Source organism: Opisthocomus hoazin, chromosome 4, assembly GCF_030867145.1.
Source record: "Opisthocomus hoazin isolate bOpiHoa1 chromosome 4, bOpiHoa1.hap1, whole genome shotgun sequence".
Taxonomy (NCBI): domain Eukaryota; kingdom Metazoa; phylum Chordata; class Aves; order Opisthocomiformes; family Opisthocomidae; genus Opisthocomus; species Opisthocomus hoazin.
In genome coordinates this window covers 1,403,781-1,969,424 of record NC_134417.1, presented here as the reverse complement: position 1 = coordinate 1,969,424, position 565,644 = coordinate 1,403,781, and the positions used below count along the sequence as shown (strand labels likewise).

Here is a 565,644-nt window from a genome sequence, read left to right as displayed (position 1 = left end):
TCTGCCTAATTAAATTCATCTATGAGATACAACACGGCAGATGAATAGGATCTAACTGCAAAGGCAGGTAGAACTTTGTAACGAAGATCATGACCAAGGTGACACAGTGTTGTCACCAAAAGTTAAAAGCCATGAGTCAGGTAACCCCATACCCCCCAAACCTTCATTCTTTTTGCAGATGACATCGTGCCTTTTGGTCTCGGTGCTGCAGGGCTGGCAGATTGCCCCAAACTTGGTACACCTCAGCTTGGAGCTTGCTTTGGGGGCTTTCTGGGGCATGAAACGGGCCTTGCTCCTGGGAACACACGGGACAAAATCTGCCATGGGTGATGGAAAGCCTGGCCCACGCTGTTTTTCAAAAGGATCGCTCCTGTGAAGGCAAAGGCACCGCACACAGACCAGGTCACCAGGCATGTTGGGTGGCACAAGGTTACCTCAGCCCTTCCTCCGGGGTTTTTGCTCCAATTTTATCGCCGTAACGCTTTCCCCACCCCAGGCCCCGAGCACATCTCTCTGAGACCTGTGTCAGAGATCTCGTCTGGCTAACCCAGCTACAACGGCACCCAAGGAGCCCAGGCACACGCTGCCCGGACTGCGGGAACACCAGCAGCTTGGTTCCTCCTCCTGGAAGAGCAAAGAGCGGCCGCCGAACGCTTGCGGACGCGCAGGTAACAGCAGCCCCGCTTGGGACGGCTGAGGAGCGAGCTCCAGGAACGCAGGCTCCAGGGAGGCGAAGTGCTTGACAGAGAGGACAGGCAGGGTCACCAACCTCTGCTCTGGCTGCTGCAGAGTGACTGGGGGTGACACCGGGGACCGAAGCAGACCCCGATTTTCTCTTTTCCTTCTCGAAGCCTGGGGGTGGAAACTCGCTGCTGCTGTGCTGAGGGCTTGCTGCCAGCTCTGCCTGCAGCTCTCCGGGAGCGGCGGCTGCACCCCGAGGCTGCAGGCAAAGCCCCCCGCAGTCACACAGCCGCTGAAGCGCGCTGAAATGCGAACGGCTGACAGGGAAAGGACTGGGGCTGCAACCCCTGGGCTCTGGCCTTGCGACCCATGCCCTGAGCTGCAGGTCGTTTCGCAGACAGAAGCGTTTCCCTCCTTCCTATACATCTCACTTCCCCGAGCTGGGTGACAACGGTGCCTGCGGCGGGGACTACAGTCGTGTCGCTCCCGATGAAGTCCCCAGGGACCGCCGCATGCGCTCTGCTCGTGCTGCTCCCGCGGCGAGACGCTCGCTACCAACTGCCAGCACAGATCGCACCGCTAGCTCCCCAGCCCGCTTCAGGAGCTGGGGCACAAGCTCTGCCACGCACCTCCGTGACAAAGTGGCCGTCACCTGGTCACCCACCTCCTACCCAGGGCTAAGAGCACTGCTTGCCTGACCACCTGCCTGGGAGACGCTGCCATATTATCATAACGAGAGGCTTAGGGGTAGACAAATTAAAACTCAACTCCAGCTGATGTTAGCTCTCCAACAGAGAAGCGCTCTGCAAGCCTGAGCAAGTAAATATTAAATCACGAGGCACGTCTCGTCGCTTTGCTGATAAAGTTGGGATGCGCACGCAGGATTTGGGCTAGGTGCGTGTTATGCAAATAGAAATAAACACCTTCAAAGCGCACAGTGACAATGCATTGTTGGCACCGGTTATAAAATTGATGTCATCTGTGTGTATCTGAGGACCAGAAGCACTTCCTGAGCGTCTGCAGTTAAAAGAACGGACCTTGGCAGAAAGTGCACAAATCATCGTCCGACGACGGGCAGAAAGAGCTAGAACTGGGGAAGAGAAGAAAAAGCAGAGCACAACAGAAAGATGAGTAGACAAAATGCAGAGGAGGAGAAAAGCACACAGCCAGCCAGCAGGAGAGCCGGAGGGAGACAGAAAATCCATCCTGCTCTGGAGATCACCTCTTGACAGTCCCGACAAAAAGCGCTGCCCGCTGAAAAGCTGATCCAAGCATTATGAAGAAGCAAGAATGATGAAGAGCAGCCAAATCATCTGGCACAAGTGGGGAAAGCTATCCTGTGGAAAAAATAAGGAGTGCACAGGGGTTTTGTACAACCTTGACTTTCAGAGGGACGTCTTCTGATTCCCTAGCGCTCTCCCAAAGTTTCCCAAGGCAGCGGGCGCGCCTCTCTCTCTTCACACGGATGCAAACCAAGCACCGTACAGGCAGCACAGCAATCACACCCACCAGACCTCCAGCTGGCTCCAAACGGGACCTACGCTGCGTTACAGCAACCTGGACCCTGACGGCAAAACCAGAGCAGCCAAAGCCCCAGACAGCCTTGCCAAACTGCACCGTACGCCCCAGAGACAGAACAGAGCCTTCCCACCCAAATTTAGTGGTGTTTCCACCTTTTTCACGACGCATCAAGGACAGAGCTCGCGCAGAACGGGGAGTGGGGAGGGAAAGGAGATGGGCAAAACCTGAGTGGGCTACGGCTTCCTCCCCTCTCACTGGCGTCATGGAACGCAACCCTCGGCACCTCTCCCTCAGCCAGTTTTAGGCGACCTTTAACTCTGCGGAAACATCAGAAAATCTGTCACCTTCAGATTAAAAATCTTCATCAAAGTAGGAGTATCTCAGTACCTTTTCTGCCTGTTTCTTTTAATCTCTGCTATATCTGTCTCCTGCAGGATTTGTGAAAGCTCTGCCCCAGCTCCCTGCCCCCCCAACGCTGGCTGCTGTTCAGCAGAAGCTGGACGTGTTTTGCTGAATCAAATCTAATTAAGTTATTTGAAGGATTTACTAGATAACACCTTGCTATCTACAGCTGCTTACTTCTTCACTGGATCTTGCTGCATTGGAAATTGGGCAGCTCCTCCTCCTCTCTGCACACATCCCCCCCCTGAAGCTTTTCTGACCCGCGCAGGACGTCACCAAAAATATCAGATCAGGACCTCTGAGTCGCTGGGACATCTACGCACAGCCGACAAATCCTGCTTGATCTCGGTCGACTTCGTAAGAAGCCACTTGCCTTACAGAAGTGCTAAGACTTGTTGGGATTTGCGTGTCCAGATTAATTAATCAAGAACATTGTTCCACAGAGGTACGGAGCCGGGGATCCTTCCCAGGTCTCGAGGGAGCCAGATCCATCCCAGCGCTGCGGACAAACTGGAACCGACCGGTGCCCTTCAAATGCGATGCTGAATTCCCCCACATCTGGCCAGCATTCTGCAGGGGGAGATTCTGAACAACTAAATAATTTCAGACAGAGAATCTGGCTAAGGCAGGTAATTGCCACCCTGTGCTATATTTTGCGTTGAACAACCCAATTTTACAGCAGTGGCTGAACAGAGTGTATTGCTTTAACGACCTCTTACAAATGACTCCACCCTGCAGGACCGTACTTGTATTATACGTGAGTCAGAGATTTCCCAGTAGAAAGAAGTCTTAAAGGCCAAAAAAATACATAAATGCCATAAACTCATTAGAGAAACGGCCGCTAATTGGGTCTGCCCCAGGAATTACATTCCATCCTTTCTGGACACGACTTTCAATGAAGATTTTCTCTTCGCAAACACAGGCAACAGCGAACAAAGAATACGGACGCGGCGCTGAATCTGCTTCATCTTTGATAAGCAGAGCTCAGCTCACTAGTTGGAAATGGCTCAAAACCGGCCCCAAAATTACTAGGTTAGGAACACGCCGTTTCAGCACACCACTACAGTGATATCGAGAAGATTTCTCTCGCTTCCTGCAAAAGTCACAACGGGTCGACCTCCTCTTTCCGTTCAAGGGGTTATATCCAGGAGTGGACTGGTTTGGGGAGGGATTTTTCAAGTAAAAACCTCCCCTCGCTCTCACTGTCATCAGTCTGTGGGCACTGGCTTAAGCAAAAGGCCCGCAGGAACACGCTCCGTTCCTCGGAAGGCCAGGTCAGCAGCACGTTCCTGAGCCCTGGGCGCAGGCGTGTGGCAGTGGGACAGACACCCCAGGCTTCTGCGAGGAAAAGCAAGCGCCAGCCGTGAGTGGAGTCACCATGCAGGCATCTGGTGACACTAATGGACCTCCTCAGCTGGCACGTCCTCCTCAGCTGTTGCTACATTAAACACTACAGACTAAAGCACTTAGATGAACTAATACAATTATCTGACACTCTGCTCAAGTGTTTATTTTTCCCCTCACATCCAGTTAGGTACAACACAACCTGTTTTTCTAGAGAAAGGGACCGTGAGGACACACCGATCGCCTTCAGTGGTGAGCGGAGGCTCTCGGGCTCCGTCTGCGCTGAAGGAACAGCTGGTGTCAGCCAGAGGTGTGGGTAAGCAGGGGTTAAACCCCAGCTAGCTGCAGGACAGCTCACACCTGAGGAGAAACCCTGACCTTTGAGTTTGGAAACGCATCTTTCCCCTGCCTTTCTCTGCCTTGTTGGCAAGGTAATTACTAGGTGACACGGATTTTTTGGCGTGTGCCAGCTTCGCTTTTGCCTGGACAAGGTCCTGTGCAGCCTGCTGTAGGTGACCCTGCTTCGGCAGGGGGGTTGGACTAGATGACCCACAGAGGTCCCTTCCAACCCCTACTGTTCTGTGATTCTGTGATTCTGTAACTGTACACACGGGCAGAGCTACAGCCGGAATGGGTCAGGGTCAGGGCCAGGGTGTTTTTCATTTTAAGATCCATGCATTTTGCAACACAAAGGCGGGGTAGGAATCTGCTATGGCTACATAAATTTAAAGGTGCTCAGAGCCCGAGCCCTGAGAAGACACCGCGATGCCAGTGAAGGTACACCAGTTTACCCAGGCTGAGGATCCACTCTTACAATCCAGCATCCTCATGTAACATCACTGTCTCTCTGGGCGCTGTTTCTTTAGTCAGGACCACAACAACACCCAGCGTTGGATCTTTCGAGATGCCAGCCAACGCAAACCCATCTTCTGAAGCTGAAAAACTAGAGCTCTGAATCTGATTTCATTTCCTCAACCAGCAAGAAACCAGAGAGCACGAATACAAGGAGACGCAGAGGCACCGGGCGTTAGAACGGACAGAACTCACCAGGACACCTAGTTCTTTCTTAAGGGGTTTTCTGTTTGTTGGTCGAGTTGGTTTTTACAGTGTTACGTTTGAACATAGCCTTGAAAATAAACTGTTTGTACTAGCTATGTATTTTTACATCACACAGATGCTTTTGCCTCAGGCAGGACTTTTCTTCTGCGGCTAAAGGAGCAAAGCTTAGTTCCTGTGCCTGTATTGTAGCAGATGCCAGGGACGTTGCTTTTTCAAGAATTTTAAATAGAAGTTGGTGGACTGGGGGACCCTGGATCACGCTTTCAAATCGTCCTTGCTGCCTTACAAAAGCAGTTAGGTGCAATGACTCACACTGACAGTTTGGGGAGAGCGCGGTGCCTTTTATGACAACGTTGATATTCCCCCATTGATGTCTCAACACTGGCTAATTTAGACAAGAAACATGTAGTGCGAGGTGGAGAGGTCACAGGCCAGCAAAGAACTCATGAGATCATGGGACCATGAAAGAGGCTCCGGCTTGAAAGTAAAACGGCCTTTTTTTCTTTTGGTTTCTTTTTTTCAGGAACAGATAAACTTTTCTGAAAGGCCAGGAATTTAATCTGAACTCTTCTTTCACATACTGTACAAATAAAAACTGCGCTACAGAACTACTTGGGGTGGGGGGGAGGGTCCAGTAGAGTTTATCTCCAGAGGTCACTTCAATCTACATCGAGTAGAGAAAGAGAGGGAGAAGGAAGGACACACGCTTACTTTTAGCAAGCTGCCAGGCCTCTCTGAGCTCGGCTGTCACGCCAACACCCTTCTGAGATGATTCTCCCCACAGTCTGCGCTGCCTCTGCGCTCTGGTGAGTGTGAAATTAAATTATGAAATGTTGGATTATTTGTGGCTGTTGTGTTCTGCCCTGTCCACGCTGTTGTTTTCCTTTTCCCAGTCTCCTGATTTTTCCCTGTCAGAGCTAAAGGAAGAGATGAAAGAAAAAAAAAGGCTTACAATATAATAAATTGACTTCCACAGTGTTCTCTAGACTGACGTTTGCACCCTCAACAGATTTTGACACAGATTCAGGTTTCAGACAAAAGTCAGGGCCAGGTTTTCTGGCTTTGAGTCCTTCTGATGACTGCTAACCCACCACGTGGGGTTTTTTCCCCTAAAGAGGACTCTGTTAGTTCCTTCCCAATATTAGGTGTATATAAAACTAATTACTGTCTGACGGAGACCACCTTTCAGATTCCAAATGAGGCAGAGCATCCTTTCCTTTATAAAGGAACCCGAAAATGTTACTGTTGGACTTAGAAATGGATTTGCAAAAACACAAGAGGCCTAATGTGCTGTGCTCCCTCCTCCCTCCAGCGCAGTGGCTAACAAATATTATTTGTTGACGCAATATATATAAACCGTATATCTTTAGGATGAGAATTTGTTGTTAAACCAAAGCAATTAGGCACAGAGAGCCTTCATAACTATAGCTGCTCACACTGAAAAAGACAAAGTGCTTTCCTAATGGAACACGCAATTGAGAAGAGAAGAAATTGTTCTTTCTTAGCTCATGTCTTCAGAATTTAAGATAATAAAGACTAGCTCCTGCAGTGAAGTACTGTACTTTAGCCTTGCTGTCCTCCCAAATTTTCATAACAAAATGCTTCATTTCTGTCCTTTCTTGGCTCTCGCTTTTGTCATGTTAGCAAGGTTCATACTTGGTTACCCTAGAGTTTATAAGGCACCGGTAAAGCTCACGAACCAGTGAGAAGAATTCACTTTTGGGACATATTCAAAAACACGGTTAGAAGCTGCATGCATTTGCTTCACTTGTACTGGGTACCAGTGTATCCATAGAGTTTTCTGCTTAGGAGGAGACTGACGTGGTATCTGAGCTATCTGCATCTCTGCCTGCCTGTCCTGCCTAGCTCCAGCCTGGTGGAAACGGGAGACTCTCTCCTGCCATACAAACACACAACGGTCTTGGTCAAGAAGCTCACGAAGCACTTGCCCGTGAAAACTTGTAACCTGCCTCCCGCTCTGATATCCTGTGTGGGTTAACCCTGGTAGGCTGAACCACGCTGCTGCAAAACTACTTCACAGCCCTAAGTCCTCACTCTTTTTCCAGCGAGAATGCTGTGATCCATTTCTCTGAAAGTCAGAATAGAGTTCAGGGCTCTTTTCACATGTCCTTCTCACAGTGGTTCCCCCAGATCCCCCCCCCCCCCCAGTATTTCAGGATTATTTCAGTTAGTTACTTCCATGAAGAGTTTGGCAAAAAGAAATCAACCCCAAACCATTATCAACCCCAAACCATTCCAGTGCACGCAGCATCCATCACAAAAGTAATTCTAAAAGATCTCCCTTGGCACTCCTGTGGTCCTCCACTGCATGAATGAGCGTGCTGATGACCCTGCAGCAAGGCCCAAAGCCCTCACGCAGGCAGCGGGCTCTGTTACCAGTCTGCCTCTCCAACATCTGCGTCACGAGCACCAGCCTGACAGCTCGAGTTCAATCACAAAAGCCAGCAGCACAGTTCAGAGCTGTTCACTAAACAGCTGCTGCTGGTCCCACCTCCTCCAGGCAGCCAGAAGCTGACCCATCTATGGGTGCCGTTGGCTTCATGGGTCACAAGGTGGAAACTCTGTGCCGTGTGTCCACGCCGGCCTTCTTGGGTGTCACAGCACAGCAGTGTCTGTGGGTCCTTACAAATGACACCGGTACGCTGCCCAACCTTCTCATGCAGGCTTAGGTAACTTCCCCCCTCCTCCCGTCGCTCATTCCCCACAACTCACACACAGAAGAAAAATGAGCTGGCAAACACCTTGACCGTAACTCAATTTTAAGGCAAAGGAATACAATTTTCCCCATATCTTCCCTTCCTAATGTTTGTGAAATGAACTGTTCAAAACTACCTATTGGGAAGCAGCCGAACACCCTTCCCTCCCAAAAGTAGCACAATAAGAGCGCTCGCCGCTCTTTAAGCGATGCAGCACAGCCCCCGAAAGTCGTCTTTTTCTCTGTTTACGGGGCTCGATGGAGCGTTCTGTTCACACGGGTTTGGAAGTTTCTGTGTCGTCCTTCTAAGTGTTGCCTTGGTATATGAAAAGCAAAGTTGGAGCTAGCCGAATGCAGAGAAAAACTGCAAAATTATCTTTGTTAGCTCCGTAGGGATGGCTGGAATCTCTTTTCTAAGAGAAACTCCCCTTAACACCAACGGGAATTTTGCATAGCTCCTAAGCACAGAGACCACCCTCGGCTGGAGAGGTCCTGAGGCACAGACTGCTGGAAGCTCAGAGGGTGTGGAAGCACCGCTACGCGCTCTTCCGTGTAAATCCCCTGGCGTCAGAAACAGCCCTGTGGTCTGACCCATCCTCATGTACACTTTACAGAGTCTCAATTTACTAATCTGGTTACGTTTAAAGTCGCTTTTACACACGCAGCAGCGCTAGGAGCTCAGGTGGCTCGCAGTCCGGCTCTTTGAGGTGCCTCAGCAGCAGCACATTGGTTTCCTGGGATCGAGCAGCCCAGCTCCAGGGAGCTGGCAGGCGCGGGGCGGTGGGGCTGCGGGCAAACTCCCACCTCTTTGCTGGGTCCCGCAGCGTGCAAGGAGCCTCCGGGCACGGCTGGGCAGCTCTCGCGGCGGTCCAGAGGAGAGAAGTATACCTGATGATGTGATACTTAGGAATGCATTCGGGGCAGTAACGGATACAAAAAACCCTCTCAGGTACCTAAACCTCTTTGGTGTGGTTCCCCTTCCCAAAGTGCTATTGTTTGTGTGACATACCTATAACGATGCCAGCAAAGAACACAAGCGACAGATACCCGAGGAAGCTCATGAGAACACTTAATTCATCCATCAGGATGGTACCCCTTCGCAGGGCTGTGCAAACCCTCCAGTAACACTGTAGAGTATCTTTCTCTTCTCCCGTACTCCACGAATCTCCCTGCTTTCCCTGCCCGTTTTGTTCTTTGCTTGGCTAGAGGAGCTGCTGTGTGGATGCTCTTTCTCCTGGTTGGGGGGGCTGCTTTGCCTGTCGAACGCTCGTCCTGATCCTGCCAGTCCAGGGAGCACAAGGCTCAGAAGAACTGAACTCGCATCTTCCTCGCAGTCACAAAGCCTGACGTGGATGAGCTTTCACTTGCCTTGTTTGCATTCGCTCAGCAGTGACCTGCAGCCACGAAGAGGGTTTGTTTGCGTGCGGTAACCGAGCCAGGAGCTCACCTCCGAACGCGCTGCGCAGGACTGCTTGTAGCCATAGCTCTGGCTCCGTGACTCATCAGTTCGTTTGATTGATAGGGTTGAGAGAAGGTCTTAAGGACCCTCCTGAGGATCAAAATCAAAAGAAAATAAAGCCAGATATGAAGGTGCCCTATATCTCTCTAAAGCTTCTCTTAGTTGGGAACTAAGCTCATCTACTTTTAATTTCATATAATGAGAAAGTATGGACTTACCTTAGTAAGAACAAGGCAAATATTAATTAAGTACTGGAAACTAAAAGGAATGACAATAGCTACCAGGGAGGATAAGTCTGAGAGTTTGGGGTTTAGACTGTATAAGGCTGAAAAAAATAATAACAACTGGAAAGCACGGAAATTAAAAGCAATGCTTATTAATTAGAGAATATTGAAAGCAGCAGGATAGTGAGAAATGTCCACTTTTCACCCATGGCAACGGAGACAGCTCCTTGCTAGAATTAGATCTCTGGTCTTTCTGGACAGGATTGTGTTGCAGTGGGGTACTAACAACGTCGCTGTGTTAGATCACGTAGCTTTTCGTACACGAGCACAGGATTGTGCCTTACTGTGCCCAGAGTTCTCCCCTAAGCCACGTGACATCCGCAAACCGGTGATTTTAAGCTGACCTCGTGGGGCTGAAATACCCGTTTGTAAGAAACTCTCTTATGGGAACAGCTGAAATTCTGTCCTCCTTGTTCCTAGGCGGAGTTCTGCGGGGACACCCGGCTGACTGGGGCTGTGGCTTCCTTCCCAGCTGCCGCTGAGGAGCCGCATCACGCTTCTGGTTTCAGGCAGAAAGCGATTTTATTAGGAGGACAGAGACAAACAAACTATAAATAAAACTGCGTAAGGGCTTTACAAATCAGCATTTTAAAAACTTCACTTTTCATCAGTCTCTCTGCTGCTCTGCTCTCTGTGATGCCACTTTATCTCAGCAGAGACACAGGCAGCCTATATTCTTTTAACCTCAGCAGGCTGTCACTGGTCTTTGATAGAGCAGCTGTCTCATAGCTACCACTAGATTTCAATTAAACCAGGCTATATTTAGGGTGAAAACAGGGCTATTTTAAACTGCCATACCTGCCAACTTTTATTCACTCTCAGCAGTAGTTATTTGATTTGATGTTCCTGGTTTTAAGCTGTGCCATCCATAAAATTAAAAGGATACCAGAAACTGTGATGTATTCCACATTCGCATCACCAAAAAAAAAATAAAATCTATCATTAAAAGCAGCACTTCTCCAGAGAAGAACATGCCTAGAGATGATAAATAATAAAACGCTCTTGAGTCCTAGCCAGGGCTGCTAGCACAGACTTGCCATGGTGGGGCAATACAAATGATTACCCAGTGCCAAGGAGAATTAAACTCCAGACATTTTTCACGGATTGCAGGGGTCCGTTGCCAACACTGTTAGTGCTTCCACGGAAAGAAAAGGCGTGTGGGATGCGAGTGTAAAATGTTCGTGTTGTCCAATACAATGCACTTGTCTTGGGGACAGATTATGTGATTTGGGGTAAAATAGTTACATCTCCTCCCGTTTTAGCTTCAGACAGTCATCCCTTTCCTCCTTCTCTATCAGTGTTGCATTGGTCACGTTTCCTCAGCAGATAGCGTGGCAAAAGCTGCATTAACGGACCGACTGGACCCCCCTTTCCCCCCGGTTATGGTGGGGCACCCCCTCCAAGACACGGTAACGCTCAGCCCGCGGTCAGCGTGGCCCACTGACCGTCACGCACGTTCTGCTGTTTGCACACACAGACATAAGGCCTGCACGCGCACGCTGCGACACCAACCCGGCATTCGGAGAGCAGCTCTGCTCCAAGACGCCTGAAGAACCCGTATTTTCAGATAATGCAATTACCTGCCTGAAACAGATGGTACACCTTTTTAGGTGAACAAGACAGAAAATCTTGAGTCATCTATAATTTCCTAGGCTACGAACGTAGCTAAAGCAAGAGAGACAGCTCTCAGGCAAAAGCCTGCTCACGAAGAGCCTACAATTACACTCGCTGCCTTTCGGTTGAAGGCAAGGACTTTCGTAAGCACCAGAGCTGTTTTTCTGCAAGGAAGCCTCTCGGAGAGTGAATCAGAACAAGCACGATCGCATCCCGACACGCAGAAAACGCTGATTGTCTCGCTCGCCTCACATGCCAAGCGCTTGCTCTTGCGAGGTATCCGGAGCTGTCAACGCCGGCTGAACTCAGCGAGGCAGAGAGGTGCTCAGCACATCTTCAAAAACCCTTGGCATGGGGAGCAGGCCTCGGAGACACTCAGTGTCTGCCAATAAAATGTACCACGGGAACAGAATCACAGAATCACAGAATAGTAGGGGTTGGAAGGGACCTCTGTGGGTCATCTAGTCCAACCCCCCTGCCCAAGCAGGGTCACCCAGAGCAGGCTGCACAGGACCTTGTCCAGGCGGGTCTTGAATATCTCCAGAGAAGGAGACTCCACAACCTCCCTGGGCAGCCTGGGCCAGGGCTCCGTCACCCTCAGAGGGAAGAAGTTCTTCCTCGGGTTCAGCTGGAGCTTCCTGTGCCTCAGTTTGTGCCTGGTGCCCCTTGTCCTGTCACTGGGCACCACTGAAAAGACCTTGGCCCCATCCTCCTGACACCCACCCTGCAGATATTTGTAAGCATTTATTAGGTCCCCTCGCAGCCTTCTCTTCTTCAGGCTGAACAAGCCCAGTTCCCTCAACCTCTCCTCGTAGGGGAGATGCTCCAGTCCCCTCACCATCCTTGTAGCCCTCCGCTGGACTCTCTCCAGTAGCTGCTCATCTTTCTTGAACTGGGGAGCCCAGAACTGGACACAGTACTCTAGATGAGGCCTCACCAGGGCAGTGTAGAGGGGAAGGAGAACCTCCCTCGTCCTGCTGGCCACACTCTTCTTGATGCACCCCAGGATCCCATTGGCTTTCTTGGCAGCCAGGGCACACTGTTGGCTCATGGTTAACCTGTCGTCCACCAGGACACCCAGGTCCCTCTCCGCAGAGCTGCTCTCCAGCAGGTCCACCCCAAGCCTGTACTGGTGAACGACGGCAATTACAGAGCAACTCCTGGTGCAAGCATTACTGGAGCTCCGTACCATCCTGCAGAGAAAGGACGCTGGCAAGACGGAGGGGGGCTGTGAAAGAGCTGCCGCTGTGGCTGCGACCTGTCTGACACTGCGACAAAAATAACGTACACATTTTTTGGCTCATCATGTGCCAAATACAACATGAAGACACCACCATTTAAAGGGTCAAATGGAGACATTCAAAGATAAGAATGCTGGAATGGTTACACCTATAACACCTATATTACCTGGACAGGCTGGAAAGTTGGGCAGAGAGGAACCTGATGAGGTTCAACAAGGGCAAGGTCCTGCACATGGGGAGGAACAACCCCAGGCACCAGGACAGGCTTGGGGCTGACCTGCTGGAGAGCAGCTCTGCGGAGAGGGACTGGGAGTGCTGGGTGATGACAGGTTGACCATGAGCCAGCAGCGTGCCCTGGGTGCCAAGAAGGCCAATGGGATCCTGGAGTGCATCAAGAAGAGTGTGGCCAGCAGGACGAGGGAGGTTCTCCTTCCCCTCTGCGCTGCCCTGGTGAGAGCCCGTCTGCAGCACTGGGTCCAGTTCTGGGCTTCCCAGTTCAAGAAAGATGAGAGAGTCCAGCGGAGGGCTACGAGGATGAGGAGGGGACTGGAACATCTCCCCTACGAGGAGAGGCTGAGGGAGCTGGGCTTGTTCAGCCTGGAGAAGAGAAGGCTGCGAGGGGACCTTAGAAATGCCTCTAAATATCTGCAGGGTGGGGGTCAGGAAGACGGGGCCAGACTCTGTTCAGTGGTGCCCAGTGACAGGACAAGGGGCAACGGGCACAAACTGAAGCAGAGGAAGCTCCAGCTGAACCCGAGGAAGAACTTCTTCCCTCTGAGGGTGACGGAGCCCTGGCCCAGGCTGCCCAGGGAGGCTGTGGAGTCTCCTTCTCTGGAGATATTCCAGCCCCGCCTGGACAAGGTCCTGTGCAGCCTGCTCTGGGTGACCCTGCTTGGGCAGGGGGCTGGGCTGGGTGACCCACAGAGGGCCCTGCCAGCCCTGAACATTCTGTGATTCAGTGATAACCTCTGCAGCGCGTTCTGCCAGAGCCTCTGGGTACGCGTGTTTGGGTGCGTTAATCACCTGCTTCAGCTGGGGCACAGAATGGACAGTGCACACGCAGCGGGGAGTTGCCCAACAGCTTGGTTTAACCTTGCTCTGCTCAGCAAGGCCCTGAACAACGCCTTGTTTGCTGCGCTTCAACCAAGCCCAGCTTTGAAGGCAGAACAATTAATTGTGATTATTATTTTCTTAAAATGGCAAGATGGTATCAGAGCACTTCAAAACATCACGGAATTTATTTCCACAACAAAGATGCACCTTTCCAAGTGCTTGTCAAAGTGGTGCTTTTTTTTTTTTTAACCATTGAAAACAAACAAACCAAGCAAAAGCTGTGCTTCCCTCTGCTTATTCTCGCACATGAGTGAATCATTTTGGCTGAAACCTACCAAAAAAAAGAAAAAAGCAGCCTTAAGCAGTCACTCGGCTTGGAAAATAACGCTGACTGGAAAATCAACCCAACCGGTTCCAGTTTGGTGAAATGATAAGCAATTGGGAAGAAGGGAACTCTACAGCAAGAAGCATCAGGCAACTGTTAGCTATCCCCAAGAACGTTAAAGAGTGAGTTTAGTGCTAAGCATGTATGTGGAGAGGGAATTTCTCAAAGCAAAGATCTTCATTACCTGGGAGAGAGAGGCATAACAGAAACCTTTGAACGGGAGCAATTCAGATGAGATGAGCTGCTTCGTTCTTTAACCACCTGGGAAGCAGATAGGAGAGCAGCCCATTCAGCCATGTGTTACAATTTCCATTTCTCAAAGCCTTAAAATCCCTAGCAGACAGACATTTAACAATCTGCTGGTTTGAACGGACGCTGGGAGATCAGGGCTGGAATCTTCCAGCCAGTGGCCAGGGACGGTGGGCTACAGAATCCCTCCTGCCCCCAGGTTCTACTCTTTACACTGCGAACGCACTGCAGAACCACCACCATCTTTTCAAGTGGATGAGATTTTTTTGCCAAACATGGCCACTGCTTTTTGAGTAATCAGAGGTCTTAAAACTTTTTTCCCCAAACCTCTCCTTTTGCTAGGAACGATTCCGTAACGGCCGCTGATCCACACACGGAACGGGTGCAGCAGGAGATCGCCTACCCAGGTTTTGGAACAGTTGTAGTGAGTACAAGCTTAGTGTGTGCTTAAACTACATCATCAGGACTCCCTGCTCGTCAAAGCTTTGTCCGTGTCTCTGGAATCACGGACAGACACACAGCAGTTATTCTGCAACACCTCACGGCTTCCCACAGCTCCTGCTCTCGCATTAACCGGCGCAGCCGACTGAAAACTCGTAATCTGTTTCTCAGTTCAGTTACCATCATTTCTGCGTCCCGCTGCTTCCTTTTGCTGGAGTTTAGGACCATCTCTGATCTTTTACCTTCCTTCGGCAATATTCACAGGTTTTTTTTACCTTTTGCTATAATTTGGAACCATTCCCAGCGTCTCAGAACTTTGCAGTTTTTAACCGCACATCTGAAATTTATCTTTAATTCTTGGTCAGATTTTCAGTGCTCTTGAGCTCCAAGGCCATCATATTTTCCCAACCACTCCCCCTCAGCTTATTCCACCTCTGATCCCTGTGTGCTGGTTGCCAGTTCCCTCCCTTGCTCCTTATTGTGACGCTGACAAGAAGCACAGCACAACTGACACGGCAAGGCACAGCGGTCCTGTGGGAACAGCTAGGAAGTGACAAGTGACAGCAGAACAAGTGGCAGTGACCAGGTTTTGACCCTGAGATCTGATTTCACATTTAATGTTCCCTGGGATGACACAGGAATAAGTAGATATTTCGGTTTTACTCCTTTTTTTGATCTCCGTTATAGAAATATGGCTCATTTTGACCCGTTGCTCAGAGGAATCTCCGTTTTGCTGGGATTATTTGATAGAACCTCACCTCGCTTTTATTTCCTAGAGCCACAGCAACAGATATACGAGGGGGGGGACTTTGAGGAAGGCTGGTGGGCCTGAGAAAGTCTGACTTGATGCAGTGGTAAGGAAGGAGGAGGCAGAAACAGAGGAAGATCAGTTTTGCTGGCCAGCTGGAGGCTCCGTAGTGTGCTGGAACAGTCTGCAGCTGTGGCACCAAGCCCCCCACACCTGCCCCATCAGAGCAACGGGGCTGGGGGCTCACTGGGGCAGCTCCATCAGCGCAGAGCAATCCGACTGCAGAGACAGCTCATGGCCTGGGATCCTTCTGCTCTACCTGCCTGGGATCCTTGTGCTCTACCTGCCTGGGGACACCTTGACAAATGTGGAGAGGACCTGTTTTTGTCACGGTATGTGAACAGTCGCCACCCACTGTAAGCACTGTCTTTGTTCTTCCCTAGCCCAGCCCAACATACAACACCTCCACAGCAGTCTGACCTGAAATCTCAATTCACTCCCAAATCCCAAGGGACAGCGAGCTCTGCAAGGACTCCAGGAGATGGGTCACAAAATTAGCATTTTTGTCTCATTAGCTTGTGAAAGCAGCAGTTGCAGCACAAGAGACTTGGCCTGGTGATGTATCTACACATGCACCACGTGCCTCTACTAAACCCACTAGAGCATGTATCTGCCTAGAGTACTTCTTTCTGGCCAGAACCCATTAATCTCTGCTGCGCCCTAAATCCAAAATCCGACGCATCCCTTTGTTCGTGCCGCATCTCCCAGGACAGTGAGTGTTCCAGGAGGTGCTGCATGAACAAAGGGATATATCATTCCTGCTCCTTGTGTGGATGGAGCCACTCTGGGTCCCACTCCGGTGCCACGGGACCCGCAGTAGAGTTTGGGGATGGTGTGAGGACCAAGGAGACAGCAGGAGCTCCAGAGCACTGGTTGGGGTAAGGATGGATGGGCAGCGAGACAGAAGGGACACCAAAGGCAACAGCAGTAGTTTGGGGGTGAGGAAGATGAATGGGTTGCTTCCTAGCAGGCTACAGTAATGAACACCAGCTATGAGAAGTTTGACTGTCACTGCGCCGAATCACACACGTACATACGCGTGCGCGCATTCAGAAGTCTCTTCTCAGCCACGTCTGCACTCGCTTTCATAAACAGCACACGTGGATGTGGAGACTGATGCGAAGAGATAACACTGCAAGCTGTGCTTGCATTAGGGCTAGAAGTTTAAGCACAAGCTCCCAGAACGAATGCCCAGTTTATAAAACTCTTACATGTGGATGTTAATTTTGCAATAACTACTACAGGGCCTGCTTTTCCACAGAAGGGTGGAGCAGATGAGGTCCCTTCCAACCGAGTCTTTTCTAGGATTATGCAAGAAAGAGAAGGATCGGGATTTTAAGTTATTTCTGGGAAACTGTGTAGAGAAAAAAAATGTGCAGAATACTCACTTCTGATTAATCCGGTGAGAAAGAGACCCAACTACCTTGTTCTGCCAATGTTGAATCACAGAATCACAGAATAGTAGGGGCTGGAAGGGACCTCTGTGGGTCATCTAGTCCAACCCTCCTGCCGAAGCAGGGTCACCTACAGCAGGCTGCACAGGACCTTGAAGTTTCTAAACAGTTGTGAGATTTGCTTAACACATCTAATAGGACAGACAGTACCTAACAGCTGTCAGTAATTATTTAGCCTCTGGCTGGCTTGCTTATCCTGGAAAGATTACAGAAGCTGCAAAGGTACTTCACAGTGGAGACAAGGAGCCAAGGAGGATTATTAGCCTTTATGAGAATGAACACTTCACCAAGAGCAATGACACGGGAGAGCTCAGCTCCATTTCTTGAACAAGAAGTCACTAGTCTTTCTGAACTTGCTATTTCACAGAAGGCAGGACTAGGTATCTTGGGAAGGACTGAGGGATCTAGTTAGCATCACAGGAACAGCATTCCCCAGTCGTAGGCACAGGTGCTGTCTGGGCTGCAACATTTGAGAACGGGGCAGGAGCGTGTGGGTTTTGCCAGGAGACAGAGCAACGCCGTTCACAGGAGCTCTCCATGCCGAGCAGTTTCTTAAATTGTGGTGCAGAGCACAGAAGCCATTCGCAGGAATCGGTGTGCGTTGTTTTGCATACTGGCTATCTGTCCTTAATCTGATAGTAACATTTGGGGCTGTCTATTTTACTACTACACGGATTGTTAAGAGTAAGATTACCATTAGCATAAGTTTGCTTCTAAAGGCTGCTATATGCTGAATCCCACTCTCTGAGGAAGATTTACCAAGATTTTGGGCCAGACATTGAGAAATACTGTATTCCTGCTAAAGCAGAGAGATGGAAAGGGATGGAAAACGGTCAGCAGCGAGTCTAAATGCTTAGCAGATAGACGGCACTGCCGGGCAGTACCGTACTAAAGGATAAGCCTGGTTTAAATGCCAGAATGCACATTTAAAGCACAGAATGCACATTTAAAGCACCTCCCTCTGCTTAAAGCTTATTACAGAGACCTACCAAGTCAGCGGATTGCCTTTGGATTACATCTAGGAGACTGCAAACATCCCAGAGATGGGGTCTTTCCTCTTCTAAGTATTTGCACAGCATGCGGGACCAGCAGAACTACCCTTGGTGGGAGCTCAGGACTATAACGAAGCACAGACAACAGTCACCAGGAGCTAGCTGCTCAGTGCCACTGTGACCTTAGGCAAGCATCATGTTCTGTATTAACTGAAAAGTGACGCTGAAAACAGCTGAATTAACCCACTATTAGTGGCACATATTCCACACCGCACAGCGCTTCAAGGAATTTGTGAGCTAAACACACGGTTTGGCTACCTACTCACGAAATTTTCACGCCTGAGTACAATAGTATTAAATATTAATCGATTCCCCAGAGGGCTGGAGATTATTTCTTTCTGAACAGGCTAAATTATAGCTGAAGTTTTAAAACTCAGCAAGAAATTTCAAGTTTCTGTGAATAACTGGAAGACCAGAGCTGATGGGAAATAGTCTTCCCTGGATCCTTGTCATCCTCTCTTTCCTTGATTCCCTCTTTCTCATAAAACGAATGGTGGGTGACTGTTGGTATTCAGGTGCGTATAATGTGTAGCGCCTTAGGAACTGTAATTTAGCATTAATTAGCATCCACTTTATCTAAAGTTAATGGCCAAGATAGTTGTCCGTTAAACAAATGAAACTCGAAATGAGAGTCTAATTGCAAGAGCAAGAGTCTAAAGGGTATCTGACAGGTTTTATGCTTTTTTTCCCTTAACTCAGATTAAAACTCAAATGAACAACCAGATATAGCACAAGTCTTGGGTTCCATTTTTGGGTTTGTTTTTTATCTTTTACATAGAGCACAGTTAAATGCGCTGATTTTCTTTTAAGCTTAAATCTCACAAGTAAAGAAGCACTAGCTGGGCTTAGCAAAACAACGCCGTATTTGTGGAGTACTAATTAAGAAGCCCCAACCCAAAACAATTCTCTCCCTTCTGTTTAAATAGAAAGTTGGTGCATATCGAACTCTGTCATCAGCTATTATTCAAATTGAAATAGGTCAGGTCCCTGAACACCTGTAAATTAGCCTGGAAATTCCCTCAATTAATGAAACCTCGTCTGCCCGAATTTATCCTGCCTTCCCCATAACACTTGGACAGTCATAGCTGCAGCATGCAAAATTAATCTCATTCTGTTACTTTCTGTGGAAGGGCATTTTGATTGCGCTCTGACCCCTGAGAAAAAGGTTCATACTTGTTCGCTCTCCTCCACATTCTGCTCAGCAGACGGCCAACTCCTGCAGCCCAAACCAGCAGGCTTACTTGAGTCTACAGTCGCAGGGCCTGAAGAGCGGGGCTGCGAGGCTAAGACCTGAATCTGCAGTTCCCCACAATGCACGTCCTTAAGGCTTAAAGAGAAACCAGAGTACACCAGTATCTTTTTTTCTTACTGCCTCGGTGTTGACACAGCAAATTTCATATCTAATTTACTTTGAAAAATTACGCTTTTTCAAGAAGCCCTTCAGATACTTAAAACTGTCGGTTGCTCTGTCCCCTTCTTCCCTGCCGAGTGGCTCATGCATCAGGCTTGCTCTGGAGCACCGCGCTGCGCTGCAGGGTGCCATCGCCCCTGGGATTTAGCGGCCATTCCAACCAAGCAGGTGTTTTACCTTTTCTGGAGCTTGCTCCAGGTTTTTCATAAGGTTTAACTTTGCCTCGCTGGGTATGAGGAGTTGGGCTACTCACTATTAGTGATGCTATTTGTAACTTGCTCTTACACCACCAGAGATTTGCACTGTAGACAGAGAATGAGTGAAGGGAATGCTCTCACAGAATCACAGAATAGTAGGGGTTGGAAGGGACCTCTGGGGGTCATCTAGTCCAACCCCCCTGCCGAAACAGGGTCACCCACAGCAGGCTGCACAGCATCTTGTCCAGGCAGGTCTTGAATATCTCCAGAGAAGGAGACTCCACAGCCTCCCTGGGCAGCCTGGGCCAGGGCTCCGTCACCCTCAGAGAGAAGAAGTTCTTCCTCATGTTCAGATGGAACTTCCTGTGCCTCAGTTTGTGCCCATTGCCCCTTGTCTTGTCGCTGGGCACCACTGGAAAGAGCTTGGCCCCATCCTCCTGACACCCACCCTGCAGATATTTGTAGGCATTTATAAGGTCCCCTCTCAGCCTTCTCTTCTTCAGGCTGAACAAACCCAGTTCCCTCAACCTCTCCTCGTAGGGGAGATGCTCCAGTCCCCTCCTCATCCTCATAGCCCTCCGCTGGACTCTCTCCAGTAGCTCTTCAAAATTCTCGATTAAATAAAATGCCAGCAGCTTCAAATAATAATAGAAGCGACAGTGATTAAAGCCAAACAAAGAAGGCGCAATGCAAACAGCTGAAGTTTAGTGGCGGATTACATTAAGCACGTACATAACATCAGCTTCTCTGGTACTGCTTTTGACTGGGTGGTCTTCAACAGCATGGAAGAAAACACTCATTTGCACTTACTGCCAATGTTCACATCCCACAGCTAGGATAAAAAAGAGTCATATTTTGAAAAATGTACAGGGATGGGAAAGGACTTTGTTGAAATACTGGGCTAGGATCAGAAAAATCCACCCTACCCTCAGCCTGTACTGAGCATGCTTTCCCACCAGGCGAGAGAAGTCCTCACTGCCCGCAGCCTCCCTCGTCCGTACCGTGGCTGCCTTGGCCCCAGCCTGGCTCCTCCAGACTTCAAAGGCGGCTTGGGCCAAGGCTTTCTGCCTGCCACTCCGCCTCCAGCCACGGACACCGCAATGCCCCCCTTCTCCTGACCTCCTGTTCCCAAGTTGTTACGCTGCAAGTACCATCTCTGTCTTCGTGCTGGCAGACTCCTTCCAATGCACTCCTCAAACAGAATTTATACCCTCAGGCCCTAATTCAATCACGTTCTGCCAAAATCTGGTGTTGAAGATAACTGCTGCAGAAAATTATCAAAGTGCTCAGTCTTGAAGGAAGACTCGGCTCTCCTCACAAGAAATAAACTTGTCCTTTTCCTTCTAAATATTTGAAATGTTTTATTTTATCTAAATGAACCTAGATTAAAAGTGAGTTTATATACAGATATGGATATATACATATATATAAATATAATGGCCTTAAAGAAGCCGTCAGACATGAGCCGAGAACAAACCCGGCATGATTTAAGATGTTTCTGCTGGTCAAAACCCAGCTGCAACACACAGAGGGTACTCACACAGCGTGCAACTAGCTGGTTCTAAGTCACCTTCGCTGACCAGAGGTGCCTCTAGATCTCTTTAACGGGGTGGTCAGATATGTGATAAAGTTAAAAGAGCATGTCTAATTTACATGCATAATTATTTCAACCATATATGCAAATTAAGCCCTGAGGGCCATCCCGTAAAGAGGCAGAAGCAAGCAGCAGCTGATGTGGGGCCTGAGAAAACAGGCAGTTTCAAACTCGGGCGAGCACAGAGCTCAGCCTTGAGGCCAAGCAGAGCCCCCTGCTCTGAAAACAAAGCCCAGCTGTGACACATCTAAACTTGGGCTCTGATCTTGCAAAGTTACAGGGACTCACTGGGCTCATCCGCAACACGGCTGAGCAATCTGATCTGGTGGAAGATGTCCCTGCTCATGGCAGGGGGGCTGGAACCAGATGATCTTTAAGGTCCCTTCCAACCCAAACCATTCTATGATTCTACAAACCCAGACCACACCAGTCGGCTGGTTATGGAAAGAGCACCAGGCAAGCAGAGCGCTCACGCTGACCTTTCCTGCAAAAGTGCTCTTTTTCTGTGACATAACCAACTGCTACAAGCAGAGCTTATCCCCGGCAGTGTTATTTCTAGACAGGCTGTGCCAGAATAGCAAAAATCCAAGAGCTGAAGAAGTGTAGAGCACTTTGCTTAGGAACTGTCACTCACTGGAGGTTCACCCTGCCCCGTTCAGCTGCTGTTCCCATCTGTACCCTCTGTTTAGTTTTCCATTCGTGTTCTGAAACTGAATTGGTAAGCAGAAAAATTTAGCTACTGAATAACCTACTGCCAAATAATCTCTGCAGGATCCACTGAAGTCCAACGAGGTTGCTGTGTGATAGTCAAAGAGCAACTTCCAGTCCAGAGAAACTGAGATTTCCACCGCTGTGGTTAGCAGGAAAGTCTTTCACAGGTCCCTGGGGAAGCTGTAACCCACAGCTCAGGGGCTCACCCTGCCCCCCCCACTCCCCATAGCTATTCTAAGGGTGCAATTAATTGCATTTTGCACTTAGTGGTTTCCGCTCCTTCCACCTGCTTGTAGTTCCTGCCTTGGATTTGGTCTAGCAATCACCAGTTAGGCCTGTTTTACATCCAGAATCCTGCTGTTGAATGCAGCATATCTTTAAGGAACTCTCGATCTGAAGACACAAACACCGATGTCCTTAATGTTTCTCAGTAGTGACCTGCTCCCACTTGCTAAAAATGCAGTTTAAATTTGTCTACCATTAGCTTCCAGCAATAAGTTTTCACTATGTCCTCCTTTGCTGGTTTAAAGAAATCTTCACTAGATGGTTTTCCCCATTTATGAAGACAATGTCCATTAAACAACTCTCCCCTTCCTCTTTTTGATAAGCTAAATACACTAAATTCTCCTATGCACACACTTATCTCCAATTGCTGTCTTCATTGCAGAACCCAGAAAACCTTGAATCTAAAATTGTAATCTTTCTTCCCTGTAGCTTTCTAAAAAGCTCTTCGTACACAAGCTTCCAGTTTCTGTTCAGGTGTTTGGGGTTTCCCCCCCACCCCTTTGAGTACTGTCCTCTTAATTTTCCTTATTCAGAAGAAAGACGGCCCTTCTGAGCCATCATTTCTGGATGCTTACACTCCCAAATACCACAGTTTTAGTTGTGTTTCCTATAGGTTTATTCCCACACACGTCTTGTACCAAGTTTTGCTTGTATCCTCCAAGTCTCGTGAGCTCACATGTTTAATGGCCAGTGGACAGAGTGAAAGAAAAATCAGGGATGACTGCAAAGACATGAGAGCAGCGCTGGTGCATAATCTGCAGTTCTGCAGGACTTTGGAAGTCTTTCCTGCATGAGATGGAGCGCGACACAGAGATGCCCAAGTCAGTGAAAGCTTGAGGCAGGAAAGAAACTCGTGGTGAAGTTCTCTGGTGGCTCCCCAGCCTTGGTTTAACTGCATTGCCCTTGGGCTGCGTGGAACGACTCAGGTCATCCTCCAGCAGATCTTCCTACCTCTGCGACAGCGCCTGACCAACACCCAGCCGCCAGCACGGGCGCCTCTGTCTTTCGGTGCAGCACAGCAAGCTTAGACCTGATCTCTCCACGGGCACGGACAGACCCTCAGCACCACAGTCCATCCGGCCATGCCCTTGGCCAACAGGCAGCGGGTGCAGCTCCCATCCAGAAATCAAGCTGAGATGTGCCATTTGGATGGATGGTCTCTCAGGGACTGACGGGATCTGCTGCCCTGGAGTCTCTCCTGCCCAGCTCCTGCTCCTACAGTACCTGGCACAGGGAGACAGGCAGCAGCTGCCAATTGTGGGTGCCTAAAGGGCTGACAACATCAATATTCAACGAGCATTAAATAAGTACATCTGGTGTAGAACCCATCCTCAAAGGGCAGGATTTCTCATGGCCGAGACTCTCGCTTCAGACTGTTTTCACTTGTTTCACTGTGATGCCTGAAATTCTGCTATTAGGAGCGTTCAGCTTATCAGTTAAATGGATTTTTGACTAACTCTTCATCATCTCCCTTCAATATTGTCAGGTTTTGAGGGAAGATGTTTATAAGCCATTATATAGAGATATCTTTCATGTGTGCTACAGAGCTCTTTCTCCAAGATCTTCACACTCACACTCCAACGTATAATCAGCTTTTACAGCTATATTAAAGTCTTCAGAATAATTGGTTGATTTTTACAGTGGAAATCCCTGGTATTTCCTTAACTACACCATTGCCTAATACAAGAGTATAGGAATACATTTAATATAATACACACAACATTTGAAAGTAATTGCAGCTTTCATGATAAAAGCACAACAGTTTCCAACCAGAAAAGCTGTCCTGACTGTTGTTCTCAGCAAATGCTGAAACCAACACTTAGACATTGCAAAATAGAAGAGAATCTCTCCTCTGACAGGACAAATTACAAAAACTAATGCTTATACTGTAAATAGCTTTAAATGCCATAGAACATGGGTGTAAATTAGGGTACTGTTAGTGCTATACTTGTTGACACCAGGCCTCTAAGTAGCCTATAACCCTGTGTAACTCGAGTAGTAGTTACTGGTGCTTTTTTAGTGGGTGGTCTATGAGTCCTCCCAGCAGGCATTCTGCCTTACGGGGTGGATTGCCTCACATCCACCTGATGCACGGAGAGTTCCGGCACATCCTGTAACTTCCCAGCAAAGAAGTCTAAAATACTGTGCCTCAAAATATATCTCCTTGGTGCGTGTGGGAAAAGGCAGAAGAATGACAGTAGTTTAGTAACAGAGACTCTTTAACTAATCTTTGCAGTCAGGTCTTCGGGACTTCTGCTGCCATCACACAGCACAATCACTTCGTACAAATGAGAAACCAGCACAAGCCATCCTGATAAAGCTCAGTACATAAATCAGCTAAGCCTGGGCACGGTACACCAGTCTTTCTGGCTGGTACTTTATTTTGACAACCGCTGTATTTGTGTCCTTTCAGATATTTGCCTAACACTAACATAATTGATCTAATTTGAGAGTCAAGTTAACACGTTTAAATCTATACCTTAACTCCGTATGTTGCACATGCAGAACTGCATTCTGCCAGTATTAACACAGCTGAACGCTGGGAGACGTATTAACAAATCTCATCTGCAATTTGCTACTTGTTTTAAAAGAACTTTATCATAGAAGTTCCGCAGCCAGTTCACTATGTGCGTGAAGTCAGCAGAACGACTCATTTCCTACGATAATAAGACTGCAGTCTCTGGTTGGGATGGTTGGTTGCCAGAAGAAATGGTTTTCTTAAGAATGGAAGCACACAATTGCTTTTCTCAGCTGGTCTATTATTCATTGTCAATCCAATGACCTTGCCATTTGCTTTTTCAGCATTGACCTGGAGTTTTCTTTTTTGTTGAAAAGGACACATTGCCTTCTCTTTTCCCTCCCCTCAGCTAATTGCTTCTTCAAATGACGTACCCACACTTGCACTTTCCCTTACTTCGTGTTGGCCAGCTCCTGAACCAGTGTACACCGACCTAATTCCATTGACTGAGAAACACACTCCAGATTGTCTCAACCAAAGTTTAGCATACATTCCCCCAAATTATCAGTTACTTTGTGGAAGTCAGGTCTATTCAAGGCCCTGCATCTTAAAACACGGGTAAATAAATCACCCAAAGCTGCTGTGCATACATGAATAGTAATTAGGAAGGTTCATGCAGTAACCAACATGGTCTTGTCAGGAAGACATGCATCTTCCAATGTTCAAAATACATAATTTAATGAACTTGTAGAAGGTCTTATTTAGTTCAGATCTTTCCATTTTCTCCACAGCTATATTACTTGGTCTAATAAAAAGATTTCAAGTCTCCTGGCCAAGCTTGCTCATAATTAGTAATTGTGAGTGAGCTAGCTGATGTTATCCTTGGACATTCTGGTGAGACTTGGGACATAAAGCCATAAATTAGGTCACCTGTCCTCAGCAGACTGTTTCCTTTCTGTATTTTTATTGTGCTTCAACAAATACCCTCAGTAGAGAGAAAGAAAGAAGAAAAATAATCTCATACCGAGAACTTTCTTAATTCAGGTTAAAAAAAGGGGAAGAGGGTAAAGAAATATTTGAGCATTTCATGCATCTGTGCTTTCTGAGGCACCCATCAGTGAGGGGATTCCCTGATCTGTGTTTATTTTCCAGGATATCAATTTAATTTCTCTGAGTCCCCTGTGTTTTCACCTATGGTTCCTTCTCTTCTTTTGGGGTTAACTGAAGCGATATTTTTCTACAGCTTAGGAATATGTAGTAATTTTCAAATATCAATCACTAGATGAAAGTAGAAATTAAAGCAATCATTTTGCTATAGTAGACATTTGTTTTCTTTAATAGCTTTCTTGGCTGCTCGAGGGTAATACAATCAGAATAGGAGAAGTTTTGTAGTCTTAATATTTACTGATAATTTCACTGTAAATTTTCTGACAGTCTTCCATTATTACATTTATCTGCACATCTGAGCAATGAAAAAACCCCATGAAGCATTCAACCCACTCCTGGCAGAAACTGCACGATTCCGTTGGACGCTAATCCATATTGCGCCTAGTAGTATCATGATATGACCCGAGACTACATTTTCTCCTTCCACACCCTCAAACAGGTCTAAGAATACGGCAAGATGCTAGATCTTGATACAGACTCATTCATACTGAGCCTTCATTTCTTTCATTTTTCACACTCATCGGGACAATAAAGGATTATTTCTCCCGCCTTACTCAGTTATAGCTCTTTTTATAGTTTTTAATTTTAATTTAAGGAGGGTGCCTCTCACTAAATACATCTTCCTTTGACTCGGTGTCTGTATGGAGGAAATGCAGTGAAGTTTGTCGAAACGAATCACCTAAATACCATGAATATGCAATCACCTCTACCCCTCTCCCACCCAGAACAGGCACCAGCACTAGCTACCGAGACACATAATGGAAAATGATATTTCACAGACAGTGTTTTTGCTGACCCCCATGAACTTATTATGCCTGCCCAAAGTGTACTGAACTCGCTCAGTCTTCCCACTGGTGTCTCTACAGCCAAGCCAGTGTGGGTATACATAATTTGAGAGACAACGGAGACGTGACAACTACCTCTGCTTAAAAACATGCATTATGAAAGCGAGCATTTCTCTGACTCTGCTAGACAACATCTCTGAGACAGCACTAACTGTAACAGAATCACAAAAAGCCATCTCAGAAACACACAGGTTTGCCTCAGTAAAAGTGACAGTAGCCTTTATTTAGCTCTTGCCTAATAAGACCAAAGGAATATCGCCAAGACCAAGAAATGATTCATAGATGGACAGGGTCAAAGTCCTTTTAAACAACATAGAATGCAGCACTTAATTTTATTTTTACCGACACATTCTGTTCTGAAACCAGTCTTGATCCTAACACTCAGAACATACCACTGCAAAAATCATTCTCACTATACAAAAAAAAAAAAACCCACCCCAAAAATTCCTTCTCCATAAGAAGTTTGACTCCAGTGCTTTAGTGTAACTCATAAGTACCAACACAAGAGACTGCAGCTTGCTATCGTTAAGCATGAATTAGAATAAACTGTGAATCCCAAAGCTCCAGTTAATAGAAGCACAAAGAGAAAATTGGCAGGTAGCAATCTGGCAGTGGGCTGAACGGCTGCCATTGACAATGCCTATAAATAGATTTGTCAAAGACAAACACATTTTACTGCATACAAACATAATGCATTTTTCCACTTTGGGCTAGTAAGAGATTCCCTTTTTTTTTTTTTTAAAGAAACATGGAGAATCACCACTTTACAGGTTTGTCACAAGGCTAGATTCAGTCACTGCCTTTTCATTCAGCTTCCCATATGCTTCTCATGCCTGTTTGCCTTTGGTGTAGAACAACATGCTACTGATGTGTGGTTCTAACTTCGCCTTAGACATGCATACCACAAAACTACATTTACAAGCACTTTTAAAAGTAAATCTTAAATGTCTCATGTTAAATAGATTCTGAACGTGAAGAGGGATGGGTCATTCAGTGCACCTCCGGTGTAATGCTCACTCTCTGACTTGACTTTGGCAAAAGCAGCAGCCATCCCTGCAGGAGGTGCCTGGAAATGGCTGTTAAGTAGTTCTTTTAATATCCTTATTCATTAAGGCTCCAGAATAGCAGGGCAACTGTAGGACACTTAAGTGGGATTTTCAAAACCACTTGGTATTTTTCAAACTTCTTTCCAGTGAGGTCAACAACAGTTCTACCATTGCCTCTACGAAGAGCGTAATTAGACCAGTGCTAAAGTGCTCTCAAATGCCTAATGATGTCCACACGCAACCATTAACACAGATGCAAAATGAAGACCACCCATCCAGACACCAGCAGCCGCCAACTCCCATTACGTGTAACTCAGATTTGGGCACCTCAGCTCATCAAAGCATCCCAGAGACGGACACAAAAGGGTGTCGAGCTCTCTCTGTGGAAGTCTAAAACCACCAACCCGTTGGAGGGGATTTACAGCATTCGCCTCGCTAAACCAGACTAAGATCAAACTACACTTTGTGTCGTGCCTTACACTGGCAGGAATAATTCCTATGTAAGTGGGTTAGTACAAAACTAAAATGCTAGCTGAAAAAGAATATGGCTTCTGGTAAATCCTGTTCGCTGTGTAGGCTGTCTGATTTCCACCATTTTGGGGCATGTAAGAACCTCGTCTGCTGATACTTTACTGGAAGATGTTCTCTCAAAAAATACTATCTTCAGGACGGAAGGTGCCTTGGAAGAGCAACTTGAAGGAGGTATAGGAGACGTAGGCAAAGACAGAAGGCAGATTGAAAGTGCAATATCAGGTGAAGAAGAAGAAACAAAGGTGTACCACCAAAAAAGAAATTAAAAGGAGGAGAGCAGGACTGGCACACAGCACAAAGCAAGGATATGATGCAGAAAGGAGCAGGTCTTTTCGGCAACCTTTTTGCTGGTGCTGGTTTGCAAACAAATATGTTGATTTACTGAGCTTCGGAGTTTTTGTTTGTTCATTTTTACCTTTCAGAAATCAACAGCTTTCACCCTTAAAGTCTGAGCTAAATTCCAAGGATTCGGAACACAAGCAATAAAAAAACGACATAGAGAAAAGAAAGGAAGATTGTGTTGTAAGGCTAAATACACCACGCAGACAGATGTAACTACTCAAGTTTCAATATACGACCAATCTCAGAATAAGAATATTGAAAGATACAACGAGTGAAAGTCACTGAAAAATCCCTGTAGTTACACTTCTATGCCAAACAAAGCCAGAAACCCAAGGGCCAGATGCTTGTGTTTGGAAGTGACATTGTAAGCAGAGCGTTTAAGGCCAGCCACGCCTGCCTTCTCCTTTGCTGTGCTGAGGCAAATGATTGTAGGAAATGTGGACTATATGTCAAGCTTGCAGCAAACCCACAATTCAGCCAATAATCCTGTAGGTTTCCATTCCAAAATGGACGACTAGGATTAATGTTTTTGGAGGTCACTTTAACTGCTACTTTGCCTCAGTGTGAGCTCACGTTGTTCCATGGTGGGAATTATGACTATTCTGAATGTTTTTAGACAAAAGCCGCAATGAAGTGCAAACATGGAGGGCAGCCATCGGAGCTTGGGATAGAGGTGAGAAAGGCTGGCTACTAACTTTTCATTTGAACTGCCAACTTCACAGTCCAGTTGTGTTTGACTCAATGAAATGGCTCTTCTGAAGCCCATTGGAATCAAGATTTCCATGAAATTATACTCAGGTTTGGATCACACTCTTGGGGTTGTGGGTTTTGTTGGTTTTTTTTTTTTTCCCTTCTTAGCAAGCCACAGCATGGCTGGATAGAGAGATTTTGCTTGAACTGGCTGCTTATTAGAGAATCTACATTCAGGTACACAAAAAAAAAAGCTATGAGCAGCTCTACCCTTTGTCTCCAGGGAAATCACTTTTCATTTTAGGTGTGTTGATGGATCACAGGGCAACAGCCGTGGCGCACAGGATGAGCTATTAGTGAGTTTGTCCCATAAGTTATCTGCACTTGAGGTAGAGAGAAAAAAGTTTCATTTGCCTTAAAGGCAGAAATGCTCCACCAGAGTGGAATGATTGACTGACCTCGGAGCACTAAGGCTGATCATTTGGCACTAGTGCAAGTGAAAAATTCATCATTACTGACGATTTTTGACTGCCCTAGAAAAACCAAATATTAATATGGTTTAACACAGCACAACTGAAAATCCAGAATGCAATAAAACTTTCATATCATGCTAGCACAGGGATTTCTTTGTGTTATTCACTCAAAGAGTAGGATATTCTCCCTCTCTATTTCAAGTCATTCTTTCTGGAGCTGAAACAATATGGTATTTCATTCAAGTAGCTTTCACCACCACGCTTTCAATATATGGACTCGCAGGCATTCTCAGTCTTTCATAAATGATAAAACGTCTGTCCGCAACTTACCACAAATTCTGAACACAGAGTCCTTGGATTATTTCCCCAAGAAATACTTGGATACACGCTGTACAGGTACGACAGTCTGTGAGGTACTTCGGCACTAGGAAACTCCACTCCCGAGGAAAAGCTGAGGTAGAAGGGATTAGTTACTGAGACAGGTGATGGTGACCTTTGGAGGCTTAGAGCTGATAAACAGCCCGAGTCTATGACGTACAGTCTCTATACACAAGACCCTCAAAGGTCACAAGTCAAAGACAAGGTTTCATACTTTTCCTAACCTGAAAATGGGACGCCACTTGTAGAAAAGAAATAATAGTCTACCTTGGAGTAGCGTAAAATACGAATTAGCCACAGGGGATTCACATTTTCTAATTAAATGCCCATTAAAATCAATTAAGAAGCTATAGCAGTCCTGCACTAATGAGGGAAGTCATATTATTACCCCTGCATTAAGTACTGTATCATCCACTAATTCCATTTAATCACAGTGAATTTTTTTTGTTAATATAAGGACCTAGACTAATATTGCAGTAGAGTTGAAAAATGAATCATACAGGTTCAGCCTTTCCTAGCCAAAGTAACACGTTTTCCCATACGCTACAGGCAATGGTGACTCTAAACATGATCTTGTGAAAATTATAAGAGATGTCACCTCCATTTTTTATTTTTTTTTTTTTTAAATTCTTTTGTGTTTCAGTAGTGGTTTTGAACTATACAGAATGCTAGCAGTAAATATCACTTGTCCTGTCAAAATGCAGGTAGAATTATAAACTGCTTTGATACCAGATTGTAAAATCTTGCTACTGTGTCTTAAGGCTCCCCTAATGAACAAGAAAAAGCCCAAAGATGAAGGCAATATGGAATCTAGTAAAAGACTAGAAATAGGTATATTCATGAAAGTGTTAGGGGAGGAGACAAAAGGACCCAAACATCTTCATGGCCATATGAGGTCCTAACTTTGCAAATGCAAGAATCGTGACCGGGGAAGAAAATAGAGCCGGACCTTTCCATTTGGTTTCTAGAAATTAGTAAATCATCTCATGGTCTGGGTAGCACAGAGCCAACTTCAAACTAGAGTAGGAAACACTCGTTCAGGAATTCTCCAGGACACATTAACCCTGGACTAGGCTCAAAATGCTAATTAGCCTCCTCATAAGGAACTGGAAGGCTGCAGAAGTTAAAGAGAATCTTTCTTATTCAGTGTTAACTTTGATAACATGCTTTGTGCTTTTTTGTCTTGTAACTTGGCCCCATTATTGTAAATCTATGTTCCCTTCACAAGTGATAAAGCTGATTCTCTAGTAACCTATAGATAGCATAGCATCGCTCTGCTCCTTCAGGCAAGGGCAAATTCATTACTCAAGGGGGCACTGGCAAATTGCTAGAGTGCATCATCCCACTGGATAAGGGGCCTGGACTTCTCTGAACATCTGGAGGACCCTGTCCCAGAGCTGCACAAGTTTGTTTGTAGGAGTTTAATACACCCTGCCCAGTTCTGGAGAAAAGGGACTTCAGTCTCTTTCTTCACCAACGGGAAGAGTAAGGGGAGGACCTGAAACTCAGAGCTCAGGCTTTGTGCTTCCCTTCTTGGTTTGTTTCTGGTATCTGATTTGTGACCGTTTCTTGTTGGATTCATTTGTACAAAACCCATCTGGCTTGCTGAAGCACCTATGCACCGTGTATGTTAGTGCTTTCATAGGCAACAGAGTTTGCAAATAAGCAGAGCCCTGCGTAGCCACAACACTTATTAAGGAGGCATTTACTAGTGCATCTGTCAGAGCTAAATCAGAAGCTTCTCACTCTTGCTGGCCACTAAACATCAATGTGTCTTAAAATGCTTTATGGTGATTATAGTGCCAGGCCACATGGTGCTGCCAATTTATTCATGGTTACCGATATGGTCACTTTAAATGTGATTTCCATACTTGACCAAGCTTTTTCATCCCCTAAAGCACAGTCTCTCTGCAAGACACGCTTCTTTGCTCTGCAATTACACAGAAAGCTGGAACAGAAGAACATCTACAACTATGTTTAGAAACTTATTGAAACTAGAGCGGGAAAGGGAACAAGGGTTGTCTTCCAGACTGGCACCGCTTACCACGCTAATACTTGACAGGTAACAGATACAACTGCTGCACTGCCACAAAGTGTTCAGGAACGTGGGACCTGCCACCCTGGATCCAACCCAGGTGGTCTCACCGCCCATCTCTCAAGGGTGCCCAGCACAAGCCATTCACACAGAAACACCAGGAACTGCACAGGAAGGTGGGAAAAACTCAGTGCTTATATTGATCGCTATTTTAGAACAAAGTCTTCAGTGCAAAGCCAGTGTTTCTAGCAGGTGAAGAAATACTACGCTTTATCCCCATTCTCAATGGAGCATGGTGATGCAGGGACCATAAACAACTCATCCAGTGATTTGCAGTGATTGAGGCAGCTGAACATGGGATAAATCTGATTAATATGTCTCTCACCACCTTACCAAAAATGAGTATAGTATGACTCTGGATGTACCATTTTCAGAACACTCAGTCCCTCCTGAACATTGCTGCTGAAGTCTTTACTACAAGGACCCTCAGGAAGGCCAGGCCCTGCTGCGGAGCCTGAGCAGAACTTCACCAGCCCCTAAAGCTGCAATCCCACACACCCTGGAAACCAAGGCGTGGACACTGTAGTGATCCATGGGGTTTAGGGAATGAGAAAAATCAGAGAATGAGAGAGAGGACCATCAGTGAGCAAAGTAATGATCTGTAAAACGTCTTTAAAATGAAACCTGTGGTGTTTAGCAATATCTCATCCTTGGGAAGCTTATAGCCCCTCCAAAAGCCTTGACCAGAATCACCAAGCTCGCAGCCTGGGCAATTCAAATACTTTCTGGTCAAGGAGAGGAAACAAATCCACCCGAGTGCTCCTCATTTTGGAATAAGCCTTTATGCCTGGATGAAGATGAAAATCTGAAGAGAGACTGATAATACAACATGCTACTGACAGAAACAACACTTCAGACGGCGTACACTGCCAAAAAAATTCCCATGCTGGCTTTTTATTAAAAAGCTTGCTAACCCTTGCTAGGAGTGAGAGAGAAGGAAATGTCTTGCAGCAGTCAAGGCTCGTGGGGAAATGGTCACAGTTTAGAACTCCTCATTTTCCCTCCTTTTATTATTCCTCAGCCTGCTGTGGCTCACGCTATGCATAACCAGCTCACAATCACTTCCTTATCGCTTTTGATTTCCCATGTTTCACCCTGCGGATTTTATCTTGCTAATGAACCCCAGGCTATTTGTCCTCAGGTATTCACATGGTCCCCATTGCCAGGGAGCCCGAAGACCTGAACATCTTAATGGAGCCTTACAAATTCCACTGGCTGCTTCGGAGCCACCCGAGATGAAAATAAAGACTTTAAGTCATTCGGGCTGGGTCACTGGTGTTGTGTATCAATTATGCAGATTCCCTCAAATGGATTCTGAAAGCATCTGTCACACACGAAAGAGAAGCTCTGTGAGCCTTTGCTAACAAAACTGTCTGTTGTTCCTTGACGACTTTGTACATAAAGGTGTGAAACAAGATGGTTTCAACAGGCTGCATCGAGCAAGCAAAGCCTCTCGCAGGGATGTGGGGGAGACAGCTTTTTGTATATTCTGAGCACTGGACAGGCGAGGCGGGGGCTGGCTCCCCAGCCCAGGACTCACCCTGGGGCAGTTCTCACTGGGGGAAGGGCAGAAAGGGAATTCTGTTCCCTCCCTGTGCACGCAGGAGCTCTCCAAGAGGACAAGCACAAGGCCATGGAAGTTTCAAAGGCTGTATAATAAGGGTGATATGCTGACAATCAGCTTAATTCCCATTTCAAACGCCCAAGTCCCTTTGTGAACCTGGCCTACAGACTTAATCCTGCATCTAGCTTAATTAGCTTAATTGTTGACCGTGTCTGGTAAAGGGAGGGTGGGCAGGACAGTGTGCTCTGGGGAAACTGTCCACACCCAGCAGGTCAAAGAAAAGCTTATGGTGGATTGGGCTTGGAGGGCTCTAAATGGAAGCGGCTTTGTTTCAGAAACAAGAAGCCTGGGAAGAGGCTGCAGAAGTTTGTGTTCAAACAAGCAGAAGTAACTGGGACTGAATGAAGAGAAACCTTTAAAGCTGTTCAGGACCAGAATGATCCCATGCCCAGGGCGCTGAGGATCGCTTCTACATTCTTGTCTCTGGACAATGTCCAATTTCACTATTTATGACTCGGGAAGTGAGCGTGCGGGGATCTTTGACTTCTTCCTGTGCACTCGGACAGACATAGCACAGGCTTGGCTGTAGTGCCTCCACGTGTCACTTTTCTTCATACTTCCACTGGGACAGGGTCCACCTGCTTGTTCTTCTCTTGTAGCTTTGGACATCTTGCAGGATCAAGAGCCCACTGCTTAGCAAAGTGCTTCCCAACACACAGGAAGAATTTGAGGCCGTGACCGAGGTCCTAATGTAGAGGAGACTCTCAGAGCCATGAGAAGGGCTCTGGGAGCAGACCCATTGCTGACGGCTTTGCAGGGACACAGGCTGCCACGTGCACCTCTGGCACCATGGCTGACCGTTAATCACGCTCCAGTTCAGGTGCCTGAAGTCACATTTTCCACTCTAAATCACTAATAACCTGGCAAAAGCAGCACTTGAGTATCTTCCTCTCTGTAAGAATGGTAAGATAAAAGTTTGCCTTGTCTGCAGAACTTCTGGGAAAGAATTTTCTGCTGCATACAGGAAGCATGCAGTTTTACTTTATGCAGCAAGTCAGGGGTGTAATGAACTGAATGTCTACCTAAGGTGAAGTATCCATATAAAGCTTTCATTAGGCGACTGAGAATGCCAGAACTGAAGTTGATTTAGGATTTTTTGTTTGTTTATTTACCCTGGTATACATGGTAAAATAAGGAGAAAGTTGGTCTACCAAGCTGTCTCAGTTTGTAGAAGGCTCATTAAAAAATAAAATAAGCTATCCTTCTACAGTGAAGAAACCATTAAATATAACTTCTATAAATATTTACTCATGTGAAAAAATTCTTCATCCAAAGAGTTTGAGAAACAGCCTTGTTTTACTTCTGCTACTATAAAAAGAATCCAAGCCTGCCCAACCTGATCAAGCTGCCTTTCTAATATCGCAAACGTGCATAGAGAATTGGTTTTTACATTTTCCCACGTTGTCCCAGAGGACAGCATCACATTACATTATACACCAAAGCCACAAGCATTTAAACAGACATAAAGTTCATCCTGGCTATTAGCTAGTCACTCAGCCATTCAGGCAAGGCAGTTAAACTGGAGTCAGAGTAAAGAAACACGGAATTTCAGTGAAAAGAACTTTTTAAGAGCTAGCAGTTCTGCAATCCAAGACCTTTGTAGTACAACCGAACTTACCAGACTCACCGATTTATTTAAAAGATGGGAAAAGTAGAAGCAACACCCCAAAATCCCCTCCCTGTCCCCTGAGAAGTGCTGTCAGAGTGGTTTGTGCAGCAGATGACCAATGCTTCCTTGGCAGTGGAGACCTGGATGGAGCCTGCACCTCCATCTGCCTTGCATAGCTCATGGCAGGTCTCCACACCAGCTCAGCAAGGCTGCTCAGCTACCAACCAGGCACTCTTTGCTTCTCAGCACATGGACTAAAAGGTAACTCTGCTTTTGGGGCTGTACTCCTGAAGGCAACCCAAGTACAGACCAGCTTGAGACAGTGCCATCGAGAGAGACTGGGGCCTTCCACACACCTAGAGCCAACAGCTTCAACGGTTTGAACCAAAGCCTGAATATAGAGTTCCCAAAATGCGGTATTTTGTAAGATGCCGATCTCACAGTGGGAGCGGAGTCTTTGAGCGACCACGCTGTCGGAGTCACCAGCCTACCTTCGCAGCACGGGCAACTGCTGACCTGCAAAGCAGCCCTGAGCACAGCTGCACCCTCCGTGTAGAGCTCTCATTTCGCCGTCCATCCCTGTTATACCAGGAAAAAATAGCTGCCAAATACTCCACCTTCTCTCCCCCAGTTCCTTCACTTCCCTGTCATTTTGGCTCCTCGCACCACACTTTGTTTAAAGCAGTAAGCATGAGCATGTCATTTTTCGCCAGCGCTTGACAATCTGTTGTGTCACCTCAGACAGGTGGTCGTTTTTGGTAGACCATGCATCTCATCATCTTCGCTGTCCCAACAGTCTTTGACCCTCTGCATGCACTTTTCACGCTTCTAGTTAAGTGGGCATCTGTTTTCTCCTCCCTCCTCCTTATGGGAAGGTTCCAGCTAAGTGCTTATCAAACTCTGCTCTCTAACAGTCATTCAGTAGCTCAACAAATGGAATTTTTTAGCAGGATTTTGTCTGACAGTTCATACAAAAGCCTCCTTTTCTCTTGAATACACTCATTCAAGCTTATTTTGCACTTAGTTATTCCTGAAAAAGTAAACATATGCAAATATGTTTTTTAATTTCAGGGATAACCGTATTATTCTATTAATTAAAACCATCCTCACATACTTTTCCATGACAAGGCTGTGGTCCTGATTTGCAATAAACACTCGTTACAGCAAGCTTAATTGATGCTTCAACGCTGAAGTCTATTATCATTCAGTGTTTGCTAATATAGTCAGTGGCTAGAGTTGATTTTTCTCACAGAAGCAGTGTTTAAATTTCTCCCAGTGTTACCTACCATTAGCGGATTTAGCTTATCAGAAAATGGAGCAAAAAACATACACAGCTCCCAGGCTCTGAGAGGACCAAGTCAATATTTTTCAGTTGGAATAAAGAGGAGAAGTGAAGGCAGCTTTTTGAAAGGCCCAAAATTTATGGTTTGTTTTAAATAAGAATAAACGTCAATGAAAATACTTTTGGCACAAATAATTTCTAGGCCATGGCAGCAGAAATGTTACTGAACCTAGCTGCCTTCACTCACAGAAAGCCACCTGCTATGCCCCGGGGTTGCAGTTGGTTTTGGGGGCTCCTTTCTGTTGCGGCTGCTGATTAATAGGGGTCGGGGTTACTTGGCTTGAGAGGTTTCACGGGATGGTAGGACAGCTGGGGTTATTTCACACGAAAACAATCCAAGCACTGTTTGCCCTTTTGCACTATCCCTCATACAGGAAGGGATATCAGTTTGTTGTCTAAAGCCATCTAGGGCCTGAGGAAAAATATGTATTCCCATTAACGCAGAGAAATAGTCATTTAGACCTTCTTAGTATTCAGGAGAAAGCTAAAACTGAAGATGGAGAAGCTTCAGATGCAGCCATGGCTAGGTTCTCAAAATGAAGTTTAGAGGAGTGCACGCACATATGTGCATGAAAAGCACGTGTGACTGTACCTGTGCTAACTTCAAGCATATTTATACCTTCTGTCACATGCTTTCTGGATCATTGGTGCTGGTGGGAGTCACCGCTTCATTCAGCTTTTCTGCAAATATGGTGGAACACTGAAAGCATCTAGGAAAGATGGTCTTTTAAATACCTCACGAGATAGTTTTGGCAGGGTGCATCCTTCTTAACCTACCAGTACTACAGAATAAATATACTAAGAAATATAGTCTATTTTTTTTTTTAATATTTTATACAGGCACACAGAGCCACAGTGTGGATATCTCCACGTAGTCTCCATACAAGATGCATGTATGACTTTATGTAGATGCCTACATGCAAACTATATGCAAAGCATGTATTTGGGTTTAAGTTAGAACATAGACACCTACAAATAGGAACCTACATATGAGTATGCAGAATATTGAATAGGACCATAGCCTAGTTGCTAGTTTTACCTCATAAAAATTATACAGGATTAAGTTGGAGCACTTAATAAAGAGATACAATAAAGTCTACTGTATTTCAAGGTATAAGGCACCAATCTGAGGAAGAGGAGCACACAGGCACTCAGAAGGCCACAAAAACCCGCCAGTGTCAAAGCAGAACGCCAGATATTTAGCGTGCTGTTTCCCGGGGGGCTGATCTACGGAGTTTCTACAGCGGGGACCGAGCGAATGCTTCCGTGACACAGGATCCCAAGGCTGTGATTAACCCCACGGTGCAAACCCCCTGCTGATACGTGCCAGGAGGGCGAGGAGGTACCAGCACTGCAGGCTGCAGGGCAGTGTAAATACACCGAGCCGTTGTGAATAGCCCAGGTGGGACGCAGCAGAGGCCTCGCCGCAGCAGCAAACTCTGTGTCCCCCCAGATGCAGCGCAGACCCCCCGGTTACTGAGAGCGCTGCTGTTAACTAGGCTGGGTCCAGCATCTCTGCACTGTGCAGCAGTCCACGCTGAAGGTGTGTCTTAGGTCAGAGCACACAGCTCAATGCCGAAGCACAAAAGAGAAAGGATGATATTTACTGTTGGGGCTCCTCAAACAGAAACCCAGCACTCCCTGCTTCTCCTTCTCGTGGGATAAACAGGACAGCGTTCTGCCCCACGTGCTGCGTGTTATAGCACGTCACTGCTGATACCTGATTTCACACTGCTGTGTTCAGGTCCTAAATAGGATATTTTTTTAACTGACCTATCTAGGCTTCAGTTCCTTTTTTTACTGCAGAAAGATACAGAAGCAGCATGAGACTCATTCTGAGACCCTGTGTGGGGCACGCAGAGAGAGTCCCAGTCCGTTTTGAAGAGGATTATCCATGTCCTCATTCCCCTCTGCAGGGACAACAGCAGAAGCTACTGCCATCAGGCTGTCTCCATTGCTCCATCAAACCCAACAGGCAAGTTCCCCGCTGACACAACTCCATGAAAACCAACGCACTTTCATCACTGGAGATTACAGCCCTGAAACTCTGCAAGGACTTCCCCAGAGGAAGTGCACAGATTGACCTTGAAAAGAAATTAAAGGCTCAGTCAACATTCGCCAATATTTGAAATGCTATAACTGCAAACTCAGGGATGACCAACATCTGGAAAAAATTCAGCGTATCCTATCGATAACATCACACCTAAACACAAGCACGTGTTTTTATGCTGAGTCCCCAGAGGCAGTACTGTCATATATAACGTTTATGTACACACAAACCTGTATTAGTGGTACTAACTTGAGAGCCCATGGTAGACAATGATACAGGTGCTCAGCTGATTTGTTAAACTACATTAAGCACACTAAATACTTAAAAAAAACAAAAAACCACACCAACCTGAAGTGCTACAACACTAATTTTAGGAAACTTCACTTGCAAAGTTGAGGTTCCTGCATTGGAAGTCATTCACATTAGAAATTAATGGGATTAACTTGCCCTAGTATCTGGGCATACACATGCCCTGAGCATATAGTGAAAGGAATTCAAAACCCAACCTTCTTTTTCCTCCCCAGCTTCCCCCGCTGCTGTAGCTTCCAATGAAGTCACCACCAACAGTTGTCACCACACGTTCAGTGAAGCTGTCACAGTTCCATCAGGGATTTATTTGGAATGTCACTAACACAGGAACATGTGGAACCAGACATGTGTCACAGGAAAAGGCTACTCAGAATAAACATCTGGGGAAAAATGCCGGAGACGGGAGAGCCCCGTGCTTTGCACACATCTTCAGCTGCTAACAGCCAGATTTGCAGTTCTGGCGAGTAGGCTGCACCAGGGTTAGCTGGAAGCTGTCCCTGGGAATTTTTCCCAAGTGCCATCAGCAGTATGCCTGGGCCGGATCTCATTTTAGCCATCCAGCTTAAGCATCGTCTGTCTACAGCCCAAAATGATGCACTCTCCTCTCCTTCCGTCACGCTTCCCTCCCGAGCTCGAGAGACAGAAACCAGTCCCCGCGTCGGTTGCTGATCACGAGACCATCCCGTCCACGGGCGAGAGGGAAGGACAGACAGCACGCGGGGAGCTCTGCATGGTGGAAGGACGCGGGGCTCACGTGCTCAGGCTCCACAAGGGCCTTGTCTCCGCTGCGTGCCGAGAAGCAGCCTGGCCAGCTGTCCCTGCAGGTTTCCGAGCGTTCGCTGATTTTAGGCTGCCTGTTGTACGCGGTAACAACGCCAGGCGTGGAGGGTTTGGCATGGCTTACTGAATGGATGCACTTCCCTGGCAAGGCAAGCAACAGAAATGCTTTCCTCCAAGGCAAACTATGTTTGTGAGACAGGGCAGACCATGCTGAACCCCCTCAGCCCTGTCCACACATGGAGGCGAGGAGGAGGAGGAGGAGGAGGAGACGACCTTCCTGCCGGCTGACAACTGCGTAGCTCCAGCGAGCTTGTTCACATTTGTAGCTAAGGCTTTGCTGAAAGACAAGGCAAAGAGATTTGGTATTCTGTGGGCTTTCTGGTTAATTATCTGAAGCCTCAGCAGGCTGAGTGGTTACCAATTAAGCATAAAAAAACTTGCATTTGTTTAAAAAAAAAAATCAGAAGCTTTGGTAAAATGAGTACTAATATTTTTGTCTATCTCGGCCCATGTAATCATGCGTATTTTACAGTTTAAAAAAGCAAGGAACAATACAATATTTTTAGGCAAAAATATGAAATATTCCTTGCAATTACTTCTTTTAAAAGTAATTTTGACCAAAAAAAGTTTGCTTTCAGAATATTCCCTTTGTTTTCAGTGGCACAGAGAAAGGAGAAGAGAGAGAATGGGGGAAAAAAAATTCCACCTCATTTTTTCCAGGACTTTGGATCACTTGGCACACAGAGTAATGGCAAAATTGGGCTTTCGGGAAGGACGAGGGTTTGCAGGAGCCCGTAGTGGTCCGAAACACAGGCAGTGCTGCGGGAAGGGAGGCAGGGCAGCAGCAGCCCTCTGGCCTGCATCTCCCAGCGTCCTTGCTGCGGGCAGAGAAGTCGTTCGCAGCAGAAAGGTGCCTGAACCGTGCTCCTCGGCGCCGTCAGCAGCGTTTTGTGCTTTTTCGTTACCTATTTAGGCGCTGGCTGGGATGAGAACCTAAGCCTACGTCTCGGTTCTCGGGTGGTATTTTCAGCCTGAGCTGGAAATGCGTTTTCTGCAAGCTCAGACATGTTTACAAATGTTGCAGTCACTCAGCAAGGACGTATTTTTCAACACCTTTAGAAAAGGCCTTCAAACGTGGGGTTTTTTTTTTTGTTCTCTCTGGCTTTTACAGAATTGTCTCATCCGATTTCGTTCTTCCGTAGATCCCACAGGCCACCCATGATAATCCTATCAACGTGACACCAAACATGTTCTGCCTCAGTTTCACCTTTGTAAGTTTGGGAAAAAAAATTCCTCAGCATTTCTCCAGCAAAAGAAACCCTGCAACCACAACTGTTCTCTCCCAAGTACTTGCCTTTCACAGAACAGTGCCTGCATCAATAATCAAGACAACAGCTTTGAATGCATGCAAATCCTGCAGGTCCACTTTAGAAGCTGTAGTTTATTTTTGAGCTGATCAACGTTTTCCAGCAGATTGCACGTTAATGACACTGCTGCTGGCAAAACAAGCCACCTTCACCCCGAGCTGCTTCCAGATGCTGAACCAAGCCTTCGTACGCCCAGACGACCCTTCGAGGGAACTTTCTCTACACCTGCATGGATGATTTAACATACAGTGCTGTACATTCAGCGTCACTGGTATACAAGACACTACCTCGGAATATGCACTGCAAGTTTTTGACCAAGGAACAAGAGATTAACAGCCTGAATGAGGTTCTGCAGCGGGGGTTACTCAGCAGTTGCAGAGACTGCACGGGAGTTTTCACTTCTTCCTAGATAACCGTTTCAGAATGTCTTCTCTCTCTATATGGAAGATTTCTTCCAGATTATTTATTTGTGTCACACCTATGCACCTGCCACAATGTATAGAACGAAAATAAATTCTGGGAGAGTGTTGCTGGTAGAAGAATACGGTAATCTCCTAAGAGCGATATCTCGTCCTTGCCATTTTGCCGTATAAATATTATAGTCATAGCTTCTTTGATGCAGCCAGGGAAAGATGCCAAATCAGATTACACCTTTGCAGACTTCTTACTTTGTAAATAAATAAAAATAAATTGTCACTATGTTCTCTTCCAAAGACAGACACATGTATTGGTAGAAATAATACAACTCGTCAGATAATACTTTAGCAAAGAAACAAGCACAAACCTGGTTAATTCACCATCTAATACTAACGGGAAGGGGTTGGGATCTGGAAGGATGTTTATAGTTCAGGACTCTAGACCTGGAATGACTCCACAATCTTAAAAAAGTAAAATGGAAAAAAAAAAAAAATCTGTTCAGGAAAGCACAGGAAAAACATTGCTACAACAGCATAACAAATCCAACACTGATCAAAATCACCGTGGTCACCCGTTCACAAAGACTCACGATGCGCTTTGATTGCACTTTGCATCGAAGCCATATTTCCCCCTCTTACCCTGATGGCTTACAGTAATGAAACACATATGAAATAATTTCTGGAAGAAGGCTAGTCTTTCCCCTATTTTCCTTTCACACATCCTTTGTGGTGGGGCCTAAATTGCAGAGGAGGGTTGGAAAACAGGGCTTACAGCTAGATCTGGCTGAAGATAACAGAAAGCCATAGCAACGACAGATCTGAAGGACTTCGGCATGGGAATCGAGCAAAGTCAGTCCAGTCGCATTTTGGAGCCATTAGTGTCTTTGTTTCAAGCAGCTTCTGCCCTTCCCTCTCCATTCACATAAAGCCTGGAGGGCAGAGAGCAGGGGGGAGACTATTCTGACTTTCTTGACTGTAGAAGAATATAACGAGGGCATTTTCTTTGTAATACAAGGACCTGAATTTTAAGATCTGCGACGGGCCGTTTCATTTATGAGAACAATATATTAACAACCTAGTAAACCCCGTGTCTGTTCATCCCGTTGCCAGATGCATGCAGTTTCTCAGCGCAGCAAAGCTGCTAAGCGCTGTTGAGACGCTGATGCCTCTGCCTAACTAATGCCCTTCTCTCTGCTGCCCTGGCACTTACACACACCACCAAAGCAGGAAGGCCCCTTCTGCTCGATTCTGTAACACCCCAAAAAGCCAAAAATGCTTCCGACACATCTCAGGAAGAGGTGACATGATGCTGAGTTACAACAGGAATCGAGGAGATACTGAAAAAAAAAAACCACCAACCCACTAACAGCCGACCCCCCCCCCCAATAACACACACATAGTCCCTCCAATTTCCAGTTGTTGTGATAGGAATCCAAGCTGCTATTGAGCAGACCCACAGCATGACTAACAACAGATTTAACTGCAGGTTGAGCCTCTGCTTTGTTAGTTCAGGCAAAGATCTAGAAAGCGGTGTTTTGGCCAGCCTGTCCTTGCAGGACACTATCTGCAAGCGTCTCTCAGATGAGCATAGCTGCGTGTAAGACCCTTCTCAAGGCATTTCTACACAGAGCAGCAAGATGCTCACATATGAATATAAGACACGCCGCTTCCTGCAGCACAGGTTAATGAATGAAGAATTAATGGTAATCAAATTGGACTCAAGTGTTTTAAAGAAAACCAAATTTTTCATTATCTTTGAAGCCTTTGAGCAGCAGCAGACTCTCTCACCTTTAGTGGGGACTCGGCAGCAGAAGCAACCCCCACATGCAGGGCTGCGTTCCATCCCTTGACGGCCTGCCAAGGGTGGGTACATGTTTTTGTCTAAGGACTGCACTTGTCTCCCTGGGCCAGATAAATACTTGGAAAAGAAAAGGAAACTCTGTACTGTCACCACACCCCATTTTCATGGAAAGCTAAGCTGCCAAACAAAGCTCTCTTAGAAGAAGCTTTGCACCAAGAATACAAAAGGGGAAAAAACCAGTATGTTCTCCTGATTGCAATGACTTAATACAAATGTACCATATGATATAGGATACTGCTTAGTTTATGTCTTATCTTTCTTAAAAAAAAATAAATCCATGACTTCCTTTGGAAACCATCCATATTTCCTTCGAATGTGGGTTACAGTCTGGGCTTCCCAACTGGAAATACTCTGTCAAGGATCCGATTTTATGGATAGATTTTCATTTCTTTCAGAGAGTCAGGTAAGAGTCAGGTGTTTCAGATGGGAATTTTAAGGATGTCCACAGAGCAGAGAGTTGTCACCAGTAAAGGTTTTAACTATAAGGGAAAGAAGATGGTGATCCATACCCACGTAACAGCGACTGTGCCAGCAACACACAGAGAGAACAGAGTGGAAGAGAGCCCCATGCCCTACGCCATGGTAGAGGCTACCTTGCCTGTGACTATTCTGCTCAAGAACCCCTCGCTGGGGCCTGCCATCCACCTAGTTTTCCTGTGCTTTAATTGAAGTATTTAATCATCTAACCCGAGGAGGCCATTTCTCATTTTGTCCATGGTTGGTCTCCAGGTTAGAACAGTGGCAGAGAGGAAAGTCAGCACGAGCGTGCTATCTTGCTATCTCTGCTGGAGACAGCTAGAGACAACCCTGCCATCCGCCAAGCTTTGATGGTAAAACGCAAGCACAAAACATCCACATGCTTTTCTAGCAACACCACCCTTTTCTGACCAGACGCTGAGATTTCACTCCTTCCCCACTGCAATATCTTCCCTTCTTCACAGGCTCTAAAAAAAATAACCCACAGGAGCCTTTCCACCACCCAGTACAACGGGTGCCCCTCCAGCCCCGTGGTGCCAGCCGCTGCTCTCGCAGATCAACGCGACAAGCTCCCACCTTCTGCAGGGAACTAACTGTCCTTTGGGGTGGCATTGTGAAGACACAAGACACAGGGACAACCTATGGATCATTTAGCAACAAGCTAATTCTGGCTTTGGCCTACTTACATAGATGGTGAAATACGTGCTTTTACAGCCATTTTGTTATCTTTAGGGAGGGCCTTAATAAAGCAAAGTTTGGGGGGAAAAAAAACAAGTATTAACTGGAAAAAAAACAAGTCTTCAAGCACATAAGGCTTTCTTCATGTCTGAACTAGATAAAAGAACACAGGTAGGTTTAGGATAAGCCCGAGCTCAGGTTAGCCATGGAAGGGACACACATGCACACAACCATTTATGTTGTTTTCTTTCCAAGCTCACATAAAAACTGACCTCGGTGCAAAGTTCTCATAGGGACAAGCAAAAATCATAACAAGCTCTCCGGAAGCAAAACTCTATGAACTCCAGAGTTACTGCAACTCCCTCCTACTTCTTTGCGACTAGAGCACATCATATCACCTGCCAAACTTTCTGTTGTTCACAGGAGAAGGTCAAAGTCCTTAAGAAGAAGAGATGTAGCAGATGTGTTGTGGATAAAGCTGCATTTTTGATCCAGCCACTGGCTTTATGAATGCCATTCTAATTACCTCATAAAATTTCACCAAGTTTTAATCCTACTCGTACTCCCAGCAATATACTTTCAGCCATATTTTAATTAGCTAGAGATGCAAAAAATCACTCTCAAAAAGCCCTCTCCAGACAACAAAACACCTCCAGAATACAGCACATACTTTGCCACAAAAATCCCCATGACACTTGCTCCTATAAATCCAGCCTTTGAGGTAGACAAGGACAGAGAGCAGAAAAGCCTTACCCTGAATTCCTGGGAACCTGGAACCACAGCCTCACACCTCACCTCCATCTTGCCCTGTTACTTAGCACTGCTCTGCTAGCTACAAATTTAAGCCCGAGTTTTCAGGTGTGACCCGTTCTCCTCCCTGCCAGACAGAGCCCTGTCCTGCTCCAGCTGCACTCTATCACGCAGCAGGAAAAACAAACCCTCAGCAGCCCAATGGTCTTGCCAATCCCACCCAGCTGATTTCAGTTGCGTTATCAAGCCCAACCAAGCCTTCCCCCCCTCTGAGACTCTTTTAGGTCAATTCCTGATTTCCAGTGAGTTACCACACCCATATTCTGGTTCACATAGTTTCAGGACTCGTTTACCTATTGGGTATCATTTCTGATTTATCATCCCGCAATATCTGAAATTCTTTTCCACTAAGGACGGCAGCAGCCACCTTGACTCTCCAGAGCTTTGACACATAACAAATTAAAACCGTGGGGTAATGGCTGTTTCCCTGACCCCGACAACTCATTACCTAGAAAAGAGCCTGCTATGCTGATGCCTAGAGGAGGATTCAAATATTCTCTGATATAGATTCATGTTATAGGCAGGGATTTTCAGAAAGAGTACAGAAGCTCCAAAAGATTATTTTTAACTATAAAGATGTAGCTGCCAGCTTGCAGGGGTACAGTTTTAACAAGCAACAAGGAGAGGAAGGTTCTCAGCGCCCTGGATCTGCACTGGGGACACAGGCACCGGTAGACTGTTCCCAGGGTAAATGAGTGGAACAGTCAGGCCCAGAAATTTTGGAAAGTTCCTATCGAGCAAGCCTGCCCAGATATGGCATACTAGTTGAAATCTGCTCTCTCAAGCTCTCCTTTCATTTTCAGCAAGTCCCAACATGCAGTGGTGCAAATTAGAGAGAGCACCAGTAAATAACAGAATGTGAGATGCTGAATAAAGAGGAAATAAGGGTTTGGAGGGGATTTTTTTCTAGCAATATACTCCAGCTCTGATCCATAGTGCATTGGTGGCCTCAGTCGACACCTTTTCAGATGCTTTTCCGCTTGTGCCAGGCCACTGAACGCCAAATGCATGTTTGGTATGTGAGGACAGCTCTGCTAAAAGCCCTGCTCCTTCTCGTTACCATACAGTGCAGCATGGAGGGCAGAGCATATGTTCCTTGCTTTACAGCAGAGCAGCTCCTCTCAATTCGAGATGCCTGTCTGGCAGCCAGTCTCTCTTTTCAGATGCAGTTTTTCTGGAGGCGATAATCTCTGATTACCCCAGAAGTACCTGATGCCGCAGTTTAGTAACGAATGCTCAGTCTATTCTCTGAATAGGCTGTGACCCTCTGTAGTTTCAGTGGATGGGATTTCGTGATATTCTGCATTCTTTTCTTTCAAATCCTTGTCTAAGGAATACTGGGTTGCTTGCTGCCACCGCTAAACAGTAAACAGAGGGAGCTCTGAAGTTAGTCATCCGGGAGAGTTCAGAAGCTTTGCAAGAACTGCAGGGTAAATGTTGTATAAATATATCCATATCATGTCAACTAATGGTCTATGGGTCTTGGATGCTTTTTAAAAGCAGCCTGGAGTCAGTAAGTCGTACTGACACGTGACCGATTTTGGCCCTGATTGATGATCTGTCTGAAAAGAACAAAGCTGCTACTTTGGGTTTGGTTTTGAGAGTGACCACAAACGCTCACGTCCCAAGCCTGCTGGATTTTATTTGACTGCTCTCAGTAACAGAAATACTTTTACTACAGCAGTGCCAAGAAGCCAGACTGAAACCATACTGTGTTGAAGACACTGCACAGAGACAAGAGTACAAATAGCCAGGAAAAAGGGTGAGAGATGAAGAGAATTAGAAGTAGGTAAAACAACTAGTAAAAGAGCACAGGCCTGGTCAGCGGAGGCACTTGCAGCACTGACAGCTTTTCCCTAATGGGCTTGTTCTCTGCCAGAGCCATTTGTGGAGTGATGCTCCTCCGAGCCTTACCTAGCTTAACAAGCTGCCTGCCTTATTTTCCTGCCTTCCTGGGGAAGAACAGACTGTCAAGACTTCTGTAGGACACAGGAAGCTGAGAAAAGGTTTTAACTAGGAGTAAGGAGAAGAGAAAGGGACAAAGTCCTCTTACCTAAGAGGGCTGCAGACAGAAAGAGGTTGGAAAGCCCCATATGCTCTCCCCTCTCTTCTCCTGTGGCTCCATCTGTCCCACGTCCTCCCTTTTGCAGAGAAGATGCTGTTCTCAGACTGGAGCAGGACAGTTCCCTGGAGCTGCACAGGAGCAGGGAGACGCTAAACGATTCTGTGGAGAATGTGAGCCACGACATACAACGCAGGTATTCTGGATTGGGGGAAACGAAAAAAGATCCACACTACTAGGCAGCTTTTTAGATAAATCTTCATCAGATGAGCTTCTCCGAGTTCACTTGGGGAAATTCTGGCAGCATAGCCCAGATCATTTTAAGCTTTACATTTCAGAGAGCTGGCAACAGGAACAGACTTGCAGTGTGTGTGTGTGTGACAATTTCAAAAGTCAAGCGGTCAGCTCAGACTGGAGCTCATGGCTTTTGGGCCCGCCATCATCTCAGCGTGGGAGGTCTGATGGAGGACTCTGAAGTGCCGGGTGTGGTACCAGCTCGCCTCTCGGGGCACCCCATTGTATGGTCACTCTCTGAGCCCATACGCTACACCCAGCTCGCCCATAAAGAGCCAGATTTTCTCGGGCACAGCTGCATTGGCATGGCTTCCTGCCCAGACACAGCACTGTTCCAGGGAGGTAGCTTGGGTACCTCTACTCGGCATAATACCGGATGTAAGCAGGTTTGCAATTTCAGAGCTAGAGCACTAGAAAAGACACAATATGCTCATACTCTTTATGCAAGACTTTTTTAAAAAATCAGTTTAAGCAACAAGGCAAATTTGATAATCGCTTGATGAAAGTGTTTTTCCCAGGCCCATACAGCTCTCCACAGCAACCAGTACGGGGTACTCCTGCGCAGACTTGCTGCTTTGGACAATGTTGGGTAACACTAGGTAGGTAGTCTTTCCAGCAGTTCCCTGCACAGCACCCTTGCACCCACAGGGGCCAAGCATCAGTGGCAGCCAGGGAGAGGATCTGAAGGAGACCAGCAGGACACTGCAGAACCATGTTATTATGCCAGCCCAGTCATTCAGCTGAACACATGTTATATTCAGCAGCTGGCTCGTGGCCAACCTGCTATTTCTCCTCAAGCCTGAATAACCACCAGTGGTTTTGCAAACAATTGCCCCTGCACCAGACGGGAGGGCTGGTACCGCCTTTGCAAGCTACTAGGGTTTACTGCACGCAGCCTTTGCCTGAATTACGGCGTCCGTTAAAGCGCGGTCTTGGCAGTTCCCGAGGAGCCTCCTCCTGCTCTCCCCCACGTGAAAACCAGAGACTGGCCTCCAACTCTACTGGAGGGAGGATCAGGCCCCCTTGCAGAACAAGCCCCTACCAATTAGTGACACTTACTGATTCTATCTGTAGAGAATCATTATGAAAAATGCAAAACATTATGCAGCCACTATTAATCTTCTGCTTTTGTTGCATTTATTCATGGTTTATGGCCCTCCGAGGAGGATAAATGATCAAAGCATGTACTTACATTGTTATTTGTCTATTTGTCTGTTCAACAATACCCATGCTCAGCACTAAGTACAAGTTATTTTTCATGGGAATGCAGCTTTAAGGCTTTTCAAGGTCAGAAGGCTTTGTGAGAAAAAAAAAAACAACAACCTGCAAGTGATTCTGGCTCATTTGCTGCCAGCTCTTCCTTTTAAAGCTACAACCCACACAAGACCATAAGCAGGCTGAGACTCCGGGAGGAACGGCCACAGAAGGGCTCTTATATTTTTGCCTTTTGCTAGGGTACAGTATGGCACACAGGCGTGTAAGTATAACAGATAAGGTGGTGGTTGTCAAACGGCAATTCCTGTTCCAAGGTCTTTAACATTGGTGGAACAAGTGCTTCCACTCTGCACCTGTGATACTGAAACCTCTCCTCTCATTACTGCTCTCCTCACGGGCTTATAGCTCACTGCAAGCAACAATATTCTGGTCCAGTTTTGTTTATGGTAGCAGGGATATATTTCTGGAGGTTAATTTCTAGCAAATTCAGGCTATCGTACGTCCACAGTGGTGCTTAACTAGCCAGCAGACACTAACAAATAGCACTAAGAAATGTGCTTTGGCAGTGCACAGCTCTTTGCAAGAATGACCATCTCCATTATGAACACAGAGTACTTAAAACAATATTAGTCCAAGAGTGGGAATGCAAAAGCAATACAAATATTTTAGTAGCTGGTACAGAAACCGCTTTCTAGTTAAAATGATCAGATTTCCATGTTTACTTTGAAAACATACAGGTGTAAGTACAAACTTTTTATAAAGTTTTTAGTCTTAATATAGAAATGTGATATTATGCTATGCATGGCACTCTGCAATTTGAAAGATGATACAGTGGAGAAGCAGTATTTTTCATCAAAGTCACGTGGAAAAGCACAGCATTTGTCCCTTCCTTACTCAGAGAAACAGCGAGACTGAACCTGGTCCAAAGCCAACTGTGTCACTGCAAGTCTTCCCGTCACCTCTGCAGCTTTTGGGTCTGGCCTGGTATCCCCACAAGACTATAAATACAAACCATGGCTTCAGCACCGTGTCACGCACAACAGGGAAGTAAAGCGTGCTGCCAAAGTCGGTATCAGGTAAAGCCAAACATCTGCCGCCTGCTTCCCCCAGACAAAGCTCCATTCAGGCAAAGGGTAATATCAAATATTTATAAACCCTAGTCACAGAGGAACTCGGTTTCACACCTCCTGATTGTCTTTTGTTCTTGTATTTCTTCCTCTCTGTTTCAAGTCAACCAAAAATAGCAAGAGAAATCTGAGAAGATGACTTTTCCCAAGACACTTGTTAAATGTATTCTTTAAAGCACTTTTTGTTTCCAGAAAACTCTTCAGAGTGTTCGCGTTTGCATGTATCAGATCCACTCAGTCATTGCCATTGATGGATCCAGCAGTCAGTAAGTTAAAGCAATCTAATTTCAGTAACTCGAGATGTGCAAAGAGCAAAGCCAGTGCAGTACTTGACAGTAACTATTCAGACACCTCGGAGGACACTGAACAATGTTTTCAAACTATTTAACGGGATATGATCCAATGCATCTTGCCAGGTGATGAATGGCCACTGTGTGAATAGCAGGTAGTTTGCAGGACGTTATCAATGCCATGCCATGAATAGTGTATTGCTTTCAATAAATGTTTTGACACATTACAATAAATTTATGTATAAATCAATCAGACACTACACTCTCAATTATCCATACTGTTAATTGTTCAATCTTTTTAATTGTTATGAGTGGTACCGTCATCAAGGGTTTTGTCTGTTATAAATCAGAATGGCTCACTTAACACCGCCTTGGGCAAATTCATTTACCTTAGTGGAAGTGCAGACGTGTAAAGAGGGCAGAATTTGGCCTAGAGTCTTTGGAAACGATGGATTTCTCTTAACCTAAAGTGTTGTCTCCTCCAGCTCCGTTTATAGCAGGTGCTGGCACTGATACCACGTCTTTTTAGAGACTCTGTGGATATGTACAAGCTCCAAACTTTATCTTGTTAATTACAAAGGTGTACGGCAGGAGAATCTTCTAAATAGTTCTCTCTACTATTTGAAAATTAGTGCTAAAGCATTTTACTATCATTTTTCTTACCTACAACAATATATTTCTATCCCATTACTTGTTGTCCCTGTCTTTGGCATCACTCTGAGTTGCCAGCACTTTCTCCTGTCAACATTCCTATAGCTCCTGTTCTTCCTCCTGGACATACACGGAGCAAGGCTACTGCCTCCGTGCTCCGACGACGTGTCATTCATCTGTGCTTCCAGAGCTGACAATGCCTTGACCTTTCTACCTGCCACTTTGCACTGCACTACAAGTTCACTTGCTGTCCACTATCGTTTTCAGACTGCACATCTGTTTCCCTCCATGCCACTGCATCTCTGGGTCTGGAGTTCCTTTCCCTCACAGATGCCCTCCATGGCTTTTATCCAAGCAGATTCTGATTCAGTGGCATTTAGGTCATATTTCCATACCTATGTTTGCCACTGTATCTTTACTTCATCTTGAGTAGCATCCATATGAACTCCACTCTGGCATCATATATGCTTTCACATGCCACCAAGTGCTCGTTCAGATTTGTAGAAAACATGTTAAGCAAGAACAGATCTCATGTGAGTGTGGTAATTTCCACTAGACATCTCCTACATCAACCCCCTGCTTTTATTTCTAATTGTTTCTTTCCCTTCTGCCAGTTAGCAGCCAAAAGACACTGACGAATTCCAAAACATTTCAGACTTAAATTTTATGAGTAAGACTTCAGCAGAAACTGCATTAATATCAAACCAAGTCTTCTTCATTCACAACAAGTTTTCAAGCCGGGTTTCGTTCTTACAGCCCAAGATAAGGCACGCGTTTATGATTCTGCAGTAGGTGATGTACTTCAGGACACCCGCACGGTCTCATATGGAGACCTCTGCTCTTTGAAAAGGAGAGATCCCTACCCCTTTTCCAACGGGGGCCTGCGACAGGAGGATAGCATACAAAAGGAGGAGCAGGCGTTGCTCTGTGTCGGGACGGTTCGGTACGCTCCCTCTGAGCACTGGCTGTTCGAGGTTTCCAGGCATGGCTGGGGCAGGAGCAGCGGCTCGATCAGAGCTATAGCTCCAGCTGGCTGCATTGTGCAAAGAGTTGCCACGGAAGAGCCATGCACCCTTGCATATGTGTGCAGTCCTCTCTTGGGGCTCACTGGAACCCCATGAATGTGTTGAAGATGTACCCAGACTATGGAAGAGTAAATCCTACATGGTAACCACTCGCAGAGCGTCAGACCTACTACACATCTGCAGGACACCTTGCAGCGGGTCTCCTTGTGCTTCTGTTTTCATTTGGGAAACCCAACACCAAGTATGTCAACCCTCCCTCTGCAGGAGCTTTTCTGAACAGAACTTTGTACCAACTCATCTCTGCGCCTGAGGCTTCCTCGGCAGAGCATGTGTTTGCTGCTGCAGAAAGGACTGTGTGCCTATGTTGGTAGCAGACCAAAGGAAGACATGAAAAGGAAGAGGAGGCTGCTGGGTCTCAGACCTCCACCGGTTTTTGGAGGATCTGTACTTGTCAGCTGTGGCTGACCTTTCTGGTCATCTCTGCACTGATGCTTCACTTTAAAAAAGAGCATCAGCCTACTCCTAGTGCTGCCTTCTGGGCTGATCTGCAGTGTCTTTCCAAGGTCTTACTAGAGCTTGAAATTAGATCCATCAGACAGGAACTGCCAGGCTTTTTGAATTCTGGTGTCTCTGAGACATTCACAAACGTTAGACATGGCTCTCACCCACCTTGTACATCCTAGAGGTCAGAAGGAAACCTCAGAAAAGCATGACAATTCAGAATCCAGAAATAAAAGCTGTCAGACAGTGGAATTTTATTATAGTAATGAAAGTTATCTGACAGGAATAAATGAACCCCTAACAGCATTCTCATGTACACACACACAGAGAAAAATAACCAGCAGAGGGAAAAGAGAGCAGCAAAAATCCTTTCTCAGAGGCTCCTGTTCTACCTTTGCTTTTCTAACTTCAAAGCTGTGCTAGAGAGCAAGGCGGTCGGTGGCAGCCAGCCGGGCTGCCAGCATGGACCTCGTCCCCTGCTCCGTACCTCGCAGTGCACAAGCAGTCCGGTGCCTCGGCGCCCTGCAGAGCCCCTCACGTGGGGCAGCAAGCGGCAGGATGCGGCCTGTGATGCAGAAGAGCTCCTTCCTAAGGCTATCCTTCCAGCCAAGCTCCGTGGCTCTGCCACCGAGAGGACGGTAAAGATGCCGTCACCGCAAGGTTCAGGTCCCCCTTCTACCTCAATACACCATGGAAATATGGAGCGAGCCTTTATCTTTCCTGTCTCAACCACCTCTCTGTCTACAGGCCACTCCCCCCAAGCGTTCCATCACGTCGTGTTCACCTGAAATCACTGCCACCAGCTTTGAAATGAGAAGACTGTTCCTCTGAGAGGAGCTTCGCGCCTACGGCTCTCTGCACAGCAGGTTTCGGTGCGTTCTACGTGCAACACACTCCCAGGTACCAATTAGCAACACCTGCCATATGGGCCCTAAATTCTGCAAATCATGTGCTCAATTCCAGCCCCAAAATTTAGAGAGGCCCAGGTGGCCCTTTCGGTTCTCCTCATCTGGAATCACATGAACAAGGGGCCAGGTAGACACGGTAGGGTGTTGCTTGTCAGGTCCTCTCCTCTTTCACACCCACTGCCCCACCTCTCTGTCCCTCTGCTTGGTCCTGTGTGTGGAATCAGCCTGTTCCTTCCTGCCTGCACTCTTGCTCTCATCTGTATCTAAAGGTGGGCCTGGATCTGCAGGCATTACTCAGGCGTGCTTTTCTCTGCACCGTCATTACTGGCATCACCTGCAGGAGTGGCTGATGTGTATTCTTTCTCTCGTGGATAAAACCTGTAAGTCTCTCCATGTGCTAAACCATCTCATTTAGTTTGCCTCTAACTCTTCAGCATTATATTTCACGCAGTAATTAATTCATCCTCTATTTCTCACTACACTGAAGGCCGTACCATATTGAAATCTGTACCTGAGCAGAGCTAGTAATTCATCAGCACTCCAATATCTCCATGTACAATGCGCTCATTTTGTTATAATGGGCTTTTTTAATCTTGCTGACAATTCAAATGTTGATATTGTTAAGGTTAATGACCCACTGATAAATACCAGAAAACAGTTTTACCCTCAAACAGTTTTTAATCATGGCTGTTGCAAACTGTGACAAGAATGCTTTGTGCCTGAATGGGCTTTAGAAGCAGTACTTTCTAAATATCTGAAGCCCCCTTTTACTACCAAAGTGGTTTCTCTGACAGTTACTGGGTTTTCTTTTGTGCCAGCTTCTTAGGTTTATTATACTGAGTTTGTGTATGAACTGGCTGGCTTTTCTTTCAGAGTTCTTAATGGTCTGCATTGTGCGTTAGATGTGCTGAGATGCCTTCGATCTGTACCGTACAAATGATGAAATCAATTCAATCAGTAAGCAAGCTAATGGAAAGCACCGAAAGCCCCAGAGAGTTTTATTGGGGTACAGTCGCCTAAAAGGTACTCTCTCTGATAAAGTTCACTAAGCTACGGTGACAGGATCATAAGAAGGCAAGATTAACACTGATTTTTCACATTTTAACACCAAGCTGCTTGTGGGGAGATGTTTGTATTGTACTAAGGAAAAGGCACGCCCAGTTAATTCATGTAGTCACTAAGCCAGCATGCAGAGAGGGCTGGAGAAGTAGTTTCCATTTTTAATTCGCATTGTTTTTTTGCTGGATTTCTTCCAAGCATCGAGCCAGCAAAAGAAATATGAAGCACTTTACATTGTGTTCTCAGAGATACTTCCCCAGCTCTCTTTAGCCAAAAAATGTCAATATAGCATCACTGGAGCCAGAGCAGCATGTGTCTGTCAGCTGATGATCTGACCCTAAACAGAGATTTCTCACTGCATGAGCTCAGCAGAGATGGATATCTCAGTGTGAGCAGTATGAAGCAATGGGAATGCAAAAAGAAAATTCCCATTCAAAGCAAGCAGTATTTTTCAGTGCTGAAGGGATTCAAGGGGGGAAATAAAATCCAAGACGTGCGGGCCTCATAAATTACATGTGTATTTTATTTATGTGAGGGGAAAAAAAGCGTTTTGCTTCGGCATTTACTGTCCTTGACTTGTCCCATTAATTCCAAAAAAGGTGGCTGGAGAAATAGCTAGTACTTGCTAACACTTCAAGACGAACTGAGTGTTTCACTGCATGTTAGCCAAATGCCACTCAGATCCACGCTCACGCTGAAGCCAAGCAACTGAGCCAAAGGACAGTGCTGGGGAAGGACAAGGAACTGCTGGAAATGGCTGGAGATACATTACCTGTGAAAGGAAGGCGCAGTGAGAAATGATTCTTGCCATTTGTGTTATGAAGTACAGCTCCTTTGGAAAGTCAAGGTCACCATCTTCCCTACAGAGACTGGCCAATACGTCTCGGCTCTGGTCTGAAATAGCCTCTGCTACTCGTGCTAGCAAGAGGGCTCCAGTGAGCGTCCACTTCTGATGGCGGGTCTGACAAGGACTGGGCCTCTAGAGCCGAGGCCGAACCCGACCGCCTGCACTGCTCAAGTGCAAGTTGTATGAACAACACGAGGACGTAGGAACTGCCTCCTGGGTCAGACCAGCGGTTCAGCTGGCCCAGGTTCCCGACTCAAGTAAAGGCAACAAGATAAACTACGTAGAGAGAGCACGTCAACCTAGTCACTTCGCTCTCCCTTTGCTTTGTACTCCCTAAAAGCTGTTGTATCAAGGATGTTATAGGGTATATCATGGCTCAGCCCCCTTAGTATCCATTTATAGACTCTTGGTCTCTGAATTTCTAATCCCTTTTTGAACCTGCTCATTCTGTCTGACTCTACAAAATCCTGTGGCAACAAGCTCCAGAAGTTCACCACCCGCTGCGTAAAGAAGCACTTTCTTTTATCTATTTTAAACTTTTCCTGCCAGCTTCACTGAGGTTTGTGAACACCAGAAGTGATTCAAACAGTAACTCCTGCACAAGATAACAATAAAAATACATATGTGGTCCCTATTCCAGACACAAGAGTTCCAGAGTCCTGCAGAATGGCTTGTAAGTCTCCAGGAATAAAGAAATGATCACACTTTTGGACTGATTTAGTTCTAAAGTACCCTAGTAACATTATGTTGGTTTAGCCCACACAGCAGTACCCAATGCAAAGGAAAAATAAAAAAAGCTCATTTTATATATACACACACCCACCCCCACCCCCCAGATGCTCTATATTTTTAGCTTGTCTGCAGGTGTGCGTAAAAGCAGTTTTGGGACTCATTGATTGTGGAGTTCTGCTAACTGTCTTAAGCTTGTACCATTCCAACAGAGATACAGTCCCAAGAGCCTTACTGGTAACAAGCTAAGCACTTTGCAGGAGCTGGCTTTTTGGTTTGGCTACGATTATTTCAAACTGTGTTATTCTCTGCTAATTACAGTTTTGAAGAGGAACATCGCTGACAAGAAGTTCTGAGTAATTTGTTCAGTCCTTGACATTAGTCAGGAAGTCTCAAAGAAGAGGCCACAGGAGTACAAGACTGCTAACCTCCAAGACAAGAAACAACAGTCCTTAATTAGAGTCTTACCTCAGCTGTTGTTGTGAGGGATGAGCTGAAGATATCAAAGATATCCAAACCACAGATGATTCTGGTGGTAAGCGATCAGTTCAGACACACTGTGGCTGGTGGATCCCTAGAGGCAAAAAGAAATGGAAGAAAGTCTGGGTACAGCTTGGAGACACAGATGCAGAGACTTGGCATTTGCCCTGTGGAATTCTTGGATGCACTTGAAAGGTTCCTCTCAAGGATCAAAGTGCAGTCTCTGTTTTGTGCCTGGAATGAACTGACACCATCATATTATCTCAGACTCGTTGGCAAATAGTCTCTTCCAATGGCTGCAACTGTTACTATATTACAAAATATGCAAAACGACAGATGGCTGCTAAATTAATTGCCCAACGATTAACTGCATGGTAATGATGCAGGAGTTTAAGAACAAAATTTAAGGGAAGAGTCAGGTATGAAGGGAACCTGGAAACTGCTCCCCTTTTCATGCCAACAGTGGCTAGCCTCTATCTTATTAGAGTTCCCTGTTAGCCAAGAAGACAAATTATTTCCAAGTTGTGAGCAGCACATAAATTTTCCCTACTCAGAGCAGGAATTAATAATTTAGGGAAACTTCACTCTGTCCCCAGACTTCAGTGGAAGTCTTTGAACTCATTCTTTAAGCAACAAGACTTACTGCCCTCCCTCGCTCCAACTAAAACCACCCTCCAGTAGAAATTGTCTAATGCCGCGTTTGTGGAGGCCTGGAGACAGCTGTGCCTTTTTTACCAGATGTTGTGTATACAGATTAGTGCTGTTGCTGTCTACAGCAACTCTGGACTGTGTAAGTAAATGACAGTAAATCCACTACATACTTAATCCAAGACACACTTAAACACTTCCCCCTCAACGTAAGCCATATTAGGTACACGCCAGTAGTAAGATAGGAAGTATAGGACATAGACTTACAGAAAAATGGAAGGTCAGTAGCGCTGTCATATCGGTAGTATGAAAAAAGGCTTAATTTAACATCTTAAAAGCAACAATTACAGTCAAAAAGCCCATTACAGAAGTCAGACACAAACTGCTTCGGCAGGAGGGTTGGACTAGATGACCCACAGAGGTCCCTTCCAACCCTGAACATCGATTCTGTGATTCTGTGATGCAGCTCCTAGGCACCTAGGCTAAGGGGATCTGCAGGACCAGCTCCCGTGGCCTCTCAGCCCCCTCCAGTGTTGGCCAAGACCCGCACCACGTCCCTGCTGCCCAGCTGCAGAAGGGAGCTGCAGGGCTGCTCCCACGCTGCTGCAGGCAGAAGCGATCTCCTGGCCATCACTGGAAACAAAAAGCCTCAAATAAACAAACCTAGTTTGTGATGGAAATTCCACCAAGACTTCATTGCCTCCCATTTCCTACAGGTAGGTGCTAGATAAAGCCAAAGACATTTGAAGGAGGAAAGGCAAAGCACTGCTGGTAATGGCAGTCTCCATTTTTCTTTTCTCTTGATATACTGCTATACATAGCTACATATCTTCAGTTCCAGGCTCATGTTAGCACTGTCTGCACCTCTCTGCTCACCATTGGTGCTGTAGGCAGCAATGCAACGGCACCCTGGACTTGTGCTTGGAGTCAGCTCAGTCTCGCAGCTCTCACTGGCTCTGCTTCAGGCCTGAACACCGTTAGGCTTCAGCTAGAGACACCCAGACGTGTCCCAGCTACAGCGCGTTCCCCGCACCCCCAGCCAGGACCCGCACATTGCCTCTACACACGGGGACACGACAGCCAGGCAGCCAGGTCTGGTGTCTCCAGCCCCATTACATAAATTTTCAGGGTAGGGATTACTTTAGATGTTCTCCATACAATTCCTTAAACATTATTGTTCTGGCCTAGCTCATTGTCATTGTGTACCAGCACTCGTATGACTAACAGTAACTGCACGAAAACACCACCGCAGATGATGGAGAACTACCGGAAAACAACGTATATTCAGTTAGTCAGCCAGACCCAGAATGGCAATTTTCTTGCTGCTGTTCATTTTGCAAACATGTGCTGACAATTTTAACTTTCATAGCTGTAAACTGACATGTCACAGTTTTGGGCGGTTACAGCAGCAGAACTGTAAGACGCTTTCATGTCTCACCGTCAGCACGTATCACTGAGCATTCCTCTTCCAAGCTGTCTGGCTGTTGGCACTTAGAAAAATACCAGTGTCCAAAACTCTGTAAAGACTTCCTTACTAGCCCCACTGACCCACCTCTAATCCAAAACTTTGTACAACGATCTGAGACCTTCACAAAAAAAAATATACTTAAGTCTTCTGCTCTCTGGAGTTTTTGCCAAGCCGCCCAAACGCTTCGCCTTCCCATATGTGATGGGGAGTCTTGTTCTAGCTATTGACCTGAAACACACAGAAGAAGAACCCAGTTTGAATCCCACTCTCACTTGGCTTGAGCGAATGTGGTGAAGTTTGTTTTGGGACCTGTCACTACCGTCTTTTTCCTTTTAGTCACCACGGCTGCACGAGAGAGACATGACGTGACACTACATCTGCAGCGCAGGCAGTTCTCCTCCCCAAGCACCAGACCAAGAAAAACAGCCTGGCAATGAAGTCAGCCAACTACAAAGCAGCACAGGACAAATTGTGGGCTTTCTGCAGCTGGTGAAGTAAAACAGTTCAGAATCCTGTGGACATCTATTCTTTTGTGTGCGTTGGGGGGGGGTCCTATATGTTTCTAGAAGTGCTCCGTGAGATGGCCTCTACCTCTGCATGCAAAGCTGTGTCATCTCTCTTCTGCACTGTATCCACTGCGGCTTTTTGGAGAGCCCAGCTGCCCGTGGTTACGGGATGGAAATAAAGCACGTACAGGGTGCGTAGAAGGAAGACGGATAGTCAAATTTCTGGCTGGGAAGGAGTGGAACGACCCCCCAGCAACCATTAGCTACCGTCTTATTTTTCAGGAGCTTGAAAAACCAAAGAAAGAAAAAAAAAATTACACAGGAAAAAGTCTGTACATCTAACCTTAATTATGGTAATGGATCACAAGTGGCTCCTGGCACTCAGTTGAAACATGTCACCCTGCCGAAGACCAGCGAGATGAAACACCGACTTCCAGCCATAAGCCAGACCAAGACAGGCTAGCAGTCGTGAAGCCGAGAGCCTCAGGAAACCCAAAGCAGGAGAGCCAAATAACTTCACAACTCCAAGCACGAGCAGGCTGGGTACCTTGTTAAAAAGCCATCAGACATGGTGGATTCATCACATTGCTCTTTAACTGCATCTTTCCGCATCAAATGGCACTTGTAGTTAGGCTGTGTCATTTCATATTGCGTTAGGCTCTATCATGTCGTACAATTTAGCAGTAAAATGCTATGCTATGACATATACATAATCTGGGGCATGTCACACCCTATATTTACAGTATTTAGTATATTTGATTTAAATATATGACCATCTTGTCCTTCTTTTTCACGCCTTCCTCTTGCTGAAGCTGATGGGAGAAGCATATGAACAACTGACAGGATAATCAGGACCCCGAAGCAGAAGGAGAGGATGAGTGGCAGTCTAGTTCCAGTGGCTTATTACTGGCAGCATCATTTCAGTTAACCTTGCATACTCCTAATTCCCCTTTCTGTCTGTGGAGCATCCCCTGTTGTCATAATGTCAGCGAATGCCATTAAGCCTGGATAGTCACTTGCAAAATCTTGAATAAGCCAAAGGAATAATATTAAATTTTATTAAAGCTGTTCAGCTGCTTCATTTGGTCTTTCGCTTCTTGGTTTCTCAAGGATATGCTGAGGGATTTGATATTCTTCTTGCCAGATGAGGTCTTTTCATTCCTGGCCTAGATTAAAGTCTATATGGTGGCTTTTGTTGATTAGCCACAACCAATTAAGGCAACATAATGTATAAATTATCCTCTATATCTATATATATGATGACATGATATCTACTTTGGTGAAGTCTTCCTCATCTAAGACAGGACAAAACATTTCAAAACAGCCAGTCACTACACACTGTAACAGCACTCTGAAATCTCTCCTCAGCAATTATCAGATCAATATCAGTAACTGGAAAGAAACTGGTCTGGAGCAAGACATGAGGATACAGATTTGTTGTGATGCTGACGAGCCTTCGAAGTAGAAGCATGTTGCCAAGGCGGAGATGAGAAGAGGCACGCTAGAGCTCAGACAATAAAGCACCGTTTCTCAGTCTCCTAAAATTCAAGTGCTTTGCTTCCAGCACACCTGTTTTTCAAAACTAATCTGCTCTTGGATGAAGACTTGCACAGAATTAAAATAAAAAAATATCTACATCACTCAGAGTCATAGTCACAATCAATCACAACGGACAACCAATAAACGCAATATATGGCAGCTTCAGTAGAAGACAGAGTAAAATTAATGAAGACGCCCAGACCTGGCACCCATATACGATCATAAAAATGTAGAAAACCTCTGTTGTTGAAAAACAAACTCTGTATAGAGCTGTGTATTGCCGTGCACAGGCAGTTTCTGGGCAGTTTCTGTGTTACAGCACAGCAATCATTTATCTGCACACAGCAGCCCTGCCTGGCAGTTTATGCACGATCTATGAGGGAGCGCAGCATCCCAAGAACACGCCGAGGGGATTTAGATGGGCACAGCGCAGTAACTGGGACTGGGTTTGGGACGCTCTCGCAAACCGATTCCAAGGCCCTTTGGAACGATACGTGATGGAGACCTTCATCCCCACCTCCCCGACGGGCTGCTCTCAGGCACACGCTCAGGAGCGGCTGGGGGTGACACACAGCCCTGTCCCGCTCTGTCACGGTGCCTGTCCAGAGCGTGCCGCGGGGAGCCGGGCTACGCGGCCCACCACGGAGCGGGGAACACCATCCGTGTGCCGGAGGGTGCCGTCAGCGGGCGCAGCTCCGGGCCACGCTTTCTGCCAGGTGAATGTGTGCGGGTAAGGCGACCGCCTGGCTTCTCGAGCTTGGTTTGCTGGGATGCCGTTTATGCTCTTATTTTCAAAAGCTCAGTAACAGAACAACTATTAACGTCAGATAAAGCCTTTGAGTCTCTGTTTCTCTAAGTGACCTTTTCATGTACAAATGAACACTGTTTATGTTATCCTCCCTTCTGTCCCCAATTTAACAGGCGAAGCTCAGAGGTTGAGAAGACCTCCGTAAGATCTTTTGCCATTTAAGAATTAGAATGCAGGAAATGACTCAGTTCAGAGCGCATGAAGTGTATGTGTATGCCAAACCCGCTGTTCGTTCGTGTCAAAGACGAACACGTACGCTATCTGCTGTCTTCAGCCCATTTCTCAAATTCATTTCACAGAGCATATCAGGAAATACTTAAATAAGCACGGGAAGAAACAAAACACAAAGAGTTCACCTGAAAGACGTGCTGAAGATGCTCACACAGTCAAAAGAGCTGAGTGACCCCATTTTTTTCTGGACACATAAAAGGTGTTAACCCACTCTTCGCATACCTATAGCTGGCAGAGTTCTCACACCAACTTGCTTTAAAAAACACTGCATCTCTACTTTGGGATAGGCAGCCATCACTCAAGCCCACTACTTCTCCTAGTTTTCACAGAATCACAGAATGTTGGGGGTTGGCAGGGACCTCTGTGGGTCACCCAGTCCAACCCCCTGCCCAAGCAGGGTCACCCAGAGCAGGCTGCACAGCACCGCGTCCAGGCGGGGCTGGAATATCTCCAGAGAAGGAGACTCCACAGCCTCCCTGGGCAGCCTGGGCCAGGGCTCCGTCACCCTCCGAGGGAAGAAGTTCTTCCTCGGGTTCAGCTGGAGCTTCCTCGGCTTCAGTTTGTGCCCGTTGCCCCTTGTCCTGTCGCTGGGCACCACTGAACAGAGTCTGGCCCCGTCCTCCTGACCCCCCCCCTGCAGATATTTAGAGGCATTTCTAAGGTCCCCTCTCAGCCTTCTCTTCTTCAGGCTGAACAAGCCCAGTTCCCTCAACCTCTCCTCGTAGGGGAGATGTTCCAGTCCCCTCCTCATCCCCATAGCTCTCCGCTGGACTCTCTCCAGTAGCTCCTCATCTTTCTTGAACTGAGGAGACCAGAACTGGACACAGCACTGCAGATGGGGCCTCCCTAGGGCTGGGTCTGTTTCTGAACATTCCCAACTGCTTTCTGGGACAGCACTGTCTTTGGGGTGTGGGGCCCCCAAACAAACACCACTCCTTCTCTGCGCACAGCAATCATGGGAGGACGGGGTGGGAGGCATCGACAGAGTCAGCGTCGGGGTGTTCAGAGCCTAACTGCCCAGTACGGCCAGTGCTCCGCAGGCAGCGATGGTGGGAAGGGGAAGAGAGGGGGTGATTCCAACCACTGGAGTAGGACCCCTGCCCCAGCACTGGCACCAGGCATTCGCGGGGTTGGTCTCGGTAGATTCCTTGGGGAAAGTGTCTCAGCCAGAGACGTACTGCTCAGCCACAGAACACAAAACATTGGCTAACCTGACTTTGCACTTCTTTAATATTTCATATTATACACTTCAAGGCACTCTTTTCTTGGGGATTTTTTCCAGTGATCATTTTATTCATTATCATTTACTGCTTGATGCTCGCAGGAGAGCTTCCCACTGAAGGGTCACTAGATTAAAAGCTGGAACATTTTCTGACCCAAGTGGAGCTTACGAGGTTAATGTTCATCCCTGTCAAGATGTAGCAGCATCTTGAATCAACAGAACTTTTGTGCCTACTGCTTAGTTCAGAGCTAAAAAGAAACCTGCAAGGTTAATGAGTAACAGGAAGCAATTCATTAAAGTTTTGATAATATAATGTTTCACAGCGATTTCTAATCATAATAAATTTTACATCCTGAAGGAAGAATGAAACCTTGGAAAAAATGTGCACCTCAGGTAAGAGACTGGCAAGCAGGGAGGATCTCTCAGCACTGTCCAGGAATTTTGGCAGCTTTAACACTGTTTACAGAGTTCAGGCCTATATTCAGAAGTGCTTATTCATTGAATTGCTTTCTTAAATGCAGCTTTTTCTGACAAAATATTCCACATACTTTTGATGTTTTCCCTTTAAAAACTCAGTTCTGTATAACACCCCCCTCACAACATCTGCAGAGAAGTTTCACGTACCTTACTCTGTACCTTGAGAATTCAAACCTTCTTAACAAAGGAGTACAGCACGTGGATCTTCTGACACATACAGCGTTAGCCCCTTTTGGAGACAAGATGCCCGGCTGGACATATAGGACATCTGGTCTGCTAAGGGGGTTTCTAAAGTACCAACAAACACTAAGGAGTTACTGCAAGGTCTTGTAGCCTGCAGTGGGCTCCACAATGAGTCCAAATGGTTTTCCTTTGCTTTTTAAATCAAAATTCTAGAGTCTAAATTAACTTCCCAAATGGAAAAATCCAGAGATTTGCCTTTTTAGCCTGACAAGGTTTATCAACTAGAACATTAAAATTTTGGCTTCTACCTTCTCTGTCTTCCTACTTCCCAGAGTTGCTCAGAAAACAAAAAAATCCTCCTTCTTAACCAGCGAACAATAGCAAAAATATGACCATGACAACAAAATGTGATAGATGACAGCTCTTGCAATAGCAGTTGAAAGCTAGGGCCCCCAGCGCAATGCTACTGAATGAGCAACATTACTATAGTTACAGATTAGAACAAGTAACGTATTTATTTATGCGGTGATTATTGTGCATTTTAACACATTGGTAACTAGCGTTTAAATTCTGGAATAACAGCTTAAATCCAGCCATTAAATTCATTTTAATTAAATGTTTGTGGCTGCTTTTTGCTATTATACGCTGCACAGCTAATGATCTGCTCCATCTAGTCTCCGTGCAGCATTATTCCCTGTAGGAAGCCCCTCACTGCTTCGCCTGCCCTGGGTTGGGGAGGGTGTCAGTGTTCGTCTGCACGCACAGGGTCGGATTTTCCTGCTGCCGTGGGAAGACATCTCATTCCTCAGACTGTCACTGTTCAAGGCTCACCACCACAGGGGACTGGCATCACATACCCCATGGGAGGATGGAGCACAGTCTGCTGCGCTCGCTGCTGTACTCTTCAGTGTTTCTCTTCTCCTGCCTTTCTTTCCCCTAAGGATATTTCTTGCTTCCTGATAGGTTTGAACAGAGCTCCTGGGTGTTTACATAAACTTCTAGGATACAACCGATTTCCAGAGGCTTTGGGTTTTGCTTTCAAAAAAAGCTACTGGCATGCTTAATGTTAGAGGCATACCTGTTGTCTTCCCAGACGAGCCCTGACGCACACATCGGAATCCACAGTAGCATCTGGAATCACAGTCACCTTTTCTCCTCACCACCCTCGCCGTAAATCTTCCCTGGAGTTAAGCAATATGGCTTTTAGTGGCTGTTGTCATAGCACCTCTCCATCGTTGGAGACTTCACAGAACAGAACTGCCACTATCACCAGGCATCACTGTGTCTAGCCTGCTTCCGCAGACAACCACCATGTCACAATATTGTTCATCAAGTGATCTCTTTCCACCTGATAATTAGATGCCCCTCATTAATCCTAGTGGGAGCTGCCCCAAAACTCACGACATTTACGGTGCAAACTTCCTTCCACGCTCCAGAACTTCTGTTTGGCTAATGCCCATTTGTCTCTGTCCCTTAGGCAGGAAACGTTTAGGTTTAAATAGTTATGAAGAACTTCCTAGCATTTCCTTGCCTAAGTCATCTCTAGTACTGTAGAACTGTGCTGCAGGTCAGATACTCCAGCTGTATCTCATCTAATATAAAAGTCGTTCATCTTTTTTCTAATGGAAAAATACAGTTCATAGCTGTATTGGAGAAGAAAAGAAATTTTAAAAAATATTTTTATCTACAGTGTGCTTGGTGTTAGGTTGGTGGAAGAGTAAAATACCAGCAAGGATGTGGAGGGAGCAAGAACATTATGGGTGGTGAGCAAACCCTAGCTTCTTCACCGGTACGGGTTAAGATGATTTTGGAAGGAGTGGCACAGCACCTGACTCTTAAGCTTTCCATAAACTTCCATCAAAATTTTCCATCAAAATAAATTGAGAAATATTATTTTCACATGCTTAAAGCACTAATGTCTGGAACAGAGGGACGGTTAGTGGGACAGTCATTCCTCTGCAGCTGCCAGAAAAGCTAGGAAGTAGGAGCAATGGCATCCTCTGGATGGGAGAGCCTTTTCTTGGTTAGTTGGAGAACGGAAGGAAGATCAACTCTTTGCCTGCAGAAATAAGCAGTTACAGCAACATCAATCATAACTTGCTGGAGAAAGCACAAGAAATATGCCTGCAGCTCACAGGAGCCCAGAATTTCCGCTGCATTAAAAACAAACACACAGACACAATGGCACTGGACAAAAAGGGGATTATCCTATTTAAATAATCCTTCAATTTTACTACAGAAAAAGATTTCAATTGATGAAAACTCCAAGCATATCATTGACTAGCACACTGAGAAGGGTTTTCCAAAGCCATCACTAGGCGCCAGTTTACAATATCCCAGCCGGGCAGCCAGGAGCAGGGAAACCCTGGGAACACCAGCCAGACCAACCAATGCCTGTGGGCACCGCTGCTAGGTGCTTCTGCTTGCTTTGGGATGTCCTCCAACGGGCCGCCAACCCAGCGGCAGCCTGCTGGGAAGGCAACGGATTTCACAAGAAACTTCCCAGTAGAGAACCATGAATAAAAAACCCCAAAGCTTTCCTACAGACTACCTTTATTTCACTGCATACCTTTACTTTCTGATGGAGGAACAGCCCACGGGAAGATCTGCAGGGTACTCTGAGTAGGATTGTTGTCTGTATGCCGATCAGTTGAACCAGAAGATGCTAAATTTATAAGATCCTAAATTGATAAGGACCGTAAGATCCTTCAGACACATTCAAGGAGAAAGAACAGGATTTGAGACAAGCATTTCAGAACTAGATCCTGAGATGCTATTTCAAGTAAAAAGACATATCACTTGATATCCCAGACCACTTATTCCACAGCTCCCACTGCAATGAGTAAGAATTTCTAGATGCTCAGCAATTTTGAAGAGCAGGACGCCTGATTTGGGAACAGCTGAACGGTGCCAGCATGAAGGTGGGGGTTCAGCAGGAGGCATGCATTACTGGGGAGGTGGCAAAATGCTCACCCGCCAGCAGGCAGCCCCTGTTCAGCCAACACCTCTGGATTTGGCATTTCCTATGGCTACATTCGCAGCAGACTTCTCTGAACCCAGCTGTGATATCCTGCAGAAGAAGAGGTTGCATGGCTTGCCCGCTGGCCACCTATATCACAATTTATTTGGTACAAGGCAGCGCCTTGCCTAGGAGCCCTGGTGCCCAGCGTCTCTCCACGCCCAGCGCAGGCACACCGCTGGCATGCTGCTGCACACGGGTGTATGGGGTCTAAGTGTGGATACAGCCCCGAGCAGCACAAATACAGTACTGAGTCGTGAAGACATTGGCCTTGACCTTCCACTTTAGACAGAATATTTCATCTGAGCCAACGGCAGAGAACAATTTCAGCCACCATGGATTCGGCACGTTGTTTCTTTCCAAATGTGCTGGCAGATATTACATGCCAGGGGGGAAAAAAAAAAGCCCCAGGGATTTTAGCTGATTCATTTCCATATCCGATGTGATGAACACTCTCTTCATTGGTTTTTGGAAATCTGAAAGGATCTAAAGAAGATGGGAGATGGACCGGAGCTTTTACCGGTCTTTAAAGCATCTGTGACTTATGAAAGAGAATTTTTTTGTTTCAAACTTTTCAGAGTAGGAAGCCTGAAGGGCTGACTTGAATTCATTTGAAATTTCTTGTAATAATCTAATTTAGATGTCAGACAAAGTTCTGGGTTATTACTTTTCAGAGAAATTACAATGTAATTGTAATTTCTCTGAATGTAATTGTTTTCTTCTATAATTATTCTGGTGGAGCTAAAAAAGGTAATTTTTAATAAGCTTTGCTTATCTGAGAGATAACACTTGAACTAACATAACATAAACAGAATTTATCCTTCATTCAATGCCATAATATTTTCTGTAGACGTATTCACAATGACATTAGGATTTTGCTAGGGAGAAACCTGTTCCTGTGTTAATTTTCCATCTGGCTATATTCACATATCAGCAGTGTGAACTGGAAAGCAAGCTATTGCACCAATAACAGGTTCGCTACACTGTTATCTAGAAGCTCGTATCTTAGGCAAAATACTATCACTCTTTTTTGGAATATGCCAACATATTCCCATGTACTTCCATGAAGATTCCAAGATACAACTGCACAGATATTGCTGCCTGTCAAGGCATTTATTTCATGATTTCACTGGCTTTAAAGAGATTGTGCTGGCTACTGTTTTCACACGGAACATAAAATATCAAATTTGAGAAACCTACTTTGTAGACATGATTGCACCTGGAAGCACAGGCTACCACATTCAAGTGTGCATTTTCTGGGAAAATCACAATAATTCAGCAGAAACAGAAGTTTCCAGTCTTGTTCCCACACCTCTAAGCTTGGAAAGCATTAGGCATCATAAAGTTCAATTTTTAAGGCCCCAATCTAAAATTTCAGATTATTTTTTTTATTGCAGAAGCCAGCATTTTGATGACCAGATTTACAGTGAAGCCAACGGCTGAGCATACGTTCATGTACACTATCATCTATACATCCACGTTAACTGCAAACCATGCAGTGAGCTTTCTCGTGGCATTTGAAAACTGTCTTTCACTATTTGGATGCAACTGTATGGATAATCTCACTCTTGAAGCTTTTCTCCTCTGTGGATGGGGACTGTCCTCTGGAAAAAGTCCTAGTAAGGGCTAAGTCAGGTCTACAATACACAGCAGTATTTTCACAGAGTTGAATCACGGGAGTTCCCACGAGGTAGTGACCTATGTTTATAGAGCTGAAGATTATGAGCTATATATTTTATTATATGACTGTCTGAAAACCATATTGTAGTAAGTACGCCGCATTGTCATGAATCACTGTGAGAATTGCTGAGAAAATGTATAGGCTTCTCTCCTTCAGGGTCAAGAGTACATTCCTCTGTCACCCTTCATTTTAACGTGAGGCAAGGATGTAAAATACCAAAGCCTCTTTTTCCACTGACTTGAGTGGAAATGGTCCAGCAAATAATTCCACTATCAATCTAGCATCTTAAAACTGGAAACCACCTACAGAGAACAGACAAGTACGAGCCAACATTAAAACACAGAGATATACACACACACAGTCTGCTATTCAAAGAGAGCGGCTTTAATAAAGCTCTTTTTCTGGAACATATTATTTCTGTTGCCTGAATTACTGTGGTCTTTTTACCTTAACTATCCTGCCCAGTGAATTAAGGCAATGTAAATTATTCAGGTAAGTCTTGCTGTGAATCTTTAATGAACAACCTCTGTAGCAAAAGAAAAAGAAAAAAGCTGGACATGTAGTTTTGTCCACCTGCAAAGGCCTTCCCTAATTCTATTAAAATACAGTACATTTTATTAAAGAGAGAATCATAAAATTGACATCTCATTTGATTCTGGTCCGGACATTTCTCAAATACTACAAATAACTTGAACTAAGAGTTATTTTTACTGTCAGATTTTTATAATGAGAAATCTGAGGTGCATGATACATTCACAGAATGCTAGAAAAAGCCTAGAAATTGTGTGGGAACACCAGTTAATTTTTCAGAGTGAAGAACAAGATCTCCTCCCTTTCAAGGATCACAGTTTTTCAATTTAAAGAGACAGGCAGACATCGTAGCATCTAATTTTACGAACAAAAATATTACCTCCTTCCATCTGCTGTATGCATCTTAGGATAACTAGAGGAGTTCTATATTTCATTTGATTCTGAAGTATTTTTCAGTGGAGAGAGAATTGATATTGTGCTTTTAGAGCAAACCAGTGAATATAAATGCTTTGGAAATAAAAGATACTGAAAGTTTAAAAAGTTAATGTTTAATAACTGAGTTTTATGAAACGCTTAAAATCATTTATTATTCAACATTGCTGGTTCAACCGTTCAAATGATGAAAAAACCGCTTGTTGGCTGGCCAGTCCCACAGCAGCGTGTTTGGGAGCTCCGTGCAGGGCTGGTCGCTGTTTCACACCCCGAACTCAAATTCCGCGGCGCGCGCCCGGAGCACCTTCTCTCACCGTGCAGGCAGAGGCCCCTGCGTGGAAGGCAGCCTCTCCCACTGTCCACACCCCGGCTGCGCCGAACACCTTTGCACCCCTGGGTCATGAAAAGAGGCGACGGTGTCACCTTGTCCTATTCATGGAAACAGTAAGGGTACAAAGTACTGCGGAGTGCTCGCGGTGTCTGCCTGCGGGACCTAGCTTCTGTAAAGCTGAAGCTTGTGCTTGCAGCTGGCAAGGAATCACAGAATCACAGAATCACAGAATAGTAGGGGTTGGAAGGGACCTCTGTGGGTCATCTAGTCCAACCCCCCTGCCCAAGCAGGGTCACCTACAGCAGGCACCACAGGTATGTGCTCAACAGGCACGTGGTTTAACTGTAATGAAGCCGGACATGGCAGCTCCCTGTGCCGGCTCACGCTGCTCCATCACACACGTGCAGGAGACAAGACGGAAGGCATTCACAGGCGACACCAACTGCTCCCAAACACAGCTCCAGAGACAGCTGTGGTCTTACATCGGGACAAGGGGCTTCCCTGTATTTTGCAGCTTGTAAGTTAAGCTCTACCAATGCCTGGCACAAGCGTGCACCTTGGAAAGTCTACCTTAATCCATCAGCCAGTTACTTATACTAGCAGGAAATGTAGGCTTGAATCTTAGAAGAAACTATACTTTTTCTCATCTGTTGAAGTTTACGAAAGAAAAGGTTTGTCTGGAAATGTAAGTGCTCCCAACAAGGCTTCCAGAAACAGCAGCCCGCCTGTTTCAAACTGGGTAACTAAGGCAGTGATTTATAGCAACTCACTGCGTTTTCTTGAAAAAGCTCCAAAGTGAATCTTCTCCTGCAGCATCAGATCGAGCTGAACTTTGTTCCCAGAGTCTTCAAAGTCAGCTGCAAAGTGCAGGGTGATTGGCTTGTGGGGTTTTTTTTTCCTCAAACGGGGCCGTAACATTCAATGCATATGTCCTTGCATTAGGCATCCAAGTAAGCTGGATTGGTCCTCAGAAGGCCTTAGCATCGAGAAGTTTAAACAGGCAACATGGAAATGTTTTTTAAAAAATCTAACAAACATTCACATGCTTAAATACAGCTTTATGCCTGTAGCTGTAAAATACGAATCCTAGGACTTGAGATTTTCTTCTCCTGGGTGAGTGGCCTAGTTGCCAGGCTATAAAAAGTCATTTATTCTCTCAGTCTGGCCCAATTAATATTTAATTATGTCAGGCAAAGTGGAACAGCTTGAGTGGAAGGACTTGAGGGTCCTCACACAGCCCAGACTTACAAATTTACATGGCACAACAAAAGCAATAACTGAATCCAGGTCTTCTGCACCCTGAGCAAATGTCCCGATGGCAAAACTGCTGGATAACAGGGAACAAGCGGTATTACCCCGTCAGCCGTATTTAGTGCTGAAACCAAACCACTGGATTTGCTCTGGGGCTTGAGATCCTTTAAGAAAAGGAAGCCAGACTCTCAGTCTGTGAAGCCTGGTGAGGATTCGATGAGAGAGAAGTGCCCGCCTACCCCCAAAATTGCCAAGCCAACGCACATCTGCAGGCACCGAGAGCACTTCAGCGCCCAGTCTCAGGACTCTCCGTTTCGGATTTCAGCAGCTCAGTGGCGGTGAAGCACCCCAGTCCCTCTCTGATCTAACCTCTGATCTGGGGCTGGATTTTGACTCCACAGTCTAAAGTGACAGGAAGGGGAAGGGAAAATGAATTCAATTTTCTGCATACCCCGTCTTCTAGCCGCCATTTAATCTTTCATGTCATGTTACAAAGAGAATTGCTTTGTGTTTTCTTCATGTCCAAAGATTTTTTTTTTTTTTAAACATTTGCTTTTGTCTCTCTCAATACAAAATACATGTTTTCCGGACTGAAAAAAAAAACGTTTTCCCAGCAATATGAGAGAAAGCTTTCCAGTTCCCATCCCTATTTGGTAAATTCAGCCTGCAATTCCTAAGGAAAGTAAAGCCCTACTTATGCTTTTATTTGATGCTGTACCCAAAAGCTTCACACAGCCAAGGGCCGAGGTGAATTCACTCTGTTTTTTCTGTTGTTCAGAGAAAATGAAACATGGATGTACATACTAACCTGACGGGCCTATGCATAAGAGTAGTCCCTAAAGTCAAGAAAAGCCTGAACGTTGAAATAGCACAATTCTAACCTAAAGGCAGAGTCTGGGGCTCGAGTTCACACGCTCTGACCACGCGTCAGGCAGGGAAGGCGGCACGGGGAATGGGTGGAAGGGAGAACTGTGCCTGCTCCCAAGCCAGCATCCCTGTTAAAGACGCCCAGACAGAGCGAGTCTGCGACACCGACAACCCTCGTGTCCCCCCGCGCTGCACAACCCGCAGCGCCCAGATCTCCTGTACCGGCAGCTCGTCTCCTAAGCCTCCTCCTCCGCTCCCCCAGTGCAGAACGCCTGTTCCCCAAGCTCTTGTTCCAAATCTACTCCAGCCCAAGCCCACCTCCATCCTTTTTGTCAATACTCCCAAAGACTTTCAGTTTTCTACCCCAAAGTCTCCCACATTCTGCACACCTCAGCCCCTCATGGCTTCTGCCCCACATCTCCCACTCCCCTCTCTCTCACACGCCTTCCCGCCTGGCTTTGTACCCACCACAACGCCCCTTTGCTTTAGTTTCTTCACTCTTTACAGCTCCATCTCCACCCAGCCAGACTCCCCAGTCCCCACCTCAGGACCACAAGGCCTGCTGGGGTCCCAGCTGTTCTACTTATGCTGCCATCACTGTTAATTTTGCGGCTGCTGCTGTCCCTCCTCCCAGCTCTGAGTGCCCGCCGGCATTCACTGCCATGTTCTAACTTCCAACCCCGGCCAACCAAGCTGACGTCTTCCTGGGGCTTTGCATGCAGAAGGTTGTCTTCTGCTTCTGGCAAACGTTTTCAAGACCTGAACCCAGGCTACACTTGCCCAAAATCTGCCTGGCTCAGCTCTACAGAAATTAAAAATAAACCACATCCAAGAATAATAGGATATATAGCAGCTATAAAGATCTGCTAGTGTGAATCGGCTGCTAGGCCCCCAAAATTGGCAACTACAAGTCTAATTTCCCTGCATGCATATGTGAAACCAGGCTGTGTTTCCACAGTGCATCCAGCTACATCTGGAAATGACTGGATGGAGCTGTATAGGTATATATATTGTAAATAACGTGAGGAACCTTGATACTTTAAGATGTGATATAAATATCAATAAGCCACCATCATAGTGCTAAGTTGTAAGCAATGCACATGGGCTATAGCTGGCACAGCTCAGTTCCTGGGAATGACCACTTAGATTGGATATTAGGAAAAATTTCTTTACTGAAAGAGCGGTCAGGCATCGGAACGGGCTGCCCAGGGCAGTGATGGAGTCCCCATCCCTGGAGGGGTTCAAAAAATGTGTAGACGTGGCACTGCGGGACGTGGTTTAGCAGGCAGGGTGGGGTTGGGTTGACAGTTGGACTTCATGATCTTAGAGCTCTTTTCCAACCTTAATGATTCTATGATATGTTAAAGAACTCCCTTTCACCTCAGAAGTAGCAGACTACAGAGTATTTCTTAACTTCCTTTATCAGGTGTTGCACATTTCTGAGGGCTCAGGCCTGAAAATGAATTATCTGTAGCAGCAGGACGTTCATCCAGCCCTGGCACCGAAGTGTGATACGATTTGTGTGGACATTATCACTGAGCAAGCTGACCGCTCTCACATCTCACCTGCTGAGTATTAGGAGCACAAATTACAGAATGCATTTTGCAACTGCAAGAAGGCGGTGTCTGATGCTCCCAATTGCTCTCAGTTGTCAGTCTGATGGCACAGACCGCACACAGATTGAGAGATTGTCTTGTAAGGATAATATTAGCGCACTGTAAATCTTGTTCATCTCAGTACTTAGTCAGCAGTTACGGACATCTCACCTCCTGCTGATGTTCTCCAGTTTGGGGTTTTTCCCGCATTTGGCAAACCATGAAAAAATGTGAAGAGTTTAGCAATATAACTATAGCCTTCGGGGCTTCTTCGGGATATGGTTTAGAAGGCATGTATTGTTGGGCGGTTTGTTGGACGTGATGATCTTAGAGGTCTTATCCAACCTATGATTCGCTGATTCTTCTAAACATTTTTAGTACCTGTGTGAGAATATTATGTCTTGATTTTAATGGATCTCATCTCCAGTCCTACCTTCCGGTAATTTTATTCATTATATGAATTTTTATTACTATTTTCCACTTTTACCTATAATTTATAATTTTTATTAAGATGATGAAATAAATACTTGGTGACATATTTAATTTAGACAGGCATGTACTCAATTCCCAGTTAGGTTAACCTGTTACTCCATACTTATTGTAGACAGTAGATCAGATTTACCCTCTTTTTCCAGTATGAAGAATACAGACATCTCAGCATTAAACAAAAGAACAGAAGAAACAAGGGTAGAATGTACGTCAGCATTGCGAGACTGCAAGGCATCTAAATGTTTTTAATGTGTTTACCCATTTTTTGAATAAAGGGACACTTCATGTGCCTGCATATTTGGAAACTTGCTACTGACCTGAGCCATTAAATACATTCACACAAGTTCTGCTGCTCCTGAGAATACCATCCTTACAAAATGTGAGTATCAATCACCTAGTAGCTTTGAAAGTCTTCTATGAACTATCTGTGGGTGTCCAGCCAAATTTTCAAATATTCAACCCACAAAGCTGAACGGGCATTTTAAACAGGCTTGATGCTCACGCAAGTACTGACTTGAAAAGTCAGCTTTAGAGCAGCTCCTCATCCAGCAGCTGCTACTGCGGAGCGCTGAACAGCCTTCAGCAGCTCACTCCTCATGTTCAGATCTCCCCCAGTATCTGCCACAGTTCTTCTCAAAACAGGGGCTTAAGCTGTAACCGAAGCCAGTCATAATCCTGTCTACCTCAGGACACGTCCAAGAAATGCACGACTCTGCGTGAGCAGATGCCTGTGCAGCTTCTAATGGCTGTATTGAAAATACTACAAAGGCAGACACACGGACTTACACAAGCTTCCCTGTAATGAGGAACTCTATGGATCTTTATAGCAGTTTTATATAAGAGTTTAGTAAAGAACTGAATCAATAGAGAATTTTTATGAGACTCCTAAGGCCTGTGTGTATTAAAAGCAGTAAATATTTCATTTTCTTTATAAATGCCAACAGGAACAAAATGCAGCAAGATGCAGTAAGACTCACATACATGGTGCTTGGCTGGAGACTTACGCTGTTCTGCCACGTTTGCAGAAGGCAGGACGGTCGGCGGAACAGCAGAGCCAGAAACAAAGCGGAGCTTCTGCCCCGACTTCAGACGTGACTCTCCCAAGGAAATCCTCACCCCACTTTGTCCCGCTGCATCCCGTGACCTCCTCCCGCTCCCACCGTGGCATCACCAACCACTTTTCCCTCGCCCGAGCCAGCCCCTCCTGCTCCCGCTTTCCTCCGTGCCCAAGGGGAGCTGGGAATGCTGGTGGGGAGCTGGGAAGCCAGCTGCGGCGGGGACCGCTTCCCTGCTGGTCAGCTACAAAGGCATCTGCAGCCCAGGCACTGCTGGGAGTACGAACGGGAGCCGGGGAATGCCTCACAAACCATTTTCCCTGCATCTCTAGCATAGCAGGAACATTTTCTCCATCTTTTCCACAAATGCTCAGAGAAGGAACTTATGCTGATTCTAGCGTCATGTCACTCAAGAATAATTCTATCAAATTTATTACATCTAAGCACCTCAGTAAATATTTAAGGAACCTGATTGCAGCATATAGGGTTCCAAGAGATTAAAAAGAAATAAATTACCTTACATTAGCATAGAATATTATTTACCCAAGATAATTAAATCAACTCAGTTAATCACTAAATCAACTAAATTTTCATTACAATGACATGCATAAGGAGTACAGGTGATGTTTAGTTATAAATGTTAAAGTAATAATAATAAGGGTTGGTTGAGCTAAAGTGAAGTAGTATTACAAAACATGAAGTACCCTTGCTGTTAATCTTAGACAAAAGTCAAGTTTGCACTGCTGGAGGGGAAAGTATTCACTCAGCTGGGAAGAGAATTGTTTAAAAACATTTACCACTTTACCCTCTACAGTTATTAAATAAATATCACTATGCCCTTCACCATTTCACAGGTGGGAAACCAACGCACCAAAGCATCTAAGGACTTTCATGAGGCCTCATCTTTTGCCATTTTATTCGATGCTTCACGGAGACCCCTTCATTTGAGTGCTTTTGCTATTTAATTGCTCCCTATCGAGGTGTTCAGGATACTCAAGGGTGATTATTATATAAGAAGGTGGCTGGTCAGAATCATTTTACTGCCAAGAAATTGGAAGGCATGTTCTTAGCAAAGATGAGCTAAATGATAGAGGGTGTTGAAGTGAATGAGGAAAGAAAGAGGAGCAGCAGGCTAGGACAGGAGGAGGAGCAGAGCACCAAAGGCAGGCGCGGGAAGGACGTGGTGTAGCAGACCGATAGCCAGGGAAGAACGATCACAGGAAACAAGCCCATGAAAAGACAGACCACTGTCATTAGCAGTAGCAAAAAATGGGCTTTTTTTTTCCTCATGAAACAGTGCTACTATACGGCTTTACTTCATATTTTGTTTGCTCTCTGCACCTCCATGGGTCTGATAACATCTGGCTGCTGCTCTACTTGCACAGACACTCCTTCCTCAGGAGAAAGATCCGGCAGTCCCCGTAACTGCAGATGACAGCACTACACCCAAGGAGCCCGAGCTTCCCATCCCCGCTCCCGGCAGCTGAGCCAGAGCTTTTCCCAGGGAAAAGCTGAACTTCTGCAACATTACTGTTCCTTTGAAGATGTAACTTCTGATTAAAGCTTCCTTCAATCAGAGGCATTCACTGGCAATACTAAAACTGTTGCTCCTCAGCAACATCTCTGTAGCAACTGATTACAACGAAGGAAGCTTGTCAGTTAGCAGGCATAATGTTACAAACTGGTGTCCCAATCTCACGGCTTGCAAATGGAAAGCCATCCAACTTTTATTGCTGACCACAAAAAAGCATTAAAATTAAACTTTTAGAATATTTAATTTTATGGTTACTAAAAAAAGGAATTAATAGCGCTTTTTTAAGGTTTGAGTACTCTGTGCACATTTTTCCACGTACAATATTAGCACTTTATTTCTGTTAACATCTGTATAATACCTATATTTGTCTGTAATCTTCCAGTTACAGGCCTCTGAAACAGAAATAAGGTCATTCCACCACAGGCAATGGAAAAAGTGATACACAGGGAAGCGGGAGCAAACATACACTTAAAATCATGCTTAATTTATGTAATCTACTGGTCATTGCCTGTTAGGAACCTTCCTTCCCCTGTGCTGATCCATTGGGACTGTTAATGTCTCGTAATCGTCAGCTTGAGAACCATCCTCTCTCACGCATATGCAAAAGCCTTGTATTTTTAGCCCAAATGTGTTGATCCAGGTGGCATCCCTTAAATTTCCATTTACTGGGAGTCCATCCAAGAGAAGATGGAAACCTTCTTGGCCAACTGCATGGCAGGAAATGGGCCACGAGTGAAAAACCGTGGCTGAGCATCAGCGAGCAGCAGATAGCAGAGCTCCTGTGAGACTGCAACGCAAAAGGTAGGAGGGAGGGAGGAGCTGCGCGAGCTGGAGCCTTGTCAGGACAGCAAAGGGCTCTGCACCAGATATGAAAAGCAAAACTTTCATGCTTGCCCTGTTTTTATTTGTGGTCAGTGTTCCTGTCTACAATGCCAAGTCTCACTCCAGTTATTTCAAAAACAGTGGACTGTCTGACCAGATGATCTGGGGGATAGCTACATCTCAAATAATTAACACTTGCAATTCGGGTTCACCTTTCACGGCTCATTCCTGTCAGCACTTTCCATATTGTCTGTTCTAGTCTATAGTGCACGGTTTCTATTCCTTTGCTCTTAATCACCTTTACTGTGTAATTTTCTTAGGTACTTATCTACCTTTTCATCTCCCTGCTTTGCCTAATTACCTGTCCCTTCCCTTCAGATGGTTCTTTTATTCCCTTCTTGCTTTTCAGAGTCATTAGCATCACATTATTATTCTTAACAGCAGTACATTTATTATGCAGTGTTTGCAAATAAATAGAGAACTGAACTTCTGACTATTTACCTACAGCTAAAAGGAAAAAACGCAATGCAGGTTGAATTCTCCTTTCATTTGCTTATTTTTGGAAGGAAGAATTTTTAACAACTTTAAAAACCTCTGCTTTGCATCCAGTACTTTTCATAGCTTTGGCATTTCAAGGAGTGTGGAAAGTATTTATCAAATCACATTGTTTGAGCACCAAAAAAAATGTACTAATATTGAATCCAATTTTCTTCTTTCTTGCACTGCTCTTTTCCTTAAGGAAATATTTCTAACCAAATCAGATAACTGAAATGATCCTGACTAAACTGTAAGAGTCTGCCCTGTGAAGCACTTCTTGCTAGGCTGTGCTAGGCTCGGCTCTACAAACTTCACAAAAGGATAAACCTACCCACCTGATGTTTTACTGCTGTAACCAGTTGGGTTGTTAGGTTTATTTTTTTTCTTGTTTCCTCCTGGCTGTGTGGCTACGCTGCCATTGGGTAACAAGGCTAGCGCGATGCCTGGCCCTTCTCCCAGGCAGGCAAAGGACAAACGCTCCTACAGATTCCAGTGAAAACAGAGTTAAAGCCACCCAGCTCCTCAGCTAGGCAAGCCTGTAGTTGTGCAGCAGTCACATTTAAGTCACAAGGCCTGTTGAGTGCACAAAGTCCCACACGGGCATCCCTACCTGATCCAGGCCCAGCATGTCTGCTGATCACACATCTACAGATTCATCTGGGTTTGCTTTTGTAGAAGCAGCAGGAAGGTGGAAGTTGCTGGAGTATAATATTGCTTTGTTTAAGCTCATTTCAGTTAAAACTCACTCATGCCATTGTGGTTTTGTATGAACTAGTCTTGCTTCCTGCCAGCCTAAGCTCTGACTGCCATAGCCACCGCAGGCTCTCAGCCAGGCTCTGTTCAAAAAATTGACACAGAGAAACCCAGCTTTGAAGGAAGAAAAAGACATTCTCTCTTCCTCCGGGTTAGCCAGCAGTGCTTTAAATTAGTCCAGGGAAATAGGAAACTTTTTTCACTACGGAAGGTCCCAGTTGCCCCGGTCTCTGTGAACCACACACTCCATGATTCCATTTCTCTTTCTCCACTGGTGTCTATTTAAAACCATCAGCTGTGACTCTTGCCCCTTGGCTGCTCTCACCCCCTTGACCGCCACACCTCATCACAGTGGGGGATCTGCCGATAGCCCAAGTCTTTAGGTCCCTTCTCTTGCTTATGTTCATACGAAAAAAATCCTTGTTAAACACTAAATACTTGGCATAAAGTGACCCCAAACATCTCAGTATTAATCCAAAGGTAATTTGATTTGTTACATGCATTCTTCTCCCTTTGCCAGCAGCAAGTACCTGCTTGAATTCTAATGGGAATTCTGGGCCTTGCCCATTAAATGGTGGCTGTGACTTCCAGGACCAGGCTGTGCTGCAAGATACATGGTTTTACAAATACAGGATGCTGGCTGGTGGCCGCTGCACGGCCTTCCTTGCACAGGAACACAAGCCCAGGCTGCAGCTGGGTTCACAGAAGCAGTCCAGGTCCAGCTGCCAGAGTAGCAGGCACTATCATGCTCATGGGATCGCACCCCACTGGGCATAGATTGAAATACTGGAGTGGCGATTATTGCTTGTGCTTCTCCCAAGAGGCATCGCTGAGCTCAAAGCTGCTGCTTCTATCATTTCTTATTTTTTCCTTGTTTTATTTTTTGTCAGAGACATTACCAGTCAGTGAATGCATTAAATCATATAAGCAGCAAAGCACTTACGCATCAATCTTTCCCTGAGAAGCTACAGTTGTGTTTTATTAACAGAAACATTTCAGTTTCATAAATACTTAATGAAGTGACTGCCTATAGCAGAAAGTCACTTCAGAGCTAATTGTTGCTGTGGTCAAACCACCAAGCTGCTTAGTATTTGCTTGCAGCATCACATTACAAGGAACACAGCTGACAAACTGGTTATTAAAGTATTGGAAACCTCTCCTCAAAAGCAGTGATTGTTTCGTTAGCACAAGTCAGTTGTATTACCCTGGAATGATGTAGACCAAGAGTCTGCTGAAATACTGCATGAAAGAAAAGTCAGGGTAACTAATGCATCCTGTACAGTAAAACTAGAGACTACAGACTCTGGTGCAAAATGTCGGTGACGATTCATTTGTGTCCATTTATTCCCATAAGAGCAGCAGAAACCTAACGTTATCCTGCTGGTTTACACTGGTAGAAGAGTAAGCTACTAACCAGCAGGTGAGAGAGAGAGAGACAAAGGGACGCTGCTGGTCACGGGCCATGTCTGAGCAATGTCTGAAGGCACACCACGAAGCACCCTGGTGGTGCCAACAGGAGCTCCGCCGACAGAAGTCAGGGCAGCGGTGTCTGCTCAGCTCTTCTGAAATTGGGTAACACAGGAAGATTACTGCAGGATTAAAGCAGACCAAGGGCTTGCACAACTAAGATACCAAAGAAGGAAAATAGTAAACCAGCATTTAGAGGAGATGAAAACATCAAGATATGAAGCCTTATGGTCAGAAACCGATTTGGACAGCCAGCAAGGGATGTCTCTCATTGAAGATAAAATCAATTTATTGTATGTGTTAACTTTGTAGGATGCCGAGACATTGCCACAATTATGTAATTTTCTCCAAGATAATCCCTGCCATGTACGCATTCCTATACATATCAGAAGGGCACGAACACCTAAACTGCAGTTGGAGTGTCTTCTTTGTTCTTTTATCCCTTTTATTCCCCATCATTATTATTAGTGAACTTGGGGGTTGCACTGTCCATTTTGGTTTGCCCATTGGACAAAGCCTGACCGATGGCCTGAAAGGACAAAGGTGTGTGGCAGAAGATGAAGGACAGCCTGGGGTTTCAGCAGTCCTGGTGTTTATACAGCAGTCCCAAAATGACCTCCTCGCTTGCTATAGCGGTGCTGGACGAGAACAAGTCCCCACGTCCACTCAAAAGGCGTGACAAAAGGTATCCTGATCACCCTCAGGTTCAGAGCCCACAGCAGCCTGGCTATACCAAAACCCCTATTGATAAAAGCCAGGGGAGAAAAAAAAAGTAGCAGACACTGACCTACTGGGGTCTAGGGCGTCCAGAAATAATCACCTGCTGGTCTCGCTGTGGGATGGGTGAACTCCAGATGCTGTGAATCACCATACAGGGCCATAGGTATGACTGCTAGAGGGATTTTTTTCTCCTCTTTCGATGATTACTCTTCCCTGCTGCACTACACAGTGAGTCAGAATTCATGGTTAAAACAAGTGGTGAGTCATACCAAGAATCACTCTCCCAAACCTATAAAAGTTAATTTATTTATCTTCCTTTTCAGAGACTTGCTGACCATCCACTGCTGTTACAAGGTATGTAAGTCAGCAGTCTGACAGGATTGTTTCAAGTATTGATCCAAGAAAATACATACGCTGAATCAAGTAATGGAAAAACAGAGCAGGCATGCAGAGACCTCAGCACTGAAATGTGATTTAAAAAGAAGCAGAAGTTGCAGAGGAAAAAAGCCACGTCAGGTCAAAGTCTGGAGAGCTGTGAGGCTGCAGGTAGCATTCTCAAAGGCTTGCCTACAACAGGCAATCTTTGAAAGTACTGGATTTCATCTCCAGATATAACAGATTAAAACAACGACAGATATTAGAAAATATAAAGTGGCATCAAAAGACTCTCCTGAAGGAAAAACACACATGGTTGATTGAGGGAAAATTTACTTGGCGATTAAGGCAGACAGCATGTTGACTACATACAGATATTTAAAATTATAAAAGAGCATGTGAGAAAATAATCCATTTAATATTTTGCCATTATGTCTTTCCATTCCCTTATTCATCACACTTATCTCTCTCAGCCGGTAAGTTCCTTTTTAAATTTTCAAGCATAGCTAATGTCTTGCTGTGGAGTTACCCGTGGAAGAATACTGTTGACCGTATGGGCACTAAGAAACCTGTGATTCTTGTGTGTATTGGGAAATTTCCTTGTGCAAGAGTGCTCGGGCTTCCTGCCTACCATTGTGTAACACACACCAACACGCATTCAGTACGGTTATGGAGAAAGACTGCTGTGAGGTCAGCTCACTGCAAGGACAACAGCTCACTTCATGCTTTCCTTTGTTTTTCACTGTTCAGATGGAGACTTATGCTCAGTAGTGGGGAAGGTGGCTAGGAAATATTTAAACAAACAGGACACATACAAGTTCCTGGGATCTGATGCACTCTCAAGCACTGAGGGAGCTGGCCAACATTTCTGCAAGGCCACTCTCGGTTATCTTCGAAAGGTGAAGCAATCAGGGGAATTTTCAGAGGACTGGAAGAAAGCAAATCTTCCTCTTACCTTCAAAAATGGTAAGGGAGAGGATCCAGGGATCTACAGGCCAGCCAGCCTCACCTTGATCCCTCTGCAGCAGCAAGTCCAGGGAAGGGTCGCAAAGACAATTAAGGGACTGGAGCATCTCATGTGAGGAGAGGCCGAGAGAGCTGGGATTGCTCATCCTGGAGAAGAGAAGGCTCAGGCGGATTTTGTCTGTGTGTAGAAATATCTGACAGAAGAACATAAAGAAGATGAGCCAGATGCTTCCCAGTGGTGCGCAGTGAAAGGACAAGAACAGACACAAGCTGAATATGTGAAATTCCACTAAACATGAGAAAAAACCCAAACACTTCTTTTACTGCGAGGATGGTCAAACCCTGGAACAAGTCGCTCAGAGATGTTGTGGAGTCTCCATCCGCTAAAATATTCAAAACCCAACCAGACAGTGTTCTGGACAACCTACTGTATAGAGGTCCCTTCCAACTCCCATGCTTCTGTGATTTTGTGCTATTCTGGTTTTCTGTTAAGCTTGGACACTTTACTTCAGACTAGATTCTCCTGGGTTTATTTTTCTAGAAGACTTTCTGGAGATTTGAAAGTGATGATCTGAATCTGAAGACCTTAGATTTGGAAGGTCTGCATCATGGACTATCACAGTAAAGATTACCTTTTTCCACAATATTTTTTCTTCATGAACACAAGGTACGCATAACTGCAAGTAAGAAGTCAGATGTGATCTATCTGGTCTGTCCCTTCCCCACCTTGTTTATTGCTTTCTTCTCTAGACTTCTGTGATGCTGTGATTCTTGCCAACAGGCTCCTAGAACAAGTAAGACAACTTAAAATCCCAGACTTCTAAAGGTTTTGAAGTGGTCTCTATATATCATAAAGTTCTATAATGACAGGTTGATAGGTTTGGGTTTTTTTTAACATTTTTATTCTTTACTATAATCCTCCAGATAGTATAGGGAATCCCAGCTATATTCTTTTCTTTGGCTTAATATAAAATTCATTAATTTCCATTACTTTAAATTATGGGGCTCTTGGAAATCAGTATAACTCCACTGAAATCAGAGGACTTCTACCAACTGACTTTAGAAGATGATCTGACTATTAATCCCAGTACAATAGAATTTTAGGTTAAGATCTGAGCATGCAAGTCTTTGGTGACAGCCAAAAGCAATCTGATTAAAAGCAATTCTGACTTCACTCTAAAGCACAGAACTTTATTTCAAAGACTTCTCATGAACCTAAGGGCTTACAGACTACCTGACAACTCAGTAGATTCAAATCATTTAAAAATAAATCCCATGAGCTTCCCTTGCCCTTTAATAGTATCAAGATTGGAAATATGGACTATAGCACCTGACCCCATTACAAAATCTTTTCACAAACTGATCAGGTTTTCTCTCACTAACAGTTTTTGGTATCAGTATGGATACGCCACTACTACTTTCGGGTTTTTCTTCTAAGTTCTAGACATCTGTCATCAGATCCTTCTTATTTGTTTTCGTGCAACTGGTTCTACACCCAGCCTCTGACGTTACCCCACAGCGTATACTTAAAGAACAATTATTTTTCCAAAGTAAACCAGCTAAGTCTGCTCAGTTTCTACTTATAAGACAGGTTTTCCAGTGTCCTAGTAGCCTTTTTCTATAGCTTTTCCAGTGTGAATTAATCCTTTCTGAACACAAATGTCTAGAATTATTCATACTGTTTAAGATGAAGTTAACTCAGGACCTTGTGCACAGCCCTGTCTCCAGGGGAAAAATATTGCCTGACATTTTAGGTTCACACTCACCTTGCTCAGTGGGTCATCTTCTGATCAATGAATATATTTATGTCTTGCTTCTCCTTTTTCTTTTTCAAATGCAGAGCCCCAACGGTGTGTAAGGAATTATTACTATTAGTCCCTAAGAGCAAAGACTTGCCCTGTGCACTGTGGAATTTCTGCTCGCTTTGTTCGTTCAGTCCTTAGAGTTCTCTTGGTTTTCCTGCATATTTTGATCTTCTAAGTTTTGGATCAATTTTATATGTGTACTCTCACCTACCCATGCCACTAATAAAAATATTAAAAAAGATCAGTCCATCTGTAAGTCTTCTGCCAAAGACAACAGAATGAAGGAAAGGCTCCTTTTACTTGTCTTCTCAGTCATTATTACAGTCATTATTACTTTTTGGATGCTTTAAGCATGAATATCTGAAGATGCAAATATCTGACCACTAATTTTTGGAAGAGAAGTATATGATAAAGTTGACTTGATATCAAGTCAACTGTTTCAGCTTGAACTAGATTTATGTCAGGAGTGCCTTTTTCTCGCATATCTAGAGATGAAGACTGAAGAGAAGTCACCAAGCACACAAATGGGACTCGGGAGACATGGCTTCCATTAACATTTATGCCAATTTGATTTCCTTTCTATGTCCAGCCCTGCAAATTAGCAATAGTGTCTGTTACCTTCTTTGTTCAGTGTTCCCAGGGCTACGAATGCTAAGTGATCTGTAGAAAGGCCTATATTCTTAAGCATCTGCTTTTCCTACTTGATCTATGGAAATGCGTTTCCTCCCCATACAGACCTCGCCTCACCTCCAACCACTGCTCATATATGACTGCAACAGCGTTACTACCACAACCTGGAAGGCAACATAAGCCATTCAAGACAGCAAATACACAACATGAAGAAAATTAAAGCTAAAATTTATGTACTTCCTGACCTAAAAAAATACACACCTTTGGGATTCATTACCCATATATATCTCTCCGACTACCAAATGCAATGACAAATACCACATGAAATTAAGAGTGCTTGTGCCTATTTTGTTCACTCTCGTCAGATGGTGTGTAATACCATATGCTGTAAGCTTGCTAGAAACTAAGCATAATGTATCAATTATAACAGCACAGAGGATTTCCTGTGAGGAAGTTCTTCCTCGCGTCTTTGCTCTCATACGACACTATTACCATCTCTTTAATACTGCGCTAGTTCTCCTACACTGTGCAAGACAAGTTTTGCGTGCCGATCGCTGCCTCTGTGGAGCCAGAGATTGATACCAGAGGATGAACTGGAAGAAGAAGTGCTACGCTGGTGCTGCCATACCTGCCCATTTCCCTTAGAGTACGTCTGGAGCAAGCTGCCGGCAAGGAAAGGAGAAAAGAAAGCCTATCCTTGGTAGTAGGTGCCTCACACTTATCTGTGAAACACCGATTATAGATTCTATAATATCAGTAATAACAGCAAACCATGACTCAGCAAGCTTTTTACAGGAGCGGCAGCAGACTGAAAATCTATACGACTTTTGTACAGCTTAGAATAAACAGTGAACTAAAGACCTGAACCTGGAAGAACATTTTGCAAGTATTTCTAAGTCACAATTTTTTTTAGCCTCTCCCTAACAAACCTCTCAAAAGGCGTGAACCAATCTGCTAGTAACCATTGTTCCAGCATATCGTGCCTATATATCAGGTTTTACAGCATAATTTATCAGCCTCTTTAATAAGCGCTACCACTACATTACCCTGTGAATAATTAGCGATGGCGTGCCTCAGAGGTAAATTATGCAAAAGATGATGTTCTCTTCACAGATTATTTTTCTGACCAAACCACTTGGCTGGATGAGGGAACATTCAAGACCTAGAGCCAGTCAGTCCCGCAGCTCAAAGGCTCTGGAGGCCTGGTGCCCGGAGCAGCAGCGGGCGAGCCGAGCCGGCTGGCGAGGGCTGCCAAGCGCAGAAGAGGGTACCAGCTATACAGACATCACCTACGAAACACCAGCCTGGCACGCTGAATCCCGAGACTCCAAGAAAGGTCACGGCCTTGGGAAGTGTGCTTATTAAAAACCCTCATTCTCTCACACACAGTGCTGAATCATTTGTTAAGCCCCCACAACAAACACAAAAGACAAAGGGAAATAACCACAGGGCAAACACCCACCTGCTGCTTTTGAGATGGAAGAAAATGAAGTGCCTTGTACATTAGGGTCTTTTGTTCCATGAAATAATGTGCTTGCTCTAGTTAAACAATCCACACCTGGCAAGAGCTCCTTCCCATTGTTCCCAGTGCTTCAGAGGGTTCGCAGAGTAAAACTGCACGCTAATGTTTCATTTCATCCCCCTCCAATGCACGTTGTGAGCGACTAGAAGTCAAACGCACCCCTGCCGGGTTTAAAAATGATAAATTATTATAATCCCCCAACTGGTGGGCAGAATGGTTAGCAAGAGTATAAATGAAAGGCTGGTATTTTAGCACAGCAAGTAATTGTGAGCAGAAGAGGGGTGGAAGCTTGTGGACACACAGTTACATAGGAAAATGTGCCATGATTGATAGTCCTGCTGTGAGGAAAGAAGTAAAAAGCCACATGCGACCTGGAAGAAGTGTTTGTGTTTAAGGACATAAAGAGAGCAATGCATGTTTCTCTATCAGCAAAATTTGCAAAGCAAGAAGAGGAAAGTGTAACGGGAGGAAAGCAGCCGGTAAGTTGGTTACAAACAGGTGTTGCATCATGTGATCACAGTTTCTTTTTAGCACTTGCTGTTTTTCTCTTATTTTATTTCATTTCTGCTCCTGACACACAAAAGACATATTTTGTCTACGTATGACATTTTACTAATGCCAGAGTATTCTCTCCGTTCCATGCGCTCTATGAGTCATTATAACATTTGGAGCAGAGATTTATTCACAGTAATTAGAAATGATTCCCTGCTTCTCTCTGGGAGAGGTGGGGGTCACGCATCCACCCTTGCACGGCCTCCAACCACTCTTGCTCTGAAGAGCACGCCTTCTGTCACGGAGCACTGTGCTCCCAAACTGATCAGCTTTTCTAAACGAGTTCTGGAGCCTGCACTCCAGAGGCAGATACTCCACAGTTCCTAAGCACTCGTCCTTAGCACAGTACCGGCAGAACCACAGGGTCACTTGGCCTGTTCCTGAAGAGATACTTCCCTCTCGACTCCAGAGAAGCTGGAAAGGGACGAGGCTGGCAACACCAGGTGTTTCCAAGGGGAAAAAAGCACTCCAACAGCCCATGCTATGGTTGCCTCTGCAGAGTGCTGCTTCGAAACAAACCTGCACAAGTGGCTACTGAAGCCTTTCTACTCATTTTGCTGCTGAACTGGGGCAGATTTAGAAGCCCGTTTGTATGCTGTCGGGAAGTTGCCAAGGTTGATGCTCTGAAGGGTTTCTTTGCACGGGCTGAAAAGTTAGTTGTTCCACTTAGATGAAAGCTTAGCCTCTGGAGAAGTGGATGGCAGCAACAGAAGTCTCCCAGGAAACTACTGTGCTGGCAGCCTTCATGTTTTCTTCCAGGGTGGAAGGATTTTGCAAGCCTGTCAGAAATGAACTGTGCTTACTACCCGGCTTCGAGGGGGGTCGTATTTTGAAGCCTGTTACACTCAGCTGAGCGCGTCTGACACTGATGCTTTAGAGCTATTAGTAGAGCTCATCAGCATCTGTGTTACAGTGTTTTTTCCTTTGCTGAGCATGGATCCTACACTGGTTTTCATGTGTGTCTCTGCTCCAAACCTATCAGCAGGTTCATAAACACGTTAGCTGGCTCTGATGAGCTAGATGGCCCCAGCTTATCTGAAAGCTGACGTTCCTCAGTGCCATCTCCTCCTGCCCCAGGCAATAGATCAAACCAGCCTAATCTATTTCTAATTATGCTGTTCATGGTACCCAGCAAGAATCAGGGTAGCTTTTCTTCTTGCTTGTGTCAAGAACTTGTCCACCAGAAAGAAACTCCCCTCCAATGCTTCCCTGTGATAGCCAGCACTGCTGACGAGATGCCACACTACGACCACCCCTGTGCCAATCCATGTTTTGTGGTGGTCCCGAAAGTGGGGAAGGAGCCCAATGGGTTTGACTGAACAGTTTCATTCATTTTTGCAGAGATCTAAATCAGAAAGACACTTGCAGTGTCTCTAACTCAAAAACTTTACATAAAGAGGACTTTATTTTTCAGCACTAAGAACTTCAACTATAAGCTAAATGAATGTTTGATGAATGAGCTTTGTTTCTGTGGCTGTCTTTTCTTCTGGATTACACAGTTTGGCAGCCCTTGAAACAGTTTATCAGATAAGACTTCAAAGTGGATGAATTGTAATCATTAGTAATATCAGCCACCTCATACAGTGTCATTAATTGCCATAAACAGTTCTCCTTAGTGAATACAACCTATGTCATATCTTCTTACCCCGTAAGATTACCAGCCAAGTAAAAGCAGGGCAGTAACATTTCAAAACATTACCATATTCTGTTGCACAACACGTGCCATTTGGAAAACTGATATGGTTGATCTTGATAATAAGTGTCGAGAAATCTTTTTGGTTTTCAAATTTTAAAATTCAGTGAAACAATAAGTATTTGAGGTGGACTGGGAAGTTTCCTCTTTGCTTCTCCTTCACAAATGTCAGCTCCAATTAGCAGCCATTTCCGTGACAAAGAATACTGTGAATCCAGCATAAATAACGCAGCCCAGATCTGTGCAGACCAGGCAAAACAGAGAGCAAACGTCTTGCAGAGACAGAGGAGACAACCGCTCAGTCCCATCGTAGAAGAGATACTACCCAGTACCTTACATGTAATAGCCTTAGCTAAAGGTTTGCTGTCAGCTCAGCCCAGAACAACATTTAAAATCATTAACCACTAGACCTGGCAGGCAATGGGAAATCAGCTAGACAGGGCCTAATGCGATGAAAGGATTTAGTGTGTGTTCGGCGTTTTAATTTTTTTCTGTATGAACTCTAATTCTAGAAATAGTTTAATAAAAAAACATCAAGAGAAATATGAGACATCCCTGTGATGGAATAATGAAGTCAAATGAGGCTAGCACATGCATCAAGAAATACATATGGAACGGTAACAGGATGCAGTTATAATGACCGCTTCAGCGTGCTCTGTGAGAGAGTTAAGTAAAAGCAGGGACACTGATGTTTCTAATTCATCTCACCAGTGGATCCAGACATGATTCGTAAAAGCAAAGGCCCAGTTAGTGGCCTGCTGAAGCCCTACTACCTCCTTTGCAAACACCATCCCCGTAGGGACCAAATCCACAGACATTGTACATAGACTATGGGAAATTCTGAAATTTTGTGAAAGGCTTTGTTCTGAATTAGAACAAGAAGAAATTTAGAAATATCCAGAACTAAGGACACTGTGGAAGAATTAAAAAAAGAAAAAAATGAGTAGAGAAGCCAAAACATTTTTATTTTTTCTGACTGAAACAGAACAGTTGATTGCTCCCAGTTCTGGAGGATTTTCTGCATGTTTTCTTGCTCTGAGAGACTTCACAAGAAGTCCTTGAAAGTCGCTGGTGGACCCTACAGAGAGGGGAAGGACAAAACCTTGAACAAGGGCCTCTGAGGCTCTCTGCCAAGGAGACTAGAGTAAGCCATCTCCCACAGAAGCCGAGAGGCTCAGAGCTTCCCATTAGAACCCCGTATCAGACACCCCAGAAGGGCCGAGGTCCCAAACCTCTCAACAGCCCACACAGAGACTGCATATGAACCATGAGTCCTTCGGCTCCCCAGCATCAACAAGGCAGCAAGAAACCAGACAGCTCTCTATTAGAAACGCAGAAATATGTCAGCAAGAGGTTGTCAAACAGCCAGGCTTCCTCAAACATTTTGGTTTTGACATAACTGACATTTTCCAACAAATCCCCTCTTCTAGGGGCGAAAAAAAGTGTTCTTGGAAAGTTCCCATCCAACTGTACTTGTGATATACACCTACAGAAATAGCACTGCATTTAAAGCCCTTTGCAGCTTAATTTATATGAACCCTACAAAAAAAGGAGTACAATCGCATGTGGCGAGTGCCTAATAGTATGCAATATCCTCCCGTGAAAAAGCATCTCTTGGGGAGTACAGTGCATCTACGTAACATTCGTGTATCACAATCTGTACATGTCTGGCTCTTAGTCACTGAAATAACACCTTGGTATTTCATTTTTGTGACTGCTAATTAGAGCATACCACCTTCCTTTGTGGTAACATATTCTCATGCACAGCTTGACATTACAGTGCACACAGATTGCCCAGAGAAATGCAAGCTTTTTCTTTTTTTGGTGTGATAATTGATGTGAACTTGCCTGCATTCGTCTCCCTCAAGATGTTTCAGATTAAATGAATGAATCTCATGGCTGCAGAAGAGCTGAGCGTTAAGAGGATTATGCTCACTGCAAGAGACCCAGTACTCCTACAGCCACGGTCACTTTTACACACTTCTACCTGCTCTTCAAAATACGATGTCTCCTCACCAAATGTCAGCAAGGTGTGGAGTTCTGCTGAGTTTAGAGGTAGAGATGCACAAACATATTTTGCTCGGGCAGACTATGTAGCAATAAGTACCATCAAGGTTAATGACCTGCTGGGTAACTGCAGAAGACACCTTCGCAGGCAGATGAAGTTCACTGACAGAATTACTAAGATGATGACGAACTTTGCTTTCTTTCAGTTTTATACATCACTCTACCCTGGGAAGGTGCAATCTCCTAAAATGATTTCTAGAAGTGTAGGATGGAACTAGCAATTATAGCCACTGAAAAGAAGGTCATGAAACAGCAGCTGCTCCAGGTCAGCAGTACAGTAAATTTTGCCAGCATTTGAGCAGAGCAGACAGTGGCAAAGGACTAAGGCGAAGGCACCAGCAGCAGGTACATCATCCTCAGCGCTCATCATGGGAGCTGCAGAATCAGAATTACGCTCTTTGCAATGGATGTCCCTCCCTGCTTGACTGGACCCTTGGGGAGCAAACGACTCTTGGAGACCTCTGCTCTTTAACCCTCCATCTACCAGTACCCAGTTCTGGCACAGCTTCCCTCACTCAGCAGGATCCCACTCTCTAGATCCAGCCCGAATGTCACAGAATAGTTTAGGAGACCGTCTTCTCCAGCTCCCTGGTCAAAGCACCTAGTTGCTCAGGGCCTTCTCCAGGTAACTACTGGGTGTCCCAAACCTCTCAACAGCCCACATACAGCACCTGCACTTGAAGTGTGAGTCCTTGAGTCCCCCCGCATCAACAAGGCAGCAAGAAACCAGGTGTTCACTTTCCATTAGGATACAAGCAACCTCTTTTAGTTCAGCGAGGTGTCCTCCTGAACGTGAATTTTAAGTTTGCAGATTTTTTTATTCATATCAGAAGTCCTTCCTATTAACTGGGGTGGGACACTATGGAAGGACAAGGTCCCAAAAGCCCTTGTCAGAATCTCAGCACAGAAACAAGTAAAATAGGGTCAAGATAAGGATTTTACCACTTTCTTTACTGCTTAAACTGCCCATGAACCAGACAGTTTATGCTGGGCTACAGCAGAGACAGAAAGGTAAACCAGTAGATTGATGGGGGATATCAAATGAGCGGCTGCAGAAAACTACCTAGTCACTGCTTCAAATATATGCATTAGATGGTATTTTACAGAGCAGGAGAGGAAGGTGTTTCCTCACAAGCAAAGCAGCAATCAAATCAGATAGCAGGAATTGCAGGCACCCAGGCATTCTTATACTGACTTTCCCTGTTTATATGCCAAAAATGAGAGAGGGGGAGAAAAGAAAAAAAAAAGTAAAATTTTCACATATGCTGCCTCCCTGCCTACATCTCCAACCAAATGAAAAGTCATCCTGTAGCCACATTTTCCTGAGAGCGATGACTTAGATATGTCACCCCATTCTTCCTACACACACAAGATGGCCACAGCTCCCCAGTTGCGGCCACTGAATCACACCATCTTTGCGCTCACATCATCCGATTCACCGCAGGACCACTCAGACCTGACAGCGCAGCCCTCTTTCCCCAGGGGAGTCACCAGCTCCCCGAGCCCCTGGAACGCAGCTATCTCCTGCAGGAAGGCAGCACCTCCTTCACAGTACATAGCAAGTCTGTGCAACACACAGGGCTGGAACGAGACCACCGCCAGATCCCACTGGAACCGCAGGGGCAACACTCCTGACGACATGTCAAGCACGGCAAAATCACGACCAGGGCGTGGAGCCAACACACATGCTTTTGCTAAGGGTGCCATCAGATCAGCACTCAGTGCTTAGAAACCCAGTCACACCTTGGCCCTCAAACACACTGTGACACAGAGCTTGCTCTAAGCAGGAGAAACAAAAGGAACGCATATGAGATAATGAGAAGAGGGGATTGACAAAGGCTAGGTACTGTCCCAGAGAGCTTTAAAATTTATTGCCTGTGTTTTAACTGTATCATTAAATAACCCTTTCTAAAGGGGAATCACCACAGCCACAAAATCAGCACCTGTGTGTGTGGGCTGGGGGGAAGTTAAAGTGAGAGAAACAGAGTGCTCTTTTACATAACATGGCCACAGAATCCCTCAGCAGCTCTTAGAAACACTTCAACCAGAAAAACACATTGGATGATGGAACAGCACAGGGGGAGCAAAGCGCAGCTCTGCTCCCAACCTGACATCTGTGGAATTTTTAAGATGGGAGCAGCATGGGGATCTCTTGCACTTGTGCTGGGCGTCAGATGCATCAGACTCCATGGGAAGCACTCCGTTAAGGAACCACAGGTACCCAGCACCTCGCTGTCCTCCAGGGACCACAGGCCAGGACCAACAGGGCACTTCGGTGTGGGGAAGACTTGAGAGTGAGCACGTGTGAAAATGATTTTATTTGTGGGATGGACAGAAGAGGTGACCTTTACATTACAGGATAATGTCCAACTATTTTTCAAGGTTTTTATTTTTTTTAAAACATGTATATGATGCACTAAAAACAAATGAATGCTTTGGCAACCAAATTCTGATATTAAAAGGCTACTTGTGTTTTCCTCTTCGTTTTTAAGGAAAGCTTGAACCTTTTAATAGAAAAATGGGATGTCAGTTTTATCACTTTTTCCAGAAAGCCATTTAAGTAGCTCTCAAGAACATACCCTCTGCTTATAATGGAGCTCTCCCCCATGGTTCCTTGCCCACCGGTCCCAGAACTAAGCAAATTTCACCCACAGGTTGCCTCTTGCAAGGCTGCAATTCTCTGCTGTCTTTAAACATGCCAGCTGCTACCCATTCATTTCTCAGTGAAGTATTGGATTTCCTGCTCTCTTCTGCTCTTTCAGGACAGGCTCCTTACTAGTGCTAAGTTCAAACTGTTGGCTAAGCAGAGAGCAAGGTTGGAAAAACAAAAAACAGGGCAGGAAAAACCCATTTCAAGGAATGGAGAAGAGACTGTTTTATCAAATCAGAACAAGATTAAAATGGCTCCATTTGAAGTCCCGGAAAAATATAATTTAGAGCCAGGGGTACCCACGTGAGTGTTAATAAAAGCACTCCAATATGATTTCACACTCCATGTCAATGCATTACTATTCTTGCTGCAGGTGAGTTAGAAAGGGAAATTTATTGCCATCGCACACTGACAAATATGTGACTTGGGCGAGTTGTGAGAGTGTGTTACCCTTAGAAAAATACAGCATCTAGAACCTGGAAGGCGACACATTCCCCAAAAACCACGCAGCCCGGGTCCGCTCGCTGCCCGAGCAGGTGAGGAGGCCTGTGTTCAGACACCTTTGTTTGGCAGGAGCACACGCTCTTTTTATGCGGGTGGGGTGGGTGCTCTTGCACCATTTCAGGAAGGAACCGGCACATTCATTAGTTGCTCTTTTGGGAGTAGCAGATGGCATCCCTCCAGCATAACATGGTCTTCAAGTGCTGACATGAAAACCCTTCAGACAAAACATACATCCAGCATAAGCCTCATCAATAGCTCTGCCTGGGCTGGCTCCAGCATATCTGCTTCCAGGAAGAGACACCAGTCCCCACAGGGCACCACTCTGGGCACCAAACTAGGTCACTACACCCTTGCAATGAAAGTAGAGGCATAGATATAGATAAGCAGGAAAAAAAAATCCCACCATGACAAAACAGGTAATTATTTTTCATTTAGTAACAAAATGCTTTGCAGATGGTGCCGTCGTCACCTGTGGAGAAACGGAGCAAAGTGTTCTTTCTCACTGTGGACAACACGAACCCATCACCACTGGATGGTTAGGAACTTCGCTTTATCAAAACACCCCACCTGCTCCGGCCCCACCTCTAACACCATTCAAGTTATGTGCCTATGCTGCAGGGCTGCCAATAGAGCCAATGCACTGGGGAGGAGAGGAGAGATTTCTGGGGTAGCATGGCTCTCATTTAAACACCAGACACCTCGCTGACTACCGAGAGAAAAGCTGGGCCATTTAGCTGTTTTAGCTGGGTCGTTTGGCTGCTGTTTTCACTTAGTCTTTGTGTGGGAGGATTGCAAGAAACATACTCTATACACTCAGCTTCACCTTAGATCTTGCAATACTCCAGGCACAACAGGTGTATTTAGGCTAGAAAGACCAAAATTTTCGACTATTCAAGATGCTAAACCAAGCATTTTCAGAGAACTGCCTAGAACTAAAGTCGCAAGCTCTTGTGAGACTAAATCTCAGTACAACACTGGGCTGAATGTTACTTAAGCTTCATTTCTTCTCCTCCTCCAATTTTTCGATTCACCTCAGTAGTTTCTCAGGCTAACTCAGTACTTCAGGTGATACAACAGGATTTTTTTGCTAGTGATTCATATAACTTAGAGTTAGAAGACTCACTAAAGCCATTTTAATGCTGCTGCTTTGATGCCAGAGATGCAATCAGTTTAGATCAGATGATTTAAACAATGCAGGGCTTGTAGGGATCCCTGTTCTCACTGCATAGCAACACACATGGGAAACAACCTGCCTTTCCATAGCTGTTATCCTAGACTTTAGGCATGGCAGAGTTGCCATCTCTAGTCCAGGATCTACAGCCAGAACTGGGGGCCAACGGGGGAAACACAAGTGGAAGGGCTGTGCTCTCTCTTCACTGGGTAAAAGCAGACAGAACAGTAATAAACCAGTAGTCCCAAACCTTGAGTTTTGGGGACTCCCCTCCCTTTCTCCACTTGTTGCCTTTCTTCTTTTCCTCATGAGCTGTGGCCAAACACCGCTCCTTCTGCACGCAACCGTTCAACTCCGCTCACCTAGTTAGTGCCTATCCTCATCCCCCAGGCAAGCCAGCCACTCCCATCCACCTCTTGCAGAAGAAGCCTGTTCTCCAAGATCCTTGTGCAACTAGCCATCATTCTCCAGCATCCACCCCAGAGAAGCAGGCCGTTGCCACGGAGAGAGGCACAGAGTCCCAGGCCAGGCAGGCTGCAGCTGCCCGAGCCAGAGGTTTAGCTGCTGCTGAAGGGAGACTCAAGGCAGAGTTACACCTGGCAGGATCTTGCAGATCCTGGCTACTGCATCTGCTCTCATGCCTTTATCAGAGGCATCATCAGCTTGATGCTTTTTACTGCGCTGTGCCTGGTTCCTGGCTGCTCCTGCTGCACTGAGTGCTTGAGCAGAGCTGGGTCTCTCCTACAGGGAAAATGCCACAGACCAGCTGGAAGCATCCCTCAGACCAGCCCCCAAAATCTGCACATCGCCACTTAGGCTCCATTAGCAGAGTTTGGAGGTAACAACACAGTGCCTCCTGCGCAAAGGAGAGAACTCCACCACGAGTAAATCCGATTCCTCTGCTCCCTTAGGAATTATACAATGTGTGGGAAGTTTTGTCTGTTCAGAGTTAGGGGTGGGAAGGGAGACTGATTTTGCTTTGTAAAGGACATATATTAGTTTACTTTGTGGGTATGACCTAGCAATTGGAAAAGCGTGAGGCAGGTCTGACATTTTAATGCAATGGCACAGCTATTACTTATCTTCTTTTGTACATGCAGAGTTTAGGCAGCAAGAAAATTGGTCCCTGCTCAGACAAACCCCCTCAGACTACAGCAAACAGGGTTAGCGAGAACTGACTTGCAACACTGGGACATTCTCCAAAAAACAATCGCCAAAGGAAAATCTTGTTTTCTCAGCAGAGACGGAAGAGGACAGAGACTGGATATGGCATACAGAACAGGAGATCCAGAGTTGGTCTAGAAGTGGAAGGAAAGACTGAAGAAAAACAAAAATTAGATTCAACTGGTTATGCAGCATAAATGAAGACACTTCATACAGACCTCTGGCTAAACAGGTAACAAAAGGCAGGCAACAAAAACTCTCCTCATGGATAACAGCACGGCTTATGCAGTCTTCAGAAACATGATCATGCGAATGAAATAACTTGTCCAATATGTTGGCAATTTAAATGAAAAGCCTTGGATCAAAAAACATACTTTAATGTCGCAACAGTGTAGAATATGTTGTCCTCCGGGCAAAACAAAAGCCAGAACATTTTTCTATGTTTCTGCTTTAATTACTTCTTAGGAAAGAAAGGTCACGTCAAACTAGGTCAAGATGACAAATCACAGTAAATAAAACCTGACGTGTTGGTTCATCAAAACTAGGGTCCACAACATGTTTTTGGTCTAACTGGGATTCCATAGTAACTGGTGAACCTGGCTGGGCAGCTCATGTTAACCCAAAGGAGCAGGGCACCAGGAACGTTTCAGCGCCTGGAGGTTTTGGAAGCTGCAGTGGTGCCTGCAGAACGAGTCCATTCAGTATTCTCCTTTCAGGGGAGAAGTAAAGCTTTTCCATGGACCAAACCAAAGTGTTATTCACACCCAACAAAAGCACAATAGTACTCTTGAGGAGGAAAGAGTGATTTTACAGCACTTGCAGATGAAAGACCACATGCCCCATAACACAGTATAAAAATATCCCCAAATATCCTACTTTAGAAAGTGATTCATTGAAGAGCTATAAATAAGCAGGAGAGAGTCAGATGTTACAGTGAGAGAAGTCGGTGACTTAATGACACATTAAGCTGATTTGGATAGTTAAGAATCAGTGAGCATGTTCTCATAGCAATAAGATACATAAGCAAATAAAAAAGCCTTTCCGTGGCTCTTCACATGTAGAGGTAAACAGAAAGAAGATTTTTCTATACACACTGATGAGATTATAAAATGTGACCAGATGTCTTCTATGCTTCGAATACCCCATGAACCTTTGAGACATCTGTAGAAAACACTTTGAGGATATCATATTTATATGCTGCCTTCTGCTTCCCTTCACTAATATTGTTTCCCTTTACAGTGGACACAGAGATTGACTTCAAGCAGCTGTTCAACCCAGAGCAATCCGATTCTCTTCATTTTAACAGGATAAGGAGGCTACAATAAGTGTATTAACTCCAAGGCCCTAGAGGAATAGTTCTTGCTTAAATAGTACTTGCACTGACAAACGGAATCAATGCAAAATTAAAAATGTAGAACCTCCCCCTACCAGACCATGTCTGTGTTTCTAGGTTAGTCACACAGTATCTTCAAACTTTTAACATTTTTTATGCCAAGTAGCAGAACTTAACCATCAACATTAGATAATTTTCATCTTATTTCATTTTATGATCCATATGAAGCTAGCAATAAAGCTACAGATGATTTAAGGATGGGCTCAATGTGCCATTTCTGATCCACTTGAACCATTTGCTGATGAGCCACTGGAGCAATTGGACCACACATTACCTGAGCAAGAGCTGGGAAAACAGCTATTTGCATTGGTCTGCCCACTGACTTATTTGTTGGTTGAATAAAGCTAATTTATTTTTTATTTCATTTCAGATTGCTTCAAAAAGTTTTGTTTTTATTTTCCAAGGAAGCTAAAACTATTAGAACAAAATATGTGCAATATATGATTTAAAAAACATATATAAAAGCATGTTTCAAAGTTAGAAAGGGACATAATTTTTTTTATTCTTTGAATGACTGAAATAAAACAAGTTCAGTATGAACTTGTGAAATTTTCTGGTGGACTCATTTTTGGTTTCAGACAACGTTCTGGTGAAAGAAGTTCACGTAGCTTTTCTTGGATGCAAGCAATTCCTGTGGTACCCAGAGAGGTAAGTTCTTGCACTGACCCTCGTCTGAAGGCCATATCAGATTGAGTAGATCTGGCATCCGCTTATTTCCTTATGGCTGCTTATACAAGTTAGCCATAAACATATCCTTAATAATCACAAGGTATGTTTCTATCCCAAAACACTGCTAAGAGGAGATATGAAGTCACCTAAGCAAGTCAGAGAGATGGTCCATACCATGTCTGGTTTCATACCTAGTTCTCTGTTCCCTCTCCATCTCCTTCCAGAAAGATTTCCAGACACACCAGATAGACAACAGCACTGGTTCCACTGAACAAAAATTAGTGTTGCTTGTTGGACTCGAGGGCAAGCTCCAGGGATTTTACTCCTCCAGCACAGTGGCCCAGGGGTCTGTGGAGGAATTCAGCAAGAGCCACCTTGCATCTCTTTCTGCATCAGCTTTTCAGAGACCCAAATAAGGAAAGGCATTCAGCATTTCATGTGTCAGACAGATGGATGGGAGGAGTAGTACTTGGAATGTCGAATAGTGTGAATGAGGCATTTGGGGATGGATTTAAAACATTATCTAGTGAGCATGGTGTGCTGACAAAATCATTGGAGCTAGGGAATCTGATTATGCATTAACAGAGCAGCCAATTAGTTAAGATTTTATTCTGCTTTTAGCTCTAGGTTTGCCTCTGTAGCCTTTCACTAGACACCATTCCTACTAAAAGTCAGTTGTATTTATACCATGGTTGAAAAATGCATTGGCAAGTTGCTAAGACTAATTTTTAAAAGAACTGACAAAGTAAGTTTAAACGAAGAGACAAGAGACTAGAGAGTGAACATTATTTAGATGGATGTGGAGGAGTAAATCTGCATTTAACTCTCAAAAAGTTAAGATAAATTTGCGGCTAAGGATTAATACAAATTCTCCAAATAATTTTCTTTTCTGTATATGTCTGCATGGGGAGGGAAGAAACAGGGAGACCTGTAAATAGGAGACAAAGTGAAGAATGTTGTCGTTCCGCATTGCTAGTGGGGTATCCGAGATGAAATTATTTTCATTCTTTTTTCTTGCTCAGATTCAAGTCAACAACCAGAGGCTGAAGATAGCACAAAATGCTTATTCTGCAAATTGCCATAAATAGGAGTTGTACTTGGGACTTCATGGACTCTTATTTTGTTGTTCCACGATGCAGCTCTAGCTTTCCTTAACGTCTTTTAAGAGCCTGCCTCGACTGAAAGCTGCCTTGCATATTTCATGCTTGTCCATTGCTATCAGTTGTCACTCTCCAAACTCTTCCACTTTCTGGCCATTAGTTTAAAAATATGCTGATACGTACAACCTCGAGCATATTTTTTTTCCTTCCACATTTGCCAACAAACACACAGCCCATGTAGTTCTTCCCTGAAACTTTTATTTCTGAAAAAAATCATCCAAGCTAATCATCCAAGAACTCTTCCAGCTTATGACACCAGACCTAGATGGAGACTCTGCATCACTGACACCCGCTCTGGTCATGCCGCTGTGTCATCACCACCAGCGATGCACGGAGCAAGGTGGAAAACACTGGAGTTGCCAGAATTTTTTATTTTAACCAGACAATTATTTTGCCAGTGACCTCTGCGTGACCTCGCACAAGCTGCTTTCCCTCTCTTCTCCTTCCCTTCTGCTTTCACTCGGGATTTATCATCCTTAGGGAAGGGACTGTCTGTGAGCAGGCACGGCGCGTACCACTGTGGAGCTCTCGCTTCGAAGCGATCAGTACCGATACCAAAGGATGACAAAGGTCTCAGAAATTAGAGCGAGAAGATGAGGCACCGCCTCTTTAGATTAATGAGAATTTTCCTCACGCGAGGTTTAGAGTTGGAACAACGCACACCCAACAGTGCTTTTACAACTCATCGACGCACAGAACAGTATTTTATATGCATTCATGCTTGTTTTACCCAGGTTTAAGTAATGAGTTTGTCTGTGGTGAAGGGGGGGGGGATCCTTAGTGCAGCACACCAGTAAATCTCACCGCGCGCGGGATGGAGGGAGCCATCTTCACTGGCAAAGCCTTTTGAGACAACTGTGAAACACCGTGATGGGAGGGGGAAAAACAACTCGAAGGAGCCAGAACCAGCCAACAACAAAGCAGCCGGGAGGCTGCGGAGAGCCCTGAGGGGAGGGAGGTGAGCGCAGCCCCCGCCGCCCCTGCCCTCAGCCCCCAGGAACCGAGCAGCCGCCTCCCCCCTTCCCGCACCCGCTCACCGCTCGTTGTCCGCGCAGCGCGGCTTCGTCGCTCCCTCAGGAAGACAAGGCTGGAGCGGCCATGTCCCCGCAGCGCTCGAGAGGCCTCCGGGCCGCAGCTCCTGGCGGAGGAAGGCGAGGGCCATGTGGGCTCCCCGCCATCCCCTCAGCTCTGCTCTCCCCACCACAGCCTGAGGCGAATCCCCCCCACACCACTACCAGCAGACCCCAAGGGGCCGCCCCCCCTACCTCCGCCCCCCTACTCCCCCCCTGCTCCCCCAGCTCCCCTGGGCACCGGCAGTAACCCTCTACCTGAGGAAGGGTGAGGGGAGCCGCCGCCATTTACCTAGCGAGCCCCAGGTGCGCTGCAGTTAGCAGGGAAGCAGCTGCAGCTGAGGGGAGCAGCTCCAGGTGCCCGGCAGCCGAGAGGCCTTCCCCTCCCCCTCCCCACCAGGGTGGCACACGGGGCTGTGTCCCCCTCCACCCTCCTGTCACGGGCACGGGTGCCTCATCAGGGTGTGTTTTGGGGTGGTAGAGTTGTAGTTGCAGCCGTGATCTGGCCCCCTGAGCTCCGTGGCCCAGACATGACTCCCATCTGCAGTGCTGGGTCCAGTTCTGGGCTCCCCAGATCATGAGAGATGAGGAGCTCCTGGAGAGAGGCCAGCGGAGGGCTACGAGGATGAGGAGGGGACTGGAGCATCTCTCCTGCGAGGAGAGGCTGAGGGAGCTGGGCTTGTTCAGCCTGGAGAAGAGAAGGCTGCGAGGGGACCTTAGAAATGCCTACAAATATCTGCAGGGTGGGGGTCAGGAGGATGGGACCAAGCTCTTTTCAGTGGTGCCCAGTGACAGGACAAGGGGCAACGGGCACAAACTGAGGCACAGGAAGTTCCAGCTGAACCCGAGGAAGAACTTCTTCACTCTGAGGGTGATGGAGCCCTGGCCCAGGCTGCCCAGGGAGGCTGTGGAGTCTCCTTCTCTGGAGATATTCCAGCCCCGCCTGGACAAGGTCCTGTGCAGCCTGCTCTGGGTGACCCTGCTTGGGCAGGGGGTTGGGCTGGGTGACCCACAGAGGGCCCTGCCAACCCCGAACATTGTGTGATTCTGTGATGGCCGCCCCACCACAGCCCTCGCTCTGCTCCTCATGAGGGGCCCGGAGAGCCCAGCGCCCTGGGGCCATGCCCAGGCCCTTGTCTCTTGGGGACAGCGCTCGCCATGGCCTTCCCCTCCACGCATGGGCTGCATTCAGGTTTTGGAGGGAAAGCATTCGCTGCGTGAACCCAAGGGAAGCAGCTGGGAATGCCCAGCCCAAAACATGCACAATGTTGGTGTCTTGAAAGGGGTGTGCACCTGTCCTTTGAGATACCTTTACAGAACGTAATACTTAGAGAAAACACAAAAATCAAAGGATACCTTTCGTGAAGTACTCGAGGGGAGAAGGAAATCCCTTGCCTTGAAATCTCTTCAGTACTGCGGGAGGGAAATCTTCGCTGCCTTTCTTGTTTTGCTCTGTTTTGTTTTTCAAGGTTAAGTGTACTTTTCCTCTTTTGCTGTGATCTCTCGTAGTTTCTTCAGTGTTTGCTTTTCTGTTAGCTCTTGTGTACAAATGTTTGCTTTTAACTGAACTGCTTCTGCATGGCCATTGTCTTGTCTTTAGTAGCTACAAAAGGAGTCCAGCTTTGCAAGAAAATTTCCATGTAAGGTCCAAGCCGGGCACCTGCACATTAGGGACAGGCGACCTTTTTGGAGGATGGGACAAAGCCATTCTGTGTCTCCTAATCTGAGCACTAAACTATCATTAAAAACCACCTTTTTCTTCTCCAGTTGACAGTCACTCAAATGAGAGGACCACAGAAGACCATTCCAAGGTAGGCCAAACTCTTTAAATATGTTTTTTATATATAGCAGTCTTAAACCACATTCCTGTTAAGCGTCAATAGCGCCTGTACGCCTGCTCTGTTTAAGTTCCTTTTAATTATTCCAGTCTGTATTGATGCTTTTGTGAGATTTTGTGTGAAAAGAGCTCAGCAAGCCTAGCCCTGGAAATCAGAGTTTACTAGGTTTTTTTCCACTATCATTTTTTGCTCCTGTTTCCTCAGCTAACCTTCCTTGCCCCTGTATTTGTTCTTCACTTTGTCTAGTCCTTTTGCCATTGCTTACTGTCTTAGATATCTTCTCTCTTTCTCTCTCTCTCTCTCTGTGTTCATCACCTCCTATCTTCTCTCAGATGAAAGAAAATGCCACATGATGCAACTGTCCTATAAGTTACTTCCAAATAAATTATTTCATTCCGACCTGTGAATAAATCAACTCAACAGTTGCTGGGTTTTTTGATCTCTTTACAGGGGTTATCTCGGCCTTTGGTAGCAAACAAGAGGTTTTATTGCTGAAGGAGCAAAAGATAACCAATAATAATTAGTTTTCATGTTGCCAATGACTGTTCATTAGTGCATCTGGAGAAAGATGAGAAGCAAGATTACAGGGGTTTGTGTACACGCATCTGCCTTAATACGGAAGTCAGCTTGGTCCAGCTATCTGGCATTAGCATAGCCCTCAGTATAAATTGCATGAATTAAATATCTAAGTCAAATGTGGATGCTTGCATATAGTAGGGCTGCTTAAAATGGGAAATGTCTGAGGGAAGCCATTAGGAGAGAAAGAGAAGCTGAAAGACTCTAAGGAAGGTTAAACCTCACTAAAGAAAACCTGATAAAATAAATCCTCCCCCCATCTTCTCCCCCGCTGCACACACAGATGTTTGCCAACCCCAGTGGAACATGACAGATTACAAAGGAATTTCTTCCAGAGGATATCTTCAAAGGATGTGCACAGATGTATTCTAAAATAAATTGGGTGGGTATTGAATTCACATCATTATGCTATATATACTGCTCGTTTCTTTCTTAGTGGATGGCTCTTGGGGATGCTTCTCTCATTAGGTCCCAGACAGGAAAAAACCCACTTATTCATTAACTGGAGGACTGTGTAATCTGTTTTTTTCATTGATCAATTAGTCATCATCCACAAAGGCCATAAGCCCCAACAGGCACCACTTTTCAGTTTGCTGTGGATAGGCGCTCTTTGGTGAAAAGCAGAGTCATTTTCAAGTGTTCTTTACACAATAACACATGGGTTAAGAAAAACTTTAGCCTCCACCTCAGCTTCTAAGTGTACTCTCAACTCCCTCTGAGTGGAATAATAAATTTGTTCCTCTGCATAATTTGTACTGCAATGAAGGCAAGAAAGGTGAAGCCCAACACAGGACCAAACTCAGTACTTAGTAGTCTTAGGAGAAAACATTTACCCTTCAACAACTGATGAAGAATTCAATTAATATTTTTCTGACAATTGCGAATTTTCCTGACAGGTTGTGAATTTTCCTTCACATGTAACAATATAAGTTGGCAACAACAGGACTAAAATCTGAGAACATTTTTGCACTGTAACTCTGACTCTTCTCTGGTGTCAGAGTATAACCTCCATTTTGCTCCTTGAATGACATTTTCCAACTTGCTGCTTAGTTTACTCAGTCCAAACTGATTTTTCTGTCCTATCCAGGACAAATAAACAAATTAATAAAGATTACTTTTTGTAGTTTGATTGCTTTCTTCTATTATTGTGATCTGCTCTTCTTCCTCATTTTTTTTTCTTCCTTCTACTCCCTCCAAGATAGCTAGAGAGCCTAAGGCCGGGGTAAAAAATATGTGGAATTTGGTGTCTATGAATTTAAGTGAGAGCTTGAAACTGGGGGAAAGAAACTCACCTCTTTTATCGCGTTGCTTAGTGGAAGGGATATTTCACCTGCCTTACACTTGCTGTGCGTACACTCTAGGACCCTGCTTAAGAGGCTGGATGAACACTGCTATCAAAAGTCAGTCATGCTGTCTCTCCTGAATGGCTTTGTTCATTTCTAGACCTCCCATTAGGAAGGTAAAGAAAAAGTAGAGCAGATGCCAGAGCTCAGACAGGTGCTAAATACTGATAAGAGACAGGAGGGAAACTCCTCTTAGTAGAGAACTGAAAAAAGATACAGAGTGGTTATTTTAATGAGAGGCCATCATAAAGATATAATGATTGGTAAATAGCATGCAAAAGGTTAATGAGTATCTGCTGGTATTCTAACTCTGAATACAAGAATAAAAAAAGTATTTTCTGGAAGACAGCTTGGGTCTAGGAGCATGATTCCAAATGGCTGGGCAGTTCAATACGATAAATGGCAATGTAAATGTTTACAAAGCAAAAGGGATATCAAAGCCAGGCTGGGGGCTTGCAATGGTTCAGGATAAAGTTATGAACACTGAACAGAATGTGCGCTGCACAGGGTGGTATGAGCACGTATATTTATTTGGGGGACCCCAGATCCATTGTCAGAGCAAATTCAGAGCATCAAGTTAAAGCCCAGAGGCAGACGAAGTGTACCCAGTGCGTGACTGATTCCATTATTCTCCTTTATGGGTTTGTGGGGTTTTTGTACTTTCCTCATATCCTTTGTCTTCTCTGTTTTCTTTTTCTGGGATAGGTTATTTTATCCTGAGATGGGCCACTGGTCCACTCAGGAATTGTAAGGCTTGAGTCTTCTCTCATGGGACAAGCTGATAACTCAGAGTAATGCTTTTTTTTTTTAGCTCTTAATTTTTTTGCATATATTTAATTATGATTCCTTCCATTTACTGATTTGCCTTCTTTCTAAACTTCATGATTATTGATTTTGAAGATAACCATTAAGGACATCTACTCATTTCCATTTCCTATGAAGTCATTTGGGAGTTCTCAAAAGAACATTCGCTCAAGTAATGAGGACTGGCAGTTCACTGACCTTTGCTCATGTGACAACACAAAGTACCGTCTTATAACATCATTAAAGTGAAGCACCTTAAAGTCATTTATTAAATCACTGCCTTGCTTTGTTCTCAATAAGCGATGAATTAAGCCCTCATATCTAACCCAGAGTCTGTAACTCAGCCACCACTAACTTTTCTGCAGCCTTGTGTCCCAGTCTAGCTCCCCAGAAATGCTAGCAGAAATATTCTTTCTTTATTTTTCCTTAGAGTAAGTCCTAGCTATCTTGAGATTACAAGCTTAGGTGTCCACAGGGGAGCATCCATTTTAGCTGGTCAGTATGAAATGTTCCGCGGTGGTTTGCTCTTTCAGCTGTTTAAATCACGGCCACAAGTTATTTCTAGGTCCTTTTTCAGAACAAAGAATAACATGGCAACAGCAAGTGCTACTGTCTTTCATCTTACACTCTACGAGAATCCACAGCCCTCTACTGCCCAAGGAGCAAGAGACGTGCCCAGAAACGTACACCGAGACACTGCCTGACCAACGGGAGGCTGAGGAGTCTCTGAAGCTCTTTCACTGGGACACAGATCCCTATTTTTTGTGGCAAGCAAATACTTTCTTGCCTTTTGAATTTGCTGTGTGAACCATCCCTTTGTTAGATGAACCAGCTTTTCTCACTAAATCTTAAAGGACCTGAAGAAACTTGCTGATACATACAGGTATTTCTGCACAGCCAGGTGTCTGTCTATGGAAAGAGAAGTAGATAGTAGTGCAAGACTTCGGCTACATGCATCTGTCCATCTGCAAGACAAGCCTCATCTCTGGTGCAGAGCTGAGCACTGAGTAATAGGAGGGCTGGAGATGGCTCCTGGCTGCCAGCATGGAGGAAAAGCCAAGGGAGAATGACTATACAGCTGTGCCCTGCATCATCCTGGGGCCACTTTTCCCTCCAGCATTATGAAAATAGTTTTGGGCATCTCAGTTTTGGACATAGCTGCTTACTGGGACAAAGCAGGAGGCACTGTGACAGCTAGGTTTTTCAGTCAATGTAGGTTTGAATCTTGCTACTGTTGCATGTGCTGCTATGTCTTTCTGTCCAAATGAAGCACAATCCTAGGTTTTGCTTTGCTCAAGGACGAGTGATCGAGAGTTAGCAGGCAGCACCAAACAGGAGGAATCCTGTTCCTAGTGGCTCATTTTCCTCTGTGCAAATATCAGTCTTGTGCTTTCGACTTTCTGTTCAGACACAATAAGCTGCTGCTACTCTTAGTTTCTTGCAGACTCTTTTCAGTGGTGCCCAGCGACAGGACAAGGGGCAACGGGCACAAACTGGAGCAGAGGAAGCTCCAGCTGAACCCGAGGAAGAACTTCTTCCCTCTGAGGGTGCCGGAGCCCTGGCCCAGGCTGCCCAGGGAGGCTGTGGAGTCTCCTTCTCTGGAGATATTCAAGACCCGCCTGGACAAGGTCCTCTGCGGCCTGCTGTGGGTGACCCTGCTTGCGCAGGGGGTTGGGCTGGGTGACCCACAGAGGGCCCTGCCAACCCCTGCCACGCTGGGATTCTGCGATCTGTGGGCACGAACAGAATCTTGTAACGTTAGAAAGTCAGTATTTACCCGTGCGTTTACTTCTGAGAATTTGTGTTCTGCCTGTAAGAAAAGGTCAGACTAGTTACCATGGTGTAGTAAGTTAGCACATGCTGATGTTCTTAATTTGCGTTGATTTTTTTTCAGATTTCACCCATGGTAAATATAATGTCATCTTTGCAAGGAGAAAAAAATTAAGGCTCTGCGAGGTTAATGAACTTGTTTGTTCACACTGCTCTAACAGATTACATGCCAGAGCGGGAGCCAAAAACATGAGTTCTGACTGTGGTTCTGACATGCACCTGCAATGCAAGAGCACCATTCCCTGAGGTTCATTTTCCCAGACAGACAATGAACTATGGGTCTCTTCATCTGAGGTTAATTGGAGTCTCTGTACCTTTCCTTAAATTAAAGAAATGCCCCGAGGAAATTGATGCACTAAATGTGTCTCAAGAAGTTTACATCCATTTTAAGGTGGAACTGAGAAAGGAAAGACAAGTGATAGGTGGTGACCGCAAGCTGAATGCATCAGAGAAACACAGCAGTGCACACCAGGCGTGTGGGTAACATGGATGGCTTCCAGGGCAAAACAAAACAATGGCCACCCTTAGCAGTCGCTAATTCCTGAAAGGTCTGAGGAAATCCACATTTTAGACCCAATAGGAAAAGGATACTTTCTGGTTCTGCAGACTGAGTTACTCTGTAATGAAAAATATCGATTTTGCAGCTAGAAGTCTGCTCGCTTCTGGCTGAAAAAACTGAGGGCAGACACCATAACAGTTTGTGCAATACAATAAAGGGAGCAGACTCCTGCTGCCCCAGCGCTTGCCTGAATCAACAAATATTGGCTCATACAAAATAAAGCCTTTTTTTGAAAGGATAGCTCTGAAATTGAAGGGTCATTTCAGGCCTAATTCATCCCTTTTAGCTCCTGGGTGGAGGAAGATCAGTGTAAACTCCTCTCCCGGCCTTCATGCCCTGTGGGCTACCTGGGGAGCATCTTAAGGTCTGCATGGGCCTTGACACTGGGAATGGGGGCCTGCTGCTGGACTCACTGTGACCCCCCAGGTGAAAACATGGGTCCCCACAGCCGAGAGACACACTGCACCCTGTGCCCCGGGGTATAAGAGAGAAGCATGTCTGTGGAACGATGGGAGGCCACCCCACGAGGAATGAGTTTTCTGTCTTCTCTGTGGGGGTTTTCAGGTTCTAGGGGTTACCTTGGACCAGTGACTGAGGAGCCAAAAGTCTGTGAGTAAAGACTGAGTAGCCAACGTGAGTGAACAGGGCTCATATATCTCCCCCCGCTTGCTCTGGCAAATTCCTTTCATCCGTGCGATGTTTTCTTGAAAACACGCAGGATGGAAAAGTAGTAATCTGTGGTTGTATGACACAAACCTGTAGGTGTAGGACATGGATTTCTGTTGGCTTTGGAATTCCTTCGTTCTTCTACAGTTAACTCTGAATCTCCTTGAGGACATAATAAAAACGCAAATAAAACCCGTCTTCTTCTTATACACGCAGGAGTGTTTTCAGTTGGCTTTTTTAGGATGGTGGTAGTTAATGCTGGGTTCTTGAGTTAATGATTTCACAAGCGTTCTTTCCAAAAAAAGACTGTTTATTTTCAGATGTAAAGCCGAAGCGTAGGAAGACTTCCTACGCTAAAGTCGCACTGCCTCTCTCAATATCATAAGGCACGCCATCATTCAGATAAATCAGTAGTTGTATTTGGAGCTGCACCATATTGGAAGCCCTGGGACAAACTAGGCTAAATCCACCCTTTTTTCCAGGATTTGGGTACGAGAAAGTCTCAACATGTTTCAGAGCCAAACTGACATATTGACAAAAACCAAAGCCAACCAACCAATAAAAAAAACCCACGAGGAAAGATTTGGATTTTTAATGGGAGAAGCATCAAATCGATCATACACAGTTGCAACCACTTCTGTCATTAGGCTAGCAGAAGGGCTAGTTACTCCATGCAATTAAAGCTCTTCAGTCACAGATATGAACTCCAGCACCACTATTACGGAACACCCTTGAGGCATCTCATCAGATCTGATGTATTGTGTGTATTTTTGGAAAATAAGTACTGAATCAGGTGAGAGGCAAAGCCTTTAAATAACCCTACAAATTTGAACCGTCAAAGAAGAACTTTTAAAAACATCTTTGGGAAAAGAAATAACATCCTTTGAAGTGGAGGCAGGCTGGATTTCAGAATGAAGCAGCTTCACAGATTTAGACACCTGCTTAATTAGAGGATGAATGTGAAATCCTTAAACTTAAAAGGCTTTTATGAGGCAGCACTTCAGAGAACAAGCATTCCTCTAGCTTCAGCAGAGAAGAGCTGTTGGCTATTATCTTTGGAGCTGGGTCAAAAATGAGTATATTACCAAAAAGCACTCTAAATAGATGGTGAGATGAGCCGTATGCAATTCCCAGACCTCAAATAGGGAGCATTTTGAAAGAATCGAGGAAAGCTAGAATCATGGATGCTTTAGGAAGCAACACTCAAATCTTCACGCAATCAAAAAACAAAATGAGTAAGAAAAAAACTAGGTAGGCAGATAGCAGTCATTTAAACACAATAAAGGAACATTTTGTTCATGATACTATTGGGGGTCAGTGGTCTGTCCTACAGTCTTCATTCGGCCCACTTGGGAATACGACAAGAGGAGCTCCTAAATACTACCCGAACAGGAAATACATGACAGAAAACAGGTAGTGTCTTTCCCACCAACTTTTATGTAGGAAAAAAGCAGCTGTTTTGACACAGAAGTGAACAGAAGCTCACAAAAAGTAGCTTCAGCAAAAGCTTATAAGAGCAGAAGTCTCTGCTGTGTCACTTCAGGAAATGGTAGAGACACAACCACAATAATCAGCACCTGACATAAAAATACAAGATTAGGGGGGTATTTTTTCCCCCTCAAAAGAAGAGAAACTGCAAAGTTCATAACTGACAAGTGATGAAAATGCTAAGCTAACAGCAGGGAGTTTCCTTTTTCTAGCACACTGGCCTATACAAAGACAGAAAAGTAATGCGATCCTCACCAAAACCAAGGGCAAGGCTTTTAACATGGCACACAGTTCTTGCAAGACCTCGGTTAATGGAGGACTCAGATCTGATTGTTTATGTAGGAACGGGAGTTTGATGAAAAAAGCACTGCCTGTTGTGTGGAGGTATGCTGGCATTTACCCAGGAGGCTGCTGCAAGCACTGTGTCTCTTCAAGAATGTTAAGAGCTCCCAGAAGAGCAGGTAGGCACCTTCACATCTCACTGTATTTACTGCAAGAAAGGAAAGAAGAGCAAGAAAGTAGTTACGTGCCGAAGAAACAGACCTTTCTTTGCCAGGCTACGACCAAAATATGAAGAGCTCCTCAGCAGATCTCAGAGTCTGCATCCTTTATTCAAAGCATCATCTGAATGGATTAAAATATTTTTAATTTAAGATTTTATCAGCTTTGTAACTTACAAAGTCGATGAAAAATATTCAGAAAAAAATACAAAAATTCTAATAGATGACAACAATTTCCTGCTATGGATTTTTTTATTTCCATTCATAATTCACCATCCTTTACAAAACACGTTTACTTTAGTTTTTCAAAAGTAGCCTTGTTGTCCTTTTAAAACATTGTTTTCAGACTGCTTTTTAAAATTGCCTTCATCATATTCAATGCTGAAAACAAACTGAAGAAAATGGAAAATTTTATTCGATAAAAGTATAAGCAGATATACTGCAAATAAAACGTGCTTGGGAAATAGAAATAATTATTAGAGCTTTAACACAGCTTAGGGCAAAACCAATCTATTTTGGAACTTAAAATAACCACGATGCAACTAACGTAACATACAAATGTAAGCGGCCTATTAATTCCTGTAAAATAAAATGAACTAAAAAAAGACTAGAAAGCCATACACTAATTATTAAAAAAGCTAAATGACAAAGCACGTATTTTACTAGAATTTCTACCCCAGTGTACTGTAAACATTCATGCTGCATTAGTTCTGATATCAAAGTACAGTAAGTGGTTGAATCACGCAAGGTTTAGTGTACTGGCTTCTGTCTTTAGTCTGATCCTGCCCCATATAATAAGTGGGATATAATAAACATTTTATATAGTATTGCTGCTATGTTAGCCTGCTCCCACACGCAACTGCAGCATTTTGGGAGTAGGTTTCAACTCTGTTGTTCATCCCTAATGCAAAAGCTCAACTATTTCAGTTAAATTCATTTTCTCATTTTTCAGTGAGATTACCACCAAATGTCTTCTTGCTTTCTTCACCGCTTTGTGGACTTGCCTACAACTTTTGCCTATAAACGAGCTGTCATCTTTGAAGCAAAAACTGTAGCTTTTCTCAAGCCCTAAAAAAGAGCCAAAGGGTGGACATCCTCTTTCAGGGCAAGCAGACAGACCCTGACACCGTTACCACTACGTGCACCAAGAACAACCCCTACTCAGGGGAATCTGCGTCTCTGTGAGGCCCAACCTGTGTTGGTTTCCTCCCCAGCTGGAGGCTTAGCGTAATACAAAAGAAAAATAAAGAGCCTTCTTTTTGCTTCTGCTTAAGAGGAAGTTTCATTTCTTCTCCCTAGAAGAACATCAGGCTACAGTAACTCACAGATTTGTCACCGCTAATCTGGAAACTCACAGGTAATTTTATGTGAAACAATGCAAAGATACACAAGCTTCAGCTGAAGCACAATATGGCTGTTTGCCTTCTCTGCTGCTTAAGCTTCTCTGCAAACATCAAAGCCATGATAAGTTCTCTCCACTGAGTCTCAATTAGTTTCGGAGGCCACTTTTAAGACCTGAATCCTACCTTTTAAGATGAAACAGAAAAATCAGACTTCATCTGCCTCAAGGCCTGATCTGCATCAGCAACCTTCTCCGAGAAGGATTTTCTACTCCAGGAGATACTCACAGTATGAATACCTTCTTGTAGACCCAAATGATACCAGCTGCTTCTGGAAGAGGCCCTTGCCGTACCCCTGGAAAGCAAAAATGCCACAAGACTTAGGGCATTCCCTGTGTTACAGATTTTCTTTTTAGGTACGAAGATACTATCTGCTCAGTGGCCCAGGCAATGCAAAACTGTTATGCAAATTGTGTCATCACTGCAGTTACTCTTGATTTTCTGCACCTGCAAAAGGATGGGAAGGAATTCACATTCTTGGGCTAGATACTATGCTGGGGTGAAGTTACTAGTTCCACTGACATCAAAGCAGCCATACTGATTTATAGCAGCTGAGGGTCTGCCACAACATTTCACACCCACAGAAAAGTCTCAAACCCTTTTTTGATTTCCCAGTTCCATGTGTGTGGAATACTTGACACTGGCATGCTTGTTAGAAAGTTTTCTTCAGATCTGCTTTTTAGAGAGATCAAATAACCTTCCTCGGTGTACTGTGCATTTTAATAAAAAATTACTATTTATCTAGAAGCTTACTTAAGAGATTGAAGCAATCTGGTTTAATTTCCATAACTTTAACGTAGTATCCTTGACACTCCAGCACACCTATGCTTTTGATAGCCTTTGATTAGTAAAACTGTATATGCATATACAGAAATGTGAAAGTTACACTAGGATCTATATTCTTGCTGTCTTATTGCTTTCCTTTTCCATTACTGAATAAACCAGGCTACAAATCTGGGATACTGTACTTAATTATGCGACAGAGGAATCTGGCTATTTCCATTTTAACTGCATTAAAAATGTCAGTACCTATTCTAGGTGTAATAGCCTAAAAGCCTAGGCTAGCTCATAAACCCAGAAGACATAGGAAAACATGTTTTCCTATTTCCCTGAAAAGTAATTTGTACAACTGTGTATTTGCAAGGAGTTCGCAAAACTAGCAACGCATTTATTTTTCAAATGAAATGTCCATAGCCTGTAGAATAATTCAAACAGGTACTAATTAGGTGTACAGAAAGGCTACTGAGGATAATTTATATATCCCCCTGCAACAGAAAAAACCTGAATAAATGTTAATTGCTTGTATTATGCAACGAATGATTTTTAGGATGGCACTAAATTAGCTACAAATATTATAATTACAAAGTACTGGGTAATTTACTAAAGATTAATTGAAATGATTAAGTGCAAACTGCATAATTTTGCAAGGTAGTATTAATACTTTCTGTACAGAAATGGAAAAAAACCCCTGTGGTTCTTAGCGGCTATTTAATGAAGTGCTCTCTGCACCTCACGACAGCGTCACTGGCCTCTCTTTTACGTGCCCTTCTCTCGTAAGGGTATTAACACGATTTTCACGGGGGGAAAATCACTGTAGCATTGATAATAACCAGAATGTCTAAACCAGTCTGTTGGAAGGCCTGAGTCTGACCTCAGTGACGTGGGAGCAACACAAAAATACTGCTTCACGGTCTGCGTCCCGCAGCCTTTTCCGAAAGCTGCAGCAACCGTGGCCATTTACCGAAGAAGAAATGAAGCAACCGCAGATGCGGTTTGAATGCATTCCTCACCCAGCAAACGGAGGCCCACTTTAAGCAAGATACTTGGAAGTATCACTACGCAGCAATAGTTTTAATGCACTTTCCTGAATTCAGTGCACCAGGCTTCTGCGTGCAGGCTTCACACTGTGCTGTATGGAGGTGGAAGGGGATGGTGATGAATCTGGAGAGGGACTTGAAAAATTTACTCCAGGAGGGATTTCTTACCTAGGAGTATTCTCTATTTTAAATGCAGGATGCTTTTCTGACTTTGTTATCCCTCTATTACAAACTCTTGGCCAGTATTTTTGGTGGCTTAATATTTAATACAATTCAAATGCAGTTATTTAGAGAGTGACAGAGGAAACTAGAAGCAAATTCCATACTGGGAATAATTCTGGACTTCTGAGGCAATGGGAAGAAGACATTATCATGTTCTTTTCGACTATATAATGACATTGACTCTAAGATGTTCATTAACACACATGCCGCATGCCATTACAAGAAGCGCTGTGAGTAGTGTGAAATGCTGTAAATGAAAATGAGTGTCTTGTGCTTTTGGCTAGTTGTAACATTAAGCACAGCTCATGCTGTGACGCTTCATGTGCAGGATACATTTTAAGGAATGTCTTCTCTTTCTACAGACCTAAATTCACCCATGTGCAGAGACATGAGGAAAGCATGTATATTAATTAATTCCCATGTAAAAAATGGGTAGAATCCTTATCGATTTTCCATACAAGGCTGAAATCCCCTTGACGCTATGCTAGTTATGAAATTTTGATTGTAATTCCAGCTAAACCTTAAAATCTGTTTAATGTGAAGAGTCCAAGTCAGGAACATAGGGACTTTCTGGATGTTTGTCCTACTCAGTATCTCACTTTAATGTGTGTTTCGGCTCCTTTCGCTTGAACAGATCTTGCTTAAACCTATTCGTGCACGGCATCGAGTAAGAATGGCTCAGTAAATCTGGGCAAAAGGCTCATCTAACATTAAAATGAAGCCTGTGCACAACACCCATTAGGACAACATTGAGAAGACCCATAAAGGATTAGAGTCAAATTTTAAATTATGATACATGTTGCAGTCTTGGTAACGAACGGAAATACGGATATATTAAATACAGATCTGATTTAAGAGATCAAAGAGATGTGAATCTCACAGCCAGATACCCACACACAGAGCCTCTGAAGTCAGTGCAGCTGGACGTGATTATTTGTGTTGCCCTTATCAAGCTCTGACAGATATTTGTACCTCAAAAGGTTCATTAGTGAGTGAGGGATCAGAATCACAATTCCTTATACACTGACAAAGTACCTGGCGCACTGGAAGACAGGGCACAACGCTGGCAATACGCAAGCCAGAAACAAAGTGCTAGGTTGAAAATGAGAGGCCAGATTCTGCAGAGCATCTAAATTGTAAAGAAAGTGCAGTTCATAGCAGGTGTCTGTGCAGTTGCCTGAAAATGCAGTCTCTAGATTCTCTGCTGCTGTTTGCCTGGCCGCTCTCCACGCGTTGACCTGGAGAGGTTTAAAAACCGCCTGCAAATTAGCTGAGAACGCTCGGCTCAGGGCCTCAGAGAAGACAGCTGGAGGCTGCCACGCACCGGCACATGCAGCCACACGTGCTTTTGTCCACCCATGTTCGCTCTTCTCCCTGACGCTTCCACAGCCGGGAAGGGGACTAACGACACCTGCACCCCTTGAAGCTCTCACGTGAGCCTGGTGCAACACGGAGCCCAAACAGCCGTGCAACACAAAGAACTGACTGTACGCCCACGGCAATTTTGTCTTCTTTGGCAAGAAGCCTGCATCACTATCAGGAGAAAAGTATAGACTGATTTTACTCACACGTGTATGACAGCAGTTACCTTCCAACGCTGGCATTCACAAATGCTGGCACAGCAAAATATGAAAAGAAAGTCATAGCGTAACAATAAACATTCAAAAAGCAGTGGCTAAATACAATTCCGAACTGTTAGGCAAAGCTACAGCAATGCTCTTAGACTGGTGCCTTATTTTACACTGAGATTACATAGACAAGTTCAAAAGTATTCTGAATTTAGACCTTTGTTACTACATCGTAATTACAGTGTCCTGGCTAACAAAGTAAGATTTTCTAAGATAGGCATCTTCTTCAGCTGAAAAGAAATACTGCCTTTATCTGACACAGCCAGTTGTTTTTGCCTTTGTTGGTATAGTTTTGTTGTTCAACAGAAAATACTCTTTTTTAATATGTAAATGCAATTGATCCTGAGGAACAAAAATCATAAACCATCAGTAAAAATATACTGCGTTGCCCTTTAAAGCTGCACCATTTCTGATGCACATTATGAACATATCTCACGCTGATTTGACCAGTACTACTCTTACAGTGTAGAAGTATATTAGTGTGAATATTTTAATAGGTGTGGAGTCCTCTGCAGTCTCTTCCCTTCTTCCGTAACAATCCGTGTCTGTCACAATGCGGGCTGAATCCAATGAGACGCGTCCAACCTGTCTCACCCCACCGCTTGCACTTCTGGTTTTGTTGCAGAACCTTTAACAGGGTTGTCTTGTTCAGCTTGAGAGGTGAATGCTGCATCATGCAATGTTTGCCGACCAAACCCAAAAATCAAACACTTGATTCTTCCGAGGTTTTTTTTTTAAGCAAGATTATGATATTTAGAAAGAAGAAAAAATGCCCTGGCTGAGTTATTCCCTACATGACTACTGCAGGGCTTCTGCAACTTCCCCCGCTGCAGCTGAACACCAGGCTAGCTGGATCACTGCTCCCAGCTAAAAGCACAAACCTTTCACAGAAAAGACCTCAAAAAGACACGTAACTCTGGGTATTCAAGTTCCCTCTCTGCAGGTGAGAAGAACTGCAAACTCCAAGCTGCACAGCTGAAATCTGGAAGCGTCAGAGCCCAGCCCTGAAACCCTAGCTGTATCCGCAGGGATCCCGAAGGAGATGTAAGCATGCAAACGCGGATGAATTTGCCTGAACAACGACTGAGCATCTTAAGTGTGAGAATACTAAATTAGGGGTCAGGTTCACAAGGGACAGGTATGAATTGCTTCAGTGAAGCCACAGTGATTGGTATTACCTGAGGAGCTGGTGGCAAGTGTTAGCACCTGATGCACGTTTCTGCATGTGTGCAGAGACCAACCTGTCTTCCAGCAGCCATCGCAACTGATCTCTGAAGACGGCAGCGAATTACAGTGTCCCTTCACTGCACAAACGACATGACTTGCACATCTCCTCAGGTAAAAGTGCACTTTTCCAACGGGCAGTGAAAATGAACACAAGAAGCAGCATCTTTAATTACGGTTCAATAGGCTGTTGCAGCTCACAAACCCTGGAAAACACAGGACAGCTATTTCTGAACTTCTGGGAAAACTGACTTGCACTGATATGATTGGAAAGCACTACTTAGCGATATTAATGTTCTTACCATTTTGAGAAATCGGAAATCAAATATAAAACATTTCATGTTAGTATCTTTTCCATTTTATCTCCTCCTTTCAACATTAACATTGAATTCTCTTTTAGCAAGCTGGCTGCCACCACTTCAGAGACACCTCCTTTGCAGCTGGGTGTCAATGGTTCTGATTACACCTTCGTGTCTGTAAACACGATCCAAGAGCCCAGATTAAAAATAAAACTCAGGCTCCACCTCTGCAAACGTAATTAGAGATGCTCAGTAATACTCTCTGAAAACAGACTAGTGAGTCTTTGTTCACTTACTGTACGCTTGTTCTGTATTATTGCCACCTCCTAGATAACGACATCCAGCAGTAATACTGGCACATGGCACCTTCTCTGAGTCAGGCTGTCTTTTACAAAGTGGCCAATACAATGCCTGAAGGTGATTAGTAAGATACAGGGTTCTTCTTCTGAGTTAGGTCAGTGGCTGCGTAACTCTAAGCGTCAATGAGAAGTATTACAAAAAAAGAAAGGTGTTTTACGTTACATCTTATAAAACTGTACATAATAATAGTCTACAACATGAAAATGGCCATTAAACTGTTGTAATAGTTATGAAATGTAGTAAATGTAACAACTCTAAAGTTTCATATATTTATCATATTAATCACTGTATTCATACAGTTGTGTTTGTATATATATATTCAATGGCACTGTAAACAGTCGTTGGAAAACGTACATTAACTCTTAACCCATTAGAAGTTCTTATAGTACTTGTTCATCCAAAAAGTTAAAATGCATTAAAAAAGAAATAGCCTTGTAATATAACGCACATTTTGACATTTTCTAGGGTAGCAATCAAGATGATGCATAACAGAGAATGTTCTAGATTTCAGATTGCTTTACATTTACACCTACCATGATACAAAATTTTAAACATTAAATGTAATTAAATAATACACAGTTTATGAAACAGAGCTGATTTCAGAGAACCATAATGCACAAAATTAGTTAATGTCTAATGGGAGTTCCCAATGATTTATATCTCTGGGACCTTTATGGAAAATTTAAGTCGGTTCCTCTTTAACATCACATAGGCAAAGTAAGTTTGAACTGAATTATCTTTTTTTCTCTGTACAGAACTGCGTTCAACTGGATAAAACCTTATTATGTTTATTGATGTTTCCCGTTGCTGGACATTCATCCAAGAAGCCTCAAGCATACGCTTAAGCATCTGGTAACGGCATTTTGGGGGGCCGGGAAACTCGCTATCTCTATGCCTCAGCAAACAAAGTGTTTCTAATTTTTTCCATAGTTAAGGCAACTACACTGATACATTAGACACACCATATGCCTGTATGTTGCTTCCTACAATCTAAACAGTAATAGTGAAAAGAAGTTTCAAACATGCTTCGATCTTCTTGACCACTTAGGAACTTCATCAAGCTGGCAGAGAGTACTTCACTGTAACATGGTTTACAACTGTAGACATAGCTCGTTAGCTGGCTGTTCACTAGAAAAATAAAGTATGTATTGGCTTGAATTTGAAGACTGACCATTTATATAATTTATCAGAAAAATTAAGCAAACAAAACCAGCCAGTCAGATTCCAGTGAACAAAATGGAGAAAAACAGTAACACACACATACACAATTCCTGCGTTTTCAGTTATTTCTACCCCATAACTTACACTACTCAGACCGCTGTCGTCATTCCCTCTGCATCTCGGGTGGGCTTTGTCAAAGGCTATCTTCAGACACTGCAAGGGACGACACTTGGTATCTGCCAACTCCAGCGTACCGTTTCCCTTTTTTTCTAACATACCACATAAACTAGAGAGCCACTTAGATTTGCTTTCTGTTGGGTAAGGCTGTAGGTATAAACGACAGAAATGCTTGCGCAGTGGCTGCAAGGCAAGGCAGCTACGGCGGACAACGCCACAGAACTGCTAGGGCTGTTAAAATGAGAAGGGAGGAACTCGGGGCTGGACTGCTCCCCTTTCCAGTTACACTGTGTTTAGAGGATGACTTGACAGTGCTTGTGGTGGTTGTGGTGTCAATCTTTTTCACAGTTGGTTTTGGCTTGTTCCTGTTTTCTGGATGGGTTTTCTTGTCCTTGAGTATATCTGAAAACATGAAAGTAAATGTTAAGATTAATCACGCGTCTTTTAAATAGTGCCTTTAAATTCTGCCTGTTGCAGGAACATGTTGTACACCAGTCTGAACAACTGAACTATGTATGGGGAGCGGTGGGGCACTGGTATTAACGGTTTAGTTGGACCCAGTGTGGTCACTGGCTCCTCAGCACCCACTGTTGTGCTCAACGAGTCTTTCCTGACCGGCCTGCTCCACTCATCTGCTTGCAGACGCAGCCTGAGCAGAGTAACAGGTACTCTGCACTGCAGGGGCTGGGCTCAGAACCTGGTCTTCTCTCACGAAAAGCACCTTCAGTTCCACCTGGGATGGGAACTAGCTCATGCTTTAAAACACGACGCTAGGATTGAGCGGCTTTGTAACATGCCCCAGTGAAACACCTGTCAAGTTGCCGAGCTGCTGCAGGAGGAGACCAGAGAACGTACTGACTTCATGTACCAGCCAACTTCCTGGCTTCTTTTTTCCTTGCCACCACCCATAGCTGTAAAGCAGCCCACGGCCCCTGACACGGTAAGACAACCTGGCGAGACAGACTGCTGACATGAGGAAACCCGTAGGTGTCTCACAGGTCTTGTTCATCAACACGGGCAAAACAGTGGCTACAAAGGGAAAATGCTTCAAGTTTTGTTTCCTTGTGTCTCCTAGCAAGTACAAGGATTTTTTGGTTTTAAAGTATAGAACAACATCTATTTTTTCTCTCTCCAGATGCATTTTGGGGCAATTCAGGGCATCTTTTATAAAAGGACTAGACTCATAAGGAAGCAGTAGTAGGCAGCCTTTATTGCAAAAACATGGATTCTTTTTAAATGAGAAAATGACTGATAAGGGTCTCCAGGTATCTTGACATTCCCAAGCTATTTACAAGTATTACTGAGATCATACCGCCCTTGAACCCTCTCACCGGCACTGTGGAAAAAAATAATAAATCACTATTTCCTCTGATGATGGGATGATGATTTTACAGTCAATCTGTAAAAGCGTCCCCAAATGCCTGGCAAAAAACAAATTCCTACCTGGCAGAAATTATAAATTAACAGTAATTGTTCAGGTCCAAGCTGAAAGGATTTGTGATGCTGATGAATGCAGCGCACACACACAAGAAAGCAAAAGGCATAGATTTGTAATGCAGATTAAACAACAGTCCAATCCTAAAATAAAAACTCTGAATCACAGAAGCAAGTTCCTGGCAGGAACTGGGAAGACGGAAAGTATTCCAGAAATGCAAATGCAATCTGAGATCATTGTCTACATGTCAGTAGTTCTGAACAACCATCAATAAACTTACTTGATAATAAAAATGAGCTATTGTATTGGGAAAGCACACGTTGTTCTTTTGCCAGTATAAACTGTAAAAGAAATGCAATGAATTCCTCCGTTTTACCCTAATGCCAACATTAATCCCAGAGGAACCTGTGATTCCTTGACCTGACCGAAGGGTGACTGCAGAGGAGGGCACTGGTTGGCAAGGTATACAGTGGGAGAAGGGTGGCCTGCCCCTGCGCTCAAAATTCACAGTGGCAAAACGCAGACGCAGCTCCTCTTCAACTGCCGCTTGCAACGGAGCTAACAGAGCCGAGGGGGAGAAAAAGCACGCTCTAAATGTTTAGAAAATATCAGTATTCTGAGGACACTTAAAGAAAAATGGACAACCTTCAGACTGTCATTAAAGTAAATTAAGAATAAATCACGGAAATAGGTGTGTTCTGACACTGCCTAGACTCCTTTCCATCACTGTCACTCTCCTCTTCGACTGCGGTAAAGGCACTGGTTCCCTGCTGCCTCTTATATCATCCCAGCCTGCTGACTTCAGCTCTCTGGGGCCAGCTGATTAAATTAAGACCTCACTCAGGTAAATCTATTCCCCTCTTTCAGTTGGCCATGTCCAGCATTGTAACTTGATTGGCCTCTATAAATTGGGCAGACTGAAATGTATTAATTCGTTTATTTTCTTAGTATTGACTCAACCAAAAATCTAAGGTAAGATTTAATGCTATCAGAGAGGCTGTTGGTTTTTAAAAGCTTTCCTCTCAGTGACTTAATGCACTACATAACAAGCGTTAAATAATACATTAGAAAATTCTGCCTTTATCCTTTCCTTGGGAAGGACTACATTGTGAATTCTCTCTCTGTCTTTACAGCGGAGTATCTTCTGGTGCTGTTCATGGCCAATTCTAATTTGGGATTTAATTGTGCAAAACTGGCATTTTATTTAAAAAGCTCTGTCTTCTCTTTTCTTTAAAACAAATTAAAATAGCCTCAGTCCTAATTCCGTTCAAGATCTTTTTCAATCCTTTTTCAGGCACAAATTTCAACAACGTAAAGACTTCATGTTTTATTCCAGTTTCTTCAGAGTTCCTGTTGCTTACTCACTCCGGGGTTTTGGCTGAGAGACTCCAAGTTAAATGAGTTTTTCCTCTTAAATCTTTTTCTCAGAGTCAGAGATGGTTATGTTCAGTCTACCACTGACATTCAAAAGGCAAAAAAAATAGTGAGCAAGCAAAAAAAGTGTCAGTGTGAGGACTAGCACAGAAAAGAGTCTCCAGTCTCCACAAAGCAAACCCCAGATGTTCAATGCCCATGAATCAAGCCCCCGGAGCATGACTTCATAAAACCAACAAAGCAAACCCCGCAGCTTTGGTTTGTTCTACTATTTTCCTTCAGTGTTTTAAAGTCTTTATGGCTCCCAATTAAAAGCTTTCTCCTTCGCTAGAAACTTTCTTCCCATCATCAGCCCCTCTCTCCTTTCCAGAAACGGAGCGGTTAAAGCCTTTGAAGGCTTCGGCTAACCTCTGGCTAACACGCGACGGCCTTTTGGACCCTGGCACACGAGTATTGCCCTACGCTGTTTATTTATCACTGCGTCACGACAGCGGCACAGCCACTGCAGTAGCTGCTGTGCTGCTCCCTTCTCCCGGCTCGCAGTGTGAATATTCAAGCCCTGCCAAGGGGGGGACTTAGCGCAGGCGGCGGGCCGCCAGAGCAGCCTTTGTGCACAGCCTCTGGGGACTCTACCCAAGGACGAGGTCTGCTGGGCTCAGAGTCCCTCCCAGCCCCGTGGTTACTTGAGTGCGGCCAACAGCTCGGTTAGGCCAGGGGACTTGGCCTTGGTCTAGAACGCCTGATCACGGTTGTAACGATACTCACAACGCAGGTCTAAAGTGAACCGGTCAGCACCTGCATTTACTCTCCATGTTGTAGCTCGGTCGCTTGATAAATTTCACTTCGATCACAGGCTTGGTTTTGGCTGACAGCTTCATAAGAAAATTAAAGCTAGGTGCAGCTTGGTGGAACAGGCTCTTAAATTACAGTAGACGCTGCAGTGTTATTATTAGCTTTTTATCACCTCTGGTAGCAAAAGCTGAAATTACTTTTACATATTCAAAGGAAGGGGCTCTGAAATTGCAAAACAATGCTGTTGCCATAAAACGTACCAACAATTTCCAAATAATCTATTATCCTGACATTAAGACCAGCACTAATTATTTCCAGTTGCAGCCGCAGCAGACAAATGGAAACCGGAACGCTGTGGGAATCGGAATGTGAGAATTCCCAAAGTGTGATGAACTCGTGATGCAATTCTCCAAATTCTGGAGGCTGTTACTGTCCGCTATATAACACTAGTCAGGAGTAGGCAGGTGTAATATATCCCTTTTGGAGCCAGAAGAAGGGAGTAATTAAAGGTCGGCAGCCTCCCATGCACGTACTGTTCCACCCCTTTCTATTTCAGCCTGAGAACAGGGTGTCCATACAGGCCTTATCCCCACACACCTCCTTACAGAAACTTGGTCTTAGGGGGAAAAAATCTTTCACCAGAAAAGGGAAGAACTACAGGAGTTACAACCGAAGAGGTCACTCTCCTCACTTCACTGCTGAGTTCCTTTAGGTTTAGGCCAGCCTCTCCAGAAGCGTCGCGGGACAAGATTATGAGGGTTAACTGATGTGTCCCATTCTGCTTCTGCCATCCTTCCATTTCTCTGTTCTAGCAGAGTGTGACCGAAGAGAAGCTGGCCTTGGGGGGATAGTCCTGAATTGGGATCAGTGTTATCTATGTCCAGTTTTTAAATTCTGCATTAAACTCTGTGTGACCTTTGGCAGATCACTTCTCCCTGTAGGCCAGAGAGACAACTACTTTATTTCCGACAAGGTTTGTGCATTCTGGATGTAAATTCTTCAGGCTGGGAAGAATCATACCCACTCTCCTCAAGAAATGACATTGGCTGGAACTTTTGTGAACAACCATTCCAACAATACTCCAGTGCAACAAAGAAAACAATGCAATACAAAAAGAGTCAGGAACAGCCGTGAACCCATTTGACATGTCAGAAGCCACACTTACATGAACTGGCAACTCCTTCCCCCATTCCCAAAGGATCTTTTGTCTACATACATTTGAATGCAATATACATAATACTATATATATATATATATGCATAGAAAGAATAGGCCATTATCTCAGCCATACTGCTGTAAGGAAACCTGTCATTGTATTTGTTTGCCTTTTGATATACAGCTGCCATAGCAAACTCTGCAGGAGTTTCACGAGCCACAATAAAATAGTGCTGGTTCTGAGGGCTAAAAAGTAAACCCACACGTAGAACTGCCTCAGCTCCTGCCATGGTAAATGTCAAGACAGAACAATCCATCTTTTCCTTGGGAAGAAATAACCTAACCTACCAAACTTTGTGTGGTCCAGCAATAGTTCCATTAATCAATCAGTCATTCGCAAGAGAAGGCATTGTCATTTTGTTTGTATTAATATGGGACTTACTCAAACGCAGACAAGCTGAAAGTATAAGCTTCAAACATGCCAAACATCTTTTACATTTCCTGGAAACATCTGTTTTTAGTCTAGTCCTAGGCACATGTTCGTGGCTGCATGTTTAAGCTTGCTCAGCGCGCCAGATACCTCGTGCGTACTGCAGCACAGCTGACATGATATCCTGAAACACAGCATGGGAGCGTCTGTAAAACATGATGTTCCCAGTAAATCTGCTGAATTCTGCTGTAACTTTCTTGTAATGAAAGAAACAACTCGAAAGTTCTGTGACAGCCTTCTGCCATCACTGTGTGGTGCAATTAATTAGTTAAGTTTAGAAACTCCGTATCTCCCTCACCGGTAATATCCAGAAGACTGAGAGCGATCCTGATACCGCATGCCTTGCGTGCTCAAAACTCCTATGAAAGCTAAAGGGAGCTGGGGGGATGCGAGGAATGCGGGAGCGACCTTTATGGCTAAAGACGAATGTGTGCTCCAGACTTCAAAGCTTAGGTGCCCCTGCCAGTGCGGAGTGTGCAAGTGATTAGCACGCCAAGCGCCCAAGGCATCTGCTAAATATCATGCCACAGCTCAGAGCTGTAATTAAGAAAAATATAAACTGGCTCGAGGAAGAAAAATATTAGTAATAATTGAAAATGCTTTGGCTGTTGCTTTTGTCCTGATGATCTCATTAGTTTTGGTTACAGAAACAGTTCTCACACTGGCTGACGTGGGGCATGCTTTGTTTGCGCTCTCCTTCTACCCACATCTTTCCCAGTTCACTTTTATTGCTCAATACAAAGGTCAAATCAATGGCTTAATTAAATTGTATATGGGGAAACTATAAACTTATTTTGGAAGTGAGTACAAAAACATTTAAAGCCACCCCAGCTCCTCTCCCCCAGACACTCCTTAATTTCTCGAGAAGAAAAAGAGCATGTGTTGTTGGCAGCCTTTCCCTTAAGGGGAAACGGCACCTTTTCGTGCTTGAAAATTTACATGTTACTAATATCCAGCCTTTTCATAAACTGCTAATTGTATTTGCAATTGACATTTGTAACCAGGATTTTAATTTAACTTTGTAGCTCTGAAGAGACAAAGCTCCATTTTGCAAAAAAAGACTGGGAGGAAGAATTTCTTCCCTCTGAGGGTGACAGAGCCCTGGCCCAGGCTGCCCAGGGAGGCTGTGGAGTCTCCTTCTCTGGAGATATTCCAGCCCCGCCTGGACAAGGTCCTGTGCAGCCTGCTGTAGGTGACCCTGCTTCGGCAGGAGGGTTGGACTAGATGACCCACAGAGGTCCCTTCCAACCCCGACCATTCTGTGATTCTGTGATTCTGTGAGATCTTATGCTAGCAGCAACATAAATTCAACTTACAGCAAGGATTTGAACTCGATCTGCTTAACTTTAAACAGAGATTGTACCACCAAAATAAATACCACTGCCCACCTGCTTGATGTTAGGCACATCTCTCTCAGCCCTGAGGCCTAAAACTGAAAAGCAGCTTCTCTCTCAGCTGAGAAAACCTCACAGGTCGTATAGAAGCACCATTTACAGCTTCTCTGGGCCATGAGCAAACCACGCAGCTTGAGAGGAGGGTCAGGTTTAAGCATGCTACAGCCTGTGCACCAGCATCACCCATCCACAAGAAAGTTCAGGCTTCCATGTGACAAGCTGGTTGCCAGAGCGGAGTGTTTTTGCACCCCTGAGATTCTCAAAGCTCTGGTTCAGCTGCTGTGTACCCCCAGGGCGTAACAATCCTCTAGATCCTTCGGTCTCCACCTCCAAAAACCCTACAAGGTTTACGTTTCTGCAGCTGACGGTGCACGCAAACCCCAGGGAGCTGGGAGCTCCACGGCCCTTGGGGCACAGTGACGGAGGTGGAGGATGGCCCACAGGGTCCTCTCCTCTGCCGGACCACGTCAGCGTGGGCTTGCAGGATCCCACCACATGGCAAGAGAGCAGACAGACGTCTGCCTGCCAGGTGCTGAGGTTCACATCCTTCTCGTGGCTGATTTAGAAGCGGTGCTTCAAGCCAGGGCTCTTGTGCCTTACCCAGTCAGGAAAGGTATGCAGAGATGGGTGCCGCTCAGACTGAAGCAGGCTACCTCTCTGGGTCTACCCTGAGAGCAAACTGGCCCAAAAGACACTGCAAAAAACTACTCAAATTAAGTAACAGGGTGTCAGCAAAAAGAGAAGAGACCCTAGAAACTGCTCGGTGCCATGGAGTGAGGTCTCTTTTTGCCTCCATGAGGAGATGCCAGCCAGGGCAGGAAGATGGACTGCTGTCTGCTTAGGAAGCCACACCCTCCAGGTCTAGCATAAGCAGGTGTCGTATCTGTAAGGACTGGGCAGGAGAAGATCAACCACAGAAGAGCTCCCCTCCCACCAAACAGCTCCGTGACTCAGGGCAGAGCCCTTTTAGTTGCCCTTGCGAGGCAGGGTGCATCCAACACACACACTTCAAGCAGCCCAACTAAACCCCTGTGTGTAATAACCACCACCAAGGCATCAACTTCCAGCATGGCAGACACAGAAGAACAATCACAAACATCTCTGAAATACGTCTGAAAGGTTCTCCTTGCCCTGCAAACACGCTGCTCTCATCATTCCTTACTCTTCCAGTCATTCCCATTGCTCCGTAACTCGGGCAGACACGATTCCTGATGCAACATAATGAAGTCACCAGATCCCAACGGTGGCAGCGAGGATTTGCAATGTGTCCGGTATTTTTGTCATTTCTCGAGCACAGATAGAACCTTCTAGTAAAAACCTTTAAAAGAGGTTCTAATAGGATATAATCATAACTGATGTTTAGTTATAGAATGAACATCAAAATCACTTCAATCCACACATCATCTGATTTCTTTTAGTCTAGATGACAAAAAGGATTAGGTGTAATGCCAAAAGACAGTTCTAGTCCTTAGATCGATCAGGAGGAAACATTTGTTTATTGACTCTTCCCAGTGTTTCATTTCAGTCAGAACTGAAATAAAAAGAAAACTGTGGCAAGATATTATACTGGATTAATCATTTTAGACTGAATATCAAGAGCGGTAAGGTAAAGGAAAACATCACAGCATTAGGCTTGCTCCAGCTCTAGTATGGGAAGCTTAAATTAGCCTCCTCTTCTGCTCTAGCGTGGCGACTGTTCAGCACACATATCCTCTATTTCACATTGCTAGGTTTATCCGGCCAGCCAGAACCCCAGCTCTATCACAGCTGACAGTTATTGACGGAGAGGAAGATTAGAGCCATCACTCTACTGAATATCTCCAGCAAGAAGAACATGTTTCATGAGAAAATACCAAACGGCTTAAAAGCATTATCTTATTAGCAACATGCAGTGAAACTGAGGAACCCTTATCACGTTCAGCAGCGTGACGAATACCCAAGTCATCACAAACGGAAAGGAGATACACAACCAGGGGTCAAAAATAAACTTTTCTAATAAAACATCTTTCAAAATCAAGCACCATCCATTAGTATATGCAGAAGACTATGCTCAGTCAGTGCTCAGGCTGCGGAGCAAATTAAAGGAAGGAAATTCCTGTTCGGAGCTGGAAATGGTCCCATTCCCCAGCTCTGCTCTGGGAGGGTGTGAACCGCTCCTTCCAGTTTTCATGGGAGACATCTACATCAAAACCACCAGGACTCAATTCAGCTAGTCTGCTGACGCTGTGGTACAGAACAGACTGAGGACTGGAAATCTTCCCCCTTTTTCAGAGTAACAACACTGCTAAACTTTACATCGGCCAGGGTTCTCCCACTTACACATGTGGAAAAAAACACCTCTGGCCGTAGCCCACAGACCAGATAAAAACCCCTTGAGGTATTAACTCCATCACGAGAATGATAAAAACACCAGTTTGAGAGTGATGAGCGTTGCACTGGAACTCAAAGGTCTGCAGCTTTCAGCTGGCTTCTCTCTACCTTGGTGTGCTCAAGCTTGACAGCTCAGGTGAGAAGAGTGACAAAGCCAGCGTGGTTCCCGAAGCCCTCCTCCAGGCCCCTGCAGCACCTCTCCAACAGATCGTGCCCAGGGGCTGAGGGTGATGATGAGAAAACGTGTAAGTTGTTAAGGAGGAAGAAGTTGGAGAGCATGAAAGCAGCAGGCTGTTGCCACAAGTAGGTGGAGAGCAACGGGGGACTCCAGATCAGGAAACCGAATGGACCAGAATGAATAGACCAAGGACCATCGCTGCTTGTTTCCACGCACAGAGTTGGCATGGACGCACGCAGAGCACTTCTTGGGTAACTGAGCACGGGGCTTGATTTCTGTGTGCTTCCACCCAGCCACAGAAGCTTTGACAAACACTCAGTCTTCTCCTTGGAGATTTATCAGTTATTGCCAATTTCTTTCTGCCGTAAGAGCTTCAGTAAAGGGAAAAACCCGACGGAAGTTCATGAGAGCTGACACCATGTGCTGCGATGGATCTGTTGGCATTGCTGTAGTCTATTATGCAAATCTGCATCAGTGGACTTTGTAAAACATAAATTATGTAAATTCCTATTTAGAGACTCTTCAAAATGCAGATTACTTGCCTGATGTTTGGAGGCAATTAACATCTCTGACGTGAACCTGCCCTCAGGGACGGCTATGCTACAGCCTGTGGATGTCTAGGCCTAGCAAACCTTACTTTGCCTGCGGATTCGATCTTGGTATGATGGACTTTTGCTGTAAAAGTCAACTGTATCACAATCTGCTGAAGCCAGGTATCACTGGCACCACAGGTTTTAAGATGCCCTTCAATTTACTATTGTAGCAGTTCTCCAAAAGATCCAACCTGGAATTCAGGTATGCACTTGGTCATTTGGGATTATGAAGGGTTTTTCTTTTTAATTAAGACTTTGGATTTTAATTGATGCATGGTAAACATCTACATGTCTGCATGAAGCCAAGTGGCTCATTCTCCTGTGGGGGTAAGGGTTTTAAGCCTTGGTCCTCCATCTCTGCAATGCCATTCCCGGCTCTGGGTCAGACTTGAGTCAAAGCCAAAACGTAAACAGCAGAGACAAACAGGAATTTGGGCTTGACTATGACCTCAGGCCACAAGCGTGACACCACAGGTATAGGTCGATTCCTCAGGGTGCTCAGTACTCGTTAGGAAGGCTGGGCTCCCACTCTGGAATCAAATCAAGCAGTTAGAAATTTATTTATTTATTTATTTATTTATTTATTTTTAGAGTGTACTAAGCACCTTGGATTGTTCTCAGGTGACTCACCCCTGGTATCTGAGACCTCAGGCCAAGCAATATATCCTTTGCTAGAAAAGAAAACACCACGGAGTATCCACCTGGGTAAAGAATTTGGAAAAAATGGGTTTTCAGGAGTAGTAAACTCAGCATCTGTTGGACTGCATCAAATTCTTATTTAACTTGAGTTAAGATGGGTGAAATTAACCTTTATACCTCAACAGGGCTCTTCCTATTTGAAGCAACTGAATCACAGCAGCTCACCAAGGGCATCGTTCTACTTCATAACTTCAAAGAGCGTTTATTCAGAGATAGCATGTGAGGATCACATAATTGGAGCCAGCTGATGGAGAAAGGGCTGCATACTGAGCTAGCTGGGGAAAAAATACCTAATTTAAGGACAGACTGGAGATCTAAAGCGAAGTTCATAAAGACTGGGGTGTTACAAAGCAGAGGTAATAGCTTCCCAGGCTGGCAGAGACAGTGCAAGGTGAATGGAAGAGTCCTTCTAACCACTGCTGGCTGCGTGGTACGCCCTGAGCCACGAACCAGTTCCTATGAAAAACAACGAGCTTGGAAGACAATTTGCAACCACTCAGTTTTCCTTACTTGCCTGTTTAGCGACGTGGGCAGCAATTTCTGGGGATCTACAGCAGCTAAGCACCCTAGGGTCATGCTCTTGATTGAGGCATTCAAGCACTACTAGCAAATCAATAATGGGTATACTTTGATAACTGAAGGACAGCCAAGAACAACTGCAGACAATTTGGATTTAACTGAAACCCACCATTTACTGGTGTCCAGAACAGTTACCAAGTTACCAGCCATTTAGTAAGGTTGCAATCAAGCCTTAAACTAGAAGTCCCAGAGATTTGTAGCCATCTAGTTGCGAATTTAGATTAAAAACATTCAAGATAATTATAAAAGACAGGACTATTCATTTCAGTGAACCTTCTCCATCTGATATGCGCTAAACACCGCCGCTCTGTCACTGACTGCAGTCACGATGACATCTTCAGAGCTTAAAACAAGTCAAGCCAGGCCGTTGTAACCGAAAATAGAGATGGTCCTGTGACATGTCACCGAGCCGTACGAACCCGTAAGCTCTGACATGGTTATTCCACACAGCAGAAGATACTGCGAGACGAGAGCTGGCAACACCCGGAGCATTTATTTCCAGCTACGGCATGGGAGAGGAAAGGCAGGAGGAGAGACAATCTCGTATGTTTTTTCTTTGCAACAAATTATTGCACCTCACTGAATAGCGGAAGGCAGGTTAGTTCTGCCATTGATAGTAAATGAAAAAAATTTCTGTAGAATGGCAGTGCTCACGGAAGTCTATGCAACTCAAAAAACACAGTTTTCTTGTAAAATACCAAGGGACAGAAATCTTGTTTGTGTAAGGATCATCGTAGTATCATCTCTTAGGAGAAAAAACCTTCTTGTGCATGGGCTGATGCTCAGTCTTCACCCCCCCCCTACATTTCCACCAGTTTCTGTTAAAAAAATTAGAAGCAAGTTGCTTAACTTGTAAATTATAATCCTCACACCAAGGTGAGTTTGAAACTGAACTGGGAGTAGTGCCTGACGCTTCCTTTGGACTTCTCTACTACTAACCAGTTACACAGGGATGTTTGCTGGCAACTGGTTCTGCTCAGAACTAAGCACCTGTCAGAGCATCTGAAAAACAGAAACGATTTTACCGAACCGTCTCCAGCCAGTGACCCAGAGCGTGGCCGAGCACAGGCGGCAGGAGCAGCGCGGGCCACGCGCAGCTCGGCCAGGCGTCCCCTGGTCAGCCAGACTGGAAAGGAGAGGGAGAGGATGGTGGGAGTGGGGCACACTGCCACAACCCAGAGAGCAAAACCTTCATCCGCACTGCAACTGGCGGGGATGCGAAGGGCCACAAGAAGGGCTCATCACCAGTGGAAGGGAGACTACGAAAAACATGTGCCCACTGACGCACGAGACAGAGCGACAGAGGACACAGAAAAGCCTGAGGGATTAGAAGTCTCCTCTGCCTTGGCTTCACTGACGAGACCATTCCTCAGGTCCCTGTGGCTGCGTATGTGGAACGAAGTATTTATTACTCACAGAATCACAGAATAGTAGGGGTTGGAAGGGACCTCTGTGGGTCATCTAGTCCAACTCCCCTGCCGAAGCAGGGTCACCTACAGCAAACTGCACAGGTAGAAGAAAACCAAGTTAGGGAGTGCGTGTTGGTGCTGGGATGAGGACCAGCACTGGGGCTGCGCAGGCAGCTGGCTATGGGAAGCTGTCACAACTCTCTCACTGATGGCATTAAGAACCAGACCAGGCACACAGGAATGGTTTTGGTAGAGCTGACTCTGGCTTGGAGCGCAAACACACACTACAGAAGTTTCTTCATCTCTGTTTTCAATCTTCCGATGATCTATTAATTTTGAGGAATCTATTCCATGCGCAAAGCAAATGAAAATAAACGATTCAATCAGTTTGTGGCCAAATTTGGAACTATCTATAAAAACGGGGGGTGAACATCTTGTAAAAGGAATAGGCATTGGCAGCTATTGCTGATGAAGTGCTATCAACAGGCATTAAAGCTGCAACGGGCAAGGTGCTGGCAAAGTGAGAGGAATCGCTGCGGAGAGTAAAAAGCCAATCTGTACGATGAACAGAGTGTACATAAAGCAGAGCAAATTACCAGACACACAGACATGGGAGTACAGAGGCATGGGAGCCGGTTAAGAAGCCCTTGTGCAGAAATCTTGAAGGCTGGCCAGTTCCTCCTAGTTGTCTGGCACCCGTCGCAGCCGCTCAGCGAGTGCAAAGAGCCCTGTCTGCGACGCGCGCGTACGCGTGGTCCCGTGCCACAGGGAGACGACGGATGGGCAGTACCGTTGCAAATGGCTGCTGGGAGCTGCCAGCCCCCGTTCAGAACAATCCGGCTTTTCAAAGCCTCGGCCGTCCTGGACATCTGCCACAGAGGGAGACTTGCAAGGCCCAGCTCCCGAATTCCGCGGGGAGGAGGAAGCTGGGCGCGCGGCTGGACGTACCGGGCGTCACTGGCACCTCCGGTGTGTGACATCTGGAGGCTCTGCTGCCGGGGGTTTGCTTTCTGAACACCTCACCCTGCACATTGGTAACCTGAGAGAGGGGTGGTAGCCCTGAGACCTCACAAGCCCATCGACTGCCGGTTTTCCTTAAAACCAGAAGCCCGATTTTTAGCTATTTTTCATTCCCGGGTTTTCTCAGGACATTCCTTTTTCCTATTTCTTTCTAATTAAATACAACGGAGCCCTGCTCTTTAATCTGCTAGCTAAAGAAACAATAAACGACTTTCTGAACAAGAACATGCATTGTGGACCTCTGCTAGTTCAAATGGCAGCAACCTGCAGCAGCTAAGCACTCTCAGGTGTTTTGGTTTTTCTTCCATTACGGAGAAAATATGGATCATTTGAGGTTTGTCTCCAATATAATTAATAATGGCTTGTGCTAGGGAAAAATTAACTGGACTGAATTTGATAGAACTGAAAGCTGAGCTTGGCTTACAGTCATAAACAGACTGGTTAAGCTCAGGGTTTGTATTGGAAGCTTATTCTCCACTTTACCTGCTCTCCAGGAAAATTTCAAGACAGAAAAATCGCAAACATGACCAGAAGTCTGATTTACATGCCCACTTGAAAATTACCGATGCTTTAATTCTTCCCTTTTATGAGACAGTCTGCTGGGAATGAAAGCTGAGTAGGCAGAGGCAGCCTGTTAAAAATTCATGACCATCTTTTCGCTTACATATAGAAAAGGAAAGCCCCCCAGATTACAAACATGACTGCTTTAACTGGGGATTCTGTGTGCTGCAGCAATGGAAATAATAAAGCACGCATCAGATTTTGACTGTTCAACTTTCATCAACTTACTTTCTTCACTGCTCTACGCTGGGAATAATAGGAAATAATAGGCAATTGCAAGCATCAGCCAAATGCCCTTCCAAGGGTGTGTCTAAGTAAGTCGTCTTGTTTTCAGATAAAATGAGCATCTGCAACTCCCGCTAAAATCAAGTCCTTGAAACGCATCTCAGAGAAAACCCAGCTTAAGGTGAAGGCACTGGCGAAGCAGGCCTGAATAATGTTTCTCCCACCTCAACCACTAAACGCTTCCCTTTGGTTCGGACAGCAAGGTGGAGGGGGAAGCCCCACCTGCAGCGCTGCGTCCCGCACCCGGCTCAGCGCGCGGCTGCTCCGCCGTGCCCGCTGCGTGGGGCGGCGGAGAAACACCGCAGCGCACGCGGGCAGACCGCAAGCCAGCAGCTACACAGGCACTGGCAGGGATAAAATCCTTCTGACTCGGGCGTTCTTGTGCCCTCATTTAGCCTTTAAGCGCACGCAATTAAAAACGTACTTTTTCCATAGCTCTGAAGCTGTACTGCTATTGTATTACATAACTTCTAAAAGATCTGCCTGTAAAATATGACTGAAAAATGAATGCAACAACACCCAAACAAGCCCCAGCTCACTGCCAGAAACGCCATATCCTTTAAATCCTGGAATTCTTTAGTGGTTAAAGTCATATTTCAGCTGAATTCCCAGTGTTTGGGTAAAATTTATGATACGGCGGCCAAGTAATTTATATTCTTATTTGGAATGAGCTTTCTAACTTCTGCTTTACTACAGATGTCAGCCTCTATACTATGTTCTATCATTCGCCAGTGAAAGCTTTTCTATAGAGTTAAGACATTCAGATGAATCACGTTTTCTTTGCATCTTTTTTTAAATGAAAGGTTTCCTTGTCTCTGTAATTCCCACTCCCCACCCTCCAGTTTCTGCTGCTTTCACTGTACAGAGCCAGACTGTGATATTCATTCCCTTCCTTAACAATGAATAGTACAACATATCAGTGGAAGCCCTTCTCAAATCAGTGAGAATTTTTATGGCGTGTGGTACTACTCGCTGTGAGCAGGAGTGTTTCAGTCTGGCCTGAAGAAAGAGCCAAGCTGACATCAGCTGAAATGAACACAGTTACACTCCCCACCGTCATACACGTGTTAAAGCGAAGAGACCCGGGCAGATGGAAAACGACTTCAGTAGCTGCCAAATACTCTGACCCCCGAAAGCAGGTAACAAGGGGCCCTGGGAGCTCTTAAAGCATTGCTGTCTTGATGCTACTTCTGTACCAACCAACGGAAGAAGGAACTTTTTACATTTCTAAGAAGTCTTGCGTTCCAGAGTCCTACCAGATGTTACAAACAGTAAGCGTGGCAGCACTCCTGGGAAGTGTTATTCCCATTCTTCAGATGAGACAACGGAGACGTGAAGAGGTTAAAATGATCCTCGTGGCGGTCATGGAAGAAACCTGCTATTACCTTCGAAGGCAGCAGGACATCTGCACCCTTCAGTCCAGAAACTGATGCAGTCAGATGTCGTTTCACCCTAAGTTCGGGCATTTACTGAAAGGTAATTTACCACGTCTCCAAACCCAAATCAAACTGTGTAAGTAATGATATGCCGGGTTTCAAGCCTGTAGCTCACCTGTAGCTCGTGATTCTTAGCCCACAATATTTGGTAAGGGATTGCCTTCGTTCTGTTTGTACAGCTCCAAGCACAGCAGTGTCCTGATCTAACACCAGGGCTCCCAGACCAGCGAAAGCCAGGAATATCTTGAGCAAGACCAACCCCGTACTGTATTTATGTAGGGCATACCATAACTGAATGCCTGATCTTGCTAAGAACAGGATGGGCATCAAGAATAGAAAATGCAGAATGTTACGGTTCTTAAAAAAAAATAAAAATTGGATGTGATGATACAAGTACACAACAGCTTCTGCTCTTGTGAGGTGCAGTAATTCACAGGCTGGAGGTATCACAGGCAGTGCTGTGACGGGGAAAGCCGTCGGCAAACAGACATGGAACAGAGACAGACGAAATAGCCTTTCCCAAATTATGCAGCCTCCTAGAAGCTTCACATCCGATGCGATACAGGTTGCAACGAAGGCCGGATGAGATCAGTATTTTTGCGTGTGTGTGGTGGCGGGGTTTTTCTAATACTTCCTACAACGGAAACAAATGGTCCCAGGTTCCTGAGGCACTACTTGACAGGCTTATTACAAACACCTACTTAATTCAGAAATTCTCAGCTTCTGTAAGAAGCCACAAAGCCACCCAACCTGCCTCTGAAAATGAAGTGACCCAATGACAACACATGCCTCAGCATCTGGAGATTACCATGCAACATACGCCCCAGCCCTTGTTTGTAAAAGCGGAGAGAGGCAGTAGCTGGCTACACCGTCAGGTTATTGTCCTTCAACGATACTGAATGATTACGCAGAGATAACTTCCCACTTGACCAAGGATACAATGCAATTAACATGATAAGGCCACTCGGTACGTGTCTAATCTTATGCTGTCTTCTTATTTTTCCCTCTTCCCCTATTTACCAGTACTCCTTTATTTGTTTTCACCTTGGCCTGCACTAAGCTATCGAACCCCTGGAGTCAGCACAAACCAACCGCCGGCTCCGTGGCAGGCAGTAGGGACACCGGTGCGGAGTGAAGGGTGGGCTAGACTCGGTTGTAAACATCAGTATGAAATGGCAACGCCATTCATAAATGTTATCACATGTCAGTAATTCTGGACCAAACTCTGTGGGAGACAGAGAACGGAGAGCTTTGGCCCCACCACTGCTCCAGGGCTTTGTGCTCAGCAGTGGGAACGGTCTCCTCCGCTTTCACAGCCCCGAGGCAGCCAGCAGCACCCCTGAACCTCCGAGCTCGACGCCTTGGTTAGCGTTGTGCTGGAGAAAGGAAGAGCTGAAGGTGACAGCAGCTCTCCTCGTGCTCAGAGCTGAAGGGGGTGCTTCGATGGCAGTGACAGTGCTGATGTTTCTGCAGCCAAAGCAGGCAGAAAGGGCTTCTCCCGTTGCCACGCGCGGCACAGCCCCAGCCTGGCTGGCAACCTTTGGCTTTGCTTCTCTCCCGGTCTCCTCACCTCCCAGCTGCTCTGCCCTGCATCTTTCCAACAGAGATGCTGAGGGCATAAAACACTCCCCAGCCCAAGTTCCTGGAACTGAAAGCGAAGATTCTTTCCTCAGGGATCTCCAAGAAAAATCTGGAGATTTCTGGAAATTTTTCTTCTGATGTTTCCGCTTTTCTGCACATCTCCATTGCTTCCCCTAATCAAAGTGCTCTTTTTCCTGTTTGCTCCAAACATTTTTGGGTGCCCTACGTGCTAAAGGGAACGGCACAAGTTCTCTGACAGGACACAGCCTGACACCAGGTCCCAGTGACCCCTCTGTAGTAAGGGAGCGCACCCGTTAGCTGGGACGGGTGGCATTTGTGTAGGGAGCTCTGCCAGCGCGCAGGGTCCTCGCACAGAGACCTCAACGGACGACTTGCACGTAAAACCTGTGCGCTTGCCGTGCATCCAAAGCAAGAGAGAACATGTGGTCTGACTCCGATTAATGCACAAAAACACTGTCATCTGTTTTTCCTTGTAGGAGAGATGCTCCAGTCCCCTAGACAAGTATCTACGGACCTTAGAAATGCCTCTAAATATCTGCAGGGTGGGGGTCAGGAGGACGGGGCCAAGCTCTGTTCAGTGGTGCCCAGCGACAGGACAAGGGGCAACGGGCACAAACGGAAGCAGAGGAAGCTCCAGCTGAAGATGAGGAAGAACTTCTTCCCTCTGAGGGTGCCGGAGCCCTGGCCCAGGCTGCCCAGGGAGGCTGTGGAGTCTCCTTCTCTGGAGATATTCCAGCCCCCCCTGGACGCGGTGCTGTGCAGCCTGCTCTGGGTGACCCTGCTTGGGCAGGGGGTTGGGCTGGGTGACCCACAGAGGTCCCTGCCAACCCCTGCCACGCTGGGATTCTGGGATTCTGTTTGAAAAGACAGATGGTGGTTAAGATTTACAGGGAAGCCGGGTAACCCCGAATCTCTCATCAGTATCCTCCCTCTGTGGAAGCGAACGGAACGGGCTTCCCCGCAGACACGCACTACGGGCAGGACTGCCAGCCCGCGCAGCCGCAGGCCCTTCACGGCAGTCGCTGCTGGTGGAAGCGAAGGAATTCATCTGTGTGCATGCAAGTGCAGCATCAGCCACGTGCAGTGGCACGCAGAGCAGCCACTTCGATTCTCCTTGTTTACGTGCCTCTCGTAATAATAATCATTTACGGTCATTACAAACCTGTTCTAATGCAAATCTAGTGAACAAATCAGTATATTCTCGCTGCCTCCCCTGGTCTAGGTTATTTGGCAGCTTGCTTTGCTAGCACTGCCAGGACCCAAGGTGTCAGTCACCCACAGCTCGCAACTAAAACGTGCATTAAAAAGAGGCTGAACACTTCTAACGAGCGGTTGCTCACCCAGAGAATCCCAGAATCCCAGCATGGCAAGGGCTGGCAGGGCCCTCTGTGGGTCACCCAGCCCAACCCCCTGCCCAAGCAGGGTCACCCAGAGCAGGGGGCACAGCACCGCGGCCAGGCGGGGCTGGAATATCTCCAGAGAAGGAGACTCCACAGCCTCCCTGGGCAGCCTGGGCCAGGGCTCCGTCACCCTCAGAGGGAAGAAGTTCTTCCTCGGGTTCAGCTGGAGCTTCCTCTGCTTCAGTTTGTGCCCGTTGCCCCTTGTCCTGTCACTGGGCACCACTGAACAGAGTCTGGCCCCATCCTCCTGACACCCACCCTGCAGATATTTAGAGGCATTTCTAAGGTCCCCTCTCAGCCTTCTCTTCTCCAGGCTGAACAAGCCCAGCTCCCTCAGCCTCTCCTCGTAGGAGAGATGTTCCAGTCCCCTCCTCATCCTCGTAGCCCTGCGCTGGACTCTCTCCAGTAGCTCCTCATCTTTCTTGAACTGGGGAGCCCAGAACTGGACACAGCACTGCAAATGGGGCCTCACTAGGGCAGTGTAGAGGGGGAGGAGAACCTCCCTCGCCCTGCTGCCCACACTCCTTCTAACGCACCCCAGGATCCCATTGGCTTTCTTGGCAGCCAGGGCACACTGCTGGCTCATGGTTAACCTGTCGTCCACCAGGACACCCAGGTCCCTCTCCGCAGAGCTGCTCTCCAGCACGTCCACCCCAAGCCTGTCCTGGTGCATGGGGCTGTTCCTCCCCATGTGCAGGACCCTGCATTTGCCTTTGTTGAACCTCATCAGGTTCCTCTCTGCCCAACTTTCCAGCCTGTCCAGGTCCCCCTCTACGTGCCGGAGGCAGACCGGAGGCCGAGCGCGGGGCCGCCCGTACGCTGGGGTGCAGGCACACAAACCAGCGAGGGAGGCTGCCGGCGGGAGGGCACGGCTCGCTGCCCGTCCTCCGTCCCCTCGCGTCCAGCCGGCGGCTGCCGCTCGCCCAACAGCTGGCGGAGAGCCCTCGAGAGCTTCGCCTGCGTCGGACGAAGAGCGAACGCGCCTCGTGGCGAGCAGCGCCCGGGCTGCGTCAGGGCAGGGGGCAGGATGTGGACGGCCGCGCGCTGTACGGAACGCTTCAGCGCTTTTTGTCACCAGAAGTTCACCTGATAGCCGGCCCCATCCCCTGCCAGTCTCCTGCTTGTTTCCTCCCAGCTGCCTGGGAAGGAAAAGGCTTCTTTTGGTGACCAAAGAGAGGGGGAAACGGCGAGGAGCAGTCCCTAAATCAAATGAGAGGCTTGATGGAAAAACCTTTCCCTAGATACTTCTGGCATCTCTGAATATGAATTACTTACCCTTATTTATACTGGAGAGGTGCCTGGAATAATCTGGGGAGAAATAAGGGCCTCTGACTTGCTCATAGTTGAGAGCACTGAAAGCAATGTTGAGAGGAAAGCTGAAGGCACTTGGTTTTGCTTGTATCCAGCAACTCCTCTATGCAGCCTGACGGGTATCACGTTGTGTTATGCACCGGCACAGAAGAGGGCACTGAGCAGCCCAGTTCTCTAACAGAACCTCAAAAATAAAAAGAGTTTTGAAAGGACATTTCTTTCCCCTCATGAAGTAGTCACTGTATCTGCTCAGAAGAGTCCCTGTGGGGAAATAAACCTCCAGAACCCTCCAGCACAAAGCTCCATCGCATTTAATCCTTCTTGAAATATCACCTGGGGTGCCAAGCAGGGAAAGAACGGGGACAACGGAGAGGAGAAGCGCGCACACCGAAATACTCCCGACCACAGCCCTGGGCTATGCCCCGGCGCGACGAGCTGTCCCGCAGACAAACCTAGGTGGGTTTCAGTTTTCCATGGGCGTGTGCCACCAGGCAGAAAAACCTCAAACGCATCTGTAGAAGCAGGCAGAGGACCTCTCCTTTTCATCGCCTCTAAGCAAAGACGCTACGAGACGCTGCGGTTGTCCCTATTCCCTGGGCAACGTCCTGCACAGTGGCGTTTCCCACTCAGCAGCCAGCTCAAAATGAGCACCGATGGGTATTTGCTCTCATAATTACCACCTGATAGGAGGGATTACATTCTGTCCTGAATCTGCCATCTCCCTCTGGAGCAAACTTGGCTGGGTGAGTAGCTCTCGTTAGAAACGAACCCACCAGGATTTTGACCTGGCATCAGTTGTTTCACACACACCTTTCTGTTTGATGGGGTACAGTAACTCACATCGGCATCTGACATAACAGCGTCGCCAGACCTCAGCGGTGAACGGGATGTGATCTGTAAGTGCCTCAGCAGAGCACAACGCACGCAGCGCTGCCCGATGACGAGCGTAACGCCGCACGCTCGAGCCCCAGGCAGGAGATGGTACCCTACGCAAGGTCACACACCCCAGGAGCAGCGGGAGCTGCCGGTGGGGCAGGTAAGGGGGCTGCAGGCGCAGCTGACAAGCCCCACTGCTCCCGTCCTCGCTTGTTACTACTACTGGTATGGCCTGGCTGTAATTTCCCTTGAAGGGGAGCACTCTGGTCTTTCTCTTCTCGAGTCTCTGGGCCCAGAGGCGATGGGAAAAGCAGTCTCTGAAATCTGAGTAGCAGCATCTCTGGGCAGTGCCTTTGTCAATGCTGCCTGGGAAGCACAGCAGAGCTACTGTGAAGCATCTCCTGATGGGTGCTGTGCAATAGACCTGCTGACAAAAACGACATCGCTGGCAGAAGGCAGCTACCACCCAGCATGGACGTGTCACCAAGGCTGTACAACACGTTCGAAGGACTGCAAACCTGCTGCCCCCCAAAACACTTCTCGTCCCCCGAACACCTCCCCAGAAAATCAGGCTTCAACAGCATATCCCCAAAAGAAACGGCCTCCCTAACAGGCATCTCCTCCCGCCAGCTACTAAGAACATCAGCCTCGCATCTAGCCGGAGCGATTTCAAACCAAACGCCAAACACCCGAAGGCCCGTTGGAGGGAGCGCTCCTCTCCAGGCACTCTAAGGAAGAGCCCATGGAGACAGGGAGGGTGGTGGCCTGGATGGACCCCACCTTCGTTGTCCAGTCATCAGCGGCTCTGCTTTGCTAAATGGCTAAGCAGCATCAGGGAAATAAAGACAAAACTCTTCCAACTGATATGGTGAACGTGTCGACAAGACTACGGGACTGTTCCCCTCAGAAGCGAGTCACCTATGTGACTTTGGTGCTCTGATATCCTTCTCCTACACCCTTTCCACCGGAAAGAGATTAATCCAGAGGAACTGCCACTGAAAGGCTTCCATGAACAAATCTAGGAAGTGTTGCTTTTCCTTCTTAAAAAATAAAAATGACAAAGCACAGGAGAGATTCTCAGTGCTCGGTGATGACTGACTGGGGTCTTACTGCATCTCCCCACAAGTTTTTTGTGCTCACATTTGGTCAAAGGGCTACTTTTCTCAACTAATAGGTGATTAATTCTGTGTCTTTTCTGTCAAAGGTAATTCCATATTTCTGTCAAAGGTAATTCCATAGGTAGGGAGATGTCAGGAGGGATTCTTCAATGCCTATGTCAAACTTGTGAGAGAAAAGTCCTATTTTCTGGCAATTTCATACGCTTCAAGGAAATATAGAAAGTTTGGTAGCTTACGACTTTTTTTTAAACATGGTTAGCCTCGTGTTACACAGGAAAACGTTGCCGCAGCATATTTACTATACGTAAGCAGACCTGCTAGCTGGAAAGTCTTATCTCTGGAATAATTACATTCTAACTGAAAGCAAACATTCATCAACACACCAAAAGCCTCATGAATTTGATTCTTTGTTGTAGAAGACATCAAAGCAATGATAAACTTGAATAAATGAACTGAGGCGACAGAAAACTCTTCCAAATATTATTTTTCAGAGATTTGCTAATGTATTGAAAAGAAGAAAGTAAATTAAGGGCTGCATCCGCATTGAAATAAAACAGAAATCCACCACATATTTACAAATATCGAGGGAAACATTTCTTTAGGGAAGTTGTCCAAGAGTTTGATTTTATCTAAGCCACATGACAGTAGAAAGCATATTTTAATTAAAACCCTTACTGCACCAAACTCCTGAAGTCAATACCTACATCCTATTAAGGTCAGAGATGCACTTCAACGCTTTGCCAGATAAGGATGGTCTGCTGATTTTAGGACGTATCTGCAATGAATCAGCTTCCACCAAGTCAACGGAAATCTCCTGACAGCTTGTCCAGTATTCGAGAGCCATCTGGAAACACGAGAAGGTTACCCACCTACTGCTGGAGATATCTCCACACTCAGCCACGCTTGGAGTGACTCGCAGCTTTGTCCCACATGTCCCCCTCTCTTTGGAAGCCATCCAAAAGAGCAACCACCACACAGCCGGTCTCCCACACGCCACCCAACTGTGACTGCCTGACTCCTGGTACGGAAATAAATGAGCAGATGGCCTCTCTGCGGCCACAGACCGTAGTGACACCAGGAACACGGCCCACGCTCCAGCGAGGGCTACGCTCCGCACCGAGACAAGACCACATCAGCCACCCTGTAGCACTGGCCTTCTCAGCTGGCTGGCAACTAGCCAGTTCCTCTGGGGAGATGGGCGCAGCTTTTGATCTCTCGTATGGCGACGCGAACGGCCATCAAGCGTGCTTGAAAGGCTTGTGCGAGGAGAAAGGTGCTCAGCTCAGCACATGAGAGGCTATTTCAGCCTAGGGTTACTGGGTTGGGAGTGAAAATGGGTGTTTCATTTTCCTGATGCGGATGAAGCTTGGCCATGGCTCTGTATGGGAGCTGGGGAGAGGATCCAGGAGATCCAGCCTAGGAAGGGAATCGCACTGGGCAGCTGACCTGCAGCGCCTGCGTTTCCTTCACGCAGCTGGCACCAGCAACAGAAGCAAAAAGTTGGTCATGATGGAAAGCCAGAGCAGAGAATGGGTTGCTCTGGGCTCAGATACCCACCTTGGAGTGCTAGAGACACTTGTGGAAGTGAAAAGGGAATGCTTCTTGGGCAGGGGATATTTACTTCAATCCAAGCAAAAAACCAAACCCAACCTGTCTCAGACATGTTTACTTCTGTTTGGTTGCTGACAGAAGCCACTGGCAGACACTAGCTCTTGTGTCATCGTTAGAAAGCTGATGGATGAGCCTGGAAGTCTCAGTAAGCTCTTCTTAATGACACAGAAGAATTCAAGAAAAAAATGGGCATGCGTGAAGAAAGTTTGAATCCTGCAGAAAGGGCAAAACGAGCAGCGATAAAAGTGTTTCTGTCACAACTATTTGCAGGCACAAGATGAACCGCTGCACAAAAATACAGCATTTAACTGCACCCCTTCAAACGACGGTGCCTATTCTGTACGAGGAAAGCAAAGAAGAACCAGACAGTTTTGAGGCTGAATCACCTCCTATTTGTTTCAAGCCAGCTTTAAATGCTCGGTGGGTTCCACGGAAAGACTCTTGCCACTGAGCTCTGCATCAAAGGCTTTGTGATGTTCTTAGATGTGAATATACAATTCCTAGAATTTCAGAACGCTCGCTTTTCAGACAGCCCAACCTCCTCTCCCTACACACGATGGTCTGAACGTCACTGTGGTCATACCAACCCCGGCCCAGCAGGGACCTGCTGGAAGTGGCTGAGGGGTGTGCGCCCAGCGAGCCTGCTGCTCCCAGCGGATTCCTGTCCAGGATACGGGGGGTAGAAGCAAAGCCGCCTGTCCTTAGAGGCATCGGCCGCGGGCCAGCAGGGCTGGCAGAGTCCCAGCATCTGGCAGGATCAGGCCCACACATTCTGAAACGTGGCACGCCAGCAAAACGCCTCTAGCCCATCTCTCCTCATCGCTGGCCCGCAGCGACCTCAAGAGCAGTAGCGCAGCGTTCAGACTCCGGTCGGGCAGAACCGCCATCGCCGACTCAAGAAGCTGCCCTTTCGCAAGCCCACGCCGGCGATTTTTGAGGTGAGGAAACTGTACGGCTCTGCCAGCGCAACTATTGTTGTTTGCTTCTATCACCACAAAGGCAGAGAAACACAACTTAAGCTGAAGAATCTGCTGAAAACATTCACTGCAATTTTCATACCATCTACTTGAACTTCAAAGGTACCCTTTCCACTTAACAGCACCGCCATGTGAAGTAACGGCCCGCGACTGCGGAAGCTGGCAGGTAAGCAAGAGCTCTCTGGTTCAGAGCAACGTCCTCACACTGGCGTCCTCCAAAGGTCTATTTTGTGCATGTCTTACTCCGGTAAAACATTTGGAAGAACAGCTTAGTTAGATAAATCCATTTTTTCTTCATGTGGGATTCTTCACTGAGTGTATTTTTCCCGTCGTCTTGTCTTACAAAGATGGCAGTACTCTGACAAACAGACTGCCTTTGTATAATTCATCACGAGTCTCAACAAACATGGTTTCACGCTTTCTTAACCCCTGCAGTGCACTCAAACCGACGGCAGTCTGAGACCAGATTTTGGTTCACTAAGCTCTAATACAGTCTCTCTGTACGACACCTACACACAAATCCAAAAATGGACACAAAGTACGTGATTTGAACCGTCTGAGGCCACGCTACTGTAGGTGCCCAGCTCACAATTTACGTGATCTGCTGGCTGGCTTGTCTACCGGAATGCACGACACTGGCTAATTCTGTTTCTTCTCTCTGAGCTGGGCTGGGTGAAGCAGAGCTGGAGCGGACAGCCCGTGGCTAGGGGTGCAGTCACGGCGGGGTTCGTGCGTGGGGACGGACAGCCAGAACGCAGCAGGACCACAGACACGCAGCCTACGCCCTGGGAACGGGGCACGGGAAAACCCGCGCGGGGAGCAGCACCGCGACGTACGGGCGAAGGTACAGCAAGCCCGAGGCCGGGCAAGGAGCGGTGCACTTTCCAAACTCACCTACAGAATCACAGAATCACAGAATCACAGAATAGTAGGGGTTGGAAGGGACCTCTGTGGGTCATCTAGTCCAACCCCCCTGCCGAAGCAGGGTCACCTACAGCAGGCTGCACAGGACCTTGTCCAGGCGGGTCTTGAATATCTCCAGAGCAGGAGACTCCACAGCCTCCCTGGGCAGCCTGGGCCAGGGCTCCGTCACCCTCAGAGGGAAGAAGTTCTTCCTCATGTTCAGACGGAACTTCCTGTGCCTCAGTTTGTGCCCATTGCCCCTTGTCCTGAAAGGACACTACAGCGGCAGGAGCCGCGGCAGGGCACGTCCCAGGCAAGGAACCAGCGGCAGAGGAAGGAGAAAGACCTGGGAAAGCAAACCCTGGGAAAGCCCGTGGGGCAGCACGGGAGCAGAGCCGGGTGGCAAACGGAGGGGGCAAAAAGGGAGGCAGGCAGAAAGGAGAAGGGGGACGAGAGAGCTGCCAGCAGCAGGGCAACCGCTGTCAAAGAGTGGCAGCTGCGACAGGGACACTTCGGCCTTTCGATCCTGCTAACGACATTTCGAGGCTTGCCTTACGCCAGCTGCATCCCACCCCAAGGCCAAGGCGGCTCCCAAGCAGACGTGATGCTCAGCACCTCTGAAACGAATGCTATCCGAAATGCCAAGGGGACAGGTTTTTCTTTATGGTTTTATTGTATTTCCTTCAGTTGCTGGAAGGGCTCTGCTGCGGATTTGCTTGGGTGCTCTCGAAAATTCTATCTGCAGAACCTCCCTCACCCTGCTGGCCACACTCCTCTTGATGCACCCCAGGGTCCCCTTGGCCTTCTTGGCAACCAGGGCACGCTGCTGCCTCAAACTTGTACGCGGCAAGTGGATACACTGGGTTTGCCATTTAATACCAGTAAAGAATTGCTTCAGAATCCCTTTTTTCTTTCCAAAAATCCTCATGCAAAGCACATTCGAGCTATCCATTTAAAAAGAAACTGTCTACTTGAGATAAGCTGCTCCCGACACATTTCTGCATTTATCAAATATGACTTAACCGAGAAAACAAAGTGAAAATCTATTAGCTGCAATCCCGGGCTGTGACTGCAGCGTGATGGCTTCATTGCCAGCGGGATGACAAACATTCCCAACCGCAGGCTCCGCTGCAGGAGCAGCTCCCGAACGCGAGCCCTTCCTCCCGCAGCCGCTCTCCTCCTCCTCCCGCTTCACCTCCCGGCGATGCGCGCTGGGTGCCGTCAGGCAGCGCTGGGACCCCGGGCTGGCAGTCCCAGGCGCCGGGGTCCCTCCCTGCCCCGCAGAGACGGCCCGGCAGCCTCGCAACAACGCGCTGTTCTCTCCGTCTCTCCGTTCCCAGCCTGCACACGGGAGCACGGGTACGCCGGGAGGATGAATGCTGAGGAAGGCTACGGGGTCCTCTTTTATTGTCGCGACAGGCCACACGAACACCTTCAGACTGGGAGGATTCATGTCACAATACAACAGCAATCCCTGTTCTCTAAGAATTTCCATTAATCCCCCTCTACGGGGTCTGAAGAGATACCACCACGGTTCGGGGAAGTGGAGCTGCGGACTCTCTCTTCTGAGCAACGCTTGGTTAGACTACGACGCGGCCCGGCGCAGAGGAGATCCAAACCCATCCCTTCCACCCAGGCCCCGCGGCACCCTGCCCGCTCCTGGCCTGCCACCCGCCAGCGCCAAGCTCCGGGCCAGAGCCCGACGTCTCTCGGTACCACGCTCCTCTGGCTTCAGGAGGAGCGGCTGCAGGCAGCCTTCACGTGAAGAACGGGGTTAGAGCGAGGTGCAGAGAGAGACGCAGCGCTTGGCTGCTGCACGTGCATTCAGTTCGTGTCTGACTTGAATTAACTGCTTAGAAATCCAAATATGGATCTAGTAATGTATGTGCCTGTAAAAATTAGAAGCTATCACAGCAAACCAAGTTACTTGCTACCCACACCGAGCTCAAAGCGGACCTTTAATAGCAGCTATCAGGCCAAGCCCTGCGCCAAAACACCACCGGGCTTAGGTGCTTTACAGCCACAGAGCAGAACAACCCGCTCCGAGTCCGCGGAACAAACCGGGGCCTTACCCCGAGAGCGCGATGCCCGCGGGCGCCGCAGCCGTCCTGGGGGAAGGCGACGCAAGGTCAGGCTGGGTGCTGCCGAGCTTCCAGCCCAAGTCAGGGCTACAACGGAGAAGACAAGGCAAACAGGCAGAGGCTGCAGAAGGAACTTCAACCCACGTGGTCAGCACTGACCACGGAACAGATCAGGCTGCTTTGGGTAAGCACGGCACAGAAAAAGGCCAAGCTTAGACCCAGCCTGCCCAAATTAAGTAAAACCACATTTCCTCTACGTCGTGCACTGGATAACAAACTGGTTCTGTGCCGGAGCAGTGCTCCCCTGGCACGGAGCTCAGGCTCCCACCCACAGAGACCCCCTCCCTCTCCCCCAGCGCAGCTTCGGGAGCACAGGGCAAGGTGTGCTGCTGGTGGGCTGGCCTCTCAGCAACGCCTCTTAACGGCTCAGAAACTACAAGAGCCTCAGCACAAAGATTCTTTTCTTTGGTTTAAAAAACCAGACAAACCAACAAACACGTCTTCTTTATTTCTTGCATGCAAAATACGCGTTCTTTAAATTAATTTGCTTTCTTCTACACTTTCCATGACTGATCTTGTTGGAATATTCCATTTTTTCTCAAATTGATTCCTCCAGCTCTCTCTGTTCCTTGCTGACGTGTGGGGTCAATAACCTCAGCCCGACACGTACACGTTGGTTAGGTGCACTTGCACGGCGGGGTTACCTTCCCTGACATTCCTCGTTCCTGCCGCCCTGCGACCCGGGAAGCCCAGCCCCGAGTGCGCGGCGAGGAGGACCACGGCGTGTCTCACCAGCTACCGGAGGAAAACTCCCGTTTCGCCCTTGTAACTACCCACCCGCAATAATGCGACTCCAGAGTGAGAAATCGAGCGCTCACAGATCAGGAAAGATAGACAGAAGGTGGAAAACTTAAGTGTCCGGTCTGCAGCCTGGGGTCTTGCCAGGCACGGCGATTTCTGCCCAAGAGCAGCTACACGGGGGAGCAGGGGGGCTGTTTCAGCAACAGAGAGGCAGCAAACGGCTGCGGAAGCCCCTAGGATACAGACTGCTGGAAAATGCAAGAAGACACCGAGGGAATTGTCACATTCTATCTTAAGTGACAGAATAAAGACATGGTCAGGCCTCTGACAAAATCAAACCATCCCTGCCCACGGCAGGGGGGGCGGAACGAGATGATCTTTAAGCTCCTCTCCAACCCAAACCGTCCTATGATTCATTCTGTGATTCCATCCTTACATGCCTATGTTCTGATCAGAAACTTCTTTCGAAATTTAGATGTTTACCTCAGAAAAAAGGACTCCTACACAAGTTTGTTTCATGAACTTGAAGGATCTGGGCCAGATCTCCCGGAATTAAGGCCACCAAACTTCAGCTGCGTACTTGACAGAGGCCACCTCGACACCCTGGAGAACACAGACCTTCAAATGTAGTTGGCACCTTCAGGTAGCGCGAGATGAACTCTCAGAATTTCAGTTCTATTAAACGCCTCTTAACTACCTGGCACTAGCAGAATTTGCTCCCATTAAACGTAATTTATGCTAATTAACTACTGCTTATTACCGCTCTCTATCATTAGGCAAAATCAGTTTTCTGGGAAAAGCTGTACTCGAGAGGGAACTTCGTTTCAGAATATTCCCATTTTGAGCAGCATTCTGCCACCAAGTTCCTTCCCGGAGCACCCCACCACCAACCCCCCGACGAACGCGCCGCGGCGGTGGCAAGGCCCCGTGTCTGCAGCAGCGGGCGGCCCGCTCCAGGCGGACGGCGCGAAGGCAGACTGGGGCGTCCCGCTCCTACGGGCCACCAGAGCTTGTCCGCGCCAGGAGAAGGAGGAACGGCACCCTGGCTACCAGCGGACAGCTTCCCCCCGGGGCGTCACAGCGGGGACTTTCGAGGAGAGAAAATAAGGCAGCATGGCTTGTCTCCAGCGCGAGGAGCGGCCGGGGAGACGGCCCGAAGCCGCGCGCCTGCAGACGGGAGAGCGGCCGGTCCGGTGGTGCCGGTGGATGAAGGCTGGAGACACCGAGCCGCGGTGTCGGAGGAGACTCCCGTGATTTCAGAGAAGCTACGAGACAACGGGCTGCCGCCGAGCGGACACGCACGCGTGGGAACCGGGGAAGAGGAGACCGAGGAGACGACGACGCAGAGTGAGTTTGGTTACGCTGGGCTCAGGGAGGAGAGTGAGAACTCCCAGTCAGCTACTGGTCTGGACTGGGGAAGAAGACTTGTGGGTTACCACACTTGTGCTTGCCTACATGGGGGAGGTTACTGCTGCTTTTCGTGGGAGCTCGACTAAGTCAAGACCGGCCCTGAGAAATCCCACCCATGCTGCTTTAAGACCACCAGCACAAGACACCGCAGTAATGATTTCTTTTTTTCAAAATCACGGTGCCCTGTAGCGTAGCGGCGGGGCTCTTTAAATTCTGCCTTGCTGTAAGTGATTTGGAAGCCCTTTAAGAGTTTTTATTCTCTATATGCTTAATAATCGGTACCTGTAACTTGAAAACGCTTGTGTCTCAGCAGCTGAGTCGTCCCCAGCCTTCCTCTTCCCCGTAAGCCTCCAGTCATCCCAGCGACCCCGAGCGCGCAGGAACGCAGCATTTGGACTCACCGTCCAGCCAATAAAGTGAAAAATGCCATTCCTGTTCTAGCAGATGGCAGCAGAAATGCAATACAAGGAGCAAGAACACTAATACAGGAATCAATATCTATTACAGTTTAAATCACATTGCAGTCCTGAAACGATAATATCAATCCCTTAAAAGCTAATGCTGATCCTGTTTGTATTAGAAATCGGTTCAATGTGTTTCAGGTTTTAATTCTGTTACAAAAATAATTACCTTTTAACCCAGACCCTCCAACCCCAGACCCCCCCTCCTTCCCCAGACCCTATTCCCACAAAGGAAAACAAACGAGCCAGCAGAAAAAAGCCCCCAAACCAACTAACCTAACCTAACCTAACCTAACCTAACCTAACCTAACCTAACCTGACCTCTTCCTTCCTCCCTCTGCTCGACGGGGAAGGGATTTTTCTGACGGAGAGGGCTGGGAATTCCCATGGCACGTGTGGCACGGTAAGCGCAGACGGATTATTCAGGCAGCTCTGTCGCTGTGCAAAGCCCTTCTGGACAGCCCCAAAATACGCTGAAGAAGCAAGCAAACGAGTCTTTCGAAACTGCTGACAGAAGAAACGCGCCCTTCTTTGAAGTCCCTTTATGCCAGGGAACCGTCCGAGACAACCAGCAAAGCGACGTGCGCAGCGTTCTGGCCGACCCACGCTCTCTCTGCTGCTCGTCTGCAGGCAGCCATGGACCAGCACCAAGTGAAAACTGTTCGATGAATCGTTTCTGTGATAAACAGCCAAGGGTAAACGTCGGAGAAAAAACCCCACCAGCCCCTGGTGTGCCGGCTCACCCGGCAAGCCTGGGAGCAGGTAAACAGGGCACGGCATCCACCGGCAGGCAGAACGCCCGCTGCCTGACCGGAGCGTCCCGGCAGGTCCTGCCCGGAGCTGGAGCTTGCCAAGCAGCTTCATGGCTACAAGAACTGCAGTGCTTTGGGCACACAGCAGGGGAAACCCGAATAAATTCTATTACCACTACATTTATTGCCACTACTGCCAGCAAAGTACGACATTCGGCACTGGTGTTCACACATCAAGAGACAGACTGGTAAACTGGGTACGGCTGTAAGTGGTGAGATTGATTAAACGACAGGACAACACATCTACAGCGATGGTCTCCACGAGTTTGACTTCTTTAGCTTATCAAAGAGAGGGTTAAGGCATTTGACCACTAAATAAATACGTACTAGGGGAAAGGGAAGCCGATAGAGAAGACTTTTCAAGACCAGACACAGAAAGCTGAACCTTCAAACAATGAGCCTTCAAGACGAGCCACAGAAAGATGAACCTTTGAAGACCGAGCCTTCAAGACGAGCCACAGAAAGATGAACCTTTGAAGACCGAGCCTTCAAGACGAGCCACAGAAAGATGAACCTTTGAAGACCGAGCCTTCAAGACGAGCCACTGAAAGATGAACCTCCAAAGCCTGAGCCTTCACGATGAGCCACTCTAGCACATGGACAGGCAAGGCCTGAATCCCTGTCCCCTGGAGCAGCCCCTCCACCTGTGACAAGCCACTATCTGTAGCAGTCAGGAGCAGCGAGCAAAGACAAGAAGGGCTTGTCAAACCCCACTAAACAAAAGCTTTTTGTAAGAAAAAAATCAAGTCAACAGAACATGTAGATACCAGAGGAGCCCTCCAAGCAAGCCCTCGGCTAGGTAGACGAGCTGCTGACCTGCTGCCAGCCAGCCTGGGTTTGCGCCAGTCCCGGCGAGGCAGCAGACCAGCTGTCCTCTCCTCGGGCGGCACCAGCCGCCGAGCCTCCCTCTTGGCAACCGCACTTGGGACCTTTCAGAAGCACTGCAACGCTTCCACCGTCTGGTGTTTACGAAATATTTGGGAACTGCAAACCAATTAAAGCGTTTTGTTGGCCCTACTCGGGATGATAGGAGTATCGAGAACGTTCTTGTCACTCCTGCTGTTCTGCCTGCCGGGAATCCCCGCTCCCGGCGCTAGGCAGGCTGGTGACCAAGTCCCGTCTTGGCTCTTTTAACCATTTCCATGATACAGGGAATGACTCTATGTTTATTCGTGTGAGATGCAACGCGTTCATTCAGTCTGCCCACTGGTATTTTTAATGGAATGACCAGTGTGTATTTGCTGAAATAAGCCCCTCAGAACAAAACCACCGGCCCAGGAGGGGCTCCGGGCACAGCTGAGCCCCCAGCGCCTCGCCAACAAGTGCCTGGGTTCAGATCGCTGCCAAGCACGAGCCCTCCTCCTCTGCCTCTTCTGCTGCCAGCGCTCTTGGGTGGAACGGGACTTACGACAGCCGAGCAAACCTGGCTTTGGGGCAGGGACCAGTTTTTCACTTAGCGTTTGTCCAGGGCCGTGACCCATGACCACAGACACCTCCTCCATTCCGCAGCGGCAGTGCCGACAACCCCGCTGCTCCATGGGGTTTTGTCCACAATATCTTCCCAGCAGAGATCGGAGAAACAAGCAGCCCCTAGTATGTATAATATTACTGCACATTGGGACTTTTATATTAATTTGTTTTAAAAACCTAACGGAGTGTCATTATTAAGAAAAGTGTCATTATTAAGAAAATCCAAACTTCTTTGCTGCAGTCTTGGCCTCACTGAGGTCTGTGGGAATTCTGGGTTTAGCTTCTTGTTTTCTTTTGTCGTGAGTCTCCTACGGGAGCAGCTGAGACCAGTCAGCTACGACACTAACACAGCAACTTCTACCTCGGCTTTAGTAGCCTTTGGATCAGGACCACAAATAACGATTTTTAAGAAATCTTGACAAGTACGGCACAACTAAAACAAACGAAATGGCTAACAGGTTACATACATCACTTAGCATAATAAACCTCTGCTGATTTATTATGTTTTTAATTCTTGCAATATGCAATAGGTTAAACTAATCATTTCTGCAGCAGCGTAATAATGTTGGGCTCCAACGACACATCTCCGCAGCACAGTTTGCCTGGAGGACTAATAAAAACTGATCATTAAAACAACTGGATTTGGCTTTGATTAGAATCACCATGGGATAAGGGGAATAAAATGAATTACAAAGAAGAATGGGCAAAGAAAATGACATAGACAGGTACTAGTGAATACTGTACATTAGTATTTACTAAGGAATTAGAGAGGATAAAAACTTTCCAAACGGTCAGGAACGAGGTGTGAAATGCACCTTATTAACAAGTTACTCATGGCTGGGCCAGAATAAAAAAAGACAGAATAAGGTGCAGTCAGAGGCCATTTCCATCCTTCGGCACTTCATCACACTCTATCCCATTCAGAAACACAAAGAAAGCTTTTAAACAGACCCACACCAAATAACGACATATACGCATATGAAAAATAAAATACTTTGTTCCCCATGCTAGGCTGACGGTCTCACCACTGGACACGGCTCCCACCATGACCGCTCCTACCGCATTTCTCTGCACACACCATTTCACAGCCAGATCTGTTCTTCCTCCGCGAAGTGTCAAGCTTCTGCTTCGAACATTACCTGCTATTTCTCTGGCACAAGTGGCAGAATATTTAACAAAAGATCAAACACTGATTGCTCTTTTTTTTTAAATTTAAATTAGCAGTTCCCCCTTCTCCCTTTCAAACTAGTCTCCCTAACACCTAGAGGCAGAGAATATTGCGATTTACATTTAATAGTTTCCTACAAGGGACATTGTTCTGGTTAGCATACACCATCCTGTCAATGTACTACCAGAAAAAGAGGGTGGAGAACCAGCTGCTTTGCTACGGTAACCCATCCCATTAACTACCTGCAGTGAATTGGCTCTGGAATATCGCACTCAAGTTCAGGATCTCGTGATGCAAGCTCCACGAGTCAGATTTTACAAACTAAGCCACAGTTTCGATGATTTCCGTGCAGCTAGACTTCAGAAGGAGGAGTACCTGCACCGTGGAATAGCCACAGTGTCAGGGCGAGGTCTCTGACCTCTTGGAGGTCACGTTTCTTGGGCAGAACGTGCAGCTCTGAAGGTGCCTCGGGATGGGAGCTTGGAGCCAGGAGCCAACTCCAGAGCTCTGCGCTACCGTCGGGAGCGGAGGCTGCCCCGCCAGCCCCTGCCTCCCCAGGACGCCTCGGGAGAGCCGCCCTCCCAAAACAGGCAGGGAGAAGAGGGCTTTGATGCCTCAAAATGAAAACCAAGGGGTTTCACACGCGACTGTATGCTGGTAGCTCTCTCGGCAATGTTTTGAGGGCCTTCACATGGAACTCCTGCTGACTGAACACCCTCCTTACAAAAAAGCAGCTGGCTCCAGCTCTGGAGACGGAGCTACTTCTTTCCAGACTTTCTGAGCCCTGAAGTTCTACATGCACTACAATAAGTTTCTGAAATACAAATGTAATTTTGCTTGACTCCGGATCTAGGACAGAAAAAACCCCGACAAATGCCTCTAACCCGAGGGAGGTGATTTTCACCAGGCACTGGCCAAAAGCCTAGGACGTGACGCTGGTAGCTGGGATGGAGCCGAAGCTTGTGAGCAGTAGCAGCAGCATCACCTCCGTCCCATCAACACTGCTACCAGTGCCACAGCACTAGTAAACTACTAACGAGTGGCTTCACACACACTTCTCCTGGCAAGATACCCAAAACAGCTCATCGAGGAAAACCCAAACTAGCAGTGGCCAACATTTTACGGGAAAAAAACCCCATCCAAAATTCAGTGTAATAAGCCTGAACCCTGTTGTCAGCCCCACAGAACCCACATCGATAGGTGCTGGCTTCATTAGCCACTTGGGCACACAACTGAGCCGCGCAGCATGACCCCAGGGTTAGTGACCTGCGACCACTTCAGGCTAGGGCTGGAAATAACTGCGAGCCAAAGAAGCATCTATTCACAGGTTAACCATGAGCCAGCAGTGTGCCCTGGCTGCCAAGAAAGCCAATGGGATCCTGGGGTGCATCAAGAAGAGTGTGGTCAGCAGGGCGAGGGAGGTTCTCCTTCCCCTCTGCTCTGCCCTGGTGAGGCCTCATCTGGAGTACTGTGTCCAGTTCTGGGCTCCCCAGTTCAAGAAAGATGAAGAGCTACTGGAGAGAGTCCAGCGGAGGGCTACGAGGATGAGGAGGGGACTGGAGCATCTCTCCTACGAGGAGAGGCTGAGGGAGCTGGGCTTGTTCAGCCTGGAGAAGAGAAGGCTGCGAGGGGACCTTAGAAATGCTTACAAATATCTGAAGGGTGGGTGTCAGGAGGATGGGGCCAAGCTCTTTTCAGTGGTGCCCAGCGACAGGACAAGGGGCAATGGGCACAAACTGAGGCACAGGAAGTTCCGTCTGAACATGAGGAAGAACTTCTTCCCTCTGAGGGTGACGGAGCCCTGGCCCAGGCTGCCCAGGGAGGTTGTGGAGTCTCCTTCTCTGGAGATATTCCAGCCCCGCCTGGACAAGGTCCTGTGCAGCCTGCTGTAGGTGACCCTGCTTCGGCAGGAGGGTTGGACTAGATGACCCACAGAGGTCCCTTCCAACCCCTACTATTCTGTGATTCTGTGATTAGCAAACAAAGGAGAAGGTACTTGAGACCCTGTTTTCAGAAGATCCCTTCAGATCGGTTCTTCACACTTCACCACGTGCCTGCGCGCCAGGTAACGCAGAAATAACGGAGGGGGAGGAAGGGGCAGGCCTGAACGCAGAGGCACTAACGCAGACCACCCTTTGCAAACCCCCTTTACTCGTCACGCCTTGCTCCGGTTAGGCGAACTAACAGCTCCTGGGTTCTGAAAACATGCCCAGGTCACCGCACGGCTGGTCGGAGTGCAGATTCCCAAAACTCAGCTACATCTGACAACATTCGATGGCTTAAGGTACGAGCTGCAGTTCGTTGTCCGCTGTTCTTGTACTTTGTTTCTACCTTCACAGGTACCAGACTGAGCAAGAAAGACAACGCGGAGCGGGAAGTGCTGTCGCTACAGCTCTACAGCGACCAGAGAAGATGTAAGAAATACACCGAGTTTCAGTGAGGGACCTCTTTCTTCCTGTGATAACGGCAGGTAAGATGAAACATTTGTGTTTTCCACAGCAAAATAAAGGCTGGCTTTGACAACCATAACCTACGTACCATTTCCTTCTTGCAGCGCGGCGTCAGCTCCCTGCCACGGAATCAGACCGTGAGGACAAGTGCTGCTGTCACGCTGCAAACAGCCCGCCAGACTGCTAGCAACGCACCTGGCAAAGCTTTAAAGCAGGTCAGTACCATTCACGCCAGCTCACATTTTTACTGAAAATAGGTCTTGTCAAAAACAAAACAAGCAGCAAAGGAAATCTCCTGGTTTCACTCCATAACAAGACCAGGTTTGATTGATACTGATTCATTCCATCATTGTGACAAGGTTTCATATGGGGTTTGATGTAGCGCAGCGTAATACTCGGGTTAAAAACACCTTAATAACAAGTCAACTGACAAAACGGTAGCGTGCCAAAGGGAGAATCATTAAAAGGCGTTTCCAATGGGGTTTCCTAATGGATTGGGCCTAGTCTCCCCATATTTTTTTCCAAACTTTCATTCATCCTCCAGATGCAAATAAATTATTACTGCTACTAAAACCTGTGGGTAACGTAGGTAAAGAAAGAAGAGTGGTTATACTGAGGAGTCCAGATCACCCACCTCATCCAAAGAAAATACACTTTAACGGAACCAGATGGGACCTTATAAACATGTTTGAGCACGTTCGTCATGGAAAATGCTGATCAGGACCATCAATGGACTGCAGTTCGCTACCTCACTCGGCCTTCAGACAAGACTAGAAACGCGGCAGCTCCTTGAAGGAGAGGCCAAATAAAGCAGAGTTCAGGTCTGACTTTCAAAGCTTCTTTTCTTTGTTCCAACATTAAGCATACAGGCCCAGAGAGACAGGCGATTCCCATCACCACAGGAATTGTCACTGAAAGCAACACGAGTCACCACGGATATCATCGCACATTTTGTACCGCACATTGCAACGTGCACACTGCAAACGGCTGCAGCGATGCCTGCCGAGGAAAGGCATCTCTTCCGCCTCTCGTAATTTGTTTCTGCCTTCTCACGTGCCTTCTGCTCTCTGGTGTTACTGCCAGTAGCGAGCCTCTGTCATCTGCATTTGCTGCCCCATGGGAACATATTCACATACCCCTCTGCAATTCAATATGCAACTTGATGATGTCTCTTTCCCACTCCTTTAATTATTCTAATCCTCTAACTACACGAGCTGGCACTTAAGGCTGCTCTCTGTTGTCTGAAACCAGTATCATTAAGAGCAGTACGCGGCCTGACTTCTTTGGGGACATGACTGCTATGGAAACTGCGGAACACAACAGCGTTTTGATCCTGTTGCCTTCCTTTCTTCCCCTAAACCACATCTCAAACCTCTCCTCATCCGTTATCTTGTGCTTCTCCATGCTGTACCCTCAGAAGAGCTTCACTGAATTTTCTGTTGTAGGTTTTACTTCCGAAAAAGGCCGGGTACACATAAGCATGTGAACAATAAATCAAAAACAGGGCTCGACCACATGAGCTGGGGTCAGCCGGTAGCCAGGTCTCTGGGGTGAACTCACACAAGCACATCTGCCTTGTTCCACGATCTCATTTGCTCTCCTGGAAAACGTTAAGCACAAGGAATTAGGCAGACCACAAAACGCTGCGTGAATGGAGGTCTGAGCAGGGAAGGCCTGTGTCTCCCTAACGAGCGCCTGCTGCAAGAGACGCTGCCAATATCCCGGGCAGATGAGACCAGTTTGGAAGGTCAGGCATCGATCGGTGCCTCCGGCGCACGGCAGGAACTGTTCAGGGTCTCCTGAAAGCACAACCCACAGCAGCTCCCCGGAGAGGCGCGGGTTGCCAGGAACGTCACCCCTGCAGCCCCGGCCCGCGGTGCCGCGGAGCAGAACCAGCCAGACGCTCTCCAGAAGCCGAGGTGCAGCCGAGCACCCCGCTCACCAACGCTGCCGCTTTAAAGGAGCCACAGACGAAATCCAGTCCAGCTCGCCGCTTCCGAGCGGGCAGACTGGTGTGGGTAAGACACTTCCCACCGTGCCGACTTCTTGGATCCGCCGGTGCCTGCTCGGAAAGAGCTGAAACTGATTATCTTCAATGTGCTAAATGTCACTTCGTCCCGATGCGCGAGCTTTCTTCCTGCCTCCCGCGGACTGGAAGAAAACAGGCTGAGCTGTAATTCCGTACCGGTGAGGGAAAGCTCGGTCACCAAAGGGTGGAAACGTTGCCAAGCTGATGGGGATGGCAGGAGGTGGAAAGAATAGAGAAAGGAAGAAATAATACATACTTGAACTGTCACGAAAGCTTTAAGGAACTACATTTTATAAAGCAGGGAGTTATTTTAGGGAGATAAAACACTTGCAAATGCGATGCTTATATTAAAATTGTAGCCAGATTGGATAGCGGTATAAAACATGTCACTGGAACCAGCATTTCCATATTGTATGTTGTGAATTCTGCCTCGAGGGCAGAAAAAGCAGCAAATGAAATGGGAGATTTCCACTCCCCAACCCTAGCTGACTCTCATGTAGCTATATCAGCAGGCTTACGTACCAGAAAGTGTAGTGGAAAGGGGGTATTTTTAGCTGAATCCATCAAAATCAGACAATTCAGCCTTTTTTTTGACTCTTCAACGATAAGATCTTAACCTGGGGAAGGTATTTTTAATTCCGATTGAGCACTGTTCAATTTTGGCAAAATGCTGTGATATTAAGCACTGCAAGCAGCTCACGTGCAAAATGACATTAGTATTTTATCAATATTGGCTGCAGTAGGTCTCAGGGAGCAGCAGCTGTGAGGGACAGAGAAGGGACAGGAAGGAAAGGTGAGTGGATTTCTTCGGAATGAACTCCGAGTCACTGCCAGCCACCGCAGACGGACGCCGGGTTGGCACGCGCAGAGAGCCCCTCCCGAAGGGAAGCAAAGCCGATGTGAACTGGGACTTCTCAACCCTAATGGGAGAGCCCACCCTCCGACCTGGTGGGGGGCTCATTTTACCAAAACAGCTGCCTTTGCCTGAGGATTTATGGTCAGGAGAAAATGATGAATTTTGCAGACAAGGTGATGCTGTCAACACGAACCGAAGGCTTAGCGGAAAGGAGCCGTGTGTCCTCAGGAAAGCTTCGGTCTCCGAGAAGCTGCTGGCACCCTGTGCAGCACAACACAGAATCACAGAATGTTTGGGGTTGGAAGGGACCTCTGTGGGTCACCCAGTCCAACCCCCTGCCCAAGCAGGGTCACCTACAGCACGAGGAGCAGCAAGGCTGTAACCTCTGGCTGTAACCAGAGACCTGTGAAGAGGACGTGTGCTCGGGAGCCAGGTATTCACACAAATATATGGTTTCTCTAACACGCAAGCACAACAAAAACAACAGCAACAAAAAGCCCATAAACCAGCTCCTCTGGATTAAGTTGACACTACTTGCAAATAACTAGAAAGAAAACATCTAGATACTCTGGGCTATTGTCCATGCCACTTCTCGCACTTGTGAGAGAAAGCACAAACACTGGCCAGGTTCTTCACAGCTGGTGGGGAGAGGCTTTCCACAACAGCAATTACAGCAAAATTGTACAAAAGACTAACGAACACGCACCTCCCTGCGTGGAAAGCTCCGAAGCCGGGCAGCGGCTCGTGAAACGGCTTACTTAAACCTCAGACCCTCTCAAACACAGCAATGTTGATAGTAACGACGAGGCATTTGTTTTGGACCTGGTGAGAAGTTCCGGCAGCCCTTGACCTCTCTCCGAAAACCGAATTCCGGTGGCTTCTGCAGTGATTTCATGTCTGTTAACCGACTGGGCTCCCCATGCGACTTGAAAACTGTTTGGCAGAACACTGTTAAAATGATAATTCCTTCCCTGCTCGGTTCAAACACCCCACATCCCCCCCAACACCCCCCACCGCCCCAGCCAACCAACGCACCCAACGTCGGGGCCCCTGTGCCACCAACTGCACCCGACCCGGCGGGGACCGGGCAGGCAGCAGTGCCCCGGGAGGAAGGATGGGTTGTCATCTGGGAAACCCCGCCGCTGCTCACTGTAAGTCAGGGCTTGTCACCGTCTCCTCTGGCACAGGAGCAGAGGCTACGCTTTCTTCTCCACACAGGTCAGAAGATGACCACGATTCCGAATTAGACAGGAAAATTCTGGCCGTGCTGGGGGGAGTTGCCCATTTACCTGGGCGTCGTTAAAACCGCTAACCTTTCCATGATCCAAAACGATAGAGAAACCACTCAACGCTTCTTTTCCAGCAGAGAAGTACGAATTACTCTGGATTTTCTGACTAAGCTGCGAGCCCCAGAGACAGCGTTAACCAAAGGCCTTTCTGTGGAGCGGTATCTTCTGACTTCCAGCAGCTTGTGACCCCTCGTTTACCGCTCGCTCGTTTAGAGCCCCTGATACTGGCAACACTGAGAGTCGTGGTGGGAAGAACTGGCCACAGCCATCTCAAAAGATGCCTCAAAATTAATTGTGGTGTTGCAGACTTAAAAACATCAGTGGCCCGCCTGAAGTCAGGCTAGCTGTGTAATCATCATCGACTGAGAGCTAAATTGGCTACGCAACGGTGTGAACCCTTTGGGGCAAGGCTGGTTACAGCAGGCTCCACAACGCAGCCAGCCCCTGGGGAGAGGCACACGGAGCCCAACGCGCTGGCGGCACGCTGCCGTGTCACCTCGGCTCCGCAGGGCTGGGCTGCACCACCTACCTTGGCAGGGTTTACCAGCCCACCTTGGGACGACAACGCGATGGCACGCTCGGGAGCTCTGGAAAACCCATCTGAACACACCTAAGTCAAGAGTTGACATCTTTGCTCACATCAGGAGAAACACGGCTCCTGAACAAACGCACGCTCCAGATCAGCGTTTCCTGCCTAACCCAGGTCGAGGCCTAAGGACTCGTTAAGAGAAGCCCACGCTTATCTTTCACAACCTTTCACCTTGCTCACCCCTACATTCAGATCCTTTTTACTTTCTTTCGAAAGAGATTCATCACGGTACATTTCTCGATTTTACATCTCATCCTTTTAAAGGTCAGGGTACAACGCTGTATTTATAGAAAAACCACAGTTATCAACAGCTAACATATGGGATGCACTGAATAGCAGGAGTCACGGTATTTATATCATATTTACTGAAAATGTGTTTGCAGCCTCATTCCTCTTCTACTGCTGCGTGATGCACTGCCTTACAAATTAAACATTAATAGGGATGGCAACTGGTTTACTAACTAGAAATTCTAATGATTCACTAAATTACAGCAGCACCTGCTGTTACATATCGGCATTTGTGAGACCTGTATTGATGGATTCTCACACTACAATGTGCTAGAGATACCAACTACTAAGTCCTACACTCCAATCAATACAGCTCATGGAAATCGGTAATAATTATTCCTCCATCTAACAGAGAGGCTTTCCACCGGTTACAACATTTGCCTTCGTGTTCAAGGTTGTATAGTTAAGCCTCCTAAATTCAGACCAAGAGGGGCAACAGGACAATCTAAATAAATTCTCCTGCGAAAGCAAAGCTCAGCAGCGAAGCCGTACCCTACCATGACTTACGCTTTCTGTGACGTCTCTAACTCGTTCCCATCTCCCACGGACCAGACAGAAGAGCAACTGCGACACCCAGACCACTCTCAGGTTTAATTTATGGCAGCAAAGCTGCCTCTGCTGCAACTGTCCTTTCTCAGTTTGCCTTCTGATGGGAAGCAATGGCCTTCTAAAGCCAAACTGGCTCTTCAGCAAGTGGTTTATGTCCTGAGACGCTGCAAGCACAGCTACTCTGCTAGCCTGACGCAAGTAGACTGACGGCCCGGAGCTGCCTCCCCCCTTGTCCATCCGCACTGCTGCTCAGGCACGCCAGCTTCTGCCAGCACACGCGCTGGAAGAGACATGAGACTCCAAGATAAACAGGGTTTGGAGTTTTTTCAAAGCTTGGCTTTTTCCCAAGGGAAAAAAAAAAAATTTATGGGGTCAGAGATGCATTGTGAGACCAAGTTTGTCCCTTTTGCCCTGTCACTGGTGCTTTGCCCTGTCACTGGTGCTCTGTGCACCATCTTAGGAACGCCAGGAAACGCTCGCTGAGCGTCAACAGCACGCTGGTATCAGGGCACCTTGCGCCTCTGATCTGATCCCATGCATTGGCCTAGGTACCAAATACCCAACGTGTGCTACGGTCTGGTATTCTGCAGCGCTGCTAGTGAACAGATCAGTGCTCAAAACCTGAATACCTCTACTGGGAGAGAAAATACGCCCAGCTGCCTGAAGGCCAACAACTGCTTTTTCCTCTTCTTTAACGCAAGGGCAGCTAGTTCAGAGGGAAGGTTTGCTGGTGACACAGCGCGAGAAGCCAGCGTGGTTGAGCACCTAGCAAATGCACCTCTCCCTCTGGTTTCATGGGGTTTCTCTCGGTCAGCCTGCGTCAATCTGCCTGTTTTCACAGACGCTGAGAATCAGACTTGAACATTCTCAGTGCTTCCAGGATTGGTTCTTACATTGCTACGCACTGGCCTTTTCATAGAAGCATAGAAAGTTTTGGGTCGGAAGGGACCCCCAGAGGTCATCCAGTCCAACTTCCCCGCAGCAAGCAGGGACACTGCTAATGAGATCAGGGTGCTCAGAGCCCTGTCCAGCCTGGTCTGGAATGTTCAGGGACGGGGCCTCCACCACCTCTCTGGGCAACCCGTTCCAGTGTTCCACCACCCTCATTGTAAAGAATTTCTTCCTTATATCCAGCCTAAACCTACCCTGTTTTAGTTTAAAACCATTACCCCTCGTCCTGTCACTGTTGTCTCTGCTAAACAGATTGTCCCCATCTTTCCTACAGGCTCCCTTTAAGCGCTGAAAGGCTGCAATCAGGTCTCCCCGCAGCCTTCTCTTCTCCAGGCTGAACAAGCCCAACTCTCTCAGCCTGTCCTCACAGCAGAGGTGCTCCAGCCCTCGGATCATTTTTGTAGCCCTCCTTTGGACCCGCTCCAACAGTTCCACTTTTAATCCACTAAAAACGACGACAGGTTAACCATGAGCCAGCAGTGTGCCCTGGCTGCCAAGAAAGCCAATGGGATCCTGGGGTGCATCAAGAAGAGTGTGGCCAGCAGGACGAGGGAGGTTCTCCTTCCCCTCTACACTGCCCTGGTGAGGCCCCATCTAGAGTACTGTGTCCAGTTCTGGGCTCCCCAGTTCAAGAAAGATGAAGAGCTACTGGAGAGAGCCCAGCGCAGGGCTACGAGGATGAGGAGGGGACTGGAGCATCTCCCCTACGAGGAGAGGCTGAGGGAGCTGGGCTTGTTCAGCCTGGAGAAGAGAAGGCTGCGAGGGGACCTTATAAATGCTTACAAATATCTGAAGGGTGGGTGTCAGGAGGATGGGGCCAAGCTCTTTTCAGTGGTGCCCAGTGACAGGACAAGGGGCAATGGGCACAAACTGAGGCACAGGAAGTTCCGTCTGAACTTGAGGAAGAACTTCTTCCCTCTGAGGGTGACGGAGCCCTGGAACAGGCTGCCCAGGGAGGTTGTGGAGTCTCCTTCTCTGCAGATACTCAAGACCCGCCTGGACAAGGTCCTGTGCAGCCTGCTGTAGGTGACCCTGCTTGGGCAGGGGGTTGGACTAGATGACCCACAGAGGTCCCTTCCAACCCCTACTATTCTGTGATTCTGTGAAAAATCTGAACAGAGGAGAGATCAAGCTGGTTGCTTCCCAGCTCTTGAAAATACACACCTGAAACACAGCGAGGCTGTACAACGCGAAGCAGCTGCCCAGCACGCACAGCCCGACCACGCCGCCGGCCACCAGCCCCGTCCCCAGCCCCCTGCGCTGCCCGCCTGCCAAGCTGCCCGCCGATGCTGCCAGCAGGGCTCACCACTGCAAGCCCACCAGCCAGTCTCATCACGATCACCTGATTAAACCATCATCTGTCAGCGTAAATTAATTATTTGGTGCCTAGGCCATTTCTACTCAGGACTGTTTTTCAGCGCCTGTGGTAGTGGATCATTTACCTCGCCGGCGTTTTACTTCATTTTTACAATTCTAATCTAACCTGCGAGCCAGCAGAACTGTTTTAGCTGTCACGAGCTCGGAGGCACACAGACAGCTTCATTAGAAATCAGCCTCTCTACTTTGCTGATGCTTTAAGAAAAATTCACCAAAACTGAGCACTCCTGTCATTTCACGATAAACTCTCCGGTCCTCTCCGTGTCAGACTGACTGTAAAGGAGAGTGCTCCACCACCACAGCACATTTCAAACAGCGATTAAACACAAAACTAGGCATAATCTTGTTTTATGCCCGCATAAACCCAGATCTGTATCAGCATTTGGAATCATAGATGGCTTCTTAAATGACTTCGTGTCTGAATTACAGAAAGCTAATCTCTCCGTACAAAGTACCTGACGACCCCAACGCCACGTACCGAGCCCTGCCAGACGTCCTCACGCATGTCACGGAGCGGGGGGGACCGTGCCGGACCTCCCTCGAGGAGCCAGGACACCCCACGTCCTGTTGAAGACTCCATTCCCCCGGGAACGACACAGCCTGCCGCTGTCTGCGGAGATACGGGGCAGCCTTTTTTAAAAAAAGACAGCTTTTATTAGCCAAGCAGCACAGAGTGAATTAAAGCCTTTGGGCAGACAGGGAAAGGGAGGTACACGCCGGTGTGGGGATGCTGGCAGCCACACCAAAATCAAATCTCTGACCGAAAATACCTGGCATCCCCTCCAGCACCCCTCCCGGCCTTGCATTACTCAACTCCTAGCAAAGTTTTCAGGTAACTTTGTGACTTTGCTTTTCTTTCCAAGCTCTGTCCACGCTACTCTCACTCTTCCGGTCTCAGCTGCTCGAGGTCAGAATTCAGGGGTCTTGCTCTGCACCACAGGAGCCCCGTGCCAGGCTTCCCGGCCAGACCAGCACTCCCTCCTGGCTCTCCTCTCTCAAAGGTGAGCTCACAGAACAGAATCGTTGAACCATCAAGGTTGGAGAAGATCTCTAAGATCATCAAGTTCAATCATCCACCCAACCCCACCACACCTGCTAAACCATGTCCCGCAGTGCCACATCTACACGTTTTTTGAACCCCTCCAGGGATGGGGACTCCACCACTGCCCTGGGCAGTCTGCTGTGATGCCTGACCACTCTTTCAGCAAAGAAATTTTTCCTATATCCAACCTAAACCTCCCCTGATGCAACTTGAGGCCACTGAGCTCCTCCCTTCTGCCAAGGTGTGTCATGGCATTGAAGTAAATGGAGTAAACTGAGTCACTTCTGCTTTTCAAATAATGATATAGAGATTCCCACCACCTCCTACAGCGCGCCGTTCCCTGGTTTGCCTTTAAAGCTCCACACAGCCTCCTCTCTAAAAAACCCATGGGCCGCGTGTCTTCTGCTCACCAAACAGGCCAGGCAATATGTGCGCTTGATGCTGAGACACCTTCCCGAGTCACCTTCATCCGAGACGGAGCCTGCTCCACGCAGACAGAAAACCACCCTTCGGCTAGTTACACTACGGTTACATCAGGAAAGTGCCTCTTTCCCTCACTGCACTGACTTGCTGTTTCCCTCTTAGCGAGATGACAACCACGGCCCGAGGCCCTTTGCTCGCCCGCGCTCCTTCGTGGTGGGAGAGCTCGACCCGCGGCGCCCTGCTCTGCCCGCGCACCAGCGATCCCAGCCCGCGCTGCCCAGCACCGCTCGCGGAGCAGCCGATTCTCCTCTTCACCCTCCCGACGTCACTGGATCTTCCAGCGAAGACTTGTGAAGAGAAAACCAGGGCAGATGATCAGCTCCTCAGGTTTCTCCCAGCTGCAGCTACCCAGGACAACCAAGCTGGGGGTCGTCCCTGCCGCATCAGCTCGCCGAGCGACCGCTTCCAACCACTTCGGGTCCGTAACGCGGAGAGGGCCCTCCAGCATACCTAACGCTTCTCCTCGGATGAAGCAAAGCGGGCCCCTGCTGAATTGCCTGTTGAATTGCTGTAAAATTACCATTTCCCTTGCTGTCTGTTCACAGGGGGTCTCCTGACAAAGCCCGCTTGGGCAGGGTTAAGTCATTTCTGATGCCTCAGAATCACAGAATCACAGAATCACAGAATAGTAGGGGTTGGAAGGGACCTCTGTGGGTCATCTAGTCCAACCCTCCTGCCCAAGCAGGGTCACCTACAGCAGGCTGCACAGGACCTTGTCCAGGCGGGGCTGGAATATCTCCAGAGAAGGAGACTCCACAACCTCCCTGGGCAGCCTGTTCCAGTGCTCCGTCACCCTCAGAGGGAAGAAGTTCTTCCTCATGTTCAGACGGAACTTCCTGTGCCTCAGTTTGTGCCCATTGCCCCTTGTCCTGTCACTGGGCACCACTGAAAAGAGCTTGGCCCCATCCTCCTGACACCCACCCTGCAGATATTTGTAGGCATTTATAAGGTCCCCTCGCAGCCTTCTCTTCTTCAGGCTGAACAAGCCAACAAGCTCCCCTGCGGCCGGCGCCGGGGCAGCCCAGGCACACACCGGCGGTTAGCATTCATCACGGGGGCCAGCCCGACTCCCGTGGGCCTGCAAGTCTTTGGCAGCCTCATGAATTAATTGTTACAGCAGGGATCTCATTCCCCGGGAATGATTAAACACACCTTTTTTCTTTTTTTTTAAAGGAATATAGGATCCAGCTTCTAACACAGGTGATAAAACTCTTACCTCGCACGCATTTACCACCCTGGCACATTTGTCCTTACCATTTTTTTTTATCTTTTTGCCAAAGTTCAAATGTTTCTTCTAAGCTATGGTTATTCACGTCTTTTCTATCATCTCAGCACAGCAGACAGACACTTCACAGGAACTCTCTAATCACCTCTGGGTTACACAGAACGGATGAGGCGTGCAGCTTTTTGCTTCAAAAAAAAGAAACCCAAAGTCCATGAAAGCCTTGTCGATATTTTGGGATCCCTCAGTTACTCTTCTCCCAGAGGAGACTTCACACTCGAAATTACGAAGGGCTTGTGCCACTACTGAATTTTCTTTTCAAGCAATGATCTAGCTTACTTCTCTTTTAACGATCTTCTTCAGAGCTCACGGTACCCAGAGGCACTTTTGTCCAGGGTGCATTTTCAGCTGCACAGAGATTCGTAAGTTCTCTTCAATTTCTGAGGGCTTTTGTCTTGAAGCCTCTTCCTTCTGGTTAAAGATAATCTTCTCTGGTTTAAGATAATCTTCACCTTATTTTGATGTTACCTATTTTCTTCAGCCTCTTCCCAGGCTACCTGTCCTAACTAGCTCTGCACCCTTCCCACGTTAAGGTGGCCTCCAGGACAGAGCCAGATGGGAATAAGGACTACAATTGAACTTCACAGCTGGGAAAAGATGATTCTTAGCACTTTTCCATTGCCTCCCTATCACCCCCAAGTCACTACTGAAATATTTTTTTACCATTTATTACTTCTGCACATCAAAAGTCAGTGAACAGAAAGGCAACTGGGATGGCATTTTCGGAAAGGAAGCTGCAAATTCACGTGTTTCAGCACTTGAAGAGACCTGGCCTCCAAAAGCCAAACTAATTGCCCTGCAACAACCACCTGGGACAACTCTGTACCTGTTTCCATGCAACCCAGCACTTGGCTCTTGCTCAGGACAAAGTAAGAGGTTTACAACTTCCAGCCAAAGCCTGGAGACCCCAGGCTGAATCCTGTTTTTCCTTCTGAAAACCTATTCACCATTCAACCTATATCACATTAAAATGACAAGACACTGCAGACAAAAGAAAACCATCGTTTTCTTCTAAACAAAGAACTGAGCACGGCGACAACGCACATCACCTGCTCCCTTCCCGCATCTATATGTGCTTTAACATACGACTGGGAAAAACAGCCCGCTATTTCAGCGGATCAGGGAAGACCATTAGCAGGTGGACAGGCTGGTGTATATCCACGCGTGATAATCTGCTACCACTCAGGCTACCAAGTCAGCACTGAGTGTCCAAAAATACCAGGTTGCCCGTGGATTCTTCAGAATTCCCTGCTGCCTTGCAGAACCGGACGGGCTCCAGTGGAGAGGTGACACGGGACCCACCGGAGAGCTGGGCTACGGCCGCCAGCCTGACCAACGGCGTATCCATGTAACTCACCCGCAGGGACCAGGTCTGCGTTTGCAGACAGAGAAGCCCTAAGTTACCTAAAGCTTTAGGACACTTGGGTCCTCCTTCCTGGAAGCATTCAGTCAAGTTTAGCTTCATTCATCGGTGCGAGCAGACCTAGAAACAGAGACTACATGGGTGTCTCACCTGCTACAAATACACACATCAGTGATCAATGAAATCTTCATTTTCTTTAATCATCACCAAGTGCACATATGAAGAAGAAAACAACCCATAATTCCGCAGCCTACAGAATCACAGAATCACAGAATAGTAGGGGTTGGAAGGGACCTCTGTGGGTCATCTAGTCCAACCCCCCTGCCGAAGCAGAGTCATCTACAGCAGGCTGCACAGGACCTTGTCCAGGCGGGTCTTGAATATCTCCAGAGAAGGAGACTCCACAGCCTCCCTGGGCAGCCTGGGCCAGGGCTCCGTCACCCTCAGAGGGAAGAAGTTCTTCCTCATGTTCAGATGGAACTTCCTGTGCCTCAGTTTGTGCCCATTGCCCCTTGTCCTGTCACTGGGCACCACTGAAAAGAGCTTGGCCCCATCCTCCTGACACCCACAGAAACCAGCGTGGCTTCCTGCTACATCACGAGGGGACACAGGGGGAACAGAGCGGCAGGAAAAGCAAAAGCAGATCTGATTTGTGACGTCCACAGGCGCCTGCTTTTCACCCTCGCAGCCTGGCAGCCACAGGCACTCGCCAGCTCTGGGACCCTTCAGCTTCACTCAGATTCTCACTGCCTGTCACAAGCTTGACTTGCTATGACTTTCTTTCAAACTACCTTCTGGCTGAGGATAAATGCGACACGACGGAGGAGTTACACAGCTGTCTGCTGACACGTTATTCGTTAAAACCCACAAATAAAAATATAGACGTTAGGGCAACGCTGCTGCACGTGACTCATTGTGGACTATAGTTTCAGGTTAGCTCTTAGGATCCCAGGTTGCGCGTATGGAGGGGACCCAGCGCGTTCCCTCGTGCTTTTGTGTGTCTTGTAGGCGGGAGGCCCAGGGAACGACCGGGCAGTTTGCTGTTCACAGCAGCACACTTTGAAATAAGCAGGAACATAAATCCAGTGACTGGTGAAGCGGTGGGCAACCACACAAAGCACCTCAGCCGGCCACGAAGCTGCCCAGTCAGAGAACCATCAAGGTTGGAAAAGACCTCTAGGGTCAACAAGTCCAACCGCTGACCCATCACCCCCATGTCTGCTAAACCACGTCCTGAAGTGCTACCTCTATATGTTTTTGAACCCCTCCAGGGATGGGGACTCCACCACCTCCCTGGGCAGCCTGGTCCAATGCCCGACCACTCTTTCAGTGAAGAAACTTTTCCTAATATTCGGTCTAAACCTCCCCTGATGCACCTTGAGGCCATCTGCCAGATCCCCGTCTGTCTGGTGAAGGCAGTGCTGGGACGCGGACAGAACCGGTGAACGCCAACGTGCAGGAGAAGGGGGCTTCTCCCTCCGGTCAGGAGGCAGGAGATGTGTCCCCCGCGGTGCCTGTCCTAACCCGAGAGCCCCGCAGAGCCGCACGCCTCGCCCCCGCCATCCTTCCGCACAGCTCTTCTTCACACTCCCAGCGCTCCCAGTCTCACCAGCCCTCCCCAGTCTCACCAGCTGCTCTCTTCTCACAGAATCACAGAATGGTAGGTAGAAGGGACCTCTGCCCAAGCAGGGTCACCCAGAGCAGGCTGCACAGCACCACGTCCAGGCGGGGCTGGAATATCTCCAGAGAAGGAGACTCCACAGCCTCCCTGGGCAGCCTGGGCCAGGGCTCCGTCACCCTCAGAGGGAAGAAGTTCTTCCTCGGGTTCAGCTGGAGCTTCCTCTGCTTCAGTTTGTGCCCATTGCCCCTTGTCCTGTCGCTGGGCACCACTGAACAGAGTCTGGCCCCGTCCTCATGACACCCACCCTGCAGATATTTAGAGGCATTTCTAAGGTCCCCTCTCAGCCTTCTCTTCTTCAGGCTGAACAAGCCCAGTTCCCTCAACCTCTCCTCGTAGGGGAGATGTTCCAGTCCCCTCATCATCCTCGCAGCCCTCTGCTGGACTCTCTCCAGTAGCTCCTCATCTTTCTTGAACTGGGGAGCCCAGAACTGGACACAGCACTGCAGATGGGGCCTCACCAGGGCAGTGTAGAGGGGAAGGAGAACCTCCCTCGTCCTGCTGGCCACACTCTTCTTGATGCACCCCAGGATCCCATTGGCTTTCTTGGCAGCCAGTGCACACTGCTGGCTCATGGTCACCCTGTCGTCCACCAGGACACCCAGGTCCCTCTCCGCAGAGCTGCTCTCCAGCAGCTCAGCCCCAGCCTGTACTGGTGCCTGGGGTTGTTCCTCCCCAGATGCTGCTAGCCTCCGCTCGTGACCGCGCAGGTATTCGTTCACGTGGGAAAAGGCCGGTTTAATTACGCAGGCAGGGGCGGTGGGTTGCGTTCGCGGCGAACCCACGCTGGCGCGCCGTGCCTCGGGGGGCCGACGCTGCCGAACGGGTACGACACGACGAGGCATGTTCGTTATTTTGAAAATTAGCATCAGAAAACAAAGTCTGGAGTTTGCACCTAGATTTATTTCTCCTCTAAATCTCGCCCACTTCTTTTTTTCCTGAATGAAGCCTGCAATATTTTGATTTAAATTATAGTCATCAGCTAAATCACTCATTTCAGGTGCGACAGCAAAAGCGACGTGTTGTAAAATGAACTCCTCGGCTAACATTAGGAACTTGACTTTCTTGTGTGTGACTGGAACGGCTGTTGCTTTCTGTGCATTTGCCTTTGAAAACACCTCCAAAAATAGCACGGCCAGAGAAACGCTGCGGTAAATTCAATCGCTTTCTCTGGACCGGTTTCTGGCAGATTTGGCTGGGTAAAGGCAAAGACGCTGGTTTTTAGGAACCGTCTGTGTTTATGAGCAGGCTAAATATAGACATGAAAAGGCGTGCTGCTCCTGGACAAGGAAAGCAAGCGTGTTTTCAGGAAAAATTTGCATGGCGGCTTACCCACTGGCCTAGAAAAACACGTGGTGTATTCCAATGCGCTCGGGAAAATACAAAAACGCCCAAACCACCAAAACACCCCTGAAACGAGCAACACACCTCCGTCACAGAGAGAAGCTCAGCGCGGCATGGAAACTCTGCCGTCCTCTCAGAATATCACAGAATATCACAGAATGTTCGGGGTTGGAAGGGACCTCTGTGGGTCATCTAGTCCAAACCCCCTGCCGAAGCAGGGTCACCCAGAGCAGGCTGCACAGGACCTCTCCCATCTTGATATCTCTCCATCACTTCTCATCAACATTTTCAGCACAGTCCTGACTCGCCAAGGGTCAGCATACGCAGAGGTGGAACACCCAACACCTTCACCTACGGGTGCTTTGCTCCCATGGCGCTGTGAAGGAGGGAGGAGAGGTATCGGGGTTCGAGGCGAGCACCCCAGCCCGCGCTGCAGCCGGCGTGCTTGCGTGCTGCACGGCAGCCAGCCCGCCAGCCGAGCCGAGGCGGACACAGGCAAGCCAAGGTGGATTAACGCTTGATAAATCCTTCCTACCTAATTATACAATCCCAGAAATGTTAGGAAGCCGGATAAAAAAGCAACCGTGCGACCGTGCAGAAGAAAATCCGTGGAGGTGACCAGCTCCGAGCAGCCGCAGGAAGCACAGCAGCTGCACGCGCCTGGGTCCGGACCGGGGAAGCTGCTGGGGGAATGCAGTTATCGTTAGAGACAACGAGGTTATTTGGAGAAATCAAACGAAGCACTTGTTCTCTGCAACGAGCTCAGCACCAGGTGAGGGCTCAGCCCGCAGACGTGCTTCCTCCCGCCGGCACCGATCTACCCGGTACCCTGGGTGAGCTGCACGACCCCCCGGCCCCCTGCCACCCCACCGGACCCCAGCACGGGGCCTGGCCCGGCGCTTCCAGGGCCGTGATGGACTGCGTCGGGTGCTTCTGCTGCTGCCAGGGTTTCGAGGCCTCGAGCATCCTAACCCTGGAAACGGCCAGGGGCACCGGCGGCCGTGGCTTTCTGCGCTGGGAGCCCCAGCCGGACCCCTGCTCTCCCCTGGGAGCTCCAAGGCGCAGAGAGGGGACAGCTGACTTTGTACCCAAACTGAACCTGGCAGAGCGGCAAGATGGCAGAAGAAAGCGGCTATCTAGTCCTGCATGACAGGAATCTCCACTCGGTGTCTAGTGTCAGGGTGCCAGCTGCTCTAGCAACGTTACAGAATCACAGAATGGTAGGGGTTGGAAGGGACCTCTGTGGGTCACCCAGTCCAACCCCCTGCCAAAGCAGGGTCACCCAGAGCAGGCTGCACAGGACCTTGTCCAGGCGGGGCTTGAGTATCTCCAGAGAAGGAGACTCCACAACCTCCCTGGGCAGGAAGACGTACACAACTATCGCAATAACTCTGCAGTTAAGAGGCATTCAGAAACTTTTGGGAGCTAAAACACATATATATGTATTTATACGAATAAAGCTACAACAGCTTTAATAGCACTTCTGTATTTTTGCCCTCTCTTTTCCCTCACTTCAACAGGAAGCAAGCAAGGTGTCCACTTCAAGCTCACACTGATTCCAGTGCCTTGCCAAGAGCTTGGCCACAGGAGGAGGAAGGTGCTGACACCCGGGCGACGATTCCCTGTGAACCGGGCTTGGTGCTTGGCACCCAGCGAGCACCCGGCAGGCCCAAGCTCCCCGTCGTGCACTGGGGCACCCCAAGTAGACCGTTTGGGACAACCACTCGCCACTGTATCCTCACCCGTGATCCCACCACCGACATCTGGCAAACCAGCTCTCAGATGCAGGAGGACATGACCACTTCGCTGATGGAAAACTGTGGCCCCGAGATGTCACCTCGAGCTGTGATAACTTCTGCAGAGCAGGACCAGCAGCCTCATCCGTAAGCGGAGCGGTGTTTCCACGGCCCTTAGCACATACTTATTTCCCTCAGCAGAGTCCAGTCCTCCTGTGCACCGAGCAGCTCAGCCTGGGAAACAGTCTGACTACCTTTCCCAGCAGTTATCTTGCGTACGAGCGTGGCGTAGGTAGGTCTGAACCGAGCTTCTCCTTCCACATGACTCAGACAGCTGTCCCAAGCAGGTCAACAGCTCCACCACAAACATGCCGTGGCCCTGATGTTTTCAGTGGCCAACTGCCTAGGCAGACTGGAACCCCTTCTGCCTTCCAAATCCTAATACTTAAAAAATGTATATTGTGTATATAATTATGTAATATGAATACCGCACACGTATGTTCTACATGTACATACTGCAGTAAAAATACATGATAGAATGCGTTACACTATAATGTGCACACTGTATATGTGCACTTCACACCTACCCCACTGCACACATGGCTGGAAAATCGTGGCTGCACAGGGAATGAAGTTCAGGGTAATAGTGGCAAAGATACGGACACTTGGAAGCTGCACCAAGTTTCTCCACCAAGCGCAGAGATCACCGCGGGCCTCAAAGCAGAAAGCAACGCTGCACCGCTCCGCTCGGCCACCTGAGGTTTCTCACCAGCCACGCACAAACCCCACCGCCCTCGGGCTCACACTTAGGTACACAAGTTGGCAGAGCCTTCAGGCTAGAAACCGTGGCCCGTTTCCAGATGCTGATGTTACTCTGGTTCTGCATGACGCCCACGCTCTTCACCCATCCGTCTCCTCCTGCTCTCTGTATTTTGCCACCCTGCCCAGCTCACACCACGTGCTTCCGGCTGACTGTTCCCCACCAGCCCTTCCACTGTTCCCCACCAGCCCTTCCACTGTTCCCCACCAGCCCTTCCGTCCACGCTGCTCGCCCCGTAGAGCCGGGCTCAGGCCACCGGCTGGACGCATCAGAGAGTTCCAGGCTCATCTTCCCATGCATCCAGTCATTCCCGTGAAACAATTTACTGTCACTTTACACAGCCTGTCCTCACTAAGAGCCTCTTCTGCCATGCAGATACTCCCCTTCCCTCAGTCTTGCTTTCACTATTACCACCATCAAAAGCCATCTAATTCTAATTTCATGGCTTGATTGGGCTGAATGCAATGGAACCAGCTGCTGTGAATGAATGAAAGTTCCTCCTGTGAACACTCATCATATTTCTGAGCTAAGTGGGCCATGTTCAGCTGCTTGCAGGTACTTCATATGCTTTCAGGGCATTTATCTGTCTGTACCAGGTATGAAGCCAGTCCAATGAGCCGAAACTAAAGTAAAAGCATTAAACTGGCCTTTGTTGTTCCATAAAGAAAATACTATAAAGCTTTAATTGCTAGTTAATCAACATGCTCCAAAATAAATGAATCATACTATTTTTCTCGGTGCTTACGTGGTTTATAACAGTGAGAAAATGACACGCTCACTTTCCCCCTAGGGTTTTCGGTTGTAGACTATTTCAAAGATGAAACAGTTCAACCAGAACGTTTTACTTCAGTGTAATCCCAGGGCCACTGCTGAATACGGCTGCATGGAAACTACAGAGTGCTAGCGGCTGCCACGCGGAGAACTTCCTTCAGCAACACCACTTGGCTGGAATCCTCTCCTACGCTGCCTACGCAGGGGTACGACAGGGCTGCACAGGGCCAGCTGGGGCAGCCAGCCGGGGTGGGCAACACTTTGGAGACCACCGGAGCAATGCCTGAAGGTATCTGGGGGGGGTTTCAAGCAGCATTTTTCTCACTTTTTCTAGTGGCCCTCCAGACATCAGCTGGCCAGCAACAGAGTTCAAGCAACTGGGAGCTAAAGGTGCTCCCAGGCTTCACTTTCAGCTAACCTCAGCAGCGACAGAGCGTGGAATTCAGCAAACGAATGAAACCTAACGCAACGAAACCACTGCCTTGTGGAGGTATTTAGTACAACACTTCCAAAATTAATCAATCAACTGGAGTGTTAATCTTAAAGTGCATGAATTTTTAAAGAAGTCGAAGGTGGTGAGGTTCCAGCCTACTGGAGGCAGATCTTAGCCAAGCTTGCAAATTATTTTTTTAGGGAAAAAAATGAGTCTCCTTGGATCTGTGAGCGGTAGCCTCAGCGTGAACAGGAGCGAGGTGTCACAGGGCCATCATCTCTGGACTGAGCCCTTCTTCTACTAATGACTACCACAGGATTATTCATCAGTATCAAATGGCAAGCCTAAATGCCTATAAAGCATCTTAATGTGTCCTGAAAAGCTCTAGTGAAGCCTGCTAGCCTCATTACCGGCCCTCTGCCTTCTGGGTGTGCACTTCACTTGCTCTGAGGGCAGGAAAACCTTCCCGCTCCGTGCACAGCATCCAGCATGGTGGGTCAAGGTGACCGAGGCTCTTGGACCCCGCAAAGTGGTCTCCAGGCTCAGGCCCTTGGCGTGGTTCAGGTACTAGGCCTTTCCAGCAAGCTTCGTAGACGGAGAACCCAAATTTTAGGAGCAGTTTCAGGGAGGCATGTGGGCGATAGTTGAGTCTTGGCATGGGGAACCATCAGATGTGCAGCAGTGGTACTAGCAGCAGCTCTAAAACACGATTTAAAGCAGGAATTGATGTGGGGCACCCAAGCGCGTTCTCCACCGACGATGCTATCTTTGCGCAGAGTGAGCACGCGGGACTGAGCATCACCCCGGGGGAGCTCCCGTTCCCAAGGGCCTCTGGCTCCTTCAGGCTCGCCGCACGTGCGGCTGCAGCGTTCCACGCTCAGAGACCCCGGCGAGGAGAACTGCGGGTACTGCACAGACCGTGCCCTTTGCCGGGGCACTCCGGAATGGAAAGGGGCACCTTTCACACCGCTCCGTTGCACGGACATCGCATGCAGAAACACAGAGGGACTCAACACCAGTAAATTCTATAAATGAAATCACCACAAAAAAAATGCAACGCGACTTCAGTTCCAATACCACTCACTTTGATTGAGGGGGACGCATTCCAGCTTCTGATTTTTTTGAAATTTAGAAAGCTGCCAATTTACGATGTCTTTCCACAATGACATATTTACTTACAACACCAGCTAATTCTTTTATATATTTTTTAAAAAAATCTTTCTGAGGTTAAAGTTCCTTATTTTGAGTAGCATGCAAAATTGTGTTTAAAAAAAAATTCTTCAGATGGCCAAAAGACAATTTTCCCCTAAATATTTTTTTTTTGGTAGATGGCTCATTAAGGAAAATCAATTACGTTGTTTCTCATTAAACAGTCCAACAGTATCATGAATGTTAAACATAATGAATTTCACATTGTAAGACAATTTCCATGCTTGAAATTGTGAGGTTAGTGACATTATTAGCCTTTTTCCTAGCTAAAGCTCTTTTATTATTTCTCATTCTCTCTTCCTCCTGGGAGGATATAATTTATGCAGGCAACCTAGTCTAAGCTGGGCTACTGCTTGAATTCTTGCTGATAGGAGGCAATCTTATCTACTAAAATAACAAAATAAAACTGCTTAAGTGTTTCTAGAATATGGATGAATTTTCCTTTTGCAAAGAGATGAATTTCATACTACTGGAATACGCACAAATTTGACTTCATAAATACACCAGGCAAAGCGAGGAAGCTGAACTGCTTCTTATGCGAAGGAATCGACATTCACGGTTCTCGTACCGCTGGGCACATCCACCCGTAACGAGGAATGAAAATTCCAAGCAGAAGACGCTCAACACCAAGCACAGGCTTCCCCTCCTCCCCAGGCACACCCACCACAAACAGCAGCCCCTCCACGACACGCATTGACGCCTTTCGCCGCGTTCACCGCGCAGGAATCCTCGAGCAGAGCCCTGCCTGTGACGCGGACGCGGTGCCGCTCCGGGCAGGCTGCCCGACACGAGCACGCACAGGCTGCCACGTGGGGCCACACGACCAGTGACGCTCACGCCTTCTACAACCAACAACTCTTACAAAACAGAGTTATTTTACTCAATACGGAAAGCACTACATGGTCCACGAAGGATCCATAACGTGGTTTGAAGAGCGTATCACCTCCGAGCACGCAGAACCCGCGAACGCACGCTCCTCACCCTGGAAACCCCTCCTGGCAGCCGGTACCAAACCCACGCGTCCCAGCACAGGCAAACAACTGGGGAAGCGGAAGAATCCCTCTCCAGAAAACACACGGACACGCCAAGGGCACTGGAAATAGCGCACTACAAATGCCACTCCCGGACTTCGCTGAAGGGTCTGCAGAGCCCACCCTGCGCCCGGGAGAGGAGCCGAGTGCCGGCCTGCCAGTGCTGGAGCTCCTTTAACTGCTGCTGAAGGGCAGCTCCCGCCAGGAGAAGGGTTTGGGTGAGACTTGAGCAAGTAACACCCAGTCTTCCTTGTGGTTAAGACTCTCATGAAATGAAACCACTGAATTAAAACCAGCCAAATCAGGACGAGGACGCGCAGTGAGCTCTGCACAGACAGGTCCCAGCGTGGACTCCCCAGCCGGCCTCTACAGCCACGGTTCGGAAAATATTCTCTTGCCCTTCGCAGAAACTTCTCTGGCAGCAGGGAAGGAAGCGGTGGGAACGGCTGCTTTAGCTGGCAATGTCTTCACGTGGGCACTGAGCTTATCACAAACTTCCCCCACGTTTCTTTTTCCTTAGGTGTTCCTCAGCTTTCTCAGCTGCGGATGAGTTAGAGGTGGTGGAAGCATGAAAACTCGTCCTAGGCTGAGGACGTAGCGTCTGTGGCTCGCAAAAGCACAAAGACATAAACCTAAACCTTTCCATTAATAACTGCACGACAGGGATGTCTTCATACATTATATCCGTGTAATAGCTTTTGTGATTACAGTTTTATAGTGCCGTGGACTGTCTCACAATCTCTTCTCTCTGTTGAACTTTCACAACACCTTGCAAAGACACACAGGCGTCTTCCAAGGTATTCCTGACCGTAAATGTATTACTACAGAACACGAAATTAACTAAAAATTCAAGCAAGCCCTAGGTCAAGAAAGAAAATCAGCTTGTACACTTCACCCGGCACAGAAAACAAAGTCTGCTGTTCCTCAGTCATGGTCAGGCTACGTCACCTAGAACCATTCCGGTTGGAAAAGACCTCTCAGATCATGAAGTCCAGCTGTCACTCCAACCCCACCACGCCTGCTAAACCATGTCCTGAAGTGCCACATCCACACGTGTTTTGAACCCCTCCAGGGACGGGGACTCCACCACTGCCCTGGGCAGCCTGGTCCAACACCTGACCACTCTTTCAGCAAAGAAATTTTTCCCAATATCCAATCTAAACCTCCCCTGATGCAACCTGAGGCCATTGCTTCTCCTCTGACCTACACCAGAGCGCAGTGATGCTTCACCTCCTGGTTGCACCCTGCTTCTCCGTGGGGGTCACAACCACACGCGAGCTGCCACGTGCACAGGCTGACGTCCTGGGACTGGAACCGGGTGCCTAATGCAGGTACGGAGCCCTGCTGCACTGCCCGGACCTCAGCAAGAGCCTCCTTCCATCTCCCCCTTTCCTTAGGTTTACTCTCAGAACCGCTCACACGCACAAAAACCCAAAGCCGCATTTTATCAGAATAAAGACTTCAAAATGCACATTTTCCCATCTATGGAACACGAGAAAAAGTTTATAAAAAGGCACCGAACAAGCCTCGTGTGATGCAAAAAGAGGTGTTTTCCCAGGCAGTCTGTGTCACCTGTGCGTGCCGAGGCAAGGCCCTGGCGCAGAAGTCAGCCACGCCAACGGAGCCGCGGTCTCCTCCAGGGAGAGGACGGTTGTAGGGACAGGCGAGCGGAGCCTGAGGCAGTGACAGCCCTGCCAGGTGCGGGGACAAGGAGCAGCGTCCCGGATCCCAGGCCAGAAGGGTCTGCAGGCCCCCTCCTCTGCCAAGGAACGCTGCAGGGAATGCCACCAGCACCTCTGCGGTCTGGCTGGCTATGGCAAAGCCGAGAAGAATAAATGCTGAAGCCTCCGTCAGCGCTACCGAAAAAATGGAGTTTGTGTTTGTGGCCAGATTCACCCGTGGGTCAGCCACAGTGCAACTGGCTCTGCACAGCCCACTCACAGACTGAGCCAAGCGTGAGCCAGCCGGGCTTTGCAGGGGCTCACTGCATGGACCAAGCCCTGGGGAGGAAGGAAGGGACTGGAAAATATTGGTTAGAGCACAGGAGGAAGAGGCAGTGAAAACAAAGTGGCATCTTTGGGGCAGGATCCTGAGCAGCACTGTTTCAGAAAGCAGTGAAAATTACAGAGGAAAAAGGAACTTCACAGCTAGCACAAGCTGGTGCGACTCGCCGGCAGTCAGCAGAGGCAGCACCACCGACGCCAGGCGCGAATCCGGCCCAGGTCGCTGTCTCCGCGTGGCCGCACGGCTCAGGAACAGCCCCAGCAAGATCTGGGAGCGCAAGGCAGAAAAGAGCATCCCAAGCTCAGCTCAGCACAGGTAGCGTATAAATAAAATACGGGCTGTGTGGGCTCTGCCCCTTGTGAGCTGTTCTATTCGTAACTGCAGGCATGAGTGTGATGTCTGAATTCAGCCCGTTGCCCGCAGCCCGGGACTGGGAGACGCAAGCAGGTCTTGCTGCGCCGTGCTTCACCCGCTGGAGACACTTTACTTCTGACCCTTCTACTCTGACCCGTGCTTCACCTGCCTGGGACACTTTACTTCTGACCCTTCTACTCTGACTCATGCTTCACCCACCTGGGACACTTTACTTCTGACCCTTCTACTCTGACCCGTGCTTCACCCGCCTGGGACACTTTACTTCTGACCCTTCTACTCTGACTCGTGCTTCACCCACCTGGGACACTTCTGACCCTTCTACTCTGACTCGTGCTTCACCCACCTGGGACACTTTACTTCTGACCCTTCTACTCTGACCCGTGCTTCGCCCGTTGGAGACACTTTACTCCGACCCTTCTCACCCTTCTAGTTCAAAACTACAGGTTTGCACACAAAACCTCGCTTCCCCCGCTGACATTGGCTGAACACCGGGGATGAGCCGCAGGGAAAACGAACGTATGAGCGAAGCCCAACGGTGGGAAGGTGACGGGGGATGCTCCAAGGACCGAGCTGCAAGGCTCCTCTGCTACGGCAGCGGCTGAAGGCAAAGCGGCACCAAGCCGTCCCTCGGCCAGGGGCTGGGGACCGTGGGGAGAGGCTGGCTGGCAGGAGGATTATGCTAAATCCACCGCAGGTTCTTCAGTGCAGGGAAGCCCGACTTCTTTGTGGGGAATATTATATGCCTTCACGATCAAAGGCTCTCTCCATAACAAGCAGCAAAAGATCACAGAAAGCGGTGTCGAACGGGATATGCCCTGAGGCTCACTAACCTCGAAACCTTCTGTTCAGCGGCTGTGTGAACTGTCCAGGATGCTGTTTCTCAACTGGTGGGTCAGGAATATCAGGCAAGAGAGCAGACAAGGCACTAAAAAAGGTCACAGTCGGTGACAACTGAATTGCCATTTCCAAAGAGCTTGTTCCTTGTGCACCCAAACACCCCCCCGGCAGAGCATCCTCTGTAAGCTACGCGGTGCGCACAAGAGAGCAAATTCTACAGGTTTATCTGTGCAATCATTAAGAATATATGACTTCAAGAGTGAGAATAAAAAAAGTGAAGGGGAGTAATTAAAAAATACTGAGTTTGAGTAAGTGACTGTCAATCTGAAAAAGCTGCAACGCACTTGTCTAGAAGCAACTGCACGCGCCTCACCTCAGGGTGCAGAAAGACGGGACGCGGGGTTGGTACTGCTCCCGGTAGGTAACGTGCAAGATGATCCAATCTGCTGGAGCAGGTAATCAGATGGATAACTTAATATGACTTAAGGAAGAACAATTATGCTTCTAATGGCTAACAGAAAAGCAAAATGCATCACGATTAAGGTTTTGCTGGAGGAAATGGGAAAGGCTAGAATGCTTCGGGAATTACACTACAGAGAAGGAAGATGAGCGCATCAGCTCAGCACAGCTGGCTTTCTGCAGCGGGAGGTACCAGAACCAGCTTGCTCCCGAGATGACCCCCCTTTCTCGCACAGATCACCCCGTTTTGGTCACTGTACGTGTACTGCTAATTTCACAGTTAAGACACTTTTTCATATTAAGAAAGGTGCAAAAGAACCCAAGTCACAATACTGATTCGGGGACCTATAAAAATATTTTCAGCAATTAAACATCTCAAACGTGGATGAACAGGCCATTGGACAAGATTTTTTGAAAGCCCAGCACTACCGACCCAGGATGTTGTTACTTTTCTGTAAAAAGTGTTTTTAAAAAAAAACAAATAGGAACAGGCTTTGACTAAACTCAGCATTTTATACAAAATGATTATTTTGGGGGGAAGACATGGACTTTTTTTCTTTTTATTGAAAAAGACCTACGGCAGCCACTGCCTACCCCAAAGCACAGGTCATTTAGCAAGCTGGGAGAGCTCGGTGCGTCACAGGAGGGAGAACCTGGACCGGGTGCCGCCTGACAGAAGGTAAGTACGCGAGACACCACTGCTGAGGCACCACACAACGTTTGATATAGAATCACAGAACCATAGAATGGTTTGGGTTGGAAGGGACCTGAAAGCTCATCTGGTTCCAACCCCCTGCCATCAGCAGCGACATCTTCCACCAGCCCAGGGTGCTCAGAGCTCCATCCAACCTGGCCTTGAACCCTGCCAGGGACGGGGCAGCCACAGATGCTCTGGGCAACCTGGGCCAGGGCCTCACCACCCTCATGGGGAAGAATTTCTTCCTCATATCTCATCTCAATCTGCCCTCTTTTAGTTTAGAGCCGTTCCCCCTTGTCCTGTCACTACACCCCCTTGTGAAAAGCCCCTCTCCACCCTTCCTGTTGGCCCCTCCAGGCACTGGCAGCTGCTCTAAGGTCACCCTGGAGCCTTCTCTTCTCCAGGCTGAACACCCCAGCTCCCTCAGCCTGTCCTCGTAGGAGAGGTGCTCCAGCCCTCGGATCATCTTTGTGGCCTCCTCTGGACCCGCTCCAACACATCCATGTCCTTCTGATGTTGGGGGCTCCAGAGCTGGACGCAGGACTCCAGGTGGGGTCTCACGAGAGCGGAGTAAAGGGGCAGAATCCACTACTTCCAGGCTTTTGATTACTCACTAACTTTCGAGGGCAGAGTTTAAGCCTACAAGCAACACATCCTCCGACCAGCCAGAAGTATGAAACAAGCTCCGAATCCGAAAACAGTAATACGAAGCTCAAAGGAGGTACACGTAGGAAGGAGCAGTGAATCTCTTTAAAAATACTAAGAAACAGCTCGCGCTTGTTTAAAGTCCAGGCTGTACGTTTTTCTGAGCAGAAGGCTCATCGGGCACTGTGCCGAAGTCAGCAGGGCAGAAGCCCCTTCCCCGCAGCCCCGCTGCTCTCAGGGGACAACCACCAGCCTCCAGGCAAGGCAGGAGGAAGCCCGGTGACCGGGGATGCAGACCAGGAGATCTGGGATCTCTCCCGACTGCACAACTAAGTTCGTGTGAACTGAAACCAGCCCCTCTGCCTCTGTGCCTCAGGCTCCTCATGTAGAGAGGGGAGATTATCACCCTGCTCTCCACTGAAGTACTCTGGCATTTATGAATATAAAGAAAGATCATCACTCTGTGAATTTTAATCTTTCCCATTTTTGAATAACTAAAAAGAAAAATCATATGCTGGTACTTTTAGCACCTCTTCTGTTTCCCCACGCGCAGAACACCCCGGAGCTTTCTGCTCCTCCAGAGCACTATTTCCCTGACTTGAGTTCCTGAAATACTTGAAAAAATCAGGCAGGAGGGGAAAGAAAAGCAAGAATAATATCCTTATCACAAAAAGCATAGAACTAATGCTGGATGTTAATGCAAATCACAAAATTCATATACTTCTATTTGCAGTAGATGGTTATACACCAGCCGTTTAATTTTCTTAATTGTAAGATTTACATAACAGCATTTTTACACATTTAAAGCCTCTCAATGTTTACTAGTCCACTGGAGGATATTCAAAACAAGCCAAGGCTTGCAAAAGGAGATACTCTGTAGAAAACAGGACAGGGCTTTTAGTGCTCTTCTTGTGTCCGAATAAAAGGACGTATATCATTTTCCCATGCTGTACTACATATACTCCTTCTCCTATTATTTAAAAGCATTAGGGCTGTTAACCTGTAAATGGCAGCTCCAGAGCCAGGCAATAAAAATGCACTTAGAGCCATTTTAGCTCCACATGTAAGTCATTCAAGCTTTTAAATTATTAGGAAAGGCACCGATTGTGACAAAAACAAGAGGCTTTTTTTCACCATTCATATAACATACTGCAAAAAGGAAACGCTATTCCTCAACCGACAGAACCCTTTTGGTTGGGGGTGTCCCTTCACACGAACAGAGGCCCTCACAGCCATACCCACGGGTTACACCAGCACAGCCCACTCCCCTGGCTTTGCAGACAGACATCGTCACGCACAAACTCTGCTGCGACGACGTTTCCGTACGAGGGAACGGGAATCACCTCCGAGCGTCCGCGCTTCTGCCCAAGAGGCCCCCTCCCAGGCACCCGGCAGGGCTCTCGCCGCTGCGCTCACCGCTGCGTGCCCGCGGGCTCAGGTAGAGACTCCCCTGCACCACTCTGTACTCGCTGCCCGTTCTCAAGGTCACCCTCCCCAAGGCGAGAGCTGGGAGCAGCGTGGGGCTGCAGCGCTGACCCCAGCGTCTCACACCGGGAAGCAGGGTCCCAGGCACACATTCGGCTCTCCCCGACGCCGTCTGCAGGCTAAAACCCCACCGCGAAGAAAACCTGGCTCAACACACACCAGCATTTATTCTTTTCTCATATCAAGCACCCATGCTGCAACGGCCCTGACTTTGAGTCCCTTTTGCCCGATAACACCTGCTGGACATTTGAGAGCATTTAAAGAGTTAAATTATGGGAAGCAACTTAATGCCTTAGAAATAGGACTTGGGCCAAGATGCATCATAATATATAATTTCAGCTAACAGAACTAAGCTAATAAGACCCAATGCTTTCTTAGGCGATAATTGAATTTCTTTGGTACAAAGAGCTAAACAAGGAAAATCATCATGGCGACCATGGAGGTATAACCCATTCCTGTCAGACTCCTTTCCAGAGCTCGGAATTTAAGCGCTGGTAGAACGAGACACGGTTTTGCCTCTGATCAACGCACTGGAATAATCCTCTTCCAACACTAAGACACGCTGGCCTCAAAACCATTCCTACGCAGCAGAGCTTTTCACAGAATCACAGAATAGTAGGGGTTGGAAGGGACCACTGTGGGTCATCTAGTCCAACCCTCCTGCCGAAGCAGGGTCACCTACAGCAGGCTGCACAGGACCTTGTCCAGGCGGGGCTGGAATATCTCCAGAGAAGGAGACTCCACAGCCTCCCTGGGCAGCCTGTTCCAGGGCTCCGTCACCCTCAGAGGGAAGAAGTTCTTCCTCATGTTCAGACGGAACTTCCTGTGCCTCAGTTTGTGCCCACTGCCCCTTGTCCTGTCACTTTTCGTCTCTCCTTTGGGCACATCACGCAGAAATGTGCCTTGTTTGCCTGCCTGGCTCTGTCAGGAACGCAGCACAGCCACCCCGCAGGGTGCATTTCACTCCTCTCCTGGCACCCAGCAAGTACGGCCGGTGGGATCTCTGGTTCTCAGTCGGAGGGCGGCTTTCCCCTAACCTGCCGCCAGCCACCAAAGCAGCAGACCGTGGCGCAAGCCCCCTCTCTGTCGACCACCTCCTCGGGGGAATTTCTTCCACAGAGAGTGAGGAGTCAATTGCCCCCAAGGATACCCCCGCCCCGAGGGGAGCACGGAGGTCCACGTCCAAGCAGAAGCCCGCCGTTCCGGCAGCTCGTGTTAGGGGAGATCAAGCGATACCTCCTGCTCTTCTCATCCAAACCCAAGGAACAGCCTCAGTTACTGACAGCACTGCCTCGTCGCTGCTGGGGTTTCTACGCTGCTCCATCCAGCACCACACACAAGGATTTCCAACCCAGCTGAAAACATCTTCGCTTTGCTGGCAGCTTAATTTAAATCGGCACAAGGACACGATCAGGAACATTCCCTGCCCCTAATTAATAGAAAATGCACCTTGAAAACAAAGGAAGAGCAACTCTTTCAATAATTTTTCATTGATGGGACTGCAAATGGTTCCAGCAGTGGAAGGACATCCTCACTGGCTGCTCAGCAGCTTGCGCTGCGCCACACTGTTAAGAAGTTTCTTGACCTTGGGAAGGGATGCTCTTCAGAGGGACCTTGACAGGCTGGAGAGCTGGGCCTGAGTGAACTGCACGAAGTTCAACAAGGCCAAGTGCAAGGTCCTGCACGTGGCTCGGGGTATATTTAAAGAGATTCACTGCTCTTTCCTACGTGTACCTCCTTTAAGCTTCGTATTACTGTTTTCAGATTCGGAGCTTGTTTCATACTTCTGGCTGGTCGGAGGATGTGTTGCTTGTAGGCTTAAACTCTGCCCTCGAAAGTTAGTGAGTAATCAAAAGCCTGGAAGTAGTGGATTCTGCCCCTTTACTCCACTCTCGTGAGACCCCACCTGGAGTCCTGCGTCCAGCTCTGGGGCCCCCAACATAGGAAGGACATGGGTGTGTTGGAGCGGGGCCAGAGGAGGTCACAAAGATGATCCGAGGGCTGGAGCACCTCTCCTCTGAGGACAGGCTGAGGGAGTTGGGGCTGCTCAGCCTGGAGAAGAGAAGGCTCCAGGGTGACCTTAGAGCAGCTGCCAGTGCCTGGAGGGGCCGACAGGAAGGATGGAGAGGGGCTTTGCACAAGGGTGCGTAGGGATAGGACAAGGGGGAACGGCTCTAAACTAAAAGAGGGCAGGTTTAGACGAGATATGAGGAAGAAATTCTTCCCCATGAGGGTGGTGAGGCCCTGGCCCAGGTTGCCCAGAGAAGCTGTGGCTGCCCCCTCCCTGGCAGGGTTCAAGGCCAGGTTGGATGGAGCTCTGAGCACCCTGGGCTGGTGGAAGATGTCCCTGCTGATGGCAGGGGGGTTGGAACCAGATGAGCTTTCAGGTCCCTTCCAACCCAAACCATCCTGTGATTCTATGACCATTATAATTTTTTTTTTTCTTTAACGTACTAGAACAGTTCCTTCCAAAAGGACAGCATCAACTTAGCAGAGAAACTGGCTAGAGGTCCGGCATCCTTTTCAGTCGCAGGTTCCTAGACCTCCTTCTCCACAGTGGAAACCACCAGCCCCGGGGCAGCTGCGGGGTGTCAGACATCAGAGACGCTGCCGGTTTCACTCACGCTTCTGGGAGGGCAAATCCAGCACCCAGGCTGCAGCCAGCCCTCCCTGGCCTAGCAGCAAGGGGTTGGAGGGCCAGGCACCACCGCTGGGACACTCTGGCTTAGAGCATCTCACCGTCGCGTTTCATTTACGCCGTTATTTGTGGTATCATTACATCCTAATCATAATAAGAAATATCACAGGTTCTAACAAGGCTGGTGCTAACTATCCCATCCTAAAGGGGTGACCGGGAGGTTTCACATTTAGGAGTTCACAAGAGCAAGACCAACAGCGTTGGCTACTACTCTTTGATTTGTGCTTTGGGTTCAGTCCTTGTCCCTTCAGGCTTTCTGACGTTAAACGGGGTTCTTCTGAACCAGCAGAGCTGCCTGTCTAGTCTCCGGCTAGAAACGCCGGCTGCGGACTGAGCCTGGAACACATCAGCAATCTCTGCGTGCTCTCAGCGACCGTGACTGCCAACGAGAGCTCGTAGAGGCAAGGGAAAAGCAGCCTCATTTGCTGCCAGAGGCAGTGATAAGGAAACAGGTCCTGATTAGTTGCACGTCTGAGCCTTGGCACAGCATCCATCTCACAGTCACTGACATTCCTGAGTTGACACAATCCCCAGAAAAAAACCTGCACCATGAGCCAAGCAGGAGGGCAAATGTACTTCAGAAGGAAGCAAAATAACTCATAACAAATCCACAGATGCCTAAAACAAACTGGTGAAGTCCCAAAATAGTTACAAGTAGCTTCAAAAGGCTTTGAAAACAGGAATTGAAACCTTTTCCCGAACACCAGCCAGCACCTCTGTTGTTACAAGACCTTCTGCACAACACCAGCCTTGAGAGAAAAGCCTGGCTCTGTTGATACCATAGCTTCCCAAAACTGTAATGCTTATTCATACCTGATAAAATCATTGCTTCTTACACTGAGTCTCTAGAGGGAGCTTTTACTGATGGTTATAATTAGCGTATCTTCTGGAACTGGCTTCGTAGAGTTGGTTTCAGCGAAACAAGAACAGCGGCAGCAACAACAGACAGGCATATACAACCCTTGCACGATCTCCGTATCTCTCTGATGTCTATTAATCACCATTATAAAAAAGAACCTTCCTTCAGATGCCAGAAGTTGTCCAATATCTGGAAAAAATAATATCTACTACAGTTTTAGCCCTGTTACTTTTGAGAAGCTGAGTCCCAAAGGAAACGCCCCGAACCAGCCTCCATGCTAGAAGATACATCGCACACGCTGTTTTCATAAACTATCCTTCAGAGCAAAGGACGCATCTCTCCACGTTAGCAATCGGTAAACCTAATTAAGGAACAGAAATACTGCAAATGAGTGCAGAATCACAGAATCACAGAATAGTAGGGGTTGGAAGGGACCTCTATGGGTCATCTAGTCCAACCCTCCTGCCGAAGCAGGGTCACCTACAGCAGGCTGCACAGGACCTTGTCCAGGCGGGTCCTGAATATCTCCAGAGAAGGAGACTCCACAACCTCCCTGGGCAGCCTGCACTTCGTTTTGAAGCAAATCTGCAGCATATGCAAACTAGCAGCACACTGACAAAATGCTCGGGCACCCTTTTTCTCTATTCAGATCTCATGAGCTCTGCGAGAAAAACAGGCAGCGAGTCAGAGAGGAAGAAACCCACAAATCCTTGCCGTCCGGGTGTTACAAACCACCACGGCTTCCTCTCCCCACCGCCTTCCAAAGTCATCGCTTTACGGAGGCCTGCGCACCATCGCGTCTGCTCCGGAGAGAACCCCGGCAGCACGGCCCCGGGCCGTGGGCTCGCTTCTCGTGGGCAGCGAGGATGGGGCGGCGGCGCAGGGCATCCCACTCACTGGCAGGCTCAGCTGCCGGGGATTCGCTAAGGGAACTCAGAATATCACAGAATATCACAGAATGGTAGGGGTTGGAAGGGACCTCTGTGGGTCATCTAGTCCAAACCCCCTGCCGAAGCAGGGTCACCCAGAGCAGGCTGCACAGGACCTTGCCCAGGCGGGGCTGGAATATCTCCAGAGAAGGAGACTCCACAACCTCCCTGGGCAGCCTGTTCCAGGGCTCCGTCACCCTCAGAGGGAAGAAGTTCTTCCTCATGTTCAGACGGAACTTCCTGTGCCTCAGTTTGTGCCCATTGCCCCTTGTCCTGTCGCTGGGCACCACTGAAAAGAGCTTGGCCCCATCCTCCTGACACCCACCCTGCAGATATTTGTAGGCATTTATAAGGTCCCCTCGCAGCCTTCTCTTCTTCAGGCTGAACAAGCCCAGCTCCCTCAACCTCTCCTCGTAGGGGAGATGCTCCAGTCCCCTCACCATCCTTGTAGCCCTCCGCTGGACTCTCTCCAGTAGCTCTTCATCTTTCTTGAACTGGGGAGCCCAGAACTGGACACAGTACTCCAGATGAGGCCTCACCAGGGCAGTGTAGAGGGGAAGGAGAACCTCCCTCGTCCTGCTGGCCACACTCTTCTTGATGCACCCCAGGATTCCATTGGCTTTCTTGGCAGCCAGGGCACACTGCTGGCTCATGGTCAACCTGTCGTCCACCAGGACACCCAGGTCCCTCTCCGCAGAGCTGCTCTCCAGCAGGTCCACCCCAAGCCTGTACTGGTGCATGAGGTTGTTCCTCCCCAGGTGCAGGACCCTGCACTTGCCCTTGTTGAACCTCATCAGGTTCCTGTCTGCCCAGCTTTCCAGCCTATCCAGGTCACGCTGAATGGCAGCACAACTCCTCCAGTGTTTCCAGACATCCGCTTCCCCCCAGCGCGTGCAGGTGAAGAGAGTTTTCACCCTCGCAGCCCGAGGGAAGGGGTTGCCTTGGGCGTCTGACCAGGGCAGAGATCAGCCCCCAGTTCACCCAGTTTGCCTTGCATCTGCTCCAACATCCGTGTAAGTACACGCAGTGCTACAGGTGGGGCTCATCTCGATGCCAAAACTTAGATCACAACTTGTTCAAACACGTTTAAGAGGAAATCTTTAAAAAAAACCCTCAGCAGCAACAGTGGCTGGAAAAAGGTGGGCTACGTATAATCCAGTTGCAGGGTGTATAGGAGGCAAATGGTGATTTGTTTAGTCTGCTCTTTAAAGGACCCTTCAATCATGTAACATTGCTTACAACACACGCAGCCAAAGATAAGATTCTTTTAGGTTGATTTTGTGCTGTGGTTTTTGTTTTTTAAACCACTGCAGGAAAGGCACAAGCTAGTGTTTATCAACAGTAGTTTGACTTGGACAAAAACCAGAATAAGTCAGCTCTCTAAAACTCAAGTTGGACAGAGACGGACCTGAAGGGAAGAGCACCGGGAGGGAGAGAGCTTCATTCCCTCTCCCGTTCGTTCTGGGAGCAGGAGAGGGAAGCAATCTGCCTTTACACAGCTCTCTGGAGGAAGACTTCCAAGCACGGGGCATCACAGGGCATTTCAGTATTTGCAGTTGCCGTACCGGGGCCACAGCCTTCACCCTGAGCTACCGTGGTCTGCACATTTGCTGTGGAATCTACATTTGCTGTTGAGGTGGTTTCCAGTCCCTTTGGGCACATTGCAGAACGTCTCTTCATCGGTTTCTTGCTTTAACAAAATGAGGGTTACGGTATTTGCTCACTGAATTATGGCCTGTAAAATCTGAGATGATTTATTTTTACATACCTGGTTGGTCCCTGCTCATGGCAGGGGTTTGGAACCAGACGAGCCTTACGGTCCCTTCCAACCCTTACCATTCTCTGATTCTATGTTTCTATGAAAGAGCTTTGCAGCACACAAATGGGCTATCTGGTCCTCTACGTTGCAGCCCTTCAGCAACGCAAAGATCTCAAATGATGCAGAACAAAGCTTGCTAATCCCAGTAACTACCAGAGGCACGGCCAGCCTGTTAATTGGCAACAAACAAACTGTATTTTCTCATGTCACATTCAGCAGAAAAGCCGATCCCAAATGAACGTGCTGGAGCAGATGAGGTCTTCATTTACTCTGCGTTCCGACCAGAAACGGCAGGCAGGGAGAATCGCAGCAGGGAACGAAGTCCTCCGCTCCGTGCCAGAGAGCCACGGGAGGGCTGGCGTGTGCTAACCCCGCTGCACGGCCAGTTCTGCCTTGAAAGCCCAAGAGTGAGAGCTGCTCCATGGAAGAGCAGATGCTTGGAAGGGACACTGTGGGTTTTATTCCACTCGTTTTGCCTGGCAGCCTCACATTTCTTACCTGCTCTAGACAGGTCATTTAAAAGGTGTCAGAGCCTGTGAAGGGCATCGATACTTGCCCCTTATTTCAGACGTTCCAAACGGTTTTGCTATGTCCAGATCTAAACAGAAAGCAGCTAAGATAGATTCTCTGTCTCGAAGCTCAGAGCAACAGGTCTACAGAAAAGGAAAAAACAATTATCTCTAGAAGTTAAGTCACTGCTTGTTTGTTTTTCCCTTCCCTTTTCCAGAAGGAAACACCTTCACGCGCTACAAACTAGGCTCAGACTCCGGACACGGAGCTGGCACACGGAGCACCAGACAAGATTGTGTCAGAATGCAACGCCAACCAGTTGTTTCCCTGTAGAAGCTCCAGAAGAATGTACTCCTAACACAGACCTCAAACTACAAGGCCTGCATCTGGTTGCGCAAGCCCTGCCAACGTACATCGCTCAAAAACTTGGCCGAAAACACGCGCGTCCACGGAAGTTCATGTTGTGGAGCTCAAAGTAATACACACGTACCCACACGACACCGAAAGCACCGCGCTGCCCTGCTGCTCCTTTGCGTTTCCACGGCGCTTAACTCGGGGCGCGCTGCGCAGAGGTGGGCACGGCAGGCTAGGTCACAGCCCACACGGATGCCCACCAAGGCTCCCCTCCACAGAACCGAGACACGGGCGTAAGCTCCCGGGTCCCCTTCCCAGGCTTGGTTCAGCCCTCATCCCCTCTCAGGCTCTGAGGTGGGCGCAGCCGGTCCTTCTGCTCCGTTTGTCACCTTCTCTGCGGGGCAGGCCAGGTCAAGAGGCAGCTCTGCACGTCGTGGGACCCTGGCATGGAGGCATCTTCCAAACGGAAGCAATCCAGCTTTGAAAAAGCCAGGAACAGTTCACGCAGTCAACATCTGGCAGCAGTTGCCAAAATAAACACAGCACAGAAATATTTGTAAAATGGCTGAGGAACAATATGGATAATGTGGCATCATACTATAAACAGAGCAGCATATTAATCAAGGAACAATGAAGCTTTTAATTGTATTTTAAAGAGACTCACTTAAAACCAATGGAAAACATCACTCGTGCAGAATGGCTGGCCTGTTTCCCACTGACTGCCTGTCCCCGTTCTCCAGCTGTAAAATTAAGAAAATAAGTCTTGGGGGCATAACGAGGAAAGACAGATGAAAGGCTAAGGAGCTCCAAGACAGCCGTCATGGCCACCATGCAGGTGGGCTACAGGGGACTATCCAAATAATACAAAATTGTGTTTGTTGGGAAGGAAATACCACAAATATCAGGAGAGGACTTTGAAAACCGGCCACCCGGCACCCGAGCACAGGTTTACCAGCAAAGCCACACACCCTTCAGCTCGCTCTCAACTCTGAACATCCTCAGTAACGTCCTACCTTCTGCGACGTACTCAGAGCTCCGCGGTTCTCTCCCAGCACGCCAAACCGTTTGCAGCAGATCTGCGGCGCCTACCCACAGCCACGAGTGGGTCGCCCACCCGCCAGACCGCGCCGGAGCTGTGCCCCCAAAACGCTCGTGACGCACACCCACGCTGCACCAGGCCACCGAGCATCTGGAACACGCAGGAACCACAGCACCTTTCAGATCTGACGGAGCGAAGATGGACAACGTTTGCTGTTCCGTGGTGCCAAGAAGTGAGACGCTCGTTGTTCACTGTCAGCTACGCTACAGATGTACGGCCTGCTGCCGCACTCCGCTGGCCTTCAGCTCCTACCAGGAGCTGTAAGATTGATGGGAAGCCCTGCATGATCGAGGCACACCTCCACCAAAATCCATCACGGTGAAAGAAGCTGCCACAGGCACACGCGGAGTAGCCAGGGCTCAGTCAAAGCCAACAGAAAAGCAAAGCAAAACACCATTGATTAAATGGCAGGGCTGGTCACCAGCACTTTGATAAGGCTTTTTGCCTTAAATAAAAATTGAACGCTTTCTGTTCAAAACCTTTCATCTCCAAACTCAGAAGAACCATAGCTAGAAAACCTCAGCTGAGTCCAAGCTGTAACAGCACATTTAGAACTTACCAAAATGAAGCGCTCTGTGTGAACAGATCAGACTTCCTCCCCAGGCTCCCCGCTCCCTGGTGGCTTTCCCTATCTATGAAAGAGACATCAAGGTTCTCTCCTCCACAAAGCTCTAAATGTTATGCTGTGTTTCCTCGCCGTCACACCTCCGAGGAGCAGCACTGCTTTTTGGAGGAAGTACAAACTTCTTCAGCTTCCTCCCAGCGTCTGCAGTCTGAGGGAGGGCAGTGGCGCATCCCATCGACCAGGCAGCCATCACTCACAGAATCCCAGAATCCCAGCATGGCAGGGGTTGGAAGGGACCTCTGTGGGTCACCCAGCCCAACCCCCTGCCCAAGCAGGGTCACCCAGAGCAGGCTGCACAGCACCGCGTCCACGCGGGGCTGGAATATCTCCAGAGAAGGAGACTCCACAGCCTCCCTGGGCAGCCTGGGCCAGGGCTCCGTCACCCTCAGAGGGAAGAAGTTCTTCCTCGGGTTCAGCTGGAGCTTCCTCTGCTTCAGTTTGTGCCCATTGCCCCTTGTCCTGTCGCTGGGCACCACTGAACAGAGTCTGGCCCCGTCTTCCTGACCCCCACCCTGCAGATATTTAGAGGCATTTCTAAGGTCCCCTCTCAGCCTTCTCTTCTCCAGGCTGAACAAGCCCAGCTCCCTCAGCCTCTCCTCACAGGAGAGATGCTCCAGTCCCCTCCTCATCCTCGTAGCCCTCCGCTGGACTCTCTCCAGTAGCTCCTCATCTTTCTGGAACTGGGGAGCCCAGAACCAGACACAGTACTCCAGATGGGGCCTCACTAGGGCAGAGTAGAGGAGGAGGAGAACCTCCCTCGACCTAGGCGCAAGGCAACAGGGGCTCTGCAGTCGGGCGAGGAGAGCCGAACGATCCAGCTGCAGCCCCAGAAGCAGGCCAGGCTACAACTGAGCTCAACCCACCAGCGAGTGCCCAGGCTGGGGCTGCTCAAGGCAATCCAGGGCTGCTGGTGCCACCTGCGCCGAAGAAGCTGGCAAAGCAATAATCTGGTTCTGTGTTTCAAGCACCCGAAAGCACAAGATGTGAGTACGGTGCAGCGCTGGGTTCTCAGCGTGGAGCTCCACAACAGCCCAGGGCCACTCGGAGCCTCTGGCAGCACCAAGGGCCAAAGCTCACCCCAGCTGAACAGCAGAAACCAGTGAAGAGTTTGCCAAGAACGGAGAAGGGGGTGATTAAGTAGATCCTAGCGACCAAGGGGTGAAAGGGCTGAGCATGAGATACCAACAGTCAAGCTGAGACTCGCTGAAGGATACAAAAACACATGGCAAAAATGTTCTGCAACTGTATAAATAAAAAAAGAACAGCACAGCGGAAGAGGAGCTTTCGGGTATACGCCTACACAGCCCCCTGGCTTTGCGAATGTGCCAGGGAATACACGGAACTGGCAGCAGAGACCAAAATGTCTTTGTAGAAAACACATATGGGAATGGCCCAACATCACATGTTCTGCTTGTGAGAAGCATTAGAAGATAGTGATCCACCGTAAATAGCAATCCATGGTCAGGCCTCTGACGGAAAACCAACACGGTACAAAACTTCGCGTCTAACTGTGAGCATATCAAAGGCCAGAGAAAATTCTTGCTGAGAGCAGAAAGTATCTGTAGTGGAATAAGGGTAGAAAACCGTAAGATTGATTTGTTTAAAAAAGTTCTGAAGAAGGCCAGATCACTGGAGACATCACATTGCTACACGCTTCTCTAGTACAAACCATGCCAGCAAAGGTCTACAAATATGTTCTGCAAACAGGGGCAAGGTGAATCCAATTTCCAGCACTGGACAACGAGTTTTTCAGGTTGAAGTAAGCAGCAGAGATTCTCCTCTTTTCATTCAGGCCTTCACAGCAGCCCTGAATCCCCCACAGAGAAGCTTCAATGGTAATTTGTATTCAGAAAGATACAGACAAAAAGAACTTACGGTCTCCTGAGTAGTAGGGTATTTGAATTACAGGTCAACAACGCTGCAAATAACCTCAGTCACGCAGAGCAGCTCTCGTAAGGCTGGGGGTCCTCCCTCTCGAGCGGTGCTCCGAGGTGTGCCCCACCACGGGCAGCGCAGCCGCCCCACGTCGCACGGCGTGTGATCAGCTGGCTTTGGGGCACGCTTATCTGCTGCTGTTCAACTTCACCCGGGAGCTGCGTGTTGCAAATACATACGTGGAGTTATGGGCTGACTCTGGACTCAGAGCTGCTCTGTAAATCACCAGTGCTGGACTTTCCAGCACAACGGAGTAAGGAAATATTTGCTGCCCAGGTAAAATGCGGGAGGAGTACGCTCCGGTGCTGGGGCAGAAGATAAGCTCTGCGGAGAGAAGCTGAATTAATGTTCTTGTACTGCACAGAAGCCTACACTAGGGATACTGCTCTACAAAAGAATTATAGCTTATCCAACTCCTGCACACCCAGCGGACCGTGCCCGGCGCCCGCAGACGACCCGCCTCGGTGTAATCTCGGCACGCTGCCCCAGAAGCTCCCCTCGCAGCGTGCTGAAACCTGGAGCACGCTCACCAGTGCCACAGCTCTGCTAGCGAATCTACTCCTATGGAAAAATCAATCCCTCACTTTCACAGCCACATTCAAGTATTGCAATAGCTTTTACGGTAGTTTTCTCAATATTAAAAATACAGCTTCAAATACGACAGAGCAATAAATACGACACCTGACACTTATGAATATGAAGGCAAACGAAGCTGGGACGACTTCTGTCATTAGTTTTTTTAAGATGGGCTGATGCGCTGCGGCTCATTGCATGGGGCTGACATACCTGTCAACACTGCTTTGCTCCTTGGCTGTTTTTATTTCTTGCATAGGGTTATTATTGCTAATTTTTTTCTTGCTTTGTATTGGCTGTTTTGGAGAGGAGAGGAGAGGAGAGGAGAGGAGAGGAGAAATGAGGAGAGGAGAGGAGAGGTGAGGAGAAATGAGGAGAGGAGAGGAGAGGAGAGGAGAGGAGAGGAGAGGAGAAATGAGGAGAGGAGAGGAGAGGAGAGGAGAAATGAGGAGAGGAGAGGAGAGGAGAGGGAGAGGAGAGGGAGAGGAGAGGGAGAGGAGAGGAGAAATGAGGGGCAGGACGATCCCAGTTGTTGCATCTGGCACTCCAGTGACAATCTGGAAACTCTTTTAATTAAACAAGTGTTGCTTTCTGAAGTTAGGCATAATCCGAGCCTGTAGCACGCAGCCGGGAAAGCAATCAGGCAGCAGCCCAGCTGATAAGCACATGCTGCGGACGAGCGAGAGGAGGGGATTAAAGGGGATCCCACACGAATGCAAACAGGCGGCACGGCTGGGGCGGTGCGTGTCCATGCGTGCGAGCACGCGTGCATGCGTGAAGGGGGAATCAAAGTGAATTTCTGCTTTGGCTTTTCCCTGGGTCAAAACCTCTGGCGGGCAGAGGCCCCAGCACAGACCTTGCTCTCGCCGGGCACACCGACGACACCGTCAGCACCGGCGGTTCTCTCGACACCGATGAGATGTCGCTCCTCTTCTCATCTCAAATTATTATTGCATAAAGGAAATGATGCCACGTACCGCTCTCGCTAGCGAGGCTAAGCCCAGAGGAGCCTGGAGCTCCAGTCAGTCGCTTCTGTCCACGCTTTGCACTTGGCCTTGGCAAGTTCTGCCGCGGGCAGGTCTGCAGCGGAGGAGCTGGCACCGAAGACGGGCACAGGAGGGATTTCCTCTCTTGATCGCACGCTGCCAGGCTTTAGAGACTGGAACCTCTCAAAGCAGGAGAGAGGATGGTGTCTGGAGGATGTTGGAAACATATTTCTGATTGGCACTGAAGGCTCGCAAAGAATTAGCAGAGAATTAGGCTCAAATAGAGTTACCGTGGGTCAGACGCGGTGCTACGTGTGAGCAGGCTGCAGCACTTCCAGGAAAAGCGTGTCCCAGGAAAGCGGGCGCCGGCCAAGCCGAGGAGCACGAGCCCGGGCAGAGCCGGAGCGCAGGCAGCGCACGCTACCGCAGAACGGCAGCACGGCGAGGCCAGAGCTCAGCGAGGGATGCCGGAGCGGCTGGGAAAAGCAGGAGCAGAGCTTTCGGGGGACACGTGGCTGCACGGGCGGCAAAGGGACACCGGTCATTTAATTCCCACCCCGAGCCCCCGCCGAATACATTCTTTTCTGCCTATAAAAAACGCCAATATCTCAATCATAAGGCACTGACAGCTTCTAAGGTAGTACCAGAAAATTAGTATTTAACTTTCATACTCATAAGCAGTACTAAGGGAAAGTCAATAAAGAACAGAGAGCAAAATCTTAGGTTTGCATTTCCCAGGCAGAGAAAGAGCCTTTCCCTCGGAGCCGCTCAGCTACCCTCCCCACCCTCACGCACCCCATCTCCGTCCCTCGGCTCCGAACAGCAGGGTCTCCTGCCAAGGCCACCCGCTCCAGCACCGGGGCTTTCCTCTCACGTTCCTCCAGAAAAATCAGGTCGGAGACTTCTGAGATCTTAAGACTTACTCGTATGACACAAGTGCCCAAGAATTTCAGAGACAAGGAAAAGATTTTGAATACTGCGTGGATTCTTGGTGTCTAGAAATCGTGAAAAGGGATAATTGTACTAGATTTCCTGTCAGAAAAGCCTAAAAAGATATATTAATAATAATAATAATAATAACAACAACAACAACTCATCTCAGGCTGAGATACCGACCTCTAAGAAAGGTTGAAGAGATGAGGGATCTGAGAAAATTAAGACTATGCTGGTATTTATTCACACAGCACAAACAACTCACACAGTTTGAGAAAACACACTGAAGTTGAAACATTTATCATAAGCCGTTACGCTGTTTTCAAGCCAGGCTGCTCACGTATTGCCGCCTTCGAAAACGGAATCGCATTTTTTTTAATTTGAGTAAGGCTGAATGTTTCATTTCTCGGTCAGAATTGTTAATCAGGAAGATGCGATACAATCTGCTAAATCTCAAGAGTGCTAAGATATGAAGGGCCTTTAGCAGTGGTGGAGGTAATTAAGTTTGTTACGATTTTCTATATATTCTGCAGCAGAAAATCTGATTGTTCTTTTGGCAAGGGGCCATGTCTGTTCATCTTCAAAGACGACCTGTTTTAAATATTAAAATAAATATTATTTAAAGTCGGAGATAATTTTATTTTAACAGAGCACATACTACCAAGGTATGCTCCTCGTTACGCACAGCAATTAATTTTTTTGCTAATATACTACGGTACTGGAAACCTGTGGGATTTTTTAATACACTTTCAAAAGAAGCAGGTACTCGGCCGATGCTCAGTAAGATGACAGATCCTGTGGAGCTATCTTCACGTCTCAGCGTGTTCACAGTCTGGAGTTTTTTGACTGACTATAGTAAAGGGAAGATGTGAGTTTGAAAAAGAAGAGAACCTAGCAAATTTTTTTTCTCATTATTAGTCTTTCTCACCAATTTCCATGAGAAACCATGAGAAACACCATCTGTGGGGATTCTCCACAGGATTCCTACCAGCTGACCAGTGAAGGAGAAGGCTGTTCGGGAAGGACCATGGGGTTGGGGGCTCCACTTACATCTGGTGCCTGAGAGAGTACAAACCATCTGTCCCACCATCTGGGGACCGGCCCGCGCTGAACGAGAACTGCCCTCTGGATCTAAAACACACCTCAGGTGTTTAATACCTCCAGCTACCTAAGGAGCTAATCTGAGAAAGCTCTTCTTGGTCAGCTCAAAGGTGATTTATTTCGTTAAATAGCAATACAAACTCCACCCGCCCCAATCTTCACACCTCGATAGCTTCAGGCAGTATTCCCAATCCAACCACTCCCAACGCCATCAGTCCAGACGTGCTCACGCGTCTGGTGCCAGGCAACAGATCCAACCCTCCTCTCCCTTCCAAGCCACCCCAGCCACCGGCATCTCTGCCCTTCCTGGGACTCACTCCCAGCCACCGGCCAGGAGAGCCAACGGGGGAAAGACGACTGCACCACGCAGCCGGTTCACTGCCCACACAGCTGCTCTGCCAGCGAAACGCTGTTACAGGCGTTTGGCCAGTTCTCTCGCAGAGGCTTTGTCAATTTACAGGCACACTTGGGATTTCTGGGAAACAACTCCTGTTGTCCATTTGAAATGATACTTTTGGTTTGATCAGTTATAGTATCCAAGTTTCCAAACCTAAAAAAAATACTAAAAATACGCCAAACAAAATCTCACTCTTGGTGCACTGTATTATTAACCTCTAGTCATTTAATTTCATCACTTTTGTACGTTTATTCCTAAAAAGTATTCAGTTAAAATAAGCAATAATCTAATTAAATTTATCTACAAGCTATAAGGACTACTTTTCCTTAGCACTGAATAACACATGTGCACTACCTTCGTCTAATGAAGAATCTGAAGAAGAGTATTAATATAGTACTTTCAAGAACAAGAGTATTAATACAGTACTTTCAAGAACAAGAGTATTAATACAGTACTTTCAAGAACAAGGTGTGAACTTGCCACGGACTCATCAATTATTACGCTACCACCTACTGCCTGACAGTTTAGCAGTCCTGCAGCTGGTGATGGGCATTTTAAGGCATTAATGCTGGGCAATTTTCTCTAAATTCTTTTCAGGACAAATCTCCTTAAGCACGTAATATCTTAACACCTTCCAAGAACAAAAGCCTTACGCTCCGAGACGGCAGTGTCAACGTAGTCTACGCGTAACGCATTTACGATACCCGTGAATTGTGTGAGGCCCCTGGAGAAAACAGCTTACACACCTGCTCACTTTGCAGACGCGAGGTACGGAGACACAGGCTGCTGCAGGCAGTTGGGAGCTTACACTGCCGTGCTCCACATGGACCCCCTCTACTCTGCCCTGGGGAGGCCCCATCTGCAGTGCTGTGTCCACTTCAAGAAACATGAGGAGCTACTGGAGAGAGTCCAGTGCAGGGCTGCGAGGATGGTGAGGGGACTGGAGCATCTCCCCTACGAGGAGAGGCTGAGGGAGCTGGGCTTGTTCAGCCTGGAGAAGAGAAGGCTGAGAGGGGACCTTAGAAATGCCTACAAATATCTGAAGGGTGGGGGTCAGGAGGACGGGGCCAGACTCTGTTCAGTGGTGCCCAGCGACAGGACAAGGGGCAACGGGCACAAACTGAGGCACAGGAAGTTCCGTCTGAATATGAGGAAGAACTTCTTCCCTCTGAGGGTGACGGAGCACTGGCCCAGGCTGCCCAGGGAGGCTGTGGAGTCTCCTTCTCTGGAGATATTCCAGCCCCGCCTGGACAAGGTCCTGTGCAGCCTGCTCTGGGTGACCCTGCTTGGGCAGGGGGTTGGGCTGGGGGACCCACAGAGGGCCCTGCCAACCCCTGCCATGCTGGGATTCTGGGATTCTGTGACCCAAAGCCCAAATCTCAGTGAGCAGTGAGAGGTGCGTGATGCACGTATAAAATAGAACGGGTTCAGAACCTGAACGCCCACTAGGGAAGAATTTCTGCTTTGGCTGTTTACCTTCTAAACTCGTAAGCATTATCCAGTTTCATACAGCTGGGACCAGTACGGAAACGGGATCCTAGCAAGGATTTAACATGAAGGCTTTTTCAGGGAAAAGCAAGCAACGAAAAGTAACCCCCACCAAAATCAATGTGCAAAAAAGGAGAAAGAACCCCTAAGTGAAGACCCGCCTGTGCCAGCGTTCAAGCCTTCTTTGTAGCAGGAGGGAACAAGCAAGGAACTCCTCTTTTGTAATAGTCTGCTGCTCTTTGAAAATGACATTATTAAGGTAGCGTGTATAATATGTAAGTGTCTACAAAGAACGCCTAGAGCAGTAAGGGATCACATAAAATAAAAGCAGTGATGGATTACACTGCACTTATCAATATCAGCACAACGTAAAGGACTTGAAATCAATGATCTGATTTCTAACAAGATGCAGAGAGTTTGTACGTGGTTAGTCAGAAGTATTGTACTTTACATAAATGCTTTACAAATGGTGACACAGTAATTACAGTACTGGGAAATGCCTACTATCTATCCGCTCTGCGTTTTGCAGACTAAATAGAAATTGCATGCAGATTGAATACACTTGTGTTAGCTCAATTCATTCTTTCAATATCATTTTATAGGGTAAGAATAATATAAATTCTAAATTGCTATTCAAATGTTACATCTATTTTATCATGAGTTACATTTTTAATAAAACGCAACTTTAGCTGAAGCATACATAATGTTTGCATAATCTGTGGAAGAAAATCGTCGCTCTAGGAATTTATAATTTGCTTGTTTCTTACAAAACCTTCTTTTGATGTATTCTGCAGATTGATGGGGTTGCAGTATATTTATACAGATATAAAAATATTTTCTGTGGTTGTGTATTTCCTCCCTCGAGTAGACTTCTTTATAGTTTGCAATATATTTTTATACAGTTTGCAAAAATAAGTTTGGGATTTATCTGCAGTTCAAAAAAATTCATTTCAAGTCGTCTTTGATACAACACACTCCCAATGTTTGTTGTGACACAGATTATGCAAATTCGCTTGACACAGAGCATGCGAACTGATTTCAAAGCAGGACGTTCCGCATTAAATCAAAAGGCCTGGGATTTTTTAGTCTCACGGATGGACACTGATTACTTCGGGTTTTTTGGCTTAATGGGGAGGCTCCCACTGGGCATTTCATGGTGACGCGTTCGGGTACGGTACTGAACCACTATCCTGTCCCCATTAGTGTCAGGCATCTTTCTCATTTACTGACAAGCTGTCAAGGATCTGTTGAGACGTTGCAGGACCCTGGAATATGATTAAAGGGGGGTTTTTTTTTGATTAAGCTCTTTCAAGTTCATGATATCCATGTGCAGTTTATGTCAAGTGAGTCAAAGCCTTAGAACAGTCTGGAGACAGTCAGTACTTTGCTTCTCACAGAATCCCAGCGTGGCAGGGGTTGGCAGGGACCTCTGTGGGTCACCCAGCCCAACCCCCTGCCCAAGCAGGGTCACCCAGAGCAGGCTGCACAGCACCGCGTCCAGGCGGGGCTGGAATATCTCCAGAGAAGGAGACTCCACAGCCTCCCTGGGCAGCCTGTTCCAGAGCTCCGTCACCCTCAGAGGGAAGAAGTTCTTCCTCGGGTTCAGCTGGAGCTTCCTCTGCTTCAGTTTGTGCCCGTTGCCCCTTGTCCTGTCGCTGGGCACCACTGAACAGAGTCTGGCCCCGTCCTCCTGACCCCCACCCTGCAGATATTTAGAGGCATTTCGAAGGTCCCCTCTCAGCCCTCATTCCCTTACCTAAGATCAGTGGTACGAACACAAATCCAGCAGGTATTTACCAGACTGCCTGGTACATGTGAATGTTTTTCACACCACAGACTCAAAAAAAAAAAAAAATATCCCTGTGGCTTTAATAAAAAATGAAGAGGTCCATGAAGATAGAAAAACTAACTTCCAGTGAACATGAGTAATTGGCCACGATCAAAAATAAGTTTTTTAACTGCCTGAACGTAAGGTGAACGTTTCAATCCCAGGACTGTTCTGCCAGCACTTTTTTTGATGAGTGTAAAATACTCCAGCTTGGGTACAAGGGTACTAAACTGCTGTCACAGGATTCTGTACTTCGGCTTGACACGGGACTGCGTCCCCGTTTCGACGGCATGCTTTATTATCAACAGCCGATCGTGAAACGCTGCCATGACCTCCGTAAAGAATATAAACCAGGATATGAGAAAACGACCACGCCACTGTCCCTTACCCTGAAGCAACATCATCTTCTGCGTTTGGGCTCCCCACCGCCGCTCATCCCGCGCAGACGCTTCGCCCGCAGCCTCTCCGGCACACGCGTCGCTGCTGCGGGATGCCGTCCGGCGCGGCACGGAGCAGGGCGGCAGGATCCGACCCTCCCCTTCTCGGCTCCAACTGTCCTCGCGTTAAGTCAAAGGCAAAATTCCCAGTGACGATTACTGGGTCAGAATTAGGGCAAACTGCCTCACCTTGGTTTTTCCAGCCTTTATTCCTCCTCCTGAATTCTATATATAACGCCTTTAAATCTAGGAAAACTTTCTGGCTGAAAAGACCCAGCGTAATAGATGGCTTTGAAAACAATCAGGATTTTTGCAGGTGGCAAAATATTCCAGCTTGAATCTCTATTTTTGCTTTTATATTAAAAACCCACAAAAACATCCCCTCAAATCAATGTTCTTCCAACTGCACCTTACCAAATGTTTCCGTTTTGCAAAGCGATACTTCTTAATACAAAACCAAGCTTGTGTTTTTTTTACGGGATGAAAACTGCATTTCCCCCCATCAGCTCTAACGTTTCCGTTGTGTAAGAGATTTCTCCTGCTGGAGTCGAGCCCCGGGCGCTGTGCCCCCCCGGCACGTTCAGCCCAGCGCACGTGTTCTTTGTGCGGGCTGTCGGCGGAGCAGCGTACAGCGTGTGCTGCAGCAGTATACATATTTAAACAGGCTGTCCCTTTGCGAGCACATGTTCAAAAGATTTTATCTAATCAAATTTTAAATAGGAAATTACTTGTCTGACTTGACATCAGAAAGCTATTCCCTTCCCTGCTGCTCCAGACTGCATCATTAGGACTTCACTGCTAAATGGTCAGCAGTGTGCCTGAGTCACCAGTCCTAATTTGGGGCTATAAATATCAGATGATGATTTATTACTTAGCAGTTTCAATACTGCAATGGCAAATTCTCTTCACTCTCCTTAATTTGAGACGAACAGCAAACAGTTTTGAAAGCTGAGAATTTCTGAGGTCCTTTGTGCAAACAACGGCTCAGTCCCGGGCACGCACAACGTGGCACGTCCCTCCGTCCGTCCATCCATTTCCATGGACCTACCTTCTAGTGAGCCAGAGGGCTCTGCACTGCCTGGACTCATCCAGTCCTGCTCGTCTTTTCCAATCAACTGTTAACTGTGGAATTAACTGCTAACTGTGGAAATTTCTTCTTTTAAGATGAGTTAAATTAATTTCCATTTAATTCAATGGAAAACGGGCTACAACTGGGATTTTGAGACTTGTGTAATGATTTTTTACAACTACACTGAAGGAAGTTTGAAAGAGTAGTTCTTACCCCTGCGCGCTGCCTGGACCATCCCTGTTTAACATTCCTGCTTCATCTGGACTTCAGATGAGAGTTTATGATCTGCACAGTGCCAGAAATCATACTATTTGCTTCTTCAGAAGTAGATGATTGCTCACCAGAATATGCAGCTTTTGCTTTCGCCGCTTCCAAAATGCTAATTACGCTTCTTGCAGACAGCACCGGGCAGCCGGGTCTCTCCCCTTGCCGGGGGATGCCGCTACCCGGGTAGGTCACTTGCACAAGGTAGGTTTGCTTGTGCAGATCGTATCTGGATCAAGAACATGCGTCCTTTCAGAAAGTATTAAAATAGGAAATGGACTTAAATCTTGCTGAAATGCAGACTAATTTGCAAACCTGACAGAAGTGTTTCTAGAGAAGACGAACAAGGTCTAATGTGATACAAGATACCTCAAGAGAGAAAAAAAAATTTAAAAATTCTCTTGATTTCCAAATATCATTTAGTCATATTCAAAGTTTGGTTGGTTCCTTATGGTGTTTCATTTCAGAAATAATTGAAATTTTGCTCAACAAAGTACTAGACATTCACAGAAGCAGCAGCACAATAGCCGGGTTGAGAGACTGATGAAAGAAAACAGCCTCAAGAATGTTAGAAAATCTGTCCAGATCCTGAAAGACAGGAAGACAAGGACAAAAAACGTTTTCTGATTGTGATATTCAGGAACCCGAACAAGGAACAGAGATGTAACTCAGAAAAAGAAAAGCTTTTGATACAACTACATGAGGGGTAATAATTAATTGAGGCAAATGGAGAAAACCACCCTAAAAATGGCATTAGAGAGGTGCTGTAGGATCCTGTCCCAGCTGGCTTTTCCACCACTGAGAATATGATGAAGGCCCTTCATAATCCACAATTTAGACACCTTCCCCTGCTCGCACAGCTCCGCGCTCCAGCACGTCACACAGAAACAAAAAGGTTTCGAAGGTCACCGCTCTGGGGAATATTACTTGGCTGCGTTCAGGATGGAAGGACAGAAATAAACGCTCTTAAAGTGCAGCAGACAGGAGACACCGTGGGACAGACCAGACGCAGAATCACCCGCTGGGGAATAACGTGCCTGATCTTCAAACTCTTCCCAAGGAAGGTATTTAACCACGTGCAAGATCCTCAGCTGGTTGAAGCCACTGTGAGGACCCTGACCTCCAGGCAGGCAGAGCCAGCCCTACGAACTCACGCTCCTGTCGCTACGTCACCTCCTTCAGCCTGAAGTTCTGCTCTTCTTGCAGGAAATCAAGCACGGAGCATTCGCACTCTGCTCTCTGCCACCGTAAAACTAAACGGCGCTTCCTTTCAGGGTACTGTTTTGATCCGAAATTCCTCGGCTGATACGTTCTGATGGCGCATCTGTTGGCTTCAGGCACAACAGCACCCTTTTGAGGAGTATTATTACGCCTTAAAATGGACAGTCAAGGAATAGCAAACCTCAAAATGCACACTTGGTATCCTCAAGGCATTTTCTCCTTGAAAGCAAAGAGAAAACACCAAGAAATATTTGTTCACAAAGCAATTCTTCCCCTCCTCTAGAAGACCAGCGAGTGCTTAGCCTTTCCTCCTGAATCATGAAACGTGGGAAGGCGGCAGCAGGGAGAAACAGAAACCAGACTTTTATTTGTCACTGACTTTCAGTTCTATTCCCGCTGCCCAACAGCCACGCTGTCTGCCTTCCCCTTGTCGTACGCAACGAGAGCTGACGGAGGGTTTCTCACAGCCTTGAAGGTTGCAGCTATTCATAACCTCACCTTAATTAACCTGGAATAATTTACCTTTGCAATAAACAAGGGCCTAGGCTTGCTTTCACCATCTTCCTTCCTTGGGGAAATGTGGGGTTTTTTTCCCTCCGGACACCCCCAGGCGCCAGCACGCTGCTCCTCACAGCCAGAGCTCTGGGTACGACGAAAACGCCCGGACAAATGAGCACGGCAAACGCTTCTCAACAGCGTGGGGGTTCACAGGGACAGGGCCCCTCGCTCTCCCCACCGAGGAGGAGGAGGAAGGCTCTGCAGCGGGGCCGGCGCTGCGCTGTGCCCGGGCCAGCGTCCCCTCGTGCAGCCTGAACAGGACCTCAAGGGTGAACGTTCTCCTCAGGCCTGCAGGATCGTTTCAATAACTCACGGCGTAACACTACCGGGTGTTTTAAGCCAAGCTTCCATTAGGTTATACGAAGTATAACTTATTTTGAAGTAATTTGAAGGGCCTTTCATTGTTGACTTCTCTTAATTAATTCTGGCTTTATGGCATTTGGGGGGCGAATTGCCTTAGCCTTCGCACTTACCCTATTGCTGCGTGGCATGGCTGAGATATGACGGCTCCTGAGTGCATTTCTTGTCAGCAGGATCTAAATCACACAGCTCACGAGCGTTACCTGAGGAGGCTCGGTTTTACTCCACGTTTCGCTTGGCCTCCAAACTCTGGGTGCCAGCGTGACGCTCGCAAACGACTTTGACAGAAGCAGGCGCGACGAGCGCGGGTCACGGTACCTACCCGCAGACTGCTCCCGGCCCGAAGCGAGGAGAACGTTCTGCTTCACGGGCTTCGGAAGGCAATTCCCCCTGGAAGCCTGTCTTTCGCAGAGTTTTAGCCATCACATACCAAGCTGCCTCTTTTCATTCGTGCTCTTTGCAGTCTGACTACGTTGGGGGCCATTCAGCTTTGACTTTTGTCTCCAAAAAGTCCATTTTATTAAAATACGTGAGGAATGCCGGTGATGGACAATTCATTGGAAAACCAGATCACTGAGTTTTCAGTTTAGGCCCGGTGTCAAAGCACGTCTCAGAAATGTATGTACGCATCAAGCTGCTCCCGTGGAAAGCAGCTAGCTAAAAAACCGCTGCCAAAGTTGGTATAAACCGTGCTGCTGCAGTAAGTGCAGTCGAAGGACACACATTGCTGGCAATCTTTTTAACAGAAAGTCAGTAAAAACATGTTACCCTGCAGTGATCTACAACGCAGTCTCCGGCGACCGCTTGTACAGAACCACCGCAAACAGTTAAGCCCCAAAACGTCTTAATCTTGATCTCGCCGATGTTTAATTTCCCCTTACGGAGCAGCGCATCGGAAGGCTTTACACTCTAAGCAACTAAAATGCTTTTCATTTTGTCTAAACGGTGCTAAAATGATCAAAAATGTGCCATAATTGACATGTCTCTGGTGAGATGGTAAAACTGCATTTCCCCACCTACCTTCCTACCTCTCTGAAGGTACCAAAGACGGTACCGACGTTGTTGGGAGTGGCCCGGAGCTGGCGCTGGCTCTGTTGTCCCTCCAGCCAGCGTTCCGGCTAGCACGAGGAGACATTCCTACAGGGGATGTGCCTATCTGGTCACGCAGAAAGTCACTCACTCAGCTTGGCAAAACCTCCTCTCCTCTACGGATGCAAACAGGAGAGCTGAGGGTACCGGGAGCTCTCCCACCTCAGGTCGCGGAGGGAAAACCTGAAGGCATGGAAATCCTTTGCCTTTGCACCTCAGGTACACGCTGCGGTTGAGGAAGGACGAGGAATGGTGACACTCTTGTCCCACACATTTCAGTTTAAATTACACTGTGTAAAGAAGGACACTAAAATGACACATAACACCTCATCCCTGTGTCGGTAGATTATAAAATTGATTTAATCAGGGATAGAGAGGTGGGAAACCAACCTTCCTTCCTTCCTTTCTTTCCTTCCTTCTTTCTTTCCTTCTTCCTTCCTTCCTTTCTTTCCTTCTTCCCCCGCAATGCTCTCTCGCCCCATCCCCATCTCGGAAGCCCCTCTCCGCTGGCTTCTGAGCCCAGGTGCACAGCGGAGGGGCTGCAGGGAACGTCCCCGTCCCCCAGAGAAACGCTTAGCTAAGCGTTCCCACAGGGTGACAACACCATCTGACCACAGAAACTCCTCTCAGGAGCAGATCCTATCGAGTTCAGCTCGCATTACTCAAAACCCGTGCTTTTCACCCTGATTATTTAGGTTTCCTTCGTTTTCTTTGCTCCCACGTCTCTTCCCAAACTGCTTCTCTACAACAGAAGCCAAAGCCAGAAGTTTGCAGCTGTGGACCTACCTCCTGCTTCTCCCCACAAATGCCGAAGCCCGTCTGGCAGGGTCTGCTTATGCTCCTGTTAACAGAGGCTCATTGCTATTTACCACCCCAAATGACAGACGTAAAGCTTTGAAATCACTGAGTTTTCTTAAAAATCAACCTTATATAAGGGCTTCAACTGTGACTCTGCTGTTGTGTGGACAGAATGAAGCATTTACACTCAGGGCAATAAAGGAATTTATAGGATTTCTAAAAACAGAGCTGGAGATGAAACGTCTTGTGCAACAAAGGACGCAGAAAAATGGCTACGCAAGGCAGTGGGACGGGGCTGAGGCACGACAGGGAGACTTCCCTAGGCAGGAAGATAGCAGGCACCGAAAAGGCAGTATTTCTGTGAGCTCGGATCATCTGTGAGGAAAGCGAAGACGTGCGGCGATGAGAAGCTGATGAGCGTGGCTCAGTGCCAGCAGATACCATGATCTCAGAATATTGATGTTTTGTACTAATAATTACAAAATCAGCAGCTGTACAATACCTATTTGGATAAATACAAGTGTAAGTGCATCCTGTAACACGGAGAATGGAAATGAAGCATGATTAAAATGACAGCCCATACAGTAATACTGATGCCTAGAAAAGAGAGAAGCCAGGAGAAAGATAACATAATAACGGACAAACGAATCTTGATATTCAAAAAGAAAAAACTGATAATGAAAACATTCATGAGCAGGGAGAAAAATACATTAACTTTCCACAGCTGTTGAGAGCAGATACAGATCAGACAAAAGGCACTAAGAAAAAAAGAAAATTGACTTGTCTGCACTTATACAGGCATTCTGGGGCAAAAAAAAAAAAAAAAAAGAATCCTTCTCATATGCCCTGAAGAAGAAATCTACAACCAGGATAATCTCTTCTGATATTCTGTCTGGAGCAGAAAGAGGCACTGAGGCTGTGGAGCGTCTGAACAGCCAAGCAGAAAGCCAAGGGTTGGAATCGTGTCATCTGAACGTGCTAACAAAGTCAATTTGTTATAGGTTCCCACTCGGGCACTGAAATGTGACAATAAGCAGGACATCCAACCAAGAGACATGTCTGAAATCAGAAAGCTCTTATTAGAGGGAGGGAGCGTCACGCAAAGAATTAGGAAGAAGTACAGAAGAAAACTGTTCTTGGGATTAGATAAGCATTTGGCAAAAATCACAGTAATGAAGCACGTTTGACTCCGTCGTGTCCAAAGCCTGGCTGGGATGTCACTGGATGTCTCTGTTTATTGAATGCCGGCACTGGTGGGTACAATTTTGAACTGTTGTCTAAAACCTGCTGTGCCCAAGGGTCAGCACTGGTCAGGCACTTCTTGGTACCCCGCGGAAACCCACTGCCTTTGGCACAGGGACGAAGCAGCAGCCCATCTCTGCGTGGAGCAGGGAGCCAGCCAGGGGACAGGTAAGACCCACACCCCTGTTTCCCAACAAATCCAAAGTTTCAAGGCACCTCCGAAGGCGTGGGGTTAATGTGTGCCCCATCCGAGGGCCGAGATTTTTGACCCATACATAGATTATACCCACGGAGGGGTGAATCTGGTGCAAAGACCACAGTTCATGTACACCAGACATTTGGCTTTGTCTCTTCTGCCCAGCGGAGGACGCGCCCGAGGATACCCTAAAATAGATGTCGTTCCTTGAGCTGTGCTGTCTGCCTCACCAGCGAGAGGACTGCTGTAGTCCCGCACCAGCCACGTTCCCTATGACTTTGCACCCTGTACCAGGCTCCTCTCGAAAGATGGCTGGATTAATTTCTGCCTTACACTGAATATGCAAAACACACAGCTTCACGTAACGTACAGGGATACACGCGAGTGAGCACGGCCAGGAATCCCGGCGTCCTTCCTGTCCACCCGTGGACCCACGCCAAGAGGTCAGGGTCAGCACAGCCTTCTTCAACACAACGCTCCACCACCTCCACAAAGCCTACAGCTCTGCATCAGTGGCTCTGGGCTTGCACGAAGCTCAGGTCCCTGACTATGGATGGTCTAAACACACCTTGTTTGATGGCTGCTCACGTGCTGATTTCCCGGAACAGAGACCTGACGTTGGTTTTCACCGCTTGCCTGGGGCCTCAGGACAACACACAGCTGGGCAGCACAGCTGGGACTGGGAAACCCCCGGCACTGACTCCCCTCCCGCTGCTCACTGAACAGACTGAGACGATTTTCCGTTTCTCTGAACAGAGGAGAGGCAGGACACGATGCGAATCCGCTGCTGTTCTGCCTTTTCACGACGTTAATCCCTCTCCTGGCAAACACTCCTGCGGCTCGATCCCGCAGGGCACCGAGCAATCCCTGCTCTCCTCCACGGCCCGGTGAGGGCTGAAGAACGAGCACGTGCATCAGCGGACTCGCTCTGCGACCGAAGCCCGTGTCAGACCACGCAGCGCTCAGCGAGGTTCAGCCCGAGACGCCGCTTTGCCCTTCTGCCCGGAAACCCGCCGGGCTGAAGCTCTGCAGACCACAGAGCAGCCTCCTCGTCCGTGCTGCAGGTTTATACCGCTCGCTTTCCTCCGCTGAAGTCTCTCCCAGCAAAGCTCTGTTCAAAGATGATTAACAGATGTTGTCATTAACAAGCTGGTACTTGCCAACAAGCAACACACGGGTCTGCTTGAGGAACAGGGCTGTTTCCCCAGCTTTCCCCAAGAACAGATACTGGCGGTAACTGGGGAGCCCTGCGAGAACGTGACTTTTCAAAGCGTCTTCTACCATACAGAATTTCCTAACAGAATGCTGGTTTCCTGAGAATTTATCTTGTTCTTATGAAATCATTTGGACAAACACACAGGATACTGCACAGCCAGGCCTGTTCTGAGTAAAGGAGTAAGTGGTGATCTTTTTAGATAGCAACTACACTGCTCTGGTGAGGCCCCAGCTGCAGTACTCTGTCCAGTTCTGGGCTCCCCAGTTCAAGAAAGATGAGGAGCTACTGGAGAGAGTCCAGCGCAGGGCTGCGAGGATGAGGAGGGGACTGGAACATCTCCCCTACGAGGAGAGGTTGAGGGAGCTGGGCTTGTTCAGCCTGGAGAAGAGAAGGCTGCGAGGGGACCTTATAAATGCCTACAAATATCTGAAGGGTGGGTGTCAGGAGGATGGGGCCAAGCTCTTTTCAGTGGTGCCCAGTGACAGGACAAGGGGCAATGGGCACAAACTGAGGCACAGGAAGTTCCATCTGAACATGAGGAAGAACTTCTTCCCTCTGAGGGTGACGGAGCCCTGGCCCAGGCTGCCCAGGGAGGTTGTGGAGTCTCCTTCTCTGGACATATTCAAGACCCGCCTGGACAAGATCCTGTGCAGCCTACTGTAGGTGACCCTGCTTCGGCAGGAGGGTTGGACTGGGTGACCCACAGAGGTCCCTTCCAACCCCTACTATTCTGTGATTCTGTGATTCTGTAATCTGTCAAGCAAAGACTTACTTGTAACAAACCTAAACAAAACCCCAGCACTAAATAATAGATAGCTATGTATCTTAACTGAAGACCCAAAATACAGTGATTAACTGACATGCAGCAATGATTCTCACAGGCTAGAAGGTGACAACCACAAGGACAGGATTTCGCTGTCAAAATGTACAGACAGCAACCCCCAGGCAGAGATAAAAATTGGAAGGATAGGATCTGTACAACGTGCTTGGCAGGAACATCAAACCAGAGAACCACTACGGTGCTCACCCACCTGGTACACACTGAAACCTAAAGCCTAGGAGCCCGGCCTCGTGCTAGCGACTCGGGAAAGCAGTGGGGAGACGGTGAGGTACCCCGCCCAGGGGCACCTCGTCATAGCCACGCGCAGAAATGTTCTGAAGGTGGTAACCTAGCTATGGATGCAACTCGTGGCAATTCGATGTTAATGAAAAGGCAGGGTTTTTTTCTGGGAGGTGGAAAGCAGTGAGTGTTCAATTAGGTTTTCAGAAACTAGTTAAAAGCCATCTAAGTCTGTTGAAACGCTCAGAGCAGGCCTTTCTACGCATCGACTAAATGCCATTTTCATACAGGCTTCCAACAAGCGACAGCTGTAGAACATTTTTACTACCTTCTAACTTCAGCATTTTAGAGGTTGACATGGACATCTCCTCCTCTCTTCTCCACGGACCTGTCGTTAATAGCATGACTGCTCTACCAAAAAGTCTATGTTTTGAAAGGCTTTTATTCCTCTTTTATCCACTTCGTTCTACCGTGTGACTGCACGCTCCACATGCAGGGTGAGCTCGGCGGCTATCGCCTGTGTCCCATCCCAACCTGCCGCAGCCACTAAGGACACTCCCCCCGACTTCACTAAGCTTCACACCAGGGTTTTATTCAGGATTTAGCTTTAGCTTCCATTCACGGCTCAATTCACCGCGTGCCTCATGCCAGCAAGGAATGGTCAGTGCTGCCGTGTTCCACTCCTACAGAATGACGGCCAGATGTACTCGACAGCTTTTAAGTTCAGGAATCACAACAAATTCAGAGCTGCACAACTGGAAACACCATCTAACAGGCATGCAGCAAGAGGAAATTCAGCTAATCTCATGTTTGCTTATTTCTTTAACATTCTATTAAAGCAAAGAAGCTCTATAATGAGATTACTCCATTTTATCTCTTAATTGTATCCAGATATACAAAACAGATTTACTGCTAGTGGCTTGTATACAGTACAATATTTTAAAGCTAATTATGAAACAGCATTCCGATTGTCACACAAGGAAATGCTTATTCTTACTGTTATGAATCAAGATCATTTTCTAAAATTAATTGTAATTACCTTTTTAATTGGATATAAACCCTACTAAAATCTGAAACAGCTAGTTATACAAATATAATTCTTTTAAATCCGGGATGATATCAGCATAAAATATTTTAATTAAATATAAAAAAGGGAACAAAGAGACATTAAGTAGTTTCCCATTATTAAAGCCAGCTGTAAGTCAAGTCTTGAAAGTATTCAGGCTTTTTATTTTTGAACACCTGAAATCTGCCATTGTCCATGTAAGCATGCACACACATCCTCCCGAAGCAGTGTATTAATAGATTAATTGTTCACTGAGGAGCAGCTAGCACCTGGGTTTTGCTCTTATTATTCCACACAGAGAGGAAAGCATATTAAAGTATTTACCCTCACAAATCCCCAGGGCCCAAAAGATCTACCAGTCTTTTCATTGCTTATGTATCAAATACAATAAACTATAAAAAAACCGTTACGCAAAAAGTTTTAAAATAATATTGTATCGAAGCTCTGTTCAAAAACATTGGTGAGTAGATGGTGAAAACCTTTACCTGATCTGTTAGTTACTATTTCATAATTTAAAAAAATACTGTCCCTCTATTATAATACCTCACGTATCTCAATCACACAGCTGGTCAACGCACATTAAATTATAGGTAATTATAACCCGGCTCTGCAAACGAAATGTAACATTTTGCACACGTTTCAGAACACACGTTTAAGCTCAGTTTTGCTGAACAAATACGCGTAGCAGGAACAACCGAAGTCTTGACCACAGACTAATCACAGCTCGTTTGCACGTCTCACTTGAACAGGGACACCTTCTCCCACTCTCCGCTCACTGGTACAGGGGAAGGAAGAGCCACTTACTTACCTCAGCTGAAGGACGCAGCGGAGCAAAACTTACCTGAGTTGCAGCCATCTTAACGAGCATCATTTTTCAACGCTATTATACCTGTATTTCATACACTTGTGCATCCAAAACTGATAATGTTTACACACACTACAGTAATTACTGCAGTTACATTTCATGAGCTGCAATGAATCAGAACTTCCAGATAAGGTATTCAGGAGGAAACATCTTACTTCTTATTGACTTCTTAAAGCAAGGACTGAAATCCATATTAAATTGCCAGTATTTTGGTGGAAGTTAATTTAGATTCTGATGCTGAGTCTATATTTGATGACATATCATCCAAGTGATTTCATAAACAAATATTGCAGAATGCATATCTGAGACTACCAAGAAATTTTATTTAACCAGCAGCAGCTCACCACCAGAAAAAACCCAGTATTTCATGTGTTTCGTCGAGCATATATACGTTCAGAAGCCAACTCTGCTCGAATCATCCTTCAGTATCATTATGCAACCAATAAATATTGATGTTAACACTTAGCACTATCTGTAAGGACATTAATTTTCTATTTATTTGAAAAGCCCACATTATCTAGGAAGGCTCTTCCAGTATTTCTGTGATCTAGATTTCATCGCAGATATTATTCATTCTGAATTTAAGTCTTTTATCTGCACGCCAAGTGTTAAATTACATTGGGTTACTGTCTGCATCATTCTATTTTTACCGCAGCTCTTCACAGATTAAGATTCAAATCCTTTGAATTTAGTAGGATTTTGACAGTACTTCAAGCAGTGCAAGTGTTAGCTCTGTCCACCTCATTGTGACATTTCTGAATTTCTAAGCTCTGGATGTGCCTGCGGAAACTGTATTTACCTGCCGTGTGAATCCTGTCGCCGGATCCTTGACAGCCATCCTCATCATCACAGTCCCCGCTTGACTCCATCTCTTCAGTTCTTCCACCCCCGCTGCCAGCATCTCGGGAAGCCCATCTTTCCAGTTTTAATTTCGCCTTGTCAGCATCCAGCTAAAACAGAAGCAGCGAAAACCCAGCAACGGTCAGAATATTCACACAGTTCCTACTTCTGGTGATCAAGCTGGGTCTGCAAAGCAACAACCACTTTTCCATTCACTTTCAGGAACGGCTCCTCAAGTTGGAGGTCTTTCCTGGCACTGATATCCAAGTATTTAGGAATAACAGACTATACCATCAAATTTTCTTCACCACAGATGGCCAGGGACACCTACCATCACGCTGTTTATTAAAAACACCACACCTACCAACACCATCACAGGGAGCTCTGGTCCTGCAGCTTTTCTCCTTGCAAACCACAGTGTGGAGATCCCTGGTTAACGATGGTACAGTCTGCCAACTAGCTGAGTACTTATTTTGGGTTCTTTACAACTGCAGACCACAACATACTCCACAGCCTTTGAAGAGTTGAGCGTACTTGTTACTTTTCATTGTGGGCTTGGTTACTCGGAAACCCTGGCCCCTGGATATGAGTTTTCAGATGGTGTCATTTAAGGTGTCTGTATCAACTGCAAGCTGTTCATTAAATTTCACTTGAAATACAGTTCTTGGACTGAGTATAGAGTAAGCAAGCCTTTTCCAAAATAAATCTAAACGTATCATATTTGGTCACACTTGCTATAACAACATATTTACTCCCCATACTCCTCTTTTTGACCTTTAGATAACTCTTTCTCCATCTGTCACCACAAACAGTCCCTACTATTAGCGCTGCGGGAATGATTCTTCAGTTCACCGGTAGTTCCAAAAAATGAAAAACACCATTTCAGTGAATCTAAACCCAGCCTATGCAGGGAACAAGAAGAGCAGCACTATTTGGGAAAAAATGAAGCTACTGGCTTGGACTAATCCATTCTGTTACAAGGCACTCGTCAAGGACGGGTGGTTCAGGAGAAACCTGGGCCCGTCGCCCACAGCTGCGAGGAGCACCAACGCGCTGAGCGGCGCGGCACCTCTCCCGGGGCCAAGCTGCCCCGGCTATGCCGAGCTTCCACCCCCCCACATCCACCACCCGCGCTTTGTGAGCGGCTACTAATTTCTTTTCTGAATCTTACAGATTCTTCTGGACTGGAAAATTACACTGGAGGGTGCTGGTTTTGTTTCGAAGGGATGCAAAGAGCCATTGCAGTGTTTCTGATCCCTCCCTTCACGCAGGTGAAGCTCAGCCTGCACCGTACACGAACACCGTTGGAAAGGCAGCAGCTTGTGTCCCTTTCAGAGTCGTGAAAACTTTGCTCATGTAAGCTCTGCTTGTTACGATTAGGACCTGTTATCCTACCTATGTGGAAGTATTTCAACCAAATGGAAACACTCTGTAGCGCTTCTCAAAGCTGCTCAGATTCCAGATCTATCTGACACCCCTCATCACAAGTTAGCTTCCCCCCCAGGTATTGCAGATCCATCTTCGGCTTTGTGATCTGCTTTATCCCAGAGGAACATGATTATTCTTGGTACTCAGCAAAATTTATTTTGCAATGTAGCTACTTTGCAGATTCAAACGCATTTCACACTAAAGAGGAGGCGGGCTGGGAGCTGGGGGAGGACCTGGAGCACAGGGCTAATGCGACTGCATTAACGGGGTTGAAAGGATGACGACGGATGTGGCAGTTCCTCTGTGGTGGGAAGCTCTGTGTGACAGTCTCCTTCAGCTCCGGTGAGCTGCCGTCCTCCGCTCCGGGCTGACAAACGCTCGGAGATCCCGTTCTGCGGAACGACAGATGCCAACTTCCACACGGCAGAACTCGGGGAATTTTTCACCCTTTCACTGAAAAGATCAGTTTGCTCCTTGTGAAGACAGAAATAACTCCACGCTGCAGCGGGAAGATCAGTAGGTGGGAGGAGAGGGTACGGGCGCTACGGGGAAGCGCGTTAAACACTCTCTAATTGTTACTGCATGGCTGTTTCTTACAAACAAGTCGCTTAATGTTGAGCCTCATTATCCTCAGGCGCAAAGGCTGATGTCACGGCAATACAAAACATTCTGTGAAACAATCGGAAAAATTTGCCAACGAGGGAGAAAGATAACTCAGTTCTTTCACAGATTTATTGTGTCCTCACCATACTAGAGAAGACTCATTCATTCTTCGTTATAATCCGTCAGAATGAATCGCAATGGCTAAGTGGTGAGCAGAACGGATGCAAAACCTAATAAAGGCTTTTAATGATTGTTTATCAGTCAAAGCAGGGATGTTTACTGCCTGTTAAGGCACTCCTCCTCATCAAAAATTTGATTTCATTCAGTGCTCATGGCTCAATCCTGACCTTTGCTCGGAACAAGTAAATACTTGAAGCAAACAGGCACCTCTTTCTTGGAAAAGGACCAAGAAACAAGCTCAGCTTTTCCACATGGAGCACCGCACCATTTTACAGACTTCTGGGCTCTTAGTGCCTTCACCACAAGAAGAGATTAACTGTAGCCCATACCTGCATCTCCTGCCCACACTAATGAAGGTGCACCAGCTCCTTTGTTGTCTCCTAGGAGAGAGGGCCACCAAATTACACAGAACCTTTACATACAGATTCAACACTACAACCTAAAGTCAACTCAGGTGCAACCTACCAGCCCTCTTCACCTTGTATACCCTTTCCCAACCTCTTCCAGTGACTTTTCCAGCAAAGAATTTTCTGTCTGTGGCTACCTTGCACCTAGAATGATTGATCAGAGCCCAACTTTGTGCAGAGATAATGGTTTATGTATAAATAAACCCATTCCAGGAGATGAAATAATTGAGCCACATCAGTGAGGAGCTCCACCCACACTCTGCAGCCCTGTTGAGAAGACCAACGCATAGTGACTTGTGATCTAGCACCCTTCTCTTTTCCAAATTTTGAAGGAACACTTGTCCTTTGGCCACCGCCACATGACTTCAGCGAGATCACTTTTTTCATGTGATAGCAAAGCGTACGCCAGCATTTCTGCATCTCCTTTTCTCATTCAATCGTAGAAACCTTTCTCAAAGGCCTGAGACCGCACTGAAATAGTACAGACTGCATCAGGATAGACAAGGATGGAGGAGGTTTGGAAGAAGATCACAATGAAAGACATTAACCTTTACTATTTATTAAGCTCTGCTAGGTCCAGAAGATGGGTGTGGACAGGGAATGCCCATAATGCTTTGTGGCTGAGACTGAGAGGTCTCCAACAGACGAGCTGGAGGTCATATGCAGGTTCAAGGCATCTTCAGAGACAGCCATGACCTACTGAAAAGCCTGAACAATTCTCCTAGCTGTTGCCACAAACGACTAAAACCTTCTGCTTCCCCACAGACGGCTGTAGAGAGAATCACAGTCCCCTGCCCACATTTCACACTAGAGATCGGAGACTGGAGTCAGTCACAGCATTGCGACTATTGCTTAAAATCCACTCTTAAACCAGCCTTATCCCGCTGACTCACACCCCACCCAATGACATACAACGCCATCGAGCTGTCTCTGGCAACTCTGCACAACGGCTCCAGCCTGGGAGTGCAGTTTTGATGCTGAGAATTGATGCTTTGGTAAAGCAACTGCAGTGGATTTCAGGCTGGACACTGGAGCTTGTACCTTTACCTTCACAACGCAGAAGGCATCTTCTGCTCCAGAAAATGCTGGAATCTTAACAGCTTAAAAATTAAGTCTTCAAGTTTTTGCCACATCTGAAAGGCAAATTTTTTTCACTCTTGAAAAAGCTCCTATAAATAGATCAGTAAAATTTGTACAGTCCAACTGAAAACCAGCCCGGATCAGGGATCTTCCCAGCTGCAATAGGCTCTGGATCAGGTTCATAAACCTCTACAAGGTTTTTGAGAAGCTATACGGTCTTCTTGTGGGAAAGCGTTAGTACCTGCGTCTGATTCAGCTGAAAGGTAAAAATCACCTATTGCTATTCAGCTCCGAGTCAGACACAGATGACCATCCCCGTGCATCTCATTCAGTCCAGTAAAGGTGCCAACCTTAAGCGACATTTAAAAAAAAAAACCCCGGTTCTGCTGACCTAAGGTTTTACGGAGAAGCAAGAAGTCATGCGAGACCGGCTGCTGTCTTTCCCCCATTAATACCTGACCCCGTCGGATAAAAGAGCCCTTGGGATTCAGCGGCTCCCAAGGGCGTGTGACACACAGCCCCCGAGCCTGCCACCAGTCTGACCCCAGCTCTCACTCGGACCACAGCTGTGCTCGCATACAAATTTATTCTCTTGGTTTTTCATGAAGACACGTTCCAGTTCAATACTTCCACGCATTAATCAAATAATAACTGTTTGGGTCCACGGAAACTCTTCGATAGAAGTGCCAATTTCTATCCGCTTCATTGATTAATCTATTTTCTGAGGGGTCATATACGCATGTATATCTGGGGGGACGACTCCACGCTGTAGGGTAATAAACTCCTTTCATCAGAAAATAGGTTTTAAAATTCTATTTTGCACCACAGTTTCACACTTCTCAGGTCAGTGAACACAACAACGAAGCGTAAGAGAATGCACTTTTTGAATAAAGCCACTTAAGAGTCGTGTGCTTGGAATATTCAGACACATCCCATACAGTAATTGCTTCCTGAGGGAATTGTGAGTTTTCTAGATAACGGATTTCCGTGTGAATGCTTTCCCTCTCTGAAAGGACAGCTTGGAGGTGAAGTCTGACTTCTGCCCCCTGGCCCTGTCAGCACGTGTATCACTGGCTGCTCTTTTCGCAGTGACCAAAAACGTCTGATTACATACTGCATTTAGAGATTGTAAGCCGAGCGTGACCTTTTCTCAAGGTACTTGCAAGCAGTTGCCTTTTAAACAGCGATTCAGTGAGATAAATATGACTTGCAGAAACAAAGCATTTTGCCATCTTCTGCACAAATAATGCACAAAGCCTAATCTCAAAGAGTCATATATGACTCAATCCTTCCATTCATTTTTTTCAACAATAAAAATAAAAAATCCTTTCTACACCATTATTAGGTCAGAAATGACTACAACTGAGAAAGATAGTGTGCCTTTGTTTTTAGCCTATGATATACATTTTTTGTTAGGGACTGACATACTGCTTTAGGCATAAAGCTGCATTTTACTGGTGCCTTGTGACTGAGCAGATGTTCTGTCATTTCACAAAACAACAGCAGCATAACAAATTTTAGACATAACTGCCATCTATATGCTTATTCCAAGTGGGTCCTCTCCTTTGAGATAACATTTACGGTTAATTTGCCTCCACATATGCTCTTAGCTCCTTTAGAAAGGCATTTGGCAGTTGCTCTTGCTGCTTCCTTTCACTTTTGTCTAGCACTTATCTATTACAGCATAAATAAGCAAAATGAACTTATTCATCTTCAATTTTGTCAGACGTTTTCTTTGGTTTGCTCTTCCTTTGTCTCTATCTCACAGACATCCAAACAGGCCCGACACGTTATCCCCTCCCTTCAGAGAGGAGCACAACTCGAGGGGTAGCACCACTCCGCTCCAAAAGCCCTTTTTCAGCTGAAGAAAACCGACACGTCACCTTCTGCAGCCCGACACCCCCGAGGGCTTCCCTCTGCCGTGCTTAGATCCTCACGATAACCTCTGCACAACGCATCTTGCTTTACAAGTCACCTGGACAGCATTAGAAGAATTCAGCCCAAGAGCCATACATAATTTACGCAACCCGGTTTAGGGCTGACGATGGGTTTGGAACTGTATTCACGTCTCTCCCGACTAGACCTTTTCCAACTAGGGAACTGGACCAATATTGGCAGCTTCCCTTGTTTTAAGTTCTTCTCTCTAGCCTAAGCACCTCGCATTTACTTACACGGATATTTGTGTTTCTTGTCTATGCTAGTGCTCCTGAGATAGATAGATATATATACACATATATACACACACATATAAACTGAAGGGGAAGGCTCTGTTCAAACACCTGCGAACCCACAGAGCACAAGTCTTGGACTCTGTGTGCCCACGAAGGCAGGACCGACAGCCCCCTCCCCTCCTGCCCCAGTGGATGTCCACTCGAGCTATGCACAGCATTTCAGAAGTTCTTTTTCCCTTCCCTTCCTGATAACATTTCTTTTCTTAAGTTTCTGTTGGCTTGTTCTACCATCAAGTTTCCCTGGTCGTCTGGAAGCACCTTCATCCACACAACTGCCCATGCCTAGAATAACCACGCCAGCTCTGTAACTTTGCTCGCACTTCTGTATCTGTTGGTGACACCGCAGCTCCCCACGGAGCCGTCCTGCGGAGAAATTGGACAAGGTTCTGGCTGAGGTTCTCTCGCAAAGATGACGCAGAACATACACCTGAATGGCAAGTGCAATTCTGAGTACTCCAGGTCTCAGCCAAACGCTGAAGCAGCTGCCACTCCCCAGCCCACTGCTCCCAGTTCCAGAAGCGTGGGAGCACAAGTGCTCAGCTATGGGGGCAGCTACGGGGGCAGCCCGCACCGCCCGGGGCTGCTCCTCGGCCGGACCTGACCCAAGGGGCTCACGAGATCCAGCAGCGCGAGGAACACAGCCCCGGAAAGCTCCCTCAGGATCTCCAGGTGCCGCGGGGAGATGACACACCCGCTCCTAACGCGTCTTACACGTTGCTTCTCATCTTCTGCTTCATTCTAGAATTCTTCTGTTCATAGGATTTCAATTTGGCCAACTCTCCTACGGTGTTTCTGAGCATCTTCAGTACGAGCTGTACGTCTTTTGGGATAGTTAGGGCTTGCTTTCTGACTTCATCCATCTTTTTCCAAGCCAAACAGCTGATGGGAATTGGTGTCTTAATCTGCTTTGGTTTGCTTTTTTCCCACTAAATCACTCCTTTCTGAAACAGCATCCATATTCCTGCAACGGATTTAGCTGCTTATAGTTTCTGTGGAAGTTATTTGCAAGCACTCCTTTATTTTCTATATATAACGTTTTCTCCTAATTTTATAGTCCGAACTTTTCCACATACACTTGCCAATCCTCTGTCCTTGAGGCTTTGTATTTGCATAAGTCTGTCTTTACCCCGATTGCTTTTTGTTCTCCTGGTTTATGCAGATTGACTCGTTACTCCCTTCCTCATATTTTCACTGCCAGATGACACACCAGCTACTTAGGACCCACACTTCCATTTATCTTTGAATACTTTTCATCTCCCCTCCCGCGTCCCTCCTCTAATCTGGCTGTTTCTCTCTGATTTCCCGGAGAGCCCACCGCAGATCCATACTCCACAGCGGAGAAGCTCCAAGCCATTATTTCTCTCTTGGTTGATTACAAATGTAATAGAATTATTTCAGCAGGAATCTAAGATGGTTTTTAGAGATTCACCTTGTTATACCGCAGGATTAATGCTTCTATTTTTGATGTTTATGGTTTCTGTCTTTCAACTGCTTATTAAAGGTGAATATATTTTTAGAAGACTGCTAGCACCATCATCAGCTTAATATTCATTGAATTAAATTACACAAGATACACATGTTCTCGTACTTACTGATTACACTGTGAAGAAGCAACAGGGATGTGCACCCACAGAATCTTCTCGTTATCAGCAAAAGCTTCATATTAACAGTTTGGGTAAACTGTCACCCAAAAAGTCTTAATTGTGAACGATGTAAAGTGAGCACAAATTAAAAAATAGTTATTCTAGTTAATAATCTGTGTTAACCAAGCACAACAGCTCTTTAAAGAGAATTAACAAAATCTGATTTGTATTAAGTCAGCTGGGTCAAGGACGCAGGCGGACACCTCTCCTTGATGTCCTCCCTTGGCGCTGGGCTGAAACTTCTTGGTACTGTGATGCACCAAAGCAGGTCTTCCTGATCTGCTATCTAGCGTGCCTGCCTTAGACATCTACCTCGGGCTAGCCCTGCCACAGGCCCGACTTTCACCTTTAGACAGTTACTTTGGTGCAGTCTTTCCCAAAAATAAAACCTGCTTTTTCAATTGCAGTACACCTAGCCTGAAAATAGACCATATGGCTAAAAAACCTGTCATGTTATATTAAGACTTTCCACATCTTGTTAAAGTAAAAACAAAAAAAAGAAAGGTAAATAATTACAATATAAATGTAAGGTAAACATTGTAATCATTGGTGGAGAGTATCCCCACACTTGGAAAGAAGGAGCTTTCAGCGGGACAACTTCTGCAGGGCATTAATAAAATGACCAGAAAAAATTTCAGAGTCTTCTCTGAAAGACCACGGCTTGCTTTTCCTAGCACAAACACGACTGGGACGATATGATTATTGCCTAGAAACATATTTAGCCTTCCCCTTAAGGCTAGATCTCTCAGTATACTGAGATCTCTCAGTATAACACTAGCACAGAAATAAAAAGGAGAAAATCAAGCTTTTTAACCATCAGAGTTACGAGTTTTGGGAGCAGCCGCCCAAGAGGAAGACGGGGACAAAAACTCTCAAGTATTTGCCAGACCTGGCTAAATAAATCTGTGAGTAAATTTGCCCGTGATGTCAGTGAGCTAGCTATATATGGTATTTCAGAAGGTCTCTTTCAGACCTCCATCCTGTGCCTCTACGCTCTGCTAGTTTCTAATATTAGAAAACTGATTTATGAAATCAAAATCACAAACCAGAACCACTCCCATTAGCCATTAGGAGCGTTATTTTCTCGCTTGTCCCATTTCTATACCGGAAAACTGTGTCCACATACCAAATTAAGTCCATTCATTCCTCTAGGCTAAGAATGAAGCCTTTTAGCCGTGCCTGAAGTCAAAACGTGGCTCAAAAAAACGTATTCTTCATTGCCGGGGCTTAACGTGGTTTACAAACGCCCTGTTTAACTGGGAGCTCTGACTCCTCAGGTTTTCGAGCTCTAATAACAGCCAGGACCCTTCCGTCTGCTCAGCCTGGGAAGCGTGAAAGGCGAAGCGCCTGCCATCGGGAGGCTGGTCGCGCTCCATCCGCCCTTCCGGTAGCTGCAGGTTCTGAGGGGTGAAGCGAGTAACCAGTGGCCAACCTCAACTGTCTGAGGAACGCAGCCAACCCTTCCCCTTGCTTTGTACTCAGACAGCAATTACCACCTTCATTTGCAGAAGGAAATGTCCATGACATGCTCCAGTGCGTGTTAACTCTGTTTCACGTTCTGGGATAATTATCTGTTTCAAGCTCTACATTGGTGAAGATCATTTTCACAGTATGAAAAGTTTGACGTTTCACTGGAAAAGCCCATGAACAAGCAAAGCTTCTCATTATTTGGTAGTGCCCAGCGGACCCAGGCTTTGGAGCTGATGTTTCTCGTTAAAACACAACAGAAGCAGCCGCCTGTTTAGTCTCCTCCACACCACATCTCAGCAGCTGCGCACTAAAACAGAGTATGGAATAAAGTATGGAAAACACGGGAAGAAGATGGATGACGGTGCTTGTCACCCATTTAACATGTACTAACGTTGGGAGGTGAATCACCAACTATTACATAAGCTAACTAGCTTTAATAAACCGCAACCCAAAACCACGCTTACAAACCACCACACTGCCTCAGCGCCACCAGACTGCCCCGAAACCCCGCGTACCCCATTTCTCAGTGTGTTGCACTGTTTTGAAGGTGCCACCTGTGCACAGAAAAAGAAAGGATCGGAGCCTGTGCTGCTAGGAATCAGCAAGCTGAATTCCGCGGAGCTGCTCCAGTTGATTCCACAGGAAGGACCAGCCCTGATTTTTCCATGTGGGAAAGCGCGGTGCTGAAACGCACAGACCAATGCCTTGCATGTCAAACGGATCCGGCAGAGGAGAAGACTCTCTCTCTCTCCAGAAGCTGCGCTCCCGTGGTTTCACGGCAACATTTGAGGACAGACAACTGAATGATTTTGCTAAGTCATTTGTATTTAAAAAGGGAAGAAGAGAGAAGAACAGGGACTTCTGGAAGCAGCAGCTGCCGCTGCAGCCTGTTTGCTAGAGTTTTCCTCTTCACTGGTGGCTTCCCGTGCAGGTTCTCCGATGTCTCACAAGGGCTACAAGGATGATGAGGGGACTGGAACATCTCCCCTACGAGGAGAGGCTGAGGGAGCTGGGCTTGTTCAGCCTGAAGAAGACAAGGCTGCGAGGGGACCTTATAAATGCTTATAAATATCTGCAGGGTGGGTGTCAGGAGGATGGGGCCAAGCTCTTTTCAGTGGTGCCCAGTGACAGGACAAGGGGCAATGGGCACAAACTGAGGCACAGGAAGTTCCAGCTGAACATGAGGAAGAACTTCTTCCCTCTGAGGGTGACGGAGCACTGGAACAGGCTGCCCAGGGAGGCTGTGGAGTCTCCTTCTCTGGAGATATTCCAGCCCCGCCTGGCCGCGGTGCTGTGCAGCCTGCTCTGGGTGACCCTGCTTCGGCAGGAGGGTTGGACTGGGTGACCCACAGAGGTCCCTGCCAACCCCTACTATTCTGTGATTCTGTGACTGAGTTCACAACACAGTGTTCTCACCAGCGAGTCCCTCTCCTCTACTCACCCCATTCAGCATCTGCTACACTGGGTTAAAATCGGCTGAGGGGTTAAAAAGGTAGGGCAGGAGTGGCGAGGCTGCCAGGCAGGGACGCGGCAGGGCGCGTGATACAAGTTGTTGATGAACCCAGCTTAGAACGCAACGTCAGGGCGAACAAAACGGCCCAGGCAGATCACTCGCGCAATTCCTGGGGCCCGGGAAGAGTTGCTTTGCCCAACAGCAGCTTGGCCCTTCCCCTCACGGGTTCAAATTCTGTCCAGGCTTGGAACGGGCACAGTAAGTGGAAAAAGGCCAAGGCATCGGTCTTCGTAGACTCCCATCTGCTCCCCCCACCTTCTCCAGAGCCACTAACAAGATAATCTGACCACGGAGATCAAAAGCGCTCTCGCGGTGCGCTAGGGAAATGGATAAACACGTTCGCCTGCGCTGCACACACCGATCATTCCGGGCTGGGAACTGGCCCACATTTACCAGAGACGCAAAGCGGCTTTGAAAGTCCTTCTTTGTATCTTGTTCAAACCATATGAAGGAACGGCTGCTTCTGGGGAGAGGACTGAAACGCTCGGCGCAGGGCTCGAGGCCCGTGCTGCCAGCACCGCACTGCGGAGTTCACTAGGCGGTTTCAGCACATACACGCGCCACTCCTTCATCCTGTTGCTTTACTCACATTTTACGCTTATTATTTCAGAATGTTTTCTCTACAAGTGACTAAAATTCCCATTTCATCAATCAGAATAATTTTCACTGAAGCGTCTCCTGAGATTTCTGAAGTTTCTCCATTGCATTTTTCACATAACCAAATTTTTAACTTTTTATTTAATTAAAATTAAAACAATCATCCTCTTTTCTCCAGTGACAAGTCTAAAGTAGATTCTACTCTCGTACAGCTCTGCCAGCCTTACCTAAATTTTAAGCAGTGCTGAAAAGAAGCAAAGAAAAGAGGACAGCTCTGCTAAAGACAACAGAGACACCCGGACTGGAGTCGGCTTCTGTTCTTGTACTGAGACCTAGTCTGGAACAGGTGAAATCCCAGCAAAAGGACCCGAGAACTACCACTGGAAGACAGCCAGTGTGAAAAAAAAACGTTCTACTGATACCCGCTTCTCAGCAAGATGCTTTTGCTCCCCGTTTCATTCGTCTGCTCCTCTTCACTGCGTCCCTGGGACCCACCCACCTCTCTTTTCGCCTTCTCATGGAACAGCACCCTCTTTCCTAGACACAGCCGTCACCGCATCCGAGCATGACGACTCTCGGTCCCTTCTGCTTGCGTGTATCACCAGGTTTTACGTGTGGAAGCTGTCCTTCCACTGGAGGCTGGTCCCTCCCGCACCCCCAGCAGCTCTGCCCAACGGATGGGCCTCTCATTAATTCATTCTGAAGGCCTGCAAGGACTGTTCAATCACCTCACCTATTTTTCTTCCCCACCTTAGGCCCCTGAAGAAAGAAGCTTGCCTAGTTTTTCATTTTGCCCTCCCCCAGCTCTCGCACAGCTCCGAACCTCTCTTTACGCAGAGGATTCTCAGTGGAAACCCGGAGGAACCCACCGCAGCGATCTCACCACCAACCACCAGCCCATCTCCCCACGGTCTGGGAACCCCGAGATGAGCTAGTCAGCAACCCCTCGCTCTGGATGAGAAGCGTGGCCTGGGAAAGCTCGGACGTTTCCATGGGCAGAGACGTTATTCAGCGACCACTGAGACAGCCCTGTGGGATGCTCTGCAGAGCTGGCACGTCTGGCGTACCTTGGCCGCTTCGGGGCTTCCCCTCCTTCCAAGAGCCCGGGCACGGCTGCGCCCAGTCCCCAGTGCTGGCCGCTCTGGCAGCAGCCACACGCACCAGTGCTGCCCGTAACCAAACTGGGAAGCAATGGGAATCTCTGAACAACCACTGGCATGACTGCTGGACCCGGGGAGTTGGTTGGTCTGGGTCTTCTAAATATTTCTGAGGCAATACAGCTATGTTTAGCTCTTGAACCATAACATGAAGCACAGCAAGAACCCCCGCTGTGCGTTTAGCCATCTGATGCTAATTATCCATGAAAAAGCAGGAATCTGTCTTCGGTTTAACTTCAAAGACAAGGCAATGCCTCTTGCTGTCAAGCAGGTAGGACTCGCCGCGGTACTCTGCGATGAGAACCGCGGGGGCACGTACCTGGGGGAAGGCAGGGCGGCTGGGAAGGCTCCGCAACACTCACGCTCCCTCCTTCTCTCCCCTCTCGGTGGTCAGTCATGGGGCAGAGCATCGTTATTCACTCGGATTACTCCGATGGCAGGAACCACTGCCTGCCAAACCACAGCCCGCTCACCGACTTCAGCGAAGGCCATCTCTCAGAAAACTTTCTCTCGTCAGTCCCAAGCCCTCCCCGCGTTGTTGCAGGGGTAAACACAGCGACAGAGTCACCCACACGCTCCCAAACGTACAAAGAGAACGACCCAACAAGTCTATTCATTTCAGAAAGCAGGAAAAAAGCCATTGTGGAAATCATGTTCAGATCCACCTCCTCCCTAACGCTCTCCGTTGCGCTTTATGTCACCTTCCCCCGAGCTTTACCTGGGCTCGCGTATGATTGTGAGCTCTGCAGGGACTGCCTACTCTTTTGGATTTAATACCGTGACAGAGGGCTGTTCTCAGTTGGACCCTTATTTCTTCTGTAATAAACATGATTAATCATAATAATTAAAAGGATGCCCCCTTCCTTTTTGTTCTTCCATTACCATACAGATGGTAGGTGGTTTTTCATTTTGTTTTTCCTGTGCTGAGTTTTTCTTCTCAAGTCCGATCTCACCACCCCTCCACTACAGCGTACACACATCAAAGAACTGCAGTTTTAGTAAGGGGAATGGTGCTTAATTGCTCCCGTGTCAGAAATCACTTTTCCTCTTGCCCCCTTTCCTTTGACGCGCTTTACTCCAGGTAAGTTCTACCACGACTACACCTGCTGAAAATCTCATTGCGAATAACTAAATAGATGGTATCCTACTTCTTATTCACTTCAGACGTTTTTTGCTAAAAGAGACGGCAATACGGAACCATAATGAAGGACCTCCTTGTCAAATTTTATCTTCCAGGAGGCTTGGATTAATCTGCAGCACACAGCTGAGGTATCTGTGCTTCGCAGTGCTTGAGAGCCTCTCTTAATTGCCGCAATCTGCCGTGCCTCTCAGCTCCGTTCGTGAAGGTGTTCAGCACGGTGTGTGTTTTGCTGATGAGCTGTGCTTCCTCTTCTAATGAAGAGCTGCTCTGTCTTGTGTCGGATATCAGAGCCACTGATCTCTAAATGTTTGGGAATGGAAAATGAAAGGCTGAACGCTAACAAAAGAACAAAAGCAGTTATGACAACAGTAGTTAAACATTGCAAGGTGGTGTTTCATTATTTTATTCTGATGTTTTGTTTATCTCTCTTCTGCTCATCAGCCAGGAGCCCAGGAGTTTGCTTTCAACAGATCCTCTAGTCTCATGCTTTCTAGACAAAGGCAGTTTATCACCACCAAGAAAACTGTGTTCATGTGCTGTACGTCCGTATGTTTTACACATTCTTTCTTTGGATCTACAGTGGATGTTTGACATCAGTGACTGCTTTCACAAATTCCCATCTTTAAGATTTAGAGAAATCTTCTTGATACAGTGGAATATGGAGCAATAATTGATTATGCTGATTCCTCTCACTATCAAAAACGGGAACGTATCTCACGACATGGATGCAACTACCCTTGAAGCAGAACGCTTCCATAAATGTGGTATTTTGTATTAATAATAAATCATATTATGTGTTACCTCCACAGTAACCCAACACTTCAAATAAACAGCCAGTGCAGAGCAGACCAAGTCACTGTTTACTTGCCTCACTGCTTCTAAGGAAGGAGGAACTGACTGAAGCAACCACTTGTTGTTGTAATTTTCCTGAAATCTCCCTTCTCCCCATCACACTTCTCCCACACCCTTCTGATGAGTACTATACACCCTGGAGCTTGTCCTCAGACATTCCCCCCATCTCTTCACTCCACCCCTGCCAGGCTCCGGCCTCCCTTCCCCTCTCACCCCACTCCGGGGTCAGCTCTGCCCACCCTCCCCGCCTGCAAAGCCCCCGTCGCTGCCGCCCTCACAGAATCACAGAATCACAGAACAGTAGGGGTTGGAAGGGATCTCTGTGGGTCATCTAGTCCAACCCCCCTGCCGAAGCAGGGTCACCTACAGCAGGCCGCACAGGACCCCGTCCAGGCGGGTCTTGAATATCTCCAGAGAAGGAGACTCCACAACCTCCCTGGGCAGCCTGGGCCAGGGCTCCGTCACCCTCAGAGGGAAGAAGTTCCTCCTCATGTTCAGACGGAACTTCCTGTGCCTCAGTTTGTGCCCATTGCCCCTTGTCCTGTCACTGGGCACCACTGAAAAGAACTTGTCCCCATCCTCCTGACACCCACCCTCCCACCCTGCTGACCGTCCTTCCGCGCAGCGATGAGCGAATGCAAGCACACCGGGTGCTGACCGCCAGCTGCCGCCTCCGTTACCTTCCTTGTGCTACAGCTCCTTTCGTATAGCGTCATCTAAACTGAGGGGCACCTGGCATTTGGAGCGTGATTTCATCTCCCTTGACTCTTCGGGAGGCAGTGCAGCTTGCAAGCTCGGAACCAAACCACTCGCAGGCTACTCATTTTCAAAGATCACACTCGTCAAAGAGTTTTTTTTCATTTCTTGTTTCAGTGCCAGAACAGCCAATGCAAGGTGAGGGACAACGAGCTACCTCCAGAAGGGCATTTAATATTTAATAACCCATCATCAGTATTTAATTTGGACCAATCCCATACCGTATGCTATAGAGGTCTCTTTCTACCGTTCCACATCAATTAAATATTTTAGGTATTTTAGCTTATTTATGTAGTTGAGATGGAGTATAACAAAGCCTGTTAAAATCAAGAGTGTAGGAGGTTATTTTGGATATTCCAAGAAAGACAGATTCAGCAGGCTTAATGGAAACCATCCACTCCTCCACTGAGATGTCAGATTTGTTTCTCACAGTTTTGCACATTATGTTTAACTCAGTCCCTTCCATCAAAGGCAACTGATGTCTTCTAGCAGCACATTCAGACACGGTTCCTTTCCTAGCTCCAACTTCGCCAGAACAAATTAATACCACAGACAGTGGCAGGCACATGAAAAGCTCATTCCATATGCAAAACGACGTATCTTTCAAAACGTGAAGGAGCATAGCTTACCCGCTACATATACTGGAAATCTCCTAACTTCCTTCTGGGGATCTTGTTAACATCTGACATTTGGGTAACGCATTTCCATTACGACTCAAAACTTTTAATATGATTTTTCTAAACCTTTAATCAGTCAGGAATGTCAGGCTGGTTAACACCGCAGTAATATGTCATTTAATGCTCCACCTCATTTTCAGCAAACTGCTCCACAAAGCTTGAATATCATTAGGTGGACGGAGCATTACAAGTGTGTCTCTGCAGTTAGGCTTCTGTCCACCACGCTCTGCTGTCAGTATCTTCTCTAAAATTGAAGCTTCCATCCTCGAGAAAGACTCCTACCCCCAAGCAGGACAGCTTTCTTTACCAAAGGCCAGCCTCCCTAATGATATGCAGCTAGGTTTAGAGGACCAGAGACAGAATTATCCTCAGATGACGTTCTCAGGGTTACAACTGTGAGCTCTATATTCTTAGGAAGCAACTGAGAAACACAGACCCAACCAATAAAATCTGGTAACGAATCCCACTGTCATTCCTCACTAACATACTCACTAGGCAGCGATACTACTGTGCTCTGGGCAAGTCCTAACGATGAAACTGGATTACACAGCTTAGAAACCCAGCAACACTACAGCAAATACCGTGCAGAGACAGCTAGAGGGGTAAGCAAGAACCCATGAGAGAGACAGACGTAGCTGCTATCATTTACACTCTTAATCTTTAAACCAAACTTCTACTCTATCCATTTGTGCAATTAAGCGCATTATTTCACCCGGCTGTGCACAGATCTTAGAGGATTTAGTCAAGCTCTCAAGCAATTCTGAAACATACTGTGCCTATTTGTCTAAAACCGTGCCCTAGTTGTATAGCACGGACAGGTAAGAAACTCCATCAGAAAACAAAACAGGAAACGTTAAGGAAGAAATGGTCTCAGGGGACAACAAGGCCAGGCCAAAGACACATTATTGCTCCCTGAATTACCTGCACAAGCACTTGCCTTCTTACTACGGCCTTAATTTCTGCACGTGTGGTACAGCAGTCGGTCGCGTTCATCCCTCACCTTGCTCTCTGCAAGCGGGGAGCTGCCTGGCGCTACCGGCACCCGACAGCAGCAGCATCCCCGCGTGCTGTGCAGGTCAAGAGAGAGTATCTCTGGCAGAGAGCAGCGGATTTGTGTCCCTCCCTCTTACAATCACGTCAGATAATTCAGAGAAATTCACCGAACCTCTCCCCCACGTCCTGAAACGTCTTCTCCTCTTCATCCCCTAAACCCAGGATCACGCCAGCTAACTGGCCACGGCCCAGTCTGCGTTGAGCGCTACCGCCCAGGCCCGTGGGTTTTCTTCCCATTCTCAAGCTTTGTCAGGCACTCTCCACCCTCCGTGCTGCTGCAGGAGGAAGCTCTGGATTCAGGAAACGCAGAGTTACACCCGCAAAATACCTCCCTGACACCGCCCGCACGTTGCGGTCCGGCAGTGGAAAGCCGCCTTGGCAGGACCAGGTTTTGGCGTCAAGTAGAGAATAAGAAAAATATTTTGAATCCTGAAGATATCAAGCACAAAAAGGAGATAAATAGCACTTGATCAAGCAATAAACTCACCAAGCTTTTCAGGCTAGCAGCTGAGTGAACACAAAGCACCGCACAGCACGCCCTTCCTTCAGAAGAGGATCCTCACCTCTTGATTTATACTTGCAGTATCACACCTTTCCTGCATGAATTCCAAAGTATGTGATAATACACTACAAGTCCTCGGAGCCAGTGAAGGGCTGCACAGCTAGCTCAGGATCCAAACGATCAGCACGCCACACAGCTGGCCACACAGCTCGAGACCAGGAGTTCACCCAGCCCGGCATCCCACGCCTGACCGCGGCACAAACCCGACGCTGCTCCGTGGCACGGCAGGGCAAGGCGCGGTTCGTCGTCCCAGTGACCGCAAAGGACTTCCTTCAGCCCTCGTGGCTAGCAGCAGAAGTCATATCGCAGCATGGCAAGCAACGCTGTGGGACAAAGGATGGAGCAGGAGGTGTAACAGAGCTGTGGGGGCCCTGGCTAGGAGCTGGAGAGGCTGTCTCTCCACTTTCACCAACCTGCTGCCCTCCCAGCAATCAGATCTGGCTGGGGGATCTCTTCCCACTGGGGGACTCGGAGGCCAGAATGGACTGGCCATGCTGAGTAGAGCTGAAGACCATGAGGGAACTGCGGGCTGGAGTGCTACCCCTCCAGTCTGGCTTGGGAATACTACGGCTCTTGGAAACCCACACGTGAACGTGTGCAGGAGTATCTGTCAAGCTCTATGGTGGTGCCCAGTGACAGGACAAGGGGCAATGGGCACAAACTGAGGCACAGGAAGCTCCAGCTGAACCCGAGGAAGAACTTCTTCCCTCTGAGGGTGACGGAGCCCTGGCCCAGGCTGCCCAGGGAGGTTGTGGAGTCTCCTTCTCTGGAGATATTCCAGCCCTGCCTGGATGTGGTCCTGTGCAGCCTGCTGTGGGTGACCGTGCTTGGGCAGGGGGTTGGGCTGGGTGACCCACAGAGGTCCCTTTCCAACCCCTGCCATGCTGGGATACTGTCCCTTCGCCTCCACACAGCCACCACCCCAAGAGGGAAGGTTTGGCCCAACAGCTGGGAGCTTCCTCTCCCGCAGGCACAGAGCTCGGGCTGGGCTGACGGCCCAGCCGTGGGGCTCGCTCGCTGGAGCGCAGTCCGCACAGCACCGCTGGCACCATGGCGGGGAGACTCCAACGCCCCAACACCCGGGCGCACCGTCCACGTGGGTCTTCACGCTCTTCAAGCACTGTCGCTTCTTATTCGGTCCCGCTGACCCCGCGCAGAGCTCGCACGGAGGGAGCTGGGCGAGCAGGGAGAGCACCTCGGCGATGCCCGAGCACGGAGCGGGAAGCCGGGCGGAAACGCAGCCAGAACTGCCCGTTTGTGGTCCCTGCGAGTTCACAGGAGCCAACCCCGCGGGAGCAGGGGACATGGCTGGCTGATGGCGTCAGCTCTCACGGGACTCCGCGCGGGCTGGCCGTCTTCCTTGCAGATCAGTCGCTGCCCTGGATGTACGCAGCTGCGTGTCTGAAGCTCGCGCTGGCTGGACAAAATGGTTTGTTCATGAACTTCATGTTTAGCCCTTTCAGGGGGGAAAAAAATTCCGGCACTTCAAGCTTTTGTGAGGCTGAAAGGCTCATTCAGTTTGTAAGGATCTGCCTTAGCTTCTTTATTTCGATTATTTATTTGAAGCCTGAACGGGCAACTTGATGAATGGGAGAGAGAGCAGAGGGGGAGAGCGAGCGCACAAATAACATATTGTACCTAGTCTTGCCAATGACCACGGAACGGTCCTCAACCAACTGAGATCTAATATTTTTGATATGCTATTATGTGGGGTTTCTTTTATGTTCTTGTCGCTTTTCTCTTTCCTTATTATTAATTGTTCTCTTCAATCTCCTCAGATTTTATTTTTAGGAACCGACCCCGATGGTCTTGCTTACACAGAGCAGTAGCCACTCTCAGCAGCTTCATGAAACCAATGCCCTGATCCAACAAAAACAACACACTGGATTCCAGAGGGGGAGGGATGTTCTGCAGTGATGTTGAATTTCTCACTCCTGCTGCTTCTGTGCACGCTTGGACAGCTTTAACCCTCTGCACACGCACGCGGCTGACGTCCCCCCCTGCATCTGAACCAATGCAACTTTAACAGCGAGGCGATGTTATCTCAGCAGCTGCCGACCCCGTTCTGGGAAAGGTGCTTGTGCTGTCTTCCAGCGAGGCAGGTAAGGCACAAAACATGACACCAGCTGCTCACGGGGAGCCCAGAGCAAGCCTCCTTCAGCTGATTCTGCGTTTGACTCGCTCGGACACAAAAACACGAGGCTCTGCTCTTTAGGCTAAGATGGGAGAGAGACCCAGCGCAGCTCCTCCTTTTCCGAGTACTCCCATACTGATTTCACCGAGAGGATCGCTGCACGTTTACAAACCTGCTGCCTTCCTTATATGATGAAAAATAGAGCACTTCTTACAAACAAAAAAAAAATCTCAGGGAATCATTTAATAAAGAATGGCAACTCTTTCAGAGCTCTTACAGCCAACCTATTCCACGGCAAAGATGGCCATTCAACATTTTGCTGAATTGAAATGTTTTGTTCAGGACAATCTCTATTTAGAGCAATACACCACTTTTTCAGTTCTATATTTTCCAGAGGATCGCTCTGTCAGGCAGCGTTAAATTTGGGCCTGAAAGCATGGACTGTTTTTTGAAGCTAACCATAAGCCTCTGGGCTATTGAATTATTTCGTGAGCAAAACCAGCACATTCTTCATTTAAGATCGTCCAGCCTCCTCTCGATTACAGTATGATTTTACTTCAGCTGCTGGAAAACTTTAGCTACGCAGTAAGTTTTACACTGATGGTGTTTTGCCAGTAAAACCTGAAGTATTACATAGTTAGAGAGACATCTTTCACAGCTGCTGACTGAATTAATATGATTTTTTTTTTATTTCCACTGGACTCCATTAGAATGTAACTAAATATTAAAAATCACCGCTAGACCCGGTGACACTTACCCCCCCCATCGCGTACCACCATACGACTCGAGTCCCGCTTCCCTCTACCCCATTCGTGGTCCCACCCGTCCGATTTCTCGCGCAAGCTGCAGCAGGAAGGAAAAAGGAATTCTAAAGCAGCGCTCATTCCTCGGGCTTCAACGCTAAGCGCAAAACACGGTATTGAAGCAAGACCGAAAGCTTTCTTCCTGCTCCCTGAGGCAAGACCCCCTTGCCAGGGACCTCGGCAGGGCAGAGGTAACGGGGTAAGCGGTTACGAATTTTCCAGCCCTCAGCCGCAGTGCCCGCGTGCGTTGCCAGTCAGGGAAAAGCTGACGGCAGGTTCAGACACGCGCAGTACGATCCCGGTTACGAGTTGATTGCGCGGAGACCCAGCACTGTTCGCTTGGATCAGCGGTGCCGAGAGGAGCATTTCCAAGTCTCCAAGCTCACCGCAGCGACTTGCAATTATCTTGCAAACCGTTCGCTTCCTACACCGTCCTGTGAGCTGAGGCCTCTTCCCAGAGACACTGCGGGTTTCCATCTCTGCTGCTCAGCCCTCTCCACCCTGAACTTGCCCGCCGAGCAGAGGGTTCCTGCCGCCTGACGTGCGCTGCTTATGCTCTATGCACTGCTGAATCACTGCTTCAGAAAAACACACAAGCCTATTTTAACTAGATTTATGGGAAACCTTCCTAAGGCAAATTCTTCCCAGTTGCAATTACTGAGCGCACCTGAGATGAAGGGATGGCGGGGGGAGGAATTCTCCTTCTTTCAACATAAAATACAGCTTATTTGGTTATTTTCATTATCAAAACAGATAATAATATTTTCAAAAGCAGCTCATCTTTCTGAAGTGGCTCATCTTTCTGAATCATTAACCATTTATCCATAAATACACCCAAAGCTGCAAGAAACAAAGGAAGTGAGGCTTCCTGTCCTCGAGTGCCCAGAGCGATGCTGTGGACACACTTCTCGCGGCCGCAAAGCACTTGGGAACACGTATCACTTCAAGCCTCCGGGCAGAGTCAGTAAAGACTCAAAATTACCAGAGCATAAGGTCTTCCAAGACAAGCAGCTGCCTCTGGACTCGGAAATGCGAAGCACAGCCCGGAACCCCGGGGATGTGCAAGCTGGCTCTCCTTTGGGCGCGTCCCAGAGAACCCAGCGCACCCCGGAGCGGGGCTAGGAGCAGCCACCCTTCATGAACCCACCTTTTACCAGGCGGCTGACACCCTCTGGTCTGTGCTCTCCTGCCCAGGACAGCGCCTGGGGACCCACAACCCCACGACCTTGCAGATGTGAGAGCAGGGTGTAGGGGAGAAGATGGGACGAGGTCGTAAGGGAAGCACCTGAAGCAAAGCCCTTTTGCTCTCTGCATCGCTCGGACTCAGACCTGAGCAGCCACGAGGTTGCCACAGAAAGCTCACCCAGATCGAGCCCAGCACTGGCAAGCAACACACCCAAAGGGTGAAAGCACGCTCGAAGGCACGCACCAGCCCTTGCTGGCTGAAGGAGGCTGCTGTTCCAGCTCTGGGAGGCTTACAGAAGAAGCTGTTGTTTTTATCAGTATCCACAGAAATGGAAGTTATATTTGATGCAAAAAGCTACCCCGCTTAAATGGAACAGCTGATGAGGAGTAACCCCCTCAAACTGTGTTAGCACCTGGTCCATGTAACAGCTGAATTCCAGGCTGCTCGGCGAAGGAGGCTGGAAGGGAAATGCTGACACCTCCCACGGCGGCAGCGCCGAATGGCTTTGCCGTGAGGGGTACTGCAAATCCACGCTGCTGCTGTGAGCTAAACGGGGAGTCACCTGTGGTCACTACTATAAACGGCGTTTATCAGCGCCAAAGTTATCTTACGTTTCTGGACATGCTCTGAGAGTGTTTAAAATTAACAAAACGCTGGTGGAGTGACCTTAAGGCATACTAAGCAGCCAAGATTATAAATGCAGATCCATGGCCACAACTGCACTTTGTTAGATAAAAAAAAACCCCGACATCTGCATTGGAACACTGCAAATGTGGCTTTTTTCTAAAAATAACACTTGTTAATTGTAGCTGGTAAAGATGCCACCAGGCCACCAACCTGAAGAAAACGCTTCCATGAAGCTGCCGTAGAGCAACCAACGAACCCTCAGACCAAGGCTCTGCGTGTTACAGACCACCAGGATGTGGAGCCCAGCTGAGAGAACAAGGACCGCTGAATTCAGCATCTAGGACAGAATCACAGAATAGTAGGGGTTGGAAGGGACCTCTGTGGGTCATCTAGTCCAACCCTCCTGCTGAAGCAGGGTCACCTACAGCAGGCTGCACAGGACCTTGTCCAGGCGGGGCTGGAATATCTCCAGAGAAGGAGACTCCACCACCTCCCTGGGCAGCCTGGGCCAGGGCTCCATCACCCTCAGAGGGAAGAAGTTCTTCCTCATGTTCAGACGGAACTTCCTGTGCCTCAGTTTGTGCCCATTGCCCCTTGTCCTGTCACTGGGCACCACTGAAAAGAGCTTGGCCCCATCCTCCTGACACCCACCCTGCAGATATTTAAAGGCATTTATAAGGTCCCCTCGCAGCCTTCTCTTCTCCAGGCTGAACAAGCCCAGCTCCCTCAGTGTCTCCTCGTAGCAGAGATGCTCCAGTCCCCTCATCATCCTTGTAGCCCTCCGCTGGACTCTCTCCAGTAGCTCCTCATCTTTCTTGAACTGGGGAGCCCAGAACTGGACACAGCACTGCAGATGGGGCCTCACCAGGGCAGAGCAGAGGGGAAGGAGAACCTCCCTCGTCCTGCTGGCCACACTCTTCTTGATGCACCCCAGGATTCCATTGGCTTTCTTGGCAGCCAGGGCACACTGCTGGCTCATGGTCACCCTGTCGTCCACCAGGCCACCCAGGTTCAGCCTGGAGAAGAGAAGGCTGCGAGGGGACCTTATAAATGCTTATAAATATCTGAAGGGTGGGTGTCAGGAGGATGGGGCCAGACTCTGTTCAGTGGTGCCCAGCGACAGGACAAGGGGCAACGGGCACAAACTGAGGCACAGGAAGTTCCGTCTGAACATGAGGAAGAACTTCTTCCCTCTGAGGGTGCCGGAGCCCTGGCCCAGGCTTTCCAGGGAGGCTGTGGAGTCTCCTTCTCTGGAGATATTCCAGACCCGCCTGGCCGCGGTGCTGTGCAGCCTGCTCTGGGTGACCCTGCTTGGGCAGGGGGTTGGGCTGGGGGACCCACAGAGGGCCCTGCCAACCCCTACTATTCTGTGATTCTGTGATACGTCGCATTTCCCCACCAGAACTTCTGTGGATCAGGCCCGCTCCTAGTTCTACGTTGCTCCTTTGGAACGCCGATGCCTCAGGGGATGTTCGAATTGCAGCGTTCTGGATCAGCGCCAGAGACCTGCGCTCTTCTTGCTGCGTGTGATCATGCCTGCGCACGTGGCGGGGCAGACAGCTACAAGCAGCTTGCTGATTTATTTTGGGTGATAGCCTGAACTTGTAAGCTTTTAGCAAAAGCAGATTCGTTTCAAATTACTTTCTTTTTTATGTTACTGCTTCAGGTTTCAGCATTCAGAAACCTCAGATGCAGGGAAAAAAAATAGAGAGCTCAATTAAATCAGTGCTCCCACAGTTGTGGGACACATTTGGGCACAAACTGAGGCACAGGAAGTTCTGTCTGAACATGAGGAAGAACTTCTTCCCTCTCAGGGTGATGGAGCCCAGGGAGGTTGTGGAGTCTCCTTCTCTGGAGATATTCCAGACCCGCCTGGACAAGGTCCTGTGCAGCCTGCTCTGGGTGACCCTGCTTCAGCAGGAGGGTTGGACTGGGTGACCCACAGAGGTCCCTTCCAACCCCTACTATTCTGTGATTCTGTGTCTACAGCACTGGCTCTCGTCCTGCTCTCCAGATGAAATCCAGCAGCTGTGAGGGGAAACACAGGGAGCAGCCAAAGTAAACGGTGTGACTTGGTCAAAAGGAACTCCCTCTCCCCTGCAAGACTTCAAGACTCCCCCCGCACCAAAGCCAGCTGAAGGGATACGAGTACTTTGCCATTTACACCTGGCTGAAGCTTTCTGGATTTCATTTCCACGCTCCCCCCTCCCACTTTCCCCTCTTCCTTTCATCCCCTCCTTATTCCAGCCATCCCCTCCATACATGTATATACACCTATGTAAACACACCCATATAAACACACAGCAAAATAGGAGGCGAGTTAAAAAAAAAAAGCATGATTTGCAGATTGATGTATTCTGAAATGTGAAACAGTAACTAAATACTCTGTGGAAAATTCTAGAGTGAGTCATTCTTCAGACAATTTTTTGGGCTACAGTCCAGAGCTGGAACCTAAGCATTAGATATTAGCATTTTGTGCAGTGTGGATTGGAGTTAACGTCGATTAATATTACCAGCTCTGTCAACAAAACCACTATTTCCTCTCTTTAATATTGCCTGAATTTTTGTATCGGCGTTTTCTTTCAAGCACAGATAGAAATTGTGCAAAGCATGTACAGAGCTCCAGTGTTTTTATTAAATACTATCCTTATCTCAGTTTATCATTTAATCTTGTGCTGCTTATGAACTGCTCCAAAGACCCTGGGACGGCAGAACAGATGCTCCCCAGCACCTGAAACAGGGCTACCAGGGCAGGGAAAGCCGCCGTGCCAGCTCGGCCGGAACGCAGCAACACGCCGCTCGGAAGGGCGCAGTCAGCCAGCACGTCTGAGCCTCACCCGGCAGCAGAACTAAGTCATAAAAGAACAATTACTGAACACAAATATGAGAGAAAGACAGAGCCAGGATGGAGACGAAGAGCAAAACCCCGGGCAAGCGTTTGTCGTGCACTGCTGCCCCGGCTCACCCGGCTGCTGGGACGGAGAGCGAGCCGCCGACGCTCTCCCTTGGCGAAACAGCCACAAACTGCACGATGGGCTGATCTAACCCCACCTAAGTGCAGTGAGAAAAACGTGTAGGCACTTCTTACTTAGTTTAAATCTACTGATGTGTGGTGCAAACAAAAGCAGGACTGTCCCTAACGACCCGTAGGAAGCCCTGTGGGTGTCTGCCCCAGTCCCTGTCTGCCCCCGGAGCGACGAGCGACTGCTACCAGAGGGCAAAAACCAGATTTCCAGCAGACGTAGTCACGCTGTCCACGAAGAGCCCGGGAAATCAGAAGTACCTCGGTCTAACGAGCGTGGGCCAGAGCGGAGCGGTGTGGGCAGTGCTGGGCGAGCTCCCCGCGGCACCGGCTCCCGCAGCATCGCAGCAGACGCCAGCGAGCCGCCAGCTTCCCCCCTTTACAGGCGACACCTCCACCCTACACACACGGCCGAGGGGCTTCGCCTTCGTGCGTAGCACCCGGCGCTGCCTACTGCTGGTCTGCCCTTCCAGAGGAAAGAAGAAATTATTAACACATGGATACATTGGAAAAAATTGCACAGGGGACTTTCTAACGCAGCTTGTTGCACGATAAAAAGAAGGAAGGTTCAAAAGCAGCTAATAATTTAACAGTCTGCTTGGCAGGAATCGCTGGGGTCCGTCTGCAGGTGCCAGGCTCCCAGCCTGCTCCCCCCGTCTCCTCTGGACGCCGGTGCCGCAGGGAGCGCAGCACCGGGAGCACGCCGTGCCCCGACACGCAGCCCCCGCCGGCTCCTCGCACGCCGCGCCTGCTTCGGGCTCGTTAAAACGCCCGTCACCGCCTTCCTCCTCAGTTTAACCCAGGGAAAATCCACACCAACCATTTGCCAAGGTGAGCGTTGCGAATACCCCACAAAATAAACTTAAAGCCACGTGAATTGGCAGGGCTTCATTCTCCCTCATGAATATGCATAACTAATATATAAAATGCTAATCTTGCCCTCCTCCACTTCCTTTCTGCCTCCTCCGTCGGCCCCTTTTGGAATTAAGCACTTATCTCCTACGTAGTGAATAGGGCTCCATTATGTGAAGGGCTGCAGAATTTTAATGAATTGCAAAATATAGTTAATTACGGAAAAAAAAAAAGACATCTTCCGCACTTTTTCATGTAAATTAGACAAATTAATTGGTGTTCAGTATTTTTTCTAAATGCATGCAGCCCTAGGAGGGAAGAGAAAAAAAAGCAGCTTGACAATTCGGCACTGGAACGGTGATAGCGAAAGGAAAACGGAGGGGACATTTCCGACCCGCGGCGCTAACCCAGCCTCCAAAGCGAACGCTTCCTCGCTCCAACCGCGAGCCGTGAGAAAGCGACGGAGGTCTGTTCTCACAAACCAGGTGACTAATGTTTTCAGTTTCCACCCGTCTGAGCTCCTGAACCCGAAGAATGAATACCCCGAGCTGGGCCCGAGCACGGCGTGAGGCAGGTAGGGCGCAAGCGTTGCCCCCGCGCTCTGCCAGAGCCCCTCCGTTTGCGCAGCGCTCGACGACACCAACCACAACGAACCCATCAGGTGAATTCCCCGTTGCGCTTCACCAATGTTTGAGTCCAGAATGTGCAAGATGAAAAACTAGCTGTTCTGGTTGGAACTGTCCGTAAAGAGCTAAGAGCAAACCGCATAGGTTTCAGCACTGCACGTTACGAAAAATTAAATGTATTTCTCAAGATTCCGAGTCCTTCACAAAACAATACAGCATCTGCACTGGCGACAAACACAGCGCCTGCGTCCTGCTGCCGGCTGCCCAAATCAATACTCGCTCGTGTAAGCAGACACTCCTGCGCCTGTTTGTGGCAGGTGGCTTAGAGGAATCCTGTTCAAGTGGAGCTGAGAAACGGAGCACTCTGCCAGCCGCAACAAAAGAACTGGGTTTATTTCTCAGAATGTAAAATTGACCTTGGACAGTTTCAGAGAAGGTTACCGTTAGAAAACAACACAGTAGCAACATAACAGGATCTATTAAAATTAATAAATGCAGCACGCTATGGCATATTAGGACCATTCTATATAAGTAATATTCCATCCCTATACAGCACCCGACATCTATAAGAGAAGCATTCAGGCGGATTGCTTTAGGTGTAGCACGGCAGCATTATCACACACTATATACATATGTTCTAAATCCAGCTGCGCTGGAGAAGTGTCCTGTTCTGAGCAACCGAGGCCAGAGGCTGCCGACACGGAGCACGCTTCCCGTCCCGAGCCCCTCTACCGCCAGTGGCTCCCGCCGGCATCAGAGCACCGCACGGACATCGGCAGTAATGCTGTTTTCCCTGACACACCTTCCGGTGCCGCCGCTCCGCCGCTCCTCTGCTTCACACACCCATTCTGCACGTCTTTATCAGCACGCAGAAAAAGCTATTTTCACCTTTGTCTTCATATATCGCAACCGGTGTGGCTTCCACGAGTTTCTGATTGCTTCATGCTTAACGACGCTCAAAGCTCCGTGAGGATCGGGCGTCTCTGTCTGGGTGTCCTACAAACAGGCGAGCCAGGAGACGCTCACGAAGACGAAGGTGCTGAAGCAGCCAAGGGAGAAAGCGGCTCCCTCGCCACCGGGAGATGCCAAAGCAGGCAATGGGCACAAACTGAGGCACAGGAAGTTCCATCTGAACATGAGGAAGAACTTCTTCCCTCTGAGGGTGACGGAGCCCTGGCCCAGGCTGCCCAGGGAGGCTGTGGAGTCTCCTTCTCTGGAGATATTCAAGATCCACCTGGACAAGGTCCTGTGCAGCCTGCTGTAGGTGACCCTGCTTTGGCAGGAGGGTTGGACTAGATGACCCACAGAGGTCCCTTCCAACCCCTACTATTCTGTGATTCTGTGAACTTAACTCAGAGGGCTCTGAACCTCTCCCAGGATTTCTCTTCCTCTCCCCTAGCCACAGAGGGAACCTATGGACACCAAAAAGGACTAAAGTTGGCCCTTAACAGTACCCCTGTATGGCCTCATCAAAGAGATTACAAGTGAAAACATCAAAGTGGCTCTAAGTTCAAAAGTTATTACTAATATTAACAAAATGAACTTCATTCATATGAGGTAAAATCAAGGAAATATTCTGTCCTGTTTTGCAGATGGAATAAGTGACATTATTTTGAAGGATCTTAACATTTAAGTAACATTAAAAATCTAAATTAAAAAGTAACTTGACTCTGATGGAAGACTGATAACCGCTGAATGCCGTTTTATCAAAGCCCGAGTTCAAAGCAATGCAAACCGCAGCTGATCCTCACTGACCCGAAGCAAGCACGCCCGAGAGGTATCAGAGCTTGTTTCAGGAACTGATTTATTCGAAACATGAAACGTTCCTCAGAAAAAAAGCTGCTGATTATAATTCTTTAAGAAGCAGTCAGTAAGTCACTCAGTAAGCCGGGCAGAAGACAGACTTTGTTGTGGGTCATCTGCAGACAACTTGCAAGGTTCAAAGCCCTGAAGGCATTAGAAAGCACTACTACCAAACTACAACCATACCAACTGCTTGTAGGAAAACCTGCCTGCTCCTGGGCAACAGTTGTGCCTTGTCAGGAACTTTAAAAGATTCGGCAGGGTTTAGCAATGGAGAGAACCTCTGCTAACCTGTGTTAGCACGCTTCATTTTATTGATCATGATTTCAACTTCAAAAGCCCTCCACACAGCATCCTTTGCCATCTCCCACCTCTTTTGACCGTAGCGCTGGCGAACATTTCGGCTGCCGATAACAGATCTCGGATCAGATGTCCTTTGAAATCAGCAGTGGTTTTCAGGGCTCTCTGGATCAGGCAATGAATCCGCATTTAAGCACTCTGTAACTGCTCAGCAGATGCTACGCCCCACCTCTAGCCACCCATGACAACTAAGACTCTGTTATATCAAGTGCTTTGCTGAAAAGAATGAAGCCCCTTCCTCCTAACCAGAAAACAACAGGACCGGTGAGCAGAGCGCCCGTTTCTAAGGATACATCATTTCTGGCAGTTTCTAGTAAATGGGACATGCAGCCAGCTTAGACAGATGTATTTGACACAGCCACTAGAAACCACCTAAGCAAGACCACGCAGTTCAACTTCGCCTTGCATTTCCCTCCAGCGAGAACTGCCCTGGCTCCTGTTTACAGGGCACCCGAGAAAACACAACCCCAACTGCAGCCCGCGAAGCTGCGACGCAGGCAAACAGAATTGAGCAGTTCATGCTTCTGCTGCTGTTACGTCTACTTCAAATCTCCAGTCGCTCAGGTGCCGCTGTGCACAAGAGGAGTGACACCACTCAGCAGCACACGATGACACAGTCTGCTTCAGCAGGGACACCACTGCCGTAGCATCTCGGAGCCAACGGGAATTAACGAGCTCCGCTGGTGGAGGTTCAATTAGCCTATGTTCAAGCGCGACCCGGTTTGCACCACGCTGCCATCTGATCTGTCAGCTGAACACCCTCAATGTTGCATTCTCAGTTGCACTGTGTTGGATTTCAAACCGCTGTCAAGTTTCAGGCTCTGCTCCTCCACCTCCGCCCCCCGGCACAGCTTCCGCAGCGACTCGCGTGCGGAGCAGCACCGGCCCGCTGGGCTACGGCTGCACAAAGCCCAGCTTCCTCGTACAACGCCAACGAGCATGGAAGCGGCCTTGACTAAAGGGAGTGAGAAAAATTACAGAATCACAGAATAGTAGGGGTTGGCAGGGCCCTCTGTGGGTCACCCAGTCCAACCCCCTGCCCAAGCAGGGCCACCCAGAGCAGGCTGCACAGGACCTTGTCCAGGCGGGGCTGGAATATCTCCAGAGAAGGAGACTCCACAGCCTCCCTGGGCAGCCTGTTCCAGGGCTCCGTCACCCTCAGAGGGAAGAAGTTCTTCCTCGGGTTCAGCTGGAGCTTCCTCTGCTTCAGTTTGTGCCCATTGCCCCTTGTCCTGTCGCTGGGCACCACTGGAAAGAGCCTGGCCCCGTCCTCCTGACCCCCACCCTGCAGATATTTAGAGGCATTTCTAAGGTCCCCTCGCAGCCTTCTCTTCTCCAGGCTGAACAAGCCCAGCTCCCTCAGCCTCTCCTCGTAGGAGAGATGCTCCAGTCCCCTCACCATCCTTGTAGCCCTGCGCTGGACTCTCTCCAGTAGCTCCTCATCTTTCTTGAACTGGGGAGCCCAGAACTGGACAGAGTACTGCAGATGGGGCCTCACCAGGGCAGAAAGAGAGAGCTCTGATTTCACCAGAGAAAGAGAGCGCTCCGATTGCTTTGCTATCCTACAACCCCTAGAGAAGCCAAGGACTGCTGTCAGCTGGAATTCACCTCTGACCCGGGGACAGCCGTCAGCCAGTCCAAGGTCCCATCCAAACGCGGCCGCATCCCGAGCTCTGACACTCTCCAGCTCACGGCTCGCTGACAGCTCCCGGGAGAACGCTCCCTGCTCCTCCCCGGCCGCCCATGCCGCTCCCGCCGACGCGGCAGCGAGGAAGGACGGACACCGCGCCCCGGCACCGCGCTCGCAACACGCCAACACCTAAACGCACCATCGCCATTACTGAAGCTCATCAAGGTAGTTAAGAAAAAGCTGGCTTAGAAAAAGCAAATTAAAGTACGTTTTAAAGAACAGGCTCTGTATAATAATTAACGCATTCAGCTAACATTATTAAGCTGCATTTATATTTGTCTAGATAACGAACGAGGCTGTTCCGATGCATTTGCTACCAGGCGCTCCCGCAGCCCAAAGCGTTACTAGGCGATGCTGCCTGACACACAGACCTTGTCCAAAACAAACGGCTTCGAACGGCGTTTCAAAGGTGTCATTCATTTATTTCTACTTCTTGTCTGCCTAGAACAAAAAGGGAGATCCAATGTTTTTCCTTAAATCCGTCAGCTTAGCAAATTTATCGCAACAAGCATTAATTATCACCACTCTATCCTCCACCTTATCCATGCTGACCTACGCCCTTCAGCTTCCGTTTTCTCTAGCGCAGGCAGCACACGCGGACCTCGGCGCGCCCTTTCAGGTGGATATCCCAGCGCTCAAGGCACTTTGAGCGCACGGAACAGCCGCTGCACAGCGTTCTGCTATCTGTACCGTTCTAAAGCTTTGTCCCTTCTGCCTTTCATCACTCGTGAATCCCTTGCTGTCACGCGGAAGCTGTCCGACGGTTACATGTCTTGAACCGGCAGTAAATTTGCTTCACGTGCAGGGCACATTTTTCTCTAAATAAATCCATATTTCAAAGTGAGTTTTCTGAAGAAGCAACTAGATGACCCACAGAGGTCCCTTCCAACCCCTACTGTTCTGTGATTCTGTGTGATTCTGTGATATGAAAGGACAGTAAACAACGAGCACAAAGAGTCCCCTCCCTCCCAGGGCCCAGAGGATATCGCAGCGTCCTGGGAACCAGGCAGCTGCAGTTACTCCTCTAATCCGCAGTTTTCAAGGAAAGCAGCTTAGAATTTTACAAGAATGTCATAAATTCCAGCAAAGAACAGGTGATTTCCACAAAACGCCTTCTCAGTCCAGCGTTCCTCACCTCTCACAACGTCCACTATTGCTTTCTAACCCCGAAACGAAGGCAGCCGTCCTTCCAACGAACATATTCTCCTTCATTTCCACCACATTCCCAACAAATCCTGTAACGAGCCTCATGGTGAAAAATGATGATCCTTAATTCTCTGTTTACTCTGGGCTTTTTTGGCTTATAGCTTTTTCTCCAACTTCCTTTTTTCCAAAGCCTTCAGTTAGACTAAAGTGATGGGTATTTGATGAGCCTCTAGATAAATTTTAGACAAAAACCCCACTTTGCCTGAGCAGAGACACTTAAACCCCTGTGAAATGAGGTTTCGCTCTCAGTAATGCTCAGGTTTCAGCCTTAAAAACCTCTGTTGCCTCACCACGATAATATTCCGCCCACAAAGAGCGAGCAGCCCTGTCCCCAGCAGCCCAGCGGAAGCAAGGACGTTTCCCCGCCGTCGCACGCGTGTTGCGTCCTTCTCGCAGCAGACCCGAGGACGCCCTCCATCCACACTCACCGCTCCCGCGGCTGTCACAAATCCAACCCGACACAAGCCTGGTTGGGAGATTCTGAACTGTGGCAGGAAGGAGCCCTGCGACCAGCCCAGAGCCCCGGCCGCTGCGCCTGCCGGCGGGCACCCAACCAGCACCATCGCAGGATGGCCTTCGACACCCGAGCATCTCCAGCTCTCCTCCTGCGGCAACCACTGGCCTTTCTCGACCCCAAGGAAGGTACAGATTATCTACCCATTACAGGGCAGGAAATCACATGCAGAGACTTCTCCTTCAGGACACCAGGAGTTTATCTCCAAGATGGAAATGAAAACTGAGTTCTCATCTGTCTTGTACGTCCACCCCAAATGCTTCTCCATCTCTGCCACGTAGTCACCCTTTGCTTCCACTTGACTTACCCGATTCTTGCGAGGCTGTCCTCCTCAAGCTGAACACTGAGAAAGACTAAATAAAATGACTAAATAAAAGGATGTTTTAAAAAAAAAAAAAAAAAGCCAGGACTGAGTCTCCAGACCGACTCGATCACACCGCTAGTGCACGGGATGTTGTGAGCTCCATCTCGGCAAGCTGCTACAGAATATTTTGTCCTAGTAATCATCAGCACAAGTTGGCGGTGATGAGAAGGCTCACTGCTCACCTACTCAGCCTTTCTCAGGGACTGCGAAAGACCAACTATTTCTGTCTGGATTAGCAAAATGATAATTAGAGAGTCTGCTTTATTTACATTTAACTGCGTTTACCATCTGACGGCGCAATCTTCGACGTGTGAATCTGTTTTCAGCTAAGGCTTTGCATGTCCCCTGCCTCCCTTTTCACACCAGTTTATGCATCTTCTGTACTACGCATTTAGAAGTGCCTCCTGTACCTTCATTTAGGACCGATCCGTCTGTCCGGAGGAATGGATGGAAGGAAGAGGGGGAAAGAGCAGAGCACGGCGCTGGAGGAAAAGGCCCCTTCCATGGCGCGAGGTTCCTCCGCTCCGCGGGGCAGGGAGGGGGCCTCCGGCCCTTCCCCCCCGCGCAGGAACCGGAGCTGGCACTTGATGCTCTGCGCAAAGGCTAGGGACTGCCTGCGTAACAACACAATAGCTACCCAAAGGAAAAAGGAAGGAACCCCCCCTTTGGAACAAAACTATGTATTTCTCTGAATCGCTTCCTTTTCCTCGGATGAACAATGAATATAATCCTTGAAACAGATTTAATTGCACGGCTTCAACACCAACACAGCCGGAAAAGACCCCTGCTCCAATGGCAAATGCCACACGATCCCCGAAAACACGCAGGGAACTGAAAACCTTAGAAGGACCCAGCGTACGTATACGCTAAAACACACACAGAGATCACACGTGTTACCACCGCCCCCCTCGTGCTCCCTGCTGCTGCACAACTGCCAGGAACAGAGACCCCGAACCATCGTGAAGGAACCTGTCTCCACAGAATTTCTAAGCGAGGGCTGGAGGTTCCGTGACGGAGAGCTCCCAACCTGGGCATCTTCAGCAAAGGGAACTCCCGAAACTTCGGCAGGTCATTCATCACAACTCCGAGCTTTTTTCCCCCCACTTGAAAAGGTTTTTTGTTTCTTTATTTTCATCTTTTTTTATGGCTAACCTTTTGACTCTTTTCGTGAGGCGGTTTTCTGTCCCTGTTTCATCTCCTCTTCTCTGACTCTTTACCTTTGCCATTACTCTGCAATAGGCAAACTTGCCCAGTGTCACCGACACCCAAAATATAATTACAGCAGGCTTGAACCTTCCTCCTTTCTTTTTATCAAATATGTGGCTCTGACTTCCAGCGCGAGTGAAAACAACGCTTTTCTAAAGCAATGTAACTCTAAATCCAAAGCAGCCCAAACTCTCTGCCTTTGGTTTGCAGCTCTGGCATCCATGTCCCAAGCCTCTATTTTAATACTCCGAGGCACGTTCAGAAAAATGGTACAAGAGAATCAGAGTGCGAATTTTGCAGATTCTGAGTTTTTCAATATATCGTATTATGAAGCCACATGTCATAAATGTGTAGCTCCCGGTGAAACTGTGATTACAATGGACATCTTGATATCTCATATTGGTTATTTCAGAAGGAGGCACTTTTTGAGCTGTTTTCTGGAACCAGAATTGCTCTCGTGCCCTGATCTGATTCCTAACCTAGCCCTGAGCACAATTCTGTTAGTTACTTCATTGACTTCATGAATACCTGGCTGCTGCCACAGATTCCTCTACCGAGGAGGCCCGTGAAAACAAGAACCGACTTACTCAAAGGGGGACGGGGCTTCCCCAGAGCCCGTCACAGCCTCCCAGCTGAGGATGCGGACATGCCCCACCACCAAACCCCAGCCAGAGCCTCCCTGGCCAGCAGACTGCCCTGCCGACCTGGAGCCAGCCTGCAAGGAGGGCTGGAGGGCCAGCGAGCCACAGTGAGAGCGCTGTGTCTCTGGCCAGCTTCAGCAGTAGCATTCCTCACCATGCAGTGAAAAACTCCTTCACATAAAACCCATGGAAAGAATGGGTTTCTACCTTCAGGCCACTAAATCAGTGTTTAAGCGGATGGCCATCCAAATAACGGACACGTGAACTTACAAAAGCAATCATGTTTCGACTGGCCGAACGCTCAGGAATATTTGGTTAGGCTTGGAAGGCTGCTCCAGCGCAGGGCTACGAGGATGAGGAGGGGACTGGAGCATCTCTCCTGCGAGGAGAGGCTGAGGGAGCTGGGCTTGTTCAGCCTGGAGAAGAGAAGGCTGTGAGGGGACCTTATAAATGCCTACAAATATCTGCAGGGTGGGGGTCAGGAGGATGGGGCCAAGGTCTTTTCAGTGGTGCCCAGTGACAGGACAAGGGGCAATGGGCACAAACTGGAGCAGAGGAAGCTCCAGCTGAACATGAGGAAGAACTTCTTCCCTCTGAGGGTGACGGAGCCCTGGCCCAGGCTGCCCAGAGGGGTTGTGGAGTCTCCTTCTCTGGAGATATTCCAGCCCCGCCTGGCCGCGGTGCTGTGCAGCCTGCTCTGGGTGACCCTGCTTGGGCAGGGGGTTGGGCTGGGGGACACACAGAGGGCCCTGCCAACCCCTGCCATGCTGGGAGTCTGTGATTCGGGCACTTTCACCTTCTCCCCAACCTGGGCTGCTTCAAAATCGTTGCAACTCAGGGCAGCACGAATCTGCCCCAAAAGTTGGGGCATCGCTGGCTTCGTTAAGTACAGCAAGCTGTAGCTCAGGGGAGTTTATGTCAGGTTCTTTTTCCCTCCCGTCTGAACATTGTATTTTAAGTTGGGAAGGGCAGTCACGTGGGACTGGCTCTATGCAGCACGTTTCCAGCGTGTACAGTCATCATGTGGCACCGCTAATTACAGCCACGCTGCTGGTCTGCGCGAAAGACAGCAGCTGTATTTCGAGAGTTTTCTAATAAAGTCCTCGCACATGAAGCGTTAAACAGGCTCTCTGGCATCTGAAACGTGAATAATTCAGAGTTCTTCAGCCCAAAAAGCACAGCACGTGACTGACAGCTGCCAAGCGTGTGACATCAGCCCTCGATTACACAACACAGTCATTTACGGTTTACCGAGCTGTTCAACGAAACCAAGAACCCACAGCAAAGCACAGAAACTTCAAGGTGACATCCAGCCGCCAGGCCCTCCTGAGCTCTTGGTTTCTATTTTCTGGAAGCGCTGGGAATTTGCAGCTCTCGGCACAGCGAGGCCTTTCCGAAACGACGTTAACGGTCAGCAGGCAGTCGTCAGCCACACGACCGGGCCAAGCTCCCCTACGAGGCTGCTCCACACCGTGCGGGAAACTCCAATTCTGCTCTGGAAAATACAGAGAACCCTTTTTCCTCGCAAGGAAGCGAAGCTCTTAAGGCTTCTTGCTCTTTACTGCGTTGGCTACGCAGATACAATGATCAGCACGTAGATCTTCTCTGCTTGGGGCTGCAGATCCACTCACAGCCCCCAGAACAGGCAGCAGAAGGCATCGCTGGGGAGGGTAAGCACAGGCGTACGGAGTTTGCTCGCTTATAATTCCGACAAGGAGGAGTTTAACGGTTCTCACCGCCTAGCCTGGCAAACAGGGAGGTTTATCCGTGTTGTTACTCACCAAACCGCTGAGGACAAGAGGGAAAAGCAAACCCAAACACACAGGCACGAAGGGAACGAGCTGCTCTGCGGGAAGCAGCATGGAGCCCGGCTACCTTCAGCCTTGTGCTCTGGGGCTGGATTATCTCCTGGGTAAGGAGGCACGGGACCTGGCTGCAGCTTCTCGTGCAGCTGGGCCGCTCGGACTCCTCTTCCTCACTCCTTCCCCTCACTGTGACGCCTTTGGGATACAAAACCACAGCCCACCCCGCAGCTTTCTGCCAGCAGGGCGCTGACCTGGGTCTCGCTCTCCAAACACCTATTCTCCTTAAACTTCCACAGTCTTCATTTTTATGTTTTTTTGAGGTACAAACACTGGTTGAAATGTCTGACGGGTTCAAAAGCTACTGGGAGGACGACCTGAGCTATTTACCGACCTGTTCACGCCCTGACGGATGAGCAGACAATTTCTGATCCACCCCGCACCTGAATGCCAGCCCCACGGAGCAGACAAACAGCAATTAGTGCTGTTCTCAGGCTTTGTCGACCGCTTAGAAAATCCGACAAGGAGCAAAATGAAGTTCCTGACGTGCTGCTTCAGCTTGGGCATCTGCTGCAGGGGTTTCTCCGGCCTACGCGCTCGCCTCTGGGAGAAAGGCTCGAGCTCCTGACGCACGAACGTGCTGAGGGAGCAGCACTTTGGCCAGTGAACTTTCCCTGTTATTCCTGCAGCAACCATTTCCCCTCTTCCTTTTCAATTGTTATTAAAAGAATGAGAGGAATTTGCAACTATACATGAAAAGGATTATCTGTTTTCTAACAGCAATTCCACATTTTGTGCAATGGTAAAAGGAGAAGACCCAAACTCCCCGACCACCCAACCCCTAAGCTTGAAAGCCATTCATTTGCCTAAAGAACGAATCTTACAATCTGAGGACACATGGGAGGGAACCTTCATCTTCAAAGCAAACCATGAGCTGCAAGATGCCCGCATTTGAAGATACCACACAAAATTAGCCACACGAGTCATTTTTGGGGAGGAACTAGCTCCAAGGCTGCTACATAAAGCAGAATTTGAATAGTGCAGTCTTACTGCAGAACGAACATCGAATAGGGCAGGCCAACAGAGAAGAGCAAGGAACTAACGTGTACCCTTCTACACTTTTTTAACTAAAAGAATCCAGAACAATAAATGTGTCTAAAAACTCCCAAGAGGCCTGAAAGAGCTAGACCTCCAGGACAGAAAATCCTTCTCCGATCTGCACCCTGGTAAAGGTCGGCCTGGGCAAGGGTAAGGTTTCAGCCGTAAAAACGTTCAGGAACTTGGCATCCCAGCACACACAACAACATCTACTCCGACCCGTAGACTGAAAATAACACCCACCTTTTATCAAAATGCCATAAGGCCAGTTACGCTGGGTCTTCACACTGGGGCGTGCGGAGCACCCGCGGTGTGTACCTTAAACCAAACAGTATTCCCCCAAAACCCCCAGCTGCTTCTTGTGGAGGAGATGGGGGAAGCTGCTCCCCGCTAATCTTCGTGCAAAGCGCAGCTCTCAGCCAGAACCTTCTGCCTGCCCCTGCCACAGTCTGTCCTACAGATCTCGGTTCACGTAACCTCGTCAAACTAAGTTTGGGAAGTCCTGTTTTAATGCTAAAACCCGAATGGCCAGTTCTGCCCACTGCCTTAGTCGAGAGCGATGAGCACAGCCTCAGCATCCGCCCGACAACAAACGCACCCGAGCAGCTCCGTCAGACACAGCCCAGGCTGTCACCTCGGACCAGAGCAGTGCTCCAGGAGGTGACACCCAGCCAAAACACTCCGTGAGCCTATCAACCTTCCAGAGAGGATGCTGCCCCGCCTAGAATTTCAAATAAAAGTTATCACAAACTACACGTGAAGGTGAGCACAGGGCAGGGTGGAAGGGATGAGAGACCTTCCAAGGATCAAGCACCAAGCACGGAAGGGCAGCAGGCCTGGAGGATTCATGGCAGGAGACGCTGCTGTCTGGAGCGAATCCGCTGGGTGGGAACCAAGCACAGTGTACGACAAAGATACATTTTGTGGATGGCCATCAACTTGTCTTCTTTCAGAGACAGGAGAAGAAAAAAATCTACAGCTAGAGGTAACCACACCTACTGACAAAGTCGTCAGTGGCACACGAGCATCTGACTGATCAACTAGCTTTTGATTCTGTGGTCTTCAACTTCAAACACTCAAAATTCTCTGCATACTCCAACATGTACACACGTACGTACAGGCCAACACATGGGATTACAGCTGGCAACTTTCTGAAAGCTACCAAAGACCAGATAAGATGGAAGCCTGTTCACGCTGTTGTAGGTATTGTACTTGATTTCTGTCACATGTAAAGCTTTGTGTAACGCCACGTGAAGGAACAGCATCCTAAAACGAAAGACTGAACTGCCACCAAGCACTGCGCACTCGCAGGTGCTCAAGAATCTTTTGGGGTGAAGGAGGGCCTAGGAGGAACAAGACAAACAACATTTTTCCTCGCTATCCTATCTCCAGGGCTCATGTTACCATTTTCTATTTGGTCCTCAACTGGAACCTGAAAACACGGTGTGTTTGAATGCTCAGGATCTCACATTCTTTAAGAAACCAACGCCACCTTCCCCTCCAGAAGCCAGACCAACACTGCCTTCTCCCACCTCCCCTACAGAGCTTACAAAGTGGTGGCAGAAATTCGACTGATTTAACTGCAGCACCACAGGCGTCACGGACTTGTAAGCTGTGATTGCCAAGGGTTTAGTCTGAACCCAAGGCAGAAGCCAGGGACGAAGTGGGAATTCGCTAAATCTCCCATTTGCTGCTCCTCCCTCTGACAGACCTCGCGGTTCCAGCTCGCCTGAACTCGTACTATCGACCCAAGGGACAGGAACCGAGGGACACCGAGAAGCAGCTGTGGGGGTGATGCTGAGATGGCCCTGAATGCTGGGGCTTGCAGTGCAGCCCCACCCCCCCACGCCCCATCCTCAGCAAACCACAATTCCATCCCGCTGGAACCCGCACGCAGCAGCACGTCCAGCTGCTCGCCCACGCCAGCACCTGGCCCGCTCCGCACACGCGGGGCTCCGGCTCCACCCTTCTCCCAGTCACCACTGGCAAAATCAAATGTTTCATTTACAGCGGGGACTGGGAAGAACAAAGGGACAGGAGGAAAAAATGGATATTCCGGTGCCTTCCCTCATCCTCTACAATCTGTCCACAGCCATTTCTACCTCCACAGCTAGGTCACGCAGGGGACCCAGGCAATAATGTTAACAGAGACCAGACTTGCCCTTTTTAGACCACTTCCCACTCCCCCATAGAAAAAGGTGGCTAAAATCTTCACTAGGATTCAAACAAACTCCTTGAGTACTCTCTACCAACCAGAATTTCCTTAGATTTGAGGCTCCAGAGAACTGATCATCTTCTTTTCCTGGGTACCAGCCCGGAGGAACCGCTGCACTTTGCTGCCCTCCCGCTGCTCGTTTAACTCCAGTTTGGCAGCTCAGTATTGAACTATTTTAGCTAAACCCAGATTACAGTCAGTCAGGTTTTTCCCTGCTTGAACTGATCAATAAAAAGCATCCGCACGCAAAACCCAGCACCGGCTTCAGCAACGCGACACCAGAGCTCCCAGCTCCCGCCCTGCGTACAGGCAGCTCCCGAGACGAAGGCGATGCCCTGCACCCTTTGCCCTCCTTTATGTGCTCAGTGCATCGCTCCCCGGTGCTTCTCCCAAGAATCTCTTCTCAGGAATCAAACCGCCATATGCACCGACTCTTTGTTATTTCTGAGATTGTGAAGTGTTCTTCCTTTGCCACCGAGCTGCTTTCTTACCAGCCAATCCCACTTCCCGAATCCGCACTCGTGGCTTGCTGGCTTTTACCGTTACACTCAGGAGCAAAACAAAAACTCCTTCTTTCAAAAAGTAATTATTCAAGTCTTCAAAATAATACATTTAGTTTTGTTTGACTGTCTCAGAATTAAGCAGCAATTTATCATATTTTGTTTGGATTATTAGTTAATACATCATATTACCGACTCAAAAGTTATTTTACGTTTCTAGTAATGGATGTGCCAAGTCTACCAAGTACTTGGAAGTGATTAGCAAAGCTAGATGAAAAAAACCCTAAAAAAGTATATTAACCAAACATTGAAATAATCTTTATAATAAGTATAATATTGCTTCATATGGTTCATAAACACTCTAAATGAGGTCCAAAATTGAACTCCAATACTTGAAGTGATTCATTTTACACACCTCAGTTCAAACCTCTCCATCGCGCCGCACGACTCCGAACTGCCCTCCACACTAGCACTCCATGCAACCAAGCTCTTTGCTATTAAGCTGCTACTCGAGCGACCGGCACAAACGGTCAGCTTCACCACGGGGTTCAAAGTGCCTGCAGCTCGCCACGGCCCGCGGCCCTCTCCCCTCTCTTTACGACTTCACCCAGCCCCAATTATACGGCCTAAGACAGACAAATCTCAAGCTTTCCACTTACCCTCCTGGAATCCATCTGATATTATTAGATTCTCTTATTTCAAACGCCACATCAAATGTGGTTCAGCGTCATTTTACCGCAGTGAAGAACAAGTCATATTTCATCACATTATCCAATAATTACACCGTTTCTCTGCCGGTTCGCTCCCATGAACGCGCCATTGGGAAAAACTCCGCTGCGAGAGGCTCCTCTTCTGGACACCGCGAGGAGCAAACGAGGCGCAGAGCCCTGGAACGACGTCGAGCACGTCTCGATTCTGTTTGCAAGGCTGATACGCACCGCGACACGTGGCGGACCTCGAAACACTCCAGGCTGCCTACCAGCAGGCTGAGGTCTAGCTGTTTGCTTCTGGCTATTAAAAGCTGTGCTCAAATTTGACTACTGCTTCAATCCATTGGAATTAGTTATTAGACATATTTCTGGAACTGCGGAAAAGTCCTCGTCCTGTAGAAAAAGCATCATCCAGATCAGAACTATTCATTAGAGGTAGAACTCTTCTTTTCTATGTGTTGGAAACAACAGAATGTGTACGTCAGTGTCTTCTCAGCTACACACACGCTAAAAGCACGTAGAGGCCTACCTAAATTCATCTTCGGATAGGACAGAACCACGTCAGACTGAGGACACAGTGTGGCTGCTTCCCAACGACTCAATCCTGCCAGCCCCGGCTCTTCTGGGGAGCGTGCAACGCGGCGTGCCCGCTGCCGTGAGCACCGAAGGCAGAAACACGCGGGAGCCCGCTCGGCCCCGCAGCACCCAGGAAGCACCCACCCACGTACGGCAGCTGAGCGACCTGTGCGCTTCCATGCCACGCTGAATGAAGGCTTCTGGCGGGGTAGGTGACAGTGGACTGGCAAAAGTCAGTGCCAGCCTCGCCAGAAGACCCTCCCTGGATTCCTGTTATTATCAATAGAGGAGGGTGGTCTGGAGTAAAAGCCTCCATGTCAAGATTGTGACTCACCTTCTCAAAGAAGGAGCCTTATTCTCCAATAATTATGCAAAGGGTTTGACCTCAGCTGGCTCACGTCAGGCCCTGCATCTCTCACTTCAAACACACATACAATTCTCATTATAGACAGGGTGATAGCCAACGGCACGATTTACATCTTTGAAGTTAGGGACACGTGGGACTACTGACTCTGGGCTTGAGCATGGTTGTATCTGCTGGGTCTCGCTTGCTTTACTAGACCCACGTTACCCTTTGTGGATACTCACCAGCGTTTCTATATCAACGACTTCTTGTGAGCTCTCAGTTGCTGTAAGAGGCAGAGAACTCGGTCCCCGTCTCGCTACAAGGCAGGTACCTTCTGCCGTTGTTTCCGAGCGGCTCCTGCTCGCCAAGTCCTGGCCACTCTCAAATCTTCGGGGTGGGGGAAGCCCTTGCACAGATTTATGTGGTAATGGACTCCTCACGGGAAGACTCTCCTCCAGAGGGAGGAGAAAAAGTGAACTCGAGAAAACCGATGCACGTGTGTAATTCCTGTACGTGAAGGGGCACTGTCTTACTCTCACCCTTCACTTCGCTGTCAGTGCCAAGGCAGTGCCAGGGCTACCCATTCCCCAAGGGCATCGGGGGTCTCCTGAGGGACCGCTCTGCGTAATCACAAGTTTATCCACGGCAGCCGGCACTGGGAACACTCAGCCCCAGACGGATCCACTCCCACGTAACCGCACTGAGGCACAGGCTCATTTCAGATGCATGAAAAAAGCAAGTGAAATAAACGTATTATCTCATTTAAAATACATACAGTCCCAGGAAGCAGGATAGATTGTCGGTGTCACTAAACAGTGCATAGTAAATAAATCATCTTTGCAATGCCAGACACTGCAGCTAGCCAAAGCCTGAGGTGTCTAGGGGCACAGAAACTGAGGGCCTGCATCTTTCCAAGACCGCAGAGCTCCGATCTCGCCGTGGCATTTCCGCCAGCAAATCGCAGTTCAAGGCAGCAGAAGTCCCATCCCTGCTCAGAAGCAGGGGACCTCTGCAAACGCGCAGAAGCCGCGGCACAGACTCTTACGTGCACCTCGTTGATATTCCAACAGCAACGAGCAAACGGTTCGCGACTGTAACACCCGAGGCTCTTCTCAGCGTCACGTGCACAGCAGGAAATTTTCTCCCAGCCAGTAATGGCATGCAAATTCTGCGCTCTGTAAAGGAGCGGGCTGCTGCTTAGCCGGTATCCTCCATGTCCTGATGTCCGTCTCACTGGTGGTAATCACAGAATCACAGAATAGTAGGGGTTGGAAGGGACCTCTGTGGGTCATCTAGTCCAACCCCCCTGCCCAAGCAGGGTCACCCAGAGCAGGCTGCACAGCACCGCGTCCAGGCAGGGCTGGAATATCTCCAGAGAAGGAGACTCCACAGCCTCCCTGGGCAGCCTGGGCCAGGGCTCCATCACCCTCAGAGGGAAGAAGTTCTTCCTCATGTTCAGACGGAACTTCCTGTGCCTCAGTTTGTGCCCATTGCCCCTTGTCCTGTCACTGGGCACCACTGAAAAGAGCTTGGCCCCATCCTCCTGACACCCACCCTGCAGATATTTGTAAGCATTTCTAAGGTCCCCTCGCAGCCTTCTCTTCTGCAGGCTGAACAAGCCCAGCTCCCTCAGCCTCTCCTCGTAGGGGAGATGTTCCAGTCCCCTCATCATCCTCGTAGCCCTGCGCTGGACTCTCTCCAGTAGCTCTTCATCTTTCTTGAACTGGGGAGCCCAGAACTGGACACAGCACTGCAGATGGGGCCTCACCAGGGCAGAAAGAGGGGAAGGAGAACCTCCCTCGTCCTGCTGGCCACACTCTTCTTGATGCACCCCAGGATCCCATTGGCTTTCTTGGCTGGACTCGCGCAGGAATCCGCTTCGTGCGAGACAGGGAGACGTGCCGTTAGCTCGGGTTGTTGCTTCCTCTGGATGCTTTCCTCTAGGAAGCAGGGACTTCCAGGTACCCCGCTCTCAGGTTATCACACAGCTGGAACACATTTCAGTGTATAAAGGTATAAAGTGCCTATTCTGTGCCCAAGAACTATTGTCTGCGAACTCAAGCTGGACCTTGAGAACATTGTAAACAGGAAGAAGCGAGGCAGTTAAGACCAGCGTGCTTATTTTTATAGACACAAGCAAGCAAACAAACACAAAACAGAGTGGCACCAGAGAAGAGATGGAACCTCCCTCGCTGGAAATACGCAAGACCTGGTTCTACACCGCCCTGGAGAACCCAGTCTGAAGCCTTACTTTCAAAAGAAAGTTGAGCCTGATTATCTCCCAATCGTCCTTTCTAACCTTCAATTGTCTGCTACTCTCTGTTCACTTCTACACTCTGGTAGATGCTGGTAGAAGATGACAGAAGAATCAGAATTAAAGTATATGCCTCTAAAAACAGTCTTATTGCTAATGCATTTTGAAAAAAGTCCTTAATTCCCGTTGGCGATTACTTATGACAGCCGTTGACGTACATGCTCTGTGGGGCTCTCTGCATGTTGTCAGCTAAGCACCACGTCAGCCCGCGCACACAACCCTGGCTTGGGCCTAGACTTTCCAAGGCAGCTGTGAGGAAGGCCACTCAGCTCAGCTCCTCCTGAGTTTGCATCTAAGACACAGATGCCCGTATTTCCCCATCATTATTTCTGTTAGTGCTTCACCTCCTGGGTGAGGGAAGCCATCGGGTACAGTAGTAACAAAAGGTCACCTCTCAAAGGATCAACCTGGAAAGGCACGGTGAGGAGAGCCTGGTCAATACTGCATTTTGGACAAATCAACTCTCCTGAGAGCGATGGCACACCAACAGAAAACCTTGGGTCTCAGCCTGTGCTGAGCTGGTGCCAGACCGTCCCAGTCCACATTGCAGCTGGGGCTCCAGACCATCCCAGTCCATGGTGCAGCTGGGGCTCCTGAGCAGTGACTTTCTAAGATGACCACCCACCATTTGGGCAGACAGGGCTTCTGAGCTCCTCAAGCTCTGCAGGGTCAGGAAAACCTCCTCCTCCATGAAGCCACACTTCTCAGTGAGTGGCAGGGTGCCCGGCTTCTGGGGAAGCCCAGCAGATCCTGGTGTCTTGTGGCTGGGAGACACCGTCCTCCTGGAGCTGTTTAGAGAGCTCCCACAAGCACCAAGCCCCATCCGCAAGGCACTGCAGCTGCCTGCTCCAAGCACTGCCTGAAGCTCAGGCCTGGACCATGGCTAATTCCTCTCGGGTGCTGCACATCCCGAAGCAACTTCGGCTCCTGTCTGGGACAGACTGCAGAGATCAAGCGCCACAAGCTCAGCATAGCTCTATTTGAAAGCAAATTTTAACCTTCTTAAAAGATGAAATCCCCATGTGGTTCCCTGATGCTCAGTCTATCTCCTAGGGTTTTGGTGGGGATTTTGGTTCCATGCCGAGTGCTGGTGCACTTAACCTGTTCTTGATGTAACTGTCTGCGTTTCAGCATCCCTAATAATCCAGACAGAACAATGTTTACGAGAAGCTATGCTGTAGTCTCCTACGACCGAAGAAATGACTTTCCATTCCTTGCTATGCCTTCCTCTTCAGCCTACACGCTGGCCTCCTCCACGCACAGGGCTGAACTGAGTCGGGGCAAAGCGCACAGACTGCCCGCAGTACGACGAGATCGGCTGATCTGCTCGGCTGGACAGCTTTCATGGTGCCTTCAAACCATACACCGAACTTCATCAGTTTAAAATGGACTTAAGCGAGGCAGATTTTTAGAAACGAAACATTTCAATACGGGTAAGAAAGGGCAGTAAAAAAGAAAGCAGGTCACGGACTAGCCAATGCTCAGAAAAGTAACAGTGAAAATTAGAGGGCAGTAGGGTTTGTAAAATCCTCACTAAACTTTTTGGTATTAGCTAAACTTGCGCTCTTCGCAAGTCTTGACACCAAAGCAAGAAGATATAGAAACAAACAGTTGCAAATGAAGTGACTCCTCTCCCTACCGAGGGTCCTTTTGCAACCGGTATTAGCAAAGAGGCAGTTACGACTCAGCCTTTTGTATCTGATGGGAAGTTTACCGTGGGAATCCCACCGAGACCCCAAGGTACCGTATCGAGCTTTTGTACCGGAGAAAACGGGACGTCGGCCACCCAGACTTCATGCTGTTAACAGAGCAGCATTTCCCTGGAGGAGCAGCAACAGCCGTACTTGAGAGCTGGAAGAAGGGCGAGGAAGCCCCCAGGTGCCTTGCCATCTCCACGGCCCCCAGCCAGGCATCGGGCTCGGCACCCAGACTGCCGAGACGCCGGTGCTTTGGGGAACGCACCGAAAGCACGGTCCAGGAAGTCTGTGGATGTTCAAGAACTGCGTCGTGCTTTTGACCAAAGAGCAGTAGCAACAACGACTGCACCAGACTGGCATCTGTGTGATTTTACTAATCGGGTTGCTGCACCTAGGTACATCTTGCTTTTCTGATCCCAACTTGGCAGAAGAGCTCATGATGAGGCGAGGAAAATGCAAGTCTGATACCCTGGGATGTCTTCTGGATTTGGTGAATGACCTCGCAGTGTAAGCGAGGGTCAGAAGGAAAACGGGTCTGTTGTGAGACTGAATTTCTTCAAACTGACAAATAATGCTATTTCACAGTAGTGGTTCTGCCTCAGAGAAGAGGATTGTTACCTTTGGTCTTTCCTATTCTAGAAATTACTTGCGAATGTCTCCCTGGATGGAAGTGAAAGGTTGTTCCAGACGTAGCCTCTCCCCAATATTCAGGCGAGTTTTCTAAATGCCAAAGCGTACGGGAACGAAGACGGGTAGGAGTGCAGACCAAGCATCCCTCTGACGCTTGCTTGTGGCCCTGTTTCTCCCTTAGAGCCTACACAGCAGCCCCAGGACATTTGCCTCACCTCACACCTGGCATTAGCTCTGCCTTATTTTGTTTCCCAAGGAGCACCCAACCAACCACATGAATACAAACGGCACCAAACCGACCCAGAGGCTTTCGCCTCTCCACACAGTGCAGATACAGTGAGGACGCCTATTAAAAGACTGCATGCCTGGTGTCCTGGTTTTGGCTGGGACAGAAATAATTTTCCTCCCAGTAGCTGCTGTGTTTTGGATTTACTAGGAGCAGAATGTTGATAATGCTGAGGTTTTCAGGTGCTGCTAAGAAATCGAGGACCTTTTCCAGCGTCCCATGTTCGGCTGATGAGCAGCAGTGCAGGAGCTGGGAGGGAGCACGGCCAGGCAGCCAGCCCAACAGAAATATTCCGTACCACGGACATCGTGCTCCATGTGAATGGGGGTTGGCCGGGAGGCAAGAACCTCTTTTCCATGAGCTCAAACTTCTTCAGGCGTTCCGTGAAATCCACGAGTTCTGCAACCACTGCTCGGGGACTGACTGCAAATCAGTCATCGGGCGGTGAGAAAAAATCGTACTGTGTATAGCCTGGTTTGCGTACTCTGTTATTACTGCTACTATTATTCCTTTCCTTTGTTGTCTTATTAAAGGGTGTTTATCTCTCCCCTCGAGCTCTACTTTTTGCCCGTTCTCCGCCCCATCCCACTGCGGGGGTAGAAGCGAGCGCCCGGCTGCCCGCCGACGGGTTAAACCACGCTGCCGGAGCAGAGCGCAACGACCCGCCTCACGCCAAGCCGCCACCGAGGAACCCGTTCGCAGGCTAGGCCCGAGGGCTGCGGGTGTTGCTGACAACTCGGGTCCCCAGCTTCTGGGTTGTGCCGGAGCACCTGGGAGCGGCACCGGGCAGCCGTACGAGGCATCTGCTCAGAGAAACCTCTGAGGGACATCTGACTGAGGCTCCTCCAGTCCAGGTCTGATTCACCAACTCGTGCTACAACGCAACCCAAATTACTGCTGGGAACAAGCTGTTTGCTTTCACTGGAGAGCGGCAGTGGATTTTAGTAGCATTAATCCACTTCTCACCAGCAGTACAGATCCACTTGAGCTTTACAGACTAAGTCTGGGCTTTAGGTAGTCTTTAGCTTTAGTCTCTTACGCTGCTTTTTCTACCCGTCTCCTCGTTTTAGTAGTGGAACAGAAAGAGGAAAATGACCCTGTTCTTTCTTTTGGCCAACAATCCATCAATTGTTTGAAGACCTTTCCTCTACCCTAAAGAAAACAATGATCAGCCCATAAGTCTCTGCTTTTCTTTCCTATTATACTAAGCTTACCGCCTCCAAAAATAAGCACATCAGCGTACCTCAGGAATGAGGTCAAAAGTAAATACCATAATCACACTTCCAATGATAATAACTTAAAGCAATGTATATGACTTATAACTATTAGAGTGATCACAAAAAAGATGATGGGCTAATAAAACACAATAAGTATTTACAGAAGAGATTTATAATTTCAGTATGACGACCTTAATTAATCCAGTGATAACCGCTGACTTTCTATCTTTAAAAAAATCCAACCAACCTCAGAACCAACAGGCTAACGTAGCGGTCAGATCCACGCCTCCTCCCCCCCGCCAACACCCACAAAGGGGCATTTCTGCTCCAGAACAACCACAGCTGTCAACAGCTGTACGCCTCTTGCTCAGCACCTTGCACCGCAGACACAACAGCTCTGGGCGCGATGCTTTTCTCCTGGGGTAGGGACAAACCGCAGTACCTCCGCTCCTGGTGGAACAGCTTCCCTTTCGCCACCTCCGCCCGCCGGGCAGCGACACCAAGCCCCAGGCTGACCAGCTCCTGTTGGATCCCTGATGCTCCCAGCCCTGCCGTGCTCTCCTCCCAGCCCCGGGTGCCCACACCAGCCCCGTGTGCTCCATGGGTGAGGGCACAGCAGACCCCGCCGAGGCGTGACCCCCTCCTCGCTCGCAGCCATTACACCAGAGGACCCAAAACACTCCTCCGCTCATCCGTAACAACGAGCATCACCTTGGACTGCACTAACCGGCTGCAACTAGACCTGGGCACTCCAGCCAAAGGACAGACTCTCTATTTTTCTTTTTCTTAATCATAACTCTTCTTCTCAAACTATGTTTTCCTATCTGTGAAATGTTTTGGCTCAGTTCTAGCTTGAAGCAGTAGCTCTGCCCTCCCCTACTTGGCTCAAGTCACTACCGTGACTCAATATGCAATTTTGATTTATTAAGACTAATTTCCCACAATGAGCAAAACAAAACACATACAATGGCCCATCTGGGCAAATAATTTCTGAAAATGCTTGCAAGACAAATAGCACAGCATACTCTGAGACACAACACATGAATAATAAAAGGGCATTTTAGCATTATATATTTGCTAGCATATAATAAGATATGCTGGATTTACGTTGAGATTCAGATTTGTCTTATTTTAAAATGCTACATTTTGGTTCAGTTGAACCAGTATTTCACATTCTTTCTGTTTCTATTGAAATCCTGATGCTGGGTTTAGTACTGAAAAGTCATTTCTCAATTCTAATTAAATTAATTATATCCCAAGTCACTATATTTAACAAAACCAAGCAAACAACCTGCAGACCTCAGGCCAGCAGGGTACACTGATTTCAGCCAGGGATGATATGTACCTCAATTAGCAATAAATTGCAACATTAACATATGCTCTCCGTAAAACAATCCTCCAGCGACATTTTTTCAGTGGGACTGGACTAGAACGAGCTCTCCTGTTCCGACTCACGGACAAAGTTCTGGTTTTGACCGGAGTTTTAATGCCACAGCAGCACCACGGTTACAGCTTCCAAACTCCTTTTCTTTTTAAAACAGAAGGGCAGAAAACCACGGCACACACCCCAGCGACCGGGGAGATCCCTCATCTCCAGCTGAGCAGCCTAAGGACTGAGTCATCGTCACCCGGTCTGCTTCTCCATCTGCCCCTCAAGGTGCGCAGAGAAAGGGAGTATGAGCGAGTTCTTCCTCCTACATGGCCGCACGTGTGTCCGTGTCTGCAGCCCTAAGCCCGTCCCTGCTCCTTCCCCAGCAGCCTCACCCAGGACGTGCAAGTCAGGAACGAGGAAGGGGCACAAAGTGCTGGTCTCACAGCAGTTTGCAGAACCCTAAGACCAGAACGGGATTTTGACAGACTTCCGATGCCCCAGCCTGCTATTCAAACGTATTTCTTGTGAATTTTGCTCTTCCTCATGGAAGCCCGGACAGATAAATGCTCCTAAATAATCAGCAACTCCATCCCGTTTAATTGCCTGAGAACTACAGCCTTTCTGGGAAGAACCACCTCCCAGGGAAGCATCCCCATTGCTCCGCAGCCTGATGCGTGCTACCACAGCCCGATGCCCTGCTCTGCAAAGAGGGCTCTGCGCTGACATCGATTTTTCTCGTAACACAGAAGCCCCCCAACAGACAGCAGATGCATTTTCCCAATTTTGACCGACAAGTCAATGTGAAAATACATGACACAAGCAAAAAGCTACAGACCCAAAGATGACCCACTAAGAACTGTACACAACAAATCTGCAAGGTTCTTTGAAGAAACACGAGTACACTAAACTGCTACTAGATTTTTGTTGATTCTTCCCAGGCTGGCACTATTTATGTATCTCTTCTCGCTTTAATCACAGTTATGATGAAATCTGATGTCTTTAAAATTTTTACACAGCATATATTTTATATATATACATATTTCCTAAGAAACAGAAAACCGTACAGAAGACCACACAGCGAAAGATTATGCCCAGTCTTTGGATAAGCTGGATTGTTTCAAGCACTGGGATGAGTTGTTTCATTGCATATGGATTGTGAAATAGATCATAACTTATCTCGGAGCTGAGCATTCAGCATCTGTATTTGGAAGCAAAGAGATGTCTGATTCTTAGTGGGGGAGAAGAAAAACAGCCCATGAATCTAATAAGAACCAACATTTGGAAAAAAAATAGGATGAGAAACAAACTTTGCATAACTGATGAAGTAACCCGAGATGACAGCTTATTTGAAGATGGGGGTGAACAGTTTTCATACAGCAGACCAAGAAACTAAAAAAAATAAGCAAAGGGTCCATTTGCTCTTTCCTGGCATTGTCAGTCTTTAAAATAATTGTTTCAGGTTTCATTAATTCTACCTTTATTTTTCTGCAGTACACGCATTTCTTGCTGCTATCTCCTAACCAGCCAGTAACTATTTTATTAATTCAATTATCACTGCTCTCTACATTTGGAGATTCAGGCGGGAAGGGCTGTTCTCGCCTTTACAGCGACGTGAATTCAGAAAGGACCCACACAACTGTAGAAGCAATTGCTTCAGTGAAAACCGCTCCTGGACCTGAACTGCAGACAAGCTGAGGCACGATTAATCTTTAAGACTTCCATGACCCAGACCCTTCAAAAGCTGCACCGAAGAATCAACAGCCACTACTGTGCTGAGGACCTCTTCCACCAGCTGAGCAGTGGCCCAGGCTGCCCAGGGAGGCTGTGGAGTCTCCTTCTCTGGAGATATTCCAGCCCCGCCTGGCCGCAGTGCTGTGCAGCCTGCTCTGGGTGACCCTGCTTGGGCAGGAGGGTTGGACTAGATGACCCACAGAGGTCCCTGCCAACCCCTGCCATGCTGGGATTCTGTGACACGGATCCCATCTTACTTGCAGCAGACAACACCGGCCTCCAGGTCAGTTGTGTGGTAGCCACAACAGCTACGACAGCGTGCCCTCGGCACAGCGCAGAGCACGCAGCCTTTCACCTCCCGCGTTTCTCTACGGGATCCCCACCGTAGGGGCACCTGTGGAACAGAGTCTGCAGGCAGCGAATCCTGACCACGCGCTACGCGTGCGCAGACGGTCAGTGCTCTGCACACCCAGGACTGGGGCCTGACCCCTTCCCTCTGTTCTGCTGTTACTCCACGCACCCGCGTTCAATTCAGTGCCCCACATTACAGAGATTCTGCTTGGTTCGCCACCAACGAGAGCAGGAACATCTCTGGGAATTCCAGATGTCTTGCTTCACACTTCCAACAGGGCTATGGAACACCTGAAATCCTGAAGGAACGTCCAGGTCTCCGAATGCTTTGGATGGAAAAACAGAGGAGCTGTTTTGGAAAGCCGGATGCACGGCAGCTCTGGGAAAGGTGCTCGGTTTTGTGAGAGACACAAGTCTCTGCAGCTTTGGGGAGGTATGTGGGGGGCAAAGCAGTAATACTTCCAAGCCCCTTGGGGCTGCTTAAATCCCAAGTACTAGAAGTAATACAGCAACAGTCTTTCTCTCATGACTACCTTTCCTTCTATGTTTTCCTTGGATGAAACGAAGGACAGAATATTTTCAGTCTTAGTCCAAGTCAGCTACAACCTTGGATGAAAATCAAACCAACGTGTCTCCACTTAGATCTCACATAAAAAGTCTACAACGTAATAAATTTTACTGATGTCTACAAAAATATACACACTTTTAAATTAAGTAGTAGTTAAATGATTTATTCTATTATTCTCTATTATCTAACCAAATTAAATTCACATTCAAAATTAAATGATGGCTAGCTCATATTATCGGTAAGAAACATCCCAGTGCTGTTGCTTCGAACTTGGCTATGATGGCAACCTTTGTACACAAACCTGAAAGGAACTTCAGTTACAGGCGTTTCTTAGTGCAGCTGGCAGATCCATGAGACTTTGGTGGGGGGAAAAAAAAAGAATACGTGGGTCTAGATTCATCAAGATGTGCTTTGGCATTACTCCCGTTTTAAGCTCTAGGATATCGCAGTGTCATCCTGAGTTACAGCCGTGCCCGAAGCAGTCATCTCTGACAACAGCGAAACGCACTGATTCTCAAAATCTCTCCAGACTGGATTTAGTCTGACAAACGTCAAGTAAGTTAAACTTGCATAATACTTATTATATCACAATCCTTTGAGAACGCCCATGCAGCCCTGCTAGTAAAGTTCTAGTCAAAGCTTCTTCACTTTTCCCTAACATTTTCACTGCTTTTCAACGCAATTGATCCTTCAGGATTCCCAGCCTCAGAACCGCTTGTGTTTGAGCTGTGGAAAGCATTACGCTGAAGAAAAACTTTAAAACATATTTAAGTGTGATTACGTGGCAAGAAGCAGTACTCAGAAAAGGTGCAATGGGGGATTTTATGTTTATTATCAGCTGCAGTTCACATCTGCTCTATTCACTAAAAAGGGGGATGAAATAGATGTCATTTCTAACTGCTAGTCCTTTAAAATTACCTGGGACTGCCCTTGATCTGCTTCTGCATTACCAGAGGTTACCGTAAATTGTAACTCGGTAACTCCACTGCTGTGTGAACCAGCAGCTACAACAAACCCTTCAAACACCTTATCTGCCAGGGACGCAAGCAACAGGAATTGTTCAACAATATACCCTAAATTTCACTTTACTTTTGGCTTTGCAAAGTGGTTATGGAACGGCCTGCTATTTGCATAATCATTTTATAAATTAACAACTATGCTGTGAGGATTTAAGTCCCAGATGAAAAAAATGAGGACCCGCTATGATCTCCAACGACCCGGCCTTTCAGCCTCAGCGACACGCAGAAATGGCAGGCGGCCGGCACGCAGATTGTTTGCAGCGTGCTGCAGCTGGGACGCACCAACCTCAGCCCCAACACAGACACGAGCGCTGCGCGCGTCCGCGGGATTTAGGATCAATGAAGTTATTAATCGCCTTACATTCACGGCTAAGTCATAACAAGGAGCTCACAAAGAAATGGCTGCTGTACGCCAAAGACTGTCCGTCTGGGACTTAGAAGTGCAACACAGCTTGCTCCTTCCGCAGGGCCAGGGACAGACCTGCTGCCGTCGCTGCCCCAGTCACCAGAGGCACCGTAAAGATGAGGAGCTGCTGGAGAGAGTCCAGCGGAGGGCTACGAGGATGAGGAGGGGACTGGAGCATCTCCCCTACGAGGAGAGGCTGAGGGAGCTGGGCTTGTTCAGCCTGGAGAAGAGAAGGCTGCGAGGGGACCTTAGAAATGCCTCTAAATATCTGCAGGGTGGGGGTCAGGAGGACGGGGCCAGACTCTTTGCAGTGGTGCCCAGCGACAGGACAGGGGGCAACGGGCACAAACTGGAGCAGAGGAAGCTCCAGCTGAACCCGAGGAAGAACTTCTTCCCTCTGAGGGTGACGGAGCCCTGGCCCAGGCTGCCCAGGGAGGCTGTGGAGTCTCCTTCTCTGGAGATATTCCAGCCCCGCCTGGACGCGGTGCTGTGCAGCCTGCTCTGGGTGACCCTGCTTGGGCAGGGGGTTGGGCTGGGTGACCCACAGAGGGCCCTGCCAACCCCTGCCATGCTGGGATTCTGGGATCTCTGACCACAGCCGGAACCCAGGGGCTGCACCCGCAGAGTGGTGCAGAAGAGCTGGGGTCTGGAAGCGAAAGACAGCGGGCAGAAGAGCAGCAGCTGTCGAGGACAGCAGCGACCAGATTTGCTCCAGAAATGGTCACGAATTGCTGAGCTAAGGTACACATTCTACGAACATGAATCCCGTTGATTTGAACGTAGCCGTAGCTGCCAGTACTCCGCAACCTCAGTCAACTCCTCCAGCAGCAGACGATCCTGATTTTCAAAACCAGGCACCTTTGCAAAGCAGAATGCGAGAGACGGAGAGCCACCAGGCCCCGGCTCTGCGAGGGACAGACGGAGCATGGCTGGAGCTGGTTTTAAGACAGAAACGTTATTTCTTTCAAAAATCTCAGCACATCTGTCTCTCAGCCAAGAACACGCTGCCTGCCGGGTCGTTTAGCCGTATTACTGAGGTGTAGAAGAGCACTGCGGCCCGGAGACATCAAACCACCGACGGCGCGCGTTCTGCGCATCGCTTTGCTCTCCTCTCGCCACGCTTCCCACCTCTCCAGGGCTTAACTCGGTACCGCAAACACCAAACGCTTCAGGAGACAGAAAGATAACACCTTATTCTATCACTGTTTAAATTCCACCTTACGGATTGCCTCCAAAAAAAGAAGAGAATAATTTGATGGAAAAAAATTAGTTTGGCCATAAAATGAGTAACGGGATTCTGCGTAACTCTTCCTTTACACAGTCTACACCAGACAGTACTGATGACACTTTAAACTCCTGATTTGATCAGCTTTTCAGTGTCAGTTTTTATTTGTATATTAATATCACAACCAAAATGAAAATTCAAGAAGCGGAAAACAGCTACACGTGTTTGATGTTGTATGTGAAAGCCTTAGATATTTAGCAACTTCTCTGACGCTTTGATCTGTGAAGAAATCTTACTAAAATTATGATCAAAGGAGTTTATACTATTCCAAGTACTTAAGGACGAGGCATCTTGGGGCGATGATCAGTATTCTGTTTAATCCTTCGCCCTCGGAATCCATTATTGCTAAGCACCTCAATCTGATGGGAGTTATGTTTACTTAAGGACGATATTCTCCTAAAAGCGAATTAGAAGTAACAGAAAGCAACACTCCCGACTTACAGAAAGAGCGAGGGATTGGATTTTATACTTCTGGTTAAAAAGTGTTCTTCGAAGCTGTTTTTTAAACGTACACAACCTAAGAAAATTGGTATGCAGCTCATTATGGGATCATTCAGATTTTTATTTTTCTGCCTCAGACAAAGAAACAGCATTTCCAATACACAGCTACTTTTAATTTAATCTATTTCCTACTGTCAGTGTTTATAGAAGACTATTACACACATGGATATATCTAATATTTATAAAGTAAATTAACACTCTATAACACGTAAAGGCAGATAAATAATGAATTATCCTTTTCATCAATCTGACCGCATAACGTCTACTCCACTGCAATATGAAGTGCCGCCTCAGCCTGGCGTTGTAATCCCCCAGGGCACGTTAAACCACGCAGGGTGACACAAAGCATCCCTGACCCGCAGCCGACAGAACAGCAGCCCAACCTTAGAGCCGAGCGAGACAAGACAAAACCACTAATTACCGGTTCCGTTGCGGATTTACCACTGGTGGCTGGCGAGGGGTAAAGGCGGGTTGTGCTTTTGCAGGAGCAAGGCAGAGACCACAGCGTGATGCCTGGTCCCAGCCGCCGCCTCGGCACCCTCGCACGCCCCGCCGACGCGGCTCTCCCTCCCGCTGTACCCGTGCAGACTGTCGCCCTGCCGCCAGGCCCCCCACGCAGAGGTGGACTCTCACCTCACAGTGGTTCTCTAACCATTTCTAGCTCCCTGCTCCATCACTCCTCCATCGTGAAAGGTGACGAGCAGACAGAATCACAGAATCACAGGGGTTGGAAGTGACCTCTGTGGGTCACCCAGTCCAACCCTCCTACAGGGTCACCTACAGCAGGCACCACAGGACCTTGTCCAGGCGGGGCTGGAATATCTCCAGAGAAGGAGACTCCACAACCTCCCTGGGCAGCCTGGGCCAGGGCTCCATCACCCTCAGAGGGAAGAAGTTCTTCCTCGGGTTCAGATGGAACTTCCTGTGCCTCAGTTTGTGCCCATTGCCCCTTGTCCTGTCACTGGGCACCACTGAACAGAGTCTGGCCCCATCCTCCTGACACCCACCCTGCAGATATTTAGAGGCATTTCTAAGGTCCCCTCTCAGCCTTCTCTTCTCCAGGCTGAACAAGCCCAGCTCCCTCAGCCTCTCCTTGTAGGGGAGATGCTCCAGTCCCCTCATCATCCTCGTAGCCCTCTGCTGGTCTCTCTCCAGTAGCTCTTCATCTTTCTTGAGCTGGGGAGCCCAGAACTGGACACAGTACTCCAGATGGACGTGCAGACCCACCCGACTCCACACGTGCCGTGCTAAGCTTTCTTCCAAGCTGAGAAGAAAACACGCCTACTCCAAACGAAAACCAACCTGTGACGCCAGTTCGCTGCAGCTCGTTTGGACCGGCGCCGCTTTCAGAGCTGACCTTCCAAAGGTGCACGGTTAATTCACCCTGCAGCACCTTCTGTCCTGCCTCCAGCATCGCGTGCAGTTAGACCCGTTCTGTCTTCTGATCTGCTCGTGGCGAGACCACTGAAAAGCAGCCAGGAAGGAGAGCAACTTCCAGGGATGTAACTGCCTCACTGGAGTCCGTAAGCCAGCTGGCACCACAGAATCTGCAGTCGCCTTTGGTACCGGACCCGCTACACGGCTACTTCAGGCCTACCATCCTGGGAAACCTAACACAGGCAGCAGCACCAGCGAGGAACGTTAGCTTCAGCTCTGCTATCAGACCCTGCGATAAAATGCTTCTCTCTCGAGAAGTTACTTACTCGATTAAAGTGCTGAAGTTTCTCAATTAAATTGCTGATGAGCGGGTCCAGTCCCCTGACTTTCAGTTCTGGATTATTGATTTGTGCCTTCAGTCCGTTGGCAACAACTCTGCTGGTGTAACTGAAAGAGAGAAACCAGAAAGAAAACATCAGTAGCTGGCACCATATTCATCGGAATCAAAAACCAATTAAAGGCGACTTAGAAAAAGCAAATGTTTTGTAAATGGGAATAGAAATTTGTAATAAATATTTACATTTTGGAATACACCACAGCAAAACAAAAGCAGGGTTTCTTGCAGTATCATTCATCACTTCAAACTATTCAAGTCATGAACTGACAAAAATTTCATAAACCACATAGAGGTTTCCTTTCATTCATATTTCAATATTTGAACTTCTAATACTGACATTCGCAAGTTCTTCCACGCAGCAAAGCTGATAGCTTCCAAAAAAAGTCATTCTCCCATAATTACAGAAACGCAGGGAATTTAAGACAAGAACGAAATATTGAGACTGAAGTGAAATCCAACGAAACGGCAGTCTGATTCTGAAAAGATTCTGAATCCAAGCACGAGACAGGACTTCTCCTGGACCAGCTGTGGCTAACCAAGCCGCCTGGAGCCCGCGCAACGCAGTGCTCCTCACCGTGCCTTCTCCGCATCATGAACTCACGAGCCAGGGCCGCATACTGGAACTCCTTCTAGCCAAGCCTTGCTTTACTGGATGAACAGCTGCTGTTCTCACACCGCAAGGACCCTTCTCTAATCAGCAACCTGCTCTAAACCGTTCCTCCCAGTCTTTTCTGGAATACACCATGGAGCATTCTCAAAACCTGACTGGTTTGGGGCTCCACCCAGGTGCTCTGATGGGGAAAGTTCCAGGATTTGGTCTCTACTTCCAAGTGTGTCTTTCCCACAGTTGGGCAGCTGATGTCAGCAGCACATGTGTATGCTGAAGCCAGTGCTTCCCAGAAGTATCTGAACTACTGCACACGGCCTCCAGAGCTGATCTGTTTGTGCATGATTTAAGTTCAACCCATCCACAGTCACCGCAAATCCCAGCGAGACACCGAGCGACCTTTCTTGGTGAGCCATGCTTTTGAGGGTTGTATGCAACCACCCTCATTAGTCCGACACTGCTTCGTCACAAAGTGGATCACGGATGTTTGCATGACGAGTGATGAACTGGACAAGAGACTGTTCCCAAACCAAACCCCTCCTAGACTCGCAGACGTGCCTGGGAGGTTCTCATCATGATGACGTGTTGACATCTCTATAAGTCAGGAAGTAATTGGCTGTGCTCCTTTGGACTGAAGTGTCAAGAGAAGTATCCTGCCACTTGTTTCACCGTGATCCCACCTACATACATCGATATCCCAGATGTTCTCCTAGCAGTGAATTCTCCACCGCAAACCAATTTGTGCTGAAGCTGAGGACAGCACTTCAAAGTACAAAAAATGCCCAAACGCTATTGTAGAAAAAGGAGGCAGGGGGAAACCTCGCTCTCAAAATATATTTGTCCTACCTTTATTTCATTTAGGATGAACAACAAATTTTATGCAAACTGCCGGCAAAGCATACTAGGAAGAAATTCTTCCCCACGAGGGTGGCGAAACAGTGGCTGAGGTTGCCCAGAGCAGCTGTGGCTGCCCCCTCCCTGGCAGGGTTCAAGGCCAGGTTGGATGGAGCTCTGAGCACCCTGGGCTGGTGGAAGATGTCCCTGCTGATGGCAGGGGGGTTGGAACCAGATGAGCTTTAAGGTCCCTTCCAACCCAAACCATGCTATGATTCTATATCACACTGCTGTAAAATGCATGGCTTCAAAAGAGAAAGAATTGAGAATGGTCCACCTTTTCAATAAAAACACAAGTTTTCCTTCTCGGAAAGAAAAGAAAAACAAACATTTCGGAAGAAAGAATTGAGAAAACCACATTTTTCACTAATAGCCAGGTAGTATTTAGAAGACAAACATTTAGGAAAATCTTTTTCAGGGAATTTGTATTTTTTTGTTCACTGAGCCTTTTAAAGGTAACATCTTGTTTTTCTTGATGTGTAACTCACACACGTACAAACCGACCTGGAAGCACAAACTTTCCTGATGCAACGGCGCGTGCGAAACGACGGTCAGGTTCTGATCCTACAGGCCGGCTCGGACAGCTGGACGGACGTTCCCAGGAAGAACCCAGCTAACGCATTATTTGGAAGTCAAGGCTGGTGTGGATCACATCAATCCACATCGACTCGTCTGGACAACATGGCAACACCGCTGCACCCTACCCGCCTTTAGCTTCGCCTTCATTCCCTAACCATACCATGTGCTGAATGCTCCTCACAGCTCACCACGTCCACACACAACAGCCCACTGCAGATGTATGGGGACACGACACAGCTTTTTGAGATCATCTAGTTGCAATAAAGGAGAAATTTAATTTAGTAGGGTCAGCTCGAGGCCTCCACCAGCCCGTTCAGCGATTCTCTGTGGGTACTGCTCTGTCTGAGCAGAAACTCATCAACAGCAGCAAAAGCCAAGGATTTTCCTTTGCGTTGCTCTTGACTGCTCTCCGTTCCACCCCTGGTTAGAGCTACCAGAGCTGCTCTAGAGGCTTCTGTCATTATGATCCAGGGCAAAGAATGCGAAATTGCTTCCCCTCTGGGTTGGGGTTTTTTTGGCAAATGACATTGGTTTTTTCCCCCCTGTGAATCACAAGCCTCCATGAAACGCCTCTAAGTGGCATTACAAACCTACAGCACTGCCCGGAGGTTGCACAAACGTGGCCTATTCAGGGACAGCAGCATTAACGCCAGAGCCCTCCGAGGGACCCAAAACGTGGAAAGTCAATCCCAGTCAACTCTGGTATCTTGCTGTGGCTAAACACACACCCTCTCCTACACGCATCGTTATCAAGGGGACCATTTAGTACAACTGAGTTCCCAGTCCACCGAGACAAAGCAGATACTCCTATCCTTAAAGTTCCATCCATGTTGAAGGACTCGCTCTTTAAAGCTCCAGAGGGACACATAAACCACAGAATCACAGAATAGTAGGGGTTGGAAGGGACCTCTGTGGGTCATCTAGTCCAACCCCCCTGCCCAAGCAGGGTCACCTACAGCAGGCTGCACAGGACCTTGTCCAGGCGGGTCTTGAATATCTCCAGAGAAGGAGACTCCACAACCTCCCTGGGCAGCCTGGGCCAGGGCTCCGGCACCCTCAGAGGGAAGAAGTTCTTCCTCATGTTCAGACGGAACTTCCTGTGCCTCAGTTTGTGCCCATTGCCCCTTGTCCTGTCACTGGGCACCACTGAAAAGAGCTTGGCCCCATCCTCCTGACACCCACCCTGCAGATATTTGTAGGCATTTCTAAGGTCCGCTCGCAGCCTTCTCTTCTTCAGGCTGAACAAGCCCAGCTCCCTCAACCTCTCCTCGTAGGGGAGATGCTCCAGTCCCCTCACCATCCTCGTAGCCCTCCGCTGGACTCTCTCCAGTAGCTCTTCATCTTTCTTGAACTGGGGAGCCCAGAACTGGACACAGTACTGCAGATGAGGCCTCACCAGGGCAGTGTAGATAACACACAGATAATTCTTTTGCCCAGATTCCTTGTAATTAGATTCATAACGTGGATTATCTAAATTTCAGATGTCAGAGAAAGCATGAGAGCTTGTGCGAGGCCCCAGCACGTAAGAGTTGGCCCAGGAACGTGACCTGGATGAGTGGCGATTCCCAGAAAACCAACCACAGACCCTTGGCAGTGGTGAAATGGATGCGGCCGGCCAAACGAACGGGGCAAAACGCTGCTGCGAAGCGAGGCAGCAGGCTGACCTGCGGAGCACAACAAAACCAGCTCTGGGGCTTCCCCACAACGAGCCGGGAGCTGTGCTCGTCCTGCGTGCCCCCACTGAGAGAGCGCTTCTGTAGCAAAGCCAAGCCCAGAGGGACTCAGACGAACTGAAAAACGGTCTGTTCAGCGAAGGTGGTGGGCTACACCTCTCGAGGAGAAGGAAACAGAAGAACTGCAGAAGAACTGCACAGCCAGGGAGAAGGGAGGAATTCCTCCAGCCCATCACAGCCAAGAACCAAAGGCTGTAGTAGAAAAAGACGTTATGTCCACCTGACTCCAATTGCCACCATGCAAACTGTGTATCCTTCTACGAGCTCTGTATCATGCTAAAATACTTTGAAATAAACCCTATACGTTTCCTGAAAGATAATCTGATTATTCCCCTTCTTTCCACTATCTAAAACATTTTTTTGTTGTTGACATCAGATCCTGAATTACTGGAAATGTACATTAAGTAAGATCAGAAATTGGCTTGCTTTATTTAATAACCTGCAATTTAACTGAAATATTGTAGTACGGAATTGTTAACTCTGGTTACAGCTCTCGTACTTTATTCATACTAAACCCAGAAACGTCAGCAGGCATGGCCAGGAAAGTTGTATTAAAATATTGTCACTGGAGCAATCCTGAAAGTAACCGTCACATTGGAGCCCACGGAAGAGCACGTGCAGACACAGTTTTCAGCCAGACCTCAAGCTCCAGGCCAACGTTATTCCACTGATTGTTTGAGCAAAGCTACAATGCTTCAAAAACCAAACTGTAAAAATCAACCCCCCGAACCCTAGTTTTACAGTATTTCAGACGGAACAGTATTCATTATTTCAGACCTTAGCTAACACAGCTCATCGCAAGTCAAGCGGGTCCAGAGGAGGCCACGGAGATGATCCGAGGGCTGGAGCACCTCTCCTACGAGGACAGGCTGAGGGCGTTGGGCTGTTCAGCCTGGAGAAGAGAAGGCTCCAGGGTGACCTTAGAGCAGCTGCCAGTGCCTGGAGGGGCTGACAGGAAGGATGGAGAGGGGCTTTGCACAAGGGGGTGCAGTGACAGGACAAGGGGGAATGGCTCTAAACTAAAAGAGGGCAGATTGAGATGAGATATGAGGAAGAAATTCTTCCCCATGAGGGTGGTGAGGCCCTGGCCCAGGTTGCCCAGAGAAGCTGTGGCTGCCCCCTCCCTGGCAGGGTTCAAGGCCAGGTTGGATGGAGCTCTGAGCACCCTGGGCTGGTGGAAGATGTCCCTGCTCATGGCAGGGGGGCTGGAACCAGGTGAGTTTTAAGGTCCCTTCCAACTCCTCCAGCAGAATCACACTAGGGTAAAATCTGAATGCACCACATGAAAATCAGATCCTCTGCACACAGAGAACAAAATTATCATGGGTTCGAAACGATCAGCTGAACATAACTGGAGCAATATTCTCCAAGATAAAGATCTATCTGTTTAAAAACATCTATATAAAGAGTTCATTTTGAAATGATTAAACAACCGCCAACAGACTACAAGAAAGCTGAAGTCTAGCACACAACGAGTTTAGCTGCCCTGAAGGTTTTGAGAAGCAGAACTGACACGATGTGAACGCCATCTCTGCCAGAACTATCCTCATGGCCCTCAGTGGAAGTTTCACAAATAATCTTGTTTATTAGTAACTATGGAAAATGATGAGACAAATATAGTGTGTTCATGGGTTAATGGGATAACAAAAAAAAAAAAAATCACAAAGCCAAGTAGAATTTATAATGCTCTTCCTCCACTTCTATAGGGCTACAAAAAGACCTCCTGCAGTCTAGATCATAAAGACAATTTGAAGACCGCAGGTACAAAACCAAGTTACCAGCAGGCTTCAAGTGACGGGACGATGCCATCCCACGAGCACACTGCAAATCACGGCGCAAAGCAACCCACCGCAGGAGCGCCCACCTAAGAGACCTCACCATCAAAATGGACACATCCATCAGTTTTGCCAGAACCATACTGAAAACGTGCTGACGAGCTCCACAGAATACCTACCAAACGCTTGAAAAGTGTTTTAAGAGAGTTATTACAGATTGCAGGTGACACAGCCTACCTCCTTTCCCTAGGTATATGAAAAGTTAATACCACCTTCAAGGCACACTGCAAGCCCCAAAGAGATGTGTAGAAGTTAACTGGACAGCCTTTATGATGTTCAGGGCAGAAAAGTACTTGCCTGGAATAACATCAGACAGGAAACCTCTTCTGCTTAAAGTGGAATAAACTCCACAGGACACGCAAATGATTCCTCTGCACCCATCAAAGTGATCGTAATGAGCAATGAAGGTCCTACAACCACAAAAGCTGATAACCTAACTAGGAACCGGCAGCGTAAAGACCTTTCCCTACCAAATGAGTCTGAGAAACAGAACAGAAACCAGAACAATAAACAAACAGCATTTACTTATCAAAGTAACATCTGTGGCCGTTCCTAGGGGAAAAACTAAAGCTAATCTGAAACACCTTTTTCTCAGTAACTCCCAGACCGCGGGAGAGCATGCTTCCAGCACAGACAGGAGAACAGAGCCGAGCTAAATCCGGATGGAGAATCGGATTCTGCACCTCTCGGAGCCCGGCAGCTTGCACCCGGTTCTTGGGGCTGTGGAGAGCTAATGGAAACACCGGACTGCCTACCTTGCTAACCTGCCAGATTAGTGGAAAACAGGACTGACTCAGCAGGAAAGACTCTTGAGAGGAGCGGACTTGAACTCTCAGAAGGAACAATAAAAGCAGACTAGCAACAAGTCTGTGTTCCGTTTTGGGCCCCTCACTCCAAGGAGGACATGGAGGGGCTGGAGCGTGTCCAGACCAGAGCAGCGAGGCTGGGGAGGGGGCTGGAGAACAAGTCTGATGGGGAACAGCTGAGGGAGCTGGGGCTGCTCAGTCTGGAGAAAAGGAGGCTGAGGGGAGACCTTATCGCTCTCTACAACTGCCTGACAGGAGGGGGTAGTGAGGGGGGGGTTGGTCTCTTCTCCCAGGTAACCAGCGATAGGACAAGAGGCAATGGCCTCAAGTTGCATCAGGGGAGGTTTAAACTGGATTAAGAAAAATTTCTTTACTGAAAGAGCGGTCAGGTGATGCACCAGGCTGCCCAGGGCAGTGGTGGAGTCCCCATCCCTAGAGGGGTTCAAAAAATGTGTAGATGCGGCACTGCGGGACATGGTTTAGCAGGCAGGGTGGTGTTGGGTGTACGGCTGGCCTTGACGATCTTAGAGGTCTTTTCCAACCTTAATGATTCTATGAATAAACTTCATAGCAGTGGAGAGAGAGTGAGTATCAAGCAAGGGCTCACAATATTTGGTCGAGAGGACTTTCGGCAGGCCAAGGGAGCAAGGATCTGATTCCCCTTCTGGAAACCCTGGTTGCCGATACTTAAAAATCAGGCTTGACAGATGACCATGGGTATACAGAATCACAGAATATCACAGAATAGTAGGGGTTGGAAGGGACCTCTGTGGGTCATCTAGTCCAACCCCCCTGCTGAAGCAGGGTCACCTACAGCAGGCTGCACAGGACCTTGTCCAGGCGGGGCTGGAATATCTCCAGAGAAGGAGACTCCACAGCCTCCCTGGGCAGCCTGGGCCAGGGCTCCGTCACCCTCAGAGGGAAGAAGTTCTTCCTCATGTTCAGACGGAACTTCCTGTGCCTCAGTTTGTGCCCATTGCCCCTTGTCCTGTCGCTGGGCACCACTGAAAAGAGCCTGGCCCGATCCTCCTGACACCCACCCTGCAGATATTTGTAGGCATTTCTAAGGTCCCCTCGCAGCCTTCTCTTCTTCAGGCTGAACAAGCCCAGTTCCCTCAGCCTCTCCTCACAGGGGAGATGTTCCAGTCCCCTCATCATCCTCGTAGCCCTCCGCTGGACTCTCTCCAGTAGCTCTTCATCTTTCTTGAACTGGGGAGCCCAGATAAAAAGGATATTCCATGATACGAAGCAAAATGAAGAACGTCTGAATCTGCACAGTGTCAGACGTATGTCGCAGGGAGAGGACCTTGCCTGTGGCTCATTACATGCAAAGCAAAACAAAACATAACAAAACCACATCAGTGCTAAGAGGTCAAAACTCCAGCTTTCCTCAGCAGGCAGTTTCTCCAAATACGCTTAGATACACACGGGAGATTACCGAACAGCTGCCAATAATGAACACACGAGCTGCAGCTCTCCGCAAACTCGGCTCGGGGACTGATCTCTGCCCCCGAACAGCCCTGGCCAAAGCCCCCGGGCTCCAGCACCCTGCCCCTCTCGCCGCAGCTCTGCCGGGACAGCCCGGGGCGCGTGCCGCCCGCCTCCGTCGCTGCCACCATCACGACCGCTGCGGAGCCGAACAGCACGGTGCGGCTGTTGGCGAGTATCGCTGCTCCTGCCGCGATCCCAAGTTTCTTTTCTCCATTTTAATGCTTTCTACAACTGTGACCCCCATGCTCACCTCCCAGACCCTTTATCTAGCCTGCTGGTTACACCAACCTCAGTTCAGCTTTGCTTTACTCTACACCCTACCCTTCTCTCCCACGCCAGTTGAAGGTACCTTCTCAGGCTACTCGCTACCCACCTTCACTCCTCCCTCAACGCCTCCGTGTATCGCCACGCTGACAAAGCCACCACCTACTGCCAAAGCTGGTGCTCTGTACTGGAAAGATGCACTTGGCTGGTACGTACTGGCCACGGGGAGCAGACCAGACACAGCATTCCTTCCCATCGCAGGCAAAGGAGCCATCTGGGTGGTACAAGCGCGGTCTCTTCCAGACTCACGTACCAGGCAGCTGCCATTTGTACTTCCCGAACCCCCACCACTTCCCCAGCTACTTCGGCTCCTCAGGGACGTCTCTGACCATCCCGTATTCTGAACATGAGCTAACGCACACACAGCACTTTCAGTCCCTTTTACAGTTTTTCCAACATATTTGTGCAGAGCTATTCAAGGGAATTCTTATCTGCTCCAGCGCCTTCACTTCTGCTCAGGTCTTAACATCTTCTAGCAGGCGTCTGCTCCTCTGGCCACAGATGGAAGAGTTATTGACCCTTTCTGGGCTGCAGAAGTACAAGGCACACAGTTCTAATCCGTTCCTATTTCCAAGTTAAAATCGTTAACAGCAAGATGGTGATGCTAAATTTTACGTAAGTAAAAAGCAAATAGGAGGCCTTAATGCTGTACAGAAAGAGATTAGACACTAAGGCTTCCAAATCTCCTGACTCGGAGTTCTTAAACTCCTTCCCTTTGGCTTAATCTCTTCCACCAGCAAGACAGCTGAATTCATCATTCCAAAGCACCAGACTTCCACTCCTTACAGAGGAAGCAGTATTTAATTACAGAAGCCACGAACTACCCGTTCAGCTCACCAGCAGCTTTACAGGTCTCATCCAGCTCCTTCCCTTTGCAGCTAACGAACGGGCACAGAGAAGGACAAGCAACATTTACTGCTCCCCCAGCCCTACAACACCCACAGCCAGAACGCGCTCGGCACATTCTGCGGCCACTGGTTGATAGCTATGGGCACTGGACGGGGCTTAGCTTAATTACCATTATCCTGTAAGCACCCTTCTTGCTAGAATCCCTCACAGACAGAGCAGAGCCTCTGCTGGTACCACAGCGATGTTTTCAGCAGGGACTTTTCCAGCGCCAGCCTCGTGGTTTGGAATCAGTTTAGGCAGAAGCAGTTCTGCCTTGTTGACAGCTTATATCTAACTGAATTTTTGATGCAGCAGTTCAGTATCCAGCAAAAATCATCGTTTTTATTCACCCTTGAAAGCACTGCAGAAAATGCTAGTATTAGTAGAGAGCGAGTATGGTCTAGTTATGGAGATTAAAACGTCTCAGCACTTGTCCAAGGGTTTACCCATATCAAGGCTGAAGAGCTCGAGAGTAACATGGGAAACCGGGCGGTCTCAATTCATGTTTTTGTCATTAAATACAAAGCATCGTTTTCCTCACTTGAGTGTCTGGTACTTCTGGCAAAAATAACTGCACGAGAAGAGAGGTCAAACGTAGAAAGATTTTCCTGCCATCACAAATTTGAAAAAGAGAGTATTTATACAAAAAATCAATTTACTTCACCTATACTGTTCAATTCTTCTGCTAATACTGCTGAAGATTTATGTCTGGTTAAAACGGTTCCCTTCCACAGTTCAGGTACTCTCCCACTTGGTTTCACAGTAAGGTCACAAATGAGTTCATGATTCTGTGCTTTGTTGCCACAGACACAAACAGCACCACAAATGCAACCCAAGCTCACTGCAGGATTAACTACATCAAAAAGCAAACCCTCAGGAGAAAGAACGTTTAAACACAACATCTCACGTGCGCCACAAAATACAGTGCAGAAGAAAAGAAGAAAACTAAGGACAGGGAATCCTTTTTGCCCTGCTGTAAATGCCCTCCTCTTGAAAATCCCAGTGTCCGAGAGGCCTCTGTCCTGGAGAAACTCCGTTCAATTATCTGCAGGGTGGGGGTCAGGAGAATGGGGCCAAGCTCTTTTCAGTGGTGCCCAGTGACAGGACAAGGGGCAATGGGCACAAACTGAGGCACAGGAAGTTCCGTCTGAACATGAGGAAGAACTTCTTCCCTCTGAGGGTGACGGAGCCCTGGAACAGGCTGCCCAGGGAGGTTGTGGAGTCTCCTTCTCTGGAGATATTCAAGACCCGCCTGGACAAGGTCCTGTGCAGCCTGCTCTGGGTGACCCTGCTTCAGCAGGAGGGTTGGACTGGGTGACCCACAGAGGTCCCTTCCAACCCCTACTATTCTGTGATTCTGTGAAGCCCAACCTTCTTTTTGATAGTCACCTCTAAGCTGGATGACAGGAAGCAGAAAGAGTAACAATTTAAGACGTGCTTGCAAGTTAGTGGCACATTTCCTCCGGAGTTTTGATTTCTGTTGCCCAGACTCCCTTCCCTTACACCCCCACAAGAGCTCCACACCTTTGTGTTAGATGCAGTAAAGATTCTCGCTATGAAACCCCCAAGTCAATGAACATAAAGCACATCATGAGACTCACTAAGAACCGGTACACTCAACCAGCCTTCCCATCACACACAGACACACAATGCAATCACAAATGTGCATTTTTCACTTCTCAGCTAGGAGGTGCAGACACCTGAAATCACGAACAGACAGAATAACGTATCAGAGAAAGAAATGTGCCTAGCAGGGCACTGTGCTAAACGCAACTGGAACGTCCTCAGACAAGGAACTGATGCTGCAGCAACTGCAGGGGCCCTCACGCAGCCCTCATCTACGCCAAGCCCAGGCTGACCTGGCTTTTTTTTGCATGTAAGTATCATCACAAATAATCTGTTTAGTAATAGAATCCTAGAATGGTTTGGGTTGGAAGGGACCTGAAAGCTCGTCTGGTTCCAACCCCCCTGCCATCAGCAGGGACATCTTCCACCAGCCCAGGGTGCTCAGAGCTCCATCCAACCTGGCCTTGAGCACTGCCAGGGAGGGGGCAGCCACAGCTTCTCTGGGCAGCCTGGGCCAGGGCTTCACCACCCTCATGGGGAAGAATTTCTTCCTAATATCTCATCTAAATCTGCTCTCTTTTAGTTTAGAGCCATTTATATAGCCGTTAAACAACGTGCTACTGTTCTCAGTTTATGTTTTGGGGATGAAGTTGTCCTGCCTTAAGCAGACATCCCAAAAGGACCCTGTCCCATCCAGTTCCTGTTGATCACCTGGGCCTGAACAACTTCGGCTCACACTTGGAAGATGCTAACGAGCACGGAATCAAATGTTGATCTCCCATGGTGACCCACCCTTCTTGATGCTCCCTGGTTTATAACAACAGGAATAAACAGGGGTCTCCTCCACCCTCCTGGACACAGACACGCCGATCTGATCAGTCTGTCACCAATTACTTCGCTGGAGTACTGGCCTCCAGGCACCAAGGCCCACGTGGACTTTCTTCTCAGTCCTCCGGGCACCTCGGAAGGAGCAAGGTGCAGTCTCCACCATTGCACTCCCAGCACAAGGCCAAGGAGACACTAGAACGCAGGGTCAGGACGTACCCAGGAGCCGGGCTGGCGTGACCAAGGCAAGACGAACCGTCCCTCGCCCAGGGGAGGCATTCACAAGCTACCTTTGAACAAACGCTCCCCAGCCAACAGCCACGAGCACCTCACTGCGCAGCCCGAGCGCTTCTCAGCGCGAGGCAAAGGGGTCGGGACCTACCGAGCAGCGTGTTTTTCTCCCTACGGATGCACGGTGCAACACGCAGCGCTTCAGGGCTCGTCAGAAGAGGAGCTGACAGCTTCCAGCGGCTGCCTTGGGCCACGCAGACAGCGAGCTCCTTCCTCGAGCTGAACAGCTGCCCCCACCTGCGCGTTTTTTCCAGGCCTTCCTGAGATGCAGAGAGTTTTTGCTCACCACACGTGCTGGGGCTGATGCTCCTCAGCAGGGGAAACGGGTACCGGCCTGCGCTCGGCCGTACGGAAAGGGCTGCAAATACCAGGGGAAAAACGACAAGGGGATTGACTCTGGTTTCCTGCTCAAATCAGCAAAAAAATGAAGAAAAAGAAAAAGAGACAGGATGTGTCTCCCTCCCCTTGTACGATGTGTACGGTATTAAAGAGCAGAGAGAACAAAAGTCGTCCTGAGCACAGGACAAAAGGGATGAGGGAACAGCGGGCAGTTTGTTGTGGCACAGCCACCAGCCACAAAGCACCACTTGTTATCTGCGGGCTAAAAATATTACGATGATTAATGGCGAGGGCGGAGGAAAAACTAAATAATAGACGGAAGAATAAATGATGTAACAGCGTTTAAAGGAAAAGAAAGCAAGTGACATTTCAACGTTGACAATAGGATCTGAGTAAGTCTCAGCTGTCCATGGCCTCATTCAGCTTCGGGGTACCCTGGGGAGCTTCACGAAGGGGCGGGCTATGCTGGCACCGCTGCCATGGCAGACGAACAGGCACGAGTCACACCAGCAGCCCGCAAACAAATCCGCGAGCTGGCTTTCAGCATGTGAAAAAAATCTTTGCAAACCTACACAGCTATTACTGTTGGCGACTTCATTTCCCTTTCGAGTAAGGTGGCCAGGACAGCACAAGGACGCTGGCGATGGAGAATTGTTCACCCTGAGATCCGGGGCTTCAATTCTTCCACAGCCGAGCGCCTGCAGTGCCCGCTGGTTATCCGGCGGCCCACGCGAACACGTCCTCGCGCTCAGCAGCAGCGTCGGGGTGCGTTCTCGCTTGGGCGGTCTCAGGCAGGCTGGCTGTCGGTGGGGCTGGCACCTTCTGGCAGGGAAAATAAGAATTTCTGTCCCCTCCAGGGCACGGGGTTCATTTCGGTACAGCGCGGGATTCCTCCGGACGGCTGCAGCTCCCCAGGCCAGCGCAGCACCAGAGCCCAAAGGCAGCAGCGGGGCACAGGAGCAGCATCTCCACGCGCGTCACCCCAGGGAGATGCTCCGCGGCAGCCCCAAACCCACCACCCCCAGCCCACCCGCGGAGGGGACTCCCGCTCCCCTTCCCACCCCTCTACCACACTCTTAGTTAACGAGATAAAGCTAATGTGACAGGGTCGGATTCAACCCTTCCAAGCTCTTCCACAGACTGGAAGGAGCTTTGGGATCACGCATGGCCAAGGTAGGGCATCAGGAAAAGGTGCAGCGCGGAGCGCTCCACCCCCAGTCAATATTCACATCTGAGGAATGCACGGCGAGGAAAACGCTCTGGTCTGTGAACATTATCCTGCACCGCGCGCTGACGTGACAGCGAACACGACAACGCTCTGTTGGGATGGCAGCTGAGGAGTCTCAGCCGTCTGTCATCGCCAGCTGAAAGGGCTTCCCCAGTTAAAGGCTGTCTCATCTGGAGTACTGTGTCCAGTTCTGGGCTCCCCAGTTCAAGAAGGATGAAGAGCTACTGGAGAGAGTGCAGTGGAGGGCTACGAGGATGGTGAGGGGACTGGAGCATCTCTCCTACGAGGAGAGGCTGAGGGAGCTGGGCTTGTTCAGCCTGAAGAAGAGAAGGCTGCGAGGGGACCTTAGAAATGCCTACAAATATCTGAAGGGTGGGGGTCAGGAGGATGGGGCCAAGCTCTTTTCAGTGGTGCCCAGCGACAGGACAAGGGGCAATGGGCACAAACTGAGGCACAGGAAGTTCCGTCTGAACATGAGGAAGAACTTCTTCCCTCTGAAGGTGACGGAGCCCTGGCCCAGGCTGCCCAGGGAGGTTGTGGAGTCTCCTTCTCTGGAGATATTCAAGACCCGCCTGGACAAGGTCCTGTGCAGCCTGCTGTAGGTGACCCTGCTTCGGCAGGGGGGTTGGACTAGATGACCCAGAGAGGTCCCTTCCAACCCCTACTATTCTGTGATTCTGTGATTCTGTCTTAAAATCTGAACGAGAACTGATGTCTGAATCCGTTCTGCGCTGATTTGCAGAGGAGAGAGAAATCACTTTATGCACAAAGCCAACGGCTTCGAAAGCTGCGCTGGAAAGAGGCAGAGGAGCAAGAGCAGCGCTGACTGTCATTTCCTCTCAGGGCACAGAAAATCTTTCACCAGAGCAACTGGATAGAAAAGCTACGAACCAAGTTCTGCTGTTTTACCGACCTGAAATTAAGCGTTTCCTATCAGGAATGGCAAAACTTTTTTGCAGACATTTATTAAATACTTCAATCCTCTACTCTGAGACTGCATTTTAAAAAACAATTAACGAGAAAAGATTTTTAAATGAGATTAAAATCAATCAAAAAAGGTGTGTGTGGGGGAGCAGCTTATTGCTTGCGTTTTAGAGGAGTCACCTCTCTTCACTGCACAAAGCTTAACCAGAAAAAAAAAAAAGAGAGATCAGTTTGACCAAAAGTAAATTATTTCCTGATATTTTTGGTTTAGTGTCTAAGGTTAAAAAGTCCATTTATTCCTGAGGTGTACAAGTTATTCCAGTATGTCTCTATAGTTTAACTTACACTTACAAGCTCCTGGTTGGATCTTGCCTTGGCATGAGAGTAATTCTTATCAAAAATTAATAGCCTCCATGTAGACAGTTATGCTCAGCAATAATGATCTCTAATCTATTTCTCCAAAGCATCTCTGAAACTCTAATGACAGCTCTCCCTCTGGCAAACGGTGCAAACACAGCAAATTGCTTGGGGAAAAAAACCATTTAACCGGTGTTTTATTAGTCCTCATCTTGAACAGAGCAATATATGATCCACGTGAAAAGGTAAGACATAAAACTATTAAAAATTATTGGATGATTAGCTTAGCCCAGGCCAAACTTGTCAGGCAAAGCCTGTGGCTTAATGCCACTGCTCTGGAAGGGACGAGCCTGGAACCTGCAGAACCAGAACTAAGAGTCACGTGTGAGACATGAGAGGGTGGTGGCACCATCAGGCTGCCCACATCTACCCCACTCACACAGCAAGCGCCAAAAGAAACTCCAAACTCTGGGCCAGAGCTACGAACAGAGCCGATGGCATTTCCTCACCCACCTGCAAGGTGCAGCCGTGCCTTTGGCCACCTGGCTGCCAGAGCCCGGTTTCCCCGCTGACCCTCCTCCTCCTCCCAAGCCGCCTGCCTCTGCGGAGAGGTGGGCGGCCACACTGGTGGACCGGACCGCAGACTGGAAACCTCAGACCTTGGCCATGGAAACGGTCCTGCTTGGATCTGCACAAAGCAGTCGGGACTACCCGTGGGTTTAAAGCCTGACAGGCACGCTGTTTGCAGGAGCAGGGCCCTTGTCAGTAAACCACTCGAGAGAGATAAAACCCCTTAGCAGAGCCACGAAGCGAAAGCTAGCGATGGAGTCACCGCACCCAGCAGCTGCAAGACGACGTTACAACGCAGGCTCACGGCGCGGAGCGCAGGTCAGCGAGGAGCCACGCGCCGGAGAGGTCTGCCTCCCACCCTGAACACCAGCCAGCCCGGGAGGACGGCCACGCTCACGCGTTCAGCTGCCTCCTGCCAGCAGCAGCCCGAGTCCCGCTGCCGGCCAGGCAGGCACCGCAACGCGTCCCTCCGAGGAGCAGCCTGGGCACAGGCGGCGGTGCCAGGACAGCCGCGCGGAGTGGGCAGCGTGGATTTTCACACATACAGGTTTATCACTTACTTAGCAGACAAAGGTCTTCGGAGGGCATGAGAATCCCATGTCTTGTTGTCCTCTTCCCCTTCTACAAACTAAAAGAATGAATCAAAGGAGAAAAGAGACTGAAAACAACTGACAGCCACCCACTAAGTCCCCTGTACGTCACCTGTCCCACATCAAGCTGCGTAACTCCTACGCCATCCCAGTCGGACTGTACAGTCGGGCAGGGCAGAGCGGCCGGAGCCCGTGACGAGCCCGACGCAGCCGGCACCGGCCACAGCCAGCGCATCCCCCCAGCCCAGCGCGGCCCCACTCGGCTCTGCCTCGGGGCCCCCCGCGTTTCTGGGGTGGTCACTGAAGGCAGCGGGAGAAGCAGCTCTGAGCAGCAGCAGGAGCAGTTTTCCCCGCAGGCAAACACCAGTGCCCAGGACGCGGACGGAGGGCACGGCAGGGACGGCACCTCGAACCCTGAGCGAGGGCTTGGCGGCTGCAGGGGACGGCAGCAGGCTGGACAGCAGCGGCGGGGTCCGAGACCTGCCCCTGCAGACCACCCAACCCTTTCTAGCAAAACTCGGAGGTTTTGGTACCTCTGCTCCATGCAGCCTTTTTCTTCGCAGCCCGTCCCGCGCCGCCGCAGCGGGCACCGTCGCCGAGGCCAGGCCGTGCTGCACTGAGCGGGCACCGGCTTCGCAGCCAGAGCCCCGCACAGACCCCGCAGCAGCAGGGATCCCCCCAGCAGGAACCTCGGGAATCCCAGTGCTCCAGCGTCAGTAAGAAGCTGTGATTAATCATACAGCTGCATGCTTGTTGGGAGTGGAAATGAAAAGCCTTTTATTGGCATCCTCATTATTTAATGATAATTAGAGCCCAGTGTGCCATAAACTGCTCCCAGATTTTTACAAATAGGAGGCAAATTCATTGCTCCTTCTACAGATGTCTTAAAAACCTATCCAGTCAGCCCTCAAATGTAAAGGAAAGTGGAAATGCAACGGCGTAGTTCAATCCAAACAGTATGGAAGCGAACAAACCTTTACCCACTCTGTGCTTACAGGGGAGAGCTCTTGCTTACATTACTCTCACAGCTTTAGGTGGTTGCTCTCCAGCAGCTCTGACCTGCCTCACCCGTAACTCCTCCCAACTGCAGGAGGCCTGCTGGAACTGCCAGGGAAGATCAGCTCACCAGCACATTTCACCCTGAACTCCTGGCAACTGCCTAACTTCTAACCCTTCGACGGAGGAAAACTGGAAAGTTTTCACCACACACCCAACAAATGATAGTTTGCTGAACCATGGATGGCAGCTTGCAGCCTCGCGCAGGAGATCTGACTGCTTCAGTTTACGTCTTGCCTCCACCTCTCCTCCCAGAGGTATACTGTCATTTACACTCTATTTATGCCGGCGTATTTACAGAATCCCAGAATCCCAGCATGGCAGGGGTTGGCAGGGCCCTCTGTGGGTCACCCAGCCCAACCCCCTGCCCAAGCAGGGTCACCCAGAGCAGGGGGCACAGCACCGCGTCCAGGCGGGGCTGGAATATCTCCAGAGAAGGAGACTCCACAGCCTCCCTGGGCAGCCTGGGCCAGGGCTCCGTCACCCTCAGAGGGAAGAAGTTCTTCCTCGGGTTCAGCTGGAGCTTCCTCTGCTTCAGTTTGTGCCCATTGCCCCTTGTCCTGTTGCTGGGCACCACTGAACAGAGTCTGGCCCCATCCTCCTGACACCCACCCTGCAGATATTTAGTGGCATTTCTAAGGTCCCCTCTCAGCCTTCTCTTCTCCAGGCTGTGTTTTTCACTGGCCTTGCCAAGAACAAGACAGAGAAGGAATTTCTCACCCAACAACCGAGATCTCACGCGGCAGTTCCACGGGCTCAGAGCGCTGGCGTGTCTTCTCTTCCAGGAGTTACACCCAGGGACCTGAATAGAGACCCCGAGCCCGTAACCAAAGTTACACTCACGGCTGACATTATCGACTGAAGACCTCACCTTGACAAGATTTTTTTTATATAAAAGGAGTGTGTTACCGCATTCCTTTACAGAGCAAGCTAGCTATAATTTCTGATCCCATATCAATCTGTAAGCTTGGCAAAACCCCAGCACAAGCCACCGCGAGCTGTCCTGCCCGAGCAGGCCGCTTCCAAAGCGTTCTTGCTGCCTCCACACAGCCATCCCCGCAAACACTTCAACCTCCTGCGAATGAGCGAAGCAGACCAGTACTGGCAGTGATTAGATACCTGCTAAATCCTGATTGTTGGTAGGAAAGCAGCTCAGGAATTTTCAGTTTTAATTTAAAAACCGACGCAGCAATTTTCTGTCATTTCACTGTGCTCATCCGACACGCCGATCGCAAAAAGTAACCTGGCAGGAACCGCACTCCCATTTTCATATAATTTCAAATAATAGCAGCACGTTTATTGCGGTAGTGGTCAGTACCAGCACTTCCACTAAAAGCCAAGCGGCACAACACGACTGCCGAAGCCCACCTGCCCCACGCCAGCGTGCGGAGCGGCCGCCTCCCGCAGACACCCCCAGCTACAAAAGCGCCTTCAGGTGGGCAGCGACTCTGCACCTCACCTTTAGAGCCGAGTAGGTTCAAGAACACCCCCAAACCCTCGGGAATTGCTACGAATCACTCAGTACAGAGGAAAGCCACTCTGCTCTGATTCTACTGAAAAAAATCAAGTAGCTTTGGTTCCATTACACCAAAGATTACACTATTACATTCCAGGAAATCATGATTTTATAGCTAAATCCAACACAGCGAACAACTAAAAACACAGAGTCTGGCTAGGGGATGTTCTGCACGCTGCTATGAATACTCAGCGGCCATCTGAGCCTTGAGCTCCCCCGTGTGCTGCAGAACCAAACTACCAACAGCCCGATTTGGGGTGGTCTTTGCTGGCTTGGCCGGTGGGGATTTTCAGAGAGCGGATCCAGGAATGCTGATGGACAACGGGCAGCCACGGCCTGGCCCATCCCCACGCAAGTGTTTGATATCCTATACAGCAATTCAACACAGCACCTGACTGAAAAAAAAATGTTCAGGGTATTGAAAAGGGATTCAGGGGCCAAAAAAAAAAAGATGAAACATAGGTTGGAAAAGATCTCTAAGGTCATCGAGTCCAACCGTCACCCCAACACCCCCATGCCTGCTAAACCATGTCCTGAAGTGCCACATCCACACGTGTTTTGAACCCCTCCAGGGATGGGGACTCCACCACTGCCCTGGGCAGCCTGGTCCGATGCCCGACCACTCTTACAGTAAAGAAGTTTTTCCCAAGATCCAATCTAAACCTCCCCTGATGCAACTTGAGGCCATTGCCTCTTGTCCTACCGCTGGTTACCTGGGAGAAGAGATCAACCCCCACCTCACTACCCCCTCCTGTCAGGGAGCTGTAGAGAGCGAGAAGGTCTCCCCTCAGCCTCCTCTTCTCCAGACTGAACAGCCCCAGCTCCCTCAGCAGACTTGTTCTCCAGACCCCTCCCCAGCCTCGCTGCCCTGCTCTGGACACGCTCCAGCCCCTCCATGTCCTTCTTGCAGCGAGGGGCCCAAAACTGAGCACAGCACTCGAGGTGTGGCCAGCACACAGGTTTTTAAGTTGTGGTCAGCTCACAGAAGCATGAACATCTCCTCGCCTTCCTGACGCTCACATCAAAACGCGCTGCACTTCAACGCATGTAATATGTGGTGCAATGTTCAAATGGAGGACTTGGATTCACTGTCTTCATGGATTCCTTCATCTTGACCAAAACACAATGTCACACGTTTTTCAATGAATATTGCTTTTTCCCTGTACATGTACGGAAATACCACACAACCTGAGGCACACAGGCCAGCATAAGGACGGTCTCTGAAATATCTGATGTCACCTCTAGCCTTCACATAACTGCCTTATGTTTTGAAAACAGAGAACACAGGCAATAACTATGCAGACAAAAAAAAAAATCAGACTGCTTCCAAGGACAGTCTTTGAGGCCAGTCATTCTAACCCCTTACTCCAGATAAATTCTTTTATCATAAAGTGATAGCGCATCTATGAACTCATAAGGAAAGGCCAGCTCCATTCCATCAGTTCCACCCTGCTGCAGGTAACTGACACCCGAGCACCCCAGGAAGGACAACTGCCCCTTTCAGTAACAGGGAAGCGTTTCTTCAAGCAAAGCTGCCTGCTTGAAATACAGATATTATTCTCATAAGGAAAATCTATGCTTGTCGCTGAGTCTGGCTTATAAACCACACGCAAATAAAAACCTCCTAACAGTGACGCTGCTTAAAACCCAAACTAACACGTACATAAAACACAGCTTAAAAATGTATTAAGTGCCCTCGCACCAGAGATGACATCAAGCCAAAATGCTGCTCCCCTCCAGACCAAAGGGCAGTTAGACTTGTTGGAGGCTGGAAAGGACCAGGGGGCTGAAGACCTTATAAATGCTTACAATTATCCTAGGGGTGGGTGTCAGGAGGATGGGGCCAAGCTCTGTTCAGTGGTGCCCAGCGACAGGACAAGGGGCAACGGGCACAAACTGAAGCAGAGGAAGCTCCAGCTGAACCCGAGGAAGAACTTCTTCCCTCTGAGGCTGACGGAGCCCTGGCCCAGGCTGCCCAGGGAGGCTGTGGAGTCTCCTTCTCTGGAGATATTCCAGCCCCGCCTGGACAAGGTCCTGTGCAGCCTGCTCTGGGTGACCCTGCTTGGGCAGGGGGTTGGGCTGGGTGACCCACAGAGGGCCCTGCCAACCCCTGCCATGCTGGGATTCTTTAACTGCCATATTGTGTTTTCCAGTGCAGGTATCTGTAAAACGAACCCTGTAGAGCAATCACCAGCAAAACCCAGCTCCTGGATAGACTGGAGACAGACGCAGTGCGACGGAGACAATGGAAACATCGCCCATTTCCCACTCCGCAGGCAAACCAACATTCAGCAAATCTGCTGCTTTAGGGCAGTGCTTCTATTTATTAAAATGTCTGTAAATTTTTATCAGTCACACAGCTCTCCCAGAATTTTCTACCGCATGCTAAACAAGCGGCCAATCTGCAAAATGCAACAAGTCTGCAAATATCCTCCTAGCTCTTTTGGAGTGCTTTGGTTTGGTTTTCATCATTACTCTAATTTTTCTGTTGTCTTCTATGATAATGATTTTACATTTTCTTCCCAGACACAGGTGCTGACTTGTGCTGGGCTGAATGCAGGTCCCCACGGAACGAGTACAAGTTAAGCAGCCGCATCGGATGAGCGCTCCTCACTTCCCATTTGTTTTTTGTGATCTTTTAGGCAGTCTTAATCCAGTGGATGTGGGCAGCGCTGATTTAATAACCGCACATGGTTTTACTCAGAACGTTACCTGGCGCTGTGTCAAACGCCCTCCAGAAGTCTAACTGCGCTAACAGACAACAAAAACCCAACAGCAAGTCGGTCCGACACGATCTCCCGTCCACAAACCAGCGCTGCCGGGAATTCTGCTACCACCTTTTGGTTCTTTATTAATTAGGTCCCACACGACCCTTTACAACTGCAATTATCATCAAACTAACGGGTCTTTATTTGCTTAAGCCATCCCACCCACTGACTTTAAAAGTGGGCCACCACGAGCTCTTCTTCGCGGGTTTTCCAAGCGGCACCTGAGCAGCCGGTGCCCCTCGGCGGGCAGACGCGCGTGGGCACGACGAGCCGTGCGGCTGCTGCCTGCCGCCGAACTCCCCGAGAGACACCGACCTGCACCGGGCAAGCCCCTGGCTCCACTCCTTAACAGTTTGGGGTGGATTTGAACTCCGAGCCAAACCTGCACACAGACAGTGCTGACGGTGACCTGTTTTGTGGGGAGGTAAAGAAAGAAGGCGAACCCAGCCACTGGCCTTGGCACCGAACGCCGTCCTGTATTCCCAGTAACTGGGTTGCCTTCCACCCAGCTTTTCCCCCCTCCGGCCCTCAGCAAATCAAACCCACTTCTGTCAGGACCGTATCTGCTACAAAACTGCTGTTTTCCATTTTCTTGTAAAACGTATTTGTTGCAATTTTTTCAAAATCATTTCATTTTAGCCTAACTCTGGTAAAAAAAAAAAAAAAAAAAATCAGTGGCAAGACTCGCACGCATTTCAGAGGGGCACTTGCCCAAACCTGACTGATTTTACCACCTTGACTCCTTCCTCTGGGAAGGAGCAGACTCCTTCCTCTGGGACAGACGCACCCCAGCCTCTGGTCCTTAGCGGGGAACAGCCCACTGACGCCCGACTGCTCCCTTGCTCCCGCGCGCTGTCTGCTGCACGGCCAGGACCAGGCAACCTCCAGCTCCCAAACGCGGCCGTTCTGCCGGTGGCGTGGTCAGCACGGGAAGCACGACACCCCGAAAGGCGTGAGATGACGTCCTCACAGCCGCGAGTTGCAAGGAACTTGGTCAGTGTGCAGACCTTAGCACTGCACGTATGAACCGGACCACAGAATCAGAGAATAGTAGGGGTTGGAAGGGACCTCTGTGGGTCACCCAGTCCAACCCTCCTGCCCAAGCAGGGTCACCTACAGCAGGCTGCACAGGACCTTGTCCAGGCGGGTCTGGAATATCTCCAGAGAAGGAGACTCCACAACCTCCCTGGGCAGCCTGGGCCAGGGCTCCATCACCCTCAGAGGGAAGAAGTTCTTCCTCATGTTCAGACGGAACTTCCTGTGCCTCAGTTTGTGCCCATTGCCCCTTGTCCTGTCACTGGGCACCACTGGAAAGAGCTTGGCCCCATCCTCCTGACCCCCACCCTGCAGATATTTGTAGGCATTTCTAAGGTCCCCTCGCAGCCTTCTCTTCTTCAGGCTGAACAAGCCCAGCTCCCTCAGCCTCTCCTCGTAGGGGAGATGCTCCAGTCCCCTCACCATCCTCGTAGCCCTACCGCAGGGCAGCTCTCCGAAGGCAGTCGCGCGCGTACAGCCGTCACACGTGACGCTGCAGACTGGCTTAGCCAGGAACCACCGGAGATTCGCAGCCAGAGCAAGCAGACACGGCGTCCCCGACACGGCGTCCCGGCCCCGGGCGCAGCACCCAGGCGAGGAGGCCATCCCTCGCCCCGGGTGTCACGGTGCTCCTCTGCCTGCCGGTCACGCAGAGCCTGGAGAAACCCCAGCCCGGCAGGGAGCCAGGATGAAGCTCAAATGGCCAGAGCAGAGGACACTGTGGCTGAGCCGCCCTGGGACCCGGCACCAGCACCCGCCTCGCTCCTCCTGCTGCCTCCGCCGTCGGCAGTGAAAATGTCTCCGCTCCGCGCGTGCCACAGCTCGTTCTGCCCTTCACAACCACGGTGTGTCAATCACTGTTTATGGACATAAAAGAGTAGGATGATAAATCTTGAAAATAAAGAATTTTTAGATTTTTTTTTTTTTAATTCTTTTCCTTCCGTGTTCTCCATCGCAAAGCATAAAAGGGAAAAAAACCAGAAAGAAAAGTGCCTGTAAAGGCAAGGAAAAATACATTAAAATATTTTTTTTTCTTTACTTTTCCCTCTTTCCTCCAGTGTTTAATGAAAAAAATCCTCCTCATGGAAAACTCCAGATTGAGGATTTTTTTTTCTCATCGTTGTTGCTGGTTAAGCTTACATTTCTGTCAATTTAAAAGAACTGCCGTTCTGGGACCGTGTTATCTCTTCTGTTGATGACGCGTGCTAGTTTTCAAACGTTTGTTTTTTGATAAAAAAAAAAGAAAAACAACATTATCACGTGCCCCCTGCCTTCGAAATGGAGCACAGCAAGAAGCTGGCCATGAGCTGGCCTGGGGACACACAACGAAACTAAACCTGGGAAACTTCAGCCCCAGAGCGTGTGCTTCCAGGAGATAAACATGCAACGCACTACAACAACTCAAAGCTAATCCACCCCATCTCTCTTTTATTTCACCAGCTCTGTGGATTAGACTGCACAGCTCCACTACCACGCTCTAGGAAGAGAGCGGATGGAAAGTCTTTTTCATTATTCTTACTTCAAAGAACACATTTCTCAAAGCCTGATCATAAATCCTTGGCTGGCAGGAATTACCACCAGAAGTATTGTGCAAGAAATATATTCTCATATATATGTATATCATATATATATATATATTCTCAGCACAATGCAAAAGGCTTTCGTCACGGATTCGAGGAGGGTAATGAAAGCTGTATCATTAAACCTAAGGCGGGCAGACACCATACCTTTCCACGCCAAGCCTAGTAGCTTACTTTTATATTTGCATATTGTTTCTTATTTATCATTTTTAATTACAGAGCCGGTGCTTTTAGACTGATTTTTAACGCACCTGAATACTGCTGCCCTTCGCAGCGCAGTATTCCTTTATGGCAAGGGAAACGGCACCAACTGCCCATCAAATCCCTGCCCGTGGAACATCTCGGCAGCCGTTCTGTTTCCTTTCTGTACCAGAAAACGAGTTTAAACTCGTGGTGTACCCGTCCCAAAACAGCAGATCCTCCCCAGCTCACGCGGGTGGGGGATGCCCCCGCTCACACCCCTCTCGCCGCAAAACTCTGTCCCAGGGTATCACCAGGAAGGATCAAACCACCCACCGCGTGGCCTGTCAGTGGAATTTTTTGCCTTCATTTATTAATTTTCTTCAGCCTTCCCTCTTATTGTTCCCAGCCTTTTTATGAGCTCCTCCAGACGGCTGCCTTTCGTGGTATCTGCTGATAACAACCAGCAGTGATGAAGTGCTGCGAGCAACCGGTACGCCGGCTCAATAACGCGATGCCGCTCGCGGACGCAGCCTAAGCAGCAATCCATCACAGGCAGAATAAGCCTCCCCTTCGTCCCAGGGGCAGAGACCAGGTTTTATTAGAAAAGGAGGAGGGGGTTACGGGTGAATGTCTGTGTCAAGAATTCTTACAATTATATTTCAGCTTTCCTCTCCACGCCGAGCTGCCACTTGCTCCCCTGTCTCCTGGCTGTTTCGCCTGTATAAGCCAACAAACTGCTAACAGACCAGCTTTAATACAAAAGGCAGATCAAACAAGGGCTGGCCCTTGGGCTGTAACCTACACCGCAATTGTTAAACAATTTCAGGCTACTCTAAAAGGAGCTTTTCCGCTGGACTCTCAAACACCCCCCCAGCCTTGCTGGACTCCACAAGTCTAGTGGGAAACCACCACACTAAATGCCCCCCAGCAACACCATTACATTCTCTGGGTCTTGGACATGCATTCTGACTGTAGTATAGTATATCCAGGGCATTAAATGCTCTCTTAGCAACTAAACAACCACCACTCACCCAAAGGAGCTCACTCAGGTTCTTAGTAACGGACAGAAAACCCCAGGTACCCATGGGAGAGCATAATTCACAGGCAACCACTGCATCTCTGACCTCCTGTCCTTTGTGAGGCATCTTCAAAATCAGTTCTAAAATACAAGCCTTGGAACTACAACTCATAAGTCAGCTGGACACTTAAAAAAAACAAATCCCACTCCATATATATACCGGTTTCAAGGCATGTTACCGTTCCCATCTCGCAGCTAGCCCCTTCATCAGCCGCAGACGGCGAACAGCCCGTCTCCTCTCCTCTCTCCCTCTGCCAGAGCAGCCCCAGGGGTAACAACCCCTTCCTCCACCCACCCCACCTCAGGGCTGCACCCCTGGTCCCCACGGCTTGCACACAGAGCCATTGCGTACAACGCTTTGGACCCTTTTTCTATTTAAGACAGTTACCCAGGAGCAGCAGACACTGCCCACCAAACTACTCCATAGGTTAATGCATTTACCTAAGCACAGCTACATATCTCCAAGCCACCTCCCACCACGTTTCTTTGCTTCTTTCTTCTCGGTTACTCACATGTGCAGCCCCTTTCCTAACGCGGTCTGGGCTCAAAGCAGCCAAAGCACAGCCTTGCCTCCACCCTGCCTCCAGGCCCCACGCGACGACCGCAAGCGAGCCGGACCACCGCGACGGAGCTCTGCGTTGAGACACGCTCCGGCTCGAGTCAGCGAGCAGCAGTTCCACGCCGTTTTACACTTGGCTGCTTACGCTCTCTACGACCCAGAGCAGCTTTTGCCACTGCCAGGGGTAGCCCTCGGGGGCTGACCTCTCCGCTCTTGCCTTCTCTGTACCTTGTCCAGGCTACCCTTGCGCTGGCTGCTGGATCGGGACAGTTCTGCATCAGAAACACGGGCAGCATCTGCCCTTCCCGACCTGGATCAGTAACCACCAGCAACTGTTCAACAGAACTTCCTCTGCTTGCTGATAACCACTTCATTAACGGCAGTCCCAGATATCTTATTTAAATCACTCATTTTACTTCAGACAAGCCGCTGTTCCTACAGGTCCAGCTCAGCCAGGCATTGCAACACGCAGTCTCGTTACCTTGAGACGACCCAACTGCAGAACCCAGCTGACTCGATATAGTTAGAGAACTGCAACGGGTCACATCCTAAGAGCTTACATTGCTTTTACTTCTCCCTTTCCCAAACGAAATTCTACTGAAATCACCAACTAGTTGAGGACAGCAGATCTACAGGTGCCCCTTCCCACGGGGTACGCTCTCTTACCCCTCCCCTCCATCTGCAAAGGGATAGATTCTTGGTGGGACACCAGGAATATTCCTTCCTGAAACTTGCAATCATAGGCTAAAACTTAAATAATTTCGTGAATCAGGGCCACAGGTATATGTAAGAAAGCATTGAGGATACACATCCAAATCAAAGGGTCACTGACAGCGTGGGGATTTTAGTTTGATCTTCCACTAGGAAAGGAAGAAAAAGCAGGAACTGTAAAGTGAGGAAACACTCCACTCCTCCTGGACCTGGAAAGCTGAATTGTTCTAAGATACGACGAGCTAGAGGGAATAATTCTTTTATTGGTCCTGTTGATACGACCGCGGCACTACACACCACACCACACAAAATCCACTCAGCCTATCAGCTCAACATACAATTTACTGCAGTTTCACGTTGTATAGCATCACTGTCAGATAAGGACTACAGCTAAGCAGCTTCCTAGAGTACATCTTTTACTTTAGTTGTTAATTACCTATACAGAGACCTGTGCCTTTCGCAGAGTCAGAATAATCACAACATTGAAATGTTGTTATTCAGTCTTTCTGAGAAAACATGAACCATCCTGATACTTCAGTAGCACTGAAAGCTCACGTAAACATCTAAGTGTTTTTAAGCTGACAAAGACACTATTATATTGCATCAAGAGGAGTGTGGGCAGCAGGTCGAGGGAGGTTCTCCTTCCCCTCTGCTCTGCCCTGGGGAGGCCCCATCTGCAGTGCTGTGTCCAGTGCTGGGCTCCCCAGTTCAAGAAAGATGAGGAGCTACTGGAGAGAGTCCAGCGGAGGGCTACGAGGATGAGTAGGGGACTGGAACATCTCCCCTACGAGGAGAGGCTGAGGGAGCTGGGCTTGTTCAGCCTGGAGAAGAGAAGGCTGAGAGGGGACCTTAGAAATGCCTCTAAATATCTGCAGGGTGGGGGTCAGGAGGACGGGGCCAGACTCTGTTCAGTGGTGCCCAGCGACAGGACAAGGGGCAACGGGCACAAACTGAAGCAGAAGAAGCTCCAGCTGAACCCGAGGAAGAACTTCTTCCCTCTGAGGGTGACGGAGCCCTGGCCCAGGCTGCCCAGGGAGGCTGTGGAGTCTCCTTCTCTGGAGATATTCCAGCCCCGCCTGGACGCGGTGCTGTGCAGCCTGCTCTGGGTGACCCTGCTTGGGCAGGGGGTTGGGCTGGGTGACCCACAGAGATCCCTGCCAACCCCTGCCATGCTGGGATTCTGTGATTGAATTTTAAATAAAATGAAATAAACAAGTTATGGCAATGCTCAAAGCAGCCAAGTTACCGCCCTGTCAGGTTATTCGATGAGGATAATGACGGGCTCTGCAGGCAGCCCACGGTCAGGACGTCTGAATTCCACTGGCAGCTTCACAATGGCCGTTTTATCTGGCTGCCTCCGTATGCCAAGCACCTTCTTGCTTAGCCTAAGAAATTTCAAACACGTTATTTGGAAACTGATTATAGAGATGCCTGGTCAAAGGATGAATATGTATTTCTGTAAAGCTGTTTGGAGCAGAAAATGTAACACCAAACAATACATAAATAAAACAACTTCTTGCACTGTTAGACAACAAATGTTTTTTGGAAAAAAACACAAACAAAACCCTCCAGCCCAAAGAAATACGTAACGCACATCAATTTCTTCTCACAAAACAAAACCTTTTCCTGCCAGCTTTGAATTTTTCCGTGCATCCAGTCAGCGGATTCTGCTCTGGCTACAGGATCAGAAGCCTGAGACGCAGAAACCTTCCCCTTCCCTGAGGGCTGGCGACCTACCACCTCCATGTGCCGGACCGACACCAGCGACCAAGGCGAACGAACTTCTCCCGCTGTCTCCCAGCGCAGTCCAGCTCTGTCCCAGCACTCCCAGCTGGTCCCCACAGCCCTCGTGGGAGGAAGCCAGCGACGGCTTTGTGCCCGTCCCAAAGCCCCGGCGAGCGCCCGTAGGAGAGCAGGCACCGTTCAGCACCCCGGGGATGGGCTGGAGTCTTTGCAGGAGGGAACGTCCCCTCGTTCCTTCGTCACCCTAAGCAAACGCAACGTCCCTGACCGAGTCTCTGAAGTCAAACACCGGGAACGCATCGCAGGGAAGCTACCAGCGTGTGAACTCACGATTCCTAAACCGTTCGCTTCGAAGGCGAACGCAATTAGTAAGATGATATCCTGTTAATGCTCGGTTCACCTTCTATTTATAAAAATTCTACACCCATATTGGAGGGAGCAATGGAAAAAGGAGGGGATGAAAGGGACACCTCTTCCCAGTGACACTCATGAAGACCGAGGGCACATATTAAAACAAATGACTAAGAAACTGAAGCAAGAAAAGCACGTGCCCCTTTCCCTGACAGGAACACATTGGAAATCTATATCAATAGATCTCTGAAAGCAAAGCTCCTGCAGAAAATAAATAGAACGTAAAATTCAAAGTGAACTTCAGAAACCGTGCCGTCTCATAACATGAGACGCTGTCATGGTTTTCACCAAGAAACAGTCTGAATATCCTCTCCCCTAACTGCCAGAAGGTGGTAGTGTTTCAAAATATTATTTATGAGGAAATACACTGACTGGTTTATGAACTCTGGCTGCCTGCCAGCGCTGCGTTATTGTATTCACGAGAGTTATAGGTCAGCCCCCGCGCTATGCCATAATCTGGAGGCCTGGGTATCAGCGGGCCTGGAAACCATACCGCAGAGTCTTGGCCTTCAAGATGGTTTATCTCAGGGGGGGAAAAAAGCATTAATACCTGCTTGTCATCGGGGTAGCCTGACACAGTATCAAACATCAATGATGTTTTCTGGAATCTGCAAAAGAAATCGAGGGAAATACTCCCAGGCCTGAGAAGAGAGGTCTCTGGAGGACCGCCGGCGGCCAAGCCTCTCCGTCGAAATGAACACCTCTCTGCGAAGACATTCAATCTTTCAGAGCTGCTCTTTCTGCTATTTTAAAAAAAATGAACTCTCCGAGGAGGACACAACAAATTTCAGGATGGATCTGTAATTAAATAAGGCTGTCAAAGAACAAGCCTGGCTCGTGCTGAAAGCCCATTCTTGGCACACAGCGTCAGAGCATCTATCAAGGCAACCTCAGCAAAAGCCATTCCACAGCAATGCTAACAAAAGAATTCTGAGCATTTTTTGCTCGTAAATGAGCAAAACTTCTGCAACTCTTGGAACCAGGGTGAAATTGCTGTAGCCACATCGACAGAGCGCGCGTTGCTTAGGCCAGATGTGGTTAGTCAAGGAAACGGGTCGGAGCAGACGAACCCCAGCTGTCCCAACCAAATAAACCAAATCCAACGTATTTTTGTAGGACATGGCAGACAGAAATGGCACTGCCAGCGGACACCATCTGACCGCTGCTGCAGGTCCTCGTTAGCGCAGGGGACAGGCGGCACAGGAAAGCGGGCTTTTCCAAACCAAGACAAGAGAAGATCCCAGTAATTCTGTCAAACTGGACCCGCGCAGCTGTGCCAGCTCACTCCATGCGCTACCACAGAATCTTCATTCAGCGTGACCTGGATAGGCTGGAAAGCTGGGCAGAGAGGAACCTGATGAGGTTCAACAAGGGCAAGGGCAGGGTCCTGCACCTGGGGAGGAACAACCTCATGCACCAGGACAGGCTGGGGTGGACCTGCTGGAGAGCAGCTCTGTGGAGAGGGACCTGGGTGTCCTGGTGGACGACAGGGTGACCATGAGCCAGCAGTGTGCCCTGGCTGCCAAGAAAGCCAATGGGATCCTGGGGTGCATCAAGAAGAGTGTGGCCAGCAGGACGAGGGAGGTTCTCCTTCCCCTCTACACTGCCCTGGGGAGGCCTCATCTGGAGTACTGTGTCCAGTTCTGGGCTCCCCAGTTCAAGAAAGATGAAGAGCTACTGGAGAGAGTCCAGCAGAGGGCTACAAGGATGGTGAGGGGACTGGAGCATCTCCCCTACGAGGAGAGGTTGAGGGAACTGGGCTTGTTCAGCCTGAAGAAGAGAAGGCTGCGAGGGGACCTTAGAAATGCCTACAAATATCTGAAGGGTGGGTGTCAGGAGGATGGGGCCAAGCTCTTTTCAATGGTGCCCAGTGACAGGACAAGGGGCAACGGGCACAAACTGAGGCACAGGAAGTTCCGTCTGAACATGAGGAAGAACTTCTTCCCTCTGAGGGTGACAGAGCCCTGGCCCAGGCTGCCCAGGGAGGTTGTGGAGTCTCCTTCTCTGGAGATATTCCAGCCCCGCCTGGACAAGATCCTGTGCAGCCTGCTCTGGGTGACCCTGCTTGGGCAGGGGGTTGGACTGGGTGACCCACAGAGGTCCCTGCCAACCCCTACCATTCTGTGATTCTGTGATTCTGTGATCTCTGCGACAAACATCATCTCAGCATGGAATATTACACCAAATTTTCCTAAACGCCTCCCGTCGGTGGGGATGGATGGGATGCCGGAGGGAAACGAGGACACTGGCTGTACCCCCTCGCTGTCCCAGCCACGGAAAGCTCCTCCGCTCGGCAGGCTTCCCCGCGGGCCCCAGCCCCTCGTCACGGAGAGCACCACGCACAGACCGTGGAGCCTTGAATGTTTTCCCACAGAGACCCAGGAAACATCTCCACTGAAAATCCCATTCCTGCGTCGGTTTGCGGGGAGCAAATGAGTTGTTTCATCACGAAGCTGAGAAAAGCTGAGGGGCACTGTCCTGGCTTCACCCACAAAAGCAAGCACGCAGGGTACTGCCTAGAGGCTCTCACTTCACTAGTCATTTGTCATATGCTAGGACATAAGTTACTCTGTGGATAGCCAATCTTTCTTGAAGACCTAATGCCACTCATTTTACAATACCTCCACGCATCTACCTACTGGTAAAAAGTGGAAAACCTGTCGCACCCCAGAGCTGCAGGTATTTATGGTCAATAAAACGCTCGGCTGCAATAAGTGCCTCGTGATTCTCACGCTTCTACTCCATCCCCACATCGTTAAGAAACAAAGTTTGGCAGAAGGCGCCTTTAATATTTGGGGGGGAAGGAGTTTTTACAATGGCACCCCAGGAAGCAGAAGTGCTGTCTTTATTCTGATGTGATCTGTGCAGCTTGAAAACTAATCTAGAAAACCCAAGCGCTATTGAAAGATCGTTTCTGGGGGAAAATCATTCCTTAGGGTGTGATACGCAGCAAAAATCAACCCATGAATTATACGAATCGTGATTAGACAGAGAATTGCTTGTATGCCTCCAAACCGTTCGCTCAGTTCTGGTCAAAATCCAGGCAGCAGGACTGAGGCTGGCAAAGACACAGCTTCGTGGGAGCTCCCTGGTGAACGCAAAGCAGCCGCGTTCCGGGAGGGAGGAAGCAGCACCCTGGGTCTCGGGTCCCACCGCGGTTCTGGGACGGGCTGTACTTTCAGAGCAGGGTACAATGGCTCCAGACTGAAGCTGGTCCTACACAGCGTAAAAGCTCAGCCCTTCAGGCACGAGAAAGAGCACCCTTGCAATTTCTAGGAATTAGGAGCAAAAAGACAAAGCAACGTAGAAATAGCAGGCAACGGGCCCGCTCTGACAGTCCGGCGTGCAATCCAGCCTGGCACTGTCACCTGACAGAACCCTCGGAGAAAAAATATTAGGCACGAGGGAACATTAAGCAGTAATTCTTTGCCCTTTTTTTTTTTTTTTTGAGGGTGCAAATACCATCTTCTGTCGACCTTTTTCCCTGGGAAACAGAATTTCCAGTGCTGAGCTAAACTCTGCCCTGCCTCTTAAACACACGCAGATAAAATCAACACAGCTCTTCGGTGCTGGAGACAGCAGATTTTGGACCCCCCTTGTTTTTTGCACTATGAAGGATGCTACACCCAAAGCAGGAAACTGTAAAGAGGAACCAAGAAACTCACAGCTTTGCTGCTGGCTGGAGTAGAGCCCAAACGCCTCCTCCAGCTTCCTCACAGAAAATGTAAAGTGAAGACAGGCTCTGGACCAGACTTGGAAATGTCAAGCAATAAATACAGTGCAAATGGTGATTTCCCCGAACTCTCTGCAGGACTGGAGAGAGATTGAGAGTCCCTAACTAACAGGAGCTTACTTTTTCCACAGTAACGTCCTATAAAAAGATATTTATTAGATAATGAATTGCGAGGGGCTGTCAACTGCAAGTGATCTCTCATGCAAGCAAGTGGTCACATCAGGCAAAATTTTGTTTTGGCCATTTAATCAAAATCAAGGAAATGAGTTTATACATGAATTCTTCATCCAAATCTCTTTTCTACTGCCTGTTTCCTCTTTACAACAATTTAGGGTAGAACTTCCAAAACCATCAGTAATGCTCAACGCTCATCTCTATAGCAATAACCATTTAAGCATCTATATCTCCACCTTAAAAGCCACATTCCTTGAAAAGATGCTTACATTCTTTTTTCTAATCGGAAAACAGTTAGCTCAAAGTTACTGCTTTCTCCAAGCACCTCTTCTCTTTACTGTAAGCAGTTAAGAATGTTTTTAATTTGTTTTATGGTGCATTAGCAGAGGGAAACACTTAATAAGCAAACAGAAAACTAAGATGAAGCTCCTCTCCCATGCTGCGTCTGCCTGCCAACTCCCTATATCGACGTTCTAAGGGAGCAAACGTGGAGACCAAGAGCGTCCAGTCCTCGCAGAACTCGCATTTTTCTAAGAAAGTGCCCCAGGTTGCTAAATGTGCTGGTTCAGATGAGTGCAAAAGACGTCGTGGGTGTTCCACCTTCACAGAACGTGAAGCGTGCTGCTTTTGTCTCTGCTGACAACCCTGACACCCCGAACAGCATCGCACTCCAGCAGGAGGGACCTCCCTGCAAGTAGCGGTGGCAGAACCTCCTCAAAGGCGATGCTCACAGACACATCACCAGCACTAAGGAGTCTCTCCTTCCACCCAGGACTTTACAGCTCAGAAACAAAACTGGCTCCTCTGCTGTTGGGGGAAGAGACCACCATCTGTACTACCCCTTGACATGATCTAGCACAAGACGTTACTGCCCCTCGCCTCCCAACTTCTCTGAGTGCAGACAGAGCAGGGAGCACCTCAAGAGCTGCTCACCCCCCTCTCGCCTCGTCCCCAGCTGGAAAGAAAATGCCCTGTTCTCAGTGCACATCAGGAACTTCTGGAGGCCAGAAGCTGCAATCCAGACAGACTTACTGTCACAGCCCCGCTGCTTGTGGCCTCGCACACCAGCTGCGAACACTACGACTCTAAATGGGTGCACTAAGAAGAATGTGGCCAACGGATCAAGGGAGGTTCTCCTCCCCCTCTACTCTACCCTGGTGAGGCCCCATCTGCAGTACTGTGTCCAGTGCTGGGCTCCCCAGTTCAGGAAAGATGGGATTGTTCAGCCTGAAGAAGAGAAGGCTGAGAGGGGACCTTAGAAATGCCTCTAAATATCTGCAGGGTGGGGGTCAGGAGGACGGGGCCAAGCTCTGTTCAGTGATGCCCAGTGACAGGACAAGGGGCAACGGGCACAAAATGAAGCAGAGGAAGCTCCAGCTGAACCCGAGGAAGAACTTCTTCCCTCTGAGGGTGCCGGAGCCCTGGCCCAGGCTGCCCAGGGAGGCTGTGGAGTCTCCTTCTCTGGAGATATTCCAGCCCCGCCTGGCCGCGGTGCTGTGCCCCCTGCTCTGGGTGACCCTGCTTGGGCAGGGGGTTGGGCTGGGGGACCCACAGAGGGCCCTGCCAACCCTGAACGTTCTGTGATTCTGTGAAATTGCTCAGAAGGTGTTCTTGCTACAGAAACAGGCAGTTCCACGAGCCACAGAACTAAGGAAGCCCTTCCTTCGTGGAGTTTTTCATATCTAACACAGCTGAACCCACCCCGCAGTTTCTCAATGAACGGAAAGTTAACCCTGTTTCTCTCTGCTTCCCATTCCTGCAGGAGCTGCACAGCTAATATTGTTGAGACCTCTTCCACTCCATCAAATTGGTTGAGACTGGTTCAGATTTCACTGAAGAACTGGAAAGTTAGGAGCAGACAGATCAGACAGGATAACACTGTGTGACTGCAGACACCTTGTTTCTGTAGAAAATCAAGCCAAAAAACAGATGAAAGGAAAAAAAGCAGCTTTTTTAGAACAATGCTTACCCGCTAGAAAAAACCTAACTCTGCCTGGGATCCTTGTAAGAGCCTAGCTCGTTCTGCTCATGCTTTAAAAGCACTTTTGTTCCAAACTTTTAATAATTATGGGTCTGTGTTAGAACTTCCATTTCTGAAATATGCGATTAAAGATTTTAGTGTCTTCGAGCCAGGTCAAGGAATATTGTGTGAAACCCAAACACCTGATTTACTCTCACACAGCAGGGACGGCACCGTCACGGTCAAAGCCGCATCAGCACAGGGACATTTCTAACACTTTTCAGTCTTGGCAAATGATTTCAAATGAGAGAATTTGCTTGTATTTATCATGAACAGGGATTTGATACATGAAACCCAGTAAGAAGACAGGACTACCAACATAGGCAGAGGGTATGCTAACGCCAGGAACATTTTGGATGATGGGAAGTAACTGCTGCGACCTTTACCGAAGCACCATCCTGCATACATAGGAAGGACAGAACAACCAGGCCCTCAAATATTCCATATACTACTTAACCAGATTACTTTTTTTATGAAAATACACCAGGCTTAGCCCTTGTATACAGTTGTAAAAGCGCTCTCATCTGACTGCTTTCAGCATCAAGGCTTGAATCACCCAGCTGCGAGCTACAAAATTCTTCTGAGCTGGGAGGAGGAGGGGAAGGGGCAGCTGAACGGGACAGCGCAGGGGTGGTGTAGAGTAACGCGTTTAGGTACTGCTCACGCGCCCGTTACGCCAAACACGACCATCAGTTACTATGACTTTACTACTTAACAAAGGACAGCAGCACTATGAAGAGAGAAACAATTACAGAAGAAATAGAAGGCGTAAGGCAGCTGCTCTCCAGACTGCTGCTCTTCTGGAGGACAGACAATTTGCCCTTCTCTCTCCGAGTCTCCACTCCTCCTCCTTCCCTTTACACACCCTAAAGGCCTTTCATGCAAACGCAGTCCTTCCTCCTGCCTTACAAACCCCCTTGTGTATCGGATGGAAGCAAGAGGCAGAGGAAAAAGCCGATGGCAAGTTCTGCCAAAGCTTTTTTCCCTTTCCCTTGAAGAACGAGACAAGGCTCGGGTTGATCTTGGGTGAGAAGAGCATATATTAAAGAAAAGGAGAAAATCGGGATGACGCTGAGAAAGGATTTATGGGCTTGGCAGGGAAAACGGCGGCCGAGCTGCTGAACTGGAATAAATGATCGCAGTACCATTGACTCTACGAGTTCATCGGCTTTCCACCAGCTGGGGAACAGCACCGTTCGTGGGAAGGCACAGGGAGCTGCGCTGGTTTGCAAGGGCTACAGCTTCCAGGGAGCGACCCAGAGGTCAGGCGGGCTCAGTCCGCCCTCGCCACGATAGTCAGACACACAGCCACCCGCGTGAACTCCTGAACTAGCTCCAGCGAATTCTGTGAGGCTCCATGGCACAGATGAAGCCCTGTAGCTGAGTCGTATCTCGGTTATCCCCACGCACACTGAAGGCCCCGTTCCCTCACGCTGTACCACGTGTGATCAGTTATGCTTGTCCAAAGCGAGACAAATGTGTAATTAAAAAACTGCGCTTGCACCTCATGCAGATTTTCTGCTGGTGTAGTGACTGGGAATTGCCTTTCCCTTCTTCTCCCCCAGGAACTAGCAATATTGTGTGGAAGTTGCACTGAAGCCACGTGAGGGAAGTCGTCATTAGACTTTAGGAACAGATCAGAAGCCAGAATTTTAACATCACATTTTTCCCCCCGAGATGAGAAACTAGCCTACAACACCGAGATGGATGAGGCGAGCCATGCCAAAGCAAACCGCTCGCCGGCTCTCGCTGCCGCGCAGACGAGCGGCTGGGCAGAGGGTAAGCTGCTGGGACAGGCCCGTGGTGGGCTCCTCGCTCACAGCCCCTTCCCAAAGCCACGGCGTTGCGGGGAGTGCTGGAAAGCACACGCTGATCACGTTGGCAGAGTTCAACCCAGACAGCACGTGCCATCTAAACACACAGGAGAAAAACCACCACGTGGCAAGGCAGAGAGAAAGAAACAGGGAAAAACCAGCCCCTCCAGCTAGGCACAGAGCTGCTAATTCAACCCTTAGGCAGAAGCCATCTCTTTCTTCTGAGATAAAGTCCCCAGAACAGGGAATGACAACTTACATTCCGCATTCTTGCAAAGGAGCACGAATTGCTGGAGCAAGCTGACGGGCTGTGTGCTGGCTCAGATGGAGAAGTACGTACACTTCAAGGACACCTCCGAGTTAGAAGAAAATCCTGTATTACTCTGTCCTGGCAACAGTAAAGCCCTTTAAGTCTGGGGAAACTGGAACCATCTGGACCAAACACACCAGCAGCGGTGCAGCCCTGCGTGCCCTGCTCCCAGCAATGCCGCCCTGCCTGCCTGCCCCTCGCCAGTCCGAAGCGACTGCTTGCCCTGACAGCAGCACCGTGGTGGCTGCTGCCATCACTGCCTCACCTGGCTCCTGCTGACATTTTTTCAACCTCATTGTCTCATTTTGCCTGAAAAGGTCCCCTTTGTGGCCTTTCTCCACGCAGGCCAGGCTCTGCACACAGAGAAGCTGCATCCCCTGCCCTCGCTCAGCTCTGTGCTTACGCGTCCCGCCGAGGCTCGGCACCGGGCCCTGGGGGACACATTTCCCTACCAGCTGTGCAGAGACCGCTGCAGCAAGGCACAGGAACGAGACTTGGACAGACCATCAGCAGTTTCACAGTCCAGGGGTAACCGCAGAGCGTAAAAACAAAGCCAAGAAGTGAGCCAGCAACTGCAGACATCCCCATGGAAGACTATATTGAAAAGTCATTTCTGCCTTAATCCTTTCCTATGTCACTATAAATTGAACTCTCTCCAACCTAACAATGGGCTTTTATTTTCCTCCTAGGGTGATCTTAGCCAAACGTGCTGCAAGCTTTCTCAGAATTATTGCTTCATTGAAAAATAATTTCTTCTCAAGCAATTTAATACTGTGATGGTATTAAATAAGCACAGTCCAGCTTGGCCCATTCGCTTCAAGAGAAGCGGCAGGGCAGAAAAGTATGTTGACTTTTAGTATGAGCTAGGTTACTTAAGATTTCAGGGAAAGAAATTATATTCAATCTGGCATACATACTGCACCAGCGGTGCAACTTCTAGTATCTAAAATCAGATGACAAACATGCACATTTTATCCAACAGGACCAGAATCCCAAAATATTTTCTAAAAACAGCTAAGGCATAAATATGTACATTAGGGGAGAGAAAGAAGTAAAAAGCTGAAGAACATGTTACCCATACAGCTTCTGCACTGTTCTGCAGTCATTTGCTGGTGCGACTGGAACCGATGACACCAGTGAGAGTGACGGACGGGCAGGCACCGCTACCTCTACAAAGTGTGACTTGAGCAGAAGCTGTGATGTATGAAATATGGATGACAAACTCCATCACAAGTTACGCTAACGCAACGCTACGACACACGTCGTTTCTCCTACCTTGATGCTCCTGGTGGAATATAGAACGGGTAGAAAAGGGGTATGCATCATAAACCATGCCAAGTCGCCAAAAAAAGTCTCAAACTCTTGCCAGCAGATGCTTGCAGCAGGTGAAGGTAAAGATCAGAAAAGTCCTTGGCACTTAAATGCATGAATTTTACCAAAACCACTGTACTGAGTAGCCTTAAATACTTTCTAGAAAAAGTGAGCTGATCTCTTCGGGTCCTCTGCCAACCCTATTTTCTTCAATTCTACCTGCGGTAAGCAACTTTAAATAAGGATTAGCAGCTATTTTTCCAAATTAAATTACAACCAGGAAGTATTTTACCGTCACAAAATGGCATCCTCACTTATTTTCAGGTTCCCACTTTCTCCACAGTCACCGGCAGCGGTACCACCCCGCGGTATGCGCGACACAGCCCCTGCTTTCCCACCGGTCCTCTCCACAGAAGCACACTGCAGAGCCCTCAGTGGATTCCCTGCCGACTCAAAGCTCGTCTGGATGGAATGGGATGATCCGCACTAAAACTTCATGATCTGACACAATTTTCAGAGACGTCGTCTTTCCACCAACTTGTTAACGGGCGTAAAATGGCGTGACTGTGCCTGCCAGCAAAGATGTATTAATTCATAGCAGTTGAAAAAGTGGCTCATGGACTTTAGCACAGATACTCTTACTGGTGCAACTGGGACAAGAACTGGGCTCTTTGAGAACGAGAACCCCCAAGCGACTCCACTGACCCAACAACGCCTGGCGTTCCCCGCTCCTCACTGTTGTACCTAGCACGGACGGAGTATGCACGCAACACAAATCTCGCTCGTTAGTGTCCTTCTGGAGCAAGGGCTACTGAAGACTCAGGATCACGGCAGCAGTCGCACAGCAGACCCACAGCTCCGGGGTTAGGAGGGGAAGTCTGCTCTGGGTGATGTGACAGGGCCCCACGGGCACAGCACAGCTACTCCGGCTTGGTGGACGAGGGGGAAGACAGAGCCCGAGAGAGCCGAGGGCGAGGAGCTCGCTCTCCCCAAAACCCGTTCCCTCTGCACAGCACAAACTTCAAAGCCCCGGGGAGAAGGGAGTTGGTGATGTTGTTCAGGCTGTGGTTAGGTTGCTGGGATTTGGTAAATACAAAACATTTTTACAGCTCGTTAAGTGGAGCTTTGGGAAATGTGCTCATATCCGCTTTCAAGGGGCCGTGGAGAGCCTGCGGTGCGTGGTGGGCCAGGGAAGCAGTCGTTTCAAAGTCAGGGTTTGGGGGGGGCACACATACTGGGCTGGGGACCACTGGCGTGGAGCCTTCTTAATTGCACCCATGCGGTGGGTGCTGGCGTGTCATTATTGCTTTACTCGCCAGTCGACTGAAAGGCAGCATCTTATATTGCCTAACGACAGAGAACCATCAAACAGCCTAGGAGGACGGACAGTACAACTGCAGCACTTCAGCTGGGTCTGTACGACCAGCGAACCTCTCCCACTTTCTCTGCATCACATGAAAACCATTTTCCATGCGTGTAGCTGAAATTCCCATGCGTGCTTCACAGGAGCGTTACCGGCCTTGCAGGGCTGACGGGACAGCAATCTTTCCATTACTTTGTTACACAAACCCACTAAAAAAGCCCACACGTGTCCTCCTCCTAACACCAGAGAGCACGCAGTGTGGGCCGTTACTCCAAAGCCAGCTGCGCCCACGGGTGACAGCAGCTCCCCACAGGACTCCCCTGGCCAAGGAACTCCTCGCTGGCACACCAGGAGACGCAGATGGACTGGCAACTGTGGACACCTTCCCTCTTCCCCCTCAGAAGTCTCATGTTTGGGGGAAAAATTATTTCAGGGTCTATTTTTTTTTAAGGTGCTCTCTTGTCTTGGAGAGACTCCCAATTACAGAATCACAGACTATTAGGGGTTGGCAGGGACCTCTGTGGGTCACCCAGCCCAACCCCCTGCCCAAGCAGGGTCACCCAGAGCAGGGGGCACAGCACCGCGGCCAGGCGGGGCTGGAATATCTCCAGAGAAGGAGACTCCACAGCCTCCCTGGGCAGCCTGGGCCAGGGCTCCGTCACCCTCAGAGGGAAGAAGTTCTTCCTCATGTTCAGCTGGAGCTTCCTCTGCTTCAGTTTGTGCCCATTGCCCCTTGTCCTGTCGCTGGGCACCACTGAACAGAGTCTGGCCCCGGCCTCCTGACCCCCACCCTGCAGATATTTAGAGGCATTTCTAAGGTCCCCTCTCAGCCTTCTCTTCTCCAGGCTGAACAAGCCCAGCTCCCTCAGCCTCTCCTCGTAGGAGAGATGCTCCAGGCCCCTCCTCATCCTCGTAGCCCTCCGCTGGACTCTCCAGTAGCTCCTCATCTTTCTTGAACTGGGGAGCCCAGAACTGGACACAGCGCTGCAGATGGGGCCTCACCAAGGCAGAGCAGAGGGGGAGGAGAACCTCCCTCGACCTGCTGGCCACAATTACAGGCACAGGCAGCACTCCTGAAAAAACCAAATGTTTGCCTTTCCATTCTTTTCTGCATATTTTCAGGGGTGGAAACAGATAGATATCTCTGCTGCTTGTTTCAGTCTTACTGGCATTTCTTCAGTGCTCTTAGGAAGACAAACTGTCACCTCCACACCTGGCTTTGGCCAAGAATGGCAAGACCTCGCACTGCCCTAAGAATTTCTGTTGCACTCGCATGCGTGTGCTTGCAAGGAGCCCCGGGCTGCTCCAAGTCACCGTGGAAAGCATGGGACCCGGCAGCGTCAGAGGACGGGGAGCAGGAGCCAAGGTGGAGCGGCAGGAGAGCCATGGCCTGGTGCTGCCTCTTCCCCCTGCACAGTGGTGACTTGGTTCTGTGCCACTGCGCCCAACCCAGCCCTCACACGCTGAAGATCTGGGCTGCAGACGGGTACAAAAGTAGTCACATAAACTAAAGAGAGCGCAGCATCCCTTTTCTGGCCTATTTCTCTTCAGTATCGTTAACACTACATCCTGAACATTAACTCACCAAAGGAATTTTAATGGCTACACTTTGGTCTACAAATACTCCTAGAATTCACGGGCTTGAGTAAACTGTCGTCTTTCAAAAGGAAATCCATAACTACATTCAAATGTCAGAATAACAGATAGTTTAGACGAAAGGTACTAAACCGGCTGAGCAAGCGACGCCTGACCTGTTATGTGAGCAATTCTTAATCCTGAACGGGTTTCAGTTTCTCAGAAGTGTGATGAGGGATGGGACCATCGATCCCATTTTCAGAGAGGGGGAAACGGACCCCCTCACCTTCTCAGCAAGTGACTCGGCGTGGTGACAGCAGCAGGCGGAGACACAATCACAGAATGGCAGGGGCTGGAGGGACCTCTGTGGGTCATCTGAACTCACTCCCGAGGGCTCACCCTTACCCTAGTTCTAAGTCAGTACTACTTCATTTTTTTCAGGCTGGCAATACTTATTTTCACTTAACGATTTCCATGAGCTTCCTCACATTTTACTTTGAAAGCATTTTGAAAGTAAGAACGAAACCACCATTCCGGGTATTTGTGCGAGATTTAAGCGGCTGATACCAGCACTTGACTGTGAAGACTGTGGTATGCCACGGCCGAGCAGCAAGCTCTGCAGAAACCTGCTAATAGCTTCCTTAGATCAGTAACTGTCTGATCGTACCAATTCGTTAATCACCAGCTAGGAACTGCTACGTTAGGCCAGCCTTCCCACACTGCTAAACCATAAAAGCCTGGACACAAAGTCTTCTCACAGAACCCGAGGCCCCCCCACACTCTGACACACCAAAGCTCGTCTTGGTCACACCAAGGAACGCTCGAACATTGGGGAGCACCAGCCTGATAAAACTCCTTGAAGCACGAAGCCTCCCTCCCCGTTTCCAACGGGCATCTCTGAACTCCCACAAAGAGCTACCCACCCCCTCAGTTGGATTCCCAAGTTGAGGGCGAACTTCTAAAGAACACAAACGCACAAGAAAAAATAAACCTCTTTGGTCCCAGTTGGACGACGACTCCTGAAACCCGTCAACTGGCCTGAGCTCACGCCGTCAAACCCCAAAGGCTGTCACCCCAGCCACTCTTACGATCAAAGCCTGGAAGATCCTCATGAGAGACCGTATTAACCAAGACAAGAGCTAGAATGCTCTATCTGAGGTCCAACGAGCAGTAAGCATCGAACCGCCTCACTAAGCCCACAGCCATCTTATTCACCGTGCTTCAAAGATCACAGGAATCCTCTGCAGGCTGCAGCACGCCGGGAAGAACCGAGTGTTTCCATGTCGCCGGTGCGAAGAACAGCCCTGTCCGCTCCTCTGGACGCCTCGAAGCTGCTGCAGGTTCTGCCAGGACAGCAGAGCGAGGGCACCGACCCCGTCCCGTACACAGGGCTCACCTTGGCCTGTCCAGGGGGGGAATTCTGCAAAAATCCGCATTTCGATCCACACGTAAACCTCTGAGTTACACAGGGAAGTAAACAGATACTCAATAAAAGCGATAAATAACTTCTCTCATTTCTAACACGTTAAGGAATTTTTAGTTTCCTTTGAGGTTTTCTTCTTTTTTTTTAAAACAGGAAAAATCTTACACATTAGAGTGAAATATTTTTTTTCCCCTCCCGAAACAGCAGTTAATTAAGAACCCTGCAGGAGTGCCAAAACACCCAACAGTTTGTACGTATGCGACAGCCTGGTGAGAACTGCTCTGCATACGGCCCCAAACAACACCACAGCGGACTTGCAAGCCAGCGAAGGTGTCCACGTAAAGTCGCAAGCATTTTTATACTCAAAGCCCAGTGTTAGCGCTGTGCCTGAAAGAGAACGGCCCCAGCAACAGGGTGTGCCTGGAATTCATTTACGGGGCGGAAATTTGCTGATTGGCAGCAAGCAGGCTGGAGTTGACAGCCAAACGTTTTCTGGGGCCGATTCACAGAAATAACCCAGGACCTGGTGAAGAGCCTCCCCAAGGAAGGAGTCTGCTGCCGCTGATTAATTTATCCAAACGATCCCGTTTCATCGAGTGGAACGAATCACATTAGTCTTTACATTTGGTAAACGTCCCTCCGTATTTTTTTCCCCAGCATGGCATGCCATGCACACAGCTGCCTTCGGAGAGCCTTCACACAGGCTGAGCTTTAATTCTTTGAGGCTGCTCTTCATTCTTCATTGCCACGACCCCCTGCAGCCCAGTGCCAATCCACTGGGAAGCGACACAAACGCCAACCTGTCACCTCCACCCAGTGTCACCTTCTGCTATCTGCCCGCTCACGCCTCGGCGGGCTGCCTGCTGGTCTCCGAGGCCACGGAGCTCCGACACCGACAGGTCACGCTGTCAGCCCTCAAAACAGAGGCAAACGGTACTGCACAGACGTGAGGGAAACGGGAAAGGGGAAATTTCTGCCCACAAGTTGTAGGGCGTTTCTCCTCCCACCGCACAGCTTCACCATTCTTCCTTCTTCCCATGCGTGTGAAACGGCAAAAAGAAAGTTCTAGCAATTCAAGGATACTATTCTTAAAAACAAGCAAAACCACCAAACAAAGAAACAAACAAAAAGAAACAACTGTAAATCATTTTAAAGGTAGCTTGTATGCAAAGCCGCAACAGCCCTGCTGCTCGAGCAGCAGCTCCACACCAACCTCCTGGCTTACGGGGTGAAAAAGGGTAGGAAGCCCCAGAGCAAGACAGGAGAGGTCTGGGTTTGTTTCGGGGTTTTTTAATACCTCTGTCATCCCTTACTTCACTGGAAAGTAATAAATCTTCTGAAGGAAAAAAGTACCTGCTGGTATCATTAAGAGACTTAAACACAGCAAGATAAAACTCCCTGAAGTCAAAGCAGCTATTTCTGTCAAAGAAAACAATACAGTAATTTATATTTCCATTCCCAAGTTTTATGTTACCGCAGAAAAATTGGTCCTTCAACAATTAATCATAAATCAAAACGCTGACAAGGCACTGGCCTCCTATTCCTTCGAGAGAGAAGTGGAATGTGTATCAAGCAGCAAAAATCAGAGCTTGCCTGCCAACGTGTCAGGTGGAAGCTGCGTTAGGGGACCGCTGTATTTCCTCCCGCAGCAGCAACACGGAACTCCTGATTCAGCATTACGCTAACGAACTGGATGACCAAGCTTCAGAACCCACAGACCCCACCTGAAGCGAGCTGCTCCCTTCGAATCGTTAACGAACACAACTCAGTAAGTGCTGGCCATGGAACATCTTCAGCTGCACTCTGCTCTACCAGGAGCGTCGAGGGAGGCGAGCGAAGATGACTACGTGCAAGTGGGGAAACACAAAGTGCTGATAACTCCAAGCGGGCAAGAACACACAGGACATGAGTTTTTCCCCAAGCCAGACGGGCAATCGTGTTCAGTTAATTAGCAAACATTCTTCAACAGCCCGAGCTGTAAAATGCAGGAGCCTTCAGACAGAAATTCTGGAACTATTCACACTGAGAATAGGGAGGATGAGAACAAACTTAAGAAATAAATTATAACAAACCTTTTCATATCAGCTGCGGGAAAAACTTCTGTAAGAAATGCATTTAATCGCTACCACCTCATGCTGCTTAGTTACCTAGTTGACTTCTTGCCAAAAGAGAGTGTATATGGCAACAGCCCTTCATTTTTGTATAAAACCATGTCCAGTGCTGGGCTCCCCAGTTCAGGAAAGATGAGGAGCTACTGGAGAGAGTCCAGTGGAGGGCTACGAGGATGAGGAGGGGACTGGAGCATCTGTCCTACGAGGAGAGGCTGAGGGAGCTGGGCTTGTTCAGCCTGGAGAAGAGAAGGCTGAGAGGGGACCTTAGAAATGCCTCTAAATATCTGCAGGGTGGGGGTCAGGAGGGCGGGGCCAGACTCTTTCCAGTGGTGCCCAGCGACAGGACAAGGGGCAATGGGCACAAACTGAAGCAGAGGAAGCTCCAGCTGAACACGAGGAAGAACTTCTTCCCTCTGAGGGTGACGGAGCCCTGGCCCAGGCTGCCCAGGGAGGCTGTGGAGTCTCCTTCTCTGGAGATATTCCAGCCCCCCTGGACAAGGTCCTGTGCAGCCTGCTCTGGGTGACCCTGCTTGGGCAGGGGGGTTGGGCTGGGTGACCCACAGAGGGCCCTGCCAACCCCTGCCATGCTGGGATTCTGTGAAAACGGTTATCTAGTCAAAGAAGGAAATGTTGTTCCATACGTAGGGAACTAGTTTTCATAAGCAGCTTTCCAGGTGAAGACTAGCAGGTATTTGGGATCAAAGTGGCAGGATTCCCACGAGGTGCTTAGCACAGTGGCCTTCTCGAAGGGGCTGGCGGGTGGCCGGCATCACGCAGAAGGCTCCCTCGACTGCCCCAGGAGCTCGCCGAGCACGTTCACCCATCGGGGAAGGCAGGGCTAAAGCACGGCACAGCTCAGAGTTTAGGTCAGCAACTGCCCTTCTGCGAAAAACCCAGGAATTTACAGTTTGCTCTTACTCATCACATAAACTTGGCTTAGGTTTAGAGTTTGTTTTTTTCTTCCAAAACTAGTACTTTCAGTCCCCTGAAAAAAACCACTGCAATTGTGCACATCCTGCAGAAAAAACCCCAACCTGCAGGAGATGAAACTTCAAGGTCTGTGGTGGGAATAAAGCGAGGAACAGCAATCCGAGCGTCGTAACCACCCTTCCCAACATCTCCCACCAGCCTATGGCTCCTCGCTCTGCGGCAGCACACGCGTGCAATCCAGGTCTGGACACGCAGCGCTCCGCACGCGCCTGGCATCCCCACGAAACACTGCTGGCTGCCCCATCGCCGCGTCTTTGTCACACCGGTGGCTCGGGGGGACTGCTGACCTGCCACAGAGAGAGCAGCCCAGGACGAACGCGCCATCGGTCCCTCTCCAGGGGGATGTCTGCAGACAGTTATTCTCACAGGTTCACAAGCTATAATTTCACTATTTCTGTGAACAAGAAATAAGAAATCCTCATTACCATTTCTGCAGGGAATGCAATTAAAAAAGCTTGTGTTCACTTTAAATAACTGTTTAATATACTAACTCTCAATTTGTTATTCCTAAGTAACAACTCACCTGACAAGGAGATCACCTTTGAGTGCAGTACATCAGAAGTTTCAGTGGAATTCAGTTATAACTACAGAAATTCATCCTTCAAAAAAAAAAAAAAAGCCTACAGATAGAAGCCTGGCCACGAGCAATAAAGAGACACAGCCATTTCCCCACCGCCACACGGTCTCATCACTCGCCATTACTCTGCTCAAATTACACCTCTCAGCTAATTGAAAATGCACATCTTTGCCCTCCTCAGTAACAGAATGTATCGCTGCACGAAACTGAGGGTATAACTGATTATCCAGCATGCAGTAAAGGTTTCAAAAACATACAGCTCGCATCCATTACCTGCTGCTCACGGTCCACATATTTTCTCAGAATGTGAAATTCTTCGTGGAGGCGAGGATACTTTCTAATGAACAGTAGCAAAATGGAGAAACTTTATATGACAGTAAGAAGACACTATGTCTTACAGGGGTGGTGTGATTTGGGGTTTTTTTTTTTTCCATTTCTTCTCCTGAATTTTCTGAAGAGTTAGGCCATGTGCACCAGAAAAAAGCTACAGTTACAACAGGCATTAATGAACTCACACGAGGAAACCAGCTTCAGTCTCGAAGTGGAACTGTTACGGAATACCTACAGCCCCCAGTACAACAGAATTTAACCCCCCGGGCGTCTCTGACATTTCTGCTTAGCTTGGTAATTCCATTAAAGCAAGACTTCCACTTGAAATGCTATTGTATGGTTTCCAGTAGAAAAGCTTCCGATCACCAATCTTACTAAAAATGAACTTTAAGACCACCAAACAGATGTCCAGGATGCTTCCGCGTCTCTCAGAGCTACACTAGGGGTTGAGACAGGTACGCAGCGACGGCTCAAGGCAAACCCAACGCTCCCAGGTGTGCTGGGATGAACGGCAGCTCCGACAGGTCTTCAAAAGGTGTCAGTTTTGTTCGCTTTTTTTGTTCCCAGGTAGCAGGATGAGGAGTTCTGGAGCTGGCTCACTCGCAGCCTGGCATCCCAGCACCCAGCGACACTTCTTCTCCTCCTGACTGGGAGATCTTCACTTTTTGAGCTGCATTTGCATAAATCCCTGCAGACAAGCAGCCAAGCCGACCTCTTAAAGCACCGCTTTTTAAATTGCGAGCAATCACGGAAGCCAGAAGATGGTGAGAAGTGAAGTTTGCTATTATTGCCCAGCGAAACAAGATACGTGTTGCAAGGAGCGGCAATTACGCATATCGTATCTGCAGAAAAAGGCTGCTCTGCCATGAAATGTGGCTCTAGCTCAGAAACGCTTTGCAGCTTTATAACCAATTTACAAGTCTGGTTTGGACACTTAAATTAGAGTATCTTTCACGTAACTAGCCCAAAAGAGGCAACTCCTATTAGAGTGAAAAATTATTACAAGAAGGTTTATTACGCAGCTTTATATGGTTAAAATGAAATTCCCTCATTTAATGGACTCAGCTAAGCTGTGGACTATCTGCCAAGTTGCTTCAGAACGGAGGGCTGACCTCCTGAGCACAGGACTCTGCGGATGGGCCAGACCGACCCACCCAGCTCCTGCCAGGAGAACGAGCCCCACGGTCTCTCCATCACAGCATTACCCTGCAAAGGAAAGGCTCTTCTTCACCACGCACAAGCAGCCTGTAGCACCCGCTGCCACAGAACACCGCTGAGGGCAGAGCTTCGGAAGGCTCAGAGCAGGAGAACGTGCCCACGCAGAAGCCTTCTCTTCTGCATGGAGGACACAGCAGCGGCAATCTGCAGTCATGGCCATGTGTCTGAAGGCGGCAGGCCCGCTGGCGGTGGGCTGCTCGGGCAGAACGCCCTGCAGACAGCTCTCACCATCCACAGGTGTGCGTGGTACCCGTCAGCCCTAGCAGTGGACTCACCAGACCAAACTGGGCTTCACAAGCTCTGTACTGCTGAGCAGACGTACGTGCATCCAACCAGACACCAAAAAAGCTCCCAGTCGTGCAAGAGAGTTCACTGGTCTCTGTGCCCTTACAATATGCAGCCGTTATTTGTAAACGGAGAGTATGCTCCTCAGGGTTTTCTAACTTGAAAACACACTTAAGTCTTTTCACCACAAGATAAATATAATCCTTCCCCTGCTCTCCTCCAAAACAAACGTAAATCAAGCACTTTCTGGAAAGTCACAGCAAAGTCAAACCGTGCAACTGCTCTGGACGGACTCACTGTCGTGTTCCGTTTATTCAGGAGAAGATTAAATTGCAACAAAAAGCAGAAAACGAGGATTTTTGCGTCATTTGGCACACACGCAAGCAAAGGAAAAGGCATGCCACACATCTGCTTCTCGTCACGACTCAAGGCAAAACGCATGTGACAATTGCTTTGCTTTTTATTACTGCACATAACAAAAAATTCTGAGCCTCTCCCTCCTATTCTGGACACAGCAGCTCCCGATCTGCTCACGAATGCGGAGCGTGGGGTAAAACTCCTCGTTGACCAGCAACTACTTCTGAGCTGGTAGGTGAAAGGGAGGGCAGGTCTCACCCCAGGAGCCTCGTGGCAGGGTCACAGCGGTGCGTCAAGCCTGCTAACGGGGTTCAACGGGGGCGGTTGAGTCTGCAAATCGTGAGCAGAAGGAACGTTCCAAAGCCGTGCCGTTTCCGTGCGCGTTGTTCGGGAGCTCTGATGGACGGGACTGAGCCCTGTGGGCCTGAGGGTCAGCTGGGCAAAGAGCAGCACTGGGGGGTGGTGGTGCCATTCGTTTTCTTTGGTATTACCAGGCTGCCTTACTGCAAATTCCCGATGACCTCATTTCCTGAACTCCTGAGAAATTCAGGGAAACAGAACGGCTGAGGTCAGTCCTTGCTACGTTACGCCTGAGACCCCTTCTGGCTTCTTTCATGTCCCACCAGTCAGTCACTCTCCACAGCTGTTCATCAGATATTCCACCTAAAATCCAGAATTGTACAATCATTTAGGTTGGAAAACACACTTACGCTCATCGAGTCCAACCGTTACCCTACCACTGCTCAGCCCACCACCAAACCAGTTCCCTAAGCACTACCTCTACACTTTTTAAAATACTTTTTGTACATCAAGGGAGATCAACCAACAGAAAAAAGAATCTGATTCGAGGCAACACAGCACCAGAGACTATTTTCCAAGAAACCAGTGTCCAGGGGGTGGAAAAGGTGGTGCTGACTCAGTGCAGAGACAGTGAGGAGACACCGGGTGCCTTCACGTTGCCCACGGGCCTGTCCCCTCTGCCCTGCCCGGTGCCGTCACCACGGCAGAGCCCAACCACGAGCAGACGACGGGCCGGGCCGTGGAGTCGAGCGGGGCTTGCCCGGCAGATGACACATGGGCAGCTCAGGGACGGGCGACCGGCTGAAGAGCAGGGACCGCACAGACCAACACTGTTATGAGAAATATTAACCATCTGTAACATTTTTTAACTGGGTATTTTTAACAATAGGCGAGGTTGCTTCATCAATAACCAGGTCAGCTGTGAGCACTCCGAAGCCCTCTACCACAAACCCTGTCTCCAGCGGCACGGCCCCGACCCAGGACGCGCAGCAGAGAGGCACCAGCAGAGGATGAGCTGTGCCTCCAGAGGCTGGACTGCACTCCGAGGGCAGCTTCGGGGATGCGCCGGGCACGCGGGAATTCGCCTTTTATTAACTCTTCTATTTGTCCAGTTAAGTAAGTCTCCTCAAGCTATGACTTATAGCTTTTATCATATGTCTTGACAATAACAAAACCGATAAATCACTGAACAGCCGTTATGGTTTGGGCACTCAGGTAGCTTGAAGGGCAGCCTGAGAAGCTGACAAACCGCATAAAAGCCCATTTTTTAACACCTATCAAATCAGACGCACCGTTACGCATCAAAACCTGCCAGGAGTTCGGTCTCCCATACAAGCTACTCCCAATCTCCAAACGCAGCCTGCAATCTGCCCTCTCGCCCTGCGTGAATCTGTACTGGTGACGCAGAGCCCGTAACCCCGCGGAGCCCTCACGCCAAGGCGGTGGGGCCACGCAGCGCGGCCGCGCCGGGGCTCGCCGGCTGTCTGCCACCAGCTCTGCCCGGCAGCTCCCGTCTCCTTGGTCGTCTCACCCCAGGCTGCTGCTTCTCCTCCGCTCCTCTCCGACGGCGTCCTCGCCCCGACTCCCTTCCATACGCTGAAGTCAGATCTCAACACTAAATAAATTTATGGATGTGGATGGCAAAACAGAAATTTTTCCCTCTTTAAGTGTTCTTAATGCAGACCCACACCACCAGATGACTACCAATGCTACAGTAAATATTTATATACAGTAAATATTTATAGACACTGTAGTAGACGATAATAAACAGAACAAACTACAAAAGCACTAGGTCCTGACCTAGCCATCCACCTCTGAGCAATTCATTCTAATACTACATGTCTTTAACCATTGAAATTTTAAGAAAAGTTAAACAAACAGTAAACTACTTTTCAAATTCATTGTGGTCTGTCCTCACCGAAAAGACATATATTGGTTTTGCTCTAGGTCACCCCTAACTAAGGCCAAAAAGCAGGCAAGCATTAGCACATCTCCTTGCCAAGTTTTCTGAAAAACAGCTTTCACCTTGAAGTCTAATATCACTGAATGGTATAAAAAAATACAAGCTTGACACGAGGCCAGACAAGATCGTCTGGTTTCCCAACCATGACGCGGAATACGCTGCCTACCCCAGCAGAGCCCATACAATCAGGCTTTGAAGCTCCAACGTTCCCAAAGAGAGGAAGGCGACCTAAAGTTGCTATTGAAAAATACTGCTCTTGATTGCCATCTTCGTCGCACCCGACCTCGGCCCAGCCGGGCCGTTGAGGTCTCGCTCCCAAACAAAGCGCTCGACACGGCTGTTCTGAGGTGAGCAGCACAGCGCTGGTTTTGGGCTACGGAAAATAAACTTCAGGCTGTGAGGGATAAGTAATTCTCACCGGTAAAATGCAGAGATCAGCTACAACAGTATGCTACAAGGATTTATCCAACATTTGCAGTGTAAAGACTCGGGCATTGCTTTTCAATTCACAAATAATATGATCATTTCCAACTCTGCTGAAATATATCTAAACCAGGTGACTGCTCCACAAGCAGACAGATGGACAACAGCATGTTTTGACATCTCTCAGGAGATCAGTGAACACCGAATAACCCAAAACAAAAATCTGCCTTGCTATTTCTAGTTCCTGAAGTCTTTGCTTCTCTCCTGCACGTTCACATATGAAACGTATTTCTAGCACAAAACTCAGCAAACCGGAATGAATTACAGCGTAACATTTATGATTTCTTAAAACACATCCAATAAAGCTTGAAGAGTTCATTCTTTGGAACATTTTCTTCTCAAAACTATGATTCGACACTTTAAAGAATCATCTGTTTCTCCGTTTTCCTCTCACAGGAGCCGAACTAAACACTGAAAATGAAAAAGAGACCCAAAACCTTAAAACACGAGAGAAGGTAATGATTTCATTCAATCTTTCCGAACGTGTGACCTATTTCTGAGATGGAAAAAAGCCCTACGCTAGTCACTGACTGCCATAAAGCAATGCTTTAACACCAGTGTTTTTGTTACCGCTGTCTGGGGCCAGAGGTATTTCACCCGCTCAGCAGCACTGCCCTCAACCCCTCCTCTCACGCACAAACCTCGAGAGGAGTGCAACGCCCAACTACGCAGATCGTAACCACCGGTACTCCAACGATACGGCCGGTACTCCAGCCCAGCTGTGCGGAGGAAGCTGGGGGTTCACTGTAATACAGGAGCCGTCAGGTAGGACGTGCGTTTCTGTTCTGTCTCTGGGACCTACAGCATCATCAGTGGAAACCGCCAGGAGTTTTAATTAAAAAGTAACTGAAAGCAGTTTTTGGGTTGGAATTTCATAGTAGCATACAGATTGCAGCCCAGGAGCGCAGCGCTCTGCTTGCGTTTGAGCTTCCAGGTAAAATGGGCTGTAACGAAAAGCTGTTCTCATTCAAGTTGATCAAGTAACTTCTGATAATTTAATAAGCTCAACTGACTCCCCTGCTTAGGGAATATCTGAGCAAACGTCGCCACCCTCTTAAATTTCCTCGCTCTGAAAGCGCTGCTCCACAGCACAGGCACAGCTCTGCAGACCAAACTCACCCAGTCATTTCCGACGTGTTTCTTTCCATCAACGGGGCTGCTGACGTGAGGCAATGCCTCCATGCCCCGAGTCGACGGTCTCAAACAGAGACTCTGCTATTGAGGGCCATGAGCACACCAGACTTCAGGAAAAAAAATGACAATTTTAAAAAAAAAAATTCACAAAGCAGCAATTGCACAGGCAAAATATTTCCAGCAGCATTTTTCTACCTTCTGTCTCTCCCCCCTTACTTTCCATTTTCCAGCATAAGCAAGCTGCAAAGTGTAAACCAGCGCGAAAGCCTGGCGAAGGCATACTTGGTTCTGCGGCAAACGGCCCGAAGGTGGTGCTGACCGCAGCGACAACGCTGAGCAGTGTGACAAGGCACGGCGAAAGCCGGCGTTCTCCAACCAGGCGGCACAGCTCTCGCGCAGGCTGGAAGCCAGGAGTCCAGCGGGCTCGGATGCAAGAAGGGAAATTAAGAAAAGAGGAAAAAGCAAAGAAAGAACATACAACACTAGTGTGGGTAAATGTTTTAAGAAACAAGAAACCTCAAATAAGGTCCATTTTCCCACTAAATGCTCAAAAGCTTTGTGAGTGGTACTCAGACATAGTCTGACTGCACAGCACAGAGATGCCTGAACCACCCGACACTGGGGGCTCCCGGCTCCCCCAGCCCTGCTGGAACCGCTGAGCTCGGGCAGCTGCCGGGGGCTTGCTCACAGGGACACCACACGCAGTGCGCCTGGCCCACCGGCAGCCAGGGAGCCCAGCCACAGCATGCAAACAGAATCATGGAATCCCAGCATGGCAGGGTTGGCAGGGCCCTCTGTGGGTCACCCAGCCCAACCCCCTGCCCAAGCAGGGTCACCTACAGCAGGCTGCACAGCACCGTGTCCAGGCGGGGCTGGAATATCTCCAGAGAAGGAGACTCCACAGCCCCTCTGGGCAGCCTGTTCCAGGGCTCCGTCACCCTCAGAGGGAAGAAGTTCTTCCTCGGGTTCAGCTGGAGCTTCCTCTGCTTCAGTTTGTGCCCGTTGCCCCTTGTCCTGTCGCTGGGCACCACTGAACAGAGTCTGGCCCCGTCCTCCTGACACCCACCCTGCAGATATTTATAAGCATTTATTAGGTCCCCTCGCAGCCTTCTCTTCTCCAGGCTGAACAAGCCCAGCTCCCTCAGCCTCTCCTCCTAGCAGAGATGCTCCAGTCCCCTCATCATCCTCTTAGCCCTCCGCTGGACTCTCCAGTAGCTCCTCATCTTTCTTGAACTGGGGAGCCCAGCACTGGACACAGGACTCCAGATGGGGCCTCACCAGGGCAGAGCAGAGGGGCAGGAGAACCTCCCTCGACCTGCTGGAGCTCCCTAGGAGCAAAAATATCTGCCGCTCTCTCCCGTCAGATCTCACTTCACTCCTGAAGTACGAGTACCGTTATTTCCCTTTTGAATCTGACGCATCATTTGTGCCTAGTATCATGCATAAAAGATTTTTTTATCAGATATGATCTGGCCTGAAGCACGCTTTTATTAAAAGGCTTAACTCTACTATATTGACAAGCATTAATAAAACACCAGGTTATAATTAAAACTAAAATATCAAAGTTATTTCAATATCCTTAAAACTGCCACACAGCTCTTTTGTTGTTGGTTTATTGTTTGGTATTTTTAAACTCAAGCTGGTCAAAAGCTAGAGGAGATTTGCCACCGCTGCCTTCTCACAGCGACAGCAAACACCTCCTGTCACCAGACACACCTTGCCTGAGCTCAGCTTTTTAACTGGGAAGACGACAAAAGATTCCATTTGCAAACTCATAACTCAAACAAACGCCAAAGACTGCGTTTCCTGCGGGTCCCTGAACGCACCGGCCTGCTCCGGGCAGCCCCGGCGCGGGCTCTGTCGGGCGGACGGGAGCGGCAGCCGGTCGGTCCCTCGCCACCCAGGGTGTGCAACCAGACCCTGCCAGTGGCCCAAATTAATGAGACCAATCTCACAAAAAGACGCGTGGCTCATTTCGACGCTTCACATCAGGAATTCTGTGTGTCACAGAAATTACCATTTCTCTTGATTTTTCTCCCCCCTCCCAAGCAGCTCTTCTGTCTTATCTCAGCCCTGGTGCTGCTCAGCGGCCCCGGACGACGGCAGCTTCCAGCGCAGCCCTTCCCCAGCCGAGGGACGGTGTAAGTACGGCTCACACGCGTGTGCTGCGCCAGGAACTCCTGCACTTCCCACCCCAGGCCAGCCCCTTCATCGTCCTAACACTACAGTGCACTTCATCAGAATTTAACCAAGACTGTTCGGTCGTGCTTCACGGTGCGTCGGTACGGCAACGGGAACCACCTCACCTTTTGCTGGGAAGCTGCCGTTCTCCGCGGCTCAGCGCCCTGCCCGCGGCTGCACAACCAGCACCGCCAAACCGGGGTCAGCCTCAGCCGCTCCGGCCGGCCGGAGTCCTTCGCCCTCTGTTTCTCTGCAAGCTCGAGGTTCGCTCTTCGTAAAAAAAGGGATGAAAGGTGATTACCCTCTACACTGCCCTGGTGAGGCCCCATCTGCAGTGCTGTGTCCAGTTCTGGGCTCCCCAGCTGAAGAAAGATGAGGAGCTGCTGGAGAGAGTCCAGCGGAGGGCTATGAGGATGAGGAGGGGACTGGAGCATCTCCCCTACGAGGAGAGGCTGAGGGAGCTGGGCTTGTTCAGCCTGGAGAAGAGAAGGCTGCGAGGGGACCTTAGAAATGCCTCTAAATATCTGCAGGGTGGGGGTCAGGAGGATGGGGCCAAGCTCTTTTCAGTGGTGCCCAGCGACAGGACAAGGGGCAATGGGCACAAACTGAGGCACAGGAAGTTCCAGCTGAACATGAGGAAGAACTTCTTCCCTCTGAGGGTGATGGAGCCCTGGCCCAGGCTGCCCAGGGAGGCTGTGGAGTCTCCTTCTCTGGAGATATTCCAGCCCCGCCTGGACAAGATCCTGTGCAGCCTGCTCTGGGTGACCCTACTTCGGCAGGAGGGTTGGACTAGATGACCCACAGAGGTCCCTTCCAACCCCTACCATTCTGTGATTCTGTGATTACTCCTCTCGCAGGACTCCTGTGGTCTATAAATAACATTTGTACGTTGCTAACAGAGTCCAAGGCAGCAGCGCTCTTTCCGAAATGCCAGCTGCGGGGCACGGAGCCAGAGCACACAGGACACAGCCCTCGCATGCATGGATGCTGCTGCTCTAGCAGAGCTTTCTGCGTTTAGGAAACATTCAGCACCGGAAAAATATTTTATGGAAGGAAAAGTTCAGATCATTTTACAAAAACATTTCATTTTCTGTAACTTTCCACAGATGCAAAAGCGTGCAAGCGTTTTTCAAAGTCTGCTTTCAGGCGAGGGTCATCCCGTTCCCAGCACTCCGCCTCCCGCACACCGACCAGCCTGCCCCGTCAGACCAAACCCTTCGGGCGCTCGATGCCAGCCGCAGCGCCCTGCCTGGCCTCTCACACCGAAACCATTCCCCAACCAGCAACGTGCACCCGACTCCCAGAGGAAGCAGCAACGAACCAGCTGTCCTTCGGCTGAGAGATTCCCACCGGGCAGACTCCTCTGCCAGACCCTCCGCTTCCTTCGCCTCGAGGCCTTTTGCAGTCGCAAGCCCCATCTCGCCGCCCTCCAGCAAACTGCAGGCGCTGCTTTCTGCCTGGCTTACACCGCACAGGACCACACCGCAATGACCGAAGAGACTCACCTGCTGTCCTGCCAGCCGCGCCGAGGAGAAGCACTGTACCGACAGAGACAACAAGGAAAAACCTGAAAGGAGCACGCGCGCATTTCTAGACACTGTTGTTTCTCCTGGGGAAAGTTTTTTACCTAACTTATGTAATAAAATACTCATTCAAGCATTTCCTACCAGCGATTTCTCACATTTCATAACCAATGGAGTACTAAACTGTATGTTTAGAACTGCAGAGCACCCCACAGGTGCCAATAACGAATTAAAAATAATAGAAAATAGCAGCTCTTCTCGTGTTAACCTTTTACAAAGCTGACACAGAGGGACTGGCACACATCTTTCCGTGCCACTCCTGTGTTACGGCGTGCCTCGCCTTTGGAGCTCTCCCTCAAGCACTCCAAGCAGTTTAATTACTCCCCGCCGGGTCCCTTCGCAGCGTCAGCGTTTGCAGAGCAGCAAAGGAGCAGCGGGGCTCTTCAGCATGGCTCGGCTGAAGCCCAGCTGGCAGCCTGCCCGCCCCATCTTCTGCTCAGCCTGTTTCGCTGCGCACCAATCCTGCCAATACAACAACTATTTCCTGCGTGTGACACAAAAGGTATCCTCAGACACAGTCTGAAGTGTTACAAAGCAGCATAAATTTCTGCAGAACCATCACAGGCTAGAGAAAAGGAGATTGATGCTAAGGATGCTTTATTAAATTTCACCCTTCAGCTCACGTACAGTCCCTGATGCTACAGGGGGGCAGGAGAAAAAAGAAGAAGAAAAAAAAAGTTCTGTCACCAGTTCCTAAAACTACTACTCCATTTACTAAAATCTGACAGCCTTCACAAAAGACCAAACATTTTTATACACATAAAATTTCTGTGACCCTCCCAAGGATGCAATAATAGAATAGCAAAGGCATCTTAAGAGATTTATATTGAAGCCTTACGAACCACTGACTTGGAAACTGCAAGCAGCAACCCGAGCAACCCACCGCCCTCTCAGCCGCCGAATGACGCTGTTCTCGTGCGGAAGCCGGGGTTTTTGGATAATGCTCCGCCACAAGTTTTACTGCCAGTCCTAACAGCAGCAACGCATCACTTCTGCAACGAGCAGACGCTATCAGGAGATCACGGCAGTGCTTTCTAACGCAGAGCAGAAACACGTAGTGGGGAAAATAAATTCCTGCGGGCAAAGCTTTGGAGACGAGACAGCCGTATGGGAACGCAGTGATTTGACTAGGGTGACAACAGGTAGCTCAGTGGCAGAGTCAGGAACACAACAGAGCTTGTTTCGGTCCCAAATGGCCCAACAGTGACAAGACAGAAGCATAAAGACCGTTTTCACTGGAAAACATGCTATGAACCACACTAACTGGGTTTCATTGAACCCGACTCCCTCGCTGCTTCAAGCCCAGCTAAGTTTGGAACCAGCCAGCAGAACCAGTCACCCATCATTTTCTTCTTCTGTTTGATCACCTTCTGTGGGGAAACCACATTAGTTCGACATCTCGCCTCAAATGCTAACGCTTCACTGCCCTTCTCCGGGATGCTCGTCTGGGTCCAGTCTGGGTCAGGAGGCTTCGCTACGTACGCGCCCAGGAAGCTCCGTGCCTCCGTAGCTGCTGAACACCGGGAGCTCGGCTACAACAGCACTGAACCTCTGCCCGAAACACGCACCCCGGCTATCCTGCTCCGAGCGGTGCCAAAAGCTTCCGGGCTGCGATCCATCCAGCCCCAGCACGGAGCCACAAAACGGAGAGCCCTGTCTGCCCTTCCGTCTCGCAGCTCGTCCTCCCAGCGACAAAGGGCTTTTCTGCTGGAAAGTTCATTGCTGTTTTTACTCGGATCTCTGTCAGTAAAGAGAACAAGCACCGCACTTCGGAACAACACCAAATAACTATCATGCAGATGCTTTTACACGCTCACTCCGCTCAGCTTCACTGCTTTTAATATTCTGAACAAATCCAACACGCAAAACCAAAAAGGCGGCCCAAGACGTACCCAACCAATGCCCCCCTAACGACCCGGGATCGTAAGCACCTCAAATTCATCACCCACCTGTTGGGTGGGTCATGAGAAAAGGCTCGGGTCCCAACAGCCGTAACGTCCAGGGAGCGAGATGCGGAAAGACTACTCCTCTTTGCTGGGAAACCTGATCTTTACCAGAAGGGGTTCCAGTAACGAATGCAGTTGGGGTAAATTTTATGGTCTATTACTTTCACATTTGTCATGTTCCTACATGTTTCGCCTTTTGGTTTTCCTTTCTCTATATTTGATACAAGCAGCGCAGTATAAATATAACTGGCAGAATGTCTCATCCCTTGTTTTCTTTTCCATTCAGCTGACGTGCTAATTTTGTGTAACCCAAGAAATGAACAGCGCTTTCCAGATGGATGAAATTTGGTTTTAACGACCAAGGCAGGCGGGAATTTTTTTTACAGGCTCACAGTTTCCTCAAATTTTAAGAGATTTCAGCTTTGGAAAAACCGAGTGCTGTATTTTACAGTTCTCTGTGGGGGGAAAAAAGTGAGGTGGGAGGATGTACGCCCACTTTGGAAGCACAGGGAGTTAACAAAGCATGACTTCAAATCCAGTGATTCTGAAGTTAGTTGTTCACATCTGCTTAACTGCCTGTGGGTAAACGCGCTGGTCAGTACTGTCAGGATGCTCACGCAGCTACCGCACTACTAGAAAGACTCAGTCAACCTTTAATCTACCAGACAAAGAGAGGAACTACTTCTCCCTTTTCTGGCCGAGAGAGACAGTTTTTCGAGTCGCAGTCCTACCCAGGCGCTCCAAGGGCCGGCGGCAGGCTCCGTGCTGACGCTGCCCTGCCCCACCGGTGGCAACACCTCCGCGAGCAGCGGGAGCCGGCAAGCTTGCCATGATCGTACCGGCACGGCCGACTACCTGCGTCCAGTTTGTCTCCAGCAGCACGCCTGGGCCTTCCACCAGCTGCCACAAGAGCCAGCGTTTCAAGGGCAGAACTTGCTGATTTTCCCAAAGACAACAGATCTACTGGAACCTTCTCGGGGAGAGGTATACGTGTGTGTGTACATGTGCATGCACGTGTGTCTATGTGCCTCTCCACAAAGACAGAGAGGGAACCTGAGTCTATATAATGCCAGCTAAATAAAAAAAGGAAGCAAACAAAACTGTCAATACAGAATTCCCTGCAGAATGGAAGGAACATGAACCACCCAAAAGATTCAAAGAATTAAAGAATCTGAATATCCAAGAAGGCTTTCCGAGCAGAATTTTATTAAAAGTATCTTCCAGAGACGATTTGGGCTCAGACAAAAGCTTGTCAGCTGCTCTTCTGGTGTTTTGTTAAGCCAGTTATGAAAAGTAAGCATGCAAATTTTTTTTTTTTTTTGGTCAGGTAACAATTCTTGAGTTACCCGACCCCGCTGAACACAGGCATCTGCCCACTCCCACCCAGTCACCAGTTCTGACTTGGGACACCAGCACCGACACCACAGAAAATGGCAAAACTTCCCTAAGTGACACCATCTTTAAATTGACCAATTTCACACTTAATTCTTCTTGCAAGAGAGCATGGGAGAACGCGACACCCTGAGAGAGACTCTGATTTCCCGTTCAGAACCAGCTCAAGAACACGCGTAGATTTAAGCTCCGCTGAAGTAACAGAATTTACTAATGACACAAAATTATCCCGTGTGGGGGAAAACCACAGCTGTCCTAGAAGAGTCATGGGGAGGATTTCATGATCTTGAGTGACCAAACAAAACTGATGGATGAAGCTCAACGTCGGCAAACGAAGGCAGAGAAAAGCTGTCCCACCTGCCCGCCCACCGCGGGGCACACAACCCGACACCACCGCGCAGCAAACAGCTCTGAAGCGCTGCAGCCCGTCGGAGAACGTCAGCTCAGCGCTCAGCCGTTGCCGGCAAGGGCAGACACACAGATTTCGTCCCCCTTTTTCTTCCCACATAAAACCAGTATTTTTTTCACCACTACAAAGACATAGTAAGCCTCCGTCTCGAAGACTTGGCGTAGCTCCAGTTATCCCACCTCAAAAAGGACACAGCTAGAGCACAGAGAGGTATAAAAATGGCAACAAGTACGTTCAAGATGTGGGATAGCTGGAACACTAGGACAGGCTAAATACATTAAGTTTCTTTAATGTGGGAACCAGAGAGCTGTGGGTGGTATGATTAAAGTCAATAAAATCATGAACGGCCTGCAAAAGGAGGAGGAAATCTGCTTTTTACACAGTCTGAGTGACTGTGGAGGAACAGGGCGTTAAATTAAACTATCAGAGAGCACGGTTAAAACAGGAATATGCTTTGCTGTATCACACACACTGGCACCACTGCTGCCTGGCAGAGACCAAAAGGTGTTCCCACCACACAGACCCACCAGAGGCCACTACGAGCTGAAGCTCCAAGACTCCAAACACCTCAGCCACCGATTGCTGCAAGCGGGGACAGCGTATTTGGGAAACAATCCTCTCAAACTAGTCACACTCCGGAGCACCATGGAATTTGCAGCGTGTAAGCAGACAGGGCTTGCCTCCCAGCCTCGCTCGGGCTGAGCGCGCCGCGTCTCCTCGCGGAGAACCGCAGGCTCTGGTGACCATGGACGGGGAAAGCGTGCTGCAGACAGCTCAGCTGAATAACAGCACTTAGGCTTGGTCACAGAAATCTATATTACTTTGTAGCTGCACCAGTCCATCTTCTTGCCAGAACGCTCTCCGAATTGCAGTTCATGGGTTTATTTTACAAGCCAGTTACGCCTGTATTGCATTTTTCTGTCTTACAGCACTTTTCTCCTTCAACAGCAATTCCAGTGGCTAAAACAAAACAAGAGCTGTTTTCTCAGCGCTGTTTCTGCTCTCCCACTAAAAGTCTAGCTTCAGGCTCAGAAACTGCCACCTGACTCCGGGCGCCAGGACACAGGCAGCAAGCAGAAGTCAGCCCCGCGCCCCGACGGCTGTTCTCGCCCCGACCAGGGTTCACCTGCAAGCGGGACAAAGCTCCAGCTTGCTCCTGGGCAGAGCTATCAAATACCCACCCTCTCCCACACACAAGTATTTATGTGCACTTTTGCTAATAACGAACCTGGGTTTTAACACTTACAATTATAATCATGCATCAACTGATATTTAGCAGATCCGTATCCAGATGCCGCACACGTACTTGTCCCATCAACCAACACAGCCCCCTGTACTCTAACTTCTTAACAAAACCGGAGGAAAAAAAAGTACAAGCAAACAGAGCATCACAATTTCTACTGTGCTTTAGCAACTCTTTAGTCTGAATTAGTAATCAGTACAGTAACGTGACATACCACAAAACCCAACAGAATAACTCCATAAACAGATTACAAGGCTGACTTGCAAAAGGATTTAAAATATGCTCTCCTAAGTAGAAGTCCACCTGACACCACTGAAGCATTGATCTAACTTGCAGACCCTGTTGTACCTAACCCATTTACCACACAGTGCCCACACCAGTTTTCCACATGAGCAAGAATTTAAAAACCAACCCACACCTTTCACCTTCATGATGACCAAAACCCCACCTACCGAAACACAGCCCGAAGATCTGTATCACTGTGTCAAACACGACTCAGCAGTGCAACTCACCTTTTGACAACAGCAGATCGACGAGAAGGCACCAGTTCTAAGCGGTGGCAACCACCGTTCATTAGCTGAAGGCCCCTTGATGCTCAGCCCCGAGATCTACAGACAGAAACGTCTAACGGGAAGGAGGCAGAAACGGTCAAAAGCAACACTGGACGCTGGGTCTCCCTGTCCTTGGCTTATGGCGACCAACTGACCTCACCAGGGCTTTGCCCCCGGGAAGGGGATCCGTGGCAACACGCTTGGTCAGACCTGGCAGACCGTGTCTATCCAGACCGTTCATGCCTCCATCCCATCGCCTCCACGCTAAGCAAAGGCCCCGGCCAAACGACCTGGGCAACGTGCGCTCGGCAGCCGACAGCAATCAAGGGCCAGGCTCAGACCCAAGGATCTGTGAAGGAAGGGGGCTACTTACCAACCCAGTACAACCACCGCACTCCAAAACAGCGTTTCCTTCCCAGGTAGATCATTCTTCTTTGGTTTCCAGCCTCTCTCATTTACACTGAATAACTAATCACCTTCTCCTGCATGAGACAGAAGGGCTGCTTCCTTCTGGAAAACATTTCTAAAGAAGACATCAAACACACTGAAGTCTTCCCAACCGAGCCCTTTGTCTGAGCAGTGATGTCCCCTCTTTGGTCAGACCTCAGGCCGTGAGACTCACCTGCGAGGGTGGGAAAGCCCTAGCACTGTAACCGCACCGCTGCTGCTCTAAGAAATTTATGCAAGTTCCGATTTCTCCGTGACCCCCAATTTAGTTTGTTTCTGCAAACTGACATGTTTTCTTCCTTCCCTTTCTTCAATGCTTTTATTGAAATTCCTTTTAAATTCAAATTCCTTTATCTGTTTGGATTTCAATTTACACAACAATACCTCACCGCTATGAACACACAAGACAAGTTGGGTTGTTGTCCAGGGGAACTAATGTTGAGCAACGCGAAACCACGGTAACTGTCAGCTCCCACAAGGCTGTGCTACAAAAAAAAAATGCATTGGCAAAATCATCTCAAACACTTCTGCGGGTTATCGCCACAGTAAATCGAACAAACACACACTTCGGCCTACAACCAGATTTTCATTTCATTGAGGGAAACCATTGATCATTTCAGCCAGCCTTTTCTGATCTACAGTCAGCAGTTCCCATAGGAAGTCAGGCTGGGCTGAGGGGAAATGTCTCTTTTTCAATGGTTTCCCTCGCAGCAGCACAGGGCGAGCGCTGGCAGCACTGGGTGAGATGTAGCAGCTCTTGCTGGGACAGGAAATACGGGACAGGAGCAACTACAGATTTCTTGCAGTGCAGGAATCTACAGCAATGTTAAGCTTTACTGCCCTCTGAGCAAGGGAAGAATCAAAGACCATGGGGGCCAATTAACTGTATGGAGTTGCTAAAGAAGTAATTAACAAAGAACAAACCCAAGCAGAGCAGAGTTGGTGCTAAAAGTCTTCCTGGGAAGGTTTCTTGGTTAGTAGACCTCCTATAAGGCGCTACGGCAATGGCCAGCGAGATCCTCATGGGCTTCGCCTTAGCCCCCTCCTCCCTACCCAGGATCTAAACCTTCCCTGCAGATGAAACCAGGGCAGCGGATGAGATCAGGACTTCAGTTCCAGAGTAACTCACAAACCCCTGCTCTCCTATATCCAGCCTTAGAACACAGCTGGTCTCTTTCAGATGTCACTGTTCCTTCCAGGACAAGGGATTGAAATCAAAGCTCCTGAGCCGTAAGGTCTCATCTCTATTCATGCTTAAAATGGTTCCTAGTAAAGCAACACATGTTACTTGTCCCTGCTGATACACCGTTCCAGCAGCTCGCTTCTCCAGCAGACTGACGTGTAATCCCCAGACTAAACTTACCACTATTCAGTTTACACCCAGTTCGATGCCTTTACCAAACATCTTTTCCCCTTCAATAACTCCTCTCCCTCTACGGCAAGGTGTCCACAGCGAGCACTCACAGCCCCTGGCCCTTCGCCCTCCCAAGCTCACGCAGCCGTACCCCTTCCGTGCGGCAGGCTCTGCCATCCCGCCCTCCCCGCCGCCTGCACTCAGCGGAACCGCTGGCTCGCTCCGGCCTCCATGTCTGCTGTGGCCGTACGCCTTACAAATGCCCCTCTGTACCATCCTCTCTCGCTTGCCCTGCAGAGAGAAACATCGCCGGGTCCATCTACACAGCCCCGAGCTTCGCTACGGACGATGCCTCCCCGGCAGCTTTACCTGGACCCCACGTCCCTGAGCAGCGCCTGCTGCTCTGCCGACTTTCTGCTCTGCCCTGCCCGCCTTCCCGCGACCCTTCCCAGTTTGCTGCCCGGGCACTGCAGGCAGGCAGCCCCCAGAACCACACCACTTGGGCAGCTGCTGCCTTCAGCGGGCTGGGGATCCCTCGGGCGGATCTGCACGGGCTTACACTTCTGCACTGCTGACAGCTAACACATCAGGCGTTTCTTCACACTACAGATGGGGTGTTTGAATCCTATTTTTAAGACAAGTTTTTACCTAACGTGCCAGCCCCGACGCCTCCGTTTTGTTTCATCAGATTAAACAGGCAGGTTTGTAAAAATTGTAAGCTACCAGTAATGACACGTTACTGATCCACCAAGAGAGCTTATGAGCCATCTGCTTGTTTGTTTTCTTTCGGTTTTATCCACTAAGTTATCTCCAGAGAAAGCTCACAGAGCATTTCCATCATATTTCACAAATTAAATGTGGCAGCAAGGAAAGTGGGGACGATGAGAAAGCAGACCGTGGTAGCTGCAGGATCCAAAGCTGGTTAAGCAAACAACAGCAGAAGACTGCTGAGGATACAGCCCTGTAAGATCAGAGCTCCAGAAGGCAGCCCAGTAAACACTGGCACTGTGCCCACCACAGACTTCCACCCAACGGACGATCATTCAGGGAAGCTGAGGAAGTGTGGGCTGGATGAGTGGTCGGTGAAGTGGATAGAGAACGGGCTGAATGGCAGAACTCAGAGGGTTGTCATCAGCGGCGCTGAGTCTAGTTGGAGGCCGGTAACAAGTGGTGTCCCCTTTCAGTGGTGCCCAGTGACAGGACAAGGGGCAATGGGCACAAACTGAGGCACAGGAAGTTCCATCTGGACATGAGGAAGAACTTCTTCCCTCTGAGGGTGACGGAGCCCTGGCCCAGGCTGCCCAGGGAGGCTGTGGAGTCTCCTTCTCTGGAGATATTCAAGACCCGCCTGGACAAGGTCCTCTACAACCTACTGTAGGTGACCCTGCTTCAGCAGGAGGGTTGGACTAGATGACCCACAGAGGTCCCTTCCAACCCCTACCATTCTGTGATTCTGTGATTCTAGCCCGGCTGAGAACCTGGACACTGACCCCACCGTTGCTCCAGAACCCTCAGGCTTCACATGCGGCAAGAAGCTTCACCTGGAGGTCTAGCAGCAACCCGCACTGTCCTGGCCCCAGACTTGGAAAAAGCACCGAGCGATGTCACACCATTGCCACAAGTTGCAAGACACACGAAGGAAGGGTTGCTGCTGGTTAGGCCAGAGCACATTTACCCTAGGTCCAGTGTATCCTGCACCTCACGCAGGGCAACTATCCATCTCGGAACAGAAGGACACTACGGGTGCTTCTGCCTGCACGCTGTTAGAGTCAATAACGCTAACTGGGGCACCCTCCCCGTGGCGATGCATTTGCTGACTTCATTGAATTGAGCTTCTCAGCACTGGGAGTACATTCCACTACACAAAAACGGGCTGTTTATCAAAGACGTGGCTCTACATTTTCAGCAATAAAATAAAAAAGGTCAAAGGCTGCCAGAGAGAACATTATACCAAACATTTTTCAGCATTTTCAAACCCAAGTATCATTTACCAGTTAATTACCGAGAAGAGGAATGATGCCACTCACTTCAACAAATGATCATTTTATTTTTTTGTTCTGGCACAGTGACTAGTGTGAACCTAAAATAATTTTAATCAAAACTCCTTTAAATCCAAAAGTTTGATTTACAGCAAATGTTGGGATGTAATGGTCTATCGCCTAAAAAGGGCCTGCGCATTCAGATTACACGGCCAGCGACCACGTATCATCTTGCTCCTCCATGGCATTTTGTTGCTAAACGAAGATGTGTTTAAACATGCGGCCACTACAGGAGCCTTAAAAAAACTCTGTAATATTCTAAAAGGTTCATCTCCATGATTTAAACCTTTTCAATACGAGTAAAGTAACATAGTAGGAGGACGCAGCAGCAGTCGGAAGGGATGGTCAAAAGACGCTTCACGCCGCAGAACCTCCTCTCTCACTAAAAGCTGTGGGAGGTGCACGAGGTGCAGACAGCGGTTGCTCCCAAGTAAACCCACACGCTGACCAGCCACTAGAACCACAAGTTCTTCTCAGCCTCTCCAGTTACAAACAACACTGCCCAAACTGTTCTTTCCTAAGGAATTCCTCATCCTTCAGGCAACCTTAGAGATCGAACTTGAAGCAAGTCGATCTTCAAATGCCCCAATAACCCACTAGCTTCTACAAGCTCTCACAGAATCACAGAATAGTAGGGGTTGGAAGGGACCTCTGTGGGTCATCCAGTCCAACCCTCCTGCCGAAGCAGGGTCACCTACAGCAGGCTGCACAGGACCTTGTCCAGGCGGGTCTTGAATTAACAGACTGTGCTTGCAGGACCCCCTGTTCTGGCAGCAAGGCCAGCTGAAGCAGCCATTGCCCATCCTTTCCCTTTTCCACATTATTTGTGTTCTCGCCCACGCTTTCCCCCAGCTGTACCAACACAACGGCCTGGGGGGCCATGTCGTGTATCAGGGCATGCTTTGACATCCAACTCAGCTGATGCAGCCAGAAAACACGGTCCTCCTCCCCCCGCACGCGCTCTCACTGCCTCCCTTGCGTCCCTAATTATCCCCCCAATCCGAATCAACTCCTTGCACAACCGCAGCACTAATAAACCCGAAACAAAGGTGGAAGAGGGTAGGAACCTACAGGCAGGTGCAGGGGGAGTAATATTGCCTTTCTTTTGGTGGCAGGCAACCATCTGATCAGCAAAGCTGCCAAGCTGCACCCTCAGACCAGTGGAAAGATTTGGATTAGCACGCTGGTTTAGGTTGGAGTCGGGTAGAACTAGGTCTTAGCACAGGGTTGAGCATTTTGCTGAGCTGGAACCTCAATTTCCATCAACAGCTAAGTCAAAGCCGAAGTCATGGACACAATGCTTTGAACAGCAGTGTCTGATCTTGTGTCTCTTAAGCAAGCAACTTGCAGAGAGTCGTGCCCTTTAGTTTCAATAGCAGAGTATTATCAGCATCGCATAATAAAAGTTTTGTTTTCATTGTTCACAGCTCACAATGAAATTTCACACTCCCACTCCATCTTACAATCAGAATTACTTGAAATCCTTTATCCCGTATGAACGTACTGCTACCATCGTCTCGTGCTATTGACACAAACACTATTATCTGTAGTATATGTCATTATAGTACACAGACTAGAAATATTCTGCTTCATTGCTATTAATTCTGCCACACAGAAAAGCTGTAAAAATTATTAATACAATGTGAGCAATTCGATTAATTAAAAAGCACTGATTTACACATCATAGAATGTTCTGTAAATACTTAGAAACCACAAACACAATACATGATTATAGAAACTGAATACAGTTTTATTTTTAAGCTGGATCAAGTCTTGTTACCTAATGCAGGCCCTTAGAGAACTTTTACTGACTGTAAGTAATTCACACCAGTCTGTGAGGACACAACTCAAAAGCATCTTCCTATTAGAAAGGAACTTTGTTATGTTCCAAGCCTGCTTGCAATCAGCAGTTCTTTGTAGGCAATCGGATGGTTTAGGTCCTTTGCCAGATCCCAGTGTGTGGCCATTCCATAAAATTGACTAAATCAATGCACTCTGAATTCTCAACATAGCTCATTTTCCAAAGAACTTGCCCGATTCAGACATAAGCATTTCATTCAATACATAAAAATACACATTACATTACTTTCTAATGTTCTTAGTTTTTAGATCTATTCAACTTAATTCAATTCACATTTAACTTTTTGGTTTGTAAGCATCAGTTTTTCTCAGTGCTAATTCAACCACAAGATGTGAAAGGCTATAAAATGTTTAGCTCACTGCTTCAACTCCAGTAACGCCCAGCAACATGTGTACTCTAGTGGTTGCTAAGTGACTTTGTAAGTGCTCACCTAGTATAATTTTTCACCATTATTTCACAATTGCAGAAGACTTTTCATAAGTTTTCTGAGTGATCTCGACTTCTCTCAATGCGTTTCAAAGCTCTGGGTATCCAGTAAGTTACTGGAGCATTAACATTACGATGGCCAACTCATGGCACCGGCTGTTCACCCAAGTTGTATGCTGTTGCTCGTAACCCTTCAGAAACCAGAGCAACGGCTAGTGAACAAGAAATCCAAACCTTCTCAAACACACAGGCTTGCCTGTTCTGGCACTCCAGTGCTTGCAGAACCAGAGTTCCCCAGGGCCGAGCCGCGGTCAGCTCAAGGAGCTGCTCCAACCCGCTTTCAGCACCTCAGCAGCGGTGGTTTTCTCCACGCCAGTCATCCCATGGTCAGCAACCACCCGAGACGGAGAAACTGTATGGCAGCAGGGAATACTGCAGGGAAGGCCACCTGGGGATCAATCTGGGAAAGGTTTTATATTGTTTTGGGGATCAGCAAACAGCTGGGAACATTTCCTAAACCGAGCTCTCGGGCAGCAGCGACGCTCATCCGACTTCGTAGCCCCTCCACCGGAACAGGCTAAAAGTTACAGCATCTCTGAGCAGGTGCCTTTGCGCCTAACAAGAAAATTCAACTACAGTAAACATACCCTATCTCACCTTGTTTTCTACCTTTTTTCAACAGTGTTGCTACTTCACGCCCATTTTTACTTCTTGCTGTTTTAAATTTCATGACCCGCACAGTCCCTCAGATGCTAGGCGACACCCGCAATTTGGCCACGCTTGCCATAGAAGCTGACAGACACGGCTCGTGGCACGGCTGCCGAGTGCCTCCAGAGCACGCAGCACGACCCGCTGCGGGCCGAGAGAGGCCGAGTGCCCTTTTCTCTGAAGGCTGGGTCACAGCCACGGAAATCACAGACAGTACTTCTCAGTCCAGGCTGTTTCCAGCCCATCCCATCTCACCATACGTTCTGACAAAAACGTCATTGGCAGTTGCCCAAATATGCTTTAAAATTAAAATAAACAATACTGATTGTTAGATGACATCCAACTTTTTGCTGCATTAGCCAACGAGTAATACAGAGCTAAGCCAAGGCAGCAGACTCGGCGTCAGCAGAGGGACAGCCGTCCTTCTGCCAGCTCTGCCGCAGACGTTCAGCGTGACCTTGGGTGCGCTGGTTAAGACACTGCATCTTGGTTATCTGCCTCCGGGAAATTGCATGACCTTGGCTTCTCCAGGTAGAAGGTACATTTTTTAGGGGTGCAATGGTCCCTTGTTCTACGTACACTGAGCAACTAGGACAGCTAATCTTGTTTTGGCCAGGAAGAGCCGTCACCACAGGAGCATGGTAAGAAGTAATTCAGCAGAAAAGCTGGCTTTTTACACCCACCTCCCACTGAGTTCTAACTGTACGGAAGCACCCGTACGCCCTACAAGAGCAGCTGGTGTTCCCAGCCTTACCAGGTCCAAAAGCAAGAGCGAACACACGGAAATAACACAAAACAATCCCTATTCCAGAACGCGGTTGTTGATACGCGCCATCTTGCACACCACCAGCAGGTCTACCCTGCCACCCCACTAACCCAGTATTTGAGTTCATAATGTTCATTTTTCAATCCTAGAGGAGTTATTTTCCCCTTAAGTTTTTGCTGTGAAATAAGCCTTTAATACAACCTAGACAGCTACCCAAAGCAGGAGGGTTTTGTAGAAGCCATTTAACACGTAGCCCTTCACCTGGCACTTCAGAGCATGCTATCGTATTTTGAAATCTATCAGAAAGGTGTTCCACACATGACTCACTGCTGATAAAAGAATAACAAAGGAACTCAAGAGAACATATTATTAAATGAAGTGCCAAGAATTAAAAAGAAAAGGATTAAAGCATGGCTATAGGCCAATGCAGTTTGTAATTAAACCTGAATTCTCAATTGCAAAAGCCTACTAAAAAAAAAAAAAAATCAGTTTAGTCCTTTACCTTCAGGAAGAAAAATATGAGACAGACTAGCCCTACAGAATCACCCAGAAAGCATTTTTCGAGTGGTTTTGACCAGCCCAAGCTACACTGGTTCTACACAGCTGAAATTAGTACAGCAGGAAGTTTTAAAAATTTACTTCCATCAGAGAACTCTGCATTTTCCCCCCGCCAGCCGCAGCGCGAGCCCTGGAGCAGCAGCACTGGGCAGCGACAGCTCATACGCCACCAGCACGGGCCACGCATTTTGAAGACACCATCAGGGTTCTCCACGCGAACGCCTCCTCTCGGGAAGGCTCTCTGCCAAACCCTCAGCTGGAAGGGGTGCAGGAGGAGCTGGTGGTGGGACCAGCAGCACCACGGTGGTTTCTCAATGAAATGCTGAGCTTTCGCTTGGAACGCGCCTGACCCTGCGATGGACAAAGCCTCCATGGCGGGGTGGGAGGCAGGCCCCTTCCCAAAGCCATCCGAGGTCACGCAAGACTGAAACAGAACTCACATCCTAAGCTCAGAAAGATCTGAGTCTCTGCAAAGCCTGGCGTTACCAGAAGAATCCGTTCCTCCAGGTCAGAGATGGCTTTGCTGTACCCGGAGCACGGATTGTTTCAACTCCACGTTTCAGGAGGGCTGTGCTTTTGGAGCTACTGCACGAGAAAGCAAACACCCCGAAGCACAGGGCGGTCTTTCCCCTCTAAACAGTCAGATTTGCTCCCGCCCTGCCTATGCCACACCACCGACAGCAATCACACAGCTCCCACCTTTGCAGAGTCCTGGCAGCTCTCACGTGCTTCGCCGCGGGAACGGTGGTCAGCCTCACCCCAAAGAGCCAGCACCAGGACACTGCTGCCACTTCACAGCGGTGATCAAACCTCCTCCAGGTGCCCTAGCACCCGGCTGCAAACTCTGAACCCTGGGTGGGTTCTGGGAGCATGATGACACCTCAACACCCGCCCTGTGTTCTCCGTCGCTGCGGGGCCAGACCCCACTCATTGCTGCACACTGGAACTGTCCTCCCAGGGACACCATGAAGGCACAACTTGGCCTAGCAAACTCCTGGAGGGATTTCTGGAGCCGAGTCCTCGCCACCCAAGCCACGGAGATGTTCCCACAGGCTGCTGGGTACCATTACGCTACAGCACAGCAGCAGACTTGCTGTTGCCCGTGGTCTGCAAGACCTCTCAACTTGCCCGACGAATCTCAAAGACAACTTCCCCTTCTTCCCTTCTCCTTGTAGTTCAGCTCCCGCTTACAACAGCAAGGTCTGTAATGCCTGCTCGGACATTTTGGACAAGCTGCCTGCCACCACACGAAAAAGACCTCACTCCTTTCCCCTGGCAGTCCAGCTGCAGGTACACCCACCCACCTGAGATGACCTTGAAGAAGGCCAGCCGAGGTGTCTGTGCAACCCGGGGGAACAGACGGGGTACCTCACCTAACTGTTCTAACACCATCCCCGCCAAGGGCAACACCACGCAGGTATCCACCTCTGCTTGTTTTCAGCACTGCCCCAGGCTGTGCGGCCACACAAGCCCCCCCACCCAGCAGTGTTACCCCAGGGACGGGGCTGTAGGAACCGACGAGTTACTACGGGTCAAACCTGTCGCTGCTGTGAAGTGGCACGGTCCCGTTAACACCACGCCTCGGTTTTGTATTCCAGGCTCTGCACACGCAGCAAAAGCAAAACTGTGACTGGAGCAGCAGTCTCCAGTCGCTCCTGTCTTTTGACTCTTCCAGCCTTTGGCAGCAGCCCTGTTTCTCCCTCGCCCGGATAAGCGGCTGAGGGGGTGAGAACGCTGCTGGAGAAACCACGGCCATGTGCCGCATGGCACTGACTGCGCCCGGCCACCCGTTTCATACCACGGCAGCTGGGTTTGCTTTGGCCCCAGGTGCTTTCGCAGCAGTGAATCGTTTATCAGCTGGCTTTACCTAGGGCATTTTCCAATTGCCTAATGGAGACTCCACTATCACGAATCAACTACAGACATTTCAGATACGAAAAGGTCTGCGGGTCTTCCTTAGCGAAACTGAGTTTCCCGATGCATACTCAAAATGCCAATACATACGCTGAATTTTTTTAGCATGTCAGGGATAACATTTTAAATGCATTTCCTTAGCATAAGCCTGCTGACCTTTATTCTCAAGCCTCAAGTCCATCGCTATGTTCCTTTTTATTTCTGCAGTTCACCAGGTGAAATTCTAATTTTAGACCAAGGGCCTGCAAAGGTTAGAGATCAACACTAAACATGGACTTGTATTTTTTTAAATTAACTTACAAAACACATCGTTAGTCTCAGGCAGTTTAGTACAAGTAATTTGAAAGGACTCTCACAGCTAAGCAAGTGTATACATCATTTTCTTTAAAATTTTATGGGTAGAAATAATCACTTTTGCTTTTAATAAATTTACTATTTGCCTTTTTTACACTAAGTTCCCATTAACATTTTGTTCAAATCATGTCCCAAATTCTTCAGTGGAAATGAACAGCCAAGTCCTGGGTATGAACGGAAATAACAACTGAATACTTACAGATAAACTTTATATGTAAATAAGTGTACATATAAAACAACTAATTATGGGAAAATCGCCAGGTCATGCTCCAGATGACGGCCAGATGACATTGCTCACTGTAAGGCACAGTCATTACAAGACAAGCGCATCAGGAGCTGAGAGGCAAAGCTAACCACTCTCTTAAGTCTTGAGTTTTAATAACATTTCACCCTCAAATACTTTTTTTATTTCAAAATATGCTTTGAAGTGACACTATTTCAATAAGAAAAAACATGAGAGTCAAAGATGGGCCTTCACCAACATCTATGTATCTTCAGTCAGTGGCGCTTGGTAGAGCCTCTTAAACTTTCTGCAATATTGGACTCCTCATAATGCTAAAAAATACTTCTGCTGATTTTTTTGCATTTATCAAACTTGCACTTCAATGTTTCATTATCTGTAGAAGGCAGATTATTGCTCTGTAAACTCATCTGCCATGAATATTATCCTTTAATTACAATACATAAAAATTATTTGACAACATACTGTCCATAGAATGAAATACTTTTATGGACAGTCTCAAGAATTCTTTCATACTTAGTACAGCAGACACATGGTACCCACGGCCTAGAAAATGAGATAGCTGGGCATTTTTTTTGGTTTCAAATCCAGCTTTGAGAAGTTTTCACTCTACTCCAATTTGCTTTTCTGGCAACAGCATAGCTTTCAGGAGCATTTCCAACATTTCTATAATCAGCATCGCCAATAAAGACACAAAGCTGTTTGCAGACCCTGTGCCCCCCTTTCTCTGATCACATCCAGGGCTGCCAGGAACACCTCCGCAAACAGAATTATTTCTAAACCAACTAAAGCAATTACTCATACGAAGAAATGCAAATCCAGGTTGAGAAGAAAATAAGCGTAGGAAAGAACTGAGAAAGATGTAACATTCTCTTTATCTTTCTAAATAAATGAATTTAAATCTAGTCAATGGAAAACCGATGTCAGCAATATTTTAAAAAGCTAGGTATAGTTTTCAAATATCTGTATTATTTTTTCTGAGTAACACCAAGACACGAGCCAGAGATGTACCGAGTTATAAACTACCTGCAGCAATCAGTTTGACAAGCTGGGTCCCTTTTCTGTTTATTAACTGATCAATGTAAAAAAATTGACTGGGTCATTAATAGCTCTTACTTGGTCAAGATCTCTGCCAGCACCCTGGGTGAGAAAACATCGTCTGACACCGGAATCACGGCTCATCCTCACCCCCAGCCTGGCTGGGAGACGCGGGGCGGTCAGAACAGGGCAGGCTGGCTCAGGCTCGCCGCATCGGCTCAGCCACACAGAACGGACCAAACGGGAGACAGGAAGGCGACCAAACACGTCTTGCAGGCACCCGGGAGAGGCCCAAGTTCTGCCTGCTGGCACAGCATCCTCCTCCCAGGAAGGCAGCTTCCCAGAAGCTGGTCACAGGAACCGCCTGACAGGGACAGCAGTGCTCTACAGGCATATCGGCTCCCAGAAAACCTGGCTACGCTGCTTAATTAAAGAAGGTGTATCAAGTACTGGACAAAAATTACTTGTACTGCTACAGACTTCTGGAGCATCTCCCCTACGAGGAGAGGTTGAGGGAACTGGGCTTGTTCAGCCTGAAGAAGACAAGGCTGCGAGGGGACCTTATAAATGCCTACAAATATCTGAAGGGTGGGGGTCAGGAGAATGGGGCCAAGCTCTTTTCAGTGGTGCCCAGTGACAGGACAAGGGGCAACGGGCACAAACTGAGGCACAGAAAGTTCCGTCTGAACATGAGGAAGAACTTCTTCCCTCTGAGGGTGACGGAGCCCTGGCCCAGGCTGCCCAGGGAGGCTGTGGAGTCTCCTTCTCTGGAGATATTCCAGCCCCGCCTGGACAAGGTCCTGTGCAGCCTGCTCTGGGTGACCCTGCTTGGGCAGGGGGGTTGGACTAGATGACCCACAGAGGTCCCTTCCAAACCCTACTATTCTGTGATATTCTGTGATATTAGGACATGGCCAAAATAAAACCATCCTGGATTTAGCCCCACTGTCTTCACCTTGTCAACACTGTTCTTTTAGATAATAGGATATAGACTTGTAATCTAATCAAAACCTTCCCACGATTTCCAGTGAACTTCGTGCTTCTCAGCGAGAAGGAAAAAAGGAGGTTGAGATGTCTTGCTCTGAGATTTAGTTTTATTAATGAGCATCCTATCTCCTCATCACAGAGCACGAACCAGTCTGGACTTTCCCTGAGGCTTGGTTCCATTTTGCACGCCCAGAGACTCCTAGCAGCAACCAGCCAAAGTTTCTCTTCACCTTGGTTTTTCCCCCAGGAGATCCTTCCACAGAATCACAAAATAGTAGGGGTTGGAAGGGACCTCTGTGGGTCACCCAGTCCAACCCTCCTGCTGAAGCAGGGTCACCTACAGCAGGCTGCACAGGACCTTGTCCAGGCGGGGCTGGAATATCTCCAGAGAAGGAGACTCCACAGCCTCCCTGGGCAGCCTGGGCCAGGGCTCCGGCACCCTCAGAGGGAAGAAGTTCTTCCTCGGGTTCAGCTGGAGCTTCCTCTGCTTCAGTTTGTGCCCGTTGCCCCTTGTCCTGTCGCTGGGCCTTCCCTGTTGTCTCTGCTGCTCAGCAGCCTCACACTCTGCCCCTGAACACCGCCCCGACTCCCCCTGCTATGCAGGAACCCACCTGCATCCCTGCAGCAGAGGGACACACCTGCACACGCGGCCCCTCCGCTGAAGGATGCGTTACGTGCAATACCAGGTCTGGGACAGGCAGAAACGGGATTCAGGATGGGTAAGTCTGTGACTGGCACACGGCTCGGTCCTGCCACACTTTCTGATAAGTATGGTATAGCTGCAGGTACATTTTATCATTTCTTCGCTGTCACCTGCCTGGTTTGGATCGTCTGTTCTTCTGTAAGTGACCAAAGCAGCATTATCCTTGCTACCATTAATTAATCACATTAAGGAAACTCGGCTTCAGTTCTCTGAATAGTCATTGCCCTAACAGATCCATTCCTACCCCTTAGGTGATTAGGATCTAAAAAATGTACTGAGACAGTGAGCTGGAAGCCAAATCAGCAGGAAGATGCCAAATCAGGTGTGAAACGCTTGTGTTTAGTACAATACTTGGTGCACCTGGTCACTTGTGAATAATTTTGCTCGATGCATTGGCTGCTCTGACAGGTATGGTGTCAGTCAGACAATTCCACTACCGCTAGCTGAAAAGCAAGGTGTCTGGGCCACAGGGAATTCTTCTCTTTCCCTCACTGCAGCAGCTCATGTGTGACCCAACCCTCTGATTTTTCCACAAACCCAACCAGGAGCTGCCGCTCTGCACGGGGGAAAAGCCCATCTCTGCCGAGCCTGCCGTCAGACGGTGTCAGGACCCCCGGCTCTCGCTGCCCGCACTCCGGACGCGGTGGCCGGCTGACTGCTTCGGGCTGGAGCAAGGAGCTGGCTGCTCCGCCGGCAGAGCTCCAGCACAGGGCAGTGCTGGCTCTACGGACCGCAGGCACATCCCCATCTTCAGGGCACCTCACTCCCTGACCTGAGGAAGGCCTCGGAGGAGCAGCTAGTGCTCCCTCCTCCTCCTCTGAGACCCTGACACCACCGCAGCCAAACTTCCCTCCCAGTTCAGCTGTCACGAAGCGCAGTCCTACTCACAAACATCAAACCCTGTCTCCAGCAGCGAGCTCTCCTTCCTTGAAACCGACTTCATGCCCACAAAAACACCTCCATTATCGCATCCTTCCGCAGAGGAAGGGACCAAAGCCTTCGTCTCCTTCAGCCGCAGCTCGGACGCTGATGGCTTTTGCCCTCACTTGAAAGCGGTGAAGGTGGGCGACGCTGCTGACGGATCTCGTGTCAAACTGCTTCTCCAGGCCGGCAATGCCAAAGGATTCTACAGCAAAGACAGGCCCATCCCAGCACGCTGCCTCTCGCCAACGCTCCTGGGCGTAGGGATATTCTCCCATGTGCAGATGGCTTCAGATTCAAGCCCGCGTTCAGCAGCAGCAGGGTAAAATCAAAAACTAGTGAAGGAAAGCATTGGCTGCGCAGCCCATGGGCGCTACGGAGTATGACAGAGCCACGTAATTACTGCGGGTCAAATACTATACATAAATTATTCTGAGGCGCTGGTTTAATCCTATGCAATTGAAAATAAGAACATATTTGGGGCTTTCTTACTACTCCTCCATCAGAGCTCCTATTTTCTTTATTCCCCCAAAGCCACAGAGTTCTTTCTGGAGCTCCACGCAAATTGATAACTGTCAGAAGAGATCATCTGTTTCAAAAAGCAATCATAACAGAGGTCAGCGAAAGTACACAGCAGACAGAGAAAGCTACAGCAAGATGGTTTTAAATCAATAACACGGAGATGTTCTGGAATAAACAATGTGTAAATTAATCTACTTTCAAATTACATTTTCCAGGCTGCCTCTGCGTCTCCTCGTCTGCTCTGCTTCTTGCAGGCAATCTGCCTCTGACCACAAGCCGTGGCTCTGAACACCGCCGCCGTCAGCAAACACGCTTAGATCGCCGCGCTTTATCGGGAGGTCAGCTTCTGGGACAGAACTGGGCAGCGATGGGTTTTTTTACTGCACCAAAAATATCCACAATTCCCAAAGTTTACCTATTCTGCGCTGAAAAAAAAGGTTTCACACAGGAGAAACGCAGCCGTCCCACCGCACGCGCTCGCTTTCTCGAGCTGAGACTGCCAGCACAGCTGCCCCCGCCGCCGAGCACCCCGGGGACAGACCCCAACAGCCTCGCCGCGCCCTGCGCTGGCACCGCCAGACACCGACAAACTCCCCTGCGGTGTAACAGGTTGCGTGGGGGGCTGGGCGAGTCCGCAGCCTTCCAAGCTAGGATATTTTTTTTTTTTAATGAATCAACCTCTTCCAGTGAAAACCAGCTCAATAAAGGAAAAACGCGCAGCCCTGACTCCAGCTCTCACTCCGGATTCCACCCCACCTCGCTCCAGCTATTTGTCCCAGCCGCTGGCTGTGGCTGGAGTCACACACACCATCCCAGACCAAAGACATCTTGCCAGCACCTACCCCAAGCCTACGCAGGGAATGGAAACCAGCAAAAAGGAGACGGGTTTATCTTTTCTGACAGTAAAAGAACAGCCTTCTAACCCATCCTTCGATACAAAGTACTTGCAAGACAAGCAAAACTGATGTGAAAGTCTGATTTACCTTAGTGACAACTTACAGCACGATCATTCTAGCAGAGTAAAAGTTGGATCACCGGGTAAGACAGACCAAGGAGCAGCTAAGACTTCCACTTTCTACCTTTTCAGGGGGACTTCGACTGTGACCTTGCCCCATAGGAATGAGCAGAAACTCACTACACTGGATCTGCACAAGAAAATAAACTTTATCTTGGATGTTGTCCGTAGCCTTCAAGCATGTCTGGATTGTTTTTCTTAGAAGCGTTTCAAAGATTGGAACACTACTGTATTATTACTGTACTATTTTAATTGGAAAGGTTTAGTTTTCTGACTAAATAAGGGCTGCTCTTTCCCTCTTCTGAAGAAACTAAACAGAAAAAATAGCACAAAAAAGAAAGAGTACCTGCCTATCGTTCTTTTTTATTACTCTTCACTAAGGAACAGCTCAAAGCTGCCAAAATACAAGTGATGCTATGGTAGTATCAAATGAGCCCCGTTACACGTTGCATCCACCCCACTGGAGCCACCCAGATGACTACGGCAAGAGTTGTTCTTCCACGTGCTCTGCTCAAAGTCCTGCCTCACGGAGCATGGACTCAAGCGGAGCAAGTCGCTGCGCAGACACCAAAGCCACAGAGAGAAACTCTGAAACCCAGTATTAATTCATACTACCAGGAGGGGACACACCATGTGCACCGAGTACCAAGACCCCAACCGTACGGTCTCCACAGCAGCCCAGCAGCGAGGCCCACAAACCACTCCACCGGGCTTCACACGCAGCCCTCGGGTGAGCAGTTACTCCTGCGCTGAACCAGGCTTCCCGTGCTCTGTCTGTGCCACATCCAAAATTTACACACTTCCCACTGGCTTTCTCTTTCTCTCTTTTTATTTCTGTATCTTAGTACAAAACTGTCTCCTCGCTCGTGTTCACTTCTCTGTGGTTGGTGCTGGATAATTCAACCTGTTGCTCCTTTCGGGTGCTAAATTTTCTCCCAGCAGCTGGCACGTTCTTACATTTAATGAAATCTCCACACCGAGATCAATCTATTAATAGCTTCCAGGACTCAAATCCTTAAAATCGTCTTTCCTTGATCGTTGCATAAAAACCCCACAAAACAAACAAAAAACCCAAGCCTTTAAGCATACAGATTTCTCGGTTTAATGTACAAAGATCCGCGGGGATTCCCGGGGCAGCCATCACGTCCAAACATCAGCCGCCTCCGTCGCTCCTCCGCACACGCTTTTCAGCGGGGGTCACAGGAAGACGTGCCTTGAGCTTTTTAAAACTCGCGGTGAGGAGGGAAGGGACTTAGAGTCTCTATTCCTAACTGAAAGCCTCACCAGAAAATCTGATTTCTGGTAAAAATCTGTAAAAAAATTTCTTCTGCTTCTGACCAATCTAATAAATCTTTCCTCAACAACTGGAACTCAGTTTGTACTTGCAAACCCAAACATTCATTTCCAGAAGTCGTACGAGTCAGGAGCAAATAATTCTTCCCTCATTTCGTCAGGATTCTACTGCCTCACAGCAAACCCTCGAGTGAACGCACCACGCGCCACACGCAGCTGCCTTAGGACCACGCTGCGGATGCACGGAGACCTGCACGCACCCTTCCCTTCCCTTCCCTCCGCGGCCTGGCTTGCGGGATGGAGGGGGAGAGGAGGGACGGCTGCTACTAAAATTAACCACGTACACTTCTACAGGTTTCTTTCCCAGAATCACAGAATAGTAGGGGTTGGAAGGGACCTCTGTGGGTCATCTAGTCCAACCCCCCTGCCGAAGCAGGGTCACCTACAGTAGGCTGCACAGGACCTTGTCCAGGCGGGTCTTGAATATCTCCAGAGATATTCAAGATATCTTCACAACATAAGGAGAAAGGTTGTATCCCCACGTAGCGCGTGAAGCAACACTCGCCCCCCGCACGCGGCGTCAGCCCAGCCCGTACCCTCGGGCGCTGCTGCTCGCACCCACGCAGCAAACACAACCGCAACGCTACGCTCGCCGGCTCAGCACCAGCACCATGAAGGGTTCTTTCAGGGCAATCCTTCACTTTTTAAAAGTTCTCTCTGGAAGCCAACAGGTACCGGGTGTCACTACAGGGTGCAGCGCCTGTGGAACACGCTCTTTTTGCTTCTGCTCGCTCTCTGCCAGGAGGAGGTACCTTACTCACAAGCAGTCACAGGACACAGGCAGGGCATTTCACAGCTACTTACTTCTCAGCTGTGTCTCCTGGTCCCACCAGTGTCACAGGCACCCTTCTGGCTGAACGCCCCTGCCCGACAGCTTCGCCTGGTGCAACATTAGGAATGGTTGGACTAGATGACCCACAGAGGTCCCTTCCAACCCCTACTATTCTGTGATTCTGTGAAGTAGTCAATACATCTTCCCAATTTGTGGAGAGAAATAACGCCTCCGGTAATCAGTGGTAAGCTATAAAGCAATGTCCACACTCAGAGCAGCCTAATGATGTGGAACAGCTTTCGAGACAGTCGCCCCTTCCTGTTCTCCGTGTGCCCAAACAGCACCCACAGCACTGAAACTCCCTGGGTACAAGTTCACAAGTAGGAAGCAGTTCTCCCAGTTCCATTTTTTCCCCATTCTTTGTTTTAGTTGGACTGAGACCGTCAAACAGCTACGGCTAAGGAGTTCTCCGATAGCTATTTAATGGCACTGTAACAGGTCTGTTCATTGTTAGACAGCCCCCTCTCCTCCCCGACACGATTAAAGATGTAACTGCGAGATTTTTCTAGAGTCAGAACTAGAAGCAGAAGAATAATCTACCGGCAGGGTCCCACGTGGCACCCATCCCAGACCACCGCAGCAGACATGCTGAGATGCTTCAGTGACATCCTTTCTGGCACTAAACATGTAATTCCTCCAATTACTATCAGCTTACTACGTTGGCCTCTCTGATCCTGCAGAAGAAAAATCATCTAAGCATTATGATATGGCATTTTAATAACTCTTGCAGATTGAACACAGCTTGTTAGTTGAGTTTTTGTGCTTCCTTTTCATAAGAAATCACTTGGTATGGTCATACACATGCGGAACATCCAGTGTCAACCAACTGGTTTTCTGTGTGCTAGTACTGGGGAAATGCACTGGAACAGCCAGCTTGACTCTCACAATGTATTACAAACTCCTTTGGACCTTGTTTTCTGTTCATAACAAAGCTGCCTAACATCTTTTTAAGTAGTCCTCTCTAAAACTGAACTGAAATTTAATGTGTTCCTACGAGAAATAAGAAGGGCAAATGTTATATTCGTGCTGAGGCATTTATTTCCTTACATTCCTATGTTTTCCCACTTAAACAGGTTGCGCTTTGTGAGCATCTTTCAAAAGCCAGTACCACTACCATATCTATGTATTTTATCCCAGTACTACAGGTTTGTAACAGGGGGTGAGAACAGTTCTAACCCCACTCCGTACATAATGCTCTATGTTTAAAATATAATTGCTTCTTCCCCTCATCAGTGAAGTCTCTCACCTTGCACCCACAGGAAACAGCGCAGGCTGCTGTCTCTCTCGCACAGCTGAGCTACCAAGGGAGCCTGCTCCGCGCTGGCGCTTGCTCGTCTGCCGGCAGCCCGGCCTTCCAGAGCAGCAGGCTGGCGAGGGCAAGCACCACCAGGTAAAATCTGAAATTAGAGAGGTTCTCACTGGATAGAAGGGAGAAGCTTTGCACCCCAAGGATGGTCGAGAAGCGGAATGAGTCACCTGGAGAGCTCGGCTGTCTGCACCACCGAAGGTTCTTTAGGGCAGACTGGATAAAGCCCCAAGACCCTGACCTGATCTCACAGCAGCCCCCGCTGTGAGCAGGAGCTTGGGCCAAAGACCTCCGGAGCTCCCCTCCACGCTGGAGGCACCCCTGGCTCTAAGAATATATACTTTTAATTCATGTGACTGCTCTGTAATTTACAAAAGGCTCTCAAATAAAGCAGAGATAAGCAGAATTAGGCCATTCAACATACCGGCTTGCCCATCCTTCTTTCTGGCTGATCCCAAAGCTCTCACTGCAGAAACTTCCCTCTCGGCAACCAAGCATAAACCCAGAGCACGGCACAGCAGCGAGCAACGCGCCTGTGCCCCTCCTGCAGTGCCGCTGCGGACAGACCACCCTTCGGCGCCTGGTGGGGGGCTCGGGAACAGGGTCTCTCTCCTCAGAACCCCCTTTTCTCTGTTCTCCTTCCAGCATCCCCGGGCTCGGTACTGCTGCCGTTACCTCACCTCTTCCGACGCACGGCTGACCTCCACGGCCTGCTGGATTTCCCTGCAGCCCTCCCGCTCTCCTTCCCGTTCCGTGGCCCGGCACCGCGTGCCCTGCAGCGCCAGTTTTGATCCAGCCATCTGAATCCAGCTCACAGGGATAAGCTTTGTAGAGCAGATCAAGTACGTACCATTATAACAGAAAAGTAAACAGTTTCTATGTGGAATCTTTCTGTCTTTACTGCTGCAAAATGTCTATCTTTCAGTCACCAAAAACGCAGGTTTTATTTTCCCACTTGAAAAGAGTGAACTGGGACCACGGGGCCCAGAGCTGCCCGCCCTTTGCTGCGGTTTAACTGATCTGCCCTCACGAGCAGGGACGAGATCCCTTCAGAGAGCAGAACACAGTACCCCCAAAGACCCAAAGCAGCCCAGAGAACGTGAATGTTCTCCTCCTGACCAGCCCAGCTCCAGGTTTTTGCTTCCTCACATGAAAGGCCAAGCTTTGCCAACAGAAAGTTACCACGTCCTATCCTTAAACACACCACTGACCCACGAGTACTAATTACACACTGAACTACTCTCAGAGCAGCCCCTGTTCCTCTCACGCGACGGGGCAAATCCAAACGCGTGTACCCAAGTTTGAGCTCACCAGGACGCTTCAGTCACGCCGACAGTTGGCGAACAGCAGACCTAGACTTGGCCCTAATAAGGAAAACATGGAGTTATCTCCATCTTTGGTTTCATATTCACCTCCACTGTTCCAAGCACTCACCGTAACCTTCCTTGGACCAGCTGTCTATATTTCAGATGTCACCAGTACTGAATTAAAGGGTTCCAACTGCCCACTTCTTCCCCTTATACTCCCCTTCTGTCTTCTCTGCGTCGGGCTGGAGTGCCTGCCATTTCGCACATCAGATCCATCTCATTCCCTTGCTCCTCCTCCCTGCTCCCGCTGTACTCTTGCAGTTGTGCTCCACCTTTCCGAGCCCGGGGACAGCAGAACTGCCAACGCCACGTGCCTGGAGCAGCGACAGCCACCTCAGCGCGCACCACTCTGTACGTAACATTTGGACTGTTCTTCTACGTGAATCACTTTACATTTCCCCGTGTTGAATTTCACACGCCGCTTTATTGCCTAGTCATGCCATGTCAGGAGTTCCTCCTGCACGTAGCCACAGCTGACCTCGGTCTCTTCTACCCAGGATAACCTAGTGCCACCAACACACACCAACACCTCGATATTCGCTCCCCTTCACGGAGACGTGACAGAAGAGTCCTTATGACAGATGAGCGGCACAGGTTCCAGCACAAAGCCCCAGGCACTGCCACTGGTGACCTCTGTCTGCTGTAACTTCTGACCACCCATGACCTGCCTTTATTCTCACCTCCACCAGCCCTCTGTGAAGGACCTTCTCAAACAGCTATCAGCAACCCAAGCAGACTATACCCACCTACCCCGTCTACACACTTGCTATCGGCTTCTGGAGACTCTCAACAGGTTGATTCCTTTCCCCACACACCATGTTCATCCGCTCATAGTTTCTACAGATTTTACTGTTACATACTGAGTTTACCAGCTACATTTTTCTTAAACTCCCGTTTTGCTAAAAATACAATGATGGCTTCACGTTTCACATCTTTCCATCATCTGCTGTTGGAGCAGTCTTAAAGCAAACACAGTACCACCAGGAGTAACTCAACGATTTCCCCCTGTGGTTGCCCTAGAGTTCTTGGCTGAACGGTGTCTGGTCCTGGCAGCGTGTAACAGTTCACCCTGCCAGCTTCTCCTGCAAGCCCTCCTACTGACACGGTGCTGAGAATCGTCCGGCAGGTGGAAAGAAAGGATCCAGCACTGAGAATGCTCCAAGCTTGCTTCACCTTGCAAAATGCTTTCCCAGTTTTTCTGCTCTAGCCTCATCTTCTCTAAGCATTCTTTGTATACTCCGACCATTTCTCAGCCTCACAGACTACTTCTTACCTGAAGCCTTGTTCCAGGAACAAGCTGCTCAGCAGAGCAATCAAGAGACAGGCAGTGCTCCCGGTGCAGGTGTTTCTGACGTCCTCCCAGGCCCTCCGCGGACGCCAGCAGACCCCCAGCACAGCCGTGCTCTGCTGCTCTTCCAGCTCATCTGGGCTGGAAGCAGATTCTCAAACCCGCGGGAACGACCTGGCTCTTTCTCTGGTGTGTTTACTGGAGCTCCGACTTCTTTTAGCCTGCTAGTGCGTTGACTCAAACCCACTAAAACCCAATCCAGAGAATTACAATAAAATTAAGAAGTACATCGAGAATCCTGTTTTATCAGATCCCCTGACAGACCTCAAGTACCTTCTCTACTAACTGAATGCACAATCCCCACCTCTGAGTAATAATTTCACATTGTTTCAGGCTGCATTCATGTGTCAAATTGTTTTTAAAGGTTGAGTTTGTTTTTCCTAAAGAGCTCGAATGCCAATTAGCATGCATGAACATCGCTCAGCTTTCCAACAGCACGATGAAATGCCAGCAGCGTCGAGGAAAGGGGAACGGCAGCTTTGGCCAGTCCTGCAGCCTGAGTAACCTTCACTCGGGTTCACAAGAGATCCACGACGTTAGCTGGGGAGACCTCTTTTCCGATACGAGTCAAGGATCAGACTATTCTGAGTTCAGAGCTGTTTACTACTGCTGATATTTAATCCTCTGGTCTCCTGGGAAAGGAGAAAGAGCAGAGAGCAGCGCATCGCCAGGCACCCCCAGGAGAGGTTTGTGTCTGCTGCGGGGCGAACCGGTGACAAGCCCAGGCACCACGTCGGTGCTGCCGCGGAGCACTGCCGGCTGCCTGGAAAGCCTCCTCCACGCTGCGACAGAGCTGACAGACCCATCCATACTGCTGCCTGATTAAAGACATGGATTTAGCCCTTTGTCTTCCAATTTGCCCATTTAATACAGGCAAATAATACAATATATTGGGGGGGGGGGGGTGGTTTGCTGATGTCATCGTTGGGGTGTAGGGTTGGGTTTTTTCCCTTTAGCTTTGCTTCTTCATTCAAAACATGCGGAGTCTCATTTTACCTGCTGCACTTCCCAGCTTTCTACTCTTTTCAAACCTGAAACTTTTCCATGTCTCAAGCTCTGGGGAAGTTCCAGACTGGCAAAGGAAAAACACAACAGCTTTCACTTTCATGCCTTTCTAAAACGTGTACATCAGCAATTTAAGGCTTTTTTTTAAAAAAACATAAGATAAAAATTAAACCGAAATTTTGACTTAATTTTCTGTTCAGAGAGTTGATATAGAAAACTTTTGTCTTGTTTTTGTTTTGCCCAGCAAGCTGTTTGCTTTAAAAGTTAACCGTGTATTCAGCAACACGTTAACAGCAAAAGGGACTCTGAAGTGGACAAATTGATCGGAAATACTGGTATTCTCCCCGTTTCCTCTCCATTACTTTTACCATGAAAAAGTCAGTCAGTATTGCAGTCACTGTACAATAATGTTTAGAATACCGCTTTGTTGCCAAAATATTCTTCTACAATTCATTTGTAATGCAAATATACCTTGAAATATTAAACTTTATCTTCGAATGTGTTAGACATGTATTTATCTCTGAGTATCTCCGATGTAATTAAGCTGAAGTTATTTACACACAAGAAATCCCAGCAGAGCTGTGGGGGAGTCAGAACTCCCTTCGGAGGGACACCCTATAGTTGTAACCTCTCTCTCTGTTCCACACTGGAATTATTCCACAGTTTCCTACAACACAATTTTCAATCATGAAAACGCTTTAAAGCAATAGAACAGAATGCTAGAACTTCATCTTTTCACACTGCTACAGACAACAAAATACCCTTCACACCGAGCAAGCCAACACAATCCCACAGAACGGCTCTGTTTCGATAAAAGACATTTTTGGAAAACATTCACTGGCACGCTTCAACCGGCTCCCACCGCAAAAGCTGATGCACGCTTTGACAGTCGTAGTAACAGATACAGTTCTATTCCGAGTACCTCTTTCTCCTCAGGGCAATGCTGCCTCATATGTTATACAGAGTAAGAGAAATGACAGCAAAAAGTTTAGCTCATGGGGAGCGCGTGTTTTCCAGTTTGGATTCGAAAGGGTGATGGGAAAGACTGATAAAATACAGAAGGGAAAAAATTCAGCTGACAAACTAGAAAGGTCTTTTCACCCTACTGAGCTTCCAGCTGCTCCATCCACAGGGAATAGTGCAGTTATCAACTTACTTTGCAAGAATTCCTGCAGAACGTGCTCTGGTGAGGATACTCCACAACCAGTCGATACTCAAAGTGCCACATCAGAAACTGAGACGAAATGCCAGGGGAATCCTTTAAGAACCACAAAGGTCTGGTCACCCTGTTCCTCTGACACCTCTGCAGGAAGAGCTCCATGTTCTCTAATTACAGCCAAACACGACACTCGGCTCCGCACTAACGAGCTTACGAACAGCAGACTGGAAGGGACCGGCGCTGGGTCACGGAGGTACTGCTGGCTAACGGAGCTTGAGAGGGCGCGATCTCTCCACAAAGAACGGTCTCGCTACAGAGAGCGAAAGGGACTCTTCAAAGCAGCCCTTCAAGCAAGCGTTCCACTATATTTGATACAGACACCTAAAACTCAGCATTTACAACCTTTTATTTTAGCAAAACCCTTGCTCAATTAAGCATCAAGTTCACTATGAAGGAGAAACAGGATAACAAAGTCATCTCAGAAAGCTTCTGAACCACCAGAAGGACGCGAAGTCACCTTTTTCACTGTTCAGGGAAAACTTTTACTCGTAACTTTACCTTTCCACGACGTCCTCCCCGTTCCAGCAGGTCGAGCTGTCTCTCATCACCAGGTCCCCATCGCACAGCCGCTCTGCTATAGAGGCATAAAAGGTTCGGGATCGCTTCATGTAACTGATGAACTCTCTGTAACGTAGGAAGAACACGTTTAGCAACACAACAGTCAGCTTGTGGTTTAAGCCCCCAGCACCTTAACTCTCCACAAGACTAAAAGTTTAGAACCTGTACAGAAACTAAGTCACCTAAGTTGATTAATTTTTATTTCTACTCCTATGTATCACCCAGTCTTACCTAGTCCAGTGTCCATACACACAATTACACACACAGGGTGGTTTTAACAAAATACGTTACCATATCCCAAATAATAACAAAACACGTTAACAAAATCTGAAATAAGTCTACACCTACTGTCTCTCTATAAACAGATTAAAAAATCATGAGAGAACATCATCATTAAAGGAGCATGCTTTTTCCTCTGTTACTGGAAGTGAATATTTCTGTTGCCTGCACATGTGAGATTAATTAAGCACATCATCAGCAACCCCTGGGTGGAAAAGGCTTCCCAAAGCCAGCATCCCATCACAAGACCTGCCATCTGCTCTGAGTACCCACCACGTGCAGCCACAGCACAGAAAGCCATCTCCTTGAGACGTGGTGGGGCCAACTCCCCCCACCACCACCGCCCATGCCGCACTCTCACTGAACGAGGTTTCTCTCCCATCAGGTCTGGCACCTCACCAGGGAAGGTGCCAACACTCCCGGGCAGTATGAACAGCCCGTTTCTGATCGTGTGTGTATGGAAAACTGCCACGTGGGCAGACCGCTGCCTCTTTTATAATCTGATTTTACCTAAACACCCGGCTGAGGTAGCCATAAACTGTAACAAAACAAGTGTTAATTCAGCGCCCAGCTGAGAGTCTTTGAGAATGCGAAATTCCCCCATCTCTTTAGAGAACCCTCTCAGCTCCAGAAGCTCCTCTTCGGTGTAAGATGGTAAAGATCCTGAGAGCAAGACGCGGGACCCAGACCTGAGCTGGAGCTGTCGCAGAGCTCCCTGCTTGTCTCAGTCCCCCAGCAGCCCACTGGGAAGGCCACAGGACCCGTGCTGGCTGATGCTGTGTCTGCCTGGCAGGCTGTAAGGGGACACGGCACTGGAGGGGTGCCCAGGGAGACGGGCCGAAGGAGCTCGGCACTAAACCAGTTCGGATTTATTATTCTCCTGGGAGCAACGGGTACTTTAGACAATACCAAAGGCCGCTGCTAGGTATCCACCCCTACGAGGTTTGGCAGCGGTCATCCCGTGGTCCCAAGGAGCTAACTTTCCTAGCCATGCAGGAAAGCTGTTATTTTAAGCAAAGAAAAAAGCAGAAATTTGGGGGCTACGATGGCGGAATCGGCATTTCCACCTCCTGACCACCAGCTTCTGAACGTGAGCTCTAGGTATTTCCACAGCAAAGCCGGGCCCCGACAGCAGGCCACCAGCTGACAGAACAGTTCTGCCAGGCTGATGCAGATGCTGAGGATTTTACGGGTTCCAAAGAGACATTTTCTTTGAAGGAGGAAACGAGCACCCTGCTGAAAGCCTACAGCTTGTCTTACTGGGCTCACCCCAAGAGGCCGAAACTCCTGAGCGTTTGCAGCAGAGTGGGGCTCTGACAGCCCAAAGCAGCACCTCAGCCAACGCAGAATTCTGTGTCAAGCTCTTAACCTTAACGAGTGAAAACATTTACTTTTCATCAGTGTAAAACTAAGCACACTGGCGTAGAAAACGTGCAGTTTCCCAGCGCCCCTAAGAGCAGTAATCGAAAGTACGCCGACTCCCAGGCACAGCTGAAACAGCAGCTCACAACGGAGACGAGCTCAGCGCAGAGACAACACAGAATGTCACCTGGTTTTCGTTCTTACCGAGAGATTTTTTTCAAACTTCTTGATTTGTCATTCTTTGAAGCTTTCAGAGGCAGAGAACTGGAATAGGCCGGGAGAATAAGCATCAACCGGGAGAGGTTGGGGAGTAGGGGAGAAGCAGGAATTCAGGCAAATGAGGAAAAGAAATGAGAAACAAAAGAGAAAAGTAAAAATCATTTGAAAGAAAGGTCATCAAGCACATGCACAGGTTAATACAAGACAACAAATAAGGAGGAAAACTGTCATGAGATTTATCCAAAGCATACATGCAATTAACAATGTCAATGCAATACTGAAAAAATACAACTGAGGTTGCTTCTCCAATCATTTTCAAATAAGAGCACAATTACAAATGGAGCACACAGCCAAAAGCTGAAAATAAATTCAGTGGTACATAAATTAACTATAACTGACACCAAATGGAAGAACTGTAAATATACAAAGCTATGCAAGAAAACAATGGTAAATGCTTTACAATGAGCACCATGGGCAGGGGGGTATGAACGAGTGGCATTCACGTTCTGGCACAACGAGCAGTTTGCTGTCTGTTAATAAACAAGGTAAATGGATTTTTTTGCTGTTCAGTTCTAGTCAGATTGCACCACTGGAAAAAAAAAACCCCAACTCTGCAAAACAGGAGACAGGCTCTAAGGTTACACTGGAGGCAGAACTGTGGGAATGACCCTGGTAGCTCTTCAGTGCATCCTGTGGCCCTGATATCCTGAGGGCCCTTAATTAACACCGACCACTGCATGTAACATTAACATCACGCTGCAGTTTTCCCCTCGTGTGACTCGATACCCCATCCCGCTCCTTCTCACACCCATACTCTCCTGTGCTCGGTGACACTGGCCGCTCCAGCTAACCCCCCCGGCAGGAGCAAGCACGGCCCTGGGCAGCCCGCAGACCCCCGGACGCCGGCGGCTCGGCCGTCGTACCCTCGGGGAGCTACCGGCAGGGCTGGCTGCGGGAGGGGACCGACCTGCACCGGGCGAGTGCCACCCGCCATCACCAAAGCGCTGCGTCCAACCAGCCAGGCCAAAAAGGGAAGGAGAATTTGTAACAGGGAAAATGTGGACACGCTGAAACTTCTGCTGTGGCCATCGAGTCCAAAACGTTTGACTCATTTCTGCAGAAAGTTGATTTGTATCTGGCATTAATAATGTGTTTTGCACTAGCATTTTAACACTCAAATTTTAATAAAATCATGTGATGCCTGACCCAGTTGATAATTTTATTTAAAATAGATGCCACAGACTTCAAACCTTCCCAAAGAAACTTGAAATTGTTTATTTTAAGAGGTATAAAAGATTTGTAAGTTCACAGTATAACACTCCAACAAAATATCATTTCAAAGCCTACTCCACTTAGGGACTTAACATCACGTTATAGCTCTGTGTTAAACATAACAGATTTTTATACAGAGATCTGTGACCAGTCCGTATTTCGTGGTTTGAAACACCACCTGCAGCAGACGTGCCAAGGGGCAGGTACTCCGCTCTGCCGGGAGCCTGGACCCGGACCGGAACAGGACTTAGTGCTGACCTCAGCCGCAGCGTTCCAGCTTACTGCCTGCGACCCCGTCCACGCCGCGCGCAGTCCCTGCGCCATCGCACGCCTTCCATTTTCTTGTCATCTCTACTCAATGTTACAGTAACCTCCACATTAAAAAACAACTACAGCGGCAATCCTGCCAGTCTCAGTTAATCCCTGAATCCGATTGCGCAACTCAAAAAAATTAGTAATCAAATCTATACTTTTCAGCTTGATGAGAGGAATAGGTTTCCTACACGATCACAGAAGATTTATTCACATTTCAGCTTCTTCCACTATTGTCCCTGACAGTTTGCACTGCACAACAAAAATTATGCAGGAATGGAATGCAGGGGAAAACAGAGAAAGATGGGAAATCTCCCGGGAACCCTTGAGAGTAAGAGGAGCAGAGAAGGGTGCAGCTACCACAAAAGAGGACCCAGTAGCTCTGTGAACACGGGAACCATGCAGAAGAGCCAGGCTCAAAACCCACAGGCCCCGAAGGCAGCCCAGGCAGGCAGAGAGACGCCGTCTGAGCAGCCCCACTGCTCCACCGCACGAGCGGCCGCTGCTCTGCCCAGCAGCTCAAACCAGAGGTTCTCAAACGCTCTGGAAAAGGAGCTTGGGCCTCTAACTGGCCTGTAAAAGATGCCACACCTCTAGAGCAGACGTACGTATGCAGGTCCCAGCTGCTGGGAGTCAGGTGTTGAAGGGCATCTCTAAGAAGGTGCTACAGAAAAGAGGAGAGGCTGCTTCACTATGGCTTCCCTACAGAATCCCAGCATGGCAGGGGTTGGCAGGGCCCTCTGTGGGTCACCCAGCCCAACCCCCTGCCCAAGCAGGGTCACCCAGAGCAGGCTGCACAGCACCGCGTCCAGGCGGGGCTGGAATATCTCCAGAGAAGGAGACTCCACAGCCTCCCTGGGCAGCCTGGGCCAGGGCTCCGTCACCCTCAGAGGGAAGAAGTTCTTCCTCATGTTCAGCTGGAGCTTCCTCTGCTTCAGTTTGTGCCCATTGCCCCTTGTCCTGTCGCTGGGCACCACTGAACAGAGTCTATTGACATGCTAACCAGACTGGGCCTTCTCTCTGAGCTTGGGAATATTCAGACACATTAAGGGAACGAGCCATTGCGTTTCTGCTTACTTGAGGAGCACTGGCTCGCTCCTTTCCTTTTTCTTTCCTTATTCTACAAGGCAGGAGTCGTGTTCCACACCGCCCCTGAGGTAAGGGTCATCTGGAGGGACGCCTGCTACGCAGACCACCAGACTCGGTCGCGCCGATTCCCGGGGCGAACTCGTCCCCACGCTGACAGACAGCTGCCAGTACCGCTCTTCAGTTCTTCCACGGCCAGAAGGAAGGGTGCCCACAGAGATTCCCCTAATGACCCTCCTAACCCAGATCCCCTGCAGCAGCTGTCTGTCGCTCTCAGTGCATTTTACACAGCCCGCTGCAGGAATCGTTTCACCCATCCATTATAAAATTTTATTAGCTAAAATTGCTTTTTATTGATATCCTATGTGATTAATTGACTGATGCTGAAGGCCACCGGGGTGCTGCCAATCACCGCGTACGTCACTCGCCTTACTGCTGCACAGTCGTTTGCGAGCAGCGCAGTGCGAGCTCCGTGCCGTGTGCTTTGTAGGAATTTGTGGAAAACTTAAAAAATATTCTCCACTTCTTGCTAATTGCGGCACGGCTCCACCATTCATTTTTGGTGCACAGGCTCTCCACAATACCCATCAACGCTGTATTTCAGCAATGTTTTATGCTCATTATTGTAAGGATGGCCTTAGTTTAGATTTGTTTGATAAACTAATTTTTCAGTGTAGTTTTGGGAAACTGTCTAAATCACAGTAGATTAGTTTTAGTACATTTTCTTTTCTGTCTACAGGTCTCACATTTTAAAATGTCAATATCCAAATAATTCTAGGTGGCTGGGAAGGGGAGGGAGCAGATCCTCAGGTGAGGAAGAACCGCTGTCGTGCCATTAAAGACAGCAAACTGCATCTGTTTGAGCAGAGCTAACCTGCCAACAGGTTGGTAATTCTGCCTTTTTGGTTGCCAGCATGCAAGTCCCAGTGAAGTCAATGAGTTCTACAGAAGATGGCCCACGGCTCTGTTTTTAAAAGCATATTTCATTAGTTGTACTACAACTGTTCTTTGGGTTATTACTGCTGAATTTATTAATTTCCTTAATGCTCTTCTCTCTGATTTGCATGGTAAAAAATGATTAGCTCCAAGCATTAGCACAAACTGTTGTGTTTTGGTTTTAAACTACAAAGGGATAAAAATATTGCTACCGCTCAAAAAAACTTAGCTTGCTGCTATTGCGTTTATCTTTTAAAGCTGCACTTGTTTCATTCATGCAAGCTTAGATAAGAATTAACATCGAAATGGGTAAAAATCCATCTCATCTTTACAACTCAAAACTGAGGAGCCAGGCTATGGAGATTCCACCATCGCTGCCTGTCACCCAGCTATCCAATACACAGATACAGACGGACCCCCGGGCAAGATCAGACACCGCTCTCAGATCCAGGCGTGAGCCCGGCTCGCTTCGCTGAGGCTGTTCCAGCTTAATCCCGGTGTTACAGGGAACACCACGCTAGCCAGAAATACACCACTGTGATTTTATGGTCAGTTAGCTCTGACATCTACTCACGAGTGGGACTGCAAAGACATCCTTTCCTCTCCTCTTACAATTTACAGAAAGCCACTCCAGCAGCTACGTGAGGGAAAGCGAAGGGAAGACCAGGAGCCCAGGGAGCAGGGACACTCCTGCCAGGGGCCGTAATTCCGCTGCCTGGTGTCGCAGCTGGAGAACAGCAGCCAAGGAGGACACAACCAGCCTAAGCGTAAATGCTTCTGCTCTTGCTCGGTTACGTCGGAAATCGAGGAGGCTGCAGGGGCTCCTACTGCTCCTCCTGGGAATGGAGGGACTGAGCTGGCATCAGAGCACCGAGTCTTCCCTTTGCGCCCCTTGCTCCTTCCCACCTCTGCCCCTGGATAAGCCCAAGTCCTTAAAGACCCGGGCAAAGTGTATTTTAAGTAATTCAGACTCCACTGTGGAAATTCCTCAGACTTTGTCGAGGAAAAGCTTTCATAATTTTCACTAGAAGTTTCTAGAAACAACAAACACTTTGGTGCTAAGTAAACGACATCAAGTCTGGCCCGTAGAAGGCTTTTCTTGGAGACCCGCAATGCAATGCCACGAGCACATCGGTGTCACTACCTGCGCCGGAGAGCACAGACAGGGGGACAGAACTGTGACTGGCTTAAACGCTATGGGGCACGGAACCATTAACAGAAAGGGTGAGGCAGAGAGTTTATTTCAAAGCAGCTGCTGCTTTCAGTTACCTTCTTTTACTGTTCAGACTAGCGTGAGCCACCACGAATCTCTGGGCTTCGGTCACCTCCTTCGCTGGCACTACGCTGGCTGACGACAGGTTCCCTTCTTGTCGTTTGGGCTGTCCACACACTTTATCAACCTGTACGAAAAAAAGGGAAAGGAAAAGCGAGTTGGAATGGAGAAACTGATTGACAATTGCCCAAAGGCCAGCTTGTTCCTGGCGGTCGGCGTCTACTGCAAGAGCAGGTGCCTGGGGAGGGAAAGCACAGACCCTTCTTCGCAGGCCCCTGCAGGAGCACGGCCAGACGAAGCGGCGGAGCAAGCAGCGCTGCTGCCAGAACACCAGCGGTCATGGATTTGTCAGAGGACACCTGGACCACGGCATACCTGGAAACAGGTTGAAATAGCGACTGACAGAAGCGTTGCCAAACCAGACTTCTGTTTGGAAACATGCCTGCAGCTCGTAGGTCCGCAGTTTGGTGGAACGCCTGCCCTGTCTACAGAGAGCAGAGTCCATCTGGTGCTGGAAGCGGCTTGCAGTCAAGGCAACAACCGAGTCTTCTAGCCTTTAACCAGACAACGTTCCCTTAAAACAAGGAAACTTGTAAAAGAAGTCCACATCAACCAATCTCTGCCAGTAAAGTCTTTTCTTGGACAAAACAGAATGAAAAGAGAATCTCCAGCCCTGGGAATCATCAGTGCCTCGGAACACCAACACCGCTCAGCCATTCGTCCTCACTGCCCTTCCCGAAGCCTCTCGCAGGGGACCAGGAGAAAGCAAGCTTGCGTTTATCCTTCTTCCACTGCGGCTCTGACACTGCTCCTCCATCCTGCCACATTTATCTGCTGTAAGAGCTTTAAGTGACAACAGCAAGACAAAGCTCTTCCCTTTCTAATCCACAAATAAGTCACCTGTAATGTCTTCCCCTACACTTCAACCCCCAAGCAAACACAAAAAGACAACAAAGGAAATCCTGCGGTGGGCACGGTACTACCAGAGACCTCCATCACGGAGAATCCATCCGAGCACTGATTTGGTCTCCCTTCAGTTTTCCATGATAACCGGGGTGACACGGATTCTTGCTGGTCTGGGCATTTTACTGCACCTTTAAAGCCCCGAGTCACCACCGCCCATCTGCTGAATACGTCAGACCATGGACGACTTCAAATCATTTCCTCTGCCCCTTTGCACCACCGTGTTGTACACGTCAGCACAAGTACATGACAGTCTTCTCTATCTTGGCTCATTTCCTCCAGGAAGACTACTGCTGGGCAAAGTTAGGACATTTTCCTCTGAAAAAATAGTCCAGCCAAACATGAAAAGTCGGAAGCTGCATAGGCAGGACAGTTACCATCAGCTCCAGGTGTCTGAGTTGTGGCCTGGCCAGCACGACATGCTGTGAGGAACCCAGAAGTGCAGTTTGAACTGCAGGAGGCCGTGCTGGACTAACCCGGACACGGCGCGGGAGCCTTGCTCTGCTCACCCCAGGCGCTGGGTACCCTGCTCCAGGCTCACCAGGGACCAGTGCAACGCCGCTTCAACACACGCCCTTGGGAAACAAAATACTCTGCTTCAGTCCCTTCTCAACTTCCGAAAAGAAAGCCAACCACACTCAAGGCAAAATGAAAATATAAGCCAGAAATGCCTTTTGATCTGAAGCCTCTGGAGCTGGACTGAGGGTCGAACACATGGTCCTGCACAGGTTTCCCAGGTCTCCAACAGCATGCAGACCCAAACTCCAGGCAGAGCTTTCTGCAAAACCCATCATGCCACCGAAGTTCATGTCTTCAAATTACACACATCCCAGATATGGTCACTATGGATTTGAGCGAGCTTTAATCAGCTGACACCAGAGCAGTGCGGGAAAGCAACGTGGTTCTCCTGCACATCAGTGGTGGAGAACTCCAAGGTTCTGGCTTTTCCTGTGAGAAGTTTCAAAGAGATTGAGAGTCATCATTTTTGTTGTGAACCAATAGTTTCAGCATCCAAACGAAAATACTCACTTTGTTTTGATTTGTGTTTTTGATACCACAGAAATAAAATGACTCTTCAAATTGCAGAAGTTTCAATACTTTCTAAGCCAAACCTCAACTTTAGGGTTTCTTTATAACCAGTAATAACAGTTTCCTGCATATCAAACAAAACCACAGTATTTTAAGGAAAAAATATCTCTCTGTGGAAAATTTTAAACAGTTCTACACCCTTAAAAGGAAAGTAACTTGTGAAATGAAAGGGCAAATCACATTCACACTTACTGTCACGCAGACCTCGCAGTGCCTCTCTTCTCATTGGCATGCTCAGAAACACTAGCAATGCTCCACAGCTTAAACTCCTGCACTGACTTTTCAATCAGAAGTGAGATTAACAAAATGGACGATATGATAACGATGCATTATTTGTAATAACAGCACCTCTTCAATGTCTCCGCTGAGATCTGGACTGTGTTTTACCAGGAAGACAAAAAATAGCACGAGGCTGTCCCTGTTAAAACAGCACTTGATGCTTAATGGAGCACAAAGTGACGGGAAAGCGGCGCGAAGCGGCTTCGCCGGGCTCAGAGCAGCGCAGCCCACCAGCCCCCTCGGCCCGAGGGTCCGACCGACGGCTGCACCCCACCACCGCTCCCGCAGCGCACGTCGCTGCTCCGCAATCTCCTGCCACGGAGGCGGGAGCACCCCGCGCCGGGGACGCACGGACCACGCTCCCTCCCAGGAGACGTCTCCCTGGCTCTGGAGTCAGCCCCGCTTGGCATGCCTGTTTCACACTTTGGATGACTTATAGGAAAACTTGATTTTTTTTTTTTTTTTTTTTTCCCCAATGTGGACCAGTTTTGACATCTCATTGAAATGTGTGTTTTTCTGAAAAATAAAAGGTTGAATTTTACTAGCTTATTATGGCAGTCACAAAGTTGATAGCAAGAGCAAGAACCCACATGTACAGAAAACCATCTTAAACTTCCAGCTAGGACATCTACGAAAAATGAGCCAATGCTGTGTAAAATTGAAAAGTATGAGGCGTGTCATGAAAAAAAAAGTGGTTTCTGGAACTGCAACATCTGGAACTGACTGCCGCAAAGCGTCTGTCTTAACAAGGGTGAGAAGGTGGAGGGCTTCCCTGCCATCCTCCGGGCACCAGACAACCGCACGGTCGATTTAACTCGAGCTCAGCAGCCAAGCCTCACCACCCAAAGGAAAACAGAGCCACTACAAATGCTGAGGGGGGTCTTAAAGACTCATTTCCTCATGTGTGTGACTTAGCGCTTCCAAGTTCTCTCAATCTGAAAGTGTAGACTAAGTGATACTATATTTATTCATTTTTAAAGAAAAGCTAACATTTCTCTGCTGACACTGGACATTAGAATTTGACATCATGACAAAAAATACCACATATTGTGAAAGGCAAGAGAACTGCAATACGTTAGCTGCAAAGAATGGGAGATACCCATGATAATATCTTACAAAAAAAATAGTAGAAACAGAAAATCCATTGCCCTTTTCCTAAATTCAATTTTTAGTACTCAGAATAATCAGGAATCAACATAAAGAATGACTAAGCTCATTTACTTCTTTGATTTTCAAACTTAAACATAAGCCTGCCTGTCTTAAATTAAAAGATTAGAATATCTTCCCTCATTAACAACAACAACAAGCTCATTCCTCTGGTCTCTTTGACAATATTTAATCAAGTCTACCATCTAACAGTGAAAACCTATGGCTGAAAACTAGTATTCCTTATACTTCATTATCATCTGAATAGTCAATGTTTCACAATTCCATACGCTGCTATTTGGATTAAAGCTTTTTTACTTATATACAAACGCTTGTTCTTAACTATCTCCCTTTCTAACCACCACAGCTACATTTCTTCTCCTGTGAACTTTCCTTTGTAATGAAATACAGAACCATATATATACACGGAGTCTTTGACCTCTCACTATTTGCTCTTTAAAAGAATGACTGTTTACACTTCTTGCAGAGGCTTAAGAAAATAAACTGAAAAAATCTCATCCAAAAATCTTTTGAACTCTTGCAGCTTAAGTAACCTTAAACATCGAGGCCATATTTAATATACCTAATATAATCAAACAAGGGGGAAATGTCATGCCCTTCTGGATACCGAGAGAATCTTACCTCTCTAGAGCAGGAGACCTTTCCCCCGGTTCAGAACAGTCCTTTCCTTGCATTTTGTAACGGGGAGCTTAGTATTTTAAAAGACCAGGTTTTTCTTGTAGTTGAGCTTTGAGCTATGGTTAAAATGCCGACGGGTTCCCAGCAGCTTTCGGACACCCGGCCGTGTAACCCAGCGCAGCTCCGCAGCAGCCCAGCACCCAGGGGATGCCTGCGCCGAACCCCCCCGGCCCCGGGGTCTCTGCAGGCACCCGCACAGCCGCAGCCCGCGTGCCACCAACACCTCTCCCATCAGAACGGGAGGGGGACGGCTCCAGCTGCCCGGCTGGAAGTGAGGGAAGCAAGAAACACTGAGTTACATGGAAGCCGGGTTTGAATTTTCAGCGCCGCGTGTTCCCCGTGAGATCTCGTCTCCTTTGGGTCAGACATTCCCTTATCACTCGACTGCCAACGGCACAAGCCACCAACAGGTACCTTGTTGGTCATGTTTCGTTGACCAAGCCATCAACCAAAGCTTCTTGTGTAGATACAGAATCCTCCCCTCCGGAGTGGCTGTCACCCATCACCACAGCGTCCCTGGGAAATGCTCATTTCCAGTGCTCAGAAGATGAGCGGGAGCAGCTCGATAAAACGCGAGCCAGGGCTCACTGCTCCTCGCCACCACGCTCTCGGATAATCTGAACCGCTTCTCAAAACCGCTGCGTGTTCTGTGCGGGTCCCTCTTCCTCTGCAGGGTGCTTGACAGCCGGGTGCAGGAGCTGGGGACAGCCCCAGGGCGGTGAAGGGACAGGCAGAACGTCCCCACAGGAGAGAAGGGACCTCAGGCTCACAGCCTTGGCAGCTCCTCGTCGAAATCTCCCCTTTCTCTGCAGGCAGATACACCCCAAGAACCAAGTTCCAGGGAAATCTGCCCCTCACTACTGCAAGCACTCAGCGGGACGGGTGAGACGCCTGAGCTTTCTCCTCCAAAAGACACTGTAAAAGCGGCTTCCCAAAAATACACCGGCAGTCCAAAGGCCACCGCACTGTCACACTGTCGTATTAGCTGAAATAATACTGTAAGTTTATGCAATCACTAAATAAACACATCAGTAACAATGTCAAGACCTCCAAAGACGGTCAGAATGACCTTCGATTTTGTATATAACAGGAACGTAACAATTAGAAGAGACTGGTAAACACAACCCAATTATTTATGAGATACATCATTTCAATTACGATTTGCTGACAGCTGCTGTCAAAAGCAATGTGTTTTCTCGTCCCTTCTTTTTCTGAACACAAGTAATTTTAGATGACACTGAACACTTGCGTAATTACTCGAGACCTGCAGCAATAGTACGCAGCATAACCATCAGGGGGGCAGCAGCCACCCTTTTTTAAAATATTTCGAAGACATTTTTCACACTGAGACACGCACTTTACATTTACAAGCAAATTCTCAGATGTCTCTCCTAAAGCAACCACTTCTAACGAGCCATGATGTGTTGCTTACAGCGGGTACCACAGCAGCCGGTTCCTCCCCTCACCCTGGGGCCTTGGGCAGATGTCACCGGGAGTTTCGCCACCGAAGAGGACCGGGGCCCTGCGCGGCGTGCAGATCCCCGGCTTCTCCTGGGCCTGCCCCATCACGTCTACGGGGACAGGCCTCGCTGGCATCCACGGGCGGCCGGCTTCTAAACACGCGTGGCAGGCAAGGTCTCTGCCAAGACCGTGGACACTGGTGAAAGGAAGGATGCTTCCAGGACTGACTACAGCGACTGAGTAATGAGGATCTACTTAGGACTATTAACACAGTAATGTCATTTTACTGCTTAAGCATTTCTGCTGTTGAAACTAGGTGAAGATACGGAATCTGCAAGTTCAAGCGCAAACTGCAGATCAGGCCTTTAACATTGTACCACTGAACTTCATCAAGACAGAGATCTTCACAGCAAGACGTGAGGCACTATTTACCTACTGCTGCATGCACCCCGGTTTCAACTCCAGAGTCAAGGGCCAAGCCATACGCCAAGGAAACCGTCTCCAGAAGGCACCGTCTTCAACGGTTTGCTCTCTGCAGAAATCATTTTGACTGCTCAGATCCAGGCTTTGTTAAAGCAAAAGCAACAGAAGGATCCACTTCAAACCATTACACCTAGCCAAGAAGTCCTGTCATTATTTCTTAGTCTAGAAACCACTTCCTCGCTGACGGCACACTGAAATTTCTGAGGTCTGTTCATGTACTTGTCTGACCCATATCTGATTAAATTCTGCAATGGGAGCAAACAAAAAACAGCCTTTCTTTTGGCTTGAAATTTCTCAGACTTTACATAAAATCTCAGAGAAACAATCCTAGAAAATACACACAAAATCTGACAGGAGGTTTTCAAGCTGGAGGGTAGTGAAACCTCAATATTTTGACTTTCGAAAAACACATAATAATCCAAAATAAGTCTCTCATTACTATATTAATTCTTACTCACTTAAAGATTGACAAACTCAAGCAACACATTGCATAAAAAGCAGCACAGTGACCACGTGTGGAGCGTTCAGGCCCGCAGAGCATATGCAGAAAGCTGACAGAACAGAGGGACTCGGCACAGAGCAGGAACCTGCATGGGGAAGATGTCCCAAAAGGGCACAGGAGTGGGGACCAGAAAATTTTAAGTGAGCCAGCAAGGTGCCCCATTTTCAGCATCTGCTGGGATAGAACCTACAGTCTCCTTTAGGACCAAGTTCTTGAAGCAAGAGCTTGGCAGACCAGTGAGCATAGAAAGTCATCCTCTGGTTGCAGGAACATGCCAAAGCTAGGGTATATATACACACACCTGAGATCATTTCGTTACCACACAAAAAAAATCTGCTGGAGTTACAACTTCATTTTCAATTTCAGACTCTTGCAAGGCAACACGACCAGACAGGCAAGTAGCTTACTTGTAAAATCTCATCATCTCTCAGCAACAAATAACAGCAAGTAAAACATTAATCACAAAAAATTTATTCCCCTTTTCTTAAATTCCAGTATTTATTTCCTTACTGCCTTCTGCACAGCTTTTCTTCTCCAAAACACGCGTGGAACTTCACACTTCACACCAACGGTTTCCCTGAGGTCAGCTCATCAGCCTGCTTGGGGCCCAGTCTGGCCTGGTTTTCAGCTAATTGGAACTGGATATTCAAACACGCTGAAAGCATCTGGAGTGTCCTGTAAACATTATAATTGTCACTATTCAACATGCACACAGGATAAATAGAATAAAAATTAGACTACAGCACCCAGCTGACACACAGTCCTTCAGCCACAGTTTATCAAATCAACATCAAGCAGCAGCAGCACGCAAATGTGGTAATCGCAGGCGGCTATTTGTTTACCTAAGCAAAAGGCATCAAGTCCAACTTTTTTCTGATAGATAAGAAGTGACATGACAAAACCCGCTACCGTAATCGGACAGAGAAAGAGGGCTGAACGATCACGGAGGGAAAACTTCTCCCTGAATTCTAGATGTTTAAGGGAATCCTGAAGCCTAAATCCTAGATCACTTGGGCTGAGATTCCTTCATGTCAGAAATACGATCTGGGATGAGAGGGCAGTGATAATGCAGCATAAATAAAGCTTTCTGTACGGGCACTGCTACTCTGGACTACACCATGGCATAGAGCGCTTGTTGGGAAGCTCCGCGGGGCCCGAGAGCTTGCTGGCGTGGGGAAAGCACGAGGAGCGGACAGCGGGGTGCAACCATCTCCTGGGAACAGAGACACACAAAAGGCTTCTCGTTTATACCGTGGCTTTTCTGCTGCTTCGATCAGCCACTGTCGAGAGGGGTGTATATACAGATATATGCACATATAGATATATACGATACTGCGCTCAGCTCTGGAGCCCTCAGCACAAGGAGGACATGGAGCTGTTGGAGCGGGTCCAAAGGAGGGCTACAAAAATGATCCGAAGGCTGGAGCACTTCTCCTGTGAGGACAGGCTGAGAGAGTTGGGCTTGTTCAGCCTAGAGAAGAGAAGGCTGCGGGGAGACCTGATTGCAGCCTTTCAGTACTTAAAGGGAGCCTGTAGGAAAGATGGGGACAATCTGTTTAGCAGAGACAGCAGTGACAGGACGAGGGGTAATGGTTTTAAACTAAAACAGGGTAGGTTTAGGCTGGATATAAGGAAGAAATTCTTTACAATGAGGGTGGTGGAACACTGGAACGGGTTGCCCAGAGAGGTGGTGGAGGCCCCATCCCTGGAAACATTCAAGCCCAGGCTGGACAGGGCTCTGAGCACCCTGATCTCGTTAGCGGTGCCCCTGCTCGCTGCGGGGGGGTTGGACTAGATGACCTCTGGGGGTCCCTTCTGACCCAAAACTTTCTATGATTCTATATAACTTTAGTAGGACGAAACTTTCTAGAAAGGTCATAGCATGAATGGGAATCAGGATTAAAATCTCTTCTTTTCATAACCATTTAAAAAAAAATTAAAACCTCAGCAACCTAATAAAACACGTGAGAGTTTAAGCAGGAAAACTGTCTTGTTTCTAAACCAGGTTTAATACAGCGTGCCTGTAATAATCAAACAGGGCAAATGAAAAGCATGCCGATTCCTGTTATTCTTCGAGTTAGACCATGCCCTTGGGTAGTACACAAAACCCCAGCAATGCAAAATATGAAAGTAATAAACATACAGTTGCACAGAACTTGATAATGATCTCTGTGAAACAAAATCTGAGGATTTTTGGTAGGCTTTGATGATTCTGAACACAGAATTAAGCTGAATGTACTTTAAATTAAACCTAAAATAAAAACAGCTGGTGGAAAACATGCCTGACCAAATTCTTCATCCAAACGTGCTGCTTTTGGCTATTTTCTTTTAGATTTAAAAACTTCACTGGCATGCTGTACATTGAACTCCAGTATGAAGCAAAGTACGGTAGCTACTCTGGCATTCAGTTAAGCCAATCTGATTTTCTAGATGTTCGTCTCAACTCAGAACCACTCCTCTTTCCATCAGTGAGGGATTATACCACCAAATACCTTTACTCACTGCGGTAGCTGCTGTTCTGTGTGCAGTGGGGCCTGAGAGACATCCAGTCATCATCTAGGCTCATGAAGTCCATCCCATGCTCTGCTGGCAACCCTCAAAGACTAGTCACATGGAAAAAGGAAAGGCTGCTCATCAATTTTCCAAAGAGTTAGGAACAAAATAAGATTAATTCTTAACCGGAATTTTCTTACATGAAAAATACTTCTTCCATTAAAAGAAGATTTAGACTGCTCGAGAGACAGGGGAACAACACAGGAGAAGAAACTGCTCTGTTTCCTGCTACCCACCCCACTCAGTACGACGGTGGCTGACACTCTCCCCACCGGTGCCATCCATGCCTTCCACCTTCGCCTGCTGAACACCAAAATACCACGCACAGCATTACCTGCACACAGCGAGTACGGGAGCTCGCTCCCAGCCGAGGCAAACGCTCTCAGCCAAGCTCTGCCCGCCCCTGCGACCACACAGCAATTATTTAGCTCAGCTGAAACGCCACAGCAGGGCCTACCTTCTCTGACACTGCAAGTTTTTTCAAGAGGTTATTACGGGCATTTTACTCCCATCTCATTATCAGGATATATTTACTAAATAAATTCTAAATAATGCCAAGGTTGTCAGGAATCTGAGCTTGCAACTGAGAGATTGCAAATTTTACTAAAGCAGCAAGAAGCCAGTAGTGAAAATTTGCAAAAGCAGACAGCAGCCATTTCATCGTGTTTTATTATGAACGTGTTTTACGCTATTCTTGATCAAAAAAGATGGAAAGTTGCAGAAAACAAACATGATTAGTTCTGCTTTTTCAACGTAAGAAGGACTTATTTCATCTTAAAATATCTCCTCATTCAAAGTAGTTCAACCACCTCAAGTGTATGGACATAACGTCTATTTTGCAACAGAGAATTTAGAAAAGTCACATAAACAAACTACTCGGCTACACACAAAAATCTGCATGCTTGATGTCACATCACCAAGATATCCCCGAAAACACGTTCGCCAAGGATGCTACCATTGGAGTTCACCAGACTCAGCTCTTGATTCACTACTTGGAGCAGAACTAGAACCTAATTCAACAGCTGTAAATAACAGTACGTCCATTTCCTATTTACTACTTAAATACCATGCGTACACTTTGGGCATACCCTCATCACTGCCACACGTAAGACCTACCACTTTCTTTTGAAGATGTTTGAAATGGATCAAAACTATCCATTTAAAAAACAATCATTTTATTTAAACAATTTTTTTTACATCTCAACTTTGTAGTAAACTGTATGAACGTGGTCTTGTATAACTACGTTCAGCGTGGTTAGAGCACATCTATATTTACACTGGACCACCAAAGTACTGTAACAATTTGTATTTGGGTGCTCCCACCCCGTCATTTCGAACGTGGACTGCACTGTAACAAACTGTTTTGCGTCAGAAGAATGCAAACTGCACGCTCACAACATGTAAGTGAGGTGGGTGTATAAAAATTTGTTAGGTACTACGACTCGGAACTTGAAGGAACTTTGAGTCACTCAAAAAGCATGGCAATAAAAAGGAATAAAACTACATTTCGCTATGCAAATCTCTATTTTTTTTTTCTCTAAAGAGTATTAGCTCCCTAAGAACTTCAGAATTACTAGACCTGTTCTTGACAGAAAACGCCCATCTTCCTTAAAAGGCTGAAAAGTCTCTTATTTTACTCCAGAAGATTTAAGAGTTTCCAAACACTCGAAGCGGCGTAAGCACTGCTTCAGAGCGTTGGTTCCCCTCAGAGGTACAACCTCACCGTTTTCAACGGGGGGCTGCTAAAAGAACTTATTTGTGAAAGGCTAATCGTCCGCGGCTCGAGCTTCCTCACCCGCGCCCTTCTCACTGCTGCGCGGCGCGGGAGGTGAGCCTGCCTGCCATGCCAGCCGTGTCTCTCGACTCCGAACTAACCTGATGTTCCAGCCAGCTTCTCTGTGACTTTGGGCCACCAGCAGCCACCTCCAAAAAACATACACTTTTGTACCTTAGAAGCCTTGGTGCCTTACAGATAATTTGCTTCCAAGCTGGTTCAAATCAGCAAGTTTCATCATTTCATGGAAAGCCCTTCAGGACTGTGTGCAGAAGACAGACATGGCTGTGTCCTCGTCACCTCTACTTTGTTAATGCCAGCCATGCAGCAACGGGAAAGTAAAAGGAACGTCCCTGGAGATACTGTCACACCAAATCATACCAGGGCCCAACATGGCAGGCCGGCAGACTGATTTCCACTACTTTGAAACACCAGCAGCACAGCCCAGTTCAGACAGCAGCTGGGTTTCAGGGAGGAAAGAAGAGCCCAGGGAGCACCCGCACCAGCGAAACACCGAAACGCGCCCAGGAGGCCAAGGGGAGGCGGGTGACCACAGCACGCCTCGCACTTTGTGAAAAAAAAAAATATTTCTCAAGGAGTATCTGTGACTTGCACCACACAAAAAGATTCGGGTTTGTTCACTGAATATTATAAACGCATATAAAACCGTAAAACACACAGGCAAGCACCCTGCCATGCAAAACACAAATAACCCATGGTCCCCAAAGGAAAAGCACACACACAAGCAAGCGTATGAAATTAGAAATCCTTACTAAGCAGACACCGGTGGCGTATCAGGAATGCAGCTTCGTCACAATCAAACCAAAAGAAAACAGACCTCGATACAAAATTCATCTTCAGATGTGCGTACGGCTTCTCTTTTTCATTCAGTGCTCTGTATTACACTTTCAACTTACCAAAAAAATAATCTTGGTAAAATCACGTAGGGTAGGAGTAGCACTGGGGAACTTGGTTCAAAGATAAATAAATCCATCCGTGAGGGGTGGGGGTTCACCTGCAGCGCAGGGCCCGACTGCCCCGTATGCTGCAGGCACTCCACTGCAACGAAGCCATGAAGCACGCTCGCTCCATTGCTCCTGAGCTCTGCACCTCAAGCAGCACCCGGATGAGCAAAAGTGAGGTTCTCCCACCCAATCTGTGAAAGAACAGATTATACGTAGGTGAATAATGAAAATAATACCAAGGAACACGGCGTTGGGTAGTCTATGCTTTCAGTGTGTAAATTTTCTCTGTATATTTTAAAAATCTAAAACTATGTATGACAAAAAGAAAACAAGGGAGTACTTGGAAAAACACTTCAGAAGCAAACACCTAAACAAAGACACCCTCCAAAGCACTTACGAAGTAAGAGATTATTTTACTAATCATTACCAATGCGTTGGGGAGAAACGCTGCTAAAATGACCCTCAACTTTTACACTCCAAGCCTATCAAGAACCAAAGGAGCTTTGTGTGAAAGCCACCCCTGTGCCCCCTCCCCGGCCGCAGCAGTGACGGGTGGGACACTGCAGCTGCAGGGATGTGCTGGGAAGCCCACGGCAGGGGGGAACTGGGCTCCATCCCACCAGGCTCCACAGCTTTGAAGACTAGGAAATCCCAGCAAATTTTTAAAACTTCGTTTCCCTTCTGCTATTAAAGCAAGCGTACTTCTTCAGAGAATTCTTCCTCGGAAATTAAAGAAACGTGAGAAAAACTACTGAGCAATAATGGAAAATAATTTACTGTCCTAAAGCCTGACTCGAGAAAATTCAGATGCTACGAAGCAGAAGTGGCCCTGAGGTCTTTGGCAGCCAACCAGCGAGGCAGAGGCTTTGCGTTCCCTCCCTAACCTTTCATAAACCGCTGTACAGAGAGACAGCGCACACAGGGAAAACTGGAACCACTCAGACCTTACAACAGCAACCTAATATTTATAGTCCTAGGCTCCCAAAAGTGTACAAAGTAAACCAGGCATTACAAAAAAACATAAAAGCAAAATAAAACTTTTTTTGGCTAGTTGGCTGGTTTCATTACTTGGATCACCGTTTTTTATCATCCCCTCCCAGGTACCTCATGGGAGGAGCGACTGTGATCTTCAAGGATTTTGACCCTAGTATTCCCTCACGTCTCCCTAGACATTTATCCTCTGACAACTGTATTTTTCTACATAATTCTGTATTCACTGTTACTGTAAAGCCATTGTTTTACTACACTGTTTCTCCTTAGTTCTCTCTGCTGAAGCCTGACCATTCATAGAGAACAGAAACAAAGGGGAGAGCCTTGTGACTCTGGCAGACAAATATTACACTAGATTTTGTACAGCTGCACCGAGGTCCTCATGAGTGCTACATCTTCAGGGTTTCTGACAGGAGATTTGGTGCCTGATCCACAGAGTATTCGGTATTTCCATTATTCATCTGTCTTTTGGAGACCTTCGGCGTCCTCCAGGCTGCCAGGTGTAAAGCAGTCCTGAGTCCAGGCAAAACACGCGGTCGCGACTTTGACATCAGTATGTGCAAATAGATGTTTTCCATGCTGGGGATTCCAAACTGTCCTAGACTAGAGCTGTAACAATGCCAAAGTTTGAGTACCACTAGAACTGATGGAAAAGGAAAATTTATCACTGTCTCCTGGTGGGGGGGGAATTGTGACCTTGGTCTCCTCCTGAAGCAAAACGTTGGACACATTATCAGCACATTGCCAAGAGGCTGGGGGATGAAGGTGATGTGGTGGAGTGCTGATCTTGTAAGGGACTGTTTGTGGTTCCTTAGATAGCTCTTCCGCAGCAAAGAGTGGTGCAGGGGCAGGCAGAGGGCTTTCACCTCTTGACAACGTGAGCTGGCTCAATCTCTGGCTCTGATACGCACCATCACAGTGGTGCTACCTCCTGACGCTCAGACATGGAAGGGGAAAAAGATCCAGCGTACCACCCGATCATGAACTCAAGGAGAACAGTCTCTGAATCTTGAGACTGTCAGGTAAGCTCCCCAGCCAAATATAAAGGAAGGATAAAATTGTATCTAGTTAAAAATTCTGTATAAGTCATTAAAACTCGGTACATTATATGCCAACAACCAGGTATCTGCAACTCAGTCTGCCAGAAAGTACACACAGGCAACAAACAGAAGTAGTGAAGTTACTCAAGAGTCCTACTACGGCTCAGACTAGGAACTGTAAGTGATCTAACACGGGCACTCAGCAAGTGTCTCCCGCTTCAGAAACACCACTGTTCCACGGTGTCAGGAGACTGGACAGACTGGAGGACTGCTCATCCTGCATACTTCTGAGTATGTCCCCATAACCCCAAGGACACAATGAAACCTACAAATGAAGCAAGGAAAATCAATAACCATCATTCTACTCAAACAGTTTGCAATTTTAAGGCATTTGTAGTAAAACAAGAGAAATCAACTCATTTTTCTCATAAAACTACAATAAAAATTAGGGAGAAAGTCAAACTGGGACCTGTCCAATATTTGATGGCTTAATTTCTGATTTTCCAAGAAGTATCTGATAATAGTTCATAACCACGTAACTTCACAGTAGCATAACCCACCACCTCTTTCTGATTAATGCCATTACCTTTCAGAACCACCTTTGCTGCAGACTGGGTAAGCATTCAGAACAGCAGACTGAAAGGAGGAAGCAGTCCCAGGGGAAAAGAATACCAAACCCCTCTCTTCCCTTATGCTTTCCAGAGTAGTTACCCATTTCTTACCCAGCAGAAGGCACAGGGTGATCTCCCTCACCACCACCTCCTCAGACTGACCCTGTCATGTCACCGTGACTCCAAAGATCAGGATCATTCTCTCAGGCTTCAGACAACAAATTTCATACCTTTCAGTTAATGACTCCTTTCTCTTTAGACTGAATCTTCCACTTTTCTCTTAGAAGCTGAAATTTGACAATAACAGATCCTCACTCTTCTCTTCTTGCTCAGCCTAGCACTTTCCCTTACTACTTTTGACTTCTGCTTTAGTTCTGCATCTTCAGCATTGAGCCTGTTCTAAACCAAATTACAATTACACTACAGCATTAAGCAATTCACAAATCATGCAGTTCCCAAAATTTCAGAGAAGCACCACAGAGCTGGTAAGCTAGAGGTCAGAATGAAAAAAACTGTTTAGAGATGAAGCCAACCACCAGACCAGAACTGTGAAAGGAGAGGGCTGTAACTATTTAAGTACAGTTTATAAAAATGCAAAAACCAGAGTAACACCACTGGCGCTGTCCTTTATTTCAAGTCAGATTGCCAAGGTTAGTTAGATGGACTGGAAGAGGTGGGTATAACAAGAGTAGACAGCACTACAAAAGAAATTAACTGTTTTCTGGTTATTTGGCCCCAGCTCTCTGTAAATCATATTCTAGTCTGTTAGATAAGGAAGACAAATAAAAACCTAGCTGGTCCTTCCACTGGGCTAGACAGCCTCTAGGGATCTTCTCCAGCTCCAGCACCGCGTGATTCCACTCCATAGATGCTGTACCAGCTGTGGAGAACAGACAGCTTTCCACTCATCCTCTGAGAAAACAAAGCATCTGAGAACTAGAAAGAAAAAAGTCTATCACGTTTTCTCAGTACAAAAATAGGTCTGCCATTTTCAGTCCTGCTGGTCAACCGCTACTCCCACTGCAGACACTGAAAGGGGCACCTTTCATACACAAGACAAATATTGATCGAGAAGCTCGAACGCGACCACCTCCCCTCAGTCTGTTGCCAGTTTTCTGACCACCACAACCTCCGACAACACAAACCTACTAAGCTAACTCCAGGCAGAAAGCAGCTCGCTTCCATTTCTGCAGCGGGCTCCCAGGGACAGAATTCGGATCGGGACGCGTGTTTGTCTCTGCAGATCAGCGAGGCCGGTTCGCCACGCACATCCAAACATTTCGCCGACACGGACACTGCGATCTGCGATGCACAAGAGTCCTTTCTACAACAGCTCAGCAGGGCTGGGAAGTCACCAGATTCTTTCCAGGCGAACCTCACTGCGTGTATTCTTTCTTCAGGCTTAATCCAGGCACTTACAATTTAGTTATGACAGTTCCAAGGGCTGAAAGCAGATGGACTGCACAGACCAAACTCTCGGCTGTCATGAACTGGAATAGTGGACTGAATACATATTTTCATAATAAACTATGATGAACAAGCCCTTTTTTTTTTCCTTCTTTCAGATTACAATAAATGTCAGCTCAAATAATCATCATGAAGAACTAAGCTCATACTGAAATTTGGAGTCTATCAATGTAGCAGCTTCCTGACCTGATCCTGCAAGAAGCCAACTTCTCCATTCCATCCAGGACGAAGCCTCAGGACTGAGGGCATGTCCTGGGCAATCTTAGACAGCCAGAGAAGTATAGATTATATATGCTTAATGATTAAAGTTTATACAATAATGCATCACATACCTTGCAAAAAAATGCAAAGTGCTTTTTTGTAGGACACTGAGCTGATTAGAGAGAGAAGAGGCAGGGCAGAGGCAAGAGAAACTGAGCAAAAGCCCTGAAGATCTGTCGCTCCACGGCCGCGGCAGCGTGGACACCGGCCCTTCCCTGGCTAGCAGCAGCAGGTCACTGCGCACCCGAGGTCAGGCAGACTGCTCGGGGGAACTCACAGCCAGATCGGCCCGCCCGAGCCTCCGCCAGCATAGGCAAAATACGGCCAAACCCGGCTTGAAATGGTAGAATTACCCAAACAGGCAGTCTAGGGGGAAGGGAGACAACACTGACGCTGGTAAGTCCCCACCACCACCACAAGCTAACAAAAAAAAAAAGGAGGAGACTAACAGGACGATAATCCCCTCCCGAGGAGCCTGTGCACCCTGACAGCCGGCTGACAGACACCCATCCCGCGGAACATGCTGGAAAAGCCACGGCTCTGCAGCCCCAGGGCAGCCCCAGCAAAGGCAGAGCAGAGCACTGCTCGGCTGCACGGCCCCGCGCAGGCTGACACGCTTCCGTCCAGCTGCGGCACAGCCGTCTTTACGTGACACTGAGCTGCTCAGCCCGGTTGAGAAGACCTCTAAATACGGCCCTGTTGCTTCTGGGCCTGACTCGCAATACCCTCGTTTTATTAAATCTGTTTTTCTCAGAATAACCCACAGCAAACCAGTTTATAATGCTCAGGGGCTCGTAAGCCCAGCCAGCCCGTGCCATCTGGCCTACCCACAGCCAGCAACAAATTATCATCATTTATTCTGTCTTCAAACACATTCTAGTTCTTTCTTTCCTTTCTCATTGCTTTGCCTCCCTTCGACTCCACATTCCTCTCCATCTCATCCTATTTGGTTAGCCCTTTTTTTCTCCCTTCCTTTCTTCCTTCTTTCTGCACAAACTAAACTCCCTCCAAACCACCACTTGTCCTATTCTAACTGTGATAAGTTTGTTTTATAAAAGAAAACTAATTAGATCCAAGAGATGTTTTCCCCTTACCAGCAGACCTTTGACTTTATTTTCCCTTGAAAATTTCTTTACAGTCATTGCTTTAATTGGGAATAGTGCAATCTTTTTCTCTATTACCTCAGATCACCATTTCAGTTCAGGGGGATGCCTTTTGGTTTTTGCCTGTTTTCCAAGCCTATTTTGATTGGCAATAACTTTGTTTTCCCCAAGTCGAGCCAGTTTTGCCCACAGCAAACTGACACCAGATCTCCCTGTCTTTGTCCGGACCCAGGAGCTTTCCCACCTCGTCCTCTCCCCGGTCCCGCTGAGGAGGGGGACCGAGCGCGTCTCGCTGGGCCGCCAGCCAAGGCCAACCCACCACAAACACCCTTCTCCGTTTGCTTCACTGTCACTTGTTTGGAAACGTTTGTTCTCGATTCTCCTGTCAGCAGCTGAGTTCCAACTTTCGGTACAGAAAAATCAGCAGATGAAAACCCACCAAGCTCTTTCAGTTCCCGGTCCAGCGTCACAGAACAGCGTGACAGCAAGGGTTCATACAGCAGAACAAGAAGATTATTTCCTTTTGCCTCCACAGAGGCAGCAGAGTCACATTTGCTTATTAGAAAAAAAAGAAGAAAAAAGCACATCATTAAAATGATGTATCAAATGTATTTAGAACAACATGAGAACTAAGGGTAAACTCCACACATCAAAGTAACAGCAGTTAAGTGAAGTTTTTAAACAAGAAGTATTGACCAAATCGGGAAGCAAGCCAAAGCCAGAGAGCACAGTCATCTCCCTAACAGGAACCAAGGGACCTTCCGAACAAGCACGTGCCCATTTTGAGCCCTTCCACTGCGGCACCAGGCGAGCAAGCGTCCCTCAGCCAGGGCACAGCGATGGACAGCAAGCCCCCGGTGTCCTCTGCGCTGCGCCCCAGGTCACCGTCCCGGACACCGCGCTCCTCCGGCCGCCTGCCGCTCCCAGCCACCAGGGCCCTGCGCTCCTCCGCCAAGCCGCACCCCGACGCCGCTCCGGCTATGCAGAGCAAAGCAGACACCTGAATACTTGATAAATACATTCTAAGAATTATTATATTTTCTTCTCTTTCCCCTCTCCTCCACTCCTTATTAATTTTTCCAGTAGTAAATGCCCTCTAGGGAACGCAGCGGCAGCCAGGCTCGCCTCTGGGGAAATGAGCATTCAGGTCTTGCGATGGCTCCCAAGCATCTGAGCTGCCAGTCTGCAATAAGAGCAACACAAAATTTGATTACAGAGGATTAAAACTATCTGATCTCGAAGAAAACTACAGAGGATGGCGTAGAATGGAGCAGGCTTGCAAAATCAGTGAAAAGCTTTCATAACTAATCTTAAAAACTGAAATCAATCCGGGAACGTCTACTGTTTAAATTGGCAAATCCTCTTCTGGCAACCAAACAGTTAAAGAAAAAAAAAGGGGAAAAAAGCCTTAAAAGACTCCAGAGAATTAGCTGTTGCTAAAACAATTTTCTGGTCCTTTCCACTTCACTGGAGGTAGTTTGTATGGCTGACTGGAATCTATGCAGTGCTGTCAAACATCTACCCCTCCCAGAGCCGGGCGCCTCACAACGCATAACAAGCAGCCTAGCTGCCAACACGCCAGAGCTGGGTTTCTTACCAGGGACGGGACCCCAACCCAGCAACGCTCTAACTTCATTGTCTGGTGCCTTGTTAATTTATAAGACCAAAAAAATCAACCACAAAAAACAGAAGTGCCAAAATTGCACAGCACCGCGGCTACGAAAATCCATCGTATTTAATAAACCACAAAACAAAGTCAGGTTTAAAAAAACCCCGCACATCTCATTTCTCTTTTATCATTTGCATTGATTTGGCAATAGCAAACGCAGACGACCTGCCCAGCCCAGGGCGGCTGACAACAGGAGCACACAGCACAACGCAAGCAGCAGAAGCAATGAACCGAGCGCGCCCAACTTGTGCCGCAGCACTCCGCGCGTCGTCTGCCATCCCGAGCACCATCACTTCCACAAACACGAGGGCTACGAGGATGGTGAGGGGACTGGAGCATCTCCCCTACGAGGAGAGGCTGAGGGAACTGGGCTTGTTCAGCCTGGAGAAGAGAAGGCTGCGAGGGGACCTTAGAAATGCCTCTAAATATCTGCAGGGTGGGTGTCAGGAGGACGGGGCCAGACTCTGTTCAGTGGTGCCCAGTGACAGGACAAGGGGCAACGGGCACAAACCGAAGCAGAGGAAGCTCCAGCTGAACCCGAGGAAGAACTTCTTCCCTCTGAGGGTGACGGAGCCCTGGCCCAGGCTGCCCAGGGAGGCTGTGGAGTCTCCTTCTCTGGAGATATTCCAGACCCGCCTGGCCGCGGTGCTGTGCAGCCTGCTCTGGGTGACCCTGCTTGGGCAGGGGGTTGGACTGGGTGACCCACAGAGGTCCCTTCCAACCCCTACTATTCTGTGATTCTGTGACCGCCTTGCTCCACGTCGTGCTTCAAGCACAATCCTGGACTCTTACCGTATTTACGTCCTTCATCTTTCAACTGCAACAACGGAGCAGCGCCGACACCAGAACCGCGTTCCAAGCCAGGCGGCAGCACCCTGCGCTCCCGCCGGTGCGGTCTCGGCAGGCTGCGGCTCCGACAGCACTGCTGCTGGGCAGCTCTCGGCCTGCCATCAGGACACCCACCCTCCGCTCCCCACCGCGTCCAGCTGGAAGCCAACAGGACTCCGACATCACCGCTCGCTCCGTACCCGCTAGCATTTGCGGCTCGGGGTGAAAGTGAGCATCATTCTGACCATATATTTTAGAGAGGTTATGGCTTTGGGGCTTGCTGCTTATTATTTTAATAAAATTGCACTTGACTGTACAATTCCCAGGAACAAATTCTCTAGGAACCAGACGGTGCTGAAAAGTTGCAGCACCTCAGCTTGGCAAGCAAAATGCAGCAAAGCAGCTGTTTCGAGAAAAAATGGTTCTGTCCTGCAGATGCACGGCCCTCAGAAAAACTAACTTCAGATCAACAGCAGAACTAACAAGCTCATTCCTACTAAACAAAACTGCTGCGTGACCTTGCCTGTTAGAACCCAGCCGACCGCCCGCTCCCGACGCAAGCTGCGGCTTCACGGGCGGGCGGGCAAGCAGGGGGCTGCGCACGCCAGCGTCTGCACGGGGCTCGCGGCACGGGCAGGCCCAGCGCTCCTGTCATGGCCAGGGACGCTCGCGTCACCGACCACGCACGTTTAAGCACGTATTTAGTATTAGTATCAATGGTGTATGGTGGGTTTTTTTAAGCCTAAAGAAGAAAACAACAATGAAGTAATAAAATGTACTCTTCAGAAATCCACCTCCTCTTTTAATGATTTTCCCTAAGTGAAGATGGTAGACATTATGCAAAGTGAATAATAAATAATGAATTTTTTACTGCACTGTTAAGGCCCCTCACTCTGAACACAGGTTACTACTTCTTGGCTTCACCTGGGTGTCCTGGTGGATGACAGGGTGACCATGAGCCAGCAGTGTGCCCTGGGTGCCAAGAAGGCCAATGGGATCCTGGGGTGCATCAAGAAGAGTGTGGCCAGCAGGACGAGGGAGGTTCTCCTTCCCCTCTACACTGCCCTGGTGAGGCCTCATCTGGAGTACTGTGTCCAGTGCTGGGCTCCCCAGTTCAAGAAAGATGAAGAGCTACTGGAGAGAGTCCAGCAGAGGGCTACGAGGATGAGGAGGGGACTGGAACATCTCCCCTACGAGGAGAGGTTGAGGGAACTGGGCTTGTTCAGCCTGAAGAAGAGAAGGCTGCGAGGGGACCTTAGAAATGCCTACAAATATCTGCAGGGTGGGGGTCAGGAGGATGGGGCCAAGCTCTTTTCAGTGGTGCCCAGTGACAGGACAAGGGGCAATGGGCACAAACTGAGGCACAGGAAGTTCCGTCTGAACATGAGGAAGAACTTCTTCCCTCTGAGGGTGACGGAGCACTGGCCCAGGCTGCCCAGGGAGGTTGTGGAGTCTCCTTCTCTGGAGATATTCAAGACCCGCCTGGACAAGGTCCTGTGCAGCCTGCTGTAGGTGACCCTGCTTCGGCAGGGGGTTGGACTAGATGACCCACAGAGGTCCCTTCCAACCCCTACTATTCTGTGATTCTGTGATACTTATTCACATAAATACCAAACTTCAAGCAGTTCCATCCCTACAGATGAGACGCTCCTTAACATCTTTTCCGTGCAGGTGTTTGATACCAGAGAACTGTCATCAGCCAGCACAGGCCAGCAAGCTCCTTGCACCCCCTCCAAGAGCTGCTCAAGACTACACGAGCCCCAGTTCTCCAGAGGCCTTCTGTAACAGATGGGGAGGCGGCAAACACATTACACCATCTGGATGATTATTTCCAGAAATATTTCTACAGCACTCAAGTGTCAAAATGCTTTTAAATCAAACAAATAGCACGTGGCAAGACTTCTAAAGCTGACTACAAGAATTAGATGCTGAGACTCCATGAAATTCAGTCAACTCCAGATACACAGTTCCAGCGCTCGTTTTTAAACGCTCGTTCGTCACTGACCGCAAGATGAGAGCAGTATCTTAAAGAGTATCAAGCCCAAGAGAAATAAAAAGATTTTGACATCAAAATTTTGGTTTATGCCTTATACGCTGAAAACCATTCTTTTACCTTTCACACAGAAATGGGTCGTTAGATCACATCGTGCGCCTTCCGTGCAATTCATCAGGCTTCTCGAAGGCCTCCTCCCGTCCCTGGATTCACAAAGGATTTAAACCTGCCGTACGGTCACGTAACTTTGGATCACAACACCAAAATCGACAAGGCCATGCTTTCAATTTAAGCAGCTGGGTCAACGAAGATCATATCTGCAAGAAGCACTGTTAAATCCAACAGGGCAACCGTCCTGGTGCCTTCAGCATCCTCCGCAGATACCTCACCGCAGCCAGGCATCTCCTCCATTTTCTGTTTTCAGAAGGGGTTTCTTGGTAAGTGCTTCGAAAAAGCAAAATGACATTTTAAATGCCTTTTCTAGGGCAAATATTGCACAAGCATAGCTTTCCCTGTACGTTTTGACAGTTATTTTCAGCAACCTACCCACCAGGAATTGAACACAGGGCTTTAACCTCTGCCGAGGAGGGTTCGTGCCCGTATTGACAGCTGGTGTTGCTCACTTGAGCTGGGAAACCGGCAGGAAGGAAGCACCTGAGTTCAGCTCCGAGTGTTCTCCAAAGTCTCCAGGAGTGTTTTATGCTCCTGTTCAGCGTCTTTAATCAAGCAGTTCGTTATGGGCTGGCAGAAACTCTTTGTTGCCGTGAACTCACTCAGCACAAAGTCACTTTGTCCAGAGCGCTGCCACCTCCTTTTCAAATTTGTCAGGTTACCGCGCGCCCACCTCCTGCTGCTGCAAGTTTGGCAGTCTTTCCTCTAGGCTTTTATTTTCCTGAAGGTGACCATTTTAACCAACCTTAGCTCTTTTATTTCTCAGAATTGTTTTTTCTTCTCCATTCCTAATGATTTCAGACCCCCTAAATTATTTTCTGTAAGCCTTCCATACATTGCGGAATTTCTACCAGAAAATTTACGGCAAGATTTTAATTTTCTTTCAAAAAAGTTTTCAAGTCTCAAGAAAGTTTCTCAAGTTCCGGCTCAATCCCACCACAAAAACAAGGGCATTTCGGGATACACCAAGCACGAGCTTTCACAGGCAGATGCCCCTTTGTGATCTCAGTGAGTTTAACAAGTATCTATGTTGTTTGCTTGCTCAGCACCAAGCTGGTACAACCTGCTGCTTCGCAGGGATTACTGCTTTCAGCTAAATGCAACGTTAAACAAACCTTTGCAGCTGCCAGCTGGCTAAGGATACGTGCGGAGCTGCATCACATGTGCCTATAAAGGACACAAACTCTGCCCTCGGATGTCTCCAAAAATGACAGGCTGCTGCAGTACCATACTTAAGAAAAAAAAAAAAAAATCCTCACTTCTAGTTCTACCTCTCTCAATGACTTTTTGCTCCATATTACTGAATGCTCCCTCCGTTTGTTTTCCAAGATATGGCACCTGACTACAGCCACTTCGTAAGGATGTCGCAAGGACCAAACACTAGTTCTTTCAGTGCTTCTATAAACACACCCTTTCCTATCATCTCAGGCTCTGTGTTACCTCCCAGCGCTCTCCAGCTCCACCAGCACTCCCATCCTCACCCTCCTGCGGGGCAAACGCCCCCGATAACCGCACACCCGCAGCCCCCCCATGCACCCGCAGAGCAGCCGCTCTCCTCAGTGCCGAGTGCCACGTCGCGGTCAGCAACACCACTTCCAAAATCAAAACACGCACGATGAGGTCATACAAACAAGAGAAATGCCCGTAGAAACGGCTCCAGGGAAGCAAGCGTAGGCAGCAGTGGACAGCGATAGGCATGCATATTAAAATTACCTGCTGCCGCCTTCGCAACAGGAATAACACTTCTTACAGCCACTGATGGGAGGAGATTGATGGACCAGCCACCGAGACCCACCATCTACTTATAAGCATTTTCTGTTGCTTTGGGGTTTGTTATTTTTTTTAATTAAGTTCTAAATTGCCGTTAATTCCATGTAATTTGCCTCCCTAACCCCCAGTTACATCCCTGGTCACAAATGACCATCGCAGAAGTCATTGGGCAGGCATGGAAAGCCTAATTCCTTTGTCTGTCTTGTCTTCATCACCAAGGTCAACAGTCCCTGCTGCAAGCTCTCACCTTCTGATGCCTGCCTTGCCTTCTCACAAGCAACACCACTCCAACAACCTGCCAGGAAGAGGCATCAGACCACCCCTTTCGTTACAACCTTCAGTCAGGCCCCTTTAAAACACAACCGGTACTCAGCGGATCTTTTCTCACTGTCACTCATCCTCCTCCTTGCTGTCTTCACAACTCGTAGACAGAGTGTCATTGATTTCTCTGGGATTTTGATCCGATTTTTTCTCTCTCAGTCACTGATTCTGTTCTTCCAGATGCTCCTGAAATTCCTAGCCTCGTGCACCTCAAACATCCCTCACATCCTGTGCTTCTCCTGCCTCCATTTGCTCTTCTTTGCAAAGTTTATTCTTCTCCCACTTCAATATCACTTTTATCATATTAATTGGTAAGCTTGTCTCCAAGAAGGTAACTGGCTCAAGGCACAGACCTTTCTGCTTTCTCCTAATGCCTGATCTCTGATCATACCTAGGTTTTACAATCCCCCTCTACCAAGCCTTTTATTAGCTTTTACTTTTATTACTCCTATCATCAAGAAACACAGTATGTTGGCCTTTTGTCTTGTACAGCAGTTGGCCATCCTAAAAATACAAGGTCTGTGGCTTTTCACATTCTCTTCATTTATTACATTTCAGCCATTACAGCATTAGTAAGAAGCCAAGTACTGTGTGCTTATGAACTTCATGCAGCAAGAACACCACAGAGCAGTATGTGCCTTCCCATATTCCACATCGCTCTGCTAACACACATCGCTTTGCATTTTCCACTACAGGGACAGGCACGTTTCACAAGCAGCCACACGCAGAACAGAGGTCGTAGCAATACCTGGGAAAAGTGTTTAAAAGGACAACGGGCAGTTATGTGTCCAAACTCTATTGAGCTGAAGTGGAATTCAGACCACAAAATGCTGCTGCTTTGAAAATCCTGCCTCTGCCTGGCCCTTGCCAGACGGAGCCCTGGTAGGCGGCAACACGAGCGGTACGGGGTTTCTCTGTCCCAGAGGTATTTCCACATGGCCTCACACCCACCCAGCGCCGCGCACACGCGTGGAACAGGGAACAGATCACCAGTTCCAGAGCCCAGCAGGGACCCAGGACCACGGAGCTTACCAGCGTGGGCAAATGTATCTTGCACGCTTAGATAATCTACAAAACAGAAGAACTCTCCTTCTGCTGCTGGACCTCAGAACGCCTCCTCCGGGACAGCGATGTATCTGTCCCCCAGACAACGGGGAGATGCACCTCTGTGCAACCAGGAGTTGCCAAAGCCAGCAGGAGATCTGTCCCTGCGCAGGGCACCGACCCTTGAGCTCCCACCGGTGCAGCCCGACACCCATCCCACCGACCACCAGTGCCCTCCAGATCCAGAGCAAGCCGTGCTGCTCTGCTAGCAGGACAACAAAGCTCCGCTGAAGGGCAAAGCCGCAGCCCTGGGATATGTCCTGCAGCAGTGGAGGTGCAGATCTGTAGGTAGTGGGGCCAGGCAGATTCTAACCATTTCTGATCCAACAGAAACCTCCCCTACCTCCTACGTTATTCTTCTTCGGATTCCCGTCCCCATTTGAGACCCTGGGCCTGCTGGAGGGGGGCTGCAAGCCAGCCCTCGCCAGCCCTGCATGAGCAGCCGGACCACCACTTAACTGGGACTTGTGGCACAGAGAGCGTTTGTCCCACTCCCCGGCGACGCACATCCCCAGAGCGCCAGCAGCCATCTCCGAACCACCTCTCCTCCCAGCGTCTCAGTTGAGGGTATTCCACTTCCCCTTTGAATAAAAATTAAAAAAACAATCACAAATGATGCACAACTGCAGAGCTGGGGACGCAGCAATACAGCAGAGTGAACACACGAGAAATCAGACCAGCTTTAACACACAAAGACACGAAAAGAAAACCAAAGAGAAAAAAGTCTCAGCAGCGATAGGGAAGGGCAAGCAAACGCGGTCTCGGCAGCTGGCAGCACCCGGTGCTCCCACCAACGCGAGGGACAACGAGGTTCCCGCAGACAACCGAGCGAGCCGTGCCTCCGACGGCCGACGCCGCGTCAGGCTGGGCGAGCTGGACGCAAGCCAGCGTCCTCGGAGGAACGGCACAGCGCGTTCCGGAGGAATCTGAGGAGAGATGAGGAAGATGTGAAAGGTGACCTTCCCCGCGCGTTCTCCCAGTTAACCAGCCCATTCTCTTGGCTGTAATGGACGAGGGCAGCAGAGGCCAGTCTCTTCAAGCTATGCACTCTTCATACAAATAGGATTTGTTTTTTTTTAATTTATAATAATTGACAGCACCTCATTTGAGCAGAGTACCCTAAGTGCTTTATTGGTTTATTTCACTCCTTCCTTGTTTTAACGAAACCATCATCTACCTTTCCATTATTCATCACCATCCAGGCAGGCAGCAAGCTAAAAAAGAACTCTAATTTTTAGCCATATTGTCTATGAAAAAATGTAAAATGTTGCCTAAAAGGGCAGACACGTTAATTAAGGCTGCCTCAGGATAAATGAAAATTACTAGGAGTGCTCTGCTTTCCTGACTGAGCTTTCCATAGATTATTTATAATTGAATGAAACCAATTACAGCATTTGTAACAGAAACTGTACCCAAGTTAAACATTCCTGCTTCTGCAGACGCTGAAGAGCACACCCCATGAGCAGAACAAGGTCTCTGAATTTTCATGAAGGGAAAAGAGAAGGCATCTTCTTTTCTGAGAAAAGTTTCCCCTAAGTAAAACAAACAGCAGATATGCCGGGTACCTATCCGTCAGCACAGCCCGAAAAGAACCGGGCCCTGGATCCTGCGAATTTCTGGCTTCTCGCAGCCAGAAATCCCGAAGCTGTGGACTGACCTCCCTTCCGGTTCTTCAGAGAAGGAAATGCAGCTTAATTAAGCTCAATTTTCTACATAACGGTTATCCTCTGTAGCTACTCAGTGAAGTTTTAAATCAGTATCAGATGAAATGCTTGCTCAAATCATGGAACATGCCCTGTCCTCCAAATCTAGTCTTACCCTGCTGGCAACTGGAAAAGCCAGAAGACCGAGGATAACACACACTATAGATTTCAAACAGAAAACATCCTTTGCCATCCTGTGAGTTTTGTCCCTAAAGTAACCCACAATTTTCTTCTGTGCACAGAGGTCTCACTAGCTGAGAGAAAACAAAGGTAACTTTGGGGGAAAAAGCATCACTGCAGTCTCCAACACACGGGCACTTTTTGAATTCATTCTGAATGGAAGTGGGAAAATGTTTAAAGGTACTGCTAGGGAACTGAGAAAGACCTGCACAAAATGATTCGAATAACCAGGAAAGAAAATGCTCAGCCTGAAAGACACTTCAGAGAGAATTCTACTTCCACATCAGCTAAAAGCAATACACTCCTCGACTTCAGCTCTAAGGAAGTCACCTGGATTACAAATTTTACCCCCTCATAAGCTAAGCAAGTGCGTACTAATTACGAGGCTGACTAATGCAATGCAGAATTATGTTTTAGCATTTTGTAACACGCTGCATAAATTGCAGGAAATCGACTGACTATTTTTGCTGCCAATCACTATTCTGTGATTCTGTAATGCAATGCAGAATTATGTTTTAGCATTTTGTAACATGCTGCATAAATTGCAGGAAATTGACTGACTATTTTTGCTGCCAATAGTTAAAGTTTAACTCCTTCCTAATTACTTCTGTGAAATCAGTAACGAAGCGATGAGATTATTTCAGCGGTATCTATGGTCAGATAAAGCTAATATATGTAATAATGTCATTCCCCTCCTAGACTCACATAAGAATATCATCTGAGGGAAAAGCCGAGCCAAGCAGACAGTTCAGTAGGTGTTCTAGGTTTAGCCCTGCTTTACGGGACAGGTTCTGCCGCTGCCGAGCAGACGCGAGCACCACGACGACCTGCGGCTCTGCGACGCCCGCAGGCTCCTGCGCAGACCGGGCGTTATCCAACAACCCGGACAAACCTTCTCTCAATTTTTCATCTTTATCCTTGGATGTCAGGTCAACTACCAGACAGAGGTGTCACTGCGGACAAGTAAAGGAGAACCTGAAGCAATGTGAGCCGAAATAACTACAAATATCAAGTGAAAACTTCAGATGACTGGAAGTGGGGGTTTTTTTATAATTATTTTATTAAATTTTATAATTTAGACGTTTTAAACTGAAGAGAACTGATATTGGGTATCTCGGAAGGTTACAAACATACAGGCATTTTTCTTTCTCCTAGTAAAATATTTCCTCAGCTTAGAACACCCTCCACACAGCCTCTTTCTGTAGACTCTTTGAAGTATTTTTTCACTCACATAATATGGTGACCAGAGATCAGCACAGGAATTAACTTATTACATCTGTGCATTTCCTTCTCACTTGTTCTCTGCAAGAATTCCTTTACTTTCAAGACAGGCAGTTCTATCTGCATTTTTTAGCCTAGTCTTTACCCTGCTACATTTTTTTTTCCACCAACAGTCACACTAAACTTCACACAGATATAGTCAGCTGCATCATTAGTCACGTCAATAATTTCTGGCCTAATCTTCAACACCCTGAGAGAACGCCCGCTAGTCATATGGTGCTGTTATTAACGAGAGTTCTACCATCCTAGTTCTTTCCTCTTTAACCTGCCACTTACAAAAATGGATCCCTCTTCCATGTATTTTTATCCCTAACTTACATAAACACTGTCAAAAAAGGTTTTTTCACACTCTTTTTCCAACTCTTGTATGATGGATGTACTCATACTCCTGTAGTACCTTCCTGATGTTTCCGTCAACACAAAAGTAACAGGACTGTAAAATTATGGAAAAGTTCCTTTCTTTGCCTTTATTTAGAAACCCCCTCTTTAATCCCTTCTACCAATTCCTGCGGAATGTCCTCACGCACTACGTTTGCCCACCAAGGAAACGCTGCTCCGAGCTACAGAACCAGATGGTTTCGAGTATGAAAATAAATTGTTGGTACCAAGTACAATATATTCTGATTTTTTTGTTTAGAAACTTCTGCAGAGAAGCCAGAGCTCTCTGCTTTACAGGGCTGCTCCTCCAGCAACAAACTTCCCCTGCTCCCTGTTCACTTCAGAGCAGACTCTACCCAACCCCACCGTAATTAGCCGTAACGTTTCCACAGACTATTAAACAAAGATCTAGCTGAAGACTAAAAACTGGTGCAAAGACAGCACCCACTTGTTCGGCTGTCTACTCAGCAAATAAGAGAGCAATCAGAGAGCACTTACGGTGGCAGAGAGCTGCGGCCCGTTCAGCTGAGCGTGCAGGATGGCTTCGTTGACCGAGTTCCGGATTCCCGTCAGCGCCACTTCCAGCTCGTGGGAGGCAGCCATTTCGTTCGCCAGGTACTCCAGCACGGAGATGTACTCCCGCCACTGCGCATCCAGTTCCGACACGCTGGCCAGGCAGCCCCTCATCACGTTGAGACAATACCCGACGCAGGGCCTGATCAGCGTCAGGCCCTGGCAGTGCGGGCAGTACTGCATCTTCACCAGGGCTCTGCCGCACTCCTTCGAGAGCGCGGCGTGCTCAGTGGTATTTATCACTTCAATGCCCAGGCTGAGGGCCTGGCTGAACATCCTACTCGCCCAGAGAGACTTTGACAGCTCTGTAACCAAGTTTTTCGAATAGCGTCCAAACGGATTTATGTCTTGCCTTGTCAGCCGGAGGCACTCCGTATAGTCCTCCGATAAATCCGTAATGCCGGGGTTTATCAGCCGACTGTACACCAGAGGAAAGAGGCTGTCAAAGAACCGCAACGCTGCGCTTTCCACTGTAGTCTCCGCGCCCAGAAGGTAGAGAGAGATGTCTGTAAAGAGTTCTTTCACAGGCTCCGCTGCTTCTTTTGCCACGGGTCTGTAAGCTGTCTCAAACAGGGAACTCGTGCGGTTCTCGGCAAAGCGAAGCAAAGACTCAAAGGCCTCTAGAAAAGGGGCAAGGGAGAGAAAGAACTGGAGGTTAATCGCCAGCAGCCAGCATCTCGGTCACAGCACTAACGCTGTCTGGAACAGCAACGCCAGCAGTTACGTGATCTGCAACACGAATACACTGACAGTTCATACAGCTTTTGTCAGTAATATGATTTAAAAGACACCTAAATACTCCATGTGCATAATGAAGGCAACCCCTAGCACAAAAGCATTTCCTTACGAAAAGACTACTGTCCTCCCAGCAGCTCGACCCTGTCCCACGCTCCGGCGGCCAGCGAAGGACTCGCCGGCCGCAGCGAGCGCGGGTGGGCTCCGTCCAAGGGGGCCTGCAGCGGGCAGCCCAGCGAGGCACGGCCCCAGGACAGCCCTCTGTGTACAGCCACGGTAAGCACGGACTGCTAGAATTCACAGACAGGGGCAGGGAAGGGATCAGCTCCCCAGGCTGTCTGTAATGACACTGAAGACTCTAACCCACACCACTCGCACTGCTTTCTTTGGAAGCTCCACCACAAAACGCCTCTGACGCAAACCGTCCTCGCGCTTCCCCGGACAGCGAGTGGTTCCAGGCAAGGCAGCAGGGCCACCACTTTCACAGACTCACAGAATAGTAGGGGTTGGAAGGGACCTCTGTGGTTCATCTAGTCCAACCCCCCTGCCCAAGCAGGGTCACCTACAGCAGGCTGCACAGGACCTTGTCCAGGCGGGTCTTGAATATCTCCAGAGAAGGAGACTCCACAGCCTCCCTGGGCAGCCTGGGCCAGGGCTCCGTCACCCTCAGAGGGAAGAAGTTCTTCCTTCATGTTCAGACTTTACACCTGACACCAGCCTTTCGGCCTAACCCGACTCCATGTTCATCCCAACATACAATCATAGAATCACAGAACCGTATGAAGTTTTGGGTTGGAAGGGACCCCTAGAAGTCATCTAGTCCAACCCCCCCGCAGCGAGCAGGGACACCGCTAACGAGATCAGGTGGCTCAGAGCCCTGTCCAACCTGGGCTTGAATGTTTCCATGGATGGGGCCTCCACCACCTCTCTGGGCAACCCGTTCCAGTGTCCCACCACCCTCATTGTAAGCATCCCCCTGCGGGACTCACTTCCCTGAACACAAACCGCAGGCGTCGTCGATTTTTCACTGCATAAAATCGTGGTTGTACATAGCTTCATTCCTCCTACAGAGAGAGTCCGAACACCAAGAGTAGGTACAAACAGCACGCCTGCTGGTCACAGCTCTGCTGCGAGCACCCGTAAGGTACCACTGCCCAGGCACAGCATGGCTCGTGCCTGCAGGCACTCTAGCAATGATGTCTCAGAAGGAAATACATCTTTTTTCATTGTTAGAAGGCATTAGGAGATGCTCGAGACAAACATCAAATTACTGGGTCAGCTGGATGTTCTTCGGCCTTTAATTAGAAATAGCAGGGCTTCGTGCAGCCAGACAAGTCTGTAACAGCAGACAGCTTGCATTCGGGCTGTACAGAGCAGGCAACCTCTAGCATCTTGTTTCAAAAGTGATTAATTGTACACTTTTAATGTACCTTGCATGGTACTTCATGCTGAGTTTCTAAATCCCAAGGGAGATGTACCACTATTCGAAAAACCGGGTGCTCCTGTGCGCAAATACAAAGTTCAGACATTTATGAACTTGCAAAAAGCTGAATTCTAACCCTAAGCACGCACCAGGAGAAACATCTCGTCCCCTTTCACTGCCCCTGTGTTCCACCTCCCCATCAGCAGCACACAACGTACTATAAATTGCAAATACCTCGATTCTGAACAGCTACAAGACATAACCAAAATCATCCAGAATTCAATAGAAGCATTATGTATCTTCTATCTTCCTTTAGTACTGAAATAAATAGGAAGGTGGAGAACAAGGTTTGTTCTGTTCCTCGAAGCCCCTTTTTGATTTAAGGCTACAGACGAAGTGAACCCACAGCCAGATTTGGATTTTGAATGAACGGATCAGTAACTACGCAGTGTAAGGCAGGCAGGCAACGCCAGCTTCCCTGGGAGAACTCCCTTCACGCTGCTCACCGGGCGCTCAGCTCGCTGAGCACCAACAACGTGCCTGTGACAGCCACCAAGCCTAACTCGCCTCTGGAAGCTGCCCACCTCAATGCCGGCGCTTGGAACCCGGCTCCCGGAGACCAGCCCAGTGACAACAAGATGCCATGCTGGTTGTGCTGGTTTTGCCGCTCGGCCGGCAGCGCACAGCCTGCCAGGCCCAGCGCTGAGCAGCTGGCGCGTGCGGGTTCTAGCCCGGCTCCCAGCATCCACGTACGCTAAGAATCCTACTGGGCTCAGTCTAGCACACACAGACGGAAACACGCTGCTTTGCACGTGCGGCATCCACGCTGATTCACCGTAAGCGTGGCACAGCCTGGCTTTGAGTGACAGCTTCCTTCGGACAGAAGCACACCCATCCCACCACAGAGGATGTTTTCCTTCTCTTAGAGCAGCCACAGCTACTTTTCACCTACCCAATGAAATAAAAAGCACAAAGGATTCCTGATTTCTCTCACACCAGTGGGCAATGGGCACAAACTGAGGCACAAACTGAGGCACAGGAAGTTCCGTCTGAACATGAGGAAGAACTTCTTCCCTCTGAGGGTGACGGAGCCCTGGCCCAGGCTGCCCAGGGAGGTTGTGGAGTCTCCTTCTCTGGAGATATTCAAGACCCGCCTGGACAAGGTCCTGTGCAGCCTGCTCTGGGTGACCCTGCTTGGGCAGGGGGTTGGACTGGGTGACCCACAGAGGTCCCTTCCAACCCCTACTATTCTGTGATTCTGTTTGAACCCCCCCTGGCTCCAAACCCAAAGCCGTAAAACCGAGTGCAAACGGCGACACGCACGCGGGAGAGGAACGCTACCGTCCCCGCCGCCGCGCTTCTGTGCGTGCCAACGTTGGCGCCTTGCCCGCAGCACCGAGGGGGAACCCAAGGTGGGACCACCCGGCTGGCGCCGCGCCTCTCCCCTACGTTAACACGTCCTCGCACTCCGCCATAACTGAACGCCTGCTGAACTTCAATTTAAAAAATACACCAGCTTCTAAAACAAAAGCAGAAAGGGAAATCATCGTGTCATAAACATCACTGAAAAGATTTAACAATGCTCAATAAACCAAAAGTAGAAGCAAACACTGAAACTATCGATACGGAAATCACATCTGTGTACATTTTAGACTTGAGCGTAACCATGAAAGAAGAATGACAAATTTAAGTAGCTCCGTTGTTTGTTTGGTCTCTTAGGGCCACGCTAATATTTGGCTCCTTTCCCTTCAACATCTTGCATTTATTAGAGCTACAGGATGAATGAAAGCTACGGTTTGTTGAACAATAGCTTCCCTTTAATGCTTTCAAGTCCATTAAATCTTCTGCATCTTTACGGCTTCCTAAAATAAAGGACAACATATTACTGTTTTGCAGCAGCAGAATTTAAGTACGTACTATTTGCAATCTGATGTACAGAGAACAAGGTACACACAGCAGAAAAACCACCCCGAGGTACACATCCACACGAGACACAAAGCGTACAATTCAGAGTTCTCCTTTTTTGGATCTGAAATGATCTCTAAACGTATTTAGAAGAACAAAGAGTGCTCAAAACGCATCATTAAACCAGATGAACAGGTGGGGGGAGTTAGATGTTCAGGTGACTTTAAAAGAGAATGTTAAGGGCAAAACAAACCGAGTCCTGTTTGCAAAGACAGAACCTGGACTCCAGCCACTCCTTAAGCTGCTTTGGAAAACAACTTCGTAACTCCCAGCTTCATTGCTGTCTGAGGGCATTTTGCTAGCACCAAAGAATGTCAAGCGCTGGAAGCTTCCTTCTTATTTCTGCTGAACGCAGGGCCAAAGCTCTCCATTAACACCCTACTTTTTCCTGCGTGTTACGGTTTTCAGAATGGCAGTCTTCCTATGCGTTATCACAGCCACTCTTGAAGCCAAGGACGAGCACGGTGTTGGTAAGCACACCAGCCACCTCAGGGAAGCACCCTGCCCACCCCCCCGTCACTGACACCACACCAACACCTGCAGGAAACATTGCAAGCTTCCTCCAGAACGCTTTGGGTCAGAGAAAAACCCAAAAGCTCTCAGAACCTGGCCCAGAGGAAGCATCTCTAGCTTTCTACTCATCTTCTGAAACAGCTGCCAAGAAGGCAGAGTGCAAAAGGGATTCGACAGCAAGACAGCAAAGTCGGTTTTGGAAGGGAGGGAGAGGGCAGTCTGAATTTGCTCCCCTTGGCAGCAAGGAGAGGGCATGGTGTCTTCAGAGCTGATCAGCCCTTCAGAGCATGGCTCAGACAGTGAACACAAGCCAGCTTTCCATCACTGTGCATAGGGCAGGTTCTTCACCCAGGCTCTCCAGGAGTCCACCTACACTGCTAACATCAGATAAATACCCCATCACGCAGCTGTTGACAGAAACTTCTGCCCACGTTGAAAAGTCAGAAGCCTGTTCCTCCTCCTCTGTCCGTACCTCACCGCTATGGACAGCCCTGATTAACCAGGAGCCAACAGGGAGGATTATTTACAAGCTACCGCTATCATCCTCTAACCCTCTGCTTAGTTCCAAGGGTGATTTCAGATCATTTTTAACTTAAGAAAACCTATGAAAAGTCACCAAGCACTTTAAAAAATTCTAGCAGCGAGACTTCCAGAGCCTAAGAATACCCGGTCCTTCCTCAGCAAGGCCTCCCGTGCCGGGAGCCTGGGCAGCGGTTCGCCACGTGTAACCCTGGACGTGAGAAAGCCTGGAGTTTCAGAGCAGCAGACCCACCGCTCGTTTGGTAACGCCGGCAAAGCTAAGACGCTTCGGCAAACCCATTTCCAAGTGTTCTGTTGGAAGACTGACTTCCAACAACAGCAAGAGGAACCAACAGCATTAAGCACCACCTGAAAACGCCTGTCTTGGCACGAGAAGCAGTCTCCTTTGCTGTTTTCATAGGCACAAGCCTATTCTCTCAGCCTTGGCACAGCTGCGCGGTGACACGGGAAGCAACCACCCCCCGAGGCCGCTGCCCCAGCCAGCAAACCCCACCGACTCCCGAATCCAACAGCACGCTGCTTCTACTTCGAAGCTCACACAGCTTCTTTGCTGTCCAATCTTGCACAGGGAGAAGGGGAGGAAACATGCAGCTCCTTTTGGTGAGACGGATAAACATGGAAACCATTAACCTCGTCTTTCTTTGCTAAGTATTTGATTCTGGCAGCACCAGGACCAGAAGTAACACCAGCACGTTTAAAGCAGGCTCACTGCTCCGTCGGCTGGGGATGCACAGGGAGAGGGGCAGGAGACACCCAAGCCCAGGAGATGCCTTCCTAAGAGAACAGTCCGGTGATCCACAGCCATCTCTGCTCGGGGCACGGTGCCCTCAGACCAGATAACGGTTTCTGTAGACGGCGTGCTGGGGAGCGTATCCAAACTGCTGGAAGCAGCAACCACCACGCACTATGTTTTTCAGACTTAGGGCCCTTGGTTTTATCGTTAATAAAACAACATATAACAAAGCCGCAGCCAGCTCCAAAAGTATCTGCCATAGACAGACTGAAGCTCCGCAGCTTGCTGTACCAAACCAGATCTGCCCTTTTTAGTGAAAACGCTAGATGGAAGAGTTTACAGAAATTAACTATGCTGTTACGCTTCACAAAATCAGTTACAGTCGGCTAACGTGATTTTGAGCAGCTCACTATTTCACCTTCAGACTTTCTGTGAACACAGCGAATGAGCTGGTAATTAAATTTAGCTGTTTATTATTTCTGTATACTGCATTTCAGTACCGTTGTACTTTACGCACCGTAATCACAGGGCGCAATTACGCCTTTTCAAAGCGAGCAGTCTCACGTAAAACTAGACCAGCCGACAGCAGAAAGCTGGAGACCAGATGTGGTGTCGACCTTTTGTGACACTGCTGGGCTTCCACCGACAGACAAATAAAGCCAGTAGTTCTCTGGGAATACTAGTAGAGGTAGCAGGCTGATGGACATCTAGCCTCACCGTGGTAAGATGATCTAGAAGAGCAGTAAAACCCCTGAGGGCTACGGCTGGACTGCTTATAAAGCCACAGCTATCGGTATTCTTCTCCTTCCATCAAAACAGAATTCCAAAAGATGATTCATATAATTCATACCTGCCAAGTTCAAACCTGTGAGGTATTACTTCATAATATCCCTTCACAGTTTTAACAAGAGTTGGGTCAAAATAACTGAACAAAGCACTACAGCTGTGCTTCAACAACATTAGTGACATCTTTAATTTGCTTTCCAATAACAATTAATTTATAAAAGCTCTCAAATCTACAAGAGAAAAAAAACACAAGCAGTTACATATCTGTAGGCAGCCAGGTTTCTTCACCGAACTACAGCTATCATTGAAATTCTTGGGAGGTTTAACAATATTCAGACTGGGAGCAGAAATGATGTTATCCCATTTATTTAATCGGTCACTAACAGACAGCCGTGACTGGAAGCCACAGCTACAGCAAGTAGCACACGATTCCCAAGATGGATTACAGCACAAAGCACCTGCAAAACAGCTTTGAATGACAACTCTGAAACCATCAACGTCTCTTTCAAGACAGAGCCACAGAAACAGTCTGCATTTCTTAAATTAGGTCTAGCTATTCTCAATAAACAAAGTTTTTACCACATAAAACAGCATCCACTTCTATTCCTTTGCGCTAAAACTCTGCGCACAGTTGGACAGACGTATCATGAACTAAACACTCATCCTTTTTCCTCATAAAACAAAAAAAGCTTTCTAGTAAAAACAACAGCTTCAACATTATTTTCTTAAAAATCAACCCCGAATAATCACTTTACGAGATGAGGTAAAACCCCCAGTACCTTTTCAAGTCAGGTTCTTGCTATGGGGTTGGCTATTTTGCAAGTTTTTGGGGTGGTTTTGCTTTGTTTTTTGACATACTTGAATATTTTTGTAAAAAGAGTCAGCCCCAAAAGGAGCGTTGGCCCAGCAATCCAAGACTTGCACATTCACGGCCGCAGCATGGGCCGGCTTGAGGGCCCGAGGCAGCGTGCCATTGAGCACAGCACTCTGGATGTTCTGGCTCTGCATGGAGCTAAAAAACCTCTTAACAGGAATCTAGGGCTAGGTGAAGGTGCGGACAACGCTCCAGTGACAGCACGCGGAGGGCATACACACAGGAGTATTCAGGAGCAAGCCACAGCGACTGGGGGGTACTGCTGTGCGACCACCACAGAGTCCCAAATGCAATGAGGTGGGGACACAGCTAATGTGCGGGTAAAACGTGGCTAAGCAGAGATACTGCCGATTTATATCGCCTGAGGAGAGGGACTATGCAATAAATACTAGGAAAAAACAGCCAAAAAATGTTTCTGCAGCCTTCCTGCCAATGCAAAGCACGGAGAATCACAGAATCACAGAATAGTAGGGGTTGGAAGGGACCTCTGTGGGTCACCCAGTCCAACCCCCCTGCCCAAGCAGGGTCACCCAGAGCAGGGGGCACAGCACCGCGGCCAGGCGGGGCTGGAATATCTCCAGAGAAGGAGACTCCACAGCCTCCCTGGGCAGCCTGGGCCAGGGCTCCGGCACCCTCAGAGGGAAGAAGTTCTTCCTCGGGTTCAGCTGGAGCTTCCTCTGCTCCAGTTTGTGCCCGTTGCCCCTTGTCCTGTCGCTGGGCACCACTGGAAAGAGCTTGTCCCCATCCTGCTGACCCCCACCCTTCAGATATTTGTAGGCATTTATAAGGTCCCCTCTCAGCCTTCTCTTCTGCAGGCTGAACAAGCCCAGCTCCCGCAGCCTCTCCTCGTAGGGAAGATGTTCCAGTCCCCTCCTCATCCTCGTAGCCCTCCGCTGGACTCTCTCCAGTAGCTCCTCATCTTTCTTGAACTGCGGAGCCCAGAACTGGACACAGTACTCTAGCCAACAACGCACAGTGCCAGGTACCAACACCGGAGAGGAACGGATGCCATCCTTCGGGATAGAGTGGGCATTGCTGCTGGTGGTCTGCCGGAGCCCGAACGCACCGCGTGTCTGACAGCCGGGCTTGGAGAGCCAGCAAGGGGGGCTTGCCAAGAACACTACAGACTCCTCTCCGTTGCTTGGCTTGCACAGTGGCACAGAGGGTGACTGAGCACTGGGACGTTACCTATGCAGAAATATGAAATATAAAACATCTTTGGAAGGCAGATACGTCCAGAGTACTGCACAGACACTGACACTCGTCCCTGGTACACTGCTGCACTGCACATTCGCTTTTCCTGGCAGGGGCACACCTCAAAGTGTGGTGTCCCCAACTCTGGGACAGAAGAAACGGAGGTATTTTATTTGTGTATCCCTGGTGTATTAAATACCATCAAGCAAGGCAAGTCCAAAGTTCTAACGACTTGTATTAGTTAAGAACCACCAAAAAAAATCTTCTCTTCTGAGTCAATCAAGAGAAAGCAGGAAGATGTGAAAGTCTTTTCATCCTTCTGGGAATCTTTTCATTAACAGAAAAGCAATCGGCCAGGAGTCTCTAGAGAGAATTTTCTCAACCTTCTGATTAAGGAGTTCAACTGGCAGTAGGAAAACTAATACGTTTGTTTCAGAAGGTCATGAACTGTTTCATGATTTCCAGCTGAATTAGTTAGGTGGTCCTTTATGACCTGTTCTGAAAAATCTAAGAGGAAAAACAGCTACAAGAGACAGGATTAGCTCAACGAAGATGAAAGGGGGTGGTTGGTTGTTTTTCATAGTTTTTTCTTCTTGTTTAGGTACTAATGTACAAGAAATTATGTTTGAGTTCCATTAAAGAGTTAAGGTCACAAATAAGACTTAAAAAAAATCCTCATTTTTTAGAAATCTAGATTAAATCTGCATTTATCAACAACTTTAAAACAGAGAAAACAGCCTTTGTGTAGAGCCCAGCAATAACGCAGCCCTGCCTGCTCAACAGTGCAGGCTCCCAACCCCAAACCGCCAGCTGGCTCGAGAGCTGTGCCCCAGGTGCCCAGACATCGAGCTCCCGGCCCTCAGCTGCGAGAGGGAGCAGGATCACCACTCACCAGGCAGCCAGATGCAGAAGGGCACTCTTCACACTCGCTGCGCTCTTCTGGGTTGTTCAAAAGTACGGGCCACAAAACCTCTCTGCTCTTTCTTCCGACTCTGGATTGGGCAACATGAAGTTCTTCTCCCAGCACCGTGACCCCACTAACCGTACCCACCCTCCTGTCTCAGGTTAGCCTACACAGCCTTTGCAAAATTAACTACGGAAAACATAAAAGTCCAACAGCTACGTCTGGGCGCAGAGACAGCCTTTCACACAAGTAACCTCCTGCTAACGGTTTAATTCGGTGGCTTTTGTGTTTGTCAGACCCTTGGACAACTCCTACCCACTGCAGCTAGTGACGTACCAGCGTGCAGTATTCCTCACCCAAATTTCAGCTGAAGACACTGCTTGGGGGTGTTCCACAGCCCAGCTGCAGGCCACTACACAGTTCATGTGTGGTCCACAGGGCGAGGGGCATCGCACTGGTCCACAGCACACCAAAAAGCATGCAGTCACCCGGATTAGAGGCAAAAGAACTGGCCTCGGATAAAAGATACAGGCAAGTAATTGCTAAAACCCAAAAACCTTTCTGGCAACGCCTATTTTTGGCTGTGTCCTCTTGCAGATTACTTTGCAAACGCATTCGACATCATAACACCAGAAGGTAACTGAAAGGACACTTGCTTGAACAAATTGACCTTGTTCACAGGCTTTCCAAGGTCAGAACAAAGAACTTCACTAGACTACTGGAGAATAGTAGTAGAACAGCCTTCCATGACCAATTCCAACAGATGCTGGATCCAAATCACTATAAATTTAAGCATATATTATGGGTGTTGCTTTTTAAACTTTCATATCCTTACAAAGCCTCTCTCGATGGAAAAAAATTGATAAAGACGTGGAGCAAGACTTCAAATAATCCTATAAAAATAGAACACTTTTATGGTGAGGAGCTTCTCCTGGATTTATCCTCCCACAGCTCCTTCAAGTAAAGCAACTGGAATATGTTCCACGTGTGGGTCAGTGCTGGCAAAAGTACAGATGTTGGTGATGCGATAGCTAACCAGATGTTTGCAAGGAACTAGCTCCAGTTACTCTTAAGGGAAAGCACAGATTCCATTAGCACTAATAAATCAATACTTCTATTTTTCTCCTGAAATTCCCTCTTGAAAAAAAGAAAACAGATGGAGGTAAGTTTTTCCAATCACAGAGATTTTACAGGACAAGTCCCAGCCGCATCAACGAAAACCGAAGGCCAAAGCAACGAAACTTCTTACGTGCAGAAAATTGTGCAAGTGCTTGATCAAGCTAAAGTCACCACGACCCTGTATTTCAACATTGCCACACATATCCAGCCACCCTCCGAGAAGAGCAGGGGCTTCACAAGATCACAGACTTTGCTTACACTCCAGATGTTGCACAGTCGCAACCCTGCGCTTGCTTATTCATCTCCTAAGTCTACTGGTGGTCAGCTCTCAATTCAGTACCTCATTTTTTCCACTAGTAGCAGCAGCAGAGGAATTTTCTAAGAACATGGACAGGCTAAAAAATGCCTGAGAAATTCACAGGCCTGCTTTGTTCGTTTCCAGCTTTATGGCTCAGATCTAAGAGAGCTGACTTGAGGGCTAGCACGATCAGTTGAGAAGCGCCCATGAACAGCCCAGACCTTTGAATTTCTGGCGACTTGCAAGGTTGTTAAGTGAGCAACTGTTTCCCCTCTGGGCCTGCTGACCTTCAAGGACTGCTCCAAAAACCTTATTTGTGATTTTGATTGAGGGGGTACCTTAAAGAGCTGATGTCCATTTTGCTAACGGGAGCTTCTTGTGACAGCTCACCAGAGAACAAGCAGCCACGCAAAGTCCCCGCTGCAGACAGCTGCTCGTGTGCCCTCTCACAAAACGTGACAGACATGCACTACATGCACCAAGAAGAACCTTCTCTGAACTCAGAGGGTTCCCCTCTCTGCAGGATCTGGTTGTTCCTACACAAGAATGGTGCATGCAACTGTTCTGTCCATTTTTCTGGCACCCTTTTTCCCCTAGTACGGCAGAACTCTTGGAAAATGCTTGGTCAAAGCCTTGCCTATCTTACTTGCTTCCTTTCAGTGACTTCCCACAAAGAAGGAGCAGTCCTCAATTTTTATGCCTGAAACTCACATTTCCAACTTGGGCTCCGATTCACAAAGGTATTCAAGCATAAGCTTTAGATCCTGAGGACCACCGACGTTCTCAATTACCTCGCTGAGTGCAGGCCCAAACGGAGATAAATGGCAGATTTTTGTGGGAATGCATTATCGTCGTCGTCTCCTACTTTCTCATGCTGTGTCATTGCAGTCATTGCTGTATGGCTTCCTCTCTTGCTTACGGGTATTCGGTACGTTACAGAGCACACTCAGATTGCTTTGGTTAAACATGGTCATTACCGATGGAAACAACTCGAGAAATACTACACTTTGCAAGGAGGGTCAGAGTACCAGTTACACAGATCTGTCTTACTGGAGTTTTAATACGCCGCTGTTAAAGCCTCTCCTACAGATGCAGCTTTTACAGTTCTGGTTAAAGTTTTGCAATATTTTACTCAACAACTTAATGAAAAATAAGAGTTGCAGATAAATCAATCTGATAACGTAAGCAAGTCAGCCATTGTGCTACAGCAGACTTCCACCAGGAATTAGTGAACTGCGACTGACTGCAGCAATATAACGCTGTCTTTAACTAGGATCGAGAGCTCCCCTTTCCAGGTAGCTTTGGAGGGAGTTTAGCAAAGAAGCATTCAGAAGCAAAGCACCAAAACCCTGAGCTATGTAAATGGCTTTGTAAGCCTTAACTAGCCCCGATTAAGCCAGTAGTGTCTTCTGGGAAAGAGGGAGTTTCACGAACGCAAGCTGCATTGCAGAATAATGGTACAATGAGTCACAAAATTGCAAATATTCATAAATGAAGAGGTCAACAGGTTAAGAGGTTGATACGTAGAGCCCAGTGTACACTACAGAGACACTGAACACATCTAAGAAAACATGCCCATCGTGACCAACCTATCTAATATTATTAAGTGCTCTAGTTTGCAAAAAAGTTTGCGGACCTGTCTAAACTGGAGAAGAACTGGAACGCATCTGAGACGCGAGCACCCCTGCTGCAGAGGAACCAGTCTATGACAGATTACTTCCGCAGCTGTAGGCTGCAGCTATAAATCGCATTTTACTTTGCCATCTACTACCCCTGTGCAACTGTCTCCATACTTCCCAATACAATCATGGAGTACATCATCTCGCCAGCTTGCATTCTTCAGTCAGAAAATTACCCAGGCACGAAGCCCAAAATTCCACTTCAAAGCTCTGACAGGAACCCTAGCTCATACGCATCTTAGATATAAAAAGAACCTAGTGAAACTATTTCAAGTACGCAGCCATTCATGTTCCTATAGCACAGTCCTGGCTTTTCAACAGCGCGTTGCTTTAACACACAGAAGCCCATCAGTTACTCTTCTCTCATAAGACAAAATTCATTCTTAATAGTAAGTACAGAGAGCTCCACAGCACGGTCATTTTCTCTTCTATCCAACAAACTCAGCCAACTTTAATCACTCAGTTCTGCCCTAACTTTGTATAATTCATATTCTATTAAAAACACTTAACATACAGAGAGCAGAGATGCTTAACTAAAAGACAAAGCTATGAAGAATTTATCTTAACACGCTTCTCTTCATTTCAAGGCCACATAGAATCAATAAAAATAAATCAATTTTTGTACCCTATTCATTTAAGCATCACTTTTTTAGCCCAAATCCAAGAAAGTAAACATAAATTTTAAAGAGGGAGGAAAAAATCACCACTGCGAAATATTCCAACAGCAATTTTGTTGCTTGTGTTTCTGAAGAAATTACAAGATTCATTCATTTTCATGATCAAGTAAATTCTCCACTTTTTTCTGGATCTTTAAATTCACTTTAATAGACACCTCCCACTGCTGAAGTTCTAGTCTCTGAAGCCCCAGAACTGATTGCTTATTTTAACAAAGACCCTTTGGCATGAAACTTTATCTGTATAACCCTGTAATGGGATCTATTCCTTCAGAAGCACTGAAAAAGACAAGAGGAACAACCACCCAACCAAAAAAGGAAATTACTGGTAGGCTGAAAATGAGAGGGCAACAGACAAAGCACAAGAAACTCTGGGCTCTGAAGAAAAACCACATTGGCTACATTTTAGACCCAGTTCAACAAAGCATTTTGGCATACACAAGGTTTATCCAATTTCTGCAATACAGTTCTTAATCCACAAAGTCCCCGCAGAACTTCAGTGCACACTTCAGTTTTCTGCCACGAAAGCCGATTTGTGAAACAGGGCCTTAAACTTCGCAAAGTCACTGGAATTCTGTAAGGCCACCTCAGTTCCTCCGAGGAGTCTCTTGCCTTCTCATTCCACACACTTCAAACTGTTGAAGAGGTTTTCTCTTGTCTTTCAGCTCAATCTTCTATAATTATACACTTCATAAGTTTACAGAGAAAAGTTGACTTGATTAATCTATTCTAGGAAAGGTTATAAACAGGCTCCTCACACAGAGAACAGATGATTTCTGTTGGAAGGTGCCCCGACTCCTGCTTGACAAGGCCAGGGACAGGACATCTGCCCCAAGCACCTCCCTTTCCGATGCCTTCACCCTCACACAACAGAAGCGCAGTTTTCATGCTCAGACGGATCCCCTGCTACACGCAGCTTTCAAATGGAAGCGTTCAGAGAGGCAGATACACAACACTCAGAAAAGCTTCCCCATCCTAACGGAGGGAAGCTTGGTAAGAACCAAGAGCTTCCCAATTCAAGGCACTCTCCAAGCATCCCTGAAATGGAAAATCCCTGGTGCTGAAAAGCCTGCACTGTAATTTAGTGAGGCACAGCCAGAGAGAACACACCAAACAGTAATTTGGCACAGACCAACAAAGCAAGCAACACAAGCCATTAGAATGAAAGTGGCATCAGGTGAAGGGACTTCCAAATTTACAGAGGATCACAGAATGTTTGGGGTTGGAAGGGACCTCTTTGGGTCATCTAGTCCAACCCCCCTGCCGAAGCAGGGTCACCTACAACAGGATATGACCTCAAGGACTGGTTTTCAATCTTCTCTTCAGGTACAGGAGATTTGCTGCTTGGAGAATTTCAACAAGATGATGGAACCAGAGAGCTCAGCATGGCAAAGGAGAACTTCACAGGAGCACTTCATCTGATTCTCAACAGATCAAATCAGTATTTATTTACAAGCCTTATGAAATCTGGAGCTGTTTAGTATACTTTCGGTAATGCTGGTTCTTACAGCAGGTCCAGGAACATTATAAATTTCTCAACAGTACCCAAATATTAATTTGCCAATCCTGATTACACTATTCAGATATGGTACAATAGTCAAGCAGCCCATCACACTGGCCAAGACAAATGTCTCTGGGAGGGTGTAGGTGGACTAAGGGCCTGATATTACAATGGGACCCTGAGGTATGCGAAAGCATATACCCACTGGACCTCAAAAGCTGACATTTCATTTAGCTGAAAGCTGCTAAGTATCACAGAAATCTCCAGGGAACATTCAGAATTTCATTCTGGATCCCACGGTTAACTGGGACAGCTTAGCATGGACTTCTGGGACAGAACGGAGCCATCGTGAAGGAACCGCCACACAGGACAAACCAGAGACTGAGCCCGTCCCGGGTCTGAGAGCACAAAATCGTTCGCATCAGATGCTTCCCACAGCGCCGTAGGAAGCCCTCCAGTTGACAGCTCCAGGGCACAGAGTAACACGCCCAGGGGAGCTGCCCAAGCTCTCACAGCCTTTCCTGTCTTTACCAGACCCCAAGAATTCCTTGCTGTTTGTTTTTATGTCTTTGACTCTTTGCTCTTCAAATTCCATTTCGGGCTCTTCAGTTCCCTTCTCACACTGCCCACTCCGGGCTGCGCCTCTGTCCCCAGGATTCACTAGGGTTGGATTTCCAGTTTCTGACAGCTATTGCTTTTGCCCCAATAACCTCCCGAACTTTGCGTTTCAGCATCTGGATTCACTTGCCTTCCTGCTCCTCCTCTGGCACGGTACTACTCCTATTCGCAGGGACAGACTGCAGCGTAGCTACTATGCCTAAACTGAGATCTTAATTTCTATGCTTAATCACAGCCATATATTTAAACAGTGTTCACACTGGTCTAATAATCAAGCAGGGACCCCACACACGCTGGTCATTATGCTCTCCACTCTCCCAGGTAGAACTTTCAATGTAAAACTCTACTGGGAACACGGGAGAACTTGCACGTTTAAATTCCAGTCTACATAAAACAGACCCAGCCTTCAGCTAACTGAAGCAATTAAGGTAGACAAGTAACATTAGGACCTCTGACTCAAGTAGAGCAGTGGCATTTAGAAAGTCTGTCTATCACATGGACAAGCAGTGGGTTGTTTTAGCTACACATATTTGTGCAAGGGTGCAACAGCAAAACCATCAGACAGCCCTAGGCTCAGAAAACTGCAGCACCTTTGGAAATACTGCTTATTAACATTTTTAGGCAAGATTACGCCTGCTGTAGGTGACCCTGCTTCGGCAGGGGGGTTGGACTAGATGACCCACAGAGGTCCCTTCCAACCCCTACTATTCTGTGATTCTGTGATTTGCCACTGAGATGCCAGAAATTTGCATGTAAGTGGCAAACACAACTTCAAAAAACTTTCTACTTCCAGAAATGCTGGCATACATCGCAACCCATAGTACTTGAGCATCTGGGACTTGTTTCCCACTTCAACTAACCTGACAAAACAAAGCAAAAATTCTTTACAGAATGGTTCCCTTGCTACAAGTATCATCCTGCTCCTTTCAGCGGGGCAGCTCGGAGCGCGAGGTCCTTCTCCAACTAACTGCATTAAACTTCGTCCCCCAGGGAGATGCTCCACTGCATGGTTTCAGGGGTCTCCCTCAATCAATAAACACATCACCCACAGATTAACGACAAGAGTAAATTGCTATGGACCGTCCCTCACATCTTCAGTATCCTCCATGGATTTGCCTCCTTCAGCCCCTGCGGAGTCACCTCCTCCGCTCTCGCGGACCGCTCACGGTGCTCCTTCCCGCTCCGAGCCCCCAGCTCCTGGCCCCACAGCACACCTTCAGCTCCGCTGCAGGCACGGTCTGGAGCACCTCAACTCGATGACTCCCCACCGCGAGGCCGCCCTTCTACAGCCACACGACCTCCTCCAGCCTCTTCCTAGCAGCACAAAACCCTCTGGCCAGCATCCCCTTCCCACTTGTGCTTGAAACATTCATTCCTGAACTTCTTCATTTCAGGTTCTTTTGTGTTTAGCTACCGAGTAATGCAGAAATTACAAATACAAATAAGAGTTCAATGTTAAATTCATACTGTTCACCCAAGTGAATATACAGCTGCAAACAGACTGAAATCCACTAAACGGGGATTAAACATTTTGCATGAAATTTGCAAACATAAAGGTAATTTACCATGCTTTTAAATGCACATCTACTTTTGAAAAGACTTTGGAATACATTGATCAACACATAAAATAACTAAATCATGCAACAAATTTGAAATAAAAGTCTTCAAGATGCAAGGAAATAGTAGAATCTCATTTTATATTCAGCACTACCTTTAATTTTTTTTACCATTAATGAGCAATATTTGATAGATCTTCAGTAATCTATTGAACAAAGACAAAAACATTGGCTCTTGCTAAAAACATTAAGCAAAGTGGTACTGCCTCTTTCAGTCTCACACTGATATTCTAACGAAGGAGAGAAGGGCAGCACAGTTATAACAAAGATGCAAACTCGCGGAATCCTGTCCGCCTTCCTACTCTCCATTTATAGGTACCTCGGGGAGGGGAAGGGGGGAATATTTTTTACTAGAACTTAGGGCTCTTTACGAAGAAACCAACACAGCTGCCTGCTCAACAAGCACAGCAAAGTTCTGCAGAAGGGCTACAACTCCGCAGAAGCGTGTGACATTTCTGAAGCCACTGCTCTGCAACTGGCCTGGGCATATTATAATAGATACTCCGGACTCCAGGAACAGGATGTTTTCCACACACAGACACAGAAGCATCAGCTTTGAGGTCAGTCCCAGAGTTCAAACATCATCATCATTCTCAGGAATCGGTAAGAAATCAAAACTGGCTTTGGGGATAAAAAATGGCGACATCTTTAAGGACCCTAATAACATTTCTTTATCCTGAGGCATCCCTTCAAATCTGCACTCAAAAACGCAGAACTAAACTCATCTTCTCCCACAATACCACAAAGATCAGGTGATAGCACTGGGATTACCATGGATTTCTATCACATGAGCTCCTCAACAGCACCAGGACACCACGCAGCAGCATGAAGGGAGCTTGCTGAAGTGACCTTTATTAGCAGAAGAGGTTGAATCTTTTGAAGACTCCTTACCTTTCAGGAGCATCAGGGATAGTGAACAATAAAAACCCTGGTAAATTGTTTTTTTGCTGCTGATGTCCAAGGAGGTTTCTTTCAAGCATAAGGCAACAGCAGCAAAATATGCACTAGTATATAGGTGACACCTAAAAAAAAAAGCTCATTCTATGATGATGCTTGCTGTCATCGATAATCAGCTAATCATAACCTGTCTCTTCAAAGACCACAGCCTTATAGAGGAACAAGGTCACAGACCCAGATCTTTTCATGTTACCCAGAGTCAAGCGAATATACCAAAAGCAGCACACACCACTAACGGGTATTTTCCAAAGACTCCCATTAGTATGGCTACATCTGTACTTGATTGACTTGAAACATGATTCCAATACCATGTAAGGAAAGATGGTTTTTAAGGGCAAGTATCAAATTCTTATCTAGCCACACTGAATATTAGCTAGCGTTTTACGAGCTGTTCGTTATCTGCGTTGGCAGAAAGCAAAACCTTTTGCCTGCAGAAGCCTTTCCACATCAGTCGTACACAATTCTGCTATTGAATTACCTCCAAACGTCAATCATCTTCCCACATTTCCTTTGCTACACAGTTATACCTTGAGGTCAACAGAGCTTCTATTTCTTCAAAACCTGGGTAAAACACACCTTTTTAATTTCTTAGCTCAGGTCTCCCCTTCACTACGCAGCAAAATCCCTTGTACGCTGTGCTGACTGTTGGTCTTCTGCACGAAGTTCCTGAACAACTGCTGAGTTAATGTTCGCTTATTGTAAACAAATACCCATATTATGCACTCCCAAACTGTAACAAAAAAGCAATCTTAATTAAACAATTAAGAAATTCAGCCATGAAGAATTGCTTAATAAAGCCATCTTTACTTCTAGTTAGGCCTCCTGAACCCAGAGGGACAACCCACGCACACACAACTGAACGTGTCTGAGTGCTTCCACGGTCTGGACTCCTGCAGCACCCGCTTACCACACAGAACTCGAGGTCAGCGTCTCCTTAAATGCGGGCAGGACTGGTGTAATTTCACTGGAATCAGCTACTGTAGAGATATGAAACAGCACTCTGAGCTTTCCTCCATTTTTCCTGCAGCCCGATTCCCCTCCCACCGGCTTCCCGACGGGCGAGGTGCTCTCCCGCTGACCGGCCAGCCATCGGCCTGCTGCCACAAGGAGTAACACAGAGTGAAACCAACTGTCAGAAACGAACGATTCGTCACAGGTATCGCAGAACAACCTCGAATCGGCCTTGTTTCAACCGGGGCTCCCTTCCCGACGGCCATACGGTCTCTCCTGCACAAATGCAGCGCTGTTCAGCTATTGCTTCACTTTCAGGATCTCCCTTCCTCCTCAGCACCCGAGATGCAAGTAGGAACACAAAGAACAAGAAACTGAAATCAAGGAAAAAGTCACTAAACGAATCCTGCACTTGACCTCTGCTGATGAACCAGGAGCTGCCAAAGCTGCAGCTGCTTTCCCCCACTCCCCCAAGCCATACCCAGTCAGCTTTACAACCCCAGTCCATTTTTTTTCCTCCTCAGAGCGCCCATGGTTGGCATCAGCTTTTGCTTATTGTGATTTCTCACTAACATGTTCTGCATCCTCAGTGAAAAGTAAAGCTCAAAACATTTCGTAAGCTTTCAACAGACATGATTTTAGCTTCGCAAACCCTTCTGTTTAGGAACACCTTCAGCAGAAACAACACTTCCACATTTTGATTGAAATGCCACTGTTAACTGAAAAAATATTCTGACAAAAACACCTCCATGCAATTCATCATTCTTCCTCCACTTCCCTATTTCTGGAAGTGACTTTATCTCCTACGTGAAGCTCGCAACCCAGACACCACCAGCGCTTTCAGAGAGGGGGTGCGTTTCCCTTCTGGGCTGGGTTCCCAGCGAGGCACGGCCGCGCTCGGCGAGCCCCGGGCGGCTGCAGGGCCCTCAGGCTGGACCCCCCGTGCCGGGGGCTCGCGGCTGGACCCCCCGTGCCGGGGGCTCGCCGGCTGGACCCCCCGTGCCGGGGGCTGGCGGCTGGACCCCCCGTGCCGGGGGCTCGCGCATCGCCCGCCTGAAGCTCCAGGCCTCCCGTGAGCCGCCCTCGTAACAACCACACGGCCATAGGCAGGGCACTGCCCTCGCGTCTTCTGATGCTTGCTTCTACTTCACCTACCTCTAACCACCACACTTTGCAAGTTTTATCTGTAAATAAGAATAATTTTTAATATACTCAATAAACACCTCTGTACAAATTAAGAAATAGTTAAATGATGGGCTCAAAGTCACCAAGCCAGTCTTTAACAGATACTAGAAAAATATATATACACACATATATATGTGAAAATCGTTGGCTTCCTTTGTGCCACCTATGAGGTTTGAAGCACTGACCGTTCAAACCACAAATTAAGGCATCTGAAGGGCTGTAATTCCACACCAGCTCTCCTGAATTTAAGAAATATGTACCCGCTCCAGTGAAGTGAGCCTGGCAGACGTTAGCCTACACCCGGCAGGCTGGCTTCAGGCAGACCAGGCACCAAGGCCGGGACTGCCTCAACGGGAAAGCTCCCCGGGAGCAGGGGCACGGCCACGCCAGCTCCGCACGCCGCAGAGCACCGCACCAAACCGCGTGCTGGGAGCGGGACAGGGTTTCTGCCTCCTCCAACAGCCCAGCTAAAAAATCCCCAGACGCGTCCGTCCCAGCGATAGGTCCACAAAAAACTGGCAGGAGGGGAAGAGAGGAGAATCGATGAACCAACTTCAGGAGTCCAAAAGTTTAAACAAGTCTATTATCAGAGGCCTTCAATTCACTATGGAGAAACCTACACCTGCACTAGAGAATTGTCAGAAGTGAGGAAAGATTAAAAATTACACAGTTAATGAGACACAACTGCCTTTTACAAGCCTTTACTAATCCCACTGGTTTAATCCCAGTAGTGCTCAGCCAGTTTCTACTTAATGCACAGCCAGTCACTCATTCCCAAATGAAATTAGTCAAGCTGTTGTGAATAAAAATTGAGTAAAAACAAAGTTATGACTTAAGGAATTAGCCCCAGGATGTCAATTCACTGTTGTGAAAATAAAAACTGGGCCCGGTACGCGCACAATGCTTGTCGGTACTACTCGTACTTACTTGCTGTTGTATGAGCATATAAACGCACGCTTTTTTTTGTTGGATTTGGTTTTAGGCTGCTATGAGGAAAATCCCATTACAGAAGTTGTCTTTGCACAACCAGAAGCAGACAACGCATCAAAGCAAGCCACCAAGTGTTTACACGTCCAGGGCCATAGAAATTTGCACTGAAACAAGCAGATTTCAAATGCTCGCTCAGCAAACGTTCCAGCTTCCGACACCCCACGCCGGGCGGCTCCAGGAATTTCAGCCCCCCAGTTTGTTACCTGGGACACCGTGCCCGAAGTCTCGAGCAACGCCAAGGGCCAGCACACCACACACAGGGCACCAGAGCGAGGAGTCGGAGCCGCTCACGGCTGCACCAAGCCCAGACCCCGGCAGAGCAAGGCCATGTGGAAACCAACAGCTCCAGGGAAGGGCCGAAGGGTCCGGAGCCGCAGCCCCCAGCCTGACGCCAGGGCTCGCTGCTCAGGCAGCCTGACAAGGAGTAACGTTTGACATGAAATCACTTAACAGCACGTGACAATAACCACCACGAGTAAAACAAACCTTGGATCCCACTGGCAGCCCCACGGACACTCACATCAAGTGCTCTTCCCCACGTCCACCACACCCGTTCGCGGCAGAGACAAAACGTTCTTTTTAAATTGTTTAATGTGTTTTCATCATACATAAATATATTCTGAAGAACAACTTTGGCTTTGAGAGAAACCAAATATTTTGACTGGTTAACAACTAACTTATTACTCAAAAGACCAAATAAAATGCTATGAAGTACTGAGATTTACAAGCACTTTAAACCAAAATATTAATATATTTTATCAACTGCTGTGTTCTCTGCATTAGACAACTAGAATTAGGGAACTAAGGTACCTTCTTAGCACCCTTGAAAGAAAGAAAATGAAAATAATACTGAAGCATCTCCCACAAAAGTACTTTAATTTTTATCAAAGTACATAAAAACTTCTCTAATATACAAAAACTGCATGTCTTCTATAATATTTGTGGTGCTCTGTTAAAGAGGAAGCTCAGCTGCCATACTTCAAAACGGTAAATAAAAGGCTATGTTCTAATCAAGGGGAATACTGGCCATCTGTTATGTCACTAAAGGACCCATTAGAAGAATAATGCCTAATTTGGTCACCCTCAACCGGCCAGGTTAATCCATGAAAGGTTCCAAACAAACGTATAATCTTTTTTAATCACTGTTGGATTAACTGGACTAATCCAATTGGTTGTATATAGTGTTCTTACACCACCACATTTATCTTGAGCATGCCACCTTTATTTATTTTTCCTTTTGAATCCATATTAAATTACTTCAAGAAAAGGCTTTCCAAAGTTTGGCATTTTTTATAAAATCAGTGAAGTCATCCAGTGAGTAAAACGAAATATTTCACAGAAGATAACTCTTTGCCACAGAAGGCTCATTTCCGCTGTGGGCCTCTGCTGAAGAGTGGCAAAACTTCACTATGGAAACAAAAACCACTCTCATGTTAGAGACCTGGAAACGTACGCTTGTTTTAATTTTGCTTCAAACCGTAGCTGATACAGATAGATCAACTACAATTAATCACCTCCCCCAGCTACAGATTTTTAAACCACTACAGTAGGCATCCTCATATCAGCTGCCGGTATTTGCTGGGCAACTCTTCAAACCATATGGTTTCTCCAGGAGGTCTTTAACCCCCCAACACCCATGAAGTAGAAGAACAGGACCTCCCTCCTACCTGTAGTTGACCTGATTAGTACTGGGAGGAAAAACCCAACCTAACCAAGCAACCTACACTGCCGGTGACTCCCCATCCACATTCCTTCAACCAGGTCCACATGGTATTTACTCTTTTTCATAACAACGCGGGATGAAGGTGTGTTACAAACTCACAAAAGGTATACAAGACAAGTCTGACCAGAAGAAAATGGAATTTATCTTCTTAGAAAATCGAGCCGGAGAAGGAAATGGCAATAGTTTACAAAGGTGAGGCTGACTGAACTTGAAAAGAGAATGCCATGCTACCTGCATGGACTTGTCTACTCCTTCGGTGTCCCCCCCAGTATAACCACCAGTCCACGGAACACGGCGAGCATTAGCGACTGAAATTCAGAGCTGACAAATTACACAGTAACTGGAATGGCTCCTGCAAGCTGTAGATGGAAGGTAGCTGGCAACACCACGTGGTGGGATGCAGGAGCTTCTTAATGCGTCTGATGAATCTGAATCGCGCTACTTACTCGCATCTTGCTTGCTTCCCCTCACTAAAGGAGGCACACCAAATCCAACCCGTCTCTAACTTCAGCGATTTCAGTCTAGCAACTGGATTGTTATTTTTCTGATCTGGCATTATCAGTGTGGCAATGAGAGTCACTGCACAGGTCCCGACCTCACCATTCCACTCTGTTTCGAGGAGGCTCGTCACCATTTCTTTATTCACTAGCACACTTCCCGCTTGCTTTCAGTTGTACAAACCTCTTGTATTGATCAGCACAAACGTGAAGATCTTGCTGCGTGTAAACCGAGTCCCAAGCAAAACGAGACTGCAAACCCCTTTAGAATACATGCTATTTTGCCACTGAAAAGTCTTCAAGAAAATTTAAGAAATGAGAATTGTTTAGGCTCTACCTGAGGCAGAGCATGATACACTCCTGTTCATGCTGTAAAGCTGATACCACACAGCATGCTGCCAAATTATTGGATTTCGTAAATTTACCAGATTTTACCTACACAATCTTAGCATGGTGTTAATACAGTTTATTTTTCTCTACTGTAATATAGTCCTCCATGGGGAAGAAAACTCAAAGCAGCAAAACTGAAAGCAGCATTCATTATGTAAAAAAAAAAAATATCACCATGGCATGAGTGCTTCACAGTCATTTCAAATGCATCTTAGACCTCAGCATGACCCATTTCCAACAGATCCACATAAAACAATAAACTTTTAATTTCCTCCTCCAACATTTCTCAGCACTGTATCGCTCTTTCCCATCACCAACACCACGCACAGCACATCTTTAACAAATGACCCAGAGGGTTCCACAACATTTGTTATAAGTTACTTAATAAAAACGTCTCATTTACAAGTGCCTAGAGAACGGCATGTTGATAGCCGAGACAGAGTTAAAAACGCAACCTGGATTTCCTAAGGGTTTGCATGGAAAGATCAACACAAGCAGTAATAAAGACCCCAGTTTAACACGCACTTAAGGCAGGTTGTAAATAAAAGTTTTAAAGATAGAAAACTAGCAGATCTTAGATTGAAAAAGGGGAGATTTTGAAAGATGAGACAGTTAAACAAAATGTATTGGAAGCATGCCCAGTTTAGAAGTATTTTTCATTTGTACTGTTTCTGAAGTATAACAAACAAACCCACTCTCCTAATGAAACCGATTACATCAGTAACACACAATTAATTCAGCTGCATCTCGGGCAAAGATGACACCTTTCTATGAACCATAATCTCGTCTCTCCGCTCTAGAATTAAACACAACAAAATTCAACCGTACCTTTCGAGCCTGGGCGCAGTTCCCGGCGGCAGCAATCGGCACAGCAGCATCGATTTCCACGGTGCAAGGGTGACCGAGGGTCTGGCTTCTGGCCAGAAGCTCCATTCGGCTGGTACAACACAGCTAGAGATTCTGTGGGGACATCCACGTCTCTGGTCCCCTCTCTCCCACCTCCCTCTTTAAATGCAGGAATCTCCGGACGTGACTCACTGTTTATCCGTGCACCTCAGTGCTCAGTGCAGAAAAACCGACTGCTGCATTCAGCACTGCTTCCCCTCACTGTGTGCCATGGCCGGGTTTTGGTGAGGCTTTTTCCCAAATGTCAGGACATCGCCAGAATCCATAATTTAAGAAACAGAGCAGATGGTTTGTTTGAAAGAACATCACCCACGGCATGCAGTGACCTCTCACGCCTACGAGCAGCTACGTGATCTTTCCACATCGTGACACACCGCTCATTCCAGGCTCCTCACTACAACACCCATCACGGTACCACATCTGGCAACGTGACATTAGGCACGTTACTCTGCAGTACCCTTCAGTGGCATCGCTGACATCAAACATTCAGACCAAACTGAAAGCCAGCATGATGAAGAGCTGGTCGTACTTCGGCCAGGACCGCCAGCAGGACACGAAGCTCTGCCGAGAGGCGTCTGAAGGAGGCTCAAGCGATGCAGCCAGGTCACAGGATATGCCAAGCGCACGCTGTTTTCAGACCTCCTCTTATCTGGAATTCTCCTACGTGCCACTGAAAGTGTGTAATATCCCTACAGAAGTCTTTCTGAAAGGCTGAACCTTAATCAAAGAACCTGGATACTAGACACATTCTTGTTTGTCGATTTTTACTCTATTAAATGGTTTCAGACAACATCTGCAAATGGACCTTGTTGTTTGCAAAGTATCACCAGTGAAGAACAACACTTCAGGTCATCGTGTTCAACATCTGCCGTGTTGGAAAACAACACTGATAAGAAGATTCGGGAGAGGAAGTAATGTTTGTTTTTCTGGGAATCCCTTGTATGTTTGAACTCCAGTCTTATGATGGTCTGAGTCCCACAGAAAAATACTACGGAGAAGAAAAACTTCGGAATGAAGGCTTGTTTACGCATGCCCATTTATTGAACCCACAGGTATACAACCACCTTCTGTCCAGCTACTGTAAGTACTCACGTGTCTCAACTCAGCTGCCTGCAAATCTCTCCATGCATCATTTAAGGGAAAGAGAGCAATCTGCAGAGCGATGAACGGTACCACGACAGACTGATTTCTCTTCATTTGAGTTTTAACTGGGATCAGATTCTCTAAGCTTGTACTTAAGAATGCAAATGATCCCTCGGAAATCAATGGAAATACACTTTACATTAAGCACACGCTGGGTTACGCTGGTGCTTCAGGACCCTGGGAACATGCTGTCACTGCTTTCAGCCCATGCCACTTCAACACGCATGACAGACATTTGAGAAATGCAATTTTTACACAAAATTGCTGCACACAATTCAAGACAAGTAAACATTTCTGCCACATTGGATTGTTTAGATACCCCCCACGAGTGCTTTACCCTACATAAAACACAATTCTTCAAAACATCACTAGAGATTAAATTCAATGCTCTCTATAGACATGCTTCTGCTAAAGCTACCTTTGTACTACAAAAGTCAGAATTCATTTCAATAGGATCTACTTTAATCATATTTATAATTTACAGCTGTTACCAAGCCTTCTAGTATTTAGGAAAGATGATTTTTGACTAAGACATCTAATATTTTTAAGAAAAAACTGTAAGAAAGAGTACCTGCCATAGCTTCCTGCCTGAAGCAGTTCTTTGGTCTCCCCGAGAACCGTACTCAGTTTCTCAACTTCCCATGAAAATATCTCTTTAACACCTTCAGCTGGTTAATTTGGGGGGAAGGGATGAGAGAAGGAACCTGCTGTGCACAGGACAGACAAGAGGATGCTCCGTGACGATGACAGCAGGGATGGGGGACGAGGGACAAACCCTGCTGCTGAATCGTGGCACTGCTGCCAACAGCCTCCAGCGTGAGCTCCCCACGAACCCATTCCTCTCTCTACACGGATGCAGCTGGACAGCAAGCCCCACTTTCTTATTCTTCCCTCCCCGCCTTTCCTGACCACAGCACCCTGGTTTCACATCTGCGTTCATGCCCCATTTTCATAAGGGAAATGCAGCCTGGGCTCATAAACCCACATACAATATTCTACAACCCCTAGCTGGGAACTCCTGCACCGTTTCCTACCACGACGCAACCCTTTGGGCAGCACGTGACAAGCGAAAGGTCATTATCACAGCCCCAAAAGGCTGGGGTCTTTCCAGTCGGGTTCCCTAAGGTCAGGCTGCAGTATTCACTTCAGGATTTAAGCCACAGTCACATCTTTTGAAGTAAGCTTGTTTCATTTATTACACACCTGCTGCACACGGGCTTGTGGTGCCTGTCACAGCATCCCTTCCCGTGCTGTTTCTGAACGAGTAGGAAGCAATGCATTTTAGTCCATAGAGAAGAGAAAGGACCAAGAATATGTGGTAATTCGGCCATATTAATGCAATGGTTTGTTTTCCTGCATGTCATCACCTCCCTAGCAGTAGGTACCAACCTGTCTACTTGCCATTAGCTGTACCCCACTTTCCCAGCCCTGACTTTGGCTATCCAGAAATCACGGAAGAAACACCGACACAGGTGGACACCACCAGCATTCGGTGTGCTCACACCTCCAGCCGGTCCCTCTGCCACCAGCCTGACCCTGCCTGCCTCCCACAGACATCACAAACCCCAACGGCCGAAGGGAACGGCGCTGCGTTACCTGCCACGCAGCTCTGCGCACACGTCTGCGCCAGAACTGCCAAGAGCACTCCCTGCTGCCCCTTGCAGTGGAAGGGGCTGCAAGACCCTGGCTTATCCCATCTTGTTCCACCAGTCACAACCCCGACCCGGGCAGAGCGCTGCGCAGAGCCGAGCCCAGGAGGCTCCGCCGACGCGCAGCACCTTGTGGTCTCTGCTGTTTTTTAGGGAGTTACAAAGCTCTAGCGCAGTGGGGATCCCAGAGCTGTGGACACGTTCCCAAAGGGAACTGCACCCAACCATCACCCTTCCCAAAGCCTGCCAAGTCGTCCCAACACGGTAACGCACTTCCATCGCTGCTCACCTGGTCCTCACTTCAACACAAACCCAAGCACCTCAGCCTAATGTTTTAACAGGTACCAGTGACAGTGAGCGTCTCGCATCGCTACGCACGTTAAATCACTGACTGCTCCAGCTGACACGCACATCCTGCTGTGTCCATTTATCCGTCTGTGTCACACAGCCACACAGCCAGGAACAGAAATACGGAAAATCATTTCCAGAAAATCAACATAAATATCTCACTATTAATAAATCAAGCACTGTATTATCTCTGTAAGGGTACAGAATAAATTTCATTTTCTGTGTTTCAGGTATGCACTTGTATCACCTCAACAATATTAAACAGAAGTATGCATTTATTTAAAATGCATTTCAGACTTGTTTTTAATAAATACTGACTCCACATTACTCACCCTCAACCTTATCTTAAGCTGAAGTAGCCCAGTTTTCTGCAACCTGTTCTGCTAAACAAAACAAATCCACGGCTCTTAAATTTATAACACAGTATTTATATCACAAAGTTGGAATACGCATGAATATGTATAAGTATGATGGAATGTGGTGGTGTATTGTTTCCTCTAGTAACTGAACAGTATCAAGAGCCACCAATACATCCAAGAAAAAAGTAATTTATCTTAGAAAAGAAGTGGGTTTCAGCCACCAGCCAGCTGCTGATAATTTCAACGAACAAACTCAGCATAACTCCGATTCCAAGCTGACTGGCTGCTGGCCACTGTATCCATATTTCAGGGTAATTTCTTCAACCCTCATGCTGTTCCATTCTTTGCGTTACCTTTTTCTGAAAAGATTTGTTCTCATTCCTTACAGGGAGCTCAGCAGAGGTCAACGACTCTACATTCAGCATATGCATAAATCACAGACAGCGTAAGCGGGCAACACCAGGACGTAAGTTGCTGTAGCAGGAGGAACTTTAACAGTTTGAAATCGCTAACTTCTGCACATGAAAGATTCAACAAACCCTTGTAAAATCATTCGGAAGTCTTCATCAATTACAGATAGCCGGCGATCACATCACCACCCTGGGATTATTTCACGAAAGCATACAGAATAATTTACCACACATCCTCCACACTATTGCTTCCTACTCCAGGGCGGTGCCAGCATGTTTCCTAAACTTACAACGCTATGTAGCCACCTCCGGTTCTCCTTTAAACCACTGTATCAGAGACCTGCACTACACCCAATAAATTAAAGCTACTGTTGAAAAATTGAAAAGATAAGAAATTAAACATTTAAGGTTTGGCTTTACACATTCATTCCCGGTCAGATCTGAGATGAAAGAACTAGATTGCTTTCACAAATTTATCAAAACGCTTGCATATTTCTTACCTCACTCAGCAGCGGAACAGACTCCAACTTAGTAAGACAACACAAAAGCTACCTTTCTCCCAAATATATTACATTCAAACAAGCTTGTCTGCTCTTTGGTCACAGGTATCGACAACATAAAAAGGGTGGTCTTCATAGTAAGTGTTATTTATAGGAGCATAGCATATCAGATATTTTAATTTCAAACTTTCTGAAGAGGAATGACAAGGTCAGGCTTCTCTAGTGACATGCAAGTTTCTAGCAGCTGTCACAAGGTCCAGGCGCCCCAAACACTCCAGTATGAAGTCCATGCCCCTGGCTTCACTGAGATTAGTAACGCATGTTTGCATGACTAGGGCGTGGTTACTACTGCCCTTATTTCAGAGTAACCTGTTTATGAAACAAACACAATTTAATTACCTGTCCTCTGATCCCTTAACAACTGGAAAAAGACTCATTCCTTCATGTTTCCAGACTTTGCTCATTTTCAGGATGAACGAAAGAATCTGTTTGCCCTTTACGCTTTTTGGGTCTCCAGCAAACGCCGTGACATATCCTCTGATGCCTGGGTTACAGCTGATGTCAGAAGAAAGTTAAATTAAAAACCAAAAATGCTCTTTACAATTCCACTAATACAAGTTTGGAAAGCCTACCAATGGGGCTAATAAAGTCCCTAAAACAGGAAAGAACCCTTCACTTTCCAGGACTTCAGCCACTTTATGCAGGTTTGCCTTTAATGCAACTACAGGAGTATTATTACAACTTCTGTAGAAAGAACTCAAAGTTACAGCTGTACACGTCAGAACACACAACAGGACCAGACTGTTGGTCACTACGACACAACCCCAGCATCTGAAGCAGTCAAATGATCTCTTCCATACATGAAAATAAGATTGATTTACTTTCCTAACCCACTGGACTATCATTTTGGATTAAACGCACACATAAAACTAAGCATTAATAAAGTCGATCTACCTTGTGCAAAAAGATGAAAGAAAACACTACATATTCATGTTACCTACACAATACTGAAAATAAAGCAGGACTCAGTATCTGACACTCCATATATTCAGAACTGCTCTCATACCAATACACGTTTGCTTGTCTCAAGTTGCACAACGCTGTGCCCAAGTTCTCTTGATTAGGACATGTCCTCTGTTGGCCATACTACTTGAAACGCAACCCCACGGACAACTGAAAATGGGAACTTTCACCTTTTTTTCAGCTTAGTTGCAAGCCCTGATGCCTGCAGCGTCAAACGAATACTCTTCCAAATCCCAGCTCTGTGGACCAATAAAGAGTTCCAAATACATAATTACTAAACCAACCTCCTGTCTTAAGTTTTATCCCTTGGGTTTGAAATTTGATTAATATGAAAGCACGCTTTCACAGGCAGGAAGAGCAGACGCTGTATGAGCGAGCCACCAAACACAACAGAAACTCCATTAGTGATGGGGTCATCCCCTGCATCCATCTACAGCCACTTTTATCTTACCTTTAGACACTGATTTATTTATATAAAAAACTATTTATCCTTTAAAGGCTACCAGAATTACCACACAGGATAGATCTTCCCTGTAAAACCTCTGCACTTGATCAGCACTGTATGGAACTTGGTTACAAGGCACTCTTCATAACGGCTTTCCAAATGAGTATGTACAACAGCCAGCCATCTCTACTGAGTATCAGATGCTTCTACCTATAACACGAAAAGGCAAGAACCAAAAGTTACTTTCATCAGTATCATCATGAACTTCCTTAAATGTATTTGCTAGCCCATAACTACGTAGGGCCAGAAGTCCAGCTCGCTCTTCTGAAAGGTTCAAAACTGACCAACAGAAGGCTGCCGAGGGAGCTCTCCTCTCGCCCTTAAGCAAGGCAGCCACATTTCCCAGGTGTGAAGCAGGGCAATACATCGCTTTAGCACCTGCCTGCGTACCTGGAGCTTTTAATGCCTTGTTCTTCAGTTTATTGCTATAATCAGAAAGCATTTAACTTGCTATCACAAGAAATCAAGCAGCCTAGTATCGAAGTCTTAATTTTAGTAAAAATGATACAAATGACTCGTTACTTTTCACTTTCATTGCTTTGAGAGATTCACTACATAAAGTAAATGACACGTAAAGTGAAGAACAGTTCAACTTCCATAGGCTATTAAAACAGAAAGAGGGGAGGCTGGGAGTAGGGAAAATGGTCATGCTGCAGTGGAGTGCTGGTCCATTTAGAACCACTGCATGTGTCCGAGTTTCTTTACAGAAAAAAAGAAAAATTGTATTGAGCAATTAACTTTTTAAAGAGTATTGTCCATTATAAATCCTGCTCTGCAAGATATACAGAATATGCATGATCCTTGTCTGAATCATAACAAGCATCTGGCTTTACTGATAGCTTGTGGCATTTATTGCCACAAGATAACTGTTCTACACAAAACAATTTTAAAAATCACCGCTTTCCAATATGATTGCTCCTTGTTCTAGAGTCATGAAATCAGACCAATGAGCTTTTTCCTGCGAAGCAAGCATTGAGCCTCTTAAAAGGAAAGCCAAAGAGCAAGATCCAGGACAGACACGTATGACATTCCGAAGAGGTGGGCGGCAGCCAACATGCCGCGGCAGCACAGGGACAGAACGGGCTGTCACTGCAGGTTCAAAACCCAGGCCAGGAATGGGAAAGACGGAAAGAGGGGTGTCATCTTCTCCACAGGATACGGCCAAATCAGGACTACAAAATGGTTTATCCGCTCAAGGGAAGCTGTCCCAGAAATGCTACTCCTTATCACTTGCTATTTCAGCACTCTGGAATACGCACATAGGAAGACAGTCAGCCAAAGCAGCTTGTTTATCCTTACTCTTCAAGTACACTGAAAACAAGTTGGTTTTTGGAATAAAGCATTAATAAATAACAAAAAACTTTGAGAAGTGAAGGATATCAGATTCAAAACACGAAGTATAAATAAAACTACCAAAGACTTTGACTACATCACTTCTTGTTCTACATCATTAAAGGACCATTACAAGCAGTTGCTTTTTCTACTCTCAGAAAGTATCTGAAGATTGACACTCTACCAAACCCATAGGTTAGCAAGTCAGGAAAACTCATTACTTGGTCCATTTTAGGAATGTTTTGCTAAAAAGGCAGTTGCTCTAGTCCAGCAATCCTTCAGTTTGAGAAGCTGAATTCAGACACGGATTGCAAGCCTCACACAAGTCTCAAACAGCTTGTGCTGCAGTAAGCAGAAACCTCGCCCAGGCACCAACTATTCCGTCTCTCCAGTCTGTAAACACGTTTGGATCGTGACTACACCAAAACCAGGACTGCAGTCAAGACTTGATGATACTATCAGTAGGCAAATCAGAGCCCAGCAGAAGTTTTCCAGGGACAAAGCTCCATTAGAAAACCCTGGTTCAGGGAATCAAGGCTGACTGTTCAGAACATCTCGGGCTTGACGGACTAGCTTGCCTGTTACCTCCAGACTCCACTGCACAGTTAGCAACAAGCTTCTCACGCTATCCTCTCCTCCATACATGTAGAACTGACCTCTTAAGGACAAACTCGAATTCTCTCTTTTGAAATCAGGGTGGAGTGTTCATCAGGCTATGGGAACATTATTTAAGCTGCTTGTATCAAAAGAGAGGATCCCAAATCATTTAGACTCCTATCAGAAGTCCATGCTCCCAAAATTTCCTTGCAGGAAGCTCTGACTCTCATAAAAGTTTCTGAATGAGAAGGGATTACCGCCGACTTCCTCTTCAGGGACATCATTAACCCATATTGAATCTTCCCAGCATTTTTAGTTTTCTTCACAATCCTCTACATCTGCAACAGGAAACTTTCCCATCTTCCACAAACTATAATGCCCTCGATTCTCAGAGCCCAAGCCCCTCTTCGCCAAACAACTTTTGCCTGCTTTTAGATCTCACCTACTGCTCCCCATCTGCCTTCAGAAACATAATTTCACCACTGTAATCCAAGCCTTCACTAGGGAGATTCTGGATCTCCTCCTTTTTTCTGGCAGGCTCAAAGTGCCAGGCAATCTCTCCTCTGCCCCAGAAGCCACCAACCCACTATGCTGCTGTGAACGGCCAACTTGCCAACGCAATAAATCTGGGGTCCTCTGTGTGGTTCTAAGGCACTCGCCAGCCTTTGCGTACACAAGGGAAAACAGACAGCCAAAGTCTTCTCTGCTGCTGTAAAGCTGGATTTTTCACTCCCAAGGAATTTGACCTGGAGGACCTAACCCAAAGATGCATGTTCTTGGCACGGCCCATGGAAAACCTGGAAGACGTAAAGCTCTAAAAAAATCATTCCACTGAGCATTTGGGAGTAGATTCCTTTCTGAGCATTCCTTAAGTGACCTTTATTTCAAGACGTCCTACAGAAGAGAGGTGTGAAATCTAACGCTTTTCACCGCCAACCAGTAACTTAAGCCAGTTTAGAGAATATATTTTAACTGAAATTTGGGAATTGAGCAGACAACAGAACAGACAGGTTGTTAAAGTCGTGTTCCTCTGAGGGTCTAACCCACATGTCCGTAACTTTGCCTCCAACAGCACCATGTGTTTGCAGAATCAGAGCGTATGGGTCCAACACGGGGTCTCTGCTGACAGATTTAAATCAAGCCCTTCACACACACTTTTCACATCTGTACTTGCAGCTCTGTAACTTTACTGTAATAATTATCTTATTGTTTGACTTACATTCTCTGTTTCACTGGGACCCAAAATGTTTACATTGCTTTGTTTATTTAAAAATACACTTTAATATTTCTGGAAAGAAGAGACATTACTTTCTTTTATTAGAAGCTGTACTGAATGGGCAGAATTTGTCAGAATGTGCTAAAACACGCAAAGAAATCATCAACCAGCAACATGAGTTATCCTACTGCCAAAAACACTAAAACCAACCTAGTGTGGCAGCCTCAGAGATTTACTGGTCTGGAAAGAGCCGGGAGCCTCCCAAGCCAAAAGATGTTACTACATTAAGAATTGCATTGGATCAAAACACTAGATATAATTTCACTACGGGGACCCAATGAAAAGCATTGAATTTACATGGATTTTCTTTCCCCACAATATATGAAGTCAGCATCTGGCTTCTTTTATTGAAAGTAACTTTTGCCTCTCCCCTCCCTTTTTTTTTTTTTAAGAATAGCTCATTGTTGTGCTGTATAGCTGAAATCAATTTATTCTCTAGACAGACCCATTCAATATGGATTTAATAAATGACTAAGAAAGTATTTAACAAACACTATTTCTCATCATGAAATTCTGCTGCCTACAATGAGAACCTAACCCAGGTTAGTTTGAGCCGTTTGACGCGTGCACGCAGACCCCCACGTGGGGACGTACAGCGATGTTTTGGGACAGGCTGGGGCACGGTGTTCTCACTATTAAGCCACTGAGCGCCTGCCTTTTGATACCCTAACACAACACCAGCGTTCTGATTTGAAAGTGCAGGGAACCACAAGTGCTGACCCAGCTGGGATTTTTAGCTAATATTAATCTGGAATTCTAACGGTAGCAGTATGAATCTTTCAAGTAGAGAAATAAGTGCAAAGCATGCTGCTTCTGTTCTGGGGTAAAACAGGTTCAGTCATTCAGAGACAGTCAAGAACACTCCCAGAGTTAAGGATCAGCCCGGCTCCGGTTTGAACCGAGTCCATGACGTGTCAACGGAAACACTCCGAGCGCGCACAGCGACAGCCCCGAACTCCCAGGGCCCCTGGGATCTGCTGAACGGGGTCTTCCGGGAAGGAACGTCACGTTTCAAGCACATGGATTGAAAAAAATTTCATTTTCCATAAAAAATGGAAGGAGGGCTTTTCTTTGGGGGTTTTTGTTTTTTAGTTCTCCCTGTCACCCAGCAAAGGTATACACCATACACTTTTGATGGATTCTGTTCCTCAGCTTAGAAGCAACAGCGTCCATCCTTATCACAAGGTGTTTCTCCAGCTACACAACAAATCGCCCAAGGTCGTTACTCGGACCTTAGGGTAAAGATGTCTTAAACACAGGTCCTTGTGTAAATTAAATCACAACGCACACTTTTCAGCCTGCAGGTTATATGAGTTCAGATTTGCTGCTGTACATCATAATTACTTACATTTTCAAAACAGATCTTGAGCAGAACATAAGTGACTCTCCCACAGGTTTGGGTTTTTTTATTCTTCCAAGAATGGTTTGGTGATGATTCTCCCATACATTTCAATTTGATCTATAATTTTGCGTTGACTGCATACTATCCTAACTCCCAATATTTTTGAAATAAATTTTGGGACTTGTTCTGTATTACAAGGTTAAAAAACCCCAACACTAAGAAAAGCCAACCTGATTCAAGTCTGGTTAAACCAGACCGCTGAAGCTATCACCTGGTTTTCCACTGTAAAGGGTATTCATGCTACTTCTCTTCATTTGCCACTTCTGAAACATCACGTACAGACCCACGCTTTAATTAACATGGTTTAACCAAACCAGATCGAATGGTCTTCAACATCGCTGGTGACAGACACGATGTAAACACAAAAAGGATGGCATTTCAAGTAGCAGAGTTAGTTTTTCCTCTGTAAAAAACAAGTGGAATGAAAAATATTCAAGAGTTTTTGCTTCACACAATATGCATATTTTATACATTAATTATTTTAAAAAATTGAATAGTAAGCCTCTTTAATACCTAAAACCTCAAGACTCTCATCTTCCTTGGAGGGAGCACAACCAGGGATACATCCGAAGATGTAATCTAAATGGAGTCAAATTGAAAATAAAAAGAATGAAAGCATCCACAGCTCTTCCTGCTTCTAAGTTACACTGCAAACAGAACAGAAACAGCATCCAAATACTAACGAGAAGAGAGCCTCTTCACATTCACAGCTCAGCACAAGCACTAAAACCATTTCAGATAAAGTTTCATTACCCACATCGTGGATCAGTAACTGCACAGGTTTTAAATAGCAAGCCAAGATGAGAATGTGTCCAAATTACTCTAAAGGTCATCATAAAGGTTTAATTCCATTTTTATATCCAAATCTTTATTCAAACAAATTATCACTCATGTGAATCTGAGAAATTCAAAGGTTAGCATATAAATAGACTTGAGTTACTTTGCTCAAGAGCCCCTGGGCTGCTGAAACTCATTTCCTGGCAGACCCCTAAGACTTGTACCAAAGCAAAACGGCTGATCTACAGAATACCGAGTTCACAGAATCACAGAATGGTAGGGGTTGGAAGGGACCTCTGTGGGTCACCCAGTCCAACCCCCCTGCCCAAGCAGGGTCACCCAGAGCAGGCTGCACAGGATCTTGTGCAGGCGGGGCTGGAATATCTCCAGAGAAGGAGACTCCACAACCTCCCTGGGCAGCCTGGGCCAGGGCTCCGTCACCCTCAGAGGGAAGAAGTTCTTCCTCATGTTCAGACGGAACTTCCTGTGCCTCAGTTTGTGCCCATTGCCCCTTGTCCTGTCACTGGGCACCACTGAAAAGAGCTTGGCCCCATCCTCCTGACCCCCACCCTTCAGATATTTGTAGGCATTTATAAGGTCCCCTCGCAGCCTTCTCTTCTTCAGGCTGAACAAGCCCAGCTCCCTCAGCCTCTCCTCGTAGGGGAGTTCCTTGGTCCCAAATTGACAGAGAACCAAGCGTCTGCCTTTACAGCACACAAATCTAGGGCTAACCCTGACCTGCGGAGTCAGTGAGCCACCAGGAATGGCTGTGGAAGGAGGACGAGAATAAGCTGCTGTCCTTAGCCATCAAGCAACCTAGTTGGCAGAACGACACTGTACTCAGCGTTTAGCTTACTCAGACACGCGGCACTGTACGGCACGGCCATCGTAACACGCTGGCAGAGCCCAAGCCGACCCGCCTGCCGCGGACGCTCAGTGAAGCACACTGCACCCCTGCAGAGGCTCAGCCCAGCCAGCTTCCACCCGTGACGACCGCTGCAGACGGTGACACAAAGCTGGACAACTGCGTGGAAGTGCTCTCAGGAGACTGAAAGCCAAAGCTGGCTGCGAGTCCACAGCACGCTGTGAGCTGCAGCAAGGGGATGGCCAACCAAGCACCCTTTCCACTCATCCTGTTAGCGTGTGATGGCACAGCACCAAACAAAGCATGAAAACATGGCGGTTTACTGCGTTAGGATGAACGCTGGCTTTAAGATGGCTGTTCTGCTGCGCCAAACCAACCCACTGGGATATTCACAAACAAAAAGGCAACTCTACAATTAGAAGCCAACAGACAGTTGAAACTGTGCAGCTGCCTCCTAGGAAGCAATGTTGCTTCAACACAAGAGGAGCGGCTTCAAGGCTTCCAAGACCCTGCCCAGGGCACTGTCAGCACGGCCAGCGTCTCCACCGAGGGAAGGAGCCTTATCTCCAGGAAGCCATCTTGGTGTGATATTATGCAGCGGTCTCTGGTCTAGGCAAGAAGGAAGCTACTCCGTCGTGTCAGCGATGCTGCGGGCAGACTTCCAACAAACAGCCCGGTTCTTCTACCCGGGCACAAGCTGCAATTCAGGCGATGTTCCCGAAAGCACCATAAAGCCAGAGCGTGGCTGCAGTCCCCTCCCACGGGGCCTCCACACGGTGCCCTGCGCTCCGCCAACGGCACGGTGAACCTGGAGGTGCACGGCAAGCAGAACAGGGCAGCTGGCTGCCCTGCAGACAGACTGCTACGCTGCTCCAGAGTCAGGCAGCAGCCTCCAAACTTCTCCACCTGTGAGCCCCATTTCAGCCATGCAGCTCCATTTTGTCTTGGGTTCCCCAGCCTATTAGCTAGGAACAACACAGCAGCGCTGCACCCATTCCTTGCTTTCGAGGAAGGGCACTGACAGAATCCATTCTGCTCGCAGTCTCTTCCCTGACCCGAACCCTGCTGTGTGGTGGCTCCCCAACACATGGTACAGAGAAAGCTCATGGACACCACGCTAACCGAAGGGACTGCCTCCCTCACCCTCTGCTTACCTACCAGCCTCAGCCACTGCAAGCGCAGCCCAGGTCTTCAGAATTTTGAGGTACTGGATGACATGTCTTTTTTCTTATTTTCTTTTTCAGGCCATGTAGATGGACACACTCACATTTGACTGTTTCCCACCTGACAGGCCTGTAATCACTACACAGATTTCAAGCAAGACAGAATCACAAAATGGTAGGGGTTGGAAGGGACCTCTGTGGGTCATCTAGTCCAACCCCCTGCCCAAGCAGGGTCACCTACAGCAGGCTGCACAGGACCTTGTCCAGGCGGGTCCTGAATATCTCCAGACAAGGAGACTCCACAGCCTCCCTGGGCAGCCTGGGCCAGGGCTCCGTCACCCTCAGAGGGAAGAAGTTCTTCCTCATCTTCAGACGGAACTTCCTGTGCCTCAGTTTGTGCCCATTGCCCCTTGTCCTGTCACTGGGCACCACTGAAAAGAGCTTGGCCCCATCCTCCTGACCCCCACCCTGAAGATATTTGTAGGCATTTATAAGGTCCCCTCGCAGCCTTCTCTTCTCCAGGCTGAACAAGCCCAGTTCCCTCAACCTCTCCTCATAGGGGAGATGTTCCAGTCCCCTCACCATCCTCGTAGCCCTGCGCTGGACTCTCTCCAGTAGCTCTTCATCTTTCTTGAACTGGGGAGCCCAGCACTGGACACAGTACTCCAGATGAGGCCTCACCAGGGCAGTGTAGAGGGGAAGGAGAACCTCCCTCGTCCTGCTGGCCACACTCTTCTTGATGCACCCCAGGATCCCATTGGCTTTCTTGGCAGCCAGGGCACACTGCTGGCTCATGGTTAACCTAAACACGCTCAGGCCAGAACGGCCCTCTTTTGACTCTGGCTTAAACAGGACCCTGTGCTGTGCCACCAAACACTGCCCATCTGCTGGTGGCACCTCAGACGACAGCAGTCCCAGCAGGTGTGTTACCGCGTGTGCGGCGGGAAGAGTGGCAGGGCTGGAAGCAGGGGGGGGGCTGTAAACCCCCTTCTTGCTTTTATTATTTCAGGTTTATTGATCTTGAAATAACAAGTCATTAAATTGCTACAAAACCCATCAGTCACAAAACAGATCAAAAGCAGGCCTACAGAAAAGCTGCCTGCTTGAGGAAAAGACCTTGATGATGGCTTTGGAAATAAAAGAAAGCACATCCTTAAATAATGTTTATAGCCTCAAAACTGCTCTGTTCAGATAGATTATAAAATTAGATAAAACTATTGCCTTGAGTGATGACAGAAAAATGAACGTTTCATCCTCTACAGAACCAGGAATCTTCAGATAAGATTCGTCTCTGCCACCACAAGATAAATCTCTGTGCATCTCATGCTGCTGTAATTTACACCAGTCAGACCTCGCGCAACCCAGAAGCCTTCACTCAAGTTACTCCACCTTCAAGCAGCTCAGAGGAGAATCAGTTTTCAGACAGAGATAACTAAACTTTAAAAACCCTTCATCAGTTCTTTGAATTTTCCTTGAAGCTGTGCCATCCCCAGGCTTATTTTATCTTTGTTACTCACCCAAACACTATTTCTAAGCATATAGTGGGTAAGTATTTCTTTTCGTATACTTTTTTTCTACCTGTCATTGAATTCTTAGGTACTCTTTTTTGCAACAGCAAAATCATTGTTGAAGCTAACCTTTTTTCCCCTCAAACCTACTGAATATACTTAGAAAAAGCAGAGGGGAAGTTTTGTGAAAACAAAAAATGACCACAAACTTCATTCCGTTAGAAAGTGTCTAGATTACAAAGAAAAAATTAAAACAAATTCTGATTCCAACCACGGCAATGACATTCCCTGTTCACCAAGTGAAAACGCACGCGACCTGCTACAAAACTCCTTGCTGCCAGGTGCCGCGGGCACCAGCGCAGGTCCGCAGGGGAGGAGGCCTGAACCCGGGCTCCCACGCCCAGAGCTGCCTCCCCACCCGCAGCCCGGCCGCCGAGCATCCCGCTCCCACCTTCAGCCAGCGCTCCGACTCCCCGGGAAGCCCCCGGACGCGGAGCGCGAGCGTGCCGGGGCTCCGCGGCTCAGCCGGACCAGTCGGCATCAGGCGCGCTGCTGTAAGCGCCGCAGAATGAAGCTGGAATTGAACGCTGAGCTGTGCCGTGAGCGTGGCAGGCTGCAGACACCGGAAAACGCAAGGTTCACGGGGAAGGATGGCAGCTGTTGTTCGAGGGATTCATAGAGCCAGAAGGACTAAAAATTCCTTTGGACACAACAGTCCTTCAGACACACAACTCTGAAGGACACTCTCCAAAATATTGTTTATTTTCCTTCCCAACTATATTGGCAAATTTAGTGAAACAAAGTGTATCGCCTGCTCTCCTGCAGTTTGCAGAATTTACTGTGTATTTGAATATCAAAGTATTGCTCCTCCTCTTCCAACTTTTCCCAATTTTCCTAGCAAATACAGAAGCAATGAGACAGGTGCCTGATTACTGGAGTCTTAGAATTTGGAAGGGGGTGGTGGTGAAAGAGTATTTTGGCTGCTATCTTTAGCATGTAAGTTATAACATTAAAATATCATAAGAATACTTTGTTTTCAACAAAAATTGACTACACTGGATTTTGGTTCTTCATACATTTAGTTCCTCTGCTGGACTCAGTCTCCATAAACTGTATTAAGTCCAAATAAAAAAGAGCATGTGCCTGCCTCTCTTTATATATGTATATATATAAAAGTTCAGTACTGATATCCTGTACTTTCTTTTGCATCTTCTGCCTTCCTACGGCCCGGCCCGAGCGGGACGGGGCGAACGACCCACCCTGCTCACAGCAACCCGGTTTTGTGAGCGGCACTGCAGGGTGCCAGCAGGAGGTTTCAGTAAGGAGCTGGAGCTGGCTCACACCAATCCCGGTTCACTCGCTCGCCGCTGCGCAATATATTCCACGGCACATCGGAATAAAGGAACCCTCACTCGGGAAACAGAATCACAGAATAGTAGGGGTTGGAAGGGACCTCTGTGGGTCACCCAGTCCAACCCTCCTGCCCAAGAAGGGTCACCCAAAGCAGGCTGTAGAGGACCTTGTCCAGGCGGGGCTGGAATATCTCCAGAGAAGGAGACTCCACAGCCTCCCTGGGCAGCCTGGGCCAGGGCTCTGTCACCCTCAGAGGGAAGAAGTTCTTCCTCATGTTCAGACGGAACTTCCTGTGCCTCAGTTTGTGCCCGTTGCCCCTTGTCCTGTCGCTGGGCACCACTGAAAAGAGCTTGGCCCCATCCTCCTGACACCCACCCTGCAGATATTTAGAGGCATTTCTAAGGTCCCCTCTCAGCCTTCTCTTCTCCAGGCTGAACAAGCCCAGCTCCCTCAGCCTCTCCTCGTAGGGGAGATGCTCCAGTCCCCTCCTCATCCTCGTAGCCCTGCGCTGGACTCTCTCCAGTAGCTCCTCATCTTTCTTGAACTGGGGAGCCCAGAACTGGACACAGTACTCCAGACGAGGCCTCACCAGGGCAGTCCCTCTTCTTTGGCACTGTAATTTGAAAACTTTAGTTTCACTCTATCCTTGGAGCCAGGGCCCAAGCTCGATTAAATCAGTGGAAATACTACCAGGGACTTTAACTGCTTTTGGACGGAAGCCAAAGTGAATGCCTCATTCAGTTTTGTAAAGACTGTATAAATAAATTCAAACCAGATGAGACCATTTCTCATTCCCATGATTTCACGTGAAGAAAAATACTCATCTTGGTAAGAGCTCCTTTGTCCCGCGCTGGCAGTATATCCACCTACCAACATCGGCCGTCACCAGTCAGCAGCTCGATACGCACAGAGACAGAGCCCGCACAGCTGAAAACCAGCGCCTTAAAGCTACCTAAACCCTTACAGTAACTCCAGGAGGGCAATGGCTTCAGTGGGAATTTCTCAAGCAAGCACATCTGATTCACTAAAATTTATTTTACTTCCAGTGCACACATCAACTCTTTGGTTATTCCAAAGAGTACTGCAAGGGGTTACATACATGAAGACCAAGTTACCACTTTACGCCGTTTTCTCCTCTGACAGCTTTCTGCCTTGGGTCTGCCCCTTAGCTCCAGCAAGTTCGAACAAGGCTTCCCAGCAACACGAACAGCAGCATCGGACGCAGGACACGCCTGCCAGGTTGCCCACATGGCTCAGCTGTAAGAATCCGCTCAGTAACAGAAGAACACGCACAAATTCACAGCCCCCGATCAGCCTTTGTACGTGGGCAGAATCCGCCAACGAACCCAAGCTCTGAACGGCCCCTGCTCGCCGTCGGGCACCGTGGCAGCTCACACCAGCGCCTTTCTTAGGAAGCAGAAACCAACGCTGCAACAGCAATTGCCACCGCTGCAGAAAGAGAAGGAACCAGGCAGCGGTGGCTGAGTCAGAGCTATCTCTGGCACAGTCCGAGATGCACTTAGGTGCAGGGGACACAGGTCAAGAGCACTTCACACCCAAAGGTACACCTCAGTGAGTCTGTGCCCACGCAAGCCCACTGCAACGACAGCAGGCTTCAGCCAGCATTCAGCAGCATCCTGCGCGTCCCCAGCACCATCCACGTCTCATCCTGGAAAGCAATGCTGCCTTACGGGGCCAAAACACCCGTGGGATGTGATTTCATTCTTCCACACACCCCTAGCACGCTGGACCAGCCTCACAACAACATTACACCAGTTCAGCTTAAGCCAGTTTAGGCAAGTTTCTGTATGGCACTGATGCATACTAAAGTATGCATTCACATATAAAGAATTTTTAAGAGAGTAATGAACTGATCTATTCATAACTAGTCAAAAAAATTAACAGCAAAGTAGCCTGGGCTAGAAGGATTCACCCTCTTGTAGGCGGTCCACAGTTTCTTTAATTTCACATTCACTGGGTAGTGCCCCTAAAACTTCACTTTTGTTGGCAAAAAATTTAGGGATGTTTACGTTTATCTAACCTTTGTTTTACAGTTCAGTACAGTTGAAGGAATTAGTCTTTCTGGAGCTTAAGGTTTAAAGAATTAAAAAATGAAAAATATTCCACAAATGTAACTACTCACAACGTTGTGGGCTATTATTTTTGCAGTGTTACCATGGCTTATATTTCGTGTTTACAACAGCGCATCATACGCTCCTTTTCTTTAGTAAGGAAAGCCGCAGTGTGCTACAGGAGGTAAGGGTTTTGAATTCGAGTAGCCTTTCCCCCTGTGCACCATGCAAAAAGACATGCCTCAGATTTAAGTTTTGGGGGTATATGGGGCAGACATGACCCACAGATTCCTTACTTCCAAGTTCTGTTCTCACACTGTTGCTTAAGACAGCAGATACTTCAAATTTTTGGTGATTGCCAAGGCAACCATTAATTCACTTCTGTCAAAAAAAAGGTCCCAAAGCCTTTGGAATCAACACTTCATGGAAACAGTGTAACACATGATGCAGGGGTGTGACAGCATCTCATTTAAAACTACCAGTAATTACTGGAATTGCCAGTAACTCCAAACCAAGGCTCTCTCACCCTGGGTACACACAGACACAAGGAGGGAAGCGGCTGGAGTCCATACCCTGCCCCAGCCCAGCCGCAGGGCAGCCTCACCGAGCCAGGCTCCGACGGCCCTTGAACCCCGCTCTCCCACGACACAACTGCACAGCTTCAGCTGAGCACAGTCAGGCAGGGCACTGTTAACTGCAGAAGAGGGAACAACAAACATGTCAAAAAGGCATGTGTTTACACACGCTTTCAATGTGTCGACTGAAACACCTACATTTGGTTCTAAGGTGAATATGAGATGCTACCAGGCAGCTAACAGTAGCAACTCAGTCCTCCATTTAGACAGCAAAATTGCCTGGAAAAGGAGGCAGAACAATCCTCCTTTTCAACAGAAATGGCATCACTGGGACAGAAGCTATCTTACAGAAAATGATTGAGGTCTTATAGATCATGACTAGCATCCAGATTCACACCAAAAGCAGGAACTCCACGCAGCGTCTGAAGAACAGTTAGAGTCAATGGGCAGCTGCTAGGCAGCAGCACCAGCTAACCATATCCCCAGTAAAACAGAAAGGAAGTATGCAGCAGGTTGTATTTATAACACAAGTCTTCCTAATTCCTAAATCAGAAACATCTGAGTTTAGGGGAAACACCTTCAGCTTTCTGCAAGGATGGGGACAATTATGGATCCAGTACTTCATTAAGTAAATCCCAACTCCCGACAAAACAGCAAACAACACACATAACCCGACAGCTACGCTTCCAAAGTATTTACACTCCGGCTGCATGCCCAGCAGTGTAGAAATGCGATCCAAACAGATGTCCAGGAAGGCGGCACAGGACAAGGAACCCACGCTAACTTCAAACCCGATGTATTGCCCATATCGCTTCACGGCTATTTTTGTAGGCAGGTGATGGACAGCCATTTCAGCTTAACATCAGACAGAAGAGTAAGCTTTAGTGACAACTGTGTTCACACGCCATGGATTTGACCAGGTATCTCTCCACAGTCATAGTACAGCAGTCTACTGTCACATTACTTTACCTCTGCACCCTTATAAACCAGTACACTGGCATCCACAGGACTGGTCCAAGTGCTGCTTTGCAGCAGCTTGGAGAACCATGCCGTGGGGAGCAGGGGGGCAGGCAGGAGATGGCCCAGCCGCGCTGACATAGTCAGCTAACTGCAAATCAGTGATCCCAAATCTGTGGTAGAGCAACAGGTAACCAGAGGGGCAACCTCCGGCGAGGCATTCCCTGCTCCGCACGCTTCCCCCCGTCCTCCTGAAGAGGGGCACCTCAGGGAAAAGCACCAAGGACAAGGGGGGGAACACTGAAGGGACAAAGCAGCCAGAACCGACTGACCGAGGTATTCGTCCGTCCACGCTGTGAGGGGCTGAAACACACAAGCCTACAATTACAAACCAAGCACACAGTTTTCCTTCCCTTACTTCCAAAGTTTGCTACCATTCTGAAAAGTTTTGAAAATGTTTTGTCTGAAGATAAATGCTCACGTGCATGAACTCACTTAAAATCAAGTACACCTCTTTCTAAACTGCAGTATCCTCAAAGCCCACCTGCTTCAACCACAGTGCTCTCGACTGGGGGGCAACCTGGGAAGCCACGGCCTTCTAGAGTTACCAAATCCCGACAAGCACACATTGAACTAAAATAAAGCAGAGAAACTATGAAATCTGATCTAAAAATCTCAGCATTACAAATGTGCTTGTAAACCCCACGACTGCGATGGCGTACACCGGCAAACGTGATCCGACTGCTGTTACACCCCCAGCCGCCTGCATTCCCGTCTCACGTCACAGCAACACTGCGCTCCTGGGACCGCAGGGCTTCCGACGCTTTTAGATACAGCACGGCCAGGTCCTAGCCCGTAAATAAAGCACCAAGCACAGTGAGGTCCCAGCCCATAAAGTAGCACACAACAGCAACAGCACTAAGTCATTTTCCATTCATAATCGGAAGGAAAAAAAATTCATCCTCTTTTTACAACTATAGACTCCTGATAGTTTAGCTCAATAATGCATTATGTTACTCAGCATTACTAAAAGGCACATACATAAAACTACTCTGAAAGCAAAAAAAACTAAAAAAATCTGCATAACAGAGATGATGACTTAATTTAAAAAAAAAAAAATCAGAAGAATCTCAGACTTCCCATGTTTGCCTCCTAAATTAAGGTAAGAAAATAATGAAAGCTATTTCCTAATGCCAGTTAAACTGAAAAAATTTGATTTTATTTTCTGAGTAAAATCTTTTCATCCATTGAGAGTCTACAGTTGGCAGAAGAGAGCAGAGTGCAAGCTGAAATGCCATGCTATCATCGCTGGGGCACAGAGCTGAGGCTGGAATCTACTGTCTTCTCCTGAACACGCCTGCCTTGATGTATCTGCTCCCTTCACCTTGTCAGTCTCGCACAATCATTTGCTTTTTGAAGCCTGAAAAGGCAACAGTGAGAATAAAGTAAGGATTTCCTGTACCTCAGTCCTTGCATTTAGTTCATCATCGCCAATGTTTTTTCTCTATTTTTATTGACAGTACCTGTACTCTTCCTCACAGAACACCTAAAATTTTGCATCTGGAAATGGCCTAAAAGAATGCCTTTCCTCTTTTCAATTTCACAATAAAAGGACAAATAAAACAACATACGGAAGTTTAAACAATCAATCATCTTTAGGAGAGAAGGCTGTGTAATTAAAAGCTGAATTATCATTGAAATAAACCCCTCCCCAACCTGAAGGACAGTTAATGGTCCTCCTTTTATTCCAGTGAAGTTTTGTGCAGGAACTACCTTCACACACTTACACTCCTGTTCAAAAAACTGTCAGAACACACTGCTGCTCAGGTCTCACCACTTCTTTTTCCCCTCACAAAATGCCAGCCTGGCTTAGGCAAGCAGGAACCGGGACGCCATCACACGGGGCAGAATCCCGTGAGATTTACTGGAACACTGGCACAGCCGGCAGCAGAGCCGCTGGGACGGGGGACCTGGTGTTGCTAGAGGCGGAGCAGAAACGCGACCCGCACGGAAAGGCCCCGTCAGAATGGCAGTGAGACGAGGGAGACCACCACCCCACCACCCAGGGCCCAGGAAGGAGGCCACCGCGACCGCACAACGCGGCTGTGGAAACGTCTGACACCAGAGGAAAAGGGACACTAGCGGAGATCCCAGAGACACCGTCACCGAAGCACTGCCCTCACAACAGCAGCGGTGCTAAAGCCTCCCTAGAGAGGCAAGCCCTCAGATTCGTTTCTTCACTCTGCTTTTGCAGGTTTCTCTCTTCTTCTTTGGAGGAGTGAGCACTTTCTCTCCAGCTATCTTTATGTTTGCTTTCTATCCCGACTAATTTATCATTGGTTTATTGCACTACACTTCCACCACGCTTTTATACTCTGCGGACAGGGCTAACAGCCTGACAAGGTACTGGAAAGAACAAAGGAAGAAAAATAGAATTATGACAACAGACAGGTGAAATATGGATACAGAGATACAACATGACCAAGCGCATGATGTGCGTGTTCATTAGATTTCTTGTTCTAGCACCAAAATGCCCTACCCACATTGCACGAACAGTTATAAATAGATGATGAAGAGCCTGGCCCTGCCCCAAATTGCTTACATTCTAGGTATCAAATGACAGCCGAAGACAGACAAGCTCAAAAAGCAGTTTACATGATGATTATAAAGGCTAAACGGATGCTATCTTACCTAGACGATTTGCTGTTTGCTTTTAAATGTATTTAATGTGTATTTCTCTCACCACTCACACAGAATTGTACCATGACTGGTATACTGAGATATTGAAAGGATCAAAGCCTTGGGCCAAACAATTCTGTAAAATCTGTATTTAATAACTTTTAAAAGTAACAAAGCTAGCTAAACAACGTAACACTTTTGCTTAACAGTCAAAGCACTATCATTCTCGTAACCAGTCAAAAACTTTGATACTCCTAAGTGTATAATGACTACCAATACCAGCTTCTGGCAGGACTGACAATCCTCCCGTTATCCACACGCACATTCCCCAGAAACAACTGCCCACGGGTTCACAAACCAAACCCGCACACAGCCCGCGGGAACCCCCGGGACAGCGAACTGCTCGCAACGCTGGCGGCTTCCACGGTATGACTGCCAACTGCCCATTTATAGAAGTCATTTCAGTATAAGAAGTAAGACTTGATACAAGGTTTTGCTACGTTTAAGCAGAAATCCACTGTCACTATCAGAAATACAGCCCCTAGTTTAGCTACCCTACAGACTTCGGCAGACTTCACGGTTTTCAAGATAGCGATTTACATTCCATGGCTAGAATTGAGCATTCTTCTTAGGTCTTCATCGAATTTTCCATGGGAATTTGCTATTTTTGAAGCATAAAATCATCAGAATTTTACAACAAAAAAAGCACATTTTTGTCTATTATTCCTCCCTTTGATTTTCCTTGTGTTCTTTTAAAGGCTAATAATTTCTTCCTACCAAGCTGCCCAAATGACAAGGCGCAGCAGGGGGATACATTAATGCAATCAGGAATGCACAAAAATGACCAAGGTCAACAGTTCCTTACGCTCCGATAGCGGCTCGGGATGCCGGTGAAACACCGGGATCACCGGCAGAGACCCCGGATGGAGCACCGCGCCCATCCGGCTGCGGTGCTGAGTCGCAGGCGGCCAGCAGCACGGGCTGTGCTGGCTAGCACAGGAGCAAAGGCACAGCGCAGAAGCAGGAGGGTGGTGCCATCAAGCAAACCGAGAACACGACCAGTGGCTTGGCTAGGGAAATGACCTCAGCAGGATTTGGACAACCTTGAAGAAAAACAGCGAAAACAGTAAAAACCACTGGATACTTGATTTTCCTAATGTATGCTATGGGAGACGAAACAGCCTGGGAAAAGAGACACAGAGTCTCAGAGGACATGAGAGGCTGGGATCAGCTTCTACACACGCTCATTTTATGTTTAATATGCACGACAAAAAATTTAAAAGGTGAAAATATGTAGATGTGGCACTTCAGGACATGGTTTAGTAGCATGGTGGTGATGGGTTGACAGTTGGACTTGATCTTAGAGGTCTTTTCCAACCTGAATCATCCTATGATTTTTTTTTTTTCCCCACATTTAACTGTCAGCTTGTACATATAGAGAAATAAAGCACATCCCTTAAATTATTTATGGATAATAGATCATCACACCGACTCCAGCTTCTGTGAAAAAGGGAACAAGACAGGACACCAGGTAGGAAGCACTCTCATTCTCCATCTACACCACGAGAACGTCGCTCTGAATCTAGAATCTCGACCACAGCCTGCAGGCAGCTTGTGAGCTGGCATTACTCCTAAGGATGCCAGGCAGTCTTTCAGCCAAAAAAAGAACACCTCGCACCACTCCAAATGTTAGAGCTTGAACACACAAGCTGCACACTGACTTCACTTAATCACCATTCGCAATGTGATGTTAGTATTTACTCACAGTCCCTGGCACACCACCAAGATTTTCTTTTCTTTTCACACATTCAGAAGACAAAAGGTGAGAGCATTAGGGAACGCCACACAGCAAACTTATTTCTGTACTTTGCTGAGAAAAGGACAACTACAGGAAAGAATTTAACACTCCTTCCCCCACCCCACACGCAAACACTGAAGCCTTCGCAAAGCCTGAGGCTCTAAACCCCTCAAAAGCACATAGAAGATGAATTATTACACTGGCAATAACTATACTTTCCAACAGTAAAACTTAAAATCCAAGTGACACAATGGAACTAGCAGGCAGCACGCTTAAAGCAAGCAACTGATGCAGAAGTAAAACGTGGTCCACGTGTGGTGAACCACGCCAGTTTTCTGCGGTAGCCAAGAGGACCTGGTGACAGAGGAATTAACGGACAGCGGGCCCACCCACAGATCATCGTGCCAGCTCCCGAGTTCGTGATCCCTGGGGAGCCGCAGGGTACCAAGGGGGATGTGTCCCCATACTTCTGACGTTTCCCTGGCCACCGGACAGACTGCGTTAGGGGCCCTGCAGCCCCACCCACGTGGCAGCACCTACCTGCAGCACAGGGAAATACGTGGCACTTGCTGACACTTCATCAGTTGAGAGGACACCAACACAGAGGATGAGAACAGGCTGGCAGCATCAGCAGAGCCCCTCCAAAGGCAATGCTACAGCTCGTCAGCTTCTTGGTTGCACGGGTTCCTTGTTTCTAACAGACCTTAGCTCTCCTACCCTATAGTCCATCTTTCCTTGCCTCCACCTACCACAAACTGTTTGAGAGTGGATTGCAAACTACAGGAATTCCTTCCTCTGAACTGACAACTGCTCTGAGCATGCTGGATCTAGGAACATTCAGGTGGCACCAAACCCCAAAGGACAAATCCTATCACCACAGAGTTGATGCAGAACACCCCTTCCTCGGACTGCTCTGAAACACAGCCCTGGTCCACAGGTAAGGCAAAGCGGCCTGACTGTGCCAAGATCAAGGACAAAACGAGCACCTCTCAACTCTTCCAGCAAACGCTTCTGAGGACTGCCATCAGCCAGAACTCCCTTTCCCTTCATGATCTCTAGAAATCACAAATGCTTTTCCAGACAGAAGAGGTCACAAAGACAAACCAATCTGCAGTCTTGGCTCTCCCTACGGAACCATATGCCACTTTAGGAAAGCGATTTTCCCTCCCCTGTGTCTTGCTGTGTCCACCCCCAGCACCAACACACCCACACTGAAGCCCTTTCCAAGAGTGCTTAAGCTCCACGGACAGAAAGCACCCCAGGAAGAGCTACGCTCGCATTTCAGAGGACAGGCTGGCTCTGTCACACGGGTGAAGGCAGCCTGCTCCCCCCCGAGCCCCACACCAGGCAGACAGCAGTAGTCCACACGTGCAAGTCCACAGCTGAAAAATCCCGGCCTCCCTCGGGCTGCGGACACGCACCAGGCTTTCACTCCAGTGAGAGCACAGAGTGCTTGGTGCGCCGGAGCAGGAGTGAACAGTGCACAGGAGACAAAGCAATGCTCCAGTGGAGCCCCTCTCTCCCACCTCTCTCCCTGTAAGGAGTCATTCTTGTGTTGAGCCAAAACCAAACCGCACCCCTCGGCCAGCTTTCCGCTCAAAGGTCAGCAGAGTACAAAATTCTTCTTAGCAGGGTCACACAAGTGGAAAGGGGTGGGTAAAAATTTGTCTGAATAAAAGACCAAGCACTACCGGATTATAAAAAAAACTATTTTAAAAACAACACTTTCACATTTTTATAATCCAGCAGTAAATAAAGGAAGGCAGAGGCATTGTTGGTGATGGCTGGCTTTTTCTTGTAAAGAGCTCATTGATTTTGGACTGCATCCGTCTCCAGCCTTGTGAGAGCACTTCACATCGTAATGAACTACAAAGCAGAGTGCACTTCTCCAGCCAAGGCTATTTTGGTTTTTTAAATTTCATTGCGCTCCAACACTATAAACCAGCCACCCCTATTCCAGCTGATATTCCTAAATTCAGTAAAAATAAGTGTCAGCAACACTGCAGCTCAGCCAAATTAAAACAGAGAACGTTTCTGACTCCGTACAGCTCAGCGTGCCGGTATACTGTATTGCTTATTTCTGGGAATCCTCAGGTCAGCTGCTTACTGGGCCCACTGATGGCATCCGTCCCGTGACGCACAGGAACCAACCCACCCCTCCCATTCGCCAGGGAAGATGCCAGAACAAAAAACTTTGTGCTTAAGGACTTTTTTGGACCAACTGAGCATCTATGTCCAGGCATTTTGCTGAAACCAGGAGTCCTGGGCTCCATCCTGGTTCCTCCCTCCGCCGTGTACCATACCTGTCCTTCCCAGCTGCTTGCTTGGATCAGGTAACAGGACAACACGATGCGTGTGCACAGCGATGGCAGCACGGCTCCCGCTATCAGAAACAGCAGCAGGGAGCCTTCCCAACCAGCACCTCCCCAGTCCCATCTACAGCAGAGCTCTGCCACAGCCCTTGCGTTAGGGGTGAGAGGAACAGAGCACCACACAGCTCATCTACCCTGCTGCAGCTGGGAGAATACGGGAACACCTGGTCCTGGCGTTTGGCCTCCCAAGGTCAAATGAACACTACTCCAGAGCACATCACAAAATTACTGCTTTATGACCAACACGCTCTCATTCATGAAAAAGCTTTCTCTTCATGGGCTGTGAGCGAACAATTCCTGTTGCCTGCTGCAATAACAAAAAGTGCAGCAAAGAACAGTAATTTTTTTTAACTGCTGAGCTCAAAGCTTTCCACTGTATCTCTGATACCTGCTAATTTGGTGACTGAAATGCGATGCAGTTTTCAAAGTATCTTGCTCTGCCTCTCTGCAGAGACCATCAGCAGAACAAATACGTTACCAGCATTTGGATTCTCATTAGCTCAAATCAGCCTCAGCACAAGATGACAGGAGCAGAGCCAAGCTTTCCATGCGCCCTCACACAGCACCTGTCAGCACTCCATGAAGGACACAGAAGTGGGCGGCCAGGTTCCTCTCCGCTGTCTGTCCCCAACAAAGCCTGCCCGTCAGGCTGCTGCTGCCTCCTCTGACAGCACCTTTCAGCCCGCGCCGCTTCTAATCCACTAACGATGAATCCGCTGCCTGGCGTGGAAGCGGCCCCGGGGAGCGCAGGGACTGCACGAGGGAGCTGCAGGGACACAGGGGGCTGACCGTGCCAGCTAACGTGGAACAGCACCACAGAGACATCAATCTAAGCTAAAACAACAGATTTGTTTATGTGCAAGCCTAAGAAAGGTTGGGACAAAGAGAACAGTAAGGTCAAAGGAGCATCTTCTGGTTAAAGGGGAAGCGAGTTGCAAAATGAAAGCATCTGGTTTGATCATTTTGATAGTTCTGCTGGGCACTTCAGGCTGCAGCCACAGGAGCAAAGACCGAAAGGCGAGTGGATCTTTGGATGGCACAAACTGACCCTCCAAAACTTACCCAGAACAAAGCCAAGAGGGTGACACAGCAGGACCACGACAGCCGGCCCAGCGTGCTGAGCACCGCACCGCCCGAGTGCCGGTGTACGGTTCCGCAGGAGCCCGGCGGGGAGGAAGGCTCCCCGGGAAGCCAGTGGGCCCTCGTCCTCCCACCCACCCTGGTACTCACGGGGAGGGCATCCGATGCCAGCGTGCCTCTGCGCACTCCAGCCAGGTGTCACAGCAACTGCACTAGAGACAGGAGTGTAACCAAAGCACCTCCACGCAGGAGCATGACTTAAGTGTTGGAGCAAGGACTGGGGTGCTAACACTGAAAAATTTAAAGGGGGAAGAAGAGCAGGACCGAACCCCAGCACTAAGGCTCTCCACGTGTACAGATTAGGTATCAGCCCACACGTAACAAGCCTGCCCATAGCTGTGGCTATTTAATCACGTCTTACTAACTCATTTTGCACAATTAAATCCAGCACCTGTGAAAATTGTCATTTCATCTATCTGCAAAGGTACTTAAATAACATTTTCCAATTTCAAAGAGAGAAACCACAACAAAATCTCTTCAAGTCCAAAGTGTCCACATTTAACTGCAGTACCCAGGCAGCGAGAGGGAATATTTAACCAAACATATCTCAAAACTCCCACTCACATGAGAAAGCTCTTTCCTATTAATACTTACAGTATCTAATTGCAGGTCCTCAGAACTATCTTTTGACCTCCATGAAAGAAAGTAAGGAGATGAGAATTTAAAAAACCCACACATTCTCTCTGTCCCCCCCTCCAAAAAGTTGCTCTCTTCCCATCAAAATTCCCACCACTTTGTTCTCAAAGCTGCACTCCTGAAAATCCATTTCTTCTACTGTCCTCATCTTGAAAGTTATTTCATCATTACAGGTATAATATTAACAGTATTGTCTGCTACAGCAGTCAAGATTCCCCTCCCTCAGCAGTATGCAGCAAGGCTAACTACTGCTTTGACTACACTAGCAGTACTAAAAATGTGTACATACACAAGGAAGTAAATTGTGCGTGAAAACTGCAAGTAAACATGACCACATACAAACGAACAAACTGCTATTTTTTAGCAAGTCTGAGCCAGTTCTCACTGTTGCAAGAAACATGAAATCTGAGAGGCACCTGAAAGCTTCTAAAAGAAGGATATTTCTCTTCTCAGATTTACAGATATGCTTTTGGCACACTCACACTTTACCACTCAAAATGGCAACAAACCAAAACAGACAAAAGGACAGCTTTAATTCACTGCAGAGATCATCTCTCTCAGCAAGTGTCTCACACAGTACCACTCTTACCAACAGAATGTGTGTACAGCACAAGAGAGAGAGAGGCTTTTCACTGACACCTGGGACAAAACCAGAGCAAAAGCAGCTCCCAATGCCAAAGAGGAAAGTCACATTTCTCAAGCGTTCCCACCTAACGTAGACAGAAGGCCAGCCATGTAACAAGTTACAACCACCAACCTATTTACCCATTTCTGGAAAACGCTTGTAAATTTAAACTGTGTGAAATGTCTACCTACTTCTTTCATTCTATCAAAAGGCTCCATCAGCAACAGACAATTAAGCTGCTGGCCTGACCTCCAGGGGCTGGTAGGTTAATCTGTTCTGACCTTATCTTTATTCAATCACAATACTGAAAGATTGCCTGAATAACTTACCAGCAGTGAACAATGCCAACAGTCACCCTTTCACTACGGTGCTCCTCCAAACTGCCCCCCAAACAAATTTTTTTAATCATGGGGGATATTTAAAAAACCTCAAAAATTGTAAAATAAACCAACATGCTAATTCTCACTCATTGGTACAGAACAATGAGAAGTAAATGAGCAAAAGCAAAAAAAAATTTCTTATCTTGCCCTTGCACATCTCTCACTTCCACCACAGCTTTTGTCAATGTCAGATAATATGCTCTCTCTTGTTAACTGCCAATCACATCTTTTATTTACAGTATTTTCACTCGAAGAAACTCAACATAAAAGCTGCTATTTGATAAAAACTGCCTTGTAACAATAGGCTTAATCACACAGACCTCAACACTTTGTATTTTAACAACTACTGGCTTGTTTTCAAAACCCATTCTGTGAGGGTGCACTAAACATAGCAAAGCAGCGAGTGAAAATTAGGGACATAGTTAGGCCCACAAAAGTCACTAAGCTGGATTCATCACTCAGTGATTCATTTACATCACTCAAAACCTATATTTAAAGTTCACAGCCTATGCTCAAATGCCTTTCTGGAGAAAAGCCTCCAGTGCTCGGTGCAGTACAGGGCACAATCCCACACAAGCAGTCTCCTCCCTCCAATAACACAATAACCACCCATGTGAAGAAGCCAGAGACTCACATCAACCTGTTAGAGCAAGGCAGCTTTGAGAACAGCAAGAGTCACACAAACAGATTTTCAGCGCGGTTCCTTCACGCGTTCACGTTTCACTGTGTGGCCGCAATCCTTGAGAACAGACCACTCTTCACGGGACCTGCCAGGCAGTGAAACGTGTTGACACAGAGCGCTGCGTTCTCATTTGACACATCAGTCAGAGCACTTATTCTTCAGCATCAACAGGCAAATGCATTTTGATTTAACTTTCTACACCTGTAAATAGCTTAGCACAAGAGAATACGAAAAAGCACAACCAACCATCAGGCCCCTCAATGACATCCAAAACTGCCTGGGAAAAAATCCAGGCCAATCTTTTTTGAAATGATCCCAGGAAGAAAGTCTAAGTTTAAATCTACTCCTAACTAGAGTTAGGCAGATGCTTAAAATACCAGTCAAGATTAAGTACCATCACCTTCTTCCAAAAGCAGGATCAAAGAACAGAGAAGTAAACCACAAGCCACAGTATGCGACGCGAGAGAAATTAGGAACAAAGCCAAGAGCTTTTCCTTCCGATTGCACAGGGTAATTTTTAAAACTACCAACAGGACTGCAGTGCCTCAACAGTTCCTACCTTGAAAAGCTGTGATATGACCAACAATCATGTACTTCAGTTCAAAATTCAGCGCCTGGATGCTCTGCGTCCTCTCCCGTCGGACAGCTGCCTGGTAGCTTTCCTCCATCTTTCTGGTGCAACAGGTTGGTGCTCTGTGTTGACAGATCTGTAAATCTGACTCTTGAAGCAAACAAGAAACACATAATAATTAGAAAACTCTCTAAATTACATCATAAACATAAATAATGCTTCTTAATGTCAAAGCTACAACTGCATTAAGAATTTTGAAACAAAACACAACCCGTAAGGGCTGACATTGCACAACTCGGTTACTGTCTCAAGAACACTAATGTATGACTTTCACCTCCATTTGGATAGCATCCTACTACCAGCTGCTAACTTATTTTACATTGCCATTAAAAGCATTGGGCTCTAAATCATCTAAACACAGTCAAGGGCACAGCAGAGTCACCCAAGCCTCACACCCCAAGGGGCAACACTTCCACCACACGCCTTGTGCTAAGGGCATCGTAACACGAACAGCCGAGTGGAAACCACACCTCAAACTAGGGTGCAATACTCACCCACCTGCAGTGCCTCAAGGAACCCCCATTCACCTCCTACAACAGGGGAAACTTCTCAAAAATATTTGAGCTCTGAAGCAGCTCACCCAAAAAAAAAGATAAAAGCCACACCAACCAGCACCACCACTGGGAAACCAGAGACTGCGGTTTCAGTTTCTCGGCCTAACGCACACACAGTCAACGAGCCTTTACCTGAGCCAAGAAGAACCGTTTTTAAACTAGCCATATAGCGACAGATCGCTGTCTACTTAGCAGGAACCTTAAAATCTTTGAAACCAAGTTCCAGCCTGCCTACACACGATGTAAAGGCACCGAAATCACTCCCACCTCACAGCTACAGAGAAAGTTGAAAGTTGGTTAAAAACTTCTGTGGAATATTATGGGGGTTTTGGTTTGGTTTTTTGGTTTGGTTTTTTAATCGTTTCATCTTTGCACAAGTGTCAGTAAGTTTAGTGTCCTTGATAGGAAACCTGCATCACCAGGAGCTGCGATGGACACTGAGGGTCTATTTGTTCCACACCATGGGATTTGCAGGTGTCAATGTTCTGGAAAGGAGCTCTTGCAGACTACGGATAAATATATTCTGGTGCTTCACAAATACAGGTTTTAAGAAGGGGAGGAAAAAAGCAAGGGACTATTAAGCAGAGCAAATCCAAAACCAGAGTCATGTGTAAAAAAAAAAAAAATATATACCAGAGCCAGACTAGTCACACTCCATCAGGCCATGCTGCTCCAGAGGGTTTCACACAGGCTGCCACAGAGCGCCCGGACCAGGCGCTGGGACAGAGATATTAATGAGCAATTACCCTGCATTAATTCTCACCAGCTGGCCTTGCAGGGTAACACATAGCCAGACTCCGCATACAGCTGACAACGACGAAAAACAAGAGGGTACAAGGATGCACATCAAAAAAGCAGCAGAGGAACATCCACCAACCAGGCTCTGCTCAGGGCCAGCTCCAGGCCAACAGCTCATCGAGACCAAACCTGCAGGGAAGAGCTTCAATAAATCTCCCTTGCCAGGAAAAAAATAAAACCACAGCACTGGCTGAAACATCTCACTCGACTTGAAAATATTGCTCCCAGTTTACAACTCTCATTTGAAAGGGCAGCTAATTTATGTCAAAAAGGTCAAAACCAAAGTGTAATATTTGAATTGAGCTACGTTTTTTTCTCAGTTCACAAATATGAAAGTTGTCACAGGCTGGGCTGACTCAGGCTACCATTTTGGAGGTGGATTTGTTTCATGCTTCAATCTGATCTCCAAAACAGGAAAAACCAACTCTGCCCACGCCAAGGCGAAGCCCCCGAGACGAGCCCACCGCTCGCTCCAGCAGCCAGGCAGCAGCGGCAGGGCTGCGGGCTCCCCACCGGCTGGGCACGCGCCTGCCAGAGCAGCTCTCCCGGGCTGAAATCAGCTCCCTGGCCAGGCTAATTTCAACTTGGATCAGCTCCCTGGCCCAGTTCACCCCTCAAACATACATCTGTCCTGCCCCAGGGAACCGGGGGTCGGGGAAGGACCGGTTCCCTGAGCTGGCACTGCAAAGCGTACGCGAAATTATAGCGGACTGCTCAGCAACTACGTCCTTTTTGCAATTTGGTGCCCGAGCAGAGGGGCTGTAAATGTTACCCAGCCCCTGCAACGCCGAGCTGCTGCTACTCGCAGCATTTCTCCTCGCAGCAGCCCCCCGAATCTTTGTCTGCAAGGTTTCTGCAAAGCTCAAGTCTGTACCAGAAGGGCTTGAAAGCCCGGGCGCTCCGTGCTGCTTCGTGTCGGTGCTGCAGGGAAGCCCCGCACAGCTCCCAGTGCTCCCCTCCGAACCGAGGCACCGCAGCAGCCTGGGTACCCTCCAGAGAGCCAGCAGAAGAACACCAATAGCTCAGCACTCCTGGGATTCCCCACCCAGCTACCTGCTCTGATGAACCTCTAGGAGCCTGGAGATGAGTTTTTGCTGGTCCAGAGCCAAACCGATGCAGAGGGCACTCTCCAACAGCGACAGCACTAAGGCCCTGGCAGCTCAGGAGCCCGACGTAAAACAGAGAGCGTTAGGAGGCCATCAAAGAGCAAAGCCCTCTCTGCCAGCAGTACTGTCGGGTCAGTACCGTCACGCACAGAGCTTGGCAATCTGCTTGCTTCAGTCCTAGCCTGGGGGTATCGCTTTTAACACAGTTAGAGAAACCTAATAAAAGTTTTCAGTACTATACATGCCTGGGTACCAAGATGAAATTACAACTGATTAGTAAAATCTTGAAGTCTTTAGTAAGTCTGATACTAAAATTACCTTATCTCACTTCTTTCATCTTAACACAAAACACCCTCTAGGCCAGAAGAGGAGGAACCCAGAAACACTGCAGAGACGCAGGCCAAGCCCCACAGCTCTCGCCTGGACCCAGGCAGCACCCACCCGCAGTCAGGGTGGCACTGCCACCCAGCAACCTTCAGGGCCAGTCCCTCCTCCTAGTTGAGGAGCAAAGCCATTCTATACACCAGAGAAAAAAGCACAGTTTGTGAATGAGGGAAGAGAGCTTACCAAGAGCACTAATTCAGCAACTGACCCTGCTAACTCCTCTCTAGGTATTTCTGATCTTTCTCCAAGCTGCCCCTTGTTTCCCAACTAATAATTTAGCTTGGAAGGAAACTCTAGTTCAACCTTCCCCCTAAAGCAGGTCAAACTACACAAGGGCTTCATTCAGCCAAGTTCTGAGCATCTCCAAGGATGGATGATCCCACAGCTTCTCAGGGCTTCTGTTGCAATGTTTGACCCCCCTTGTTAAACTAAAAAATTGTATCTGATGAGAACTTCCCATGTTCCAGCTCGTGCCCGTTGCTTCTCAGCTATCACCGTGTGCCTGCAAGAATCTGGCTCCACGTTCTCTCCTGCCTCCCAGCAGACAGAGCTGAAGACAGCAGTACGATCTCCCGCAGTCTTCTCTTCCCACAACTGAACAGACCCAGCTCTCTACTCCCACGTGTGCTCCAGCCCCCCGACCACGACAGAGCCCCCCGCTAGACTAACTCTAGGCCACAGCTGGGAAGCATCTGCATCCAAGACACCTCTCATTTCCTTTTCTTATGCATGACCTTACTGACAGAGCAGAACACCTTCCACTGTACATGCTCGGGCTCCAACTCTACAAGGTTTAGGGCTTTCCTAAAACAAGTCCATTTTCTGTTTCAGATCAGATGGCAGGATTACTCTGATGATTATTATTTTTTTGTTCAAGTCTTTTTCCCTTGAGTACTGGTTAAAACTGTGGCTAAGCTTTGTATTTTTTGAAGTGGGAAAACTATCGACTTTACAACCTTACTGTTATTACAAAAAACAGGATAAAGTATCTTGCTCCACTTCGAAAAACAGTCACATTCAGAAGAGTAAGAAAAGTTCTATTATGCTGGAGGCTAAAGCATGAGCATTTTGGAAAGCAACAAAGATCGCTAATCCAGACTCCTCTGCAACCCTAAATACACTTAATACCTGCCAAAGGCACCACCCTCAAACACCTCCCTGTCACAATTATAAGTTACTTCAGGTGCCAAACGCACAGAAAACTATGCATCCATCCGGCCAGCTCCGCTGAAACCTGCTGTGGAGTATTTTGCTGTGTGTTTTGGGGGCATTTTTTGTTTTGTTTTAAATCAGCAGAGGTTTTAGGCTCCATTCTGAGCTTCAGTACAAGTAAAGTCAAAGAGACTTTGGCCATTAAAACTATCTCAATTACAGAATCACAGAATCACAGAATAGTAGGGGTTGGAAGGGACCTCTGTGGGTCATCTAGTCCAACCCCCCTGCCCAAGCAGGGTCACCCAGAGCAGGCTGCACAGGACCTTGTCCAGGCAGGGCTGGAATATCTCCAGAGAAGGAGACTCCACAGCCTCCCTGGGCAGCCTGGGCCAGGGCTCCATCACCCTCAGAGGGAAGAAGTTCTTCCTCGGGTTCAGCTGGAGCTTCCTCTGCTTCAGTTTGTGCCCATCGCCCCTTGTCCTGTCGCTGGGCACCACTGAAAAGAGCTTGGCCCCATCCTCCTGACCCCCACCCTGCAGATATTTATAAGCATTTATTAGGTCCCCTCTCAGCCTTCTCTTCTCCAGGCTGAACAAGCCCAGCTCCCTCAGCCTCTCCTCGTAGGGGAGATGCTCCAGTCCCCTCATCATCCTCGTAGCCCTCCGCTGGACTCTCTCCAGTAGCTCCTCATCTTTCTTGAACTGGGGAGCCCAGCACTGGACACAGCACTGCAGATGGGGCCTCACCAGGGCAGTGTAGAGGGGAAGGAGAACCTCCCTCGTCCTGCTGGCCACACTCTTCTTGATGCACCCCAGGATCCCATTGGCTTTCTTGGCAGCCAGGGCACACTGCTGGCTCATGGTTAACATAGGTTAGCATAGGTTCCTAAGAGCAGAGAGGGGCCTGTTTACCAAATAAAATGAACTTCTTCCAAAAGCTAAATATACATTCGTTTTGTTACCTGACCACATAATTTAACAGTTCTTCTAACCCACGGTGGGGATAGCTGCCCTGCACTGCCTTTACAATGCTGTACACACTGTAAAAGCTATACTCTGGGGCCAGAAGGCCAGACTTAACACACACTATTCGATCTTCACCAACTTTCTCAAAGACAGGCTGATTTTTTTAAGCCAGCTGAGCCTACAGCTTCCACTGCACAGAATACTCCTGGATCAAGCATGATCGGAGAGCGAGCTCGGTGCAATCTGTCTTCCAATAGTTTTTATTCCTCTGTGTTTTGACGAACTTTTCAAAAGTACTTGTAAACACAGCTTTAGTCCAAAGCCCAAGATTTTAACGTGCAAATGTCTTCAGAGACGCCAAGACTGACCATGCCTCAGTAACAGAGGACGGTGCCAGAAGTACCTTGCGTTGTGCCTGGCCCAGCTGAACAGCAGCCAGCACTTCGTCCGTCTTTAGGCTCATCTCTCTGGTGCAGCTGCTGCCTCAGCTAGAGGAAAATTCAGCTATTACAACCCAACTAATTTAGGGGTGGAAGTCAATTCAATCAGGAAAGGAAGCAATTTCCAGCCAGGGCTCCCCCTGCAACTACTTGGTGCACGAGAGCAGCCCCCACTAGCACAGCCACACCAGGGCAAGGGAATCCCGCTGCTGCGGGCTGCCCGAGGGTCGGGAGCTCCCTTCGTTACACAGCTCCTGTGCCCCAGCAGTGCCAAAGCCACCGCCGCCTCCAGCTGCCAGGCTGCTCTCCAGAAACCCCACCGCAGAACCACGAGACGCCCTCACCTCGCAGGTACCACATCCCCACAGTACAGCCTGGTCCCTTTGCAACTCACGACAGGGTTTCACAGCTAGGAAGACACACGAAGTACACTGAACTCCTCGAGCACAACGTGTGCAAACAGACACCACGCGATCTGCCAGGGTGTAAAATACACTAGCAGCAGTGCACGCCAGGAGCTACCAGAACAAGCAACGAGCAAGTGCAACAGACTGGCTGGAGTACAGCGTTACACGCTGGTGCAAGTGGCTGGCATGTCAAACAGCAGCTAACCCTACAGACCTCCCGCTCCTGTCAGCAAGGCCTGATGTCCAGGTGGGCTCCAGGGAGCAGAGACTCTTCTCCGAGTCCAAGTGAGATGTCCGCTCTTCCTGCCTCAGATACAGCATGGCCAGGCCCTCACTTTCTGACTAGTCAGAAAGAACCTTCCAATCTGTTTCTAACTCGTTGCTCTATTTTGTTAAAATAATCCCACTATCAGCTTTAATATAAAGATTACGTAGACAAACAGTGTGCTAAAGGTCCCTTTAAGGCCAAAAAGCTGAAGAAATACCAAAGCAGAGCCTGAATTTGCCCCTTCTCTCTCTGTGTAGCTTGACAACATGCGTATACCCAGCATGACAACTTACAGCTGCAGTTTGGAAAACACAAGCCAAGAAAATTTCCTTTCCCCAATCCCTTGTTTTGTATTATAAATTAACAGCGATATTGTTTGACTTGTTAATCAGTAGATTTTACGTTCTCACTGTTGTTCTAAAATACACAGAAGCATCACTAAGGCCATGACCAGATGTGCTATCCCAGCTGAAATAATCAACGTCAGCAGATGAACAGCTCGCGTTTTATCAAGCACCACTTACACGACCTACTAATGCTACTACCATATGTAGCTACTTCAAACTAGTCAAACAGCTTGCATTAGTAGCTCAAGAGTTCTTGAGTAGACCTAAAAATTTATAACACGCCCACAAAATGGGAGGACCATTTTGACTGCACTGGAATTCTTCCAGCAGACGCAAGGCGGGTGGAAACCCTGAATGGGAAAGGAAGCAGAAGAGCAAGCAGCGCTAGCTCTCAGGACTCCAGAGCTGGCAGCAGCAGCAAGTGCCCCAGCGTGCAGGACAGCTGGAGACCATCAGGCCCTGGCCCCGAGCAGCTGCCCAAGCAGGAACTCTCCAAACTGCACAGCGCAGCATTGCTAGGCCTGTTGCTAAGTACTTTTCGTCCAAAGTTTTCCCACTTCCCTTCGTTACTTGCCTGGTTCTCACTGCTCTTGCACTCTGATTTTTGGCCTAGTTTCCAAACCACCTTCTGGCCTACTCCACAGGTTACCGCATGCCTACACTCACTAGTTTTTTCACCTCAGCTTGAACCCCATAGAACCTGCCTCATGCCTGGACCTGAGGACCAGCACACATCTGACTGTGCCCTAAACTGAATGTCCCTCCACCCACCCAACCCTACACAGCCATTAACTTGCCCCTTCTTCCGCTTACTCCTCCGACTCCCTCTTCTGACCACTTCTCCTCCTCGGACAAGGTCCTCTTCTACTGTTCTTCCCACTTGGCTTCCCTTCTGCCTGCCTTCCTCCAACCGCCTGCATACCTGTGGGACATCCTGGAGAACCAGAGCAGCTGGAGACATTTCCAACTCACAGACCGCAGCCTCCCCACAAGGAGCAGCAGCTGTCACAGGGACAGACCTACTCATGCCACTCAGCCCCAATGTCCTTAGCTGCTCCTCAGAACTCTGGCTGTACCTGGGATGCCAAAGGCAGACTGCCCAAGCAGGCAGCTGCAGCCACTACTGCTTCCCTTCTGCCTGGTACCAGACCTCTGGTTCCCATAAGCACTCCCTAATCTGTCCCAGGCACCTTCAACCAGGTTGTTTATAACAGATGATCTGCCTTAACTAGTCTGATTGCACATGTAGCAAGGCAGGGAGCTCCCACAACATACTGTCACAGCAGCAGGTGGTGCTGAGCAGCTGGGGGCCATAAAATCTTCACTCGCTGATGCAGTGGGCTTACAGGGGAGGACCTGGTCTCCAGTTTGGTATGCTGGTATGGTAAAAGGGGATGGAGCATGGACACAAGAATGGAAAATGCTGTAACATGTCTACAAAGCACCAATTAGATACTTTTCAGTGGTTCCCAAAACAGCCTGGTTTTCAGTAGGATGTTGGAAGATATATTTTTGGTGCCAATGCCAACGGGCCAGAGCAGTACGGCTCCTCAGTGCTCTCCTTAAGTAACAAAGAAAGGGTGAATAGCCTCCCTCCACATCTCCCACTCCTATGGACAGGTGATAAACTGTTCCATGCTGATGCAATGCAAGGACTTCACATCAGCCCAGTGCTAAGGAGACAGGCTCTGAACATCAGCCTGTCTGGGAGACTTGCTGACAGTAAGACTGTGAATGCTAAAGGGCCTGCTAACTCCACACCACATGCAAGCTCAAAGGATGCGCGCTCTTGATGATCCACCCTTCTCTTTCCTCCTAGAGTTGACATAAAAGCACAAAAACTAGACTAATGCACACAAAATACATCTTAAAACAATCCAGGCTGACAGCGGTCAGTGGGTCTGCATCGAGGAGGTTTCTGCATTATTTCCTGTAATGCCAACTCCTCCTCCAACTTTCCTGAGACACACATAATTGCAATACAGAGGTAAGAAAAATTACAAGAGCTTTCATCAACTTAGAGTCTATACTATGACTCTTCCTTCATTATGTCTCACCACGTTCACAGCAGAAAATCCCATACATTTTTTCCACCACCAAAAGTCATAAATACATACAAAATGTTTTCCTAGAAGAGCCTAGTAAATCTTCCTGCTCCTTCTCATCCCAGGACGACAACAAACTAACAACTGCATTTCTGCTCTTCAGCGAGGAAAGCGTTTCACTGCCACAGAACTCTGCCTCTCAGAGCCCGAACAAAGTGCCACAGAAACCCCACGGGGTGGAGAGCCTCAACTGACACACAGCTGCGTGCTGCTCTGGGGATTACAGCGTTCACAGCAACACTCGGGCTGTTTTTAAGCCAAAGATGCAGCTTTCTAGCCCTGTACAGCTGGCAAAGATAACTTCCGAATGCAAATCAATACAGGCTGTCTAATTCTACAGGGAGATGAAGTAAAATAGCTTTATGAGAGATGTGAATTGCCTCATTCATCTCAACTTTGAAGCCTAACGATAATTCAGATGTTAAAACCAACTATTTTACCAATGACAGATGACTTTTTTAACACAAACTGCTTCCTAATATGCTTTACCTGCTGTGGTAAGATCCCTACAAAGTGGCATAGCACAGAAAATTTCAGATATACTGACATGTTCAAATGTATTTCTTATTCTTTCTCATTTTATCTGTCAACATAAAAATCTGAGATTTCCAGGTTAGACTGGTAGAAGAAACAAATGCAAAGAAAAACCGAAAGAAACCAAAGGACTACGAGATCTTTGGGCCACAGCCTCAGCAGGGGCAATTGCAGGAACAACACTGAAGTAGCAAGGAATCACAACTCTCCAACCCTCTTTTCTTCCCCAAGATTTGAATACTTCCATTTTTGCCACCTCACTTGAAAGCCACACATGAAGCCAAGCGCTCAGACAACACGTAAAGATACATATCCATCTTTCCTGAAGTGTTAGTTTGGCAGCCCAAATCTCAAATGCTTTTGACCAGTTTGGCCCTTTCTCATTCTGAAGTCATGCAAAGTCAACAGTTACACACAGGCTTACTGTACAGTCTGTCAGAGTTTTCATCAGTATTTTAACTGATTTCTTTAGGATTCCATTCCCTCATTTTATTTCTTTATTTATAGGTAGAAGATAGAAAAAACCACTCTAAAAACCTGGGTGAACTACCCAAAAATTAGAAGAACACAATGAGCTCTTGTTATTATTTACACAAAAAGAATAGCAATCATTCACAGAGCTGAACCAAAACTGAGCCACTGATTACTAGGCAAGACACCCCACCCCTCACTAGGGCCAATTCTTCAACTTCATCACCCATGACACAGCAATTAATTAAAACAGGCAACAGCAAGGCTACAGCATCACAAGGTCTCTGTGTCTGGCTCCCTTTCGTCAGTTCCTCACGCAGATAATTCTGCTGCTGTCAGCAGCGGTGACACTGATGTAAAACCAGAATTTGTCGTCACAAATTGGACCCCCAGGCACTGGAATGCAACCCGCAGCAGGCAAGAGAGGAAAGAGCCCCACGTAAGTGACAGCCTAACTAGAGATGAACACTCATTCAGCACGAGCATGCACAAGAAACAGAATTTGCCAGCGCTGTCTCAGCAGTTTGGCCCCACACCTCCGCGCTAGTCTGCTCCCCTGCACATCCACACCTCTATGGGTAAGGCCGGCCGAAATGAATCATAGAATGGTTTGGGTTGGAAGGGACCTGAAAGCTCATCTGGTTCCAACCCCCCTGCCATCAGCAGGGACATCTTCCACCAGCCCAGGGTGCTCAGAGCTCCATCCAACCTGGCCTTGAACCCTGCCAGGGAGGGGGCAGCCACAGCTGCTCTGGGCAACCTGGGCCAGGGCCTCACCACCCTCATGGGGAAGAATTTCTTCCTCATATCTCATCTAAATCTGCCCTCTTCTAGTTTACAGCCATTCCTCCTTGTCCTGTCACTGAACCCCCTTGTGCAAAGCCCCTCTCCATCCTTCCTGTAGCCCCTCCAGGCACTGGCAACTGCTCTAAGGTCACCCCGGAGCCTTCTCTTCTCCAGGCTGAGCAGCCCCAGCTCCCTCAGCCTGTCCTCGGAGGAGAGGTGCTCCAGCCCTTGGATCATCTCCGTGGCCTCCTCTGGACCCGCTCCAACACATCCCTGTCCTTCCTATGTTGGGGGCTCCAGAGCTGGACGCAGGACTCCAGGTGGGGTCTCACAAGAGCAGAGTAAAGGGGCAGAGTCTGCTTCTTCCCAGTTGTGCCACGTTGAAAAGCGCAGGACAACTGCACAGTAGCTCAGCGTAGTGAAAACAGCCCGCAACCACCATTCCCCACGCCCCAGAAGTACCAGCTGACAGCCCCACAGGTCACACGCGAGACCAGCAGCCTGTTTCCGATGGTCCAGGCTGAACCCAGCTGTACACACAGATCACTCGCTCCGTGCTAGACCACACGAGTGGTACTTCACACAAGGAGCAGGAGAGAGGCCAGGTGAGCCACGCCAGAGGGTCTGGTTCAGCACCCGCTGATGCCAATGGAAACGCCAAGTAGCATCAACAGGTATATGAAAACCAACTAAACGTAGCTACAGACAGAACACTGTGCTTCAGGCTTCTGAGGGGATTTAGTAGTCTGAGATTAACACAGCTCCGAACTCAGCAGGCTTTGGGTCAAACTCTTCAGTGAATCCTGTTCCAAGAGCGCAGTCAGGAAACCCCCAATAGCCTCCCATTATAAAAGAGCCAAAATTAACAGAAAAATGAACCTACACAGAACTACAATTTAGAAACACTGTAACTACCTTAGAGTGACATGCACTTGATCTCAGACAAGTAATCGTGATTTTCAGCTGCATACGTTCAACTAAAATCAAGGGAAGGTCAAACAGTTAAAACCCCAAACCCATCAAGGAGTTGGTGACAGTGTTAAGTGGTCCAAAAAGCAGCAAGGGCTCATTAGCAAGCTAATCTAGCCCCGTGAAATTAAGAGCCACGACCGTGTTTGCACTTACGCACACAGTTCTGAAGTCAGGAGTGGGAATGGCCTTCCACCCTTCCTCATTTGTTTCTGCTTTGCCTTGTTCCATCTGCCTACACCACGGGCAATGCTCTGGTCATACCAGGAGCACACTCTGCCTGGTGCTTCCCCAGGGCAGCGCCAATGAGGAATGAAGAACTGGATTAAAGGAGGTCCACAACGCAGTCCCACCTGGAGAGACCATTCCCCTGAGCACCAGCCGTACCCCCCGAGCAGGAAAGCAGCTGAGCTCGCTGCACACCAGGCATCCCGCCACCTGCTCCTGGACCAGCAGTATGGTCAGCAGGAAGGCCTGGGTCTTGCTGGGACATCTTGAGCCAAGATAACGGATTCGGAAACAGATGCAGTTCCCCAAAACCCAAGGAGAGGCAGGATCCTTCCGAAGATGTTCCAGAAGCCTTTAAGCTAGGACTGCAAACCAACAACTTTTGAATAGCAGTGCGGCAAACTGTCACAGGCTCATAGGTTTGGCGATATGAAAAATGTATGTTTGACCTTAGGCAAGTCCCTCAGGCTCTACATTTTGCTTCCCACATGTGAAACAGGAGGATCTTTACCTTTCATTTGCTTGTTTGGATTGCAAGCAATTCCTGGTGGAGCCTGCCTTTTGCAGAGTGCGTGTTCAGTGTTCTCCGAGAGCCTGGTTTTGATTTGGATCCTACGCACCTGTTACCTAAATTAAGAAATCACGTTTATTCCTTTGCATGACTAAAACAAGGCACCAGTCCCAGTGCGCTGGACTGCTTACATTCCCCTCCTTGCTTGTGTTCTTCTGTTCAAAACAGCATCACTGACGCTTCAGAGCTAATCCTCGCGGACGGACGAGCAGCGCCGGCCAGGTCAGCCCGCAGCTGGGAAGGCTGCGGCGGGCAGTCCGAAAGGACGCTGGGCTGAGGATGGCACCCAGGGACACAGCAGCAGCCAAGCTGACACGAGCTGGCCCTCTTCAGGCCTTGCTACTCAGCCAACATTTTGGCACCTGTGATAGTGACTCCAGAATCAACTTTCCAAATCTAAGCCAACGGCCCTGCCAAAGACATCGACTCTTCTCAGCGCAGCCGGGGTTTATTTCTGTGGGGAAGGCCACAGAGTACAGCAGGTCTGTTACCGGCAAAGAGGGAGCTCCCACGGAGCTTTACACCGCAACCAGGTACAGCCAAACCACAGCGACTTTTTGGGGAAGGCAAACGTATATCTTTTCCGACATATCTAGGGCAAACCAGGTTAGGAAGAAGAAATTTGATTACCGCAGCTTGAAACTGAAAATGCAACACTTTAGCCAGATACAACTCTGGGCTTCTCCGAACAGCAAGAGATTTTTTTTTTTTTTTCTCCCCAGATTTCAAAACTAAGATTAGGAGACTAAAGTCAAGCCTTCTCCAAGCAGACATTTGAAAGCCTTTCTCTGAGAGAAACATTTCCAATCTCCTTTTTAAAAGCCCTATTCTTTTTTGGGAAGTGTTTTTTCTACGCATGCTTTGTTCTCTTGCTTTCAGATTTATCACACCTCTCCTTTCCACTGCCCATGTGAAAATAGAAGGGAGCTGAAGAGGACAGGCTATTCTGCGCTTCTGAAGAACTGGTCCATCTCCTGTGCTGCCAGGAGGGAATATTTCAACTGCCAACACAGGGCAGCCATACAAGATCCTGGGTGCTGTTCCCCAAACGTTACTTCACAAGACCTCGTCCCTTCTAATAACCGGCTCCCGCCCCTCCCACTCCCCACTGTCTGCTTTTCCTTGTGGAAGGACAACGGGGCAGGACCAGAGCCCAGAAGGGTTGGAGACCTCATCTGGAGTACTGTGTCCAGTTCTGGGCTCCCCAGCTCAAGAAAGATGAAGAGCTACTGGAGAGAGTCCAGCGGAGGGCTACAAGGATGAGGAGGGGACTGGAGCATCTCCGCTACGAGGAGAGGCTGAGGGAGCTGGGCTTGTTCAGCCTGGAGAAGAGAAGGCTGAGAGGGGACCTTAGAAATGCCTCTAAATATCTGCAGGGTGGGGGTCAGGAGGATGGGGCCAAGCTCTTTTCAGTGGTGCCCAGTGACAGGACAAGGGGCAATGGGCACAAACTGAGGCACAGGAAGCTCCAGCTGAACATGAGGAAGAACTTCTTCCCTCTGAGGGTGACGGAGCCCTGGCCCAGGCTGCCCAGGTAGGTGGTGGAGTCTCCTTCTCTGGAGATATTCCAGCCCCGCCTGGACAAGGTCCTGCGCAGCCTGCTCCGGGTGACCCTGCTTGGGCAGGGGGGTTGGACTGGGTGACCCACAGAGGTCCCTTCCAACCCCTACTATTCTGTGATATTCTGTGATATTCTGAGACTGCACCCCCTGGCAGCCTCCCAGGCCAAGCCGCCCGGAGCTCAGCCACGCAGTACCTTTCGGGCAGACATCCCCGCTGGGAGCAGCAAGACAAGCTCTGGTCTGGAGGCAGCAGAGGATGATCCGAATCCAGGTACAGCTCGTGCCAGGCACGGCTGCACCACTTACAGCACAGCACTGGGCTGTAGCTGTTTGGAGCATGCTGGAGCAAGACTAAATCCACCTGCAGACATAAGCATCTGATCTCTGAGCCTTGTTTTTCAGCCACAAAGCAAGAACAATTTCCTTACACCAGTAACAACAAAACTTTGCTGAAGAATGAACACCCCAGTGACACGCTGAGGAACAGAGGGTGAAGGGCCAGAGCTACTCTTTTACCTGGAAACTGGAGATCTTCAGACTTGCTCTAAAAATCCTGTTTCTATTTGCAAGAGACCTAAAATTGCGGTTGCCTTCCTCCGTTTTCAGCAGCCTGATTTCCACCTCTGGCCTACACACCTGCAATACAGTGAACTACGACCAAAGTCTAGGGTGAATACATACTTTGTGTTGGACGCAAATGCTCCACTGCAACCCTGAGACACCCTACTTCACGTACGGCTCGTGCCTCCAGGTATCTCCACAATGCTGTGCTACAAACGCTGCAGTTTTCCACTAGCAACCTTGCAACTCAACTGCTGCCGAGAGCTTGATCACTCAAACTGATTTTTCTGCCTGCACCCCTCTGCCATTACACAGAAAAATCTGAGTTAGTTATTTTGCTTTAATGAAGGTGGAACCTGACATCCCCACACTATGTCCTTCTTCACAACACTAAAGTTCACAAAGGAGGAAGAAGCCAATTCTTTGAGCTCAAACATCAAATCCAGTTGTGATGCTTAATGAGTCACCACATCTCGAATTAACTTCGTTCATTCCAGGTTAAACTAGTGCACTTCATGTCAGATTTATGTCAGAGCCCGAGCACATGCGGTTAGCTACAAAGCTCACTGGACTGCATGTCCCAAACACAGGCTGGATTGACTTACACAGAAAAAACTTACTGCTGTGTCTGTCACAAGCGCCAATGCAGAGAGCACTGTTTCGGAGCAGCTGTCACGTACATGAACGTTACTGCACAGAGGAAGGTGTTGAGAACAGGGTAGGGAGAAAAAGCCCTGTGTTTTAGTGATGGAGAGTTCAGTTTTGCATTAGGAATAAAATAGAGCAGTAAGGTAATTAGGCTGTTTATTGCAGTGCTTAAGGTTTTGATCTTCCATCACCGATTTAAACTCAGCTTATCCTGTCTGCAAGTAGCAGGAATGGACCACATAATCACTTCAGGTCCATTTCAGCACTATTTTCTATTATTCTATTCTTTCAGCAGCTCTCAACAGTGTATTTTTCTAATTACACCCAGTTTTCACCAGATTACTCTCCCTTTATTCACATTTCCCAGCACAAACACCCAGGGCAAGCTGTTCTGGCCACTAGCTCCTTTGGCACTATGTCGCTGTACCTTCTGTGAGGATTTGGCCCTTCAGATCTCTCAAGAGTAGAGCTGTAATTTCACAGCACAGATCTTGCTCATTTTACTCCATATTTACTGAGAACAAAGGGAAGACTATGCAAATGCCCCGCTACTTAGACCTGAACAAAGTGGAAGCAAACATGTAGATGTGAATGGGAGACATAATGGTACGAAAAAAGCAGCCCTTTTCAAAAGTAAAATGACTTTGTCAGGGTCCCTTTGCACTATGTGCATGGATGATTTGTGACAAAACAAAAAAGTGCTAGCCTAGCACGTCAGCCATGTCAGAGATTAGAGCACTTCAAAACCCTCAGGAGTTCAAGCACTTTCTGGAACTTGAAAGGCTCTCTCAGGCGATGCTTAGCTTCTTTATGGCTTTTACACGACTTTGATGTGCACCTAAGAGCGAGGAATCTTAATCTGAAGGTTTTCTATGGAAAATACCCATATTGTATATAAATCACAAAATCTTGTCACCCTGATTAACACGAGTCAAAAGTCTGCAAAACTTTGTGCCTAAAGTTAAAGATTCCGAGTCATTATTTCGATAGCCAGATATGAACCCCGAATTTCCAAGCACTTGGTTACGTTCAAAAGGCTTCCCTAATCATAGCACTGGAGCAGTATTTCGAATCACTGGCCAAGTGTGGTGCGTGAGGCAGCAGTCAGTTAACAGGAGCATCGCTTTTTGCCCTGTTATTAAATCTCTGCCTGGAAGAGGGAAAGTTCCTTTAAGTTAAGGGATCTGTCGACACACAATCAATTTCCCATGTGTTACAAAACCTCTCCTCGGAGCACAAACATGGATGTATAAACATAAGCTTCCTTCCCCCCCCTCGCTATCCACACTTAACCCCCAGGAGCATTAATGGGAATTATGCATGCATAACGAGCAGAGCATAGTTCCCCGCTGAATGGGGCCCTTGTTGGCACAATGAACACATTTAACCATTAACATGTAGGGATGTGCCCAACTATCCAATTTAACTAGCTGCCAAACAAAGCTACCATGACCTGTCTGATACTGCCGGGATCGGAACGCAGCGCTCTGAAATTTGTCTCTCCTTTGTTTTCAAGGGACTTGACAGCAGCCTGCGCAGAGAGCAGGGCTCTGTCAGAGCGAGCTGCTCGGAGGAGGATGTCACATCCCCTGTGTGACAACAAACTCTGCAGAATGAAGGACCGTGACCCCAGGAAGCAAGCAGAGTATTCAGAAGACCAAAAATCCATATATACATATTTCTAATGCATATATATGTTGACCATCAGCATTAACGGAAACCCAGTAAGAACACAGAAAGGCAGAACACGGCACCATCCTATAAAGCAGGCTAAAAACTACATATCAGAAGGAAAGAGAGGAAAGGCTGATTAAAGACAACTTCTAGGGGAGTAATTTTCTGTCTTCCACAGCTCCGAAGTTCCTAGGCAAGTGTCTGGCTAGACTTGCTCTTTGTTTCTCTGTTTTAGCTATTAAAACACAAGAGAGAACCTGAGGATATTACATGTATTGATGATACTTGGAGACTTTAGAGTCTACAAAGTAGCAAATAAATTTAATGGTATCATCTGTGATATTTAAAATTCCTCCATTGTCTTAAGTTCTCTCTGTATTGCTTGAACCAGTGCCTTGAAACTTCACAAGTAAAAACTTCACATTAGTCACGCACATATAAATACACTAAGGTGGTAGTTAATAACCATCCTTTAAAACTGATGTACTGAAAAGGGTAAAATAGATGGATTTATTCTCATGAAAGTATATGCATAGTGCTTATCCATAATAAGAGGCAAGGCTGTGGTTGCTCCATCGTAAATCATTTGTAAAATACCGCGCAGGCGCCTGGTGCTGTACGACGGCACGCAGAGCCCCAGGGAGGTCCCGGCCAGCCAAGCACTCTCAAATTCCTCTGTAAGACTGCTACAGCAAGCCCTCAGCACACCTGCGCAGCACCTTGTACAGAAGAGACCACCTCCAAGCCAGGGTGAGCCTTTGGGTGCTACCCTGCTACAGAAGTGCAGAAACCTCTCACGTCAAGAGCAAACCCACCAGGGGCAGCTGAAGAAAACCACGTGGAATTGGTGACATTACACCTAAGATACATAGGTTTACTTGCCAAATGCCAGCAGACTACAGGACTCCATACAGAACTGGCAAAAGCTTCTCAGCCACCTGAGTTTCATTTAACACCCTAAAATGCCGATACAGATATTGTCCTTAGATTCTTCTACAGGGTGGTCATAAGGACAGGTGTTGCTGAAGCAGTTCAAAGGGCTAATTCCAACTATCAGCACTGCTACAGAAAATATTTACCTCTTGAAAAGGACAAAATGCAGCCACAAAAAAGCATTCTGGACCCCTGTTACCTTGCTGTAGTCAGAGCAGTGGGGGGCACAGTCCTACTGCCCTCACACCTCACAAATCAGTTCCCCGTCCAGACTGCAGCCAGGCCAGACCACACATAGTCTCCTAGCATACCCACATCAGAAGACCCCCTGGGTCACAGGAGGGAAAATCCTTGTCCTCCTAAGTCTGTACTGTGTAATCCTGTGGACCCAGCTCCTAGCTTGGGGCTCAGGTTACTTCTGTAGATCCAAACAGAACAAGATGCCGTGCAGAAATATTTCACATTTTTCCATCAAATAATATATTGCCTCAAAAAAATTAAACCTTAAGTGCTTGGTAGAAGGTGGAAACATACTTGCTTCCCTATCTTTTTTAGCCTTAAGATCAGTCATTAAATGTTAGCTAGGTATCTCGTTTCATCCACTGATGCTGCTCAGAAGTTACCTTCATACGAACAAAACAAATATCTGTAATATCTCTTTATAGATACCAGGATGATTCTATCATATTAAATAGTGATACCTAATCAAGTTGAGAGAGATTGAGAGGCTAAGTACAAATTCTGTGTCATGGGCTTGGCTGCTGTTTGGAAATTGATTCTGATACATTGAAATTCATATTTTCCCCAGAAGCAGATGCTGTGCTCTAAAGTGGTAAGTGATGAGTATGAATTTGAAGTATTATTAAACATGCCTCTTGATCATGCCATTTTATGCTTTCATGGGAGAAAGATTCAATTACAAAGACTTTGCAGTACTTGGAACTATAGCTCTAGTTTTATACCACCTAAAAGCAAAACCATTTTTAAAAAGAAACCTATTTTACTGCCCAGGGTGCATTTTACACATATCCTTGCTTTTTACAGATCCTCAAGTTCATGCCCATTTTCGCGATTAATCTTTATAAAAGCTTTTACTCATTTTGATGTATTTATTTTATTGATTCATACAGTGATTATCATCATGGCAACTTTGTTTCCACTTAGCACATCAGTGCTTTTTCATTAGTACGGCCCTTTGGCTAAGAACCGGCTGCTCAGCCCTGCAACACTGGGGTGGGGGTGTGGGAGGAGTATTTTACTATTATTTTCCAGCTACACTCTGATGGCACATCTCCAGTTGCACATAAGGGGCTACAGAGGCAGCTGCTGGGAGCCACCAGTATTTTAAGGATGGGTCATTTCTTACTAAGCTTGTTTTCCATCCTGAGATCCAGCTCAACGCCAGAATCACCAGATCTTGAGCTGACTTAAAAATCACGACGCAGTCTTGTCAGCAGAGGCTTCTGAGAGAATGAACAGACCACACGAACTACAGGAATGCTTGGCTCTTTCCCTTGACCGGCTTTGATAACAAGGTTGTGTGTTGGGGGGAGAGCAGATTCTGCGATTCCTTCCCAAGACATTTACAGGAAAGGTTGATGTGAATAACTAAGCCGGTCTTCTACCCAACTGGACCAAACACTCATGTAAGTCACTGAGGACACCGCTTTTTCTGAGGCTCACAGATATGAGAACTATAGATTTCCATCTGGCAGTGGAACAGCAATTCCATCTTTATTAGGCACAAAGTAAGTCTAAACAGATTTTTTGAGTGTAGATTACTCCCAGGAGGGCATTACAGAGTGGGCAGCTGGTCCTCCTTCAAACATAAATTTAAGGCATGGGAAAAGCAGAGGGGAGAAAACGGTATCACCACTGGTATGAGCCTTGCGTGCATCCCCAGCCATCCCCAGCTTTAGGTTAACACTTCTGGTGACAGTCTGAGCCCGAAGAGCGCGACAAAACCCTGAGAAGATTAACAAAGGAAGCATCCTTACTCCAGAAGAGCTGCAGGCTGCAGCAGCACAGCTTTTCTTCTGCTCAGAACAGCTGTCACAGCAAATGTGGACTACAGCCCGCGGCTGCTCAGAGGCTCTGGAAAGCCTGCTCCCTCCGTGGAACTGCCTCTGGATGAGAGGGGTGGAGGAAGGACAGCTTTCAGGTTCAGCTTCCAGTTCATCAGAGACCAGAGTAACTTCTAGCATTTCTCCTCACATAAAGGAAGAATTAAGTGGGAGTCAGCCTGAAGAAATAAAGGTGCAACTCACTGATGCTTTGTCCAGCTGCGATCTACCTCCCTTTCATGACAGCTTTTCAGCAATACTCCTCAAAACAACATACCACGATAGAGTCCACAGAAGGGGAAACTGAGGCACGATTGGCCTTGGATTAGGCTATTCACAGAGGGACAAAGATGGGAATAGACTATCTCACATTGGACCTGTCTGTTCCCTCCAACAGGTCAACAGTCTGTGGTTTAAACCGCCAGGAAGCCTGTGTGTCCATAAATAAGCAAATACTAAGCATAATAGGAAGAAAATCTTCCACTGTAACAAGCTGCAGGTAATACCAAGGACATTTCACAAACTTGTTATAGCTATCAGGATTTGCTAAAAGTCTCACAGAAACAAGCTTATTTTTTGCGTCTTTTCTTAAAATCTTTACCACCCTACAACTGTTTCTAAGTCTTAACACGACTGCTCATCCAGCCACCCTTTCTCCTAGCTGCACCCTGCGCCCACGCTACTGCAGGCTGTCCCACACAGCCACGTAATGCAGACAAACAGCAAACCCGAGTATACATTGCAGCTCACACCCAAGGATTTTAGTCACTCATTCTGAAGGGGCAAAAACTTTCCAAAGCCAATAAAGCAAGCACATTCCACATCTGGCACGCACCAGGCTCGTGAGTGACTTCGACAGAACGCCGCTGTGAGCAAAATGTGCTTCAGCGCTGCACCTTTACCAGGGGAATTACAGTGTTCTCATTAAGATGACAGAAATAAAGAGCTGAGTGGTAATAAAAGAGAAAAACAGGAAAATGAAGTGTGGCATGGCCCATTTCACAATAAAATGGCTAGTTTAATAGATATTCTTGGATATATTCAAAAAGGGCTCTAGCTCACGCTCCCTTCTCAACATGACGGCAGCTTTGCCACAGGCTGAGATCCAGCATAATGCATGCAGCAAGGAGCTTTTGGTGGGAATCTAGGGCTTTCCTGTCACTACTCAGAAAATAGAATAGTTTTAATGTATAAATTGTTAAGGCATATCCAGCTCCACTATGGGATATTCAAGTACGTGCACATGGCAATGAATGTTTCTGCTGATTCCAGGTGCAGGATGACAGCAGAGAATCAAGCAGCTTGTAGCGGGACAAAATCTGCCCTTCAGAAGTGAGTCTGAGCAGAGTCCGGGCAGCTCCTGTGCTCTTTGCAAAGCAGCCAAGCAGCAAGATAAGCAAAGCGTTATTTTTGTAGTCCTCAACAAGATGATTATTTAGAAGATAGAGAGTTCCTAGAACTCTTTCACGAATGACAAATATTTTCCTTGCTTACCACAAATCAGACCGATTCTTCTATCTCTCCACTCATCATATTTACAGACTTTTTCCCCACATGATCATGCACTAGTCAATAAGCAAAAGAGACCAAACTGAGCCTACAGAAATGGGGCCGATGTTCTTGTGATTACATGATCACAAAAGGAATCAAGCCAGCTATTTTTATTTCTGCTACAGGTCACTGCCTGAATGTGGACAAGCCACAGACTCCAGTTGGGTTCGCTCAGTTTTCCTACTGCAAATCTGGAAAGCAGCGACAGCCAGCCACCACCGTGCCCCATGCCACGGAAAAGCTTGTGAATAAATGGAACTTTAAAGACAGCCTGTGCCAGCGTGTGCAGTCACGCTGTAATATAACCCAGGGCTCACAGGGTATCGCTAACAGCGGCCCCGTGTCTGGGAGGAATACCATACGTAGCAGTACGCATCAGATTTGAGATATCTAGACTCCCTGGAACCAAAGGCTTAGTCCCTTGGCAGGATTAACACAGCCCTTCACCCTTGGAGACAGCATATAATTCTCTCTCCTCCAAATGTTAACCAAGGAGCTCCTACAAAAACATCCCAGCTCAGCCTGTGATAATCAAAGTACAGGACTGGGAACACATTACCTCATTTTCCAGTCTGAGGGAAGACAAAAAAAATCCTTCCTCTGAATCACAGCCAAGGCAGCAGTACCTTTACCTGACCAATCAGTTTGCTATTTGCAGCAAATTACCCTTGAAACATTCCATTTGTTCCAGAAAAACAGACTACCAAATAGCAGCACAGACTCTGCTAACAGAGGAGAAAGTCTTACAGACAGCCCAAGGAGATTTGCTGCTCAAAAATACCTGTTGTTCGGGCCTCTTCTCCATTCCACGTCCAAACACTCTTCTTAGTCCTGTGCTTGCTAATGGACTAAATTTGGAAAGATATCTGGTATCTGTTGGGGAAACTATGGAAAAAAAAATTAAGAGGTGGCTCCTAAGCATCTCTAAGAGCTCTCTTGCAAAGGTGATTTTTCACAGAGGTTGCTGCCAGATTCTCATCACCCCCTAGAAACAAAAGTATGTTTTCCCCAGGAGTCTGCCTCCTTCCCTTGCCAGTTCATTTTATACCAGAGGCTGGCAGGTCCTGCCCAAAGCCGCTCTCCATCTCACTGTAGGTCATGCTGCCGTTCCCCTCTAAACTCACCTACCCACCCAGGAATCACCACAACGCATCTGCAGACCACGCGTAACACAGGGAAGCAGCTACCAGTGCCCACGACGCTTGTATCTGGGACCCACCAGTTTGCAACTCAGTACTGCAACCATGACTAATACCACAGGAGGGTGTCAGCTACAAACTCTCCCAAACATTTGGAGTTAATTTTATTATGGGTGAAACTGGCACCACCCATCATAGGGGACAGAAAAAAACCCCACCACCTGACAGTCTGGCTGCTGGTCCCTCGCCCAGCACTGGGTTGGGCCTCTCTCCTCAAGCAAGCTGCTGATTTTCCTGAAGGTTACAAGAATTTAATAATCCTTAAGACTTTAACCTCTGTCAGATTTGTTGTATTAGCCTATAAATACTGGCTTGAGATTAGCCAACAGCTTTCAACACGTTGATTGAAAATATCTAGTAAACAGACAACAGGGCTGCCAAAGTTCCATTTTCTAGAGAAAACAAGCCAAAACCAACATGCAGACAACTGAGGACTGAGAAGCACCCCAGGGCACGTGAGCAGAAGTCAGCGGGGAGCTCTCCCCAGGCTTCACTCAGCACCAAGCGCACGGCTTTCCAGTGCCACCCCCCGCTGCCCACCACTCCCCCCTCTTTAACTGACTCTCAAGTCTTCAGGGGAGACGCTTCAACATTTGTGTGCTGTTAAAATGCACAATCAAGCGAGCTGAGCCTCAACGTCGGAGAGAGGGAGAGAAGCAGGAGGCGGTATTAAGATATATTCACTGATAATAGCTGCCAGATGAAAACACTGGAAAACACTTCAGTACTTAATTAAAAGAGGGCACAAGGCAGGAGGCACTACTGCCTAGCAAGATATCACTGGAGCACTCGAGCTTTGGTGGAGCTGAGTATACTTAACGAACAGAGAAGATCAATATGTACCACTTTTCCTCGGCTCTCCTCTCTTCCAATCATCCTCTTCAAAAGAAACCTTTATGAGCTAAAATTTAAAAGCGTATCACCCTCCCTCACCTTCTCTCATGTTATTTATTTTCTGAGAGCTTACAGGAAAGCTCAGGATGACACGGGAACGCAGTGAAGCCTCCCTGAAGCATCGCAGCATCTACACCTTCCTTCCAGAAGTGCACAATTTTACCCAAGTTTCATCCACAGTACTAGAATTTTATAGAAAGCGTAAAACAATTTAAAGTTCAAAGAATTTCTTCCAGAAAGACCTCAGGAAAGAGGTTTAAGTGTGCATCAAAATGGATGAAAAGCCTTGCTTTACTTTTTTTTTTAACTAGCTGTCATATTTAACTCTCAAAGACAAGCACGATCCGATGCCTCTATCAGCACAAGAGAATGGTACCATAATTCACGTTTCAAAATGCCATTCCTGCAAATCTCTTCTTGCCATGAAATGAGGAATGATTCCTCGCTCACGGCCAACTTCACAGCCATGTGCCATCTTGACTGCTTTATGCAAAGCAAAGGTAAAGACCACCAGCACAGCGCGGTCGTTCACAGCCATGGGAGCTGCTGGAAGACATCAGCCCAACATCCTATCTACTCTAGTCATGGGGTCATAGAATGGTAAGGGTTGGAAGGGACCTCAAAATCATCTGGTTCCAACCCCCCTGCCATGAGCCAGAAACCCATGCCAGGAAACACACCCAAAAGTCACTTAAGTCCTTCCATCAAACTCCACAGTCTCCGAATTGAACTGCTTTTAAAAAAAGTGAAAAAATAATAAAGCAACTACTCAAATTGACATTTATACCGCCACACACCTACAAGGCAACCGTGCTAGTGTAAAGCTGCTAGGGACTGGTTTATGAGATCAATAGTCTGTGTTTTTATACTTCGGTTCTTCTAAATAATTTCTTATCTAAGAGCCAGGGATGCGACTTCATTACCTAGACAGACACAGTCATTCAGAAGAGTTGCGTTGCTTTTTGACTTTACCCCCTTACAATTAATTCCACGGGGTAATTACAGAATCTGCAGAAATCCTTCTCTCATTCTACGCGTGTTACTTTGCCGTTTCACCGCCGTCACGCACCGTCCAGCAACCGCACGAAGAGGCAAAAGCGAACGCCGCGCTCCCCGACAACTTTCTCCAGCACGGAGCCCCGCAGCCCCACCGCTCCGTGAGGGGGGAGCCCCGCAGCCCCACCGCTCCGTGAGGGGGGAGCCCCGCAGCCCCACCGCTCCGTGAGGGGAGAGCCCCGCTCGCCGCCCGTCCCGGCCCCCGCAGAGCCCAGCCCCGCCGCCGGCACTGCGCTGCTCCTCGGCGGTACCTGCGCACCGCAACGCCCCGCACTCACACCGCTCCGCTTCCCCGGGAGCTCCCCGTGAATTGTTTCCGCCGTAGCCGCGCCCGCCCCGCAGCCCCGAGCCCCGCGAAGCCGCCCCGCGGGCGGGTCGGTACTGACCGGCCGTGGGCACGTCGGGGACCAGCTTGAGGGGCCCGATCTGCCGCAGCTGGAACGCCGTCCGCACTTCGTGGCAGCTGGGGGCCCTGCCCGCCGCCGCCAGCCCCAGCGCCAGCAGCAGCGCCAGCAGCCCGCGGCTCCCCTCAGCCGCCATCTCGCACCCCCGGCGGCCGCGGGCCGGAGCGCTGCGGGGCGCGGGCCGTCTGCCGGGCGCAGCCCGCCTCCCGCGCTCCTCCTCGGCCAGCGCCGCCGCCCCTCCCCGCCCGCCCCGTCGGGGGGGGGGAAGGCGGGAGGCTGCGGGGGGCCCGGCCGCGGGGCTGCGGCCCGGAGGGCGCGGGGACTCCCCACGCCAGGCGGCGGGAGGGAGCTGAGGGAAAAAGTTTTCGCGCCCGCCCAGCCTGCGCAGGCCGCAAGGCTGCAGGTGCGGGGCGGCCCCGGCGGCGGAGGGCTGTGGGGAGACGGGCACACCTCAGCGAGGAGACCGGCAGGCAGCAGGCCGGCGAACCGCAGCCCAGCCGGGCGGAGGGATCCCGAGTCCGGCCGTCCGAGCAGGCGGCCTGGAGGCCAGGCAGGGCGCTAACAGCCACAGGCCCTCAGGTACCGCCCGCACGGCTCGGCTGTGGGGCGGTGCAGCAGCCAGGCTCTCACAGCTGGGGGGACACAGACCCTCTCCCGGGGCTGAGACCACCTCCAGCCCAGCCCCGCGCACCCTCGGGGAGGATTTCTCCCAGCTTTTCACTGCCCCAAGCACGCTGCGGTGCCAGCTGCTCTGCTGCGCGTTTCGGCACGCAGCTACGCACAGCATCCACGCGTATTTTCTGTCTCCACGCATATTTTCCGTCTCAAACACTCCATTTCCAGAGAGGCCAAGCCCAAGCCGTCTCCCACAAACAGCCCCATTTGCACAGTACCTTTCAGGCATGTGGAGTGCATTACAAGCTACAAGAATTACTATTGTTTGAGACCATTATTTTTGATTTCTTTAAGGTTCCTTGCAACCCTCAAGATGCTTCTGATGTGCTCCTGGAGCAGCGGGGAGCCCACCTGCAGCTGGCTGCACCATTACGCATTCCCACAGGTAGTAACCACAGGCTGAGCTCAGTGCCAGAGGTAGTTGCCCAAGTTGTATTTTAATATCCAGAAGTGCAAATCCTTCGAGCAATTTGCTCGTATTAGCTTTGTTCCTATCAAGACAGCAAGAGATTATTTCTCCTTTTTTTAAAAAAGAAAAAAAATCCAATTTGATTCAGAACATTAACTTGTAAGCTAAAAAACAAACAGGAAGAACAAACCAGCCATATAATCAGGCTGCTAAAAAGCAAAAGCAGAGAAAGCCACCTTAGCAAGCTCCTGCTCCCCCAGGCCAGAGCTGCACTGCTTTGCTCATCGCACAGCTCTCGAGGGGCAGCGCACCCCGAAGGGCTGAGCCCCAGCCAGCCCGGAGCCCACCAAGGTGGGCTAGCTGCGGTTTCACCTTGGTACGGGTGACGCTGCCAGCAAGGTTTCAGTTATGGACACACACAGGCACTCACAGGGCCAGACCCCAAACGGAGGTGGGAACGGGTAGATTGAAGAGACACAAGGCAGCCATCAGCATCAGAACGATTAGCATCATAAGGCACAGCACCCCGGCTGCCTGCCTGCTGTCCGGCCTGGGGTCTCATGAACCCAGGGAAGAGGAACAAGTTACCCCAGTTGCATTTTGTGTTAACTTGGGCCCAGTCGTGATAGACTTCATTCAGACAGTACTCCCACTGACTTCAACAGGAGTTCTGCCAGAATGATGGATCTGACAAATTCACTTGACAAATTTGGCATATACATTATTCTGTGAATAGCATCTGATCAGTCCTGCGCAAGGGCCTGAGGCATTTAATTCCAGAGGATTTTTGCCATTGCTTTCAGTGGGTAGCATGTTTAAATCCCAAATGGCTAATCCTTTTCTAGCATGACTTATTTTAGTACCTCATCTTTACATGATGGGTGTTTATTTCTTACCTTTCAGGCTATGTTAAGTCATGTTGCTTATCTATTTTTTAATTGGTCCTCATATTGTCAGTAGAGGAGAGTTCACTGTTATCTCCAGTTCCCCTCCTCTCCCCAAAATCCTGCCAAGGAACCTGAATTGTACATGTACACAAATACAACCAAAAACTCACTGTCAGTGAAGTGGAATGTCCGTATATGTAATACTGGTTACTGCAATACATAAGGAAACATTTATGTTTCCAATGGTTTTGTGACAGCTATACTGAGAAGTATGTAATAAAGATGACCTGTTGTGTTTTTCAGGCTGGAGTCTGAATTCCACCCCCCTCCAGAGAAAAAAAAAAAAAACCACATTGACACCTCCACACACTGTTTGGGTGTAGGTTTTTGTCACTGATCCCATTTTCCTCTGTTTAAGTGTAGTGCAGGTAAGGGAAAAAAAAGTTTGAGGCCAATTTAGGAAGTGGGCATTTTTTGAAACCCTAACATGCCTGAATAAACTTAAATATGCCTTTTTAGTTAAATGTTCTAGAAGACACTGCTCAGAATCACTGTAACAACAAGATGGTCATTATCACCTTCAGTAGTCACAGGCGATGTGCGTGCACACCCCTCCCACAGCCAAATGCTGGCCTCCCACAGCCCTGCACCTCTGAGCTGGCACTTCACTACCACACCTCTTTCCTGACACTACTCTGGTGACAAGTTATAACCTTACAGCACCCATGGGCCTGCAAGATTGCTGCTTAACCCCTCAACAGCACAAAGGAACAGGTACCTTAGGTGTTTCCCCCCTGTGCAATGCGGATCAGACCCAGGGTTGTGTCTGGGCCCAGCTGACTTCCCGGGGACCCAGCACACACACCACAGGCAGAACACGGGGACCCCGAGTAACTGAGGCCCCATTTCTCCAAAACATGTGCTCTGCAGACAGGCAGGCAGGCAGACTGACTTCAGCAGAGGTAGTCAGGTGCTTAATGGCAAACACATGTCGAAGTGCCTTGCTGGAAGAGGGCTACAGATAACAGAAGAGCCATTTAACCAGTTATTGTACATGACATGCACCACACTTCAGCAATTTGCTGGGAACAAGCACAGTTTACCTTGTCAACAGGTGTCTTGTTGTTTTAACAAATGAATATTTATTGACCATACATCACCAAGAACTGTATCAGTACTCCATGCAATGAATAGCAATATAAATCTGCCCAAACAATCCACTCAGTCTTAATCCTGCTAAAGTGACCACAATACTCAGCATGAGCTCTGGATGTGTAAGAAAAGCTGGGATCAGGCCTAGAAACAGGGGTTTTTTGTATGCCTGGTGCCTCAGCCCGTCTCTTGTTGAATATAGCTGGAGCTTTGCCAGCAATTTAAATGGAAACTGGACTAATTCCCTCACATTTAAGATAAGCTCGTCTCCAACACTGGGCTTCCCACCAACGGGACTCAATGGGCACGAGGTCTGCTCTTGGCAGTTCGGCTGCCGGAGTGAAGCCTTGCTGTGTGCACCTTGGCCATTCCAGGAAAGCTAGGAGTCTGCTCTTTAAAGCCTCATTTTATCTTTAGAGGTCCAGTTTTCCAAGGTACATGGTTTCACTGAAGCACCTGAGCATCTCAACTGGCTACTGAGAAGTAAAATTAAGGGACCTGTTTAAGTCACTGGAATAAGCCCAAACCACAAGCTGATTTTCATTTAAAAATCAATTTCAGCCTCAAAAAAATGCAAAATCCTCTGTCCAGAATAATCTGTGATTAAGACAAGTTTCTTTTTTCAGGTTTTTATAATTTTCAGTTTTTTCTTCTTTTAAATTAGATATATTTTCTGAAGACTACTATATTTCAAGTCAGAGTGAACTTTAAAGCTGAGTATGAAATTTTAAATATAGGTTTTAATAGTAAAAAAAGTCATGCATGAAATATTCATAACTATGCCAAGACTAAAAAGCACTGATGTAAAATTTCTGGTAATTTTACTCATAATTTTCTCATCCTGTTAAAGCAATAAACACTATGAAACCAACAAGAATTGTCAGCATAAGACTACCATTCTTTTGTTTAGAGATGCCATTTCCTTCTCTTCTCATTCACTCAAAGCACAGAGCACAAGCAGAGGAAGTACACTGCCATACCAGGGTTTGTGCTGTACGTACACCACGCGTAAAGATTTGTGCAGCCCTTGCTGATGGGCAGAAGGCAGCATTCCTGTGCTGCCTCCTCATTTCGTGGGTATTTTTCGCTTTACCAGACCTGTTCAAACACACAGTTTAGAAGTGCCTGTCATACTACTTTTTCCTGAAAGAAAACCATGCCTGAAAGGCACAGCTGTTAACTATACCATAACACTTATTTTAAAAAAAATATTAGACCAAACAACAACAGATCTATGAAAGAAACACAATTGGCACAACAACCCAGCAAGTCAGGACAGCCACTGGTTAAAACATCCTATCGATAATGCTGAAGCAACTTCCACTTTTTCATCATTTTCTACTATTTCCTTTTAAGAGTATGAGAGCAAGTATTTTGGTTCAGACCAAAAACCCTTTAGCCCATTGACTCATCTCCCCTGGCAGAGATCAGACCCACTACACTTATTTCGAGCTTACACCATGTGCAATGACCAGAGTTCTCTCTCTCTAGATCACAATTCCAAATCACAGCCCAGCCACCAGAGACTGCTGTGTATTTTCTGACACCAGCAGAGAATACCAGTCTAATCCCCAGAAGAGCAGCACTTCTTTATGTCATAAAAAGATTGCCCCAAGAAATAGGCATCCTAAAATCTCACTGGAGATGCAAGGGAGGAAAAGGCACACAGGCTCTTCTTACTCAGAAATACAGCATCTCCCGGGGCTGAGAACTGACACAACACATGAGGAACACGACCTGAAGGTGACTGCGCAGCAACAAACAGTTTCCCCATCTCAGCAGCATCAGCTCGTTCTGTCTGAATTCTTCCTAAAGCATCCTGGTCACTGAGCAGCCGAGAAGATGAATAAAACTCTTTGCCTCTATCTGCGTGGCTCAGCATACAAATTAATTTATCTGGGACAAGCAAGAAAGTTCTGAACTTACTCATGTGAGAAGCTGCTACATAGTCCAAGGGAAATCAAGCAGATTACTCAAGGAGTAAGGGTTGCATATTGTAAGCAGAAATATCTAGCTCTAGTTTCACATGCTTCGAAAGACTAATAATGGAAATAGGTTTCATATTGAAGAAGTCAGTAACTTACTGAGCACCTTTCAGAAATTCCCCCTCCCAACAACACAAGAGCAATGTCACAGTGAACACCAAGACCTCACAGCTGTTTGCACACACACCAGCACCAAACTGAGCACACTAAGGATCCTAGTACAGGGACATCCCATCTGCCGCTAAGGGGACAGTTCAGGTCTGAAAATAGCACAGCAACAAGCCTGCAGCTAACAAGTGACTGTCCCAGGGGGCTGCCGCCCTAAGCCGTGGGGTGGTCTTGGCTTGGGTCGGCAGTAGCTTGAGATTCTCCTCCTTGCCTTTCCCAGGGGGTGCGGGCAGGCCTGGAGGGGCAACCAGAGAGATGCCCCAGCAGCAGCAGCCTGCTGGCCTTGGAAGGGTGACCGTCACCACCATGCAGTTCTTGGTGGAGCACTCCTGGGCACCACGTTCTCTTAAAATATTGAGCTTCATAAAATTATGTTGCTAAAAGAACATTTCTGGAAAGTAATGTTTTGCTCTCCGGAATGGTCCAACAGGGTAGACGCACAGGACAGAGGGATATGTGGACTTCACTGCAGCTTGTGACCAGACATACATGCTCTGCCAAGCCAGGGTAGTGAAAAACTCCCCTGACCTCCCACAAAATTTGCACTTAAGGCTTCCATGATGACAGATGTACAGCATCACATTTAAAACGCCAGATTTAACCTTAAAAACATGCATTGAAACCTGCCTGTAATTTCTGATAACCTTGCAAGAACTTCTGGCTGTTTCTTCCCTGACAGGTAAAAATCACAGGTTGGACTTTGTTAATTGCAATTGTTAATGAACTCAAAACAGCTTCTAAAAATTCAGTCTATACTTCTTGGAAAATAGCGCCCTTATTCAAAGGCTTATGGTACAGAACAAGTTCATCTTCCAAAAGTACTACTTCATAAAAATTTAAAAGATGACATAATACTTATTATAGAAGTGTGAACAGCATCATTATAATACTTCTAATAGCTTTTTCTAGCAGGGCAAAATGGCCTAACTTTCATTTGTCTAGCTGGGCACTCAGAAAAGATGATTTTTAACCATGTGTCAGAATTTGAAGTTAATTAAAACTAATTGCCCGCTGTACTGTAAGTGATGCCACTGCATTTTCAAGTAGTTCTGTTTCCACAGGATGATTTACTTAACACTGGTGCCTCATTGACTGAATTCTGGGCTTGCCTTAATTGTATGGTTCAAGCTGTTTATCTTTCCTTTTTGCCTCACAACTTTACGTGCAAGGTCATAAATAGCAAAGTTTATAGCTAAGATTGACACCGTCAACATGACAAGAAGCATCCTGGAATACAAACTAGTTCATCATCAAACTAAATGAACTCCTCTGACTTCTCGCATTACTGCTCCCACTAGCCACCATTTTCTGTCCTCACAACCCTTGTTTATGCGCTCAGCTTCGTAGCAGAACTTTACAGCTCAGAACCACTGCACTTCCAGCTGGCACAGCAGCGTTCCTTACCGTGACCACACGGGTGTGAGGTAAAGTAAATCTCTTTAATGGGAAGACACACACAACCAGAAAACATCACTGCTACTTCCACACATCACTGGCTTATTTGCAGACCTCGTCAACTTTTCCTGTGTCCAGAGTGCAAGTCTCCAGATGCTGGATCACGTCAAATGGCAGCACCTCCTCCCTTCAGGGGGAGGGTCTGGAGGGTGTGAGCCCAACTGAGGGCAGACACCCCCAGGCACAAGTTCCTGCAGCTGCCGTACAGCAAGAGGGGCTGGAAGGCCGCAGCAGCACTTGGGGACTACGTCTGGAAGGAGTGCAGGAAAGGGAGGAGAGGGCTCTGGATTTCCAGCATGACACAGGTTGAGTCTAGGGAAAAAGCATGACCCTTCCCTGCAACTATGACAAAGCAGGCTGGTTGCCACCACGCCAGGTTCCTGCTCACATTAGCTTATGGATTGGCACATGTGCCTTCGACTCCCAACTTCCCCCCTGAGTAGGTCCCAAAGATCACTTTTGTTATAGAAAAGGTATTATAGGAGACCAGCTGGTGTATAATTATATTGCCTAGCCTAAGAACATGCCTTCATGCTTATTTAACACACACAAACTTGCCTCATTCCCTGAAGCCAAATCCTGCCCAAACCCATCCCAAGCACCAAGAATTCTTTTCAAGCTCAGCTCCCCAGAGCAAGCGGTGGTCAAATGAGACAGACAGCTCACCCCGTGGACGGCCATTGGTTTGCCTCACACTTTTGGGGAAGAGCCTCTGCAAAGCTACTTGGCACAAGGCGTCCAAGACTTCCATGAAGAGACCCCCCGGACATATGAACTGCTGCAGGGGATGATTCTGTGAAGTGCTGGCATGGAGATAGGCTGTCACTTAACAGTAAAATCTGCGGTGGAGAGGGGAACAAACTGACAGGCATGAAAAAAGCACCACATTTCACTAAGTCCTAGTCCACTTCATAATGAAGGGCAACAGCAGCACGATAGCCTGAAGGCTGGAACAGCACTAGCAGAACAGGCACAAGTCACTGCTGAAATACGCCTGGGGTGTTTGCCTATGCAGTTTGAAACACATTTGTTTAAAATACACTATTCATAAAAAATACATGTTGAAAAGAGCTTTTTTTCTAATTGGCATTCAATGTTGTCAGTTTTAGACAAACACCCTTGCTAAAGAGTCTATGATAAACCTTTCCAACAGGAGAATTCTGGAGAAGAAACCTGCACCTCAGGAAAACAGTGAAAAGCCTCCCGGTTCTGCGAGGCTAGGACAAGGCCCCCATCCTGTTTCCCTCTGGCTCAGCAACTACCCAGTACATTCACTCCAGATGGACTTCTAGAGGTGTCCCTCAGAGCAAGGGCTGGAAATGGTGGAATTGGGCAGGTCTCTTGCATAACTTGGCCTGCAGGATCTTTGTCAGGGCAAATGCTCAACACCTTTGCAAACCAAGCAAGCACGATACAGAATCAGAATAAAAAGGAAGGCACTGGGCTGTGTTTTAATGTACGCTACATGTTGGACATACCACTACATTTTTAAACTATCTCTAAAAACTGATGTCTTTTGGTTAAATATTGAAAGTAATCTTCTGCTGTTTTGTCTTACACCATGAAGTGACTCGTAGATCTAATGCAAGAAGAAATCCTGGAGCCAAAAAGTGTTTTTCAAAGTGAGAGGGCTTGAACACAACGGCTCAGTTAAATCTGTGGGTCAGTGCAAACTCTTCCCTGCTGGTTTTGTTCATGAGTATCACAGCAATCACCGCAATTCTTCACAAAAGGGACAGAGGGGAATTTGACCCCTTAGCTCCAGTCCTACTGTGGGGCCAAGTCTTATCAAAGTCCACTGATTTAAGTCAAATTTTTTTTCCCTGTTGCAACAAGTCTGTCTATATTAGTGGTTCTTGCCAGCAGATCAGCAGTTTAAATTGCAGCTCATTTGGGGAGGCATCTCTGCAGCTTTTTGGTGACACAAGTGTCACGGTGCTTCCATTAATAGCAGGTGTAAGGAGCAGTGACAAAGCACCTCTGCTTGGAGGTCAGTCTGCTGCCACCCCTCCCACCACTCTCCACAACGCGCAGCAGGTCCTGGCTTCATCTGCTAGACGCCAAATTTTTCATGCCTATGACTATAATCTCTCTTCTCCAAGAGACTGCAGGAAAAAGCAGATGAGCCCTGAGCAAGTATAAATTAATGCTGACATTTGCTGGACTAATGTACTCTCCTGAGCCTCTGCATCTACGATGCCAATAGAGGCTGCTGGCAACATGAGTTTTCATGCATCTTTCTGCTAAATCAGAGCAGCATCTGCACAAATCAAGCACTTGGGAGACATCATGAGATTTGTGATGGTCCCTGGAGGACTCTAGGTCCCTAGAGCCATGGCTCGATTCTTAGCCATCTATTCTCACTGACTGCTGGAATTTCTTACAGGCAATTTTTAGTGACCAAACTGAGGATAAATCCCACCCGTATTTCACAAGGTAACAGGCAAGCTTTGTTTGACTTTGAAGTAGACATTACTCAGACAGCACTGCCTATTATATACAGCTCATTTTCTACCTTCAAAAACAAGTCCAGGGCTGGGTATGAGTGGCTTTCTGCCCTGCACAGTAAATCTGGAACAAACGTGGGCCCCAAGACTTCACACTTGCCCTTCCCAAGTTGTTCACTTGGAAGGTGAAGGATTGAGTGAATCAGGATTTGTCTACATAGTGGCAACCACCATGTGCCTGATTCAAGACTCCCCAAAAACAGTGCAAAGCTCCTGGGGCCCCAGTGAGCTTTGGGACAGGACTGCTGTCACCTGGTGCTCCTGTACATGTCTCACATCTAGCCATACAGAGACAAGGGCTCCTGCCATGCTGAGACTCACGAGGATGGCACCCCCTTTCTGCTCCTTTTTCAGATTGACCCCTTGGGGAAAAAAATCTACAGGAGCCTTTGGCCTCCAGGACAGCAGTTCCAGCACACTGGGAGGACTTTGTCTGGAGGCTGGGGGCGTTGTGCTGGAGTTTGTACACTTCCATCAAGCAATGCATTAGCCACAGCACTCCCCACTGACTGCAGTGGCACTGCATGAGGTCAGCATGCAGGAATGTAGGCCTGTAAATTATGACTTTAAGAAATAAGCCATTTAGCCAAAACAAAGCCTTGAGAGTCATGGGGCCAAGCTCTGTTCAGTGGTGCCCAGCGACAGGACAAGGGGCAATGGGCACAAACTGAGGCACAGGAAGTTCCGTCTGAACATGAGGAAGAACTTCTTCCCTCTGAGGGTGACGGAGCCCTGGCCCAGGCTGCCCAGGGAGGTTGTGGAGTCTCCTTCTCTGGAGATATTCAAGACCCGCCTGGACAAGGTCCTGTGCAGCCTGCTCTGGGTGACCCTGCTTCGGCAGGGGGTTGGACTAGATGACCCACAGAGGTCCCTTCCAACCCCGACCATTCTGTGATTCTGTGAGTCATTAGTAAACTAGATACTAGGACCTTGTATATACTCACAACCAGAATTTGCACTTAAACATCTTGATATATGGCAACCTGCTTCATGAAGGAAAAGGTAGTGAGATGTTTTTTTAGCTCTGATATGCCACTTAAGCTGTGGCATGCTTCACTCGCTAAAATGGAATACAATACGTCTTTGCATTGAATTATATTTGGGCTGGTTATTAAATGAAAAACTATTATTCCATTATAGCCGTAAGAAATGGAAGTGCTGCCTATGGCTGCGCGCGATCCATTAACTGGCTTATGGAGCCGAAGACCCTTCAGAGACCATTACAAATCCATCCGATGGCCCTCTCTGCCGGATTTTACACGCTGATATCTGCGCTAGCTGCAAGCAGCATGAGACCGTATAGAACCACTATTAATCAGGCTTCATACACTGTTCGTGCCAACAAGGACATAGAATTTTCTGAGCTCAGACTTACCCCTCATGTATTGTTTTTAGATAAGTATGTGATGCATGGAGAAAACCCCAACTAAAGTCAAAGTACAGCATATTAAAGAGTATTCACAGGCAGCTAATTCACATCAATGTCCACCTTGACTTGCCTCTTGCAAGGCAATAATTAACCTAATACAGCTCTGCTTTGGAAGGAAAAAAACCTGCACCATGGGGATATTTTCAAAGGCACAAAATGGGAATAAACAGGAGGGTTGCCTTAGTTGACTAATGGGCCTTTGAAAATCTTCCCCCATACTCCTTCTGGTAAATGATCTCTCTTATGAAGCGTGCCATTTTTTGTGTGCAGAACCTTTAATATTGGAATTTACAGTGATTCAGCATGATCACTTATTTTTGTGGTGTTCTTTGAACAGTCTGATCATCCAGCTATGACTCTGCATGGATTGTGTTTAAAAAGGTCATGTTTATAGTGTGAAATAGTCCTTTCAGAATTTCCTTGGTATCATCTAGTGTGGGAGGGCAGCTTGGATTTAAAATGACATCAAGATAATGACTCAAAAAAGATACTAGTTAAAAGCAAAAGTTTGATCCAAGTTTCAACAGGAGTGTCTTTCTACCCAAAATAAGTCTTTGCTCTTGTTTTTATTTTGCTAAGAGAATTTTGCAAGCTGTTTGATACAATCCTTTCTCTCCTTTCTCAATTATCCTTTACACACTCACCGACTCACACAAGTACTCAGAAAATTTTATCCAGAAATGGTTTATCACAGAATGAGATCTTAGCTGCCTGTGACTCTGCAGGGACAGACTGGCAGGACTCATGAATGTGTGATACAGAAGCTGTACAGAAAATGGTTTGTCACCAAGAGGGGCAAATGCTCCCATGAGTTGCAAGTAGCCAGATGTTTTGTACAGAGCAGCATTCGGATCAGCACAGAGAAGGAACACCCTTTTAAAGGTGGGTGAGATGGGGAACCAGACCTCAGCCATTGGAAGTGGACAGCTGGCTCATTCTAACACCATTCAAGGTAGCACTGACCATCTATTTTCTGACCTTCAGAGGCCTTTTCTTACCAAGATCTAAAAGGGAGAGAAATGCAGAAACACGAGGAAGAACCAAGTGAAAATGGGGAGGTGCTTGGAGAGAACAATAGCATCTGCAGTATGATATGCTAGCCCTTTTGTTGCCAGAGCTTTCAAATATGCCTTTACTTAAGACAGACAAAATCCTAAGTAGTTAGTACATTTTCTGGCAATAGAGTGAAAGCTGATGTAGTAAAAATGCATGACTCATGCAGGCTGTTACATTTCATTTCCTCCTGAGTAAAGACGACTGCTGTCGTCTTTGAGAGCCAAAGACTTTGGATAATCTACCTTTGACAGTTACAGCCCTAAGCAAGTTGAGATTTCTCTCCGGCCCAGTTCCCAACCCCTCTTCCGAACTGAACTCAAACACAAAAGGCCGATGCGGTTCCTCAAAAGCACGAGGCGGCTACGTAACGGGTGTGGGCTGCCTCCCTACCAAGTTAGCTGATCCGAACCACCGCCACCACGCACGCAGGGATCCGCAGGCGAGCTGCGCCAGTGAAACCTCTTTGACAAGCCTGTTACGATCTCTCATAGCTCAGCACAGAAGTCAAAAGACAGGCTCACCTCCAAAATATCCCATCTACCTTACAGGGACAAGCTCCGAACTACAGGAGACAGGAACACCAGGCTTTTTTCTCCCTGTTTGTGTTGACCTATTACCACCAGGGTAGTGTTATTTCAAGTTACACTGCACTCCACCACCAGGAATTTTTCATTCAGCAAAGCTGACAGCAGATGCTTACACAGAGGCAATAGAGAAGGGAAACCTGCCCAACTCGACAGCATCTAAGAGCATCTGGTAGCAATAACACATCAGGGATTGGTGTTTGACTTAAAGAAACTCTCTCCCTAATGCAACAATCCTCTGCAGCAAACCCTTCCCACAACTCACTACAAGAACTTGACACATTCCTTTCTACTTTCCTTACTCCCTTCAATAGCATGCCAAGCTCACAGCCAAACGGGATCCTCCCTTCTGTTCCTCATAGGTGAAATACAGCAGTGGGGCTCTTGCCTTTTTTCCTCAGTGCCAGTGGTTTTGAACAAAGGAGAACAGTGATAGGAAACAGGAGAGGTGAAGAATCAGAGCAGCCTAAAACACTGACCAGAAAACATGCTCAGGGAAACAACTTGCTGGAAATGGGAGATAACCCGCATTGCTAACTCCTGTTCGTGGCAGGCACACTCTGCCTAGGCACATTTAAGGTCCTCCTGATACCTGAGCTGTTCAGGCTCCCAAGCCCCTTCCTAGGAACTCTTGAGAAAATCTACATGTATTTTTGAAAGCCCAGGCTAAAAATCCAGTGAGCTGCAATCATACCCACTTCAAATAATGTTAATAGAAAAATTTCTTTTAATAGGAGAATTGAACTGCACTGATACCTCACAGTTCACCCATCAGAAAATAGGCATGAAAGCAGCACATTTTCCAGTACAAGAGTATTCTTTATGTCAAGCTACCTGCACCAAATAATTTTTCCTAGTTTTGTTTCCTTTCTGGAAAGACTTTTTCCTCCCGGTACTTGCTATATAATAAGAGAAAGATGAAAGTACACAGAAATTTGCGGCCAGGACCTCCACAGCTGTTCACTGCAGCAGGGAAATCATACAAATGACTCCCTCCCGCATCCCTTGCTATACCACCATAAATCTGCATTCCCACTTACCCTGACACAAGGACAGTGGAGTTTACTGAAACTGCCAGAGCCAAGAGAACCAGCTCTCATCCTTCTTACTGTCTGCAAGAAAATAAAACTGCTTTGGTAGAGCACAGAGGGTTTGGAGGTCTCTCTGCACAGGGCCAGGCAACTGTAGAATTGCAATTAGCTGTCAGAAACAGGCACACAAGGGCTGCTTCTGGTTTGCAGGTAATTGCCCTCTTCAGAGGGAGTCTCTGTGAGGCAGCACCCTGCCAAAAAAGGCCCTGTCACTAATTTAGAATTCCACCTGAAAGAGTAGGAATTCCACACGAAATGTAAGATTTCAGCAAGTTAGGGCAAAGCTCCAGGGGGAGATAAAAGTTCAAACAGAAACATAAAACTTGCTATTAAAAGGCAAAGCCAGTTCAAAGTATTTCATATGCAGAAGAACTCAAGCAGTAAAACTCTCGGATCTTTTAAGGACCACAATGCTCTTTTGATTGGGGCAACAACTGGAGAAGGATGCATTTACCCCATAATGCATCTTGACTAACATAATCATTTCAATCAAATTTTTTTAGGAGGGTAGCTCCTCCATGCACTAACCAGTCTCGCATGCATGACTTCTCGAGCATCTCCCATTTAGAAAACACCATTGATTTCTATTCGGTGTTTTTACTTTTTGTAGTTACAGCAAAATAAACATTTCCTTTCAAAAGCCAGACCTTTTCTCCAGATGAAAAACTGTAGCTAGTGAACTGAAAAGGATATACAAGAAAAGCCACCTCCATTCAGAAGAGTTATTCCAACAGGCTGAAGGGCGTTCTGATATCACCAAGTTTTGCATTTGAAATAGGACAGAATTTCTGCTAATAAAAAGACACTTCCCAAGTAATTACCATTAACTTCAGTAAGAAATTTGCTTAACAGTGCTTCAGGTTAGCAGTATAACTATGCAGTTTCCCTATTAGATGTAGTAAGTCCTTTTGTGGCCATGAAGATGACATAAAACACGATATACAAATAAATCAGCAAAAAAAGAATTACTGAATACTTTTTTTCATTATTTCTCCAGGGACACTGAAATTTCTCATTAAAAGAGGACCTGGTTGCAAAGAACAAATCCATATAACAAATTAATATACTGTTGATCAAACATGTGGAATATATACAGCAAGATTATAAATATGGATTTTATGCATCACTGTACAGAATATGCAATGAAATCTCTGCTTCCCACAAATGTAACAAAGGAATAAACATGTTGCAGGCATGGATTTATTGCACAAAGTTCCACATTTAAGAGGTCTCCAGAGCAGTATTATATGCTAGGTACACTCTGATTGATAGCAGCTTCCAATACAGGCCCCTTTATCCCCTAACATATTTCACTATCAAAGCTACAAGCGATTTTTTTTTTTCCTGTTTTTCTGTTTCTTCCATTCACTGACAGTTAAAACATTTCTAAACAATGACAGGAAGTATCTGAACACCCTTTTTCATACTAAAAAGGTTACACTTTCATAGGCTTTTAAGACATCCTTGCTCATGATGTGCACTCTGAATCCATCCACCAGTAAAGGAATCCCACAGAACGGGAGAAAATTCTACACTGGCTTGTGAAAACTGGGTTGTGTGCAAGGAATCACAGAACAGCCTCTGAGCCTGTTAAAAGTAGTGGGAATTTCTTTACTGAATCCCACAATCTCCAGATCATCCCATTTTCCTCAAAAGAAAGGCACTGGGGTTGCCACTTCACAAAGGTGCATAGCATTCATCTTCTCCTAGGGAAGCAGGGTATGTCCCCCGCGACTCCTGCTGAACCTTACCCGTGTTTCCAAAAGAGCCATCAGGAAAACATGGCAAGAACCAGCAGCACCGTGCTGTTCTGTTTAAAGCAAGTCTCCCTTTGGAAAGGGACGACACGCAGTCAGTCTGTTCTCTGAATGGGGTTTTACTATGGGCTTTGCATTGTTATTTTTTCATGTGATTATCACATACTTGAAACTTTGCTAAAAAATCAGTCTGTAGTGCACCTTTAATGATAACTTGACTTCACTTATCAACATACGAATTAAAATCTGCGAGACACCTGCATACACGCTCATTGAGGCCCCTGCTACTGGCTTTGAAACCACCATCACTACTTGCAAGGCTGAGCATAAATCCTCTCAGCTGCAGAACGGGAACCTACAGAGCGGACAAATACACTGCGCAGTGGCTTTCAGACACATTGTACCAATTTATTCGCCAGTCCAAAGCAAAATCTGTTCTAATTGCACTGAATCAGCCTCACTTCCTTTGAAGACACCAGTTTTATGTCAAACCCTGGTAACTGAACATCATTTGTTTGTTGTTTGCATTGAAATGAAGTGCTAACTAGTACATCTCCTGTTCAAGAAAGAGCGGCCTTGAGTAATTCTAATCAGTTCCTTTATGAGAAAGTCTGTTTCCCCTTCTGCCCACGTTCGCTGTCTGCATGCTAATTCACCCTTACTTCAACATGCAAGGCTGTCACCACTTCTCCAAAGAAATCTGCATTTTTTAAGCCACATTAAGACAGGTGTAGTAAATGATTTATGCATCTGGATTGCATTGTTCCTGAGATAAAGGCATACATATAAATACCCCCATGAGTCAGTGAAAAATATGTACTTGCTTTAACTACACTATAGAATTCCTTATGTCCTGGAGTTAGAGTAATTTTTACATATTCTGTCTCCTATCTTGTACAATATGCTGCCATTACTAAGTTCACTAGAGAAAACCTATGGCCTACTGCCCTGCATTAAAGCCCTGCTAATTACTTACAGATATTCTTCCAGGACTGTGTTCTGGATCAATGGGAGAAAAAAAAATGTGTCCCATACTTCCCCTTTGTTTTTAGACTTCCACACCACAGCTAATGGCTCTTGTATCGAAACCCTATGCTGAATGTAATGAGATGCAAGACTCCTCTGCATCCATGGTTACTATTTACTAACAAAAGTGATGATGTCAGGAATTTAATTAGGTTGTTTCTAGCACAGAGATTTTAAACCATGAAATCATTATAGTGTCTAATCTTTTCTTTGTTTGGATTTTATAAAAAAAGTAAACCCCAAAATAAACACCCTTCCTCTGTCACAGAGAGCTGGGCTTCTCAGGGTTTGCCAGGCATAACACACTAACAGGTTTAAGAGTAATTAACACAAGCTATTCCACACACTATTATTATTTCCAACCACACCACAGCAGCAACTCCCACTAGCACTGTTGTGCTTCAAGATTGTACCAGTATTTTTATTACAAATCCTTACTTTCAAGATTTATAACTTGGCTGTAAAAATGAGCTTCAGGCTAGATTTTGGCATACATGCTCAAGCAATTCATTTTTAAACACCAACGTTGTTATAAACCAGCATGCAGTTGGAATACATTGGGGTAACCCTTCTCCCCACTACTACAGGGCAGAGCAAAGCGGGTGCAGGGGCTGTGGAGATGTCCCCCGTGTCTCAGCACAACCTAGCCTTCATCCATCGAATCACCATCACTCCTGTCCTGCTGAAGCTGGCTGCTGCCTGGGGCACCTCCCATGCATGGGAGCCCCCCACCTGCCCCCCCCGCTGCCCAGGGGCTAAACAGCCTTTGCTGGGAGCAAAGCTCTCTGAGCCCAGAGGGCAGCGTATGGAAGGACGCTGATCTCCTGTGCATTCCTGCCCTGGGCAAGCCCTTCCCAAGGTCCAACAGCTCCTTAGGGAGCCAACGATGAAGCCACCAAGCACAAGGGTATCTGGTTTCAGGAATCCACTTCACCTGTGGTTTGAGCAAGGTTTGCTCTCGGGGCATGAAGGACCAACTGCCATCACCCACATGCTTATTTTTTTTGTCAAGTCCTCACAACCCTCAAAGATCCTGGGGCTGGACTAAGCTGGTCTTTGGCTGGAGGGCCACCCTGTCATAGTGCTGCTGGCTGCAGCAGCTCCATGTTAGAGAAATAAGGATGGGAGCAGACAGCACCTCCTGCACCTGGTCATCCCTGCCAGCTCAGCTCACAAACCTGGGACCATGCACTACTCCGAGGTGGGATAACCCGAGCACTCTGTGCAGCAGAGATGCAGCCTGTATTCAGCCAGTGAACTTCAACAAGATTCTCTCCAGTGACAGAGACTACAGGATTACCAACAAGCAAGAAAGTACAGGTAATTACTATCTGTTACATTCTCTGTACTAATCTAACTAAAGGAAAGCGGAGAACTCAAGGCAGCACTGAACAGTCTTTGTACCTGGTCTCTAACACCACCTGTATCCCAATGTAATCAGAAAACTTCTCCCCTAAGCAAGATTTAGCTCAGAAAGCATATTTCAAGATCACTTCCTTTTGTTGCATGATATCAAGATAGATGCTATTGGCTACACTGAAGGTGAGCTGGAGACGCTGCGCTCTGCCATCAGCATCAGACTCCTCTCTAACTCCACACCACCTGCTACGCCTCCGACTCACACTGCGCACCAACAGCATAGCTACATCCATGCGTCACCTCTGCAGGAAAACCACTCTGCATATCGGAGCCATGGTCCCCCCAAGGAGCCTACTGCAGTACAGACAAGTGACAAACGTGAGCATTACTGTAATGCCCTTGGGAGAATTAGAGCATGCCAAGAAAACTCAGTCCCCTTCATCCCTACAAAAGGGATAAAACCATTCTTTATCGCTCTTACCACCAAAGCTTCTCAATGTACAAAGCCAGAGGTATCCTGTCAAAAAGCAGTAGGATACCAGACAAACTAAAGAACTTCATCAAACCCAAATTTCCCAGAGTCGTATTTCTGGAGTTTTGACAGCTTCCTCTATCATCAAGAGTAGAAATTTCATGAAAGTGTCTGAAGTTCTAAGTGACAGGAATGCGATCATGCTTAGGAGTAAAAAAAAAAAATCAAAGGTATAACTTCAAAGAAAAATAAGCTAGAAGTCAAACTCAAGTAAATCAACACATGAAATTGCTAGAGGCCTCAAAGAATCATTTTCCTGAGCGTACCCTTTTGAACAGAAAGCTGTCGAAAGGTAGATCAGCAGAAGATCATCGCACTGGAGTTTTAAGAAAGTAGTTTAGTTTTGTCATGCAAGATAAAAGCAACTGAAATTCACTGCTACTCCGTGTAGTAAGATTCTCATGAACTTCAAGATAAACACTGAAGAGGATTACAGTGGAGTGAGGCTGTTTTTCTTTTGAATGATTAAACTTTTGATACAAAATGCTAACATGGTTTGGTTGAAGATTTGCTATCTCAGCAAATTGTTTTGGTTGCAGAAGAAATCAGAACCTGAAGTTTCTTCAGTTCAAGCCCACTTATTTTCTGTATTATTTCCTAAATAGATCAATCTTCAGTTAAAAGCTTATCAGAAATTCTTTTCAATTTTTTTTAATTTTGAACCTTCAATATGAGACTGCACTTGAAGTTCACCGTACATAATTTTTTAATCACAAAAGCCATTGGTAGAAGTAAACTAAACCAAAGATGTGATCATCCCACAGCCCAGAGAGACTGCAGAATGGATGCCCCTGAATAACCTGAACTAGCATATTAGGAATGCTTCGCAGCCAAGTTTGGAGCGGACGATCTGCCCAGGTCCCGTTGTCTAAATTATTCTGTGAACCAAGCTCTCTGTTATTCAGAGGTCTGAAGACAGTTCCCATCTCGGTACAGTTCAGCCTTTAGGCTTCTGGCAGAGGCCAGTTCCTGACAAGCTCAAAGTCATTCTACTGAATGTCCTAAGAGGCTCATGCCAGTTCTCCAGGAAGCAGGAGAAAATAATCTGTTCTTTCCTGTAAATCTCAGAAGTAATAACTGAAGACACTTTTGGACAGAAAGATGGATAATTTTACAGCATCCCCAGACAAGTTCAGTTCCCCACGCTGCAGCAGCAGATGAAGGCTGCCTGCAGATCTACACACATGCATGCTAGAGGATTAAAATGCCAGCGCAGCACCCATTTCTAGCAATATTCCTCACAACGGAATTCAGTCCGTGCCTCGGGACTGGCCTTTGCCTGTCTTAGGCCTCAGCTGGAGAGGAAAGCAGCAGTCTTCCAGAGCAGTGCTGGCAGTAACGCTACTGCACGCAGCCCTCTGCTCCACGCCTGCCATGCCAAGTTGATGCACACAACTGCGCTGCATCCCCGTACCAGCTCCGCTCACCACTCCGAACGCAGTGACAGTGTTTTGTCATTTCGATTTCGCTTCCCCGTTTCTGCAAGGTAAGACTCTCAGAACAACTGAAGGGGACTCCTGCACATCCCCATTTGTGAGTGGGGACCACACTGGGACTTCTAACCCCGCAGATTTCTGTGCTTCAGGGGTAAAGCTACCAAGATGTCCTAGGTGCAGCTGGAAGTACCTGTGGCTGCAAGACTTAGCAACAATCATTTTTCCAAAAATGTTTTAAAATGAGCTGGCTCAGAAGTCACCTTAAAGCAGCAGGCAGAGAGAACATTGAAGATGAAGCTGTGAGACTGTTCTCTGAGTGAATGACAAAGGCTGTTCTTACTGAGCATTTAATTACTTTGACCTCATACTAAAAAGCATCCCCTTTATTTTTGTTCCAGGTTTACATAATCATTTTTCCCCCTCTTTGATCACTTAAAACATGCATTTCTCCTGCACAGAGCTGTGCTATTGTTCCCATCAGACTCCAGAACACAACTGTGCACTGTTACTGCACAAAAAGCAGAAACAGCAAGTTTTGGCATTCTGCCATTGCCATTTCACTTATTTCCATTTTAAGTGCAAACTGTTCTTTGCTTGGCGAAGAATAAGATGTGTGTCACAGTGGGCAGGGCAAAAATTTGAGCTGAAAGTCAAAGAGGGAACATTCTGCTCGCCAGGCTGTGTTTTTATGGGCTGAAAGTCACCTAGGATCAGCTGGTCCAAGACTCACAATCGGGAAAAAAAAAAATCACATAGAAAGCAAAGTAAAAATCCTCTTCCCAATACACACAGATAGTGAAGAATTAGCAAGATATCTTGCTCTTTTTTACCTTTGGAGATTGATATTTTAACACTTGGTTTGTCAAGGGACATAGGAGAAGGCAAAGGAGAATTATCAGAAGGACAGGTAGAGCTCCCAGACTTGCGTTACTGCCTTCTACTACAAAAATTAGGATGAACATAGTAGGAAAGAATGGGGATAGCAAAGAGATGTGGCTTAAATCTGCGGTAACTGGAAGGTCCTTAAAATGCCTGCTTAGCTGATGTGCTCAGAAACCGCAGTGCAGGGTAAGGGTCTGAAGCCAAAAGGAAGGAATACCGCTTGTCCCATCAAGTCAGAATTTAAGACTCCAAGCTTTTCCTCATGTTGGGCCATAGTAAAAAGTGGTAAGCACAAAAATGCTGCAGATGCATAATAAAACAATCAAGTCTCATCAGTTTAAATATTTCCTCTACTAGAATGACGGCACAAGGGAAGGCAGATAATAGTTTCAGAAACAAGTCACATCAGCTGCAATTCATTTCAGCAAAGAATCAGTAGCTTAAGACCAAAATAAAGAAATACATTTGTCTAAGTGAGGAGTCTCTGGAGAGGCAGTGTCAACATAGTCCAACTGTGGCTCAGAAGAGATAAAACTGATCCAGAAATTTATTTTAGGAAGATTCTAAACAAATGAGATACTTTTACAATATGGCCTAAACAAGAGCCTTACAACAATCTGGAAAAAAATGCACTTTTAATTGTTACTTGGTAGAAAATTCTCTAATTCATCAGGAGAAGTTATCACCATTCATAGTCACAGCTCTTTCAGCTGAAGAATACTAGTCTCATCCACCCAGACACTAAACTGAAGTATCAAAACTAATGCCCCAGCCTGGACCACATGAGATCTCATTCAGTTTGTGGCACAGCAACAGACCTCTTGGCCTGTATGACGGAGGTAATGAAGGAGCAGATAAGGGGAGAAGAATATCTTCAGCCATGAAATAACAAATTCAAATAAGTCTTTTAAGTTTAAATCTTTGAAATTGAATCCAGAGATCTTAATGGGAATTTTAATTGTTATAGAAGCCATGTTTTTCTCTGCTTGTGTCATCACAAGCCATCCCTACCTTCAGTCTTTTGGGACTTCCCATCTGCCTGTGAAATGGGATGGACAGATGACAGTTATCAGCCCGCTCTTTTCTCACCAGGCTCTGCAGCACAAGCTCTGTTCCTAGCCCTAGGAGTGCAATGCTTAACGCAAAGGAGCTCTGAACTCACCCGAGATCATCAGTAACATCCCCAAGACAAGCAGCAGTAACATACCCCACACAAGCAGCCTCTAAGTAGTCTGTAGCTGTACAACAAACACTAAAAACAACCCTCCCTTCTCCCAAAATGCAAAGAGTTGTTTAGTCACTAATGGGACTATCAGTCCTGATCATTCATTTAAAGAAAAAATTGTTTTATTATCTATAATTGGTTCTCATAATAAAGTACATTGGACACTGTACCCTAGGGAACTGTGTCCTTGCCTATTGCAAGCAAAAAATACCGTATCAGCCACCTGACTACTAACTTTCTGCGAGGGTTTCACTGCTCCCACTTTGTCAGGGCTGAGCTGTACCTGGAGAAACGCACCAGAGCTCACAGCACGTGTCGCAGTAACAGCGTCTGCGAGGACAGTCATGCAGAACTACACATCTCCTATGTGTATCTAGTATTAAGCGTAAAGTACTGGCAACCTTCAGGAGCGTGGACAGGTCGAAGTCCACCCTGCTTTTGAGTCCTACCACAGACTGTCAGGCTGACCTGAAGATCTCTCTGGGTCTCTATGGTCATTTATAAAATAGGAATAAGCATACCTCCCTTTACAAGCCCCCCCTTCCCCTATTTTGTTTAGGTCACACATCCACTGTGTTAAGGGTCTGACTGACTGTTTAGTATCTAGCATGGGAAAGATACTTTGTCCTGGTACACCAAAGCGAATGAAAAGATGCAACACCATATTTCTTGGGACATCCAGTCCCTTTCAAAAGTCATCTAAAGAATTTCCAGAAACATCAAGATATTTCTGTTCAAATTAATGCTGTATATTAGAATGCAGTAAACCAGATTAAAAGGGAAAAAGGTCCCTTTAGCTAGAAAGGGGGCACTGGATTTCTATGAGCTTGTCTGAAAGAACTGAGACAAGCTTGAGCTGCTTCTCCATGTGACCTCCATGTAATATAGTACCTGTTTCTTGCCTGCTTGATCAAGAGAGTAGTCTTCCCATAGGTCCCAATTCCACTTCCAGATGTTTCCTTGCGATGCCCCGAGCAGCAGTGCTGGTGTTTTTCACCACCCTGTGGGCATGCAGCTCTCAGGAACAGGCACAAATAGAGCAACAGAGATCAGAGAGCTTGCTACCCTTGTACCCTGTGACTGTGGAGTGACCAAGACTGATAGCCTTTTTTGGACTAACTTCAATGCGGAAAACACTTACAAAGTTGCATTTAACAGATGGAACAATTTTTCAAAAGATGTTCAAAAACGTTATGCCCGTACCACACAGGAGCACTGTTTTTATTAGTATAAGGAAGTTTTCTGAGCTTCAGGATAATCTAGCAGAACTGGGAATAACCTTCATCTAACACTGTCTGGTCCCACCAATCACACCCGCATTTAACATCACCTGAAGCTATCTGCATTCAATGTGAAACATGTTTCATCAGCAGGTTGCCAGAGAACTGTGCTCTGCAGGCTTTGGATGGTCCCTTTGATATATTCTCTTATGGACTAAGTGATTTGCATGCACGCATGGCAGAAATCAGCACGGACACACACAGAATGCATGTTAAAACACTGGCAATATGCTTCTTCGGAGAACATCTTCGCTGCACAAATGCCCGAGGAGTGCAACGCGTCTTCAGACTTGGTCTCATTTGGCAGGCCTTAACTACTCACTTGCAGAGAAGCAGCATAAGGTGTAGACTATGATTTTCACCTCCTTCTCCACACCCCAATATTTCACCTAGCTGCTATTGCTTGATTTTGATCTGTCAATATCCCAGTCCTCACCAGTGTCATTCAACACCTCCTAAGCAAGATGTGCTGCAGCTGCCTAAAATCTCATCACTTTTGGCTAAGTCTGCTGAACTGGTAAAGTGGAAGTAACCTAAAAAGGGGCATGTGTAAGGCTCAGATTAGAGATAGATGCTAGCCAACTTTGGTTTTATGTCAGCATAGCCTAGACTTGAAATGAAATTATCTTAGATTTAGATACAAAAGCAACAAGATTGTTTAAATGGGCTCAACTCTCTCTGCCCCAAAGCCTAGGTATGTTCCCTCTCTCAAGAGCAGTTCCAGATCATACCTTGCACAGCCTGCTTTCAGATAAAAACAGAGTGCAGAATAAGCAAAGGAATTTAGTATTTCAAATGAAGAAGGATTGGTTATTTTAAAGTTTGTTTTGTCTTTAAGTTTAGGTTCTTGACAGGGAACTTGTTTCCAAGAATAAAATCTCTTAATATCTGGTCTCTTCATCTGCAAGTTCAGCAGGCAGTGAGTTACCAAAGGGATTCTGCCTCTTACTTAGAGATGATTGTGGAAAACCAGGGGAGGTGACCACAGAACTGCCCGGCATGCGATGGAGTCCAAATACAGGCTGTTCTGCAAGACTCATTGGCCACAGCAGAAATTTCATTTCCTGGACAGTAAGCTCTAATAGAAAGAAGTTTAGCCCTTAACATACAAAACTTGTTAGTGAAGGTGTTTCAAGTTCATTTGCATTTTATATGCCAGGTTCCCTTCTACTTCAGAACCCAAAACGCAGATGGCCTACCCTGACCTGTAACCTCAGCAGCTCTTGTCCTCGAGCATACAACTGAACTGAGCAAACAGAGTCAGCATCCGCATTATTCTGCTGCTAGTAGCCAAAGTGGTATAATTCCCATTGATTTTTTTCAATGAGAGCAGACTGAAGCCAAAATCAGGTTCTGAGGATCTGCCAGAGGCCAGTCTATCTGTATCAGGGTCCTGAGCTTGACTCCTCCCTGCCAGCACCGAGGCAGTTTCTAACTGGAAGCAACAAGAACTCCACATGCATCATCAGTACAGATTAGCCTGGATCCAAAAACTTGCCGTAACGAACTTTTTAAATGAATTCAAAGTCATCATCACACAAACACATCCTTCATCACTTGAAGAACCTCCATGAGAAAAGGTGGAAAATCTTCTGTATTTAACTTTTTCCATTCAGTTAGTTTTAAATGCCTAGCCTCACCTCATGAGCCAGCTCTGTTGACTGATCCCACATTTGAGGTGTTTCAGTGAAATGCCACACACAGTGAGAAGTTGTGCTGAAGGCTGTAACTCTAATGACTCAGCACTCAGCATCCCCAGATTTTCATTTTAGTGGTCCCTTCACATAACTTATTATGCTAGAGAAAGGACAAACAGCACATGATTATACCATGTCATCTACAGTTGTGCACAATCCAGATCACCTGAGCTATCAGTTCACATTGCAATACCCTGCTGCACTCACTCTGAGAACCTCCGAGTGTCACAATGTCTGATGCCTAAGGGCTCACTTGGTTATAGCACACCACACAACACAGGGAAATGGGATGGCTCCAGCATTTAGCATCCAAGTCCCTTATGCCTGCTGTTGAGCAAGAACTTATGAAACTACAAAGGCAGGCTGAGCTTTCTGTAACTTGACTGGACTGGATGCAGTTGGCAGTAGAAATACTGTAGAAGTGCTTGGCCCAAACACTTCGGTGCAGCTCATCCAAGAATCTGGTAAAAGCCTGCATGGTTTGCCTCCTCTGAGCTCTCGGCATCACAGCTGGTCTGAACAAGCTGGTTTTAGAACTAGTTTGGGAGTACATACTTGAGATGTAGCCACAAGAGCAGAAGGACTGTACTCAATGACACTGAGGACATCCCATCTCAGGAAGCAAAATGGCTCAGTAACTATGAGTTTCAGACTCCTGGTTTATGCAAGCATGCCAGAGTGAAATACAGGTTCAGAGCCACTTGTGCTGACTTCAGGAGCTTGGTGTCAAGCCTGAACTTCAAAAGCTGCTCACTAACCTCTGGTGAAACACCCTGACTTTGATGGAAGCAGCTGGACTGATCTGGGGGTACATCTACAAACTTCGCACACCTGTAGCCATATGAACGAGCAAAGACTGTTACTGATTCCTCAAAACACTTACTTTGCTACCTGTTGAAGTTTAAATGCATTGCAGTGGAACCTCTTCCTGGCAGCCCTAATACTATCCATTTATTTACCAAATAGCTAGAAAGCAGCTCTGTAAAGCTATCTGTAAAGTTTCCCAATACTTCAGCTACAGAGTTACATGGCCTGCAACCCAGATGGGTTGCTGATAGTCTCAGTAAAAGATACCATTAATTAGCTGCTGACAGCACAAACCAGCTTTAAACTGTATGATTTTGGGGGGCCGGGGAGACAACAAATGAATCTGATCTTCAGCAGACAAGATACAAGGGTAACAGATGTTGGTATGCCATGACCTCGGTCTCATCACTGTTTCCGTAGTATACTGAAACCCTATTTACTAATGTAAATAAAAATTAACAACCAAAGAAAGAAAGAGGGGTTAATCTGCAACAGCTACCAGCTATGCTCTAGCAGTTCAGCAGATAGTAAAAGCCAGGGTTAGCTCCTCAGCCTGAGCAAAGCCATGCTGCTCTGAGTGCCAGATGAAGATCTCCAAGCACCAGTCCTCTCCACAACAGGGACACAACCCAGCTGAAAACTAGTGCAGCTCTGGAAGGATCACTTCTGAGGACAGGGCAGCTCATTCCATCTTTTCCACAGATAATGGACACCACCCACTCAGAAGGAATGAGAAGCCAGAGTGCCTTACGGATGTTAAACAGGCCCTTAACACCTAGAGAGCGTACAGTTCTGCGATACATACACAGCCTCAATCATTGACAAGAAAAGCCCACAGGAAAGCATCTTGTGCCTCCCAGGAACAAGCCAGTCTGGAGAGTCAGACACAAATACCACCTAATCCTTACAGTTCTGAAGTTCACAAAACAAAACTAGAATTGAAAACAAGCATGACTTACAACTTCCAAGAAACAAGGCTCATCTCTGAATGCAAAGCACATTACCAAGCAGAGGCCTTCAAATAGGTCTTTCAAAAGCAGCCATGATCAGATCTGCAGGATGGAGTATGAATAGAAAAACAATGCACTCCAATTTGCTCTTTGTCCTGTAGTCACAAATTCCCTTTCTTGTGACTAATCAGACAGAATAAACACACTCTCAGGACTAGGTGTTCGTGGCTGATGAGTCTTAGGCAGATTATCAGGCACAGGTGGTGCCAACAGGTATCAGGATGAGCCAGGCACTTCCGAACAGGCTTTTCTGTATTCACATTTGGCTTGTGACACATGCCCTTTACTGGGAAAGGAAGGAGCTGAAGGGTTCTTCATACCACAAAAACCCTCAGCAAGACAAAAAATAACTTTTTCTGATGCCGAATCTATTCCTCTACTCTTCAACTTTCTTGCTGACATGCAAACATCAAAAGTCACATGCAGGATGAGATCATGTCAGTGAACTCAATCTGAACATTACCATATGGGTTAATAGCTTTGCTGGCTAACACACTGGAAATGGTTTAAATTTTACAGAAGTTCAGTGGTCCAATTTAAGAAAACAAAACACTCCCAAAACTTTAGATATTAAACTTGGGTGCAATTCCAGTAAAAGCAGTGGAGCCACAAGATGGAAAAAATTGGCAATTTCTATCTCAGACAAGAGTAAGGTTACATCAGCCACAGAGAGAAAACACTGCCTGGTGCTTCCGAGTCAAAAATGAAATCACACATTTCATAAAGAACAAAGACAATCCAGTTCAAGCTAGTTTCAAACACCACAATTTAACTTGCATTTGTCAACATCTATTTTTCACATACATTGAGGACAATATTTACATGCTATCAATAAAACTGTCAGTGTCTCCTTCTTGCCCTATTTCATGGACAAATTCAGCTTGCCACTCGTAATCCAAAGGCAAGGCTTTCTCTATGTGTATTATATATACGTATTGAGAAGGTTTTTTATATATAAAAACTGAGATCTGGAATCTGCATTATATACACATGAAGGGTAAACAGCTTACAGCAATGGACTCTGTATGGGTCATAATAATTGAGGTCTGGAATCCACATACACACATGTGTATTATATATAGGTTATACACAAAAACCGAACAGAATACCTCTTGATCTGGAAGTCAAACTTGCATCTCGAGGAACTAGAGGGGTCAAGCATGGATTTGCAAGGGTATTTCAGGGACCCAATATACAGGTAATGCTGAATGGATTTTAGAAAAGCCAACTGAATGAGTTAAGATTTGTCTCACTGAAAAACAGCCACCTTTGTTAAATTGTGCAAATCCCTCACAGGAATTTACCCACACTTCGCTGCTCCAATCACTTTATGAAGCTGTTTCCTTACCTGAAGCGTGAGCCTGCATGCATTGGCTCAAAGTCAGCAGCTGACTAACAGAACATGGGTTAGATACTGGACAGGGACAATGCCTCATTGGGGCAGAGGTTGTTGTCTAGTGAGTTCACAGCAATTCACAATTCAAAAAGTCTCTCACAATTGATGCAAATCAGAGCAAAGTAACACTCAAAAAATAAATAGGGAGAACAACTTGTTGATGGATAAGGAAAGTGATTATCTGAAGGGAAACCAAGCCATTTGTGCAGAGTGAATAAGCACGTAATGAACAAATGGTTAGAAATACCCTCAGCACAAGGACCATGGAGCAAGTAACCATTTCATTGCAGAAAAAAGCAAGAAATAAAATTGGCAAAACTAACATTGTGACACACGGCTGCTTCACTCATTAATACCATGGACTGCTGAAGCACCTATATGCAACCTACCTGCTCAGTCCTTTGTACAATTGATACCAAATTTGATTTATCACTGGCTCCCATCCATTTACTACCATTACAATTTTCCCCCAAAGTCTGTTTTAATGAAATTTCCCTATAACATCCTGGCATGGTAGAGATAACTCAGGCTTCTGTGCTGCTCATCTGCTCTAAAAACAGCTTCAAGTTTACCTTGTCCACTCAGTTTTTAGGTTGAAGTATCAGCAAGATGACAGAATTGACTCTGATCTCACACTGAATTATCTGCAGACACCTAGTTCCTCTGTTAAGAATCAAGATTCATCCTAAGGCAGCAGGTGAGAAATCAGAATCCATCTCTACCTTTAAAATTGAATTTCAGATCTCAGTGTCAACAACCAAGTAAGACAGAGGCCCGCCCATCAAGGACAGGCTACAGATACCTAGAAAACTAAACAATCATGCTTAGGGCTTCTGAGCATTTGTGTTGTGGGTTTTTTTTTTTTCCTTCTCCACATATGTTTCATCAGTAAAAAAAGGAAAGACATCTTAAAAAAGGAAAAACCCCGAACAAATACCTTTTCAGATGAAGCAACCATTGTGAGCTATACAGAAAATCACTACAATAAACCAACAGAAACCTAGCTTTGTGCTCATTAGAGGAATTTCATCAGATGCTTAGATAAAAATCAGCTCCATAGGTGGGCTATCAGGTACTCAACTCTCTGGACTTCTATTGAAGCTCATGCACTGCCCATCTGTCCACTGCCAACAACAAATTGAAAGAAAAATATTTAGATACTATTAATTGGGAAAGGAGGCACTGACAGTTGTCCCCCCTTATTTGGGTCATTGTACAGTCATTAACTGGGATGCACTGGGAAGTTCACGGAACACCCAATAGGGCTCTAATTCTCTTTCCAAATTAAATTTGAACTTGCCTTGTGATGACTCTTCGGTCACCTTTGGGAAATAAAGCAGTGATCTCAGTCCAGCTCTTAATGAGAAGGTGTCTGTGCCACCAACTCCTTTACAACTGATGCTTGCAGGCATTGTGTTTGCAGTCTCAAGCAGGGCAGAACTGACACCAAAGCTGACCCCTCCAGCTCTGAGACGAAGCAAGACCAGCTACACAACCTGCGTGGAGCTACCACACTGACACATTTATGTCTAATATCATCATGTAAATCAATAAGAAAGTTACTGGAAAGAAATCCCTAGTTGAGCAGCTTAAGTTAACCTTTAATACTCAAACAAGACTGTACAACAACGATGCAGGAAATCAGACAAGACAGGTAACTAGGAAGGCCTCATACCATCATGCAGCCTGGACCAGCCCAGGAAGGATCCCCACCCCTCCAAGGCGTTGGAACTAGATGATCTATAAGGTCCCTTCCAGCCCAAACCATTCTGTGATTCTATAGTTCTAAGCATCAGGCAAAGCCCAACAAAAAGCAGTGCAGGAGCTATGGATTTTACAGAGCAAGTTCTCAGGTTTGGCCTAACACGTAAGAAGAGCCAAAGGTCAGAAAGTGATTGTGGAGAAGATTAACAGTGAGTGAATCTGCAACACGCCTACTGCCTGCAACAATTTGGCTATTTGTTATTAAAAAGGAGTACTGTGAGGAGCTCATGTATACACCTTAGTACTAAATGACAGAAGCAGCTCCATTGAGGGGGAATCAGGCTGATGACCATGCTGGAGTGCGATATGCATCATTCCCATTAGTGCTGTCTCCACTGATGCAGAGGAAGCAAACACTAAAGATAAAAAAACTCCTCAGAGCTTAACTAGGATTTTATCATCTGCTAACTTTAAAGGAAATGCATCTTTTAAACTCAAATGAAAAAGGAAAAAATTATGGGGAATTCGATTTTCCTTAAGTTTTGCTCAATAAACAGGACTGCCCAACTGGTTGTATGCAATGGGCTGGCACAAGGTTTATCTGCCAGCTCCGCCTGTGATGTTACATAGGGAGCAGTGCTTGGCAGCTGAATTTGTTGCTTTTTGGAGCACACAAAGAAAGCCTAGCAATAATCTAAAAACAAGACATACACATTAAACAGTGGCTCAGCTTGCAGAGTATTTTCTCAGACTCTCCCTCATACTGACAAGATTTATTTACCCTACAGAAACCGTGACAAGAGATTGATATTTACACTAGAAGGCTTGCGCCAAACACTTATAAACAAATTCTGAAGAGAAACCCAGAGCCATATGGGTCTATATCTAGTTTTTCAGGCCTAGGAATCATCCAATTAAATGAGAATTGCCTTATCTCTTTAAAAGCAAAGCACTTTTCTAGTCACAGCTCCCCTTCCAAGTTTCACCAGAGCAACTCCTGGGAACGCATTTTCCCAAGCACATGGAAGATTAACACTGGGCTTACCTAGTGCCAGCCTAGGGTAACACCAGGGCTTGTACTTCCAAGGGGCTTGGCCAAAGTTACAACCCCAAGTTTATGAAGAATAGGGTTCCAACACCCCAGTCCAACCCTTTTAAGTGGTTTCATGGTGATAATTTACCTAAAAATGAATGCCTAAGCCTGCTAACAGGTCTAAGACACTTCCCACACATTCAAGTTGATACTGTCATAATCAGATAAATGCTTAGCACGCTATTAATAGATAACATTGTTTTGAAAGGTGTACTGAGAGGAAACAGCTCACTATCTTTTGAAGAGACACTTTTTCCTCCCTGGAGCAAAAGGAAAACCCCTCCAGTATTTTAATCTCAGAAGACTGGCCAGTAAAAGCCATACTATAAAAAAAAACCTCAAAGCAGCATGCTTGAGCTGCATTTTCAAAACTTCTCTCAAATATCAAGAGCTTGCTGCTGTACCAATGAAGTCAGAAGAGCTGAAACAGATGTGGCTTACAGAGACCACCTGACCCAGTAGGATCCCGATTTAGGACGCTGCTATACTGCGGCTAAGTCTGCAAGTCAGATCTTTAAGCTAAGAAACTACAAAACACCCCTTTATCATGTCAGGGCAGAAGAGATTTCCCTCCGCCATCCGAATCTGAAGGTCCTTGGATTCTCCTGATGGTACATCAGCCCGCTAGCATGAGTATCAGCAGCATCCTCAGCACTCGAGGAGAGGACGGTAATGCAAGGGCTGGATAACTGCCAGTAGGTGTGTGGCAGGAAGGGCATCAAATTAAGCAAGCACCTCCATCAGAATGAAGATAAAAACATGGCACAAAAAAACAAGAGTAAAGAGCTAAGGAGAGCAAGTCAAAAGTGGGAAGCTTTTCTTGATAAACTTATTTGTAAGGCACACAGTTTCTGGAGCAGCTAGTTTATCTGCTGTGCTAACAACTTAGTAGGGTCTAAAGACTCCAGTGCAATGCAGAAGCTTCTGTTGAATTCATCCAGCCACACAAAGGACAAGTCTATTCACTTTATGTAGATCCACTTTCTTCAGTGTATTTATGCCCTAGTGCATGGTTACACGTTTAGAAGAGAACTCCCCTGGCTGTTGAGGATTTACAGCCACAGGGAGCCCATGAGTTACAGCACAATCCTGCTTTCAAGCCGTGTGCTCCAGCAGCTCTCCAGCACTCACAGCCACCAAGGTTCAGGCTGCTGTAGGCACCACGTAAGCTTCTCTGTCTACCATTTGAAGACTGAAGCTGAGTGGACATCTAAAAACAATCAAGCCTTCTCCACTGCATATATTATTCAAATGCATTTGTTAGGCACCTAGCAGCAGCAGGTTCTCGGGTGTCGGAGCAGAACAGATGCTTGTATGCAGGCATGGAACTGGGCAGAGGCAGGCGTTCTCAGAACTGGAATATTAATGGTCATTTTGAAGGGTAGTTGTGCTGTAAGCCCTTTTGGTGCCCTGACAACACTGATAAAGCAACACAAAGTGTTTCTATAATTGTATTTTTGTTATTCCTGTGAGGATGCCAATGTTTCTATTTGCAAAAGGTAATAGATCTGTTATGGAACACATTCCCAATAGCTTAAAATTCCCATAGTTCAAGGGCAACAATTAACATCCCAAAGGTTAACGCTGTTTTGTTGCCATCATATGAAGTGCACAATAGTTTGGTATAAAGACAAATTCCTCACCTGGTGTAAAACACCATAGCTGTTGCATTCATATTTCTTTAGCTTTGACTTCATTCCAAATCCTCTGGAATTTGTGAGCTATTCTATGTCTGGTAACTTGTAAGTTACTCCCCCTCACTTCACAACTCATTTTCAGAGACGGGTTTTATATTTCTTGGTTTTATGCTTGTAGAGTCCCTTCTACTTAATTTGCCTTAAGGCAAACGTAACCATGCTGTAACCATGTGTTTGCTTACTGGTGCCAGTAAATCTTTTTTAAGGATTGAAAATATCCTTGGCAATATTGTCCTGCCTTCCCAAGAAAAACAGTGTCCTGTCGGGCTTCTAAAGCAAGTGCAGCTGGACTAACTCTGGGTGGGAATTTTCCTTAGGGGAGTCTGGCTTCACTTTTTAAAATTTGTGCTGGATCCCTCAAAATGCCTGCAGTTTCTAGGAGCAAGAAGAGAGGAAAAAAGCAAAGAGGCAAGAATGCAAGCCTACAGAGAGGAGAGAGATGATCCTAGTTTCCCATGACCACTTTGCCTACTTACTGCGTAAGTAACTAGCAATAAGAACTTCAGAAAATTTAGCCTGCACACAGTACTAATTAGAACACACTTTGAAAAGACTTGAGTGCAAAAATGTTTACTTTAGCCATCATATTTCTGGAAATTTTGCATAACTAATGTCTGATATCTTCCCCTTCTCATTCCATCAGCTGACAGTGAGTACACAATAAAAGATGAAACATTTATAGGTAATAAATACAAGACTGGAACTTCCTTATTTGTTTAAATTATTTTTCCATAGTGAACTCTTGTTGCTCATTCTTCACATGTGGCTTTACCAACAGGAGTTAGGGGTATCCTCAGTGCTCACCTAGTGCTGTACAGTATATTACACACATGGAGGCTGAGACAGTCAAAGCTGTAAAGATCTATTGGCTTTATTCTCACTAACTGTCATTAACACACACCCTGGCATTAGATAAAGGTAACATTCAGAGATGCTACGTAGCAAAGCTATCAAGCCTAGTATGCATGTTCAAACCTCCTCTGGTTTCAAAGTCTCCTAAAAAGGTGGAGGAATACGTACTTTGTAGCTCCCCCCCCAAAAACCCCATGCTCAGCAGGAAGCTTCATGAAAGTACTTCAGCCTCTGGCCAGTGTGAACTGGACAACTTGTCAGTAATATTGAAGCAACTAATTCCTGGCCTGTAACCTGTCCTGGTCACACTGGCATGATGTGGCTTGCTTTATCATCAGTGTTGTTTTATTGCCCTTGAAGGTATATTTTGGAAACTACAGGTGTGATTTATTGCAATTGACAAAGAAGTGGTGGTCCAGCATCTGAATCACTCCTTATGTGATCAGCAAAGAGCTTACAGGAACAGAGGCTGAGCTGCTACTGAAGTTATAAAGGTCAGCTCCATATCATTCACTATGTTTATTCTTATTTCCCACTAAAGCCCCAGAGAGACCTTCCCTCAAGAGGGTCATCTTAAAATGTCCCTAAGAGACGAGCCCATGAAATCTGGCTCCAGTATCACTACTTCAGTAAGAAAGGAACATCCAACAACTCAGACCCTTGTTGTTATGCTTTGATGTCCTTGCTCAATTTCAGAGAGCTTATTTGCAAAACAAGGTTATTTTGTTTCCTTCCTCCCACCTTTTGTATAAGCTACCTAAATTATGTTCTTTATTGAGCAGACCTTCTGTTACAGTCCTAATTACAGCACAGCAGACCTGTCTCAGGGGCAGCTTTGATATATAAACTGCCATACAGAGAACTGCCACTACGAAAACCGGAATCTTTTCATTTCTTGACCCAAGTGCTCAAGAACTGTCATTTTACTGTCACATTCACAAGATCTGTTTTGCATTTAACTCACTGCATAACTATAGCTTTCTGTACAATCAGAATCCTAAAGGACTGAAATAACTTCCCAGCCTACAGTCTACATATGACACTAAGGTAATGCGATTTTAAATCTTTATTACTGTACATGAGCAAGTAGCAGAATTTTTCTCCATGATGAGATGCACTATTTTGTGCCAGGGTAAGCAAGGTGTCCATGAATAATTCCCATGGTTACTCTATTAAAAAGCAGCAACTGATAAGATGATGTTTTAGTGAACATCATTTGCCAACCATTTTATGAGCACTATAAGCATGAACTGTCTCCAACTTCATTTTAAAGGATAACACACAGTATTTAGCTTTTAGATTTACATGACTCAGATCAGAATAGATCTAGGTATTTCAGTATTCCAGAAAGTGAAGTGGAGGCCACTGTTGCTCTTTGTTTCATACTAAAGGACAGGTTGGGTTAAGCTGCAGAATAAGGTGTCCTCCGATTTTACCAGTGCCAGTCCGTCATGACTGTGCCCTACTACAAAGGGGCAATCCATAAAGCACCTGATCTTTATGCTTTTCACATGCATTGCACCAAAACCTCTTCCCAAGCAGTTTGTGCAGGATGAGTGCCTGTGGGAGACACGGGGTTTGCGCTGTTCCAGATCTGACCATTCAGCCTGGACACTTCAGCACCTACACCCAAACCCACAAGTGGTACACTACTTAGAGGGGAAACGGATCAAATTTGAAAATGAATCACTTGCTAGCTCAATAGCTTCTAGGAATAATCTGCACTTGGTTGACTTTCATATTGTACATTACCATGTTACAGCAGCATTTCCATCCCAAGGCTCTCACCCTCCCCTGCATGGGCTGGGCCTCTGTTCAGTGTAAAATGCACCCCAGTGGGAAACAACGTTTTGTTGCAGCTGCACCTGAAGGCATCAGCTCCCTCTGAGGGCACATCACACCCAGAACATCCAGTGTGTGGTCTTACAATATGCCTTGTAAAACTTCTTCACCAAGCTAGCAAACGCACTGTAGAGTTTTATGGCTGTAAAACCTGAACTCAGATGATAGTGTCCACATGCTGTGAGCCACCAGCAGGCAGCTACTCAGCACATGAGGTCAGCAAGTTCTCCTCAGAGTCACCAGCACTGCCTTTATTCCTACCTTGCCCTTCCCTCAGCTCAGAGGTGAAACTTCTCCCTGCAACATAGGGCATCAACCTACTAAACTAAATACTAAAAGATTAATATGTACTACTTCACTGAGAAGCCACCTTTAAAAACCCCAGATATTACACCTCTGATCCTTAGCGTGCACCCAGCAAAAGCAGCCCAGCTTTCCTGCACAAATGTGCCAGTTTTCCTATCATCTAGAAGTGACTACAGGAGCTGTGGATAAGCATGCTTGTACTTAGTGAAGGATTAAAATGGGCTTCTTCAGAAATTTTATATGATGGATAGCCATTTTACACCCAACAGTGAAATTGGAGTCAGAGGGAAACTTCAGAAAACAGCTAGTGCTTCAATGTTGTACAAGCACAACACTCCATTTATAGTACTTTAAAAGGAAAATTAGATTAGTACAATAAAATATCATACTGGAGTTATCAGGGAAACCCAAGCAGCTATTCCAAATATGCCAAGTAATGCATTTCAAGAAGCTACTAGGTGCTGCTGCACAAACCCAAAGTACACTGGATGCTGCTACACGACTGGCATCAATACATCCATGTTTTGCCACATAATAGGTCCCAAGATGCACGATGAAGAACCACAAGTTGAATTCTTCAGCTACACCAGCATGACTCTACGGCTTCAGCAGGACTGGACTGGCACAGCAGAATGAATCTGCTACTGCCCTGTAGTCTTTCTTTCCCCCAGTAACACAGCAACCAAGCTTCCTGCCAGAGTAGCTAACTGCAAAAAACCCCACAGACCTTGGGTTTATCTGGAGCCATCAATACATATTTGTGGAGAAACCCCAAAGAATGTTCAGGTTTCTCAGTCCCACATGCTTCAAGCAATTTAACAATTTGAAAGAACACATTTCTAAGTGAATATTGTATAAACATAACATTCTGCAGCTGTCTGCATCTTTTTCTGCTGTAACCACACATACTGAAGCATGAGTCATGCCAATGACAGGAGCCTGGAATTCCCATGTCCCAAGTTATAAACCAAGACAGCAAGTTATCCAGTTACCACAGTCATCTCCTCTTTTCAATCCAGCATTTCCTCTCACCCAAACCTCCCCTCTATATAGCTTCCTACATTCCAAAAGTTTTAGAGACAGCCTTGTCCTCCTCTTCCACTTCTTATATGCAGAGAAGTGGCTGCCCAACTCATAGGTTAATGACCCTACTCCAAGACAACCCAGAGCTACAAGCTCACCCCAATTTGTTTGTGAAGCACCATAGTTTAGAGGAATTATTTACATACATATATAAAAAACCCATAGTGGCTCTGCTAACATCTCAGCATCTACTGTTCCAGGCCATTGAGCCTGCATTAAGCTGTGTTAGCACATTCCTTGCACAAGGAATTCTGCAAGGCAAAGAACACAGTGCATCAAGTATTAGTAGTTTAGAAGTATCCTCTAAAAATCTCTGCACATGCCTCATATCACATTTCTTATCTCAATGAGCTGATATTCAAACAATTACAAACAACATTGGCCAATTCTGTACTTCAACTGGGAATGCAATTAGCATAATTAGCTGTTAATCTACATGTAACAGGACCTGTGACACATTCTCAGCAGGCATGCAACCATGCAGCTCCTCTGACCTCAGAGGATCCATGCCAGCGTAGACCAGGGTGAAGTCCAACCTGTAGTGCCTGGTGCTTTTGTTACAGCACTCGCTGCTCCTTTTCGCTCACAAGCAAGCTGGAGATGAATTACAGATGCGGACAAAAGCTTCCAAGTCACATTCAATTTGGTTTCTTTACCGTCACTGAGTCCAGATACCATGAAATGTTCAACTGCACAAAGGCACAGACTCGGATGTCATATTAATGTTATCTATTATTGTGTGCCTTTGGGAAGGGGGCAGGCAGCTTTCCCTCTCCCAAGCTGCATATTTTTATCATTTGCTATTTTAATGCAATTTTAAAAAATTATTTCTCAGCTCTGGAGCAAAGAGCTTATTGGATGGCAGAGTCCCACAGAGCCCAAATTAGATGTTTCAGGTCACAGAACTCTCTTATTTCAGCCTCTTTTTAGAGGCACACAATACCTGGCGAGAAAGTTCTGCTCATTTGCATCTAGCAACATGCAGCATAGAAGAATGACAATTTATTTAAAGCTATATTTTATACATTTTAAAGGGAAGATACGACTGTTTAAAGATGTAGAACACCAACCCGAACGTGCTTTTAACCCCTTTGCTGGCAGCGTGGAGAGGAACCTCTGCCAAACGAACCCAGAGGCTTCCACTAGGAGCACCCGGCGGCCCTACAGACCTGGCTAAGAAGCAGCCGGTGCCCGGAGGCTGGCCGTGCCCGGGGCAGGGCCCTGGCCCCCCGGCCGGCCGCGCACAGCTGGGGCGGTTCAGCTGGAACAGCGCCATCTCGTGACGGCGGGTAGTACTGCGCAGCGCTGGCGGCGAACAAGCGCTCGGCTGCCGCCTGCGTCCCCGGGCAGTGTCTCTGCAAGAGGCTTCCCTTCGGCTCCTCACCCCGGAGCCAAGGCGTTCCGAGCACACGGCTGGCAGATCAACGAGAGGAGCCCACCGCAGAAGCGATTCCCACCAAGTCGCAGAGTCCCTGCCGAGCTCAGGCCCGTGGCTTGCGGCCGGAGCTGCCCTCCACATGCCTTTCCCTATCTGTGTTTGGAGAACAGGCTCCCCAGCCATCGCAGGCAAACATCTTCCAGGGAAAGCACGGGCTCCCAGCGGGAAAGATCAGGTCTCAGTAAGTCCCTAGCACACAGAATCACAGAATAGTAGGGGTTGGAAGGGACCTCTGTGGGTCATCTAGTCCAACCCCCTGCCCAAGCAGGGTCACCTACAGCAGGCTGCACAGCACCGCGTCCAGGTGGGGCTGGAATATCTCCAGAGAAGGAGACTCCACAGCCTCCCTGGGCAGCCTGGGCCAGGGCTCCGTCACCCTCAGAGGGAAGAAGTTCTTCCTCATGTTCAGCTGGAGCTTCCTCTGCTTCAGTTTGTGCCCATTGCCCCTTGTCCTGTCACTGGGCACCACTGAACAGAGCTTGGCCCCATCCTCCTGACACCCACCCTGCAGATATTTAGAGGCATTTCTAAGGTCCCCTCTCAGCCTTCTCTTCTCCAGGCTGAACAAGCCCAGCTCCCTCAGCCTCTCCTCGTAGGAGAGATGTTCCAGTCCCCTCCTCATCCTTGTAGCCCTCTGCTGGACTCTCTCCAGTAGCTCCTCATCTTCCTTGAGCTGGGGAGCCCAGCACTGGACACAGCACTGCAGATGGGGCCTCCCCAGGGCAGTGTAGAGGGGAAGGAGAACCTCCCTCGCCCTGCTGCCCACACTCCTCCTAATGCACCCCAGGACACCATTGGCCTTCTTGGCACCCAGGGCACGCTGCTGGCTCACGGTCAATCCCTGCAGAACAGGGCGAGTAAACAGTCAAACAACTCAAATGCAGAGAAACAGCGGCTTCATGTCAGGGGCTCAGCAAGGCAGTGCCCACCACACCACAACCCTTTCCAAACCAATATGCCCCACTCTGTTCAGAGCCAGAGTCGGCACTGCCGCAAAGCCCCTTTAGAACCAAGCGCTGTTTCAGACACTCGACTGCGTTTGCCTTTTGGCCTAGAAACATGGGCTTAATCATGGAAATCCAGCACTACGGAAGTCAGTGGTTTTGATCTCATGGATTGTAATACAGAAACACTATCTGATTTTGTTGGTTCCCACTAATGATCAGTGCAAAATGATGAGGTACTGATGCTGTCCAAACTCTTTCCTCATTACATCAAACTTAAGAAAACATGCTGGGGCAATTTGCACTGGTGACAATGAGGGTCAATTGCTACAAAGGAAGCACAGACAACCCGAGAACTAAGGGATGCGAGGATTAAAGCCATCCTCTCCGACACCCACTTTTATCTTCACTAAGAGAAGCCTTGCTTTTGAATTCCACAAGCAAGCACAACTCTGAAAAACGCAGTTGGTAGCAGTGCTTGAACTCCCATGTGTTTTCCAGTGCAAGGAAGCATTAAGAGGCTCTGGTCCCCCTTAGGAAAGCCACAGGACTGTTGTGTCCTTTCCAAATATTGACAGTGAGCCCCCCACACACAGCACCAAGGAAAGCCCGAGTCACAGCTTCCCCAGCTCACCAGTCTCCATCCTCCATTCATCTCTTCTTCCCAAGTTCCCACACACACTTTTTGCATGCCTCCAATTTCCTGATTGCCTTTGCGTAAGAAGCACCCTCTCGACTATCTGAGAAGCCCCTCTAGCCCCCTCAAACTGCCTTCACCCCAAGGGTGCTGCAGCAATAACCCAACCCATCTGTGACGGGCCAGATGCTTTATCACTGCTGTACAAACAGCATCACTCCTTGGGGCTGCATTCTGCTCCCAGTGCAAGAGGACAGCAGCACAGTGCTTGGTTTGTCTGTGCTGCATCTCACAGCAGCGCGAGGCTCAGGACAGGCAGAGACCCCCCCATCTCCCCAGAAGCTGAGAGCCATCTGCAGCACGTCCTCACCTGCTTGCCAATGGCCTCCAAAGGAGCTCATGTAAAGCTTGCTTGGTTAAGTATAAATTGTTTAGTCTTTGCATGTAGACTTGCCTAATCCACAGCAGCATGAGACCAGATCAAACACTTGTTATTGTTTTGCTAGGGGAAGCAGACTGGTTTTAACTGGAGGGGAAGGCTGGAAACCTGTGTCATTTCCAAATAGATTGCAGTTACTGATCACAACTAAATAATAAAATTTCTTCTTTTCCCCATCGTCTAATTTCTGTTTTGTTGCCTATTTTACTCTCTTGTTATGACTTATCTCGAGACTAAAAGCTCTTGATGCCAGATTATCACTTCCAGTACATTTACACAGCGCCAAGCACAAGAGAACACTAAACAGATGGGCCTTTAGCACTATCAAAACAAATGCGTAATCATGCGCTGCATCTCTGACCTACAGGGAGCACATCTGGCATAGCACAGGAGAGTCCTGGGGCAGGACTCCGCTTTTGTTCTGCTGCACACCAAGGCAGTGCAGTAAGCCACAGCCAGAAGTTCAGCTTTTAGGCTTTGGAATTCTGTACTTAAAAACTGTACATCTTCTGACTTCAAGGCACAGGCCAGGCTGGCTCCAACTTACTGAAATGCTGTAGCTGCAGAATGCTGAACGGTAACTGGAGCATATACTGGTCAAGACCAGGTACAGGCAGTAAAGTGGTTGTTCAGACACTTTTTTGGTCCCTGGAGTCTATTTCAGCTGGCTGCACTTTGTGTAATCACCTTGACACACAGACACAAGACGAGCTTCAAAGAGCCCCTCTGTGATAAAACAGCAGGACTTGTCTTAGCTCCAGCAGGAGCTCTCAGCTGCAAGGTTAAGCAGATACAGTTGATGCCCCAATTGAGTAGAGCTAAAAAAGGAGATTATGTGAGTGTATTTGCTCTTGCCTTCATTCCTCCTGTCCCCCAAATGGGCTGAAGCTTTGTCCTGACAAACTGCTTGAGAAACAAGGTGCTCCATCTGTTATCCTGTCTTCCTGTTTTTCCTGTAGAAGTTAGTACAGTGGCTTTCCAAGCTAAAAATCAAGGCCTCCAGATGCCTGATGCTGCACATCTAGAGGAGGCATTATTACCCTGAGCTTATGTGGGGACAGATTAAACAGTCAGCCTTTAGAATATTCAAAAGCCCTTAGCTGAGCCCAGGGCTGAACTCCAGTCCTACTCCCAGCCAGTTCTGCAGTCACACCTTTCTCTCCAGTAAGATCTGTGATTTTTCCACAGAAAAGCTGTAGAAACTATCTGTTACTATTTCTGCACATAAATTTCCACATATGAGGTTGACAGAAGGAAGAAAAATAAGACAATGGGGAGTAAAGTCAGAGGAGGTAGCATATGATAGCTGTCAAAACTGCTCAGAGCTGAGATTCCCAGGTTTACACATTCAAGGAATTGAGTCAGCTTCCTCCCTATAAATATTTATTGGGACCACTGACCACTTCCAAGGTCAGCATGTGCCAGATACTGACCTTAACTACAACAGCACAAACAGCTTTTAGCAATCATGAAATTCATCATTCTCCAGGTGCTGATAAGCCCATTCCCAGCTCTACTCCAACTTTGTTATTTTTAATAACTTACATGGGAAGGATTTGGAATGCGAATTCCCTTTTCCATTCACCCCTTTCTGTTATTACAGAATAACTGTTCCAGCAGTTGGTTTCAAGTGATATTTGCTGCTAAAAGCCTGTCAGTCATGCTGACTGGTAAATATTCATTGCGCTGAAAAAAGAAACCCCTCTTTCTGTTGATGCACTGGCTTTCTGCACCACAGGCGGTCAGCTTCACACCACCCAGAAAATTTCATACCAAGGAACAATTTAGTTTTGAATTCCAGAGCTTCAAATTTTAGTAGCAAAGAAAATAAGCACAAAAAATGTGTTTCCAGTGACCTATGTAACTTCCCTCAAACAGCCAGCAATGTTCTTAATCAGTAAAGGCTGAAGTCTGTAAGCCCCAGCTCTAGTCTTGTATCACACATTCCCACTAGGCTTTAAAAAAACCCCTCCCTCTTCCAGTTTGGTCTTGCTGAGGAGTTTGGGCACTGGGACCTCAGGAGGGGACACTGAGCTCTCGGGGACTTGTGCTGTTTGTCACCTTTGCACCTTTCCAGCCCCTACCTGCCACAAAACCCCATGGGTGGCCAAGGTGACCCTGATGGCCACAGCAGCCTCACTCAGGCACTTCATGAAGAAGGATATGATCAGTAAGTCTGACAACACCCCTGCTTCCTCTGTAACCCCAGGATTTCTGAGGGGACCCTCAGACTATGGGTGCCAATGCAGAGCCTCAGCTGACAAACCTTTGAACCAACTGCAAGGCTCCAGGAAGCCCCTTCCAGCCTTTTCACCCTGGAAAAACAAACCACAGGGGTAAGCGTTCCCCAATTCTCTCATTCCCCCAGATTTCACAGTTGGTCAACAGAAGAGGAAAAGCCAGCCTTGTGAGATATTTGGGGCATGCCTGGGGCACATCACACTTCAGTTTTGAAACAGAGGTCTGAAAGACTGTCAAATGTGCCAAACCACCAGCAGAATCCAGTTGGTGGCACTAACAGATGCCGAAGAGTCCAGATTACAACACAAGCTCACAGTGTTCTGTAGTTCAGACGCAGCTCATCTGCAGCACATACTGCACAGAACTATTACAAAAACATTCCTGCAAAAGCTCTTCCCAACATCTGCGCTTTAAAAAGTCACAATTAAGGGCTGCTGAATGTTCTATTCCTGCCATTTTCCCTAAAAACCACGTCTTTGCAGAAAAGCATTACATCTTTTCTACTGCAATGTCCTCCCTATGCCAGTTACAATGCCAAGCACTGTCTGTAGCCACATAAAACCAGCATGCACTTATACAAGATTGTCTTAGTAAACCCAAGTTGGGGAGGAATTGCAAACAGATCAGCTTCCTTGTGTAGTAAAGCCATTATCACCAATCTAGGGTCTAGGAAACCGCAAACCTGCATAGCAACAGAAAGGTTCAGCCATTGGAGTCCTCTCATCCTCATTCAGGTGAGGCCAGAATACCCTGCACCTAGACCTGTGGTCCTCCAAAAGCTCCAAAAAACCCCAGGATCTGTCAGGGTAGACCAGTACTGTTCCTCAGAAGGGGCAAAAATACAGTCCATGGAAAAAGACAGTTGTTTCTGACCCATCTCAGCTCCTTTGCAGACCTTTCTAGTAGTAACAGACATTTTTCTATTTTGTTAAGTTTATCTCTCACTGGTGTTGCCCAAAAACTGACAAGGACATCAAGAACTTGTCTTCCAGTCTCCACTCTTGATGCAGATAACATCCTAATATCCCAGTCTGATGTCCTTCCTCTCTTAGCAGATGGGACTGGGCATGCCAGAGGCTGGAGCCTCCCCTGCCCTCTACCTGACAGGAGACTGGAGAGGAGAGCCCACCTGCCCAGGACACCTCTTGCAGTGTAGGGCGCTGTAAGAGCACACAAGCACCACCACGCCTGTTTACTTGCCTTAGCTTTGCATTCCAGCCTTCCACAAAATTAACCCTGGCCTACACCACTCCAACCTCATTTACAATTAGAGAATTATTTCGAGGTAACACAGCAAACCAGAACCACAACCTTGAAGGATGGTGTCATTGAGCCCTAAAGAACAGGTGATACGACTCATCCCATTACTGTATTAGGTATGAAAAGAACATAGAGTCTCTGACAATGGTGGACACACTATGAGAAGGAGACCTGCTTTAGACTGCAACATAAGATACAATTTCACTTGCTTTACATAAGCAAGTGAAAACATTGAAAACAATGGGCTTCTTGCAATTCTAACATGGTCTGCATCTGGTGTTATCTCTTTGAAAAAATACAAGCTTTTCCCTGGAACGATCAGGAGGAGGGTGTGTGCACACATATGTAGACACCAAAGACATTTTTAAAATCTACTTTCAGTATACTTGTAAAGCTAAAAAATCAAGGTGGAAACTTCATATTGCAACACTCTTCCTTCAAGCATGCTTTAGGGTTTTCACAACCCCAGACAGTAGTGGCTGTTCAAGGAAGGACAGAATGAATCAAACATTTCCTTCCCTTAGAGCTGTTGTTGGAGGGATGCAGCCCTCAATTGCCTGTCCCTTGTTCCCCAAGGAGGGACCCACTGCTATGTATTGTACATTAGACATCCCTGTGACCCTGTTTGCTCAGGTCAGGCCACCCCTTCTACTCCATCTCAGGAAGTTCCTACAGCATCCATAATTGGTATGCAAGCAGAGTGCTCAACTGCAAAACATCCCTAAGTCCTCTTCTAATCAGAACAGTCCATGCTGGGATTCCCGCACTCTAGCTTTTTTCACATGTCTGACCATAACATGTTAGACAACAGATGTTTCCAGCAAGCTTTTGTTTGAGTGTGAGCTTCCACCAGGTTCTTAAATTATTGCAGTGTAGGTTATTGCAATTAATTCCCCTGTAACACCAAAACATCATGGTATTTGCAAGAAGAGACAAAGTATCTAGATTAGGAATTTTTCGGAAGCACTGAAGGATTGACCATTCCCATGAAAAAGTCCTTAAAATCCTTCTGAAAGTTGCTTCTTCACTCTATTTTAATCTTTCTGTAGAAGTAACACATTTAACTGGTGCAGGGATGCTGAGCAAGTAATGAAAAGGTCAAACCTAGCAGCTAGAGCTATTTCAGTATGAGGTATTATACTATACCCACCTATATTAAAAGAACTTTAACAAGGTTGCTAAGCCAGGTGTTCAATAATTCAGATATATCTGCTAAGCCTTTGTGCTGCTTCCTGAAAAGCCTGTATTATGATACAGTCTGATTACATGATCACATCTTTTTTTCCAGAAGTTCACCATCTCATTCAGGACAGAATAAATGACAATATTACATTTCATTTTCTGTGACTGGCACTTACCCCTGTGCTCCTACGTAATGCACAATGCTGAAAGTGCACACTAAAGAAAAATGTTTCTTTACAGCCTCTTCCAGTGCTCAGCACTCTTGCATCCAAGCACTTCAAACATCAATGAATATCTTTTCACAGTACAACAGGGAGACGAGGTGCTTTTACTATGTGTACACAAAACAGATTCCACGCCTAAGATAATGCACTCCAGACCTTAATCTCAGCCAGCCGAGATCAATTTTCAAAACTCTTGACATTGCATTTGGTTCTTGACATGCCCAAAACTGGCTTAGGCAGCTGTTTGGGTCTCTGGACTGAGCAGAACTGCCTCCTAAATAAAGAATATCCAAACAGCAGATGCTGATGAAAGACTCATTTCCACAGGAACTCACAGTGGGCACAGATAAACACATTTGAAAGGCTTCCGTTCCACAAAGCTTGCCTGCTCTCCTCTTCCCGCAGTTCTTAGCTTCTCCCAGGACTCCCCTCACAGCACACCCACATGGAGGTTCAGGCATGAAGCAATCTCGTAGCACAAGGCCCAGGCCACTCCCTGAGCACAGCCAGATGCAGGGCAAGGGCAAAGGCTCAGCTGGAAATGGTAGCCCCAATCCTGTACTCAAAGGGTCAACAGCAGCTCCCTAGGCAGCCTTTGGCCCACCATGCCATGCACTGCCTTTCTCCTTCAAGCCCTCACCATTTTGCCTGTTTCAGAATGAATTGCTCCTCTATCCAGATCTTCAGACTCTTCACACTCCTAGTTTTCTTTTTCCACCTCCCCATTTAACTTTCAACGTTTCCATGGGCCAGGCAACCACACTCATCCCTCAGCTCCTGGGTGCCACAGAGCCACCAGAAAAGGATGCAGAAAGCACACAGGAGAGTCTCTGTTCCTACTAAGTATCTACTTTTCCAGCAGATTTTAGGGGAAATGCTGATGTACTCCACAACAAACAGGGAAGCAGCTACCAAACCAAATCATTTCAGAGCCTGCAAGACTGGCGAGCACGTAGAGACCCTCTCACTTAGTCAGGTTTTTATGACTTCCCCACAGGAGCAGAGGCCATCCCATTAAACCAAAAGACTCCATAATGGAAGGTTTAGTCCACAGCCCAGTAGTGCTAGGACCTTTACAAAGGAAAATTTATAAAAATAAATGTAACAGTAGCTTTACAAATGCACATGCCTTTCTTGCTGAAGCTTCCCGAAAACTTCCAGTCTAATGCAGATAGGCAAACTGGAAAGTTTTAGTCCATGGCACTCGAAGTCTGATAAAGTTGGGAAGAGAGTGGTAACAGACCACCTTGCCTGCTGCACCAGCTCCACCTGTACCTGTGCTGATAATTGGTTTCAGGGAGCTTTTTTAAATCACTGAAGTATGGACAAGCAAAAGCTTCCCAGAATCACAGAATTCCAGCATGGCAGGGGTTGGCAGGGACCTCTGGGGGTCACCCAGCCCAACCCCCTGCCCAAGCAGGGTCACCCAGAGCAGGCTGCACAGGACCTTGTCCAGGCGGGGCTGGAATATCTCCAGAGAAGGAGACTCCACAGCCTCCCTGGGCAGCCTGGGCCAGGGCTCCGTCACCCTCAGAGGGAAGAAGTTCTTCCTCGTGTTCAGCTGGAGCTTCCTGTGCCTCAGTTTGTGCCCGTTGCCCCTTGTCCTGTCACTGGGCACCACTGAACAGAGTCTGGCCCCATCCTCCTGACCCCCACCCTGCAGATATTTGTAGGCATTTCTAAGGTCCCCTCTCAGCCTTCTCTTCTTCAGGCTGAACAAGCCCAGTTCCCTCAACCTCTCCTCGTAGGGGAGATGCTCCAGTCCCCTCACCATCCTCGTAGCCCTCCACTGGACTCCTCTCGGGCAAGCCTGCTGCTGGCTGAGGGGTCAGCCCGAGTGTCCCCCGCTGCCGAGAGCTCCTCCCAACCGGGTGCGGGTGGGCTGCACATCCAGACCTGTCCTGGCTGCTATGGAAGCAACGGTGATGTCAGCACTATGATGAAAGTGGGGCTGAGAGGGAGACCAGTGAGCTCAAACCAGCACCTGCACGTGGACTGCAAGCAAATAAAGTCAAGAGCACCGATATTGACAGGTTGCATTTGCCTGCCATGTACCTAAAGACACACTTGCAAGCTTAACTTTTAATTCAATGCTTTAGATGTTTCAAAAACCCCTGTGCTGCAGCATGGATATGGCTTTTCTGTAGTGAAATATGCAAGTGACAAACACAGAAGCGTGCTTCAGCCTCCACTGCCGCCTGCCTTCCCACATGCACATCCGAGGCAGCACAGCAAGCTCTGCAACTTTCCCATGAACTAAAAGTAGCAACATGGCAGCAAAAATATCGAGTGCCAGTGGTGACGATGGGAAAGCTCTGTCAGGGAAGAGCAGATACCATCTGACACGTGGAACAGCAGCAGTAATGTGGAAATTAGAGACCCAGGCATATGCTTTCTAAAATTATCCATGAAACTAAAACCAAGGGCAGCATAGTTCGGATACTCTCACGGCGAGCCCGCAGACAGCCTGCATGCACGCTGCAGGGCTGCTGTCGGAGCGGGACTCGCAGAGCGGCCTCCCCTGTGCTGGACCCCGCATCTGCCTTCACAGAATCACAGAATAGTAGGGGTTGGCAGGGACCTCTGTGGGTCACCCAGTCCAACCCCCTGCCCAAGCAGGGTCACCCAGAGCAGGCTGCACAGGACCTTGTCCAGGTGGGTCTTGAATATCTCCAGAGAAGGAGACTCCACAACCTCCCTGGGCAGCCTGTGCCAGGGCTCCATCACCCTCAGAGGGAAGAAGTTCTTCCTCATGTTCAGACGGAACTTCCTGTGCCTCAGTTTGTGCCCATTGCCCCTTGTCCTGTCACTGGGCACCACTGAAAAGACCTTGGCCCCATCCTCCTGACACCCACCCTGCAGATATTTAGAGGCATTTATAAGGTCCCCTCTCAGCCTTCTCCTCTTCAGGCTGAACAAGCCCAGTTCCCTCAACCTCTCCTCGTAGGGGAGATGCTCCAGTCCCCTCCTCATCCTCCTAGCCCTCCGCTGGACTCTCTCCAGTAGCTCTTTGGGTGAGCACCAACTCCAGCATTAGCCCATCCCTCCCCACCTCAAACGCCAGTGGCTCCAGTGCCACACGTTGTCACAACACTGCTAGTGTGACACTCAGACATACCTGCGGTAGCTCTTGTTTCATGCCAGCTTGGTCAAAGTATTCCACATTTATTTTACTGCTGCCTAATTGACTTTCCTCCCCCCAGGACAGCACTAAGCACAGCCAGAATATTTGTTTGATGCAATGTGATTTTCAACCTACTGTGAAAAAACCCGACTTTCCAGTCAGCCTCTCAAGGACAAATGTGATGCTGCAGACAATATTTCTCTAAAAAGTCACCCCGGTTCACTCTCCCCATGAGTGTGCCTTCAGACAGCTCTCCCTGGAATTGCTGCTGCCCAGGACACACTGGCAAGAGGGGAGCACAGCCCCCCTGGCACACAGCAGGGCTGGGCCAATGGCAACCACATGAAGACAAAGCCAAGCATGGGCACCAGTTAACCAGGACAGTGCTCGGGGTGGGGGGGGTGGTGGTGTTAATTTAACTCTTCTTAGTCACAGCTTCCCCTGGAGACCTTGTGGCCTGTCACAGAGGATACCTCATCCCCATACAAGCAGCTGACAGGATCTCTAGATCTTTTTGAAGCAGAGAAGATAAAATTCTCAAGTGTCAGTGAAGGAGAATGAGGTTCATCAACCACCAGCTTTGCAGGTTCCTCTTTTTACCAGCCTTTCCCCACCTTCCCCTATCAAAACCTCCAGTTTCAAATTATCTCCTGGTGTCAAAATAAGAGACTTCAACATTAAATCACACAACAGAAGCACTCTTGCTCTGCAGTTACCTTACACTGCTCACACTCCAGCAACACAACCCACTGAAATCACTGACCCTCTTTCTTCCTAGGGCTGTTGCTGTTCTGGGGAGCACAGGAGGAGTGCCACAAGCCTCACGTCACACAAGGACAAATACAGTTCTTGCTGTACATGAAACAGGCAAACGGAGAAGCTGCAGGAGGAAGCTCACAGCAAGAACACAGCACTAGGAACAGCCCTGCTGCAGACAGCCACGAGCAGGGGAGTCAGTTCTCACACACTGCTAGATGATGTACATCCCACATGTGCATGCACGCAGAAGAGGGATGCAGCATTACTGGCGAAAATCAAGTGTTTGAGAAAGGATTTGCACAGCAAAGGGAATGACTTAATGGGGCATCTCACATTAAAAAAGTGTGAGAATAGGAACAGTGACACTTGTGGAGCAAAGAAGATTAATAGGGGCATTAAGGACAGCATCATTAGCCTAGCAGCGGGAGCAGTAATAAGCAACCAGGCTGGGTAAACACATGTGGAAGTTACACAGATAGTCTGGATAATCAGACAACATATGGCCAGCTTCAGAATGAAGCTGTCAAGGTCAGTGAGAAATTAATTCTGCCACAAAGCCTGAAAGGACAGAAAGTTTATTTGAAGGAATAAATAAACCCCAATGAGTTGTGGATATTCTTCAAAAACTAGCAACAACACAATTTCATGCTGTGGGTGCAGTCAGCTGCACTAGGACTAGACTCCCAGCCTTCACAGTTCAGGTTGCATCCCTTTTGATTTAGTGTTTGCAACCACAAGCACTGCATTTGCCCTGTGCACTCAGACTGTTAACCCACAAGAAACTGCCACGCTCTTTAGTGATAACTCCACATTCTGCTGGTGCAAGAAGGTTAAGGAGTGGGATAATGAACTTGTCCTGACACTACAGCCCCTTCAACAGCAAAGCCAAGTATGTGAGGTGGGTTCAGACAATCTGGAAACACAAACTGGGAAGGCACTCCCTCTCTCCAGAGATAGACCTGGTACCCCTGCAGATTACCTTCCTCCCAGCTACTCAGCACAACTCTTACCACCTTGAAGTAGCAGTTTGCATAGGGTAATACACTTGGAATATTTTACATTAAAACCTACACAAAAGCCAAGACAAAACTCTTCCTCTGCACAGCAGACCCAGCTAAAGCTGTGCATCAGCCCTTCAGCAGCACACAGGCTGGGCAACACAGTCAGCCCAGAGCCCTTACACCTATGACCGAGGCTGCTGGGCTCAGGAAATCCGACTGTTGTCACAGAATAAGGGGGACATCCCAGGGATGTCCATCTCCTTTCCAGCAGCACGTCAGTTGTCATCCGTACCCTCACTGGACAGACAGGGCTCTTGCCTGACATCTACAGGAAGGAAAACAGCCAGGTGAAAGATTTTTAACTTCGACACTGAGCAGGGACTGCAAAGCCTTTGCTGAACACAGACAGTATGCCTTTTCCCTCCTGTAGCCAGCAAAATAAGAAGTATCCAGTAAACACCCCAGTTCTCTCCTGACTGTACTGGTTTTACACCGCAGTCAGGATCCCCAGAGCCTGCAGTACTGCGCATTTGCACCTCCTGCAGTGCTTTAGCCCTGCAGTGTTTGAAGACTGCATCCAGAGTCAGGATTAGCATCTGATGCTTTTAGGATCTTGTGGCTAATAAAGGCCAGGAAAATATAATGGAAGAAACAAGAAGCTGTTTCAGAAAATTGAGACACAGGTGACAGGGAACAAAAATCCTTCTCATGCTCTTCAGCAAAAAGCTGAGGTTTGGGATTGACCAGATCATCTCTTGTCTTACAGAGACATTCAAGGCTTGGGCCAAGGTCAGGCACAACAAAAGAAAACAATATTCATGCCTGCCTTTATTCCTCTTCATAAAAATTCAGTCCAGCTCCAGTCCTCTTTTTCCTATCATTTCTTAGCATTTCTGTCACCCTGCATGAACTATGCTATTGATGTATGTGCCCAGAGTAAAGATTAATTGAAGAACCACAGTTCAGGAGGAGTCAGCTCCCTTCTGCAGGTGCTCTGCAGTATTTCACACAACTTGTGGCCAGGAATATTTTATTAGTTCCATCCAAGAGGACTCCCAACACATGCTGTTGCTCAGCCTTGGTTAGCTGATGCCGCTGCACAAACTCCAGATCACAGAAGAGGCTGGGGAGGGGACAGGACAAGAGAAGGAAGCTAGCAGGGTGTTCCTCCCATCTTAAGGACAGAAAGCAGAGACAGTTCTGACATCAGGATGGGAAAGCACACAGTCATTCGTTTTAGACTGAGAGGGATGCTCACAGCAAGGGCTGGGGCAGTGGTGCCATTGCTTTTGACTCTTACAATGGGAAAAGCAAGGTTTGTGGGGTGGAATTTCCTTCCAATTGCCTCAGTGCTTTCAAGAATAAGAGCTAAGCCTGATATTTACTCCTGGTTTTGGGAATAATTATCCAGCAGCATGAAACACCTTCACCTAAGCTGGAAGAGAGGAGAGCAAAGACTATCAGGTTAATCCTTCTGGTATAAAAACCATTAGAAAAATGCATTAGCAGAAGTTCTGCCACTACTTGAAGCAAAGATATCACAAAAGATAATCTTGCTCTGAGGACAGCAGAGAAGAGCTCTGCAGCCACAGAAAGCTGCTGCCTGGCCAGGGGCTGGTGGCAGACAACCCCAGGGGTGTTTCTCCAAGCTCCTATACTCACATTTACACACCTGATCAGAGAGGGTAAAAGCATGTTCTCCAAGCCACCCTCCAGCCTCTGCTGGCTGCTCCCTAGACTTGGTTTAATATGGTGGATGTTTTATTCAGGTGGCTGACGACTTTGTCCATGCCTGAGGGGATGACTGGCCACATTGGGGAAGCTGAAGTGCTCAGACCACTTTGAGATGCCCAGCTGACAGGTGCCATCCAGGAAGTGTACCAAGCAGCTACAACACAGGCTGCCCCCAAGGTCATGAAAAGGGCAACATATTGGTGAGAACAGAAACTCAAACAAGATATTCAGAAATAGAAAAAGAGGTCCAGAAAGGCAGTTTGGCAGCTGGCATCAGTTTAAGTTTGACATCTCTGAATAATGGAGTCTACATAAATACATTTTTACATCAGCTCTTAGTCAGACCTCAGTCCTCCAGCCAATTCAGAGCTCTGCTCATGATGCAGAAATTTTTACAGTGCTCTCCAAGACTGCCTTTTTTGTTATTTAATATAAATGCCAGTTTCAGCACACAAATTAACTGCGAGGCCAACTCTTCGAAGAGCTGGCTATCCTCAGTTCCCAGTGAAGTCAAGGAGAGTCAAAGCATCCATAAAGGCTCAGGATCAGAGTATATCAGAAAATGGATGATTACATTCAAGCTAGTTAATGCTTCTGAGAAGGGCAGGCAATAATAGGAGCTAACAGCTCATTCCAAAGAATTCAAGGAAGCTAGATGCAGTCAAATTCTGTATTTCAGCCTAAATATTGTTAGTGTGTTTCTAAATAGGTGGGGAAAAAATCTGGGAGTTTTAAGTATTCTCTAGACAGAATAATTAAGCCTCCCTTGTGACATGTCTCTGTAGGTATTTATTTTCCATTAATAGCAGATCAGAATTATAGTTTAATTATTCATGGAGTTCTGAAGAGATACTCTATTCAAAAAGTCATTGACTGGATTACAGGAAAAGTCCACCAAGCTCCCATATACCTTAATAAGGTCCACACTTAAATCAGCTTCCAGTCATCAGGCTTATGAAGTAAAACACTTACTCACGCTTTATGCCCAGCATTTATCCATACCTCTTCCTCCAAAGCACTGTCTTAGCACACAGGACACATGTCCAGATCCTCCATGCCCCAGCCCAGAGCCGCTGCTCACATTTCCCTCGGACTTAGCTGCAACTCCATGCCTCAACACCATCTCCAGGGGCTCAGCCTGGGCCCAGGATCCCTCCAGGCAAGTGCTGTACAAACAGGAGACAGCAGACAGTGAAAACAGGAGCTTAAAACCTATTACAGCCCAACTACTTCATCATACCCTCGTTAAATTGCTTTAGCAGCATTTCTTTTTCCAAACTCACCTTCTCAGGCCCAGCTGCTACAACCTTGCCCTGCCAGTGCAGGCCAGGGAAGACAGCCCTGCTCCCAAGGACAGGGGACAGACTGCCACCATGGGGAACCACACACAGGACAAGCTTGGGGGGGCTCTCCATTTGTAACTTTTTTATAACCCAGGCTCAGTCCCAGGTGCTTTTCACACTAATTAGTGCCTTGTTGGGGTTTTTTTTTGTCTCCCTGACACAGCTGCCCCTTATCAGCTCTCCAGGTGAACAGGTTGTAGCAAAACGAGAGTCACCACAGCTGGTCCCCAGCCCCACCCGCCACTCGTCCACCCTCCCTTGGGCCAGAAGGGCTGGCTTTGCTCACACCCCACAGCTCCACCAAAAGAAACCCCGGTGTGGGGACACAGCAGGCCACAAAGCAGCAGCATGACCAGGCTCCTGGCCTGTGGCACAGCTGGGCTCCCCTGGGATGTGCGGGGCAGAGGCCTGACCCCCCCTCTGCTGGGCCTGCAGATCCCCAGCACAAAACTGAAATAAACACTTTAAGAAAGCATCCTTTTCTAAACCCCACCTTTTTAAGTCAGAATATATGTAATAACACCCAAAAAATGGAGAAAGCCTCAGTACTTTCAAACACAGAGCTCAGGCTGTGAACCCCTCCCCGAGGCCTAGGCCTGCCAAAGCCAGCAGGCCTGCCCCGCCAACAGGAACATGGCAGCCCCACACCCGGGCATCCCCTCAGGGAGGAACCACCTCCATGAGCCAGGCCTTGAGAAAGCTTACACCTTTGGGCCATCAGCAAGTGACACATGGCTGAAGTCTGCTGGCCTTCAGCCTGCCCCCCCCCCCCCCCCCCTTCAGCTCACCATACCGCTCACCAAGGGAAATTAAGGGAAAAATAAGAATAAATACAAAAGCCTCATCTCACAAAGAGATGGCAGGCAGGTAGGCAAGGCACATCCCCTGTGGGGCACTGCCCTGGCAGGAGGGCCAGCAGTTTCAGAGATGGAAGACAACATTTATTCTTTCTCACCTCAGAAATCAGCCATCACTACAGGCTTTAGGACCACCCTCCTTGATGAGTACAGCCTGAGATACTTATTAAAGAATATTTAATTAGCACAGGGAAGTTCTATGAGGCTGTGGCTTGGTGGAGGATTAAAATATTGGAATGACAGTTACTGCCAAATTCTAGGAACACAAAATACCAGACCTCCGATGTTTTTACTGCAGACTTCTGCAATAAGAGTCACTCCACTGATCTCCACCAACAGATATTTCTGTCTGTGTACTTGGGTCCCTCAATAACATCTGAGCAAGCCCTCTCACACCCTGGAGATGAAGCCAGGCTGGAACACAAGTAGGTGGTACACAAGGTTTGTATTAACTCTCACATATCTAAACATAAACATGTCAAACATTGAAAGTCATTAGCTGAAAAAATTCTTACAAATACAATTTAATTGCAAACACATCCCTTGCCTTTCATTAGAGACACTTCAAGCAGCAGTGCATTTGCACAGACCCAGATGTAGCCCTTTTGAGAGGGGCTGGAGCTCCTGACCCTCCCAAGGAGCAGCCCTGGCTCTGTTCACATGGCACTGCACATGCACAGATGCCCAGCTTTACAGTCCAGACTGGGTCAGCAGGACTCAGTGCTGGGAGGAACAGTAAGCATGCCTGAACTTGCTATCATTAGAGCTCTAGAACACTCAGAAACCATTTTAGGACAGCTACAAAGAACATAATTTCTCCACAGAAGTGTTTGTCTCCAAAAAGGTCTGTGCCTAGTCAAAGTTTCTGCACCCTCACCTTCCCTTCTCCATCTGCAAGTTCCCTTCCATACTTCTACTTTGCCCCTGGTTGAAGGAAAATGATGTTAAAAAGACTACTTTGCCCACCTCTTAGAGCAAGCAAGCTTCCACAAACAAAAGCTCAATTTAATTAATTTAACCACAGAATTTTAAAGTGGAAGTGTCAGTCAGATCATTCTGAGGACCAGCCCATTATGGCCACCTGCCTAAAACCCAGTGCCTCCCTGAGACCACAAGCTCACACTCATGCCTGTGCCAAGCAGCCTTTCCTTCCAACCTCCCTGGCTCCAGCTCCTCGCAGCCAGCTTTCTCCAGCAGGAACTGAAAGCAGCTGCCTTGAAGCACTAAAGGTGACCACCTCTTCAGAATAATCATCCTGAGCAGTGCTCTTCAAGGTCATAGGAGCAGTCTCACAGGTTTCTCAGTACAACCAACTTCCAAAGCAGAGGCAGAAATAATCACAAGCATCAGCAATACTCAGCATTTTTTTTAAAGAAGGATTCAACAGAAAACTCTGAAAAATATCACAACCATAAAACATCCTTCCTTACAACACTCCCAAACAACAGACAAATCCCTCCTTTTCTTCTACTCACTCCACTAAAGCCAGCACACAGAACTTACCTGCCTGTATCCTGTACACCCAGGGACCACAGCCATGAGACAGGAGCAGTGAAAGCCTTCAGCCCTCCAGAGTTCAAGGGCTTTCTCTTCCCTGAAACCCCCTCTTCAGCACTCACACAGCACAGACATAAGCCCCAGGAGCAAAAGCAGAGCCTTTTGCCCTCCCCTTGCTTTTAAGGGCTTGTGTTCCCAGCAGCCCTGTGAGGTAATCAGGGTTAATAAGCGGGGAAATGGAGACACCTGAGGTAGCTGCACCCGAAGCACCACCTGCCTCTTAACTGTGCCCTAATGAGGACTGGGTAAATGGAAAAAAACAAAGATATTAACAGTCCCAAAACAAGGACCAGGGAGGGGGGGTCCATTGCTTTGAGTTGATCTATGGCTCAGCACGATCCATGGGCCTGGTCACCACATGCCTCAGCTCCCAGTCTCCTACGCGGAAAGCAGGCAAGACTGGATCGCTGAAATAGCCTCCATGTTGTCCGCTGCACCATGCTGCGGAGCGGCGAGGAGGGGGTCAGCATCCTGGCACCCCTCTGGCACTGGAGCTGGGCAGTCCTGGGGCACAAACCGCCCCAGCACACACAGCTCCGTGCCTCCCACCGCTCCAAGGTGCCCAGACGTGTGCCTCCCACGTCTCACCTCCGGTGCCAGAGGCAGAGGCTGGAGGGATGTGCTGCGAGGTTCGCAGCACAGGGCTGCCCTCGGGGCTTCCGAACCCCAGATGGGGATGGCTGGGGGCCCACGGGGCCGGGGAGCAGGAGGTTTCCCAGCAAGCAGCTCTGGGGGTCATGAGAAGAGGAGAACCGATACATATCCAGGCTCCTTCCAGACGGATTTCTTCCTCCTGCTCAAAATCAGCATCCCTCAATGGGGCTGTTCTTGTGACAGAGGGCTATTTATTTCCATGCCCACCGCCTCATGGTTTCCCATCCCCCTTGCCCTTTAGCCTGAGCCGCAATTACGTCTGCCCTATTCTGACAATGCAGCTTGTGAAAACCACGATTGAGATATTTCCAGGTCATCTGAATTCAAATTCTCATTATGTTAACTTTATCCTGTGGAAGATTTGCTGTATTATTCAGATACCACCAGTCGGTCGTGATTAACAGAGCAGAGGACAGAAACACCGAGCCACTTTCTCGCAGAAACTTGTATTCCTGAGATACCTGTACATAAAAAAGTATCACCTGGAGATTATGCAAAATTAACAGGTTTCAGACGATCTGTAGGACATCTTGATATTATTGCTGGGTCAGCGGAGCCAAAATCATGGTTTAATTCTTTAGCTGCACTCATCCAGCCTCTGAATTTGATTGGGGAGAATTATTATAACCAAGGCCTGGACCCTGTTGAGTCAAGTACAGCCAGAAAGACTGTAAGACACAGCTCCTGCTGCCAAGGCTGTCTGCTGTCCACACCGACAAACAGAGCACTTCTTATCCCCGTTTCCCAGACCAGGAACTGGTCACAGGGGACCTTTTGCCTGAAAGTGGAAAGGGAAAATATTCCACCCCCAGCTTGAGTTCAACAGGAGCAAACGCTGGGCACGGTGAGCCCAGTGAGGATGTTCCGGACACCCACCACACTCTGGAAAGGCAGTTGAACAGAAAGGCAAAGCCATCAGCCCGTAAAAGCGTCCTCAGCGCAGAGCCAGGGCTGCAAATGCCTCTGCAGGTACACGGAGTGGGGGGAGAAATCTGCAGAAGGTGGAAATGCCGCTCCCTCCTGGGGCGATGGTCCAAGCTGCAGCTCTCACGGGGCTTTGCTGTGCAACACTCCTTGGCCATCAGCAGAGCAGCAAGCTTAACCCCCGTCCGTCCCCGTGTTCGCCTCCCTCGAGGGGAACGGAAAGCCCCGGTGTCTGCCCTGGCACACTGCTGCGTGCTGTGGCCGCACATGCCTCGGCCACCACGCAGCGCTTTGGAAAAGGGGCATTTTCTGATGCGCAGGGGAAAGGCTGGCTGCCTGACCTGCCTCCAGGAGACAGGGGACTACCCGCGTCTGGCGAAGATAACCGTTCTGCCATCTCATTCCTGCTGATCTAAACCAGGGTGAATTTGCACTGAAAACGATGAAGCAACGCTAGCACGGAGCCAACGTATGTGAGAGGAAACTCAAGCCTCCTGCCTCCAGCTTGTATTTAAAACACGCTGCCTACATGGATGGCTGCGTGTGGCGTAATTAAGATAACACATCCTACAGTGCTGGGGCAACATGAAACAGCTCCTGCCCTACCTGGCCTTTGCTGCATTACTGGAAGCTCGTTCGTACCCAAAGCACATAGAGACTGAAACAACTAAAGCATGCGCGCTGCTGCGCTCCCGCCTGGGCTCAGTTTACTCCTGAATATTGTCATCTGCAAAATATTCCTGAGCAGGAGACCAGCTTAGGCGACAGACAGTACCTGACCATTTTCTCAACACGGCTTGATAGTTACGGGCTCTGGTCCCAGCTGTTCAGCATTATGCTGCTGTAGAGCTTCCACTTTTCTCCCCAGCTTGTCCCACATGAGCTCAGTAGATCTGGAAGCTGGAGAGGACTATAGCTATATATTTACGTGCTATCTGCCCTCTTCTGCAACGAACAGCCTTAAGCCATCTGGAAGAGTCGCTAAATTACAGCTCCATATCACGCCAAAATCCTCAGCAGACCAGAAGAAATGCTCAGAAGGGCATCTCCCCAGATGGTCTCAATTTTGCAAAGACTTCTTTGTTGTGAATATTTCTGTGAATTTGTTTTTGAAGTATGTAGAAATCTTTCCTTTCCCCTTTCCGTTCCCTTCCTTTCTTTATTTCTTTCTTTGACAAGATCAGATGATACCCGATGAAGGGAAATGCTCTCCCACAGCTATGGCCCTCAGTTCTAGTGTCCCACATAAGCAGCACACGGCTAGGACTGCCAGCGGAAAGCCAGGAAATGCAGCACATTATTGGCAACTTTCAAAAGGCATCTCCAGATTGGCATCTGTGACTGTGGCAAGCGCTACTTGCTGTGATGACAGGCCAGGTTAAAAAAGCGCTTTTCCCAGGCAGGGACACGTGCAGAGCATGTCACTGCCGCAGCCCCGACAAGCGTGCTTTCCGGGAGGGTCCTACCGCACCGACACGTGCTCCAAACTGGGTGAGGTCTGGGGCAAACTGCCTGTTGCTGACGGAATCTATAACATTCTGGTGCTCTCAGTTTTTTAGATTAAGCAGAATCAAAGCTGCAAAAGATTTTATTTGTATTCAGGGAGATATATTTTTACATCCCTGAACAGCTGAATAAGAACAGAAAGCATAAAGATATAAAGAAAGAGAAGCAGAATGCAACAATTTACATGAAACCAGGGAAATCAGTCTAAGTTCTGCATAAATACCTTGGCAGGAATAAGCCCCGTCCTAGACCTAGGGAGTTGACTAAAGATGGAAATGTCTATTCTATCCTTTAATATTACTGTTATTACTATTTAAATCAAAGCAGCGTTTTGGTCTGCGATTTCCCATGGTTACACAGACGTGCTTTTTTATCCTGGTCTGTGCTTTGGAGAAGAGGCTTGTCTCTCATCTACTTAGTAACAGGAAAATGATGTCTATTAAAAAAAATATTTTTGAAGCCAAGTTGTCAAAGTTTCAAATTTCTCACTAGGTAACGAAATCTCGCAAGATCCCAGAGCTTGGAAATAAGGGTCAGAGACTTTTGAGGTTTTCCCACCCTTAATATTTACCTTCACAACTGCTTCGCAGTGTAAGATTCTGAGAAGCGGTCAGAGCGATTTTCCCATGTTTGTTTATCCACATTGACGCTGTGGCCAGCCAGCTCGTGAAATAATAACGAGTCTGTTTCAGCATGACACATGAGGAACTGCACTTTTCATATAGTTCCCAGTCAGATGGGGCTATTTGTCATTTTTGTATCTGAGCTGAATCAAGTTGCTGCAACTTTCAACCCGTGTTACCTTTCTCTGCCTGAATTGCATTATGGAGCTAATTTAAATTACTCCAGGAAACAGCGATGGCACTGGGGGTGCTTCTGCTGATAAAAGCGTACCTTGGAGCATTAGCCAGGTTGCACACATATGGAATTAAGCACCGGCCCCACACAGAAGATGAAATCCTGGCCTCAGCAAAGTTAATGGCAAATCTCCTTTTGACTGCAGAAGGATCAGGCTTTCTGTCTGTCCTTCCGGAGAATGAGGTAGAAGGTAGTAACAAAAATAATAAGGTGCCAAGTCCTGAGTGCACAGTCCCCAGATGTAATCGGTTACGCGGCGGCAGCAAACTCGAGACCTTCACACAGCCACTCGTTTGGCATCAAAAGTTTACCCTTTTTCTGCAGGTCTTATGCAGAGTTAAGGTCTGAAAAGGGGTTTCAGTGAGAATAGCATAGCAATACGTTGAATCTTGAGAATAAATCATATCAATTATTTCTGAAAGTACTCTGCCCATTTGACCCACACATGTGATGACAACATTCTTTGTTTTGGTCTACAGCCAGCACCCATGAAATCACAGACCTTAGAAAACGCCCTCTGATTTGTGTCACTAATGCAGACGATGTGGGCAGCCAGCTACGAATGTTCCCTGCCCCACACCAGTGGGTTAACGCTGCGGCACGGCAAAAGGGCTGCGTAATTCCCCGAGGGCATGACAAGAGTGGGGACGGCAGCACAGACCAGGGGCTCTGCCCTGCAACCCTTGTTTGCCTTCAGCTCCCGTTTGTTCTTCTTTGAACTTCCAGCGTGCAGCGTTTTAGGGTGAAAAGCTCCAGGTCTTCAAGCTGTTCCAGCAGCTCTGACTGCTCCTCTCCGTCTCTGCCAGTGGGTGCCCATTCTGACTGGTTTTCCACATTTCCCGAATTCGGCCACATCAGCATCGGCAGGACGCAAGCAATCACAGCGGTGTTCAGTCTCCTCTAACGGCTGAACCAAATAATGAAAGGCAGATGCATGCCTGTTGTGAAGGTTTTCCCAGCCTTCCAGAAGTAATTGATGTCAGCATCAATACACCGCTTTTTGCTGCTATGGCTTAGCAGCGTTTATGGCAGGTTTCCTTTGTAACTGTGCTTTCATTTTTCCAATATCCTGCTCTGAGAATCTCGTCCAGTAAATTCCTTGTTTGGGTTTTATGGACGTTTTGATCATATTTCTCAGAAGATAATTCTTTTGGGATGTCACAGGCGCAGAGGAGCTCGAAAGAATTATCATTGTTGACAAGATGTTTGACCGTGGACAAGTGTTCCTCATTAAGAACAGGTTCTATTTTCTACTTATAAAAACAAACTTCCTGCACGCTCCAGTTACAAGGAAATGGCCTTATTTTTATAAGGACATGTTTATATTTGAAGCCAGCAAGGGGCTTAGTCCTTCTCTGGCCTTTTATCACGTTCATGCTTGCTTTCCCTTGCCCTTGCAGAACTTTTGAGAAACGCCTCTCAGTACATGATCAACCCCTGCCCTAAAACAACACAAAAGTACCTTAAAAATAATCTTGTGTGGCTGCTGCAGACTAGCACGGACTGCCGAGTCTACCACACCTCCGCATCAAAATGAGGACTAGAGTTGTCCCACACATCCTTGGTTCCTGCTGGCTCTGTCCTTGCCTTGCATTATTAATAATAATTCCTGGCTCTTCTGCCCTGCTAATCATCTTGCAGCACTTATATTGATGCAGATCTAACACCTAGAACAATAGCATGAATGGCCTGTGGGTACCCAGGGATGCCGTGGCAGAGCTCTAAATAGAGCCGGGCTCTCCTGGGTCTCCTTTGAATTATTTCTCTTTAATTCTTGGCGATGTCTTTACCAGCCTCCTCAGATGAAACCCAGCGCAGCTGCCTGCAAAGAGCTGGCACACAGCAGCAATCCAGAGGAAGTGAATGGAGCTGGTGGAAGGCTTAAAACTAATTGTCTGGATAAGCTACATGATGTCACACAGGGTGAAGATAGTGGAAATCCAAAGATTTTGGTCATTTCTGGCTTAAATCCCGGCAGAAGCAATGATTCAGTAGACATCAAAGCATGTAATTAATTACAACCTCCAACTTACCCCTTCCCTGGTCAGTAAGGCGTGTAAATGTGTGTTTAACTTTGCAGCTTGTCAGAAACAGCTGTCGGTTGCCCTCTTACCTTAAGCTAAACACTCCGCACGCTTTCTGCGTGGCTTTGGACCACTGGGGCCTTGTTTCCAGCAGAAATGAAGATTTACGGCCACACCGCAGTGGACGCTCCGCGTCCCGGCCGGGCTGGCTGCATCCCCTCCCGGCTCTGGCAGCAGTGGCCCCCTCGCCCCCGGGTCTGTAACCTGGGCACTGTCCCCCCACTCCGCCTGCCTTACCCACCAGGGTGCTTTCAGGCCTCCCCTCCTAGCAAGGCTGGTGGCCGGGGGTAGAAAATCTTTGAATGTAAAAAACACAAACTCCCATCTTTTTCCTCCGTATTTTCCATAAATCATCCTCTCAGTTCCCTGTGATGTAAACACAGGGCCTGGAAGGGATGATACATCGACAAAATGTGAGTTTACTCTCACAGCTTCGGAATGGTTAAGGATGGTCACGGGTTCCACATTGCACCCGGTTTATTTCCACTGTAACATCCACCATTCCTTCTTTTTTGATCTTTTGTTAAGGACCAAGAGAAGAAGGCAGGGAACGGGAAGGAGGGGGAGCACATTTAAATCATTTCCATTTTAAACCTTTAGACAAGGCTTTGACTTTATTTAAAGCCCACATTCACTTCACCCTTAGCAAAACAATTTCAGATAGAATTTCCCACGGAACGGCATTTCCAGGTGTCGAGCGGCTCTCGCGGCAACACGTCCCTCGAAGGGGCACCGTGAGCCTGCGTTAATGACGGCTCCGTCCCCGCAGGCCCTGGGCTCCCTGGCCCCAGCCCAGCAGAGCAGCTCGAGCGCGTGCCCCTCGCCAGGCGTGCCGGCTGGCCCGCCGCGATCAGCCCTGCCTCCCCTCAACGTGAAGCATGTGCCTAGCGCTGGGCTGGAGCCGGGGCAGAGCAGGCAGCACCTCGTGGGCTGAGCCCTTCACGTCTCCAGAGCATCTTGAGGTCTTCAGAAGAAGGCAGTGCTGTATCAGAGGCAAATGCTCACCTGCGGAGCTGTACGGCAGCCTGACAATGTCACCGTGTGAGCCTCCCTAGGTTTGATGTACCCGCACTTGCTTTTTCTTTTTAATAAGCAATATTTAAAATATTAGCTGCTTCAGAGCTGATAGAAAAAGAAGAGCTGTGTCCCTTCTGGATGGGAAGAAAAAAACATGCAAGCAAGCTCACACGCAGGCAGAGTGAAAAATACGTTGAAGGATTTATAGTCTATCTTTCTGGGTCCTCTTGCTTCATGCAGCTGAAAATGGGCATTTTATCATCAGTGTGATGACAAAAGCATTAAGCAGCACGTGAGAACAAGCAAAAGGGAGAGGCGTGCCTAACTCCAAGCGAAGGGAAAAGGCGCTGACGTGAGGGTGGGCTCACGCTAGCGAGATGATGGCAAGGGTACAGGAGTGGGAGTCGTCTGTGGAGCGGTGGTGCTGGTTCTGACGAGCGGAGGGGTGAGGAAGGGGGGTGTGAGCCGTGGGGATGGTGAATTGTGTTGGCAGTGTCTTGAGGCCAGGAGCCGACGACGAGCGTCAGGCTCCGGCTTCCCCCACAGCTTCCGAGGGATGAGGAACCGTGCTGGCTCGAGCCGTGAGGAGGTGGTGGGAGTCTGTTGTCTCCCGTTTGTGCGTTTTGGGTAATCAGGGGAGGAAAGACACTGGGGACCAGGGAGGAAAACACAAGACCTTTGCCCCTAGGCTAAGCGAAAGGAAAGCTGCGTAGCCAGCAGGGACATCTTATCCGAAGGGTGAGGGATATTCTGGCAGCTTGTTCAGTGGGCATCAAAAGCAGGCTGGCCAAGCTGAAAACAAGAGGTTTGTGGTTTAGGGTAACCCTTGCGATACCTGCTGGTGGCCAGCCTTCCCCCAGGCTGGACGTGGTGAAAGTGGAGCCTGGCAGGGGTGTACAAACACTGGGAAGCACGCAGTTTACAGCGGAGCCCGTGCCTTGGGCTAGGAATCGGGAAATGAGCCTAAGTGATCGAGATCTTGACAGGTGTCTCCATTCAGTATGAAGTACGGTGAGGAATGACGAGAAATCACCTTGATTCAGCCCCCAGGCAGTATGTTCAGCCTTTGTTCCTGTCCTGAGTTCCCATCAGCACTATAAGAGCCACAAGCCAAGGGGAGTTTTAAAGTTCAGCATGTTTTAAAAGGGTTTAAAGATATATATAAGCATAGATTAAATGTATTGATAGATATGTAAGTAGCTTCATGATTTTCCAAGATCACATGGGAGGACATTAGCAATAGCAGGAGCTGAGTCTGCATTTGCTGAGGGATGCTTTGGGGCTTTGCCAGCCAGATGACCTTCACCCTTCCTCTCCCAACTCTCCCACTGCCTCCTTTGGAAAAACTTCAGTAGTTTGTTTCTTTTCCCTTTGACAGACAGACACATTGCCAGGGGCCTGAGGGCACTAATAGACCCTAAAGGCCCCAAGCAGCTTCACCTGGAGCCAACACCCACACCCCTGCCCATGGGCCCAGGAGCCCATTTAAGCTCAGCCCAGGGCTATAAGTCCTAGTCTAAGCTCTGTTGAAGGAGTGTTGGTCTTCAGCTCAGCTACATCTTCTCCTGCTCTGTGGATCTTGCCTGTATGTTTAGGATGCTGATGTACAGCAGGTTGGGGTGAGTGATAGCTCAGTACTGCCTTCCTATAAGGGCTGATGGGGCACAACTGGGAGGAGCAGGGCATCTGAGAAAGTAGCAGTGGGTTTTTTTGTTCTATTTCTTGTTGCTATAAAGGTGAATGGTGTCTGCACAGAAGATGTCAGGTGCTCCTGGCTTCTTTTTGGGTAGGAAGAAACTGTAATAGCACCTTCATTCATCAAAGCAGTCTGCTGAAATACTTGGTAAAATATGCTTTGGGCAACTGGCTTGGTTAGGTAGGGCAGAGATCTTGTGGCTGAGTTTCATAGTAAAAAGGTGGTGTGCAGGAGGAGGCTGCAGGGAGAAACAGAGGGTTACAGGCTTGGGAAACCCTGCCTGGGTGCTTAGAGGTGATGTTGGGAAAGCTGAAGCTCATTTGGTCTGCGAACTGGCTGGGGTTTCAAGAGTGACAAGAAGCTCTTCTGCAACTGCATGAACAGCAGAAGACTCCATGCAGAAGATATGGGGCCAGCACTGACTAGAAATAGGGACTGGCTTTTATTGCTTAATTAGAGCTTTAAATACTGCATTGACCCTTGGTTGCTTTGCTAACCTCAAGGGAACACAGGACAAGAGTGTTCCTGAGTCCTCCCTGCCCCTCCAACGGGGATGCTGAGCTATGGGCCATCCTTCCCATGGCACCGGCATAGGTGGGCTGTGGGGAGTCACGGGTGCGCAAAGAGAAACGGTGGCCACATCTCCATGGTCATGTTCCTGACTGCAGATGTGGTGCTTCCTCTGTGCCCTGAAGGTCTACTCCTCAATGCCCAGCAGAGTAGAAGTCTCCAGTGCTGATGGTGCTTGCAGGTGAGTTGCACCCAGCTCTCCGCATGGCAGGGTGGGTACAAAGCTGCAGCAAGGGCAGCATGGTGTTTGTGGTTCCCACGGCGCTGGCTGGCCCACAAGAGATGAGGCTATGGGCTGAGCCAAACTGGGACTCTTGCAGTTCTTGAGACCTTTCCTGCCACTGGCCAGGCACGGTGACTGCTCAAAGCTGTGGTAACATCCTGACCATACTGTAGCCTTCACCGAAGATATCCTTCCCTCTCTTGCAGGACCACAAAGAATACAGAACACCAATGTCCGAGCCTTGTCCTGGAGCAGTATGAGGGGCACTCTGCTCCCTGGTGCACCTGGTTCCTATGCCAGCAGGCACTTCCTCCCCGGTGCACTAATGCACTTGCTAAACCTTCACAAATGGAGCTTGTTTCACCAGGTGCTGGGAGGGGTAAGAGGTGGGTGCTGGTTGTAGTGCTGAGCAGCATCCCAGCACTGAGCACATGGTGCGACTCACTCCCCAGTCGCACCATCCAGATCAGCACATTGAACTTCACAGAAGCTGCCTCTGGTAGAAGTCTCAAATGTAGGCATCCCCATCTGCAGCTTGAAACAGTCTCTTGATAGCTGGGTGGTCTCCCCATGCCAAGGCTCTGCTTCTGGCCAGCCAGGTCATTGCCAGCACGGCAGGGCACTGTGCAGCCCTTCATGTGTGGCTCTTGGTCTGGCAGCTGCTGCAACGGTACAGTCTCATCGATTGCTGGTATCAAATACACTAGCAACTTGCTCGGGTTGCCTTGATGGATTTTTTGTAAATGAAGCCCATCTCTTCATCAATCTTGATTAATCAATTTTATTGTCCATAGGGCAGAGCTCCTTGTGGCCAGGTATAACTCTGGTAATATTGCAGTATGGAAGAAGAGGCCCTGTGTGCAAAGAAGCTTCTGTTCATCCTACTAAAATCTTAACATTGTTTGACAACAAAATATTTGATGCACTTCTATTTAAAGAAACATCTCTTCTTTATAGAATCGTAGAATGGTTTGGGTTGGAAGGGACCTTACAGACCATCTTGTTCCAGCCCCCCTGCCTTCCACCAGAGCAGGGTGCTCCAAGCCCTGTCCAGCCTGGCCCTGAACACTGCCAGGGAGGGGGCAGCCGCAGCTGCTCTGGGCAGCCTTTGGGAAATGAAAACAATAAACAGCTGCTGATGGCTTCATAGCTTAAGTGTAGCTGGGGCATTCAATCACCCTGAAAAGCAATTTACTGCGAGTATACTGCAGAATGGTGGAGGTTACTGCTATGAGACATCTAACCATAATGGCAAGGGGAAAAGTGTATACTTTCTCGAGAGCTCTCAAAGGGCTCAGTGACCAGTTTGCTAGATTCCCTGCTGAGCTCATGCTTGCCTCTGGCTGTGGTGAACAGCTGAGCTGGCTAAAGAACTGACCAATTTATCAAAAAAGGTGCTTTGGAAACAAACTCAGGCCTACTGTGGGTGCAGGAAGAGAGAGGACAAGTCCTGGATGCTCTGTTACCAGGACCTGGGTGCTGCTGCCTCTCGTTCTCCCTGCAGCAGAACTGCTTGGAAGTAAATGCTCCTCAAGGCGATGTACCTGTAACCAGGGTGACAGAGTCAGTTAACCATAAACACGAACAATGCTGCTATGTCCCTTGTACAGCCCTACCCACCTGGATATTAGGTCTAGGAACAGAGGGTCTAGTCTCTAGGTAACCATTAAATGTTAAACAATAGTAGTGAAGGGGATTTTTAATAGAAATAGCATTAACTAATAGTTGCAGGTGCATTTATAGTACCTATCTCTTGTGTGAATGAACTGAAGCAGAGCCTTACATCTCCATACACAGGGGTCAGTTTTTGATAGGGGCTGGAAGTCGCCTAGAACTGGTCAAGACGACCCCACTGTGTGGATGGGAGCCAGAAGAGAACTGAGTTTGTGCAGAAACTGTGATGAAGAGGATGAGCCTTCATCTTGGAGCCCCGATGACCACCACTAGGAGGCACTGTGCAAGCGCAGTTGGGAGGAGTCTATGGAAATGACATCTTGGAAATGATTTTAATATGAAAGTGATAGGTTATGCATATGTATAGGCGGATTGGGAAACCTAATGAATATGTATATTTTTGATCTATATAAACTGCACGGAAAAGGTATGAGCTATGCACGTTTGGTGGAATTATCCCCCGTGCATCCAGTGCTGCAATAAAGAATGCCTGCCTTTTAACACTACATTGGTGTTACGAGGTTTTACTCTGGGATTTTTGGTGACATACCTTCTGTGGTGCTAGCAGGCATTGCCAGCCCTGCCTTTGGAGGAAACCAGATGTAGGCAATCACGTGGGCTTGTTGGATCAAATATTCCATTTTGCCTATGGCAAAAATAGTTCAAAACCACCAGCAAACTCTAGCCCACTGGTGGCAGTCCTGATGTGAGGTTCCTGTAATCCATCTGAAAACTTGCAGATGGACAGGGGAGAAGATTTACTGGCGGTGGTGGTAGGAGGGGAGAAGTCAGCCTGTGGCTGTTCTTTGCTTGCTCTGGGTGAGCGGGTGGGCCGGCCTTGCATGGACCCTGGCCAAAGCCAAGCCTTGTACCTGGCACTGGGAGGGGGAGGGACAGTGGGGGACAGCTGGAGCCTGTGCGGGAGCCAAGGGTACCCGGGTGTTCCTGGGGAGAGGCACCGGGATACCCGCGGGAGCATCTTGTCGGGAGCCAGGCTGCGTAGCCCTGCTGCCTGTGGAGCTGCTCCCTGGCTTGGCTTTGCACCTGCCTGCTGTCTGCCAGCACCGGTGAAACTGCCTGCATGTACAAACACAACCTTTCTTCAGACAGAAGTTAAAATGACAGGCTGAAGTACATGTAGGCAGAGAGACTTGCTTGTTTGCTCTCAAGTCTGATTTATTTAAGCGTAGAGCTACTCCTTAATCCTATGGCTTGTAAATCTGACCTTCACCTTGACAGTTAGCTCTAGTATATGTGAAAGTGGTTTGTTTTAACTTGGCTATCTCTAATTGCACTCCAGTTATTCTGTTAATTGTTTTGTAATGATCCAAATCCATCTGCTGTGTCTATCTTCAGCTGCCTCCAGGGACTGCTATAATCAGGCTGATCAGGCCACTTGCTGGCAGGAAAAATATCTGTTTGCAAGAACTGGAAATATGCAATATTTCAGCAAAACAGTAAGAACAACTGCAGGGCCAGGCTGGGAGCTCACCTGGCCCAAGGGCAGAGGATGCCTGAGGGGAAGGAGGCACAGCGCAGAGGTGCAGTGCTGCTTGGCTGCGTTCTGCTCCCAGGCTCAGACACCCTCAGGCTGCGTAGTTGGTAATTCATTAGGACAAGACATGCCACAGCTTAACTGTGTTTGGGACAAGCCATTGCCAGGCTAATTTGATGTTTCTTGGTGGAAACCAAGGTCTCTCCATCCCTTTGCTGGCCTGAAGAGTTCCAGTCTGCTTTAGCTGCTCCCTGACCGTGAACTCCCCTTGCCCCTTTCTGTATCTTTTCTTGTTCTCTCCTGTCCTTCTGTGATGGTGAAACCGAAAATGCACGCAATATCCAAAATGCGAGCAACTGTGGCATGATGGCATGGCAATGCCTTGTCATTTCTTTCCCCTCTTCCTATTTGATTTGCCTTTTTGTCTGTGACTGAGCACTGAACATTTTACTAGAACTGTCTATTGTAGCTGCAAGTCTAGGTTCTGAGCAGGAATGCTCAGACACCACAGGCCTTAAAAGTTAGAGACACTTATCCAGGTACCTCATTTTACATTTACTGGCCATTTTGTTATTCAGCTGCTTGGTACTGTGAGGCCCTCACCTGATTCTTCCTTCTCTGTCCTGGGCTTTACCATCCTAGGTCATCCAGCATCACCAGAGAATTCTGGAGCTTCTGCATTCACAAAAAGCGGAGCAGAGCTCGAAGGAAAAAAGATGAAGCTGTTGAATGCCTGAAAGATCTAGGGCAATTCACACCTGAGGAAAGCACATTCTAGTCATGTGAATCTCCTTTTGACCTGTGCTATTTGGACCAAAGTGCTGGAGGAAATAAACAACTGTGTTTCCCTGGGATGGTCTATATATCACTGCTGTTTGTTGCTTCTGATGTGCAGAAGTGTTGTAGCCCTACAGAGAACACTTTGTCTGCTCAAGCCAAGCACAAAGCACTTCAGATGCAGCTGTAAGTGCCATTTATTTTTTAAATAAGTTATTGCAGTGCTCAGCATGCATGTGCTTTTGCCTGTTGGTTAAAAAGGAAATAATTCTGTTTGTTTAAAACAACATACGGGTTTTTTCAGTGCCTGGAGGATTATAGAATTTTCTTTGTGTAATATCAGTCTAATGTAGCTATTGAGGAAACAGAGGCATCTGTAAAGTTGCTTTTTCTTATTCCTTTACCTTTGTTTCTAGTTAATCAACGAGGAGAGCTGAACTGCTCCGTAGGGGCTGGCTCTGTGTGAAACAGCCCATTAGCAATGGGCCCACCCGGCGGCAGGCTCGCAGGGCTGGCAGCTCCAGGACTGCTCCCCGGCAGGGAGCAAGTCACACAAACAACTGCGCTGCCCAGGCTGCATTCCCCCATTCGCAAGGGAATGTCCTCAAAGCTCCGACTGATTTCTGCCTCTGACAGAGCTGGCTGATGTATGTGGGATTTTCTGGCTTTGAGAGCCATCTGCAAAGAGTGCATATTGATCAGATCCTCCTGGGACCGGTGCTGGGGTAAGCTCATTACCATCAGCCTCTTCTGTAACAGAGCAAAGCTCTTATGAGTCAATGGCCTCATCTAATAAACCTCTGGCAAACTTCAGAATAAGGTACCTGAAGAACTTGCTGCCAGCAAACATAGCAGTGTTTTGAACTAACGAGCCTTTCTCAAAAAAAAAAGAGTACAACAGCAAATTCCTTGCCAATATGAGTAGAAATTCAAACATTGGACTGCCCTGTTAAGTGCTATAGTATCTACCGAAATGCAGTTGCTGCTGGGCCAAGTTTGCGTTTGGGCACCACATCTCTGGTTACTGCTCAGCAGCGAAGCAGCCTGCAGGGCAGCAACTACGAGTGGAGGGCTCTGCTGGCTGACCCACACCAGCGCTCGTGCCGGGCATCGAGTGCTCTTACTTCAACTGCCTTCTGCATGGAGTCTGGAAAAAAAACAAAAAAAGGCAAGGGGCCCTGGAGCAAAAAGAAAGGAGGAGATGGAATTGATGTGCTTGCAGCGTGTTACAAATGCTGCAAGGCAGTACACAGTGTGCTTTCTGGCCGGCCGCAGAGGATGAGGTGCTGCTGGGCACACCAAACCCACCACGTGCAGTCCTCTGAGCAACTGCAGCAGTGCTCTCCTCACCAACAGCTTCTGAATTATGATGCCAGATCCAACTCATCAGTACTTCTCTAGTCCAGTGCTGTATTTAAAGCAGACAGACCAAATGGGGGGAAGCAGTCATGCACAGCAACAGAAGCCTTCGTAGAAAATGGGTTAAAGTTAACATTTAAAACCGTGTCTCTTAGCTGTATCCCCTGATATGACTGTTTTAAATGCTAATTCTCATCCTCTCTTTATAATTTCCTAGGCCTCCTTTAGCACAGAAACCCTGAGAATCTACTTCCATCTCCAGTCTGTGCTTTAGCAAATAGAAAACTTTGATACGAATGAAGTTGAGAGCCTGTAATTGCTGGAAGGCTGTCACGCTGAGACCTGTGATCCTCCAGACCCTGGAAGTGGGTAACTCCAAGCTTCAAAAGACAGAATAAGAACAGTAAAGGTGTAAAGATGTACGTCAGTGTGAGCCTTAACAGTTAGTGAATCCTCCTAAGATCATCCACTGCTGTAGCAGACCGTGGTGTGACCTGAGGGAGCCTGAACCTGATAACCTCCGTGACCTTGTCGTCCTTCTACAGCACCATCAGTTCCTCCAGAGGAGAGCTGCTGGATGCGGCTGTGTCAGGATTGTTGTTTTTCTTTGTCCTCATCCAAAACATGTTATCTCACCTCCCACCTGGAACCACACCTCCCTTATCGACTGCCAAAGCAAAGAGGTACTGATGGATGTGCACAGAAGTAGCTTTATGCTGATTAAATAATTACAGCTAATGGCTGTTTTGTGTGTGTATTAGCATATGCCAGTGCTTCTCTCAGTTTATTTGGATTTACAGACCGGGCAGCGAAGGGGAAAGCGTGGTGTGGCTTTTCAGGTGGCACCGAGGGACTCTGCCCAGAGAGGGAAGAGCCTTCTCCCACCGGCAGCTGCCCTGGCAAGCAGGGCAGAGGTGCTGGCAGGGTCTGGCTGATGTGGGGACCCCTCCTGCAGGCCTTGGGAATACTAAACAGGATTAAAGCTTTCCAAAGATGGAATAGGTTCTGCTTTCATAATATTTTTCTTTTCAGCCTCCACAAGAGTTGGCACAGTTTGCTGTGCTACAAAGCACTCTTTTCTTTCCTTGCGCAGAACATCTTTAATTAATTCTTGGCAGGGCTATCTAACTCGGCGTGTAGATAGGAATAAACTCCAGCAAAGCTGGGGCCTCCTGCAAGGCCACTCACTCGGCTCTCTGCTCCAGGACTTTCCTGAGTCTGCAGACTTTCCCTGTGTGACACTCCTGTGGCAGACAAGTGGATGTGGTAGAGCAAAGGCACCGGCGTCAGGACCCCTGCCACAGTTGGGAAATGCAGGTGTCCAGAAGCGAGACAGACAAATGATCCTGTAGACCATAAAGGCAACTGAGAACTCCCAGCCAAGAGGGAGCAGATCAGACCAGCAACGGTACGATCAGGTCACTGCAGCGTGAGTGTGAGCAGCGAGCTCTGCACTGGCATTTCGGCCGCTCCTTTGCAGAGCGGAGCCATCCGGAAACAGCTGCCAGGTTTGGCAACATGACCCGAACAGCCACGTCTTCTAGGAGCGTGGAAATCCCCACATCTCCCCACAAGCCGCAGAGCTCTTCCTGCTGCACCATAGCTCCTGACCACCCCTGCTGCCATCAGGAGTTTTGTGCTAGAACAAAATCAACAAAGATGTAGTCGTCGACTGAAAATTCTCCAAGCTGCTTCTCCCCTCCAGGCTTCTCCAAGAGCTGCATCTGTTCAGCAACCAGTGCGGTGTGGAGCCCAACACGCCTGCCTGGCACCGGGAGAGGAATCCTCCCAGGAAATCAGCCTAACGTGGAAATGGCTTTCAACGCAGCTCATTGCCCCTCTTCGAAGGCTGCAGCACCCGCGCCGTCACCACGGCCGAGGTCATTCAGGACCTGCTGCTTTGCTTACTGTAAGCCAATGGATTTCAGTGGGCACTTGGTGCCTATGTACACTTGAAGATCTAGTTTATAAGGATCCCCAGTAAGAACATAAATCAGCATCAAGTATTTTGAATCATAGAATCATTAAGGTTGTAAAAGACCTCTAAGATCAACAAGTCCAACTGTCATTTGTGATTTTTGTGACTCAGCTGAAGACAGAACTCCGTATCCTCTTAGCAGTTTGCTCAGATAACATTTCCTAAAATCTGCTTCCTAAAGGAATAGAGAAATAAAGAAAACCAGGAGGGCAGAAAAGGTAATACTCGCTGAATTTGCTTCTGGATTTTCTCCCTCTGTCTTCAACATACAAAAGTGTTACTGCCAAAGTTGATTCTGATTTGCTCTCAGAAACTGTCCACTGTCTCTTCCTTGGACAGTGCTGAAAAATAATGCAAATGTGAGCAGCTGAAACACCTCTACCTGAAGGCTACAAAATCAGATTGGTGTAGGAAGTCAGTGACGTTTCTCTCCTTTTCCCCCCACCCTTCCTTAAACAGCGCTGCTATTTTACAGCAATAGAAATCCTTTCGGAGTTTTGTAGCTGACTCGGAGCTGCAGACCTTTACTACTGCAAGAAGAAGAAAAGAGAAGACAGAGAGGTAACTTCTAAAGTGAAATTCAATTAACCATGAAATAAAACATTTCCAAAGACACTTAACTTTGTGTCAGTTGAGGAGCCTTTTGGATTTATGCCACCTAAAAATAAAATATCAGTATGTACTTTAGGACTGTGGTTCTTTTAACGCTCTGTGTTGCAGTTCAGAAACTGTAAGGAAATGTAATTGGATCTTGTTATGCCTAGATTAAGAATCAAATCTGTTTTGGAAGACATTATTCTAATAAAAGAAGAAATAATAGACTGCATAAATATTAATCTCTTGTAATAATCTTCAGCTGTACAGATTACTTTTCAGAAACACGAGCAGTATCTTGCAGAAAAGATGACATTTATTGGCTTGCTTTTCTTCTGCATGCTGATGAACGTCCTAACAGGTAAGATTACTGCTGAATGTACTCCTGTTTCTTTTTTCAAGCAGCCAGAAATATTTGGTTACTAATACAGTATCTTCTATTTAGTATCAGATATCGCTCATGTATTAATCACAACTGCTCTGGCTGTTAAGAGCATTTGGTTTGTAGCACTGCGTGACTGCAGATGGGGAACTCATTCAGCTGTGCAAGAATCGAGAAACGTTTGGCTATAGAGGGTCCTACACGTGCATTAAGGAACTTGTCAGCTTCTGGCTCACAGCAAGCCCGTTACTAACAGCAAGCCCTTCTGTGTGGGAGCTGGTACTGACGAGTTTCCTCTTCATTTACAGATGCCCGATCAATCCACGATGGAGACGGTAATTCTAAATGTCCTTTTCTTTCCTTTGTATCACTAATAATTAGAAGTGTGATCTGTAACTCCCAGACCTGATGCTCAGCAGCGATTTTGGCAGGAACACTTACTAACCTCAGTGGGCTGTGGAACGGCTTTCATCTAGCTCGGGTGGAGACAGAACAGTGAATTTTTAGAAATTTCCTTAACATTTATGAAAAGCTGACGTGTTAATGTCTAATAATAGAGGTAATATACTTGAAGTCTTAAAACAAAAAGGGGTTACGATCAGGTCACTATTTCTGTTTTACAAAATCACAACTGGAAAGCGCCAGACTTATAAACATATTAGACATCTGAGAATTATCTGTCCTGAGCAGTAATGCTATATGTGTCTAGGTACTGGCAAGAAATACAAACTTCCATGACAAAAAGCTTAAAATTTACAGGTTGCCACAAATCCAATTAAAGAAATGTTGAAATAAATCCCTTAGCAATGCTACCCTGTGGTTCGTGTCACTTTGCATGATAAACCCATTGGATTACTGTTTGCCTGTGATTAAAAAAACCTTCAACACCCTAACGATGTTTACACTGGCTTACTGATGATTATATTAGTTAATTCTTTTTGGTGTTTTCAGACAGAATTCTTTCTGAAAACAAGGTTGCACAGAAATATCCACAGTAACAAGGTGCTGCTATTGCTGGTGTCCTCGGTTGGTACACCCAGCAGGCTAGCCAGCAGCACCCCGAGTGCACAGACATGAATATGCAGCGAAGGTATTATAACAAATATGGAAAGTAGAAATACATATACGGAATAAGGGCTAATATGATTACTTTTAATTCAGAATGTTTTTCCCTATGTTCCACTGTATTTCGTTATGGCTCTAAAATATTTTGAGTGCATCATTTGTGTTTTCACAAGTTTAAGGGCACTGTTATATTTGTGCACAGCAAATATTTCTGTGGCAACCTCTTCGGAGAGCGTGTGTCAATCTAAAAATAAAACCTTGTATCCTCTTGCTCTCATTACCAACAATTATGGTTTGCTTTCACACTGGGCCAAGCAGCACACTGCAAAGTCAGCCTGAGGTCAGCTGGTATAAACAGTGAATTCTCTTCTGCAGGCAGCATTTGGCTGGTTCATTTGAGTTGTTATATGCCATCTGTGCCTGCGCGCTGCAAACTTTACTCCATAAAATTAAGATCTGACACTAGGATTGTTGAAGGCTCTTAATTCCCACAAAAGACCCTGGTCCCAAGCTGAGCCTGGTGAGTGGAATGGCTCCCATTTGTTTAAACGGGCTTTAAATCAAATAAAGTACTGGATTTAGCGTTGCTGCAGAGAAAGACATTTGGAACTGTGGTCTCAGCGAGCGTTTACATTTTACATATGCTTCTGTGTTTGCCCAGATTTGGGCCCAAGGGTGGCCAGCTCCTGCATTTTCAGAACTGATTATGTTTTCTTTTTCCTGCTGAATTTGAAATCTTGTTTCTGAGAAATCCTGTTTTCTCAGATATTCTTACAGCAGGCACAAATGCAGCAGCTGCCTTCCAAGCGACAGTGCCTTTACTCTCTGCTTCCTTAGCCTGTTTCCTATGGCCCGCTGAGAAGAGGCATGACTCTGCGGTCCCAGGCAAGGCTGGGGCGGCATGGACCCAGTCCCTGGGAGCCCGGGGCAGATCCTGCACCCCTGGCTTCTGCGGTACTCAGCCGGGCTGCCTTGGAGATGGCAGTGGCACAGCGCATGGCTCTGTTCCCTGGTAGAGCAGGCAGCTGCAGGGGCACAGTGTAGATGGTGATGCCTTATTCCTTACATTTTTATACTGGGCAGAGGAAATGCCGTGGAGGAATGGGGAAATACAGCTTTAAATTGCAGTTGCTCCTTGCTTTTAAATACCCAGCTGCCTTCTAAAAACTGAAGCAACCCAGGGGATTCTTGAATTCTCCCAAGCGCTGACGGTGTCCCTTCTCTGTCTGGACCCATTCCCAGTGCGGCTGGAGCAGAGGGCACTGGCTCCACTGGGCGAAGAGCCGTCCTCTGCGGAGCTGGGTCTCTCGCCTGCCGGGGGTCTATAAGCCCCCCACAGGGACACAGCCATGTCAGCGCCCAGGCCCAAGCTTCCAACAATATTTCTTCACATTAATCTGCCTTTTTTTTTTTTTTTTCCTTAATTTCAGCTCTTTACCAGGATTCTGCAGCCTTGCCATACTGGCCCTTCTCATCCAACGATTTCTGGTCCTACGTGGAGTATTTCCGCACCCTGGGAGCCTACGACAGGATTGAGGAGATGGCCAGAGCCTTCTTTGCCCAGTTCCCTTTTGGCAGCCGCCTTGGCTATCACGTCCCCAACCACCAGCGCTAACGGCTTCGCTCGGCTTTGCCCAGGCCCAGACGTTGAAGCCAACGCACCCATGCTGCCCCTCAGCCACTTCTTCGTACTCGCCGCAGCCACGAGGGCCCTCTCGCGCTTTTGGTTAGTCTTTGTGCGAAAATTAGCTGCTTTTGTGCGAGATCAATAAACTCCCTGACTCTGTGGTGTGCGTTGGGGAGGGTTTGTTTTTTTTCACGTGTGACGCTGGCAGACTTGGCTCAGGAGACCGATCTCTGAGGGTAGGGCAGTTACACACCACTCTGGCGGCTGGAAGGACCGCCGGTGTCATTCACAGCCCCATCCCTCGCAGGGTAACGCTACGCACTCAGCATCCCGACGCCATTTTCCTCACGTCAGGCCTGGGCCCGGCCCCCGCCCGTTGCCATGGCGAGGAGGGCGGGGTGAGCAAAATGGCGGCGCCATTTTGCTCACCCCGCCCTCCTCGCCATGGCAACGGGCGGGGGCCCGCCCCCCGGCCAACCAGCGAGAGGCGAGCCCGCCAAGCGCGCAGAGCGGCGCCGCGCTGCTGGCCCCGCCCTTTAGCGGAAGTCGGCGGCCGGAAGTGGCGGCGCGGAGGGGACGAGCGGAGGAGGCGCCATGAAGCCGGCGGTGGACGAGATGTTCCCTGAGGGAGCCGGCCCTTACGTGGACCTCGACGAGGTGAGGGGGTGTTAGGGGAGCTGCTGGCGGGGCTCCGAGGCGGGGCCGCGCTGTGCCCGGAGGCGCTCAGCGCCTGCTTTCCCAGGCAGGGGGAAGCACGGGCCTGCTGATGGACCTGGCCGCCAACGAGAAAGCGGTGCACGCCGACTTCTTTAACGGTAAGGGCCGCCGCGTCCCGGACGTGGGGGGTCTCGGGGGAGAAAACGAAAGGTTTTCAGGACAAACCTCGCTTTGTTTCTCCGTCATCGCGTCTCCCGCGCCTGGTAGCCGGTAAAGTTCTCCCCAGTCAAGCTTAGAGCGAGCGCTTCGGTGTTAAATGGTGCCGGTGGGAGCGATGCCGTGCGTGTTTCTCCTCCCCGGGGCGGGGGTTAGGCGGTGTAGCGTGCTCATCGCTGCCAGGAGAGGTGCCTTGGTCTCTTTCCGTAACAGAGAACTCAAACAGTGCAAATACACGTAAAAGCGTGGACAGAGCTTCACAAACTGCCTCTGGGTCTTGCTGCTTTATGGATGGTTCTTTAATCTCTGAAGGTACGCATGCATATCTATCCACAGTAAAGCACAACTTTTGTTTTTGATATGCTTTCTGCATTTGAAAGCCAGAGACTTGTAGAATGGTTTGGGTTGGAAGGGAGCTTGCAGACCATCCAGTTCCAACTCCCGTGCTGTGGCCATGGACACCTTCCACTAGACCAGGCTGCTCAAAGTCCCTATATGAGTATATAAGTCTGCATATGGGTATATACAGCAGCTTTTAGAGAGGAGAACAGCTATGTGGCCACTTAAGGGTAGAATGTACAATGCCTTATGTCTGGATACTAAGGTGTTTTTTCATGCTTCTTAAGAAGCATATTTAGACGTTTCAAGGGTGAATTTCAGATATGTAACTAAATCCGGGTGCTGCGGTGTTGTTGATGCCCCAAACTGTTGTCAATTGAGAAATAAATTATGTTTCTTATGTTGCTTAAGGCTTAGAATACAGGAGAAAAGGGAAGTTCAGCTTTTATATACTCTCAGCAGTTGCGAGGGACCTAGCTCTTTGTTGGAGCCAGCATGTTCAGCAGAAAGTATTTATTTCCATAAAGTTCTACCATCAGGTTGCAGTATTGTCTTCCATTGGTAATTTAGGACTCTTCTAGAGGAGGATTAATCCTCAGTTTATTTTGTGGCACTTGTATGTTGCCTTCTGTAACAATAAAGACTTGGTTTCAGTTGTGGTGTTAGTCTGTGCTCGGTATAGGAAGCCGAGTAGTTAAGAGTACTTCCCAAAGGTGACTAGAACAGCTGTGATTAGCTGGCCACACCTCACTAGTCTGAGTGAGGTGAGTTTTTAGAGAGACACGCGATTAGCACCTTCACAGCAAGGAAGTAGGTTTTTAACAGTAAATCACAAAAGCGAATGTTGATCTGCAAAATTTTTAAGCATGTGCCTGGATCCTCTGACCAAAAGCGAGAATTCTAAGACACGGCTGCATGCGTAAGGCTAGTGCTTGTTTAGTTCCGGAGTCTGGCAGTCTTGGTTGGTCCACTCTGAACGTGATGGCTGCTTAATGCCTTCATAAAAGCCCCTCCTTTGAAGCTTCACTTTGCTTTAAGCGATTTAATTGCAAAGCTTGCACTGTACGAGTGAAGCAGTTTAGTTTCTGTGTGATAAAGAGATCCATGTGGGTATGCTGCCTTTCTCCTCTGTCTCCTCCCACCCTGATGGTACATTGCTGGTAACTGACAGTGCAATAACTCTCACTCAATTCGCCTTTGTTTCTGTCTTTAAATAGTGAAAAACTGTACTTGTCACATATGCACATACTCCACAATTGAAACTTTGAAGGTTAATTTTACCTTATCTTATCTTTCTGACCAGATTTTGAAGATCTCTTTGATGACGATGACATCCAGTGAACTTAGATGTCCAGCTATGCAGTGCTGAGACGTGGATCTTTCTCTAGGATCGCCTGTGGTGTCCATTATTTATTAAAGTAAAACAGGAAAATCACGGGGGGTGTGAACCTGTGTGAGCAGCTTGGGGAGTATGAAAACCGGATGGTTACAGATAACTAAGGGGGGAATCGTGGACTGTTGTTTCTAGGAAGCTGTGTGTAGATTTTTTCTTAAAACTTTACTTGTTGATGTGCTCATTCAATAAAATACTAAAAAAACCCTCTCTCTGGGATATACTTTGAAAGTAGATGTTGCTGTGTTCTGAGCTGCCTTGGAGAATGATTTTTTTTTTTATTAGATCATTCGCTGTTACTTTTGGCTGTTATATAAAGGTACATGGCAGGGCATGTTGCTGCCTAGAAAATTTTTGTTCATCCCACAATATGGGATTGTCTGGGGCTAGGACAGTTGCTTTTTCTGAGGAGTCTGACTCTTGTTTGCCAGTTGCACGCAGAAGAGTGGGCGTCACCTTCTGTTTCAGGGTAGTTACTCAGCTACTAGCAGTACTTAACTTTCAATCTAGGAAGCACAGGAAGGAAAAGTAGTAATTTTATCTTGATATTTTAAGCAGAGAAACGTTCTGGCCCTGGGCCATGGGAATGCTTGGTTTTAAAAATCTAACTTAGTTCTCGAAATTGTACTCTATAGAAAGAAAATAATTTTAGGATTCTTTTCTTCTCCACCAGGTAATGTAATCGATCGTACTTACAGGTATAGTGTATATGAATCGTTCTGTTAGATATTAGTTCAGATTTTGACACGAGTTTTCAGAACATTTTTAGAAATATTTGATTTTGCACCCTTCAGTGACCAAAGTGAGTCTCAGAAGGAAAGGAACAGGTGAGTTTTTAGTACATTATTTCAGAGTCAAGAGTTTAACCCTGACTGATCTCAGGTGCAGTCTGAATTCCATAAACTGGTCACAAGAATAATACTATCACTGATCTTTCTTTAAAGAGTTCATGTGACTTCGATTTCACCTGGAGTGAAACACTTTTGTCTGATACTTCTTTCACGTGTTTTTTCTTGGGTCTGCCTTATGAAAGGAAATCTTAAATGTAATGGTAAGCATGCTGGCCCCTGAGCTTAAAAATGTAAGCACAATAATAACAGTAGGACGTAGGTGTCTGTTTATAGTGTACCTGTGGATTTCTCAACACCCTCTGTTTCGCCATGCAGCGTACGTTAAGTCGGCGTTGTGACATTCACCGACATTACAGTGTGTCCCTGAAGGAACAGTCTTGCTGAGGCAGTCTGCTTTTCCTTTTTAGTGGTCGCTGTGCTTAAAGGGGCAGGGGTTTCACGCTTTCCTCACTAAAACTGATGTAGAAACGCTTCGACTGAGTGGTAGCAACTGCCCTTGGACTGTTTCTAGCTTTGGGGCTGTGATTTGTGCAACGTAGATTTTGAGAAATGAGCTGCTGCCCGTCAGTGGAGGCTGCGTTCTGGGCAGGTGCAAAGTGTGAGAGAGATTTATGAGCAACTTTTGCCTCCTCTGCGCTTTTAGCTAATTTCTTTTGCCGATGTCCAGATTCCTCAAGATGGTCACCTTGGTTTTGGAATACTTCCTTGTTCTAGTTTTGTATAGATTTCCTTGTTTTCCGTTTGCCTGCCTTAAGTTGTAAGAAACTTGAGCCTTAATTTTGATCACAGCAGCAGGACCGTATTCTGCGATACAAATCCATCTTGGAAGAGTTGCTTTTCAGTACAAGTGGTGTTCTGGTCCCTTCCACCTTCTCTTTAGAGATGACCAAAACCTCAGTGAAGCGTTGCTTTGAAGGTGCTGATGGTCAGTAGCTCCAGTTGTGTAACATCTCGACTGATCACACCATGGAACCTATCTTCACGGAACCGGGCGGAAGGCAGATGGTGCTCGTGGGTCCGGCACAGCCTGGAAGTCAGAGTTTTCGTCCTGGGCAGGGTATAGCTACTGGTTCAAGGTAGGTACAGCTAACACCTTTTTGTGAAGCTTTCCAGAATCTCCATGTTTCACATTAAAAAGCAGCTAAGGAGTGCTGCTGGCACCCAGGAAGTGCGGTGTGGCTGTCTGAAGGGAAGGAACTTGGCCTGCGCGGTGTGTAGAAGTGTTTGAGTTGGTAAAATTCCTTATGAAGAAAGCTGCTGAATTTCACAAACTGCCTTGGCGTGCGGCCCATGCCACTGGCTGTAGCTGCTGAGTGCCAGGTGGTTCTTTGGTGTTACTTCCCAGCTGTTAACGAAGCTTGCGCTTAGATCTGGTACCTGCTGTGGGTGTGTTCTGGGGAGGAAGAGAAATGGAAGAGTTGTTCTTCAGGGCTGGAATGGGATGATACCGAGGGTACGTTATGTTGTAGCTGTCTGGAGTATGAAGTTCTCTCCTTCATGCTGAGATGGAGTGTATAGCTTCCTCTTCCGCAAGACGCCTGTCAATCCGTAAGGACGTTCATCAGGAACTGCAGTTTGTTAGGGTCTCTTTTGGAGCAGTATTAATATGGAGAGGCTAATCTGAAGAACAAACTGCTCTTCAGATCCGGATTGTTTCTGTGTCGTCATTTGTCAAGCCTTTCAGTCTAATTAGTCTGTAGGCAATCAGCCTGTTGTCAGGAAATAATCACAAGATGTCAAAATCCTAAAAAAAAAATTATTTAAAAGGCATTTGCCTGCCTTGGCCATTTCATTTATCGAGCTTTGATTCCTGTACTTCTTGTGGAGATTGACACCACTCGTAATAGGTGTTTCTGAGTGAAAGAGCGAGCCTGTTCTAGCAGCATTTTGCACACATTTAGGCTAATTTGTATTACTTTGTAAGCTGCTGGATACTGCTCAGTATTTCAGTGTCCAAATAAAGGCTCTAGTCTAGAATAGATTTATGGAGGTACTGAGCTCAGCGTTGTGAATTGTCCGGCTGACTTCAGTGGGACGGCTGGCAGTGCAAAAGCTGACCCTGTGTCTGAGCCTTGGCGGGCTGAGGGCCCAAGTGCCAAAATGCTTTAGGAGGGTTGCAGCCGGCTGTGCAGCGCAGACGGAAAGAAACAGCTTTGAAACCCTTGAATGTCAGCCCGTTCCCTTCTGTGCTCTCACAAAGCTGGTTCTCTGTTTGCGGGGAGCTGCTAGCTGCCATAGCATATTCATGGGAATTCGGAATGTGCTGAAAAGAATCAAGTCATTGTGCGGGGGAGAAAGTTGCCAGGCTGAAGGGAGCTGGCTGTTTGTGCGTAGCAATTGTGCGGTGCCTTTTCTGTGCTGGCTGCCGGGCTAGCAGGAGAACCCAGTGCTCCACCGCTCATCACGCGAGCGAGAGCAGGCAAGCTCAGACCCGCTTTGGTAGTCGATTTGCCTTGGTTCTTTTGGCTTTGAGGTTTTTTTCGTAGTTAACTTCCAGTGAATTAAAATACAAGGTTTTCCTTTCAGTATTTCACTTCAATAGTGAAAGGTATTTTTCTCAATAAAGAAGGAATTGATTTAGATGAATAAATGGAGTTCTTCCTGCTCCCGCAGGGTGCTGGGCAGCTGGCAGGCATCTTGCCACTCTCAGAGCACAGTTGCTCACCAGATGAGAGCGTGCTGGGCAGATGACAGCGCAGCCCTGTTCTCTGCGAGTCCCCCGGCAGTGATGGGGCCGGCACGGCAAAGCGCTACCACAATGCAAGGCAGTCCTTGGCAGCAGGGCCGAGGGCTCTGAGGACAAGAATTTCCTGCCAGGTTTTTACTCCCTTTTTTTTTTTGTTTGTCTGTTTTGTTCTTTCTTTCTTTGGTTTGCCTTTTATATTTGCTCCAGTTGGTCTTTGCCAAGCAGCAGGGTCAGAATCCTGACCCAAGTTATAACCTTTTTCTCAAGCTGCTACAGGGAGTTCAGCAGTGTCTTTTAAAGCTTCTGAAGTTGGCACATAGGGCCTTTTCGGTGAATACTTCTTATTTCTGGAAAAGTCCGTCTGCATGCAGCAAATTTCCAGTCAGCTCTAACTTTAGCTGTGTTCATACTACCTGGTCTGTAGCTGTGACCTGTGTGTACAAGCCCTATATAATCGCATATGGACTCATGTGAACTTACAACCTCTTGGGGAAGAAGACCCTGGTTTGTACGTTGTGGATAAACAGACACACAGCTGAGACTGTCGTGTACAGGGTGAGCGTGCGAGCAAGGGAACGTGTGGCAAGGTGTCCCCGGTACAGGAGGGAGCTGCCTGCATCAGGGGAGCCCCGGCGTGCCCTGGCCCAGCGCAGAATGCTTCTGCGAGGACACACTGCTGCCGTGGTCCTTCGGGCTCCGGCTGCTTTGAGGGTGCCTCTGCATCGCCGGGGTACAGGGACTGTGGTGCTGAATCCTTCTTCTCTGTGGTTTGCCTCGTCCGGGGTGACAGATCCACCTTGGCCTTGAAACACCAACCAGACCGTGTTACAGAACGACAGCGGCTTCTCTAGAGATCCCCATGGCGGCAGCGGAGCTGCTGTGCTGTCCCCACTCCTTTGGGCAGAGCACTGTGCTCTCACGGATGCCCGGAGGAGCAGAGGGAGCGGTGAGCATTGGTTCAGAGCCCCGTCCTTCCCTGCCTGACTGTTTAGAGGGGGGCTTCGAGTGGGATCTCCCGCTCTGCCACCCCAGAAAGCTGTCCTGCTTCGTGGGAGGAATCCCACAGATTGCCACGTGGGTGGGAATGCTCTGACGTGCCACACAGGAAGAAATAGGTGCTGGCGTTTAATGCTTCCACTTTGGGAATAAACCTTCCCTTCCCCTCGGGCTGGCTGGAGAGTAATGAACCGGAGCTGCGTCTGAGGAGGTCGCAGCGCTGTCCTCAGAGAGCAACGGTGTCACGCTGGGCTGGCCTCCTGGGACGAGTCGAAGGAGGAGCTGAGGGTGGGTTTGCTGATTCACGGTCCTGTGGTAGGCTGAGTCTTTTCATCATGTACCTACGTTTGGTACAAATGTAGTAAAAACACAGAATGTCTGGGGTTGGCATGGCCCTCTGGGGGTCACCCAGCCCAACCCCCTGCCCAAGCAGGGTCACCCAGAGCAGGGGGCACAGCACCGCGGCCAGGCGGGGCTGGAATATCTCCAGAGAAGGAGCCTTGCCCCCAGCCTGGGCACCGTCAGGGTTGGTTTCCTCCACAGTATTTCAGAACTCAAGTCCGATGGAAGTACAATGGCTGATTAGCTAAATGTAGGACTCTGCCCTAACCCCTCTGCCGTCTTCCATGCCAGAAAGCCTATAGTGAGGTTATGCTTCACAAATAATTATGATGCAAGTCTTGTAAGCAATCTATGTCTCTCCTGCAGCTCTTCATGGTTTAGTGCAGCTGCTGTTTGTATTCCAATTAATTACTGGCACAAGTGATTACGTGGGGTTGAGGCACAATTAGGCTCAGCCTATAATTGTGTGTAAAAGGGCTGCGGATGCTGTCACAGATGGTTTCCCTGCTGAATGAGACAGGCCAGTCTCTCCAGCTGCAGCCACGTTGTTTCTCCCTAATTGTCAGTGTGGTGACTTAAATCTTTCCTTGGGAGCGTTCTTGCTTTCCGCCTTGAAGAGAGCGTGCTGCCTTCCCGCTGTCCCTGAGCAGCAGCGCAGGGAGGGAAGCTCAAACACCGCTGCCAGCTTCAAAGGTGCTCTCTTTATAACCTGCCCTGATGACGAAGCGGCAAGGAAGACCTCACGCTTGGTGTCTTCATCACACTGTTGCTATCCAACAGGAGCTGCCGGCAGTGTTGGAGCCCAGGGGCAGCCCGTTTGCGTGCCCCCAGCAGTACGTTCGTCTCTGAAGGGAAAGCCAGCCTTTTAAACCTGCTGGAGCGGCGGTAAATAGTGAGATCCAACTTTGTACTCGGCATCCGTTGTTCGGGTTGGTTTTGAAAAAACATCCGAGTTTGTTGGAGAGCAGGTGATTCTGTGCCCTTTCAGCATGCCAGTGTCATTCTTGGCTCCTTCGTTAGGAGATAATCATACGTTCCAAGCACGGTGCGATCCCCCGGAGCCAGCCCACGCCTTGGGTACGTGCCTGTTTTGGCCAGGTTTTCCCACCCCCCAGGCTCGTGAAGCAGGGAGGCAGAGTAAAACCACAGCAACTGGGTAATGGCAAAAGGCTGGGTTCGTGAGGAACTGCCCCGAGCTCGTTCCCCAGGACCTCCTCACCCTCCCAAGCCCTTTTGCTGCTCTCCCCTAACAGCATGGTGCCCTGCAGCTCCCTGCCCTTGGGCTCCGTGGTCAGGCTCCCCCGGCGTGGCAGAGCCAGGGAGGTGGTGGAGGTTTGATATCCATGCCACGTGCAGGGGTTCGGGTGGTCCCTGGGCTGTGGGGACTCCCTGGGGGCTCGCAGGAGCCAAGAGCAGAGGTGCTGAGGGCAGCTTTGGGGCTCGAGCCCGGCTGCAGCGGTGCCTTTTCTGCGAAGGGGTTGCTCTTTGCCTGCCCTGCCCACTGGCTTTGCTGATGGGTGAGCCTCTGTCGGGAGCGTTTGCTGTGGGGGAGACCTGCGAGGGGGCCGATGGCTGCTCCTGGGGGTGCAAAGCAGCTTTTTGGGTGGCTGGTGGCTTAAGCTGGAATTTGGTGCCTGCTAGGGAGGTAAGTGTGTCTGTGTCTCCAGCTGAGCTCTGTAGAGCAAGAATCTTGCACAGATTTGAGGTGAAAGACTTCAAAAACTGCCCAGATCCCTAAAGGGGGGGGCTTTAGACCCTATTTCCATGCAGCTGGGTCTTGCCTCGCTCATGGCCTGCTAACTGGGAGGCTGGTCTGTTGTCTGCTGGCTTTCGAGGTGCCTGGTGGGGACAAGGACAGGGCAATGCGGGTACCCTGCGTGGAGCATCCTTGTCACAAGTGCTGGGAGAAAGGCATCCCTGAGGGTGCGTATCCTGGTGAAGGTGCATTTCAGTGTTTATGACTCTGACAAGGGGGAAAAGCCGCTACACAGAAATCCTTAATGCTTTTCTGTAAAACTTCTCAAGAGCTTTGTGCTTACTGGGGTTTCCTTCATGATGAAGCACACAGCACAGAAAGGGTGTGCTGTTGGCAAGCAGGAAATCTCTGCTTGATCAGGATTTTAACCTAGGATTCAAACCCTGAGGTTTAACCCTTTAAAACGTGTTTGAAAATGTCCTGTAGAAGACAGACGTCCCTGCTGTGCTTTGGGTGGAGAGGAGCTGAGAGGAGGCTTGCAAGCTCAGGTGACGCTTCTGTGACTGCTTCTGGATGCACAGCCCCGAGCACCCCCACCCTGGCAGCTGGGACAGGGGAAGAACCAGCACCAAAACCAGAGCCAGGCTTTGGAGCAAGGACTTCAGGCTGGGTCTGTGCAGCCAGACCTGGCTGCACGTGTGAGCATCCTCGGTGGGGTGGAGGACAAGCAGCCACACGAGGTTCAACAAGAATCTCATGTGAGGGCCAGCGTGGCCCCGATTCCCAAGTTTCTAACACACAATATGGTTCTTGTGCTACAGCCTTGGTGGCTTGTGGTGGGAGATGCTGCTGGCCTGGGTGGGAGGGGTATGAATATGGGTCACGCTGGTGATGGGCCCGATGTAGGGGCTGGTAAGAGATCCTGGGCTCTGCCCTGGCCTGAAGCGCACAGCATCAGGTGTACGTGGCAGTGTGAAAAGCCACGTCTGAGCCTCTGCGTCCCGGAGCACGGGACAAACCTTTAAGCATATGTGCTCCTGCTGGTGGCAGCAAGGAAGGGATAATTTGTTCTGGCTGCCTCTTGGGAGCTGGTCTTTAAATCAGTATTTCCTCCTAGTGTTTATCCCAAATGTCTCTTGGCACTTTGGTTGTTTCAGTTTTCCGTGCCTTCAGAAAATCAATCTGGAAATATTTGAAAAAAATACTGCAAAAGCTCTGACTTGCTCCTTTCAGTGTAAGCCTCTTATGCCATTTGATCCAGCAACTGCTGCATTTTAAAATCTCCTTTTGTTTATCAATCAGTTTTTTGAGTTTGTGTTTTGGTTTTTTTTTTTTTCTTTTCCCTGTTCCCTTCCCATGAATTCACACAACAGGAGCAGGGTTTTTCCCAGCTCTCTGAATTCAGCATGACCAGACTGAGCATCAGTTTAGCCCTTGCTAAATCTAGCGTGCTCGCAGCGTCCCGGACCAGCGGAGCCCCTCTGGCTGGCTGGGTGGGGGGGGTCAGGGAGAGTGGTCTGGGGAAACCGTCTGGAAACCAGAGCTCTTCCCACCCAGACAGGAGGTGACACAGTGAGGTGGTGAGATGCTGAAAGCTGGAGGGTGGGGAGTTTCTTGGGAAGGCAAAAGGTGGGTGGCCCTGTGTGCGCCAGCCCATGGCGCCTGCACCTTGCTGGAAAAACAAAAATGTATTTTCCTGGGCTGCCTGGTGGGGCTAGGAGAATGTCCCTTTCCTCAAACCCTTCCCAACGACCCGTACAAAAATGCGGAGGCGTTCTCATTGAGGGAGTTTTTTATTGTCGTTATTATCTGTGATGTGGTGGTTCACTGGAGTGCAGAAAATGCTGCTGTCGGAAGTCGTTTCAGTTGAAGCTCTTACTACGCTTCTGTGCTTGTGATAATGCAATAGCTCTGATCTGTGTTCTGAAGCTTAATGGGAGTCATCTTTGAACGTATCTGAGAAGCCATCAAATCCTCTTTTCGCTAAAAGTCAAGCAAGCTCCTCGGAGAGCAGTTTGATGAGATTGCTACTAACCCCAGCCTAGCAGTCTTCCCCCATCCAGCTCACGTTGCCGAGAGCTGGGGCAGGTCCTGGGGGCGTTCGTCCCAGGAGCCCACTCAGTGTGGGGAGGTTGCACCGCCTGGAGCTCTGCCCAGCTGGCGTGCCAGCCAGTGCTGTTGGCACGCTTATGGTGTGGAAAAATAAAGCCATGGTTGCCAGCTCTAAACTCCTGACTGTGTTTGGGAGCTGTTGGGAGGGGAAACAGGACAGGCTCCTGCCAGCTTGCGGGTGGAAACTGCAAGGTGCTGCTCACGTGCCCCGTGCTGGCGGCCTCCGGGCTGAACAAGCACTCGTGCCATCGCTCCCAGCGCCAGGCGAGTGATTGGGAAGGGACACCTCCACCCCGAGGTCCCCTCTGGCCGGGAGCCTGGAAGGACCTTCTGTTCCCTGGTCAGGCACGGAGTTTGCAGGGGAGATGCTGGCATTTCCAAGCGTCCCAACTGCGCTGCCAATACATCTGTGACCACCTCGGGACCCCCAAAGCCACGCAGTCAATGGGACACTTCCGTTGTGTAGCCTCGCTGGCCTTCAAAAGGCTTCTCAGATAAACTGGAAGAGAAGATCCCTGCCCTAAATAAGCCTGCTGTCTACATTGGCGATAATGATAGGGGATAATCATAAAAAAAAAATAAAGGATTAAAATATATGAAAGGTAATAATATGAATATATTCAAAGACCCGGGCTGAAGAAGGGAGACGACAAAGCATGGGTGGGAGCCGAAGGCCCTAATAAGAGAGGGAGTTACAATGGAAGAAAGGGAGCTATCAGTACCCGCTGAAAACAAGAGCAGAGATGGCTCTTGTGAAGCGTTCTCCCTCTTCTGCTCAAATTTTGAAATGCTGGCTAAAACACGTACTCATGTTTTAAATTAATTTAGGTGGTTAGGAATGGGGAATTTGGAATGCGATATTTAAATGTAACCAATTTTTCTCTTCTCAGTTTTAAATTTAAGAAAAGGTTAGCCCATCTTGAGAGTTACTCTTCCATGATGTGGCAGGAGTGGTGTTTGACTTTGGGCCCAGGTTTCCACCGGGAGACCAAGAGCAGAGGTAGGAACGAACTCTTGGTCCCGTGGAAGTCACTCGTGCGTAACCTCACAGATTTTGCAGGAAATGGGGTCCACCCTTGGCAATCGTTGCCCCTGCAAAAGGCTCTTTTCTGGTAAATATGGTATAGCTATAGCTCCAGTGCCCCAGAACGCCTTCTGGGATTAAGCCACCTCACCCTCTTCTATGTAGCACCCCCTGCTTTAATGGCCATCCATGTCTGGGTACAGGAGGAAGCCCATGAAAGTAGAATCGTTGATGTTGTCGGCATAGACGCCGTTGTTGTCCCCCTCCCCGTACACCTGAAGCCAGACCTCGTCCCCAGAACTGAGATGCAGCAAGACAGAGCCGCTCGCTTGGTCAACGTTGTTCTTCTGGAACTGGTCGTAGGTGAAGATGACCGCCTTGTCCTTCTTGTAGAGGCTGACCTTGACGTCTGTCAGGTAGACCGTCAGGTGGTAGGCGAAGTAGTACGTGCCGGGAATGCTGCAGAAGAACTTGCCGGTGCTGGCGTCGTAGTGGTTCTGCTCATTGTAGAAGATCTTGCTGAAGCGGATGGGCACGTTGGGGTGGGGGGCTCGCTCCGTCAGCCCCACACTGAAGGCGGAGCGGTAGACGAAGGCGCCCTCGCCCTTCTCCCCCTTCTGCCCTGGGTATCCGGGAATTCCTGTCAACCCCTGCTGCCCTGGGAGTCCCATTTCACCGTGGTCACCTTTGGGGCCTTGCACACCTGAGGGAGAGAGAAGGGAACGAGGGGTTGTTTGCACTGTGCTGGGAGCTGCCACCCACCAGCCTGGGAAGCCGAGGGGGCTGTGGCACGAGGACCTGCCCGGCAGCGTGGAGCATCCCTGCGGAAAGGCTGGATGACCCCAGCACCCCCCATGAGCTGAGACAGCGAGCAGAAAGCCCTCTCACCCACCAAGCTGTGTACGGAGCTGCCAAGAGCAGCATGTTCGAAGAAACATCATTAATTGGAGAAAATAACCACCAGGCCAAACTCTTTGGCTTGGCTTGTGGGATCTCCATCCCTGGAGATATTCAAAAGCCATCTGGACAAGGGTCAGGCACGGGCCCCCCGGACGTGAGACCTGCCAAGGCTGGGGCTGTGGGCTGGGGCTGCCCACAGGCTCCAGCACCGATGTTACCCCGTGCTTCTCACCAACCTTGCTCTCCTTTCTCCCCCTTTAGTCCATCTTTTCCGTCCTTCCCGTCCCGTCCGGGGAGCCCGTTGTGGCCGGGGTAGCCGGGTGCTCCTCCCATCCAGTTGGCACACGGCGTTTTGGGGTCGGGCTGGGCGTCCTCGGCAGCCACCTCTGCGTGATGGGGGGCCACCAGCAGCAGGGAGCAAAGGAGGAAGCTGGCTGGGCCCCTCATCGTCGGTTCCTGAGGTGGGCAACCGCTTTGTTAGCTCTAGAGGTTAATAGGAGAGAAAAAAAGTGAAGAAAAAGTCCACCCCTGAAAAACGGAGAGGCACAGAAGACCAGAGTTTGCATCAACATATCCGAAGGAAAGCAGTTCTGTTGGCCTCAGGGGCCCCTCCGTATCCAGCGCGGTGCTGGCGTGAGCTCCGTGAGCCGAGCCAGGATGGGGCTCCTGGGACCAGCGTGGACCTCAGCCCCGGAGCACATCCAGCGTGGGAGAGGAGCAAACGCCGGAGCTACCCCCCGGCCCCCGCAGGCTCTTCACACGGGCGCGGATGTAGCTCGGGGCTGAGCACGGCAGATGCCAGGGTACCCGCGGCCGATTTCCTCGCAAAGCTCTGCGCAATTAGCCACGATACACTTGAACTTCTGCCTGGCTGAGTGAGCAGCTGCTGGAGAGCACGGGTCTGGCAGAGCCTGCCTCAGAACCTCAGAAGCCTCTAAGCCGAGCAGATGGCTTAGCACTGCACGTACAGCCCGCTAACCTGGGTCTGTCTAACGTGAGCAGGACCTGCAGCCAGGCTTCCCGTCTCCTCCGAGCGACCGTACGAAATCACCACACTGGGTTCCTCCACCCGAGTTGTTATTTTGGGTCACATGAAGGCAAGTTGCGTGGTGTTTAGGCACCATCGGGCTGTATTCTTCTTTAATCTCATTGCTTTGCTTGGCAGAGCAGTTAGAGCCGCTCCCCAGAACCAGGTCGGTGGTGACTCCCCGCAGCCAGCCTGGGGCTTTGCTCGGAAGCTTCCAGAAGCCAGTGGGACCTTGGCAGGCTTCAGGTCAGGCGTTTAGGAAACGGATATTTTATAATGACTATGGTTGTGTGACACTGCTCCCTGGGCAGAGATTATGCCCTGGAACAATAAAGGTATCCTGTCACGGGGATGGCGAGTGGCGTGACAGGCGATAAAAAGTGAATAACAGCATGGCCATTGGGGTCCCTCAGCTCAGAAACTTCCAAGAAAAGTCGTATATCAGAGCAGTTCCTTTGCAGGGCTGGTTTTCCTAGGCAAGCTATTTAACTGCTGCATTTTAAATAATGTCTGATTAGCTCTCGTGTAATTACTTCGAAGGAAGCCAAACAGCAAAGAGGTTCCTGTGATTTCAGTTTTTGCAGGATATTGGGGAGTCTTTGAAGAAAACTTCAGAGCTCTGCGTAATGACTTTGGGGGGTAGTGCCTGGAAGAGAAAATCCGGGAACTCCTAAACCCAAGCGCGCCGGGCTCTGGCACTCCGGCCGCCGCGCAGCGCCCTGCGGTGGGGCCAGGGTCCCTGGCTCGGAGGCTCTTCGGGGCTGGGGGCTGCTGCATCGCTGCGCTTTGGGAAGCGAAATGCCCCTTTGCAACAAGGGTTGGCCCATGGACCGCGGCGGACAAGCGAAATGGATGTCTGTAAATCCCCAAAGCGGCTGGGTTTGGCAAGCGAGGGTGTGCGTGTGGGGACGCTGCGAGGTGGCCGCTTGGCCATGCCCCGGGGGGGCTCTAAGCAGAGGGAGCCCTGCACCCCAGTGCCCTCCGGCTCGGCTGCATGCGTGCACCCCGCCAAAATCAGCACGGGCTGTCTGGGGGCGTCTGACTGCGTGAAAACACGCTAGTGTTCTGTAAAAATCTGCCTCGAAATTGCTGTTCTTGAGCTGCATTTTGGTGATCTTGCTGGGGCTGTTTGCTCTTTCTCATACACTGCCTAGCACTGAAATATTCATTTTTATTTATAATATATATAATACTATAAAATATATATTATGTATAAAGTGTAATAATTTTATTTTATTAATTAAAAATTAATTTTTTAGTGATGCGCGCTCAGTAGACATCCCCGGAGGCAGCTCTGCTGCTGGTGCAGGATGAACCCCCCCTCTGAGGTGGGAAGCGGCAGGGCCGGAGGCAGCCCCAGGCTGCAGGGAGCTCTGCTGGCAGCCGCCCGTCCAGCTTGCGCGGCAGGGCTGGGAGCCATGCCCGTGCCACAGCATCGCTGGGCGGCTGGCTCTCCGCTGCGGGTGCCTCACCCCGTCCAGGGTTCTCCCTTCGAATAAGGAAAGCGTTGCGATGCGCAGATCCAACCCTCCTGCTGTCGCTGCAGTCTGACTCGCCACGAGTGGCTGGCTCGTTTGAGAAACGAAGCCGTTCTGCGGCGTCTCGCAAAGGGCAAGTTTTAAGCTGTGCCTGCCAGGTCTGGGTTTCAGCTCTGGTTTGGGTGTGATATCCCTTCGCTATATCTTTCCCACTTCTTTCTGTCTTTCCGTCTGGTGCTCAGCAGCGTAAGGCAAACCAATCTGCTGTATCTGGGTGTCAGCTGTAGCTGTCGCACCAGGAGTAGGGGAGCGAAGTACTCTTGGTGGCTGGCGGCTGACACAGTCGCTGCCGAGGGAATGGGAGCTCAGATGCGTTGTCTGAAGCTCACTCATTGATCAGCAGAGATCAGCACGTCGTCCGTAGGAGCAGTGCCAGTCGTGAGTGCTACGTAGTCATTCAGACCATGATTCAGAATTTAAATTTCACATAATGCTATATATATGTTACGTATTTATATACATTTAAAAACCCCCACATCTCTGTGCAAAACACAGAACAAAAATTCCATCTGCTGTCCAACTCCAGTGCTTTCTTCAAAGGGCATGGACCAGGGGCTTGGCTCACCTTGAGCTTTTCTTCTTTTTGCAATTACTTGTAGCATAGTTTTTGCTGACGTGGCTTCCTCCGGGGGCTCGCACCTTGAGCCCGGGTGCTGCAGGTTTCTGGCAAGGAGCTGCCACGGCTCGGGGAGATCTGGGGCAAACCCGATCTGCCCAGGCATCTGCGAGGAGAGAGGGGAGTCGAGAGGTGCCAGTGCAGCACCCGCCGTTACATCCATGCATGTTTTCACTGTCGCTCCTGACTATGTTTGAGTTAGGAGTTTTGATCTCGAAATAGTGTTTCCAAAAACAGGAGCATGAATCTAAGGGACACTGGCTGCTCTTGGTTTAAAATTATTGCTGGCTGTTATGAGAGTAACTCTCGGACAGGAAACTTCCTGCAAACAGAAAAGTCTGCCTGTCTGATTCAGCCCAAAAGAAGAGAAAACCCTGATCTTAGTAAGAGGAAATAAAATCGTGCTTACCCGCTGCTTTGAGTCCTGGTTGGCTTGCTGCAGCCTCGTTAGAAATGAAGTCCGGCTACCGCGTCGCTGTCCCTAAGGGCACGGGGAGCTGTCAGCAGAGACACGGCGTTTTCCATTTGCTGTTGCGCATGCTGACCGAAAAGTTGGGTCTTCCCATTAATTTTTCCTGCCCACGACTGAAGTTTTGGACCACGCTTATACAATCCGGTCACGGTGGGACAGCTTGTGAAGACAGCCTTAGTGGGAAGAAGATGGGTTTGGGAGTTTGGTAGGGACTGAAGGAGCGGTGGTTTGCTGGAGCAGCCCGTGTGAGAGCCCGCTCATCCAGGGCTGGGCTTGTACGGCACAAGCTGCTGCTCCGTGTGGACTGGGCAGTCCTGCCAGCAGCTGATGGACAAAGTGTGTCTACAGCCTCACATTAATGCACTCGAATGTGCTTTTTTAAACAGCAGCAAATGAATTATTTTGTGAGAAGTTTTGGCTTCTCTCAAAGGAAGAGCTGGCAAGAGCTGTTCCTGCCCGGAGGCTGCTGCTGCCCCAAAGCAGGTCATGGAATGGTCGGGGTTGGAAGGGCCCTCTGTGGGTCCCCCAGCCCAACCCCCTGCCCAAGCAGGGTCACCCAGAGCAGGCTGCACAGCACCGCGGCCAGGCGGGGCTGGAATATCTCCAGAGAAGGAGACTCCACAACCTCCCTGGGCAGCCTGGGCCAGGGCTCCGTCACCCTCAGAGGGAAGAAGTTCTTCCTCGGGTTCAGCTGGAGCTTCCTCTGCTTCAGTTTGTGCCCATTGCCTCTTGTCCTGTCGCTGGGCACCACTGGAAAGAGTCTGGCCCCGTCCTCCTGACCCCCACCCTGCAGATATTTAGAGGCATTTCTAAGGTCCCCTCTCAGCCTTCTCTTCTCCAGGCTGAACAAGCCCAGCTCCCTCAGCCTCTCCTCACAGGAGAGATGCTCCAGTCCCCTCCTCATCCTCTTAGCCCTCTGCTGGCCTTTCTCCAGTAGCTCCTCATCTTTCTGGAACTGGGGAACCCAGAACTGGACACAGCACTCCAGATGGGGCCTCACCAGGGCAGAGTACAGGAGAAGGAGAACCTCCCTCGACCTGCTGGCCACACTCCTCCTAATGCACCCCAGGATCCCATCGGCCTCCTGGGCACCCAGGGCGCGCTGCTGGCTCATGGTCACCTTGTCATCCCCCAGCACTCCCAGTCCCTCTCTGCAGAGCTGCTCCCCAGCAGGCCCGCCCCAGCCTGTACTGGTGCCTGGGGTTGTTCCTCCCCAGGTGGGAGCTCTGGGCAGCTCTGGGGGAAGAGTTGCATCTTAAACCAGCGAAGCACGCATCATGCTGTAAATCACCAGCGTAATTCCAGCCCTGCGGGTGGCTTTCAGCCTGTCATACGTTTTGGTGGTAGGTCAAAACAAAGTCCTTTTTCCCCCTGTGTCTCTCTCCTTCCAAAGTGGAGGTTGAACCTCGGAGAGCAGAGGCTTTCCTCCCCGGCTGCTCTGGAGCAGTTCGAGGTTAGCTAGGTGGGACCTTGGCAAACCTGAGCTTGCAAAATCGGGCCAGAAAAAGCCAGGGTGATGGGTGTTGTGGCAGCCGGGCACGGGCAGCTGGCTTCCCTCAGAGGGGAAGCTCGTCCGAGTGAATGTCAGCGGGACAGTACCCTGAATTAGCGATCAGTTGTCTGGAAGGACCAAAAGGGCGTACAAATGAACACAGAATTTCTTCCATGTAGAGCTGGGAGGCCGCAAGGGTGAGTTCTGCAGTCCCGAGGAGAGGGGTGCAGAAGGGAGGAGCCGCAGGATGGCTCCTCGCCGTCTGCCTTATTTTGGTCAAGCCCTTAGTCCAGCATTTGAAGAATTTGATGCTTAATTTTTTTTGGATGATGGC

The 565,644-nt window shown here is 47.9% G+C and overlaps 4 protein-coding genes across 12 annotated transcripts; 2 read left to right on the top strand and 2 right to left on the bottom strand.

Moving 5' to 3' along the window:
• Positions 1-108,046: 108,046 nt before the first annotated feature.
• On the bottom strand, positions 108,047-471,516 carry LOC104327438 (glypican-5). 5 transcript variants are annotated; one of them, XR_012763606.1, is made up of 10 exons: positions 471,331-471,516; positions 446,644-446,805; positions 391,113-391,807; positions 361,827-361,957; positions 356,937-356,996; positions 355,032-355,157; positions 268,916-269,036; positions 212,164-212,314; positions 111,185-118,348; positions 108,047-109,648 (listed from the first exon to the last, which is right to left on the bottom strand). XR_012763606.1 is itself a non-coding variant. In XM_075417551.1 (9 exons), the coding sequence occupies exons 1-9, from the start codon at positions 471,482-471,484 to the stop codon at positions 118,146-118,148; spliced, it is 1,803 nt and encodes a 600-aa protein (XP_075273666.1). In that variant the 5' UTR covers positions 471,485-471,516; the 3' UTR covers positions 109,663-118,145. The 5 variants fall into 5 exon arrangements, 2 of the variants coding, with proteins under 2 accessions (XP_075273666.1, XP_075273667.1); XR_012763607.1 differs by lacking the exon at positions 108,047-109,648 and having other exon boundaries at positions 109,663-116,155; positions 117,914-118,348; XR_012763608.1 differs by lacking the exon at positions 108,047-109,648 and having other exon boundaries at positions 109,663-111,353; positions 117,914-118,348.
• A 72,167-nt stretch (positions 471,517-543,683) lies between these two features.
• Positions 543,684-547,112, top strand: OTOS (otospiralin). 3 transcript variants are annotated; one of them, XM_009932336.2, is made up of 4 exons: positions 543,684-543,846; positions 544,162-544,240; positions 544,570-544,596; positions 546,757-547,112. In XM_009932336.2, exons 2-4 carry the CDS (start codon positions 544,189-544,191, stop codon positions 546,939-546,941), a joined length of 264 nt encoding a protein of 87 aa, XP_009930638.2. In that variant the 5' UTR covers positions 543,684-543,846; positions 544,162-544,188; the 3' UTR covers positions 546,942-547,112. The 3 variants fall into 3 exon arrangements, with proteins under 3 accessions (XP_009930638.2, XP_075273396.1, XP_075273398.1); XM_075417281.1 differs by having other exon boundaries at positions 544,150-544,240; XM_075417283.1 differs by having other exon boundaries at positions 544,142-544,240.
• Positions 547,113-547,474: 362 nt separating this feature from the next.
• Positions 547,475-549,789, top strand: COPS9 (COP9 signalosome subunit 9). Of its 2 annotated transcripts, none has more exons than XM_075417279.1 (3): positions 547,475-547,610; positions 547,696-547,768; positions 548,040-549,462. In XM_075417279.1, the coding sequence occupies exons 1-3, from the start codon at positions 547,548-547,550 to the stop codon at positions 548,183-548,185; spliced, it is 282 nt and encodes a 93-aa protein (XP_075273394.1). In that variant the 5' UTR covers positions 547,475-547,547; the 3' UTR covers positions 548,186-549,462. The 2 variants fall into 2 exon arrangements, with proteins under 2 accessions (XP_075273394.1, XP_075273395.1); XM_075417280.1 differs by lacking the exon at positions 548,040-549,462 and adding an exon at positions 549,469-549,789 and having other exon boundaries at positions 547,483-547,610.
• An 8,114-nt stretch (positions 549,790-557,903) lies between these two features.
• ADIPOQ (adiponectin, C1Q and collagen domain containing) lies at positions 557,904-563,871 on the bottom strand. 2 transcript variants are annotated; one of them, XM_075417278.1, is made up of 3 exons: positions 563,756-563,871; positions 560,402-560,648; positions 557,904-559,968 (listed from the first exon to the last, which is right to left on the bottom strand). In XM_075417278.1, the coding sequence occupies exons 2-3, from the start codon at positions 560,610-560,612 to the stop codon at positions 559,442-559,444; spliced, it is 738 nt and encodes a 245-aa protein (XP_075273393.1). In that variant the 5' UTR covers positions 560,613-560,648; positions 563,756-563,871; the 3' UTR covers positions 557,904-559,441. The 2 variants fall into 2 exon arrangements, with proteins under 2 accessions (XP_075273393.1, XP_009930637.2); XM_009932335.2 differs by having other exon boundaries at positions 560,402-560,621.
• Between the last annotated feature and the right edge of the window lie 1,773 nt (positions 563,872-565,644).

Coding starts and splice junctions, on each gene's coding strand:
- LOC104327438 (XM_075417551.1), bottom strand. CDS start 471,484: ATGGCGGCTGAGGGGAGCCGCGGGCTGCTGGCGCTGCTGCTGGCGCTG. Junction 446,806..471,330: donor CCCCGACGTGCCCACGGCCG/GTCAGTACCGAC, acceptor GTTTGCTTCAAG/AGTCAGATTTACAGATCTGT. Junction 212,315..268,915: donor AACTTCAGCACTTTAATCGA/GTAAGTAACTTC, acceptor CTTCTGTTTTAG/CTGGATGCTGACAAGGCGAA.
- OTOS (XM_009932336.2), top strand. CDS start 544,189: ATGACATTTATTGGCTTGCTTTTCTTCTGCATGCTGATGAACGTCCTA. Junction 544,241..544,569: donor GCTGATGAACGTCCTAACAG/GTAAGATTACTG, acceptor CTTCATTTACAG/ATGCCCGATCAATCCACGAT. Junction 544,597..546,756: donor ATCAATCCACGATGGAGACG/GTAATTCTAAAT, acceptor CCTTAATTTCAG/CTCTTTACCAGGATTCTGCA.
- COPS9 (XM_075417279.1), top strand. CDS start 547,548: ATGAAGCCGGCGGTGGACGAGATGTTCCCTGAGGGAGCCGGCCCTTAC. Junction 547,611..547,695: donor CTTACGTGGACCTCGACGAG/GTGAGGGGGTGT, acceptor CTGCTTTCCCAG/GCAGGGGGAAGCACGGGCCT. Junction 547,769..548,039: donor GCACGCCGACTTCTTTAACG/GTAAGGGCCGCC, acceptor TTTCCGTAACAG/AGAACTCAAACAGTGCAAAT.
- ADIPOQ (XM_075417278.1), bottom strand. CDS start 560,612: ATGAGGGGCCCAGCCAGCTTCCTCCTTTGCTCCCTGCTGCTGGTGGCC. Junction 559,969..560,401: donor GGGGGAGAAAGGAGAGCAAG/GTTGGTGAGAAG, acceptor TCTCTCCCTCAG/GTGTGCAAGGCCCCAAAGGT.